This window comes from Sus scrofa, chromosome X (genome assembly GCF_000003025.6).
Source record: "Sus scrofa isolate TJ Tabasco breed Duroc chromosome X, Sscrofa11.1, whole genome shotgun sequence".
In the NCBI taxonomy this organism is placed as follows: Eukaryota; Metazoa; Chordata; class Mammalia; order Artiodactyla; family Suidae; genus Sus; species Sus scrofa.
In genome coordinates, this window is record NC_010461.5 from 9,747,991 (window position 1) to 10,309,341 (window position 561,351).

The 561,351-nt window shown below is 43.3% G+C and overlaps 2 protein-coding genes, 5 long non-coding RNA genes and 2 pseudogenes across 22 annotated transcripts; 8 read left to right on the top strand and 1 right to left on the bottom strand.

The window, feature by feature from the left end:
- LOC110257721 lies at positions 14,159-211,735 on the top strand. 2 transcript variants are annotated; one of them, XR_002340647.1, is made up of 6 exons: positions 14,159-14,822; positions 28,315-28,398; positions 147,380-147,510; positions 149,429-151,431; positions 208,505-208,595; positions 208,862-211,735. It is a non-coding gene; the product is annotated as an uncharacterized LOC110257721 (long non-coding RNA). The 2 variants fall into 2 exon arrangements; XR_002340648.1 differs by lacking the exon at positions 149,429-151,431.
- LOC110257809 lies at positions 211,893-217,895 on the top strand. Of its 2 annotated transcripts, XR_002340807.1 has the most exons (7): positions 211,893-212,963; positions 213,289-213,409; positions 213,767-213,831; positions 213,938-214,052; positions 215,008-215,961; positions 216,332-216,447; positions 217,122-217,895. It is a non-coding gene; the product is annotated as an uncharacterized LOC110257809 (long non-coding RNA). The 2 variants fall into 2 exon arrangements; XR_002340806.1 differs by having other exon boundaries at positions 215,008-216,447.
- On the top strand, positions 218,066-234,148 carry LOC110257745. Of its 2 annotated transcripts, none has more exons than XR_002340690.1 (4): positions 218,066-219,951; positions 220,342-226,102; positions 227,027-231,611; positions 231,724-234,148. It is a non-coding gene; the product is annotated as an uncharacterized LOC110257745 (long non-coding RNA). The 2 variants fall into 2 exon arrangements; XR_002340689.1 differs by having other exon boundaries at positions 227,027-231,123; positions 231,233-234,148.
- Positions 234,861-251,277, top strand: LOC110257754. 3 transcript variants are annotated; one of them, XR_002340709.1, is made up of 7 exons: positions 234,861-239,003; positions 239,629-244,264; positions 244,373-245,504; positions 247,833-248,974; positions 249,095-249,171; positions 249,358-250,922; positions 251,029-251,277. It is a non-coding gene; the product is annotated as an uncharacterized LOC110257754 (long non-coding RNA). The 3 variants fall into 3 exon arrangements; XR_002340708.1 differs by having other exon boundaries at positions 234,861-238,401; positions 238,524-244,264; XR_002340707.1 differs by having other exon boundaries at positions 234,861-244,264.
- Positions 262,045-272,703, top strand: LOC106506895. The gene is made up of 3 exons (XR_001302542.2): positions 262,045-263,257; positions 266,256-266,381; positions 271,742-272,703. It is a non-coding gene; the product is annotated as an uncharacterized LOC106506895 (long non-coding RNA).
- LOC100157657 lies at positions 397,023-397,358 on the bottom strand (annotated as a pseudogene).
- On the top strand, positions 445,984-447,451 carry LOC100737464 (annotated as a pseudogene).
- EGFL6 (EGF like domain multiple 6) lies at positions 470,118-536,162 on the top strand. The gene is made up of 12 exons (XM_005673431.3): positions 470,118-470,503; positions 492,978-493,090; positions 499,665-499,757; positions 503,564-503,683; positions 506,898-507,017; positions 510,580-510,714; positions 512,775-512,897; positions 521,647-521,973; positions 524,101-524,181; positions 528,113-528,214; positions 531,401-531,666; positions 535,506-536,162. The coding sequence occupies exons 1-12, from the start codon at positions 470,133-470,135 to the stop codon at positions 535,614-535,616; spliced, it is 1,962 nt and encodes a 653-aa protein (XP_005673488.2). The 5' UTR covers positions 470,118-470,132; the 3' UTR covers positions 535,617-536,162.
- TCEANC (transcription elongation factor A N-terminal and central domain containing) lies at positions 545,686-557,043 on the top strand. 11 transcript variants are annotated; one of them, XM_021079586.1, is made up of 5 exons: positions 545,687-545,838; positions 548,259-548,369; positions 549,517-549,658; positions 555,305-555,757; positions 555,945-557,043. In XM_021079586.1, exon 5 carries the CDS (start codon positions 555,953-555,955, stop codon positions 557,009-557,011), a length of 1,059 nt encoding a protein of 352 aa, XP_020935245.1. In that variant the 5' UTR covers positions 545,687-545,838; positions 548,259-548,369; positions 549,517-549,658; positions 555,305-555,757; positions 555,945-555,952; the 3' UTR covers positions 557,012-557,043. The 11 variants fall into 11 exon arrangements, with proteins under 11 accessions (XP_003134981.1, XP_020935245.1, XP_003134980.1 ...); XM_003134932.4 differs by having other exon boundaries at positions 555,693-555,757; XM_021079587.1 differs by having other exon boundaries at positions 545,688-545,838; positions 548,277-548,369.

The window sequence follows — 561,351 nt, forward strand, 5'->3', positions numbered from 1 at the left end:
TAAACAGTTCGACAGACACAGAGCAGCCCCTCACAACAAAGAATGATCTGACCCAAGGTGTTACTAGTGCCAAGACTGGGAAACCCCTATCCCAACACATGTCCTAAATATAAGCCCATTTGATAAGTCCCCCATTTGGTGGAATCAACCAGAACAACAGTCTGATAAAACAACAACCAAGCAAACTAGTTGGTAATATTTCCTCCTTCCTCTTTCCCACTCCACAGAAAATCATTTAACAAATGCGAGCATGACCTTTTTGAAAAAACAGCTCTGTAAGCAGTCTACTTAAATATGTCTCACCGCAATTTCTGCCATTCTCTAGAGGCTATTATGTTCCCAATAAAATTATTGAAACCCCTGTAATAATAAACATTTATAACTGCATTAGCATCTCTTGGCTAAACTTGTTGAAAAAGCAAATGAGGGTAAAACACAAAAAGACTTTTTAAAGAGAAATCTAGCTTGTGTGATCGTTGCTCCAGTTTAAGAAAACTGAAATTGATGCTAAAACTATCTTTAGATGCAGGGCAGTAAGTGACATAGATACAAATTCAAGCCTAATGAAGCAATGCCTGCCTCAGTCAGCCTGAGCTCTTGGCTTTTCTAATTTGCTAATCAGAAGAGGGAACTGAGCTTGGGTTGTTCTTCCTGGTTAGAAAACTTGATGACTGTTATTGAAATATGAAGCCGAAGACTTTTTAAAAATTGAAGTATAGTTGGTTTACAATATTGTGTTAGTTGCAGGTATACAGCACAGTGATTCATAGATATGTACACACACACACACACATATATATATTTCTATTCTTTTTCAGATTCTTTTTCCTTATAGGTTGTTATAAAATATTGAGTATAGTTCCCTGTGCTCTACAGTAGGTCCTTTTTGGTTGGCTTGCAGAGTTTTTTGCTAAGAGCAATAATTGGGAGATTGGGGCTTTTAAGACAGTTGGTACTATCATTTATCTGTGTGACCTTAGCCTTCTGTTTTCTCCTCCTTGAAACAGAGGTTATGACCTCCAAGTTCACATTAAACTAAAGAAACAGTAGCACAAAGTTGTGTAGTAAGGCTGACCTTGAGATTTTCACCCTACCTCTAAATGTCTCCATTTAGTCATTTTTACAAAGTTAGGAGTTGGGGGATAGGTCATCAACTCACGGCTTTGCTTGCGAATCCAATACAGAAAAAAAAAAAAAAATCAATATCTGCTGCAGAAGGATTTTAAATAATTAACACCTTCTTTCCTTCACCGAATAGATGAAACCGGGACATCTGTGATAGAGGAACTGATGATTCCTCCAGCATCCAAAACTATTCATTAATCCGAAATGTTTGGGATTGGCCAATTATGAACCTGTAGGCTACTTCTTTGTCCAATTTGGCCTTACAGACCCCCCCTCAGACAATAGTATCTCTGTCTTAATATCAACCTGAATGTTAATGCATTTAGACTTTTCCAAGCAAACCTATGTGCAAAATAGAGTGATGTTTCAGCATCATAGTGCCCTCTCTATGACAGGCTCTTGAAAGCTGAAAACAGGAGAAGCATACACAGGGTAACACAAGTCATTACGTGTTTTTTCCTCCGCAGGAAGTCGCTTCCCGGAAGCCAGCCTGCAGGGAGCCATGCAACCCACCCCAGGCCCCACAGGATGCTGGGGAAGGCAGGGTTGGTTTGTTTCCCAGTCAGCTTCACTCCCTGGCCCGCACCCTCCTACCCAGAGCACTTGGCTTTCTGGGTTACTCCTTCTGCAGCTGCTTTCATTTATTTCGGGACCAGTTTTATTGTCTCTGCTTTACTCATGACTTTGTCTTGCCTTCTTCTTTTTGGGGCTTGAATTTAGACGAGAGATGAGGGCAAAGGGTACTGAATCCCAAACCCAAATCCCGTTTGATGTATTCCTTCATTTGTTTATTTTCCTCTCAACAATAGTTGAGCAAGAAGGAAGGTTGATAGGAGGACCAAAGTGTGGGTTTTGAAAACCATTAGTGAGTTTTAAGGAGGCAGGCCACCATGGTGACTCTAGACAACGGAGCACTGGCTGTTTAGGGCAGTTCTTAAGCACTGAGCATTACCTATTTAGAAATGTCTCTTGGGTTGTTTATCAAGGTGTGTGACTGAGGGTGAGGAATGGAGAAATCAGAACGAGAGGGAGAGCAACCATCGTCCATTTGAAATCTTGTGAACCAGCTGTTTTAAAGTTAATAAAACCCCCAAAAGCCTCAATTGGGAAATATACAAATATTTACAGGAGTTCCTTCTGGGGAGCTGTGGGTTAATGATCTGGCATTGTTGTCTCTGTGAGGATGCGGGTTTGATTCCCAGCCCAGCACAGTGGGTTAAGGATCGGCATTGCTGCAGCTGCAGTGTAGGTGGCAGCTGCGGCTTGGATTCAATCCCCGACCTGGGAACTTCCATATGGTGAGATTGTGGCCGTCAAAAAATAACAATAAGGAGTTCCCCTCGTGGTGAATTGGTAACGAATCCGACTAGGAACCATGAGGTTGTGGGTTTGGTCCCTGCCCTTGCTCAGTGGGTTAAGGGTCCGGCGTTGCTGTGAGCTGTGGTGTAGGTCGCAGACGCGGCTCGGATCCTGAGTTGCTGTGGCTCTGGCGTAGGCCGGTGGCTACAGCTCCGATTCAACCCCTAGCCTGGGAACCTCCATATGCCGCGGGAGTGGCCCAAGAAATGGCAAAAAGACAAAATAATAATAATAATAATAATAATAATAAATAAATATTTACAAAGGCTCCCCCTCTGTCTACGGTACCCTTGTGCAAGAGACATCATCTTGCAGTCTTGCAGTGTGGTTATATTTGAAATCAGCGGTGCCAGATGGGTTTGTTGTTTGGTTGGTTTTTCAATTCCTAATGGAAGTGTAACGTGCTTGCGCTGTGAGTATGCCTCGCAAATGGTGGCTTTGTCTGCCTTGGAAGGGGAAAACTTGACCCGATGCCGCTGGGATCTGAAAGTGTGGTTCCTAAGAGTCCGAATAACCTTGGGCCCTTGGACTCGCCATTAATGCTTCTTCAATAGTGAGAAATAACATGGATTGGCACTGAGACCAGATTCCTAAGAGGAGGCAGCTAAAAGGTATTGTCATTTAGCTTCATTTCCCAGAAGGGCTCACTCAGCTGCCTTCATAGAGCAAGATGCTTCCTCTAGACGTGGTCTCTTTAGAAGTTTGGGGGATTGTGGCTCAAGGGAAAATGACTCCGTCTGAGGAATTCTTTAAGAGCAGCTGAGAAATGGCCCTAGGCCCCGGCTTCTCCTCAGCTGGATCCAGTTTGTGGTCCTTTTCGTGGTTTGCAATCAGAAAAAAATAAATACCGTGTGAGAAATCAAACGGGTTTTGTCAAAGTGGAAAAATGATGGCCTCTCCCTAACACTAGGGTTAGACAGAAGCCGGCGAGGGTGTCTAGTGCGAACATTTCCGGTGGCCAGACCTACCTGGCTGTTACCCTGAAACCACGGCTATCTAGCACATGCTTGCAGGGACCCCCCAGAAGCTTCCTGCTGAGAAGGATTGCACACTGCGGTACCAGTTGCTTTGCCTGTGTGCCGTTGCTGAGCAAGGAGGCAGAAGAACGTGTACTTTGAATTTTTAGGTATTTAGGAAGACTATCCATCAGCCCACAGATGCCACAAGACAATACAGAGAAGACTGCACATTCAGCTTAGCCATTCCATCGAGGCCTTAGGGAGGGGTTGGGACAGCTCCAGGGCTCAAAGCAGTCCAGTTTGGCAGAGGGACCTCCAAGGGAGGCTGGGGCCGAGGAAGGGAGCCTCCTGACTGCTGGCAAGATTCTTCTTGGAGATGGAGCCGATGGGACTGGCCGAGGCAAGTCAGTCTGGGAGGCCAGAAGGCTCGCAGCCTGTCCTGTTGAGGCCGGTCCCCATGAGAGACAAGTCCCAGAGAATGTGGCCTCGTGTAATGCTCACATAACCTTCCTCCATCCCCCGCCCCGCAGCGTGTTCAGCTCAGCGTGTTCTCCGGGGGATGGTGGCGGCTGCTCTTCTGGGCAACAACAGTGGACACACGTTCAGTGAGTTCAGGGCAGGCATCCGGCCCCCAGTGAACAGTGGTGTCAGAATTCTGAGCGAGCGGTGAGCAGTTTCCTGAAGATAAAACAGCACAGCAGCCACAGCCACAGCGCCCCAGACCGGGGCTCTCTGGGGTCTGGGGCCCCTCCTCATGCTCAGCACAGTTTGCTTCAACGTGCTCTGCGGTTGAGCAAGGCTTCCTCTTCCCCTGTGTGAACTCCAGGAAACAGAAGACCGTCTCCGCCGGACACCAGCTGCCCTGGCCTCGTCTCTTGCCCTCCTTTGCTGGTCAGCTCTGAATTCCTGCATTTGCTCAGACAGCTGGGAGGATGGTCGCAGCCCACGGCCCTCAATTCGCATGCAAGAGGGGCCACCTCCTTCGCCAAGGCCTGGGCCAGCTTCCCAGCTCCACATCTGAGTGTGAAAGGAGCGCCTCCCCCTCCCCTCCCCCTGCCCCAGCGAGCACATTCTATGGATTCCCCATGACCCTGTACCAAAAGCAGCAGAGTAGAGACAGATGGCTTCGGGCCCATGCTAGCCTCCAGCGCGTGTCCACTGGACTATTAGTGCCTTGCTTTTCTCCCATGTTCATGTTATTAATGAATTAATTAAGGGTATTCTTTCTCTAAATGAATTTTTCATGATAAAACCAACCCTTAAGACCTGTGGGAACTTCGAACCATCCAGAAGGGCACAGTGATGAAAACAAAACCAAAAAGCCCTTGTGAACTTCATCCTCAGCCAGCCAAAGCTGCACTTAACATTTTGATGTATTTCCTTTTAGTGTTTGTTTCTCTCTCCTGACATAGTTTCAGAAACACCCGTCTCTCTCTCTCTCTCTTTTTTTTACAAACCTATATCGTTCTGGATACTCAATTTTGTTTTGTGTTATGTGGTAATTTAGCCACCTTACCCCCCTTCTCCTACAACATGGGTTATTAATGGCTCTGTTCATGGTAAGAACATGCCGTATATATTCAAAAATTACTATTGAGGGACACTGAAAATGTCATTTTTCTCCAGAATAACACTGTAATGCACATCTCTGTTCATAGATTTTTTTTTTCTTTGCTTTTTAGGGCACCTGCAGCATATGGAAGTTCCCAGGCTAGAGTCAAATTGGAGCTACAGCTGCTGGCCTACACTACAGCCACAGCAATGCAGCATCCGAGTTGCATCTGGGACCTACACCATAGCTCACAGCAATGCCGGATCCTTAACCCACTGAGCGAGGCCAGGGATCAAATCCGCATCTTCATGATTACAGGTTGGATTCGTTACCACTGAGCCACAAGGGGAATTCCAGTTCATAGATTTTTAGACTCTGTCTCTGAATAGTGGCCAAAAGTAGGACCCTAGAAATAAAAATTTCAAGATCAAAAAGTGTAAGCACTTTTTTTTTAGGTATACTTTTAAGGCTGTTGATGCACGTTGTCAGACTGCCCTCCAAAGTGGCTCTACCAATTCAGTCATGTAAGTTTCCTTTGTCTTTGTTAGACGTGGTACTAGGGACTGATAGTGCCCATGCAGTGTCTTAAGTGAAGGTGGAACGCACAGAGCAGCTCCATGTCTGGAATTTTAAGATCCAAGAGGCAAATGGATCAGATGTGCAGCCACGGGTACTTTCCAAGGTTGTTCTAGAAGGACATGACCCCTCCAGGTCCATGTTGGCAGAACCACTGACCTTTACCAAAGAGACCAGCACAAAATGCCTTCACCTTAAACGTGAAAAATGACGTACACCTCATCCAAAATTTCCCTCAGGTCCCCCAAACCCACTCTTCCTAATTCAGCTCTGGGTTCGTGACGGGGTAGCCACTCAGGGTTTGTGGTTTCAGGAAGGGGAGGGTGCCTGCGAACGCGATTAGCTGTTGCTCAAAGGAAAGCGGATGTACAAGCTGACCTTTGAGGTCATTCGGCTGGTGCACACTCTGCCATGGGCAGGGGCAGCTGGAGGTGAACCAATCCTGGTCCTTTTCTGCTTCTGGCCGGATGTGACTGCATCACTGTCTGTGTCCCCTGGGGTAATAAAATATCCATCAATGTCCAATGAAGTACTTGTGATTGAATTGCTGCTTGTCAAAGCTTTGGAAGACAGGACCTGACCGTGTGTGCAAATGATTGATGGGAAGACCCAGCCAAGGCAGAGCTATCTAAAGAGGCCTTGGGGTGCTCACAAAACGAGGCTGGGGTTAACAGTCTCCATCCCTCCAGAGTTCCTAGGGTGATTGTGCAAGAGACTCATGATCTGATCACAAGAGCAAAAAAAAAAAAGAGTGCCTGTGCCGCAGATAACAAAGAATTACACAAGGCCTGCAGGCCTGCAACAAACGCCAAATATTTTAAAACACTTGGTGGAAATTTGAGCTGCAAAGCATTTTATCATCTCAGGTCATCGCTGTTGGGTCCAGCTGACGCTATGCTGTCCGCATGTTTTTACCAGCACTGGCCTTTCAATGGGGCTTGGAAAACCAGCTGAACCCTAGCTTGCTTTGCAGAGGGTTTAAGCCGGTTGGCTTGCTCAGTATAGATTGGCAGTGTGGCAAGAAGGAAAACTGAAATTCAACCCACTGCTGGGATTGAAACCTCTTGAGACGCAAATGTAGCAGACACTGGGGTGTGGCTTCTTCGTTAATTATGTTCTGTCAAACAAGGGTGGAAAATGTCAGCCCAGATTCAGGGCTGGGCTCCTCTGGCGGCCAATAGCAGTGAGCCTGGGACCCTGGTTGAAATGATGAAGAGCAAGTTTGAAAAACCATTCAGTTGATTTCAAGGCTTCCTGGGGCCGACGTTGAAACCACAATGTTCTCTTGTTGGGGCAACATGAAGAGCCAATCACAATTGAGGTTTCTCAGCATGTTCTGCCCATATTTGGCTGTAATCTTGCTTCATTCAACTAGATTTATAATATATGCACTTGAAAAGCAAGGCTTTGGGAAGTATGTGTGTGTGTCCCTCCCTGTTGCAAAAGACAACTTTTCTTGATGCTTTGGGCCTGCCTGTGTGTGTCTGGGACAGCTTCAAAGCAAAGAAAGGAGCCAGTGTCGAACATTTATTTTGTACTTTTATTTAAAAGAAGTAAAAAGCTTCCTCTGCAGCTTCTGGCTTTATATCATTTACCTGAAAATCCACAGAAAGACACTCGTCTTGTTTAAATAACCAGAGGTCGCTTAGGTGATTATGGAGATTCTGAAGGAATGTCATGTGCTTTACTGCATTTTATCTCTGATGTGGAGGAAATCCTTTGCTCAGAGACTCTGGAAAATAATGCATCCTTTAAAGTTTCTCCTTAAGGGCTGCTTGAGAAGAATGATCAAATCTTGTGGAGAGATAGGACACAAAAGCGAGAAACTTCATTCTCCCTTTTGCAAGTGAATATTCATCACCTGCTTCCGATGCATCGTCCTTCTCATTCTTACCACCATCCCACAAAGGAGAGCCTACTTTTAGGCACAGTTTGCAGGAGTAACCAAGGCACAGAGGTTACATAACTTTCCCAAGGGGCCAAGCTTATAAGGCGTGGAGCTAAGAATCCACCCCAGCCATCAGATGTCTAAGCCCCTTGGTCTTAACGATATGTCACTCTACTCCCCTGAGATGTTTTCTTAGGTGTACAGGCCAGAACAGAGGCCTTACGTGGTACAGAATGGCCCTGGGAACGCTCATCTCTAAGACATTGACCTTCTCTGACCCTCAGGACCCTATGAGAAGAAAGTGGCGAAGTCGTTGGGCTTGTCTCAGGCCTGAGGTTGCGAAAGTCCCCAGCGACCCCCAGAAGGTCACGCCCAGAACTGTCTGGTTGGAGAGGAGCCCACACTCCAGCAGCTGAGCCCCTCACTTAGGGCCCCAGTCTCAGGAAAGCCAGTTCTAGAAGGCCCCCCTCTGTGAGACTGAAGGCGCACGGGCTGTTTCAGAGACCCAGCAACACGGTCCTCTGTGTCTTCAAAACTGAAGTGAGGGAGTTCCCACTGTGCCACAGCAAAAATGAATCCGACTAGTCTCCATGAGGTTGCAGGTTCGAGCTCTGGGCTCGCTCATTGGGTTAAGGATCCGGCGTTGCCTGAGCTGTGGTGTAGGTCTCAGATGTGGCTTGGATCCTGTGTTGCTGTGGCTGTGGTGTAGGCAAGTGGCTGTAGCTCTGATATGACCCCTAGCCTGGGAACCTCCATGTGCCACAGGTGCAGCCCTAAAAAGCAAAACCAAACCAAAACCCCCCAAAAAAACACACAAAAAAACACAAAACCTGAGGCGACCCAGAGAAAGAGAGGGGGAGGTGGGGCCAGGCAGCCCAGCCTCCCCTGGGACCCCTGAGAGGCCCCACCTCCCCCCTGCAGAACAGCAGTGTTCAGGTGGGGCACCTTGCACCCCCAGGGGACATTTGGCAGTGTTTGGAGACATTCTTGGTTGTCACAGCCGAGAGAGGGTGCTAGTGGCATCTAGTGAGTGGAGGCCCAGGAGGCTGTTCAACACCCTCCAGTGCACAGGGCTGCCCCCGCCCCCAAAGAATGACGCAGCGTCAAGTGTCAGTAGTGTCATGGTGAGAAACCCGGCCTGAGAGTCTTGGTTCAGTGTGTTCCACCCACAGCTCTGAGGAAGCTCTGTCTGGGCCCTCCTCAGAGACACATTCTGAAACCAGGAAGCCAGCGGCCCATACAACTAGGTTGAAGGTGGCAGAGAAGGCGGAACCATGCCTTCAGGTTTTAATTCACTGCGTCTGTCTTCCCGACAGACAGAGGTCAGTGTTCTCCTCTTTACAGGCATCAGGGCCAAGGTAGGGGCTGACCCTATGTAGGAGATTGAATAGTGGGCCCCAAAGACATTAGGTCTTTATCCCTGGAGACTGTGAAAGTTACCTTATACAGAAAAAAAAAAAAAAAAAAAAAAAAAAAAAAAAAAAAAAGGATAGTCTTTGCAGATGTGATTAAGTCAAGGATCTTGAAATGGGGACATGATCGTGCATTATCTTTGTGGGCCCCACAATTACAAGTATCCTTAGAAGAAGGACGCTGAGGGAGGATGGTACATGCGCAGAGAAGAAGGTAATGCGATAAGAGAGGGAGAAGGTGGAGCAGCGGGGCCACGAGCCAAGGAATGCAGGCAGTCACCAGAAGCTGGAAGAGGCAAGGAACAGATTCTCCCTTAGAGCCTCCAAGGGGAGTGTGACGCTGCCATACCTTGGTTTTGGCCCAAGTGATACTGACTGCAAACTTCTGATTTTTACAGCCAGCAAGTTTATGGTAATTTGTGACAGCAGTCCCAGCAAACTAAAATACCCTGATACTCCTTGTGCCTCTGTGTTGATCAGTTGGGGCTGACAGACAAACTCTTCTAGCACAGACAATGTCAGAGCCCTTCTGGGGTAGGATTTGATGGGAGAATGGCCACTTTCTTTGCACCCCTCTCTCTTTGAAGCACCCTCTTCCATGAAAACATGGCATCTACCCTTCCTCTGAGTCTCTCAGCTAACAGTTTCCAGTGAATGCTGAACTAATGACCTGATAATCTCAGTGCTTTGTTCCAATCTCTCTGGAGTCACCTATCTTTTTTGTTTGTTTGTTTCATTTTTATTTTTTTGTCGTTTGTCATTTTAGGCCCGCACCCACAGCATATGGAGGTTCCCAGGCTAGGGGTCGAATCAGAGCTGTAGCTGCTGGCCTACACCACAGCCACAGCAACACCAGATCTGAGCTGCGTCTGCGACCTACACCACAGCTCACGGCAATGCCAGATCCTTAACCCTCTGAGCGAGGCCAGGGATCGAACCCACAACCTCATGGTTCCTAGTCGGATTCGTTTCCACTGTGCCACGATGGGAACTCCGGAGTCACCTATCTTTACCTTGATTTCCTATCATTGTACATGAGGGTTGCCCTATACTAGAATGTGAGCAGGAACCCTGTTTGATCGATCATGAAGCCTCTGAGCCCCCCAGCACAGGATCAAGCACATAGTAGGTGCTCTACCCTTGGTTAATGTGTGTTTCCTCCCTCCTGACTATGAGAAATGGTACTTGGTTTTCTGTATTGCCTGGTGGCCAAGTGGCTCAAAGCCAAGTCTAATGCTTATAAATAGGAATCCTCATACATTCCATCAGGCCCGCAGCAAATGCCGGTGGACACTATCAGCTTTGGTTTTCAACTGGGGTGTGATTTACATACAGTAAAATGCATGAATCTTAAGTGTACAGCTTGATAAATGCCTGTTCACACATAACTCCTTGTAATCACTGTCTGGATCAAGATGTAGACCCTTTCCAATTACCCAAGAAAGTTCCCGTGTTCCCCTTTCCCAGGCAGTTAACCCTCATGCTCCTCACACTCCAGTGAACCCCATGAACTTGGTCTGCTTGTTCATGAACTTGGTCTGCTTGTTCATGAACTTCATATAAATGGACTCGTACAGAACATACTGTGGGAGGTCCCTTGTGCAGGGGGTTTAAGGATCTGGCAGTGTCACTGCAGCGGCCTGGGTCGCTGCTGTGGCATGGGTTTGATCCCTGGCCCCAGAAATTCCACATGCTGCTGGCATGGCCAAACAACAACAAAACAACCAACCAACTAAACAAAAAAAGAACATACTCTGGTATCTGGCTTCTTTCTCTGCACATAATGTTTCTGAGATTTATCCATGTGGTTGCATGTATCAGTGTTATTTTCTTTTATTCCAAAAACTGTGTATTATTCCATTGGAAGGAGAGATACTACAATTTGTTTATGTATTCTTATGTTGATGAGTGTTTGGATCATTTCTAGTTTGGACCTGCTGTGAATAAAGCTGCTATGAGCATGGTATTTTATGGCCCTGTGCTTTCATCTCTCTTGGTTATATACCCAGGGATAAAAGTTCTGGACCATAGGGAAGGTGTCTGCTTAACATTATAGAAATTAGTATCACTAGTCTTGGTTTAGATGGAAGAAGACATTTTTAGAGAAAAAATGAAGTATCAATAATAAGTATCACTTATTTCTCCAATTCCATTCATTACAGTAATTTCTTTCCTTTCTTTCTTTTTTTTTTTTTTTTTTAAAGCCATATTCATGGGCCTATGGAGGTTCCCAGGCTAGGGGTTGACTTGGAGCTGCAGCTGCCGGCCTACACCACAGCCACAGCAACACCAGATCCTAGCCACATCTGCGACCTGTGCCACAGCTTGTGTCAGTGCCAGATCTCTTAACCCACTGAGCAAGGCCAGGGATTGAACCCACATCCTCATGGATACTGGTCAGGTTCTTAACCTGCTGAGCCATGACAGGAACTCCTAGAGTAATTTCTTAAAGAAATAGGGTGCCTTGTGCTCATTGACTCACCAGTAGAGAAATTCGAAGAATCACGAAGCATGAGAATAGAACAAACACCCATCCATATAAAACATCCTCGTGTCATTTTCTACTCACACCAACCGGTGTCTTGACAGCTGGTCTTTTCTGGCTTTGGGATTGAACATTGTGCTCACGGACAGGCTCCCTATAAAAGAAAATGTTTTAAAAGGAAAATTTGCTCTGTACTAGAGCCCTGATTGGAATGGCAGTGGCAGGCAGCAAAAAGTATGTGGAATCTACAGAGCAAGGAGACTCAAACCCTTGTGTGGTGTCTGTCCTGAGTATTTGAAGAAGTCTTACTCCCGTGCCAGATCCACGGCTCCCTGATGCCTGAGAAGAGGGAGCTGTCTTGCTGGCACGGCTGCCAGCTCCCCTCACAAGTGAATTCCTACGCACCAGCTGCTCCCCACTTGAGGGCCACTGAATTCTTGAGATCTTCAACAGCTTTGCAAACGTGGCTAGAGAAGAGGAAACTATTTTAAGACCCTGTAGTGTTGTCACAACACTATAGAATGAAGACGGGGATGCCAAAGGAAAGAATAGAATTGTCCAATACTTGGTTTCTCTTAAATCCTCATACTGTCCTTTGCCCCTTTCCTCCCATTTATGGGGAAAAAATTGGCCATGTCTTTGTGGCACTGGTCAGAGTGAATCAGAAATAAGAAATGTCAGTCACCCAGGTTGTGTATTTGACTCCCAAAGATGAAAACAATGGCAACGATTCAAGAGCTTTTTCTTATTTTTCTTCTTCTTTTGTTGTTGTTGGTGGACGTTTATTTTTCCATTGCTCTCCTGCTGTGTATGTAGTTGTTTTCTGGACAAAAATAAGTCACCTGAACTGAAGTTCATATTTTTAAAAAGGGGTGGCAAAAGAGCCCTTTTATAAGGGCACAAATCCTTTTCACGAGGGCTCCATCCTCATGACCTAATCACCTCCCAAAGCCCCCTTTCCAGATACCACCCTACTGGGCATTAAGATTTCAACATGTGAATTTTGAGGGGGCACCAACTTTCGGTCCATTGTGTGAGTAAACCCTAGAAGTGGGAATGCTGAGCTGTATGCTAACTATGTATTCAACTTATAAGAAATTTCCAGTTTTCTAAAGTGGCAGTACCATTTTACATTCCCACTGGTAATGTATAAGATTTCCAGCTGCTTTGCATCCTTGGCAGTACTGTCAATTTTAAGAAAGAATTGTAGACATTCTTATGGGTTTGTAGGGGCATCTCATTGTGGGTTTAGTTCATATTTCTCTGATGAATAATGATGTTAAACATCTATTCCTGTGCTCATTTGCTATCTGCACCTCTTCTTTAGCGAAGTGTGTAATCAAATCTCATGGTCATGTTTAAACTGAGTTGTTTTGTTTTTATTACTGGAATGTGAGAGTTCTTGAGATATTTCTGCATGTGATAACAATCCTTTATCAGATCAATTTGATTTGTAAATATTTTCTCCCAATCTTGTCTTGACTGCATTCTCTTACCAGAGCCCTACTGTATGCTATCATTTTCCGAGAGTTGGGGTTGTTTCTTGCCCCACTCCTGACCCCTCCACCATCTTGGACAACAGGGTAAGGAGCTAGGAGGTGCCACTGGCTTTTTTCCAATTCGTAATACTATGGCTATGGGTTAACATCAGTTTTCTGAAAGAAGACTATTGGCCTAAACAGTGGACATTTTACTCTCTAACTATGGTGTGCATAGAATAATCTGGAAGTTTGGATTAACATGTAGATTTCTAAACTCCGCTCCTAGAAATGTTTCTTTAATAATTGTGAGGTGAGGTGTTGCAGTATTCAACAAGCAGCCACATTTAACCTGATAGAGGTGGCTTTGGGACAACATTTTGAGAAGCCTTGAAACTCCAAGGTCATTGACAACCTGTGATGTCTGCTGTGGTCAGGATGCAATGTCTACATCCAGGTCTAAACAGAATGTTATGGCATAAGTCAGAGGAGGGAGAGGTTATTGTACAACCTGACAAGAAGAAGAAACACCAAGAAGGCAGGAATATGAGGACATTTTTACTGAACATTCGCCCATTGCTTCATCCATTTCCCTCTGCTATTATAAGCATGTCTTCATTTGGGCAGATATCTTTTATTTTATTTTTATTTATTTATTTATTTATTTATTTATTGTTTTTCTGCCACTTCTTGGGCTGCTCCCGCGGCATATGGAGGTTCCCAGGCTGGGGTCCAATCGGAGCTGTAGCCGCCCGCCTATGCCAGAGCCACAGCAACTCGGGATCCGAGCAGCGTCTGCGACCTACACCACAGCTCACGGCAACGCCGGATCCTTAACCCACTGAGCAAGGGCAGGGGTAGAACTCTCAACCTCATGGTTCCCAGTCGGATTCGTTAACCACTGCGCCACGACGGGAACTCCCAGATATCTTGTAAAAGTGCCTTTCAAGTGTGATACTTTATTTAAATAGATACTGGAGGGAGAAGGCAGTTGACAAATTATTGCACATTCATATATGTCAATAAAGTCTTCACCTTGATCGTCCCATTTTCTCTTTAGGTCAAGTCCTAGTCTGCCAGTGGTGGTGCTGTGGCATATTCCAGTCCATTTTCTTTTTTTTTCAGATCCACTGAGCTTACCGGAAGTCATCCTGAACTTTTCACCAGGGATGTGTGGAATGTCTTTGGTTTTACAATAAACATTTTTTTAAGACAAAGGCAAAACTTATTCTGTGCATTTTCAAACAAATCCATGAAGGATGTTGGGGTATGAATCATTGCCTTTTTTTTTTTTTTTTTTTTTTTTTTTTAACAGAAAAGAAAACACAGTCAGTAGCAACAAAACACCCAACTTCAGAGAATCCAGATGTTTGGATGGTGTAATACCAAACAATCACTTGGTCTGAGGTTTTTCCTGATTTGGACAAATGATTCTGACGTTACATAATCACAACCATCATGATTTAAGTTTTAGCTACAGACAGAACCCTGTTGGGACGGACCTGATTTTCTGTGTTAATTAATTAAATGTTATTGCTCCAACTTGTTGGTACCTCTCAGCTGAAATCATTTTCAAGGTCTGTTGTTTTGATACTATGGTGGTCTGTTTCTTTAAATTACAAGTAGTTAAAGGATCTTCTAGAGTAATTAGGGCACCTCAGGCTCTAGAAACCATAAGGGATCAATGATCATTAATTAAAGATGGTGGAATAGGAAAAGGCCTGGAACCGGGAGGCAAATGTTGATTCTCTTGCTTGCTTGAGCTGAACTCTGACTCCTTAAGCTTTCATGAGAGGAGATACTTACGGAAACATAGATTTGTAAGAAGACTAAAACCAAAGCGGTTAACCACGCTCTCTAAATATAATCCACCCCCCCACCCCCCCACCCGCCAAAGCAAGCAAACAACACAGTCCTAACAATAGAATAGTTTATGTGCCGCCCATACAAAGGGGACCTGAAACCAGGAAGCCCTAGGATTCGATGAGGTAAGCAGAGAATTATCTTCCTTATTCTAAAACATGATTTGAATCGTGTATAGTTGATGTTGAAAGATGAGAAGATAAGGAAAAGGCCAGTCAATAAGTAAAGGCCATTACAATTCTACTATTCAGTAAAAAACATGGTTAGCCTCAGTGTAAAGTCTTTCATGGAGCCACATGTTAATGATATACATATATTCCAAATGACTTCTGTCTGGACAGCTGCTGCTTTGAGTTACTGCTACATTGTAAAGCTTTTCACACACCAATAAATACCGTCTTCATCATCCATTTCCATGGCTGAACTGTATTCCGCTGTAGGTTTGTAAATATTAACACCTAACTCATTGAGTGCTTCCTATGTACCCAGCTCTGTTCTAAGAAATATAACGCCAACCCTGGGAGTTGGGTACTATGATTACTCCTGTTTTACAGACCAAGAAACGGAGTTAAGGAGAGGTTCAGGAACTTGGTAGCTGGGGTTTAACCCCAGGTGGTCTGGCTTTTGAGTCCAAGATCATAACCCCCGGCCATACTGCTTCTCACTCATTCCCTTTGCTTATTTCAGTTATTTACACTATTTCATTCTTTTAAACAGCACAGATCAATTTAAACCTCTAGTTCCTCACAAGACAGTTGATGAAGGGTGAAGGCAGAATGGGGAGCATTGATAGTGGATGACTTGTCAGGAAGACAGTTCTAAGGGGACATTCTTTTGGGTCAGAGCAGATTAGAAGGTGTTGACATTGTAAAAATGAGGGAAGCCAACAAAATTCAGTGGAGGGGGGGTTTTCAGCCCTATGCAGTGCTGTGGGCAAGATGGACTCCACCTAGATCCATGGATCTACTTAGGAGAAAATAGCAACTGCCTAGTAGGGAAGAGTAATCCTGTGGTTAAAAGAATTAATGTTCTGCAGGCTGAACTCTAATCTACTGGAAAGAGAGAGAGAGGGAGGGAGGGAGAGAGAGAGGAGTCTTTAGCAATAAGAGTATCAGCTTTAAGATGAGGAAGAGAATTCATTTGGGACTGCGTGTGTGTGGATGGGGAGCAAAGGAGTGCTCACAGCAGATCAGCAGATGTGGGGGACAGGGCCGGAAGGAAGGAAGAAATCTGAGGGAGCTAGGCATGCGATTCCCTGCTGGGGTCCCAGCCATTACTGGCTTACCATGGATATAGGGCTTTCTTATGTCTGCATATTAAGTTACACAACTGACCCAGAGAGGTGGAGAAGGGTTGCTACTAAACAACATTTATTAGAGTGATGAGAATCTGAACACACCTTTTGTCAAAGAAGCTATTCAGATGTTGAATAGCCACCGGAAAAGATGCTCAACATAATTAGGTATTAGGGAAATGCAAATCAAAGCCACAATGAGATATTACTAGAGTCAAAAAGATGATAAATGTTGCTGAGGATGGGGGGCAATTGGAACCCTCATCCATTGCTGGTGTGGGGGGGGTTACTTTGGAAAGCAGTTTGACTGCTCCTCAAATGGTTAAACATAGAGTTAGCATATGACCACCAAGTCATCTCCTAGGTACACACCCTAGACAGAGGAAAGCATGACACACAAATCCTTGTAAACAAAATGTTCATTGCAGCATTATTGATAATAGCTAAGAAGTGGAAATAGTCCAGACATCTATCAGTGGGTAAATAGATAAACAAAATGTGGTCTATTCATACAGTGGAAGACTATTCAGCCGTGAAAAGGAATAAAATCTTGATGCATGTGGCATCATGGCCGGGCATGGATGAACCTTGGAAGTGAAGATAAGAGAAAGAAGGCCATTATCAAGGCCTTGAATTATGATTCCATTTATATGAAACGTTCCGAATAGGTAAACCCATAAAGATGGGAGTAGATTAGGGTTGCCAGGGGCTGGGTGTGTGGAGGTGTGAGGAGTGACTATTAATTGGTATGGAGTTTCCTTTGGGGACAATCAAGATGTTCTAAAATTGATGGCTGAGATGGTTGTACATGCCTGTGAATATACTAACAAACACTGAACTGTACTCTTTAAAAGGGTAGATGGTATGATTTGTGAATTATATCTGAATTGAAGGCACTATACTAAGTGAAATAAGTCAGAAAACAAATATGGTATGATCTTAGATGTGGAATCTAAAAAAGCTGAACTCAAAGAAACAGAGTGGAGTGCTGGTTACCAGGCGCTGGGAGGTGGGGAAAAATGGGGAGATGTTGATCATTGGGTATAAACTTCCAGTTATAAGACAGTTAAGTCTAGGGATCTCTTGTGTAACGTGGTGATTATAGTTATCAATACTGTAGTGTATGCTTGAAATTTGCTAAGAGAATAGATCTTGAGTTTCTCACCACCGGGTGGTGGGGGGAGGAAAGGCGGTGATGGAGGTGTTAGCTAACCATATTGTAGTTATCTCACAATATTTAGGTGTGTCAAATCAGTGCATTGAACACCTTACACTAACACAATGTTATATTTCAGTGATATCTTGATAAAGCTGGGAAAAGGAGAATGGTGAAGTGAGTGGAGGAAACAGAAACACAGCCCCCAGGCCATCAAAGGCCATGTATGGTCCAGGGACCGGAGAGAAGCCCTGGGTGACCTCAGTGCACTAAGAGGCCAAAAGCAGTTGAAATTGGCAATTACAGGCACTTTAGGATTATGTTCAAAGGACAATGGGAAATCTTTAAAGGCTACAAAACCCAGCAGTTACATAATCTACCTCGTATTTTAAAGAGCACTCGCTTTTCGAATTGTTAGGGCAGAAATAGATAAATGTTATAGCTAATAAAACCAGATAGAAACCATCAACTTAAAAATGTAGAGTTAAATTTTTCCCCCCCTTTGGATTTATTATGCATGCTAGGAAAATGAGGACATCAAAATACTTTGGAATAGCACAAAAGGGAGTGCATTATCCTGTAAATAATAATGTAAGTTTTTGACTTTTTAACCAGAACATATTCTGTTGCTTCTAGGAATTAACAGCTATAGGATACAAGTGAAGAATTAAACCTTTTTTTTTCACTGTTCAGGAGCGTACGGATGTCCAACATAGATTTGGTTTAATTACATTTAAGAGAAGGAGCACGTTGGAACCTATCTTGCAAAGGTCTTGATGGAGTGGGCCAAAGCTTAGCTGCCTGTTGAACACAGAGTCCTTTTTGGCCTCTTGATTGAAACTGTGAAGAAATTATTGGGACTAATGATTGGATTTCAGAGATTTCTGAGATTAATACTCCCGTATGAGATGAGATGGGCTTTCCTGGCCTCAGGGAGGGCAAGAGATCTCAGGCAACAGGAAACACAGCTATGGGACATCAACTCAGGGCCTAGGCACTGGGGAAAGGACAAACTTGGGGGTGGCACCTGCCAGGATCCCAAAGATGCCCAGGTTTTTGTGCCCCCATTCCCAGTTCCTTGAGCATGCAAGACCTGCGAAAGTTCTAGAAAAGCCAGGTTCTTTTTCGCAGGTGGCAACATCACTGGGCAGAAACTTCCCTTTAAGGTCCTTGACAGTAAACCAGAAACAAAATAGGGGGGGCAATAGTTGAACACAATTAAAATAGAAGAGTCAGGTACACACATACCTGCAAGTGCCATTCTATGGAGCTTCAGATACACAGAAACCTGGTGAAGAGAATCTGGGGGTGGGGAGTGGCAGAGAAGACACAGAGCTTGGATTCTTCATAGCTTAATTACCGTTATCTTTGAGTGCATTCCATTGTTTGGTTCTATCACAATTCATTTAGTCTCATAATGATAAACTTTTTCACCTTTTTAGCATTACAAACAATGCTACAGTAAACTCTTTTATCTCCATCTCTGCTGGGACCAAAATTATGTGCTATATATAAACTGTGACAGATGTCACCAAATTGTTCACCGAAAATGTTGACACATTTACATGTCTATCAAAAAGTATATACACTTATATCCCAACATCCTTACTACTCAGCGTTGTAACATTTTAACTTTTCAGGCAACCTATAGTTTAAAAATGGTACCTCGTTGTTGTGATTTGTAATTACTAAGTTATAAGTAAGAGTGAGCATCTTTTCAGAAGTTCACTGGACATTCGTTTTCTTCCCCCTCCCCTCCAGAAACTTCCTCTTTACCTGTTTTGTATTGGATTATCTCTCTTGTTCTTACTGATTGTGTGAGCTCATTGTCATACATGTTGGAATGTTTTCCTCAGGCTTTTGGCTTTAGAAGTGAAGTTTTATGAAACTATGAAGTGTGTGTGTGTGTGTACATATAATGCTGAATTTATTTATTCACTTTTTATAGCCACACCTGTGGCATATGGACGTTCAGGGCTAGGGGTCGAATCTGAGCTGCACAGCCATGGCAATTCGAGACCAGAGCTGCACCTGTGACCTCTGCCACAGCTTGTGGCAACACTGGATACTTAACTCACTGAGCAAGGCCAGGGATCGAATACATATCCTCATGGATACTAGTTGGGTTCTTAACCAGCTGAGCCACAACAGGAACTCCAAGAAGTTTTTGTTTGTTTGTTTTGTTTTGTTTTAGTTGAATTTATAAATAATTTCCTTTATGGCTTCTGGATTTTATGTTTTGGCTAGAAGGCCCTACTTTCCACTAAGATTAAAACTACATTTACTTTATAGAATTATACAATCTGGGGATTCCACTCTTAGATGTATATCCTAAAGAATTGACATCAGGAATCAAACAAATATTTGCACACCAGTATTCATAGCAGCAGTATTCACAAGAGCCCAAAGGTGGAGACAAGTCAAGTGCCCATGAACAGATGAAAGGATGGACAAAATGTGGTCTGTCCATACAATGGAATTGTATTCAGTGATAAAAATGGATGAGATTCTAACATATGCTACAACATGAATGAACCCTGATAACACTGTGCCAAGTGAAATAAGCCAGACACAAAGGACAAATACTGTATGATTCCAGTTATCTGGAGTATCTGGAATAGGCGAATCCATAAAGACAGAAGGTAGAATAATGGTTGCCTGGGGCTGAAGAGAAGGGAGGGTTGGGGAATTATTGTTTAATGGGTACAGAGTTTCTATTTAGGATGATGAACAAGTTCTGGAAATGGACAGTGATTATGGTTGTACAACATTTTTCCCATCTTCCTTCTTTTGCTCAGTGTATTTATCTTTTGCTTTCAGAGTCGCTTCGTTTTAAATGCATCTCCAGTAAATATCACAGAGAGTTCGAAGTTGGTTTTTTTTAATTATTGTCTCTGGGAGCTGTTTTTAAAAAAATTGTTTCAGTTACCTCTGCTTTTATACATTTACCTATGCATTTGGTCATAATTCTTTTAAGTTGTTTTTCCTAATTTTAAAATATATGAACATGTCCGTTTTCCATCTGATGATTTAGAAGATTTACATTTGCATTTTCATACCTCAAGGGGCATCTCACAAACTGAAATAATTACTAAACATTTTAATAATGACTGTATAATAGTCCATCATATGATAATATTCTAACTTACTTTGATCATTTCCTCTTGTAAATTTAGATCACTTCCAGGTTGTACTAATAAGTGGTAGTGCTATGATAAACATCTTTGGGCTTCCATTTTCTTTCCCAATAGTTTAGATTTTCAGAATAGATTGAAAAAAAAAATAGAATGATATCAAAGAATTGGGATATTGCAAGCTCCTCATCTCTCTCTCTCTCTCTTTTTTTTTTTTTTTTTCCAGCAAGCAAGCAAGCAAGCAAACAAAGTCTTTATTACAGGAAAGCAAATAGCTCCCAGGACGGCTGGGAGGGGAAAGAAGAGTCCCCCTCTCTATTGTCTTACAGGGGTTTTTATCCCTTAAAGATGGGGGGTACCAGCATGGGGTCCAGAAAGATGTGGATTTCTCCCATTGGCCTTGCCCAATTACCTGTATTGGTAATGGTATCCTTGTCCGTTAGAGGTCTTGGGGGTGGAAATATCCTGTAAGTCTCATGGTTTCTTTGCCCTTTTCTTCCCATAGACTGAGTCACAGGGGGTTAGGGATTAATGTCCATCTGGGCATAGGTACACTCCCTAGAGTAAACAAGGCTTGTGGGGATGTTACTCCCTGGACCCATCTCTCTTATAACATAACTTCCTATACATTCGGACAATTTAGACTCCAAACATTCACATAATTGGGAGAAAAAATTGTTTTAGCTAATAAAAGTTATCCAAATCTTAATTAACCCTAAGGCTGAAATAACTTTGGGATAAAAGGGTCCCCTCTGATTTGCTTTCTGAAATAAGTTATCTGAGGAGCCAATTCACATCCGTCACATTTTGGATTCCTTTTCTGGAAGATTTCAGAGATGGTATCTCTTCTTATGTCTGTAGCTTTCTTATACCACAAAGAGCCCTAATAAAAAGCTTTTTTTTTTTTTAATTGAGTGGAAAATGAAGAGTGCTCTGCAGCACTTTTAAACAAACAAAGAGGAAGGAAATTTATAAGCTCATGAAGTTACCACCAGGTTGTAGTGAAGATCAAATCAAGAAATTAAGGAAAACTAGCATCACAGTGGTTCTGGCTTCTGTTTTGAATCAGCAGGACTTTATAGAAGTTCTCGAAGCCAGTGGGTTGGCACCCAGAGCATCACTGACTTGTGGTTAACCACTTCAGGCATGGAATTTTCATAGATGATGGAATATCAAGTCTACTTTAGATTAGCTCAAGTTATATCGCCTCTTGGAAGAGAAAGAATTCAGGGTATTATTACTCACTTCTATAATCTTCTCGCTTGTTTATAGAAACTCTTTAGCAGCTCTGTGTGAACTTTACAAAGCATTCCACAGTGCTGTTGGGTGATAAGTTCTCTTTGGCTATGTCTGTATCATAGCCCTTAAAAAAATAGATTTTGCAGTGTTTCCCATCATGGTCCAAAGCCTAAACGAGGAGTTAAATACTACATGTTCATGCTTCTCTACCCTTATCTTGCACTCCAAACTTTGAGTAGGAGATACGCTATACTTCTTCCTCCTATAATTTCTCCCCAGGCTGATGGCCTTCCTTGTATGTCAGGGGTCAGTAAACTCTAACCTCTGGCTCAAATTCATCCTACTGTCTTTGTTTTTATGGCCTGTGAGCTAAGAATAGCTTTTACCTTTTTTAATGATGAAAAAAATCGAATATTGGAGTTCCCACTGTGGTGCAGTGGGTTAAACAAATCTTAGGTCACTGCACAGGTATGTTGGTTCAATCCCCAGCCTGGTGAAGTGGGTTAAAGAATCTAGTGTTGCCGCTGTTGTGGCACAGGTTGCAGCTGTGGCTCAGATTCAGGCCCTGGCCCCGGTACTTCCCTATGCTGCGGGTGCAGCCATTTGGAAAAAAAAAAATTAGAAGATGAATATTTCATGACATATCAAAATTATATCAAATTAAAATTTCAGTGTCCACACAATTTATAACACAGTTGGCATGATCATTTACATGTCATCTGTGGCTACTTTCAAGCTCCAAGGCGGAGTTGGGTAGCTGTGACAAAGACAGAGACTGTGTAGCCACAAAGCCAAAAACATTTATCAAGCGAACCTTTACAGAAAAAGTTTTCTGACCCCTGTTCTAGAAGATTATTAGATTCTGAAGGCTTTCCATGGGCAGCTCACATAACCTGCTGTGAGAGAGAGCCCAGGCTCAAATTTGGAGCAAGCTATCCCCGTTGATAAAGATCCACTATGGTGACCGGTGGCCCAGACTAGGCAGACACCCATGCCCCTGCGCTGTGCACATGTCTCATTTCAGTTTCTCTTTGGTCACTAAAATACCAGGTCCTCTTCAACTGGGAAAGCTTCTGAATGGGGATGCACAGGGAACTGAGTGTGTAAAGAGTAAATAAGGATGTAGGGAACTCATGTCTCCAGGAATATGGTCTGGATGGTGTTTCTCAAACTTTACTGTACATTTCTATTACCTGGAGATCTTGTTAAAATGCAGAGTCTGGAAGTTCCCTGGTGGCTTAGTTAAGGATACAGTGTTGTCACTGTTGTGGCTCTGGTCACTGCTGTGGCGCAAGTTCTATCCCTGGTCTGGGAACTTGTGCATGCTGGCAGGGCAGCCACGGGGAAAAAAAAAATGCAGAGTGTGATTCATTAGGTCTGAGGTGGGGCCTGAGATGGTGTATTTCTCACAAGCTCCCACATGATGCTGATGTGCTTGGTCCATGGGGGACCCTCTGAGTGGCGAGGGCCTATTTGTTCTGCTGACCTAGTTGCCTTTTTATTCTTGAATTTCCGTAATACCAATAAAAATATTCTTAGGTTGTAATGGATGGCTTATATATTAGATCTATTACTTCATCTTCTTACCTCATGCTGTCTAGATCTTACTATAAATAGACAGTGTTTTCTAGAATTTGAAGAATAAGTCTCTCCTACATAGACCAAATCATGAAATGGGCTAAGTTTGCCTTCAGGCCCCTGATTGTCTTGTCTTTGCTGTTCCCCTCTTTTTTCTTACGGGCCCCAGGTGGAAACCTCTTAAGCCTTCCTAGTCTCTCCTTAGTCCTGGGATCCATCCTGAATTCTGGTTCTTTCCCTCACCCTTGGGCCTCCATGAGGCCCTTGTGTGCTTCAATCTAACAAACCCAGGAGTCCTAAAGAAACTTAGGGAACATTCACACCAGCTCCCTCGTTTTGTAGGTGAGCACACCAGCATCTGGAGAATGTGGGTGATGCTCCCGAGGTACCAGGAAGCCAAGGTCCCCAACTTTCAAGTCTTAGGATTTGCTGCTTCCTTTTTCTGTCCAAGAAGAGCCCTTCTAGATGGTCTAAAAAGTCATCAACAATGACGTGGTCAGTGGGCATCACACACTTCCCAATAACGTATCTTTCTGAAGTGATTTTAATTGTCGTAATTTTAGACATAAGGAAGGGGTCGCATGGACTATACCTTTAAAGCTCTGAGCCTTTTTCCTGCACTGAGAGTAATTATTTGCCTGGCTTCCTATGTTAGAGTGAGAAGTTGAGATAAAATTCAAGTGAAATGACAAAATGGGCAATTTAGTGGCATTTGGCACATCCTTAATGTTGTGTAACCATCACAACTATGCAGTTCCAAAACATTTCATCACCCCCAAAAAGTGAGTGTTTATTCCCAATTCCCCTATTTCCAGCACCTGGCAATCATCAATCTACTTTGTCTCTATGGATTTGCCTCTTTTGGACATTTCATCTAAATAGAATCATATAATATGAGACCTTTTATGAATGTTTTTTTTTTTAGAGGTTCAAACATGTTGTATCAGTACTTCATTTCTTTTTAGGGTGGAATAATACCCACTTGCACACATATACCACAATCTACTTAACCTTTCATCCATTTGATGGACATTTGGGTCTTTACCTCTTGACTCTTTTTAAACAGTATTGCTGTGAACATTGCTCTAACGTATCTGTTTGAATCCCTGTTTTCAGTTCTTCTGGGTATATACCTAGATGTGGAATTACTAGGTCATATGGCAATTCTATGTTTAATTTTTGAGGATCTGAATTTCATCTGAGTGGGAATGTGGTGCAGTGGGATCAGTGGCTTCTCTGGAGCGCTGGGATGCAGTTTGATTCCCAGCCTGGCACAGTGGATTAAGGATCTGGCATTTCTGCAGCTGCAGTGTAGGTCACAACTGCAGCTTGGATCTGACCCCTGCCCTGGGAACTCCATATGCTATGGGGTGGCCAAATAAGGGGAAAAAAAAAAAAAAGAATTTCATCTGAGTGGGTTTACTATTCTCCCATTCTATCACACTCTTTCATAGTAAGGACAAATGAAATGAGCAGGCAATGGAGAAGAATCTCACTCTCTCTACCTGTCCCCTGCCAAATGTCTTTAGCCAAATGAAGAAATTTCAATTTATATCATTTTTCTTCTCCATTCCACAGCTTAATGTGGCAGTTTCTAAAGGTCCAGAGATTTGTCCCAAGCCAGTAAGCAGGGAAGTGGATGAGGGAAAACACAGAGCCTGGATAACTTTCAAATTGCCTATGAATAATCCAGAATTGGGGCTGGCTTTATGGGCGTGTGACCTGTTTAGTCACGCAGGGCACTGTACACAGAAGGACCCTGTGCTTGCTTTAATGCTCTGCAGTCTCTGTCAACAATTGCGATAAATTTTGACCAAGGGGCCTTGAATTATCATTTTGTAACGAGCCCTGTAAATTGTGTAGATGGCCCTACCATGAACTGCTAGTTTCTCAGGGGGTTGCCAGAACAGAAGGGGGTGGGGGAAGGAGAGAAATAAGTAAGGGAGATTAAGAGCTACAAATTGGCAGTTACAAAATAGATGAGTCACGGGGATGAAGATTACAGCATGGGGAATATAGTCAATTACATTGTAATATCTTTGCATGGTGACAGATGGTAACTAGACTTATCGTGGTAATTAATTTGTAATGTATATAAATATTGAAACCCCGTGTTATGCACCTGGAAGGAACATAATGTTGTAGGTCAGTTACATTTCACTTAAAAAAAAATGTGTAGACACTGGGAGGAAATGCATCAAAAAGCTTATGCTGGTTATCTCTGGGAAATGGAGACAGTAGGTGACTGTTATTTTTTACCGTACGCTTTTATGTATTTCTAGTGATCCGTGATAAACAGGTATTGTGTGTGAAATTACAAAACAAGAAACGTCATTAAAAATGAAAAAAAAAAAATAAGTAGGTTCCATCTTATACCCATCCTGTACCCTAAACAACAAATTCTAAAATCTTAAATTCCAAAGTGGGAATAAAAAACATCTGACTGTCACGCAAGGTGGAGGCATTCCAAATGTGGGTGGCTACTAAGAAGAATGGTGATAAAATAGCTCAATTATATTTAAAAACACAAACAACAGACCAAAGCCAGACAGTTTCCACAAATGAATTTGCTGTGTCTGCTATCGTTGGCCTGAGAAACGAACTCAAAAAAGCCATCACGGGAAACTGAGCCCAAATAAGGACAAAAAGCAAACAGGTTCCTTGTGCTCTCCAAGAAAAAGGGGGCAGGCTTCACTTCTTCTGCCTTCAAGTAGAACTAAGCCATGCCCCCTGTGTTTGGAAGCAGCCAGTGAAGTTGAGACCAGAATCCAGTTTCAAGAAATGAACTTTAAAGAAAACAGAATACTTTGACAATAGGCCGCTAAGCCTTTCCATCATGTTTTGGCTGCAAGAGATCATGCTTCGTGGGCTCAAGGAAAAACAAATGTGTTACTGATAAGCCTAAACCTGCTCTGCCCTTACCAGTAGAAGCAGGGAGAGGAGGGCCTGGATTTTTTCCTAAGAGTAAACAGGTTTTAAATTCAAGATGGAATCACAACTGGTCAAAAAGCTGATAAGGCCTCCTTATCTACCGCATCTGCTGGCTCTTTAACAACCTTTAGCAATTGCTCAGTTATGAGGCGTTGAAAGAAAATCTTGCCAAATGTACCTTTTCCGCAACCTTTCCTTGGTTAAACCAATCTGCAAAAGATGAAAGGGTAAAGAGTTGGCCTCCTCTGTATTTACTGCAAGTGGGTATGGGAAATATCCTAGGAGATAGATCCTCCAGGAGAATGACCGGCCAAGCAGTCCTGCCCAGGGGCCTTCCAGTAAACCTGATTAGCTGTGATGTGATTATGGAATTATGTGGCATGTTTCATGGAGACCTTAGCAAGGCCCGTTTGGCATCAGGTAGCCATTTGGGGTGTAACCTGTTTTAGGAGGAGCCAAATTGGATACCAAAAGCAGAAGGACTCACTTTCACAGGGAAAAATGAGTGGAGGGAAATATTTGGCAATGGTGAGAAATATATTTTTAGTTTCTTACAGGGAGTTTCTTATATGTTTCCCGTAGCATCTGTCTACATCCTTGATTCCCCTTTACAAATTCACTGCCTGAGTTAAACACAAAAAAGTTTAAGGTGGATGTAAAAGGGACAGGCATATCTGTGGTCCATAATTTTATTGGGTTTTGTGGAGGTGGAGAAATTCTGTAATACATTTATCCTCTACTCTCTTAACCGCCACAGAGCGAATCATGGGCTGTTTTCACACAATCCTTGTTGCAGCAGAAAAGGCCCATTGAGTGCTGACCTAGCTGGCCTTCTGGGCTCATTGATTCATGATGGGCTGGTAGTCAGATACATCCCATGGAGGACCACCTCTATCTTAGCATAGGTAATCTTCTCAAATTTTCAACATAGTATTGATTCTGATCCACCCAGAATTGCTTGAGCTTGATTCTGTGGGCAGGTAAAGTGATATTATAATTGCTTTTACTTACCTGTCTCCCCGACTGGAATGCACTTCTTGAGGATAGGTATCTCATTATATTGACCATGTGTTCAAAGGGTCTGGTACAAAGCTTGGCACCAAGTTAGGGCTTCATAAATGTTTCCTGAGTTTTTGCTGGGTGAAGGAAGCAGACCAAGACCCTTTCAAGATCTTTCATAGCCCAGTAAATATCGTAGAGTGGTTAGGAACAGAGATTACGGAACGGGACGACTTAGTCATGTGTCCTATACTGTCTCTCTCTACTTAGGACTGTGGCTAAGTTCCTTAACCATCTTGTGCCTCAGTTTAACCATCTTTTAATTGGGTATACTAATAAGAGTTATCTTAGTGTTATGGCAATTAAATGAGTTAAAACTGAGAACGCTGCTTGGAAAATGGTAGGCACTCAATTGTGTTAACTCCCTTATTCATAAAAATGTACTGATGGCCCACTTTCATGTTCTTGAGGCTTTGTTAGATCCCCACTGTTCTCCAACCAAATAATCTTTCAATAACATATTTTCTTAAATAGATCGTTATATATGTCATCACCTCACTTGTGATTGCTGCATTAATTAGGGCAAAAACCTTACAGAAGCAAATGTCTCCACATCTATCCTTGATAAGGTGATGTTTAATAAATATCCACCTGACAAAGAGGAACTTTTGGAGCCATTTGAAGCTCTTAGGGACTTAAGCATTTATAACATGTAGTACACTTGGATGAATCATTGTCAGTTATGAAACATAAGGATTTGGTTATGCATGGCTACGTTTGAGTAGATTTGGTCCATACCAGCTATTTTCCATTCATTCTAACCTATGAAATGGGAACCAAGTCACAAGAGTGAGTTCAGGCTTTTTAACAATAAACTTTCTGACATTTCCACCACTTCTGAAAGTGCCTGCACGTGTTCCTTGTAAGAAGTTTGAAAAGTTATAAATAGGCCAAGTGTGTCTTTTTTTTTTTTTTTTGGTCTTTTTGCCATTTCCTGGGCCACTCCTGTGGCATATGGAGGTTCCTAGGCTAGGGGTTGAATCAGAGCTGTAGCCACCAGCCCACGCCAGAGCCATAGCAACCTACACCACAGCTCACAGCAACGCCAGATCCTTAGCCCACTGAGCAAGGCCAGGGACCGAACCCGCAACCTCATGGTTCCTAGTCGGATTTGTTAACCACTGAGCCACGATGGGAACTCCGCCAAGTGCGTCTTGATCCATTCTTCTGAGCATGCCTCTTATGATGCTAGGAAGGTCTAACTCTGAATTATGTTTGATATTCAGGGGAGAACAATCTGGCAGTGAGCTGACTTCTACCAAAGCAACCTGGATCAGGAAGCTGGTGGAGGAGAGCCTGGAACCCCTTTGGTGAGTGTTCGTAGCTGAAATTTCTCTGACACAAATCTTTTGGTTTGTGCTCCTTGTGGTTGGGCTCTCTTGGGGGAACTCTGAGATGCCAACAATGGTCACTCCTGAACTCCATCCACCAACACCAGCTGGTCTCCCTGGTTCACCATCTACTTTCCTCACATATTATCAGACTCCTCAAATGGCAATAGGACAAGACTAAATGAGGGCAGCAAAGGATGAGGAGTAGTACCCGCAAAATTGTCTGATTTGTGGAAAAAGGAAAAAAATACACTCAGGCATAAACCGGAGGAAAAGACACTAAATGTTGGTACAGGTTATGATGGGGGTTTCATTTGCAACCAATTTTTATTTTCGCTGTTGCACGCATCTGTGTTTTCTTAAAATGTCTATTTAAAACCCTCTCCTCTGATCACATAAAAAGGAATTAAGTTCTATGTCGAAAACTATCCATGTGATGGGGGGCACTGGCTAGTTGCAACCAGTTTGCAGCCAAACATACAAGATGGTATCTGAGTGTGAGAAACCCAGCGGCCTCTCAGGGAGACCGAGTCACAGGACTTGTCAATCACCCGTCTTTTGCAAAAGATTGTGCTTTGTTGGTTAGCTTAATATGTCGAAAAGGGGAGCTTCCACGTTCTCACCTGGTGAACCACAATGATTTCCTTTCTTTGAGAAGAGAGAGGCGGTTATGATTTTATCTGAGCTACTTTTTCTCTTCAGGTGGAAGCTTAGCTTTGCTCCAGACATGATCACTTTCTTGTGAACTTGTTTCTATGTCTTTTGCTTGGGGAGAAGGTATTTGGTGGACTGAAGTGCAGCTTGTTTTTGAAGCTTCATTGTGGAAAGCCATAGTTAAAATATTGATATCCATTGAGTATCAGTCAAAGGATAGAGCCATTTGTACAAATGCTAATGCGTAGCAAGATATAGCTTTAAAGGGCTTCTTCGTGTTTTGTTGTAACTAAAGGAAGTACCTGTCTAGTGGGATGGCTTTGTTTACTCCATAGAGTTCTGACCTGACCTAGGAGATCCTTCTCACCTGTTCGGCCTCGATTTGGCATTAGTCCTTGTCTAGCCTTCTGTCCTGCAACCTCCAAGGTGTCTCTTTGACTGAAGCCATTGTCTATTTGTTTTATCTTCCCTATTCAGTTACAGTTCATCAGGGGCAAGTGTCAAGCCGGTTATATTTTGGCAGTGTCCGTTGTCTGTCAGGGTTTCTGGCATACACTAGTAGCTTAATTCATTAACAGCAAACAAATGAATTTCAAATCTATTCATTGGCCACTTATTCATTCATTTAGTCAGTCACTCGCTCAGTATTTTTTGAGCACCACTCTAGGCCAGTCATGTTTAACGTGCTGGGGACACAAACCTAAACAGACTGAAATTGAATCTTTGGCAAACTTATATCCTATCGGGTGAGACCCATTATTGCACAAAGGTTTAATTTCCTTGCTGAAGTGACGAGTTCGGATCCCTGGGGGTTCATCTGAAAGAAGGTAGGAAGACACTTTGAGGGGCCTTTTCCTTTCTCTAAGGATGTCATCAGGATCAGGAAACAGATAAAACCTTTAAAGAAGACCTATCATTTCAAAATTTTGACTGAGAACTTGATGAGGCTAAAGGTACTGGCCAGATCCTTGTTTCACTGGGGAATTGGTCTGACATGGAGGGGGTGAAACAAAAGCTGGCCTCTGTCATAACAACTTAAATCATCCCCCTTCTTTCCCTCATAGTCCCCACGTTAGAATGTTGGCTCAGAGGCAGCGAGGGGCTAGGATAAAGGAAGATCACAGGGCCTGGCGCTGGGGCTAGAGTTGGGAGCAAGAAGAGGCAGAGACCTGAGAGGAGAGGCATCACCTACGGAATTCTCCAGAATTTTAGGACGGGTGCAAGACTTCCTACGGGGTGTGGGATGGAGCCCCAAGCCTGGTCCGTGACCTTCTCTTCCAGTGGAGAGAGCAGCTCGTCGGCACATCTTGAGAGGAACCCCAGTGTGTTTATTTGGTTAGTCTTCGTGTTGGCCTCACTCCCAGCAAATCCAAGCATTTGAAAGTATCTCTGGGAATCAGAAGGTCTCATTTAAAAGCCTTTCACTCATATTTGGAAACAGACTTTCCCTAAATGAAAAATAGACTGGCTATAAATCAGAGTTCACATGATGTAACATTCTGAATTAATCTCTGTGGTTTAGTGAAACTTTTTAGGATACTTTCATTGCAACAGCCCTGTAGGTCTTAGCAACCATTTTTCTCTCAGAGATCCAGAGCTAGTCCCAGGAAAAAGCAAAAGAGCCTCCAAGCACATGGTTTTGACATGTTCCTCGCCCACAAAGAGGAAGCTGTTTTCCTCGGAGAAATGTTGCTTCACTGAGAAGCTGATTCAGCAGCAATCTATTTGCATCGCCACTTTGTGCAAATAGAAGATGAGTGACCTTGACCAGAACTCTCAGTGGTGGGTGACAACGTGAAGACTGGGTGATGATGCTCTCTCTCCCAGCCTCTTAGCCTAACCCCTCCATGCCAACCTGCACAAGAGCAACCAAACCCAGGGGAACCCAAGTTTTCACAAAAACACTAAATTCACTTCAATCAGAACCAACTCCCACGTTGCCCAAAGATACACAGTTCGGCACAGGGTTGGTCCTGTCTTTGGAAAGGAAGATTACAATGGTCACCTTGCTTTGAGGGAGCCCCATGTGGCGAATTACCTCTCTTCTGTGTGTGCCAAGAGTGAGGATTCAGAGAAAACGTGGAACCTAAGACTGCAACCAAAAAATGCACTCTTGGCAGACATAATGGTGACCAGTTAGCATCAGAGGATTTCATCATCTTTTCATCCATTTGCTCTCCTAAAGCTGACCGGAAGATTGGAGCAGCTTTTTTGTTATACCCTTTAGCTCCTTACCCTGATGCTATATTTTGCTCTCTTAAAGCTTTTAGTACTCCCAGATAAATCAGAGTTTTTACATCTCTGCCACTTTTTGCCATCAGAATACTTGGCATCCTTATCTAGGCCTGGACATCCTAACAGCTCATCTGCTTGTGTTCACATTCTGCTGAGCTTTCTACCAAGCAGAGAGCTTTTCTGCATTGATAAGGTCCCAATCCCATTCAGCTTCTGATCCGGTTTTCCAAACGTTTCCACTGATCTCCTTAAGGGTAAGAAAGGGAATGTCTTAGAAATTGAGAGAGAAAGCTCTTAGAACCATCCTTCCATGGAAACATTAGCTCAAAGTCAAGAAGCAGGGGGATTTTTACGAGGTCTCCAAATGACAGCACGTTGGTTTAGAACTCTCTGGATGCTTTAAGTTTCTGTTGCCAAAGGGATCAGAGTAGATCCTGCCAAGTGTACAGAATGCCTTTCTACCGCTAACATTTGAGAACTAAATTGTAAGACAAGGGTCAGCTCTGTAAATTTCTATGCATAAGATTTGCTCTTCCTTCACCTGTGACTCCAACTACTTATTTTTTAAGTATGTGGTACAGTGAATCTCACTCGGTAACCCCGGGCATCTCCTTGCGTATTGCGTGTACTGGTAATCCAGTTCACACTTAACTGCTAGAAGCAAAGTCACAGAGGAGGCCAGCTGGCCACCCCATTTGATAACATGGTCAAGTTGGTTTGGGTACTCAGGGACGTTGAACCATTAATCTCCAGGGAACTTCTCTTTTTAAAGTTTTCTTCTCTTTTCCTCGATTAAAAAAACAAAGAATTTAAAATGTGCCATGCCTTGTTCTCTCTGTACAGTGGTTTTTAAACTGTCCTCTGTGGTAATTTCATGTTCCCACTCTTCCATAGTGTATGTCAGAGGCAGTGTAGCTCAGGGGTAAGAACGTAGCCTAGGGGCTCAAACTCCCTTCTGGGATGGACGATGTATGTCACCTTGTGTGAGGCACTGCATTTCCACACGGCTCAGCTTCTCTGTGTATGAGGTGAAATTCACAGGACTCCTCTCATCAGATAGTTCTTGTGAGATGGAACTGGAAGCGCCAGCTTCAGAAGTCAACACAGAGTAAGACATGTGGTTGAGGTCTGTGGATGTTGGCCATTACCATTACCAAGATCTCATATCTACCAACGCTTAGTACTCTTTCAAGCAGGTTCATGTCCATGATCTCGTGGAACAGTGAGAATATTGTTCAAAAAGTAGGGGAAGGTGATTTTAGGCACACTTGAAAGAGGAGATGATGGAAACAACAAAGACAGTGAGGAATTTGTCCAAGGCCACCAGTGAATTAGCACCATTTGAACCCAGAACTGGATCTCTAAGATGCTGAGTCTCTTGTACTTACTTTGATTAGTGCTTCTGGGAAATTACTGTATGTTCAGTTGATCTGGGAATACTGTTCAAATGCAGATTCTAATTATGCTGCATTTCCAAAAAGCTCCCAAAAGATTGTGATGCTGCTGGTCCCACCCGACCCCACTTGCAGTAGGGAAGGTCTGTAACCGGATGTATCATTCTCCGGCATTTCTGATGCCTTGATGCTCATTTTCAACTGAATTTGAGGGGAAAAAAAAAAAAAGTGCACCAGAAGAATCGTGAAACATATCATGGGCATAACCCCCAAAGTTACCCTTCTCTCACCACTGTGATGTTATGTGAGAATTTATTGCCACAATACCCATCGACCTTCACGGAATCAGTATAAACAGGCAACCATAAACTTTGCTGCAGCCTACAATCAATAAGAAAAGTTTCTACTCTGTTAGCTGTTCAGAAGTCCTGCTGGGACTCACAATAGCCAGCCCCTCGCCCCCCAATCCTTTCCCTTCATTTACCACCAAGGAGCTCATTCTCAATGGGGAGCTCCATCGAAAAGAACATTGCTCTTTCTTCTGAAAACCGATTGCTCCCTCTCCGCATACATTTGTTTTTCATCTACACAGATAGTTCAGCTCTTTTTGCTTTGTTGTGTAACCTAGGTAACCTCAACCAGCTAAAATCAGAACTGCTTCCCACTTTGCGCATGAAATTTCAAACCACACCTGAGCTTTACGCAGGTCACGCAACAGAAAGGCAGACAAGGTTTTGCAGGAAGGGTGCCTTCTTCAATCAGAGGTGGCTAGGATGTCATGGGTGCAAGGGCAGGTGTGCAGGAAAGGTTCAAGTGCAGCTTATGCAGATCCACTCATCAATAAGGCATTTTCCTCCATACTGTTGGGTGTTTGTGGGTTTTTTTGTTTTTTGTTTTTGTTTTTGTTTTTGGACTTTTACTTTCAGATTTAGCTGGTCTTTATCTATTAGAGGAGAGATCGGCCACCTTTTCCTGTAAAGGGCCAGGTAGTAAATATTGTTGCCTTTGCAGACTATGAGAGTCTCTGTTGAAAAGCCTCAACTCTGCCTTGTAGCTCAAAAGCAGCTGGGAACAATACGGTAACCACTTAGGCGAGGCGGTGTTCCAAAGAGACTTTATTCAGGGAACCCAATGTTAGGATTTCTATTAATTTTCATGTTTCCAAAAATATTATTGTCCTTTGGACTTTTCTTTTCACCATTTAAAATGTAAAAACATTTTGAAGATTTCAGGCTGAATGAAAACATACCTAGTCTGCTGACCTCTCTGTTAGTTCTATGAGGCCAGCCAAAGGCAACATTCTCATATATTGTGATGATAAGACTTAGATGTAAAATGGACTTCCAAATTTCCGGCTGTTTCTGACGGCAGCTTTAAAGGAAACCAAAGCTGTGTGCCAGGAAGGGTTCGGAGTGGTCTGCAAATGTTTTTTTTTCCATGTTTCAGCATGTAATACATCCTCATTTCCTAGGGCTGTTTAGTTTGTGAATGTGAAACCATCAACTTCCTGTGTCAACTTCAAGTAGCTCAACTTCCCTGTTTGTTTGAATTCCTTTAGTGGGCCCTCATCTTGTATTTATTTCTTTTAGCTCTGAGGGCTGACCATAGTCATAGCAAGACTTTGGAAATGTAAGCTATAATTTTCTGCAGAAGAATATATTCTGAACCATTCATTTCGCTGAAACCTTCTCAACTATGTACTTTTATTCTAGGAATAATGATGATAATCAGGGCTCATGGGGCAGCTCTTTAGCCCTTTGGTTTGTTCACATTATAGCTACAAGAACATAGTGGGGGGCTTTTCATGGAGGAGTTCATGTAGAATTTGTCTTTGTAATATGCACCTTCAACAATGCAGGTGTGCTTTTTGAGTGTACACAATTATTCTACTCTCCTTTCAGATATTCTAAGCTTACTTTTCTTGTGTGTGTGTGTGTGTGTGTTTTGTTGGCCACGACATGCAGTGGCAATGTGGGATCTCAGTTCCCAGATCAGGGATCAAACTTGGGCTGCAGAGGTAAAAGCACTGAATCCTAACCACTAGACCACCAGGGAACTCCTGTATATTTCTTTTCACATCAGGCACAATTACCTTTCAGATTCCATTCCACTATCATCATACACATTAACCTCCACAGCCTTCGCTGCAGGAATTTCTCCCGTGGTCTACAAACACCTCATCTGTTTAGCCCTCCCCTTTGTAACGCTAACTTCAAGCCCAGTCCATAGGCCCTGTAGCCTGGGGCTCTTCTTTTCTAGCTTCTGTAAACCATCACCTAATTGTTCATCTGACAGATTGGAGACAGGTAGAGTAAGTCTATTAACCAGAATGTATCTTTGGGACCCCATATTATTAATGTATTTCTACTCAAAGAGATTATTTGGGCAGAGGGTCGGTAAGAAACTTCAGAATCACTTTTGGACTTGGTTTTGTATTCCATTAAAATCGCATCAACTCTGGAGTTCCCTGGTGGCTTAGTGATTAAGGATCCGGCATTGTCACTGCTGTGGCGCTGGTTCGATCCCTGGCCTAGGAACTTTCACAGGCCACAGGTGCAGCCAAAAAAAAAAAAAAGTCACATTGACTCAGAACCACTACCAATGCCTTGCACTCTTTCCAGGAGGCAAGGTGCTGGGATGGAGGGATGAGAACAGTGGTTAGCTCCTCTTCAGGTAATTTGCTTATGTCCTGTTGCGCCGTGGGTGGGGGCACTGGGACATAAAGGCTCTGTCAGAAGAGGGAGAGGAAGGATGAACATTCCCCATAAGCTTTCAGATCTCTGACATTGGTGCTTCCCCTGCTTGGGGACAGTGCTCCCAAGAATTCAAGCCCTGTCCCAACACCCTGCAGGATCACGGATGTCCCTGGGTGTTAGAACTCTAAAAGCAGAGCGTCCTAGAAGAAAGAAGAAAAAGGGCAAGAAGGCTAAGGGAGCAAAGCAGCAGTGTCAAAAAGGCCAAGCTCTTCAGTGTCTGTTTAATTGCCAGTTCACAGAATGAAAAAGAAACAGAAGAGGTACATGTAGCTGCCACGTCCTTGTGGCTCTCAGTGACGTAGGCTCTGAAGAAAGTTGATTGAAAGAGAAGCACCATCTCATGGTGCACAGTGGGTTAAGGATCCGGTGTTGCTGTGGCTCAGGTTCTCAGATTTGATCCCTGGCCTAGGAACTTCTGCATACCACCGGTGCGGCCAAAAAAAAAAAAAAAAAAAAAAGCGAGAGGAGTTCCTGTTGTGGCTCAGCTGGTTAAGAACCTGACGAGTATCCATGAGATCGCTGGTTCGATCCCTGGCCTCGCTCAGTGGGTTAAGAATCCAATGTTGCTGCAAGTTGCAGTGCAGGTTGAAAATGCAGCTTGGATCCTGCCTTGCTGTGGCTGTGGTGTAGGCTGGCAGCTCCGATTTGACCGCTAGCCTGGGAACTTCCATATATTGCAGCCCTGAAAAGCACAACAAAACCCAAAAAACAAAACAAAACAGCAACAACAACAAAAACGCAAAAGAGAGAAACACAGTCATCTTCAAATCCAGGCAAGCAGTTTGGGCTTATGGACCAGAGGACTCCAGAGCTCCAGGCCCTTCAAATTCCTGTCCCCAGTGGAAACAACATGTAAGGGAATCCCAGCCTTTCCTAGTTGGCTGCACTGCTCGGCGGCAGGCAGGGAACAGCCATGATGCAAAAGCCATTTCCGTGTCGCTCAGGATGAGGGACACGGCACCGCTGGTCCCACAATTACTCTCTCTTCTGATCTGATGATGTTTGGCTCAGATGGATTTTAATCGTGCTGGTGTATTCCCTGCGTGCACCTTCTGATGCCACCTACCCCAAAGACAAAGCTCCCGGGGCTGTGTCGCTGCATCTTGGGTACTTTTCGGCTGCCACGACATGGGGGAGCAGGTGGAATTCTTCCTCTGAAGACCATGCCCGGGGAATTGTGTGTTCTCCCTGTTGGTTATTCTCGTGGTAGAACCCTTCATTCCCATCACACATCAAGCAACCCAGGAGGCAGTGAACATAGGTGATCAGCTGTTGAAAATGCACAGAGCCTCTTACGCTGCTGACATCTCGGGCTGGATGGGTCTTAGTGGTTGTCATAACTGGAGGCAGGAGAGAGAGACTTCTAGAAACTAGTGGGTGGAGACCAGAGATGCTGCTAGACATTTCTCTCCTGCCTCCAGTTATGACAACCACAATTGTTTTCTGACGTTGCCCACCGTCCCCTAGGGGACAAAATTGCCCCTGATGGTATACCACTGCTCTTACAGGAGGGTGCTGAGGGGCACACAGGACTGTTGATGCACTCATCATTCTCCCGACTTCTGAAACACAGGACATGGGGCCATGTGCACTCCGAGAGGAAAGTGTCCCTGCTTTATCCCTAGCTCCTAGCCTGGTCAAAACAAAGTAGATGCTAGAGCAAAGTGTGACAAATTGTTGGAGTTCCCTGGTGGCCTTGTGGTTAAGGATCCAGCACGGTCACTTCTGTGGTGGGGGTTTGATCTTAGGCCCAGGAAGTTCTGCATGCTGCGAGTGTGGCCAACATAAAAAGGAAAAGTTGGAGTTCTTGTTGTGGCTCGGCAGTAACGAACCCGACTAGTAATCCATGAGGACACGGGTTCGATCCCTGGCCCCGCTTAATGGGTTAAGGATCCGGTGTCGCATGTTTTGGTGTAGGTCACAGATGTGGCTTGGCTCCCGCGTTGCTGTGGCTATGGTGTAGGCTAGCAGCAGCTCTGATTTGATCCCTAGCCTGGGAATTTCCATATGCCGGGGCTGCAGCCCTAAAAAAAAAAAAAAAAGTTGACAAATTGAATTAGATTTTCATTTTTCCCGCTAATTGTCTCTCCTTTCCACTCTGCACAGAAAGGCTGCAGCCGATGACCCACTTGGCTTGGGAAGTGGAAGGCGGAGACACTGGGCATTAGGTTCCCAGACCTGGGGCAGTTGCACATGTCAGTTTCCTCTTAGACAGCAGAGCTCAACTGGAGGGCACCCCAGGAATCTTGCTTACAGTGTATGTTTGAGGGAAGACTTCTGTGCTGAGTAAGCCTTATCTCCCCACTTTTTCTTCCTCCACAGACTTTCTTAAGCTTGCCCTCTGCCCCCAGCCCTTCACAGTCTGCCCATGGCCTTCCTTGGCTGGCAGTGATCTCTAGGTCTCTGTTTCAGCTCCCCACACTGCCACCACTCAGGAAGCCCCCTTTGTGGGCTCTTGGTCCTGGGCATTGTCTCATCACAGGTAATCATTCATGGACAGTTGAGACAAGAGGCTCTTAAGTTAGAGCCCATGGATGGGACTCAGGGAATCGGTCAACCTCTGAATCGTCAGCTGACCCTTTTTATGTGGGCATTTAAACTCTCCCTGAGCAGAATGTCATTGGCCTTCATGGCATAGCCAGGGGGGGTTAGGACACCCAAAACCTCCAGATTTCTATCTCTACACCCTGGCCCAGCAAAGTTTAGCTGCACTTTGAGATCCTTTAAACAAACGGGTGGCTCATACTCTATCCATGATCTTTAGGGGAAGGGACTAATTCCTTATGTCCATGAATGCAGATTGAGCACTATAATCTACTAGGTCCTAGGCTAGGTATTAAGAGATACAGCGGAAGCCAGAGAGAAGCAGTCTCTACCATCATGGAGGTTAGAATATTGGGATGAGCTAATTCAAGAAGCTAAGAGAGGAGTTCCCTGGTGGCTCACTCAGTTAAGGATCTGGTGTTATGGCTGCTGTGGTGTGGGTTCCATACCTTGTCCAGGAACTTCTGCAAGCCATGGGTGTAACCCTCCCCACAAAGAAAAGAAAAAAAAAAAAAGAAAGACAGAAGGGACCAGCACACAACCCTGATGTAACCAGCATCTCCGGTGATTTCAGAAAATGAAAAACAAAAACTATGCTGTGTGCAAGTTTCACAATGAAAGAATCCTTCCATAGATCCAAAGCATTACTAAGAGAGAACAAGTAGCTCACACAACATGGAGTCTGAGAAACCAAATGGACAGAAAGTCACATACATAAACCTTTTGTATGGGGAAAAAACTTACAAAGGACTGTTGGTCCAGGTTTTTGAAAGAAATGTTAAGCTCTCACACGTGTTTGAAAAACTTAAAACTTGAAGAATTCATCGAAGTACAAATTTGATTAGAGAAGCCTTCAATAATGCCATTGTGTGTTTTGTTTTGTTTGCTACCATTTCATCTTACAGTGGTAGGAAAAGTAAAAAAAAAAAAAAAAAATAGGAAAGGCTGCTAGGAGATTTTGGTGAGTGGGAGGGTCTCCAAAAAACCTGGATCATTTTGGTCTCATAGCCCATAGTAACTTTATTCTGCGTGGGAGGTGACTGTGGAAAAAGGAAGTAAACTATTATTTTTCTTGATTGAGTCATATAAAGAATGATATTGCAAAAGGAGTCAGAAGTTGTGCCAGAGATGATTATATAATTGATCTTCCCATTTGAAGAAAAATATGGTCAGAAGCCATTTCACAACTAGAGTTTGATTTTTCAGAAGACTGTGCCTTGGGGGGATATGTAACAAATCGCAAGGCCATCTTATCCCGCCTAGTAATTATTTAAGAGAATACTGTGCAAAAAGAAGAAAATTGGGAGTGAATAATTATGTCCTAGATCAGAGGGGAAACAAAAGATCTAACATGGTTATTTCAATAAAAAAGCCTTTGAAACAAGGAAGGTCTGGTGTCTCTAGAAAAGAGAAGGAAATATTCAACAGGGATGGATGGGAATGTTACCTTACGTTTAAGTAATATTACCTAATGTTACCTCAGGCGTAGTTTTGATGAGAATCATTTGACATACTTCAAGTGGTTTGATTTTCCAAGTCTTTTCAAAATTTATGAGTGGTAGTATTTGTAAAGATATTTGTAAAGATTTCTGAGTCTGCTTATTAGAACAAGAGATAACTTAGAAACTGACAAAACTAACCCACCATTGAGGATTCAGAAAATGAAATGGGCATCAAAAGACTGAAGATCAGAATTGGGATTCTGAATACCGGTGGCCAATGGAAAAGAGCCTCGCTTAATGATCCAAGGTTTGGAGTTCCCACTGTGGCGCAACAGATTGGGCATTGTCTCTGCAGCAGGTTTGATCCCCAGCATGGCTGCAGCTGTGGCTTAGGTTGAAACTATGGCTCGGGTCTGATCTCTGGCCCAGGAACTCCATATGCCACAGGGTGGCCAAAAAAGAAAAAAAAAATGTTTTCCCCAAGGTTTGATTTTCGGAGCTCTTAATAGAAGAAATAGTCGTCACCAGTATCGAGTGATGGCTCTTTGGAAGGAATGATGATAGATCCATCTAACATCTTTTTTTTTTTAATTGAAATTTTGTTATTTATTATTTATTTTTATTTTAAAAATTTTTTGTTTTTAAGATTAAAAAAAATTGATAATATCTTTTAAAGATAATGTTACTGCATTGGTAGGACAGTGGTATGAGAGAAGGCAATGAACCCATTGCCTTGGAACAGACACAATGCAAGGATTCCCTGACATATATGTGACTTCCTACCAGTTGACATGTAAGAATATAATGTAATACATAAAATATTATTTTTAGTCTGAGAAATGAAGGCCCTATGTTAAGCAAAACCAATGATTTATAGAAATGTCCTGTGGTTACGTATATAGTTGGTAGTATTTCTCTTTGAAGCAGAGGGAAAATGGTTAAGGATCCAGAATGTATCTCTGTGACAGAGACAGTCAATAGATTGCAGACCTAAATGACAATATTGTCATGTGGGCTTACTATTTATAGGCATTTGTGTTGCTTAGAGCCTGCTGTAATATCAACTCCGACATGGATGACCCCAGAGCTCTTTCCTGTAGCCCATTTGGTAGAAGTTACCCTGGAAATTTCAGGGATTCAATGTTTATCCGGAAGGACTATCACTCTTGGACGAATATCACTCTTGGAGTTACACCAATTGTTCCGATACTCCCAAGGGCCCCCTGTGAATTTGCCTTTGGCAGTGGAAATATGTGGTCAGGGAAGCAGGAACTCATGTGATGATGTGGTCTAGGTGGTTACTATTTTTGTAACAAATTTATCAACAAAACACACTGATCTCTGTTTAACTTTCAGGAGAAGCACCCAAACTGAAGAGTAGCATCAAACAAGAGCCCTCTTACAAACAGGCATGCACGCATACACACGCATTTAGGTATACCATAAATAATAAGAAATATTTTTTTTCCTCAAATACTCCACTATATATCAGCTCGTAGTGGATGGTTAAAATAAAGAAATACCATAAATAAATCAACCAGTTCTTTTTAAAAGGAGTTTCCTGGTGGCTCAGTATGTTAAGGACTCAGCATTGTTACTGCTGTGGCTCAGGTTGCTGCTGTGGTATGGGTTATAGCCATGGCCTGGGAACTTATGCATGCCACAGGCATGGCCAAAAATAATAGTGAAATAAATAAATAAACAAATAAAGACATAAATGTCCTTGTAATCCTTGGTCACTAGATTACAAGCAGTTGTTTCTAGAACTTGCAACTCAACAAGTCCCCTGTTGGTGGATTCAAGGCCTCAAATGGGACAAGTAAAAGTTGTTGCACGTTGGTGTCTATTTGAGAAGGCACTGGCTTCTGGATCTTTGCAATGCATGTCCTCTCCCTGGAGGAGGAAATGATTGCTGTGGAGATAAGGCTAAAATATGCTCGATGCAGTTTGTTTTTCTTCATACGAGAAATTTCATCTAGTGCACATGGCCTTGAAAATAAGCTCTGGCCTTGGAAAGCAAGCAAGTACCTGTGGAGAGACAGCATTTAGAAGCAAGAAGGGACCTCTCCGGGTGGCCACCACCTCCAGATTCCATTTCCTTTCTAAAACTGTAATTTCTATGTTCATTCATTTGTATGCATAGGGCTTTCTCATTATGCATTGCTTTGTTTATTTTTTATTTTGTTCTGAAATCCAACGCCCGCACACTGTGAGGAACAGCTTCTAGACAGGGTTTATGGACAGCTGAAGCCAAGGATCAAGTTAACAAGCACATATTCCCCCAGTGGGATTTTCCTCCTTGCAGTTTAAAATCTGTACATGGCTAAGTTCTTTAAACTATAGTTGATTCTCTCTCTCTAAAAATCACCAGAGCAAACTTCAAAAGCCTAGAAATAGGACCTTTATACAAATATTGGGAGAACGTTATCAAAGCCATGTTTAATTCATGAATGAAGAAACCAGGGTACAGGAGAGAATGATGGGTACAGAGTTGGTGGGAAAAAAAGAATGTGAAAATATGATTGCAAAGATAGATAGAAAGCTGCTTCATTTCCTCTCACCTTTGAGGTTATCGTTTTTACCAATGAGAAATCGTTGGCAATTCTACTGGACAGAAATCATTTGTAAGTTATCAGTCTCTGTGTTAATATCTAACTCAGTGGAGTCCGGTCCTAATCAACAGTACATAGTAAGCCAAAGAAAGGTACATTTCTGTAGAGAATTAAATACTCATGGCTCAGCAGACAGTACTTCGGTATGACTTTGAAAGGACATCTTGTCATCCTTTTTCCTATTTCCAAGCTTTGTATAACTGTCCCTCACTGGGTCACACATAGGGCGTTCTGTCTGAAGCTCAGCAGAAGGGGGTTTTACAGGTCTTGGTCTCTGAAATCCCCTTCTTCTCCCGCCCCCCTTTTCTTCTACCCAGTTATGTGAAGGGTTTCTTGCCCCTTTTGGAGGTTTAAAGTCTTCTGCCAGCGTTCAGTAGATGTTCTGTGCAAATCGGTGCTTCATGCAAAATTTCGTTTTGATGTGTTTGTGGGAGAAGGTGAGCGCCACGTCTTACTCCTCCGCCATCTGGATCCCGCCTCTGAAAGCCCCTTCTAATCTCCCTAAAGTCCTATGTCATGAAAAGCTTTAGCAAGGAAAGAAAACCCTGCTATCTCAAAAAAAGAGATCTTGAAGGGTTTGTCTTCTCACAGCAAGCTTTGGCCATGCATCCAAGTCAGAGGTGGCCTCCTCTTTGCCCCGCAGCGCACTAAATGGTAGGCCAGCAATCTGTAGGGGACTGTGTGCCCATGTTCTTTTGCCATCTGAGGTTCTGAGTGGCGCGACTGCCCACAGCTGGCCACAGTTCCTCAGCCTGCTTACAGTCAGAAGGTTCTTGGGAATGTTGCTGTGAACAAAACCGAAGCCCTTCAGCCACCTCCGGCAGAGGGAACCACAGACAGACTCATTGCCTTCCCCAGGCTCCTAACTTGAGTTGACCCACTTTGTTGCTCAATTTCTGAAGTCCCGTGCCCTTAACGAGGGTCCAATACGCAAAACTGACTGAGCGGGCAGACACAAAATTGCAGGGTTTTTGTTTTGTTTTGTTTTGTTTTCCGTTTCAGGGCTGCACCCACCACGTATGGAAGTTCCCAGGCTAGGGGTCAAATCAGAGCTGCAGCTGCTGGCCTACGAACACAGCCACAGCAACCAGATCTGAGCTGCCTCTGCAACCTATACCACAGCTCATGGCAACACCGGATCTTTAACTCACTGAGCTAGGCCAGGGATGGAACCCGCATCCTTGTGGATACTACTTGGATTCTTTATCACTGAGCCATGATGGAAACTCCAGAATTGCAGTTCTGGACCTAAGCTTTGGAGGCCCAAGAGTTTGATTCCAGTACTGTGTCTGCTATGTACACGTAACTGCACCTGCTGTATCTCAGTTTCCTCATCTGCACAGTGGGTAAGACTTAACTTACCTACTCTGCAGAATTGTTTAAGGATGAATAAAAATTGTATGTTAAAAGTGTTTGTTGTGGAGTCCCATGGTAGCTTAGTGGTTAAGGCTCTGATGTTGTGTCACTATGGCTCGGGTATGATCCCTGGCCTGGGAACTTGTGCATGCCATGGGCACAACCAAAAAGAAAAAAAAAAAAAAAAAGTTTATTATAGTCAATGTGGTTATTATTATCATGAAAAGCTACCCGATCCTGGATGCCAACTGAAACGGATGCTTCGTATCCACTAAGTCACATCCTGGGAAGAGCCACATAGCTGTTGGTCATTAGGAGTGTGTGTGACAAATACATGACGTGCATGGCAACATCCATTCATCTCTTTGTTCATGCTCACAGAACCTCAATAGTGTTTACAGAAGCAGCATGCCCAGCTCTGGTCTTCAGACCCTCTTGTGACCGAATTCAGGCAGAGAGACCCAAGAAGTCTTTTGGGGACAGGAGTGAACTCTGGAAAGCTGTTGCTTCTGTGATAACAAGAGACTGAGCTAGCCTGTGTGGCCTTTCCCTCTTCTCGCCCCATAGTCCTCCTGCCTTGCATACCTAAGTGGTGCTTAGAACCTGGAAAGTGAGAGAAAGGAGATGTGCAGGGACATGGCTCCAGCTCTGATAGGGTAGCGCTCTTTGATCTGACTCTCGATGCCTGCTGATCTCCAAACTTCCTGTTAAATGAGAAATTCCTCTAGGTTTCAGCCACTCAAATGTGGTTTTCAATGACCTGTGGCTAAACCCAGCATGAAGCAATGCCATGTACATGGAACAGCAAGTGATGAGTCCTAAGGTCAACTGCGGACTTTGGGTGATGAACATGTGTCAGTGTGGGTTCATCAGTGGTGACAAATGCATCACTGTGCTGAGTGCCATTGGTCACAGCGGAGGCCGTGTGCCTGTGGGGGCAGGGAGATTGGGGAAAATCGCTACTTCCTCTCAGTTTGGTTTCGAACCTAAAACTGCTTAAAAAAGAAAATTAGTCTTCTTTTTAGAAGAGAAAAGAACTGTGTCTGAAAAAGTTTGAAGTTTGATAACTCACTGAATGCCACCTTCTCTATGAAAGCCCAGAGGCTCTAAATTCTGGGGCCTGGCTTTCCTAACTGGAACAACAGTTGCCTCTGTAATCCTCTCTCTGGCCCTCCCTCCAAAAAGGAGTTTTTTTATAAACATGGTCTTCAATGGCCAACTTTTCAAAATCAAGCTTTTAATTAGGGCTCCAAAGTAAAGTTGGTTCTTGACATGGAGTGGCTGTTCTCAATTCACTGAGCCCTGTTATTCCCATAAATTATAGAAACAGCATGGAATTTAAAACAGCCATGCGAACTTAACTGATTCATTAAATCAAAAATTTAATGGGTACCTATTAAGTTCCAGGCTTTGAGAAGATAAAACACTTGGCAATCACAGTCTAGGGAAGAAGATAGACTCGGAAATAATTAATTTCTTTTTCTTTTCTAGGGCCACTCCCCTGGCATATGCAGGTTCCCAGGCTAGGAGTCTAATCAGAGCTGTAGCTGCTGGCCTACGCCAGAGCCACAGCAACGTGGGATCCGAGCCGCGTCTGCGACCTACACCACAGCTCACAGCCACGCTGGATCCTTAACCCACTGAGGGAGGCCAGGGATCAAACCTGCAACCTCATGGTTACCTTTTGGATTCGTTTCTGCTGTGCCACAACGGGAACTCCCGGAAATAATTGATTTCCAAAAGGCCAGGTGGAAAAATAGCTTTGTGGTTACTCCGAATGAGAAGATGAGAGATCTGACTTATTTATGTATTTCTAAACATTTCACTTTTCCTCTAGGGAACATATATGGACGTAGGGAGCCCAGACAATTCCTCAGACGTTAAACAAAATCCTTTGTTGGATAATAAACCCTGCATGTTGATTTGAAAAATATGGTTACTGGGTTTGACATAGCCTTTGGGGTGGAGACAGACAGAGGTCACGGAGTTAATGTTAGACATTGGCTTCTCTCAGACCCTACCCAGCTCACAGATCTTAGAGATGACCTAAGCTATCTCCCCACTTCTCAGGTGAGGAAATTGAGTCCCAAACAGGTGTATGGCCAAGGAGAACTTGATCCCAAGGTGCTGAGTTAAAACTTGTGGTCCAGAAACCCTCACACTCCTCACATGGGGGTGTAGTATTTCAGGGTTAAAGGTCTTACTGGGAGGAGACCAACGAATGGGAGAGAAAATGGCTTGGTTGTCAGCAAGTATTTACAAGCACATGCTCAGTGCCAAGGATTCTACCAGAATTTTGTTGTAATATATGCTATTTTTTGAGCACTTTGACATTCAGAGCAAAACTGAGGGGAAGGTACAGGGATTTCCTATATACCTACTGCCCCCACCTCCCACCCCATAGAGCCTCCTCCACTGTCAACACCCCCAGAGTGGTTTGTTACAACTGATGAACCTACATTGACCCATCATCACCCAGAGTTCGTATGTTCCATTAGGATTCTCTCCTGGTGTTGCCCATTCTGTGGATCTGGACAAATGCACAGTGACATGTATCCACCATTGTGGCATCATACAGAGTAGTCTCACTGCCCTAAAAATCCTCTGTGCTTCATTATTTCCTACTTACCATCCCCGCCACCTCCACAAACCCTGGTCACCACTGACCTTTGCACCGTCTCCACACCTTGGCCTTTTGCAAAGTATCATGTAGTTGGCATCTTCAAGTTTGTAGCCTTCTTAGAGTGGCTTCGTTCACCTAGTAATAGGCCTTTAAGGTTCCTCCATGACTTGGCATGGCTTAATGGCTCATTTCTTTTTAGTCCTGAATAATAATCCATTGTCTAGATGTATCACAATTTTATTCACTCACTTACTGAAGGTCAAATGGTTGCTTCCAAATTTTGGTCATTATGAAGGAAGCAGCTATAACCATCTGTGCACAGGGTTTTGTGTAGACATAAGTATTCAACTCTTTTGGGTAAATACCAAGGAGCACAGTTGCTGGGTCGTATGGTAAAAGTATGCTTAGTTTTGTGAGAAACTGCTAGATTGCACCATTTTGCTTTCCCACTAGCAATGGATGAGGGTTCCTGTTGCTCCATGTCCTCGCCAGCATTTGGTGGTATCATTCTTCCAAATTTTGGCCATCCTCATAGGAGTGTAGTGGATTCTCAGGGGTTTAATTTGCATTTCCTGGATAACATACATGGTGGACCGTCTTTTCATATGCTTGTTTGCCATCTGTAAATCTTCTCTGGTTTGACTAGAGTATTTAACATTCAATTCCTCGAATATCTCAACATCTGAATATACTTTGCGTGACATTTTGCACTTGAAAATGGGCTGTGTTTACCTCCTAGTTTAGCACTTTGCTGAGTTTAAAAAAGAAAAAAACCGAGCTTCATAGATACAGGGCAGAGGATCACATGCCTTCTGTCAGGGACGTTCTTTCAGTTCAGGTGACTAAATGAACACTTACTAAGTGGATGCCTGGAGGCCTGGCCCAAAGCAGGCTGTATTGTTTAAACACACCTTTTAATATAATACTTTTTTTTTTTTACACTAAATTGTAAATACCACTGACCACCCAGGCAGATGAATCATTAACCAACTGTGGCTTATCTCTTCCAGGATCAATAAAATGAGGTCTATCCATAAAATGGACAATTATCAGCCATAAAAAGGAATGAAATACTGATACATGCTATGATGTGGATGAACTTGGAAAACATTATACTAAGTGAAGGAAGCCAGTCATGAAAGAATACATATTATGTGATTCCACTTACATGAAATGCCCAGAATGAGCAAGGACATTGAACTGGAAAACCGATTAGTCATTGTCAGGGGCTGGGGACGGGGAGGTGGGAAGTGACTACTAATAAACATGGAGTGTATTTTGGGGGGGATGACATTGTCCGGGAATTAGAAAGTGGTGACGGTTGTCTAACTTGGTAAACATACTAAAAACCACTAAGTGATAGACTTTAAAAGAGTAAATTTTGTGAGGTGAGTTATAGCTCAAAAATTTTTTAAAGAATTCTTTGGTTATCTTTTTAATTGTTTTCTAGAGGACTTTCAGAGTAGATTCTGTCTTTCATAAAAGTACATGGTGAAGGTTCCTTTTACGCTGCAATTTTCACTTAGGTATTAACAGTCCCTTAAATGGAAATGCTATAGAATTTATATTACCTTGGTTTCTACTGACCATGAGTTTTGTTTCCTTCCTTCTGTGGTCATGTTTGGTGAGCATTTTTACAACTTTCTTCTGGAAGTTCAAGAGATGCCAGGTCATACAAAGCCTAAGATACCTAGAGGAAAATGGTGTCCTTCTAAAATAGAGTGATTTTTCTTTCTTGCTTTCTCCTTCTCTCTTTTCTTTGTTTTCTTTCTTTTTGCTGTTGGAATTTTACAGGGTTTGCTTTTCAAAAGGTTTGAGCCAGCTTCCTCCCTCTCCTCCCCCTCTTTTTCTTTTGAGGCCCAGAGATTGGAGTGAGGGCAGGAAAACACAGCCACTGCCTGCAGCACCTCCAGGTACAGTGCAGGTTGGGTAAACATACTCAGTTATCATGAGATAAAGCCAGAGATTTGGCCAAGAGGGAGGCTGAGAAGGCAGCAGCTGCCAGAAAGGCCAGGCTCTGTGGTCATAAACCATTTCCTGGGGGCCTCTCACACAGGGCACAGGGCTGGTCAGTTTCTTTCACAACCACAGCTCCAAGGCTCTGTACGAGCAGAATACCCCTGGGGTAAAGCCTGACCCTGGAAGGCTGTGGGTTTTAGACAATGTGGCCCCAGGATCTCAATACCTTGTTTGCGTTGGGTCACAGCAGGAAGTTTGCCTCCTGTGCCTTCATTGATGGAACAAGGAGCATTTACTTCCAGGTTCTTGAGCACGTTTCTGGGGGGTGGGTGGGTGGTACTTTTCTCTCTCCTTGGGCTGTGCCTGGAGATTTCTATAAGGATCCAGACTCCCTTTGCCACGGGGCTTTGGACATTTTAGTTTTCCCATGCCTTCTATCAAGCAGCAAGAAACCTTCATCCAGGTTGAGACAGGGCCACGTCTACAGGTCCAAGATGTGCCATGCTGCAGCGGGGGCTTGACTTGCTTCAGGGATGTGAAAAATTGGGATTATTTTAAGATGTGCTTTCATTGAAGTATATCTGCACAGGGGAAAAAATGAGGGGGGCTAGTTGAATGTCCGTTTCCTTTGATAAACTTGAACTTGCATGAACTCAAGACCTTGAGGCTTCATCATCATTTTACCTTCTTTCCCCAGTGCAGTGTCCGGAGCACTGTAAGAATTCTGAAGATATTTGTTAAATGAAGGTATACATGAGTGCTGTATTATTTCTCTTAATAATCCAGATATTTCCCAAAGTGTCATTATCTGTTTCTAGTCAAGGAAGTTGTGGCTGTTGTGGGTTAGCTAATTTGCTCAATATCGTACACAGCAGATGTCAGCCTGAGAGGAGTTTTAACCCAGGTCTATGAGTTCAGACTCAATGCAAAAAATGAGGGAGGCAGGGAATTACTGTCCCCCTACCCCCAAACCATACTACAAAATATAAATCAGATTTAAACACCATTCAACTTTTAAAATATTGGCACTGATTTATAAAGATAGGTTTAAAGTACTTTTTGTCACCTAAGTTGCCTTTCCAGACTAAGAGAGAGAGACTGTACCATGATATGTTCTTGTATAGTAGGGGTTCCCAAAACGTAGCCTCTGGACCAGCAGTCAGCATCACTTTAGAACTTACTAGAAATGGAAGATTCCAGACCCCATCCTAGATTTATATATTCAGACACTCCAGGGGTGATGCACAGCAATTTGTGTTTTGTTTAACAAGACTTCTGGGAGATTCTGATAGACATTCAAGTTTGAGATGAGGCTTATTTTATTATCTGGATATAATATATTTTATATTACCATTCCTCTTTTATTGGAGGCTGAGGAGTCCCTGAGCAATTTTTTCTTTCTTGTAAAAATTGCAGTGGTAAACATGCTGATAACCAAACCTTTGGGCATATCTTGAAATATTTCCCAAGAATAGCTGTAAGAAGTATAATTGCTAGGTCAAAGGATTTGCAAAATTGTAGGCACCCATGCTCTTCTTTGCTCCAAGATCGCAAGGTCAGTGCAAGGTGGACCATGGTCTAGAACCAGTGTCTTCCGTCTCCACAACTCCACAGCCTCCTTTGCAGGTGACCTCATCAGAAATAGAAACTGGGAGTTCCCACTGTGGCTTAGTGGAAATGAACCCAGCTAGTATCCATGAGGACACAGGTTTGATCCCTGGCCTTGCTCAGTGTGTTAAGGATCTGACACTGACATGAGCTGTGGTGTAGGTCACAGACACGGCTCGGATCTGATGTTGCTGTGGCTGTGGTGTAGGCTGGTAGCTGCAGCTCTAGATGCAACCCCTAGCCTGGGAACTTCTACATGTCGTATCTGTGGCCTTAAAAAGCAAAAAAAAAAAAAAAAAAAAAAAAGGAGTTCCCTTGTGGCTCAGTGGGTTAAGGGTCTGTCATTGCGACTGCTGCAACTCAGGTCACTGCTGTGACGCAGATTCGATCCCTGGCCTGGGAACTTCCACATGCTATGGGTGTGGCCAAAAAAAAAAAAAAAAAAAAAAAAGATGAGAACATTCCATGGGGGAATTTGGAACCAACTCTGGATATCCTGATGTTAGATCATGAGAAAGGTTCTGCGACTTAAGGGGATAGAGGAGGAAGATAAGCAGAAAGAGCTCCCCATAAATACGCAAATGGTGGAGGAAGTTATCACAAATTCAGCTCATGAGAGGATCGACTGTGATTAAATTGAAATGCAAAGAGAGTAGAAAGCACAATTTAAACTCCACAATGAGGAGGAATTTTATATTAGCTATTACATTAAAATGCCTTCCTGCATACAGATCAGGAAATTATTAAAACATTCCAGGCATTGTAAATGCTTCCAGAGACATCTGAGTCATTTTATAAAAATAGACTATTTTTTTCTTATTACTAAGAGTTGGTAATCAAAAGTTAGAAATAGAAACCAGAAACCTCACACCAGGGCTGGCGATATATGACAAGGAACTTAAATATTCCTTGAGGGAGCCCCTGCTCAAATGGAGGTCCTCATATGAGGGACATGGGACAGAATCAAATTGATGACAGTGACCTTGTGGTCAACAGACATAGAGGGCTAAATGGTGCGTCACTGTTCCACGTATCTTCTGACCTGTGAGAGAGGTGGCGCCCTGGGGAACAAGGTTTAGTCTCACCTGTGTTACCTCCAGGTATGTGAGCTTGGGTCAGATCACTCTTTTAAGCCTCCATGCCAAGGGCACACAGATGTCTGCTCTTGGCTTTCTCCCAGGATTATGGTGTCATGGTATGAGATAGAGCATAGCTCTGAAAATGCTTTATAAAGGATGGCATAATGGTAGGTAGTGCTATTATAAAAAGTGGACTTGATGAGCCAGCAGCAAGGCTGAGAGATGGGTTTTGGTCTTGACCGTGTCACTTCCCAAGATGTGGCTTTGCATAAGCAACTAGAGTCAGTTCTGGTGGTGCCTCACTCACACCCCCTTTATTGGGCTGGCCCATCCCCCAGCCACGGAACGCTCTCAGCTGCCCCTTCCTCCAGATACTTGCTGGCCAAAGGGAGTTGCCTTATCCGGGAGGTGATGTACCTCACTGTCTCCCAGCAGCCCAGAGCAGGGGACCCCAAAGGTGGACCCTCTTGCCTCAGGTGGACCTCTGTGGTGTTCTTCATGTTCCAGAGGTCCCCGTTGGACCACACAGAGGCTAAGCTGCGGTGGAACCCTTGCCTTGCTCTCCCTTGCCTCCCTTGTTCCTTTTCTCCTGAGGGCACTACCTCAGTCACTCCAGGCATCTAAATCCTGGGTCACAAGTTCTGCTTCTAGAAAATCCACTGAAGGCATTTCCTTGATCTTTCTTCCACTTACTGCTGTAGGTTTGTTCCAGAGCCCTTTCTCAGCCCCAAGAGTTAGTCGCAACTTCCATTCACCAGGGTGCTCTGAGTTTTCTGTACATATGTCATCAGTCTCCCGGTTAAACATTCATTTTGACCCAAAATGGTGCTCTCTCCAAAGACCTTGGTGCCTCTCATGGTACCGGCTTCCTGCTGGCAGCCTACTTTTCATGCCTAGCGGTCCCAAGAAATGACTTGAAAATGAACTCTCTCCAAAGTGAAAAAAGGAGAGATGTGAGAATATGATCATGAAAAATCTCTGTACTTAAAAATAAAAAGTAATAACATAGAGGTTGCTTGCAAAAAACAAAGAAAAGAAAATGAACTCTCTCAAGATGAAACACAAGCATTCCTGAGCATATGCGAGCTTAAAAGTTAGTTGTGCTGATTCAAAGTCATAGCCTTCTTGAGTTTTGTTTTTTTGTTTTTTTTTTCCTACCACTTTATGGGAATAAACACCCAATTCTGTTAGTTTTGTTTATGAAATACTCTCTTCCTGCTCCCCGCCCACGAAGCTGTCTTTCTACAGCTTGGATGATTTTTCTGCAGCTTGGATGAAATCCCAGAGGACCCTGTCCCTGAGCATAATAGCACTGCTGCTGGAACCTTCCAGGCTCCTGTCTCAGGAGAGAGTATTTCCCATAGCAACCTTCACATGGGACCTATTGACAAGGGAAGGCAGAAAAATGGTTTAGTCTGTGGCGTTTAACCGAAGTCTTCCCATAATCCCCTCCTGGGGGCCTAGGACAACCACAACAATCCATATCCAACATGTTCGCACAGCACATCATTCTTCGGAGGGTTTAATTCCTAGCAAACCTCATTTACCAGCGAGTGTTCCTTCGTGCATTCCAAGATGGGCAGTGTCAGGCTCTGGTGCTAGCAGCCTCGTTCCCTGGTTGTCAGGCACATGGATTTCCAAACTCTCTGAGCATCTTTTGAGTTTCACTGGCTTGCACAAACATCACCCTCCTGCTGACACTCAAAAACATTGCTGCAATCCTCTGTCCTTAGGCCAAGTAAACACAGACTGGAAGAAAATGGCAAAGAAAGAATTCTGAGTTTTCCATTTCTCCTGAGCCCTAGAGTCATGACTTGCTTTGTCCCTTTCTTCCTCCCAACCCCAGTTGTGCAAGTATTTCCTTAGCTTGTTGGGGATGATCGGCAGGTCACATGGAGTAGACCAAAGGGACAGATAACCCTGTCTTTGCTTTTGTGTTGCTCACGGTCAAGTTGGAGAGAGGAAACAGGGCTGAGTCGGATATTGTTCGGTACATTTCTCAGCTACAGCAACACAGAATGGGAGAGCTTACCTGGTAGATCTGGGGTCACCCAGCTACCCCAAGAGTTAGTCAAGACTCAAACCCAGATCTGATTTCATGCTCAGCCCTCCTTCCCCTGCTCCCAGCTGCCTCCGTTTATGAGGCACAGAATGGCTCTAATCTATGGCTGCAGAATAACATGGATTAAGAAGAGAAGTTCCCGTCGTGGCGCAGTGGTTAACGAATCTGTCTAGGAACCATGAGGTGGCGGGTTCGGTCCCTGCCCTTGCTCAGTGGGTTAAGGATCTGGTGTTGCCGTGAGCTGTGGTGTAGGTTGCAGACATGGCTCGGATCCCGTGTTGCTGTGGCTCTGGCATAGGCCGGTGGCTACAGCTCCGATTAGACCCCTAGCCTGGGAACCTCCATCTGCCACGGGAGTGGCCCAAGAAATGGCAAAAAGACCGAAAAAAAAAGAGAGAGTCAGGCAGGGTTTGAAACACGGCAGACGACGTGGACCAGCAACAAACTCCCAACATTGCAGAAGAGCCCCTGAATCTCATCAGGCTCAGCCTGGATGAGCAAATCTATGTGAAAATGAGAAACGACAGAGAGCTTCGAGGTAGGTGACATGCTTATGATCAGAACTTAAATATAATATTGGGAGATGTGGAAGAAACTGTGACAGCTGTGGAAATTGATGAAGAAATGTATGAAGAACAATATAAATCAACAAAATGGAATATTCCACTGCTCTCTGTCTGGGGAGATAGTGTCGTGCTAGTTACCCTGCCCTCGAGAGTTGCCTGGAACAAAGAATTTATCCTGTGTGGAAACGGGAGATGGCATGTGATTGCCTCCTTAAATGTAGAAGATACCCAAAAGAGAAATCTGCATACATTTTGATATTAAGAAATCACCAAGAATTCTTCCACTCCTGAAATACGTCGATTTGCAAATAACTCAGAAAGTCTTAAGCTAAATGGCATTTGTTTGTTTGTTTGTTTTCTTCAACTAATGGGATCACCAAGATGCAGCACTCCTTTTCAGGAGTTGATTTGCTCCATTGTTTTTTCAGACAATTTCTGTTGTTGTTGTTTTTCTTTAAATTAAATTTGATGTTTCCTTTTTTGACTTAAAAAAAAAAAAGAAGAAGAAGAAAGAGTCCCAAGAAAAATCCAGGAATGACATGCTGATCTAGACTGTGGTTGCTGGGGAACCATTCAAGATGCGTATTCAGGGCAGCACTTTCTCATTAGTGAGTAAACCAATTGGATCATCCAGTTGGTTCCGTGTGTACGCCTTCGAATGAAAAAGAAAAGTAAATTGTGACCACACTGTGTTCAGCATTGTGCTAAGCGCTGCAAGAGCTAAAGTACATAGCAGCATGAGCTCAAAGCATGTACCCTTTTCTTGAAAAGAACTTTTATGAAACATGGTGGTTACCACGGAGAACACTGCACCCCCCCCCACCCCAATAGCCAGGCCATTAACTGCATGATCACAACACTCACATTTGTGGAGAAGACAATTGGGGTGGTTGAGTCCAATCACAAGGTTGGGGGCAACAAAGGGAGCTTGTCAGTTGGTCCAAGTTAAGTCTGGGGAGAATTTTGAAATGACACATGGTAGAGGCTTACCACTTGATACCTACGTTCTTGGAGCCCACCAGTGAATACATCCTGTTTTATTCTGAAGTGATAGGATCTTCGTGCCTGCTGTTTTTGTTTTAGCAGATGATTTAAGGTGGCCCAGGCAACTCCAGGTCACATATCTGAATCGTTGGCAGGAGCTGCTCTGAGAAAGGTCAGTATCTGCGCTGTGCGATGCCAACTGAAAATGCGATGTACATTCTACGACGCGCTCCACGAAACTGCATCTCAGGACATACTTTATGTTCCGATGTCAGTCAATTGGATTTCATCCCTTAGAAATTATGCCACAATGTATTTTCATTTGAAAGCTGTTATTATTATTTAGACTCAGTCCTGGGAAAAATTCAAAAGAATGTAGGAATAAATATTGGCAGGCCAGCACTGACAGTGTCTGGAACGTTTTGTGAGCTTTCCTCAGGCCTTTCCCAAGTGTCTCTGGCAAAAGCCACTTTTCTTTTCCTATTGTATCTCCCTCCCTTCCGTAGGTACTAACTCAATGCGGTGATTGGTCAGCAAATTTTATCTAAGGTGAGTTGAGTCATGGTTCCGTGATTCCCGACTCAGGCGGGTCCCTGGCTCCATCCCTTGCACCTTCTGAATCCCACTCACCATAAGAGCCCAGCCCTAGGCCCACCTCTCAGAAACATCACATGATCTAAAGCTGGATCAAAGGGTCTAGACTCCAGAGGGTCCCTGGCTCACTCGGTATGGAGTGAGGCCCTGGTGCTTTTGTATTAAGATATTTTCCAGGTGGTTCTGATGACCAGCTGGGGTGGGTAGCAACTGGTTTAGTTTATCTCTGTGGCCCCCAAATTGTGGAGGATCAGCCTCACCAGGAACTTGTTAGAGATGCCCATTTTCAAGGCTCCACCCCAGACCCGCTGGATCAGAAACTTTGGCAATGGGCACCAGCGATCTGAGTATGAGCAAGCCCCACGGGATTCAAGTCTGAGAACCACTGGTTGATCACTAAGGGGCCCTTTCTCCAACCCTAAGGGAGTTTTTGTTGTAGGTGTTCCCCAGACATCTGTGATGTCAGCTCCGTCTGGGAAGCACTTAACGAAGAAAACCAAGACACTAGAAAGTGAGATGACTTGACCAAGTTCATGATCATGCAGTGACCCAATCAGGGACCGGAAGCCTTGACTCCTGATTCCCAGTTAGAAGTCGTGCTTCCTCTGTACCCTCATTCAGCCTGTGAGAAGTCTGGCCTAGGAGAGCGTTTCCATCTCTAAACTCTGTAAACATTTACCCTACTCTCTCTTTTTTTTTGCTTTTTAGGGCCATACCCGCAGCATATGGAGGCTCCCAGGCTAGGGGTTGAATTGGAGCTGCAGCTGCTGGCTTATGCCACAGCCACAGCCACGTCAGATCCGAGCTGCGCCTGCAACTACACCACAGCTCATGGCAACACTGGATCCTTAACCCACTGAGCGAAGCCAGGGATTGAACCTGTGTCCTCATGGATACTAGTCCAATTCTTTTCCTCTGAGCCACGATGGGAACTCCAACATTTACCCTACTCTTTATCACTCCTTTAAGAACCTAACCCAGTTCTGCTTTGCCTTACTAATGATGAGATTCCAGCTGAGGCAGGGTGTGGCCCCATGGTGCAAGGCATGCTGTCAACTTTTGTCTCCCCCTACGCTGGCACCCTGGGGGCAAGGCAGCTTTCCCAACTACTCCTACTTCTGTCTTCCCTTCCCATCCTCCTCACAGCATGACGTGCTTTATTCCCATGTCTTTCTTCTAGTTGAGAAATGGAAGGCTCACTTAATAGAAATTGAATTGGAGTTCCCTGGTGGCCTAGTGGTTAAGGATCCAGCATTGTCACTGCTGAGGCATGGGTTTGATCTCTGACCTGGGAACTTCCACATGCCATGGTTGTGGCCATAAAAAAGAATATATCTGCCTGCCAGTCAGCCTTTTTTTTTTTTTTTTTTTTTTTAATAGTAGCTTTTTCTTTCACATTTTATTGTTGAGTGCGTTATTTGTATTAAAAAGGGTTTTTGTGCCATCATGACAATCTATTCTGACCTGAAAAATTTTTAATCTGGGGTAAAATTCACATAGCATAAAACTAACCACTCCAAAGTACCCAATTCAGGCCACTTCGTACATCCCCCATGTTGTGCAACTCACACCTCTGTCTAGTTCCAGAAGTTTTTTATCACCCCCCCCCAAAAAAAACCCCAAAAAGCCGTATACCCATCAAGCAGGCATTCCCACTTTCCCCAATTTCTCTTTACTTCCAGCCTCTGGCAACCACCAGTCTACTTTCGGTCTCTGTGGATCTAACTATTCTGGACTTTTCATAGAAAGGGAATCACACAATATGTGGCCTTTTGTGTCTGGCCTCTTTCATGTAGCTTTAAGTCTTGAGGGTCACGCATATCGTAGCGTGTGTGTTTCAGGACTTCATTCCCTATTATGGCCGAATAACTTGCCCTTGCGTGGCTAGACCACGTTTTGTGTAGCCATTCATCCCGTGATGGACGTTCAGCTTATTTCCACCTTTTAGCTCTTATGAATAGGGGTCTATGAACATTCGTGTACACACATTTTTTGAATATCTCTTTTCCCTTCGCCTGGGAGCCGGTTCACTTTTACATATAAAGCAGGCATGTGCCTTGGTGGGTGGTAAGTGACTATAGACTCCGTTTCTTCAGAGGGGTGAGCCCCAAATGGCACCTTCATGCCATGCTCACCCTCCCCGGCAGTCACATCTTTTGGTCCCCTCTTTTTTGGAGGGGAGGGGGTGTCTCGCTTCATTTTTCTTTTGCAAAAACCCAAATGGCTACAATGGAGAAGTTGCCATGACCAGCTCATCTCCTGTGACCCAAAGGTGAGGCCCCTGCCTGGCTTTCTGATCATGTGGGAAACTCAACGCCTGTGAGGGGCTTTCAGTTACTAGCGCAGCGTCAAGCGAGGGGAAGGGTTTTTGGGTTTCTAGGCTTAATCACAATTTCCTCTTTCTTTCGGAGGGGTAAGAAAATTACTGTTACTATTAAAAGGCACCAGACATTAGGTAGGAACTAAGAAAATACATTCTGAGGATGATAATTTTTTAATGACTGAGAAAAAAATAATTGCAATTGGATATTTCTACTAACTGAGGAATTCTAGTCTGAGGCCCCTGCCCTCCGCTGGGGTCAATCTAAATTTGCCTATGTTGAATTATAAAAAAATTAAAATTAAAAAATTAAAAAGGAAAAAAATGAAAATAAAAAAACAAGCAGTCCCTAGCAAAAAAGCAAAAAAAAAAAAACAAAAACAAAAAAAACCAAACAACCCCACAAATTTGCCGAGTCTGGCAGTGTGTAAAGAAAACACAGTCTATCTGTAGCAGCTAAGGGAGGGAAACACACACACAAAGAAATGGAAGCTGTGAAATGCTCATATCGCTTCAAAGACGTGGAGCTCTTTTCCAGATGCCGGTGCCTCTCTTTGCAGTCTGGTTGCTATGGCTCTGTCTTCATTATTGCAAAATGCTGTCAGATAGACTGTGCTAAGTGGTTCAATGAAAGAGTTGAGAACCAGGGAGGCGCTTGCAGATGCCTGCCTTTCAGGCTCCCCTCCCAGCCCGAAGCTTTCTGACTAAGCCTTTACACCCACCTTCGATGGCTTCTGGAACTGACAGTGATTAAAGCCTCTCAGGAAGAACTCGAAGAAAACCCCACTCAGAAGACATCAGCTGATTCCTGCTGCGGAGCGGGCTGGGGGCTGCTCTATGTGATAGGAATACCAAACTTAGAGGGGGCTGAATCTAGGCATATAAAAGGTTAGACTTGCAAATATTCCACCTGGATAGCCCCCCCCATGGTGAGTTAAGATGTGACAGTAGGAATTACCCTCTTTAGGTTTGAATTGACCTCATGGTGATTGACGTGGATGCACATATTCAAAGGAGATGGGGTTTTTTTGGGGGGGGGTAGATAAGTATGCAGGGAACTTTTGCAGAAGCTTTCAGACAAATAAATGGTGGCTAAGCATCCTCTTCTTCCCTCATCTATAATTTGGATCTGGAACCATCTCTGCCTTGGCCTCTTTCCCTTACTCTTCCAATCTGTGGGACCCCAAGGAGCCTCCTTGGTTTCTTTGTAAATCAGGTGTATTGAGGTATAAGTTACACACAATAAATGACATCCCTTTAAAGGGTACAATTTGCTGAGTTTTGACACCATAAAACCACTGCTACAAACAAGATACAGAATATCCCTTGTGCCTCTCTGCTGTTCGTTCCTGTTTCCCGGCTTCAAATCACTTACTACTTTCTATCAGTTTGAATTAGTTTGCATTTCCTAGAATTTCATGTAAATGGGGACCGGCAGCATGTAGTCTTTGTTGTCTGGCTTTTTTTCACTCAGGATGATTTAGAGATTCATCTACATTTATGCGTTTAGCATTTGGTCCCACCTTTTGATTACTGAGTTGTATTTTGATGTATGGATGTCTCACTTTTGGTTTATCCATTTTCCCGGATGGGTTCTTTCTCCTTTGTAGCTGATGTTTCTTTTCTATCTTTAATTACTTCCTCTCTCCTGCCTCTAGCCCCTAAACATAGAGATATGCTCAAATCTTTTCCATCTTTAAAAAACACTGTCTGGGAGTTCCCTGGTGGCCTAGTGGTTAAGGATCTGGCATTGTTGCTGCTGTGGCACAGGTTCGATCCCTGGAGGGTTGGATCACTGGCCAGTGAACTTCCTCATGCTGTGGGTGTGGCCAACTAAAGAAAATAAGTAAATAACGTTTAAAATTTTTTAAATTTAAGGAGTTCCTGTCGTGGCTTAAAGGTTAGCAAACCCGACTAGCATTTATGAGGACGAGCCCTGGCCCGACTCAGTGGGTTGGTGATCTGGCATTGCTGTGAGTTGTGGTGTCGGTCACAGATGTGGCTTGGATCTGGCACTGCTGTGGCTGTGGTGTAGGCCAGTAGCTGCAGCTCTGGTTGGACCCCTAGCCTGGGAACCTCCATATGCTGTGGGTGTGGCCCTAAAAAGACCAAAAAAATTTTGTTTTTAATTTAAAATATCAAAGTCGAGATCATTCTCTGGCCCCAGGAAACTTACATCCCCTGTCTCAGAACAGGAATTTTCTGGAGACATTCTGAAGACTTCTAGGCATAGTCCAAATAAAACAGGCAGGCAAATTCAAGTGGTCTGTCACAGTCCTGGGACAAGCCAGCCTCTGCAGACATGGATAAGTCCAAGTCAAAGAATATTGGCTTGGTAGGGGAAAGACAGTGACTAAGTCTTAAAAGTATATCTTATTTTCTCATGCATTGTAAATACACTGGTAATTAGAGTCAAGGAGTCTTATTTTAAATCGTAAAGTCAGGACAAATTGTCCTACTAAAACTCTAAGTGCCATAGGTGGGCCTTCAGCTACATGTAGGTATTCATCTCAGATATTGTGGGTTTGGTTCCGGATTACTGCAATAAAGCAAACATCACAAGAAAGCAAGTCACAGAAATGTTTTTGGTTTCCCCATCCATATGAAAATTATGTTTACACTATACCGTAGTCTATAAGCATTGCCACAGCATTGCCTAAAAAAGGTAAATCATTTAAAAATATTTTCAAAAAATGCTAACCATCAATCTGACCTTCCAGAGAGTTGAAATCTTTTTGCGTTAGTAACATCCAAGATTACTGGCCACAGATGTCCGTAACAAAGAGAATCATATCGAAGAACTTTCAAATATTGTGAAAATTCCCCAAATGTAACACAGACACAGAGTGAGCACATGCTGTTGGAAAAATGGTGCCAACAGACTTAACTCGGTATAGGGTTGCCCCAGACCTTCTATTTAAAAAAAAAAAAAAAAAAAAAAAATACAGTGTCCATGAAGTGTGATAAAGCAATTTTAAAAAAGTGCAAAGTACAGTAAAACAAGGTATGCTTGTGATAAAAGTAAACTGGCAGAGCCTGGTACCAGGCCTAATGCACAGTGGGCCCTAAACCAATGTCAAAGACAGACCCCACTCCATCATGAGGCAGGCAGGTGGGCTAGATGCTGAGTCACCCTTACCCATCTAGGTCTTTGGTGGGCAATGGGTTGGTAATCAGACCTGGGGGCTTTCGCCACGAGGCTGGACAGAAGGTGGGATGCTGAGGACAAGATGTCTCACAACCCCGGAAGGAAATGGTTGTAGTGACCATGAGTGACCAAACAGAATTCTCTGATAGTGTTTAAAACCCCAACCTTTGCAGTAAGAGGTGACAGTACTCATGACCATGGGACTCCTGACAAGTCATGAAGCTTCCCAGAGCTTCTTTGTTATCACATGTGAAATGGATGTACCAACGCTCAACTCCGTGGTATCAAGAGCAATAGGAAATGATGGCTGTAGAGTAAGTTAATGGCCCATGAGCCATCTGTGGTAGGTGTTTTAAGGCAGTCATGGTGGTGATGCTGCAGTTATTTCAAGGAGGCCTCCTCTTTGCTGTGTTTCTGGGCTAGGATGATGGCCCCCAAAGATGTCCACGTCTTTGCCCCTGAAACCCTTGATTATGTCATTTCACATGACATCAGGGCATTTTCAGATTGGTTAAATTAAGGATCTTGAGTTGGGGAGATTTTCTGGATTATCCTCACGGGTCCAGGGTAATCACATGGATTTTTATACAAGGGAGGCTGAGAATGATTGGAAGATGTGACACTTTGACGAAAGAATAAGGGGCCATGAACTAAGGAATGCCAGTGGCCTCTAAAAAGTAGAGAAGGCAAGGAGATGGATTCTCACTTAAGAGCCTCCAGAAGGAACCATCCTTACTGACACCTTGATTTTTAGCCCTGTGAAATCCAGTTCAGACTTTTGCCTTCCAGAAGTGTAAGATAACAAATGTGTGCTATTTTAGGCCACTCAGTTTGTGGTAATTTGTTCCAGTAGCCAAAGGAAACTCATGTAGTCTTTAAGGTAAATCCAGCGTGATTAGCTAGGATTCCAGTTCCTGAATCCTTGGTCACCACCGTTAGGGATTCCCAGGGGAGATACTCAGAGAGGCCATTCCACACCAGTGGATGAAGTTTTGTTCTTTCTACAGCCATGGCCCCAAGTTCTGGATGGGAACTTGAGCTTTGGCAAGCTTGCTGAGGCCCTGGGTGGCCCTCAAGGATTTGAGGAATCTTGAAAATGAGGCTGGAAGACTATTTGTGGGAAGTTGGTCTTTCAAGGGTTCTGCTCTGCCTACAGCTTTGACTTTGCATTTTCACTTGCCGAGAACGAGGCCATTTAAATTAAGGTACTTGAAAGGCAAATGATTTCTGACCTTCCCTGAAAGATACTTCCCTAACATTAAATCATATAATAATTTACTAGATTGCTGCATCTTTACTCTCAGTAGTATTCTAGGGTAGAAAGTTCTTTTGGCATCTTAGGATACTATTAAGTTACCTTAACTCTTTTTTTTTTTTTTTTTTTTTCTTTTACTTTTTAGGGCTGCAACCTCAGCATATGGAAGGTTTCCAGGCTAGGGGTCAAATTGGAGCTGCAGCTGCTGAACTACACCACAGCCACAGCAATGCAGGATCCAAGCTGCGTCTCTGACCTACACCACAGCTTACGGCAATGCCGGATCCTTAACCCACTGATGGAGGCCAGGGATCGAACCCGCAACCTCATGGTTTCTAGTCGGATTCGTTTCTGCTGCACCACAATGGCAATTCCCAAGGTACCTTAACTCTTGGGTTGAGAGCATTTCCTTGGATATAATTTATAGAATGAATCATGAATACTCTCCAGAGAATGCTCAGCACGAATTCTCTTTTTTTCATATCCTTAATTTTTTGCTGACCTAGTCAATATATATTGAATGTAGCCCTTTGATACACACTTAAATGTTTTACTCATTGATATATTTCCAGAAACCATGTCCCAAATATAAAGTTTTAGAAAAAAACCCAAATCATTAGAAAACAGAATTTGGAGTATCGTGGGCTTAGTATATAGAAAGCTAACAGCTAGACTAGCAGTGGTCATTTATTACTTATTGAATTTGCTTACATAATCTTTGGATCTAACAGTATACATAGCATAGGTTCATGGTAGTCATGAATTAATAACATTTTATATATGTAGCTCCATCATACTGTGGCTTTATGAATGGGGAAACGGCAACATAAGCATAACCAAATATCCTAATTTCCAAGCGCTCTGCACTAGAGCCTGTGTCCAGTTTATCACTGTCTAAGGGATGCTCAATAGTAAAAGCAAGACATAGCAATTTACAGGTGAAACCAAAGATGGTTTTTTCCCTCTACTTCATCGTTTCATATCAGTATGGTAGCTTGTAAATTGTGTTTGACACACTTATTCTCTATAAGTTGTCATCTCTAGCTCTGGTTTGATTTATATTATTTTAACTACCCAGAATTGTCTTCTGAAATAAATCGACAAACATAGGCATTTATATGCAAACGTATGAGAATTTAAATGCCATCAGGAAGTTAAATAGCTAGAAAAAAAATCAAAGGTATTATATAATATCAAGTGAGTGGAACAGGTGAAAATGTAGTGACAAAATAATCTATTTCTTTAACAATCAAACTACAGTGATCTAATTTGGCCAGACACCTTTTGAATTTAAAAAAATTTTTTTAATTTGTATTATCTTTTTAATTTTATGGCTGCACCTGCTGATTGGGAAGTTCCCAGGCCAGGGACTGAAGGTGAACCACAGCTGTGACTTATGCTGCAGTTGCAGCAATGCGAGATCTTTTAACCCACTGCACTGGGCTGGAGATTGAACTCGCACCTCTGCAGTGACCCGAGGTGTGGCAGTTGGATTCTTAACCCATCGTGCCACAGTGGAAACTCCAGGAGCGTTAAAAAAAAAAAAAAGGAGCTTTATTGAAATACAATTCACATAACATACAATTCATCCATTTAAAAGCGTATAGTTCAGTGGTTTTAGCGTATTCATGGGGTTGTACAACAGTCTCCGCAATCATTTTGAGAACATTTTGACCAGTCCTAAAAGAAACCTTATACTCATTAGCAGTCACCCCACGTTTCCTCTATTCCTTCAATCCCACTCCGATCCTAGGTAAATACTAATCTGTTTTCTAACTCTACAGATTTGCCTGTTCTGAGATTTTCATATGAATAGAATCATACAATTTGTGACCTTTTGTGTTTATCCATTCATGAGTTAGCGGGCATTCGGGTTGTTTTTACTTTTTAGCTACCATGAACAATGCCACCATGAACATTCATGGGCAGGTTTTCATGTGCCGTTATGTTTTCATTTCTCTTGGGGATATACCTAGGAGTGGAATTGCTGCGTCATATGGTAACTGTCTGTTTCACCTTTTGAGGAACTGCCTGATTGTTTTCCAAAGTGGCTGCACCATCTTCCATTCCCACCAGCACCGTAGGAGGATTCCAGTTTCTCCACATGGTCTCACCAACACTAGCTAATGGCCGCCTTTCTGTGCTAGCCAACCTAGTGTGTGGGAAGCATACTGTGGTTGGCCATGAGCCTTTTGTTAGCCCATGGGTTTAAGGAAAGGACCTCAGGGGTGAGGGGAGAGAGGGGGAGATCAGGATTGAAGGCTATTAGGTTTGCTGAGGGAGGAACACGCAAGGCCAAGTTGGTAAAGCAAAAGGGATTTATTAAGGCATCAGAGGGGGGCGGGTTGAACTCAAGATGGCGCCAGCCTTGGCTGTGAGGTGGTGCTAGGCTGGTGAAGGATCCGTGGTTGGAATTCCTGGTGGGAACCAGTGTTAGGAACAATGAAGAGAGAGGAGGGGAAGGTCAAGGGAGGGGTAAGGGGTTGAGTTCCACGACAGAAGGCAGTTAATCCTTGAAGGTGGTTAAATCTATGCAGACAGTTGTTTTCCTCAGGCCATCGTTTCTTGCTGCCCAACTTGAGCATCCACATTCCGGGAGAGGGTGTCCATGGCAGGTCGCCAAGGTGAACAGCCCCATGCGGGTGACGGAGGGGGGATCTGTCTCCATCCTCCTGGGAACCTGTCAAAGTCAGAGAGGTAGGAATCCCCCTCCCTGGCCATGTCGATGTCCCCTGTTGAAGGTCTGTCCTTTGGGGTTGCACAGAGGATCTGTGTAGGGTAACAGTGACGGAGGGAGACTAGAACACTCCACCAGAGGGGAACTGGCATGTAGACATGGGGAGAGTCGCACGGGCTGGCTGGACGTGTGCAGGAAATGGTAGAGACATGGGACGGAGTTCTGTGAGGCCAGGCTTGCTCTAGAAGCATTAGTTCGGACATGCAGGACGTCTTGTGCTGGGAAGACGGACAGATGCTGGAAGCACTGGAAGTGGGTCAGCAGCTGGCTTGGGATGCTGGCTCTGCATAAGGGATGGCAAATGGGAACCATGGTGACCCTCAGTTCCAGCCTGGGTCCCTGGGCAAGTTCTGGTAGCCTAAGAGAAATAAGGAAGTTAGGAGGAGCCCTTATTTCGTGGGGGGGCTAAAGGACAGGGCGATTTTCATATGGTAAATGTCAAGGCTGAGGATGTTTCTGACAGTGGAAGGAATGGAGTTGGGAGGGAGGAGAACAACCTCTGACCCTTGGGCCAAATCTGGATCACAGTCTGCTTCTGTAAAGCCTGTGAAGAGTTTTTACATTTTTAAATAGTTGGTGGAAAAAAAATATATATATAAAGAAGAAGATGATTTTGTGGCCAGGGCAAATTACATGAAATTCAAAATTGAGCACTCATAAATAAAGTTTTACTGGAACACAGCCATCCCCAGTCACTGACAGGTCATCTCTGGCTGCTTTCATGCTGTGAAGACAGCGTTTCTATAGAGACGGATGCCCCGAAAAGCCCAAAATATGTGCTCTCTGGCTCCTCACAGAATATGTTTGTGGACTCTTGGGTTAGAGAGGAAATTGGGAGGGGCAGCCTCCTTTCGGGAGATGCTTAGAGCTGACACAGTGGGAGTGACCCCCAGGGGCAGAGGAAAAAGGGAGCCGGTGAGTGCCTGGGGCTGCTTCTGTTTAGGAAACAGAGGGAGGAGGAAGAATCAGTGAAGGGAGCAGGTAAATGAGTTTGAGGAAGCCTCAGTTTAATTAAACGTGTCCACTCCCAACCCCTTAATTGCTTGGTATTTCACACGCCCAAAAGGAAGATGAAGAAATTCAGTTGCAACCGGGGGTGGGTGGGATGGGATGGAGTGGGTAGCTAGATGGCTGAAAGCAGGACCAAAGCAATCTTCCTTCCTGGGTCTCCTTCCGGGAGGACCTGGCTTCTCGCTCATTCTCTCAGGGATGGGTATGAGGAAGACTATTCCACGAAGGTAAATGTCTGATAAGAGTCCAAAGTGCTATTCCTGCCCGAAGATTTGAATCTTCATTGGAGGCCACCCCCAAGGAATGACTCTCAACTCTGGAGATTTCAGGTCCTTGCAAAGGGGCAGACAGGGAGTTGTATAAGAATTAGGGCATGGGGGTGAGGGCGGGAATCCTCCAGCCTGGCCAGGGTGCATGCTAAAGCAGGCAGGTGGTGACCCCACCAGCTTGCCAAGTGACCTTGGATAAGTCCTTTCCACATTCTGTTTTGATAACAGCCCTGGAAGCAGGCAATACATTCTAAGTCATTGGTAAACGAGGGACCCCAAGGCCATCGAGGGTCCACTTGTGCTTAATTAATCACGACAGGCTGCCTGTATCAATAACAAGGGCATTTGGAGGAGCCCATCACCATAAGGGCTGCAGGCGAAATTGTTTTGTGGGGAACAGGAAGCCGTCCTCAGGAGCTGCCGTCCCCTCTTAGCCCTGAGTACGTGGCAGGGTGACAGCTGTGGGTGACTGCCTAGGCCCAGGCCCACGGGGACTAACCTGTGCCCTTGAAAGCAGGCAACACCTTGTCTCTGTGGCCTCTGCCCTTCAGGAGCAAACAGCACGGCTCTTGTAGGAGGCCCTGGAGGGCCTGTTCAGTCAAGTGTCTGCTCTCTCCAACCATTGCTCCATGTTCTGTTTGTTTCCGGGGCTCTTCAGGAAGTAGTGACAGGTGCCAATGCCCCTGAGGTCTGCATGTGATACGTCATCCTCGTATCTGTCTGCACACACCCCACCACTCCCTTAGCCGGTCTCAGCCGAGGAACGGGGAGAGGCAGAGGGGACCCACATTAGCAGACTTCACAACTTTACTTGCGGAAATCAGACCGCAGCGTCTCCCTCGTTCACCCCCAGACTAGTATATATTCGGGTTCCTTCTTCTTCTTTTTTTTGCTTTTTAGGGGCCGTACCCACGGCATATGGAGGTTCCCAGGCGAGGGGTTGAATCAGACCTACAGGTGCCGGCCTACACCACAGCCACAGCAGCACCAGATCCAAGCTGTTTCTGTGACCTACCCCACAGCTCACGGCAACACCGGATCCTCAACCCACAGAGCGAGGCCAGGGATCGAACCCGCAACCTCATGGTTCCTAGTTGGATTCATTTCTGCTGCGCTGCATTGGGAACTCCTATTCAGGTTCCTTCTGCGTGCATGCACGTGGCAAATTCACTGTTGACTGATAGTCGATGAAAATAATGTCTCGGTGTCCATCGAATATGGGGCCATCAGAATCCTCATAGCGGAGGTCCTGCTGTGGTGCAATGGGATGGGCAGTGTGTCCGTGGCTCCAGGAGGCAGGTTCGATCCCCAGCCAGGCACAGTGGGTTAAAGGATCCCACGTTGCCACAAGTGTGGCGTACGTCGCAACTGCGGCTTGAATCTGATCCTTGGGCCTGCGAACTTCATATGCCCCAGGGTAGCCAAAAAAGAAAAACCAAAATCTTCGTAGTACAGTGTCATGGCTGACTGGGTAATGACCTCAGCAAATATCTGGTCTTCTAAGCACGGCCTTCTCCCCTTCCCTTCCATACACAGGGAAGCAGAGGCCCAGAGAATTGAAGTGCTAGTAAAAGGTCATAGTTGAGACAAAACTGTTGAGTTCCTGTCGTGACACAGCAGAAGCAAATTCAAATAGGAACCATGAAGTTGCAGGTTCGATCCCTGGCCCTCGCTCAGTGGGTTAAGGATCTGGCGTTGCCGTGAGCTGTGGTGTAGGTTGCAGATGTGGCTCGGGTCTGGCGTTGCTGTGGCTGTGGCATAGGCTGGCACCTGCAGCTTCGATTCGACCCCTGGCCTGGGAACCTCCATATGTCGAGAGTGTGGCCCTAAAAAGCAAAAAAAAAAAACCAAAACAAATATTGACTAGAGCACCTTGACACACAAGGCAAATCATCGTTCGCCCTGCTAAGGTCACAAATGTAAAAAACTTTGTAAAAAAAAAAAAAAAAGAAAGAAAGAAAAAAATGGTAACACCTACCAAGATGTTAACCATGAGTATTTATTGTTACTAATTATAAACTATTTTTCCTCCAACCAAGAAGCTTTCACAGGGGTCTTGGCAGAGACATTTCCTATCCTGCCATAAGAAACCATCTCTCGAGACCAAGGAAGGGGCCCCTGGAGGCATATAAGAGAGTGAGCAAAGGCAAGGCTGCAGAACATAATTCTGCAGGCAGAAGTATTTTAAAAAAAAAAATCTTTGTGCAAACGCCTCTAGTTTTGGGTGATCTTCTGTTTTTGTTTTAGTGGAACTAAGAAAAACACCAAATTCTGGATTGCCTGGAATTTTTCAACAGAGACTAAACAGTCTTAAATTCCCATGGGCCACCCTGCCTAGCAAAGCCAGGGGATCCCCAAAATGAAAGGTTGCAGATTAGAGGATAAGAGTCAAAATATCGAAAATCAGTGACAATGCAAACTTTATATAATGAACTACAGAGAGATAACCATAAAGGGATAGATAAATAGCTGGATAAGAAGAGCTCTGTACATGGTGGATGGAAGGAAGGAAGGATGGATGGATAGATTGATGAGAAGGAAGGAAGGAGAAAAGGGAGGGAGGAAGGAAGAAAGAAAACGCTAAAATGTTCTTTGGAGTAGATCTCTGGATGGCAGGCAATTTTAATTTTCTAAATTTCACTTCTCTGTATTTTACGATTTCCTGTGTTTTCTTATAATCAGTAAACAAGAGCAGCGATGTAATAATACATGCAATTTGTGAAAAGGGTTGATTGACAATGACAAACACAAACCCCAGCATACGTCCAATCCCTTTCCCAGCAATTCTGTCCCATTCTCAGCCCTTTTTTCTCAGTTCTGGAAAAAAATCCCACTCAACTGAAGTCCAGCCCACATCTAAGATTGACCCCCCGGATCAAAACCTTTCTCTGAGCCTTTGGGCAACTTTGACTCGCTGGGGACAACCAGACAACCCACCCACTGTCTCATTAGCCTTTAGCTTCAGCCACAGGAATCCAAGGCCTGCTGCTGCCACTTGATTTTCATCAATACTGGTTCAATTTACCCAAGTGAAAACATCTTTGAAATGACCAGCTGCGCTCAGTGCCTCCAGGTTACCTTAGGGCCCTGACTGAAGATTCTGAAACCACTTGACAAAGCTAATTTGAATCATAAAGAGCTGCTGGCCCTCATCCAAACCTTATCTCTTAGCCCTGAGAAAATAGCTGTTTTGATATGTTAATCACTTAGCTAATAAGATCTCCCCATTTGCAGTTTTATCTTTTATCTGCCCACTGCTTGACAAAATTCCTCTACAGTACTGCATTATTCTTTTTTTTTAAGTCTACAGTACTCTTTAGGCTAAACTGTATAATATATATCCCCGCTACTACAAAGCATCAGGAAATAATAATCCTTGACTCCAAAGAATATGAAAACAGGAGCATGGAAGTTTGAATGGCATTTGGACCATTTTTCAACTCAGATCGATCGAAGGTGGCTACTCATACTAGGAAAAAAAATGCATGTTATCCAGCATATACTGGAAAATTCATTTCGGGGCTCTGGAAACTTTTGCGTGGAATTGTAGGAATCTGAGACTGTACTCATCATGAACTGTAATGTTTTAATTTGTTTTATTTTTAATAATGATTTTTATTTTTTTCCGTTATAGCTGTTTTACAGTGTTCTGTCAATTTTCTACTGTACAGCAAGGTGACCCGTCACACATACATGTATATATTCTTTTTTCTCGCATTATCCTGCTCCATCATAAGTGACTAGATATAGTTCCCAGTGCTATACAGCAGGATCTCATTGCTTACCCATTCCAAAGGCAATAGTCTGCATCTAGTAACCCCAAACTCCCAGTCCACCCCACTCCCTCCCCTCCCCCTTGTCAAGCACAAGTCTGTTCTCCAAGTCCATGAGTTTCTTTTCTGTGGAAAGGTTCATTTGTCCCGTATTTTAGATTCCAGATACATGTAATTTTTTTAAACTTTTTTTTTAACTTCTGTAGAATTTATGACATTTGTGTTTCATATTATTTGGTTTCAGAGACTGAAGCAATAGAAACTTTAATTTTAAAAATGGGTTTTTATCTCTAATAGGTTCTAGGAGCTTTGCTATTCTATCAAGGAAATAAAAATTGAATAAGATTTGGCACAGTATAGAGAGGCAATAAATAATGATTCAATTAAGACATGACAAAAATTTGAAATGATTCCCATAAGATTGAAAGTATCACCCAACCCTATTAGGAGTAGGGCTTGAGATTTACACATCAGGTTTCTGGAGGTCTGACAAGCCACATAATTTCTTGTAGAAGGTATTCTAACTGTAGGCTTTGCTCAGCTTTGGTTTAATGAATATGAGTGCCTATAAGAGATCATTCTATAATAATAATAAAATATTAACAGTATTATCATCTAGCATTTCTCAAATGCTTCCTTCTTGGAAAATGAAATTCTAGATGTTTTCCTTTACGTCTCCTTGAATCTTTGCAGTCGGTCTTTTTGTTGTTATTGTTGTTATAGATGAAGAAGGTGTGGCACACATCCCTTAAGTAACTGGCCAGCACCCAGATTGGAGGGTGTTGACGGTAGGAATCCAGACTAAAATTCAGATTTCAGATTTCTAAGCTGCATTGCCTCTCTTGCGCTTCTTGTAAAAAGTAATAGGAAACCTGATTTGTAAGGCAGCTTTTTAGCCTTAGCTTAGACTTTTCACATATATAAGATTTAAACAATAAATCGTATAGTCAACATTTGGTTAGAGGAAGCTATCTCTGTCAGTCATGTGGAAAATGGACTGGAGTTCCAGGATCGTGGGGGCTCGCTGACCAGCCCATGAGTGTGACAGGAGCACAAGGGACAGAGGACAAGGCCCTGAAGGGAGAGCGTGGAGAAAGAGGGGCTAGTTCAAGCAATACTTCTTGCAGGATTTGGTTGATCCATTGAAAAGGGGAAGAGGAAAGTATCTAACAGCACTTTAAGGTTTTTAGGGTGGACCCCTGGGTAGGGGTGGTGTCATTTCCAGGAGAAGATTGGAAATAAGAGGGGAGGAGAGCAGTGGGGGATGGTGGGCACAGGGTGGCAGATAAGAAACCTGATTTGGAGGTGTGTCTTTGGGAGTGACTCCCAGGAAGAGGTAGGATGCACAGAGGGCAGGTGGCATATAGGGCTGGGAGTCAAGGCCATGTTGCCTGTAGAGTGAAAATAAAGACTAAAAAAGCATGTCCATTCCATCCTAGGGTTTTTGTTTTTGTTTTTGTTTTTCTTTACTTTCAGTAACTCTGGGTTAGAATTCAGTGCACTTCTCTAAATTTTTGTTCAGAAACAAAGAGCTCCTTTTCCACCAACTCACATGAAAAGGCTCATGAAAGCCATTCAGGATTTTGCCTGGATCCTTAAAGCAATTGCTTCTCAGGAACATCCCCATCTCCCAGATTTAAATATAATATCTCTCCTGAAGGCAGGTAGAGTTTGACATCGGAAAGGCTTGCCTGCTGGCTACTGTGTCCCTATCCCCTTTGTTGCTGTATTATGGTATCATGTAATTTAGATTTAAATTGAAAATGACAGTGTAGGGTGCAGCTGCAGCCTGGGGCTTTGTGCAAAGCCGGAGGCTCAGGCCCTCTTCTCGGTGACATCACCGCCTTTCTAATTACAGTCAGCTTCATTTAACTTAAGACAATGACAAACTAGAACAGCGGGCACTGGCAACAATGAAGTCTCGATGTCAAGAAATCAACAACCAGGCTCTGATGGGCAGACTTCTTTATCCATCCCAAAAGGAACTCTCCAGAAGGAACAGCTTTCTTTCTAATGGTATAAAGGCAAAAGGCAGTTTTTGACCCTATTTATGTACCTCAGTACTTTCTGGCTTCTACTGGGGCAGAAACTTTTCTCAAATCCAACAAGGACAGCTGATTCTCATTAGAAAGAATCAATCTCTGATGAAGGTGGTAATATTTCCAGTGAAACCTGTTCCAGTGAAACCTGTTCTAGATGTTTCTCTGCAGCAGAACGGTGACCCCTTTGACTTCCTGCTCTGTGAGGAAGTCTGCTCTGGGAAATGCTCTGATGCTTCTCCTCTCTCCCTCTCTCTCTCTTTTTTTTTTTTTTTTGTGTGTGTGTGTGTGTTTAGGGCCACACCCGAGGCATATGGAGGTTCTGAGGCTAGGGGTCAAATTGAAGCTGTAGCTGCCAGCCTACGCCAGAGCAACAGCAACACAGGATCCGAGCCATATCTGCAACCTACACCACAGCTCATGGCAATGCCGGATCCTTCACCCACTGAGCGAAGTCAGGGATTGAACCTGCATCCTCATGGATGCTAGGCAGGTACATTAACCAGAGTCACGACGGGAACTCCCTGCTTCTCTTTACCCAGCCTTTCCATTGATCTTGGAGACTTTCCAGTGTTTCCCTTCATTGTGCAACTATCCCATTCTCTCAGCTATGTAGAATGAGATGGGGGTGGGAGTAAACACTGGTACTTAAAAAATCCATTTGTGGAGTTCCCATCGTGGCTCAGTGGTTAACGAATCCGACTAGGAACCATGATGTTGCAGGTTTGATCCCTGGCCTCGCTCAGTGGGTTAAGGATCCGGCGTTGCCGTGAGCTGTGTTGTAGGTCGCAGACGTGGCTCGGATCCCGTGTTGCTGTGGCTCTGGTGTAGGCAGGCAGCTACAGCCCTGATTAGACCCCTAGCCTGGGAACCTCCATATGCCATGGGAGTGGCCCCAGAAAAAGGCAAAAAGACAAAATAAAATAAAATAAATAAAAAGTCCATTGTGAGCTCCCACTGCAGTGCAGTGGGTTAAGGTTCTGGCATTGTCTCTGCGGCAGCATGGGTTCAATCTGCAGCCTGGTGAAGTGGATTAAGGGTCTGGCATTGCCACAGCTATGGTGTAGGTCACAGTTGCAGCTTGGATTGGATCTGTGACCCTTGGGAGAAGAACAAATGTCAGCTTTTGGCAAATATTTTTGGCACAGCCTACTCTGTGATATAATAGCAAGGCCATTAGAAGGTCAAAATATGTTCACTTGTGTCTTGAATGGATGTAAGAAATCTTGAGTTTCTAAAAATTCCTTACCATGTAGCTTGTAGTTAATAGCTATCATTGTCTGCTCCTTCATGTCTCTCTGCAGGGATCTCTGGGGATGAGGCCATGAGAAATGTAGCTATACTTATGGCTTTCTTTGGATCAGAAAATGAGGCCCTTCTTCCAGAATAGGTAATTCAAGATGAGGAACAATGAATTAAGAATAACTAAGGTGTTTCCTGTTGATGATACAATGGTTTATCAATATAAGGGTTAGTTGTCCTTTAACCCTATATAAATTCCTGTCTAGTTTGGGTAGCATGGCCTGTTTTTATTTGTTTGCTGCAAAATAATATAGATATGACTGAGTTGGTAATGAGCCTCAAGTACTTGATAAGTGCAAGTTCAGTCTCTGGCCATCAGGGTTACTCCCCATTGCCTGAGTCATCCCAGCTAAGACCTCAGATATCATGGAAGAGAAAAGAGCCATCCTTGCTGGGTCTTTTTTGAATTCCTGACCACATAATAATTTTTTGGGTAGTATTGCACAGCAAAATATAACCAGCATAGCTCATTTTTCTTCCTTCTTCCCTTCCTTCCTTCTTGCATCATTTTTGTTTGCTTTTTTTTTTCCTTTCTTATTTTGGAGGATCATATCCATCAGTGTTTTTCTGAGAAAGAATATACAGAAGGTAAGAAATTTTTTTTTTTAGTATTTTTCAGTCTGAAAATGTTATTTTAACCACTTACTTGATTGACACTTTGGCTGGGTATAGAATTTTTCTTTAAGACATAGATCCTTTGACTTCTAGCATCCTTTGTCCCTATTAAGAAGAGCAAAGTCCATCTACCTCCTGATCCTTTGTATGTTATGTGCCCCATCCACCCCTCTCATCAGAAAGCTTTCATTTAAAAAAGAAAAAAACAAAACTCCTGGTGGTATGAAATCTCACAGTGCCAGGATGTCACTCATGTTTCTTATTTACTTTTACTGGATTTATTTATTTATTTTGTTGTCAGCGAGTTTTAACCTGGAGACCCTACTGATTTCAAATATATTCATATGTTATTTTTATGATTTTCCTCCTCTGCTTTCCCTGTTCTCTATTTCTGGAACCTCTATTTATTAGATAATAGACCCGCTAGACAGATTTTTCTTTTCCTTTCTCTCACATTTTCCATTTGTTTGTGTTTTATTCTCCTTTGGGCCACTGAGTTACATAACTTTATGAAGCACTGGATAATGTCAGCAGTTTTCCCTGAGGTTGTTCAATAGGGCAGTGTGGCTGGGAGATAAGCTTGATTTTATCGTCTAAAACTTTTACTGCATTTTTTTTTTTTTTCATTTGGGCCATAGGAACATTCTTCTGTTTCTTTTAGCATATCTTAATCTTGTTTCATGTATAATATTATTTCACATTTACTGTCCCTTATGGTTCTGAGAAAATTGATTTTAGTTTCTTTAAACTTTTGCTTCTTCCTGATTTATCATTGTCTCCTACAGTTGCCTTCATTTGTGTGTGTTTTGGTTTCCATCTTTCGTGTTGCAGGCTTTCCCTGGTTGTATGTTCAGATTTAAGGCTATAGCATGGAAAATAAAATTAGAAGCTTTGTGAGCGGAGGTGGGACTCAATGACAGTTGACTTTTACTATGGGGTGTGGAGTGATTTTCTCTGGCGTTAGATTAATATTGGTGGATCTCTAGATATCAATATATTCAGTATTTATAGATAAGTATCTATAGTCCTCTGGGAGATTTGCTTTCTCTTGTCACCACTTAACAGTTTGGTATCCAACTTCCAAAAAATGTTGGCATCTGCGTTAGTGAGCTGTTCTATAGCCGCAGACATCCCCCAAATTTCATTGGCTTATGTTTTTGCGTTTTGTTTTTATTGATTGATTGATTTTTTTTTGGTCTAAGTTACATGAAGCCTGTGTCTCTGGTAGGCTCTGCAGGGCTTGGCTCCACGTGTTTTTGAAATCTGGAACTCAGACTTAAGAGCAGACACCCTCTGGGGAGTTTAGTTCTCCTGGTGAAGGACAGAAGCACCACAAAGAGAACTGAACTGCTGAAGTGAACCAAAGCTCTGCCCAGACATGTCTTCTGTATTATTTGCTCACAGTGCATTGGCCACAGCACGTCAGATGGCTGTGTCCAGAGTACACGGGGTGGAGACGCATTTCCACCTATAGGAAAGCAGAGCACGTACAGGCTGGGAACAAATAACTGTGAACAAATAATAAAAGCTATCATACTATTTCATGCTGTCTGATTTCACTGTTCCTGTTCTCTGTATCTGTGTGAAGTTTTAGTGTTTTTATCTTTTGTTATCATTTTAATGGGTTTGTGGGAGGATCAGCCATAAATGTGGGTGTTCATTCTTTAAAGTTTAACTCAAAGGCTGCTGTTAGTTTAAACTCAGATGCTATGAACATTGTTGGGCCACAATTTAGTGTTTATCAGAAAGAACTCTCTAAAAACAGGGAAAGAAGGGTCAACATTCCTATTTGTTTGGTGGAAATTCTGAAACAAATGCATACGAAAGAACAGTATTTAACCTGGGGGTGGCAGGAACTGGGATGGCAGGCAGGAAGCCGGGGAGCTTTCTGCTGCATAACACTCATGCATTCTTGTTTTTGTGCAAATGTATTTCCCCCTCAGAACCTGAATTTATCATTACATTCTGGCAGTGGTAAATCTTAGAAGAATTAACATAAATTTTCAGTATCGTTATGGCTAAACTAGCACATTAAATTGGCTTTCTTCCCAAAGCCATAAACATTGTACATGCTTTCTTTCTGTTTGCTGCCTGTGTCTAGTTGCCCAAAATGTAAAATGGAAGTATTTTATTTAATCTCCAATGTCCTTCCTCTTTCTTATTGATATAATTTGAATTCCTGGTGGGTAAATAATTGCTTTTCAAGTCAGAGTGGAAAGTAAATCTTTGCCTAAACTAACTCTCACTATTCTGTTTGGAAGTATGCTTTCAAAAATGTATATATTTCCATCTTTGTAAATGAAAAAATGTAAGAAAAAAAAGAAACCCAGAAAACAAATGAACCGATTTGGTTATTTTCAGCACATTAGCAGGGAGAACCAGAAGACAAGGGGAACTTGGTAAAAAGACTCACTTTAAATGTCATTTTCTGAAGACTTTTTAACCCATCCCCCACCCACTCCTGCTCCATAAGAACTGATATTTTGTGTCTCTGTGTCAGCAAAGCTTTGTTCCTGCCTGTATTATGGCAGTCATAAATCTCTAATGCAACCATTGATCTATACACCTCTCTCCTCTACTGGACTGGGTTTCTTTAATGGCTTTGTAATGATAGGACATAGCTTAGTGCCTGGCACTTAAACAAATGTTAATGAATCGTTAATGAATTCCTATAGAGAATCTAGTCGAGCAAAATGGATAAAATACTAACAAAAGCAAGTGCTATCTTTTTGTTTCATGACACTTTGAATTCCAATACTGACATTTTAAAGATTGCATTTTATTCCTTCTACCTATATTCTTTTGTTCTGTTCTGTTTGTTTTGCTGAATGACACGGGGAATAAATGTCGTGGATGAACTGATTTCAAAATAAAAAGAATTTCTTTTCAGAATGTAAAAAGAATGCCTGTTTATTGAACAATACAAAACAAAATATCAAAACTGTAGAAAGTGTCTGAAATGGAATGTGAATAACAAAGGGTAAAAACTAGTAACAGATACGGAGACAACAGCCATCATCAGTTTCACACTCGCCTCTGACCCCCATGCCCCCCACACAATACAAATTAGGAAATAAGAAATAGCCCTTAAAATGAAAACTTAATAGACATGCTGTCCTTCTGGTTAAATACAGTAAATTGAAAGCTTATATTTATCGCTACTCCTTACAAAATCCTACTCCAGTGACAATTAAAAGACTTTTAAAGGTAAAAACATGTAAGAAAGAGAATGGGATGAGAGGTGGCAGAAAATTACATTTTTAGAAGGTGGACAGTGGTTATATGAGTAGAAACTGTCCTACAACAGCTGAAAGCAGAAAGCTAAGCTGGTGGTGGTAGAAGCCACTGAAGAACATGATTGCTGTAAGCAACCCCTGGACAGGCTAGAATTGGAGCTCCAGCTGTGTCCACAGATGAAGATATGGTGGGGCTTAAGTGAGGAGGCCTCATAAGGAAGAAATTAGGCTCCAGAATTCCACAGCCCCCCCCCCTCCGCCCCCCAACTGTGGCAAAATATTGTGGGTAAGAAGCAGGGGCAGTTTGAACTTGAGATTTCAAATCGAGCTAAGAAAAGTATTCTATATGTGTGTATATGTATATTCTATATATATATTCTCTCTATATATGTATATATATTCTATATATATTCTCTATATATATGTATATATATTCTATATATATTGTTCTATATATATTCTATATATATGTATATATTCCCTATATATTCTATATATATGCATATATATTCTCTACATATTCTATATATATGTATATATTCTCTCTCTCTATATATATATATTTGTTTTGTTTCTATATATATATATATATATATAGAGAGAGAGAGAGAGAGAGAGAGAGTATGCACATACACACACAATTTTTTAGGATCGCACCCATGGCATATGGAGTTTCCCAGGCTAGGAGTTCATCTGGAGCTACGGCTGCCGGCCTATGCCACAGCCACAGCAACATCAGATCCAAGCAGCATCCGTGACCTACACCACAGCTCATGGCAAGATCCTTAACCCATTGAGCGGGGCCAGGGATTGAACCTGGAACCTTATGGTTCCTGGTGGGATTCATTTCTGCTCCACCATGATGGGAACTCCTGTTTTTTTGTTTTGTTTTGTTTTGTTTTTTTAAGGGGAGGAGGTTAAACGAACATTTGGACACTTAACAGTGACATGACAGGTTCCTTCCCTACTTGAATCCCAAGCTCTGTGGACAGTCATATATACCCCAGGTAAGAAATCAAAGATTTCTTCTCAGGAATCACTGATCAGCCCAAGAAAAATGCCTAAAGAAACTGATAGCTGGGAATCCCATGATTGAATGGCTCAAACAGAACATCCTATAGAAGTTCCTGCTATGGTGCAATGGGTTAAGAATCTGCAGCATCTTGGGTCACTGTGGAGGTATGAGTTCAATCCCTGGCCTGGCACAGTGGATTAAAGTATCTGGCATTGCTGCAGCTGTGGCATAGGTTGTGGCTGCAACTTGGATTCCATTCTGGCCCAGGAACTTCCATATGCTACCGTCATTAAAAAAAAAAAAAAAATCCTAGAGTCAAGTCTGCCAAGAACAAAAAAACTTACTTATGGATCTTCCAGTCTGTCTCATTCATATTTATATGAACAGGCCATAAAAGGTCATTATCAGGTGTTTGAGGGAAGCTAGCAACAGAAAAGGTAGAGACTAAAACAAATAAGGAACTTGGGAGAAACAGAGTGCAGGAATCAGAAAATAAAAATAATAACAAAGCTACGATTAGTATTCTCAAAGGCAGAAGATATTGCATCCATGAAGCGAGGACATCCCACAATTAAAAAAAAAAAAAACCCAAAACATTTGCTGAATTCTTAGAAGTTAAAAGAAGCATAAAAACAAATTAAAAATAGTAGAAGTTCTGGAAAATAAAATTGACGAAGTCTTTTGGGAAGTAGAACAAAAAGCATAAAGGGATGGAATGGAAGAGGGAACAGATAAGAAAACTCAGACTAGTGGTCCAGGAAATCAGCATCTAAATGGCAGAAACAAAGAACAAAGAAAATGTAAAGGAAAAAATCTTCAAGAAAATATTACGAAACTTCTAGAACTGAAGAATGTGGGCCTCTAGATTGAAAAGGCTCCCCTAAGTGAGCAGCGTAGTGAAAGAAAATCAACCCAAACAAATGCGTATCATTAGGAAATGTTAAAACACTAGGATTAAAGACAAGATTCTAATCATTTCCACAAAGACAAAGTTATGAAACAAATCATATAATAGAACAGAGAATAAACAAGGCATCAGTCTTCTCAAGAGCAACCTCAACGATGCAGAGACACAGCTTTAAGCTTCGGCATGGAAATCAGTGGTTCTGTTCTACCCTATCATCAGGCAAACACATGTGAGGACAAGAAAAATCTCTTTAGACTTGAAAGTTTTTGAAAATTTAACCTCTTCTTTTTTCGTTGAAAGCTCCTAGAGGAGGAGCTTCATCCAAATGATGTAATAAACCAAGAAAGAGGAAGTTCCGGGGTTTAGACACCACTAACGCTACATAGAATGGATACAAAGGTGGTCCCCAAGGTGCAAGATGATGGTAGAGGCTCATTCTAGGATAGCTAACGTGCCACTGAACCACAGTATGTACAGTCCGGAATGATGGCTGATATTTTGTTTTTGGATATATTGAGGGAAGAGTTGCCTTCTAGCAGAGATCTCAGGGTACAAATCAGTGGCAGATAAAGATATTTTACTTTTTGGTTTTATCAAAACTACGTATGCACAAAAACTACACATGAACAGTTAATTAAAAACACTACTCTTAGGAGTTCCCGTGGTGGCTTGGCAGTAACTAGGATCCATGAGGATGTGGGTTTGACCCCTGGCCTTGCTCAGTGGGTTAAAGATCTGGCATTGCCACGAGCTGTGGTGTAGGCCAGCAGCTACAGCTCTGATTCGACCCCCAGCCTGTGAACTACTCTATCCCTTGGGTTCGGCTCTGAAAAAAGGAAAAAAAAAAAAAAATCAGTCCTAGGATGTGGAGAAAAAGGAACCCTCCAACTTGGGAATGTAAATTGGTGTAGCCATTCTGGAAAACAGTAAGGAAGTTCCTTAGAAAACTAAAAATAGAGCTACTATATGATCCAGCAATCCCATTCCTGGGCATATACCCACAAAAGATGAACATTCTAATTCAGAAAGATACATGCACCCCAGTGTTCATGACAGCACTGCTTAAAATAGCAAAGACATGGAAGCATCCTAAATGTCCATCGGCAGATGAATGGGTAAAGAAGATGTGGCATATATATATGCAATGGAATACTGCTTAGCCATAAAAAAGAATGAAATAAAGTCATTTGCAGCAGCATGGATGGACCTAGAGAATATCATACTAGGTGAAGTAAGTCGGAGAAAAATATTATATGATAGCGTTTCTATGTGGAATCTAAAAAATAATACAGTTGAATCTATATACAAAACAAATAGAGACTCACAGACACAGAAAACAAGCTTACCATTAACAAAGGGAACATGTGGTGGGGGGATAAATTAGGAGTTTGGGATTAACATATGCATACTACTATATATAAAATAACTGACCTGTACAACTGTAAATGTAATAAAATTCACTGAGTAATTAAAAAAAAGAAAAGCACATAAAAAATAAATAACTGACAAGGACCTACTGTATAGCACAGGGAACTGTATTCAATATCCTCTGATAACCTAATATAGAAAATAATATGAAAAAATATATACATAAAATGGAATCACTTTACAACTGTACACTTGAAACTAACACAACATTGTACATCACGTCTACTTCATAAAAATCATCACTCTTTTGGAGTTCCCATCGGGGTTCAGTGGTTAACAAATCTGACTAGGAACCATGAGGTTGCGGGTTCGATCCCTGGCCTCGCTCAGTGGGTTAAGGATCTGGCGTTGCCGTGAGCTGTGGTGTATGTAGGTCACAGATGTGGCTCAGATCCCGCGTTGCTGTGGCTCTGGTGTAGGCCGGTGGCTACAGCTCCGATTAGACTCCTAGCCTGGGAACCTCCATATGCCGTGGGAGTGGCCCAAGAAATGGCAGAAAAGACAAAAAAACCCAAAAAACAAAAGCAAAAACCATCACTCCTCTGTCCTCAGTCATCCTACATAGTCTGTCTTCCCAGAGGCAGTCATTTTCAAATCTCTCACCTGTTTCTTCTGGTATTTAATTCCACACCACAAACAAAAGAAGAATAACAAGGCACAACCATGATTATTTTGCTCTTTCTTCATTATTCAGTTTTTGGTATTATCTGTTCATTTCCTGACAAGGAAATTCTCTGTTCCTCCCTCATCTCCCTAATGTAATTATATGATAATTTTTAAGCTGTCAATGTTTAATATTTGTGTTTTTATGGCTGTGTAAATATTCATAGATATGATTGCATTTCCTTTCTTTACGTAATGGTTATTTCTAGAGGTAATAATTGCCTTCTTGGGTTCGGGTTTTATTTAAGTATTTTTTTTTTGGTGAGGGAAGGAGATTTCTAAGATAATTGGGGAAAATTTGATTGTAGACTAGGACTTGAGTATATATAAGAAAATGACTATTCTTCAGAGATGAATATGGAAATATTTAGAGGTAAGACACAGTATTTAGGGTTTATTTAAAATACTTCAGGAGTTCCCGTCATGGCGCAGTGGTTAACGAATCCGACTAGGAACCATGAGGTTGTGGGTTCGATCCCTGCCCTTGCTTGGTGGGTTGAGGATCCGGTGTTGCCGTGAGCTGTGGTGTAGGTTGCAGACGCGGCTGGGATCCTGTGTTGCTGTGGCTCTGGCGTAGGCTGGCGGCTACAGCTCCGATTATACCCCTATGGAACCTCCATATGCTGCGGGAGCGGCTCAAGAAATGGCAAAAAGACAAAAATAAATAAATAAATAAAATAAAATACTTCAGCACAGATTAAGAGGGACATAAAAAGCAAATGTGGCAAAATTTGGTAATTGTTGACTGGGTGAAGGGAACATGAAAGTTTAATTCTTTCTACGTTTGTGTATCTTTGAAATTTTTCCCAATTAAAGTGTCTCTTGGTAAGAGTTTCAGTATAACCACATGTAACAAAAACTCACCAATAAATTTAAATTTGCAAAGGGTGACTACGATGGGGAAAATTTAATGTTACTTAGTTATTTGTGTTGTCTAAGACCACTCACACACATGTGGACTGGAAATACTGAAATTTAAGCTCTTAATTTCGGCTTTGTCACCATTACAGTATATCACTGGGGCATCACAAATAAAACTGGGCCTGGCCTCCTTGTGTGCAAAACGAGGAGAATGGACAAATATGACGTTTGAGGGCTTTTCTGCTCAAAGCTTCTTAACTCTGGAGAGCTCCCTCTCATGTATGTGTTTCGGTATAAAAATTGTCCTCTCTGGGTATAAACAGATGCTAAATGGCAGAGTGAAGATGCCAGAGAATCCTAGAAACTTGAACCTTCCCTGTACCTTGCGTGTCATGCAGCTCCTCTTCCCACCCAATGCAAGAATCTCCTCTCCCACAGATTTTCACCCAGCCTTGAATTATTCAAGAATTGGTATCTCGTTCTTTGGTGAAGTTGCCTGTTCCTTTAGAGATTGCTTTGATCCTTCAATTAAACTTATAACCTATATTTTTCTTTAATTGCCTAAACACAGGGACCCTCTCATTTTGATTATAAAACCATTTCATTATGCTAAAGAATTTGCAAGGTTTTCTGAAGCACTGAGTTTAACGTAATGACAGATAAAAATCTTTTGAACACTAAGAAACGAATTCTATTTTGTACAAAAGACGTTGGCCAGGGCCTTCTTCCTTCTGTTGGTTTCCTCTCACTTCAACTGCTTTATTCCAACTGAATTCCCCACCCTTAGCTGTTTTTGAATTATCTACAGGTTAGGCATGGGCTTAGAACTACTTTCACATAAATTCCATCGGGGGTGCTGTATCCAGACTACATTCTAGGTATTGGTCATCTGGTTGAGCCTAGCCATTATGTTTTTTGTTTGTTTTGCCTTTTTTTTTTTTTTTTTTAAAAAAAAGGCTGCACCTGGAGCATATGGAAATTTCCAGGCTAGGGGTCAAATCGGAGCTATAGCTGCTGGCCTATGCCACAGCTGCAGCAACGTGGGATCCAAGCTGTATCTGCCACCCACACTGCAGCTCGCATGCTGGATCCTTAACCCACTGAGCAAGGCCAGGGATGGAACCCACATCTTCATGGATACTAGTCGGGTTCTTAACCTGCTGAGACACAGTGGGACCTCTAAGTCCATTGTGTTTTTAGAAACCCAAATTCTCCCTTCCCCCCAATTTTTGGATCCAACCTCATGGATTAGATAATCCATTTTCATTCTTTGCCTGTTTCCTACTTATAGGAAGTAGAAGCCTGGGTTTCTCAGTTCAATATTCTTCATGAGGAACAGGCAGGCTTTAGGAATTTCCATCTTTAATCGACAATTGTTATAACCCTAACACTTTGAGTGCAGTGTGTGAAGAAAAACAGTCCTTTGTGGCTTCTTTCAGTCCTTTTTCAGGACTTTGGCTCTGCATGGAAATAGGTGAGGGGCCAAGCTATGCTGGCTGGTCAGTCAAAGCTTCTGATTTTATAACCTTGAAGCTCAGGCTCAGTATAAAATACTCCCCTAACAGAGCAGATAACACTTAGTTTGTGGGGTTCCTCTGAGGGCTGAGTGGCCCACATTTGAGGTTTTGGCCATGCATTCATCTATAGGTTAGAAGAATCCAGAACATTTTGCTGAGGGGGATAGTGATCTTTTCCAGAGTTATGCTCTTGATTTGTCTTCCCCCGGAAGACAAATCATCTGTCTTGAGTTGACATTTGAAATTTTCTAAGATGACCTAAACTCTACCTTTTTTTTTTTTTGATAGTTGAAACATATGGATTATCCCTTACTTGGCAACACAAACTGTCTGGCACTGTGTTCATATCACGGATTGAACAATCTGCTCTGCACACCTTCTCAAAAGCACATTATTAACAAATGGTAGTATTGTTGGAGGATTGCTTCTTTTAAAGAAATGAAGTCTATCCTCAGATAGTTGAAAAGCTACCCTTGGACCAAGCGAAGCCTAGCAAGCTCTGTCCTTGACCTTCCTTGCTTGGACCCTGCATGGGTCACTTGGTAAATTTCCTTCTGCCTTATGCAGAATTCTCCAATGAGACCCTTCTAAGAAACAGCTTAAGAAACTCTCTCTCTCTTTTTTTTTTTTTTTTTTTTTTTTTTTTGCAAGGAAGTTGTAAAAGATGCTTGACCTACTTCGTTTCAAAGTGTGGTCTCAGGAACAGGAGTTTTGGTATCACCTGGGCATTTGTTAGACACAGAGAATCTTGGGCTCCCCACCCTGAGACCTGTTGAATCACAATATGTTTTTTTTTTTCCTTTTTTTAAAATTAAGGTGTTGATCTATAACACTGTGTTAATTTCAGGTATACAGCAACATATAGGATCGGTATTTTAACAAGACTCCCAGGTGTTGCCAAAATCTCGGCTGCCTCGGTACACTGATGCCAAATAGAAACACAGAGAGAGAGTTGGAGGAAACAGAAAAAGTAGCTTTAATGGCCTGGCAAAGAGCGGAACCCAAAAGGCTAGGGCCCCTCCCTTGGAGCGGGTAGTGAGGAGTCTTACAGGGTTTGAGGAACAGGGCGTGGTCAGCTCCTGGACATTTTCCTGATTGGTGGGTGGTGAGGTCATTGGGAATCAGCGTCATCAGCCTTCTGGTTCCAACTGTCTGGGGTTTCCATGCTTGTGGGCAGCACACAGTGGACTTCCAACCCTCCGTGGGGGCTTCAGCACCTGCAAAACAGCTTCAAGAACACGGCTCAAAGCATTACCTCTAGTCTTTGAAAAACTGAAGGTCCTTGACTTTGTTGAATTATTATTACTGTTTTCTTTTTTCTCAGTATTTTTTTCACTTCTCTGATTCAGTTGGTTCTTTGACAAAAGTTTTCCTGTAGATGAAAAGGCAGGTGGAGGACACGAGAGGGGTGGGGGTGGGGGGTCCACTCTGGGAAGGGCTCGAAGGGTCCTGCTTGGTTACACAGCTGATTTGTGAGCACATTCAAGTTTGAGAAGCGCTGCCTTAAAGTGTATTCATTTTTGCCAGAACGCCTAGGCAAAAACAGCAGCAACAAAGCCCTCATATAAAGCTTTTGATTCCCTCCTCGCTCTTCTTGTTCTTGAGCTTATTATTTGTCTAATCTGATTTTCCTTCCCTGTACTTCTCACAGCTATGGCATGAGTTGATAGTAGTGTTTCAGGTGTCTAGTGCTGTATACCAAACCATCCCCAAACTTAGTGCCTTTAAGACAACATCCTCTTGGAGTTCCCCTCGTGGCGCAGTGGTTAAGGAATCCGACTAAGAACCATGAGGTTGCGGGTTCGATCCCTGCCCTTGCTCAGTGGGTCGAGGATCCAGCATCGCCGTGAGCTGTGGTGTAGGTTGCAGACACAGCTAGGATCCTGCACTGCTGTGGCTGTGGCGCAGGCCGGTGGCTACAGCTCCGATTCGATCCCTAGCCTGAGCATCTCCATATGCTGCGGGAGCAGCCCAAGAAAAGACAAAAAGACAAAAAGACAAAAAAAAAAAAAAAAAAAAAGACAGCATCCTCCTTCATTTCGCTCACAGATATGTGCTTTGGGTACAGCTTGACAGGATAGCTGGTCCCTGTTGCATTTGGCATTATCTGGGGCTACTCAAAGGCTGTGGGTTGGAATCATCCAAAGGTTTTCTCACTCATATGTCTGGGAGTTAATGCTGGCTCTTAGATGAGAAGTCAAAAACAGCTGGGACTCGGGATTGAACACCTCCATGTTATCTCCCCGTATGGCCAACACCATGGCTGAGTGCCAGGGGTGAGCCTCCCAAGATAAGGATGAGCTGGGCAAAGGCTATACTGCCCCCCCCTTTTTTGTCTTTTTCCCTTTTCTAGGGCCTCTCCCGTGGCATATGGAGGTTCACTCCCAGGCTATGGGTCTAATCGGAGCTGTAGTCTCCAGGCTACGCCAGAGCCACAGCAACGCGGGATCCGAGCCGCGTCTGTGACCTACACCATACCTCATGGCAACGCAGGATCCTCAACCCACTGAGCAAGGCCAGGGACCAAACCAGCAACCTCACGGTTCCTAGTTAGATTCATTAACCACTGCGCCACAAAGGGGACCTCCTATATTGCCCTTTATGGCCTAACCTTGAAAGTCACTTCTGCCACATTCCTTCCTGAGGGTAGTCTCACAGTCATTTCCAAGGAAAGCAAATTCATTCCTTCTTTTATTTGTTATTACAATTTTTTTTATTGAAGTATAGTTGATTTGCAGTGTTATGTTAGTTTCAAGGGTACAGCAAAGTGATTCAGATATATACATAAATATATTCTTTTTCAAATTCTTTTCTGTTAGAGGTTTCTACAGGATATTGAGTATAGTCCCTGTGCTGTACGAGAGGTCCTTGTTGTTTACCTGCTTTATGTGTAGTAGTGTGTATATTGATTCCTTCTTTTAATAGTGGGATGGCAAAATACTGGACAGGATAAGAAATATTGCTGTGGCTATATTTTGAAAAATAAAATCTGCTGTAGCTAGTCATGTTTTTTAAGCTGTTTTAAATTGCTTTGGAAGAGAGAGTGGGGTATAAATTAACAATAAATTAATCAAGTATATTGATTAGAATCAGGAGTTCCCTGGTGGCCTGGGGGTTAAGGACTTGGTGTTGTCACTGCTGTGGTGTGGGTTCCTTCCTTGGCCTGGGGAATTTTGTACGCTGCAATCACAACCAAAAGAAAAGAATATCGATTAGAATTAAATAGATTTTAGTTGCTATTATTTTTCCTTTTTTACTATGCCTCTTATACATCTTTACTTTCTGGTAAAGTAGGTAGCCTAGGATAACCAGAAAAACAGTAAAAAAATAAAATCATAGAACTTAATCTCTTGCTCTTGTTGTTGGAGGCTGATCTAATCCTAACAGGTTCTACTCAAGTGTATTATTTTGAATACAAATGAGAGACTAGAATGTCTGCTTTAGAGTCTCAAATTTAATGTACATACAGATAATCTGGGGCAGGGGAGAGTCTGGTTAAATGCAGATTCTGACCCAGTTGGGCTGGGTGGGGCCTAAGACCCTGCATTTCTCCCTCTCTCTTTTTTTTTTAAAGGGCCACATCCATAGCATATGGAAGTTCCCAGGCTAGGGATCGAATAGGAGCTGTAGCTGCCGGCCTACACCACAACCACAGCATCTGAGCCACATCTGCAGCCTATGCTGCAGCTTTCAACAACACTGGATCCTTAACTCACTGAGGGAGGCCGGGGATCAAACCCGCATCCTCGTGGATACTAGTCAGGTTTTTAACTCGCTGATCCACTGTGGGCACTCTGAGACTCTGAGTGTCTCTAACATGCTCCCTGGTGCTGCTGGTGCTGTTGGCATCGGAGTGAGCTGTCTCTAAGATGCGTCCCTATGGAAATCATATTTGCCAGGATCTCTGTCCTGTCCCTGGATGGTGACCACAAGGGAGGGGCTTTTTAGAAGACGGACATGACTCTTCCTTAATTCAGAGTCCAGACCAGAGGCTCATTGGAGATGGTGGGTTCTACCTTAAGTCTACCCAGGAGATGTGGTTCCAGCTTCCTCTTCTGCCCCTAAAGCCTCCTACTTGGAAATGGAGGATCTCGGCCCAGGTGATGGAATGTGGCAAGAAAACCACATCTCACTGGCTCCCTTTGACCGGCTACAGGTTCTTCCTGGATCTTCCCTCTTGGTGTAAATCTTGCCAACCCTCGTTTTTCTGACTCTTCGAGCTGGCCCAGCAGCTGTGCCAGCCCTGGTCTTTTCAGTGGCGCCTTCTTAGCCCTTTAACCCTCTGCTTCCTGAGCCTCCCTTTAAGGATCTCATCTCTGCCCGGGGCTGTGCTCCTGGCTCCTCACATTGCATATGTTCTGTACGGAAGATGGAGAAGAGTCTGGTCTGGTTCCATGTCATTCTGGCCCCAAAGACATAGGAGATTAGGGTAGCAGGGCAGTTGGCCACTTATTACGATACATGAAGTGCTGCGAGCCTCTCTTTCTTTGCCTGTCATATGATTATAAAAATTCCTACCTTAGAGGAGTTCCCGTCATGGCTTAGTGGTTAACGAATCCGACTAGGAACCATGAGGTAGTGGGTTCGGTCCCTGGCCTCGCTCAGTGGGTTTAGGATCCGGTGTTGCCGTGAGCTGCAGTGTAGGTTGCAGACGCAGCTCGGATCCCGTGTTGCCGTGGCTCTGGCGTAGGCTGGTGGCTGCAGCTCCGATTCGACCCCTGGCCTGGGAACCTCCATATGCTGCGGGAGCCGCCCAAGAAATGGCAAAAAAAAAAAAAAAAAAATTCCTACCTCAGAATATTTTTTGAGGAAAATTACACTAAATCGTACATGCACTGGGGCTCACAGCACCTCCTGTATAATAGTAAGTGGCCAAACTCCAAACTCACTTCTCTGGGCACAGGGTCAGTGCGCTGTTTCATCAGATGCTTGTGCAAAAAAAAAAAAAAAAAAAGACAATTTACAGAATCGAGAAATCCTAACTTAATCTGTGAAAAGGCTCAGGTTGGCAGCCTACCCACCACTGTGACAGTTATAGGTATGATAGCAAGGAAGATGTAATTTTATCTTTTTATGTCTAGTCTTCAGAATCATCTGGAATTTAAACAAATTTTATTTTTATTTTTAATTAATTAAAATAACCTTAATTTTATTTTATGTTCATAGCAATATTACATTTTATTTTATTTTAATATTAAAAATTAACTAATTTTTAATATGGCAGCATATGGACGATCCTAGGCTAGGGGTCAAGTCAGAGCTATAGCTAAGACCTACAACCACAGATCCTTAAGCCACTGAGTGAGGCCAGGGATTGAACCCGCATCCTCACAGACACTATGTCAAGTTCTTAACCTGCTGAGCCACAATGGGAACTCCGGGAATTTTTTTTTTCAAATTTTTATTTTATTTTATTTTTTGTTATTATTATTTTTTAGTAGCTATTTCCCCAATAGAATTTTTGTTCTGCTGTACAGCACGGTGACCCAGTTACACATATATGTACATACTCTATTTTTGCACAGTATCATGCTCCATCATAAGTGACTAGACATAGTTCCCAGTGCTCCACAGCAGGATCTTACTGCTAATCCACCTGGAATGTTTTTTAAACCGTAAATCCCCAAGCCCCACTTTCGCCTTGACTGAGTCTAAATTCCTGTAAAGGAGGCAGTGTCATCCGCACTTTGATCTCTTCAGCTGGTTCTTATGTGAACTGAAGTTTTGAGAACCAAGCCTCTGCCTCCACTTTCAGGGTATCTGATTGGCCTCTGCCGGGTTAGGCTTCTGGGGGCAAACTCACAGATAACTGGGAATTTTCCTGCTTGTTCTCAAGCCGCAAATGCCAATCTTGTCAGCTCCAGTCCTGGCTTGGTTTCCCACCACCTCCCACTTATAAGTTCCAAGCTCTGTTGTCATTTCTCCATATCTGGCTCTCATTCTAGATCTTCCCCAGGGCGTCCCTCCCAGAAGCCTCAGCCTTTAGCCTTCCTCCAGTTCTCACTCCTGGACTGTCCCTTCGGCAACTCAGACCAGATTCTCAGGGAAGTGTCTGGCGCCTTGGGGAGTAATTACCACAGCCTCTTTCTGAGCTGGCTCTAGGATGTCTTGGCTACACTACATCCCATGAGTCACTCTCTCGGGGGAAAGGAAGACTCACCAACAAGTCAGGTCGTGTGGCAATCATCTCCTCTCCCCTTTGAAAGACGCACAGCGACATCTGGTCCCGCCCCAGTGCTAGCTGGGATGCCAGCAGTGAGCAGAGAAGTGGCCCCGGCACTCATGCTAATCCTGACCCATTTAGGGGAAAATTCCAACATCCAGGGAGTTCCAGAACTGATCCAGAGCAGAGCAGCTCCCGGTCACCTTCAGTGCCCTAGAGCCAGGGGAAAGAGGACTGCGGGCGTGGTCAAGGGGGCTTCAGGCAGTGGGTAGTGTCAGCCGCGTTGGCCCCGGTGATATTCTACTTTCTTAGCTTCACAGAGAGAAATACATGCTCGTAAAGGGAGGCGTTGTATCATAGGTGAGTCCCAGCACAGCTTCCACTGGCTTTGCTAGCCGATGTCTAAGTTGAGTTCTAGCTCCAACCGTGAATCTGAGCATTCAGACAATCCTTCGTGGCTTATTTTCCTGGAATCATTTCTTAGCACATATGTTCCTGTGGAAGTGAGAACATTTGAGGCCATAAACTTTATTCCCAGGAAGACTCGTTCCTCTTTTCCTCTCTGTCAGGATGTCTGCATAGGACGATGCTATAGTCCCCTTCAGGCTTTACCAAGTGAATGGATGGTAGATTAATGTAGGAGACTTCTTTGTTTGGTATTAAAATGCTGACTGCTAGTTAGTTTTGTTTCAATTAGGGGCTGGCAACTCGGCCTGCACGCCTTTTTTTGTAAATAAAGTTTTATTGCGACACAGCCACGCCCATTTATTGACACATTGCCCCCGGCTGCTTCCCCACTGAAGCAGCCAGAGTTGAGTAGTTGCAACAAGATGGTATGGTTCTCAAAAGCCTAAAATATTTACTACCTGGCCTTTTACCAAAACAAGTTTGCTGACCCCATCATAAACTGTAAGCAGCTAGAGGGCGTGGAACAGGCATAGTAGGTTTATTTTGTAAAGCACTGAGCATAGCTCTACATGCCTAATAGGGGCATCTGGGTGAGTTTAGTGATTTCTGAAGCTGCATTGCATAGGACTTTAAAACTTCTCTGTGGAGGAAAAGAAATTGAAGAAACAAAAAATGTGAATCATGCTAATCTTTTTTTTTTTTTTTTTTTTTTGCTTTTTAGGGCCACACCCGCAGCATATGCAAGTTCCCAGGCTAGGGGTCAAATCGGAGCTGCAGCTGCCGGCCTACACTACAGCCACAGCAACGTGGGATCCAAGCTGTGTCTGCGACCTACACCACAGCTCGTGGCAACGCCGGATCCTTAACCCACTTAGCAAGGCCAGGGAGTGAACCCGCCTCCTCATGGATGCTAGTCGGATTTGTTTCCCCTGAGCCACAACAGGAACTCCCATGCTTATCTTTGATTAGTGGGATTATGGATCAGTTTAATTTTCTTCATCTTCCTTCCTGGATTTCTCAACTTTTCTTCAATGAGCATTTATCAGACACACAGACAGTCAATCCATCCCAGCACCCCTCACTCCAGGATGTTTGGTGAGGTCTAGTTCTTCAGACAAAAAAGATCTAAACAATATAGAAATTATTTTTTTCTAAGTCAGTGTGGAGACAGGAATAGAAAGAAAACCTTTTTTCATGATTAAATTAAAACAATAGTATGCCAAATCTCTTAGCATTTTGTCCCTATGATAAACTTTCATGAGAGTCCATCAATCAAAAGAGAAGTGAGTGGCTTAGGACTCTTCTACAATGTATTGTACAATCCTGAATCCGGGTCACAATCCTTAGCAGGTGCTAGGCAATCCTATTTGTCAGATGACAGTTGCTGAGCTGTGTATTAGTCAGGACTTTGTAGCTGCAAGTGACAGAAAGTTGAGTCGAATAACCTAAGGCAAAAAGTGGAGGCATTTATGAGCCCATGTACTCAAACCACAGGAAGCATGGAGGGGTAGCTGGAAGCAGCTGCAACACCATCAGCTTTCCTTGTTTCTGTCTGCTTGTCTCTATTTGTGGGAGTCATTCTCTCTGGCCAACTTGGTAGATCTTGTTTGAAAGTTCATGGGAGGAACCTGGCTTGGGTCATGTGCTCACTCCTGGTTGGGGGAAAGGAGGCGGAAGTATATTCACTGAAGAGAGTGGGTAGGGGGTAAAGAGAAGGTGAGTTTCTATTGACAGAGGCAGAGGAGACAGAGGAGTCACAATCACTGGGGGTGATTATTTGGGAGCAGGCAGCCCCTGGGGTTGGTGTCGATTCATTATAGACACACGATCCAAACCTATTAAGAGAGGCTGTGCACCATATATAGGCAGATTTCGGAGATTTTGCAGGTTTGGATCCAGACCACTGTGATAAAGCAAATATCACAATAAAGCAAGTTATATGATTTTTTTTTTTTTGGTTTCCCAGTGCATATAAAATTTATGTTTATACTGCAGTCAAGTACTAATGGCATTAGGTCTAAAAAAAGAAGTACGTATCTTAATTTACAAAGACTTTATTGCTCAAAAATACAAACTATCATCTGACCCTTCAGCTTCGTTCAATTTGTGAAAAAATGCACGATTTTCAAACTGTAGTACCACAAAGCACAATAAAACGAAGTATGGCTGTACAGATAGACAGCCAAGCAAGTTCATCTCAGGAAATCTCTGTTACTGAAATCCCTGAAGACCATTCATCGTATGCCTTCAAAGCTTGGCCTCCTTTCCCTTCTTCCCCTGCTCATTGATGGAAAACAAAGTACACTCGTGTTTCTCTTCCTCCAGCGTTTTGCCCTCCACCCCATCAGTCGGAATCCTGATCCACTCCCATTTGACGTCACCTCCCTTCAGGAGGGCAGAAGCTTGACATGCTCCCCCAAGAATCTACTCCAGTGCTGCTAAGACTTCAGTGAACCTCAGTCACCCTGATGGCTTCCTAAAATGCTGATTCCCAGGCCCCATTCCCCCCCCGAGTCTGCATCCATCAGTATGGATGTGGGCCGAGGAACTTGCATTTCTAACACTACCAAGTAACGCTGATGCTGTGGGTCCATGGGGCACTCTCAATAGCACTGAAATGGTTCACACCTCAAACCTAGGTTTCCATAGTAACCTCACAAGTCCCAGTGGCTTTCACTCAGGGGCTCTTTTGTCCCCCTAGGGGGCAATTGGCCATGTCTGGCACCGGGAACTCGTAGGTATCCGAAGACATTTTTGGTTGCCACCACTTGGTGAGTGGAGGTGGGCGCTACTGGCATCTAGGGTGTAGAAGCCAGGCAGGCTACTAAACATCTTGTGGTGCACAGGCCAACCCTCCAAACAAAAATTACCTGGCACAAAATTTCAATAGTGTTGAAGCGGCGTAACCGTCCTTTAGTCCAGGGGATCAACCCATGGGCCAAAGATGAACTTGGTGAGTACTTTAGTTTGTCTTCCAGTTTTTTCTAAAAGGCAGCATAAGTGAAAAGCTGCTCTATGTCATCATGAGGGAAATGCAAATTCAAACAGTGAGAGACCTTTACATACCTATCAGAATGGCCAACATCTGGAACACTTGGCAACACCATATGCTGATGAGGACATGGAACAACAGGAACTCTCCTTCATTGCTGGTCAGAATGCAAAGTGATACCGCCACTTTGGAAAACACAGTTTGACAGTTTCTGACACAACTAACCACACTCTTAGCATACAATGCAGCAATCCCATTCTTTGGAATTTACCCAAAGGAGTTGAAAACTTACGTCTGCGCAAAAACCCGCGCACAAATGTTTATTGCAGCTGTATTTGTAATTGTCAAAACTGGGACTCACCCAAGATGTCCTTCAATAGGTGAATGGATAAACAAAGTGTAGTGCCTTCAGACGAAGGGATGTTATTCAGCTCTAAAAAGAAATAAGTTTGGAGTTCCCACCATGGTGCAATGGATGAAAGATCTGGAGTTGCCACAGCTGTGACCTACACTGGATCTGGCAACAGCCCCAGCTCAGATTTGATCCCTGGCCTAGGAACTTCCATATGCCATGGATGTGGCCAAAAAAAATTTTTTTAAATAAATAAAAAGATGAAAAGAAATAAGTTCTCAAGCCATGGAAAAAAAAAAAATGAAAGAACCTTAAAAGCATATTACCAAGTAAAAGAGCCAATCCGAAAAGGCTGTATGCTATATGGTTTCAAGCAAACAAAATTCTAAAAAAGGCAAAACTATGGAGACAGTGGAAAGATCAGTGGTTGCCAGGGGTTTAGGGGAGGAAAGGATGGAAAAGTGGAACATAGAGAATTTTCAGGGCAGTAAAACTACTCTTTAAGATACTATAATGATGTTCTCTAGTTCCATCCATGTTGCTGCAAATGGCATTATGTCATTCTTTTTTATGGCTAAGTAGTATTCCATTGTGAAATGAGCCAGAAAGACAAAGGCAAATACCATATGATATCACTTATAACTGGAATCTAATATCCAGCACAAATGAACATCTCCTCAGAAAAGAAAATCATGGACTTGGAGAAGAGACTTGTGGTTGCCTGATGGGAGGGGGAGGGAGTGGGAGGGATCGGGAGCTTGGGCTTATCAGACACAACCTAGAATAGATTTACCAGGAGATCCTGCTGAATAGCATTGAGAACTTTGTCTAGATACTCATGTTGCAACAGAACAAAAGGTGGGGAAAAAAATGTAATTGTAATGTATACATGTAAGGATAACTTGATCCCCTTGCTGTACAGTGGGGGAAAAAAAAAAAAGATACTATAATGATGGATATGTCATTATACATTTGTCCAAACCCTAGAATGGACAACACCGAGAGTGAACCAGAATGTTGTAATACAAACCATGGAGTTTAGGTGATAATGATGCATCAATCAATGTAGCTTCACCAGTTGTAATAAATGTACCCTTATGGTGGGGGATGTTGACATTGGGGGAGGCTATGCATGTGTGGGGTAGGGAATATAACGGATTTGTACCTTCCCCTTAACTTTTCTGTGAACCTAAAACTGCTCTAAAAAAATGTAGTCTTAATTTAAAAAAAAACCTGCAAAAGAAAACAGATTATCATACCATCAACTTAACATCTGTGGTTGTACATTGTGCTTACCTCCTTATGTTATCAGCCTGGCCCCTTGGAGGCATTTGAATTTGCAACCCTCTGACCCCATCCACCGTTTTGATTTAAGGTATGAGGTAGGAGCAAGGAGATGGGCCAAACAATTTTGCCTGGGATTCAGTAGGGAAACCAGACTCGAAATCCAAACCTGCCTGAGTCTATTGATTCCCAGTGGCTTTGTGATCACTATATAGGCATGGATTTCAGTGCATTCAGGTAAAGCTGTATTATTCATCATTTACTTATTCTTTAATCATTCATTCACTCTGTTCTTATTTGCACACACATGATTCAATATTTAGATATGTAAATCAAAGGTTCTCATGTATTACCTAATAGCATTATTGGACATATGACGTATTTGGCCCATGATACTGATTTAGTATCCCCTCCAAATGCTTAAAGATAGAGATGTTCCAGCAACAAGTTCTATTTCTGAAATACCAAATTGAAGCTTGGAACTTGTTATGAGACCGGATGGTTCTTCTAACTATCCATGTAGAATGAAAACAGCTGGCCTCTTCAAATGTGTGTGCTATAGCCAAACCATTACTTTGCCCTTCAAAGAAATTTTGTATCATATCTAGGATCTTTTTTAAAAAAAATCTTCATCATTTTAACATTTAAAGCATTGTAAAAAACCAAAAAAAAAAAAAAAGCAACAATCAACAAAACCACAAAACAAAAAATTTAAAATACTAAAGAGCAAAGACAGATACTAAATTACACTGGAATACTTTCTCTAGGTCAGGGGCTGGCAAACCAGGTCCTGCATGTCAAATCCAGCCTGCCATTTGTTTTTATAATGAAAATTATATTAGAATACAGCTACGTGCCCTCACTTACATATTTTCTCTGGCCGCTTTCATGCTACACCGGCAGAGTTGAATAATGGGCAGAGGCAGAGAACTTATGGCAACAGAGCCTAAGGTATTCTAGCCCTTTGGGAAAAGTTTACCAGACCTGCTCTCGATTATGTATAGGTTGTACCATGTGACATTGCCAACATTTGACATTTTTGACCTCCACTTTCATGTGGTTCACTCCAAGAAACAAAGGATAATGATTCCACTGAAAAACATGGGATTTTTTTTTCCTTGCAGGCTAAAACTTGTAGCAACCCTTGGGGCTTGAAACAGAATTTCACCATGGCCATGTTTAGCAATAAAAATCATTTTCTCATCTACAAAATAATAAATAAAAATCACCCTTTTCCCAGAAAACGAACAATGATTACTTCACTTGGCCTTAAAACAGAATTTTCTTTCTTTTTAAAAAAAATTTTATTGGAGTATAGTTGACTTAAAATATTGTGTTTCAGGTATACTGCATAGCGATTCAGTTATACAAATGCATACATATATATAGCCTTTTTCAGATTCTTTTCCCTTATAGGTTATTACAAAGTACTGAATAGATATCCCTGTGCTATACAGTAGGTCCTTGTTACTTATCTATTTTATGTATAGTAGTGTGTTTATGTTAATCCCAACTTCCTAATTTATCCCTCCCACCACCTTTCTCCTTTGGTAACCGTAAGTTTGCTTTTGAAACCTTTGAGTCTGTTTCTAAAACAGAATTTTCTACTGGAAGATTTTGTAGCTCTCTGTAGGGGTAGACCTAGCCTGCCCTACCTATAAGATCCATCTCAAGAGCAGGTAGTCATTCACAAGGAGTTTTTTTGAACTCCCTCTTCCCATGCTGCCTTCTGCAAACACTCATAGGTCTATGCTTCACTTAAGAGATGCCACTAATATGTTTGCATAACATGGGTCCTTTCAGGTCATCGCTAACCTAAGAGAGTAAACCTCTGCTCAGATGGCCTCACCCATAGCTGTCAATTTCTATCTTCCATAGAAATATCCAAAGTGGTGAGAAAAATCGCCAGCTTAGGTGTGTGACTTGGGTCAACCTGCGTTGGAACTCTGGCCCTACCTCTGAGCAGTTGTATGAACTTGGGCCAGCTGTGTAGCTTTGGTGAGCCTCATTTTCTTAAGCTGTAAAAAGAGGATGATGCCTATTTTGCAGAGCTTGTTGTAAGGATGAATAATTCTATGAGCAAAATGCCTGATAATTGGCAAATTGGTAAATGAGATTAAGTTGAACTGTATTAAATGACTGAAAAAAAGATGGCAATACCATGTCACATAACCTGAAGTTGTTGTGGTTGGGATTGTTACCATTATTGTGTGTACATGGGCCAGGCGCAAGTAAAATGGACACAGCCCTGTGTGCCTACAGAGCTGCCAGCCTTGGCCAGGACTAAGGTAAGGCAAGGAAGGGTGCACCCAGGGTGCAAAATTTAAGGAGGCACTCATTCTTAAGTGCAGACCCTGTAATAGCATAACTCTGAGAGAAAGTGCTTCCTTAAGTTTTCAGTGAGCCTCTGGATCCCCTTATCTGGTTGAGAAATTCCTCATGTCCTTATCAGCTCAGGGGCCTGGTACCTCTCCTTAACCTGAAGACCATCTCCTGGGTGACTCTTTGATAACTAAGGGATAAATGACTCAAGGCAGATCATAACATTACACCCACCCAAGGATGCTTGCTTCAAGAAAGGACTAAAATCTTAGAGAAAAAAAGTACCAGGGCAGGATTTCAGACATGACTTAGTCTGTAGAATAGACCAGCAACCTCTGGGGATCCTAAAAACCGTATAAGTTATAGGTCTAAGCATATAAACATGTAGCCACAGAGAGATTGATGCCCTGGGGACTTCGACTTGAAGGATGCCTAAGTAGTCAGAGGAGAAGGGAAAGCATTTTGGTATGACTGAAGGTACATTCCAAAGGACTTCTTCCTCACTCTTTCAATTTTTTTTTTCTTCTCCAAAAATGACTTGATTTGACAAAGGACCTGTATGGGAGCCATCTTCCAAGATGGCCCCCAACAATTCTCCTCTCCTGGTATTCAAGCTCATGTGTAGTGAACACCCCTCCCCCACATTGAATCAGGGCTGGTTTGAGTAACCAATGGAAATGATAGAGGTGAGGGAATGTGACCTTCCAGACTCGTGCATAAAGGGCATTGTGCCTACTAATTTGCTCTCTTAGAGTGCTCACTCCTAAGCAGTCAGCCACCTAGTCATGAGGATGCTCAAGCAGCCCTGTAAAGAGAACCATGTGGGAAAGGAACTGAGACCTCCTTCCAATAGCGAGGACCAACTTAGAAGCCATGTGAGCGCACCATCTTGGAAATGGATCCTCCAGCCCCATTCAACACTTTGGATGACTGGAGCTCGAGCTGACACCAGACTGTAATCCCCTGAGAGATCTTGAATCAGAACCAGCCCAGTCAACTGTTCCCAAATTCCTGACCCACAGAAAATGTGCGATAGTCAATGTTTACCGTGTTAAGCTAAGCTATTAAGTTTTAAGTAACACATTACACAGCAATACAACAAGAATTCAAGGGGGAAAAAAAAAACCCTTAAATCAGTAAGAAGAGGACACACCACACAACAGAACGACGGGCAAAAGTCTTGAAGAGACATTTCACAAAAAAGGAATTTCAAAGTGGCCCCAAATCATAGTGGTATAGACTATTCGTTTCTCTCCCCGCCACACACCAAAATTCCCACATTGAAACCTCATCACCAACATTATAGTATTTGGAGGAAGAACCTTTGGAAGTTAATTAGGTCATGAAGGTGGAGCCCTCATGAATGGGATTAGCACCCTTATAAAAGAAGCCCTAGGGAGCTCCCTCACCCTTTCAGCCCTGTGAGAACCAGGAAGCTGGTTCTCCTCATCAGACACCAAATTTGCTTGTGCCTTGATCCTGAACTTTGCAGCCTGTAGGACTGTGAAAAGTTTCTGTTGTTCATCAGGCACCCAGTCTATGGTACTCTGTTATAGCAGTCTGAACTAAGACAGAAATGGGTACCAAGGAGTGGGGGTGCTGCTATAATAAATAGTAACCAATGTGAAAGCAGCTTTGGGAGTGGGCAGTGGATAGGGGCTGGACGTTTTGAGGTGTGTGCTAGAAAACCCTACCTTGCCGCGGCTCAACTGTTTAGGGCAATGAGAGCTCAGAAAGAAAAGAGAAGAGCTCTAGAGAAAGTCCCAGTCTTCTTAGAGGCCACCCAAGTAATCCTCAAGCAAATGCTGGGAGAAAGATGATGGCAGAGGCCATTCTGAAGAGGTATGAGATGGAAATCCTCTTATTGAAATCTGGAGGAATGATGATCCCATTACAGAAGGGTCAAGAACTTGGCTGATGGGCTCGCATTCTGGTGTTTTGTGGAAGGTAGACCTTGCAGAGGCCGAAACTGGATATTTAGCTGAATTGCTTTCTAAGCAAAGTGCTAAAGGTGCAGGCTGGCTTTTCCTGACTGTAGTAAAACACAAGGAGAGAGAAACGACTGAACGGCAGAATGGTTAAGCGAAAAGGAAGCAGAACTTAAAGATTCGGAAATTTGTCAGTGTATCCTTCTTGCCAAGAGTGAGAACGCTAAGAGTGTGGCTCGGTGACCTAGATAAGGAGGTCATTGTGTGCCATCATGTCAGCAGGTGCTGGGAGCTGTGCTCCAAGACAACATACGAAGACGCCAGAGGCAATGCACAGACTCCAGGGCCTGCTGCTCCCATAAGGGACTTGAGTGCAGGGGCTGGGGGAGCAGAGCAGTTTGAAAGAGGGGCTACCAGTACTCACAGAACCTCGGCACTGGCTGCCTGGCCCTGCCTCACACCTCAGGCTCGCTCCCCATACTCTGGCACCAAGTTCCTTGGCTGCCCTGGGCCAGGCCTCCCTCTGCCCCCCAGCCACCAATGGAGGGTGAAGGCAGCAAACTTTGGTGGCATCTCAGGGCAGTTTCCACCAGCACACAAAGTGCGTGACCTTAGGGGGCATGGCTGATCCCACCTAGATTTTGAAGGATGCTCAGCAGAGCTGTGGGCTCAGGACCCTAATCCGGGAGAGCTCCGGGGCCCAGGCCATCTGGCTGGAGCTGCAGGTGACATTGGCAGCGAGACGACATGGGCTGCAGCTCCTCATAGCAACAGGGCTGTGCCTCACAGTCATAATGCTGAGCTTCTTGGGGGTGGCTAGAGATGTCTTTTTTTTATTTTGTTATCTTGGCATGATTCCACGGATGGGTTCAGATTGTGAAAAAAAAGATCTCGAGGGCGTCCCTTTTCCGTGACGTGCCGAGGAGGTAAGGTGTTCCCAGTTCAGACCATCACCTTGGTGGTTCTGAAGGCCCAGTTTAGGGTAAAGTCATGTGGTGGGGGCACCTGTTCTCTAGTTCATGGGTGGGCTCATTATAGCCTGTAGGCACAGTCAGGCCAGGCACCTCCTTTTGTAAATACAGTTTTATCAGGGCGTGGCCATACCCATTTACCTGTGTACTACCTCTGGCTGCTTTTACCAGGTACCAGTAGAGCTGGGTTCTGTGACAGGTCTTCTGGTCCACAAAGCCATCTGCTCTAATTTTTTTTTTTTTTTTTTTTTTTTTTTTGTCTATTGGGTGCAGGGCTAGATGTGGGGTTTCAGTTTTCAGACCAAGGATTGAACCCAGGCCATAGTGGTGAAAGCACCAAGTCCTGACCACCCAGGAACTCCCTGCTCTGACTTAGGGAGAAGCTTCTGATCCTGTTGCATCTCTCACCTCTTTATCCTCTTCATCCTTTATCCTCCCTTCCTCTTGCTCATGCCTGTGTATAAAGGCTCTTTCCAAATGTAGACAAGCTCCGATTCTCTAGATAAAGGACAAGTGGCGCGAGCACACACTCGCCATTGCCTTGCCTCTGTCTTGGTCCACGTTGTCCGCTGGAGCATAATCCAGGTGTGCTAGTGATGTGTTCCGTGAAATGGAATGACCAGATTGCTCGTTTGGCTAATTACAAAGGTACCACTGAAGATAAGATTGAACTTGACACCACTGGCTCTCCAGGTCTCCCAGAACACTTGCAATACACTCAAGTGGCTGCAACAGAAAGAGATCGCTAAGTGAATAATTTTTGGAAAATGACATCTAGACCGAATCATTTTGATTACTAACTCCAAATCTCTAGCACCTGGTCATCGATGGGCTCTAGATTCCTTCAGTGTGGTTTTTAGCCAAGGGTGTTTGGCAATTACGTCTTACCGAATGGAGTCACTGATTGGGCAATACAAAAATTCTTCAGTTTCAGAAAGTTGTCACTGCCAGACGTGTCTGAGATCGTTGTTTTTTTTCTGCAGTATTTTCTCTCCTCCGTTAATAATCAGCGGTTTTGGAGTTCCCACTGTGGTGTGGTGGGTTAAGGATCTGGCGTTGCCTCTCTGGCTGTGCAGGTTTGATCCCTGGTCCAGCACAGTGGGTTAAGGATCCAGCATTGCCACAGCTGTGGCTTAGGTTACAGCTGGAGCTCAAATTCAGTCCCTGGCCTGGGAAGTTCCATATGCTGCAGGTTCAGCCATAAAAACAAAAACATATCAGCTGTCTTTTTGGCAACCTTTTTTTCTTAAGAAAGGAGACACCAAGAAAACAACTTTGAGAGGGATGGTCCAGTAGTTAAAACTTGAAGATTTGACCAAAAAAGGTGTCTTGGAGTTCCAGCTGTGCACAGCGAGTTAAGAATATGGTGTCCTGAAGCTGCGGTATAGATTGTAGCAATGGCTAGGATTTAATCCCTGGCCCAGGAACTTCCATCTGCTGTGAGTATGGCCGAAAAAGAAAAAAAAAAAAAGGAAGAAAAAGTTGGCTCTCTTTTCTGCATTCTTCCCAGGATTTGCTCTGTGACCTTGGGTTTGCATAGCCTATCTGGACTTCCATCTGTAAAACATAAACTGTTGAGGTCATGCTTATTCACTTCCTCAGTTGATCTAAGGAATGATTTGCTGTCTGTGAAGTACTTTTACAGGTCTTGTCCAAATAGATGATGGAATTTTAAAACTAAGCCCTGATATAGGCTAGTACATTTCCACCTCCAGTACTTTGTGATAAAGAATAAAGATTTATATCCATACTTGGTCCTAATTTGCACAGTAGCTTGGAGTGAGGCAGTCATTGTGTGACTTTATGTACCTTGAACTGTGGGAGGAAGAGTCTGAGTAAAGATAAGAGTCTTCTTCAGGGAGGGAGAAATTGTGCAGAAGCACAAAGGGAAGGACCTTCCAAAAGTAGTTATTCCCTTTTTTTTGCTTGTATCAGTTGAATTTTCAAGTCATTGACCAGAAACACATCTTGAACATACAGAATATTCAAAGCACTGCTGTGCAGACAAAGACAGTTTAGAAACCCTCTTTATGTGATGCAAAGGTTTTTGGAGTAGGAAGCCACCGCTCAAATTCTGCCTACACTTTTCACTGGATACATGACCTTGGGGAAACCTACTTACTTTATCTGAGCCTTAATTTTCTCATCCCCAAATGGAAATAATCATTATCCACCCATCCTTTAGTGTTGCAGTGAGGAGGAAAAGACATAAAGATGCAATGTGCTCAATAGAGTACCTGGAAAGGAGCCAGAAGTAAATATTAGCCATGTGATTGTTGTGATGGTGTTGTCTTAGCTTTTATGATCACTTTATTTTTTTTACTTAATTTTTTTTGTCTTTTGTTTTTAGGGCCACACCCACGGCACATGGAGGTTCCCAGGCTAGGGGTCCAGTTGGAGCTGCAGCTGCTGGCCTACACGATAGCCACAGCAATGCCAGATCTGAGCTATGTCTTCGACCTACACCACAGCTCAGGGCAACGCCCGGATCCTTAACCCACTGAGCATGACCAGGGATTGAACCTGCATCCTCATGGATGCTAGTTGGGTTCGTTAACCACTGAGCCATGATGGGAACTCCAACTTTTAAAATTTTTTGAAATTTGTCTTAGTTTTTAAATTGAAGCATAGTTGATTTACAATGTTGTGTTAAATTCTCTACAGCAAAGTAATTCAGATATATATATACACACACACACGCACACATTTTTTGTGTGTTCTTTTCTTTTGGTTTATCTCAAGATATTGAATATACTTCCCTGTGCTATAAAGTAGGACCTTGTTGTTTATCCATCCAATATATACTAGTTTTCATCTGCTAACCCCAAACTCCCAATCCAGCCCACCCCCACCCCTCTCCCTTGTGTTGTCATTATATTAAAAAGGATTTCACAATTGAATCTACTTTTGGTAAAAAATTTCCAAAACGTGGAACACAGAAAGGTTACGGTGTGCCCTTTCAATGCCATTCTAGAACAGTATCTACAAGCCCACCTATAGGGATGCCAATGCAGGCAGCTTTGCTTGACTTATTATTTACTTGATTAGACGCAGCACTTTACAAAATTGAATAACTGACAGAAAACTGATCATCTGAAAAAAGATTTTTGTCAGGTAGAGACAGAAATAATTTCTGTCTAGTACAAAATATGATTTTACTGCCCCATCAGATATTAATCATTTTGTCTCTAACTTGGAGATCTTATTTCAAAGACTCTAAATACTCATGTTGCAGTATTCTTCTTGGGAGTAGCTATACCATCCTGCTGGCTCCCTCATTCGTGAGTTAAATAAATATTTCAAACATGCTCATTCCCCGTAGGGATGTTAGCTACGTTTCACCTTTTTGAAAATTAGAATTTGCTAGTGTCTCATCTCATTTTTCTCTCTCCTCTGAATTGATTTAGGAGAGGAGGGTATTTGAATCTTCCGGGGTGCTCACTGGAAGAGCTGAAGTTGTCCTGGTATTAGAGAGCTGGGGTCCTTCGTAACAAAAAAGCTATAGTTAAGACAAAAAATCATTGTACTTCAACGCCTAACACAGGGCAGATTAAATGTACTCACGCCCCCAACACCCACTCCGATCCTTCAACATTAGCATACCTTCACATTTTGAATCTAAAATGGGTCTCCTGTGGAGCATATACACTTAGATCTTGTGTTCTTTCGCTGTCTGACAATCACTGCCTTTGAATTTTATTGTCGCATCCATTTACATTTTCAGTTATTATTGATATGGTTAGATTTACACCTGCCATTTTGTTTTGTTTGTTTTCTGTATGGCTCAGGTACTTTCTGTTCCTTGGTGACTGCATTTTATTGTAGGATGTGGTTATTTTCTAATGTGTTCTCTTCATTTCACTATGTTTTCCATTTTTATTTTAGCTTTCTTTCCTTAGTGGCTCACATTAAGCCATTAATGGCTCCAGGGCTTACAAAATACATCAGATATACTAACTTAATTGCAGTAAGATATGAAAACTTTATTCCAACATAGCTCCATATAGTTGTTTGGCTATACATGTTTATGTTAGAAACCAAACAAGGAATGATCATTATTGCTTTATATAATCTTACGTCTTTTACAGAAGATGAAAGAAAAAAGAAAAACAGAAATATATTTCTACTTTGTTGTATTAACCTTCTTATTTACCGGTTTTGGGTCTCTCCCTTTCTTCCTGTGGATTTGAGTTCGCATTTGGTGTTATTTCCTTACTCCATACCCTCACAATTCAACTTCTTTATTAAAAGTAGAATTTCTAGTCTTAGCCTCTGTTTTCTTTTTGTAAATTTCTAGAGAAATAACCACGCCTTCCCTGATTCAGTTTAAGATCTTTACCAGTAAATCTTAACCTCACATCTTTACATCCAAATTAAAAATATTTGGAGGTTAGCCCTTCCACACACAGAAAGACACACACAAACCTTTCATCATTATTACTTAATCTCACTCTACATCCTTGCTCCCATAAGCATGCTTTTAAAACATAAAAATATCAGAGGTCTTTTTGCGGACACTGGTTTATTTTGAAAAACTTCAAGGGTTTGGGCAATCTAATAGCCTATCCTTTGACTCTTTAACCTAAAAGAGTTTCCTGGGAAAAGACAAAATTAGTTTTTTGGAGGCTTCTGCTTTTCGTCCTTTTTCCCCCTTATGTTTCTGGGAATTTTGATAAGCAGTTGCACTGTCCACTAGCACACTATGCATTTTAATGTCAAAAACTCTGGTGCTAGTGACAGATTTCTCAGTTTTTCCAAAATAAGGCCTGTGTCTCCACCTCTAGCAGTGCTTACAGTCAGATGAAGAGACCGGGGAAGGGAGAGAGCATCCTACTGTCTCTTATCTCAGAGAGGCCGCACTGGGCCGACAGTATAGTAGTGTTTCCAGAACTTTCCTGTGCACCCTAATTACCTGGAGCTTAGTTACAATGCAGATTCTGACTCAGTTGATGGAGGGTGTGGCCTAGGAATATGCAATTCTAATATGTTCCCATGGTTGGGAGACCATATTTTGAGTAGCAAGGCTGAGGGTACTCATTCTCAAACTTTCTGCACATTGAAATCACCTGGGAAGTTCTACAAAAAATTCCGGATACCCCAAGTTCCCCTGTGGTGCAGCGGGTTAAAAATCTGGCATTGCCACCACTGCGGCACAACTATGGTGCAGGTTTGATCCCCGAGCCAGGAACTTCCACATGATGGGGTGTGGCAAAAAAAAAAAAAAAAAAAAAAAATTCCCAATACCTGGGGCCCATGCTCAAAGATTCTGATTTGATGGATTGTGATTGTGATAGTCATGTGCAGACAAGTTTGAGAATTCCTGGAAGTCATAAACCACGAGTGCAAGAGACCAGGGTCCTGCCAGGAACATCTCAGCTCAGTTTGTGCATCCTCACAACCCAGATGAGTACTGTTCTAGCCTCGAGTCTCTTCCTGGCTAGGGTGTCCTGCAGGGCTTTGGGAAATTACCTTTGTTTGCCTTGCTGTTTACTCTTTAATAAATTAGATCCCAGTTACCGAAGAGGGAAGTTGGGGGTGGGGGAAGGGATGAATTTGGTGTTGGGAATTAACTGATACACACTCCTATAAATAAAATAGATAAACAAGGACCTACTGTATGGCACAGGGAAATCTCAGTTCCGTATAATAACCTACATGGGAAAAGAATCTGAAAAAGAATGTGTGTGTGTGTACCTGAAACACTTTGCTGTACACCAGAAACTAACCCAATGTGGTAAATTACTATGCTTCAATGAAAAATAGTAACAAAAAAGAGTTTTAAAAACACAAAACACTGAGTTCCCCTTTGTGGTTCATCAGGTTAAGAACCCGACCTAGTCTCTGTGAGGATGTGGGTTCGATCCCTGGCCTCGCTCAGTGGGTTAGGGATCCAGTGTTGACCATAAGCTGGAGCACAGGTCGCAGACATGACTCGGGTACAGTGTGGCCGTGGCTGTGCTGTAAGTTGGAAGCTGCAGCTCTGATTCAACCCCCGAACTTCATATGATACAAACACACATACACACACACACAAATAAATACGCAAGATCTCAGACTGTGTGAAGTTACGTGTCAGCATATGTGTCTGGTTGAGATGCTACCCATTCCTGATGGGTGGAAATGAAAACCCCAAGATTAGAGTTCCGTTGGCCTGTAGGACACTGAGCAGTTTCCTGTCCAACCTTGCGAATCTCATTCGAACCGTCTTCTCCTTTAATAGATACATACTTGTAAATACTCTGTATATGTATTTATATGTATAAATACTTCTTCTTATAAAGACATAGTTCCTTCAATTCTCCTTGAAATACCTTTATTGTCTCATTGATTCTGTCCTTCATGAATGGGCTAAAATCTTTCACATGAGCCTTTTTTTTTTTTTTTTTCCTCTTTTCTTTTTAGGGCCATACCCGTGGCATATGGAGGTTCTCAAGCTTGGGGTCTAATCGGAGCTGTAGCCACCGGCCTATGCCACAGCCACAGCAACGCGGGATCCGAGCCGTGTCTGCGACCGACACCACGGCTCACGGCAACGCTAGATCCCTAACCCACTGAGCAAGGCCAGGGATCGAACCTACATCCTCATGGATACTAATTCGATTTATTTCCGCTGCGCCACAACAGGAACTCCTATGAGCCATGTTTTTAACTGTGTGGGAACTTAACACTCAGAAAAGAGTTCAGAAAAGTCAGCATCAAGGGCCAGTCGTGACAGATGTGGCGACAGAGAATCTAGGTTCGTCAGGTTAGCACAGCTCTTCTAGTCCTTTCATAGATTCCCCCTTGCAGAGTTTTTTGGCTCTGTTTTTGTATTTTGTTTGTCAGCTTATGCTCTTAACTTCCCTCCAGGAACCATATCCCTGGAAAAGCTTTTCCACACTGTTCATTAAAAAAAGAGTCTGGAGTCACCTTCCTGGCTCAGTGGTTGACCGACCCGACTAGTATCCACGAGGATGCAGGTTCGATCCCTGGCCTCGCTCAGTGGGTTGAGGATCCGGTGTTGCCACAAGCTGTGGCATAGGTTGCAGATGCAGCTTGGATCCGGTGTTGCTGTGGCTGTGGTGTAGGCCTTGGCTTCAACCCTCTGATTCCATTCAAGGGTTGAGTCTGTCTAGCCTGGGAACTTCCGTACGCTGCACGTCTGGCTACAAAAAGAAAAAATAATTTGAAAAAAAAGAGGAATCTTAAAATTTAAACAGCGTTTGTGGCCTCCACCCACAGCCCTGGTGGAAGGCCTGGGGACTATACAGCAGTCACTTGCTTACAAAGAAAGCAGCCTCATGGTACAGGGGTGTCTGTGGGAGCGGCTCACCATTTCCCAGAGTGCCAAGTAGAACAGGCAACTGGCTTTTCCAAACTGCTAAGGGAGTAACGAAGCCGACCAACTCTAGTCTCAGTGTCGGCCTCAAAGACAGGTGTTGGAATCGTAGTTATTTCCTAACACTCTGGAAAAGTCTAGATACCCGGCAAGTTCTCCTCTCAAACCCAGGAGAAACCTTCGCCTCCACAAAGTGGAGCATCCTTGGCTGGTGAAATATTTATACAAAGGAGTCTCTGGCTTCCCCACTCAGAAGAAAAGGGGAAAGATATTGTCATGTTTTTTTTTCTCTAAAATGTAGTCATTGATCCTTCTAGGTCCATCGGTTGGCTTGTTTTCTGGCTTCATATTCAACAACATTCCTTGTCAGTAACTATGTGTTTTTCTATCACCTAGCATGGATTTAAGTGGCTTTTTTTTTTTTTTTTTTTTGGCTTTTTGCTATTTCTTTGGGCCGCTCCCGTGGCATATGGGGGTTCCCAGGCTGGGGGTCGAATTGGAGCTGTAGCCCCCGGCCTACGCCAGAGCCACGGCAACGCCAGATCCTTAACCCACTGAGCAAGGGCAGGGACCGAACCCGCAACCTCATGGTTCCTAGTCGGATTCGTTAACCACTGTGCCACGACGGGAACTCCTAAGTGGCTTTTTCTAATTTAAACGCCATTTCATTTTTTGACGCTGTTATAAGGCATGTTTGTCTCTTCGATGTAGTACTAGCATTCAGGCTACTATTTCCACTGTAGTCCACTCTTTTATGTGCTATTTCATATTGAACCAGCTTGAAGGGTTGAACCTATCAAAAAAAAAAAAAAAAAAAAAAGCTGGAGGAGGAGGTGTAGACTGACCGTGTTGATCTAACTTATTAAGATCTCAAAGCTTATGGAGGATTTTTTTCCTCTTATTTGGCTCGAAACATTATGGTGACTGAGGGAAAATGTCCATGAAGTGAAAATCTTATTTCTAAAGGCTCCTTGGCCAGAAATACCTAGAGTCATTCCATATTTTGATAACTCGCAAAGCTGTTTTGCAGTTATTCGCAGAAACGCAAAAGGATGAATCCAGGGCCTAGGACAGTGCCGTTGTCATCGCTGGATGAATTTTCTAAAAAAAAATGAGACACGACCTCGGTGGTCAATCTGTACATACTTTGTTTTACCTTTGTCTCAGCATTTCTCGGTCTCAAAATCAGTGGAGGGAGCCGAGCTGAGGAATCAAGCCGGGCAGGGTTTTCCTGTTTCAGCTCTGCTGGGCCCACAGTACCTCCTTCCCTCTTTCAGCTGAAGAAGGTGTCCTGACCAGGTCAGAGATGTGGCTGCCAGACCTTCACTGCTTTCTGAGCCAGTGAAAGGCTGGAAAACTGTCGGCTCGCCCCCGGCTTTCTCTGGCTCCCTCCGCCTCCCACATAGCAGTGCTCTTTGTCAGGAAGGAAAGCCAGAGAGAAATAGAAAGGAACCGAATGCACAGTGTTTTTCTTAAATGGCTTTAATGCTGGTTATTTCGCAATAGGTTGAGAAAAACCTCCCTGAAAGATTGCTGCTCCCTGTTGGAGGTATTCGCTCAGGCCTTCCCCTTGCATTTTCCAGAAAGTTCCATCTTCAAAGAGCTGAACACTGCGGCTCGGCCCAGAAGCTTCAGGGTCGGGCTTACTTCCTCTGGGTTTTGTGCTGCTTCTGACACTCAAAATTACTTGTTCTCTCGTGGGAAGAGCTGCACTTGTGGCTTCTAGTTGGATCTGTCAGTGGTGGATGTGTCGACAAGGAGGAACTTGTCTGCCTTCTCCTTCAGCCCTAGCATGAGGCGAAGGTTAATGGCCCCTCCTAACTGGCTGCTCTGTTCTTTTATCTGCCGTACCTGTCAGTGCCAAGCGCATCACACAGGTAGTGAAAGTGAGGGGGAGAAGAGCAGCGTCAAGTAGCTGCGTTCCCTACAAGAGCTGGCTTTGTTCTTTTGCCTTGAACCTGTGGAGTTGATGCTCTGCTGCTTCCGGTTCTGAGGCCCCCCCTGCCCTGTCCCCCCACCCCCCATCCCCTCCCCCAGGGCAGGCTGCTACACCCTGGGGGTCACCAAGCTTCTTGGTTGGTGGCCGCCTTTTCCTCTGGCTCATCCTTCCTTTTCATGGGCCTCTGTGCCTTGCAGGGGAGACTCTGCCCAAGGCCTGGAAGAAAGACTGACCTGCAACCTCCTTTTTTTTTTTTTTTTTTGTTCCTCTTGTCTTTTTAGGGTCGCACCCACGGCACATGGAGGTTCCCAGGCTAGGGGACCAATCGGAGCTGTAGCTGCCGGCCTATGCCACAGTCACGGCAACGCCAGATCCTTAACCCACGGAGCGAGGCCAGGGATCGAACCTGCAACCTCATGGTTCCTAGTCAGATTCGTTTCTGCTGCGCCACAATGGGAATTCCCTGTTCACTTGGTTGTTGTTGTTGTTGTTGACCTGCAGCTTCCGGTGCACTGCTTGAGATACTACATTGTCCACTGTGGCAGCCACAGGCCACACGGTGGCCACTTAGCATTTGAAATGCAGCAAGTCCAGATGAGGTGTGTACCGAGTGTAAAATCCACCCCAAATTTCAAAGACGTCACGTAAACAAAAGAACACCAACTACCTCAATACTTTTTACATTGATTCAACGTTGAAATGACAGTATTTTCATATACTGGTTTATATAAGATGTATTATTAACATTAACTTCACCAGTTTCTTTTTACTTAAAAAAAAAAAAAAATGCGGGGAGTTCCCTTTGTGGCTCAGCAGTTAATGACCCCAACTAGGATCCATGCGGATGCGGGTTCAATCCCTGGCCTTGCTAAGCAGGTTAAAAATCTGGTGTTGCTGTGAGCTGTGGTGTACGATGCAGACGCATTTGGGATCCAGCGTTGCTGTGGCTGTGGTGTAGGCCGGCGTCTATAGCTCCGATTGACCCCTAGCCTGGAAACCTCCATATTCTCTGGGTGCCGCCCTAAAAAGACAAAAGACAAAAAAAAAATTGTGGCCACTAGATATTTCCAACTTCACAGGTGGCCTGCCACCTTTACTCAGTATCCTGCCACCCTTATAGCCACACCACTGACTTTGATGGCCTCTTTCCACCTGGAGTGGCTCCCCGACACTCCTTTGTGGTCTTCTGGGTTGAGATGGCTGCTTTTCTCCATCCAACTGCAAACTCTCAACCAAGACAATTTTTTTTTCCAGCCGCACCCATGGCAGATGGACGTTCCTGACCCCAGGAATGGAATCTGAGCCACCGGTGTGCCTTACGCCACAGCTGCAGCAACGCTGGATCCTTAACCCATTGCACTGGGCTGGGGATCGAACTCGTGCCTCCACAGAGACACGCCAGATTGTTACCCCACTGTGCCATATTGGGAACTCTTCAGCCAAGACAATTTTAACAAGGATCTAAATGAAGCCAATAAGTATTCATTGGGCACTTACTCCTCGCTCAGAGGGTTAAGGATCGGTGAGCTGTGGTGCAGACTGCAGACATGGCTTGGATCTGGCGTTGCTGTGACTGTGAACTTCTAAGCATTAGGCACTTATTCTTTGCAAGCATTAGCCACCTACGCTTGTCAGGAATTTTGAAGCTCTGGGTCTATATATGTTTAAGAGTAAGAAAGAAATTGCCAGTGGAGTTCCCTGGTGACTCAGCAGGTTAAGGATCTGGCATTGTCATGGCTGTGGCTCTGGTCACTGCTACGGCACAGGTTCGATCCCTGGCCTGGGAACTTCCATATGTTGAGGGTGTAGCCAAAATAAAAAAAAAAAAATAAAGGGGGTGGCATGCTTAGGATCTCTGCCCCCACGCTGCCTCTGTTCTGATCCTGGTCACAGGTGTCTTTTTGCACACTCACTGGGCACTGCCAGGGGAGGCAGGGGGGAAGGGGCGGAGAATTGTTGGGAGGTGGGGCTTGCTAATGAGTCACAGCTTCTGCAGGGGTTTGCAAGCCTGCTCTTTGATGGGCAAGCTGCTTTTGCACTGAAAGGTTTAGCAGAAACAGTGACCTAGTTCACTTGCCTCAAGGCTGGCTGGCCTGCCAAAGCAAAACGCTGGACATTTATTCAAAGTGAAAACACATTTTCCAGTTAAACGCCTTACCTGTCAAAACCTTTACTCCGCTTCTCCAAGACACCAACTCCAGGGTAACGAGCAGCTCCGGAGCACGTGTATTTTCTTTGCTCTTGAAACCCAGAGACAAAACGTTAGAGGGTCCTCTCTGCTAAGGGGTGGGGTGTTGCCTGGTGCAGCCAGGACTGGACCCCAAACAGCAGGCATCTCCCCTTCTGCACGCCCAGAGCTAACACTCCCCTTCTGGCTGGCCTCATTGTCACATGTGGGGTGGGCATGTGTGGTTTGGAGTAGACTGCTCAGAGAGGAGAAATGTCTTACTCCAAAAAAAATCAACATGGGGGAGTTTCCTTGTGATGCAGCAGGTTAAGGATCCGGCCATGTCCCTGGCTGTGGCCTGGGATCGATCCCTGGCCCGGGAACATCCATGTGCTGGGGGTGCAGCCCAAAGAAATCAACATTGGGGTTAAATTTCTTTTACAAAGAAAACTTCAGCCAGGGCCACAGCATCGATTCTCTACTAGATTTTCAGCTCATGGGATTACACAGGGGAGTTTAAAAAACAACAACAGCGAGCCGAGCCCCTGGAGATTCTGATTTAATTGGTCTGAATTTTTTTTTGAGTGCTCTCTAGGTGATTCCAATCTGCAGCCAACGTTGAAAACTGCTGGGTTAGGTCTGAACCGTCCATCCATTTTGGGGGGGGGGCAGTTGACTTGGCACTTATTTTTTTGCTTAAAAATAGGAGGAGGGAAAGTGGGGGTCATTGACTCAAGATTTGGGAAACCCACTGGGCAAATACAGAGTAGCCGAGGACTAATTGTCTGCGGTGTGTCCCCGAGTGAGAAATCAGGGCCACGCCAGAAACCTCCCTTGGGGCAGGCTCTTTGCTTACTCAGTTCCTTTGTTGCTCAGCAAGAGCTGGAGCAATTGTGCTGAAAGGCAGAAAGGCACAGTTGCAGAACTCCCATTTCTCCAAGGCTGTGGTTCTCTCGCAGATCACCTGGAGGGCTTGTTTTTGTTTTAATTTTTTTTTAGTGTCATTTCCCCAATACAATTTTTTTTTCTACTGTACGGCATGGTGACCCAGTGACACATACATGTATACATTCTTTTTTCTCCCCATTCATCCCACTCCCTCCCTCTCCCCCTTGGCAACCACCAGTCTATTCTCCAAGTCCATGATTTTCTTTTCTGGGGAAAGGTTCTGTTAAGACAGATTGCTAGATCCCATGCCCAGAAGGTCAGGTTCAGTAGATGGGGTAGGGCCAGAAAATTTGCATATCTAACAAGCTCCCACGTGGTGCTGAAGCTGCTGATCCCTGAAGGCCACGAAAAGAGGGTGATTTACAAAGAAAATGCAGCAGAAAGTAGCAGGCATTTTCACCAAATGTCTTCTTTGTGCCTGGCCCCAAGCCAGACCTGGGGATCCTCCGGCACCTGCCATAACCTGGCAGTCCGGAGACAGAGCACCTGTGGACAGTGATACTTTGTTAGGTTCCTTGGAAGGGACCTCCAGATGCTTCTTGGAGATGCACAGGTTCAGAGAGAACATGGCTCCCACCCTCACCATATCAAGAAGCCACACAAAATGCAACTTCAAACTTCCCTTGAATCCGTAAGACAGTGAGGTCACAGGGCAAAGACCTCATCCCAAATGGAAGGACTGACAGATAGCTGTGGGAGCAGAGGAGACACGCTCTTGCTTACGAGGGGCAGATGCTGCAGGACATGAGTAAGAATTTTCTAGGATTTTTTTTAGGTGTTTTGTTTTTTTCTTTCTTTCTTTCTTTCTTCCTTTTTTTTTTTGGCTGCCCCAAGGCACATGAAAGTTCCTGGGCCAGGGATCAAACCCATGCCACAGCAGTGACCTGAGCCACAGTAGTGGCAATGCCAGATCATTAGCCACTAGGCCGCCAGGGAACTCCTTGTTTTTAAAATGATTTTTATTGAGGGCCCATGTGGCTTTGGGGCCACAGTTTGACCATTTTGAGACCAGGACCCCAACTCTGCCACTTGCAGCTTCCCCAGATGACAGCCCAGCCAGAGTATAGGAATGAGGAGGGGGACATGAAAGAATCCAAACAGGAGTTCCCACTGTGGCTCACTGGGTTAACAACCGGAGATAGTGTCCATGAGGATGCGAGTTCAATCCCTGACCTCCCTCAGTGGGTTAAGGATCCGGTGTTGCCATGAACTGTGGTGTAGGTCACAGATGCGGCTCAGATCTGGTGTTGCTTTGGCTGTGGTTATGGCATAGGCCTCCGCTGCAGCTCTGATTCCACCCCTGGCCTGGAACTTCCATATGCTGCAGGCGTGGCTGTAAAAGGAAAAAATGATAAAAAGAAAGAACCCAAACCTTCCATTGTATCAGGGGGCCCTCAAGCCAGCGATGAAACTGAAGGGAGTCTGAACTGTTGGAGGAAGCTGTTGATCTAGGGGCTAAAAGGGCAGGAAACGCAGTCAGCAGCACTCATGCTAATTGCTGCAGAGGTATCTGTGCCGAGAAGGTGTCTGAAGGCCTTGTACTGTGCCAGCCATATGGATCAACGGGATTCTTCTTTCTTTTTTATTTTTGGCTATGCCCACAGCAGCAACCTGGGCCACTGCAGTGACTACGCCGGATCCTTAACCTGCAGAGCCACCAGGGAACTCCATTAAGGACTCTTTTTGTTAATGATTTCTGCCACTGGTGGGCTTGTCCCTTTGCAGATCTGGGGACATCCCTAGAGCTTTTCTCTCCTGTTTGGGTTTTTTTTTTTTTTTTTTTTGTCTTTTTAGGGCTGTACCTGCAGCATATGGAGGTTCCCAGGCTAGGGGTTGAAACGGAGCTACAGCTGCCAGTCTACACCACGGCCACAGCAGTGCGAAATTCAAGCCATGTCTGTGACCTACACCACAGCTCACGGCAACGCCGGATCCTCAGCCCACTGAGCGAGGCCAGGGATTGAACCTGCAACCTCATGGTTCCTAGTGAGAATCTTTTTCGCTGTGCCACAACAGGGAATTCCCTGTTTCTGTTCGAACACCATCCTATGCGCAGCCTCCCAGGAAATTCAAACTAAATTTCCTGGTAATAAAAGAAACCAAGTCAATGAAGGCTCTTAAAAATTGCCAGTTATTGGGCAACTCCTGTAACTTTTACTCTCCATAAAAGTTATAGCCCTGTAGGTCTGAGATAAAAACTGAAATTTACCAGAAGCTCTGAGAGTTGAAAATATGTTTACTGGACTTTCTGAGATCTTTCATATGAAGCCCATGAATGTCTATCATTTTTCTTTCCTGGGGACTTTTGGATAACATGAAAGAGTTCAATGGGAAAAAATGTTCATCTTCTGAAAAAAGCTAATAACTAAGATTTGCTGTTTCTTTTTTTTTTTTTTTTTTTTCCCACTGTACAGCAAGGGGGTCAGGTTATCCTTACAGATTTGCTGTTTCTTAATGAGAGGCCAACAGGAGTTCGGCTAACTTGAGAAGGCTACTTCTTCATCTGCTTGATGGTCCTTATTCAGTGTATCCTATTCTTCGTAGTTTTCAGGATTCCTGGGTCTATCTCTGGCCTTTACTGATGGCCCAGTGTAGTTCTTCCTTTCAGAATTTGTGTGGACAGTTTCTCCTCCCTGTGAATCTGTTACTGCCCAAACCACCCCCTTTCAGCCATCAGAGCTGTGCCACATACCAGGATCCTGGGGAGAGATGTATGCCCCGAGTTAAGAAATGTTATTTCCTTGGTTGTCACCGTAAACTTTCTAGACTTTCCAGTAATTCATCAGTAATTTATGGCTCTCGGTTCCCAAAGTCCGTTTTGCTGGTGAATTCTTGGTATTTCTTTGAATCATTCACTTTCACTCATCCTCCCTTCAGGCTCATTTCAACATTCAGAGGGGGGATCAGACCCATCTTGCAGCTATCTGAAGTTGTCAGTCTAATTCCATCCCGAAACTGAATTAGCTACCGTAATTGTCCCGAGGGCAGCTTCAGTTTGCTTTGGATCAGTTAAAGGAGTCTCACATCTAGAATCTTTTTTTTTTTTTTTTTGGTCTTTTGGCACCAAAGACATGTGGCATATGGAAGTTGCCAGGCTAGGGGTCCAATCAGAGCTGTAGCCACCGGCCAACACCACAGCAGGATCCGAGCCACATCTGTGACCTACACCACAGCCACAGCAACGCCGGATCCTTAACCCACTGAGAGAGGCCAGGGATGGAACCCGCAACCTCACGGTTCCTAGTTGGATTCATTAACCCCTGCACCACGGCGGGAACTCTGAGGTGGGATTTCTTTAATTTGGTCATTCACGTGGATTTTCTAAAAGACCTTAAATACCACCAGAACCAAAAGCCGCATGTTCCAGGAGAATAAATACACACACACACACACACACACACACACACACACACACACACACAGAGTCACAGTCACACTCACACACAAATAAGTCCCAGGACAGTATCCCTGCATGAGAAAGGGATTACGTTAGTGAAACACTAAACCAAACATCGCTGTCCATTTGCTCATTCTTCTTAGGATTAAACTGAAAGCTGTTTATCTGCTCTTAGTTGCACGGGGACATGTCTTGGCTTTCCTATCGAAATAAATTCTTGGCACAGTTTCATTGTTAGGGATACAGGAGCCAAGACCAAAAAAAAAAAAGTTCTTAAGAAGTATACAAAAATTATGGTCCTCAGATCTTTATCTATCCTGATGTTTTGAAAACTTGCTTTAAGAGAAATGACATAGGCCTGCGGTAGAAGGACAGGAAGGAAGGGGAGGCTGCGAGAACAGCCAGGAAGCTGGAACTAGCAGCTGTTCTGTTTTTCAGAGCAGGGGGAATAAAATTAGACAAGAGTTACAAATACACAAGTCTAAAGTAATAGCACGTCTCAGCGGGTCAGGGTGGTGGCCAGTCCATTTGCTTGTGGGTAAAGGACAATGGACATTAGTTCATGCAAAGTTCATAAAGACAGAGTTCCCTGGTGGCACAGCAGGTTAAGGACCCAGCATTGTCAGTGCTGTGGCTCTGGTCACTGCTGTGGCATGGGGTTTGATCCCTGGCCCAGAAACTTCCACGTGCCATGGGCGCAGCCAAAAAATAAATAAAAAGTTTAGAAAGAGGACTAGAGGGAACGTGGTGTGATCTCTCACACAGTCTTCCTGCTGCAGGTGTGTGGAAAGCCTGCTGAGGTTCGGCCCACCTCCATCTCAGTTGATTTCCCCTCAACTTAAGGGACCAAATACCATTTCTTTTCATGTCTGCTTTGCAACGTGAAACCAAGTCTGTAAACCAACTAATGGAAAAAATAAAAATCATTAAAAAAAAATTAAAGCAAAAAAATGAAACCTGATGACAACAGCTCCGAATCATAGGCCACAGGACAACTTTTCATGCCTGAGTGACACTCCCACCTGGGCTAATCTTTATGCAAAAGTGTTCTTTTATGCCTTCGTCCTTGGCTTTTGCTCCAAACCCAACCAGCATAAACTACACAACACGGCTCTCTGTTTTTACTTCGCTTTTTAAAATCAGGGTAAAAGAAACAGTCATCGGAGACATTTGTTTATTCAGTGTAGACTTCACAAGTGTGTGTGCCCTTGTGGGTTCGCTTGATCTCCCTCCCCCGCACCCCCTACCCCCGGGCCAGTTGTTGCCCAAATTGCAGTGCGAAGAGTAGGCCTTAATGGGGAAAAATTACTACTAAAGAGTCCTTGGGTAAATTCTTTTTCACAACCCAATGGGTAAAATGCTTGGTCTGCATTAAAATCACTTAAGTCACTTAACGAAATTATTGAGACCATGATATATACACTAGACACCATTCTAGGCACTGTGTACAAGTCAGGAAATGAAATAGACCTAAACCCCGCCCTCGTGAAACTTACATTCTAGTAGCGATGCAGGAAAAAAAAGGAAAGACGGGAAAAGGGTAGAGAAGGACAGGGGTCCTGATGATCACGCAATTTTATTGAGGTCAATCCATGGAGGTGATGTTTGCAGAGATGTTTGAGCAAAGAGTGGAGGAAGGGATCTCAGCAGATGTTGGGGGGAGAGCATTCTTGGAAGGTGAAGTAGCAGGTGCCAAGGCCATGGAGCGAAAGCCTGCCCTGGCACGATGGCAGAGCTGCATGGATGCCAGGCCCACTGCAGGGAGTCAGTGGGAGGGTGGGGGGTGGCGAAGCATAGTTTGGAATAAGAATTAAAATTTCAAAGAGGTCCCGTTGTGGCACAGTCATTAATGAATCCAACTAGGAACCATGAGGTTGCGGGTTCGATCCCTGGCCTTGCTCAGTGGGTTAAGGATCCGGCGTTGCCGTGAGCTGGGGTGTAGGTCTCAGATGCGGCTTAGATCCCGCGTTGCTGTGGCTCTGGCGTGGGCTGGTGGCTGCAGTTCCGATTGGACCCCTAGCCTGGGAAGCTCCATATGCCGTGGGAGCGGCCTTAGAAAAGGCAAAAAGACAAAAAAAAAAAAAAAAAAAAAAAAAGAAAGAATCAAAATTTCAAAACACAGTGTTCTTTCTCTCCTTGATTCTTACCAAAATTATGTTTCTGATTTTTCCTTCTTCATCTTGACAAGATAAATGATTCGAGGGGCCAGGTGTCTTATTACTAGAAATGTTAAAAAATAATAATAATTAGGCTATGTTACCAGATTTACTTTTTTTTGGCCACGCCCATGGCATTCAAGTTCCCAGGCCAGGGATCAAACCCTTGCCACAGCAGTGACCAAAGCTGCTGCAGTGGCAACGCTGGATCCTTAACCTGATGTAGCAACGCTAGATCTTTAACCTGCTGTGCCAGCAGGTTAAAAATCTGACTAGTATCCATGAGGACGCAGGTTCGATCCCTGGCCTCACTCAGTGGGCTAAAGATCCGGCAGTGCTGCAAGCCCTGCTATAGGTCACAGATGCAACTCAGATCGGGTGTTGCTATGGCTGTTGGGATAGTCTGGCAGCTGCAGCTCTGATTTGATCCCTGGCCTGGTAATTTCCATATACCGCAGGTGCAGCCATAAAAAGGAAAATAAAAAAAAAAAAGAACTCCCAGATTTACTTTTAGTTATTACATTGATTATCATCACAGTCATGGTCAACACAGTTTACATCATCTCATTTGACCTTGGGGTTAATGCCCAGAGAGGTGTTATTTTGCCCATTTTGCAAATGAGGACATTTTCAGATGCAGTATGACTTGCCTAAAATTGCTCAGCTAATAATCGCCAATGGATGATGAACTAGAATCCTAGGATTACTTTTGCTGAATCAGTGCCAGCAGCATCCCTAATTCCTGCTCTGAGCATCTGTATTCCTATAGTTTCTCCCTTTTGGAGCTAGAAAAGATCGGTTTACCTAAGAAGGAAACAGTAGATCGAATGATGATGTTTATTACAATAGTTTTTTTTTTTTTTTTTTTTTTTGGTCTTTTAGCCTTTTCTAGGGCTGCTCCCATGGCATATGGAGGTTCCCAGGCTAGGGGTGGAATCGGAGCTGTAGCCGCCAGTCTACACCAGAGCCACAGCAACGCTGGATCTGAGCCGTGTCTGCGACCTACACCACAGCTCACGGCAACGCCAGATCCTTAACCCACGGAGGGAGGCCAGGGATCGAGCCCACAACCTCATGGTTCCTAATTGGATTCATTTCCGCTGAGCCACGATGGGAACTCCTACAATAGTATTTTTCATTGTGAAACATGAGAAACAACCTGAAAGTCCAATAATGAGAAGTGGATACATATGGTGGGGAATATAATGACCGTCCCAAAAGGTCTAATTTCTGTACCCCACGACTGGGTCACCCCCCTGGCACCGGGAGGATAGGGTTGCAGATGGAATGAACATTGCTGATCTGGGAGATTGTTGAGTGGGCTCGCTGTCACCGCAAGGGGTCCTTAAAAGGCCGAGAGGAAAAAAGTCACACAGAAAGATGAGCTCTTGCTGACTCGGAAAATGGAGGAAGGAGTGACAAGCTGAGGGATGCAGGAAGCCTCTAGAAACTAGAAAAGGCAAGAAGATGCTCTCCACTAGGCCCTCCAGGAGGGAGTGTAGCCCTGCCTGCGTCTGGATTTCAGCCCAGTGAGACCCAGGCTGAACAGCTGACCTCTGGAAATGTCAGGTAATAAATCTGTGTGGTTGTAAGCTGCCCAGTTTGAGATGATTTGTTATAGCAGCTCTAGAGAACCAGCAAGGTCAGTCAACATGGACTTGATCCTTGAGGGTCTGTCAGGCAAACATTTAAATGATGTGTGTGAGGTCTGTGTGATAACATGGAAAATATTTAGGATCTACATTCGTGCAGCCGTAAGTAGACATATACACACAGTGTGGTTTAAACTATGTTTGAAAAACACAGAAACTAAAACCTCGGTGGTTTTATAACCTCAGTAGTGATAAAATCTGGGAGAAGAATTACAACAGTGTGAACGATGAATAATATGAGTGGTGGAATGATGCTGATTCATTTTTCTTTCTTACTTTCTTTGTTTTTTTTTAAGGCCATACCTGGAGCATTCGGGAGTTTCCAGGCTAGGGGTTGCATCAGAGCTGCAGCTGCCAGGCTCCACCGCAGCCACAGCCACAGTGGATCTAAGCTGCATCTGTGACCTAACGCACAGCTTGCGGCAACGCCAGATCCTTAACCCACTGAGCAAGGCCAGGGATCGAACCCGCATCCTCATGGAGGCTATGTCTGGTCCTTAACCCACTGAGCCACAACAGGAACTCTCTGATTCCTTTTTCTTTCCTTGCAACTTGCATGCATTTTCCAAATTTCCTTTAGTGGGCCTGTATAGAGAAAAGATTACTATTTGGTTTTCAGCTGCTTCTTGACAGTCAAAATTGGAATACAGAATTGCAGTCTGTCGCCCCGCCAGGACACCATCAGTGATCACAGGTTTGGTAAAGCAACAGTGTTCTTTCCTCTTTGATCTCGAAGGCAATGTGGAGAAACAGCATTTTAGCAGCCAGGACCAGAATTCCTTTGTCGAGAGAGACCTGTCTTAATTGAGAAGTTGAAAAGACTTTGTCAAATCCCCTGAAGAGAAGGCAGTCCTCAGGCCTGACTCTTACACCGGGATCAGATTTCATATTAGAGAAGGAAGAGAGACGAGCAAGGCGACCAACCGACCAACCGAGGCTGCTTGGGGCTGGAGTCAGGAAAAGGCAGGGTTGGAAGAAGGCATTTGAAGGAATGCGTGTACCTCCAGTGTGTTTTCAAAGAATTCAGGGCGGAGTTCCCACTGTAGCTCAGCAGAAATGAACCTCGCTAGTGTCCTTGAGGATGCAGCTTCTGTCCCTGGCCCTGCTCAGTGGGTTAAGGATCTGGCATTGCCGTGAGCTGTCGTGTGGGTTGCAGATATGGCTCAGATTCGGTGTCGCTGTGGCTGTGGGGTAGGCTGGCAGGTGCAGTTCCAATTCAAGCCCTAGCCTGGGAACCTCCATGTGCTGCACCTGCGGCCCTAAAAAAAAAGAATTCAGGGTGTTGTAGGTGGGATGACTCCTGGTCCCCCCCCCCCCGCCCCCGTCTTCAGCAAAGCTTACTTAGCCATGTAGATTGGATTTCATGGGGAAACAAAGAAGGGAGGCAAGACGGGTGTCAAGGGTGAGTTGAAACCGAGCCAGGCTGTGTAGACGAGAAGAGAGCGCTGAGGTCTGACTGGCATGTCCCTTCACAGTATGGACATCCATGGGTGGTTGTCACCCATGGTATGGCTCAGCCACCCATGCGAGGCAGCCATCTGTCCTTCCTCGGGTAACTCCTGGCCCTCAGGCACTGCACGGTCAATGGCACGATGGCCTTCGCAGAGCTCTTTGACTCCCTTGAGTTGCATTTCATGTATAAGACAACCTCTGGAGCCAGTCTTTGGGTTATCTGGGATTTGTGCCAGCCTGCTGCAAAGCAGCCACTAAGCGGGTCCCCCTGAGACCCTGTGGGAGGCTCCTCACCATCGACTTTCCCCAGGGACAGAGCAGCTTGAGGTGGCCTCAGAGCCGGGGACCTGCAGTCATGCGGAGGAGTTGTAGCACTTGGGCTGTTCTCCAAGGCCCAGAAGATGCCCCAGGGGGAGTTTGTTGGAGCGTCCGCTGGGGAGTCCACCTCCCCCAGGGTGCCCTTGAGAGCGGAGCAAACTTAACTCCCCCAGATGCCGCAGAAAGAGCTCAGAACTCCTGATGCTCCCCTGATTGAAAACAGGGAGTCTTCCCTCGAGGTCCTTTGGGCCAAATCCAACTTTATTCACAGTGGTCTCTCCAGTGGCCATAGCCTCTGAGGGTTTCTCCAGCCCTGCTTTGAGGGCTCAGGGAACCAGGACTCCCCTGGGGTTCGATGATATTGCAGAGGTCTCATGCCTGCAGTGGGGAGCAAAACCTGTCACGAAGAATGGGGGGGCATGTCACTGATGATGTTAGTGCACTTGCGTGCATGTGTGTGTTCATGCACACACACACACATGTGTACACTTGTACCTACTCGTGCCTTTTCGCCAGGCAGGACTGGATCCAGATTTTGTGGGCCTGAAGCTTACATGATTTTCAGGGTCTTTTAAAAGAAAAAAATTTTGCACGTGTAGAATTAGGTATAAACGAGTTCTGTCGTAACGCAGAGGATTAAGGACCCGACGTCATGTCCTTGAGGATATGGGTTCGATCCTTGGCCTTGCTCAGGGGGTTAAGGCTCCAGTGTTGCCGCAAGCTGTGGCATAGGTTGCAGAGGCAGCTCAGATCTAGCGTTGCTGTGGCTGTGGTACAGGCCTCAGCTGCAGCTCTGATTTGACCCCTAGCCCGGGAACTTCCGTATGCCACAGGTGTGGCTGTAAAAAGGACAAAAAATTAAGTATAAAAATTCAAATATGTATTTAGAATGAGAAAAAAAATGTAAACATTAAAAAGGTACCAAATACCAAAAGTGTCACAAAATCTAGAAAAATAACATACCTTAATTAACTCCCTGGCACAGCTCTATAATTTTTTCTTACATATTTTAGCTGTAGTTTCTTTGATCAACTCTTCTAATGACTGATTTTGTGATTGTGTTCCGTAACAGGAACTGCAAGTCTTTCCTCTATCTAGCATGATTGATTACATTTTTTAAAAAAATTATTGATATTTTAGAAATTAATTTTCTGCTTCCTAATTCATTTTCCTGTTAAAATGACATTCACTGCCAAAACCATCATGTACATTTTTAGAATCTGTTGCAGTTTGGAAAACCTATTCGGTTTCCCTTTCATGTATAAGCTCTCCGATTGCAGGGTATTTCAAATTTCTTCACACAATGACTACTCTGAAACATACTCTGAACTGATCACTCACTTAACAATTTGTCGCCGATGTCCTTATTTACTGCTATATTATGATTTGTGTTAGTCATTGTCAATATTAGTATTTGTCAAATTGGCGAGAAATTTAATTTCCTTCAGATGTGCTTATGTGATTCTTTTCTTTTCACCTACTGGATTAGCAAGCAATCCAAGAGTCTGCTTATCACTTCTATTCAGAATTTATTTCTTCCTCTTTATGTGTTGATTTTGTTATGATCTAAAAGAATCTTTCAATTATAATTTATTTCTCCTTATCAGTATAATTTCTATTTATTTCCGATATATGTCATATATACTATATATTTCTATGCCTTCATATATATCACATACTTTTCTTATACATGTTTAATTATACAGCAAAATGATATATAAGAACTATATGTTTATAATGAAATATATAGCATATGAAATATATTTCATATATAAATAATTTCATTTTATAATGAGTTTATAATTTTATACATTGGGCTATCATAGTTTATTCCTTATGGGAAAGAACTTTCATTTTGACTTAGGGTTACAGAGAGGTACATCATCTGCTTATAATTCTACCTGTCTCATGATAGGAGGGTTGTCCACAGACTAGCTTCTAGCTTTCCGTATTTCAAGTCTTCTTCCTCTTCCACTAGTCCATACTTGTGGTACTTCTAGGTAGGATAGCATACATCACTATTTTTGTCCCTGGCCTCAAGGTCATGATTGTCAAGTGAATCATTCCAGTAGATGGTAGACGTATTCTTGCAAGCCATTCCTACTTCAGGATGGCTAGTACTAACTTGAATCTGAAATACAGATGTATCCCACTAAAACCAAACTTTGCCTCATTCCACGCCACCTTTGATTTCAAAAATGCCACAGCCATCTCCAGTGCCTCCCAGTATAAGAAAGGGAGCTCATAATGGAAAGAGACGGTAGTCTTAACTAGTTGTGGGGGAGGTATATTAACTTGGCAAATTTTATAAAAACATATGACCATCCAGAAAGCGAAAGACAAACATCACATGAAATCGCTTGTATGTGGACTCTAGAAAAAGGATACAAAGGAACTTCTTTACAGAACAGAAACAGACTCATAGACTTGGCACACAAACTTCTGGTTACCAAAGGGAACCAGTGGGGGAAGGAGGGATGAACTGGGGGTTGGGGATGGGCAGATGCACGCTGAGGTATATGGCATGATTGGCCAACGGGGACCTGCTGTAGAGCACAGGGGGCTCTGCCCAGTATTCTGAGATCATCTATGTGGGAAAAGAACATGAGAGAGAACGGATGTGTCTACATGTCTAGGTGAATCACTTTGTACAGCAGAAATTATCACAACTTTGTAAATCAACTGTACTTCGATAAACATTTAACAATGAAAAACATTTTAAAAAACTTGCACCCATGTGAACACATTGCCTTAGAAGGGGCCACGTATGGCTTGGGGCCCTTAAACTTCCTAAGCTTCCTGATCAACCCACCTCAGGAGGCAGGAGTAGGTACCCAGACAGAGCCCTCTACTAGCACTTTCTTTAGTCAGTGTGACTGAATCCACCTATGGTTTTGCATATGAATATTTTTTAATCCACACTCATCCAGGCCATGTCTCTTTCACTCATTGTCCCAACATTTCTAGCTGAAACAGCTATGCTAGAATCAGATGTAAAACTATCTATTATAAACAGAAATTATTTTTTAACCACAAGTTACTTTTCTCAAATGAAGCAAGAGTTTGACTTTTTAAGTTGACAAAGAATTTTTATCTGACGGCTTCCATAAAGCTAATACTTTGCCAGGAATATAGGAGACTCTAAAGGAAATTCAGTTATTTCTACAATACCCCAGTAATAAAAGTTTCCGCTTGTTATGAAAACAAGAGTTCATATAAAGTGTAAAAGAAGCCACCAGAAAGTTGTTTTTGAAAAGCTCTTATTCTTCTGAATCACAATGCTTGGCTGTTTGAATAAGATTAGCTTTTCTTTTTAAATCTCATCTAGAAGCTTTATAAAACGAATCTCAATTTATTAATCATTTCTGGATCTTTCATCTGTGGCCCACAAAATCTTATTAAAGCCTGTACTGACTTAGTTGATGCTTCGTAAGAAGAAAATGACTCTGTGTAGGTTTGGACAGGGGAAAAATAAACTTGTGTCTCCTTGGTTCTTGATGAATTCTTTCTGGTCCCTCCTGTGTGTGTGTGTGTTCGTGTGTCTGTGTGTCTGTATGTGTCTTTTCTTTTACGCATAACCCAACCAAACACATCCTTTTCAAAATATTATGATCATCGTGATCTCTTGCACCAGGGGAGTTTTCAGCATTCTAAAAATAATTTCGATTCTTTGGAGTCAGAGTGTTTTTAGTTACGGCCGCACAAACAGTTGGGGCGGTGGGGGGCGAGGGGGGACAGTGGTTTCCACATTAGATCCATTTGGAAGTACTATTGAAAAAAAAAAAAAAAACAACTCTGAACATGATGGAAGCATGAAGAAAACACTTTGGAAATTAGGATAACGAAACAAGATTAAAATCAACTTCTATTACAGCCAAAGGATAAAATCCTAGTGTTAATGATTGATCTTAGAGTCTTTCCTTTCTCCTTCCTCATCCCTTTGCCACAATTTCAACATCATCTAGGGCTGCCTCCAGCCCCATGATTAACCCCTTCTCAACAAGTCTTCAGCAGAAATCCTAAATCTAGGAGTAAGAAGCTAGGTAGGCTCTAGGCAAAGGTACACTGAAGGGAAGTCGCTTCCTTCTGTCCTTCCCATGTCATCTGCTTTGGATTTTAAATTTTTGTATAGCTGAATTAAAGTGTCCTCTCTTGTACACATATGATAAAAGACATGCGTGATTTGCTTTCTCATCATCCTCAACCATGCAAAATTAACTTTTTCAATTTGATGCATAAAGAAATCCACAGTGAAGACTATGAACACCCAATAAAGACTAATGACTGAATTCTAATGATTGCATACTTCTTGCAAAGAGCTTGGGGGTAAACATTACTATTCAAGAAGACTACCTAAGGAAAGAAAAATCCACTGCTTACTGTAGCTGTTTGCGGAGGCCAGATGAAGGTCTTGTGTTGTTACTGAGGGTGTTAATTAGTTACTGCTGCATAACAACCCCCAATTCTCTGGAGCCTGCAGCAGTAAACAGCTGTTTTTTTCATGCACAGGTCTATGGGTCCACCATGGCTTGTTTGGAGTCACCTGGGGTTCAGAGGGCTTGGCTGGTTGGCGTTAGGTCTGCTCCATGTGTTTCTTCGCTCTCCTTGGACCAGCAGCTACTCAAGGCACATTTTTCTCATGGTGAATCACAGGGGCCTAAGAGGTCAAGCCCAACCACCGATGTGCCCTTGGAGTTCCCGTCATGGCTCAGTGGTTAACGAACCCGCCAATATCCATGAGGATGGGGGTTTGATCCCTGGCCTCGCTCCGTGGGTTAAGGATCTGGCGTTGCCGTGAACTGTGGTGTAGCTTGCAGATGTGGCTCGGATCCAGCGTTGCTGTGGCTGTGGGGTAGGCTGGCAGCTATAGCTCCGATTCGACCCCTAGCCTGGGAACCTCCGTATGCCGTGGGTGCAGCCTTAAAAAGACAAGGGAAAAAAAAAGCTTTAAAGCTCTGGTCAAGTTTGCAATATTTCTATAAGCTAAGCTCAAAATCAAGGGGTGGGGATGCAGACTCCATTTCTATTATTGCAACGATAGGTCACAGTGCAGAGGGAGAGAGGCAATTAACAATAATCCAGTCTTCCTCACTGACCACTTTTAATCTGTCTGTGACTTGATTTCCCCATTTGTAAAACAAGATAAAACACATCAAAAATATTAAAATTCTACCTTTTAGAGCTCTAAGGATTAAAGCACTTAGTGCCTGGCACACACATACAAAAGCTTAATAAAGAAATTCAGCTGTTATTATTACTGCTGTTGTTATACCCCAATCATCCAAGAAGAGGGAGATTAAGCCTTATGAATAGCCGCACCTTGGAGCATTATGCAGCCATCAAAAATAGCTATGAAGAGTTGTAATAATTTGGGGAAACATTTTGGCTTTACTAGTAAGTGGGAAAAAAGCAGCATATGTAAAAATATGTGGCTATGATCCCAACGATGTAAAAAAAAAATCTATATGAATCAAAGACGTAAAGGAAATATACCGATTATTAAAGCAGCTGATTCTGAGGGGTGATTGTTTTCATCTCTCTATATTTCCTGGTTTTCTATAATAACAAGTATTTTTCTCTAATAACATTAAGCTTAAAAAACATCGTTAGGAGTTCTTGCTGTAGCTCAGTGGGTTAAGAGCCCAACTAGTATCCATGAGGATGTGGGTTCAATCCCTGGCCTTGCCCACTGTGTTAAGGATCTGGCATTGCTGTAAGCTACAGTGTAGGCTGTGGATGTGGCTCGGATATGGCGTTGCTGTGGCTGTGGCGTTAGGCTGGTGGCTACAGCTCTGATTTGACCCCTGGCCTGGGAACTTCCACGTGCCATGGTGTGGCCCTAAAAAGACAAAAAACAGAACCACAAATTTTTTAAAAGAAATCTATGGTTTGGGCCCAGAGTATGTGTAGCTGATCCCACCATTAGTTCCTTATGTGTTTGGGGGTCATTTTTAACCTCTAGGCTTGTTTTTCCTCTTCTCATTTGGGAACAGTATGGTTAGCTTGATTGTTTCCAATATCCCGTTTCTTTCCTCTTCACACCTGGTTTTGGATTATTTCAGTGGTTAAATGAGGTGCTTTTCCTGATGGGCAAAATACACAGCAGGGGCCGAGGGTGCTGCAAGCTTAAGGATGTAAGATGATGACAACCATAAGCAAAAGAACACAATTTGAAGATCTGGTAAGTACAAGAGAGATATTTATAGATATTAATCAATTATCTTGACATTATTTTTCTGTTTTAAGTATTTGTATTTTTCTTGAGTCCCTATGAATAATGGTACTGCTCGTGAGCCTGACCTTTTCAAGAAAAATGCTATACTTCTATAATTATATTTGAGAGACATAACATTATTTGAATAGGCATCTCAGTATTATTCAGACATATTGTAATATTACCAGGACTTAAAGTCTTTGAATAATGCAAACTTTCCTAACATTACTCATCACATTTAGTGTAGGCAGATTGAATGTGGGCATATTTTTAGCTCCTTTTGGTAAATTAAATTGAATTCTGTTTTCCTGTCCTCTTGGATTTCCAGAGCTTCATCATTTTCTCAACTCCAAAGTGTACTTCTGTGGTGGCTTGAAATTTTGTCCACAAATACTTTGGTGTTGCTTCCTTTAAAAGGTGGAGTCTAACTCCTCTCCCATGAGTGTGGGCAGTAGCTGGTGACTCGATTCGAACAGATAGAATGGGACTAAAGCGATGGTGTGTGACTTCCAAGCCTTGGTCATAAAAAGGCTTTGTGGTCTCCTCCTTGCTCTCTCCTGTCTTTGAACACTTGTCCTCAGGGAAGCCGGCTGCCGTGCTGTGGGAACACTCAAGGAGCCCTATGGAGAGGCCCACATAGCAAGGCACAGAGGGCTCCTGCCAAGAGTCCCGTGAGCATGCCATCTTGGAAACAGATCCACCAGCCCCAGTCCAGCCTTCAGATGACTCCAGCCCTCCTGATGCCCTAACTACAACTTCCCCAAAGACCCTGAGACAGAATCATCCAGTCAAGCTGCTTTCAAATTCCTCACCGGAACTGTGAGAGGATAAATGTTTACTGCTTTGAGCCAACAACTTTGGGAGTAATTTGTCATGGAGCAATAGATACATAGCACAGCTTATCACAGAACTATTGCTGGAAAACTATCTTGGAAGCCTGTATATCTTGACCATGAGGTGCCTACCGTAAGAAAAGGTCTGAACCACATGGTAGGTACACAATGTGAGGAAATCAAACCCAGAGCGTGCCTTCAGGTAGCCTGCAGTCAAATTCCATCAACGTAATGACAGAAAAGGAGACAGACCTTTTTTGACATTGACGGAGGTACTGATTATCAATTACCTTGGGTTTATGAAACGGGGGTTAATATCTACTTTAAAGGTTGTTATGAGGTTGAAAAAATAACAGCAAATAAAGTAGCTGGCACAGAGTTGTCCTTCGTGAATGCTTGCTGTTATTATTAGAGAGACGCATTTCCATCACCAGCTTTTTATTTTTCAGTCTTCAAGTTAGAGCCACTGCATAACACTTAAAATGTGTAATCATTGCATTGTGTATGCAAAGCAGCATTTTTACTAATAGGTTTGAAAAGTCAGAAATTTATCAGAAAAAGCACTCTTCTGTTTTTCTCAAAACTGTTGGTTTCAATCTGAGTCTATTTTTGTTTTCCAAACAAGATCATTTGTATCATTTTTTTTTTCAGATTCCACATATAAGGACTTGCTTTGTGGCACAGTGGGTTAAGTATCCAGCATTGTCACTGCAGTGGCCCAAGTTGCTGCTGGGGTGCAGGTTTGATCCCTGGCCTGGGAATTTCTACATGCTGCAGGCACAGCCAAAAAAAAAAAAAAAAAAAAGGATTCCGCATACAAGTGATATTATATGATACTTGTTTTTCTCTGCCTGACTTCGCTTAGTATAATCTCTAGGTCTATCCATGTTGCTGCAAGTGGCATTACATCATTCTTTTTTATGGCTGAGTAATATTTCATTGTATGCGTGTATCACAGATAGAAAAATTTATGGTTACCGAAGGTGAAAGGGGGAAGGAGGGATAAATTAGGCGTTTGGGATTAACAGATACTACTATATATAAATAGATAACCAACAAGGACCTACTGTATAGCACAGGGAACTATCGTCAATGTCTTATAATAAGCTAGAATGGAAAAGAATCTGAGAAAGAATAGATAGATATAGACAGATACCTGAATCACTTTGCTGCACTCTGCAAACTAATACCTCATTGTAAATCAACTATATTTCACTTAAAAAAAATTTTTTTTAAAAAAACCTGTTGGTTTGAAAACCTCTTAGGGAAATGACAGTGCCATGGTTTAGATTTGACTCAGTGCCTATTTTAAGCTGGTGGTGAGCATGCATTTTTATTGCTAATCCTTTAGAATAATAAATAAGCTAAGTTCCCACACCGATGTGCCAGCATCCTAAATGCCATCAGCCATTTTGTTGAAAGAGTGCTATTTTTCACTCTGGACAATGTGTGCGATATTTTATTCCAAAGCCGTCCTCTTATTTAAATAAATAACTGTCTGTCATCACATTATTTAATTCAAAGTTACCTAGGTTCCTCCTTTCCTTAATTACATGGTTTGCTTCAACTCCATCTCATCAATTATGTTGATTTCTTAAGCCCTTGAGACCAGGAGACCTGGCATATAGCCACTTCGTTTATCTTCTTAAATATTCTAGGAATAATCAAGAGAAAAACTCAGAACCTAAAGTTTACGTAGGTGGTCATCAATTTTAAACGCCCGAATCTAGATAATGGATGTACAAGGTGAAATAACTAGATGACTATGAACAAGATAGTTATTTCTGACCAGAGCTGCTCTCCTGCCAGTTTCTTTACATGCATAATTACGGTTCCTGTATGGCTCTGTTGTTATGACAACCATCACTGTATCTCACACTACACTGGCGGTGAAATGTACTAGGGGCATGAAGCATACATTTTTCATATTTTTCCAAGTTCATTTTTTTCATGGTTTCATGGAACAGTCCCACATGAAACACTGATCTGAGCTGAAAAGAAAAATCAGAAAGACTTATTCTCCCAACTTGGAGACTGAGAACCAGCTTCTGTGAGCAAAATCGCAATTCACCATCACAGCGAGTTAATTCATGGCAAACAATCAGACTTCCTTTCCAAGGAGAAGGGAGAGCAATTGCAGTTGGTATCTTCTGATTCACATTGCATTGCCCCCTCCCTGATATAAATTGCAAACGCCAGGAGACCGTGGGGAGACTCCAGATGAGGGGTGACATTTTTGCTCCTGTTCCGCAGGGAAGAGGTAAATGCTGAAATTCACGGGCTGCTCTCTGTTTAATTCACACGGTAATGTCAGGGGCTTCTTGATGGAAGACCAGTGGCCCCTCCCCTCTCCAAGCTGCTACTGGGGTTTTGCACTTTGATAAAGCGCGTTTCTCATGATCAGAATTGCTGGCGTTCAGATCCAGCAAGAGGCTGTAGCTTATAGCTAAATGCACAGCAACAAAACTGATTTAAAATAAAACTTTCAGTAACCTAATTCAGGAACCCGCCCCCACCCTTGCCTCCTGGAAAGAATTTTGCTTAAAGTGTTCCTATCAAGGCCCACATCCATTTACCTGACACGTTTAATTCCCATCATTACTCCTCTTTCTCTAGGGAAAGATTATATAACTGGAAATATCATAACAAATGGAAGTAAGAGACAGAAACACCCACTTGTTGAGTACATGGCCGACCTGGTGTGAATTTTGGTAAACATTTCTTAGATGCAAACCCAATAGGTTTTTTTCACTATTAATATTCTTATACTATTTCTTGCCAAGACTAGAATACGTTATTAAGACTTTGTAAAGACCTCAGCGATTTGGAGTGTTAAATCTGGTTTTACAATGTTGGAGAGAATTCTCTGGTTGCAACTTCCTTGCTTTATTATTCTTCTTTGTTCATGGAGAGACCGTTCCAATCAACTGCATAATCTGTTAGAATACAGCTTGACAGAGGGAGAGGGATAAATTCGTAGTATGGGATTAAAAGATACTCACTACTCTACATAAAATAAACCACAAGGAGCTGCTGTATAGCACAGGGAACCATATGCATTCTTATAATAACTTGTGATGGAGAAGAATCTGGAGTTCCTGTCATGGCTCAGCGGAAACGAATCTGACTAGCCTCCACGAGGACTCAGGTTTGATCCCTGGCCTCGCTCAGTGGGTTAAGGATCTGGCGCTGCTGTGAGCTGTCGTGTAGGTCGCACACGTGGCTGTGGCATAGTCTGGCAGCTGCAGCTCTGATTCGACCCCTAGCCTGGGAACCTCCATATGCCGTGGGTGCGGCCTAAAAAAGACACACACACACACAAATGTGATATATATGTATACACACACACACATATAAAACTGAGTCGCTTTGCTGTACACTTGAAACAAACATAACATTGTAAATCAACTGTACTTCAATAAGTAAATAAATAAAATACAGCCTGAGAGGAATGAAAGATTTTTCTTTTAATAGCTAAACAGTTCTAGGATCAAATTTCTGAACTTTGGACATTAAGATAAAACTTAAATGAATTAAAATGTGTCCTAGTGGTTAAGGATCCGATGTTGTCACTGGTGAGGCACGGGTTTGATTCCTGGCCCAGGAAATTCTACATGCCACAGTTGCGGCAAAAAAAAAAAAGTAAATTGTATGATATGAATGCTAACTCAATAAAGCTATTAAAAAAAAAAAAAAGAATTGAAATGTCCTTGAGCCAGAAAGTAAAATAGGATGGAGTAGCAGATGGCATCTGATTTATTTTGCTTCATTTCAAATACCATACATAAGCAAACGCCAGCGACTCAGTGGCCTTGTTGAGGAAATGTGCCAAACAGAGGCCATAGAGAGCTGAACCTGACCATGGCCATTCCCCATTGGTCCACTGTGGAGGCCGCTGCCGACGTAGTGAATTTCTGGGATGGATCTGCAGCACGGTCAGAGAACATTGCCCTATGTGTAGACAGCTAGCATCAGACTTTCTTCCTGAGGAGTCAACGTCAGTCAAGCTCTGGATTAAACAGGTGCTGCATTCCCACTCGGGCTACTAAACCAGAGCCTGGGGTCTTGGTACCAGGGCACCCAGCCATGATGCCAGATCCTGCTGCACTGTGCATATTAGAACATCTGCCTCCCAGCCCCGAAGTCCACCAGACTGGGATGTTTTCGTTGCAGAACAAGTAATAAAATTAAGCAAGATGAATGGTACGGTTTTAGAAATATTTCTTGAAATAACACACAAGCTTTGAATGCTTTCAGTTTTACAGCCTCTTAGAAATGAAACATAAACATGTTCTAGTGGTTAAGGGAAAATTAGGAAATGAAGGCTGTGTCCAGTAATAGTAAGAATTTACAGGATATTTTTCACATTTCAAAAAATGTATTCAATACAACAGTGGAATACCACTCAGCCACAAAGAAAGAAAGAAAGAATGCCATTTGCAGCCACATGGATGCAACTAGAGATTCTCATCCAAAGTGAAGTAAATCAGAAAGACAAAGACCATCGGATATCACTTCTACATGGAATCTAAAGTATAACACAAATGAACCTATCTACAGAACAGAAACAGACTTGCAGACATGGAGAACCGACATGTGGTTGCCAAGGGAGAGGAGGAGGAGGGGGCAGTGGGATGGATGGGGAGTTTGCTGTTGGTAGATACAAACTCTTACACTGAGAATGGATGAGCAGGGAGGCCCTGCTATACAGCACAGGGAGCTCTATCCCCTCTCTTGGGATAGACCTTGATGGAAGATAGTATGACAAAAAGAATGCATGTATATATATATATATATATATATATATATATATATATATATATGACTGGGTACAGCAGAAATAGGCACAACACTGTACATCAACTATACTTTTTTAAAAAATGTATGGCTCTTCCCTATAGCAGATACTGTGCTAAGTACAGATACAGAAATAAAGAGCTGTACCTCCTAGCCTCGTGGTATGTTCTAACGAAGTTGGAACAAAGAAGAACAGATGATAGGAACCATCAACAGAGCATGTGTCTCTGGTCCTGCTTCAGAAACGGGGCACTCACTGCCCAGCTGCTGGGAATGTTGCCCACTAACTGCCCCCAGCTGACACCATGATTAGCCATGTTTCTATACAGAAAATCTACCCAGATATAAAAGGATCTCTCCCCTTCCCTGTGTCCTCCCAGAATCATCAGGAGACACAAGCCAGCTGGCAGCCACAAGAGCAAAGAGAAAAGTGAAGGTAGAAAGTAATGGATGTCCCGGGGCGGGGGGGGTTTCATAGTAAAAGCAGGTTTTCATTATTTGATGTGTTTGGTTTTGTAAACTTTGGGGCTTGGGGTTGCCAAGGAAACGGTGTTTAGAGTCAAATCAGAAGGAAAATCCAGTGTCGACTGGGGAGGGATGAGAGCCTCAGCCGAAGTAGACAAGACAAGGCACCTCATCCCTGGGATGGAGAAAGACCTTTCTTGGGGAAAAGAAAGGTCTTTTAAATTAAATCTTTTAACATGCTCTTTGAATAACATTACAAACACTTTTTATTAAAATATAGTTGACTTACAATGTTGTGTCAATTTCATCTGTACAGAACAGTGACTCAAGTATACAGGTATATCTTTTTGAATTCAAATTTTGTCTGTATACATGCCCAGGAGTGGGACTGTTAGATCATATGGCAACTCTATTTTTAGTATCCTAAGGAACCTCCATGCGGTTTTCCAGTGGTTGTACCAGTTGACACTCCCACCAACTGTATAGGAGGGTTCTCTTTTCTCCATCCTGTCTCTAGCATTTGTTATTTGTAGACTTATTAATAATAGCCATTCTGACTGGTGTGAAGTGGTTCCTCATTGTAGTTTTGTTTTGTGTTTCTCTAATAATTAGTGATGCTGAACATCTTTTCATGTGCCTACTAGCCATTCATATGTCTTCTTTGTAGAAATGTCTACTTAGGTCTTGTGTCCATTTTTCAATTGGGTCGTTTGTTTTTTTGTTGTTGAGTTGTATGAGTTGTTTGTATATTTTGGAGATGAAGCCCTTGTCAGTTGCATCATTTGCAGATATTTTTGCCCATTCTATAGGTTGTCTTTGCATTTTCTTTTTTTAATGGTTTCCTTTGCTGTGCAAAAGATTGTAAGTTTGATTCGGTCCCATTTGTTTATTTTTGTTTTTATTTCTATCGACTTGGGAGACTATCCTAAGAAAACATTTTAAAATTTATATCAGAGAATGTTTTGCCTATGTTCTCTTTTAGGAGTTTTATGGTGTCATGTCCTTTTTTTTTTTTTTTTTTTTTTTTGTCTTTTTGCCTTTTTGAGGGCTGCTTCCTGCGGCACATGGAGGTTGCCAGGCTAGGGGTCGAATCGGAGCTATAGTCACCGGCCTATGCCAGAGCCACAGCAATGCAGGATCCGAGCCTCGTCTGCAACCTATACCACAGCTCACGGCAATGCCAGATCCTTAACCCACTGAGTAAGGCCAGGGATTGAACCTGTAACCTCATGGTTCCTAGTCAGATTCGTTCACCACTGTGCCATGACGGGAACTCCAATGGTGTCATGTCTTATGTTTAAGTCTTTAAGGCATTTTGAGTTTATTTTTGTGCATGGTGTGAGGCTCTGTTCTAACTCCATGGGTTTACAAGCAGCTATCCAGTTTTCCCAGCACCACCTGCTGAAAGGACTTTTTCCCATTTTATATTCTTGCCTTCTTTGTCAAAGATTAATTGACCGTAGGTGTCTGGGTTTATTTCTGGACTCTCTATTCTGGTCCATTGATCTGTATGTCTTTTTTGGTGCCAATACCATGCTGTTTTGATGACTGTAGCTTTGTAGTATTGTCTGAAGTCTGAGAATTATGCTTCTTGCTTTGTTTTTTTCCCTTCAGGATTGCTTTGACAATTCTGGGTCTTTTATGGTTCCATGTAGAAAAACTGCATTTTAACAGGATCTTCAGGGACTCAGGTTCACAGGAAAGTCTGAGAAGCAGTGATCTAACTCAGTGGTTCTCAAAGTGCAGCAGAATCGCCCAAGCGGGAGGGGGTGACCTGTTTGACTACAGATTCCAGGGTTTCAGATTGAGTAGGTCTGAGCTAGAACCCAAGGATTTGCAGTTCCGACAGGTTCCCAGGTGATGCCTCTGCTGCTGGATTGGGAAACACGCTCTGGGAAGCACAGGCTTTATTTCGTGCAGCTCATTTACTGGGGAATCAGATCCCCCTGAGCTCAACTTTCACCTCTGATACTCACCAGCTGCTTGATGCTGGGCGCTCTCCTGACCTCTCTGAGCTCTCTCTAACCTCTGATGTTGCTAAGTGAAGTAACACCAACTTCACCTGGACTTAGGATTTCAAGAGATTTTAAAAGCCAAGCACCTCCCCCACGCCTGGCCACCGAAAGTGCTCAGCAGAGTAGCGGCCTCAGCACCTCCAGCGAGCTTGTAAAAACCACAGGGACCGTGTATCAGAACCCGCGTTTCCATGAGACCCTCAGGTAACAATCACATGCGTTAAAGTCTAGGAGTTCTGTATGCATATGGGTCCTCAGTTTCCCAGTTCCAGCAGGGTCACTGCAGCTCGGGGGAAGGGGCGACGGGCCCCAGATCAGGCACTGGTAGCTTGAACCTCTAAATCTGTGTTCCCACTCTCCAGCTCCAGCTGCACGCTCAAGGTTTGAATCCCCATCTCAGGCTGGAACACAGGCCCGGAACCCCTGCAGGTTTGCACAATACCGGGAGGCACCAAATGCCTAAAATAGGCGTTTATGTGACCTTGTTTTCTGGCCTGGAGTTCGCCCGGAAACAGATGCAACCTCAGAAAGAAAGGATTTCTATACCTTGTGCTTATTTGACTTTCAGATTGCTTTTTTTTTTTTTTTTTTTTCTTCCACATTGAATCCTTGTGGGCTGGAAAGGAGTAGGAAAGAGAAAGGATGGAAGCAAAGGCCACGCAGGGTACCCAGATTCTGACAGGGAGAGAAAGGAGGTTCTCTTTTCTCCAAGCTGAAGAGGAGAACGGCTCCCTCCCAGGCAGAACTGGTTTCTGTTAGAACAAATGGGCCAGCTGAACTCCCCGCCCCACCCCCCCCAGCCAGAAGTCACCCCTCTCAGTGTTCTCTCATGCAATTCTCTGGGAACAAAGTACTCTTGGGGAATCATCACCATTTGTAGCCTTTTTATGGTGCGAACCAAATGAACATGAATCCTTCCAGAACATTCTAATGAACAAAACAGTACAGAAGGGACTTCAGAGTTGGGAGGCAGCATTGCTTTTTTGCATATGCATGACTAATGACATCTGAGACATAGTCTGGCAGGAAATACAAAATAACCAGATTTATTTGAGGATGAAGAAAGTTCTAGAAACTGTGTCATCCCCCATGCAGTTGCCCTTAAGTTTAAGGGCAATTTTGTCATTGAATGTGCTGTTTGGTACCTCTTGCGCTGCGAGGTAAGGGTTGGCTTTCATTGCATTAGACATCATGGGCCAGGATCACTTTTTCTTTCCCTGAAGCTGGAGAAGGCTGGACTGTGCACATAAACAAGTCATTGTCTTAAATTCTGTGACTGTGAGATTTATGCCACCCATTATAGTGGAAATCAATACAGTGATATTCACTTTATAGCTGCAAGAAGTTGAGGAATGGGAGGTCATTTTATCCAAGGTCCTAGCCGGGCCAGCTTGGGGATAGGCTTAAAATTTAGATTCCCCCATGTGCAGTCTCTTCATATAATGCGAAACGATGAGTTTCAGGAAAGAGCTAGATTTTTAACTTTGAGTCTTGATTTTCTTACTTAGCTATATATTTTCCTTCCTGGCCCTTAAGCACTGACATCTGGATATAGTGCCAGGGTGATGTCCATGGAAACAGAAGCAACTTTGGGGCCATTGGATTTTGGTTAGGGCTTAATCAAAAGCCCACTTGTGAGATTTTGGCCCCCAGTTCAGGACTGGGCAGAGCCCCTGTGGATAAATCCACAACTCAACTCATCTCATGAATAAGAACTCAGAAATGTGCTTCTTCCCTCTCCACTGCTCAGATACACTTCAAAACTCAACCAGATGGGAAACTCAAACAATGACTGCCTCTAAGGCGGACAGGGGGTAGTGATGTGGGTCTGGGAAGGAAGGAACAAGGGGGAACTTTCTGGAGTGAAAGTAATGACGCATCTCACAGGGCTTTGAGTTCGGTGGTGCCGTATGCGTGTGTCGAGACTCATGGAACGCTACCTTCAAGATCTGCATTGTTTGATTAGATGTTAATTTTACCTAAACTAAAACCCTGTGTGTGTAATAGAACAAACTCCCTGAAAGAAAATACTGGGGACCGTAACAGGGTTAAGAGCTAAACGTGTTAGAGCTGCATTTTCATCAGCTCCGTCATCTTCACCCATCACAAAATGCAAACATCTTTGATCACGTATGTAGCGGGGAGCAGGTGGAAATTCTCAGAAGTGGCTAAAATGGCTAAAGTAGGGAGCGTATCGTCTGGGGCAGTTGGCTTTCTGTCAGCCCTGCCAGGAAGCCAGATCTTTGCCCCCCAGCTGAGCAGGCTTCCTTTAGCATTCAGTCCTGGTGTAAAAAGAACCACTAGAGCTGTGAGTGTGTGTGTGGAGGGTGGGCTAGCTGAAGGCTTGGGGCAGCTCTGTCATGAATGCCCTCTAGGACCCCGTGCAGGGGATGGGGTGGGTACTGGGCATCTTGGGGTCTCTCCTGTTCTCCCCTGAGGAAATGTAGACATGGTCGCAAACTGGCAGGGAGGAAGGAAGGGCCGGCTTCAAGATCTATTCCATGATGGGTTTGGGAAAAATTACAAAAAGCGCAAGGGTAAAGGAGACATTTGACTAAAATTGTATTGTTGAGGAGTCTTTACCCTTTTGGTTCCACTTTGAATATCCCTCGATTTCCTCAGTTTACTAACGTGGTTTGCTGCTTTTATTTTATCATGAAATATTTCAAGCATAGAATATATATAGAAGATAATGCAACAAAAATCCACAGTCCAGTCTTGTCAGATGACTTTTTTTCAAGCTTGAAAATGTGTTTTAATTTGTGATTAGTAGTTAAATTATTAAATTATTAGTAGTTAAATTAATAGTTCAAATAAATCAGAATTGTCCTTCTATTAACATTACCCTTTAACTTTTTCCTCATCTTTATGTCGTGCATACTGGAAGACAGGTATTTGGACATGGTCATTGTCATTAGAAGCGACAATAATAAACCCACACTTTTATAAAAATAACGTTGCTAAAATAGAAAAAAATGTATTAAGAAGAATGGCATTGACGTACATCATTGCAGTCTCTTGAATGTCTGCCTTAATCGAAGCAGCTGAATTTTCATATTTGCTTCTGTATTCAATACATTGTGAAACATTGTTTTAGTTGAAAAATATGGAGAAAACCCAGTTTTATACATATACATAGTTGGAAAGGGGAGGAATAGACTAACAGCTTTTTCAGATAGTTGTGGATATTCTTCTTTGGTATCATGCCAAACTGGAAATGTGGTAATTTCTTAAGGATCCATTATGAAATTTGAAACTATAATAATGAGCTTTTCATACTTGGTTCCATTAAAGTTCATTGGTTTATCTTTTTTTTTTTTTTTCTCTCTCTCTTTTTAAGGCTTCACCCGCAGCATATGGAGGTTCCCAGGCTAGGGGTCGAATCGGAGCTGCAGCTGCTGGCTTACACCACAGCCACAGCATTGCCAGATATGAACCACATCTGTGACCTACATCACAGCTCACAGCAATGCTGGATCCTTAACCCACTGAGTAAGGCCAGGGATTGAACTTGTGTCCTCATGAATACTAGTCAGGTTCATTACCTCTGAGCCACAGTGGGAACTCCCTTATCTTACATTTTGAATGGATGGTTTAACCATGCATGATCTTGTAACAGCTTGTGTTGGTCATTAGGGGAGCTGATTTCTTGAGTTAGGCAGATCTTCCTTAATACAATATTAACAAAACGAAACAAAACAAAAACCATTCCAAATCGTACCACTGATCTCACCAGAAAAGTCTACAAGTATTGTGAAGCTGTCAACCCTGGCGTGTGTGTTGGGGGGGGTGGGGGGCACAGATACAAATGTGTAAAATTTTACCTGTCACTTGAAAACTCAAAAATTTTATCCTGGCAACAAATACTACTAATTGTTTTCCTTAAAGTGACAGGCTCATTTTGTTCCTTTTTGAGAAAAGCTCTGCTTTATTCCCCACTCTGCGCAATCATTGGTTGTCTGTTGCCCTTTCAGGTTAAGATGGTATCACAGGAAAACGGTGGCTAGTTTACCTGGCACCTCAAACAGTCACTGAGTGCGTTTCCTTGAGATAACATATGAACATTGGTATGCAGCAAAAATATTTTAGATGTACTTCTCATTTTGTCACACGGAATTGAAGATGTATGCTCCAGGGCTGAAAAGTAGTGAAAACGATCATTTTTACTTGCATTTATTTTTCCTGCACCTGCGCAGAGGAGAAGAGCCCAATCACCACCACTACAGTTTGGTGCTGATGCCTCGATTCATGTTTAGGTGCCAGCAATTGAATTCCCCATCGCTCTATAACACTAGCAAATAGCGACACAGTGAAAAAGCCAAGTACCATCTCTGAAATATTATTAGGGAGTTCCCTGGTGGCCTAGTGGTGAAAAGATCTGGCATTGTCACTCCTGTGGCATGGGTTCAGTCCCTGGTCTGGGAACTCGGGAACTTCCACATGCCCCAGGCATGGTCCAAAAAAAAAAAAAAAAAAAAAAAAAAAAATTATGAGAATAGTTTCGACTTCACAGACACATTGAAAGAGTTGGAGGCTCCTAGGTATCTGGGGACCACTCTTTGAGATCCACTGATAGGTCTCTCAATAATATTTTTTTCTCCTTTAAGCAAATTAAGTGTCAGAATTTTACACATTCAGCATTAGCCATGAATCTAGCATTCTTTTCTTCAGGAATTACTTGTGCATATACAGGATATGCTGGCAGTACAATGGTAAACAAGAGCAAAGTTCTTGCCTGCATGTAATAGCTATTCTACTGGGTGAGACAACCTGCGATTCAGTAATCAGACAGCTGTAAATGTGTAACCGTGATAAATGCCATGAGAATCATAATAAGAGAAGTTCACTTAACCTGTGAGTAGAAGGTTAAGATTCAGTGTTTCTGAGAATAGAAGGTTTGCCTTAAAATCTCAAGGGTTGATAGGTGTGAGCAAGTGAAGTAGGCAGTGGTGGGGAGTGTTCGAGGCAGAGGGACCAGCATGTGCAAAGATCCTGAGGCAGGAGGGAGTTTGATGTGCTCAAGAAATGGGAAGTAACTCTGCAAGGGAGTGAGAATGATGCGAGATAATGCCAGAATGGAAAGTAGAGACCAGAATATAGAGTATTCTCTGCTCACATTTTGGCTTTTATGCGGAGAACAAAGGGGCGCCATTGAAGCCTTTCTAGAAGGGTCGCTTAATGAAGTTGTCAGTATAAAAAGATCACCTTGGTTGGGCCGTATTGAGAATCAGTGGATGATGCTGGGGGGTTAGGGAGATGAATGCAGGGACCATTTAGAAGGCTGCTTTTGGAGTTTAGGAGAGAGAAAAAGACAGGGGAAGGATTGTGTTAGGGCACGACCATGGGAAGGAAGTGACAGGGAGTCAATGAGGAGTGAGCATAGCCCGGAGAAAAAGGAGCTTCACAAATACTGCCGCGGTTGCCTGTTTGCCCAGCTGAATGGGTGGTGGTGCCCTGAGAGAGCCATTTCTTATTGAACTCTGGCTGTCTGGGAACAAAAATTAGAGAAAACTCAAAGAAAGAAAATAGAAGGAAGAAAAAAAAAAAAAAAAAAAAAAAAAAAAAACCATCAGCACCGGGGCCAGAGGTGGAAGACAGAATCAAATTATTAGGAGAGGGATTTGGATTTATTCCTTTCATTGTGTCAGTGTTCTCCTAAAAAATAGTTCCCGAGATCATTGAGAGATCCCTAAGAACAGTAAGTTCAGTTTCCTGTTAAATATCTGTTTTTAGCAGCCAAAGGGTTTGCTGTGGTGTTTGGTCTTCCCTGCGGGAGACAAGGCGTCAAGACAGCCTCAATCAAGGAGAGAACTTTCCAACAGTCAGAACTTGTGCTGATGACCCCCCAGGGCAGTCTGCACGCCTCCCAGCTCCACTGTGTGCCAAGCTCTCTTAGCCATGCCCTCAGATACCATCTCACTTCACGTTTGTGACAACTCAGCGTGATAGGTATTGACACTGCCTCCATTTTACAGATGGATCAGTATCAGAAATACTGATACTTGCCAAGGATCATATCACCCCCCAAGCATCAAAATTAAGATGTCTAGACTTTTTTTTTTTTATGGAGGTATAACTGGGAAATAACATCATGATGTATTTAGCCACACTCTTTTTTATTTTTCCTTATTTTAATTTTTATATTTACTTATACATTTTGTCCTTTTAGGGCCACACCTGTGGCACATGGCTAGGGGTTGAATCCAAGCTGCAGCTGCCGGCCTACACCGCAGTCACAGCAACACTAAATCTGAGCTTTGTCTGTGACCTACACCACAGCTCACGGCAATGCTGGATCCTTAACCCACTGAGTGAGGCCAGGGATCAAACCTGCATCCTCCTGGATACTAGTTGGGTTCATTAACCGCTGAACCAACACAGGAAATCCTTCTTATTTTTTTAATACTATTTTTTTCTCAAAGCAGCTGAGTGATATTTCTAATGCAGGGATTACCTGGTTTGGCGGGGTCCTGGACCCCTTTCAAAACTTCTAACCTTTTCCCTAACAAAGTGTACATTTGCACACAGAGAACGGACACCCTATTTTCAGAGGTTTTTTAATTCTCTTAAAACTCATCCAGATCATGCCCAAAACCATTTGGACACCAGCATTAAGAAGGATTATTCCAGGGTGGTCTCTTGTGGAACAGCAAGTTAAGGATCCTGCATTGTCATTGCAAATAACAGCTCGGGTCACTGCTGTGGCATGAGTTCGATCCCTGGCCAGGAACTTCCACATGTTGTGGCCACAGCCAAAAAAAAAAAAAAAAAAAAAATTCCAGGGCCTTTTGAAAGCTATCACTGATACTGTTTTTAATGTCTGGTCCATAATGGATTTTTTTAATAATCAGAGAAGAAAAAAATGAACCACCTTAGATTTCCCCATTAAAAATTGCTTACTATTCATTGAGAACAAGTGTCCGAACAAAGATGTGTCCAGTCACGTTCACAGCAGCCCTGTTCCAAAGATGCAAAAGGTGGAAGCCACCCACATGTCCATTCACTGATGACTGGATAAACACAATGTGGCAAATCCACACAATGGAATATTATTTGCCAATAAAAAGGAATGAGGTGCTGATACATGCTACAGCACGGATGAACCTTAGAGAGATGATATCACATGAAAAAGCTAGATACAAAAGGCTGTGTATTAAGTGATGGCGTTTACAGGAAATGTCCAGACTACGTTAAGTCCACAGGCAGGCAGAAAGCAGACGAGTGGTTGGCTGGGGCTGGGAAGAGGGAAAGGCAGTGGCTGCCTAGTGGGTATAGATTTCTTTGGTGGTGAAGAAAATGCTCTGGAATTAGAGGTGACAGCTGCACACATTGTAAACGTACCAATAGCCATGAATCATATATTTTAAAGTGGTTAATACGGTGACCTTTATGTTAGATGAATTTTACCTTGATTTTCAAATTCTTTCTTTCTTTCCTTTTTTTCTTTTGCTTCTTAGGGCTGCTCCTGCAGCATATGGAAGTTCCCAGGCTAGGGGTCCAATCGGAGCTGCAGATGCCAGCCTATACCACAGCCACAGCGATGCCGGATCTGAGCTGTGTCTTTGACTTACAGCACAGCTTACTGCAGTGTGGGATTCTTAATCCACTGAACGGGGCCAGAGATCGAACCCACATCCTCATGGATACTAGTTGGGTCCTTAACCCACTGAGCCACAATGGGAACTCTGCAATTTTTTCTTAAAAGATGACTCTCAAGAAACCAGTGGCTGCCAGGCTTTGCCCTCTTACTACCTTCTTCTGCCTGGGCTGGGCTGGTTAGAGGGGCATAGCTTCCCTGTGGGGCAAGTTGGCACCTGTAGGCTGAATCCTGGCAGCCTTCTCTGGGGTTCCCATTGCCACCTAGGGGCCTGGCAAACGGTGTGGCCCTCTCTATGCAGAGATCCCCTGTTCTTGCCCTAGAACCCTGCATTTGCAGCATCCTGCTGGCATTGAAATGATGGTAAATGGAATTCCCTGGCGGCCTAGAGGATTAAAGATCCAGCCTTGTCACTGCTGTGGCTCTGGTCACTGCTGTAGTGCAGGTTCGATCTCTGGCCCAGGAACTTCCGCATGCTGCAGGTACCCCCAACCCCCCCCCCCCCCCCCGCCTCCGCAAGGCAGTAATCCATGGGCTTTTTTGCTCTTTGAAACCTGAGGCACCGTTCTTTGCTCTTTTCTCTATTTCGTCTATTCCCTGCCTCTCTGGGTCAGATCTTTGTGCCTGCCTGATGACAGCCAAGGTTCTCAAAGGTGGGGAGTGGAAAGAAGCGGTGGGAATGGGTGGTTGTGACCGCCCCCCTTCCCCAGAAGACACATGGCATTATCTGGAGACGGTTTAGTTGTCATGACTTGGGGCGTGTTCCTGGCATCTAGTGAGTGGAGACCAGGGGTGCAGTTAACCATCCTCCAGCGCCCGGGATGGCTCCCACAGCCAAGAATTCCCCGACCCCACGTGTCAATAGCGCTGAGACGGAGAGACTCAGGGTTATAGGATCATCGATATCATATGGTTGAAAATGCCAATAAGTACTTACTGTGGGCCTTCTCCTGGAGATGGTTCCTCCTTTCTTTCTTTCTTTTTTTTCTTTCTTTTTCTTTTGACAGCTGCATCTGCAGCATATGGAAGTTCTTGGGCCAGGAGTCAGAGCCAAGCTGCAGCTGCCAGCCTACACCACAGGCACAGCAACACCAGATCCGAACCGCATCTACCACCTACATTGTAGCTTGCAGCAATGTCAGATCCTTAGCCCACTGAGTGAGGCCAGGGATCAAACCCGCATCCTTACAGACAATATGTCAAGTTCTTAACCCACTGAGCCACGACGGGAACTCCTGCTGTTTTCTTGATCTCTGTGGCTTGTGATGCCAAATGCTGAAACAGCCCCAAGGCAAGGATTCTGGGACTCTCTAGGGAAATCAAGGACCTCAGCCTAGTAACTTATGGATCCCACAAAGACTATATATATCCTTTAAGGCCCTGGAGCTATGAAATGGAAGCTAGTCCTTCCATGTCGAGGACTGAGGCATATGCATGCTGGTCTGCCTGGCAGAGACAAGCAGGTCAAGAATTAGAATGCTTTTCACAGCCTGAGAATAATGGGATTTATAAAGGAAGGAAATAATCATATTATCCTTAACATTTTGCTTTACCATTTCAAATTATTCTAACAATTGTATTGTCAATCACTTCATTCTGAACCAAGGTTTACGGATTCATTTATCTTAACATTTTATCTTGCAAGAGAGACACTGGCTATATGGATGGGCTTCATTTTCTTTAATGATATTCTAAGATTGGTCAAACACACCTGAAAACAGGCATGATCTTGGCATTATCTTTGTGGCTCAGTAGGTTAAGGATCCGGTGTTGTCACTGCAGTGGCTTCGGTCACTGCTGTGGCATGGGTTCAGTCCCTGACTTGGGACCTTCCACCTGCTGTGGGTGCAGCCAAAAAAACAAATCAAAATAAATAAATAAATAAATAAAAAAATCCCCAAACAAAAATAGGCACAATCTTGAATGAAAATCAGATCCTCCATTTTAAAAATCTTGTCACAACCTTTCCTGAAGAGAGTGAACACATGCTACGTAAAACAGCAGCGGATTCTTAAATATTCTTATGATCCTACAGAGAGACAAGATGTTCACAACAGCCTTAACCCTTGCTCACATCACCTTGGAAAATACCTTGGGGAAAACCGTCAGTAATTATTTACTTGCTGGAAGATTTACTCCCTGAGAAAATTCATGCTTGCGTTCTCCCTAGCTGCAGGAGAATGTCACAGCGGGAAAAGAGCATGTTGAAGCCATTGTTTGACAGGCTGGCAGTCACAAGGGGAGGGGCTTGGTATAGTTGCTTTATTATGAGCTCGCCAAATGCATCTGTACCTGTCCCAACAAGGGGAAACGTGCCAACAGCAGCCATCCAGAACAAATGGAAAAATCCTGTTCGAAGGTGGGGGTTTTTGATTACGTGGATTCACGCACACTGAAAATGTCATGAAGCAACCTTCCCCTCTTCCCTTCATCTAGGGGTTTGGCCAACTCTTTCTGATAAGAGCGTGCACTTCTGTGGGTGACTGAAGCCCAGGACTTCATGGGTTTGTGATGGAACATGATTACTACACTAGAAAGTGATCTCTTTAGAAGAAATGAATACACACGAGGGTGGGGTGAGTTTTTCAGCATGGCAACGGATAATGTCCCCAAATGGTTGCCTGGAAACATCTGTTTCAAACCACTCTGAGCTAGGAAGAAGGTGGGGACCAGTCATGTGGTTCGTTGAGAAAATGCTTGGCTCACCAGTCTTGATCTAAGTGATGGCATCTGGACAGAGGAAGAAAAAGAAGTGGTCTTGGAATCACATCCTCTTCAAAACACAACAGAACAAGAACGATGTCTTGACACTTCTTGGAAAGGTTTTCTCACAGTGTGACAATTCCCCAGATTTCCCCTTCATGTTTATTTTTTTAATCCTTCACCCAGTTGCCCCGTGGTTAACATCTTCATGACTGTGGCATGTTTGTCAAAATGAAGACATGGACTTTGGCGTGTTATAATTAACCAGAGCCCCGAGTTAATTTGGATTTTGCCAGTGTTTCCACTAATGTCCTTTATCTGTTCCAGGATCTCATCCAGAACCCTGCATTTAGTCTTCCTTCTTGCCTTTTGATAACCCTCCTCGCTTCTTTTTGATTGAGATCGTGAACTTCAAAATGGGCTCTTAAGCACTTTTTCCTAAACACACCGGAGTCAACGTCTCAATTGTGTCTACCCTCCTAGGTTCTGCAATTGGGGCCCTGGCAGTTAAACTGATAAAAGACAGATTAACAAGAGAACCAAAAAAAAAAAAAAAAAAAAAAAAAAAAAAAAAAAAAAAAAAGGATTAACACAAGCAGAGTGCATAAACGTGGGAGAAACTCAGTGATGGGTACCTCAAAGGGGTGGTTAGAACTTGGGGCTTATATAGCATCCTAACAAAGAAGAATAAATTTTTAGAGAAGTGACAAGACCAAAAGAAAGGAGGTTTCATCTTTTAGGTGTGACAAGCATTGGGAAAGTAAAACTTATAGGGGAGAGCTAATGGAAGATAACAGTTACTTAGTCCAGTTTCTTATATACATTTCTCTCAGTGCTGTCTCTCGGGCTAGGAACCAGCAGGGGGTGATGAGGAGGTGGCCTAGAAAGAGCAAGAAGGACATTTCTTGAGCCCATACTGCTTGTGCATCAGAGGCAGGATACTGGTCTGACATTTCAGAGCTTAGGTTCTGAGTTGGTATCTCTGGCAAGGTTTGGGCATATGGGAAAGACCCTGGAGCAAGATACCTGGGATACCAAGGTAGAGACTTGAGTACAGGAACCATTCTAGCCATTCGAATTAAGAACAAGATTAGAACTCAAAGTTAATTAACCTGAGGTTGAATTAACTTCCCTACAGAACAAGAAATGTTAAATTTCACCTGAATAGGAAAAGAAGTCTTCATCAACCCTCACTCAGGCTTTCTTAACCTCGGTACCCATGGGACTGGGGGTTGGTGAGCCCTCTGGTGTGGGAGGCCATCCTGTGACATTGTAGAACATTCAGTAGCATCTCGAGCCCTGACCCACTAGATGCCGGTAGCACTCCCCTGCCAAGGTGTGACCATCAAAAATGTCTCCAAATATTACCCGATGTCCCCTGGGGAAAAAATCACCCCCACTGAGGACAACTGCTATAAACCAAGGCAGACCCAGGAGGAGCCATTAAGTGACCTATTTTAGTAGAAAAATATCAAGGGGAAGGAAATCAGCCTTTTAAGACAACATGCACACAACACTTCCTTTGTAAAGAACCACTGGATCAGCAAATGTTAGAGAATTTCGGTCTTTAAGGGAGGGAATCTGGCACCATAATCTGAATTATGCTGAAAACAATGTGGCTGATCATTATTCCTAACTGGACCAAAACCCCCTGAAGAACAAGAGTACCATTTATTGATCATGATACAGAACACGCGACAGTTTCTTTAAACTTCCTGTTTTTGGGGAGTTCCCATCATGGCTCAGTGGTTAACAGACCCGACTAGCATCCACAAGGACGCGGGTTTGACCCCTGGCCTTGCTTAGTGGGTTAAGGATCCGGCATTGCTGTGAGCTGTGGTGTAGGTCGCAGATGCGGCTTGGATCCCGCGTTGCTGTGGCTGTGGTGTAGGCCGGCAGCTACAGCTCCGATTCGACCCCTAGCCTGGGAACCTCCATCTGCCGTGGGTGCGGCCCTAAAAAGGCAAAAAATAAAAATAAAAATAAAAAACTTCGTGTTTTGCAGGTGAGGGGCCTAAGACCTCATGACAAGGTGTGTAAATGGGGGAGCCAGATGAAAGCCAGGTCCTTTGACTCCTAAGCATGAACTTCACCCAGGGCTCATATTTAGAAGATTGACCATCCAAGCACCGCAAGGTAAGAGCAATCGTGACAGAACGACCCTGGAGCTGGGTCCCCCAGACGGGCCCTGAAGGTCTGCACGTCACTGCTTGACCACCCCGCCTGGTGCACACAAGCTGAGTATGGACTTTGTTAATGGCTGGTCTGCTCTGGGGCCTCCTTTCCCCTCAGTTCTGCCTCCACGTGTCACAGCAAAAACATGGAAGTTTATTTCCAGCCCAAACTCACTAAAAGTGAAGGCGAAACCAGATTGTCTGTTCCCTCTAGCATTTTTGTAGACAGACACATTTGAAATAGAAGCGCACACGTGGGATTTTGAAAGCTGCCTGGGAACAGTGAGTGCTGGTCAGAGGTTCCTCTAGAAAGAGGAACTCAAGCTTCTGTCTTGCATCTTGAAAAGGGGGTGGAGATGGGGGTAGGATTTGGCTGTGTGTGTGTGCGTGTGGGAACTGGTGTTTTTGTTTCGTGTACAATTGCAAGATTATTATGTAAACTCGAAAGGGTCATAGGGCCGCCATCCTCCAGCCTGGCTGGTTAATTTGTGTTGAGTGCAGATTTGAGGAAGAAAGGCGTCTGTGTAGCTTCAGACTGGGGGACAGGCTGGCTGAAGGATATAAAGCAGTGCCTCTCAATCCTAGAGGCACCTTCCAGGGACTCTGAGAATTGGTGTGGGATGTGGCCCCGCACTGGGATTAAAAACTCCCCCAGGGAGTTCCCGTTGTGGCTCAGCAGGTTAAGAACCTGAGCAGTATCCATGAGGATGCGAGTTCAATCCCTGGTCTCGCTGAGTGGGTTAAGGATCCGGCGTTGCCATCAGCTGCAGTGTAGGTCACAGACACAGCTTGGATCTGGCATCGCTGTGGCCATGGCTGTGGCATAGGCCTGCAACTGCAGCTCTGATTGGTTCCCTACCCTGGGAACTTCCATATGCTGCAGGTGCAGCCCTGAAAAGAAAAAAAAAAAAAAAATTCCCCAGGATCGCATCCTGCAGCCTGGGCTGGGACTCACTGACCTGGAAGGTTAGCAGAACCTTTCCAGCAGGGCCCATAGCTAGGGTAGATTTCCACTTTGGCCGCTTACTGGTTGGGTTGAGCAAATGACCAGATTAACCCAGTTCATTCTCCCCGTAAGCCACCCAAGCACTGGCCTCACTTCCCCCTCTGCACGGAGGGAACTGCACTTTTTTTCTCTGTGACTTGCCCCCTCTGTGTTGCCTCCTCGGTGTGCCTTCGAAGGGAAAATTAATGATGTCACCACTCTCCTCTCAGTTTTATCCTCCCAGAAAAGATAATAGCCCCTGTTTCCCTTGGCGGTGGTTCAGGGACCACTAGCTACTATTTTTGTGGCTGTCCTGCGGGGCTTGGGGGTGGGGTAGCTGATGGATTTGCAGGGACGTGGCTAAAGCAGCATTCAGTGGAGAAAACGTAGAGGGACAGTAGCAAGTGTGCCGTGAACCACTGTTGCCTGTCGTGTTCTGACATGACTGTGTCAGACCTTGAAGGGGGCCCCACACCCTCGTAAAGAAGCCCAGACCCCTGCAGGTATGAAGGGTTCTGATATAATTGTCATATGACAGAGCACAACCTTCCTGGTTACAGTGAAGCTGGTATATGTGAAAACGCTTCAATTACTAAAGCAGTTTACAAAGGAAGATGTCACTATGAAAAAAAAAAAAAAAGTGTAGCCAACCAGCAAATCTCGCCACCCCCCTGGGAAAAAAAAAAAAGTCACTATGATAACGATCCTGTGTTTTCCCACCTGCCATATTCTTCTGCATCGTTAATGTGGCTCCATGGTGGGATTTTCTGGGGCCCTTTCCTATCTCATATAGTACCTGACTTCTCAGACTCCAATGAGCATGCCAGTTACCCCTGCAAATTCTGACTCAGTAGGTCTGAGTGGGGCCTGAGATTCTGCATTTCTGCTTTGTCAGCATCCCAGGTGATTGTGAAGCATCCTCTGTTAAGAAGGTCTCCAGCATTTTTGCTCCGTCTCTGGGCACACATCAGAGCCATCAAGCATGGCCATCTTTCCCTGGGGCGCTGCCCTCTGATTCGGGCTGCCAGCTGAAATACGTGTCTCTCAAACATACGGAGCTTGAAGTGACTCCTTGTTTATTTGAAAAACAAATGTAACTGGGCTTCTGGCTGAATCGGGCCACTGTGAGGCCTCTTCCCACTTCTCATTTGCCTCCACCCATCTCTTGTGGGGGGGGGTTGAAAACCACTCGAGGGAGTGCCTGTTGTGACTCAGTGGTAAGGAACCCGACTAGCATCCATGAAGACTCGGGTTTGATCCTTGGCCTCGCTCAGTGGGTTAAGGATCTGGCGTGGCTGTGGCTGGCAGCTGCAGCTCCAATTGAAGACTTACATATGCGTGGACATGGCTCTGGAAAGAAAGAAAGAAAGAGAAAGAAAGAAAGAAGGAAGGAAGGAAGGAAGGAAGGAAAGAAAGAAAGAAAGAAAGAAAGAGAAAGGAAAGAGCTTGAAATTACAGAGCTGTGAAGAATAAAAAATCCTCGTTCTTGTATTTTTTTCCTAATGGCTACACCCATGGTATATGGAAGTTCCTGGGCCAGCGACAGAATCCCAGGTGCATCTGTGACCTACGCCACAGCTGCAACAATGCCGGATTCTTAACGCACTGCACCAGGCTGGGGACAGAACCAGTGCCTCTACAGAAACAAGCCAGGTCCTCACCCACTGTGCCACAGTGGGGTCTCCCCTCTAGTCTTTTCTACCTGGACTTGCCTCCCCATAGCTTCTGCTCCTGTCTCTACTCTGAGCAAGCCCCACTCGTCTCCCCCGAGTTCTGAGACTCTGAGACCCCGGTGCCTTGGCTGGACTATCTCGGGCTGGACCTCAAACCTCGCATGCTCAAAACAGGATTCTGGCCTGATCCACCCTGTGCTCTGTCTCTCCCTCTGTTCCACCAGTTTCTCCTCCAAAGTCCTCCATCTCGGGATGTGGCACTGAGGGCCGCAGCCCAAGAGCCATTTGCAGGGCTGATCTTTGCCACACAGCCCCTTTCCGGTCCTTCACCGGGTCCATTTCCATTGCCAACATTCCCTTTGAGGCCATCATTTGCTCTTGGCTGGACCAGTGCCGTGGACTTGGCTCCTGTCAAATCTTTTCTTGTTTCCGTGCTCCCCACTCTCCACACTGCAGCTGGGGACCTCCTCCCGGCAGCAGCCAGATCGAATCACCGACCGCCTCCCTCCTTGGTTCACGCTCTCAAAGCCTTGCAGTAGTTCCCTGCTGGAATTATTGGCTGGAAGCTGGGAGTTCAGCAACAAAGGCTCTGAACTGGGGCGATTTTGCCCGCCCTCACCCCCTGGAAATTGGCAGTGTTTGGAGACCTTCTTGGTTGTCACCACTAGGGGCGCTACTGGCATCTAATGTGTAGAGACCTGGGATGCGGCTTGACACCCCGCAATGTACAGGAGAGCACCCACCAACGGCAAACAAAGTCCAGTCCTGAATGTCAATCATGAGAAGGATGAGAAACCCCGGCCGGAAGGATCCTAGCGTTTAAGAGGAAAGCGCAAGGGACGCTGCCTCCAGCTCAACTGGAAAGTTCTGGAGCCGACAGCCGCCCCTCCACATTAGTGAACGCCTTCATTCAGCTGCCAGCTGCTGCCCGCATCTGGACGGAGAGACACAGCACAGAGCAGCTCGGCTGGGAGCCTGCGCGCTGCTCCCAAGGAAGCCTGGGTTCTTCGAGTTTACATCACCTCCAGCAGGTTCGACCCCGAGCAAGGAATAAAACAACTAAAAACCAGAGCCGTGTGCGCTGGGGGGTTGTCGTCCCGAAGGTCCCAGGGGATGGCAGAGGAAAGCCTTGCACCATCAGGCTGCACATGGCTGCCCCAGAGTTTGCAGGCAACAAAGGCCTCTGATTTATTCCCCCAAGTTGGTAGCTTGAAGTGAAACCAAGGTAAGAAAGTTCCCTTGGGTGTCTCTTGAGAATTAAAGGATGATGTAGGCCACGTGTTTTGATCTCTCACAAAAACTATGAAATGTTTTTTTTTCTGTTCAGACGTCTTTGCCAGGGACATTTCAACAAATTAACAAGGGCTCTGGTTGAATATGTGTGTGTATGTGTTCCCACCTAAAATGCAAAAACAACTGTTGTTCTTTTTGCTTCATTAGGCTAAACAGACTTGATAGAAGGCTGGCCTTTCCTGCTACTGAGTAATCCCTTGTAATAGGAATGCAGCTGCCCAAGAACTAATAGTTGCTAATTATCTCCCTCACCTAGCTCTCCATTTAACCATTTTTAACTCGGGTTTCCCCTCGGGTGGGTAGGAAACACTGGCTGACCAGAGGGGCCCCCAATGCCCTGTCACTTGATAGGCAAAGCCCAAACCTATCTTTATCCGCCAGGTTTTAGGAGCCCCACAGTGGGAAATAGACAAAGCCAAAAGCCGGGGCACAGGGCGAAGATGGGGGCACAGATTGGGCAGAAGACTGCATGGGAGCCACAAAGTGAATGCTTGTCTGGCCACTGTCAAGGCCACTGCGTGCAGCACACAGTTCACTGCTGTAACCGAACCCAAGTTTGGCCGCTCGCCGCTCATTAGCCAATACATCGAGAGGCCACGTGTCAGTAGAAAGGAAAGATGCTTTCATCAGAAAGCTGGCGATCTCAGGAGTTGTTGGGCTCGTGTCTGGAGGCCAACTGCTCAGCCATGACAGTTTTTAAAGGGAAAAATGAGGGGGAAGAATCTCGGTGAGTCATCGAGGCAGGAGGCTGGATTATGCACCGTTCTCCAGTGTGTGCACACCGGCTGACCCTCTCTGCAGATGGTATCTTGCCCACATGAGCTCTTGGAGGGGGGGTGGAATGTTGAAAACGATAGTGTCTGTGCTAGTCACGCCCCACTGCCCTTCACAATCACCCGGAGAACATTTAAAAAGCCCTGATGCCTGGGGAAGGCCACGGGCAATGAGACTTTTTGAAAATTTCCCAATGACTCCCCTGGACAGGGAGGGTTGAGAACCACTGCCCGAGAGTAGGATTTCTCCACCTCAGCGCTGGCGATGTTGCAGGTGGAGTCACTCTTTGCTGTGGGGGCTTTCCTGTGTGTTGTAGGAAGTTTAGCTGTGTCCCCGGGCCATACCCACTAGATGCCATTAGCCCTCCCCACCCTAGTGGTGACAAGCGCTGATTTCAGCCACCACCTTGGAGAATCACTGTCAAAGGCACTGCATGCAGAATGTAGTTCCCTGCTGTAACTGAACCCAAGTTTGGCCACTTGCCGCTCATTAGCCAGTACTTTGAGAGCCAAGTGTCAGTAGAGAGGAAAGCTGGCGGTCTTGGGAGTTGTTGGCCTCCTGTCCAGAGACCAACTCCAGAGCTTCTGTTCAGCCATGACCGTTTCTAGAAGGAAAAATGAGAGGGAACCATCTCAGGGAATCATCCAGGCAGGAAGTCGGATTCTGCATCAGTCACCATTGTGTGCACACCGGCTGACTCTCTGTTCAGATGTTGTCTTGCCCACATCAGCTGCTTGCAGGATTGCTAAGGGAGGTGCCGGGGCTAGAAAGCTTCTCATTCCCTCTTCATTCTTAACTTCTTTTAATCTAGGGAAAGGACCAACGGGATAGGCAAGGCGTGGCGTGCATTCAGGAGAGCCTAAGTCGGGAGTTCAGTGAAATCGCATTCCTATATTTAGGTTCTTTTAAGGCTAGAGGGGGACAGAAGTGGACAAAGAGAAAAGGGGGAAAAGAGCTGCTTTCAGTTCCCCCTGCTAAACATCATTCTGTTTCTATGCGGTTAGGGGTGAAGGTCTGTCTTCTGTGACTTCTCCATGCTGACACAGGGCACCATGTGCTCAGACTGGTAGGTGTCGACATGGGTCTGTAGCATCTCTTTGCTGACCGTTTTGGTTACCTGCTTACACAGATGGGCTGCCGAGCTACACTTATTTTGATGCCCACGAAGATAGAGATTATTGCAAGCAATAGTGTTCAATCCATTCTTTTGAGGCCGTTTCTTGAAATTGTGCACACCACTCCGTTAGCTGGAAGTTCTTCGCTGTCCATCCCCAGCTGTCTCTTCCAGACCCCTCCGCCTCCTTTGTATAGCTCATCACTTCGGAGGAGAGACCACCTCACGTCTCTACCTCCAAGCCTTTGCTCATGTTTTCTTTGCCATGAAACCCCTTTGTCTTAGTTCTTCCCTTGGAAAACTCACAAGTCATCTTCAGGTTCAGTTCAAATGTCCCTCCAACCCCCCACCCACCCACCCACCGCAGGCCTCTGGATTCCAACCAATCCTTGTTGGCCCACAGCAGTGACTACCTTTCTGTCACATACTTGTCACCTTTTCTCCTAAGTGGTTGTTTCCTCTGCCAAATGCAGAGCTCATCAAGGTCAAGGAGTGGCTTTATTCCTCTTTGTGTCACCAGAGGCTAGCACGACGAGGACACTCACATTTCAAGGGGAACAATTCATCAACTAGCTGATGAATGGAATGCCATGACCAGACACACTTCACGCCGCCGCAGAATTCCAGCACCCCACACCTCCATGAAATCACTGGCATCTCTTGGGGGAAATAACATCATCGGCCTTTTATTTACTGAGCAGAATGAGCATATCTGGGGGCTAGATCATTACTGGGATCGAAGATAAATTCACTTAAAGGTTATATCTGTCATGGGTGCGGCTCTAAAAAGCAATAAATAAATAAAATGAGTTACATCTGATGGGTTGATCGTCACAAAGAATAAGAAAAAATAAAGAGGAAATTTATTGTTCTCTTATGTGGATTTCATCTCTTAGGTCAGTTAAAGAAAACTATCTCAAGAGAAAGAACTTTTTTTTTTTTTTTTTTTTAGAGCCACACCCGCAGCCTATGAAAGTTCCCAGCCTAGGGGTCGAATTGGGGCTACAGCTGCCGACCTACACCACGGCCACAGCAGCGCCAGATCCGAGCCACGTCTGCGACCTACAGCACAGCTCATGGCAACACCGGATCCTTAACGCACTGAGCGGGGCCAGGGATGGAACCTGCAGCCTCATGGATACTAGTTGGGTTTGTTACTGCTGAGCCACGACAGGAATTCCAAGAGAAACAACACTTAAGTGAAGAAGAAAACATAATTTTGGTAAGAATCAAGGAGAGAAAGAACACTGTGTTTTGAAATTTTGATTCTTTTTTTTGTCTTTTTGCCTTTTCTAGTTTGTCTGGGTACCAAACCCAGGATTGCATCTTACTCTCCCTTCCTCTTTCCCTCGGTGCCTAACGCAGTGCGCAGCACAGAAATGGTGCTCAGCTCAACCACTTCCTCCGGGAAGCCTTCCTTGACTCCCCTGGGACTGGTTTGATCCCTCCATTATGATCCCACAGCACCAGGCACACCATTTCATCATGCACTTACCGCGTTGTATTATATACCGGCTCCTGGATGTGACTGTGTTTTCTCCTGAGGTCAGAAACTATGTCTTCTTTGCGTCCTCATGGCCCATTAGAGCATCTGGCACCACAAATAAGTCTTTGATAAATAAATACATCTTGGGCAGCAGGCTGTCCAGGATTTAATGGAGAACAACCATCTGTCTTTGCGTTAGTAAACAGTATCAGTGGGAACTTGGAGAATTTGGAATGCAAAGTGGGGAAATGTTTTAAGGATAAATTTATCGAGATTTAAAAAAAAACAAACAAGCAAAAAAAAAAACTTTGGTGTTACATGACCTGAATGAAGACATAGCAATCATTAAACAATTCTAGAAAGTAGAGACAATTCTAGAAAAAGAATCCTTGCAAGATTGCTTTTAAACCTGTTGATTTTGATGCAATGAAGAAATACTGAGGACTTAGTAGAAGCAAATAAGCATGCCAAGAGAGAAAAGAAAAAACACTTCTGCCAGTTAACGTTTCCTAATTCTATGACCTGATGATTCTGAACACCTACATAAGGTATTTTTAAACCTTGGCAGTCAGGCTGGATAGATTTCCCTGAAAAACCAGGCACTGTGGAGTGAGAATGTGCATGGCGTTCTTTCGTCCAAGTTTCCATACAAACCAGTGCCCCACTGGGTCGTTTTGAGATTGAAGCCATTGGTTTATGGCCTCTTCGCAGAGTGGACTGGACGATCGTGTGCCACTTGGCACTTTGCAGGGGGCAGGATCGTTCTGTTTTATGATCTGTCTGTTTTTCTAGTGCCGGATGGTTAATTGCCTTTCTTAAGCGCATGCACCCTCCCAGAAAGGGTGAGAGGAAAGGACCCTGGAAAGAGAGCCTCCCCCAGCGCAGGCTGAGCTGCTGGACACTCGGTGGGCTTGGTGACTGGGCCTGAAAGCCTTTTCAGACACACAAAACCCCTGGCTTCTCCATTAGCATATCAGAGGTGGTGCAGTGGTGGGAAACGCTGCAGGCGACAAAGGACACAGTTCAGGGACATTACCTCATTGGTGCTTACAAAAGCAGAAAAAATGATAAGCAGGCCAGGCCTGCAGTGACAGACAGATGTTGCCCTATTTTCTTGAGTGACCAAGGTCTATCTGCCCCCACCTCCTGAACTTGATCTGGAACCAAGCCTGCCCAACCCTCTCCAAAGGCACAAGTCTTAGACCAGGATACAAGGAAGAGGCTCGTCCCAGTTAGAACCTCTCTCTGGCTAAAATGGAGATAGCTTTAACTTCACAATGAACTTGAATTTTAAATGAAGTTCAATTGAAAACGAAGAAGGAAGTTCCCATTGTGGCTCAGTGGGTTGTGAACCTGACTAGTACCTATGAGGATGTGAGTTCCATTCCTGGCCTCGCTCAGTGGGTTAAGGATCTGGCATTGCCGTGAGCTGTAGTGTAGGTCACCAGTGCAGCTCGGATCTGGTGGCTGTGGTGTAGGCTGGCAGCTGTGGCTCCGATTCGCCCCCTAGCCTGGGAACTTCCATATGCCGAGGATGGGGCCCTAAAAAGGAAAAAAAAAAAAGGTGAAGAATCTTTGACCTCAGTCAGAACTGGAAGGGATTTGCCATTTTTTTCCGACTTGAAAACCTAATTGGAAACATAATTGGATAATAAACAGGAGGGGTCGGCGGGCGCTTCCTAATATCATCCCAAGGCCTCGCCTCAGGAAGCAGCCTTCTTTGTGTTTTATACTGAAAGGGAGAAAAGGCGTTCAGAGTGAAAGGAACTTCACGTTCTCATTGTCCTGAGTGCTCTCCCTTCTCTGAAGTGTGAGGCTGGTGTTCTGGGCTCTATGGCAGTGCCTCTCAACCAGGGCTCCAGTGCCCACTGGACACTGGGCAGCATCCGGAGACATCTTTGGCTGTCCCAGGTAAGGGGTGTGTGTGCTGCTGGCATCTCGTGGGTAGAGGCCAGGGAGGCTGCCACTCATCCTGCAGCCTCCCGACAACAAAGAGCTATTTGGCTCAAAATGTCATTCCCGGAGTTCCCGTTGTGGCTCGGTGGATTAAGAACCTGACTGGCATCCATGAGGACTCGGGTTTGATCCTTGGCCTCGCACGGTGGGTTAAGGATCCGTTATTGCCATGAACTGCAGGGTAGGTCACAGACCCAGCTTGGATCCGGCATGGCTGTGGCTGTGGCTGTGGCTGTGGCTGTGGCTGTGGTGGAGGCCGGCAGTTGCAACTCCAATTTGACCCCTAGCCTGGGAACTTCCATGTGCTGCAAGTGCAGCCCTAAAAAGACCAAAAAAAAAAAACCCCAAAAAACCCCCCAAAAAAACCAACAAAAAATAAGTTATTCATGCCGAGGCTAAGAAACTCTGCTCTATAACCTCTGTGAAAATGATTTCCAAATTCTTATCAAGATAAATTGCTGCTGATAAATGGGCACCTAGAGAAAGAAATATCCCCATGCTTGATCTATTAATTGAGAATATTGAACAGTTTTTGACAAAGAAGCAGAGCCCCAATTTATAATTTCTCATCTTTGGATGCATCACTGAAAGATGTGATCTAAGCAGTGGGTGTGAAGTTTTAGAAAATTGTATATTGAGCACAGAGCGGTAAAAATTTTCCTGCACACAGTAATTTGACTTTCTTACAGACAACCACCTGTCTTTTACTTCATGCTCAGCTGAATCTTAAACATACTCCAAGTGGCATAAAATGTGAAGAATTCGTCCTCCTCACTTGGAGAGATTTATAACCTCTTAGAAAACGACACACTAGGGTGTAATATACATTGTTCAAACACACATATATGTACAATCAAATTTGCATTTAAAATCACATGTTGTAGTAGGTTTGTGTTATTGAATTACCACGTGTTCCTGGCTCACGATGTTTTCAGCTCCATATTTACATTTAGAATATTTGTAATCCTATACATACATGTCCATTTGCATATATAATGGAGATAGATGTAAAGAAAAACATGCACTGCTTTCCTTAGATGGCATTGTTCTCTAGCTGCACGTTGAACAAACCACTCCAGATCCCAAACTCTCAAGATTAGTGTTGATCGCTGGTTGTGGATTGGTCCACAATTTAGGTGACCACCGTCTTCACAGAGTAAAGTGGATTTTACATGTAGGAAAACAATCGCAGATGAGTACAATGGACTTTAGAAAGAGAAACATAAAATGGAGACCAAATTGAATTGCCTTGGTCCATCTTCTCTTCTCTTCCACTCTACAAAATAGGGAATTTTTTCTCTAAAAGTTCTTAATTCAAATTACTCTATTACAGAATCAGAGTTATGCTGTCTGGTGAAGATATTTCCCCATTTGTGAAAATAGCTTTACTTTCTGTAAAACATAGTGTCATGTCTTCTAACGCGGTGGTTCATATTAGAACCACTTGAGCCTTGAAAGCATACGCCTTCCTTAGGCTCCGCTCAGACTGGAACAGAGTATCTGAAGATGGCATTGAAAGAAAACAGCACACACAGGCACACAAACACGCACACACATCAGGCGATTCTACCACGCGGCCAATGGCAGGAAGTCGGCTAGAAATCCAGTCTGAAGCATAGACCCTCTAAAGCAAGTGAATTGGAAGGTCAACTGGGAAAATACTGTCCCAAAGAGATAGCAGGGACAGTTCTCTGTCTTAGTCTAGGGCATGGGGAGGAGGAATTGTCCAGGAGAGGGTACTGGTATGTAATGACTTAGCAATGATTCTCTCTCTCTTTTTTTTTTCTTTTGGTCTTTTTTTTAGGGTCTCACCTGTGGCATAGGGAGGTTCCCAGGCTAGAGGTCCAATCAGAGCTGCAGTTTCTGGCCTGTGCCACAGCCAGAGCAACACTGGATCCATAACACACTGAGCAAGGCCAGGGATTGAACCCGCATTCTCACGGATACATTCATTACTGCTGAGCCACAACGGGAACTCCAGGAATGATTCATTTTTAAATGGCCTTTCTGAGGGATGAGCGCAGTCTCTCTCTTGAGAACTGAGAACAGCAGTATATGTAGTCTACTGCAAGGAATGCTGGAGCCCAGGGGTTGGGCTCAGTTCTGGCTCTTTCCCCAACCAGAAGTGAGTGAGCCCTAGGAAAAGCCCCATGATTCTCTCCAGTCTTGGTTTACTCACCTACACAACGAGGAGGCTCCGGTGATTTCTTGTGTTGCATTCAATTTAGAGGAAGAAAAAACCAAAAATCAGGAATGATAATTATGAATTTAGAAAGAAAGTGAAAAATTTAACATTTGATATTTTCCATACATTTATAAAGCCCCCTCTGGCAAAATAATCGAGACAATAAAATTTATAAAGGAATTTTTGGCAGTTCGTAATTAAGACATAGATTTCTTCATATCCCCCAAAATGACCCTAGCATTTTGGCTGTAAAATAGTTCTATAACTAAATACATCTTAAGCCGAAGATCAGCACATTTTTCTGTAAAGGAGCAGATAGTAAATATTTTAGGCTTTGAGGAACAGGCTACAGAAAATCTCTGGTGTATCATCTTTTAAAAATCATTTTAAAATGTGAGAAATAGGAGTTCCCGTCATGGCACAGTGGAAACGAATCCAGCTAGGAATCATGAGGTTGCGGGTTCGATCCCTGGCCTCGCTCAGTGGGTTAAGGATCCGATGTTGCCATGAGCCGTGATGTAGATTACAGACATGGCTCGGATCCCACGTTGCTGTGGCTCTGGTGTACGCCGGTGGCTACAGCTCTGATTTGACCCCTAGCCTGGGAACCTCCATGTGCTGCAGGTGCGGCCCTAAAAAGACAAAAGACAAAAAAATAATAAAATAAATAAAATACGAAAAATAGGTGAAGGGTGGTATATGCTGACCCTGCTTTAAACAAAGTGTCTATTTACATAAAAAAAAATGGCTTGCTTTTACATAACAATGACAGCCCCCCAAATCTGCTGGAAGCCATTGTCTCATGCTGTTAGATGGAGAGATTGAACCTGGGCAACCAAGGAGCCTAACGAAGGTGTTTTCAGTCATGTCCTACTGGGGACAGCCATCCTTCTGCAGGGTGACCAGCTTGTCCTGGTTTGCCCTGCTCCTGTCTGGCATTTGCCTGGTTTTAGCACTGCAGGTCCGTTGGTTGCTGTGCATATGGAAGTCGGGGCTAGGTTTCTTTCCAGGGCAATCTAAGATCAAACAGAAAGGTAGAAAGCTTGAAATGGAAATGCTTTCAGGAGCTTTAACATGTGAACAATAGGCAAAGACCCTAGCTGGAAAACTTGAAAGGGAAACTTATGAGAGAATATTTTGTCCTTTTTTTTTTCTTTTGGACTGAGCTCACCAGTGCCGAAATCCACCTTTCCATGGACAGCCCCAATCCAACAGGCCAAAGATGGGGGAACCGCTCTTTCCCGGGTGTGTGTGTTGTTTTGTAGTACAAGTTTATACATCCTCTGGATGTGATCAGTGCTTGACTTTATGATGAAACACAACCCAACCTTATTACTCAAAAGTGACAGAGTTTAGAATTACTTCCTGGGCTTGTCTGAAGACGAGACGTGGCATGAAACTCGCTGTGAGCTTATCTATGAATAGAAAGGTTACTACTAGGGACTGCTTTGGAAAGGGCCAGAAATAAAAGAGGGAACAATTTTCTCAACATGCTTTTGCTATTTCCTTTATTATCCATCATTTGAATCTTGGAGACTGCAAGCTCAAAAGGCTATTTTCTCTTCGGAACATCTGTTGAAATGAGGTACACCACCAGCAGGGAGGCTTTGCTATGACCACATCTTTTCCAGTTGTGCTTTATAAAAACAGGAACCCTTGTCAAAACATAAATATTAAAAAGCAGCTATGATGGCTGGAAAGAGGGGGCCATTGAATAAATCCAAATGGAAGACATTATTTAGGACTTCTTGCAGTATTCTTTCATTGTTACCAATTGATTCCACTTATAAGCCTGTGTTTGAAACTATGGTTGTGTCTTTATGACGTGTCCTCTTTGGGTCATAAAGGCATCTCTTTAAAATCTGAGCTTTAAGTCAGCTGGGCATCAAAAGCTCCTGCTTCCTCTGAACCTGTGGCTGTGGGTAGTTCTGTTTAGAATCTACTTCAGCAGGACCAGTGAAGCTGGAAAATAACCACCCATGTCTCTAACTGATAGTCCTTCTCCTTCCATGGTATAAAATCAAGGGAGGAGGGAAGACCCTTTTAGGGAGTGGCTTGATGTCTTGCTACAAGAAACCCAATGATGAGTGTCTTTCCCTCAGCGGAAACAAACTTGCCTTTGCTGGAAGGAGAGAGGGGTGAGGCACTATGACCTCCAACTAGGAAAGTTCAGAGTGGTTCAGGTGATGATAGACAAGGAGAAAAGGGGGGAGGTTCCGTCGTGGCTCAGTGGTTAATGATTCCGACTAGGAACCGTGAGGGTTCGAGTTCGATCCCTGGCCTTGCTCAGCGGGTTAAGGATCCAGCGTTGCTGTGAGTGTGGTGTAGGTTGCAGATGCGGCTCAGATCCCGAGTTGCTGTGGCGGTGGTGTAGGCCAGTGGCTACAGCTCCGATTGGACCCCTAGCCTGGGAACCTCCATATGCTGAGAGAGCGGCCCAAGAAATGGCAAAAAGACAAAAAAAAAAAAAAAAAAAAAAAAGATAAGGAGAAAAGGACCAGGGCTGCCCTGAGCATGGCCATGGGTGGTTCACAAAGTGGAATTTTAAGGAAGTATTACAGAACTGCTTCAGCAACTCTCCATGTGTGTAAATATGTAGTAACACAAATACACATGTATTATTTGTATCTCTTATTTCCTACTCACCTGTCCTCATTCCCTCAAATCCAGATTACAAATGGACCTCAACCGTCCTATGTCACTTAGCGACAAGTTAGGAAGCTCTTGGTCATCTTTCATAGCATTTTAATGTCTCGACTGCAATTCCACTGGATGTATGCAGGTTAAATTTTTTCTAAGTTATTTTCTGAGTTGCACCTAAAGGCAGGAACTTCTTTGTCCTAATGGCCTATGTAGATAGATGAGGACTTACCCTGCTCCCTTACAGAGTTTTCCATTGAACAATGGCTGAAATCGAGCCCCCTCCAAAACCAACCTTGAGGCCTGAGGGCCTACTCTCCTGGGCCCTCTGAGCCTTCTGCTGCCCCCATGGGTCCCACCTGTGGCGAAATGTTTTTCACATGAGGGTCTATTCCATGGCTTTTTACTACTCTCTGTTAACGGTGTCTATCCTGCTGCTGTCTGCTCCTACATTCACCCAAGGCCTCAGCTCCCTCTTTTTTGTACTGTCTTGTTAGATTAGTTCTCAAACCACAGTCTCTCAGCTCAAGCCCTCCCTTCTCTACTCTGCTCTCTGATGCTGGGGCTGGAACTCTGCCTATGTCATCGCCCCCTTGCCCTCTGCCTCCCTGTTTGGCTCTGCGGAGAAGGGGGGTACTAGAAGGAGGTGGAAGCATAGAGGGTAGGACAGGACTTCTTCCCCTTTGCTTGCTGTCCTGTCCATGTCATCCCAGCCCTGCTTCCGTGCCCTGACCGCAGTTGCTTCTAGTAACAACTGGTTCCAATTTCCAGTGTTATTCTTCATCTCTTTCAAATTATTGGCTCCAGCCAACTGGTAGCTGCTACCCCAGAGGGCTGGGTCCCTCCTCTGTAAGCCATTGCACATAGGGTTTAGGTTCTGATCACGCCAATTTATTCCATTTGTTCCCATAGGCCTAGGAGTGGTGTAGAGGCAGATGGCAAGTGCCAAGCTCCCGTTCACAGGCCCTATACCAAGGGGTCTGCCCAAGGCTTCCCTTTGATCTCTGCTTAGAAAAAGCAACCCCCCTGCTGTAAAACTCCAACAAAGAGCAGGACGTTCCTACCACTGATTCCATCCTCATGAGGATAATCTGTGTCTTCTTCAGGGTCGGTCTGCTTTCCATTCTGACTCTTAGGAGAGAGTTGGCCCCTCTGCAGAGGGCACCACATTAGCTGATCAGAGAGCTTCTAAACAAACCCTCAGATTCCTCATTTTAGCCCCCCATGAGTCACTTCCTAGATATACTTACATTCTTAAAAGTAAAATGGAACTTAAAAATGACCTATCATCTAGTCTAACCTTTCTTTTTAGGGAGGATCTGTATCCTCTGTGTTTTTTAAAATGAAAAAAAAAAGTTGATGGAATAGAGAATTCATAGACTACTAATTTCCCTCTGCCTGATGTTGTGAAATAGCCAGAGTATTCAAAGGAGATATTATAAAATGCATTTAGATTTTATTTTGATCTTTAACGTGGGTCTACACATCTTCAAGCATGAGGTTACAGTCTCAACCAGTGCCAGCTTTGGCAGCATGTACAAAATGCTTTTATGGAAAAGCACGAAAGCAATTTTCCCATAATTATTCAGTACCTGTCATTCCTGAAAATTGTCATTGCAGTGAAATAGAACGTTCCTAAATCATGATCAAGGGAGGCAATGTTCCCTGAGAAGAAGCACGAAATGCCAGTGGGGGATGCAGCATATAATCTGAATATCTCGAATATAAAACGAACATACTGCTAGGGCATAGGAAGCCAACATTTTCTAGTTGTTCAGAATACTTTACAATATTTTGATCCCTCGTGTATCAGTGATCACATTCTAATGTGTGCCCATTTAACCCTCTCTGTGTTCTAGCTTTGATATATGGCTGTCATTCTCACCAGTATAAAAACAACCATGCTTAAAAACCAACTTTAAAAAGCACTTTAAACAATGAACTCTTTCTTTTCCCTTTAAATGTCACACAGCAGCCAGAGTTGAAAGGCAGGGGTGGTTCTCTCATTCTGCTTGAAGGTCCTCAATCCGTTCAGAAAGTGAGTGCTTTGATTATCTGCTCGTTTTCTATTGCTACAAGACCAACTACCAACAGTCTTAGTTTAAACCAGCGAACATTTATTATTTCAGCATTTCTGTGGATTGGGGATTCAAAAGCATCTTAGCTGGGTGGTGGCTCACAGACTTTGAGGGGGTTGCAATCAAGCTATTGACCAGGGCTACCATCATCTGAAGATTTGACTGGGGCTGACAGATCGGTTTACAGGCTCACCCATGTAGTTATTGGCATGCCTTGGTTCCTAGTGGGCTGCTGGCCAGAGCCTTCAGGTCCCCATAGCCTACTCAAGATAGAGCGGTTTGCTTCCCTCAGAACAAGCAAGCTTTCAACTCTTGGATATATACCCAGAAGTAGGGTTATTGGATCATATGGTAGTTCTATATTGAATTTTTTGAGGAATTGTCGTATTCTTTTCCACAGTGATTGATGGCACCATTTTACAATCCCATCAACAGTGCACAAGGGTCCTAATTGTTCTACATCCTCACCAGTACTTGCTATTTTCTGGTTTGTTCGTTTATATTTGCCATCATAATGGGCATGAGGTAGTGTCTCATTGTGCTTTTGATCCGCATTTCTCTAATGGTGAGTGATGTTGAGGCTCTTTTCATATGCCTGTTGGCCATTTATATGTGTTCTTTGGAGAAATATCTATTCAAGTCCTTTGGCCATTTTTAAATCATGTTATTTGGGTTTGTTGTTGTTGCTGTTGAGTTGTAGGAATTCTTTATGTATTTTAGATATTTTTTCCTTATCAGATATGTGATTTGCAAATATTTTTTCACTCCATACATTGCCTTTTCACTCTGTTGATTGTGTCCTTTAATGTACAGAAGTTTTTCAGTTGGATATAGTTCCATTTGTCTATTATTACTTTTGTTTGCTGTACTTTTAGTATTATGTCCAAGAAATCATTGTCAAATCCAAAGTCATGACGCTCTGCCTTCTGTTTTCTTCTGGGAATTTCATAGTTTTGAGTCTTAAGTTTAGGTCTTTAATCTATTTTGAGTTAACTCTTGTATATGGTATAAAATAATGGTTCATCTTCATTCTATTGCACATGGATATCCAGTTTTCCCAACACCATTAGTTAAAGAGACTGTCCTTCCTCCATCAGTTCATTTTGGCACTCATGTCAAAGGTCATTTGAGAATATATATGTACATTTATTTCTGGACTCTCTAGCCCGTTCCATTGGTCTTTACACTGGTCATTATGGTAGTACCACGCTGTTTGGATTACCATGGCTTTAAAATACATTTTGAAATCAGAAAGTGTGAGACTTCCAAACTTTACTCTTCTTTTTCAAAATTGTTTTGGATTTTTTTCCTTAATTTCCTGTTCAGACTGTTCATCATCAGTGTATAGAAACACTTGGGTATGTTGATTTTGTATTCTGCAACTTTGCTAAATCATTATTAGTCCTATTGTTTTTTGGGGTGGAATCTTTAGAGTTTTTCATGTAAGATCATGTCATCTGCAAACAAACATAATTTTACTTCTTCCCTTCCAATTTGGAATACTTGCATTTCTTTTTCTTACCTAATTGCTCTGGCTGAGACTTCCAATAGTATTTCGAATAAAAGTGGTGAGAGCAAGTATTCTTATCTTGTTCATGATCTTGGAGGAAATGCTTTCAATCTTTCACCAGTGAGTATGATGTTAGCAGTGGGGTTTTCAGATATGGATTTTATTATGTAGAGGTAGTTTCCTTCTATTCCTAGTATGTTGTTTTTACCATGAAAGGGTATTAGATCTTGACAAATGCTTTTTCTGCATCATTTGAAATGCTCATATGGGGGTTTTGGGGTTTTTTTTGTTTTGTTTTGTTTTGTTTTTTTTGGTCCTTCCTTCTGTTAATGTGTTATACTCATGCTGATTAATTTTCATATGTTGAACCACTCTTACATTCCAGGAATCAATCCCACTTAGTCATGGTATATAATCTTTTTAATGTGCTGTTGAATTGGGTTTGCTGGTATTTTATTGAAGGTTTTTTTTTTAGTATGACCTCATCTTAGCTAATTACTTCTTCAGTGATCCTATTTCTAAATAAGGTCACATTCTGAAGTACTGTGTGTTAAGACTTCAACATTTAAAACCCCAGATATTTCCACCAAAAGTGTCCACATACTTTATTTATTTTGAGTTCTTCAGTCCCAGAGAATTGCTTTTCACTGGTTTCAGAGGTCCTTTGAAAGCAAACCATTTGTATCATTCTTTTGCTATTTCTCTTCTGTGGAAACCTGCCGCATTTGTACAGTGAGTTCATTTTTAATTCAAGAAAATAAAGAAAATAAATGATTGGTATGTAGGTCAGTTCCTAGTTCTGCCTTGGTTAGAAAACAAAGGATCAAGGCTCAGCTAGAACTTGCATAGTTCAATTATTTCTTAAAATGGCCTTTGTACAGATACTCGTGTACATTTCAACTGCGCTCTTTCCCTGTGACCTAGAGAAAAAAAATCCCAATTTATTATGTCTTAGAAGAATCTTATTTGAGGCTTTTGAGACTCTTCTGACCTCACTCATCCAGCTTGCTTCCTCTGCAAAGACATGGATTATTTTAAAATGAACTTCATATGGTTATTTAAGAGAATGTGTTTTTCTGCCAGCCAGATGATTAGTGTCAGAGTTTTAGCATATTGTTGAGACTTTAGGACATAATCTCTCAAAACATTGACAAACATATAGGCTCTTTGGCACTTCATGGTACCTTTCTCTTTAGGAAGTTTCCCTGGTGCACTGACCTCTCTCCCACACCAGCCTGGAGCTCTGACTAATTCCTCCAGCTTGAAGACCATTCTCATGCACCTTACTGATTGGAAGCCTTCTACCCAAAGCTTCTCCTCGTTGGAAATAAAGTTGCCAATGTAGGAACATTTTTCATCTTTAAAATTAAAATTGGAACACAGCTCTGGGTAGAAGAGTAACATTTTTAACTAACACAACATCAAGTCACACATGATACAGATGAATCACTTTATGGCGTTTGCTATATTTGACAGACAGAGCAAGATGTTCAGAAAAATTAGGCACTGGCTTTGAGCATCTGTCCATGTAAATCTATTTCTTGAAAAATGTTCATATCCAACCTTCTTTTGGGATATTGGGGAATAACACAATGACATTTACACAAACAAATACCGGATTTTCTTCTGAATCAGGAAGGTTATAACGTTTATTTTAAAGAGTCTTTTTTCTTTCAGCTAACAAACATTTATTCAGTATTTGTTATTTTCTAGCATTGTATTGGTTTCTGGGGACAGATGGGTCAAAGGATAAAATACACTTTCTTTCTTTAAAGGAGACTTCTTATTTAGAGTATTTTGCCTAGTAGGTTACTGGAGCCAGCTTACACTGGCCCATAAAAACTGAATGTTTAAAACTTTGAAATGTTGTGAGTTAACTGACATCATGTTGGTAGCTTGGAATTGGCCATGATGGAGGTATTTACACCATGGGAATCAGCAAATCTATAAAGCAGGACTTTTACCAGCATACCATTGATTTTATCTTTTCTTTTAAAAACAAACTGTCAAGCTAATCAACAATATGCATGAAATGCCTACCATGTCCTTTTTAAGATGGTGTACCACCCCCTCCCCTCCACAAAAGACACTTTCTTTCCATGGTTCCCATGGAGCCAAAAAGGGAACATCAAGCAAAAGAGTATAACATGAACCATGAGGACAAGAGGACTCCAAAGAGAGAGAAAGGACTGGGCACATGTACTGCAGAAACATCATGAAAATGTTGGATTCTGAGCTGGGCTATGAAGAACTTGTAGAAAAGGAAGATGGCTGGTTGAGCAGAGAGAAGGTCATGGAGAAGCAGGAAGCACTTAGAGGAAAAAAATCTCCTGTGAATCTGCAAAGTATGGAAGGAAAGTGTGTGGTGCTGTGGAGACAGCTAGCAGGTGTTGGGCAGTGCCATTTGCAAAGTCTTTCTTAGACATCATCTCATTCTGATCTTCAAGTCGGATAGACTGGGCAATGGAGTTGCCCAAGAATGGGGGCGAGGCCGCCGCATAGGCCTGTGTTTGGAACACAACATTTGTCTTTGAACCCTTGTTCACCACTTTCTCCACTGTACCCTGTTGACTTGGCTGGTCTGCTTTGTAAAGCAAGTGACACCAAAAATAAATAAATAAATAAATAAATAAATAGCAACGAAAAAGACTTTCATATAAGTAACATATTCAACACGTCTTGATTTACTTTAAATGTGCAGATACGATGTTCTGGTGGCTTTGAATGATGGTAAAGCCTAACTTCTAAGTATAATTGCTTTCAAGAGTTCAGATACGAGTTCCCTACAAGGCGGCCACAGCTTTGTTGCATTCAACCCCAACTCTTGACAGGAAACAGAATTATAACCAGGCTCGATTTCTAAGAAAAAGAAAACACAGAACAAGTTGAAAAAAAAAAAAAATAGTGCTATCTAAACTATGAGGGCTGAATTCTTAGGTCCCCTGAAAGCCAGCTTTTCTAAAAGAAATATTTTTGTTCTTTTCCCTGTACCATACACTAATCCTGAGGGGGGATAAACAAGAGCTGAATTTTTGAGTTTAAAATTTTCCAGGAACCTGAATTTCACAAACATAGCTTTGAGTGAAAGAAGCCAGACACAAATGCAATACTTAGGATTTTGTGTCTATAAAGTTGGAAAAACCAGGCAAAACTAACTGTGCTATTAGAAGTCAGCTTGGTGGTGATCCTTGGTACATTGGGAGGCATGGGGACAGGAAGGGGTTGCCGGAGATACTCTAGGGTGTAATGATGTTCCGTTTCTCCATCTGGGTGCTATTTACCCAGGTATATTCATTCTATTAAAACTCATTGAGCTTCCACATCTAAAACTTGTATATTTTTCCTTATGTATGTCATACTTTGATTTTTTTTTTTAAGTATTTAAATATTTCTTGGATCCTTAAACAGGATAGAGGTAGAACCACAAAGACTATTTGATGCAAGAAAAATGCTGGATGATAAGAGAGTGAAGCATAAGGAGTCTGGCTGAGCAGATGTTGGGGCGGAGCTGTCCTAGGAGGTGGGGTGGGAAGAAGGCCATATAAAGAGGAGCTCTGGGCCCTCTAGCCCTCCCAAGGAAGATTAGGTCCAGTAGGCGGCCCAAGATGGCAGATGATCTGTACTATTACAATACAATAGATAATGCCAGGATCTGGTCCACTTGTGGGGCCATTTTCCCATAATTAAGCTGATACTTGACCTTGGTGGTCTTCATTCAGAAGGAAACGGTTCTAGGCAAAGGCCATGCTCATACAGGCAAAGTACAATGTTCAATTTTTAGTCGCTCGACAAATAGGATACAATTTAAAAAGCATGGCATATGGCCCCCTGAATTCTACTCACTGATTACTTGTCTTCATAATTTTAGCAGTATTCAGAATCATGGGATTTTTGAGCAAAAAGAGGTGTGGAATTTAAGGAACATGCTATCTTGTCTCCCTTTTAGGTTTCCTAAGCCTATACTTGTATCAAGTTAGATCATCAGAAAGTTCTGGACCATGTGAGGTTGGTCTCTTACCTCCTTGAAGCAGGAGTCTGATATTTTACTGTTCTTCAGAGAATACTAGTGGTCTGATGAAGCCCACAGGACCCTGCTCAGAATAATATTTAAATGTATAAAGAAAATGCATGGGGCTTAAAGAAAACCACTTATACTAAAATTCATTTATCAAAGACTTCACTCTAGCAACATACATGCTTCTTAACTAAAGCAGTACAAACAAGAGCTTCCTAAGGTCTAATGCAACTGTAACTTCAAAGTAGCAAGGAGAATGAAATTTTGAGATAGCTGTAACAACTGTGTCATGATAACAACATATCTGATTTCTACTGATAGAAATGTCTACTTTAAAGTTACATTAAAGTTAAAATTCTGACATATGAGAAAGTCAGCTAGCTTGGGAAAGATAAGCTATACCACTCACAGTTCATTTTCCTCCACCAACTCAACCTCCTTCAAATACACACACAAACGCACACCACAAATTGGATTATTCCAGGATCTGAACATTTTGAAAGAAATTTGTGTTCAAGATTAAGAGTTTACCTTGAGGTTGGAGGAAGAAAAGAAAACCAGGATGAGCTCTTTGTTAAGCTCTTTGTCGTATGTCCACATGTTGGAAAACTCTGGCAAATAACAAGCATAAGATCTAGAACTAGCTTGTACTGTAATTAGGGATTTACAGTTATGCGGGAGAGACTGGTCTCCAAGCAGACATGTATCACCTTGAAAAAACAGTCAATGAAGAATAACCTTTGGTGTGCTGGAATAAGCCACACCCATGTGCTGTCACTGAAGGACACGTGGGAGTGTCAATCACTGCTCATCTCTAGGCAACAGCAAATTTCCTCTCATTTTCTTATCTTCTCACACTACCACTTCCATTTCAGTGAGATTTTTTTTTCTTGTATTGATTTCAATTTTAAAACTATTAGAAGAATAATATATTCATTATTTTTAAAGATGTTAGAGTGACAGGAAAAGTCTTATTCTGATTCAATTCATCATAGTGCTGCATGATATATAACAAATCTCTTTGCTAGATTGGAAAGGGGCCTCACATAGCAACCAAGAAAGAAGACAGATGAACTGCATGATAATTTTCTTTGCGCTTATTTAGCAAAATGCCATGGGTGTGATTTTCTTCACAGTTCAAATTGAGAGTGACCGTGACAATGGATGACTCCACTTCAGAGGCAAGGCCATCCTTAAATGTGTTCTCCATTCTTCTGCCTCCATGAAAATGACAGTGACAGTAAGTGACTCTTCCTTAGAGGCACAACCGTACTTAATTGTTCCCTCCATTCTTCTGCCTCTCCGTCTGAAGCAGACACTGCATAGATCATTTGTAGTGGCTTTGAGGGAGAGGTAATCATCAAAGTCAGGTCCTTAAAACTTTTGGATCCAAACATCCACCCTAGCCACTCAGCAAGGGTACAGGATGACCTTCAAAACCTTTAAAATGCACCCCCTCCCACCATACACCCACACCCTGGGGCCAAGGATTGAAATAGCTGTTAGAGTTCCCTTGAGAAGTTCATGACTCCACGGTAGGCATTTTAACAATTCGATCAAAGAACAGATGAGAATTTTTCTACCACTTCCTCCTCCTGTTCGATTTAACCCTATATTCCATATATTATACAAATCTCTGGGATCTCATGAGACTTGCGCCCAGGTAATTGGCACATTTGAAATCAAAAGAACTTAATACAGAAATAAGCTCCTTCTCCTGTCCTTCATTTCTGTACAAGGCATAGTTTTTTAAAAGGGCTTTCTCGTCTTCATTTGAGAGTGAAGCATGGTATAAAAGCATGCAGGAGATTTGATTCTTTTGACAAATGGTCTCTCCATTTTCTCGGATCTCATCTTGCTCAAAAGCTGCTGCTCAAGTGCTTCTGAAGAAATGCTCTCCCCTGCCTGTGAAGTACAGCTTAACCTTATCAGCCTGGACTCAACAGCATCTGTGATTGGGCTTCTGACTCATCCCCCCTCACCCTCGCCCATCATACCTTACACACCAACAATATTCATTAAGAGCAACATCCTCAGAACTCCATGTTCTCTCTTCTCTTTAGACCTTCACACATTTCTCAAGATGACTTCCCTGATTTGTGTGCCTGAGAAACTCCATTCATCCTTCAAATCTTAGCTCAAAACCTTTCCGGCCTATCACTCCCCCTCGCCCCACCCCCACCCTGTGCTCCAATTTAGAAGCAAGGAGTCCATCTGCAAGGGACCTCAACTTTGGCTGGGCTGCACATCCTGGGTTCATTACATCAGAATCTCTAGAGATGAGACTCAGGCATCAGCGCTTTTTAAAGACTCCCCAAGTGATTCCAGTGTTTGAGGACCGCTGTTTTTTTCCTCCCCAAACTGAACATTCCAGACAGGCAGTGACCCTGCTGTTATCCTTATAAACTTAGTGCCTAGTCCAAAATTAAGAAATATATATAGCCTGGGCAGTAGCTTTTCTTCAAAATGTTTTTAATCACTCATGAATTCTTTAGAAAATAACTCCAGGAAATAGCAAAAATTGCTTAATTCAAATCAACCTACTTTAATATTTTACCAGCAAATTTAATTTGTATATTTCTGAATAAATCCACCTTTTCCAAACCACCTCCCGTCACTCCCAGAGAAGGAAGGGGACTATCCTTCCAAAGTTGCTATTTTTTTTTTATTTTTATTTTTTTGTCTTTTTGTCTTTTGTTGTTGTTGTTGTTGCTATTTCTTGGGCCGCTCCCGCGGCATATGGAGGTTCCCAGGCTAGGGGTCGAATCGGAGCTGTAGCCAACGGCCTACGCCAGAGCCACAGCAACGCGGGATCCGAGCCGCGTCTGCAACCTACACCACAGCTCACGGCACGCCAGATCGTCAACCCACTGAGCAAGGGCAGGGACCGAACCCGCAACCTCATGGTTCCTAGTCGGATTCGTTAACCACTGCGCCACGACGGGAACTCCTATTTTTTATTTTTATTTTTTTGTCTTTTTGTCTTTTGTTGTTGTTGTTGTTGCTATTTCTTGGGCCGCTCCCGCGGCATATGGAGGTTCCCAGGCTAGGGGTCGAATCGGAGCTGTAGCCAACGGCCTACGCCAGAGCCACAGCAACGCGGGATCCGAGCCGCGTCTGCAACCTACACCACAGCTCACGGCACGCCAGATCGTCAACCCACTGAGCAAGGGCAGGGACCGAACCCGCAACCTCATGGTTCCTAGTCGGATTCGTTAACCACTGCGCCACGACGGGAACTCCTATTTTTTATTTTTATTTTTTTGTCTTTTTGTCTTTTGTTGTTGTTGTTGTTGCTATTTCTTGGGCCGCTCCCCAAAGTTGCTATTTTTTTTAATGTGGTTTGACATATCTTATTCGTTTAGCACAATCAGAACAAATATGATAAGAAATAAAAATAGGGAGTTCCTGCTGCGGTGCAGCAGAAACGAATCCAACTAGTATCCATGAGGATACAGGTTTGATCCCTGGCCTCACTCAGTGGGGTTGGGGGATCTAGTGTTGCCATGGGCTGTGATGTAGGTTGCAGATGCAGCTCAGATTCCACATTGCTGTGGCTGTGGTCTAGGCTGGCAGCTACAGCTCCAATTTGACCCCTAGCCTGGGAACTGGCGTATGCCATGGGTGTGACCCTAAAAAAGAAAAAGAAAGAAAGAAAATTAGCAAGTTCCCTTCAAAAACAAGCATAATCTGCAGTGGAGAAAGCGGGTATTACCTAATAGAGTCTCTGGTCCATGCTGTCTGCTCAGTGATGGCGGCTATTATCATTATGGTTTCCTTTTCCCGGAAAGGCTGCCTTATTAACCCACCTCACACAAAGACATCTGGAGATGACACTATAAAAGGAAATAAAATGACTTCCCAAATGCTTCCTTTCATTAATGTACAGCCCATGAGATTTCCTGACCCCATTCATCACAGAGAGGTGGCTGCAGCTTTAGAAATTCAATGGCTATGCTCCTCATGACACAGGCACAAAGGACTCTGATCCAACTGTTCTGTTCCAGTTCTATTCCAGCTGTTCTCACGCCATCTGGCCACTGCTATATAAGTAAGGTCTGCTTTTCTAGACCCTTCTTTTTTTTTACATTCTTCCCCCCACCCCACCGGCCCCAGCCTTCAGATTGACTCTTCCAGGGCTAGCCAGCCACTTCTGAGATTTAATCACACAACTCCACTCCTACACAAGCCTTTCTTTCCTTGGGTATGATTCCCCCGCCCCCACTCTCAGCTGAGTCATTCAGTCCCAATTACTTTTTTGCTTCCACCTGAGTGACTTCCTTTGGGTAGGCTGCTTTTGTCAAGCATTAGGTGGCAACGCTTATTTATGCCATGGCATTTCTTAGTATCCAAGGTACAAATCAACCCTTCAGACTTTTCAGGCATGAGTTAAAGTGACAGCTACACGTTACAATGACAGCAACGATGGAGTTAGCTACAAGTCTCAATACACCAGTGTGTTGTTCTTTCATTTAATTTTTATCTAATTCAGGATGAACGTTAAAAAGCATTCTGTTTTCATTCCTTGGTTTCATGCATTAGTAAGCATCATGCATTAATTCAGTAGGGTTTTTGCTTTGACAGTTAAGTCTTGTAGCACGGGTTCATAGTTATAACCATAATTTTTCACGAATTAGGCCTTCAGGAATTGAGAAAGGACACACACAAGACCAAAGCTTCTTGGCATAAGAGAACCTTGCTATTGAATAAAACCCCTCCCTCCTTCCTCTTGAGCATCCATCCACATTCCTCAGCTGCCCTTACAGTTAGGTGTGGCCACTGGACTGCATCCTGGCCAATGAAATGCAGACCGAAAGTAAAGTGGGTGACTTCCAGGCCTGGCCTATTGAAACTCTCCAAGCCCCATCCACCATATTCCTTGCCATTATCTCATGACCTTGGAGGCCATATGTTGAAAATGGCAGAGTCACACGATGGAAGAAACTTGGGTACCAGATTTCAAACTTGGAGGAATGTCAGCTACCTATCAGGAATACCTTGTTTGGAGCTTACATAAAAAAGAAAGAAATTTCTATTTTTTTGAAGTCACTGAGGTTTGGGGTTTATATGTTATAGCATAGTTTTACTTTAGTAAAGATTTACACTGAACTTTTAAAACTAAAGTGATGTTTTCCCCGTTATCACAGCAATACATTTTCATTGTTTACCATTTGGAAAATACTCCCACACTGGCATGTTAATGTCACCTGAAAAATGCTTATAGGAATAAATTTCTAGGAACTTTGTTAATCCCAACATCCTTTCTTTTTCTTGAACATGGAAAATTAAAAAAAAAAAAAAAAAAGGTCTCCTCAACTGAGATGCATTATTCTAATTAATGTTTTAGGAATGACAGAGATTATTCTAATAACTAAATCAACTCGAGAGTATTAAGCAGTTTTGGACATTGTCATTTTCTCAGACCCCCCCCCAAGACACAATACAGTCAAATTCAGTGACAGTACTTCTGTTTTACAATTGGGATACAACATGGGCTCTGCCTGCAAATTTCTCAACACACATCAGTACATGTGGAAATGGAAACTGTCATAAAGTTGAGGCTAGATATAGTAAGTTATTGTTCCTGGGACACAAATATATCTAACTTTCACAAGTTAAATGCAAAGCTTTATATTCAGTGCCATATTCCTTCAGACAGCTATTGAGGCTTACTGTCAGCTGCACTATTCTTTGTTTATTCAGACATTTATTAAATACTGATTATGAAATAGTCCAGGTGCTTGGGGCACACAGCAAATGTGCAAGTCTTTTTTTTTTTTTTTGTGTCTTTTTAGGGCTCACCTGTGGCATATGGAAGTTCCCAGGCTAGGGGTCCAATCAGAGCTACAGCTGCTGGCCTACACCATCGCCACAGCAACACAGGATCAGAGCTGCATCTGTGACCTACACCACAGCTCACAGCAATGCCAGATCCTCAACCCACTGAGCAGGACCAGGGATCAAACCCATGTCCTCGTGGGTACTAGTTGGGTTCGTTACCACTGAGCCATGATAGAGACACCTGAAACAGTCTTGATAACTGTGGAGCTTATAGGTCTGGGCAGAAGGAGATTAATTCCTGTGAGGAAGGAAACGAGAAAATCTTCAAATACAAAATTGTATCTAATGGAGGCTTACAAAAGAGGAATGAGGGTGTAATAGGAATGAACCAAGGAAGGGAAACTCAAGTTGAGAGAACAACGTGGACCAAGGCATAAGATTCTGAATAAACTTGAAATACTTGGGGAATAACAAGTTTATCTGGGAGTTCCCATCTTGGCTCAACGGAAACAAATCTGACTAGCATCCATGAGGACGCAGGTTTGATCCCTGGCCTTACTCAGTGGGATGAGGATCTGGGGTTGCCGTGAGCTGTGGTGTAGGTCACAGATGTGCCTCGGATCCCTCATTGCTGTGGCTGTGGTGTAGGCCAACAGCTACAGCTCCAGTTTGACCCCTAGCCTGGGAACCTCCATATGCTGCGGGTGTGGCCCTGAAAAGACCAAAAAAAAAAAAAAAAAAAGTTCATCTGGGCTAGAATTTAAGGGGATCCTGGGAATTACTAGAATAGGTGGCTGAAGAGGCATATCGGGGTGAAGTTAGAGGGTCTAGGATGATACTCTATAGATCTCTAACATTTATTTTTTGTACAAAAAGGGAGGCCAACAAATTATCATAGATAATACGTTTTAAGCAAAGTGTGAGTGACCTGCTCGTGTTAGGTTTAGGGGAAATAATTCTAGGCATAGCAAGGAGGATGGCCTAGAACACAGATAATAACCCTAGAAGCAGGCCACCTAGGAGGCTGTTGAAATATTGAAGCAGAAGAGACGCGTTCCTGTCGTGGTGTAGCAGAAATGAATCCGACTAGGAACCATGAAGTTGTGGGTTCAATCCGTGGCCTTGCTCAGTGGCTTAAGGATCCAGCATTGCTGTGAGCTGTGGTGTAGGTCACAGACTTGGCTCAGATCCTGCGTTGCTGTGGCTGTGGTGCAGACTGACAGCTGTAGCTCTGTCTCAACCCCTAGCCTGGGAACTGGGAACCTCTATATGCGGGTGCAGCCCTAGAAAGCAAAAAAAAAAAAAAAAAAAAAAAAAAGTAGAAAAAGCACCTGATTGGAGAGAAATATTTCTATGACAAAATCAGTAGGACATGTTAGCTGTTTGGATGTAAGGGAGAAGTATAAGATGCCTGAGATTTCTAGCTGGGGAATCTGGGTGGATGATGATACCATAAGCTAAGATAGGAAATTTAGAAAGAAGGGCAAAGCAGAGGTGAAGCAAAAGAGGTTGGTTCTCACCACGTTGTGATAAAAGTGCCTGTGGAGTATCAACATAGCACAGCAACTAAAACTACACTGTAGTTTATTTTTATTTGTCTTTTTTTTTTTTTTTTTTTTGCCTTTTCTAGAGCCACTTCCCGCGGCATATGGAGGTTCCCAGGCTAGGGGTCGAATCGAAGCTGTAGCCACCGGCCTACGCCAGAGCCACAGCCACAGCAATGTGGGATCCGAGCCACGTCTCCAACCCACACCACAGCTCATGGCAATGCTGGATCATCAACCCACTGAGCAAGGCCAGGGATCGAACCCGCAACCTCATGGTTCCTAGTCGGATTTGTTAACCACTGTGCCATGATGGGAACTCCAATACATTGTAGTTTAGAGTCTCAAAATGCGCCCTTGTTAATAGTTCGTATTAATTGCAAATGAGAAAAATATATCTTTACACTGAAGAAACCTGGAAGTCACCACCTTAACCAAGTGATGAGTCAACACCAAAATGTCTCCCCTTAGAATACACTGAGAAAGATGCTGCATGACTTATGAAACTCTTCTGTGTAGAAATTTATAACCCGATCCTGACTATGCAAAAACATCAGATAACCCTCACTATGTTACAAACAACTGCTCTGTATTCTTTAGCCATGCCAGTGCCATAAAAGACCAAGAAAGGGAACTCTTCCAGATTAAAGGTGATAGAAGAGAAAGGACAATAAAATGCAATGGGTGATCCTGGATAGGGCCTTAGATTTGGGGGGAGGGGAACTGCTATTTAAAAACATCATCGGGGGAGTTCCGGTAGTGGCACGCAGTGGTTAAGGAATCCGACTAGGAACTATGAGGTTGCGGGTTCGGTCCCTGCCCTTGCTCAGTGGGTTAAGGATCTGGCATTGCCAGTGAGCTGTGGTGTAGGTGGCAGACACGGCTGGGATCCCGCATTGCTGTGGCTGTGGTGTAAGCCAGTGGCTACAGCTCCGATTCGACCCCTAGCCTGGGAACGGCCATATGCTGTGTGGGAGCAGCTGAAGAAAAGGCAAAAAGACAAAATAAATAAATAAACACATACATACATACATACCAACAAACAAACATCATCAAAGTTTGGCTTCTACAGGCTTCTACACCTGGGTAGTACCCCATGGGCTTCGGAGACTACAGGCCTTATGGGTCACTTCCTCATGGCATCTCCTGTGTCCGCACGTGCCTCAACTACACGCGAGACATCCGGGCATTGTGCAACTGGAGTTCGCGGCTCCTACGCATGCTCAACACAGCCTTCTTCTTGTGCGCCTGCGTGATCACATCTGTGCGCCGGAACTGCAGGTAGTCATGTCTGTCGTAAGCAACTGAATGTTACACTTCCAGAGACATTTGGTTGGCACTCCCCACCTGCCACCCAGTTTTACAAAAGAAAGAGCCTTAAAAATTTCTGTCTGTGGCTTGCGCACGTTTTATTTGACTCATGTATTGGGAGGGAAAGATGGCCACTGTTCTCATTGTTAGTTGTTGATGGGATGCTCCAACTTTGACCAGGAGTGGAACTGTGTTTGGAATATTCAAATTCAAAATATAAACACATTTATCTTAAGACTAATGTGGTAGCAGCCTAAGGAAAACGGATAAGAAAAAGACTAGAGATCCAATGTCTAAAAGAAAATTCCAGTACAAATGGAAGGGAAGTAATATTTGGAGAAAAGAATACCGTTTTCTTGAGCAGAAGAAACATGTTTCATCTTCAGATAAGAGGTCCCTACCACAGTCAACACAAAACTGACAGAAGTTGTTCAATACCTAGATGTGAAGAGCTAATGTTTTAAATTTTAAAGAAGAAGAGTGTCATAGATTTTCAGGAAAAGAAAAAATGATCCACAAAACATGAAATCGAGCTTCTCCTGAGTGTCACAGGAACAGGATATACAGACAGCATATATAATATTTTGAAGGAGGAGGTTGTGTGTGACTCAATAATAATATATCAAGTCATGAGTTGAAAGCTACATAAATAATTCTTATTTCTATATGGGCTCTGAAGAATTCACCCTCTCTGAAAAAAGTCACTCCTTTATGTACTATCAGTGACTGAAAGATTGATCCAAGTGAAGACTTCCAAAGTAGAAGTTCATGATAGAACTCCTGATGGTGAGTGTATAAGTCAATTAAGTTAAGAAGTCTGTATAATTATTGTAAATATTGCCTAAAAGCAGTGCCAATTTTTTAAAAAACATTTTTACAGAGTTCTCTTGATTTCCAATGTTCTGTTGATTTCCAATGTTCTGTTGATTTCTGCTGAACAGCACAGCGACTCAGTTTTATACACACACACGTACACACACACATACACACACATATATATTATTTTTCCATTATGGTTTATCACAGGACATTAAACACAGTTCCATTGTGCTATAAGTAGGACTTTGTTGTTTATCCTATATATAATAGTTTGCCTCTGCTAATCTCAAACTCCCAGTCTTTTCCTCCTCCAAACCCTCCCCCAACCCCAGCACGCCTTTGGCAACCACAAGTCTATTCTCTCTATTTTTGGGTCTGTTTTTGTTTCATAGATACGTTCATTTGTGTCGTATTTTAGACATATAAGTCTACACATATAAGTGATAGCAAGATATTTGTCTTTTTCTTTCTCATTTCTCTTAGTATAATAATCTCTAGGTCCAACCATGTTGCTGCAATTGGCATTATTTCATTCTTTTTAATGGCTGAGTAGTATTCTATTTTATATATATATATTTATATATGTATATATGCCACATTTTCTTTATTCATTCATCTGTAGGTGGACATTTAGGTTGTTTCCACATCTTGGCTATTGTAAATAGTGCTGCTATGAATATAGGGGCACATATATCTTTTCAAATTAGAGTTTTGTCTGCGTATATGCCTAGGAGTGTGATTGCTAGATCATGTGGAAGCACTATTTTTAGTTTTTCGAGGAAGCTCCATGCTGTTTTCCGTAGTGGCTGCATCAATTTACATTCCCACCAACAGTCTAAGAGGGTTCCTTTTTCTCCACACCCTCTTCAGCATTTATTATTCATAGGCTTTTTTTTTCTTTTTATGGCTGCACCTGCAACACATGGATGTTCCCTGGCTAGGGGGTCACATGCGAGCTGCAGCTGCAGGCCTCTGCCACAGCCATGGCAACCCCAGATCTGTGCTGTATCTGTGACCTACATACATCAAAGCTTGCAGCAATACCAGATTCTTAACCCACTGAGCAAAGCCAGGGATCAAATGCCCATCCTCGCAGAGACTGTGTCAGGTTCTTAACCCTCTGAGCCACAATGGGAACTCCTATAGAGTTTTAAATGATGGCCATTCTGGACTGTGTGAGGTGGTACTTCATTGTAATTTTGATTTTCATTTTTCTAATAATTAGCAATGATGGGCATCTTTTCGTGTATCTCTTGGCCATCTGTTTGTTTCCTTTGGAGAAATGTCTGTTTCGGTTGTCTGCCCATTTTTCAACTGGGTTGTTTTGTTTTCTTTTTATTGATTGTGTGAGCTGTCTGTGTTTTGTTTTTTGTTTTTTGGTTTTTTTGTGTGTGTGTCTTTTTTTGCTATTTCTTGGGCTGCTCCCTCGGCATATGGAGGTTCCCAGGCTAGGGGTCAAATCGGAGCTGTAGCCACCAGCCTATGCCAAAGCCACAGCAACACGGGATCCGAGCCACATCTCCAACCCACACCACAGCTCATGGCAACGCTGGATCGTTAACCCACTGAGCAAGGGCAGGGACCGAACCCGCAACCTCATGGTTCCTAGTCGGATTCGTTAACCACGGCGCCACGACAGGAACTCCTGTCTGTATATTTTTGAATTAAGTCCTTGTTCATCACATTTTTTACAAATATTTTCTCCCAGTCTGTAGGTTGTCACTCCATTTTATTCATGGTTTCCTTTGCTGTGCAAAAGCTTGTAAGTGTGATTAGATCCCATTTGTTTATGTTTGTTTTTATTTCTCTTGCCTTGGGAAACTGACCTAAGAAAACATTGGTTTGATGTATGTTGGAGACTTGTTTTGCCTATATTCTCTTTTAGGAATTTTATAGTGTCATGTCTTTAAGCCATTTTGAGTTTTATTTTTGTGTATGATGTGAGGGTATATTCTAACTTCATTGATTTACATGCAGGTGTCCACTTTTCCCAGCACCACTTGCTGAAGAGACTGTCTTTTTCCTATTGTATAATCTTACCTCCTTTGTAAGATTAATTCTCTGTAGGTGTGTGGATTTATTTCTGGGCTCTCTACTCTGTTCCGTTGATCCATATGTCTGTTTTTGTGCCAGTACCATGCTCTTTTGATTACTGTAGCTTCATAGTATTGTCTGAAGTCTGGGAGGGTTGTTCTGCCTGCTTTGTTCTTTTTCCTCAGGATTGCTTTGGCAATTCTGGGTCTTTTATGGTTCCATATAGATTTTAGGATTATTTGTTCTAGTTCTGTGAAAAACGTCATGGGTAATTGATAGGGATTGAATTAAATTTGTAGATTGCTCTGGGTGGTATGACCATTTTAACTGTTTTAGTTCTTCCAACCCAAGAGCATAGGATACCTTTAAATTTCTTTGAATCTTCTTCATTTTCCTTTATTAACATTGTGTAGTTCTCAGCATATAAATCTCTCCTTGGTGAGATTTATTTGTAAGGTTTTTTTTGGTTTTGTTTTTTAGTTTTTTTGTTTGTTTGTTTTTTGTGGTTTTTTTTTTTGCCTTTTCTAGGGCCACACCCACAGTATATGGAGGTTCCCAGGCTAGGGGTCGAATCAGAGCTGTAGCCACCGGCCTACGCCAGAGCCACAGCAACACAGGATCCAAGCCACGTCTGCAACCTACACCACAGCTCATGGCAATGCCGGATCCTTAACCCACTGAGTGAGGCCAGGGATTGAACCCGCAACCTCATGGTTCCTAGTTGGATTCATTAACCACTGAGCTACGATGGGAACTTCAATTTTTGTTTCTATTTTTATTTTTTGATGCAATTTTAAAAGGAATTGTTTGTTTACATTCCCATTCTGATATTTCATTGTTAGCATAAGAAATGCAACCAGTTTCTATATCCTATTAATCTTGTGTCCTGCTACTTTGCTGAAATCATTGATTAGTTCTAGTAGTTTTTGTATAGGGTCTCTAGACTTTTCTATATATAGTATCATGTCATCTTGCATATAATGACAATTTTACCTTTTCCCTACCAGTTGGAATATATATATATATATATATATATATATATATATATATATATTGCTTTTTTCTTATCTGATTGCTGTGGTTAAGACTTTCAATACTATGTTGAAGAGAAGTGGTGAGAGTGGGCATCTTTGTCTTTTTTCAGATAATAGTGGAAAGGCTTTCAGTGTTTCACCATTGAGTATTATATTGGCTGTGGACTTGTTATAAATAGCTTTTATTATCTCGAGACATGTTTCCTCTATACCCACTTTTGTAAGAGTTTTTCATCATGAATGTATGTTGAATTTTATCAAATGCTTTTTATGCATCTGTTGAAATGATCATATAGTTTTTGTCTTTTGTGTATGTGATGTATCACTTTGATTGATTTGCGTATGTTGAACCATCCTTGTGACCTTGGGATGAATCCAGCCTGATCGTGGTGTATGATCTTTTTTATGAATTGTGGAATTCAGTTTGCCAGGATTTTGTTGAGAATTTTTGCATCTGTATTCATCAAAGATACTGGCCTGTAATTTTCTTTTTTCATGGTGTCTTTAGTTTTGGTATCAGGGTGATGGTGACTTCATAGAATATCTTTGAGAGTGTTCTTTCCTCTTCAGTCTTTAGGAAGATTTTGAGAAGGATCAGTTTAAGTTCTTCTTCATATGTTGGTAGAATTCCCCATTGAAGCTATCTGGTCCTGGACTTTTGTTGGTAGGGTTTTAATTTTTATTACCATTATTATTATAGTTTCTCTTTCACGTCTAGTGATTGGTCTGTTCAGTTAGCTGTTTCTTCTTAATTTAGTTTTGGTGGGCTGCATGATTTTAGAAAGTTGTCCATTTCTTCTAGGTTGTCAAATTTTTTGGCATGTAATTAATCATTCAGTTTTCTCTTATGGTTTTTTTTTTTTTTTGTATTTCTGCGGTATCAATTATGATTTCTCCTCTTTCCTTTCTTATTTTATTTGGGTCTTCTCTCTCTTCTTGGTGAGCCTGGCCAGAGGTTTGTCAATTTTGTTTACCCTTTCAAAGGATAAGTTCTTGGTTTTATTGATTTATATATGTATATACTTTTTAAATCTCTATTTATTTCCTCTCTTATCTTTCTTACTCCTTCCTTCTGCTGACTTTAGATTCTTTTTTTTTAGGAATGCACCTGTGGCGTACCAAAGTTCCCAGGCTAGGGGTCCAATAGAGCTGTAGCTGCTGGCCTAACCACAGCCACAATTCAGGATCTGAGCTACTTCTGCAACCTAAAATAAACCACAGCTCATGGCAACACCAGATCCTTAACCCACTGAGCAAGTCCAGGGATGGAACCTGCATCCTCATGGATACTAGTCAGGTTTGTAACTCATTCAGTCACAACAGGAACTTCCTAGGTTTTGTTTTTTCTTTTTTTCCTAATTCTTTTAGGTGTTGGGTTAAGTTGTTTATTTGAGATTTTTCGTGTTTCTTAAAGAAGGCCTGTATTCCATCTAAGAACTGCTTTTGCTGCATCCCATAGATTTTTTTTTTATGGTTGTGTTTTCATTGTAATTTTCCTCAAAGTATTTTTTAAATTTCTTCTTTGATTTCAACATTGACCCATTGTATTTTTTAATTCTATATTGTTTAGTCTCCATGTAATTATTTTTTTCTCATTTCCTTTTTTGTGGTTAATTTCTAGTTTTATACCATTGTGGACAGAAAATATGCTTGAAATAATTTCTGTACTCTTGAGTTCTTTTTTTTTTTTTTTTTTTTGTCTTTTTGGGCCACACCCGTGACATATGGAGGTTCCCAGGCTAGGGGTCGAATTGGAGCTACAGCTGCCAGCATACACCACAGCCACAGCAACGCCCCATCCTAGCTGCATCTGCAACCTACACCACAGCTCATGGCAATGCTGAATCCTTAACCCACTGAGTGAGGGCAGGGATTGAACCTGCAACCTCACGGTTCCTAGTTGGATTTGTTTCCCACGATGGGAATTCCTGTACTCTTAAAATTCTTGAGGCTTGTTTTGTGACATAGTATGTGATCAGTACTTGAGAATGTTCCATGTGCACTTGAAAAGAATGTGTATTCTGCTCTTTTTGGGTACAATGTCCTAAAAAGATCAGTTAAGTCTAACTGTTCTCTTATATGTATCACTTAAATGTCTCTGTTGCCTTAGTGATTTTTCTGTCTCAAAGATCTATCCATGGATGTGAGTGGAGTGTTAAGGTCTCCAACTATTATTGTATTTCCATCAATTTCTCTTATGTCTGTTAGTATTTGTTTTATGTATTTGGGTGCTCCAATATTGCATACATATATGTTGGCAAGTATAATAGTCTCTCCTGGTACTGATCCTTTTATCATTAAATAGTGTCCTTCTTTATAGCTTTTGTTTTAAAGTCTATTTTGTCTAATATGAATATTGCAACTCCCACTTTCTTGTCATTTCCATTTTCATGAAATATTTTTTCTATCCCCTACTTTCAATTTATGTGTCCTTTGCCCTGAGGTGGATCTCTTATAGGCAGCATATGGTTGGTTCTTGTCTTTTTTTTTAAATCCAGTATGCCACTCTTTGTCTTTTGATTGGAGCATCTAAGCCATTGACATTTAAGGTAATTATTGATATATATGCATTTATTGCTTTATTTAACCTTATTTTTCTCCCAGTTTTATGTTTCTTCTTTGTCCCTTTCTTTTTGTTTTTCCTTTTGTGGTTTGATGATTTCCTTTTGTATTATGCTTATATTCACTTCTTTCTGGTTTTTGAGAATCTACTGCATGTTTTTGATTGGTGGTTGCCCTGTTTTTCAAGTATGTTAACCTCTTCCTATATTTACTTGCTTCAGATTGTTAGTCATGTAGCCTCAAATACAGTCTAGAATAAAAATCTGTATTTTCTTCCTCTCCTCCCCAGCATTTTATGATTCTGATGTCCTCATTTACATTTTCCTGTTCATCATTTTGCTGTCCATTGTGGTTATCAGCACTCTCACAGAACTTTTGATTTTTTTCTTTAATCTGTGTACTTGCTTATTTAAGTGATTTACTTTATAGTTGTGATTTTGTCTTTTCTATAGATTCTTCTTTTTTATTTATAGAAGACATTTTAATATTTCCTTTAGGATAGTTTTAGTACTGCTGTATTCTTTTAGTTCTTGTTCATCTGAGAAATTCTTTATCCCTCCTTCTATTCTAAATGATAATCTTGCTGGGTAGACTACCCTAAGTTGCAGATTTTTCCCTTTTAGGACTATGCATATATTTTGCCACTCCCTTCTGGCCTGCAACATTTCAGTAGAGAAATCAGCTATTAGCCTTATGGGGATTCCCTTGTAATTAATTCTTTTTTTCTCCTGCTACCTTAAGACTCCTCTCTTTATTTTTAACTTTCACCATTTTTATTATAATATGTCTTGGTGCAGGTCTGTTTGGGTTTATGTTGTTCAGGACCCTCTGTGCTTCCAGTCCTGGATATCTCTTTCCTTCTTTAGATTTGGGAAGTTTTCAGCCATAATTTACTCAAATTCACTTTTCAGTCCCACCCTTTTTATTCTTCTCCTTCTGGGATCCCCCTTATGTGTAGATTGGCACACGTTATATTATTCCACAGGTCTCTTAAACTGCTTTCATTTTTTTTTCATTTGGGTTTCAGTCTGCTGTTCTAATTGAGTGATTTCCATTATTCTGGTTTCCAGATCACGTATTTATTCTGCATCATTCATTCTGGTATTGATTGCCTTTAGTTCAGCTTTCATCTCTGCAAATGAATTTTCTAATTTTTCTTGGCTCCCCCCTATAGTTTCTAGTTCTCTTTTACAGTAATCTGCATTTTTGTTAATAGCCTTTCTTAATTCCTTCAATATTTTCATTATCTCCTTTTTGAGCTCAGTGTCTGTTAGACTGAAGAGGTCTGTTTCATTGTTTGTTCTTTCAGAGAAGTTCTTTTGATCTTTTAATTGGGAGTGGTTCCTCTGCTTCTTCATTTTACTTATGTTTATCTTGCTGTATAAGTTTAGAGGAAACAATTGTTTACTGTGGTCTTGGAGGGCTATTTTTATGTGGGAACTTTGTGAATGTTTTTAAAAGTTCAGATTTTAACTTTTTTTTTAAATCTGTTAATAAGAATTTGATTCATTTAAAAAATTATTGAGATTTAAGCAAGTTTGAATTAGAACTACATACTAAATAATAATACTATGTATCAGTATTAAATTTTCTAAATTTGAGACTTGCGCTGTGGTTACATTACAGAATGGCACTGTTCTTAGGAAATTCTGACGTGTCACTGGGGAAAGGGCTACACACACACCAAGAGGGAGAGAGGGAAAACAAGTGTGGTTAAACGTTAACTGGTGAGGCTGGTTATGGGGTGTATGGGAGGTTTGTGTTATTCTTGTATGTCTTCTCTACATTTGAAGTTACTTCTAAATAAAATGTTTAAAATAGTTTTTTTTAAAAAAATATGCAATTAGGATGTTGTTAATATTCTGGCAAGAGACATTTCTCTGCAGTTTTGGGTCACAGCCAGTTTGGGTAGGCTATGAAGGTGAAAAAGTAGAGAAAATGAGAGGTAACTCTTGGCCCTAAAATACAAATATTGTACGTGCTTGAGTTTTGCATGTTCGTAGTTTGAGTTTTCATAGGCAGATCACATATGCAAACTCAGTGATTAATGTGCCCGTGTATGTTTATTCCATGCTATAATAGAACAAGACATAAATTCTTTAGGGCTGTCATTATTCTAAACAGGAAATTCCAATTAATTCCTAAACCGAAGTCAGAATTCTGGCCAAGCTGTGGCACCAAAGAAAGAGAAATACTAGCATCGCAAAGATGCTGAGGTTTGTTACCAGTGACTAGGATGCTGCATTCTCACCAGCCTCCCCTCCCTCAAAAGTATTTAGTTCCTGCAATCCTGGGCAGGATTCTTGGGCATAGATGAGTGATTGCTTTAATGGCTCTGGCTCTCAGTGGCTACATAATTTTACCCTTTACTCATGAAACTAAACAGAAGTAATTGTGTAAATCCATTATGTATGATTACAGAAAATCACAATGTGGCTTCTTCCTAACTACCCAGCTAAATATCTAAATTAGCTACTCTGCCAAGGAGGGGTAAAAACTGGACCCAAGAGAAAACAGAGAAGAAGAGATTGGCTCTCAAGATAGTAATGTTTATAGGATCTTTATTTAAGATTAAAGTGCTTTTAAAATATATGAAGGACATTCAAATATTTAAAATATATGAAATGCATACATAATTCCATTATCTCAAGAACATAATGATTTGCATTTGTTTGGAGTTCTTTCAAACTTTTATCCATATGGACATATTATTTCTAATTCATCAAACTATATGTATTTTATATATTATGTAACATTGTTTTAGAAACACCTTCCCTTGATTTTACATTTTTATCATAAAATTTTAATAACCATGTTAAATTCCATTGTATTTATACTATATATATATATGTACACACATACACACTTTATTTAGTCATTTATTATAGTTAATGCAATTGCTGTTTTTTTAAAATTATGAAAAACTCTCCCTTAAATGTCTTCATACTTACAGATTTTTCTCCTTTTGAATTTTCGTATTTCCTCAATTCCAAGATAAACATTTTTTTTCCTTTATTATATATCAGGGTACATTTTGCTATCAAGATGATAACATTAGTTCTTTTCTCCTTAAAAAGTTATTATTAAGTTAATGTTGCATCTTAAAATCGATAGTGTCTTAGACTTGAAGAAATATAATAATGACTATTTTCTACAGCTTGGCCAGCATATAAGGTTTAACTTTTCTATTGATTTTAAACTGACTTAATAGATGCAAATTGTTTCCTCATTATTATTTTAAGTTTAATATATTTAGCTCTTCTCTTCTTTGTATGTGAAGGAGCTATGGGTATAAAGAGAGCAGAAGGCAAAATTTGAAGACATCTCAGAAACCATTCAGATGAAAAGGGCTTGATATCCAGTCAGTAATTTAGGAAGGAAAAAGTAAGAGGTACCATTCTGCCCCTTGGCTTTTCCATTCCTGTGTTGTAATATGTGCTTTATGCTGCCATATGCGAAACTAGAAGAAAGCAGCAGTTTCTTTATAGAATCTTAGAGTTTTTGAGCTAGATGAACACTTAGAGATGATCTGCTCAGAGCCTTCATTTTAAAAAGGCTTGAATTAAAACCCAATGAGATTCAAGTTGTTTAAGATTTGCAGCTAAGAAGTGGCAGGGCTGAAATTTGAGACCAAGGTTCTGGAACTTTCCACCAGGCACACTGCTTCTAGGGTACAAATTTCATTCGAAAGCTAATGACACATACACCAGTCCTTAACATTTAGGCTGGGCAGTATAAAAGTTAGACTTAGGATGTTACTAATTCTTACTAAATATATTAGCCAAGAAGGTGAATTCTTATGAACTCATATTTAAGATTTCAGAGCCAAACATGAAAAAAAAAAATTGCCTATATCTGAACATGTTGTACAAAGCTAGAAGCGTACATCATACACTTACTGTAATTGGCTTAGGTAATGAATTCTGAGCATGGTGTCTTAAGTCTAGTAATTCAGATTTGTAGGTGATTAAGAGCGTAGTAAATGACAAGTCTAAACCCAACAGAAACCCTCCCTAATTCCCAGTAGTCCCTCACATGCAGGGAGGTGGCTCAAAAGAAAACAAGTTAACTCCAGGCATTGCCCTACCTTGGAATTCAAGTCCCATTGCGTTCCAAATTAGAAAAGGGAGAAATCCCCCAGACTTTCTCAAGCCCTGGCTTGGCTTTATTTTTGCGCCCTGGAATTTTCCTCTTCTCAGAAGGACAGACAGGGAGAATACCAATACCTTCTGGCAGGCAGGTGGTGGTGTTAGGAGGATGGAAGGGTAGTGATGGAAATCCTATACTGCCCAAAGCATTGATCTGGACATCTGGGCTTCATAGCTTAAACAAGATAATCACAATAGTAGGCAGTATATGTTCCAAAGTCTGGTTTATATTGTCTTAAAATTACCATATTATGGAAAAACATTTTTGCTTCAGTAGGAAACTGGATTTCCTAGAGTATAGGGCACCTCTCTGGCTTATCCAATTCTGTGAGAGCTATTTTACAACTCTATAAATTGACACCTGATGAATGCAAAATACTTGTTGTTTGTAGACATCAAATTATTTCCTGTCCAGTAGAGGGACAGAGCTTCAATTGACTTCTCTTTCCTACTGCAGAAGAAGCTAGTCGCATATTCATTTCAGTGGTTCTCATCTGTAAGTAATATCTTGCACTAATTCCATTTCTCATCAGCAGCTAATGTGTCTGATTCCAATTCTGATGTGTGTCTGGTGGTGAGGGGTGGAGGGGAGGTTTTCCCCACACCACCAATTTTTTGATTCCAGCTGGATGTCCTATAGTTCAACTGCTGTGACACTATCTTCAGAAAGATAGCATCACATCCCACAGGTTAAGGGCTGAGTTCTGTAAGATTGCTCCCCCACCCAATTTCCAACATCAATTGCAAGTTCAGGTTATCATCTGTACTTCTGGAGGACTAGCTATAGATCAGAGGTTCCATAAACCACCCCCACCCTTGGATTTAGTTAACTTGTTAGAGCAGCTCACAGACTTCAGAGAAACATTTACATACCAGATAGATCACTAGTTTATTACAAAAGGATTTAAGCCAGAGGGAAGGAATACACAGGGCAAGGTATGCGGAAAGGAGAGCTTCCACACCCTCTCTCCAGGCACGCCATTCCCCCTGAGTCATCACATGTTCACCAACCCAAAAGCTCTCTGAACCCCACCTTTTTGGGATTTTATGGACACTTCATTACGTAGTCATGATTGACTAAATCATTGGCCATTAGCAGTCAATTCAACCTCCAGCCCCCTCCTATCCCTGGAAGTCTGGGGGGTGGGACTGAAATTTCCAACCCTCCAGTCACATGATTGGTTCCCCTGAAGCCATAGGTTCTTTCTACGACTGAGCCCATTAACAGAAACTTTAGGAAAAAAAAAAAAAAAAGGAGTTCCTGTTGTGGCTCAGTGGTTAACGAATCCGACTAGGAACCATGAGGTTGCGGGTTTGATCCCTGGCCTTGCTCAGTGGGTTAAGGACTCATTGCCATGAGCTGTGGTGTAGGTCGCAGACGCAGCTTGGCTTGGATCTGGCGTTGCTGTGATGTAGGCCGGTGGCTACAGCTCCGATTGGACTCCTAGCCTGGGAACCTCTATATGCCGTGGGAGCGGCCCTAGAAATGGCAAAAAAAAGACGAAAAAAAAAAAAAGAAACTTCGTTGTGCTTGAAAGGGGCTTATTAAATATCAAGACACCTTTATAAGCTCTTATTACTTGGGAAATTCCAAGGGTTATAGGAGCTCTGTGCCAGAAATGAAGACCAAAAATATATTTCTTATTGTAAACCAAAACATCAGAGTAACTGTGTCTGTTCTTTGGACTTGCCTTTGAACTGGCTGTAGTACCTCAGCCTTCTCCTTGTTAATGCGTTAAGGTCATTAACACGAGTTCGTCTTTATACCTGTATGAAAGGCATGATTTTACCATTTAAAAATTTTCTTTTAACATCCTGTATGGGTCCTTAAACCATGGTTTTGTCACTCCCAAACTGAGTTTGCCTTTTGATGGATACTGAGCCAAAAGACACAACCAAGCCGAAGAGCAGGAGGGAGGAAGGAAGGATTTATTACTTGCAGCAAGTAAGGAGAGCGCCAGGGATCTTTCCCAAAGCACTGTTTTCCTGAACAGGAAAATTAGGGAAACTTTAAGCTAAGGGCACATGGTTATTCATTGAAGGGACTTGAGCAGAGCAGAATTCAGCATATGATTGAGGCAAAGGTTGACAGAGTCCAAGCTTTAGTCTATTGACATCACAAAGGTCAACATCATTATTCCTTAGGGGATCTGGTGGTTGAGTCTCCCAGGGGCATTTGAATTCTGCAAAATAGCTCAAGAAAGTGCTTCAGGCTAATCTTTACCACTGAAACAAGACTGGCAGTTCTTATAACTGATGTATTTTTGCTGTTGTTTCTTCTCTTACCTAATCACAGTCTCTGTTCCTGTATTCTTTTTTCCCTTAAGATCATTGATTATGAAGTCCTGTTCAAGAGCAAGAATAGTGGCCAGGAGTAGACCACAAAATGGCTTAGGCCAGAAATGGCTTCACTTATGTCAAGAAAGTGATTCTCTTTTTCCAGGGAACCCCCTACCCTATCTGCTTACAGTTAGTTTTCATTAAATCAAATCTGGTTTAGTTCCTTGTTATATTTTGCTATCAGTATGAGAGTCTGTGGGTCCCTTCTCCCACCTCCAGCATAGTATATAGTCACACACATAATACACATGCACATACAGCTCCCCAAAATAAGCAATGATTGTTAGCCATAGAATAGTCTAAAATCTGCATTCAAGAAGAGAATAATTTTGGAGTTCCGTTGTCCTCAGTGGGTTAAGAACCTGACCTAGCATTTGTGAGGATGCAGGTTCCATCCCCAGCTTCTCTCAGTGGGTTAAAGATCCAGCGTTGCTGCAAGCTATGGCCTAAGTCTCAGATGCGGCTCTGATTCAGTATTTCCATGGCTATGGCATAGGCCGGTAGCTGCAGCTCCAATTCAGCCTCTAGCCCAGGAACTTCCAAAGGCTGCAAGTGCAGCCATTAAAAACAAAACAAAACCTACGAACAAAACCAGAATAGCATAATGCAGTAGAGGCACAGTTCTGATGATCCAACAAGCAGAACTTGTGCTGTCTCACCTCGAAGGGTCAGAATTTGGGGTTTTTCCCCATATCCAGAAATTCTTCCAAAGTATAGACTACTTGGCTTTCATCTGTACCAGGCTTTGTCAGCCTTAGCACTGTTGACATTTTGAACCAGATAATTCTTAGCTGTGGGGGGCCGTCCTGTACATTGCAGGATGTTTAGCAACATCTCTGGCTCAGTAGCACCCCACCTCCACTCATGACAACCTAAGATATCGCCAAATTTCACAGCAGCGGGGGTCGTGTGGCAAAATCACCCTCAATTGAGAACCACGGATCTATTTCACGAAAAATATCCCTTCCAGAGTAAAGGGAAGATCTTCCCAAAGATAAGCGAATGCAGTCAACTAACATGCATCCACATGGATAGGTCTCAGTCATAGTGCTGCGTGAACACAAAAAGTTGCAGAATGCTTTGCACAGCACAAAACTATTTATGTAAATCTTCAAATTAGAAAACCTTACAGGGGGCGTTGCTTATAGAAACATGCATATGGAGTAAAAGTATAAAACCATTGTCAGGAGAAAGAAACTTGACCTTTCTGGGTTCTTCTGGTTGATCTAAGAATTAAATTGACATAAAGCAGGTTAACAGGAGAAAAAAAAATTAATAACATGTATGCACGAGAGAGACCCAGGAAAACTGAGTAACCAAAATGGCCAAAGCCCTCACCTTAAATGTCAGCCTCAACTAAAGACAAAGGAGGATGTCGAGGATGGCGAGTTAGTTATGTAAGGTCTCCGGGAAAAGCATAGTAAACAAGGGTGATTGTGATCCAGAATTAGACTCTTTCATGGATTAGTCTCTAGAGGTTGGGTCATCCTCCCCTTCCAGACTCAGAGACTGAGACGCCCTTACAGATGGACCTTGCCCTTACAAATGTCAGTGTTTGGTACGAAAAGGCAACTCCTCTTTGGCTTTCCGTGCCCTTCCAGTGTCTGCTGTTTCTCAAAAAATAACCAGTTTAAACCTATTAATATGCCAGAGACATATTTCGGAGTGACAAATTCTGCCCACTGCACCGTGAATATGAAGGTTTCATACCAATTTCATGAATATGGTTGCCACTGGGAAAAAATGGAGGGAATTAGGATAGACTAGGGTTATAAAAGAATATTCAACGGTATCTATAATGTTTTGCTTATTTTTAAAAAGAGCTCAAGGGAGTTCCTCTTGTGGCTCAGTGGAAACAAACCCGACTAATATCCATGAGGATGTGGGTTCGATCCCTGACCTTGCTCAGTGGGGTTAAGGATCCTGCGAGCTGTGGTGTCGGTGGCAGACGTGGCTCAGATCTGGCATTGCTGGGGCATAGGTCACAGGGGTTGAAGCACAACCCCTAGCCTGGGAACTTCCCAATGCTGCAGGTGCAGCCCCCCAAAGCAAAATAAATAAATAAAGTAAAAAGAAATCTGAAACAAATACTGTAAAATGGCATGATTTTTTTCATTCCAGCTAGCAAGGGCATATATGGGTATTATGTTACTCTGCAGACGCTACTGTTTTAGGGGGCAAAATTCATACTGAAATATGAAAACTACAGCTTAAATTTCACATAATGTTCTTTGAAGCTGCGTGTTATTAATTTTGCAATCCTCTTTGTATTATTCATACTGCTGCTTGCCTTCGCCCCTATAGGCAGCTGTGAGCTGGCAGTGTTTCATAGAGCAGCGCCCCGGCTGAGCCTCTAATGACAACCCTAGTACTAAAATGCTCTCACCTTGTGTGGAGCTCTTTATCTTTTCCCTGGATCCTTCCATCTCTCTTCTCATTTGATCTTCACAGCTTCTGTCACCATCAGTCTTGGTCTCCACTCTATTCACTATAGAAATGTCTTCAAAAGGCTTCCGCAAAGCCTTTTCCTGGCAACTGCTTTAGTTTGGGGTCCCCCCCAAAACCGACTCTGAGACGCAATGCCTATTGGGAAGGTGACCCTGGGGAAGTGACAGGGAAGGGAAGGAGGCTGATAAATGGCACATGATAGAGGCGGTAGCAGTTGAGAGCATTGGAGGCTATATCCTGCTGGGGGGACTTGGGGAAACGCCGTAAATACCCCTGAGAGCTCTCCGTGCTGAGAAGCAAGATGTATGGGTTACTCGGCCTCTGACTCCCATCTAGCATTGACTGAGGGCGGCTCCCAGAGATGAGAGCTTTCCATCACGTCTCACCTGCCCACCCTGGAGTCAAGTAAAAGGCCTCAAATACAAAAGCACCGGTGCTTGTAAATTGGCACCACTGGTATGTAGTAGAAGTCCGAGTGCTGGGAGGGTATGGGCAGAGCCCCAAAAATACCTCCTCTGAGGAGTTCCTGTCATGGCTCAGTGGCAACGAATCTGCCTAGCATCCACAAGGACGCAGGTTTGATCCCTGGCCTTGCTCAGTGGGTTAAGGATCCAACGTTGCCATTGAGCTGCAGTCTAGGTTGCAGATGTGTCTCGGATCTGGCATTACTGAGGCTGTGGCGTAGGGCAGCAGCTACAGCTCCGATTTGACCCCTAGCCTGGGAACTTCCATGTGCTGTGGGTGAGGACCTACTATGACACTTTTCCATAGGTACGGCCATAGGATGTCTTATATTTATAGCTTTTTCACAATTATCCCATTCGGTCCTATCAGGAAAGGCATATTCTTATTTGTAATTAGAAAGCTTGACTGAATTGATTAACTTGCCAGAGGCTCTTCAAACTTTTTTTTTTTTTTTACTCAAAGTCCAATAATCTTTAAACTGCGTGGCTCCCATCTCCCTCTAGCAAACTATGGACTGCGAGGCAAATCTGGCCTGTCACCTGTTTTTGTAAAGGAAGTGTCACTAGAACACCGTCACACCCATTGTTTACACATTGTTGCTTTCCTGCTACAACAGCAGAATTGAGTAGTTGCAGAAGTCTGCAAAGTCAAATATATTTACAGTTTGACTTTTGACAAGAAGAGTTTTTCAAACCTCAGCTCTATACCATAAACTAGGAAGAAAGCTCCTATTTTCAAGGATTTTGAGAGCTTCCAGTATGAACAAGTTTGTAGGAACGAAATGCTAATTATTACTCATAAAAAGTCCATTTTTATGACGTGAGTTCGGAGTAAAATAGTTTTTTTAAGAGCCTTTGCAGTTAGAACAAAGAATGGCCATTGCCCTAAAATAGATGTCAAGATCCAAGGAGAAATCTGAGCCACTTTCATCTCCACTGTGAAAGAAATGGTAAATACCTCGTTCAGACCTTGAAAAGAGTGATCTCTTATCTTGCCAGACATCAACTCATTAAAATTTCTGTTGCCAATGATCCAAGATGGCACTCAAGCCTAGTGAAAGGGAGAGCCTTAGGGAATAAACAGTGTCCACCGTGGACCCAGGAAGGGATAATGGGGGCCAGAATTGAATGCAAAAAGCAAGCACAGCTACCTGTCCGGGGATGGGAGGAGAAAAGAACAAGAAGAAAGGAAACACCTGACGAGCTAGTCAGAGCCGGCTTCCCTCCCTGTGATCCCGGGGAGATAAGGAAGGCTGATGGAAGAGAAATAGACCCCCAGTGGGAAAAATGAAGCTGGTGCCTTTGATTCTTACTAATTGCGTTAAGTCTGGAAGGTGTCTGAAACTGACTGCCTTTTTCTTTTTTAATCAATAGATTTTGTTTTTTAGAATTTAGATTTAGGTTTACAGAAAAATTGAGCCAATAGTACAGAGAGTTCCCCTGTATCCTGGCCCCCTCCCCCTCACAGTTTCTCCTTTTATGAAGGTCTTGCTAAGGGTGTTGCATTTGTTACAGTTAATAAACCAATACTGATCCATTGTTATTAACTGAAGTCCATGGTTTCCTCCATAGCTCAAGGTTCACTCTTTGTGTTGTACAGTTCTGTGCGTTTTGACAAATGCACAATGTCATGTGCCCATCATTACAGTATTGTATAGAATAGTTTTACCCCCCCCCAAATGTCCCCATGCTTCACCTACTTATACTTCCCCTTCCATCCCCACCCTGCCCCCGACCTGGTCCCCTGACAACCACTCATCCTTAGACTGGCTGTAGTTTTGCCTTTTCCAGAATGTCATAGAATTATTCAGCATGTAGCCTTTTCAGACTGGCTTTTTTCACTTAGCAATATACATTTAAGGCTTCTCCATGTCATTTCATGGCTTGATAGTTCAATTTTTAATCAATGAATTCTACTCCATTGTATGATTGTGTTAAATTTCATTTACCCATTCACCTACTACTGCAAGGTATCTTGGTTGCTTCCAGCTTTGGGCAATTAAATGATCTATTCCTCTTTGTGTGAGTTTTGGTAGATTGTGTCTTTTTTTTTTTTTTTTTCACAGCCGCACAAGTGGCATATGGAAGTTCCCAGGCTAGGGGTCGAATAGGAGTTGAATCTGCCCGCCTACATCCCAGCCATGGCAACGCCAGATCTGTGACCTACACTGCAGCTCATAGAAACACTGGATCCTTAACCCACTGAGCAAGACCAGGGATCGAACCGACATCCTCATGAGTACTCGTCAGGTTCTTAACCCCCTAAGACACAATGGGAACTCCTAGATTGGTCTTTGAAGGAACTGGTCCATTTCATCTGAGTTAACAAATCTGTGGGCATAGAATCATTCATAATATTCCTTCATGTCCTTTTCATGTCCTTGAGATCAATAGTGAAGGCTCTTCTTTCATGTCTTTTATTACTAATTTGTTTCTTCTTTTTGTCTTGATTAGCCTGGCTTAGGGTTTATCAATTTTATTGATCCTTTTGAAGAACCAGCTTTTGGTTTTGTGGATATTTTTCACTTGTTTTTCTATTTTCAATATCATTAATTTCTGTTGTAATTTTTACAATTTCTTTTCTTCTGCTTGCTTTAAGTTTATGTTGCTCTTCTTTCTCTAGCTTCCTAGAGTGGAAGCTTAGATTTATAGATTTTAGATCTTTTTTCTTTTCTAATATACACATTCAGTGCTATAAGTTTTTCTGAGCTCTGCTTTTGCCACATCCTACATATTTTGATAAGTTGTATTTTCATTTTCATTTAGTTCAAAATATTTTAAAATGTCTCTTGATAATTCTTTGACACAGGCACTATTTAGAAATGTATGTTTAATCTCCAAATGTTTGGGGATTGTCTAGCTGTTGTTCTGTAATTGACTTATAGTTTAGTTTGACTGTCATCCGAGAGCAGGCATTGTATAATTTCTGTTCTTTCAAATTTGTTACAGTGTGTTTTATGGCCCAGAATGTGGCCTTTCTTGGTTAATGTTCCGTAGAAGCTTGAAAAGAGTTTATATTCTGCTTTGTTAGATGAAATATTCTGTAAGTGTCAATTAAATCCAATTAATTTGTGGTGTTCTTCAGTTCAACTGTGTCCTTAATGATTTTCTGCCTGCTGGATCTGTAATTACTGATAGAGCAGCGTTGAAATCTCCAACTCTATAATAAGGGATTTATCTATTTCTCCTTGCAGTTCTGTCAGTTTTGCCTTCCATATTTTGAGGCTCTTTTGTAAGGTGCAGACATAATAAAGATGATTATGTCTTCTTGGAGAACTTACCCCTTTATCATCATGTAATACCCTTCTGTATCCCTGATAACTTTCTGAAGTTTGCTTTGATATTGCCACTTTGACAATTAGTATTGCTACTCCAGCTTTCTTTGGATTAGTGTTAGCATGATATATCTTTATCGCTTCACTTGTACTCTGTCAGGGTCTTGATACTTAAAAGGAGTTTCTCTAAATATAATAGAAAACATATATTTGGGTCTTGCTTTTTTTTTTTTTTTTTAATATGCCCTGACAGTCCCTGCCTTTTAATTGGTATACCTAGATCATTGACATTTAAAGTAATTATTGATATAATTGGATTAACATCTCCATGTTTATAACTGTTTTCTACTCATCACACTTGTTCTTTCTTTCTGTATTATCTTCCTCTCTTTGTTTCTACCTTGTCTGGTTTTAACTGAACATTTTATATGAACCCATTTTCTCTCTTCTGCTAGCATATCAATTACACCTCTTTCAAAAATTTTTTTTAGGTCTTGCCCTAGAGTTTGCAATTTATGTTTACAGCCAAGCTAAGTGCACTTTCAATAACACTATACCATGTGGCAGGTAGCTCAGGTACCTTATAACAGAGTGTTTCCAGTTGTTTCTGTTTCATACCATTACTGTCATTCCTTTCACTCACCCATAAGCTGTAATATCCAATACATTGTTGCTATTATTGTTAATTTGAACAGTTGCCTGTTAGATTAATTAAAAATAAGAAAAATAGATTTTACTTTACCTTCATTTATTCCTAACACTCTTCCTTTCTTTCAAGTCAGATCTGAGCTGCTGACCTATATTATTTTCCTTCTTTCTGACTAACTTTTTTGAACATTTCTTGCAAAGCAGATCCATTGGCAACAAATTCCTTCAGTTTTTGTCTTTTTTTTCTCCTTCATATTAGGATAAATTAGGATAATTTTGCTGGGAAAAATTTTTTCAAGCTTTTTTTTTTCTTTCAGCACTTTAAATATTTCACTCCATTCTTTTCTTGTATGCATGGTTTCTGATAAAAAAGTCCAATGTAATTCTTTTCCTTGCTCCTGTATAGCTAAGTTTCTCCCTTCTCATTTGATTTATTTTCTCCTTATCTTTTTGCAGTTTAATTATGATATATGTATATATGATATGATGTAGATCTGTGTGTATATATATAGTTTTTTTTATAGTGATTAGTGTTTTTTGAGCTTCCTGGATCTGTGCTTTGGTGTATGTCATTAATTTTAAAAAAGTCTGAGCTATTATTACTTCAAATATTTCTTCTGCTGTTTTTTCTTTTTCTTTTCCTTCTTTATTCCCATTATGTGTATGGTATACTCTTGGATATTCTGTTCTGTTTTGCTATCCTTTTCTTCACTTTCCCTTTCAGCTTGTGAAATTTCTATTAAAGTATCATCAAGCTCACTATGTACATTTCCAACCTCCTGATGAGCCCTCAAAGGTATTCTTCATTTTTCTCACTGTGTTTTGATTTCTGGCATTTTTTTTTTTTTTTTTTTTGGTTGCACCCAGGGCATGCGGAAGTTCCCAGGCCAGGGATCAAACCTGCACCGCAGTGACCTCAGCATAGAGATGGTATTATATTACCCAATTGTTCTCACCCATTGTCTACTTTTTCCATTACATCCTGTCCTGATTCAGCATCACTCGGGATACTTCAATTCAGTTCTGATGTTAACTACCTGAGATAACATCGGATCTCACCATTTAAGTGCTCAGTCCTTCACAAGACTGCTCCTACTCCAGACACCAACCGCAAGTGGGGTCTCCAGACTCCCTGCACTCCTGATCAACTGGCTGTCAATTTGGGGGTTTCCCACAACCCCTTCAGTTTCAACAGTTCTCCAGAATAACTCCCTGAACTCACCGAAAGTGCTATAGTTAGAAGTCCATTTTATTATACAGGACGCACAAGAGACAAGGTCTGGGAGGGCCCTGGATGCAGAGCTTCCAAGCCCTCTCCTGTGCGTAGTCAGGGTAAATCCCCCTCCCCGTACATCAGTGTGTTCCCCAGCCAGGAACCACTGTGACGCTTTGGTGTCCAGAGTTTTTCATGGAGTCGCATTACAAACGCAGGATTGAGCAAATCTTTGGCCACATGATTGAACCCATTCTCCAGCTCCCTTCCCTTCTCCGAAGGACAGACTGGCCCATAGTTCCAGCCTTCCAATCATACGGTTGGTCTTTCTGGTCATCAGGTCCCATCGGAAGCTAGTCAAGTCCCTACCATTAGTTGCCTCCTTATCATAACAAAGACATTCCTATCACTCAGGAAATCCCAAGGGTTTTTGAAGCTCTTTGGCAGGAATCAGGGACAAAGACTAGATCAATTCTTTATTACACCACAGATCCCTTAACGTATTAATCACAGTTATTGTTAAGGTGCTTATCTTATACTTGCAAAATCTGTCATATCTGAGTCTGGTACTAATGTTTGCTCTATGTCTTCAGAATGTAAATTTTTCTTGCTTTTTAACATACCTCAAAACTTTTTGTTAAAAGTGATCATGCTGTATCTGGTAATAGGAACTCAGGTGAAAGCAGCCTTTTAATGTGAAATTTTATAGAACTCTGCATAGGAGCTGGGCTATATTTGGTGGGTTTTGTGTGTGTGTGTGTGTTTACTATAGCTGTGAATACCATTGTCTTTCTCTAGTTTTCTTTTTGTTCTTTTTCCTGCTTCTGTATTATCTTTAGTGTTCCCTAAAAACACCTTCTTAAATAGAGTCTGTGTCTTAGAGGTCTCTCAGATGAAATCACTCTTATTATCCCGGAGTCCTGCCAAGGTGGTGCTCAGATATTAAGGAGGGGAAGCCCCCTATTATCTTATAATGAAATCTCAGTTTTTTGGGAGTTCTCTGGTGCTCTGGTGGTTAGGACTTGACACTTTCACTGCTGCATTCCAGGTTCAATCCCTTGTCTGGGGACTGAGATCCCACATCAAGCCACCGCTCCCTGCAGCCAAAAAACAAACAAACAAACAAACAAAAAACACCAAAAACAACAAACCAAAAAACAAACTCATTCTTTTTAGGAGGCCTGAATTATTGAGCTATGACCTTCAGAAGCCTGTCTTTCTTTCTTTCTTTCTTTCTTTCTTTCTTTCTTTCTTTCTTTCTTTCTTCCTTCCTTCCTTCCTTCCTTCCTTCCTTCCTTCCTTCCTTTTTCTTTCTTCCTTCCTTTCCTTTCCTTTCTTTCTTTGCTTTTTATGGCTGCACCTATGCAGGTTCCCAGGTGAGGGACCTAATCAAAGCTACAGATGCCAGTCACAGCCAGAGCCACAGCAAAGCAGGATCTGAACTCTGTCTGCAACCTACACCACAGCTCATGGCAGTGCTGGGTACTTAACCCACTGAGCAAGGCCAGGGATCAAACCCACATCCCCATGGATCCTAGTTGGGTTCGTTAGCACTGAGCCACAACGGGAACTCCCAGAAGCATTTCTTACCTTTTTCCCCCTCTCATGTTATGTGAAGCAGGAAGGCTATAGGGGACTGGAATTGCCTAATTTCCCTTCCCCTTGATCAGATTAGGCTCTAGTAGTTTTTCTTGAGGGCAATTCTTTGCTACAGAAAACAGAACCCCCTGGGCTTATTCTTAAATGGTTACTTTCCCCCTCCCCCTACCTAAAGGAGTGGCGATGTTTTTCTCATATTCGCTCTTGGTAGAACTCCTGGAGGTAAAACCCACAAAAGTGTGGAAGGCCCCCTAAAACTGGGCCACCAGGAGTTAACGTTCCTTAGTCTGTACCAGCCTTCAGCAATTTACCAACTATCATTTAAGTGTTCTAACTAGTTTGGCTCCAGAGGTCTCTGCTCTTGGTAAGCTGTGATGCTCTGTCTTTATGTACCTTCACAGTTTTCAGGGTAGCGATTTTCCCTGTGACCTCACTTCTCTGTTAGGTCCAACATCGTTGTTGATTTTCAGTTTGTTTTTTTGGTTGTGAGCACAAGAGTGATAAGGTCCTTACATGTCAGAGCTAATCAGGAGGCACAATCTGTGCACACCTAGAGGCAGGCATGCTGAAATCCATGTGTAATTAGCCTGTAGCCCGTGGAGGTGAGGCATTTTGATAATTGACAGCAGCCACTGACCCTTTCACAAAACCAACTTTTCAGGTAAAGTTGCATTCTGCAAATAAAATATGTTGCTGAGTAATTGCTCAAATTAAAACTTTCAAAAGAGGGATTTTTTTTTTTTTTTTTTTTTTTTTCCATTTCTTGGGCCGCTCCCGAGGCATATGGAGGGTCCCAGGCTAGGGGTCCAATCGGAGCTGTAGCCGCTGGCCTACACCAGAGCCACAGCAACTCAGGATCTGAGCTGAGCCTGTGACCTACACCACAGCTCACGGCCACGCCAGATCCTTAATCCACTGAGCAAGGGCAGGGACCGAACCCGCCACCTCATGGTTCCTAGTCGGATTCGTTAACCACTGCGCCACGACGGGAACTCCCACATCGTGTTTTTGATTTTTCGTCTTCCTGTAATCCAGTGCTTCTCATCTGGGGACAGCTTCATTTCCGAGGGGACATTTGGTGATGTCTAGAGGCATTTCTGGTTGTCCCAACTGGGGGTGGGTGGTGCTACTGGTGTCTGTGGGTGGAGGATACTGCTAAACATCCTCTAATGCACAGGAAAGTTTGTCACAACAAAGATGTAGCCACAAATTCTTTGGTCCAAAGTATTAGCAGTGCTGAGCTACAGAAACCCTGCTGTAACCTGAGAAATTAACCACCCTGGCCCGTCTCCTCAGCTAAACTGGAATCCTTTTTTAATGTATAGCCGATTTACAGTGTTTCTTCAGTTTAGGTTGTACAGCAAAGGGACCCAGTCATACAGAGTTCCCTGTGCTGTACAGTAGGACCCCATTGCCCGGCCATTCCATTCGTGTTTTTGGTTTGTTTGTTTTGTTTTTTTCTTTAGGGCTGCACCCTCGGCACATGGAAGTTCCCAGACTAGGGGTTGAAGTGAAGTTGCAGCTGCCGGCCTAGGCCACAGCCACAGCCACGCCAGATCTGAGCCGCATCTGCCATCTATACCACAGCTCACGGCAATGTCAGATCCTTAACCCACTGAGTGCAGCCAGAGTTCAAACCCACATCCTCATGGATGCTAGTCAGGTTCCTTACTGCTAAGCCACAGCAGGAACTCCTAGTATCCATTCTTTTCTTTCTTTTTTTTTTTTTTTTTGCGCATCCTTTACAAATGTAAGTTGCATCCACCAACCCCACAAACCAGAATCTTGATGATCTTATTTTTCTTTATTGATTTTTGTATTTTAAGGATAGTACTTCTCTTTGGATTTTTTTTTCTTAAGGCCTAAGAAGTTAGTCTTGAAATCCTCCTTCATAAAGCCTACAGGTCAATGATTCGTAATCTTACCTAGTAACTAGAGGCCTACTAGATGCTGGAGTCTGAGAATTGAATACTCTTGCAAAAATTACAATCTGCTGGAGTTCCCATCGTGGCTCAGTGCTTAATGAATCCGACTAGGAACCATGAGGTTGCAGGTTCGATCCCTGGCCTTGCTCAGTGGGTTAAGGATCCGGCATTGCTATGAGCTTTGGTGTAGGTTGCAGATTCGGCTTGGGTCCCGCATTGCTGTGGCTCTGGTGTAGGCCGGAGGCTACAGCTCTGCTTGGGTCCCTAGCCTGGGAACCTCCATATGCCGCAGGAGCGGCCCTAGAAAAGACAAAAGACAAAAAAACAAACAAAAAACCCAAACATTACAATCTGCTCAGCCTGCAGGTTATATGAGTGAAAAATAATAATAACACAAAGTAACTCCAAATTAGAGCTACAGATGAAAGTGTGGAAATAGCCTTGGTGGTGGGATAGGAATCGTCATCTCTGAGCTACTGAGCTGCAGATGTTGTTCAGAGCTGCTTTCCTCCTGAATCGTCATAACAGTCTCACCAGAAAACCTTGTTCTCATCAAATAAAACAGTCCGGAAGACAACATAGTGGTACCTTGAGGAGTTTTCCCCCCTTCTTGTCAATAAGTCTAATATAGACCTTGGAGAAATTTATAAGCTACAAAATGTCTACAGAGGCATGTAAAAATCACCCATCATTTCACTCTCATAGTTAACCATTTAGTGTATTACTTTGCACCTTGCTTTTGTATGTATAATGCATTTTAAATATAATTGAGTTTATTATATCTATATCTATATCTATCAATCTATCTATCTATCTATCTATCTATCTATATATATATATCTCACATAGCTTTTCCTTTCAATACAATGTTATTTCATGGGCATTTTTGCAGGTCAGCCAATATTTTGTAAAGTACTTTTTTTTTTTAATTAAGAAATTTTTTTTGGTGGCCACACCTGCAGCATATGGAGGTTCCCAGGCTAGGGGTCTAATTGGAGCTACAGCTGCCAGCCTATACCACAGCCACAGCAATGCCAGATCTGAGCTGCGTCTGCGACCTACACCACAGCTCAGGGCAATGTTGGGTCCTTAACCCACTGAGCAAGGTCAGGGATGGAACCTGCATCCTCACAGAGACAACATGAGGTCCTTAACCTGTTGAGCCACAATAGGAACTCCTTCTAAAGTATTTTTAAATGGTTGTGTACGCTTCATGTTGTGACTATTTCATGTTTAACCTTTCACTTTGATGTGTGGCAACAATTACCTGTATAAAACAAAACAAAAAATAAAAAAAGAGAACAAAAATACTTGAATAGCACCAAACACCAAGCTTCAACGACAAAAGACAAATACTACCAGCAAAGCAAAAGATAAATACATCTTTGACTTTCCGTCACATCAAAGGGTAAAGTTAATTCATATATCAGGACCTATCAAATAGAGGCCACCCCAGTAGCATGGCCCACATCCCAAATCTACAGCCACATCAGCCTAGGCTTAGGAGAAAGAGCTTTCAAGGAAACCGAACACACTACAATCACAATCCTCCAGCTCAACTTCACTCACTCCCCTTACCCTGGAAAATAGGATTTGCCCATCTTGTAAGGAAATCTGCAGCCTCGAGGCCAGTTGTGTGCTGATTACACCTTGCCTTTTCCAATATTGTCTAAAACTCTTCCCATAATCCTTCAGGAAGCGTGCTCTGCTCTTGGGAGGCACCATACCCCAACTCCATGCATTGTTTTCCCTTGAATGAAGGACCTCACACTTGATACTAAATTGTTTTGATTGTATCATTTGACAATAGCAATGCTGGGTTTTATAAATATCTGTTAAGTCTTATGCAAATCCACGTACAGTGGTGTTGATGTACACTGTGCCTGAAAATCTCATTGTTTTTGTGTCTGCTTATTAAAAACAGAGAGGATAATGAAGTTAAGTAATCATAAGTAGGGTTTCGGTTTTAAAAGTAGTATGCTTAGACGTGGCAGCTAGTTTTGTTTGTGTCTGTGTGGTTTTTCTTGATTTTTTAAAAAGTATGGTGGTATTGGAGTTCCCGCCATGGCTCAGTGGGAACGAATCTGACTAGCATCCATGAGGATGCAGGGTCTATCCCTGGCCTTGCTCAGTGGGTAGGATCCGGCTTTGCTGTGAGCTGTTGGCGTAGGTCGCAGACACGGCTTGGATCCCCTGTTGCTGTGGCTGTGGTGTAAGCCAGCAGCTGTAGCTCTGATTTGACCCCTAGCCTGTGAACCTCCGTATGCCATTGGTGCAGCCCTAAAAAAAAGACAGAAAAAAAAGTATTGTGGTATGGTGATTTATAAGAAATATATATATATATTTATAAGAAATATAAAATATATTTTATATATTTATAATATTTATAAATATATAATTTATTTATAATATATAGATTTATTTATAAGAAATATATATTTGGTCATTCAGATAACCAAAATGTATTTCTTGTCTTTGTCCAAGGTTTCTGGCTCTCATGTCCCCAAACGTTTGGAATATCCTGAGGTTAACAAGCTATGGGAACATCTTTTGTTAAAATACCCCATCTCCGGTCCTCAGTTCCAGAAATCCTTTCAGAGCCTCAAAGGCAAAATGGGTGTCTCTTGTTATGCTAAATAATTCCTTTACATCACAACTGGATTTATGTTAAGGAGGTGATTTTTGTAAAGCTCCTAAGAGGGGGGTTGGTTGCCAGGGGAACCAACCTTAATTAGGGGGTTGGAACTCTGAGACCCACCCACTAATTTCTAGGGAGAGGAAAGAGGGGCTAGCTAGCAGCTGATAGTCAATCGCCAATGTCCAATGAGTGACTCTGTCATGCTTGTTTAATGAAGCCGACATGAAAACCCAAAAGGATGAGATTTGGGGGGCTATTGGGTTGTTGAATACACAGAGATGCTGGGAGAGGGCGGGCTTGGAGAGGGCTTGGGAGTTCTGCACCCCTTTGCCATACCTTGCCCTCAGCCTCTCATCCACTGTGGTTGTTGCTGAGCTATATCCTCTTGTAATACACCAGTGGTCTAGTAAGTAAAATGTTTTTCTGAGTTCTGGGAGCTGCTCTAGCAAAGCTATCAAACACAAGGAGAGGGTCATGGGAACCTCTGATTTATGAAGAGTCAATCAGAAGCACAGAGAACAATCTGGGCTGCATTTGGCACCAGCAGTGTGAGACTGAGCCCCTAACCTATGGGATCCAGTGCTATCTCCTGGTAGACAGTGTCAGAATCGAATTAAATTTGTGGGACACCCAGCTGGTATGGGGAACCCTGCCGGCCCCCCACAACGTTGTAATTGGTCTTAGAACCTTAAGTACCACAATAGTCATTTTACTATCAACTCCAGGAGTTCTAAGCTTATTACATAAAATAAAACTATTATTAGGATTTGTACTAATATATGATATATGCATCATGTATAATAACAACTTTATAGTATTGTGATTATATTGAGGGAATAGTCAAGACATGAGATATGTAAAATACAGGATTAATTTTGGAAGTCATTTTGGTCATGGCCTGAGAGGGTGCAAGCCTGCTAAAGACAAGAGTCCTTAGCGTTTCCCCGTGGCTCAGCAGTTTAAGGATCCAGTGTTGTCACTGCTGTGGCTTGGGTTCAATTCCTGGTCCAGGAACTTCTACATGCCTCAGATGGGGCCAAAAAAAGAACAGGGGTCCTTGCTGAATCAGGAAGTGCTATAGCTGGAAGCCCAAATGCCAGCAGCGCCCAGCTATCTATTGTCACCTGGTAGATGCTGATAAACACAGAGAGGCAAGCTCTTGAGTTGCTCTTTCTCCACCTTGCTAGTAAATCTGACTGTAAAACATTTTCTCTCGTAGAGTCAAAATAGAAAAGGAAAGCCCCATGTGAATCTGACCCCAGAAGTTCTGAACATAAAAACCCAGTTGGTAGCATGTTATAATTTTAAAGCATATTTAATTCCCTGCCAAGCAGGAAATAATTTCACGTGAATTCAACCAGTGCCCGGAGCACGATCACTACTAGCAAAGAAGATAGTCTTTTTCATTTGGAAAAAGGAAAGTGAGAGAGGTGAGAAGTAGGTTTAGGAGACAGACGGTGGCTTAAGGGACAGTCCCTGTTGGTGCCTTAATTTGGCACCAGTATTGTTTCTCATGGCTGATGGCTGACCTTGGTGGGTGGAAATGGGGAGTAGATAAGACTAATCCTTAAGAAATATGGGAGTTCCTATTGTGGCTCAGTGGGTTAGAAACCTGACTAGTATCCATGAGGACGTGGGTTCGATCCCTGGCCCTGCTCAGTGGGTTAAGGATCCGGTGTTGTCATGAGCTGTGGTGTAGGTCACAAATGCGGCTCGGATCCCCTTTGCTGTGGCTGTGGTGTAGGCCAGCAGCTGCAGCTCCAGTTGGAAACTTCCGTATGTCACAGGTGCGGCCCTAAAAAAACAAACAAAAAAAAAAAATTTTTTTTTCTTTGTAAAAAGGAAATGATGGTCTGTCAGTTTTACTTAGTGTTTATAATCTCCGTGGTCCATTTACCTTAGTTTTCTATTATCTAGAAGCATTTCAGAAAAGTGAAGGTGCAAGGCGAAATAAAGAAGTTTGAAGCTGAAAGCAACCCTATCATGAAAAAAAATAGCCTTTATTAATTGCATTTGCTTCTCTCAGCCTCTGGACAATCTGAAGGACACAGGCATCAAAATTGCCATCACATAGAGCTTTTTATTTTTCCAGAATCTTTGTACAATTGGCTCCCATACTGTGGACCTAAAAAGAGGGCATGTAGAGTGCTGTTTCTTTCTCTTGACATTTTACTTGATTTTCAAAGGAATGGTGGTTAAGAACTTAATGAAATTTAAATATGGTTACTGATAGAAATTTAGATTATCACAAAAAGCTCAATAGGAAATTTGTATGGTCAGGAAAATAAAAGATTTTTTCTGGTGGATGGGGCCAGATATATGTATATCTCTCTATATTTCTGTATAAGTGTACTTTTTGATGGTGTCTAGTAATATTTAACTTTTTTAAGAATCAAATTTGTCAACTTTGGACATATTGAAATTACATAAGTCCCTCATCACCTGATCAACATTAATATTACATTTAGTAATTTGTAATGGAAGTGTTTACCCATTTTTTCATTAAGTATATAAATTTGGAAAAATAATACATTTTAAGGCCTATGTAGAGCCAACTGACACATTCCTTCATCCGCAAAAGTCACATCACATTCATGAGAAGGCAAGATTGTGTTTGTCATATGTAGTAGTGCCTCTCTCTGTTCATTCATTACTTTATTCATCAGTACATCCTGGTACGTGCATAAAGGAAAGCCCTGCTGTGAGGCACTTGCCAATTTCTGTAGTGTAAATACTCTGTCATGGCCCAGTTCAAAATCATTCAACACTGAGTTCCGGAATTGACAATAATTGGCTCTCAACGTTAAGGACTGGCTTGAGCATTCTCCTGCCCGTAACCAGGAAAGAAGGGAATGTTCAGGGAAATTCAGCTGCTTAGAATGTTCACATAAAGGGTGAGAGGCGAGGACAGGGGCTGAGGCTGGCGAGAGAGGCTGAAGTCAGAGCCAGAAGTCTCAAATGTCTGTCTATTCAAGAGATTCAGCGACTGTAGGATTTGGCAGATGGTCAGGTAAGAGAGGATAGTGGCTCTCACCATTGTAGTGACCATAGTATTTTGAAGGAATCCAGGGAAGAAGTGTTGATATTCCTAATCATGGTAGTGCCCATGGGATTTTGTACACATCCAGGTAAGAAATGAGGATGTTCCTGCCTAGGTAGTAAACATAGAATATTGAAGTTATACAGGTAAAAACATGATCAGTCTAACCAGGGGAGTGACCATGGTATTTTGTAATATCTGGTTAAGAGTTAATGGTAGCCTTAACTACAGTACTGAAATGGGGATTTCTCAGGTAAGCAGAAAGAAGCTGAAGCTGTCCCTTTCCATATTAATGAACCTGGTATTGCGTGGTAGTCCAAGTGTGATGTGAACCTAACCACAGAAGCAACCATGGGATTTTTCAGGGGTTTAGTGAAGAGCTGATGGAGTCCTTAACTATGAAATTGATGATGGGATTTTGCAGGTACGCAGTCAAGAGATGATAATGATTTTAACCACAGTAGTGAACAATGGAAGAAGATATATCCCTAGCCATCTGATTTTCAGAAATAGAGGTAAGCAAAGTTGGTGTCCCCAACACGTGTTGGTACCATGTGGTTTTGTGTTTTTTGTTTTTTGGGCTTTTATTTTTGCAACTATTCGGGAAAAAAATGATACTGGCTTATGAATACTATTATAATAGCTGTGAGGTCTACTTTAACCAGTTTTCTAGTTTAGAGATAATGTGTGCTTGACCTTAAGAATAAATGGGAGATTTGCAAGTCTCCAAGTCACTGAGCATAATGTTCTCTGCCACAGTATTGACATGAGATGTTTATAGGTGCAAGGTCAAGAGATGATGGTGCCTGGAACAACAGTGTTAACCTTCAAGTTCTGCCAGTGTTCAGGTAGCAGTGATGGACCCATAAAGGTGGAAGTGATGAAAGGTATTTGCCTGTGTCCCAGTAAGAAAAATTGTGTCCTTAAATATATCTGTCACAGTGTGTTTTTTTTTAGATTCCTGTCAGAGGATCATAATGACTCTAATAATGGTGGTTAATGGGACTTTACTGGTATCCAGTGAGTGATTATGTGAGTCCTAGCATGCTATAGCCCCTTCTGACCTTCAGAAATCTATGTAAATGGTGATGGAGTCCCTAACTATGTTTTGTGTTACTATGTTTTGTTTTGTTTTTGCAGATATTCAGGTAAGAAATTTTATTGTTCTCACACATACTACTAAAAATTAGCCCTTACTGTTTACTAGTTTAGAGATCATTTGTTTCTAACTCTGGTCAAGACTGGGGGATTTGTAAGTTTTGAGGTAAGTTATCATGCATAGTTGTCTCTCATCTTAGTATTGACTATGGGGTTTTTGTAGGTATCCAGTCAAGAGACTGTAGTATGGGCCTAGATATCCTGCATGTATCCAGGTAAAGTTCATAGTTTCTCTAATGCTGGTAGTTCCCATGAGATGTTGCATTATCTAGATTGAAAAAAGCGTGTCCCTAGCTTTGGTAATTGCCATGGGTCTTACAGATTCCACTCATGGTAAAAAATTAACAATGAAAATTAACAATGGTAGTGAACATGGGACTTTGCTGGTAGAGAGATAAGAGATGGTGTGAGCATTTGCATATTAGAGATCTTCAGATTTCCAGATAGCTAGGTAAAAGATGATGGTACTTGTAATATTTTTGGTTACACAGGGGTGTTTTGTTTTGATTTGATTTTTTCATAGATATGTAGGTGAGTTCTTTGCTAAAATATAGGTAAGAAATGGTGTGACATTTACATATTAGAGACCATGTGAATTTCAGATATCTAGGTAATTGTTGGTGGTAATCATACCTCTGCTGATCTATTTTTAGGTTTGCAGGGAAGAAATTAATTTGCCCACCAATATTAGTAAGCATGAAATTTTATATATTCTTGTTCAGAGGTAGTATGTGTTTTATACTCCTAGTGATGGATCAATAAGATAGAAATCCAGGTAATTTATCATACCATCCATCATGTGTTATTGACCATGGGATTTTTGCAGGTATCCCTTTTAGAGAGGAATGTATCTCCTACTAGGGTTTAACCTCCCCAGCTCTACAAGTACCTAGGTGGTATTGATGAATAGCAAACAAAGAAATGATCAAGGGAATTTGCCGATGTCCAGGTAGTATAAGACTAGTACTAAACACATATTTCACAATGTGCTTTTCATATTCCTTTCAAGAGGTTAGGATAAGCCTAACAATGGTCGCTAATGGGGGACATTGCAGGTATCCAGGTAAGTGATGACATAGGCTTAAGCCATAGCAGAAGCCATTTGATCTTCATATAAGCAGGTTAATGATGACAGTGTCCCTAACAGTTGTTGACATGTTTGTTGGTTTTGCAGATGAGGAAATTTAAAAAATAATTGAGTGTTAGAAATCATGAGTTCTCACTTTTTGTATTTTTGAGAAATTTTTTGTTTAACCCTATGGGTTTTGAGGAGTTGCTGTATCTAGGTAATAATGATGATGTTCCTCACCAGACTACCATTCATGGGGTTTTTGTGGGTATCTGGTTTTCATCTGACAACAGTGTTGACCTTGGGGTACTGTATCAGGTAAAGCTTATATGTTCCATAATGATAGAAGTGACCAAGGTTATTTGCAGGTATTCTGGTAGAAAAGGTTCTCTTTAACACATAGTTCATAATGTGTTGTCTTATTCCTGTCAAGATATGGTGAAACTAACAATGAGCTTTCACCTGGGACTTTTCTAATCCTCAGGTGAGTGGTGATGTGGGTTTCCACACTACAAACCTTGTGATCATCACAAGTCTAAGTCAGCGATGATGGTGTCCCTAATACTTGTGTTGCTATGATTTTTCCCCAGGTATCACGTAAGTACCCAGGTAAGAAATCGTATGACACTGACAATGTATGTATTGCTAGTATACAGGTAAGAAATTATATTACATTTACACATTAGAGACCTTCTTATTTTTCAGACATATAGGTCATCAATAATGGTGTCAAGAACTCTTATACTAACATTGTTTTTTGACAGGTATATAGGTAAGAAATTAATTTTACTGAATTTGTGTCTAAGATGTGTATTAGAGTGTTGAGGGACTGCCATATCCACATAATGATGAGGGTTTTCCCCAGCCCTGTAGTACCTAGGATTTTTGCAAGTACCTAGTCAGTAGGGGATATTGTTACTAACAAAGGTATAATCAGTGGGATACAACAAGTATCTAGATGGAGTTAACGGATCTTGCAGTGAAGGAAGCCACCACCTTTATATATAGGCATCCAGGAAGAAAAAGATGTATATATAGAAACATTTGTAACAATGTGTTTGTCATTTTAGTCAAGAGCACATGATGAACTTTACCATGGCTCTTTACAGAGATTTTTCTGGTAGCCAGGTAAGTGATAATATGGGCCTGAACCAGGGCCCACAGACCATCTGATCTTCAGATACCTAAGTAAGGGACAACAGTGTCCCTGACCCTTAATGTGTTTTTTATTATAGCTATTTAGATAAGAAGTGATAGAGTCCTTACCATTTCTAGAACTTATGAGATTTCATGTTTTATATTTGAGAGAAAGTCTGTTGTACCCTCCTGGTATCTGTTTATACCATATACCAGGTAATATGGTATAACACCTGTTACCATATATATTTTTTTTTTTTTTGTCTTTTTGCTATTTCTTTGGGCCGCTCCCACGGCATATGGAGGTTCCCAGGCTAGGGGTCGAATCGGAGCTGTAGCCACCGGCCTACGCCAGAGCCACAGCAACGCAGGATCCGAGCCGCGTCTGCAACCTACACCACAGCTCACAGCAACGCCGGATCGTTAACCCACTGAGCAAGGGCAGGGACCGAACCCGCAACCTCATGGTTCCTAGTCGGATTCGTTAACCACTGCGCCACGACGGGAACTCCCCTGTTACCATATTATACAGGTAATTATGGTGTAATAACCATGGGGTTTTGGCAGGTATACAGTTAGGAAATGATGATGTTACCCCAGAAATGATGATCTTGGAATGCTGCTAATAAGCAGGTAGAATGGATGTGTCCCTCAATGATAGAAATAAACAAGGTTATTTTGCAGGTATCCTAGTAGAATAAATTGTGTCCTTTGATACATATTTCACAATAGGTTTTTCAGGTTCCTGTCAAGAGTTCGTGATAAACCTAACCATGCACATTGATGAGGACGTGGCTGATGTCTGGGTAAGTGATGATGTGGGCCCAAACCAAAGCACAGGCCACCTGGCTTGCAAAAATGTAGGTAAGAAATGAGGATGTCCCTAACATTTTGTGACAGCTATTCAGTTTATTTATTTATTTATTAACTTTTATTGAAATATAGTTGACTTACAAAGTTCTGTTAATTTCAAGTGTACAGCAAAGTTAAATCTGTTATACATATACATCTATCCATTCCTTTTCAGATTCTTTTCCCCTATAGGTTATTACACAGTAGTGAGTAAATTTCCCTGTGCTGTGCAGTAGGTCCTTGTTACCCATCTATTTTAGATATAGTAGGGTGTATCTAACAATCCCAACCCCCCTAATTTATCCTTTCCACAGGTATTCAGTTTAGAATAATATGGTCCTCACCAATTCTGGTACCATGATTAGGGTGAGCCTGTAATTTGTAGTTAATATGAGACATCACTAGTGTCAAGGTATGAGATAATGAGGACCTAAGCCACAGTTCAGACCATTTGGTCTTCAGATAGATAGGTAAGTGATTATGGTATCAGTAACATATAACGTCTTTTTTTTTTTTGGCCACGATCCATGGCGTGCAAAAGTTCCTGGGTCAGGAATGAAACCCCTGCCACTTCAGTGACCTGAGCCACAGCAGTGATGGTGCCAGATCCTTAACTGCTAAGCCACCAAGGAATTCCTGTAACATAATTTTATTGCATGCTATTGAGGTATGAAAATGTAGAGTCCTTACCATTCTAGAAGTCATGAGTTTTCATTTTCTATATTTTAAAGAAAATTTATGTTTAACCCTTAGAGTATTAAGGGATTGCATGTACTGAGAAAATGATTATGGTGTTCCAATGTGCAGAGGGAGCAAGAATTTGGTAGACATACAGTCACTAAATGATGGCCTTGTGTTATTAACCTTGGAGTACTGGAAGTATCCGCATTTAGTTGATGTGTTGTGTAATGATAGAAATATCCAAGGTTATTTACAGATGCCATGGTAGAAGTAGTTTTGTCCTAAAACACATTTCTTACATCTTTTTCAAGTTCCAGTCAAGAGATCACTGTTAAGCTCTCAAGTGGACATTAGCGGGACTTTGTTTTTAACCAAGTAAATTATAACATTGGTCCTACCACAATACCAACCATCTCATCTTCAAATATCTAGGTAAGCGACAATGGTGTACCTAACACTTGTGCTACCATGTTTTTTGGCATGTGTCTCATTAAGGTCTTTGCTAGTACACACGTATGGGACTGTGTGATGTAAATTCATGGAAGATTGTCTTTATTTCAGACATCCAGATAATTAATGATGTTCTAGAAACTCTTCTATTAACCTCTTATTTGGCATGTATGCTCTTAAGAAATTAATTTGTTCATGACAACACTAGTCAACATGAGATTTTATAGTATTCTTGTTTAGAACTAATGTATATTTAGCATTCATAGTGATAGATGTCTAGGCATCCAGGTAATTTATCATATTCTCTGTCACACCTTATTGACTATGGGATTTCCTCAGGTGTCCCTCCAAGAGAGGAAGATATTTTTTTCTAAAGTTTGACCTTGGACTTCTGCCTAATCCAGGTAACATTGATGGATCCTGAAATTATACAAGTGACCAAGGGAACTTGCAGATATTTGGGTAAAATAAGATGTGTGCCAAACACATTTTTCACAATGTGTTTTTCAGATTCATGTCAAGATACCATGGTGAGCCTGATTAACATGGGATATTGTTGTTATCAAGACAAGTGATGATATGGTCCTAAACCATAGCACAGACCATCTGATCTTCATACTTAGAGGTAAGAGGTGATATATCTCTAACACTTCTTATTATCTTGATTTTTTATATGTATTCAACTGATAAATGATAGATTCCTAACCCATTCTTAGAACCATTGGTTTTCATATCTTATTTTTTTGTCACAAAGCTTGGCTTTTCTTTTTATAATGATATTTATTTTTTTCATTATGGTTGGTTTACTGTCGATTTCTACAGTACACAGAGTGACCCAGTCTCTTTCTCTCTCTTTCTCTCTCTTTCTCACACACACATGTATATTCTTTTTCTCACATTATCCTCCTTCATGTTCCATCATAAGTGACTAGATATAGTTTCCTGTGCTGTACATCTCATTGCTTATCCACTCCAAATGCAATAGTTTGGAGTAGATAAGCTGTTAACCCCAGACTCCCAGTTCAACCCCAGACTCCCAGTTAACCCCAGAGTCCCAGTCCATCCCACTCCCTCCCCCTCCTCCTTGGCGACCACAAGTCTATTCTCCAAGTCCATGAGTTTCTTTTCTATGGACAGCTTCATTTGTGCCGTATATTAGATTCCAAATATAAGTGATATCATGTGGTATATGTCTTTCTCTTTCTGACTTCACTTAGTGAGAGAGTCTCTGGTTCTATTCATGTTGCTGCAAGTGGCATTATTTTGTTCTTTTTATAGCTGAGTAGTATTCCATTGGTTTTCATGTCTTATATTTTAGAGAAAAATTATTTTTACCTTTGTTGAAGGGTTGTGTGTAGTATGTATCCAGGTCATTATCATGGTGTTCCCACCCCTACCCCTAAGTAGTAATCATGGGATTTTTACTGGGGTCCTCTAAGAAATATTGACCTTGAATTAATAAATATCTGGATAGGCTTGATATGTTCTGTAATGATGGAATGACCGTGGTTATTTGCGTATGTTCTGGTAAAAAAAAACAGTTGTGTCTTTTAACACATATTTCATATGGTGTTTTTCAGGTTCCCATCAAGATACACTGGTGAGTTAAACGGTGGTTATTAATGAAGGGACATTTCTAGTATCCAGGTAAGTGATGATCTTCATATCAGAGATGTGATCTTCCTTTATCTGGGTAAATGATGTTGGATCACTTTAACATGTTTTATATGTGAGTTCTCAGCAGGTATTCAGGCAGGAAGTGCTAATGTTTTGCCAATTCTAGTAACCACGTTATCCTACTGTTTTATATTTAGAGAAAATATATGTTTCACCCTGTGAGGATGGAGTAATTTGCATTTATTCAGGTAACTATCCTGGAATTCTGCTTCGTAACAATAACCATGAAGTTTCATAGATGTACAGTCAAGAGGTGATGGTGTCTCTAAATATGACTATACCTTGAATACTGTAAAAATCTTGTTAAGTTGATGGGTCATGCAATGATGGAAGTGGGGAAGGTTATTTTCAGGTGTTCATGTGGAAAATGTGTGTCCGTGGGTGTACATTTGTTACCATGTGTTTTTCAGATTCTAGTCAAGAAGTCATAGTGAAGCTCATCATCATCAAGGGACTTTGCATTATCTCAATAAGTAATGATATGAGCCTTCAGCACCTTTCAAATCATGTGATGTTCAGACTTAGCTAAATGAGGATGATGTCATAGTGGTAACCATGGGATGTTTGCAGGTTTGCAGTGAAGACATGGTGGTATCTCTAACAGTGGTGTAGTACTTGGGGGTACTGCAAGTATCGGGTAGATCGATGGGTCCTACAGTGATGAATGAGGAAGGCCATTTAAGGTATTGAGGTGAAATATGTGTCCATGGACATATTTGTCACAATATATCTTTCAGAGCCCAGTCAAGAGACCACAGTGATTACATAACAAGTGTTAACAGAGACTTTGCTTATATCCAAATAAGTGGTGATGGGGCTTTAAGCACCCTTCGGACAACTGATCTTTAGATTTCTTGGTAAGCAAGGTTGGTATGTCTTAACATTTATGTGCCATGTTTTGTTTTTTTAAAAAAAGATATTCAGGTAAGAAATGATGCTATCTCAGCTGAATCTAGTAAGCATTCCCTCACAGTTTAAGAATGTAAATATAGAGGTATATATAGGTAAGGTATCCTACTTTTCCACACAATAGTATTGATCATGAGATTGTCACATGTGCCCTGTAAAGAGGTGATGGTGTCTCTTAGAACATGGCCTTGAAGAACTGCCAGGATGCAGGTAGTGTTGATGGTTCCCTCAGTGATAAAAGTGACCAAGATTATTTGCAGGTGTCATTATAGAGCAAGTTGTTTCCTTAAACATATCTGTCACATGTATTTTTTTCAGATTCCAGTCAAAGAATCATGGTGAATCTAACAGTGGTCATTATCAGGGCATTGCTAGTAACCAGGCAAATGGAAAAGTGGGTCTTAACTACAGACTGTTTGATCTTCAGTATCTGGGTAAGTGAGGATGGTGTCCCTAACATGTGTGTTACCATGTTTTTTACAGATATCTCATCAAGGTCTTAGCTAGTAAAGAGGTGTGATATCATGGGACATTAACTCATTAGAGACTTTAGCTGTTTTCACACATCAAGGTAGTTAATGATGTTCCTGTGACTCTTTTTTCTGGCCACGCCTCTGGCATGCAGAAGTTCTGGGGCCAGGGATCGAACCTGCACCACAGCAGTGACCCGACCCACTGTAGTGACAGTGCCAGATCCCTAACCTGCTGAGCCACCAGGAACTCCCCCCATGATTCTTATAATAACCTGGTTTGAGGCATGTGTACAGTTAAGAAATTAATTCATCCTGAGCAACACTAGTAAGCCATGAGCATTAACTCTATTCTTATTTAGAGATAATGTATTTTTTATACTCAGTGTGATAACAGATATGCAGAGTATCCAAGTAATTTATCACATTGTCCATCACAATGATACTGACCATGGGAATTATTACTGCTGTCCCTTCAAGAAAGGAAGGTATCTCTTATTAGGGTTGAACCTCAGAGTTCTGAAGTTATCCAGGTAGTATTGATGAGTTGCAAAATGATACACCTGGCCAAGGGCATGTCATGGACTTACAGGTAGAACAGGACATGCTCTGAACATTTTCCACAACATGTTTTTCAGGCGAGGCTATCAATGGAAGTTAACAAGGCACATAGCAGGTATTGAGGTAAGTGATGATTTGAGCCTAACCTACCTATCATATGATCTTCATAAATTTAGGTAAGTGACAACAGCATTGCTTCCCTTTCTTGTTAGAATGTTTTCATTGCAGGTATTCCAATAAGAAATGATACAGCATTCTCACCATTCTCATTGTCATAAGTTTATACCTTCATATTTTAGAGAAGCCTTATGTTTACCAGTGAGCGTGTTCAGGAATTGATCGTGTTGGTAACTGTGGGCTTTCTCACCACAGTGGTAAAGATAGGATTTTTGCAGTTGTCCAGTCAAGAAATGATGGTCTCTCATGACACTGCTGTTAACCTTGATTTAATACAAGTCTCCAGGTTGAGTTGATGTGTTCGATAAGAATTGAAGTGAACAGGGTGCCATGCATGTATCCTGGTAGAACAAGCTGTGTCCTTAAACATGTTTTTCCCCCCCTATATGTTTTTTCAAGTTCTGTGAAGAGAGCACGATGAGCCTAACACTGGTTGTTAATGGACACTTGCTAGTAACCAAGTAAGTGAGAAGTGGGTCTCAGGACAGTAGAAACTATCTGATCCTCACTATCCAGGTAAGTGAGGTTGGTGTCCTAACCCTCGTTTTAGCATATATTGTTTTGTGTTTGCAGGTATCCTGTTAACGTCTTTGCTAGCACACAGGTATGAGATGATGTGGCATTAACTCTATTAGAGACTTTATTTATTTATTTTTTGTCTTTTTTTTTTTTTTTTTATGACCGCACCTGTGACATATGAATTTCCCAGGCTAGGTGTCAAATCGGAGCTGTAGCTGCCAGCCTATGCCACAGCCACAGCAACGCCAGATCCGAGCCACGTCTGCCACTAACTCCACAGCTCATGGCAATGCCAGATCTTTAGCCCACTGAGTGAGGCCGGGGATCAAACCTGTGTTCTCATGGATACTAGTCAGGTTTTTTACCAATGTGCCATGACAGGAATTCCAAGGCTTTCTTATATTCAGATATCTACATAATTAATGTTTTCAAGTTTCTTAAATTTACCTTGTTTTTGGCACATATGCAACCCAGAAATTAACGAGTCCCTAGTAACACTACTAAGAACAGATCTTCTTATTTATTTAGGAATACTGTGTATTTAATGCTTTTAATGATGAGTGCCGTATGTGTATCCAAGTGATTTGTCATACGGTCCACCACTGCATCATTGACAGTGGGATTTTTTTTCCAAGAGAGGAAGGCATTTCTTTTTAGGGTTTGACCTTTCAGTTCTGCTCGTAACTAGGTAGTGTTGATAGGATCCAAAATGATACAGTTGACCAAGGGCATCGTGAGGTGGACACCAGAATAATAAGTATATCAAACGCATTCTCTAAATGTGTTTCCATGTTCATGTCAGGTCATGATGGTTAGCCTATCAATGAAGTTATCATGGGATGTGGCTGGTATCTAGGTCATACTAGCATGTGGGCCTAAATCACATCACAGCCATCTCTTCTTAATGTACTTAGGTAGGTGAAGATACTTGCATTCCTAACTCTTCTGCTTAGCATGATTTTGTTGCAGGTATTCTGGTAAGAAATGCTAAGAGTCCACACCAATTCCAGTAACCATGACTTTATGCTTTGTATATTTTAGTGGAAATGTGTTCAATCTTGCAAGTATTGAAGAGTCAGTCATATCCAGGTAGTTACTGTGAAGTCTCCCCACTGTTATAATCATTGGATTTTTGCAGGTATCCACTGATCTCCCTGACAGCAGTGCTGACCTTGAATGGATGCAGAGATCCAGGTAGAGATGATGTGTTCCATAATAACAGAGGCAAACAAGATTAGGTGCTGGTGTTCTGGTAGAACAAGTTGTGCCTTAAACACATTTGTTACATGTATTTCTTCTAGTTCCAGCTAAGAACAGGGTAAACCTAGCAATGATCACTACCATAACCTTTTAGTAACCAGGTTAGTGTTAAAGTGATCTTACAGCAATGCAGACCATCTGAACTTCATTGTCTAGGTGAGTGAGGATGGTGTCCCTAACATTTGTGTTCTTGTCTTCTCTTTGCAGGTATAAGGTTCAGATCTTTGCTTGTGACACAGGTATGGGATGATGTGATATTCACTAATTAAAGACATTCTTATACTTAAATGGCTACACAATTCATGATTTCTCCTTTATATTTACTTTGTTTTTGACATGTAATCAGTTAGGAATTTAACTTTCTCTAATAATACTAGTCAGAATGGGATTTTTTATGTTTTTCTTTAAAGATATGCGTTGAGCATAGTAGTGATGGATAGATTTGCAGAGGGGACATTGCTAATGTCAAGGTCAGTGATGATGGAGCCTAAACCAGAGCATAGGCCATCAGATCTCCAGGTATCTGAGTAAGTGATAATGTGTTCTAACACTTCTTATTACCATGATTTTTTTTTCAGGCATCAGGGTAAAAAATTAAATAGAGTCCTTATAAATCTAGAAAACAATAGTTTTCACTTTCTATCTTAGAAAACGTTGAACACTCTTTGGTGTTGAGTGATTGCACATATGCAGATATTTAATATGGTTTTCCCACCCATAGTACTGCCCATTGGTTTTTTTAAAGATGTCCAGTCAAGAAGCCATGGCTTCCCAACATTGGTGTTGACCTTGGATTAGTGCAAGTATCCAGGTAGAGTTGATGTGTGTCATAATGGTGAAGTGGCCAAAGTGTCCGGGTAGAAACAACACATCTCATGTCTTTTCCAGGTTCCTGTCCAAACATCACTTTAAACTGAGCATTGATGTTCTGGGGACACAGTTGAGGTCCAGGTATGTGATGATTGTGACCCTAATACTTATTACCATGGCTTCTCTGCAAGTATTCAGATAATGATAGATTTCTTACGGATGCTTGAGACCATTACCCTTCAGTTTTCATGTTTTAGAGAACATCTTTAGTTTTATGACTCATAAGGGATTACCCATAGAAGGTATTTATTATGATAGCTCAACCACAATAATGACCATGGAAATTCTGCAGGTATCTTATAAAGAAGTGTTACTACATGAGAGTGGTCTTGACCTCAGAGTACTGCAGGTATTCATGTAGAGTTGATCTCATAATGATGGAAAAGACCACAGTTGTTTGCAGGTGTCCTGATAGAGCAAGCTGTGTCCTTTTACACATAAATTGTAATGTGCTTTTCATGGTCCTGTCAGGAGATGGACATTCCTTCTGGTGGTCATTCTCTGGGGACATTTCTGGTGTCCAGGTAAGTAATGATGTTTACTTCCCCAAACAGACCATCTCATCTTTACATATCTGGGTCACTGTTAGAATTAACTAAACTTATTTAAAATGTGGGGTTTTTTTTCCAGGTAATCAGGTAAGAAATGACGGTATTTTTACCAATCGTACCAATCCTGATATGCTATTGTGAAATTTTAGAGAAAATGTTCTCTTAGTCATGGGTGAGTTGGATATCCACGTCATGATGATGGAATTGTGTGGCATGTAGTAACCATGGTACTTATGCAGGTGAGCTGGGAAGAGGTGATGGAAGAGGTGATGGTACTTATGCAGGTGAGCTGGCTTAGATCTTGGAGTCCTGCATGAAGCCAGGGAGAAGCAATGGGTCCTGCAGTGACGGCCACGCACAAGGTTATTTGAGCTATCCTAGTAAAAATGATGCATCCATAGACTTAATTGTCATAAACGGTTTTCACATTCTTGTCAGAAGTCACGGTGAATCTCAAAATGATCATGACTGGGACTTTGTCTCCCAGTAAGAGATGCTTTGGGCCTTTAGCACTTACAATCCTATCTTCAAATATGTAGGTAGCTGTGAAGGGTGTTCCTAACTATACTGTTACTGTGAGTTTTTTTAAAAGCAGATATTCATTTAAGAAATGACATTGTCCCAACCAGTGTTAGTGCGTATTGGCCTTTTTTTTTTTTTTAAAGAATTTTGATATTAATGCGTGTTTAAACTTAGTTGTAACAGAGGGTTATACGCAGGTTCAGGTAAGTTATTCTACTTTTGCCATCTTAGTGAAATTTCTACAGGTTCTCCTAGAAGAGATGACAGTGTGCCTCACAATGGTGTTGACCTTAAAGTTCTTCTAAATCCAGGTATTGCTTACACTTCCCCTAACGATGCATGCGACCAAGATTATCTGCAAAGGTATTTAATTTAAAGGTATCAAGCATGTCCTTTAACACAGTTGTGAAACGTGTTTCTCAAGGTTCTAGGCATAATCATGACATCACTATGAACCAAATGATAGCTGTCAGTGGGACCTTGCTAGAAACCATGTGGGCGATAAAGTGGCTCTTAGCCTAGTACAGATCATTAGATGTTCAGATATTAAGGCAGATGAGAATGGTGTTCTAACACAGTGTCCCATGCCTTTTTGTAGGTTTCCCATTAAGTTCTTTATTGAGTGTACATGTAAGAGATGGTATATTAATTTGTTAGATACCTTCTTATTTTCAGATATGCAGGTACGTAATGGTGTTTTGAAGACTCTTAAATTGACCTGGCTATAGTATGAAGCATTTCAGAAATTATTTTGTCCATCATAGTATTAATAAGCATGAGAAATTGCTATGTTCTTGTTCAGGGATCATTTTTTTTATACTACTGTGATGTTATCCAGGTAATTTATTGTATTTTCCATCCCTACGATATTGATGTTGGGATTTTCAGGTATCCCTTAAAAAGAGGAAGTTTTATTATGAGGGTTTGACCTTGGATTTGTGCAGTCACCCAGATAAGGTTTGTGCATCCCTAAATGGTAGAAATGATCCATGGAAATTGCAGGTGCACAGGTGAAATGAGATGTGTGTTGAACACATTTTGTACAATGTGTTTTTCAGAGTCATGTCAAGATATCTAGGTGAGCTTATCAATGGCAGTTAACATGTGACCAGGCTGGTGTCAAGGTAAGTAATGGCCTGGGCCTAAAGCACAGCACAGACCATCTGACCTTCATATATCCAGCTAAGGGATGGATGATGTGTCCTCACACTTATGTTACCATATTTTATGCATGTATTCAGGTAAGAAATGAGGGAGTTTTACTAATTCTAGAAAACATGACATTTCACTTTTTATATGAGAAAAAGTTGAAATGTCCCCTGTGAGTATTTATGGATGACACCTACCTAGATATTAATCACGGTGTCCCTACCCCAGTACTATCCATAGATTTTGTGCAGGTGTCCAGGGAAGTACTGGTGATTTTAGCTGAAATCAGTATTAATCTTTGATTACTGAAAATATCCAGGTATGGTTGGAGTCTTCCATAATAACTAAGTGACCAGGTTATTTGCAGATATCCTGGCAGAAAAAATTGTGTATTTCCCACAGCTTTTGTCATGTTTTTTTATATTCATGTGCAGACATTACTCTGAACCTGGCATTGACGTTCACTGGGGACAGTGTTGGGATGCAGGTAACAGGTGATGTTGACCTAAATCATGGCACAGGCCGCATGTTATCCATGTGGCCAGGTAAATGATGATGGTGTCTCTAAGAGTTGTTATTAACATGATTTCTTTGCTGGCATCCAGGCAGGAAATTATCGAGTCCTTCCCAGTTCTAAAAACAATTCATTTTCACCTTTTGTAATTTAGAGAACATTGTGATTAAACCCTGTGAGTGTCGAGGCATTGCCATTTCCAGGTAATGATCATGATGTTCTCAACCAGCAGTAACCATGGCAATTATGCAGGTGGTACATAAAGAGAAATCATTTTATCTGGCAATGGTTTAGAGCTCGGAGTACTGCGAGTGTGCATTTGGAATCAATGTCCTCATAATGAGGAGTGACCAAGGTTACTGGCCGTGTCCCAGTAGAATAATTACATCCCTTTACGTATACATCATAATGTCTTTTTTAGGGTCCTTTCGGGTGGTCTCTGTGAACCCGACAGTGGTCATTAATGGGCAACATTTCTGGTCTCCAGATGTGTCATGAGATGTACCTTCTCTGCATCTGACTCGGGATCTTCATGTATCTAGTTAAGTGGTGTTGATTGCTTGAACTTGTTTTATCGTATGGTGTTTTTCAGGTATTCGGGTAGAAATGACAATAGTGTTTTTACCAATTTTAGCAAATATATTACCTTTATTATATTTATGAAGAAATTTTGGCTTAATCATGTCAATGTTGAGCGATCCATGGGTATTCATGTAAGAAATATGGAGTTTGGGGTCACCTAAGTTACCATGGATTTTTGCAGAGAAACAGTCAAAACATGGTGGTGTCTGACAGTGGCGTGGATTCCAGGTAGAGTTGATGGGTCCTAAAGTGAAGGAAGTGACAAGGTAATGTGTAGTGTCATCTTAGCAAAGGTATTGTGTAGACACATTTATCACAATTTGTTTTTCAGGTTTCTGTTAAGAAATCATGGTAAACCTGATAATGGTCAATAATGGCACTTTGCTTTTATTTGGCTAAGTGATGATGTGAGTCTTTGGTCCCCTACAGATCATCTCCCCATCTGATATGTAGGTTTGTGTGGATGGTTTACCTAACTTTTCTGTTAGTATAGTCTGTTAGTATGTTTTTTTGTTTGTTTGTTTGTTTTTTACAGCTATTCTGTTAAGAAACAGTGTTGTCCCAAACAATGCTGGTAACCACTTTAGAGTTTAGATGTAATGTTTGTTTGACCTTAGTGGTGATGAACGGGTGTCCAGGTAAGTTGTCCTACTATTCCACACCAACCAAGAGAGTTTTACAGGTGCTCAGACAAGAGATGATCATTTCCTTAACAATGAGGTTGACTTTGACATTCTTCCTGGATCCACATAGTATTGATGGATCCCCTGATGATAGAAATAACCAGAATTAATTAGAGGTATCCTTTAGGCCAAACAATTTTTTCTTTAAACACCCTTGTCAAATGTGTTCTTACCAGGTTATATTAATGATGACATTACAGCGAACCTAGTAATGATCATTAAAGGCACCCTGCTAGTATTGAGGATCTTACACCGCAATAGAGACCAACTGGTCTTCAGATGTCAAAGTAAGCAAGGATGATGTCCCAAACCCCAAACCCATTGATAGCATGTTTTTTTCCTGCAGATACCCTGTTGAAGTGTTCGTTAGTGTAAAGGTATGAGATGTCACATTAATTCATTAGACCTGTGTATTTTCGGATAGGTAGATAATGAATGATATTTTGAAGACTCTTTACATTTTAACTTATAGTTAACTGTATTAACTATATTTTTGGCTTGTATGCAGTATGATATTAATTTGTCCTTTACAATGCTACTAAGCACGATATTTTCTTATATTCATGTTCCAAAATACCGTTTTATCCACTCATAGAGATAAAAGGATATATAGATATATCCTTTCATACTGTTCATCACCACAGTGCAGACCATGGAATTTCGACATAGCTCTTCAAGAGAAGAAGGTATCTATCACCTACTAGGGTTTAGTCCTAGACTTCTACAAGGATGCAAGAGATGGTAATGGGTCTCACAGTTATGCAATGGACCAGGGCATCTGAAGGTGGACACTAGAATAATACATATATCAAATGCATCGTCTAATTATGTTTTCAGGTTCATGTCAAGACGTGATGATGAGCCTATTAATGTAGTTCACGTTGCTGATATCTAGGCGAGTGATGGTGTGGGCCTATCCCGCATCACAGACCATCTCTTTTTCGTGTACATAGGTAAGTGAAGATGCTCGCATTCCCAACAATTCTTGTTAGCATGATTTGATTGCAGGTAAGAAATGCTAAGAGTCCATACTAATTCCAGTAGCCATGACTTTATGCTTTGTATATTTTAGTGGAAATGTGTTCAATCTTGCAAGTATTGAAGAGTCGGTCATATCCAGGTAGTTGTCGTAAAGTCTCCCCACTGTTATAATCATTGGATTTTTGCTGGTATCCAGTTAAGTGACACTAATCTCTTCTGACAGCAGTGCTGACCTTGAATGGATGCAGAGATCCAGGTAGAGATGATGTGTTCCATAATAACAGAGGCAAACAAGATCAGGTGCCAGTGTCCTGATAGAACAAGTTGTGCCTTAAACACACTTGTTGTGTGTATTTCTTGGAGAACAGGGTGAGCCTAGCAGTGATGACTAATATCTTTCTACTAACCAGGAAAATGTGAAAGTGGGTCTTACCAAGGTGCCACAATGCAGACCATCGAACTTCACTGTCTAGGTGAGTGAGAATGGTGTCCCTAACATTTGTGTTCCTGTCTTTTTTTGCAGGCGTGAGGTTCAGAGATGATGTGATATTCGCTGATTAAAGACATTCTTATATACAGATGGCTACATAACTCATGATTTTAGTCTTTTATGTTCACTTTGTTTTTGACATGTAATCAGGAATTTAATTTTCCCTAAGAACTCTAGTCAGAAGGAGATTTTTTCGTATATTGTGTAAAGGTAAATTGTATCAAGCATCGTAGTGATGGACAGGTTTGCAGAGGTGACATCGCTAGTGTCAAGGTCAATGATGATGGAGCCTAAACCAGAGCACAGGCCATCGGATCTCCAGGTATCTGAGTAAGTGATGATGTGTCCTAACACTTCTTATTACCACAATTTTTTTTCAGGCATCAGGGTGAAAAATAATAGAGTCCTTATCAATCTAGAAAACAATAGTTTTCATTTTATATTTTAGAAAGAGTTGAGCACTCTTTGGTGTTGAGTGATTGCACATATGCAGATATTTAATATGGTTTTCCCACTACAGTACTGCCATAGTTTTGTTTTCTTTTTAAACAGTTGTCCAGTCAAGAAACTCTGGCTTCCCAACCTTGGTGTTGACCTTGGATTAGTGAAAGTATCCAGGTAGAGTTGATGTGTCTCATAATGGTGATGTGATCAAGGTGTCTGGACAGAAAGGATACATCTTGTGTATTTTCCAGGTTCCTATCCAGATATCACTCTGAAACAAGGATTGATGTTAATGGTGGCCACTGTTGGGGTCCAGGTATGTGATGCTTGTGACAGTAACACCTGTTACCTTAGCTTCTTTGTAGGTGTTCAGGTAATGATAGATACCTTACAATTTTTTTTTTTTGTCTTTTCCAGGGCCACACCCGCGTCATATGGAGGTTCCCAGGCTAGGGGTCTGATCGGAGCTGTAGCCACTGGCCTACGCCAGAGCCACAGCAACGTGGGATCCAAGCTGCGTCTGTGACCTACACCACAGCTCACGGCAGTGTCAGATCCTTAACCCACTGAGCAAGGCCAGGATCGAACCTGCAACCTCATGGTTTCTAGTCAGATTTGTTAACCACTGAGCCATGATGGGAATGCCAACAAATTTTTGAAACTATTAGCTTTCAGTTTTCTTTCTTTTTTTTTCTTTTCTTTCTTCCTTTCCTTCTTTTTTTTTTTTTTTTTTTTTTTTTTTTGCTTTTTAGGGCCACACCTATGGCATATGGAAGTTCCCTGGCTAGCAGTCGAATCAGAGCCACAGTCACAGCAACTCAGGATCCAAGCTGTGTCTATGACTTAAACTACAGCTCATGGCAATGCCAATCCTTAACCCACTGATCGAGGCCAGGGATCAAACCCACATCCTTGTGGTTACTAGTCGGGCTCGTTACCACTGAGCCACAATGGGAACTTCCCAGTTTTCATGTTTTAGAGAACATCTTTAACTCTGTGAGTCATGAGCGATTACATATAGCAGGTGTTTATCATGACTGCTCAAGCACAGTAGTGACCATGGAAATTTTGCAAGTATCTTATGGGAAATGTTATTACCTGATGATGGTCTTGACCTTGGAGTACTACATATATTCGGGTAGAGTTGATTTCATAATGATGGAAATGACCAAGGTTTTTTGCACGTATCCTGGTTGAGCATGCTCTGTCTTTTACACCTATGTTATAATGTGCTTTTCAGGTTCCTGTCAAGAGAGAGACATTCTGGTGGTTGTTCTCTGGGGACATTTCTGTGCCCAGGTATGTAATGATGTGCACCTTCCCCTAACAGACATCTCATCTTCTCATATCTAGGTCAGTGTTAGGATTGAATAAACTTATTTACCATGTGTTTTATTTTCAAGAAGTCAGGTAAGAAATCATAGTATGTTTACCAGTTGTAGCAATCCTGATATGCTACTGTCTGTGATCTTAGAGAAAATGTATGCTTAGTCATGGGAGTGTTGAGTGGCTGGTGGGTATCCACACCATGACAGTGGAATTGTGTGGTACACTAGTAACCATGGTGCTTTGGCAAGTAAGCTGGGAAGAGATGATGCTGTGTCGAAATTTGGCATAGATCTTGGAGTCCTACATGAATCCAGGGAGAACCGATGGGTCCTGCAGTGATGGCCACCCATAAGGCTGTTTGAAATTTCCTGGTAGAAAAGGTACGTCCATAGACATATCTGTCACAAAAGGCTTTTTACAGTCTGGTCAAGAAGTCATGGTGAATCTCAAAATGATCTTGAATGGAACTTTGCTTCTCTCCAGATAAGTGTTGCTATGGCATTTAGCACCTATAATATGATCTTCAGATATGTAGGTCTGAGGGAGGGTGTTCCTAATTATTCTGTTACCATCTTGTTTTATTTAAGCAGCTATTCATTTAAGAAGTGGCATTTTCCATCACAACCTTGTAGATCAACTATAGTTCAGTAAAACTTTAAAAAATGGGGAAAAAAAAGAAATTGACGTAGTCACAACTAGTGCTTGTAAGTATTTGCCTTTTTTTTTTTTAAAGATTTTTGATATAGTGTGTATTTAAACTTAGTAGTAACAGAGGGTTATTCAGGTCCAGGTAATTTATTCTACTTTTGCAGTGTTAACCATGACATTTCTACAGATTCTCCTAGAAGAGATGATACTGTGCCTCACAATGGTGTTGACCTTAAAGTTCTTCCAAGGTTCATATAGTGCATACGCTCCTCTAATGATGGAAGCAAGCAAGATTATCTTCAAAGGTACTTATTTGGCAGATAAATAAGAATGTCCTTTAACACAGTTGTCTAATGCATTTCTCAAGGTTCTAGTCAGCATCGTGAATATAATTAACCAAATAATAGTTGTCAGTGGGACCTTGTTAGAAACCAGGTTGGTGAAAAGGTGGCTTCCAGCCCAGTACAGATCATTAGATGTTCAGTTATCGAGCACGTAAGAATGGTGTCTAACACAGTGCACCACACTTTTTTGTAGGTTTCCCATTACTTTCTTTGTCTAGTGTACAGGTATGAGATGATGTGACATTAATTCATTAGATACCATCTTTTCTTCAGATACGTAGTTAGTGATGTTGACCTTGAAGATCTTTCAAGATCCACAGAGTATCAAGGATTCCCCTGATGATAGAAAAATAACCAGAAGTAATTACGTGTATTCTTCAGGTAAAACATTTTTTTCCTTAAAACCCTTGTCAGTTGTGTTCTTACATGTTATAGTAGTGATGACCCTATAGCAGACCTAGGAATGGTCATCAATGGGACCCTGCTAGTAACCAGGTAAGTGATATTGAGGGTCTTGCAGCCCAGTATAGACCATCTGGTCTTCAGAGATGTCTGTGTAAGTGAGGATGATGTCCCCAACACCAGACACAGTGATACTGTGTTTTTTCCTGCAGGTACCCTGTTAAAGTGTTTGCTAGTATGAAGGTATTTTCAGATAAATAAGGAATAAATGATATTTTGCAGACACTTTATAGTTTATCTTACACTTAACTATATTAACTATATTTTTGGCTTGTATGCAGTAAAGCTATTAATCTGTCATTAACATACTCGTAAGCATGATATTTTCCTACATTCGAGTTCCAAAATACCATTTTACCCACCTCTACTGACAAAAGGATATGCAGATATCCAGGAAATTTATCATACTGTTCATCACCGCAATATAGACCGTAGAATTTCGAGGTAGCCTTTCAAGAGAAGAAGGCATCTCTTACTAAGATTTAGTCCAGGTAATGGCGATGAGTCTCACAGTTATGCAGTGGAACAAAGGGATCTGAAGGTGGACACTAGAATGATATGTACTTCAAGCACATCCTCTAAATGCGTCTTCAGGTTCGTGATGGTAAGCATCTCAATGTAGTTAAAGTTGCTGGTATCTAGGTGAGTGATGGTGTGGGCCTAACCCACATCATAGACCATCTCTGCCTCATGTATGTGGGTAAGTGAATATGCTTGCCTTCCTAACACTTCTTCTTAAAAAGATTTTTTTGCAGGTATTCAGCTGAGAAATACTAAGAGTTCATACTAATTCCAATAACCATGAGTTTACGCTTTGTGTATTTTAGTGAAAATATGTTTTATCTTGTAAGTATTGAGGAGTCAGTTATGTTCCCAGTAGTTGTTGTGAAGTCTCCTCACTGTTGTAACCATTGGATTTTTACAGGAATCCAGGAAAGTGATACTGATCTCTTCTGACAGCAGTGTTGACCTCGAATGAATGCAGAGATCCAGGTAGCAATGATGTGTTCCATGATAACGGAGGTGCACACGGTTAGATGCAGGTGTCCTGGTAGAACAGTGTTTGTCTTACACAGATTTGTTGCATGTATTTCTTCAGGATCCTGTTAAGACAACAGGGTAAACCTAGCAGTGTGATGACTAACAAAAGCTTTCTAGTAACCAGGTAAGTGTGAAAGTGGGTCTCACCACAGTGCACACCATCTGAACTTCAGGGTCTAGGTGAATGAGGATGGTGTCCCTAATATTTGTGTTCATGTCTTCTTTTTGCAGGTGTCAGGTTCAGATCTTTCCTTGTCACACAAGGATGAGATGAGGGGATATTCACTAATTAAAGACATTGTTATATTCCGATGGCTACGTGATTCATGATCAGTCTTTTATATTTACTTTGTTTTTGGCATGTTATCAGATTTGGCTTTCCAACATTGGTATTGACCTTGAATTACTGCAAGTAACCAGGTAGAGTTGATGTGTCTCATAATGGTGACGTGACCAAGATGTGTAGGTAGAAAGGACACATTTCCTATCTTTTACAGGTTCGTGTCCACACATCACTCTGAACTGAGCATTAATGTTAACAGGGGACACGGTCGGGGTCCAGGTTTATGATGATTGTGACCCTGTCACTTGTTACCATGGCTTCTCTGCAGGTATTCAGGTAATGGTTGGTTCCTTACCAATTCTTAATACCATGAACTTTCAGTTTTCATGCTTTAGAGAGTATCTTTAACTCTGTGACTCATGAGCAATTACACATAGCAGGTATTGATTATGATTGCTCAAGCACAGTAGTGATCATGGAATTTCTGCAGGTATCTTGTAAAGAAGTGTTATTTCCTGACAAGGGTCATGCCCTAGGAGAACTGCAAATATTCAAGTAGAGTTGATCATAATGCTGTCAATGACGGAGCTTGTTTGCAAGTGTCCTAGTAGAGTAAGCTATGTCCTTTTATACGTGTATCATAATGTGCTTTTCAGGTTCTGCCAAGAGATGAATATTCATTCTGATGGTCATTCTCTGGGGACATTTCTTTGTCTGGGTAGGTAATGATGTGCACCTTTCCCAGCAGACATTGCATCTTCTCATATCTAGGTCTCTGTTCGGATTGACTAAATTTACTTATCATGTGGATTTTTTCAGGTAATCAGATAAGAAATGATAGTATTTTTACCAATGGTAGCAATCCTGATATGCTGCTGTTTGCAATTTTAGAAAAAAAATGTATGCTTACTCATGGGAGTGTTCAGTGGCTCTTGAATATCCACATCATGATGGTGGAATTGTGTGGCACAGCAGTAACCATGGTGCTTTTGCCAGGGGGCTGGGAGGAGACGCTGGCGTGTCGAACTTTGGCACAAAGCTTGGAGTCCTGCATGAAGCCAGAGAGAACCGATGGGTCCTACAGTGATGGCTACACACAGGGTTATTTGAAGAGTCCTAGTAGAAATTGTGCCTCCATACACATAACTGTCACAAGGGGCTCTTTGCATTCTAGTCAAGAAATCACAGTGAATCTGAAAATGATCCTGAATAGGCCTTTGATGTCTCCAGGTAAGAGATGCTGCGGGGCCTTAGCACCTACAATCCGTTATTCAGATATGTAGGTATGTGTGGAGGCTGTTCCTAACTATGCTGTTACCATGTTGTTTTTTTCAAACAGATATTCATTTCAGAAATTAATCACAAACTTGTCAGATTCCCTGTTGTGGCTCAGTGGTAATGAACCTGACTAGTATACATGAGGACTCATGTTCGGTCCCTGGCCTCGCTCAGTGGGTTAAGGATCCGGCGTTGCTATGGTGAGCTACAGTGTAGGTCGCAGACATGGCTCGGATCTGTCGTTGCTGTGGCTGTGGCTTAGGCTGGTGGCTGTAGCTCCAGTTTGAGCCCTAGCCTGGGAACTATGCTGTGGTTGTGGACCTAAAAAGACCAAGAAAAAAAAAGAAAAGAAATGACTCATAAACTTGTAAATCACCTATATTTCAATTAAACTTTTAAAAATGAAGAAAAAAGGAAGTGACATTGTTCCAACCAGTGTAGTAAGTATTTTTCCCTCTCTCCCCCCTTTTTAGAATTTTGATAAAATGTGCATTTAAACTTAGTAGTGACGGAGGGTTATGAAGGTCCATGTAACTTACTCTGTCGTTGCAGCCTTAACCGTGGGATTTTTACAGTTTCTCCTAGAAGAGATGCTACTGTGCCTCTCAATGGTGTTGACCGTAAAGTTTTTCTAAGATCTGGGTACTGCTTATGCTTCCCCAGTGATGGAAGTAACCAAAATAAGTGACCAAGGTACTTATTTTGCAGGTAAGCAAGTTTCTTCTTTAGCACAGTTGTAGAACTCGTTTCTCAAGGTTCTGGCAGTCAGCATAACATGACAGTGAACCAAATAATAGTTGTCAGTGGGACCTTGCTAGAAACCCGGTATGTGATAAAGTAGATCTTACCCCAGTGCAGGTCATTTGATGTTGAGATGTTGAGGCAAATGAGAATGGTGTCCCTAACACAGTGTACCATGCTTTTTTTGTAGGTTTTCCCTTTAAATTCTTTGCCAGGCGTACAGGTATGAAGGTATGAGATGATATTATATCAATTCGTTAGATGCCTTCTTATTTTCAGATGTGCAGGTACGTCATGATGTTTTGAAGACTCTTACATTAACCTGGTTTTGGCATGGAGCATTTCAGAAATGAATTTCTGCCTTATAATATTAGTAAGCTTGAGAATTACTGTAGTCTTGTTCAGGGATTTATTATTTTTTTAACACTACTGTGATGGTATCAGGTTAATTTATTACATTTCCCATCCCTGTAATATTGACCATGGAATTCTTGCAGGTGTCCCTTCAAAAGAGGAAGTTTCTCTTATTAAGGTTTGACCTTGGTATTCTGCCGTCCCCCAGGTAAGGTTTGTGCATCCCTAAATGGTAGAAATGATCCATGGAGTTTGCAGGTGCACAGGTGAAATGAGATGTGTGTTGAACACATTTTGTACAATGTGTTTTTCAGAGTCATGTCAAGATATCTAGGTGAGCTTATCAATGGCAGTTAACATGTGACCAGGCTGGTGTCAAGGTAAGCAATGGCCTGGGCCTAAAGCATAGCACAGACCATCTGACCTTCATATATCCAGCTAAGGGATGATGTGTCCTCACACTTATGTTACCATATTTTATGCATGTATTCAGGTAAGAAATGAGGGAGTTTTACTAATTCTAGAAAACATGACATTTCACTTTTTATATGAGAAAAAGTTGAAATGTCCCCTGTGAGTGTTGAAGGATCCCACGTATATAGATATTAATCATGGTGTCCCCACTCCAGTACTAGCCATAGGTTTTGTGCAGGTGTCAAGGGACGTACTGGTGATTTTAGCTGACATCAGTATTGGTCTTTGATTTGACAATATCCAGGTAGGGTTAGAGTATTCCATAATGACTAAGTGACCAGGTTATTTGCAGTTATCCTTATAGAAATAGTTGTCCTTCCCACAGCTTTTGTCATGTCTTTTTCATGTTCCTGTCCAGGCAGTACTCTTAATCTGGCATTGATGTTAACAGGTGCACAGTTGGGATGCAGGTAAGTGGTCATATGGGCGTAAATCACGGCACATGCCAGGTGATCTCCAGGTAGCCAGGTAAATGATGATGGTGTCTCTAAGAGTTGTTATTAACATGATTTCTTTGCTGGCATCCAGGCAGGAAATTATCGAGTCCTTCCCAGTTCTAAAAACAATTCATTTTCACCTTTTGTAATTTAGAGAACATTGTGATTAAACCCTGTGAGTGTCGAGGCATTGCCATTTCCAGGTAATGATCATGATGTTCTCAGTAACCATGGCAATTATGCAGGTGGTACATAAAGAGAAATCATTTTATCTGGCAATGGTTTAGAGCTCGGAGTACTGCGAGTGTGCATTTGGAATCAATGTCCTCATAACGAGGAGTGACCAAGGTTACTGGCCGTGTCCCAGTAGAATAATTACATCCCTTTACGTATACATCATAATGTCTTTTTTAGGGTCCTTTCGGGTGGTCTCTGTGAACCCGACAGTGGTCATTAATGGGCAACATTTCTGGTCTCCAGATGTGTCATGAGATGTACCTTCTCTGCATCTGACTCGGGATCTTCATGTATCTAGTTAAGTGGTGTTGATTGCTTGAACTTGTTTTATCGTATGGTGTTTTTCAGGTATTCGGGTAGAAATGACAATAGTGTTTTTACCAATTTTAGCAAATATATTACCTTACTTTACTATATTTACAAAGAAATTTCGGTTTAATCATGTCATTGTTGAGTGATCCATGGAAAAAATTACGTGGATACCTATATACTTGCTTTTATCTCTGGAGGGGATAAAATGGTATTTTGGAACAGAAATATAGGAAAATATCACGCTTACTAGTGTTGTTAAGGGCAGTACTTGTACTGCAAACAAGCCAAAAAATATAGTTAATATAGTTAACTATAAGTTAAAGCATAAAGAGTCTTAAAAATGTCATTTGTTACAACATATGTGAAAGTAGGTCTAATGAATTAATGTGACATCTCATACGTTGACACTAGCAAACACTTTCACTGAGTATCTAAAACTAACACAAATGTCAGGGATTATGTCAGAATGGTGTCCCTGACATTTGTGTTAGTTTTTTCTTTTCTTTTTTTTTTTTTTTTTGCTTTTGTTTTTGTTTTGCAGGTATCAGGTTCAGATCTTTGCTTGTACCCAAGGATGAGATGCAGTGATATTCACTGACTAAAGACATTCTTATATTCAAATGGCTTCATAATTCATGATCAGTCTGTTATATTTACTTTGTTTTTGGTATGTAATCAGATATGGCTTTCCAACATTGGTGTTGACCTTGGAGTACTGCAAGGTACAGTTGCATGTGTGTCATAATGGTGAAGTGGCCAAGGTGTCCAGGTAGAAACAACACTTCTCATGTCTTTTCCAGGTTCCTGTCCAGACATCACTCCGAACCAAGCATTAATGTTGACACTGGCCACTGTTGGGGTCCAGGTATGTGATGATTGTGACCCTACCACTTGTTACCATGGCTTCTTTACAGGTATTCAAGTAATGGTTGATTCCTTACCAATTCTTGTGGTTTTTTTGTTTTGTTTTGTTTTGTCTTTTTGCTATTTCTTGGGCTGCTCCCGTGGCATATGGAGGTTCCCAGGCTAGGGGTCCAATCGGAGCTGTAGCCACCGGCCTACACCAGAGCCACAGCAACGCAGGATCCAAGCCGTGTCTGCAACCTACACTCCAGCTCACGGCAACGCCAGATCCTTAACCCACGGAACCAGGCCAGGGATCGAGCCCGCAATCTCATGGTTCCTAGTTGGATTCGTTAACCACTGCACCACGACGGGAACTCCTCCTTACCAATTCTTAAAACCATGAACTTTCAGTTTTCATGTTTTAGAGAACACCTATGATTCATGAGCAATGACACATAGTATTTATTATGATTGTTCAAGCACAGTAGTGACCATGAAAATTCTGCAGCTATCTTGTAAGAACATGTTATTACCAGACAATGGTCTTGAGCTTGGAGTACTGCAGGTATTTGAATGGTGTCGATTTCATAATGATGGAAAGACCAAGATTGTTTGCTGGTACAGCAAGCTGTGTCTTGTACACATGTATCTTAATGTGCTTTTCCAGTTCCTTTCAAAAGAGGGACATTCTGAGGACATTGCTCTTGTCCAGGTAAGTATTCTGGTGCACCTTCCCTAATCAGACCATCACATCTTTAAATATGGAGGTCAGTGTTAGGTTTGACTAAACTTATTTTACCATGTGGTTTTATTTAAGGTAATCAGGTAAGAAATGATTGTATTTTTACCAATTGTAGAAATCCTGATATGCTGCTATTTTTGATTTTTTTTCCCCACTTAGTCATGGGAATGTAGAGTGGACAGTGTGTATCCATCCACACCATGATGGTGGAATTATGTGGCACAGTCGCCACCATGGTGCTTTTGCAAGTGAGCTGGGAAGAGATGATTAAGTGTTGAACTTAGACCTTGAGTCCTGCATGAGACCAAGGAGCACTGATAGGTCCTGCAGTGATGGCCACACACAAGGTTATTTGAAGTGTCCTAGTAGAAATGGTGCATCCACAGACATATCTGTTGCAAAGGATTTTTTACATTCCTGTCAAGACATCACAGTGAATTTCAAAATGATCGTGAATGGGATTTTGCTTATCTCCAGGTAAGTGATGCTGGTGGCCTTTAGCACCTATAGTCTGATCTTCAGATATTAGGTACATGTGGAGGGCGTTTCTGACTCTTCTGCTACCATGTTTTTTTTAAAGCAATTCTTCATTTAAGAAATGACATTGTCAATCACAATTTTGTAAATCAACTATATTTCAATAACTCTTGAAAAAATAGAAAAAAAATGACATTGTTCCAACCAGTGCTAGTAAGTATTTGCCCCGATTTTTTTAGAGTATTGATATAATGTATGTTTAAATTTATATTGACTGATAGATTATGAACGTCCAGGTAACTTAAACTACTGTTGCAATCTTAACCATGACATTCTACAGATTTTCCTAGAAGAGATGATAGGCGCCTCACAATGGTTTTGACCTTCAAGTTCTTCTAAGATCCTGGTACTGCTTAATCTTCTCATAATGATGGAAATGAACAGGATTATTTGCAAAGATAGTTATTTTCAGTGTAAGCTGTGTATTTCTCAGGGTTCTAGCCATTATCATGACATCACAATGAACCAAATAATAGTTGTCACTGAGACCTTGCTAGAAACCAGGTATGGGATAAAGTGGCTCTTAGCCACTACAGATCACTAGATGTTCACATATCAAGGCAAGTGAGAATGGTATCTCTAATATGGTGTATCATGCTTTTTTGTAGGTTTCCTGCTAAGTCCTTGGCCGAGTGTACAGGTATGAATGATGACACATTAATTCAATAGATACCTTCTTATTTGCAGATACACAGGTAGTTGATGATATTTTGAAGGCTTTTAAACTGTTTTTGGCATGGATCATTTCGGAAATTAATTTGTCCTCATGGTATTAGTAAACATTAGAAATTACTGTATTCTTGTTCAGGGATCATTTCTTTTTACACTACTGTGATGGTATCCAGGTAATTTATTACATTTTCCAACCCTACAATATTGAACACGGGATTCTTGCAGGTATCCCTTCAAATGAGGAAAGTCCTCTTATTAGGTTTACACCTGGGATTTCTGCAATTACCCAAATCAGGTTTGTGCATCCATAAATGTCATAATTGACCCAGAGAATTTGCAGGTGCCCAGGTAGAATGAGATGTGTACTGAACACATTTTGTACAATGTGTTTTTCAGAGTCATGTCAAGATATCTAGATGAGCTTAAAATGACAGGTAATGGGTGACCTGGCTGGTGTCAAGGTAAGTGATTGTCTGCACCTAAAGCACAGAACAGGCTACCTGACCTTCGTATATCCAGGAAAGTGATGATGTGTCCTCACGTTTATGTTAGCACGATGTTTTCTGCAGGTATTCAGGTAAGAAATGAGAGAGTATTACTAATTTTAGAAAACATGAGATTTCATTTTTTAGATGAGACAAAGTTGAAGTGTCCCCTGTGAGTGTTGAAGGGTCGCACATATCTAGATTTCATTCATGGTGTGTCTGCCCCAGTACTAGCCATAGATTTTGTGCAGGTGTCCAGGAAAGTAATGGTGATTTTAGCTGACATCAGTATTGATCTTTGATTACTGAAAATATCCAGGGATTGTTGGTGTGTTCCATAATGATTAAGTGACCAGGTTATTTGCAGATATCCTGATAGAAAAAGTTGTTTCCTTTCCCACAGTTTTTGTCATGTCTTTTTCAGATTCCTGTTCTAGAGCCCTGTAAACCTGGCAGTGGTGATAATAGGGGATGCTGTTGGGATGCAGGTAAGTGATAATGTGGGCCTAAATCACAGCCCAGGGCATGTGATCCCCAGCTAGCCAGGTGAATGATGATGGTGTCTCTAAGAGGTGTTATTACCATGTTTTTTGCTAGTTTTCAGGAAGGAAATTATCTGGCCCTTACTAATTCTAAAAGCATTTCATTTCCACCGATTATAATTTAGAGAACATTGTGATCGAACCCCATGAAGGTTGAGGGATTGCCATTTCCAGGTAATTATCATGATGTCCTCAATCAGCAGTAATCATGGCAATTTTGCAGGTGGCCCATACAGAAAATTGTCTTACTGGCAATAATTTAGGCCTTGGAGAACTGCAAGTGTGGAGGTAGAATTGGTGTCTTCATAATGAGACAGTGACCAAGGTCACTGCAGTTGTCCTGGTCAAATAATTACATCCCTTTACGCATTTATGTGTTTTTCAGGCTCCTATCAAGTGGTCTCTGTGAACCCGACAGTGGTCATTAAGGAGGGAACATTTCTGGTCTCCAGATGTGTTATGAAACGTACATTCAGTGCATCACTAGATACATGGAGGATCTTCATGTATCTAGTTAAGTGGTATTGGTTGCTTGAACTCGTTTTATCATGTGGTTTTTTTTCAGGTACTCAGTTAGAAATGATAATAGTATTTTTGCCAGTTCTAGCAATCATATTATCTTATTTTTATGTTTAAGAGGAAATTTGCTTTTAACTGTGTGAGTGTTAGGCGATCCATGGTTATTCATCTAAGAAACATGGACTTTGGGTTCACAGAAGTTACCACGATATTTTTGCAGGTAAACAGTGAAACATGATGGTGTCTAACAGTGGTATGAACTCCAGGTAGAGTTGATGGGTCCCGCATCGATGGACATGAACAAGGTTATTTGCAGTGTCCTCTTAGCAAAGGTATTGTGTAGACATATTTATCCCAATTTTTCTTCAGATTTCTATTCAGAAATCATAATGATCATAATGGCACTTTGCTTTTATCTGGCTAAGTGATGATGTGGTTCTTTATTCCCCTACAGATAATCTTCCCATCTGATATGTAAGTAAGTCTGGATAGTTTTCCTAAGTTTTCTGTTACTATGTTTTGTTTTGTTGTGTTTTGTTTTTTACAGGTATTCAGTTCAGAAAAAATATTGTCCCAACCAATACTCATAATCACTTTATAGTTTATATATGATTTGTGTTTAACCTTAGCAGTGTTGGGGGGTTATCCAGGTAAGTTGTCCTGTTCCACACCACCATGAGATTTTTACAGGTCTTCAGATAAGAAATGATGGTTTCTTTAACAATGATGTTGAACTTGAAGTTCTTCCAAGATCTACAAAATGTTGATGGTTCCCTTAGTGATAGAAATAAGCAGAATTAATTACAGATATCCTTTAGGTAAAAGGATTTTTTTTCCCTAAACCCCCTTATCAATGTGTTCTTACAGGTTATAGTAGTGATGACACTATAGCCAACCTGGTAATGGTCATTAATGGGACCCTGCTAGTAACCAGGTAAGTGATATTGAGGGTCTTACCCCACAGTATAGACCAACTGGTCTTCAGATGTCTCTGTAAGTGAGGATGATGTCCCCAACACCAGACACAGCGAATCCGGGGGTGGGGGGGGGTTATTGCAGATATTCTGTTAAAGTGTTTGCTAGTGTCAAGGTGTGAGATGTCACATTCATATCTAGGTGAGTGATGGTGTGGGCCTAACCCACGTCATATCTCATCTTCATGTGTAAAGGTAAGTGAGGTTGCATGTGTTTCTAACACTTCTAGTTAGCATTTTATTGCAGGTATTCAGGTAAGGTAAGGGTTCACGCTAATTCCAGTAACCCTGAGTTTATATTTTTCGTGATTTAAGGATGACTAATGTTTAACCCTGTGGGTGGTATGAGTTGATCATATCTGGTCAATGTCATGGAGTTCCCACCACAGTAGTAACCATAGGATGTGTGCAGGTGTCCAGTTAAGAAAAGAAGGTCTCTCCTGACAATGGCATGGACCTGAATTAATGTACCTACCCAAGTAGAGTTGATGAGTTCCATAATAATGGAGGTACACAAGTTAGGTGCAGGTGTCCTGGTAGAACAAGTTGTATCTTCAGACACATGTGTTGCATGTGTTTTTTCAGGATCTTGTCAGGGGAACACAGTGAACCTACAATGCTTGCTATGGGAAACTTGTTCTTAACCAGGTAAGTGATAAAGGGAGTCCCACCATATTGATGTCTATCTGATCTTGAATGTGAAGGTAAGGAAGGAATGTGTCCAGAGCACTCATGTAAGCATGTTTGTTTGTAGGTATCCTGTTAAGGTCTTTACAAGTATACAGGTGTGAGATGATGTGACATTAACTCCTTAAAGACAGTCTCATTTTCAGTTATCAGTATAATTAATGGTCAAGATTCTTACATTTACATTGTTTTTGGCATGTGTCTAGTTAGGAAATTAACTTGACCCTACCTATATTACTTTGAATGAGGTTTTTTGGGGGTTATTTAGAGATAATATATATTTAATATGTGTATTGATGAACAAATATGCAAGGTTAATCTTATTGCCATCACTGAGTTATTGACTGTGGGAATTTTTGCAGGTATCCCTTCAAGAGGAGAAAGTACCTCTTCCCAGGAATTGACCTTGAATTCCTGAAACTAGCCAGGTAGTATCGATAGGTACCAAAATGTTAACCAGTGACCAAGGAAACTGACAGCTTTAGAGGTAGAATGATTTCTGGACCGCAAACATTTCCCACAGTGGGTTTTTCAGATTCATGTCATGACATCATGGTAATCCTGATAATGGTCATTAGTATGTCATTGCTGGTATGGAGATGAGTAATCCCGTAGGCCTAATCCACAGTATCTTCCATTTGGCCTTCCTCTATGTAAGTAGTGATGTGTCCTTCTACTTCTTGTTACCATGATTTATTGAAGGAATTGGAAGAGGAAATGATAGCATCTTTCACCACTTTATGTGGCACCTGTGTTCACTTGTACTATTTCTGAAAATGTTCATTTTTAACCCTGTGAATGTTGATGTTATTATATGAATATAGTCCCTGTCACAGTACTAGTCATAGGAGTTGTACAGATGTCCTTTCAGAGAAGGATGGTTTTATCTGGCGTTGGTGCTGACCTTGGATTGCCGCAAGTCTCCAGGTAGGATGATGTATATCCAAATGATGAAGTGACCCACATGATTGGCGGGTGTCCTGGTAGAAAAAGTTGTGTCCCTTAACAGGCATTTCCTTTTCTCTTTCCAGGTTCCCATCTAGAGATCATGACTAACCTAACAGTGCTCATTATTGGTGAACATGGCTTGGGTACAGATAAGTGATGATAGGGACCTAAACCACAGCACAGTTCATTTGATCTTCACAACTCATGGTAAGTGGTATTGATTGGCTAAACTTGCTTTACCATGTGATTCATTTCAGGTATTCAGGTAAGAAGTGAGAATGTCTTATCAATTCTAGCAATCTTGTTGAACTGTTATCTCTTTTTGAGAATTTATTTTTAACCATTTCAGTGTGGAGCAATTAATTCTCAGGGATGCAGGCCGTACTTCCTGAGTTGTGTGGCATGGTAATAACCACGGTGTTTCTGAAGGTGGGCAGTGAAGAGAGGATGGTACTATTTTTGTTTGCATTTATTATTTCCGTTTTCTAGGCTTTTTTCTCTTTCCTTTAAAATAGTTTTTTTTTTTCCTTCAGTTCTTAAACACACTTGTCCTGTTAAGATCTTTGCTGCTGTCCAGGTGTGAGATTATGTGGTAATAACTTGAAGATATTCTCAATATTAGTAGTTAGAGAATCAGTGTTTTCGAGATTGTTACATTTACCTCATTTGTGTCATGTTTGTTGTTTCAAACTCAATTTGTCTCTAATAATACTGACAAGACTACTAAAAAGATTTTTGTATTCATCTTTAGAGATACCACGGATTTCACTACTAATGAAAGAATGATATGCATGTATTCATGTAATTAATCCTATCGAGCATCACAGCAGTGTTGGCTCAGGTCATACTGCAGGGAGCCCTTCAGAGAAGAAGGGGTCTCTTCCTATGGTTTGACCTCCGTGTCTGCAAGTAGGTCCCTAGTAGTGTTGATGGGTCTCCAGATGATCCTCAAAGTCACCAATGGAATTGGGGATGAAGAGCTGAAATGACCCTTGTACCAAATGTATTTTCTGTCATATGTTTTTCATATTGAGGCTAAGCCATCATGGAAAGCCCATCCACGGTAGTGAATGTGGACATTGTTGGTATGGAAGTAAGGGGGGATAGGGTACTGAACCACCACACAGACAGTCAGCATTCACACATCTGGGTAATGATGAAGTGTCCTCAACTTCTTGATATCATGACTTTTTATAGGTAGTTAGGTAAGAAATTGTAGCAACTTTACAAACTTGTAGCCACCATGTTATCCTGTAGTTTCGTGTTAGAAAAATTAGATTTAATTGTAAGATTGTTGAGTGACATGCAGGTATTAATGTGTTTCTTATAGATCTGAAAGTCACAGTACTAACCAAGGCTTTATGCAGATGCAGAGGCAGCCAGTATTGTTTATCCAGCAGTGGCCTAGACCTTGGAGCACTGCAAGCATCTGGGCTGACTTGATGAGTCCTGCAGTGATAGGCATGACAAAGGTATTTTCAGGGTCTAGGTAGTAAAGTTGTGTCCATGGACACATTTGTCACAATGTGTTTTCCACATTCCTCTCTAGAGGTCATGATGAACCTCATAATCATCATTAAAGTGATGGGGCTTGTATCCAGGTAAGTAATGATGTGGGCCTTTTGCAAGAGACAGACCATCTACTGTTCCGATACAGTTAGGTATGGGTAATGTGCATAGCTCTTCTGTTGACTTGCTTTTTGAGTGTTCAGGTAAGAAATGATAATGTCGTAGTTCTAGAAACCTTAACTCTTGATTTATTATATTTTGGAGAAAAACAGATGCTTAACACTAGGAATGCTCTGGGGTGGCAGATAGAGAGTAATTTATTGTAGTTTTTCCCCTTCACGGTGCTACCTGTAGGATTTTTGCCAGGGTCCAGTCAGGAAATGATTATTGCCTAACATTGGTGCTGACCTTGAATTATTGCAGATACCCAGGTAGAGTTGATGTGTCTCATATTGGTGAAGTGACCAAGTTTATTGGCAGGTGTCTTGGCTGAAAAAGTTCTTTCATGACATCTCTTTCAGGTTTGCTCAAGAGACCTCAGCGGACTTACCAATGGTTAGTAAGAGGGACCGTGGCAAGTGTGCATATAAGTTGCACTGTGAGCCTAAACCATAGCACAGTATATTTGATCGTCACACAGTAGGTACATCATGCTTGTTTCCGTAAACATTGTTGTGATCATTTTTTTTGCAGCTATTCAAGCAGGAAATGATAAGTCTTACCAATTACAGAAACACGAGTTTTCCCTTTTCATATTTTAGAGCAAGTGTTTGTTAATCCCTATGATTGGTGAGCTCTTGCCACATTGACTTGATGTTCATAATGTTCTAACCCCAGTGGTAACCATGACATTTTGCAGGTGTCTCATAATGGAATGTTGTTGTCTGTGACAATGGTCTCAACCTTTGGCATACTGCAAATATTGAGGGGGGGTTGATGTACTCATAATGAGGGAAATATCCAAGGTCATTGGAAGATATCCTGCTACAAGTTCTGTCCTTTTGACCTGTAGTGTGTATTTCTCAGGTTATTGTCAAGAAAGCAAGATGAACTGAGTGGTTGGTAAAGGGGGTCCTTCCTGGTGTGCAGGTGAGAGATGACATTCACCTTCCCCACATCAGAGCACCTTGCATTCACATCTCTGTGTAAGTGCTGTTGATTGGCTAAGCTTGTTTTACCATGAGATTCATTCAGGTATTGAGTTAAGAAATTTAGAGTTTTATCAGTTCTAACAATCATGTTCTCCTATTGATTTGTATTTTTGACCTCGTGAGTATGGACCAACTCATAGGTGTGCAGGCTGTGCTGACTGAGTTGTATGACACAGTAGTGACTGTGGAGTTTCTGCAGGGCGGGCAGGGAAGAGAGGATGGAGTTTCTTGCAATGGCATAGACCTTGGAGTACTACATGAACCCAGCAAGAGCTGATGGTGAGTCCTGCAGTGAGTTCAGGGGACAAGGTTATCTGCAATGTCCTAGGGAAGAACGTGTTTCCACAGATGCATTTTACACAGTTCTTCAAGTTCCCTGGGAAGACATCATGGTAAAGATCATAATGACCAATAAGGAGACTTTGCTTGTGTCCAGGTAAGTGATGCTCTGGACCTTCAGCACCTACAGACAGTCTCATTTTCAGATGTATGAGCAAGTGTGGGTGGTGCTCCCAGGTTTTATGTTATTGTGCTTTTATGTAAGTATTCTGTTGAGGAATTATATTATCCTTGTGCTGATATACAGGTATGAGATGATGTGAGACAGTTGCTCGGAAACATTCTTAATATCAGTGTTTACAGAATTAATATTTTAGGGATTTTATAAGACTTAGTTTTTGTCATGTTAGTTGTCATAAAATTAATTTTCCCTAATATACTAAGAAAATACTAAAAAGGTTTTTTATTCTCTTTTAGCAATAACATGGATTTTACTACTAATGAAAGACAGACAAGGATGTATTCGTGTACGTGTTCCTGTTGAGCATCACAGCAGTGTTGGCTCAGGGACTATTGCAGGGAACCCTTCGGAGAAGAAGGGATCTCTTCCTAGGGTTTGACCTCCGTGTCTGCAAGCAGGTCCCCAGGTAGAGTTGATGGATCCCCAGATGATACCCAAGGTGACCAGGGGAATTTGGGTTGTAGAGGTAGAAGGACCCATGTGCCAAATATATTTTCTACAATATGTTTTTCAGATTGAGGCTAACCCATCATGGTAGCCCATCCATGGTAGTGAAAGTGGATATTGTTGGTGTGGAGTTGAGGAAGGATGGGGGACAGAACCACTGCACAGACGGTCAGCATTTACATATCTGGGTAATGATGATGTGTATTCAGCTTCTTATTGTGACTTTTTTGTAGGTAATCAGGTAAGAAATTGTAGAGACCTTACAAATTCTAGTTACCATGTGATCCTGTAGTTTTATACTTTAGAAAAAATTTCTGTTTAACCACAAGTTGTTGACCAACTTGCAGATATCCATGTAATTTTCATAGACCTGTGGTGAGTCACAGTACTAACCATGGCTTTATGCAGGTTTAAGGCAGCCAGTGTTGGTTTCTCTACCAGTGGCCTAGACCTTGGTGCACTGCAAGATTCCTGGTTGATTTGATAAATCCTGCATGGGACTCGATGGGACATGAAAAAGTTATTTTCAGGGTCCAGGTAAGAAAGTTGTGTCCATAGACATATTTGTCACGGTGTGTTTTCCAGGTTTCTATCTAGAGGTCATGGTGAATCTCGTAATTATAATCAAAGGGACGTGGTTTGCTCCACATAAGTGATGCTGTGGGCCTTTTGCATAAGACAGACCATCTGTTCTTCAGATACAAGTATGTGTGGATAATGTCCATAACTGTTGTGTTGCCATGCTTTTTTGCAAGTATTTAGGTAAGAAACGATAGTGTCTTTATTCCAGAGATCATGTCTTGATTTTTTATATTTTAGGTAAAAATGGAAGCTTAATACTAGGAATGCTCTGGGTGGCAGATCTACAGTAATTTATTGTGAGTTTTCTCTCTACACTACTACCCATGGGATTTTTGCCAGTGTCCTGTTGATAAATGATCAGTGCCTAATATTGGTGCTGACCTTGAATTACTATAAGTATCCAGGTAAAGTTGATATACCTCATAATGGTGAAGTGACCTAGTGTATTTGCAGGTGTCCTGGCTGAAAACATTGTTTGATAACATCTCTTTCAGGTTTTTTTCAAGAGTTCCCAGTGGACTTACCAGTGATCAGTAAGAGGGACCTTGGCAGGTGTGCAGGCAATTTGTGCTATGGGCCTAAACCATACCACAGGTCATTTGATCTTCACGTGCTAGGTAAGTCATCATGCTGGGTTTCCCTAACAATTGCTGTTACCATTTTTATTTGTAGGTATTCAGGTAGGAAATGATGAGTCTTACTAACACTAGAAACTTGAGTTTTCTTCTTTTTGTATTGTAAAGAAAGTGTTTGTTTATCCCTATGGTTGATGAATACTTGCCATATTGAACTGATGGTCACAATGCTCTAACCCCAATGGTAATGGTGACATTTTGCAGGTGTCCCATAATAGAATACTGTCGTATGTGGCAATGGTCTTTACATTGGCATACTGTGAGTGTTGAGGTAGAGCTGATGTTCTCACAATAAAGGAAATGTCCAAGGTCATTGGAATGTATCCTGGTTCAAGTTCTGTCCGAACTGTAGCATATGTTTCTCATGTTACTGTCAAGCAATCAAGATGAAATGAATGCTTGGTAAAAGTCCTCCTTCCTGTGCAGGTGAGAGATGATGTTTGCCTTCCCCACATCAGAGGAGCTTGCATTCACATCTCTGTGTACGTGATGTTGATTGGATAAACTTGTGTTACCATGCAATTCATTTCAGGTATAAAGATAGGAAATGGGATAGTTTCAAAATTTTAGCAGTCATATTCTCCAACTGTTTTATGTTTTCGAGAATTTATTTTGGGCCTGTGGATGTGGAGTGATTCATGGGAATGCAGGCAGTGCTGACTGAGTTGTTAGGCATAATAGTGACCATGGCATTTCTGGAGTTGAACAAGGAAGAGGATGGAGTTTCTAGAAACGACATAGACCTTGGAGTGGTGCATGAACTCAGGGAGAGCTGCTGGTGGGTCATGCAGTGAAGGCAGAGAACCAGGTTATCTGCAGGGTCAGAGTGTCCATAGACATATTTTACACTGTGTTTTTCAAGTCCCTGGAAAGACATCATGGTAAAGATCATAATGACCATTAAGGAGGCTTTGCTTATGACCAGGTAAGTTATGCTGTGGGCCTTCAGCACCTACAGACAGTCTGATCTTCAGAGGTGTGTGTAAGTGTGGGTGATGTTCCCAGCTTTTCTGTTACAATGTTTTCATGCAAGTATTTAGTTCAGAAATTATATTGTCCCTATCAGTGACAATCAGCAATAGCCATATTGTCTTAGTGTATATGTGTAATGTGTGCTTACCCTGTGGGGGGACAAGGAATATGTAGGTGGCTCTAGGTTATGCTAGTGCAGACATCACAGGATTGACCTTGAGGTTGCCTCAGGTGCTAGGGGATGCTGTGTCTCTGGCAGCGATGTTGTCATTGAAGATGTGAAAGGCTCAGGTCATGTTCACGGTTCCCTTACGGTGGTGAGTGACTGAGATTATTTGCTGGTGCTATTTTGTTTGCATTTTTTTTTTCATATAAAACAAGTTTTGCCCTTCAATTCTTTTTTGGGTGGGTTTTTTTTTGGGGGGGTGCTTTTTAGGGTCACACCCACAGCATATGGAAGTTCCCAGGCTAGGGGTCAAATTGGAGCTACAGTTGCCAGCCTACACCACAGCCATAGCCACACAGGATCCGAGCCACATCTGTGACCTACACCACAGCTCACGGCGATGCCAGATCCTTAACCCACTGAGTGAGGCCAGGGATGGAAACTGCATCCTCACGGATCCTAGTTGGGTTTGTTAACCGCTGAGCCCACGAAGGGAACTCTGTCCTTCAATTCTTAAACATCCATGTCATGTATGGTTTTAAAGGACCCAACACCCGTGAGAGCAAAGTGAAACCTAATAGCAGTCGTGACTGACACCTGGCTAATAAGCAGGCATGTGACAAAATGGCTTTTACCCTAGTACAAGTCATTTGACTTCAGTCATCTGGGTAAGCGAGGATGTTGTCTCTTTACACAGCGTGCTCATGGTTTTTTGCAGGTGTCCTGTTAAGGTCTTTGCTAGCGCACAGGTATGAGATGATATGACTGTGACTCTGAAACATTGTTAATATCGGTAATTATTAAGTGAATATTTTTAAGATTCTTACCTTGGCCTTGTTTTTGTTATGTTTGTTGTTACAAAATGAATTTGTCTCCAGTAATACCAATAAGAATACTAAAGAGATTTCTCTATTCTTCTTTAGTGATACCATGGATTTAACTACTAATGTGTTCATGTAATTTATCCTATTGAGTATCACAACAGTGTTGGCTCAGGGAATATTGCAGGGGGCCCTTCAGAAAAGAAGGGATCTCTTTCTAGGGTCTGACCTTCATGTCTGCAAGCAGGTCCCCAGGTAGTACAGCTGGTACCCAAGGTGATGAGGGGAACTGGGGGTGTAGAGGTAGAATGACCCATGTGCCAAATATATGTTCTACAATATGTTTTTCAGATTGCAGTTAAACTGTCACAGAAAGCCCATCCACGTGGTGAATGTGGACCTGGTTGGTGTGGAAATGAGGGATGTTGGGGGCCTGAACCACAGCATAGACAGCCAGCATTCACTTATCAACATAATGCTGATGTGTCCTCAACTTCCGGTTATCATGAATTTTTGCAGGTAATCAAGGAAGAAATTATAGAGACCTTACAAATTCTAGGCACCATGATATCCTGTAGTTTTATATTTTAGAAAATTTTCGGATAACCGTCAGGGTATTTAACCACTTGCAGCTTTCCATGTGATTGTCATAGAGCTTCAGATCGTAATAGTAATCACGGCTTTATGCAGGTGTAAATACAGCCAATGCTGGTTTCTCTAAGAGTGGCCTAGACCTTGGAGCACTGCAAGACTCCTGGTTAATTTGATAAGTCCTGCACTGATGGGCATGACAATCTTATTTTCAGGTTCCAGGTAATAAAGTTGTGTCCATAGACATTTGTCACAGTGTGTTTTCCAGGTTCCTGTCTGGAGATAGAGATGTACCTCATCATCATCTTTTTTAAAGGGACATGCCTTGTATCCAGGTAAGTGACTGATATGAGCCTGTTGCAGGTAACAGACCATCTGCTCTTCAAATATGGGTAAGTGTGGATAGTTCCCTAACTGTTGTGTTGCCACGCTTTTCTTCCAGCTATTCAGGCAAGAAGGGATAGTGTCTTTATTCTAGAGACCATCAATCTGGATTTTATATATTTTAGAGAAAATGTCTGCTTAACACAGGGGATCCTCTGGCGTGGCAGATATGTAGTTATTTATTGTAGTTTTCCCCTCCACATTACTAGCTATAGGATTTTTAGAGGTGTCAAGAAATGATCATGTCCTGACATTGGTGTTGACCTTGGATTATTCCAAATATCCAGGTAGAGATGGTGCGTATCTCATACTGGTGCAGTGATCAAGTTTATTGGCAGTTGTCCTAGCTGAAAACGTTGTGTCTTTTGACACACGTTTCATAACATGTCTTTCAGGTTTCCTTCCAGAGATCACAGTGGACCTAACAGTGGTCGTTAAGAGGTTCCTTGGCTTGTGTCTGGGAAAGTTGTGATGCGGGCCTAAAGCATAACACAGGTCATTTGATCTTCACATGCTACGTAAGTCAGCTGGTTTTCCTAACAATTATCGTTACAGTTTTTACTTTGCGGGTATTCCGGCAGGAAATGATATGTCTTACCAATTCTAGAAACTATGTGTTTTCTCTTTTCATATTTTAGGCAAGGTGTTTGTTAATCCCTGTGATTGATGAAAACCTGCCATATTTCTTGATGATCATGATGCTCCAACCCCAGTGGTAAGCATGACATTTTGCACATGTCTCACAATGGAATGTCGTCTAATGTAACAGTTGTCTTGACCTTGGTGCACTTCGTGTGTCCAGGTAGAGTTGATGTTCTCATAATGAGGGAATTGTCCAAGTTCATCGGAAGGTATCCTGCCACGAGTTCTATCCTTTTGACTTGTAGCCTGTGTTTCGCAGGTTACTGTCAAGAAAGCAAGATGAACAGAAGGGTTCATAAAGGGGGTCCTTCCTGGTGTGCACGCGAGAGATGGTGCTCACCGTCCCCTCATCAGAGCATCTTGCATTCACATCTCTGGGTAAGTGATGTGGATGGAATCAACTTATTTTACCATGAGATTCATTTCAGGTATTCAGGTGAAAAAATGAAAATATTCTATCAGTTCTAGCCAGCATGTTCTCCTGATTTATATTTTTCAGATTTTTGCTTTTCAGCTTGTGAGTGCAGAACCATTCACGAGTGTGCAGGCAGTGCTGACTGAGTGTGGCACAGTAGATATCGTGGCATTTCGGCAGGGAGGCAGGGAGGAAGGGGTGGTATTTCTAGAAATGGCATAAACCTTGGAGTACTGCATGAAGCCAGCGAGAGCTGCTGGTGGGTCCTGCATTGAAGGCATTGAACGAGGTTGTCCGCAGGGGCCTATAGGAGAGGTGTGTTCACAGACACATTATACACTGTGTTTGTCAGGTTCCAGGAAGATACCATCATAAAGATCATCATGACCAAGACTTTGCTTGTGTCTAAGTAAGTGATGCTGTGGGCCTTCGCACCTATGCGCAGTCTGATCAACAGATGTGTGGGTAAGCGTGGGTGGTTTCCTAGGTTTTATGTACTGTGTTTTTTTGCAGGTATTCAGTTAAGAAATGATGTTGTCCCAATCAGTGACATTCAGCCATAGCCATATTGTCTTAATGTATACATGTAATGTGCCTTTACCCTTCATGGTGACTAAGGTTGTGCACGTGGCTCTAGGTTATCCTAGTGTGGACACCAAGGGATTGACTTTGAGGTTCCTGCCAGTGCTCAGGGGTGCTATGTTTCTGGCCATGGAATTGACACTGAAGATCTGAAAGGCCCAGGTAGTATTGATGGTTCCCTTAAGGTCTTAAGTAACTAAGGTTATTTGCTGGGTGTGTCTCATTTGCATTTGTTTGTTTGTTTTTTCCTCTTTCTTGTAAAGTGAATTTTTCCCCTCCGTCTTTAAACACACTTGACCTGTAAGTTTTTAAAAGTCACAACTCTCTTGAGAACAATGTGAACCTAACAGTGGTCGTGAACGAGACGTGGCTAATAAGCAGGCTTGTGACAGAGTGGCTTTTATCTTTTATCGCAGGGCAGGTCACTTGACCTCAGACATCTAGGTAAGTGAGGATAGTCTTTTGCTTGTGTCCTGTTAAGTTCTTTGCTGGTAAACAGGTATGTGATGATGTGCCAATAACTGAGAGACATTTTCAGTGTTGGTGGTTTAAAAAAATGTTTTATATTTACCTTGTTTTTGTCATTATTATTGTTATAGAACGAATTCTCTCTAATAATACTCATAATACTAATAAGACTTTTGCATTCTTCTTTAGTGATATCATGCATTTAACTACTAATGAAAGACAGACATGGATGTATTCGTGTTCGTGATCCTGTTGAGCATCACAGCAGTGTTGGCTCAGGGACTCTTGCAGGGAACCCTTCGGAGAAGAAGGGATCTCTTCCTAGGGTTTGACCTCCGTGTCTGCAAGCAGGTCCCCAGGTAGTGTTGATGGGTCCCCAGATGATACCCAAGGTGACCAGGGGAATTGGGGTTGTAGAGGTAGAAGGACCCGTGTGCCAAATATATTTTCTACAATGTTTTTCAGCCTGAGGCTAACGCATCATGGAAAGCTCATCCATGTTAGTGAATGTGGACGTTGTTGGCATGGAGGTGAAGGATGCGGGAGGCCTGAACCACCACGCAGATAGTCATCATTCGTATATCTGGGTAATGACGATGTGCCCTCACCCTCTGGTTATCATGACTCTTTTGCAGGTAACCAGATAAGAAATTACAGAGATTTTACCAATTTTAGCCACCATGTTATCCTGTAGTTTTATATTTTAGAAAAATTTCTTTCTTTCTTTCTTTCTTTTTTTTTTTTTTTTTTTTTTTTTTGTCTTTTTGCCTTTTCTAGGGCCGCTCCCGCGGCATATGGAGGTTCCCAGGCTATGGGTCGAATCGGAGCTGTAGCCACTGGCCTACGCCAGAGCCACAGCAACGCGGGATCCAAGCCGTGTCTGCGACCTACACCACAGCTCACGGCAACACCGGGTCGTTAACCCACTGAGCAAGGCCAGGGACCGAACCCGCAACCTCATGGTTCCTAGTCGGATTTGTTAACTGCTATGCCACGAAGGGAGCTCCTAGAAGAATTTCTTTTTACCCATAAGTTTGTTGTGTGGCCTGATGACATCCATGAAAGTGTCATAGTGCTACGAGTCACAGTACTAACCAAGGCTTTATGCAGGTGGGAACAGAAGCGATGACGGTTTGTCTAACCATGGACTTGGAGCCCTGCTTATTTCCAGGGAGATTTGATGAGTCTTGCAGTGATGGCCACGACAAGGTTATTTTCAAGGTCCAGGTAGTAAAGTTATGTCCACAGACCTCTTTGTCATGATGTGTTTTCCCAGTTCCTATCTAGAGATTATGGGGAACCTCATAACAATCCTACAGGAAATGTGGCTTATAGCCAGGTAAGTGGTTGTAGGCCTTTTGCACCCAATAGGCCATCTGATCTGCAGATATCTAGGTAAGTCAACATGGTTTTCCTACCACAGTGTTAGCCTGTGTTTTTGTTTTGTTTTTTTGCAAATGTCCTGGTAAGTTCTTTCCTATTATTTAGGTACAAGGTTATGTGGCTTTAACTCATTAGAAGCTTCTTATTTTCATATGTGTGAATAATGATGTTTGGTGGGGTTTTTTTGTTTTTTGTTTTTTTGTCTTTTGTGTTTTTAGGGCCGCACCCGTGGCATATGGAGGTTCCCAGGCTAAGGGTCTAATGAGAGCTGTTGCTGCCAGCCTACACCAGAGCAACAGCCACATCAGATCTGAGCCACATCTGCAACCTACACCACAGCTCATGGCAATGCCATATCCTTAACCCACTGAACGAGGACAGGGATCAAACCCACAACCTCATGGTTCCTAGTCGGATTCGTTTTCGCTGCGCCACGACGGGAACTCTAATAATGATGTTTTTAATACTCCGTATTACTTATGGCTTTGACACATAGGCAGTTCAGAAAGTAATGTCATCCAAACAATATCAGTAAGCAGGACATTTGTCTGTGTTCTTGTTCAGAGGTTATATGTTCTATACACATAGTGGTAGATGGATAGGTGAGTATCCAGGTGATTTCTCATATTACCCATCATTGGCCATTCACCTTGACCTTTTTCCAGGCATCCCTTCAAGAGAGAAAGGTATCTCTTATTAGTGTTTAATCTCACATTTCCACAATTATCCCTGTAACACCCATAAGTCTCAAAATCATAGAATCGAACAAGGAATATGAAGGTGTCCCAATGAAATAAGATGTATACCGAACAGATTTTACACAATTTTTCTTCACTTTCAAGGGAAGACATCACAGTGAGTCTGTCACTGGGCATCAACAAGGCACATAGCAGGTATCGAGGTCAGTGATGATTTGGCTGAAACCACAGCACCGGTCATGTGATCTTCATACGTGTAACAAAGTGAGGATGAATGTTCCTCACACTCGGGCTACACTTTTTTGCAGGTATTGTCTTCTGGTCTTTGGGGGTACACAGCTGTGAGATGATGTGACATGAACTCACTATAGGGCTGCTTGTTTTCAACTCTCAATGTAATTATCTGATTATTTACCTTGTTTTCGGCAAGTGTAAGCTAAGTCAATTTGTCCCTAGTAATACTAGCAAGCAGTAGTTTTTCCTGTGTTCCTGGACAGAGACACTGTGTATTTCTCACTTATGGTGGTAGACAGATTGTAAGTGTCCCCAGTAGTTGATCATATTGTTCTAAGTGTATTACTGCCCATGGGAGTATTTGCATGTATCCCTTCAAGGGAGGAAGGTATGTGTTACTAGGGTGTAACCTCAGAGTCCTGCCCATATCCAAGGAATGTTGGTGGGTCCCAACATGATACAGGTGCCAAGGGAATTGGCAGGTGCACAGATGGAATGTGTCATACCCAGCACAGCATCCGCAGTGTGTTTTTCAGGACATGCCAAGAGATCAGGCAGCACACCTCTCTATGGCAGTTGATGAGAGAACATGGCTGGCATTGGGGCCTAAACCACACCACCATCAGGGCTTCCTGTATGTAGGTAAGTTATGACCAACATCACCGCTGCTTGTTACTGTGACTTCGTTGCAATTCAGGTAAGAAATGATAGTGTGTTTATTCTAGAGACCATGAGTTTTCACTTTTTATATTTAGGTAAAAGTGATATTTAATGCTCAGTATGCTCAGGGGTTGCAGGTATTTAAATATTTATTGTGGTTTTTCCCACCAGTGCCCATATAATTTTTACAGGTGTCCAGTCAAGACATGATGGTTGCCTAACATTGCTGATGACTTTGGATTCCTGCAATTTCCAGGTGGAGTTTATGAGTCTCCTACCAGTGAAGTGACCAATGTTATTTGGAGGAGTCGTGGTAGGAAAAGTTGTGCTCTAATGCATTTAATGACACCTCTTTCAGGTCTCCTTTCAGGAGACGTCAGTGAACCAGCATGGCTGGTATGCAGGTGATGTGCCAATAAACCAAAGCCCAGGCTTCCTGATCTCCAGGTAGCCAGGTCAGTGACACTGCTGTCCCTCACGCTCGTTACCATGATTTGCTTGCACGTGGTCAAATAGGAAATAATGGAACCCATACCAGTTCTAGAAACCAGGAGTTTTCATTTATTATATATCCTTTATCTTTTTTGAGCACACCCAAGACATGTGGAAGTTCTGGGGCCAGGGATCAAATCTGAGCCACAGCCGTGACCTACACCATAGCTTCAGCAACACTGATCTTAACTCACTATGCTAGGCCAGGGATCGAACCACTCCTACCACAGAGACAAGTCAGATCATTAACCTATTTTGCCACAGTGGGAACTCCTTGTTTATTATATTTCAAAGTTCTAGTCTGTCTTTATGAGTGTTGAGTGATTTCACCTAACTGGGTAATTAGTGTGATGTTTCCAGCCATGGTAGTGACCATGGGAAATTTCGCACGTGTCCCATTAAAGAATAACGGCTTAGCTAAGAATATTCCTGACTTGGATTACTGCCAGCATTCAGTTAGAGTTGATGTTCTCATGATGATGAAAGCAATGAATGTTCTTTGCAGGTGTCCTTGTAGAACGAGTTTTGTCTTTTTACACACACATCATGTGTTTTTCATGTTCCTGTCAAGAGGTTTTGGTGAACCTGACCATGGTTGTCATCAGACACATTTCTGGTGTCCAGGTAAGTGATGATAGGCACCTTTACCACATCACAGACTGTCCAGTCTTCATATGCTTAGATGAGGGATATTTGTTCCTGTTGCCATGGCATTTGGAGGTACAGGTTTTCAGGAAAGAAAAGATAGTGTTTCACCAATTCTAGAAACCGTGTTATCCTCCTGTTGTGTATTTTAGAAAAAACTTATATTTGACTGTGTAATTGTTGAGAGACTTGCAGGTATCCATGTAATGCTCTTAGAGCTGGGGGTCACAGTAGTAACCATGGTTTTCTTCTGCAAGTGAGTGTTCAGGAGATAATGGAGTATCTAACAATGGCCTTGACCTTGGAGTTACCACAAGATTGCAGGTGGATTTGATGATTTCTGTAAGAGTGGTAGTGACAGGATTAGCTTCAGGGTCCAGGTATTGCAAGCGTGTCCGTAGACACATTTGTCACAGTATGTTCTCCAAGTTCCTGCCTAGAGGTCATGGTGGACCTCATACTGATGAGGGGATATGGCTTATATCTAGGTGAGTGATGATGTGAGCCTTTTGCAGGAGACAGACCATCTGATCTTCAGGTAGGTGTGCGTAGTGCTCCTAACTGTTGTGTTGCCATGCTTTTTTTGCAGATATTCAGAAAAGAAATGATCTTGTCCCAGACAATGCTGGTAAGCATTAGCCCCTATGATTTTAGAGTTTTAAGTATAACGTGTGCTTTTCCTTAGTAGTGAGGGAGGGATATGTAGGTATCTGGGTCATTTATCATCTTGTTCATCACTTTTTTGTTTAACCATGGCTTTTTGCAGTTATCTTGTCAAAGACAGGATTGTGTCTCTAACTGGAGTGTTAATCTTTGAACTTTTGCAAGTTTCCAGGTAGATTTGGTAGGCCCCATAAATTTGATGGAATTTTGCTGGGTGTTCAGGTAATACCTGTATTCCTAGTTCATTATTTATCATCAGTCTTTATAACCTCCAATCAAGAGGGGATAGTGGGCCTTCATCATATCATCTCTTTAACTAGACACTTGCAAAATGCAAAATGAAATCTTATTATTAGTTCAGCCAGCATGTCTTGGTGTTTTTGCAGATATATACTCAAGGGAAGATGAGTCTCTGTCCAAAGTCTTGACCCTGGGTGTTTTTGTTTTGTTTTTGTTTTTTGCACGTATCCCCTTATGGTTCCCTTTGAGTTTGTACTGCTCATAGGATTTTCAAGTGTCTAGATTGTAGAATTGCCCTTAAATGCTGTTGTCTCTTTGGTGGTTGTACATTCCAATTAAGAGATTAAGAACCTCCATATGGTTTTGAAGGCAGAATTTTGCTTGCCTCCAAGTAGAAGATGATGATGTTTGTGCCAAAGTTAGAGCTCATGAGATTTTGCAGATATCCAGACAGGCAAAGCCAACAGTGACCATGTTTATTTGCAAGTATCCTTTAAGTTGCGTTGACTAACTACCACAGTGATCAGGGGAATTTCACAGATATCCTGTCACACTATGAAGATGTCTCTAACTAATGTGTTTTCCTGAAATTTGCAGGCAAGACTTGATGATGTTCCTAATGAAGATAATGACCTTGGGATTTTACAGATGTCAAGGCACAAGATATGACATGCTCCTACTGTGATCTTGATCCTGGGCCTTTATAGGCCTTCTGGGAAGGGGTGATATTTGTCTGATTACATTAGTCGTCAAAGGTTTTTGCTGGTGAGCAGGCAGAAAATGATTGTATCTTCAGTGCTGCCCTTTGAATTTTGCTTACAGCCAGGTAGGTTGATCTGTCCTTTACCATGCCACTGGCCTTGGGATTTTTCAGTTGTTCAGGAAAGGAGTGATATATCCTCAACCATGTTAGTTACCTTGGGATTTTTGCAAATATCCAGACAAGTGATCATGTGTCCACAACTGTATTATTTGTCCTCACATTTTTTAGGTAATCTGGGAAGAGATGATGGTGTTTGTAACAACACTAATTACCACAGGATTTTGCAGATACCCCAATTAAGAGATGGTGGCATGTCTAGCAACATTGGTATCCATGGAGCTGAAAGAAAAATGAAATACTTTTTTGTGTTCACTCTGTGTTTTGTTAAAAGAATTTTGACATTCAGTGATGGTTAAATAGTATTCACAATCCCATTTTCTTATATCTATTTCTTTATTTGTTCAATTTCTCCCCATAATAACATTTGTGCCAGGAATCTTAGGCCCACATGTATGAAATATTTTAATACCTCAGAGCAATCAATACAGCTATACTTCATGTAAAATGTGGTTATTCCTAAAGAAAATTAAGCTGTAGATTCAATTTTTAGTTAAAGGATTAGGGGAAACCAAGGAGGAGGAATGTTGGTGTATATACTGTGGATGAAAACATCTGTCATCTCAGCCTGTATGAAAAAAAATATTAGAGGATGTGTTAGTAAAAAATCTGTGAAACATGATAAAGATTCATAAGGGGCTTGAATAGCTCTTATCTCATTATTCAGTCATTGAGTTATTGTTTAGATTATACCAAGAAAGCATAGACAATAAGGAGTTCCCTGGTGGCTCAATGGGTTAAGGATCCAGCCTTGTCACTGCTGTGGCCTAGGTTACTCCTTTGGCGCAGGTTGGACCCCTAGCCCAGGAACTTCTGCATGATGGGGGCATGGCAAAAAAAAAGACATGGACAGTGAGGGCTTAGTAAGAATGGGATAATCACCTGGTCCATGAATGAGAGAGCCCTGAGTGCACAGAGGTTAATCAAAGTAACACAATTGTCCAGTTACCAAGCCCTCTTTCTACTATCCTGCTTTCTTTGTTTGAAAGCCTAAGACTAATCAAAAAGCAGTAAAGCCAGTGCTCAAGTGCTTGTTGGAATTAGCATATTGAAGTAAATGCACTTCCCATTGGCCACGCTCTTTATCATGTGCTTTGCTTTCTTGCTCCAATATTCAATGTAAAACTCTCCCAAAGAAAGCTCTGGGTCTCAGTCCTAACCCCCAGTTCCCACTGTCTCCACTGAAAGGAAGCAACCTAGTCTGAATCTCAGTTCAGCCAAGGGGGATCCCTATGGACTTCCAGTCTCCTCTGATATTCATCTGGGATCCATTTACAACCATTGTTCACCGAGTATGAAATCACTGGCCTGCATTTCAACACCACTGAGCATGGGTCAGCCCAGTATCCACTAAGTGTAATTCCCTAGGGAGAGAGAAGGAAAGGGGTTTACCTGCATTAGTGAATGAGGATAATGATAGAAGAGGAAAATTAAAGAAACGAGGATGGAAAAACACTTTGGACAAGGTGCAGTCCCCACAGGCCATGCACATAATAAGTACTCAGTAAAAGTTTATTGAAGTAAACGAATGCTTCTTGTGTAGTTGGGTTGATTATGGACTGGCACATGCTACTGCTATTTATCCTTCTCGTGTATAAAGGCAGGAGAACTTAGAGACAGGAAAACTTAGAACTTCATTTCCCAGCCTTCCACTATCCGATGTCTTGACTTAAAGAAGAATGCAACTTCTTGGCTTAAAGAAGAGTTGTGAGTTTGTTTTATTCAAGGACCTTACTGAGGGCTGTAACGCAGGAGACAGCCTCTCATTAGCTCTGAAAGAAGTAGTACTCAGAAGACGTAGGGGAGAAACCAGCTTATAGATGACTTTTTGGCTAGGGGGTACATGCAGTCGGGCACGCATCTCAGTAAAAGCTTACTGCTGATCACGATGAACAGATACATCAAGTTAATGAGTTTAGTGTTTTTCTGTGTGGGGGACGATGCAAGGATCTGGGTTCATCAAAATTCTTCCTGACATACACACCTCTAACTAAGAGGTCATCTTGTCCAAAGCAGAGTCCCTCATCATGTTTTTCACCCTAAATTCCTATCAGCCACCGCCGTGGCTGTTGACATAATCTTCATAGAACTGGGTGGTGAGCAACACTTTTTCTTCTTCTGTATTTACAGTTTTAACAGTATGTGTGTGTGTGTGACTTTTATTGGGACTGAGTCATGGGTAGAAAGATAGAGAGTGGACATCCTTTATTTTTTTCTTTTTTTCAGCTGCACCCTTGGCATGTGGAAGTTCCCAGGCCAGGGATCAAATCCAAGCTGCAGCTGTGACCTACGCCACAGCCACAGCAACACCGGATTCTTAACCCATTGTGCCAGGCCAGAGATTGAATTGGCTCCTCCACAGAGACAAGCTGGATCATTAACCTGCTGTGCCACAGTGGGAAATCCTGTACATCCATTTTACTGGCGTGGATTTGTGGCAGGGGTACCATGGTTCTGGATGGATGTGTTTAAGGAGCGTTGAATTCATTAAATAGGCAAAGCCAAGCTGGAGATGTAGCTTAGGATTGAATATACTATTCAAGGAAACATTCTTTCATTTCTCCATTTTGAAATTTTAATGTTTTCAAAATCGTCCCTCCCCCAACCCTCTCCCCCTAGGCAACCTGCAATATTGTCAAAGGGATAAAAGAGGTGGCAAAAGAAAGAGAAAGCCAACCACTCTACCACCGCTGAGACACATGAGCGCTTACAGTTCTCCTCTTCTTTGTGGGTCATTATCCATATTCATACGTATTACATAGGTACTGTAAGGTCAAGATCATTTTGTATTCTACTGTCTTTCTTTTAAAATTATATTATTGTATTACATATACATATTTCAGTATATGGAAAAATGCAAAGATAATAAGGGAATGTATGTATTAATCCTTCTATTCAATAGTAAGTGACTGTGGTTGTGGGTAGAGTTGCACACTCCGGGGATCAATAGTGAAGACGCTAGATCAAGTCCATACCCTAAGGAAGAATATATTCTCTAATGGGTTATAACTGCAGTGGTCCACACAGCCTGGTGTCATTATTTCATTGTCCCAGCCTCATCATTAATAGCGCTCACTCTCAAAGGCACCTTACTCTGGATGGGACATTACTTGGTCACCTTGTAGATAAGTGAAGACATACCTTCACCGCAAGATAAGAAGTGCTACAAAATATCACAAGGTAAGGTGACAGTCATCGGGAAAGGGACTTCTTCAGTTTGGTCACAAAAATTCTCTAAGGAAAGCAAAGGTCAGTGACATGAAGGAGCCAATGCAGGGGTGATCGAAGGGTAAGCGTTGCGGGAATAGCAGGAGAGTAGGCGTGTCCAGGGGGTGGAAAGGCATGGAGTGTAGTTGATGAAGGAAAGAGTGGTCCAGTGGTGGACAGAGGCTACATTTGACAAGGCTTTGTTTGTCGTGGGGAGAAGCTTGGCTTTCATTTGAAATGCAACGGGAAATCTTCGAAGGAGAGCAAAGTAACCTAATTTGTAGGCCTGTGCCCACTTTAGTCAAATCTATAGAGCTGTAAATATCTGATGAGGCATCTTATATTTAAAATACATTGATTTCTTCTGTGCCTAGTGGCCCTATGTTTTGGACATTCCCAGGGCCATTATGGCCTCTGACCAGTCCCCTTACTGTCTGAATCTCTCAGCAGATGCATACTTACCAGCTGGCCTCTTTTCTTTCCTGATTCTCGCTGTGGATTTGGGTTGGTTTCTTATCTGAGCAACATCTGAGGCATGAAACAGATGCATTTCCATTATTCGCCCACATAAGTAGGTGCCCAAGGCTACCCTGGGAAGCAGGACTGTATACTGCACTCCAGCTACCAAGTCTGTCATCTCGAGTGTCAACTTCCCTGGCGTTTAGAGTCCTATTAGGACCTTCCTCCTTTCCTGTGTCACCCTTTAGAACTTCTAGTCTTTTCTCTTTCCCTCAGGACTAGTTAAGACAGATGCTAATGTGTCAGTGAGGTTTTGAAAATAGCATTTTGCATAGCAGTGGTTTGGGCGAATGGTTTTTTCTTCTCGAATGTTTTACAGACATAAATTAAGCTTCCTGGTAAGCTTAGGCCAAAGAGAATGCTTCTGGAGAGAGTTTCCACTTTTCCCTCAAGCTACAGAAGCTCCTTAAGGAGACAGAAGGCCCGGGGGCTAGAGCCTAACTGCCTTTTTCTTGAAAGAGGGTTTAAAATACCTTTAGAACTTTTGTGATGATTTCTCAATAGGAAAAGGGGGGGAAAAAGACATTTCTCAGTGGGAAGAGGAGAAAAAAAAAGCAAAAAAACCTGGCAGGTGTGAGGAAGAAGGAAGGATATGAGACAATAGGCGATCCTTAAAAGCATTCTTTCCATTTCCTTATTCTAATGCAGAAATTCAAACAAAACTTTAGAAGGAACATCTGAAAAAAACCAGTCTCTCTCTGTTCAAAATGCAGAAGTGTCAGCATTCTGCAATAGTGAAATTCATTCCTGGCCGTTTTCATCAAAATCAATGATTCTCAACCAGTTATGTGATCTTGCCCCCCGCCCCCCCCCAGGGACATTTGACGATGTCTGGAGACATTTTCGGTTGTCATGACTCCAGGGGCAGGAAAAGTGATACTGGCATGTAGTGTTGGAGATGAGGGATGCTGTTTGAACATCCTATGCCCATGGCAGCTCCCATCACAAAGAATGATCCAGTGCCAAGGTTGAAGAACTCGGGTCTAAGTCATTACCTTGAGATGCCAGTGATACGGTTGACCTCAGCTTTCCCCTACTCAACTCCCAGCAGGCCCAAGGTGGTGATCTTTCTCACTGCTTGCTCTAGGGTACCTTCAATAGACCGGGGAACTCAATCTGTGCACAGTCTAAACCTGGACATGTTCCTAGCTCTGACACTGTGGATGTTCTCAGGAGGTACTGGCGATGCTTTTATTTTGAAGTGATCCAGGCTTCTTTTAATTAGGAAGACATATGCACATTTATGCTCAGCTCTGTCAGCCAGTTCATATCATTTGAGGAGAAACAAAGTCAAATACCAGACCAAAGATCCCTCTGATAAAAGTCCACAGCAAATAGTGTTAACTTTTCTGTGCTAACATCGAAAAAGAGGAAACTTCCTGTTTTTTTGATCCTTGGTCACAATCATCTGTTGACCTACTGCTGGCATCTACCTAAATAATCATGTGCTGGCTTCAGTAGAAAATGTAGTCCAGGAGTTCCCTGATGGCCTAGTGGTTAAGGACCTGGCATTGTCAGTACTGTGTCTCAGGTTGCTGCTGTGGTGCGGGTTCGTTCCCTGGCCCAAGAACTTCTGTATGTCATGGATACACCAAAAAGAAAGAAAGAAAGGGAAAGAAAAGGGAAGGAAGAAAGAAAACATAGTCCAGGGGTTTCTGTTTGTGGCTCAGCAGTAACGAACCCAAATAGTATCCATGAGGATGCGGGTTCCATCCCTGGACTTGCTCAGTGGGTTAGGATCCAGTGCTGCCATAAGCTATGGTGTAGGTCTCAGTTGAGGCTCCAGTCTGGCGTGGCTGTGGCTGTGGCAGAGGCCAGCAGCTTCAGCTCTGATTCGACACCTAGCCTGGGAACTTCCACATGCTGCATGCAGGTGTGGCCCTAAAAAGTGGGGGAAAAAAACACAAAAAACAAAATAACAAAATGCAGTCCAGGAGAGAAAGGAGGCACAATGAAGAAAGATAAGAGTCACAACTTCAACTCTAGGAACAAGGCTCTCCCCTTTTTTATTTACCACATGTTACCATGAAACAAAAATATTGAGATGATAATGTCAATCAGAATTACATCCAAGTTCAGAAAAATCTAGGAACTATCCCTATTTATATTTCTCATCTCACTACAGTCAAGATTTAATACACTACCTAAAATCCAAAGACAACTAGAGCAAAATTCCAGTCAGTGAAGCAAAGAGACGGGTGATGAAAGAGCTCTCTGAGACAGCACATAGAGGAGCGGTTTTCGCCGCAGCGGGAGCTCCTAGTTAAGTATCAGTAGGGTTTTTCTTCTCCAAAACTTGTTCATATGCAATATTTGAAGAGTCATTAAGACCCAGCAGAAAATTCAGTGGTCCTGAGTTTAGGTCTTTTGCTGACTAGTTTCCCCTTGATGATGTCACCTAACCAACTCCTGCACATCTACTTTCAAAAAAATGCCTATACAGCTCACTTCCCACAGTTGATGAGGTGATCGTATATATGAGAGTACTTTCAAAACTGTGAAGTGCTAAACAAATGTAAGACCTATAAATCTGTGTGCTGCCCTAGGCTGGATTTCAGAGTTCCTGCCTTATAAATGGATGACAATGAACACAGTTGCCTCCAAGTAGGAGAAACAGGTTAAGTGCTCTTGATCCAGGTCTAAGGTTCCTTTTCTTTGTACTGTTGACCCTTGAACAATGTCGGTTTGAACTACATGGATCCACTTGCACACATTTTTTTTTTCAATAGTAAATACTGTAGTACTGCACGATCTGTGTGCAGTTGATTAGTTGATCAAATCCGCCGACACGGAATGGCCAATGTAGAAGAAGTGTGCATGTGGAGAGCAGACTCTAAGTTATGTGTGGATTTTCAGTTCTCCAGAAGGTTGGTGCCCTTAACCCCTGCTCTGTTGAAGGATCAACTGTATTTCATGAATTTTGTATCAAGAGACTGTTAGTGAATGTTAAAATTCCTCCATCTTTTATCAGGGTGCTTTGAGTTCTCAGTAAAAGAAACCCTGACTCACACAGATTGAACAAGAGACTATTTTGTCTGACAAACACCATGTCCAGAAGTCAACCAGTTGACAGGTAATTGACAGCTTGATAATGTCAAAGACAAGCTTTCTGAGTCTCCTTTCCACTGTCCTCAGCACCAGCTTTGCTGAGGTTTCCTCATGGTCGCTAAAGGGCTGCTGGAAGAAATCACATCTAGCTTCTTCGATCACTTCAGAAGAAAGGGGAGAGAGAGCGGAGATACAGGCATTTCACTTGCACAGGCTTGTGCAATTTACTGAAAACATGTGCTGAGGGCGTACTGAACTAATGGTGGTGTCAGCTCAGGAGCTCAGATAAGGATGTCAAAACAAAGTCAAAGATTGTTAGGAAGGAGGAAAGGAGAAACAGACAAGAAATTCCTATTTTTCAAGACAGCACCACAGGAGAAAATCTAGCACCTCGTGCATTTCCACAGACCTGTGAACTGTTTAATGTTCAGATTTGCAAACCTGATAATTGGGCATGAGTAAAATCTCCTAACACTTCGCTCTACCATCTGTTGCTGACATAACAATTTTACATAATATGAAAAATGCCAGATGGAAGCTACACTTTAACTATGTCCAAGATGTTTTATGTTCACAACATACATGGAATAGAAGGAATTCGCTTTGTTCCATACACTCTTGAGCTCATAATTCTCCAGTTATCATTCTGGCCATTGATGGAGAAGGACAACTCCACAGCTTCCTCACCACTGTGCTGCCATGCTGTTTGGAGAGCTGCATGCACTGGTGGCCCTGGAGTTTCTATGTAGGACCGAGTTAGAAGGAACAATTTGTTTAGAACTGAGGGCTGGGAAGGGGAAGGCACACATATTTGAAATTGGGTTTGGACAGCCAAGACATAATTTTTAGCTTAGAATGTATATTATGGCACATAAGAATAGTAAAGTTTTCTAAAGACGTTTTTATTTTTACTGTATGTAAGATTGAGAAACTATCAGTTGTCCAGGTCACAGCATAAGAAGTCAAGGTCCAGCTGTTGTTTCGGAGCAGAGGTGATGGCAGATGTTTCAGGGGAAGTAAAATTCCTCCCATAAACTTTCTACATGCAGGAAGAAACTTATAAAGTACAGGCAACCATTTCCCCATTTTTGTTATAAAATGCTTCAAACACATATTAATCTGAGTGTTATAGCAGCCGTCCAGTCATGTGCTCAACATTTGAGTCTTTTCAGATGTTAACATTTTGTCATTCTCCATCTCCACCTTTTTATTTATTCCCTTTCTTGCTAGAGCGATTACCCCATCCGGTATCAATCTTTTGCATATTTTATACTATTACCGTATGTGTATATATCCATAATACAACCATAATTTTGAACATGGCATCATATGGGGTGTTAATCAGCCTTTTCTTTTCATTGTTTTGATGAGTTTTACCCTTGTTGCTCCAGTTCTCTGTTTTGAACTGCTCTATCATATTCTGTTACTGAAAATAGTACGGTTTTCTTGCCTGTTCTATTGAGCTTCCCCTTGCACAGGTCAGAGACCTTCTCTAGGTTGTAGATCTACAAAGGGAGAGTGAGAAACTGATTTATCAAGTAGCATTTGTACCAACAATGTATGAGAAGTCCCTTTTCCTCATTTTTGCCAATCTATTGGCTATGAGATTGCATTTTCCTGAAATCTAGAGAAATAGCGCAACTTTTCATTTATTTGATTTTCAGATTTCCTCCTCTGATAATTTGCATCTTGATATATTTTGCCCTTTTGAGGATATATGTCTTTTTCTTGCTGAATTATAACATTTTTTACATCTTTTAGATGCTAATATTTACTAATTATATGCGCTCACATATCTTCTTCCTGTCTATGACTTGTCTTTTAATTTTTGTTTAAGGTATTTTTTTGGTTGTATTTGGGTATATAAGTTTCATGTAGTTGCATTTGTCTACCTTTTCCTTAATGAAGGGTTTGGTTTTCTTCTGCTTGTCTCTGGAATCCTTAAGACTGATTCAAGGTCACAAAGAGATTTTTCCTTTATTCTCTTCCAGAACTATATCTTTTTAACAAGTCTTGATATCTGGTAGAGCAAGCTCTCTGGCTGTGTCTTAGCTATCGTGATGGTCAATTTTAGGCATCCATTTGACTGGGCCATGGGGTGCCCCGATTAATCATTATTCCTTGGTATGTGTGTGAGGGTGTTTCTGGATGAGGTTAGCATCTGAATGGGTGAACTCAGTCAAGTAGATTGCCCTCTCCAGTGTGGGTGGGCCTCATCTAATCCATTGAGGGCCTAAAAAGCAGAGGAAGGGAGAACTTGTTCCCTTCCTGCCTGCATGATTGAGTTAAGACTTGCATCTTCTTCTTTCCTTAGACTAGGATTTATGCCATTGGCTCCCCTGGTTCTCAGGACTGTAATTAAACCACCAGCTCTCCTGGGCCTCCAGCCTGCAGACAGCAGATGGTGTGACACAGCCTCCATAATCGCATGAACCAGTTCCCAACTCCCCATAATAAATCTCCTTTGTATCCCATTGCTTCCGTTTTGCTGGAGGATTCTATTATGGTCTCTTTTCCATCCTGTACAAGTATTAGGCTCGGCTTGTCAAATTCCACGGAAAACTCTGCTGGGATTTTCATTTTAATTCCATGCCATTAATAGATTAATATGGGGACAGATGTCATCTTCCTGACCTTTTCTTTTCTTCCGTGAACGTCCTATGTCTCTGCATATATTCAGATCATCTTTTACATTGTTCAGTGCTATTTTGTAATTTTCTCCATAAAAGGTTTTTCATATCTTGTACAAATTTATTCTTAGGTATGTTGTAGTTTTTGTAGCTATGAAAGATGAGAACTCTTTCCGAAAGCATTTTCTAACTGGCTATTATTACTATGTGTAGGAATGCGAAAAATGTGAGTGTGCTGGTTTTGTATCCAGCCCATTGCCAAACTTTGTTATCAGTCTGAAAGTTTTAGATTCTCTTGAATTTTCTATGGAGATAATCATATTCTTTACGAATAAGGATGGTTTTATCTCCTTTTTAAATATTCTTAGACCTCTTCTTTCTTTGCTTATCCAGAACCTCCAACGTAAAATCGACCAGTGGTTTTATTCTTTCAAACCTGATGTCGATGGGAATGATTCCAAAGTTTCTGATGAAGTACAATATCTGCTAAAATGGTTGATAACAGATGTACCTTGTCAGGTAAGGAAAATCCCCTTCTATTGCTGGTCTGCTAGAAGCTTTTATCACAATTACTTCTGTTGAATTCTTTCACTAATTGGGAAAAATAGAGTTTTTATGTTCTAATCTTATGACGTAAAACATTAATAGAATTCTAATAGTTAAAATAAATCATTCCGTGATGGGAGAAACCTTACTGGAAATTATGAGAAAAGATTCTAAACAGAAATATTACTTCTTATACATTAAAATATGTGAGATCTACGTTTCCCATCAGTCCTATTACCAGAGGCAAACGCTATTAACCATTTTAGGGGGTGAGTCTATGCACACACATATAAATACATGTATTTCTTTTTTTCTTTTTTGCTGCACCTGCAGTTTATGGAAGTTCTTGGGCCAGGGATCGAATCGAGCCACAGCTGTGACCCACTCCACAGCTGTGGCAATGCCAGATCCTTAACCCACTCTGATACAGTGGGAACTCTTAAATGTATTTCTATACTTATGTTCTTTGCTTTTCAAATATATGCACTTTTGAATAATGTGAGCCCAATATAAATATTGTTTTTTTCCAGCAGCTGTATAATACTTCACCATATTGCCATTCTCTAATGACCCTTTCCCTATTAACATATATTTCCAGCTTGTTTCCTTGTATCCTGAACCAGCATATAATTAGGATGGATTTCTAGAAATTGATTATTGAAATAGAAGATAAGCATGTTTTTTAAATTTTATTTAATTTTAAGAGATACTTTCGGAGTTCCCATTGTGACTCAGTGGGTTACAAACTTGACTAGTATCCATGAGGATGTGTGTTCAGTCCCTGGTCTCGCTCAGTGGATTAAGGATCTGGCATTGCCACAAGCTATGGTGTAGGTCACAGATGTGGCTCACAACTGGCATTGCTGTGGCTCTGTGGGCCAGCAGCTACAGCTCTGATTCAACCTCCAGCCTGGGAATTTTCATATGCCACAGGAGCAGCCCTAAAAAGCAAAAAAAAAACGAAAGAAAGAAAGAAAGACAGAGAGATACTTTTAACTAGTCCTTCATCAGTGAATTTCAAGTCTGACCCATGAACTGTTACTTAATGGTCTGTGATTAGTTCAGGACTTGAGAGCATGTATTTAGAAATGTTGATCATAATTTGATATTTCCATTATTTCATGATATCCAAAAGTGATTTTATATTTTATAAAAGTATTGGATTAAAAATGTGACTATTTTAAAATAATAATAGTACTAATGCTAAAACAAAAAGAATTATTTTTGTTTTAGCATTAGTACAAATTTGGATTAAGTGAAACCAAAAGTTTTTATTTTGAAAATAAATTTAACTTAGGAAAAATTTCTTGTGAGAAATATGAGGGATAAGTATAAAAATTGTTATAACTTTTTAAATATTTTATTGGGGAAAATATATGTGTATTTAGGGCTGGATGTGGTGTGATCCATAGTATAATCTGTTCTTATCAGGATAAAGAATAAAAGAACCTTATTTTTCACCACAAACAGTTCAGCAAACACTGGTCCCATGAGCAGTCATTAAGAGTTTCCATTTTCTTTTCTAAATCCTTGCCACTAATTTAAATTGTCAAAGATTAAAATGTCTTTTAATCTGTTGGTTATAAACACTCTCGTTGTTTCAAGGTGAATTTTCCTGATTACTAGTGATGTTCATATCATTAATTGGCTATGTGGGCTTCTTCTTGCTACTTAGATGGTTTGTGCTAGTGTTACTGGTTTGGAGGTTCTTTTTTGTTGGTATCTATGGATTTCACATTCTTGAGTTGCTCTATTATTTTAGAAGTGTTTTTGTTATAATATATCCAAGAGTCCTATGTATTCAGAGTGTGAGGAATTGTCCTCTCCAGGCTTCATTGTAGTTTCTTACTGGGCATTGCTCATTAAATGAACCCCTAGAGATTTTTGTATAGCTGTCTTTTTCTGGACTCTCTTATTTGTGATAACTCTTTTTAGGGAAGACAATTTTCTTTTTGTATACCTCTTCTTTCACATTCTTTCCTCACCATGTTTAGTGCCATAGTTAATGGACATGACCTTATGGACAATTTCAGTTTCTCTTGGTAGCCCACATCACAGTCCATAGTCCGTTAATCTGGCATCATAGTCTAAATGATGGTCTGGAAAAAGATTGAAAATATAAAAATGCCATTCATTAAGCAGAGATTATTTAAAACAGGGAATGTTTGGGATCGCCGTGAGGTCAGTCTCTGATGTCAGGACTGTCAACTCTCTCAAACAGTACCATTCCAGCCTCTTCAGAGGCTTCTAGATTTGGCTGTTTCTGTCCTCTCTCCCTGAATTGTCTCCACTCACCACTTCACATCCTTTCCCTGAGGCCAAATAGCAGGTCCAATGAAGTCCTGAAATCCAGCCATCTAGGGAAGGTGGGGGTGCGGGGAGCAGGGATAATTGCAGTCCGCCCTGGGAAGTTGAATGTGTACAGCAGGGGAATGGCTGTTCACAGATTTGTAAACAGCTGCTGGGTGGCGAGCTGACAGAGGGCAAACTGTGCACATGGAAATAAATGAAGAGCGTCAGGAGATCACATGTCAGTGTCGACAGCTGGGTGATGAGGCTAGCTGACACTGCCTGCTGGAGCACAGCTGTCAGGGAAAGGGAGAGGCATGAGTCCAGGACACGAGCCATGCCAGCCCAACAGGTTTTCACCAGGACAGAGAAAAGCCCAGAAGCTCAGAGACACAATTGGGTCTTGGCCAGGAATATGCGATCATGCTTCATGCCCAAAATGAAATACCAGCAACTGTTTTTCTCTCTCTACTAAAAAAACTCTTCCTCGCATGTCTTAATGAACTAAAACTTAGGGTCTTGAGGCAGCTGCTCTAGCCACACTAGACATAAAGCCTCTAGCCAGGGCCATTGGCCTGAGCTCTGAGATGACCAAGGGTCAAAAAGTCCCGTACCTCCTGAGGACCCGGGGGATTCCAATCAAGACAGGCTGTTGGATAAAACGTAAGAAATTATGCCAGGAGTTCCCGTCATGGTGCAGCGGAAACGAATCTGACTAGGAACCATAAGGATGTGGGTTTGATCCCTGGCCTCGCTCAGTGGGCTAAGGATCCAGCGTTGCGGTGAGCTGTGGTGTAGGTCGCAGATGCAGCTTGGATCTGGTGTTGCTGTGGCTGTGGTGTAGGCCGGCAGAAACAGCTCCGATTAGACCCCTAGCCTGGGAACTTCCATATGCCATGGGTGCGGCCCTAAAAAAAGACACACAAAAATAGTTATGCCAGATGGAGTTCCCATTGTGGCGCAGCAGAAACAAATCTGACTAGCATTCATGAGGATACCAGGTTCGATCCCTGGCCTCGCTCAGTGGGTTAAGAATCCAGCATTGCTATGAATTGTGGTGTAGGTCATAGACGTGGCTCAGACCCCACATTGCTGTGGTTGTGATGTAGGCCGGCAACAATTCGACCCCTAGTCTGGAAACTTCCATATGCCTCAGGTGTGGCCCTAAAGACAAAAAAAAAAAAAGTTTGTCAGAGACATGGAGGACATAGGTCAGGGACAAGCATGGACCCAGCATTCAACCAACATGGCAAAGATTGAGGAAATCGCTGCCCAGGACCCAGTACTGGTGAGCAGTATACAAAGTGACAATCACCTGGCAAGTCTGGGAGGCATATTAGTCGACTGGAAAAAATGACTCAGGAGCCAGTGTCACACAATCAATCCACAGGCTACTTTTTGGAGGCCCGAAGTCCTGTCACCATGGAAATATCTTTGTGCTTTAAGTGTGCTCATTTCTGAACCCAGCATCTGATGAATAAGGTGTAGTTTCTCTTTATGAGGCTGTGAGTGTTTTTTTCTTTTTGTCTTTTGTCTTTTTAGGGCTGCACCTGCGGCATATGGAGGTTCCCAGGCTAGGGGTCTAATCGGAGCTGTAGCTGCCGGCCTATTCCACAGCCGCGCCAGATCCGAGCCGCATCTGCAACCTACACCACAGTTCATGTCAATGCTCAATCAACCCACTGAGCGAGGCGAGGGATCAAACCTGCAACCTCATGGTTCCTAATCGGATTCGTTAACCACTGAGCCACAACAGGAACTGCCTATGAGGCTTATACTTAAGTTGGACATAAAAATTGTATATCATTCTGATATTTAAAAATTGTTTTTCTTAAAATTTTTTGGCTATGCCCACAGCATGCGGAAGATCCCAGGCCAGGGATCAAACCCATGTCTCAGCAGTGACAATGCCTGATCCTTAACCCAGTGTGCCACCAGGGAACTCTTCATTTTGATATTTTGACAAGTGTCTGCTTGTTCATTCATTTAATAAAAATGCTCATTATTGATAGAAGACTAGAGAAACAGGCGTTCTCATATGGAACCTGTGAGAAAGTAAACTGAGGCCTTTCCAGAGAGTGATGTGGTGCCCAGGCTCACACCCTTCAAATGTACAAACCCTTTGATCTAATAACTCCACATCTGTGAACTTAAGGAAATGATCATGCGTATGCATCAGAGTACAAGTGCAAAGATGTTCGATGCTGTATCACAGCAAATCAGGAAACCAGACATGGGTATGCTCTGTGCCACCCAGCTCAGCCCCTTGACCTTAGCGCACCTGTGATGAACACTTCCATGCGTGATCCCAGCCTCCTGCCCCAGGCTCACCAAGGCTTTTTGGCTTCAGGGCTTTTCTTGGATGCCTCAGAAGACCATTTTGCTTGCGCCAGACATAGCCGAAAACGGTGAGATGGTTAACACTCTCAGGGAACAACCCTCCCCCAGTGGGAGAAAGATCTGGGCAATGAATGCCCAGCTTCTCCTTTCTTCAGCAAGACCACTTCAGGGACTATTCTTTACGAGTCCTGATTAGGACCCCATGGGATTGAGCTCCACCTGCCCACGGTGATTACAGCTCACTAACGCACCTTTTGGGATTTGCTCCTTTCCCTGACCCACTCTCCCCACCCCTTCGCTTCTGCTTCCTGGGGTCTCCTCTGAAGTAAATTACCTGCACCCAAATCCTTGCCTCAGACTCTGCTTTCCGGAAACTCAAATCAAGAGTCAGCCTAGATGGGGAAGGGAAGGACTGGGAGTTTGGGATTAGTGGAGGCAAATTATTATGTTTAGGATAGATAAACCACAGGGTACTACTGTATAGCACAGGGAACTAAATTCAATTCCTGTGATAAACCATAATGGAAAAGAATATGAAAAAGTATATATATATGTATAACTGAGTCACTTTGCTGTTTAGCAGAAATTAATACAACAGTGTAAATCAACTATACTTGAAAAAAAATTTTTTTAAAAGGAAGACAAAAAAAGGTCAATCTAAACATCAAAAATAAGGGTTGAATTAACTGTGGCATATTATGCAGGCATCAAAATTACCTTGGACCCAAGGAAGAAGAAAATCATTTGACCATGCAAAGACTCGTACATGAATGCTCATGGCAGATTTTATTTGTTACAGCCCCAAAGCGAAGACAATCCAACATCCATTAGCATGTGAGTGGCAAAACAAATTGTGGTCTCTCTGTACGATGGAATACTATTCAGCAATAAAAAGGATTGAACTATTGATAGACACAACAACATGAAACTTAAATATGCTGAAAGAACCCAAAAAGAGTGCATAGTGTATGATTTTATTTATAGAAAATTCTAGAAAATGCAAACTAATCTGTAGTAACAGAAAACAGACCATTGGTTGCCTGGAGATAGAGGGAGGGTATAGAAAGGGAGGGAAGTGAAGTTACAAAGATGTACAAGGAACCTTTTGCAGGCAATGAATATGTTCCTTATCTTGACTGCAGAGATGGTTTCATTAAATATGTGTGGTTTATTGTATGTCAGTTACACGTCAATAAAGCTGTAAAAGATGAAAAAACGATCTTGGCTAAAAGTAATTAATGACATGAAATTTTTCATATTTTTAGGTTCAAAAAAGGGTAGTTTCCACCACCCCACATCCAGCCAAGTAAGGATTTATTTGCAGTGTGCCAAGCAAGGAGTTCATGCTAAAAGACTCGAACTTTCCAAAAACGTTCAGGCAGGGGTTTTCAAAAAAGTCTAGTTCTTATTTTCTTTTTGCCCACACCCAAGGCAGGTCGAAGTTCCAGGTCCAGGGGATCAAACTTGTACCACAGAAGCATCCCAGGCCACTACCGTGACAATGCTGGATCCTTAACTCCCTGTGCCACCAGGGAACTCCTAGAAAAGGCTAGTTTTAAATTAATATGTACAATGCGGAGTTCCCGTCATGGCGCAGTGGTTAACAAATCCAACTAGGAACCATGAGGTTGCAGGTTCGATCCCTGGCCTTGCTCAGTGGGTTAACGATCCGGCGTTGCCGTGAGCTGTGGTGTAGGTTGCAGATGCGGCTTGGATCCCGCGTTGCTGTGGCTCTGGTGTAGGCCAGCGGCTACAGCTCTGATTAGACCCCTAGCCTGGGAACCTCCATGTGCCACAGAAGCAGCCCAAAGAAATAGCAAAAGGACAAAAAAAAATAAAATAAAATAAAAAGCAAAAAAATAAAAATAAAAATAAAAAAATGTATAAAAAAATATGTACAGTGTGAGCCTAGACACATGCAAAATCATAATGATTGCAATGACAAAGTCCAAAACATTATTAATATTCATTTCAGAGTCTGGGTATTACAGTGATTTTCATTTTTTTCTTTTTGTATATCTGTATCTTCCAAATTTTTATGAGAACATATTCTCCAGTAGGTTAGCATCAGTATGTAAAACACAACACAAGGTGTCTTTATGTTACATGCCAGAAAAATGATAAAAGCTAATGATTTTCAAATTTGGATTTTCTTTTTTCTTTTTTGTTGTCTTCAGAGTTTCATGTCTCAGGGATTCACCCAGGCAGAAAACGAGGGTACACAGGCCAGAGTCTTCACAGCTTCTCTAAGTGGAGCAGCTGTTTTCACTTTACGAATAGATTTGCAAGTCTGAAGAGGGCCAATTACTGAGGCCCAGGACAGTTGTGGAATGCTTTATGGTGAAGACAGGTTAGTGGAAAAGACAGGCTTGACTAGGTAAAGAACAGAAAGTGGGTCATCTAGAAAAGTCTGAGCAAAGACACCAATGGCATCTCTTACTCTCTGCAACGTACTTTTTTCCTAGTCCCATTACTATTGAGTCCTTCACTCATGTCAAAGCTAGTCATTGCAAAATGCCCAGCCTAATTCTAGGTCTACACAAGACCACTCAGGTTGGGCATCTGAAGGACTCAGCTCCAGGGACAAGGGTTGAGGGGGATGGAATGCTAACAAGAGGGGGAGGGGCTTTATTTCTCTCCCCTATCTCCATCAGATCCCCTCTACCTTTGTTTTTCTGCGCGCCAATAATGTTTTCCTAGGATAATAGGAATTTCATTACCCACATGTCTCTGAGACTCTGCCAACCTCCAAATAGGTCACTGTTCTTAAGTTCCTCCCAGAGCTGTCACGGAAAGAACTGAAAATTTGAAAAGGACCACCTTGAGTCATTGCCCTTATGAGAAATTTTCCAAAGAGCCTTTTGAGATGTCAAAAGACCTTCTACTTGCTCTCTTTTCTCCAAGGATCCTTGGCTGCCCTTGAGCTTGCATCAGTGAACTCATATAACTTTTTTGGAGTCAACCCAGTGGGGTCAAGGAGGGTGTGTGGCATGGGCTCATCACGTTGAGGCCATGAGCAGGCTTTGAAGGGACTCAACCCAAAGTCTGCGAGCCAATATGTGCTCTACGAACTAAGAGGAGGGGGGAAAGAGACGTGCATGGGCATTTATTGTCCCCTTGATTTTCACAATCCTAGCTCAGTACCAGACAAAGTGTTTTTGCTAGCTCCGAAATCTGAGTGATGTGCCTTCTTGTTAGGTCAGTCTTTCAAAGACGCTGAAAATACAATCCAAGGTTTCCGAAGAAGGGAAAACAATTGCTTCATCTCCCAGCTGATGACCAGCTGCAAGGCTTTCTTGAAGGACAGGGGGAAGCAGTAAATCAGGTACCATGGAGTCCTGGCCGTGGAGGGTTTGTCTCTAGAAAGTGTTGGGCTTCATGTAAAATGGTCATGGACAAGTGGACTTCGGAATGACTCAAACAGCATTTTCATCTACTTGAACCTGGGTTCTAATGAAAATAGGTATTAGCCTAATCCGGTCCTCCACTAGGGCCAACTCAGACGTGCTCTCGAAGACTTGAAAAGAAGCACAGCTATGGACTCAGAAGTGAGTTTCTCTTTTCCGTGCAGAAAATATATATGACTGGGTCACTGTGCTATACAACAGAAATTGAGACAATGCAGCAAATCAATTATACTTAAAAAAAAAAAAAAGCTTCACTTATCCCTATTCAAGAAATTTCAATAACTAACATAGGGTAAAGGGGTGGGGCTGCGCACAGGAGAACCACCTGGCCATCCTGAGGTATATGGGGCTTGGGGGTTAGTCAATATCTTTGCACCCTTGCAACCCTCTCCAGACCAAACGAATCACGATGCTCCAGTTTGGGATTCAGGACTGATCCATTCCAGCTGGCTTGCTCCTGAGCGGTTTTAGAGCAGGAGTTTTCAACCTTGGCTGCATATTGGATGCACCTGAGGAATTTTAAAATACTGATTCTGGAATCCCGCCCCCAGAGATCCTGATTTAGTTGGTTTGGGGTGTGGCCTGAGCACCAGGAGTTTAAAAAGCTCCCTAGGCATGTGAGGTTTACAGCTCCAGTTGAGAGGTGCTCTTTAGAGCAGGGCTCACCAGTCTGTTTTTGCAAATAAAGTTTTATTGGAACATAGCAATCCTTCATGTAGATCTGGCCCGTGGCTGCTTTCCTGCCACTGTGGCGGAGATGAGTGGGTGCAACAGAGACCTTCAGACCTGCAATGCTGAATGTATTTACTATTTGGTCCTTGACAGAAAATATTTGTGGGACTGCTTTGCAGAGAAATTTTACCAGAGCGTTCAGTATCATGGGAAAGTATTTTAGAAGGATTTTTGCTCAAGGTATTGGCAGATTTCACTGAAGGGATTCTGGCAGAGACAAAATGTTCAGAGGACATCAATATGAGGGTTCGATGAAGGCAAATGAGCCTTCACAGCTGTTCCTGTTTTCCCTGCCTGGAGTAGCAAGACAGAACTCAGGAAGAAGGAAAGGCTAGGTGCATTTATGTTGGAGAAGCAGGAGCTGGTCTTTGCAAGAAGCCATCCTGAAAGGAAAAGGCTGTGAGGCGGAGAAGAGCCAAGGAGCTTCAGGTAAGAGTTTGAAGGGTGTCGGGGCGGCGGGGCTGGAGAGCTGTCACCCTGTGACGAGTGACACTGCAGAGGTGGATGTTTCTGGGGCGTTTTAGAAGTTTGCCTGTGTGCTGTGAATCCTATTCCCCTGGGTCAAAGAGACTTCTGTAAAGTTAATGAAACTGGAGGGAAGGGGGCAGGGCCCGACCTTTGAAATAGATGGCAGCGTTTCAGGGTACAACAAAAACTGGTTAGAACCAACTAGGCCTGAGCTGGTGGAAGGTTCTACCTCCAGTGGAACTCCAGCCTCATTATGCGCTTCTTGTAATCCGTTAGGATGTTAAGTGACAAGCCCACCATAAAAGGCCAAAAAGTGGGTGGTGGCCGAATTCCTGGTAATTCCTGCCCGTGCCCCAGGATAGTTGGAATAATCCTGCCAATCTTTAGTGAAATTAACAAGCCCTTAAAAATTCAGACACACACCCCCCCCCCATATTTCGGAGCCTCCCTCCTTCTGAGATGGACCAGGCTATCTCATTCTTTGTACTTCTTGCCTGTCACTTTGCCTCTCACTGAATTACTTCTGTGCTGAGACATAAAGAACCTGAAGTGATTCGGTGCTGGGACCAGGTGTATGATTTTAAAACAATGGGTTCGGGAGTTCCCTTCATGGCTCAGTGGAAACGAATCCGACGAGGAACCATGAGGTTGCAGGTGCGATCCCTGGCCCCGCTCAGTGGGTTAAGGATCTGGCGTTGCTGTAACCATGGTGTAGGTCACAGATGTGATTCATCTAGCATTGCTGTGGCTGTGGTGTAGGCCGGCAGCTGTAGCTACAATTAGACACCTAGCCTGGGAACCACCATATGCCACTAGTGTGGCCCTAAAAAGCAAACCAAACAAACAAAAAAGTGGGTTCAGTTCCCAGTCTGGGTTTTGTCCTGGTTCAAGCCCTGACCAGTGGGTTTGAGCCCCAATCTGAGTCTTGGCTGAATTAGAGTCACCGTGCATGGGTTCAAGTCCCAGTCTGAGTTGTGGGTTTCAGTATGTATGTTTTCCACACTTTTTAAAATAGCAGTTTCGTTTTTCGCCCTGCGACTCTCTATGATGATTGGCCCTGGTGGAAGCCGGAAGTATTTGGGTTACAAGATGAATGTGTCTTAAAACTACTTCGCTTCAGTAGCCTTGTAGCAGTTGGAATAGAACATCTAGAGACTCAACCAGCAGGAAAGTCAAAAAGGATTAAGATAGAGGGCTAAAAGCTTGCAGAAGAGCAGTGTAACATTGCTGGGTCAATTTTCCCAACTCTGAGTTCTAAGTAACTCTGACAGGACACCTGTAAACGAGCATGTGCTCCTGGCCACTGCAGTCCAAGACCACCGTGGTCATCCATCCCTGCTTCACTATGAGGAATGGAACACCAGCACTTGAAATGATTGTCCAAGCCAACATTATTGCCCAAGGAACAGCCTCGAATCATCCTCTTTAAGGTCTTAGCTTCCCATCACTCAGAATCAAGGCTTTTAAGAGGTGGAGGAAAGGAATTGGCATGAATACAAATGCCTACCCCTGCAGAAGGCTTTCTAGAATTATCAGCAAACATTCCACTCTTTGTCTGGTTTTCCAGTTCTGCCACCAAGAGAGGAGTGGCTGAAGAACCTGTATTCCTTAAGACCCTGAATGATCTGGCAAACGTGGAGGTGACCTAGGAGAATGTGAATCACGGGGCTGTCAGTCTTGGAAGAAAGGATCAAGTCTGAGGTCAGAGACAGGAAGCAAATCTGGGGCTTCAAGCATCTTGGAGCCCAACATGAGCTGGGCGTTTATCTCCAGTTCAGAAACCAATTGTCATCATTGTCATTTATTCATCATCATCAGTATCACATTGCTACAGGCTGAACCCTGGGAACATCTAACTCAAGAGTATTGCAGGAAAATATCCATAGGAAATGTGCATGCATAGGGTGTATTTTAAAAGTAGTATCCTTCAGGAGTTCCTGTTGTGGCACAGCGGAAACGAATCCAACTAGTATCCATGAAGATGTGGGTTTGATCCCTGACCTCACTCAGTGGCTTAAGAATCTGGCATTGCTGTGAGCTGTGGTGTAGTTTGCAGACACAGCTCTGATCCTGTGTAGCTATGGCTGTGGCATAGGCTGGCAGCTGTAGCTCCAACTGGACCCCTAGCCTGGGAACCTACACATATCAAAGGTGTGGCCCTAAATATATATATATATATATATAATAGTATCCTTCAGTTTCATCTCTTCCCATTTCTGCCTGAACTTCTCTCTCTCTGATACATGCTTTTCATATTGTTTCATCAATACTGGAAGTCTTTGTTATCCAAGACTAATTTATATCTGAAAAAGGCCATTGAAAACAAATTCGCATAAAATAGGAACCAAGTGTCATAGTTAGTATTGAAAAAAAGATGAAACCAGGGAGTTTCCGTTGTGGCACAGCAGAAATGTATCTGACCAGGAACCATGAGGTTTGCAGGTTCGATTCCTGCCCTCGCTCAGTGGGCTAAGGATCCGGTGTTGCCGTGAGCTGTGGTGTAGGTCGCAGACGCGGCTCGGATCCCTTGTGGCTGTGGCTCTAGCGTAGGCTGGCAGCTACAGCTCTGATTTGACCCCTAGCCTGGGAACCTCCAAATGCCATGGGTGCTGCCGTAAAAAGACAAAAAAAAAAAAAAAAAAAAAAAAAGATTAAACCAGAATTTCGTTCTGAAAAATAATTTTTGTTTTAAAAATAAGAAAGTAATTGTGTGTATTCTGAAATACCAAAATTTCAGTATAATTGCCATATTTTAAAAAAAAATGTTATTTTATCGAGTCTATGAAAGTTTTTAAAAAAATAATTCCCAGTACATTCAGTTCAGAAATAAGTATCACATTTGTAGCACATTGGTGTTTTGTTTTGTTTTGCCACTGTGAGTAGCAGCTTGATGTGGGATCTCAACTCCAAGACCAGGGATTTAGCCCAGGCCACAGGGTGAAAACGCTGAGTCCTAACAACTAGACCATCAGGGAACGACCTACATTTTTAAAATACTCTTTTCCATGATGGTTTATCACTGGAGATTGACTCTTGCTCCCTGTGCTATACACTAGTGTATATAGAATATCTTTGGTCAGCCAACCTCAACCTCCCACTCCATCCCTTCCCCGACCTCCTCCCCCTTGATTGCCCCATAGTCTTAAAATGAAAAACAGAGATGCAACTTGATTTTTCTTTGGCCATAATTGTTTGGGAAAAACTGTATGATGGTTTTGTGTGGCCCTCTCTTTAGAGTTGAGTTTCAGACACAGTCACAAAGAAGGTTTGTTTGTTTTGTTTTTTTTTTTAAAGAGCTAGAGTCTGTTCCCAGAAATTTAAAAAAAATTTATTTTATTGAAATACAGTTGATTTACAATGTTGTGTTAATTTCTGCTTTACATCAAAGGGCTCAGTTATACATATACATACACTTTTTTGTATTTTTTTCACTGTAGTTTATCACAAGATATTGAATGTAGTTGCATGTGCTATGCAGTAGGACCTTGTTGTTTACCCATTCTATATATGATAGTTTGCATCTGCTAATCCCTAACTCCCAATCTATTCCTCCTCCACCTCCCTCCCCCTTGGCAACCACAAGTCTGCTATGTTTGTCGGTCTGTTTCTGTTTCATAGATAAATTCGTTTATGTCATGTTTAGATTTCACATACAAGTAATATCACGTGGTATTTGTCTTTTTCTGGCTTACTTCACTTAGTTTGGTAATCTCTAGGTCCATCCATGTTGCTGCAAATGGCATCACTTCATTCTTTTTTATGACTGAGTAGTATTCCTTTATATATAAGTACCACGTTTTCTTTATCCATTCCTCTGTCAGAGGACATTTAGGTTGTTTCCATGTCTTGGCCATTGTGAAAAAGAAGGTGATCTTTACAAAAATATTTGCAGATTTCATCAATTTCTTCCAAAAACCTCTCTAAAGACCTTGACAGTCAAATCTTTTCTTTTTTTCAAACCCCGTGTTCTGACACTGTAGGGGAGGAAAAATAATTTAACCTCTACACTTCTAGGTTCTTAAAAGAAAAACACAAAGAAGTTTCATAACATGTATATCTCCTGTTTATATGGGAGAGAACCAAGAAAACTGAGTTAAACTTCCCCACCTGGTCCAAGCAACAGCTTTAAATACTGTCTTCAGCTAAAGAGAAAAGAAAGCTGTCAGGGGGCTAGGGAGCCAGTTGTGGGAGGTGACCTGGAAAAGTTTGGTAAAACAGGAGCACTGTTGACTTCTTCATGGATTAGTTTCTCTTCCTGCTGCAGAGAGGAAGACACCCTCACAAGTGGATATTTCCCTTGTCCATGTAAATTTCCTTTACAATTAAGTGTAAATTCTACTACTTTTAGAGCTTCTCTTGTGTCTGCCTTTTTTTTTTCCCCAAAAAATAATCAGCTCAAAATAATCTTTATGCCAAAGAGACATATTTGGGAGTGGCATATTCTGTCAGCCTTCATTTGGAGAGAAAGATGAGATTGCTGTTTTGGGGTGAGAAATGGGCACAAGACAGTCACTCTGAATGGCTCTCATCTGGGACAGTGTATTTGCACACACCTACAGTATTTCACCAAATCCTTGTTCATTTTGTCTTCCAGAGTTAGGTCCACCAGATTCTTCCTTGGTTTTTGCCCATGAGTTGAACCATTATTCTTCTGTATCATTGGCTTTGTGAACTCTTTCGCGTTAGCAGGCTGTGTGATTTCACTTAAATCTTTGCCGTGCTTTGTTAGCTTTTATGACACCCATGTTCAATGACATAGTTACTTACCAGGCTCCTTCACTAGATGAAGAACTCTTTCATGGAGAGGATGTGATGTATTTATCTTATACCATCAATGACTGACATAAAGTAGATACCAATTAACGTTAACTGAGTTGAATGGCTTTTCGTTTAAGATCTTCATCTTCCAGTACAGACGAGTGTGAATGGGAAATCGAAATGGAGTCACTATGGCTGAGAGAGCTCTCTCAAATGGAGCCAGGAGGTGACTGAGGACGTATGACTTATATGCATGTCAGCCTGGATGGAAACTGAACTTTTGAGTACTCAGTGTCTTAATGCAGGCATTCAGAACGTCTGGACAGTGTTCCAGAAACTCAAGACACTTATTGGACACTTAACATAAAACAATTCATGATAGCTTATCCCTGAAGGACAAATATTTCTTTTCTTGTGGCAGAGTACATCCTCATGGCTTTTGTCTTCAGAAGCTCCTGATTCTTGCTCTTACCCACAACACTTTTTTGGTTTTATCCAAATCTATGACTTCCAAATTGTAGTTCTTAAGACCACAAATAAACTCCAGTGTGTAGCCTTCTGCATTTTTTTTTGATCAGCGTTACCAAAGACACACAACAGGCAAGCGAATGGCTTAATGTCAAATAAGTAGGCTTGGTTGGGGTCAAATTTTATTAAGTAGTCAGTTCCTTAGTACATTTGTTAAATGTTGACTTGTGCTTCCCTGTCCAATCTGTAGTTGAATAATAAATATTTGGACACAAGGACCACTGAAATCATTTAATTATCAGCCTCCTTAATGGAAGGGTTGTGACTTAATCGTCTTCTACCTCCAGTAACTACCATAAAGTAGGTATCAATTAACAGTAGTTTAATAGAATGTCTTTTCACTTCATACCTTCATCTTCCAATATTTCCAGGCCAGCCAGAACCACATAATAAACAGCATAGAACACAGATCATGGCAGCATTAGAAAGACAAACCAGAAGTAGATACATACATGGTATTCCAGAGATGCTCTTTGGATTGAATAATGGCTCTTTAAACAAGAAAGAAAAGACTTGACCTACAACCTTGCCTGGAAGTCTTGAGTGAGTGGCCACAGTAGTCATTCCTAGTTTGTTTGGTTTTTTTTTTTTTCCTTCCTTCCCTCATTTTCTCCCTCCTTCTCATTCAGATTGACATCCTAAAGGACTAAGACAGTGGCATACAAGAGCCAAATATGTCTGTGTTGACGATACAGTGATAATAGAGATTGATGATGCCCCCAGAGAAAGAATATTTGCTCATCTGGGCATTGTGCTTACTCACTTTCAGCGGGGAGATGTTGCAAGGCACTCATTCATTCCTCCTGCCTTCAGCAGATTCAGTAGCCATTGGACTTGTTTGCTGATTCCTGCCCTTTCAGGAATCAGCCCTAAGTGCAGAGCTCTAGAGGGGAAAGTTTGTTGGTCTCATTCCGAAGGCCCCCTCCAGTCAAGCTTAGGAAAATAGGCAATAGCAATCCCCTCCCATCCCACTTGAATTTAAATACACAAATTAAAAGACACATTAACGCTTTGTCTAAAAAGAACACCAGAATGTCACAAAAGGCAGGAATAATTCAAACGCAGTTTAGGCTAATGAGAGAGCTGTATCTTTTGACTATTTTGTTCTGGGAGATTTTCAATCAGCATTGGCAAAGCTTCTGAACAAAGACGGTAATTACCAAATAAAAATTGCCCTTCGGAGCATTGTCTGACTGTGTTCACAGTTTGGCAGGAACGGATTTATGATCCTTTTATTCCAACAGGAACTACCAGTCCTCTCTTCACTTCAAATAGCCTATTCATCTCAGCTTAAAAATGGCTAAAATATACCCGTAGAATATGCTGCCTCTGCAGCCAAGCCACAGACAGCAGGAGTCAGCTTCTCCCTGCAGGCACCCAGATCACGGGCTTTGAAAAACTCTGAAACAAAGCCTATAAAAAGCCTCGGAAATATATTTTTTTAAACCAGCAATCATTTGGTTCCAGTTCTTTTTACTACGCTGGATGTTTTGTCCAAAAGTAAATTCATTCCATTTTCTATAAAATGGTCCAAAATGCAAATTAGAATAGGGAATCGATGCTTACATAAGGATCCGTGACTTCTACTCATATCCATAGATTAATGCTTTGTGTTCCCGGGGGGAAGTGGCAGAGATATCTTAGTATCGTAAAGAATCACTTTATCAGAAACCACCTCATTGGTGGCATGATCATACAATTTATTTCACTCCCAACACCAACCTGTAAAGCATCCTTTTTTTCTACCCTTTAGCCCACGCTTGAAGTAAATGTGTATACATGTAAAAACCACGTGTCCACATCCTGGTTCAGCATTCATAAAGGAAGTCTATACAAAACTGAGACCTTTGCACAGAACTTTGAGTTGCACTATCACACAAGGCATGTTAATACCCCGACCTGACAGGATCTACAGATACAGTGGTTACAAGGGTCAGGGAAGAAGACATTTTCTCCCCTTCTAGGTTCTTCTCACTGGTCTAAGAATTGACTTGACATGAGACAGATGAACAGGAGAAAGTCAAACAGAAGTTTAATAACAAGTACACATGGGATACACCCAGGAAAATTGAGTCCCTCACCAAAATGGCCAAAGCACCCGCCCTTAAATACCATCTTCAGCTGAAGACAAAAGAGGATGTTGGGGGTAGAAGATGGAGACTTCAAAGGGGAGGAAGGCAATTCACATGGAGATGGAAAAGCATCTCCTTATGTTTGGTAAACAAATGTTTGCTGGGTCCTGTGGACACTAATGGGACACCTAGTGGTCTCTGATCTCTAGGCCACCCAGCTCCCCCCTCTACACCTGGCCCCTTGTTCTTTGAAGATGCTTCTGGTGACTGCTCTAGGCTGGAAGCAAGCCTGCTCTCTAAACTGTTTAGGTGGGTGGGGGTGGGGATAAAAAGAAAACTGCCTGAGTCTTCTGTTTCTTAAAAATAATGAGCCTAAATTAATCCTCGTGCTAACGAGACACATAGTAGAATGGCAAGTTTTTCTCCCTTGCCCAAGATCCTGTGTCCCATATGTCCTGGGTTCATTGTGGGGAGTTGATGGATTGGCTTACTAGCTTTCTTTCCTGAAACTCTAGGTAAATCCCGCCTCCCATGAACTCTTAAAAGGCATGTCTTCTGAAGGCTGGAATTTCCCATCAAGGCAGGGAAATGCCATTGGCAATAAGCCACGGACTGACTTTGGTGTAGTCTACTGGGCATGATTTTAATGAGTAACCACTCGTACACACATGTAGGCCACACCATGCAGAGTAGATTTGAATACATTAGATAATCGAGTATGAAAATAGAAGCACAGGTGAGGCCAAGTTCAAATACCCAGCCTCCTGTCAGTTAAAGTCATCGCATCTGGGATAAGTAATAGAAGAATTCAGTTGGAAATATGTGCATTCGAATTTCAACTTAGCAAGATTTTGTCAGAAGGGTTCTCCTGCAAACTGAGTTCCAGCTTATTGTTATTTATTTGGATTCTTAAGGTGTATGTGTAGTTTCAAATCTCATAGTGTTGTTTCTGCCACCGATGTTTCTATTATTGGATGTGGGGGCTCTGATCTCCACTCAGGCTTTTACCCACCTGAGTAGCCTCCATATTACCCCTTGCCCATACAGATTTAAAGGAAGTCTGGTTCATAGCAGCACTACTTTCAATAGCCAAGACATGGAAACAACCTAAATGTCCATCAACAGATGAATGGGTTAAGAAGATGTGGTACATATATATACAATGGAATACCACTCAGCCATAAAAAAGAATGAATTAATGCCATTTGTGGCAACATGGATGCAACTAGAGATTCTCATACTAAGTGAAGTCAAGGAAAGACAAACACTAGAATATCACTTATATGTGGAATCTAAAATATGGCACAGAGGAACCTATCCACGAAATAGAGTCAGACTCATAGACACGGAGAACAGACCTGTGGTTGCCAAGGGGAAAGGGGAGGAAGTGGGATGGACGGGGACTTTGGGGTGAGCAGATGCTAACTCTTATATTTAGAATAGATGAGCAACCAGGTCCTACTGTACAGCACAGGCAACTATATCCAGTCTCTTGGGATACAACATGATAGAATATAATATGAGAAAAATAATATATGTATGAATATATATGTGTGTGTGTCTGTGAGTGGGTCACTTTGCTGTACGGCAGAAATTGACACAACATTGTAAATCAGCTATACTTCAAAAAAAAAAAAGGGATTCTGGGAAAAACAAACAGCAAAGGAGTCTTTTAACTTGTAGAGTGTATTCTTTAGAAATGGGTGCCAAAGTCATGCTAAAGGTCCTCACTTGCCAGGATCCTGCAAACCCAAAGCAAATCTTGTGCACTTCTGCTGTTGGTAGGGGCAGGAGGGCAGGGGAATGGCTCAGACAAAGCATGGCTCCTTTGGCTTCATGTGTTTGAAACATTCTTCAGGTCCAACTACAAATGAGTCAGCACAGTTTTATGGAACAGCCAAGGAGAGGATGCTTTCTTGAGGAGACTATTTATTCGGTTGCTACATAATACTGTAGATAAATTAGGAGTCAGTATGAGTGAAATTATTTGGAAAAAGTGATAGCAGCTTGAACGCTTCACCCACCCGTGACCTAATGAGAAACAGTAGAGTTCCATGTAACTCATTATTTTGAGGGAGAGTAAGAAAGTGACATCAGTTGAAATGTTATTATAAAATCTCTGACTATGTTGGCCCCAATAGCAGCCTTATAAGGTCAAGATTTAGCAAAAGCAAATTGGTTCAAAATTTCCAAAACCCTTGACATTTAAAGGAGCAAAACAAGTCCAGTGTGGCTCCCAGTATGTTAGCAGGTGCATCACGAGCAAAATTTAGCCAAAGTATAAATGAATATGGCATAGAAACATCCTTCCTCATCTTCTAAATGTCTCCCCATCTGGCAAAATGACCAGGGTGGAGGGGGGGTGTTTTCAATATGCTCAAGATTCAGACTGAGTTTATAGTGATTATTTGTGCGTGTCTGGTCTCTGAAATCTACCTCCTGACCTGTCATGCCCTTGAGTGGTTGGCTTCTTAGGGTGTTTCTTCTCTCTCCTTGGCCATCCATTCCTCCAACTCTACTGGACCATTGCCATTAGCACACACACATACACACACTTTGATGTAATTCTCACCAGTTTCAAACAATTATCAACTCATGGCCAGCTTGATTTCAGCCATGACCTTTCCTCAGAACTATTTTTAAGCATTTTCCCATCATCGTTGTAATCCATAAATCATTAAGTATTTCCCCAAAAAAAATCATTTAAAAAGATAAAACCCTAATACCATCATCTCACCTAAAAATGTTAGCATCTTTAACGGTCTATTTCTTAGAACTAGAAACTCTACTAGGAGCCAACCAACCAGAGACTAAGATCACCTGGTTCTTTTCCTGACCATTTGCTTGGAGAGCATCACATGTCCACCCAAGAGAGCCTGGCTCTGTTTACTCCACCCCTAGCAGCAGCATGGCATTTGGGAATGAGAGATGACAATGGAAATGTCATCCCTCTAGATCGCTACAGTCTGGAAACACTGGTTTCAAAAGGTGGGTTTCGAGGTGATTTTCGTTTTTGAGAGGATATATGCTGATCACTTTTTAAATGAGAGTGCTTACAACAAAAAACATTCCCTTGAACATGGGCTTTGCAGATTCAAGAAAATGGAACTTTGTGGGTGAGACTGGCTACATGGAAGTTTCCTGGCTTAGAGCAAAAAGAAAGCAAGTCAACCTGTGAAAACCTTCACAGGATTACAAGTTCCTCCCAAGCCCAGCTGGTATCACTATTATCTTTTGTAAACCAGAGAACTCAGTATTAAAAGATGTTGCATTTCCTTTCTCCGTATTGCTGACTGGAAATAAACAGACTGCCGAATATTTCTCCAGGAAATAGGGGTTTACTTGGGATCAGCAGAGAATTGCCATTCCCTGTCTGCAGCCTTGGTCATGGCAAAGGGAAAATGCTTTTATAGAGGGGCAAGCACTTTTCAGGGTCTGAGTCCTTGCTAGGAAAGAAGAGGGAGCTTTTTCTTTTTATTTATTTATTTATTTATTTTCCCACTGTACAGCAAGGGGGTCGGGTTATCCTTACATGTATACATTGCAATTACATTTTTCCCCCACCCTTTCTTCTGTTGCAACATGAGTATCTAGACATAGTTCTCAATGGCTTTTTCTTTCCCTTGTTCTCTGCTATCCTGGAAGGGCCCGAGAGCTCCCCCTTCTGGACTCCTCACTCTATTTAATTCAGGTTTTTGTATAAATATATTTTTTACATCAATTCTGTTTGCTTCTTGAAGAGTGTGATGAAGCCATACCAGGGAGCAACAAGCTAAAAAAAAAAAAAAATCATTTGTCTTGGAAAAAAGAAAGGGTGGTAAAGGAAGGCCTCAGGCCCCGAACTACCACAATTAAATAGAAATCAGGAGTTCCCACTGTGGTTCAGCAGGTTAAGGACCCCACCTAGTCTCCATGAGGATGCGTGTTGATCCCTGGCCTCGCTCAGTTCGTTAAGGATCCAGCATTGCTGCAAGCTGTGGCGTAGGTCACAGATGCGGCTCGGATCTGGCGTGGGTGTGGCTGTGATGTAGGCCAGCAGCTGTAGATCCAATTCAACCCCTAGCCCGGGAACTTCCATATGCAGGTGCAGCCATAAAAATCAAAATAAAATAAATCATCTGATGGAATAGACAATCCCGTTACATTATGCCAGCCCTTAATTCTTGTTGGTGCTCAGAACTGAGCCAAGGTAAAGGTACAGCTTTGGACTCCTGGAGTGAGACTTGACTGGGCTCAAAACATTCTGTAGGAAAGATGGCTTGACCTTTGGAATTCTGTACTCTTAGGCGTTTCTTTTTGAGGAGCAGGGCTTCATCACGTGTACTCCTCAGGGTGGCAGTGGTATAATTAATGTATAATCCAGTAGAGCTGAACTTTTCAGCCTGGGCACTACTGCTCTTTGGACCAGGCAGTCCTTTGCTGTTGGTGGAAAGGAGGCTGGCTGTGCCCTGTAGGATGCTGAGCAGCATCCCTGGCCTCCACCCACGAGATGCTGGTACCATGCCCTGGGGCACCGAATCACCCCTGGTTGAAAACCATCACAGTAGAAGTAATATTTTATCAATGCTCTGAAGCCTAAACATTGCTGAAGTATACAAAATAAACTACTTTACATGTTGTCCTAAAGGGAACTATTTCTTGAGTTCCCTGGTGGCTAGTGGGTTAATGATCTGACGTTGTCACTGCTGTGGCTTGGGTTCCATCCCTGGTCTGGGAACTTTCTCATGCCATGAGCATGGCCAAACAAAATAATAATTATATTTATATATATATGTATATAGAACCACTTCCATCATTGGGAAAAAAAAAACAGTGCTAATTATTAGGCATGAAATAAATGAAAATTACTCTGCTCTAAAATATTCCCTCAAGGAAGTGAAGCATTTTTGTGATTCTGCCCTTTGACCCATGAAGAGGACTATGATAGCGGGTGTGGTAAAAGGTATTATTCAAAAGCCATCCCGTGGTTTGCTGGTGAGAACAGTCCCCAGCTTGGGGCTGTAGCTGCCAGGCAGAGTCTGTGAGCTACCGGTCTTTCTCAACCACCCCTGAAAATCCCCATTTTGTTTGAACTTGAATGTTGTAGTTACAGACAGGATTCTCAGAACCAAAAATGAAGCTCCTTGACCTGAGTAGAAGGGTATAGAATCGATCCTCGTGGCAGCTAAATTTTCATTTTTTTATGGTTTCAGAGTACTCTTAAGAATGGTGGAGAAGGATTTTGGAAGTGATCCTCCACATGTCAGAGGCCCTGTCATGTTTTTACCCACAGCCATTGTAGAGAATCCAACCCAAGTTCAAGAGCGTTGTAGAAATACCCTTTCTGAGTCTAGGTTGTTGTGTGTGAAAGTTAAAAAGAATGAAGTTCTGTACACGTGTGCATCCTGGCCATTATATACATGCACATACATATGCATATGTAGCATAAATTAATCTCTAGAAATGCCTAAGGCGATGAAAGGGATGGGGGTGGTTTGAAAATGTTCAACTCAAATTGGGGCTGAGACACTGATCAGAGAAAAATGAGCTGTAATCCCGAGAAAGAGCCATCTGGAGTGGCTGGGGGCTCAAGCAGAGAAAAATGGGGAGGTCCCAGGAACAGATGGGGAGGCTGGAACCCCCACACAGAGCAGGGGGTCCAACAGCTGGAGCTGATGAATCCAGACGGCCAACAATTACATTATGTGTCAGGTTACACCCAAGTGAGCAGCTCAGCAATTTAAGCAAGTTTAGAGGCCAACATGGGGGCGCGTCACAGAGTGTCCACCTTGGAATTCCAGGAGCGCTGGAAACACTGCCCAGCCCTGCCTGTATGTTCTAGGGAAAGAGCAGGAAGAAGATGTACAGACCCTTCCCACCCCTTCTTTTTTTTTTTTTTTTTTTTATTATTTTCCCACTGTACAGCAAGGGGGTCAGGTCATCCTTAGATGTATACATTGCAGTTACAGTTTTTTCCCCCACCCTTTCTTCTGTTGCGACATGAGTATCTAGACATAGTTCTCAATGCTATTCAGCTCCCACCCCTTCTTTATTCTTTCCCATTCTCAGGTTCAGTAGAAGTAGACACGGAGAGAAATGGGGCTCTGAAAGAAGCTTCTTGAGCTCTGGCTTTGTTCTCTGCTTGCTACACTGCAGAGGGAAAGATCGGGAACTGGACTGTAGGAAACTCAACCCCATAAAGTGATCCCAGCGTCTGAGACATGGGGGGAGAAAGGTTTCTGAGGATGAATTTGATCCATGCATGCTTCTTGGTGTACCCACAAGCACTTCAAACAACCTGTCAGAGGCTGAACTTGACACATGTCCCTCTCCAGCATTCTCTTTTTAAAAAAATTTTTTGTAGTTAATTTACAATGGTGTGTTAATTTCTGCTGTACAGCAATATGAATGTGATTCAATTACATATATATATATATATCTTTTTCATATTCTTTTCCATTATGGTTTATTACATGATATTGAATATAGTTCCCTGTGCTATATACAGTAGAACCTTGCTTACCCATTCTGTATGGGATAGTTTGCATCTGCTAATCCCAAACCCCCAGTCTCTGCTCCCCCGCCCAAGCATTTTTTAAAAATTTATTTTATTGAAGTAGAGTTGGGTTTATTTCCTCTGTGCAGCAAAGTGATTCAGTTTATACACACACACACATTCTTTTTCACATTCTTTGCCATTACAATTTATCACAGGATATTGAATGTCGTCCCCTGTTCAGCATTCTCTTTAAGTCAGAAACTGCACTCGGGGTGCCCAGCTACACTGTCAATCATTTACCAAGTCTCATATATTCTATCGCCTTAGCATCTCTTGAAACCATCTTTGCTTCTCCATCCCCATTGCACTTGCCTTAATTTCAAACTTCATTAAGTCCTGCCTGGGTTAAAATTGTTACTTCTAGCTGGCCTGTTTGCTTCCATGTATTCTTTCTATAGCTTCCAGAATAATCTTTTAAGAATGCACATCTGTTCATACTCTCTTCCTGCTTACAACTCTTGGCTAGCTGCCCATTCTCAAAAGTTTTTAAACTTTTTTGTCCTGACAGACCCAATACAGATGACATTAATCAGAGATGACATTAAATCAGAGCGACAGAATCCTACAGGCATAGTCAAAGTCTGACCAAATTCTTCCTTTTTTAGGGGAATAAAGCTCAGCACGGTGAATCACAATGCCTCCATGACAAGGTATGGTGTAAACTGCATAGACTAGGCAACATGCACAGTTGTCTTTGTGCTAGATATAACACATCATCTTGCTCTCACTGCTACCAGTGTTAATGTCTTAGTTTTGATAAACACACTCTGGTACTTGAACTATAGGAAACGTTAACCTTTGGGGAAGCTAGATGAAAGGTATGTGGGAACCATACTATCTGTGCAACTTGCTGTAAATCTAAAATCGTTTTAAAATGTTACTGTACCTACGTTCTGGATAGTGTTATGTCTATTATATCTGCGATGTGGAAATACCATTCAATACTACTGGTCTTCTCTCCCCAACTCCACATTTATTGATACCTAGTTTGTGGTTTGAATCAGACAACATGGCAGTATTTACACCATGGCAATTGGTAAGCGTTAGAAACATTTCGCAGCAGCCCAAAGCAGCCAGATGTTACTCTCTCTCTGCCTGAAAAAATGGAAAGATATCGATAAATATGAGTGGCCAAAAGTGGGAGGAAGAAGAGAAAATGGCATCTGTGGAAGCCAGCTCCCCCTTTCTCTGCACGAGGTGTAAGCCTCCTGCTTGCGAGTGTTTTGCTCACTGGGCAGCCAGATCACAGACAGATGGCTGAGATCCCTGTGCTGCTCCCAGCCCCCAGGAAGGCAGTGTGTGGACCCCACCATTTGAGATCCCAGGGTATTTGTGCAACAGGGATGAGGGTGAAGACAGTAGCTAAATAGGAAGATTCCCCTAATTTGAGCCATTGTGAATAAATTGAGAGACAGTCAAACACCTTACAAGTTGGCATCGGGGGCCCCATCATCCCTTCTTTACAGCACCTTCCAACATTACATTTTCCAGCATGGTTTTCTGTCTGTTAAATGATGATATTCTGTGCCAGAATCATTAGATTTAGTATACAGAGAAAAAAGGTAGACTTTGAGGTACTGTGCATCCAAAAGAGCAGAATGCTGAGAAATTCACCATCCAGATCTTTGATGGCAGAGATGATCGGCCCTGCGGGTACACTCTGGTAATTTTTAAGGCACAAACTCCATTCACCTTTCCATATACATGGGGTCTCTTTCGTGGTGAGGAGGAAAGGCAGGGATCAGAGATGGGGTTAAGTATTAAAATCAGCATGTAAGGGAATCATCATTTCTAATTAAAATGACTTTCTAAAATCCCTTCAATCAGTGGTGTTACAGAGAGAGTACACCTCTAAGGGGAACTGAGGATATTTTATTATGTGTTTTTGGTTTTCCCACAAGAAGGGAGTGGGGCTGGGGAGTGCCTTAGAGGTTGATGAGCCACAGCTGGGGATTTCAGGCGCCCCTCATTGTTCATAAAGCCCAGGACAAGGAAGGATTCCCCTGGGTCCTCCAGGACTCCTCTTGGTCTTGCTAGAAGGACGTAGTCATGTGTATGAAAATCTCCTCAGGATTATCTGAGGACAGGCGTCACATCATTTGACAAATGCAAAGTGTTTTTAGCACAGTATTAATGAACATTGAGTTTTTCTGGAGGCGAATTACCGTGTAAACCAGAAGACTGTGTTTTCTTTGGGATAGAACTTTTAGCACAAGTGGTTCGCTGTTCTGGAAAATCATGACCCTGCTCTCTTCCTTCAGTAACACACACCTGTATCTACTGGCATTTCTAGTAGTTGCATTCTTGGTGATCCTACTGATCCACAGGCATCTGACAACTTTACTAGTGTAGCTTTATACAAATCAAAATGCCTTTTATTATAGACTGTCTTTTTATTTCTCCCTGATGTATTACAATCATAACGTTATATTGCTCTTATAAAATTATTTGTATACTTAGGTTTATTGTCTGAATTTCATTTCAAGATAGGAAAGGAGTGGTTACAAAATATATGTTATATATATATATAAAAAAAAAAAGGTACACTGGGTCTGAGAAAGTTGAGAATCATTCCCTTAAATTTGTCTAAATCACTGGGACCTGGGCTGCTTGAAACCAAGTCAAGAAGGAAATTTTTTTTTTTTTTTTTTTTTTTTTGCATTGTAGGGTGTGGTTTCCTGTCTCAGGGATACTGTGAGGTCCCAGCTTTGCTTTATTTAAGTCACATTTTCTTAACCCAAGGAGTATTGACATCTTGGGTTGGAAAATTCCTTGTGGTAGAGGTGGGGTGGCGGTGGGGGCTGTTCTCTGTGTTGGAGGATGTTTAGCAGCAGCCGTGGCTTCTGCCCACCAGATGCCAGAGGCAACCTCCCCTGCAAGCCTTGGCTACCAGAAATGTCTCCAGTCATTCCCACATGACCCCCTCAGGAGCAAACTCACCTCTAGTTGAAAACCTCTGATTTTATGTAACTCCACTCTGGAGTTCTTGCCAGAGTGAGGGGAATTTTGGTCCTGTTTTTCAAAGCATGATAGGCTAGTAGAATCAGAAAAGTAGGATCCACCAGGATGCTGACAAAAAGTGCAAATTAGAATCTGGGGTGGGGGCAGAAATCAGCATTTGAATGTGCACATTTGAGGGGTGGGGAAGTGGACCTAGAGCTAGGAAGATCCTGCCTTGATCCCAGTCTGTTAGTAACAGTGCGACTTTGGCAATTCGACCTCAGAGAACTTGCCATTCCTCATTGATAAACTGCCCCACCTTTGGAGGACAGCTGCTCCTTCAGCTCCCCCCCTCCTTCCTGCTGCTTCTCTTCCTAAGGATCAACCATAGCCCCAGGGAGCAGAGATTAAAAAGAAGCAATCACAGAATTTCTGGGGTGATGACCTTAGTTACTAGGGGCTCAGCTCTTCCTTGTGACATCATCTGCCTTTTCAACCATGCGATCAAGATGTAGGAACTAACAGGAGTGAGCTATGCTGAGCCACCCACTCCACTCCCTTTCCAGATGTAGTGGTTACTGTTACGAGGCTCAGAAAGGTTAAATGTCTTGGCCACTGTCACACAGCTAGCAAAAGAGGAAGCAAGGATCTGAACCTAGTCAGTCTGACTAGACTGTATGCTTTAAAAAGCACAAATGAGAAACTTGTCAAAGTCAGGATAACCTATTAGAGCTTCAGACCAGCGCTATCCAATCCAGAAGTCCCTTGCCACAAGGCGCTATCTAAATGTAAATGTGTACTGATTAAAACTCAGTTGAATAAAAGTCAGGTCTCTGGGCACCCTGGCTACATTTCCCATGGTGAGGGACTACTCTCCTGGATGGGACAAATACAGAACATTTCTCTCGTTGCAGAAAATTCTCTTGGATAGCACTGTGCATTTTAAAAAATAATTTTTAAAACGTCATTTATTGACCTCTTACCAGGTGCTTTATATCCATTTTCAGGAACCCCTACACAAAGTCCAAGATTTTTCCATTTTATAGATGAAGAAATTGACAGGCACAGTGGGAAGGGATTTGCCCAAGTTCACATAGGTAGAACCAAGGATTTAAAAATTGACCCTTTCTGCTACCCCGTGCTAAAGTTCTAAGGAAGGGCGAGATTTTATTATTATTATTATTGAAGTATAGTGAATTAATTGATTCACAGTGTTTCAGTATACAGCAAGGCGATTTAGTTTTACATGTTTTCTTTTTCAGACTCTTCTCCATTATTACATTCTTTTTTATGACTGGGTAATATTCTATTGTATTTATATACCACATCTTTATCCATTCATTTGTTTATGGACATTTAGGTTGCTTCCGTGTCTTGGCTACTCTATGTAGGGCTGCTGTGCACATAGGGGTTCATGTATCTTTTCTAATTAGAGTTTTTGTCTTCTCTGGATATATGAACAGGAGCAGAATAGCTGGATTATATGCATTGTGCCTTTTTTTTTTTTTTTTTTTTTTTTTTTTAATGTTATGGCTGTACCTGCGGCACATGGAAGGTACGGGCCATGGACTGAATCTGAGCTGTAGCTGAGACCTATGCCACCACTGAGGCAATGCAAGACCCTATTAACCCAGTGTGCCAGGCTGAGGGTTGAATTTATGTCTCCACAGTGACCCAAGCTGCCGTAGTGGGATTCTCAACCCCCTGTGCCATGGCAGGAACTCCCATGCCTTTTTTTTTTTTTCTTTTTTGATTGAAGTATAGGTGATTTACAATGTGGTGGTAAGCACAGTGATTCAGTTTTACATACATATACATATGTATGTAAAAGTATATATATATATGTAAAAAAGTATGTGTATTTCTTTTTTTTTCAGTCTTTTCCCTTATAGGTTTTTACAAAATACTGAGTACAGTTCCCTGTCCTATACAGTAGGTCCTTGTTGATTATCTATTTTATGTATAGTAGTGTGTATATGTTAGTCCCAAACTCCTAATTTATCCCTTCTCCACCCCCTTTCCCCTTGGGTAACCATAAATTTGTTGTCTATGTCTGTGGGTCTCTTTCTGTTTTGTAAATAGTTCATTTGTATCTTTTTTTTTTGGATTCCATGTGTAAGTGACACCATATGATATTTGTCTTTCTTTGTGTAACTTGACTTAGTATGATAATCTCTAGGTTCATCCATGTTGCTACATGCAGTGTGCATTTTAAATATCTACAGAAGCCTAGCTCAGTGTTTGTCATTCTTACTACCCCTGTGTTAAAATGAAAACATACGTTAGGAATTTCTGGGGAAAAGTCACAGTTATTCATCTCACATGGTCATTTATTTTTTGTCACTTTGAGGAAATATACCAGAGAAGAAATTAAAAAGTGAAATATTCCCTATACCTGTATCGACTCCTCGTTATATTAATAACTGGGTCACAAACAAGATATTCCCTTTCCCAGTACTCTTTGTTAGTGTCAGTCTGTTTCCAAAGCAAATTACTTGAAAAATGCCCTACTCTGAATTAGCACATTTTCCTCAAATGGACTTCTCTACTTCTCTAAATGACTTCAAGATCTTCCACAACACTAACCAGAAAGAAATTACTCATAAACAGCCTTACATAATTTTTTTCTGGTTATTCCCAGAAAGAGCAAAGGCAAACCAAGTGTATCCCATCTTCCATAGCTGAAGAGTTTGTATTCACAAATCCAGTGCTAAGTGAGAAAAACTAGGTGTGTATTGAGGCAAACACCTAATTCTTGGAAGTACCCAAAGAAAACAGTGTGGATCCATTCTTTTCATGTATTAGAGCCTCTCACTACTTTCTAGAGGAATTGTGGAACCATAAAGTGTTGGAGCCAGGAAAGAGCTGAAAAAACATTTGATCTCCATTTGTGGATAACAAGACCAACTGAGAGTGAAGAAGACACAGCCCTTTAGCAGAGGAACCAAGACTAAGGGAGCGACAAGGATCTCTTTGGCTTCAGACAACTGGTGCTTTGCTTTTGAAACCTGGCCAGAGCAGTGAATGTCCTTGGCTCTAGTCCTGCGAATAGACCACCAGGTCTGGAGTGTCTTTTACATCCCATACCAGGTTCAACACTGCCATGTAACTTCCCCAGATGGCGACTGTCAGATTCCTGACACAACATAAACTCCAAAGAGCCCTTTCCATTCCCCAGCTCACAGTATCCTTGACAACATAGAGACCAGTTGGCTTTTGCCCCATAAGACCCTCAGCTGCTTCCTTCAAAGGAGGCAGAAGTTCAAAGGAAAGCAGCCATGTGTTGGCCCGTTGTTGAGCCTGGAGCTGGCTAAGTTTCCAAGGCCTCAAGGGAACTGGGGGTTGAGGACCATGTCAAGTTGATTAGGCCTTCACATAGCCTTTCATGAAGTAATCCTTGAGAAGCTCTCATCAAGATCCAGGAGACAACCTTTTGCTCTACCCTCAGTGCCTTATATCTGTTCCCGTCTTAATGTCTTGCTCTGTCTCTTCTTCATTGCAGAAGTCATTGGATATTTATGAGGAAACTCCCCAAGACCGTCACGATTCCCCCAAATTTGTATACATCCCTAAAGCATAGTATTTCACTTCCCTTGACTTTGAGATCAGGCAACTAGCACCTATATCACACACTTGTTTCGGGATCAAATGCAGTCCTGGAGATTCTGGGTTCTTGTATTTCCTAAAGGATTTTCTGCCACTAGAATACACACTAACCAAGTGGTGCTCCTTCCCCCAATGGAAAAACACTTCTGCAGAAACCCTTTCGACCCAACAGGGAAGTGTGGAGTCCTACGTTACATCTACCAATACCAGGAGTCTGGGAAGGTCTCTTCAGTGGATTTTCCTGTGTGAAGCCTTATATTGCAGTTAGACAGGAGGATGAGAAAATTTCCCAGACCCTGAAACACGATGACTGGACCTATATAATGACATTCTGAAGGCCTAAGTTAGCTGTTGCCTTGTAACAAATTACTCTAAAATGTTGTGGCTCAAAATAATAAACATTTATTAGCTCACAGTAACTAGGGGTCAGGAATTCAGGTGGTTCTGTCTCAGGGTCTCTCATGGGACTGCAGTCATCTGAAGGCTCAGCTGGGCCTGGGAGATCCACTTCTAAGCTGGTGCACTCACATGGCACTTGGCAAGAGGCCTCAGTTCCTAACCGTTGTACCCTCCAAAGGGCTACTTGAGTGTCTTGATGACTTGGCAGCTAAGCCATGAGAGAGAGCAGGGAGGAAGCCACCATACTGATATCATCTACTCTCTGAAGTCACACAACATCACTTCTGCCATACTCTGTTATTGAAAAGTGAATCATTAAGTTTAATCCATCCTCAATGGGAAGGAAATTAATCTTTATCTTTTGAAGTGGAGAAGTTTCAAAGAATTTGTGGATTTTTTAAAATTTGTTTTCCATTATGATTAGAGGGTATTGAATATAGTTCTCTGCACTATACAGTAGGACCTTCTTGTTTATCCATTCTGTATATAATAGTTTGCATCTGCTAGTCCCAAGCTCCCAATCCAGCCCTCCTCTGCCCGCCCCCACCCCCCGACTCCTTGGCAACAAGTCTATTCTCTTATGTCTGCGAATCTGTTTCTGTTTTGTAGATAAGTTCATTTATGTTATATTTTATTTTTTATTTTTTTTGTATTTTCTAGGACAGCACCCGTGGCATATGGAGGTACCCAGGCTAGGGGTCTAATTGGAGCTGTAGCTGTCAGCCTTGGCCAGAGCCACAGCAATGCAGGATCCGAGCCATGTCTGCAGTCTACACCACAGCTCATGGCAATGCTGGATCCTTAACTCATTGAGTGAGGCCAGGGATTGAACCCACAGAACCTCATGGTTCCTAGTTGGATTCATTAACCTCTGAGCCATGATGGGAACTCCCATTTGTGTCATATTTTAGAGTCCACATACAAATGATATCATATTTTACTCTGACTTAATATGATAATTTCTAGTGCCATCCAAGTTGTTGCAAATAGTATTATTTCATTATTTCTTATAGCTGAGTAGTATTCCATTGTGTATATGTACCACAGCTTCTTTATCCATTCATCTGTCAAGGAACATTTAGGTTGTTTCCATGTCTTCACAATTAGAAATAGTGCTGCTGTAAACACTGGGATGCCTTTTTTTTTTTTTTTCTTGAATTAGAGTTTTCTCCAGATAGGTGTCCAGGAGTGGGATTGCTGGATAATATGGCAATTCTATTTTTTAAATTTTTTCTGAGGAACCTCCATACTGTTCTCCATAGTGGCTGCACCAACTTACATTCTGTAGGCATATTTTAAAGCTACCACAGGGCCCCTGCCTGGATGGCTCACGAGTGAATCAGCTTTCTTGCAGTACCCTCATCAGCTCTGTCCCTGCCAAAGTGCTCTGATCATAAATGCATAACCCTGGTTATGTATAGAAGGCTCTGAAAAACTGGGTAGAAAAAAAATCAAATACTGAGCTCTTCATTGCTTTTTCACTCTCTTTTGGTTAGGTTTTATTGGACTACTCATTTCCACAAACTTTACATATTAAAACTCCCTTTATGGGCCATTACTAATCTAAAATGTAGGGTGTAGATAGAGGTTGGATTATAAAATAACTCTGTCCCTAAGAAGAAATAAAAATGTGTAGATGAGATCTGAGAAGCAGCACTCACATACTTTAATGAGGTCATTGCTTTCAGGCACTTTATGGGCAAACTTTAATTGAATTGCAGAGGTCAGATGTAAGCTGGCACATAGAGCTGTTCATGTCGAAACTTACTCTTCTTATACCCTAGACCTGAGCGAAAGACAATGAAGCCCTAAGTATATGCCATATACACAACCATGTGTTGAGGAAAGTGGATCAGCTATTTTTAAAATTTTTTTCCTTTTTGTTATTTTCCCCTAAAATTCTATTGTGAAAAATTTTAAGCATGCAGAAAAATTGAAAGACTAGCATATAATATCTGTGTATCCTCTACCCTGATATGATCATTTTGCCATCTTTCTTCCTCTTTTTCTCTGAATATACATACACAACCCACAAGTCATGCAAAAATATGCCCTTTTCTTTGCTGACCCATTTCAAAGTAAGTTGCAAATATCGTGACACTTGACCCCCAAATACATCGCCCAAGAAGAGGAAATTCTCCTATATAATCTTAATACTATCATCACCCAAAAGAAAATTAACTTCACAGTGGAGTTCCCGTTGTGGCTCAGTGGTTAACGAATCTGTCTAGGAACCATGAGGTCGCGGGTTCGATCCCTGCCCTTGCTCAGTGGGTTAAGGATCCGGCATTGCCGTGAGCTGTGGAGTAGGTTGTAGACGCGGCTCGGATCCCGCGTTGCTGCGGCTCTGGCGTAGGCCGGCGGCTATAGCTCCGATTTGACCCCAAAAGACAAAAAAAAAGAAAAAAAGAAAAAAAAATTGATTTAGGCAAGAACCATCAACAAATTCTAAAATTAGTGGGTGAAAGCTTGAGGAGTGTATTTGTTCCTATGACTGCTGTAGCACCTCACCATAAAATTCATGGCTCTAAACAACGCAGGTTTATTCTTTTACAAGTCTGTAGGTTAGAAGTCTAAGTCCAATGCTGATCTCTCTTGGCTCACCTTAAGGTATCAGTTGGGCCGAGTTCCTTTCTGGAAGCTCTAGAGGAGAAGCCTTTTCTTTCCTTGCTGTTTCCAGCTTCAAGAGGTATATTAATTATGCCTTTTTATTTTCTGGATTTGTCTTTTTTTATGATTTTTTTTTTCCATTATAGCTGGTTTACAGTGTTCCGTCAATTTTCTACTATACAGCATGGTGATCTAGTTACACGTACATATATAGATTCTTTTTTCTCACATTATCATGCTCCATCATAAGTGACTAGATATGGTTCCCAGTGCTACACAGCAGAATCTCATTGCTTATCCATCCCAAAGGCAATAGTGTTCATCTATGAACCCCAAGCTCCCCCATCCATCCCACTCCCTCCCCTTCCCCCTGCTTTGGTACCTTGGGGCCTTGCTGATACTGGCCTGCCAGTGGACCTTTCATATGCAAACCAACCATCAGAGAGCCCACACCCCCACACATTCTTTATTGGGCTCTTATATTCTCAGCCACTTTACCCATACCCTCATCACCCCAAGGCCAGGTACTAGCCAGCTAGAGACAGAGTCCATTGAATTTATTCAGATTAGCCAATCCAAACTTGTTTACTCTGCCTCACTGGTTCCTTCCCACAGAAACCATTAAAAAAGGCTCTTGCTCACTACCTCTGCCTCCTAAACAACCCTGGCACTTCCCTGTGTAGCCCCCCACCTGTGGTTTGATATGCTCCCTCCTCTTGGGATCTGTGAGGATAACTCTATTTTCAAGGGCAATCCTCTTGATCTGTAGGCTTCATCATGTACAAAAATCAGCATTTCTATACACTTAACAATGAATTACCTGGAAAAGAAATCAGACAGTCCCATTTACAATATCATCAAAAATAATAAAATACTTAGGAGTAAATTTAACCAAGAATGCAAAAGATCTAGACACTGCAAACAGGAAGACATTAATAAAAGAAATGGGAGAAGACACAAATAAATGGAAAGGTATCCCGTTTATGTTCATGGCTTGGCAGTATTAATTGTTAAAATGCCTATACCACCCAAAGCCATCTATCGATTCGGTGCGGTCTCTATCAAGATTCTCATGGCTTTTTTTTTTTAACAGAAATAGAAAGCACAATCCTAAAATGTGTATGGAACTACAAAAGACCCCCCAGATTGCCAAAGCAGTCCTGAGAAAGAATAAAATGTGGATTTTATTATTATTCACTACGGATGATTTAACAAAGAGAGCTTGTTACAGTTCCCAAGAGGAGAGAGCATGTCACACCACTCAGAACCATGTGGTGAGGCACTGAGGTCTGTCAGGAGGAGAGAGGAGCAGAGAGGAAAAACAAGGACTAGAGCCTTTATTGTGGTTTCCCTGGGGGAGAGGTGGGGGAGGGGAGAGGCAGAGTAGGCAGCTTTAGGATTGGCTAATCTGAATAATTTCACTGGGCTCTGGATGCAGGGCTGTCTCCAGTTGTCTAGCCCCTGGCCCTGGGATGATGAGTGGCTTGGAGGATAAGAGCCCAATAAAGGAGGTGATTGCCGGAATGGACTCTGAATTGGTCAGTCTGCATATTGAAGGTCCATTCGTAGGCAAGTCTTATACCATCTGTAGGACCTGACCAGCTCTGGGAGTCAGCAGGTCCTCAGGGCCTCAAGATGTCAAAGCGTCAGAAACACAGGAGTTCCCGTTGTGGCGCAGTGGTTAACGAATCCGACTAGGAACCATGAGGTTGCGGGTTCAATCCCTGCCCTTGCTCAGTGGGTTAACGATCCGGCGTTGCCGTGAGCTGCGGTGTAGGTTGCAGATGTGGCTCAGATCCCGCGTTGCTGTGGCTCTGGCATAGGCCAGCAGCTACAGCTCCGATTCGACCCCTAGCCTGGGAACCTCCATATGCCGCGGGAGCGGCCCAAGAAATGGCAAAAAGACAAAAAGACAAAAAAAAAAAACCAAAAAAACAAAAAACACACACACACAGTTAAGTCACCCAGAGGAGTAGATAGCTACCTGTCTGGTTTACCTGAATGACTCACTCACATGGCTGGTGGCCTGAGGCCTCAGTTCCTCTCCATGTGGACGCCTCCCTAGGTTTTAAAAATTTGCCTTTAAGTGGAATCAGTTAGTAGACCTCGAATGAAGTACACACTGAGGTTTCAGCAAGTGATGCCACCCTCTGCCCTCAAAGCAGATTTTTTTTTCATTGATGAGAGAAATGTCAAGGCCCATGTCCTTGAAGGGGAGGAAAAGTTTGAACAGAAGAGACAGATTGATGTCTGCTTCATCATTTTGCCCAGGGCTTGACCTGTCACCCACTGAATGTGCTTGCACATGACAAATTGCTTCGTGTAAAATTAAAATTCCAAAATTGCCCTACATCATTCTATAGCTTTTCTTTGCATTAATCTGGTTTGTCAAGACATCTCTTAGCATCATGCTTCGTGGTGAAGCATTCCCTCATTCAAGCCACACGTCTTCCTGGAGTACGCAGCACCATGCACTGTGATGGGTGTTGGGGATAAAATGGTGAAAGGAAAAATATAAATATGGTCCCCTCCTCTGTGAAGCTTACTTTTCTCTCTAGCGGAGAAGCCAGAGAATCAAGTAATACACAAATAAATGTAAGACTGCCACCGTGATGAATGCTGCAAGTCTCAGGCATCGTGGGCCTCCCCTCCCCCAGGGGAGGGTTGAGACAATGTCAGATTGATTTGTGAAAGGCTGCAGTGTTGTTCAGCATCACATTCAGAAGCCCTTTGTGAGTGATGCTCCCATCTCTGCCCTTCCTTCCTCTTAACTTCATGCTTTATGCTCCCAATAAGCGTGTTTCTGGGTTACATGTTTTCCATGGCAGACCGACATTCATCATTTGAGTGCCTTCTAATGGACAATTTGTTCCCCATTTCAGTGTAGTTCCTTCAGCAAGAGATTTGTTTTCAGAACTGCAACCTTAAGAAACACCCAGCACATTATACGCTCCATCAACCAGAGAACTGATTTCTCAACAGCCCACTCATAGTTGATAAATCAGAGAGCAACTCTTCTAAGTGATTGGCTCAAAAAATTTCATTTGATTTTCAATCCAATTATTTTGATTGATAAAAGTGAGATGGTGAGTGGTTTCTTTCTTTCTTGGTAAAAGAAACAAGAGGCATACTCAATAGCTATTAAAATGTGAGATTTCTGGTACATTATATCTGGGGAAAATGATTATTTAAGACACTAAATTAGCCCCTTTGCCTGGCCAGAGAAAGTACTCAAATTTAAGAGCCGGAGGCAGAGGTCTTAGACTGTCTTCAACCCTTGGCTTCCTTCTCCAGGGAATCCGGTATCTGCCTCCAACTGGGTTGGTGCAATTCAAAACACGTACACAAAGGCAGTTGGAATTTTCAGGGAAGCATGTAACTTACTCATGACCAGAAATACCTGCTTATCCAATCTTTCATCCTTATGCCTTGCAGGAAACTCTGATTTTACCTTCTGAAACAATTTGAAGTATCTGTGAGACAGCTATTATATGAAACAAAGATGTGTAATGGATACAAGTTAAAGCTGCAGGGAAAAAAGGACCGAATTTTGAAAGGTTATGTCAAGAAATAAAGATCTTTCCTTTCCTATAGACTTAGGAGACAAAAATAATTAAGTAGGCAGAAATTCACATAATCCTTCTTACCTCTGTGAGCTTGAATGTATTATTAGCACCGATTGATAGAAAAGAATGGTCAGCATATGGATATGTAAGAAAAAAAGTCTTGCAAAACTGTTCATTGAGGAGTTCTCTTTGTGATTCAGTGGAAACGAATCTGACTAGCATCCATGAGGACGCAGGTTCAATCCCTTGCTTTGTTCAGTGGGTCAAGGATCCAGCATTGCCGTGAGCTGTGGTGTAGGTCACAGACACGGCTCGGGATCTGGCGTGGCTGTAGCTATGGTGTAGGCTAGCAGCTGCAGCATCAATTCAACCCCTAGCTGGGAATCTCCACGTGCTGCAGGTGTGGCCCTAAAAAGACAAAACAAAACAAAACACACCAAACTATTCCTTGAAACACTTCATATTCCTAAGTGTTGATATGAAAGGGTTAATGACACAGATAAGAATGTGGCTTATAAGGACATGACAGAGGGAATAAACAGTCTGATTAAAAGAGAAGAACAGATAGCATATCACATAAGAACATTAATACTGTTCTGTTCTCTTTTTTTTTTAATGGCTATACACTCACAGCATATGGAAATTCCTCGGCGAGGAGTTGAATCCGAGCTGCAGCTGTAGCTGCAATCTGCACTACAACTGTGGCAAGGCCCGATCCTTTAACCCACTGTGCCAGGCAGAGGATTGAACCTGCACCTCTCCAGTGACCAGAGCCACTGCAGTCGGATTCTTAACCTACTGCCTTCAGGTTCTTAACCCATTGCACCACAGTGGGAACTCCTGTAAACACTGTTCTTAAGAGCCGCCTACATTCATGTTGGAGATAATCTAGAAGGGTCAATTCAAGAATTTCCTATTGTGAAAGGAGAAGTGACCATTGGTTTGTGTGCCTTATGACTCTGGTGAGCTGTTCAAGAACCTTTTTATTATCCAAGAATGTGTAAATGAGCGATCCGTGAAAGAAGCAGACTGCCATCATGGCAGAGTCTCTACTTGATTCTTAAAGTAGAGTTCAGAGACCACAGGTACTACAGGCATGGATGACTTAATATTTGTTCTAGAAAGGATTAGCTGCACGCCACAGCACTGTGCTTTCATGGTTGCTGGAAATGACTCAGGGTCAAGTTTGGGTGGCCAGGCTAGCTCTGCTTTTACTGGAATGCCATGAGTCATGTGTGAGTTGGCTGGGTGAGGAGACCCTTTGGGCCTCCCATAGTCTTAGATTTCACACAATCCAGGCACAGCAGCCACGGGACCAAAATTCTAACAAGATTCACAAGCAGATAAGAAGGGGAAGTTATTTCAGTATTCCACCAGAGGAGAGAAAGCCTGAACCTTTTTAAACCTCCAAACCAAGAACTGAAGTATAAAATGATGTTCTACTATAGAACTTTTATGTAACTGCTATACTCCCCCAAAGTATTTAAGAAAGAATTTGAGTGGTGTTAAATATTGTCCCATTTAAATACTGTCTTTAACAGACCTGCCTTGGTAATTGTCTAGAGTGGAAAGAATAAGTTGGATGTCTTGAATACTTCATGGTTCCTGCTCTGGCAGTTTTAGCTATATGACTGTGTCAGTGACAATTAGGTCATCTGTTTTAAGATAGTACCCAGCGTTTATCTTCTCATATTGAAAAGTTCCAAAGTGGGCAGTCCAGGCTGGTCTGATCAAAATGACTGGGCAATCAGAGTTCTCTCTGCTTTACCATTCTCATATATACATGGCTTTCATTCTCGCTGTCACAAGATAGCTGCTTCAGCTGCAGCCATCACACCCACAGTCCAGGAACCAGGAAGGTAAAAGGAAGAAGGCAAAAAGAGGCACATCTCATTCCTTTTTAAGGAACTTTTCTGGAAGTGCCACCCAACAGCTTTCAGGCCAGAACTCGGTCATTTGGTCACCCCTTGCTGGGAAATACTCTCTTAGTTGAGGTACCACCCTGAAAAATATCAGGACTCTTTGATTAAAGAAGCAGAGGATGAATCTTAGGTAGGCAACAAGCAGTCTTAGTCAGAGTGACATTAAAAGCTATTAACCTAAGTCCATGGCTTCCTTTATAAAATAGGTACGCAATGCCTACTCCACATAGTTGGTGAAGTGAAGAACACCATACAAATAATAGCCTCCCAAAGCCTAACTCAGAATCATCAGCATCTGAATGTACATTCAGCATTACTCCATTTTCTGAAAAAAACAATCAAGTCCCTAGTCAGAGTACAGAGACTCAGCTTTGCTTTGCTCCCTCATTCCAGTCCTAGTTACTGGACATCTGCTCTTTCCTCTCTTACAAGAAGGAGTTTAGGAAATGGCTCTGTCTTCATCTTACTCTCCTAGCTCTCTAATTCCTCCATGACGGTGCCTACCATGCTCCTCCTGCTACATTGCCATGTATCTTTAAAACCTGAAGAACTCTCACATTTTATGCAAATCCTTTCAGGGGTTTCTAAAACATCTCAGGTCTCCATAGGGTCATTACTTTCTCATCTTAATCACATCTTGTTGAATTACCTGGGAAGCCAGACACAAGGACTTAGTAAACACAGGCAATGTGGTGTGTGTTTCCATCACATTGGTTCCTACTTAGAAGTGTGTTCATGACAACTAGTGTGCTTTGTTCACCATTAGTCTCTCTACCTGGTGTTCTAATAAAGGTCAATCTGCGGGAGTTTTCGTTGTGGCACAGCGGTGAACCATGAGGTTGCGGGTTCGATCTCTGGCCTCGCTCAGTGGGTTAAGGATCTGGTGTTGCTGTGAGCTGTGGTGTAGGTCACAGGTGGGACTCGGATCCTGCGTTGCTGTGGCGGTGGTGTAGGCCAGCAGCTACAGCTCTGATTCGACCCCTAGTCTGGGAACCACCATATGCTGCAAGTGCAGCCTAAAAAAAAGACAAAAAAAAAAAAAAAAAAAAAAAAAGATCAATCTGCAAATTTTAAAGACATTTCTCATGTCACTTCTTTAACATTCTGTAAGATAGGCTCTTCAGGCATTCTATGCAGTGTTAAGAAATTAATATTTTACAGATGCTAAAATTTTAGTCAACAGATAAATGGATGAAGATATAACACACACACACACACACACACACACACACACACACACAGGAATACTATGAAGCCATGAAGAGGGGTGAAATAATGCCATTTGTAGCAACGTGGATGGACCTAGAGATGATCATATTACGTGAAGTAAGTCAGACAAAGACAAATATCCTATGATATCACATACATGTGGAATCTAAAAAAGAAAAGTGATGCAAATGAGCTTATTTACAAAGTAGAAATAGATTCACAGACATAAAAAACGAACTTATGGTTACCAAAGGGGATGGTCGAGGGTGGGGAAAGGGAGATAAATTAGAAGTTTGGGGTTAATGTGTATATGCTACTATACATAATAGGTAAACAGAAAGGATCTACTGTAGAGCACAGGTTGTATGTAATAACCTATGATGGAAAGGAATCTGAAAAAGTATATATATAGATAACTGGATCACCTTGCTGTACACTCGAAATGTTATAAATTAACTATACTTCAATAAAAAAAATTTTTTTTTAGTTTAAGACGTTAAATGAATTGTTTCTGAATTCAAGTAGCTCATCCAAGACCTTATAGGCTATAAGCACTGGGGCTAAGATCTCTATTCCACTGTCTGTTTCCAGACCCAGGTAGTTTTTTTTTTTTTTTACCAGAATGAAAATGCCTAATTCCCATTAAAGTCAGCATGAATCATACTGCTCTGTTTTATGATGCATTGAGAATATTCAAAAGGTTCAAAACTTGGGGTTATAAAATCTGCTTCCATGATGATAAACTACACTATTAGTACTCATAATTTCTAACACTGAAATAAAAGGGGTGGAGGGGGAAAATCCATTAATTTATAAGCTTTTCTCCTACACCTGTCTATTTGATACATAGGTCAGTCAGTTTTGACTATAATGAAAAATCTACCTTGTCTAAGAATAGGTTTCTAGTTGAGACCATGTTTTTCTAAAAAACTATTTTCCTGTAGTAGCTTTATGATAATAGACATTTGAAATGGTAGAGGATTTGGGAATTATTGGTAAACTTTCAAGCCACCAGGGTTAAAATAATTGTTTCATCTACCCATGCCTTGCAGGCTGGCATATAAGGTTGATATATTGATGAGGAAAGGAAGGTTCTAACCTAATACAGCCAGAGATTTTATATATAAAGGATGCTTAAGGGTAGGTGTAGAGAATTGACTGCACGGATGCCTGGAGCTGAATATATTGATCGAGAAGTTCAGCATGCTAGCCAGAGCCTTAAGCCTTCTCATCCATTAACCCAAAACATTGTGTGTAACTAGGGAAACCAAGGGGAAAATGGAAAGCTCTTAAACAATGAAATGGCTTTTGTCTCCCTGTGATGAGACCTGAATATCTCTGTCTCTATCCTTGGAGCATTTTTATTGGAGCCCTAGGATGCTTGATTTGAGTGGCTATCACTGCATGAAAAATGAGAAGTCCATTATGGAGCACAGCAAAAATGGGAAAGTTTGCTGAATGAATGAATCACTTGGTCACCAAAAAAAAAAAAAAAAAAAAAGGATTGTCTTGAGACCTAAGACCCTAAGAATTGACAGATAATGACCACCAAACAAGCAAGGTTACTATTGCATATAATACCTTTAGTGCCTTACAAACTAACCATATTTATGGTTAAGACAGACTGTGGGAAGAAATTTAGGCCAAGCAAACACCATTGAACTCTCAAAGGCTATGGCCCTTGGCCTCCCTCTTCTGTGTAATCTCATAGAGACAAGAGGGACTCTTAAGACACCACTGGAACCAAAACATGGCTTTGCTAGTTTAAGAATAAGGAAGGCTTCCCTCCCTTGCCCGTGTCTTCCTTAGGCTCTGAAGACCTCATTTTGAAAGAATGAATAGACCAGAACACTGATTTACCACCGCTACCTAGGCCTTCCAGCCTTTCATTTTTGCTGCTTGGATTACTGTATAGTCTGTTCCTCCTTAAGTAGGTTTCATTCCGATGAAGTCCCAGCGCATATGTTCAAGGGTCCCCAAATTCTCTATAGGAATCATTAAATTTTGTTCATTTCTAAGTTAGTCTTAAACATATAATAGCGCAAGCACATTCTGGGTCATCTGGTCAACTATCTTAAAACCACGGGCTACCATACAGTTTCAAAGTCCATTTGCATTTCTCTTGATTGCATTGGTGCCAAGTGATCTGCTTGCATGACGTGTTTAATGCAGGGCTGCTCAAACCAGGGTTAGCACAGACATCTGTAGACATAATCCTGGGACCTGAAAAATCCTCATAATTCTACCCTCCCTCATTCATCCTCTCAGCCCTTGGGTATTTTTCCCTAGGTGATTATTAAGTTAACATAATCTCTCTGGAAAATTTTTTTTCTTTTGTTAAACATTATTTTTCTTTCTTTTTTTGTATTTCCCCAATACATTATTTTTTTTTCCTACTATATAGCATGGTGACCCAGTTACACATACATGTATACATTCTTTTTTCTCACATTATCATGCTCCATCATAAGTGCCTAGACATAGTTCCCAGTGCTACACAGTGAGATCTCATTGCTTATCCATTCCAGAGGCAATAGTCTGCATCTATTAACCCCAAGCTCCCAATCCATCCCACTCCCTCCCCCACCTCCTTGGCAACCACAAGTCTATTCTCCAAGTCCATGATTTTCTTTTCTGTGGAAAGGTTCCTTTGTGCCATATACTAGATTCCAGATACAAGTGATATCATATGGTATTTGTCTTTCTCTTTCTGACTTCACTCAGGATGAGAGTTTCTTGTTCCATCCACGTTGCTACAAATGGCATTGTTTTGTTCTTTTTTATGGCTGAGTAGTAGTCCATTGTGTATATATACCACATCTTCCTAATCCAATTATCTGTCAATAGACATTTGGGTTGATTCCATGTCTTGGCTATTGTGAGTAGTGCTGCAATGAATATGCAGGTGCATGTGTCTTTTTCAAGGAAAGTTTTGTCCGGATTTATGCCCAAGAGTAGGATTGCTTCTGGGTCATATGGTTAATGTCTAATTAATGTCTGTCAGCTTTATTTCTTACATAAAGATGGTCATTTCCTTGACTGAGTATGTGTCTTCAGTGGTCTCTTTTTTCTTTTTTCTTTCTTGTTTTTCTTCTATATTTCTCTTTCTTTCACTGTACTGCATTTAATATGCTGTAAATTTTGAAATAGCATCATGGCCAGATGTAGAGAACTGGTGATGTGAGTTGGGGAGGCCACATGTGAGAGAGAGATGGACTAGTGAGACAATGGAGGAGGATGATATTCTTTTATTATTATTATTAAGGTATAGTTGATTTAAAATATGCCAACTTCTGCTGTACGGCAGTCACTTAGTTATACATATGTTTACATTCTTTTTTTTAAATATTCTTTTCCATCATGGTCTGTCCCAGGAGATTAGATATAGTTTCCTGTGCTGTACAGTAGGACCTTGTTGTTTATACATTTCACATGTAAGGGGCATGTTGTTCTTGTTTGCTTAGGAGGAAGGGGACAGTGTGAGAGGAATTCATGATGTTCTGTCACATTTACAATTGATACAGAAAGTACCGTGGTGGGAGAAAAAGAACATGGATTTTGGATGCACCCTGACAGCCATGTGACTAGGACAAAATGTGTGGCTTTTCCAAGTCTTGATTTCCTAATCTAAATAATAGGAATAAAAATACTAAGACCTCTTCCATCACTGGCTCTAGAACACATGGATGTACCTATTTTTAAAAATAAGGAACTTTGACTCTTATGTCATATGCAAAAAAATTAATTCATGATGAATCATAGACTTAAATGCAAATGCTAAAATTATAAAGCTTCTAAAATAAATACAGAAAAATATCTTTGTAACCCCGGAATGAGTAAAAATCTCTCAGGACTCAAAAAGCTTTAACTATAAGAGGGAAAATTGATAAATTTGACTTCATTGAAATTAAAAGCTTGTGCTTTTCAAAGGACATTGTTTACATCTCCATAAAGATATAGCAGTAAAATTACCCTTTAGCAGCTGCTTAGATACTCTTTATCATGGAGAACTATAAGGTATCGCCAAAGAGCAAACCCAATGATGAATGATGCTAATGACCAGGAATTTTTCCTTTTGAGGTGCTGATGAAAGGGAGGATAATTAGGCTGGGGCAGCAGTGACTGGGAGAGGGGGAGGGAGTGGCTTCCTGTTGTAATGAAAAATAAGTATTTACTTTCAGTTTTACAAAACCATTTTCATGTCACATTTCCTGAATATGTTATGTGCGTCATTGCTATGGGCAAAGGATTGAGGGTTAAGCTTGGGGCAAAGTTCCAAAAGTAAATTACTGAAATCTGCATACTTAATTATCCCCACAAAACGGCACTCTGGAAATCTCAACAGTTGCAAGAGATAAATTTGCATATTAAAAATTCCATAATGCTTCCTGAAATATTGATGATTTTATATTGATCTCTTTTTTTAAGCCTCTAAATAATTAAAACATTTCTATAATATTTGGGAACAGAGAGTGTGGGTAATAATTGTTTAGCCCATGCTCTCCTGTTTGCAAAAGATCATGGCCATATGAGCGAAACTGTCTCATGAGTCTGAGTTGCATGTTTGACAGAAGGATAAGGTCAATACCAAGTTTCACTGAATGATCTTTTTATTATTGATTTCCATTGTCAGGAAGGAAGGAATTTTCCTCTGCCTTTCTTGGTTCTTCTGGATGGTATAAGAATTAAATTGACAGGAGCCAGAGTAATAGGAGAAAATCAAACAAAGTTTAAATAATGTATATGTGGGGGGAAAAACTTATTAACATGTATGTAAGGAAAACTGAGTAACCGACCCAAATGACCAAAACCCTCACCTTAAGTATCTTCAGTTAAAGAGAGGATGTTGAGGCAAGGGTTTGGGACTCCAAAGGGGAGGAAGGCAGTTCACATGGAGATGGAAAAACAAATGATTGTTAAAAATAAATGTTTGCTGGGCCCTGCAGAGACTATGGCACCCAGAGGGGATTTTATATATATATAAAATGATTTTTATTTTTTCCATTATAGCTGGTTTACAGTGATCTATCAATTTTCTACTGTACAGCATGGTGACCCAGTTACACATACATGTATACATTCTTTTTTCTCACATTATCATGCTCCATCATAAGTGCCTAGACATAGTTCCCAGTGCTACACAGTGAGATCTCATTGCTTATCCATTCCAGAGGCAATAGTCTGCATCTATTAACCCCAAGCTCCCAATCCATCCCACTCCCTCCCCCACCTCCTTGGCAACCACAAGTCTATTCTCCAAGTCCATGATTTTCTTTTCTGTGGAAAGGTTCCTTTGTGCCATATACTAGATTCCAGATACAAGTGATATCATATGGTATTTGTCTTTCTCTTTCTGACTGACTTCACTCAGGATGAGAGTCTCTTGTTCCATCCACGTTGCTACAAATGGCATTGTTTTGTTCTTTTTTATGGCTGAGTAGTAGTCCATTGTGTATATATACCACATCTTCCTAATCCAATTATCTGTCAATAGACATTTGGGTTGATTCCATGTCTTGGCTATTGTGAGTAGTGCTGCAATGAACATGCGGGAGGCATTTTAACAAATAGACCTTACTGTTCATATTATACTGATCTATGGTGATAGCTCCCTTTGGAAACAAGGCCCTCCATCTACATTCTTTAAGCAGTGAGGAGGAAGGTCACAGTTTCTTCCTGAGTTCTTTGGGCCTTGGTTTTTTTTTCAGTTCAAAATAATCCACATGCCAAAGAGATATTTCGGGGTGGCAGTTGCTCCCTCCACCACATTCCCATCTAGTAAAAGGCATCCAAGCCAGGGTTGGATTAAGGCAGAGTTGATCAATTTTTTCTTTTATGGGCCACATAATCAATATTTTAGGCTTTGGCATTCCCTGGTGGTACAGCCGGTTAAGGATCAGGCATTGTTACGGCTGTGGCACAGGTTTGAGCCCTGGCCCTGAAACTTCCACATGCCACAAGTACAGCCAAAATATATATATATATATTTTAGGCTTTGAGAACTGTTGGGTCTCTGTCAGTACTATTCCACTCTGCCATTGTAGCATGAGAGAAGATAGAGATAATAACAAATGCGCAAGCTGTATTCCATTAAAACTTTATTTGTGGATATTGACATTGATTTTCATATAATTTTCATATGTCATGGAATATTCTTGTTTATTTTTTTAACCATGTAATCATGTTCGAGACATTTTTAACTCAATAGTAATATAAACAAGGAACTGCCCAGATTTGGCCTAAAGAGTGGAGTTTTGCTGATTCCTGGATTAGAGCACTGATATTATCCAGCTAAGTGACTTTTACTAAGTCATTTAACTTTTATCTATTTATTTATTTTGGCTGTGCCCACGGCATGTAAAAGTACCCGGGCCAGGGATTGAACTCGTGCCAGAGCAGTGACAACACCAGATCCTTAACCCACTAGGCCACCAAGGAACTCTGAGAACTAGTTTCTTTATCTTTACAATTTGGCTTGTCAGATACACCTTAGAAGGTTGCTGCAGATTAAATGAATAAAAATATGGAGAGGTTCTTTGTATTCTGGATACCACTCTAAAAATTCAATATTACTATATTTATATATTATCAAATCACATTGACCTATTTATACATTGGATATTATTATACAAGTGATCAGTCATATTATCATTATCATATTATCAAAGAGAAACACAATAACCAGCAGGGGCAATGGAGAGCCTAATGTGGACCTACCCTAAATAAAATGGAATTTTGTTTTTTGTGTTTGTTTTTGAATACGTTCGACATGGAACATTGTGTAAGTTTGGAACTTCACTTTTAACAAAAGAAAGTTTGAACTTTGGCTCTTCGTGTTCCTGTTTTGCCTCTCTCCATTGGGTGGATAACATGATACATGAGGTCATTTGTGGAGTCAGATGAAAGGGAAGGAGGGGTGAAAAATGAGTTCCATTCCTATTTGAAAACTCTGGCTCATCCATTGAAGCTGCATTTTCTTCCCTGAGATCTTTTAGGCGAACAAGGACATTGGTTCTGGATGATTCAGAGCTTTACCTGCCTCAAGGCAGCATGAGATGAGCTCTCAAGTCCGTGGTAACCATGACCAGTTACCAAATAAAATTATACTGAAATTGCTTAGCACGGATGAGCTCACTGCAAATAGGGCTGCTTCTCACGTAGTTTCTGTTTGGGGAATATCCAAACAAAAAAAAAGCATGCTTTTGTTCAAAATCTTTCACGACTTCGCTTTTGAAGAGCTAGTTTTCAATTTATGAGAATGTTTAGAGATGGAAACTTTCCAATCTCTTCTTTACCTGAGGTTCTGAGCCCTCTAGCTATACAATGGCACACAACCAATTCAAAGAAAAATAAATTCAATCCACAGGCTTATCTACTTACCCAGGGGCACCAAGGGCCTTGAACCTGTAGAAACTTAATAATATGAAGTTTAAAGGATTGCTTTTAATGAAGTGATTACTTCATAGTGAACAAATAATTCTAGAATCATGCATTGGTGTCACTACCCTATTTTTTCCTATTTTTTTCTTTTCCATTATGGTTTATTACAGGATATTGAATATTGTTCATTGTGCTATACATTAGGTCCTTGTTGTTTATCCATTCTATGTGTAATAGTTTGCATCTGCTAATCCCAAACTACCCTTTGTCTCCTTGTTTCTGTCTTTAGCTATAAAAGCCACTTAAATCAGAATCACTGGAATGGTTTTGCAATTTGAAACGAGCCTACAGGGCTTGGTTTCCCATAGTCTAGACAGAGATGGATATGGAAGCTTCCAGCGAGAGCTTCCTCAGTAGTTCATTGCATTATGTTGAGAAAACCACACAGACACAAAATCTTGATTTCAGTGATTTTTCTTATTTGTAATTGTCATTGCTTTTAACAAGACATGCTGATATTATTTTATGAACAGAGAATGGATTAAAGCTTTTTAAATGGCATAAATTCATTCTAGTCTTAGAGTTAGCATTTTTTGTACATTGACTCTAAACTAGTTTTGATCATGTGCATTTCCATTTCAGTTTATGCTGTTTGAGACAAGAGAGTTAATCATGCAAGCAGTCCCTGGTTAGCACAGAACTGATAAGAATCCTGAGAAATACTTAAAGGACATATATTGGAGCTGGAAGTAAACAAAGGGAGAAAATGCGTGAGACTTGTAGCAGATGTGGGTCTGAACTTGAACAATATAAACATTCGACTATTTACTGCTGTGCCCTCCAGCCTGCCCTTACCCTTCCAGGGGAGCCTCTGGGCTCAGCACGAGTACAGTAACACTCTCAGAAAATGTTAAAAATATATCTCAATCCACCTTAATTTACAATATATGAAAAATGGTAGAGATTAAACCTCATTAGTTTGGGATTGTCTTTCATGCAAGGTTGAGCCCATCTATGATGGCCATGGAGTGTTCTCACATGTGGGAACAATAATTTTTAAGAATTTATTTATTTAGGAGTTCCCATTGTGGTGCAGTGGTTAACGAATCCGACTAGGAACCATGAGGTTGTGGGTTCGATCCCTGGCCTTGCTCAGTGGGTTAAGGATCTGGCGTTGCCGTGAGCTGTGGTACAGGTCACAGACGTGGCTTGGATCCCGAGCTGCTGTGGCTGTGGCGTAGGCCAGTGGCTACAGCTCCGATTATACCCCTAGCCTGGGAACCTCCATATGCCATAGGAGGCGGCCCTAGAAAAGGCAAAAAGACAAAAGAAAATTTTTTTTAATTTAAATTTTAATTGAAGCATAGATGGTTTATAATGTTATGTTTAGTTTCAGATGTACAGCATGGTGATTCAGATTTATATGTGTGTGTGTGTATATATATATATTTTTTTTTGTATATATGTAGATTCTTTTCTGTCACAGGTTATTACACGATACTGAATATAGTTCCCTGTACTATACAGTAGGTCCTTGTTGGTTATCTATTTTATATGTAGTGTGTATCCCTTAATCCCCAGGGGATGGCAGTTCTTGACTCCTACTAACCCAGCTTTAACTTGGAGCCAGGCTCTGTGCTAGGTGCTTTATATCCAGTATCTATCATTTGCTTTTCACATAGATCCACTGCAGAAACAGAGGCTCATATATGGGTGCCGGTTACCTTGTTCTCTGCATTTTTAAATTAGCCTAATAGCCAAAATGTCCATCAACTGATGAATAACACAACAAAGAAAACATGGTCTATCCGTACAGTAGAAAATTACTCAAGCAATAAAAAGGAATGAATGTGCTACAGTGTGGATGAACCTTGAGAATAGTATGCGCAGTGAGAGCAGCCAGACACAAAAGGTCGCAGGGATTAGAGGGGAAGGGGTTGAGGGAAAATGAGGGGTGACGGCTAACAGATACGAGGTTTCCTTCGGAGCTGATGAAGAGGTTCTAAAATCGACTGTGGTGATGACTGCACAATGCTGTGAATTTACTAAAATATACTGAATTGTACGCTTTAAGTGGGTGAATAGCTTGGTGTGTGAATTACATCCCAGTAAAGCTGTTACTAACATGCAGACTGGAGGTGAGAGTTGGCGTTCAATGTGGAAGGGCTTAGATGCCGTGGTAGGCATTTGGATGGTCCTGTCATCCGTGGGCAGCCATTAAGATAGTCACAGAGTAGGATCATATAGTCAGAGTTTTGTTTTAGAAAAGCTACTGTTCAGAGTTCCCACTGTGGCACGGTGAGCTAAGGATTGGCTGTGCCACACTTATGCACAGTATATGTCATAGCTGCAGCTCGGATACGATCCCTGGCCCAGGAACTTCCATATACCATGGGTGAAGCTAAAAAAAATTTTAAAAAAGAAAAGGGAGGAAAGAGGAAAGACAGAGAGAGAGAAAGGCTACTATTCTAGCAGCGTGTGTGATGGATGGGAGTAAGGAAAACCCAATGCAAACCAACAAGAATCTGCCTTAATTGTGGGTATTTTATGAAAACATGGGTTTGTGTTTTGTTCTCATGTTAATTGTTCCTTCCATATCAAGAAGGTGAAGTCTCAGCACTTCATTTGTTCACAGGAAGATATGTTGCAAGGCCTTAGAGCAGAATTCAGCTGGAGACACCTCTTCAGACAGCTCCGCCTCCTTGCCAACACTTGGTACTGTTTGCGTATTTGGTTCTAGCCGTTTGAGTGGGTATGGCTTGGTAGCCTACTGTGCTTTTGATTTGCATTTCCCTAATGACCTGGGATGCTGAGAATCCTTTCATGTGCTCATTGGCCATTTTCTATCTATACCCTCCCTTCTGCTAAAGTGATGGTTTTATAATGAGAGATTGGTTCCTCTGCCCTTTCAAAGGGGGAAGACATAAACCTAGTGGTTCTCAAGCCAGGCAGTTTTGTTCCCCCCAGGACAGTCACCAGGTAAAACACAGATGCCCACTGAAATCTGAATCTCAAAAGAAATGGCAAATAATTTTTTGGAATATGTATGTCCCAAATATTACATGGGACATAACATACTAGCAAGTTATTTAACCTGAATTCAAAGTGAACTGTGAATCCTCTATTTCTTTTTGCTAAATTTGGCAGCTTCACTCCAAGGAGATACTCCGCAATGTCTGGAGACATTTTTGGTTATCACAAGTCATTGGGTGGTGGGGAGGGGGACGCTGCCAGTGAGTGGAGGGCGTATTTACTGCTAAGCATCGAGCAGTGTTCTGGAAGGTTCCTCGTGACAAAGAGTGATTACATTGGTAGCTTGGAGGTTGAATAACCCTGCCTTAGCAGATCCGAGAAGAATCTGAGCCCATAATTATGGGCACCATCAGCACAGCTGCCCAACCTCACCCCTGACCCTCAGCCCACAGCGTCCCAAGGCCCCCCACATGGCCCTGCTCTTGTGACATGAACCAGTCGGGTTTGAACAGAGGAGCCGAATGAAAGATCGCTTCCCCTCCCCAGTCAGAACTGCCGACACTGTACATTTTGCCATTGTTTCCATTTTTTCTTCCCCCAAACCTACATGATGGTGGCTGATGAGCTAGCATTTATCACATTCCTGTGTGCATGGACCGTCCATCAGAGAGCAGCGAGGAGACCTTGATGGCCTTGATTAATCCCAAACCCCAGCACTATTTAAGAAGGAGTTGCCAGAACACTCCTTCTTAAAGACGGCTTCTCCTTGATGCTGTATCTTGACTTGCCATTATCATGCAGCATCCCCGTGGCAGACAGGTTCACGTGAGGAATTCTGTGCGCAGGGAAAGGGGCAGTTCAATAATTCAGCGGCTGCTTCTCAACCAGATGAAGTCGCCTCAAGCAGTTCTGTCAAAAATCGTTGAGCTGCCCACAGGCGCCTTCAGACTCCGGAGAGGTCAGTTGCTTCCTTCCAGCCACACAGTCAAGCACAAGGCGCTTTGGCTTAGAAAGTGTTCACGACCACTCCTGCCAAGGATGTTCTTTCGAATGACCTTGGTGCTTTCACTGTCCCTGTGTTGGGAGCCATGCTTTGTTTCATGAATCTCTCCCAGAAAGCAAAGATCTCCAAGATGCTAACTGTGTTGTAAAAAAATGAGTATCAGGGAGAGTTCCCTGGTAGTCTCGTGGTTAGGATTTGGCACTTTCACCACTGTGACCTGGGTTCAATCCCTGGTCTGGGAATTGAGATCCCACGTGAAGCTGCTGCACGCCGTGGCTGACAAAAAGAGTATCAGGTTAAATTGATATTGATAAATCAAAGAAGAATTGGTTCTGGGCATATAGTTTTTTAAGGAAAATAATTCATAATATCTATCAAGTTTTTTTTTCTTCTTTTTCTTCCACTAAACATTTTTTAAAAAATTCCTGGCTGCCTTGGAGTTCTCGTATTTCTGTGATGTATTTGAATGGCAAGTCAAGGGTCCAAGAGGAAGCAGATAAGGCAAAAATGAGAAGTAACTGTATCGTGCAAAGAAGAGGAAGCTCTCTACAGAGCTGCTCTTCAGAAGCAGGTAATTTTTCTTCTAGAAGATGGACTTTTCAACATGAAAGGGCATGACAGTCATTACATCAACCATCAGCGGCCACTGGCTTTCTCTTCACGACAGCCGCACCGACTCCGTTGAAAAGCGGCTCTCAGCTCACTTGCCTGGAGACATTCGTTGTCCAGAGTCTGCGCATGCGCAGTGCGCTCATGCCGCCACATGCGCACTCCCCTTGGCAATGCTGTTCCACCACATGCAAACTCTCCACCCCCTGGACCACGGTTTCAAGGCTTACACAAACTGGGAACACTCCTCATTTGCCCAGATGGAAAAATACCAGCCACCGGGAGACACACTTCGTTAGCCCTGGATCCCCATCACAGAAGGGGCCACCTTGATGGGATTCCCAGGCTGCTCTTGGCCTCTGCCTGAAGCTGGGACCCTTCCCTGCTTGGGTGGCCTGCCACACCCAGGTCTATGGCCCCAACCAGATACGTGTTCCAAAGGCCAAGGTTAGAGGCCCTCCTGTTACTCTTGGGTCCACAGGTAGATGATTTTGGTTTGATTTTTGGTTCGATTAGTTTGCCTCTCCACAGACCTTAGGTCAGTAACCACAGAAATCAACCTCAAAGCGCACGAGAATCTGCCCTGCCAGGAGAACAAGTCCTGGGCCCTCTCTGTCCCAGGAATCCAGGCATCTTCCTGCTTGGTAATTTTCCTGTGAGTACCACCTCCGGGTACCGGTGTTCCAGCTCGGTCCCTGAGCACAAAAACCACCTGCCAGGGTTGGCATCTGTTTTTTCCCTCTTATTCCGCCCCCTTCCACCTGCAGAGAGCTGAAATAAAAATCTACGTCCATAAAAGATTCTTGCTTGACTAGAACTAAATGTGCTACCTCTGTAGAATAAAAGAACGGGAAAGGAAAAAATGCTCGTGCATTTTGAAAGCCTGGTGGAGGAGAGAGGGGGAGTACCCGGTAGAAGGGGCTCGGCTCAGCCCCCAGATGCCAGGCTGCAGGCCGACAGCAAGCAGGGCGGATTGTAAATGGATAGTGACAATTCTGTGGGGGGAAGTGACGGGGAAGGTCATTTCAGCTGAGACAGGCTCAGAAGGGAGCCCCCTGGAGCACCGCTGCTTCATCTGCCGGATGGGCCCCCAAGTCCATTCTGATGAGAGTGGTGGCTGTGGGTCTACATCGCCTGCTACGTTTAAATGCATAAGCACCTTGCTCATTGCAGCAGTGATCTGTGTGCATCTAAGGAAAGCCACACTTCCAGGCCAGCCTCCACAATGGATTATTTTTAGAACATGATTAGGAATCATCTTCAGCTGCCCAATTTCCTGTTTCCTTCCAATCAAGCCTTTTAAAAGACAGTACTGTATTCTTAAGCCAGAATGCTAGAAGCCCCCAGAATTCCAGTAGAGACAGTGCACTCATTGTTGAGAAGGCTTAACACATACGTGGAAAGGGTAGGAGATGGCCTCCGGGCCTGTTTTGACAGGTGCCAGGGGTGAGGGGTCCCTTAGGACAAAGTTCACCAGTTGGAGAGCTTTCTGTTGTGCTGGAGGGCCAGCACACGATGGCCGGCAACCTGACGTGGGTTGGAGTAAATGGACTACATATGTGGGAACGTGGAAATGAGAGCTGCCAACCAAGCATTTGCTCAGGATGCCTGTCTTGCCTAGTCTGTCATAAGATTACGTAACAGCAGCAAATTAGAATTTAATACACACCCAGTAGGGACCCAGATCGAAAGCTGTGTGTTCTCTAAATAGAAAAAGAAAAGATGCTATGATCCAAAAGTAATATCGGAGGCGAGATTAAAAGAAGCAGCTACACACAATAACCTCCATAATCTGAGAAATTTACTACTTCCGGTTTTGTTCCTTCCACCTATCACAGGGGTGTGTGTGTCAAATTTGCTTGCAACATAAGCTTCCTTCCGGAGGCAAGGGTGGTTTCATTTCTTTTTGCTGTAACTCGGCTCCCTATCTAGTGAATAATCCAAGACAGTGGATGAAAAGCCAGTTCATTTCAAGGAAATCCATCCTAGAGGCTCACGCCTGGTCATTTATTATTTCATTATTTTAAAATAAAATTCTGTACCCTCCGGTCCTAAAACCCTGGCCAGTGGAATGGGATCTGGAAGCGTTGGGGCTGTGAGATCTGTGCTGGGTGCAGCCACTGCAAGGAAGGTCCTGGGAAGCCGAGGGAGCTTGAACTGTGGGCAGGGCCATCAGAACCATCTGAGCAAATTTCTCCATGATTCGGCCCTCTTACACATGCTGGCGGGGTGCCCTGAATACTCACGTCTCATGAGTCCCTCTCTGTCACCCTGGAGCACTGTCCCTCACCAGCTGGCTGGAGGCTTACCTTAAGTCAGCTTGATTTGTTCCCAAATCTGTTTCTGCCAGTTGTTCTTGGACCTGTAATTCTGTGATTTTTTTCCTAGCCCTATTGACATACGGTTAACAAATTAAAAAAGTTTATATTTAGATTGCATATGATTTTTTTTTCCTCGCAAAGGTGTGCAATGTGATGATTTCATGCACAGAAACCCTGTGAAATGATTCCTACCATCCATGCATTTTAAAACATCCATCACCTCACTTGGGTACCTTTTGGCGGGCACGGTGAGAACACGTCAGACCTATTCTCTTAGCCAAGTTCAAGTATGTCACACTATCATTCTGTACTTTTATGAAAACTGCTATGAGGGTGATGGTTTTCACGCCCCACAGAGCCAGGCTCTGCAACAGAGGCACGATGTTCAAAGGTTCAGAAGAGCCAAGAGTCTAAGCACTCACTCACCCTCCTGTGGATTCTGTTGGTTCCAAGGACAGATGGAGACAGAAGACGCAGCAGGGGCTGCTTCTGAGACCTCAGTGGCTCAGCCACTCTTCTGAGCATCTCTCAGTACCAGGAGGAAGCTCCGTGGCACACCAGGAGTTGGGACTCAGAGGCGGAGCCCCCAGATTCTAAAACTGCATGAAGAAATATGGTCTCTTGGGCCCTATAACAGCAACAACAACAAAAGGAAGTTTTCTTTGGCTTATAACTTAGAGAAGAACATTTTGTTTATTAAAATGACTCTAATTAATTCACAGCTCTCACTTGGAACCACTCAAAGGGGAAAGGTCTGCGTTTGTATTTAAAATTGCAAAAGAGTGAAATATTTAGGATGCCAGTCCACAGCTCCAGTAAATCAATATTAGTGAATATTTCAGCAAGACTGCAAGAGGTTTCTTCAAGAAATTGGCACTAGGGGTTTTTCCCCGCCCACATTCAGGATAAAATGTAAAAGTTATAGGGAGTTCCCGTTGTGGTGCAGGGGAAACAAATCCAACTAGTAACCATGAGGTTGCAGGTTTGATCCCTGGCCTCGCTCAGTGGGTTAAGGATCCGATGTTGCCGTGAGCCGTGGTTTTGGCCGGCAGCTGCAGCTCCAATTGGACCCCTAGCCTGGGAACCTCCATGTGCCATGGGGGTGGCCCTAAAAAGCAAAAAAAAAAAAAAAAAAAAAAAAGTAAAAATTATACATCAAATCAGTGAATAGTACACAATTCCTCTGGATTTAATTTTATTTCACAAATAAATAAATGAAGCATGATGAGGCAATCCACTGCCATTTACTGTGGAAGAAGAAAAGTCAACCTTGGTAGAAAGACTCTTGGGTACTTTTAAATCAATGTTAAAATATGAGTATGTCATAGACATTGTACTTGGGTTTTAAGTGCTCCGAGGTTAGCTGCTACATCCTTTTCGTTATCCAAGCACCCTTGAAATTAGAAATGGAAACGTTCTTTGAGGATGGTCAGCTCTTCCTAGGAGGCGATACAGAACTGTTAATTCCCAACTCATTTCCTGGTCCTTGGTACACCGGCAGTCTTTTAAGAACAGTTATTCTCAATTCCAGCTGACCCGAACTTCACCAACTGCATTCCACCATAATTTCAGACATTCTCTTCTCACTGGGGAGGGTGGAACAAAATAATTAGGAGACAGGTCCAGAGAGCTTCAGGGAAAGACGGTTCTTGCTCTGTTCTACAGCTGCTGTTGCTGTCTGTTTGTTTCTCTAGCTTTTGCCATCTCCACCCACTCTTCATGCCAGCAAATTGACAGTCCTGGAGAATAAGACTATTGTGTGCTCACTAGTTAATTTACTTGGGGTTAATATCCAGGCACCGCAAATCTGACCCTTCCAGAGATTCCATCGATTTTTTTTTTCTTTTTTCTTTTCTTTTTTTTTTTTTTTTTTTTTTTTGGTCTTTTCTAGGTCCGCACCCGTGACATATGGAGGTTCCCAGGCTAGGGGTCGAATCGGAGCTGTAGCTGCCATCCTATGCCAGAGCCACAGCAAGGCAGGATCTGAGCCGCGTCTGTGACGTACACCACAGCTCAAGGCAATGCCGGCTCCTTAACCCACTGAGCGAGGCCAGGGATCGAACCCACAACCTCATGGTTCTTAGTCGGATTTGTTAACCACTGCACCATGACGGGAACTCCATCCAATGATTTTTTGACAGCCTGCTGAGAACAGTCGCCTGTAGGAGCTACAGATTCTGCTTTGTTTGATATACCAGTTGTAACAGGGCATAAGACACTACACCTTGCTTACATGTGAGCTACTCTGTATTGACTCAGACACCCTTGGTCACTTTCAGGTTCTGAGTTCTCTTTCTTGCACACGGGTATTTAGGCTTCCACAGTTCCGTTCAAATGCTCCCTTCCTGGATGGACTAGCTTAAGGGGGTGCTACATTCAATGTTACTAAATATAAAAAAACGTGGCACTGGCTTTCTTAATGACTGGTCAGAAATTAAGGCAGTTCATTAAATCAACATTTTTGAAAAGTTTATTTTATCGAAGTGTAGTTGATTTACAATGTCGTGTTAATTTCTGCGGTATAGCAAAGTGATTCAGTTATACATATAATGTGCATTCCTTTTCGGGTTTTTTTCCATGATGGTTTATCACAGGATAATGAGTATAGCTTCCCACACTATACAGTAGGACTTTGTTGTTTATCCATTCTTTATGTGATAGTTTGCATCTGCTAATCCCAAACTCCCACTCCATTCCTCCTTCCCCCCACCCCCTTGGCAACCACAAGTCTGTTCTCTGTCTGTGAGTCTGTTTCTGTTTCATAGATAGGCTCATTGGTGTCATATTTAAGATTCCACATAGAAGTGAAGTCGTATTTGTCCTTCGCTTTCTGACTTCGTTTTAATTCAGTATTTGTTAGGAGCCCACTGGGCATCACGTGATGAGCTAAGTTCTGGGGATCTTTAAAAGGGATTACCTGGAAGCTGCAGTATCTTAACAAAGATGGCACTTTGAGCTTTATGCAAACTCATCATCCACCTGGGAAACTGGACACCCAAGCAAGCAAGGATGTTGGCATTCGTGGCATGAAAGAGATAGTCACGAAGAGCCAGGGGAGGGAGAGACACTGGAACTGGGCCTTTGCAATACTGACAGATGAATCTTTTTTGGCCATTCATTTTCATTTCTTTTTCACATTTTTCTCTTTTTCTTTTATTGTAGTTGATTTGCAATGTCATGTTAGTTTCAAGTATGCAGGACAGTGATTCAGTTATATATTATATTCTTTTATGATATATCAGTTATATATAGTGTATATATAGATATATAACTGAATATATTCATTTTTAGATTATTTTCCCTTATCAGTTATTACGAAATATTGAGTATAGTTCCCTGTGCTATGCAATAGGTCTTTGTTGGTTATGTATAATAATTTCTAGGTCCATTGCATGTAGGTGCTAATAGCATTATTTCATTCTTTTTTACGGCTGAGTAATATTCATATATACATATGAATATATACCTAGTAATATTCATATATACCCATATCTCGCATCTTTTTTATCTGGTCCTCTGTTGATGGACATTTAGCTTGCTTCCATGTCTTGGCTATTGTAAATAGGGCTACAATGAATGTAGGGGTGCGCTCTCTTTTCAAATTACGTTTTTTTCTGGATAGGTATCTGGGAGTGGGATTGCTGGATCATATCATAACTCTATTTTTAGTTCGTTAAAGAACCTCCCTACTGTTCTCCATAGTGGCTCTACCACATTTTCATTTCTTTTGGATAATACCCAGGAGTGGGAAAGCAGGTCAAGGGGTAATTTTAAGTAAGTGCCAAACCTTTTGCTGTATGGTATCATGTTTCATTCTTCTCAACGCTATTTGAGTTCCATTTGTTCTACAGTCTCACCAACCATGGATTTTGCCACACTTTAAAATTGTACCCATTCCCATCTCTGTATCAATACTTCATTGCAGGTTTTTTGTTTTTTTGATTTTTTTAAAAAGGGCTGCACATTCGGCCTATGGAGGTTCCCAGGTTAGGGGTCAAATCAAAGCTATGGCTGCCAGCCTATACCATAGCCACAGCAATGCCAGATCCAAACAGTATCTGCGACCTACAGCACAGCTCACTGGCAATGCCTAGTCCTTAACCCACTGAGCGAGGCCAGGGATCGAACCCTCATCCTCATGGATAGTAGTTGGCACTCCTCATTGTAGTTTTAGTTTACATTTTCCTAATAACCAATTATTAGTTATATGTTATCATATATATATATGTGAGATATAATACATATAATTATATGTACAATATAGATATTATATCTCTGCTTATGTATACTTATATAGAATATATATTAGTTATATAGTTATTATGTGTTGAAGAAATTTTCACACGTTCATCAGCCATTGGGATGTCCTATTTTGTAAAGCACCTGTTGAAATCTTTTGTCCATTCTTAAACTGGGGTTTTGAACTTTTTAGAGAAATTCTTTATGGATTCTGGCTACAAATCCATTGTCGGCTGTAGGTATTGCAAATATATTCTCCCAGAAATGAAGATTCTCTTTGTACTTGGTTGGGGAATTTCAGGATCGCATTTGGGAAAGCACTGTTCATAAGGATATAGGATAAATTCTATAAATTTTGCTTTACTATTGGACTGCCTCAACACGGCTGCATAGACTAGAAAGAAAATGGAAGTCTGATGTGTGATAAGATATTGATGGTTAATCATGTGCTTAGTGGCTGTTCAGTCAGGTATTAGTAAATGTTGAACACGTTTGTTGCATAAACTAGTAACTGGGAAGAAAGGTGCTTTCTTCTTCTTACTCTTCCTCTTCTTCCTCTTCTTCCTCCTCCTCCCTCCTCCTCCTCCCTCCTCCTCCTCCTCCTTCCTCCTCCTTCCTCCTTCTTCTTCGTCTTACTCTCGGCATATGGAGGTTCCCAGGCTAGGGGTCGAATTAGAGCTGTAGCTGTCAGCCTACACCAGAGCCACAGCAACGTGGGATCTGAGCCACGTCCGCAACCTACACCACAGCTCACAGCAGCGCCGGATCCTTAACCCACTGAGTGAGACCACGCACGGTTTGAACCCACATCCTCATGGATGGTAGTCAGGTTCATTAACTCCTGAGCCACGATGGGAACTGTGAAAGGTGCTTTCTTTAGAATGAAGTTTATTTTATGCTTCCTCAGTAGAAAAGTACCATTAGCGCAGAAACATTCTTGAAATTATTTTTCAGTTAAATTATTCCTTTGTTCAAGAAATAATTGGGGATCTGCTAAGTGTAGGGATATAAAGAAACATAAAAACGAGTTCTCTGGTGGCTCAGCAGATTAAGGATCCAGCATTGTCACTGCTGTGGCTCTGGTTACTGCTATGGTGGGGGTTAGATCCCTGCCTGGGAACTGTTGCATGTGGCGGGCACGGCCAAAAAAAAAAAAAAAGAGAGAGAGAAAGAAACATAAAAACAGTGCTTTTCTCTGAAGAGCAATTCATGATTCATAACATGCCCTCAGAACTCAAAAACTAGCTTCTCAAAATCTGCGTTACTGGAGTTCTCATTGTGGCTTAGTGGGTTAAGAACCCGACTAGTATCCATGAGGATATGGGTTCGATCCCTGTCCTCAGTGGATTAAGGATCCAGCATTGCCGCAAACTGTGGTGTAGGTCACAGATGTACTCGGATCCCTCGTTGCTGTGGCTGTGCTGTAGGTCAGCAGCTGTAGCTCTGATTTGACCCCTAGCCTGGGAACCTCCATATGCCGCAGGTACAGCCCTAAAAAGAAAAAAAAAAAAATCTGCGTTGCTCATTTATAAATGCAAAAAAAAAATGTATATCTGTGATGTACCAGATAAAATGTTTTGGAACAAGATGGACAATAAATAAATAAATATGCGAATGAGGAACTGCATTAAGACCATAATCTCTATCTCATTCCAACAGCGTTAACCCCCTGCCTCCATGATACTTCTGAACTCTGGACAGACTTCTTTGTTTAATTTTACTTATTTTTTATTTTTGTTTTTTTGCTTTTTTTTTTTTTTAATTTTTGTTAGGGCTGCACCCGTGGCATATGGAGGTTCCCAGGCTAGGGGTCGAATCGGAGCTGTAGCTGCCAGCCTACACCACAGCCCTAGCAACGGAGGATCCGAGCTGCGTCTGTGACCTACACCACAGCTCCTGGCAACGCCAGATCCTTAGCCCACTGAGCAAGGCCAGGGATCGAACTGGCAACTGCATAGTTCCTAGTCGGGTTTGTTAACCTCTGAGCCATGACAGGAACGCCTACTTATTTTTTAAAGTAAGTAATACCATCACATGTTTCAAAAATCAAAATGGTACAAGAAATTATATATCAAGAAGTCTTACACCCATAGGTTGGTCTGCCTCATCCTCTACCTCATTGCCTCACTCCTTTTACTCATTTCCAATGTTTCTTCAAGGAAACGTGCACAAATAAAGATATTCTGATTTCTTCCTCCTTGTTCTTATACAAGAGTTACCATGTCACATTCTGCTAGAGGAAATGCTTGGAGGTAGCTCCTGCACATGGACTCTATCCTATGTCGTTTGCTTCTTCACAGCAGGCTGGGGCTGTTAGTTCAAAGGCTACCCAGTGAAGCTGCACCCAGCACCTGCTAACCATGGATAAGACAAACCCTGGGGCTACCCAAGAGCCCAGGATACTGCCGCCTATCGGCGCTCTTGGACCCAGAGTCTACCCCGCACCTTGCTGCCGGGCAATGTCATCTAGACACGGGAGGCCCTCCCCAGTGAGAGCTCGTGGACCTTTTTGCCTCCATGGTGACTCTGTTCTGCCACCTCTAGAAGCTCTCCCGCCTTCACAACTTTCCCTCTCTTGCGACCTAAGCACCGCCTAACACAAAGCTACTCATGTGCTCCTTACCATCATCTCGTGCTTATGTCTTTCTGCAGTCAGCTTCCAAATCCTCAGTCTCACCACACATACTTACTCTGCATTTTTCACCTCGCTTTTTTTTAACTTAACGATATACTGTGGGCAAAGCACCCCCATTCCTTTATAGAGCTGCATAGTACTCCATGGTGCCACTGTGCCAAAGTGTAATTGACCAGGCCCAAGTGATGACAGTGGGCTCTTTCCAGTGTTTTGTTATGATAGTTATGCTGCCCTGAATAATTTTGTCCATTCATCATTTGGTTCATGTACAGGCACATCTATAGAATAAATTCCCGGAAGATGAATTGATGAGTCAAAGGGTAAATGCATATGTATTTTTGAAAAACACTGCCAAATTGCTCCTCTTAATAACCACACTTGAGAAGGTCTGCTTTTCAGAGCCTCAGCTTGTACCATTCTGGTGGAGAAAAGAAAGCAAATGTCTACTCTTGAATTTCTCACATTGTAAATACTGTTAACATAATATTTGATAACATGTCTCTCTTTGCTGCTAGATTGCAACACCTTTGAAGTCCGGGACATTTTCTTACTCATATTTGCATCCCGTTGCTCAACTAGCAAAGTTCCTTGTACAGAATAACTTCCTCTACCTTCCCACCCTCAAAAAACATAACTGCTGAATTGAATCAATCGCCACTTCAGCCCATAGAGCCCCCCCCAAGGCCTTTCCACTGTGGTATGTGCTGCCTACATTTCATGCTCTTGCCAGTATTCCCCCTGTCCAGCACCCCCCCCCCCACACACACACACACAACAGCAGCAGGCCAGAATTCCCTGAGGACGAAAACACCAATGGCCACCCAGCAGGCTTCAAGCAATGCCTAAGGAGATGGTGCTTAAACAGCCCTGCAAGCTCATTCTTTAGGAACACATCTCTGAGGCACATGGTGGTCTATACTGAGGGCCTCGTGGGAATAAAGCTCCTGTTGCCCACAGTGGGAAGTGGCTTGATCATGAACTCCTTATTGGCTTCCCTGCCTCACCTTCCCTTCTGTGTTCACTTCCTCACTTCCTTATTGGACTTTCCATGAATCACCTCTCACACGCATGACTTTCTCAAGGGTCTTTCTATGGGAGAATCAAAACAAAGACAGTAGCCTTCTTTTCCAAATGAAGAAACCAAGGTGGTGAGAACATAAGTACGAATGGCATAGCTAACAGTGGACGAGGCTACTTCCTTTGGCTTCTAAAAATGTGCTCTTTCAGAAGATGGAGTTTGTCCCCATGTCCCCAACTCTTGGGACACTGGAGAACTATAAAAGAAGGAGAAATATCTTTTGCACCTGCCTACATCTCAGAGAGAACACGAAGCTGTATAAAATGGAAGGTATATAAGTGAAACAGTTCTCATCTACAGTGCTCACTATGTGCCAGGCACTGTTTTAAGTGCTTCTTGCGTGTTGACTCTTTTAACACAAAACGCTATAAAGCGGGTGCATTATTATCATTATCCCCTGTTCATAGATAAAAAAGACACAGAGTTTAAGCAACTTGCCAGAGGTCAGAGGTCTGACTCCTGGATTTGTGCTCACAGCCATCAAACTTCATTGACTTTGGGGAAGTGCCAGAGGAATTCTAGGAGTGACAAATTTCTGTTGGCTTTTGGCAGCAGGGCTCTTGAAAAAAGAACATAGGATTATGCCTAATAAGGACTAATTCTTCCCAAGGTCATCAAAGAACTCATTCAAGTCAGGATATTTTCAGGGACAGTAATTAGATACCCAACTAAACATGACTTAAACGACAGGGATTAACTAATAAATCTCACAAAATAAGAGATCTGGAAGCAGGAGGTCCCACACTTGGTTAATTAAGAATTTAATGACATCAAAGCAGCAGTGACTCACATATCCAGGCTTTATCTTCCACCCATCATCTTTGTGATCCCCTTGGTTCTCTTGATCTTTTGAAGGTTGCCTCAGATCCAATCGGAAAGGGAGGAAGGGTATTTGTCCCAGAATCCCCCCCGCCCGGGGTTTGGGGGGGAAGACATCCCCTCTGGTCCCATGGGACAGGATTAATCACATGATCTAGGCGCAGGGGAAGCTGGGAAAGTGAGTCTCTGGCCTCCTCTGTCTCCATCATGGAAGGCAGGTTGCACTGGAAGCAAAAAGTGGACAGAGCCTGGCGGGAGAAGTCAACCAATCATGATACCACATCCTGTAAATCTCATGTGGAAGCCTTCTTTTCATGCTAGGCTGAAATTTGGAAAAGCCCAAACCCAATTACTTTGCAAAGACAGCCACGGCAAATATTTTGAGGTAGTGCTCAGGATGGAGGCCAGAGATAGTGCCAGATGATAACATATTTCAGAAGTGGATTTCAGAACTGGAAGCAGTTTCATTCAGAAAAGGGAGGTACCACATTGACCATGTTTGGAAGGTAAATAAGGCAGAGACTCACTACCAAATCCAGCTGAGAGCCAGAGGTGGAATTGCTGGACTCAGCCGATCAATGGATGTTCAGTGAGTGTTTACTCATAGGGTCATGTATTAAGTGTTGCCAGGAGAGAAGGGATACTGATATATCAAATGACTTGGAGAAAGACATACAAATCTAGTACTAATCAACATAATTGAGCACATACTCTCTGCCGCCCCTGTTTAAAGTAATTTACATTGCTCTAGACACTGAAACATACATTTGGTCTTCACAGTAACTCTACAAAATAGGTTATATTTATTATCTCTGGCCACCAATATGGAAACTGAGACCAAGAAGAAAATGGGGGCATGGAGAGTTTACATAATTTTGAGATTGAGATACTCAGTATTTCTTGAAAGATTTTATAAAGTAGAAACCCACTTAAGAATTGAAGACACTGGCTATAAACTCTTAAAAAAAAAGACTAGGTATAATAATAAATATTACATGGCACTATAAAGATTGCAGCACATGTTCGAACTGACTTTATCTATTTATTTATTGTTAGGGCAGCACCTGCCGCATGTGGAAGTTCTCAGGCTAGGGGTCAAATCGGAGCTTCAGCTTCTGGCCTACTCAGCAGCCACAGCAACTCATGAACCATGCCCCATCTGTGCCCTACACTACAGCTCCCGGCAGTGCTGGATCCTTAACCCACTGTGTGAGGCCAGGGATCAAACCCGCATCCTCATGGATATTAGCCAGGTTCGTTACCACTGAGCCACAATGGAACTCCCTCAAACTGACTTTTTTTAAATTGAAATATAATTGCTTTATAATATTGTGTTAATTTCAGGAGTACATCAGAGTGATTCCGTTATATATTTTTTTCAGTTTATTTTCCATTATAGGTTATTACAAGATTGAATATAGTTCCCTGTGTTACACGGTAAATCCTTGTTGCTTATCTATTTTATGTATAGTAGTTTGTATCTGTTTCTCATACTCCTAATTTATCCCTCCCACCCTCCCTTTCCCCTTTGGTAACTTTAAGTTTGTTTTCTATGTCTCTTATTTCTGTTTTGTATATGGATGCATTTGCATTATTTTTTATATTCCATATATAAGTGACAAGTATATATTGTCTTTGATTTACTTCACCTGGTATGATATTCTCTGAGTCCATCCATGTTGCTGCAAATGGCAATGTTTCATTCTTTTTTTTATAGATGAGTAATATTCCACTGTATATACATACACCACATCTTCTTAAACCAGTGTTCTGGTGATGGAGGCTTGGGTTTCTTCCACGTCTTGGCTATTGTAAATAGTGCTTCTCTGAACATTGGCGTACCTGTATCTTCTCAAATTAGAGTTTTCATCTTTTCTGAATATATGCCCATGAGTAGGATTGCTAGATCTTATGATAGCTCTATTTTTAGTCTCCTAAGGAACCTCCATACTATTTTCCATAGTGGCTGCACTGATTTACATTCCCAGCAGTGTAGGAGGGTCCCATTTTATCCAGCCCTCTCCAGCATTTATGACTTGTAGGCTTTTTGGTGATGGTCCTTCTGATCAATGTGAGCTAATACTGCAGTGTGGTTTGGGCTTGCATTTCTCTAACAAATGGACTTTTTAAAAAGGGATGAGGCCCAGCCCAAGACAGGTAGGCAGAGAAATCTGCAACCAGGGTAATACAGCAGACAGGATTCTTCCAGTTTCCATGGCTGTTATGGGGACCTGCAAACCCAGAGCCTCGTTTCCTGGTTGGAAGGAACCGAGAAGGTCATTGTAGCAAGAGGACAGTTTCACCTGATTCAGGGAGCTGGGACAATAACCAGGAGACCAGAGAGACTTTGGAAACATTCAAGAGTACAATATAGCAAAGCCTGCTGCCCAGGCTCCAAGAATAATTCCCAGAGTCCCAGGTTGACAGAACATGAAGATCCAAAGTCCCCTTCAGAGAGGCTAAGAGGCCACAGCCTTAAGATTTATAGCTGTTGGTATATATACATACAGTAGGATACTACTCGGCCACAAAAGAATAAAATTTTGCCCTTTGCAACAGCACGGATGGACTTGGGTGGTATTATGCTAAGTGAAAGATATCAGACAGACAAATACTATACTATATCACCGGTATGTAGAATCTGAAAAATAAACTAGTGAATATCCCAAAAATAAACAGAATCACAGATATAGAGAACAAACTAGTGGTTACCAGTGGGGAGTGAGGAGGGGCAAGATAGAATAGAATAAAATAAGCTACAAGGATGTACTGTACAGCATAGGGAAAATACTTTATGATAACTATAAATGGAGTAGAACTTTTTAAAATTACGAATCACTATCTTGTACACCTGAAACTTGTGCATCAACTATAGTATATAAATTATATATATATTTTTTAAGATTTACAGCTGCAGATAGACTTTCCCAGCAGCATTTAACCTTTTCCTCCAAATTTAGGGTGACCAGTTCATCCTGGTTTGCCTGGGTCTCTCCCTATATAAGACTGAAAGTCCCACACACTGGAAAACCTTCTAAGTCCTCAGCAAACCAAAATGTTTGGTCATTCTAAAAACAATAGATATATCGCTTAAATCTGGAATCTAATATACGGCACAAAGGAACCTTTCCACAGAAGAGAAAATCATGGACTTGGAGAATAGACTTGTGGTTGCCAAGGGGGTGGGGGAGGGAGTGGGGTGGACGGGGAGCTTGGGGTTAATAGATGCAGACTGTTGCCTTCAGAATGGATTAGCCATGAGATTCTGCTGTGTAGCACTGGAAACTCTGTCTGGTCACTTATGATGGAGCATGATAATGAGAGAAAAAAGAATGTATACATGTATGTGTAACTGGGTCACCGTGCTGTATAGTAGGAAAAAAAAATAATAATGTATTGGGGAAATAAAATAAAAACGATAGATATACCCAATCTCCGTTGCCCTGACAATTCAACTGAGATAATGGAGAAGAAAAAGTTAGAGATGGCAGAGAGGGAGTTTGCCCTTCCCTTAATAATAAATTCCCTTAACAAAATCCACTGAATGTGGAATAAAAGAGTTGCTATAAACAGTAGGTTTTCTTGGAATCAGGAGATTCTGTTCCCTGGTATTGTAGCGCCTAGAATGGTAGCCACTGGCTATATGGGGCTACTGAGCCCTTGCAGGGTACAAGTCCAGACAGATAGATGCTGGGAAGACAGTCTAGTGTGAAATAACTGCTTGGTTTGAAGACTTATTACCAAAAAAAAAAAAAAAGTCAAGTTGCATTAACATATTTTATATTGATTACATGTGGAAACGATAATCTGGATATATTCGGTTAAGTTAAATATATTAGTAACATTCATTTCACCCTTTTCTTTTTGCTTCTCTTGATGTGTAATTTTTAACCACATGTGTGGCTTACATTATATTTCTGTTGGACAGCACCCCTTCGGAAAAGACAAGTCTAGGGAGAATGAGACATTCTCTTTGTTTGCTGTTGTTTACAAAACTAAGTTAAACATGAATTAGTTAAAAACATGCAAATCATGCCAAGACCTCAGATACGAGGTTCGCAGGAGGAACGGCATTGCCCGGTAGGCGTTGCCATGAGTGTGTTCTGGGCAGCTTTTGACCAGGGATTCCTGGCCAAGCTACAGTAGGTATAAATGATAACACTGATGAATTCATTGTTCTGAAGTTATGGCCCAATGGGCTGCTGGCTCTTTCCATACAGTGTGAAAATTGTATGGCCAGGAGATTCAAAACACATTTTTAAAAACAGTGACTGATGCAATCCACATCTTTTTTTTTTTTTTTTTTTTAAGAGAATTGAGCATGTTTTGGTTCTCTGAAGTTGGTAATGGTGTTAGTGCCTTATAAATGTTTACACTTTGTCTTAACCAAAAGGCTGAGAAGTGATGGTATAAATTTTTATAATTTCAAAGTTTACAGGTTTTCTTTGTTGTTTCCGTTTGACTGTGACTGTATATCCCCTTGAGGCAACAGAGCTGTTGTTTTTGTGCACATTTTATGGATGAGAAGCCATCCCAAGTCATCTTAATCCTGCTTAGCATTCTTTTGACGACATGATGGAGCTGTTGCAGGAAGGGAGACCCCCTTCCAGGGCCCCAAAATGAGCTTTTATCTAACACTCAGAAATGTATTGTCCAAGGAGACACACACATTTACAAAGCAAAAGACTTTATTGGAGAGGGGTGCCTGGGTGGAGAGCAGCAGGGTAAGGGGACCCAGGAGAGCGGCTCTGCCATGTGGCTCACAGTCTCAGGTTTTATGGGAATGAGGTTAGTTTCCTGGTTGTCTCTGGCCAATCATCTTTCTTGACCCCATATTTGGTCTGACATGGGGTCCTTCCTGGTGGCACGCGCATCTCTCGGCCAAGATGGATTCCAGCACCAAGGATTCTGGGAGGTTGGTCATCTCCTTCCTCCTGTTGGCCCTTCCCAAACTCTTATGGTTAGTCTCCAGGGCAGCACTATGTTCCTTATTGGGGCCTCCTGTTGTGAGACAACTCATGCAAGTGGTTACCGTGCCTGGGCAAGGTGGTTGGTTTCAGTCAGTGGTTCCCTGACAGAGCCAGATTCTACCCAGTCATGAAAGGCAATCAGGCACATCGCCTTCACAGTTCAGAATTTACATTGTGCTGCTTGCCTGAAATTGGCTATGGAGTGAGTACTCACACTATGGTCATTGGCAAATGCTGCAGGTCGGGTTTGTTTACTGTTTGTTGTTTCTTTTCTGGAGAGCTGCTTATGAAATAGTTAATAGCCCACTGCTAGGTATGCCTCCAAGAACAGGAGACCTTTAGGATGAGAAAACGTATTTTATTATTTATTTATTTATTTATTTAGTCTTTTTAGGGCTGCACCTGCAGCATATGGAGGTTCCCAGGCTAGGGGTCGAATCGGAGCTGTAGCGGTGGGCCTACGCCACAGCCACAGCCACACCAGATCTGAGCCATGTCTGAAACCTACACCACAGCTCATGGCAACGCTGGATCCTTAACCCACTGAGCGAGGCCAGGGATCGAGCCTGCGTCTTCATGTATGCTAGTCAGATTCGTTTCTGCTGAGCCACGACAGGAACTCCAGAAAACATTTTTTAGAGTACATAAGCAGATACACAAATTCTCTCAGTTTAAGAGCTAAATTCTCTAGAGATAAGATTCTTTTAAAGTGAAAAAAAGTCAGCTCCCCTCAGTTTGTACGTTGTAAGAAAAATGATGATTCTACCTCTTTGCCAAGATAAGGCCTAAAGTATTTAAACCTGAGCCAGCACTCCTTCAGCAAAGATGGAAACCATTGTCCCAGGTCTAACAGTTGTTTGCTTCTGTCTGTCTTCGTGTTCCCTCTGTCTCTCCCCCTTTCTATTCTTCTTCCTGTTTCTCTTTATCTGCCTTTCCCTGTAGGGAGGAAAAATAATTTCCTGAGTTCTTAGCTCAGACGTCTGTAATAAAACGACAGACTCACAAGAGAAAAACCAAGTTTATTAACATGTACATCTCATTTACATATGGATGACGCCCAGATAAAAATGAGTAACTCTCTGAGGTGGCTTCAACTTCAGGCTTAAATACCGTCTTAAATAGGGAAAGAGGAGAGCTTGGCCTCTTAGGGGAGAGTAAATGATTGTTAGGGCAGGTGAACAGTTCCTTAGCAGAGAGGGGGGATGTGATGGTTTGAGATAAAGTTTATGTGGGCATGCTGTTGACTTGTCTTTTGTGACCATGGGCCATCTTCCCTGGTTGATGAAACTCCGGGATGGGGATTTATGACAGTTGATTACCTCTTGGATGATCTGACTTGAGGCAGATAAGGGGAGTTCAGAGAAAGTCTCCATTTGCTGTTTTTCAAGTGCCTTCATCTCAAAGTAATATATCAAAGCGGCATATTTTGAGGTGGGTTGTCCTAAACCCCTATAGTCATATTTTGGGGTGTTACCCTTTAGTCTCTATCATAAATACACAAATACACACTCCATTTTTACTACATGGCTTACTGTGAGATAGAGCTGGAAATTCAAGGAACCAAATAACACAAGTGCAATGCCTTTTTCCAAAGAAAGCTGGCACAAAATGCTTCATTTTCTTCAATGGAAAAACAATCAAGCCCTAATTTCACTGGTAAACGGGTAATCTTTGAAACCAAAAAAGAAAGGAGATACTCTGGATGTAAAAAAAATCTATATATACTTAAAGTGAAATCACTTTAATCATCTGTGGTTGTCTCCTATCAAATCAAGCCCAATTTTTTCTCAATTACTTCATTATTTCCCAACAAGAGAGCCAGATTAGATAATCACATATGAATTTCAGATGGTGCTTACTAACTGAAGTTTGTTATTGGCAGTCACTTGAGAAGAGCTGCTCTAAGACAGACTCTTCTAAATGAGTGCCTTTGGAGGGTGATTTTCTTTTAACGTATTCCCTCTCTGCCCACATGTCAATGAACTGAGCAAAATGCCTACCAGATGGTTCTAACCCTGAACCTTGGTTAAATCTCAAGTTCACCTCTGAGAGGGCCTGGAAATCAGTTGGTGCTGATAAAATGAAGCAAGAAGAACCAAAGGCCTCAAACAGTCATGTCATCCGTCTTTGAAAGTATGGCCACGTGTTGTTGTGTTTTATTCCAATGCCTTTATTTAAAAAAAAAAGATATTAAAAAATTCAGAAGCTTTATATAAAAATACAAATTTGGGGGTTTTCTTTAGGAGTCAGAAGCCTTCACGGTGGGCAGGTGCTCCTTCAAAGCAAGAAAGTTGGTAGAGCTTCATTCATTATGTTACCTGTTTGCCCTGGAGACATTTAAGTTTGCAACCCTGCAATAGATCCAAAAAAATGCATCATGTCACCCTAAACTGATAAGAGGTGAAGGAATTTTTCCCATCATGTGCTTTTGGATTCTTAAGACCTTCTATATTCTGTGGCTTTTTTTCTTTTAGTTTTTGGCCACATCCACAGTATGCAGAAGTTCCCAGGCCAGGGACTGAACCCACTCCACAGCAATGACAATGCCAGATCCTTAACCAGCTGCACCACAAGGGAACTCCTATTCTGCGGATTTTGTTCCCAGTAGGCGGCTCTAATCCAGCCATGATCCAGAATCAGGATCTCAGGTCCACTGTCCCCATCTGCCCTTCTGAAACCAAAAGATTCTGTGAGCCAGAAGCTTTCTTGTAGCTCCTTTGGTGACATCACTTGGCCTGAACTGATGGGAGGTTGTTTGTCATCTTTATTTCTCTTACTTGGTACAAATGTTCGTGCATGTAGCTGTAGAAATGTGAATTTATTTGATTCTATGATGTTACCCCAGCCCTGCAGGTGGTGTTAGGTACTACACAGCACAGGTACCACATTACCTATTAAAAATCCCCCAAATCTACGCTGTGGTGCAATGAGATTGGCAGCATCTCTGGAGCGCAGGGACCCAGGTTCAATCCCCAGCCCAACACAGTGGGTTAAGGATCTGGCATTGCCACAGCTGCAGCATAGGTCACAACAGCCACTCAGATCTGATCCCTGGCCCAGGAACTCCATATGCTGTGGGATGGCCAAAAAAGAAAGAAAGAAAAAAATCCCCCACATCCTGCAGTCTGAGCATATATAGCTGTGAAGGTATCTGACAGGCGCCTTGAGATGTAAATACATCAAGTACTCGAAACAGTGTCATCACTTAGGAAGCACTAATAAATGATTGCTGTTAATTAGACTAATACTGTTCCCTGTCCTTAAGATCATGAGCAGGGAGTGGGGTCAGAAACATAAAAATGACAGTATTGTGGCTGAACATGGAATACAAGTGCTGACCAGTGGTGGCTCCTTGGTGGCAAGAAAAGGGAAGGAGTTTTAAGCATAAAGTGGTCTAACATCCCATTTTAAGTTGCTTGCTATCCTGGTCTGTGATACAATCGACTGTTGATACAATCAACAGTCACTGCCATTGCCCAAAGCATTCAATACCGTTTATTACAAACAGGACCCTGATCTGGGAGCACTTTGTGGATGGAAAAGAGAGCAGGACCGCACAACGGAGCAAAGAGTGGCATAATAATGGAGCAAAGCAATGGTGCATAGCAGAGAGAGGCCACGGATTTAGCAGAGCCCGGAGCAGTAAAAGGGAGAGACACTGGGCTGCCAAAATTAGGTGTGACTCTCCTTTCAGTCTTAGAATGCAAGCTGGAAGTTTAGGGGACTTCCTGGTGCTGACACTTGAGTGGTTCATGCAAATATTGTCGTTTCACAACCAACATCACCATACATGTAAGAACTTGAATATTTCCACCTCACCCTCTGCTTCCTTAGTGCCTTGAAAGCACTTTAAACATATTTAACTCTGACACTAACCTGTGTTACAAATATGTGTGTTATATATGTGTTTGTGTATGCGGATACCTATTTCATGTTTTAATGTGTGTATGTATACATATATATTCATATTCCATATTTTTCTCTGTACTATGATAAACATTTCTCAAGACAGAGGCAGTGTCCTCATGTATTTGTCTTTGTTACTCTAAAATCTCATGGAGTGCCCGTAGGACACTCAATGGTGTACATATAGTTTATTGAATGCTCTACAAAGTCAGCTTGACTTCATTTGTCTTTCTTTTTCTCTGCCTCATCCCTATGGACCAGAACCTCTAGCCCCTGAAGGACTGAGGGCTGCTCTAGGTGGTCATGGCCAAGGCCGCCTAACTCAAGCTGAAACTGCCTTGCTCGCAGCTCCCTACGACCTTAAATTGTTTGACCAGTCATCTGGCAGCCGTCTTCTAACATAGCTCCGCAAATCATGGGTCTCTCTTTTAGGATCTTCAGTTTGGGGGACCATCAGCTCAAGTGATTTCCTTGGTTCTCCCTATGATTCGTTTTAATCCCTCTCTTGCTCTAAGTCCACCTTTACCCCTTTTCCCCACTAGGAACTTTGCCACCAGCCCATTCCTTCTGTCCCCACTGTATCTCCTCCACGCTTATTTACTCCTTGCACATGGTTCCCAGTCCAGCACACAAACCCATCCTCCAAGCCAGCACGCACTCAGTTGATGTGGTAAGTACACAGCACCTGCTACATGCTGATGAAGCAAAACATAGCCCTGCTTCCTGTGTTCGTGGAACTTTCCATTACATGAGAGATCCAGGCATTCATCAGATAAATACATACATGAGAGAAGAGTCACAGCCCAAACAAGGGAGAAACAAAAATTCCTGGATAACAGCATATAACCAAGGAAGCTAGCTGATCTAGGCCAGGGGTGGGGCCAGGCTTGCTTGAGGAAGTGGCTTGTGAACTGAGCTTTGAAGGCTAACTCAGCATTAGGGGGGCAGAAGGGGAAGAGGATTCCAGGCCAAGGAAGGCTGTGTACATAGGCCCTGCAGCAGGCGGGAGAAAAGCAGGACCAAGGAGCTGAACGGTCAGTGTGGTTTGAACCCAGAGAACAGGGCAGTGAGGAAACAGGGGCCAGATGCCACTGGGTCTTCACATCATGCGTAGGACTTACGTAAATGACAAATCTCCAACACTGCACGAAAGGAAATAGAACTGCAACACACGTGTTTACTGAACAGCACAGAAGGAAGAGTTACTACAGAAATTCATTTCATGTATTTTTCTATGTAATCACGACAGATTTGGTTTCCTCCTTGTGTGAAGGGAGATTCTAGAAAATTGTGGTCTAACCTGCTCTCAAAGATTCTTAGTTCTAGAATATTTGAAATGCTCGCTGGGAAAAAGGTTTAAAATCCACTTACCACCCCCATAAGAGTTAAATTGGCCTGAACAGACTATAAAATTACAAAGCCCTAGCAAAACAGAGGCTCCACGCTGATTGCCTATTGATTAGAGGAGAGAAAGAGAATTAGAATGAGTTGTTAACATCTTTGCTAAGAAAGTTTCTTTTCCTGATGGGAAGGTCATTATAACAGGATGACACATGAGCATTTTATACGTAGCATCACTGTATGGCGAAAACCATATACAGTTTAGTGAACACTCAAACTACAAAATGAAGCAACCCACTCTCCCTGGTGACTTGCCCCGAACTAGTAATGATCAAGCATGTACTGCAACCCTTCCACTTAAAAAGATGGGTGGGGAGGAAATGCTGGGTGAAAAGGTTTGATTGTGTTAAAGAATATTTTCATGCTTCTGCTGATTCTTTGTGCTGCTAGGGGTTAACATTTGGTGTCAGAGGCTCTTTTATTGATGGCAGTGTCTAGCTATGTAAAGTATACCCCTGGAACCTGCGTGTGGGGGAACAAAGCTGTCCCAATTAGTAAAGTGAAAGTCTGGCACCATTGAGGGCAAGGAAGAATCCTGATGGGTTATATTGCATTTAGGAAAATGGTTTTCTTTCTTAAAATTTATCTGAAGGAGAAGTTCCCGGTAGGGGACAGCAGGTTAAGGACCTGGCGTTGTCTCTGTGATGGTGAGGGTTCACTCCCCAGCCTGGGGCAGTGGGTTCAGTATCTGGCGTTGCCGCAGCTGTGGCTCAGATTCATTCCCTGGTCCAGGAACTTCCATATGCTGTGGGTGCAGCCAAAAAAGAAAAAAATATATATATGAAGTATATTGTCCACAATATACTTTGTCCGTGGAAGATGTGTTTTCTTCAAAACCTTTTTTTTTTCTTTCTTTTTTTTTTAAACTAAGCATTCTTTTTTCTTTCTTTCTTTCTTTTTTTTTTTTTTTTCAGGCTGATACATTTTAAACGCTCACAAAAATCCTGTGAGATAGGTATTGGTAATCTGATTTTTAAAATTATAAGGATAGAGAAGTTCTCCTGTGGCAAAGGAGGTTAAGGATCTGGCATTGTCACTGCAGTAGCTCAGTTCGCTGCTATGGCATGGGTTTGATCCCTGGCTGGGCAACTTCCACATGCTGTGGGCACATCCAGAAAAAATAAATAAAATCATCAAGATAGAGATATAATTTTATTTGTTTTTAACTTTATTCAAATATAGTTAACTGACAATGTTGTATTAGTATCAGGCAGACAGCAAAGTAAATCAGTTATACATATACACCTATCCTTTCCTTGTCAGATACTTTTCTCATATAGGTTATTACACAGTTCTGAGTAGATGTCCATGTGCTATACAGTAGGTCCTTGTTCTTTATGTATTTTATATATAGTAGTGTGTATATGTTAATCCCAACCCCTAATTTATCCCTCCCCCCAGTATTTCCCCTTTGGTAACCATAAGTTTGGTTTTGAAATCTTTGAGTCTGTTCCTGTTTTGGGGGAATAAGTTCTTTTGTACCATATTTTGTTAGATTCCACATATTATTGATCTCATATTTGCATTTCTCTGATTTATGTCACTTAGAATGATAATTTCTAGGGGCAGCCATGTTGCTGCAGATGCCATTATTTTGTTCTTTTTATGGCTAAGTAATATTCCATTGTATACACGTACCACATCTTCTTCATCCATTCCTCTGTTGATGGACATTTAGGTTGCTTCCATGTCTTCGCTATTGTAAACGGTGCTTCAGTGAACATGGAGGTGCATGTATCTTTTCAAATTATAGTTTTCTATGGCTATATGCCCAGGAGTGGGATTGCTGGATCATATGGTAATTCTATATTTAGTTTTTTAAGGAACCTCCATAATGTCCTCCGTAGTGGTTTTACCAATTTACATTCCCACCAACAGTGTAGAAGGGTTCCCTTTTCTCCACACCCTCTCCGGCATTTATTGTCTGTATAATTTTCGATGATGGCCATTCCGACTGCTGTGAGGTGACTCATTATAGTTTGGACTTGCATTTCTCTAATAATTAGTGATGTTGAGCATCTTTTTGGCCATCTACCAAAACCTATTTTTACCTTATCCTAGTAGAGGGTGTCAAATGAGTACCAAAGTCCATCCATTCCACACTGTTCCACTAAGCCCTTGCACCCTCCTGGAGTGATATTTAAACTGGGAAAGTCAGACTTGAGACTATTATAATTAGCATATCTTATATACGGTTCCCCAGGTGGGAAATGGCAATGCATCATAAGATGAAACCAAACCCCATAGGTTGGGGAAGGGATTACTTAGGAAGTAGGGGTGCTTGATATTCAGACAATAAATAATTAAAGGAGGGGGGCTCTCTGAGGATGAAAGGAGAAGGGAGTTCTCATCTGAAGTTTCGAGTGGAAAAGGATTATTTCCAAGCTCATGTAGTTGGTGGCATCATTCATTTCCTTGGAGTTTGTGGGACTGAGGGCCTCAGTTTCTTGTGGGCTGTTGGCCGGAGGCTGCCCTCTGCTCCTTGCTGTGTGGCCCCGTCCACGTGACAGCACTCGGGATGGCTGCTTGCTTCTTCAGAGCCAGCAACAGAGGTTTCTCCTAGCAAGACATTAAAATCTTCTGTGACACAATAACATCTGAGTAATCACATGCATCCCAGCACCCTTGCCATATTCTATTGCTTAGAAACAAGCCGGTGTCTCACCTACTCTCAAGGGGAGGAGATTATGTAACGGCATGAACAACAGGAAGTGGGGATCATGAGCGCCACCCTAGAATCTGTTTGCCACAGGTGGAAAAGTTTGAGAAGCAAAACCTAAGCTGTTTCTGGCTATTAACCTCTTAGCTGTAATAATGTATCAGTCAAGAAGCAGACTGAGTGCTGGTTATAGGTGTAGAATACAAAGAGGCAGTAGTAGTGCAGACTGTTTGCTTTTATGGATCAAGATACAACTTATCGACAGGGGAACGGTTAACACTATGCCAACTTAACAATTACTGTGTTTCTGAATTCTTGTTATTTGAAACATAAGAGCATTGGAGAAGGAGGGCCTTGGCAATGCAAAAATGAGAAAGGACAGACGCTGAAAGAAGAGTCCAGTATTGGTTGGAAAATGAATGAGAAAACGAGGAGGAAGAAGATACTTAGACCCTTCTTCCCTCTGAAAACATAAGTGTCCTGTCCCATCTCAGACCTTCCTATCTCTTAGATCCAATTCCTTCTCCTTGCCTGATTTTGTCTAGTTCCAGGCTCTGATGGTGTTGCTCATCCATGAGGTGATGTTGCCATAGTAGTTACTGATGTGGATTCTGCTACCCATAGCTTGTCTCTGGTCCCCCTTTCCGCCCCTATCAATTGGGTAAATTGTACACACTATGAATGCTTACTGACTGTGAAATAGAATTATAATCACATTTGACTTCACAGGGTTGATGGAATGAAACAAGTTGCAGCATGGAAAATGCTAGAACAGCTCCTAGACCCAGTAAAGGCTTCAGATGGTAGCTACTACTATTTTTCTTTGAACCAGTGTTGATTTCATGTCGGGTATGTGTACAATTAGACGATCTCTTTCACCAACCAGTTATTCTGGGACCACTGGCAAATTCCATCACGTGTTTCCATATTTGGCAATGCCACTATGCTTGGCTGTCTCTCATATATATGTTGAAACATTGGCTGAATGCATCATAAAATTCTCTGCTGATCTAAAGTTACTATAATTCATTGCAGCAGCACTTGATATGCTTCAGCCAATTTATTTTCTCCCTTGTTAAGGAGAAAAAGTAGGACGCACAAGCCCTCATCTATCATTGAGGGTAGTCAGCCTCTGCAAGGTAATGTAATGAAAAATGACTCACATCCATAGCAGTAGTCACCCTTTCTGCATTCTGACCATGAAATTTCACCTCATGTTTATGCCTCATTTTCTGTCTCCCTTAGAATTTAAAACTAAAGTCATGATCATGGTTGCAGGATTTTAAAAGATTTAGTCATAGTAACCCCAAGGCCTAAAGAAAGCCATGAAATCTGATAATTGTTGCTCACTTTGGGGATATATATAACTCCTGACATAGCACCTCAGCACTCAATCTGGTAGCTCTCAGACTACATTCTCAGCTATATTTTTATCTTCCCTTTACAAAATCCCTCACCTGTTGCATTTCTGCAAAGACTAGTTTCAAGGAGTGCTGCTCAAATTTCAAGGGGCACACTTTCCCCGGGAGTCTGGTTGAAGTTCGTATTCTGATTCACTAAGTCTGGGGTGGGGCTCAGGATTCTGCATTTCCGACGAGCTCCCAGGGGAATACCCATGGTGCAGGTCAAAGGACCCCACTTCAAGTTGAAAGGATTTAAAGGACAGATGCCAAAACCAGCCACACAATCAAACTCAAATGAGCCTCTTGAGAGTTTCCGAAACCCTTTCAACTGTGAAGCCAGCTCTCAACACTGAAATTCAATCCTGGCTGCCCTGTGAGCACCTCCTGTGTCCTATGGGTGATGGACCCTAAGAAAGGGTGGTGGTTTCGTGTATAATCAGCCTTTTAAAAGCAAAAGCTGTCATTTAGCCATAGAGAATTCACCTCTTATTTCTGGTGATAAAAATAGGGGGAGGGAGTTGGGAGGGGAATAAGGAGAAAGTCTATCATTGATGTATTTATGCTCAGAAAAGAATATGCATCCTGTCCCCCAGCTCTGGCCTTGAGGTTGTGTTTCCTGAGGGCATGTGTTGTTTCACCTTCCGCTGAGAACAACAAATGACCACAGATGGGCCCAGAGATGGCTTTGAGCTTGCATCTTCTGGAGCCCCTATTAAGTGGTTGCAAAAAATGCCCTATGAAATCAGTGGGTTGAATAGTTTAGAAGTCAGTTCCCCCCAGATGGCCAAGAGATGATGACCAGGGCACAGGCATGATCACCTTGGCCCCATCTCAATAGGTTTTGAGAAGAAAGGCAACTCCAACAGTCCATTAGGTCTCTGTGTCACAAGAACGGGTGCACGTCAGAATCACAGAGGACATTAAAAATATTGAGGCCTGAGGCCTGCCCCCAGTGTCTGGGATCAGTGGGCACCCGGGTGGGTCCAGGTGCTTCTGATGTGTAGCCAAGGCTAAGAAACACTCTTCAAGGCCAGTGAGTCTCAAAATGGAATAAGCATCCAAATCACTTGAAAGTCTCATTCAGACAGATTCCTGGCTTCTACTCTCAGAGTTCCTGCTTCGGTTGGTTGGGGGATAAGCCTGAGGATTTGCATTTCTAATAAGTAACCAGGTGATGCTGGGGCTGGCCTTGGGCCAACGCTTTAGAACCATTGGGCTAGACTAGGGGCCAGCCCCTGCCCCTCACCTGTTTTTGTAAATAAAGTTTTATTGAAACACAGGCCCGCCCTGTTGTTTACATAATGTCTGGGTCTGAGCTGCGTTCCTGCCGCAGAGACTGTTTTGGAAGTAAGTCCTAAAACATTGACTTGCTGGTCTTTTACAGAAAAAGTTTGCCAGCCTCTGCCGTCGGTGCCAAGGGTTTTCAACAAGGAAACTACATTGTCTCCCTAACATTTCTACTCTAGAGAAGTGGGTTGCAAGAAGGATTGGCCACCAGGAACTGAAGGGGAAAAGGGATCCAGGGAAAGGAATCAAGTTTCTCTCTCCAGTTCATCAAGCTGCATCATCACCCTCTCTCTCTTCATGAAAACTCTTAATAATACTGTCTTCTATTTGTCCAGCCCAGTGGTTCTCAAAGTGTGGTCCTTGCCACACAGCGTCCCTATCACATGGAATTTGTTGGAAATGCAAATTTTCAGGCCCTAAGACATAATAGTTCAGAAACTCTGCTGGTGGAGCCTGGCAATCTGGTTGAACGAGGTGATTCTGATGCCTGCTTGAGTATGACAACCACTCATATAGTACCCAGAGATTGCAAAGAACACGTATCTCATTTAACTTAGCGCAAGATGGAAACGTGAGTGCACTTTGCTCTTTGAGTTCATTCAACACTAAGTTAAACTTCTAAAGCTAGCAGGTTTTTTATGAAAATGTAAACACATGGTATGATCTCTTGAAGGAATGCTTTGGTGAATCCAAACAACCAGAAGTGAAGGGAAGGCACAAGTTAGAGCCTTGGGGCCGTGTCTCAAATGTTAGAGTAGCAACATCAAATGGAAGGGGTTTTTTTTTTTTGGGGGGGGGGGGGGGGGGGGGGGGAACCGACTCAGGAGGTCTGGGGTAGAGCCTGAAAATTTGCAGGTCGAACAAGTTCCCAGGTGAGGCTGATGCTATCGGGGCAGGGACCCCGCTTTGCGAACCGCTGAGTCTAAGCACCATCTTTGGTGTTCTGTGAAACTGGACTTTCTTAGGAGCTCTGCATGTGTAAGAAGAGTGAGAATGGGTATGTGGTGGCTGTAATGAAAAGCAGGCCTCTTTCATACATCTTTGTCAGAGAGTGGGAGCAGAAGAGAAAGGCTGAGAGGTTCCTTTGGGATCTGAGTCGGGAAAAGACCCCAGTTGCGATATCCCAGGTTTCTTCTTACAGGTACTTGGTTGAAAATTAGAGCCAGCAGCAGGAGGCAGACTTTTCTTTGGGAAGTTGTAATGAATGACCACTTGGCATTTTAGATGTTTCAGATAGAAAAACTGTTGGTGAAGCAGGTGAGCAAACCCTGGAGTTCGCAACAGGCCACAGTGGATTGAGAACCTGACTACAGCAGCTCAGGTCACTGCAGAGACGTGGGTTTGATCCCTGGCCCAGTGCAGTGGGTTAAAGGATCCAGCGTTGCTGCAGCTGTATTTCAGATTCAATCTCTGGCCCAGGAACTTCCACATGCCATGGGTGCAGCCTTTAAAAAAAAAAAAAAAAAAAAAAAAAAAAAGGAGCAAACCCTGAGAGGTCTGCAGCTCAGTGGCACTGAGAAATCAAGCACATTCTGAAATAAAAAGCAAAAGTGCACATAAAGACGAATCTAGAGCCACTGAGTCCAGTGAGTAGCAACCTTGGCGAACTCGTGTTTCCTATTTTCTTAATTGCTCCCCATCCTTTGAACCTGCTGCTTCCTAAAGTGTCGTTCAGCCGTGTTTTTTTTCCCTTGTCTGCTGTGATTTGGGTTTTGGTTTTTTTTAAAGTTTTATTGAAGTAGAGCTGCTTAACAATATTGTGATCATTTTTGCTGTACAGCAAAGTGATCCACTTAGTTCAGCAGTGCTCTTGCCTCTCTCTCTCTCTCTCTATCAGCTCGACTTCCCCTTGTGTCCCCTTCATTCTCAGGCGGGCTCTCAGGGGCACCAAGCTTTCCCAGGCTTCTGTCTTTGAGGCTCCGCAACCCAAAAGAGCTTCTCTTTCCCACGAGTTGAAAACCCCAGTGCAGGGATCGGCTTTGACTTTGGTCTGCGTCTCTCCCCAGGTCCCACACTCCCCAGGATGGAATACCCTGGGATTGTCCCTGGTTGCTTGGGGTGGCATCAACCTTACTCAGACCCCTCAGACTGTGACAAAGGTACGGTCCCTAGAAGATCCCCAGGGGAGTGGAAGCTGGGATGTTCGGCCCCAGAGGCGCTTTTCACCGTGGACGGGGACAGCTGCTTTCTTGGGAGTCAGGAGCAGAGTGTCCCATGCTAGCTGTCAGTTTTAGACCCTCAGGTTTGAGCCAGGATGTGGAAGACTTTGAATTGTAAGAGAACAAGAAAGAGCATGGACATGAATATCCCTAGTGGGGAGCTAAGGACAAGGTTTTGGAGCCACATAATGGTATAATGGAGTAATATTTTAATAGAATTCCTTGATTTTGTCTCAGAAGGAAGCTTAAAAAACCGTTTTTTAAGGAAGCCATCTAAAGACTATTGAAACAGGACAGACAGACGTAGGGTGATAGGAAAGGGGGCTGTGCAGCTGATGGAAGGAAAGGTACTTGGTGGACAGTCTTATCTCTTGGGAAGTTGTAGACGCGTCAGAGACCCATGTCTGCTCCACGCATGCGCTCACTGGGGCTGGCGTCGCTAGGGGGCCGGTGTCAATCTGCCTGGCTTGGCTGGGGGAGCCCCACCGAATCAATTTTTGCTCCCCAGCCCCCGTGGACACTGCTACTCCCTTACAACCCCCCACTCCTGTGCCTCTTCCGCTTCTGGGCCTAGGTGGGCTCCTGTTCCCTTTCTGCCCTGTTGAGCTTATTTTGAGCATGCCATTGTTTTCTAATGTGACATGTTTAGCGCTAAGGAGTCCTCAGGCTATGAGCCCACAATGCCGTCTTGACCGCGAGCCTGCCTGCTGGCTCATCTGAAAAACTGTCCCAAGCACTTGATGACGCGTTCTCATCCTGGCTGCCCAGCATTGCTCCTTTGTCCCTTTCAAGTAAAGAGATGGGTGCAGAATGTATTTTATGAGAAATGCGGTTGGACAACTTCTTTGACCCACGTTAAGTTTAAAAAATACTATGGTTAGGATCTGATCCTGGTGAAATAATCTTCAAAGTGTAGCCAATGAATTCAGAAGGATTTTGTTGACCGTATAACAAGGAGAACATGGAGAATTTTACTGAAAATAGGAGAAGCTTATGATTTTTATTAGAAGAATGAAACCTGGTGTGTTCTGGGAGAGGACGGCCAAGGGCAAGTCGTCCTCACCCTTGCCGTTGCTACTTGGGTCATCATTCGGGAATGGGTCTCACGCTGGGCTTTTCAGATGTCCATAGACCGCAATGGACATGGTCCACTGTCTGCTGCTGGCGCTCACCTGACGTCCTGTCCTATCCCCATTCGTGCCTTTGGCTTCTGCTGTCTGGTTCCGCAAGATGCGTGCGTGGGTGAGCCTAAACAGAGGGGAAAAACAAAAAAAACAAAAAACAAAAAAACTGGATGGGTTATGTCGTGGGTGTGCTCTTGCAAATGTGATATTTCAGCAGCCTGGAGAATTACCAAGGCAAAAGAGACGACTCCGCAGGCAAATTTAATGACTTTTAAAGAACCAGCACTTCCACATTCCGAGTCTCAAATGAGCTTCTTATCGGCTTGCTCAGGTCTTTAAATGGGTTACTTTCACCGGGAAATCTTAGCTTCAGGGAAAGAATTAGGGCTGGCTTAGAGTTTTCTCAGAGGTACTAGAAGCATATAAAAAATATTCACAACAGTCATTTAGAAGTTATAAAATGCAAGCCTTCTGCTTGCTGAACTTATTCCTTATCTTCTGGGGGGAGCTTGTGGAAAGAGTCTTCAGTCCATTTTCTGTGCCTCCGTCGATAGCCTTAATCTATCTATAATTTCATCTATAACTAGAGCATTGGTCCTCAACTGGGGTGGTTTTGCCCCTGGGGCCCCCTGGAAATGTCTAGGGACATTTTTATTGAGCACACTGGGGCAGGGAGAGGCCTCCTGACGTCTAGTAGGCAGAGACCAGGGGTGCTGCTGAACATCCCACAATGCACCAGGTGGCCCCCAACACAATGAATTATCCTACCCCAAATGTCAAGCGTGCCATGATGGAGAAACCCTAATCTACACCTTTTCTTCATCTTGGACAGATTTCACAAGGAATGGTGGTTTTAGGAAATAACAGTTCTGAGAATTAAAGCGCCATTGCTTCTTCGACGTTTTCATATGGGGAATCTACCCACTAATGGTCCAGCTTTATCTTTCTTTCTAGGTAAAAGTCTTTAAATGGTTTTTATTATTATTATTACTATTTTGGCTACATCTGCAGCATACGGAAGTCCCCAGGCCAGGAGTTGAATCAACGCCACAGCTGATCCTTAATCTACTGTGCAGGGCCAGGGATCAAACCCACACCGCCCCAGACAATGCCGGGTCCTTAACCCGCTGAACCACAGCGGGAACTCCTTCAAGTTGTTTTAAGAACAGACATTGGAATACTTTTAGCCCCAGTTCCATTCGTTCACTTCCAGCAGAGAAAGTCGCCTTAGGGATGTGACTGGGATGTTTCTAGGCTGGGGAGAATCAGGATAAGAATCAGATTTGTGGCCACACCGCTGCTTGGGTGAGCAGCCCCCAGTCTGCAGAGATGCAGCAGTGGACAGGGGCTTCTGGCTGGGACTAGACAGAATCAGGCACAATCAGCTCCTTCCTTCTTTCCTTCCTTTCAGAGAATAATCACTCAGAAAAATTTAAAGCTCTTAGGAAATTATTTACAGAAAAGAACAAATTCACAAAATGAGCAAGTTTCAGTGTTCACCATTCTATATGATAGAGAATAAAGGAAGCAGGATGGAGAAGAATCAAGTTTAAGGTCATTCATGGGGATTTTGAAAGTCTTGTTATATAAATTCTTTATTGCATTTTTTGGCCGCACCTGCAGCATGTGGAAGTTACCGGGGCCAGGGATTGAACCTGAGCCGCCGCTGCAGTGACAACGCCAGGTCCTTAGCCCACTGTACCATAAGGGAAGTCCGAAAATCTTGTTATATAAAGAACATGTTTCATTATGCATTTCTGTTTCAAAATATATTAAATCATTAATTAGCATTTTGTCACCAATAGGTATTTATTAAGGACTTAATGTGGGCCTAGCATTCTGCCAGACACGAAGCATATTTATTCCAGACAAGTAAATGTGAAAATCCTTCCTGTGACCTTTATCAAATACCGTGATGTGTCACTCTGCATGAAATCTAAATGTTCTTTATCCCAAGTTTAATTTCAGTCTTCCTCATTGAAACAGGTGTATGGTTTAAGAGAAAAGCTACAGAGCTTTCACATTGAAATCCCACCATCAGTTTGCACTGGGATGCGGCTCCAGTTTCCTGGGGCAGAGACACCCACACTTTTTCCCCAAGATAAGATCACGCACGATACCTTTCTCCCAGCTCTTTGCTTCCTCCACTCAGCTTCTAAGGAAATCACAGAGGAAACAAATACATCCAAAATCTAACCCCTTCCCACCACTCCTGCTGCACCTCCCTGCTCCCCAGGCACCGTCTTGGCTGATAGATTAATCCAGAATCATCTCATTGGTCTCCCTGCTTCTACGCCACCACCACCCCCCTCTTCAGCCTCTTCTTCATGGAGCAGGTGGAGTGATTTTCATGAGAAGAAAGACCCTGTCATGCTCCAAAGCCCACAATGGCTCCCCATTGCCCTCGGAGTCAGTGCTGCATCTTTGGGCACCCCTTCCTCGGGGCCTTTGCACGTGCCGTCGCCTCCACCTGAAAGTCCTTCCTCCCTCCCTCGGTGGTCAAGGCTCACTCTCGGCTCCAATAACACTTCAGCAAAGAGGCCTTCAGCCACCAGCTTCCCACTGCCACAGCACTGCCTGTGCTCCTTTCCCCACATTGTCTCTCCGCACCACTTACAACTCGCCCCGTCGGATGAAAGGTCCATGGGGACAAGACTTTTTCTCTGTTTTATGCCTGGCTATATCCCCCATAGCCAGAACTGTGCCTGGAACGAATATTTTGGTCAATGAATAAAAATATAAAAACCACACCTCTTCAGTAAATGTGTCTGCTTTTCTACCCCATTGAAAGGAGGACAGGTAGACCCAATCACAGGAATGCTAAGTGGATTAGGACCCATCCATATTTCTTTATATCCAGTTTCAAATTGAAAGTACCTAGTTACGGAGTTCCCGTAGTGGCACAGTGGTTAACGAATCTGACTCGGAACCATGAGGTTGCGGGTTCAATCCCTGGCCTTGCTCAGTGGGTTAAGGATCCGGCGTTGCCGTGAGCTGTTGTGTGGGTTGCAGACATGGCTCAGATCCCAAGTTGCTGTGGCTCTGGCATAGGCCAGCGGCTACAGCTCCGGTTGGACCCCTAGCCTGGGAACCTCTATATGCCGCAGGAGTGGCCCTAGAAAAGACAAAAAGACAAAAAAAGAAAGAAAGAAAAAGAAAATACCTAGTTATTAACAAGGACCTACTCTGTAGCACAGGGAAATCTATTCAATACTGTGTAATAACCTATATGGGAAAAGAATTCTGAAAAGGAACGGATATACATATATGTATAATTGATATACTCTGCTGTACACCTGACACTAACACAGCTTTGGAAGTCAACTCTACTCCAATAAAATTTATAAAAGAATTCCTTCCGGCAAAATAAAAATACCTAGTTAATAAACCCACACACCTATAGTCAACTAATCTATAGGTGACAGCCTGTTCAATAAGTGGTGCTGGGAAAACTGGACAGCCACTTGTAAAAGAATGAAATTAGAACATTTCCTAACACCATACACAAGAATAAACTCCAAATGGATTAAAGATCTAGATATAAGACCAGACGCTATCAAACTCTTAGAGGAAAACATACGCCAAACACTCTCTGACATAAATGATAGCAACACCATCTCAGATCCACCTCTTAGAGTAATGACAGTAAAAACAAAAGTAAACAAATGGGACTTAATTAAACTTAAAAGTTTCTGCACAGCAAAGGAAACCCTAAACAAAATGAAAAGACAGCCCACAGAATGGGAGAAAATATTTGCAAATGAATCGACTGACAAGGGATTAATCTCCAAAATTTATAAACACCTCCTACTGCTCAATACCAAAAAAACAAACAACCCCACCAAAAAATGGGCAGAAGATCTAAACAGACAGTTCTCCAAAGAAGTCATACGGATGGCCAAAAAACACATGAAAAGATGTTCAACATCACTCATTAGTAGAGAAATGCAAATGAAAACCACAATGAGGTACCACCTGACACCAGCCAGAATGACCACCATCAAAAAGTCTACAAACAGTAAGTGCTGGAGAGGGTGTGAAGAAAAAAGAACCCTTTCACCCTGTTGGTGGGATTGTAAATTGGTGCAACCACTGCGGAAAACAGTGTGGAGATGCCTCAGAAAACTCAAAATAGAACTACCATTTGATCCAGCAATCCCACTCCTGGGCATCCAGAGAAAAACCACAACTCGAAAAGACACATGTATTCCAATGTTCATGGCAGCACTCTTTTCAGTAGCCAAGACGTGGAAACAACCTAAATGTCCATCAAAGAGGAGTGGATCAAGAAGATGTGGTACGCATACACAGTGGAATATGACTCATCCATTAAAAGGAAAGAAATGATGGCATTTTTAGCAACATGGATGGACCTAGAAATGATCATGCTAAGTGAAGTCAGCCAGACAATGAGACACCCACATCAAATGCTTTCACTGACATGTGGAATCTGAAAAAAGGACAGAATGAACTTCTTTGCAGAACAGATAACTGGCTCACAGACTTTGAAAAACTTATGGTTTCCAAAGAAGACAGGTTGGGAGGTGGGGGATGCACTGAGAGTTTCAGATGGAAATTCTATAAAATTTGCTTGTGGTGATTGTCATACAACTGTAAATATAATAAAATTCAATGAGTAATTTAAAAAATACCTACAAAAAAAAAAAAAAAAAAAAAAAAAAGGAGTTCCCGTCGTGGCGCAGTGGTTAACGAATCCAACTAGGAACCATGAGGTTGCGGGTTCGATCCCTGCCCTTGCTCAGTGGGTTAACGATCCGGCGTTGCCGTGAGCTGTGGTGTAGGTTGCAGACGCGGCTCGGATCCCGCGTTGCTGTGGCTCTGGCGTAGGTCAGTGGCTACAGCTCCGATTAGACCCCTAGCCTGGGAACCTCCATATGCCGCAGGAGCGGCCCAAGAAATAGCAAAAAGACAAAAAATAAATAAATAAAAATAAAAAATACCTAGTTAAGTTTAAGTCACTAATTACAAATGGGTCAATTAATAATTGGTTAATATATTACAGCATGTGAAAAAATCTAGCCAGATGTATTCCTGGTGTGCACCTAAGTGCAATTACATCTTTGTATATGCAAATTCAAGTCCTACCACCAATCAATTCACCCTCTCTAAGCTGGGGACAATATTTTGCCAACCTGTTGGAATTAGGACCAAATATCAAGTAATCTCTTGATTTTCCTTTCTCTTTTCCTTCTGCCAGCCAAACTCACTAACCATAGGTCTCCTGGTTCTGTATATATGACTTTGTGTGTGGGTAAGATAAGCAAGTAGCCCAGCACTGTCTGGGAGAAACATAATGTGAGCTACATTTAAAATTTTCCAGCGCCTCAATTGAAAAAGTAAAAGCAAATAGGTGAAAATTATATACTTGGAATAATATAATTTATTTCACCCAGTATATCCAAAATATTCTTTCAACAAGTAATCAACATAAAAAGATTAAAGGTGGAGCTCCCTGGTGGCCTAGAGGTTAAGGATCTGGCATTGTCACTGCTATGGCTCAGGCTCAATCCCTGGTCCTGAAACTTCTGCAGGCCGTGGGCATGGCCAAAAAATATATTAAAAAGATTAGTGAGATATTTGGCATTCTTTATTTGTACTGTCTTGAAAATCTGCAAAATCCAGTGAATATTTGACACAGCGCATCTCAATTTGGACGCATTTCAAGTACTCGGTAACTCCATGGGGCTAATGGCTCCTGTTACGTTATGATGTTTGTGTGCCCCCCAAATTCATATACCCCTCAAATTCCTATGTTGAAATCCTATCCCACCATGTGATGGTATTAGGAGGTGGCGCCTTTGGGAGGCCATTAGGGTCGTTGGGGGCCAGGGGGATAGAGCTTCATGAATGAGAATAATGCCCTTATAAGAGTCACAAAAGAGCTCATGCTTTCTCTTCTCCACTAGGTAAGGATACACGAAGATGGTTATCTCTGAACCAGGAAGCAGACCCTCACCAGACATCAAATCTGCCAGCACTTCGATCTTGGACTTGTGGCCTCCAGAACTGTGAGAAATGCATGTTTGTTTTTTAAGCCTCTTGGTCTCTGGTGTTTTGTTACAGCCGGCTGAATTAAGATGGCTGTCATATTGGACAGTGTGGGTAGAGGCTTGCTCTTTCCGTGTCTCAATGGCCCAGCTTCACAATGTTACTACTTATTCACTCACTCAAAACAGACTTTTGAGTGTCTATCATGTGTCAGGAGCTGTTCTGGAATATAGCAGTGAACAAAGCAGACAAACTTGCCTTCCTGTCCAGAATTTACACTCTAGGCAGGAACAGAGGAGGCAGTCATAGGTTGACAGCAGGGAAGACGACGGACAGTGCTCATGGAGAGGGATGCTAGGGAGAGCCTGGGGGCGGGCAGGGTCGCAATCATAAGATGATGGTTCTAGAAGGCTTTGCTGAGACTGTTGCACCTGAGCAGCCTGAAGGAGGTGAGGGAGGAAGGCAGGAGGACATTAGGGGAGGAGGGCTCCAAAAAAGGGAAGAACAGGGACAGAGATCATCCTTGGAGCATCAGCCAATCTGTCACAGGGCCGCTGTGGCTAGAGAAGGGGAGCGTGCAAAAGGAGCATTGTAAGATGTGGGGTGGAAGGGGAAGGAAGCGTCATCAGAACTTGGTGGGATTTTGGCTTTTCCCCTGTAAATTGGACTCTTGCGAGGGTTTTTAAGTTAGTAAGATCTACTATTGAAGTATGGTGATTTACAATGGTGTGTTAATTTATGCTGTATAGCAAAGTGATTCAGTTTTATATATTCTGTTTCATATTCTTTTCCATTATGGTTTATCACAGGATATTGACTATAGTTCCCTGTGCTGTACAGTAGGACCTTGTTGTTTATCCATTCTGTATATAATAATTTGCCTCTGCTAATCCCAAACTCCCAGTTTATCCCTCCCCATTGGCAACCACAAGTCTCTCGTCTATGTCTTGTAGTCTATTTCGTGATAAGTTCATTTGTGTCGTAGATTAGCGTCCACATATAAGTGGTATCATATGGTATTTGTCTTTCTCTGTCTGACTTACCTAGTATGAGAATCTCTAAGTCCGTCCATGTTGCTGCAAATGGCATTTTGTTCTTTTTTATGGCTGAGTAGTAGTCCATTGGGTACATATACCATGTCTTCTTTATCCATTCACCTGTTGATGGACTTTTAAGTTGCTTTCATGCCTTAGCAATTGCGAATAATGGTGCCGTAAACATAGTGGTGCCTGTACCTTTTTGAATTATAGTTTTGTCCAGATAGACAGGCAGGAGTGGCATCTCTGCATCATATTGTAACTCTATTTTTAGTTTTTTTAGGAACCTCCACATGTTCTCCATAGTGGCTGCACCTATTTATATTCCCACCTTTTTTCCACACCCTCTCCAGCACTTATTTGTAGACTTATTAATGATGGCCATTCTGATCTGTGTGCGGTGGTACCTCATTGCAGTTTTCATTTGCATTTCTCTAATAATTAGTGGTGCAGAGCATCTTTTTGTGTCACTAGCACCTTCTGACTGAGCCCATACATCTGCTGCAAATCCTGGTGCCCTCTCTTTTTTCCCCTCTATGTATCTCTGCATACTGCCCTTGACGTGCGGCCCTAGAATACACTGCTGGAATGTGACATGTGATTGATTTCTTCAAAGGTGGCCTTCATGCTATTATCTGTTCTGCACCTCTTTTCTTTGCTCGTTTGGCTACATAGAAGGACAGAGGGACTATACTGTCAGCTCTCAGGAAAGCCACCACGTGGGAAGGAAAAGATCTGTTACTGGGCAATGTCTTGCATGGGGCACATGCCCCATGGAAATAAAACATACCTCCCGATAGTGCATTCCATGTGTTCAGATTAAAATTTCTCTTAGCTGAGGTGAAAACATCACCCTTCACAAGTCTGCCTCTGAGACAAGGAGAGTAGGAGAAATACCCCTAGACCCCTGCTGCTTCCAGTGTGCTCAAGACAAGCAGTGTCAGCACCAGCTGCAGAATCTCAGGCGACAACCTAGATGTGCTGGGTCAGAATCTCATTTTAACAAGATCTCCGGGTGCTCTTTGCATGTGAAAGCTTCAAAAGTAGAGCTCTAGGCCATGTAGCTCTTAATCCTCTGAATTTCCCTACCATAATAACAATGCTTTAATGGTATAAAAGAGCAAGAACATTTACTATATTTCATGATGATAAGGTTAACTGGCCTCCACTGGGTGATTCTTCTGCTCCCAAGGGTATCCCCTGGGGCTGGAGCCACCTAGAGACTTGAGTGGGCTGGAATACCTGCACTGGCAGAGAGAGAGTGCTGGCCGCCAGCTGGGAGCTCCCCTAGGGGGCTGTCCTCTGGAGCTTGGGTTCTCCTTTGCATGGACCCTCCATGGGGCTTGTCTGTCTCAGGCACGTGGTTTGGTTTTAAGGGACAAAGCTCCAGATCTCTGGAGCCTTTGAAAGTTACCTGGTGGGAGTTTGCTGCATTCTATTGGTCAGACCAAGTGACACGGACAAACTAGATTCAAGGGGAAGGGAAATGACTCCATCTTTTGATGGGAAGAGTGACAAGGGATTTGTGGCCATGCATAATCCATCTCCAAAGAGAATAACTGACATTTATTGACCAATGATCACATAAGTACTATTATCCAGTGTTACTCAATTTCATCCATTTTAAAATACACATTTAAAGAAAAAAAAACTTTTTATAGATCCACAAGAAGTTGTTGAGACAGTACAAGGAGATCCTGTATCTTTTTCACCAAGTTTTCTACAATGGTTAAACCAGCATAATTTTAATATAACATCAAAGCCAAAAACTGACATCGGTACAATGTGTATGGGGGTTCTACGTCAGTTTATAAGTGCGTAACTGGCATTTCTTGGGTGATTGCCACGTAAGTATTGTTACCATCTTTCATCAGTTCCAAGAGGCACATAGTTCATGGCTAACTCCTCTGAAATGAAAATGTGTCGCAAGAGTCTAACATTTCTTACAATTAGGAGCATCATTTTCCTTAGTGGTGCTTAAAATAATGGTGTCTTCTACAATATCTATATAGGATGTCTTAGGTTCAGTAAAATATGTATTAGCCCCTTTGACAAATAAACAGAGACGCAGAGTGGTTAAGAAGCCTGCCCAAGGAGTTCCCTTCATGGCTCAGTGGTTAACAAACCCAACTAGGATCCATGAGGATTGGGGTTTGATCCCTGGCCTTGCTCAGTGAGTTAAGGATCCGGCGTTGCCTTGAGCTGTGGTGTAGGTCGCAGCCGCGGCTCAGATCCCGAGTTGCCGTGACTGTGGTATAGGCCAGAAGCTGTAACTGATTTGACCCCTAGCCTGGGAACTTGCATGTGCCCCCGGTGCAGACCTGAAAAAAAAAGAAAAAGAAAAAAAGAGAAATTTGCCAAAGGTCACACAGTGAGAAGGGCTAGTGATGGGAACATAGGGACAGAATTCAAACCCAGGTGCTCTGATCCGACCACCAGCAAGTTTCATCTGGACTCTGTTGGAAGGTAATTGCAAGATTAATTTCAACTTAACACCTTACATATTTGGCAAGGCGTTGGCAAGGTTAGTGAAAAGTACGTAAGGAAGAGATGGACGAACTCCAGTTCTCTGGGTCCTGATCCCGCGTGTTTACCCCACACTACACTACTTAGCACAGAGTTAGCTTTCTGTGCATTCAAAGACTGCATGGCTTAGAAAGTTCACAGGAGCAACAAGCTCTGAAGCTCTTTGACTGTGAGTCTAAGCAACAGCGTGCTGCCCTTCTCTAGCTGCTCCCTACCTTCTGGTGCAATGAAGCGGCTCTCCTTAGTGAACACATTGCACGCTGCACGCCACCAATCCTTCTGCAGGGACAGAAAATTGAATAGGAAAAGTGAAATGAAGAAAATGGGAAGGAGGCGATTAGTTTGGTTTTCATATATGCGGTGGAAATCAGGCAGATTCTGGAGACAAACAGACCACCTATGGGTTGAAAAAATTGTGTCTTTTAATTGTAAGGCTGTTTCAACCACTTCCTACAGATGATGACCTCCCCTCCGCCTTTTTGGGGGGAGGGGGGGCATCACTAGAAAATGCTAAAAAAGAAAAAGAAATTGTCTTCAGCGGTGCCTTGGAGCTCAAGGCGATGCTTGCCACATAGACCACCAGTAAGAAAAGAGGGAATTCATTTGACCAGATGGGATATATACAAAAATAATTATAACTCACAAGTTTAAACTTTGCTCCCCGGGTAGGTCTTTGAAATCCTCATCTTGAACTTGGGGCTAACAACCCAGAATCATTTCATCTGGTCGTCCCAGAAAGCAGGGTTTGCACTCCAGTTGCCTTGGGTCCTAAATTCAATGCAAAATAACAGCTGGTTTGAAATGTACTCCTTCGTCCTTTGATCATGCGCTCTTTGATATGAGCTATTTTGTGGGTCAAGAAATGCCCCAAAAATAAGGTCTTTTGCTAAGGTAAAGACAATTATCTAGACCACCTGGGCATCCATTGATCCAACGAATCGTCATTTCTGTGTAATCACATCTTGTCTGGGCGTGTGTGGTCACATAATATACTTGATGCGAGGAAAAAGAATTTTCTCAACTAGGCCAGATAAAGAGAGGCCAGATAGACTTGACTTTGCTTGGAGTCAAGATTCAGTTTGCAGAACTTGAAATAGAGGAGGTGGCAGAGGGCAAGAGGAGAGATGTCATTTATCTAACACTGGCCTCCAAGCCATGGCGTCTCGTGAACTCCCACCACAACCCCCAAGGTAAATGCCACCAGTCCTGTTTCATGGATGAGTAACTCTGCCTCAGAAAGGTTATGTAATTTATCTGAGGCTGCACAAGTAATAGAAGGCCGGTCAGGCCGCACACTGTTCTGTCACACGAATTTCAAAAAAATAGCTGGCCCCTATAATTTGGGGTAAGGGGTTATGGGCCTATATTTTATTAAGAGTCCTATTTATAGCTCTTGTACTTCAGGAATTAGATTTCAGTGAGGTGGAAAATCCAGCCAGGAGGTCATAGGGTCCATTTTCTGCTCTGGGGTCGGATAACTGTGTGTTTTGCAGAACTTGCCTCATTGGGGTTCACTGCACAAAGGTAGGCCTCACCCTTGTAGACCTGAATTTTTTTTCTTAATTTTAGAAAGGTTGTATAGCATACATAGTGTCTGTTATGAAGTCCTTCGGCAGGGTCAGGGATTGTACCGTATAATCAAACACATTAACATTTCTACAGTGAAATGTGTGAATATTCACCCTAAAAGGAAAAAAAAGGCTGTAAGTAGCATCTTGATAGTTGAAGTTGAATTTTGCTAATAAATCACTGATTTTTAAAACTTTGAATTTTCAAAGTATTTAGATCATGGGATTGTGCATAAAGAATTTGTAAATTTGTAGACCTATACATTACCTACTTCTTTGTTATTTAGAAATAGAATTCTGAAGGATCCCAATCACTGGTTCCAGAAAGTTCTCTCTTTTCCTATAAATTTGTAGCACATTGGGCTTCCACTCAATGGGGCCCCTAACCCAGTATGTGCAGTTCAGCTCCGAGCCTCCCTCTGTGAGATAAGTAGAGCTCAAGGTGGATGAACATGAAATCTGCTTGTTATCTTACTGAAGTTTAGTTCCCAGTGAACCCCGTTTCATATTTGTACCTTCTGGTGCTAGTGGTGTGTGTGGCTGTGTTCCCTCCATACAAGACCGTAGAACCACTTGGCTAGAAGGAACCTTCAGGATCATCTAGTCTAATTCCCTGTGGTAGCAGCCTCCAAGATACCTCCAATGGTCCCTACCTCTGGTATCAACACTGTAGGGTAGTCCCCTCCAACACTGTACCAGTATAGGAAAAATCATGGTACGTCACTTCAGAGATTAGATTATAAAGACACTATGGCTTCCATGTCTCTCTTTCTCTCACTCATTCACTTTCCATTCCTCCCTCATCTCTGCTCTGGGAGGAGCCAAATGGCCCTGTCATGGGGGAACCCTAAAGCAGTCCTCTGAAGTGTCCATGTAGTGAAGAACTGAGTCCTCCTGGCACCAGCCATGTGAAGGCGCTATCTTGGAAGTCTATCCTCCAGCCCCAGTCAAACCTTCAGATGACAGCCCCCTTGGCTGACATCCTAACTGCAAGTTAAATAGAGACCCTAAGCCAGAACCACTCAGCAAAGCCATGCCCAACTCCCAATCCACAGAAACTGTGAGATAATAAACGTCTGTTGTGTTACGTCACTGAATTCTGACGGCATTTTTTTTTCCCACAGTGATACATAATTAATACATCCCCCTCATTTCACAGATGAGGAGATTGAGTCTAGAGACATGAAGAGATTCTCCAGCACCCCTCTAGGCCTGGGAGTCCAAGGGCCAGCCCAGCTCATTCTGCTTATGTGGAATAAGGAGGACGTCTTCAATTTTTTTTGATCTTGGATGTTGTTTCCCAGAATCGTAAACTAGAAGCCCCTGGAAAATCTGCCCAGTAACTCAACTGTGAAAATGAAAGTTTGGCACAGATGTCCTGAGGGAGGGAGTCTACTTCTAGAGGGAGTCTACCCACTTGCTAAATCTCCCAAAATAGCCTTCTTTTGTGCGTTTGTTTTTCAGGAGGTGGCTTTTGTTTTTCCCTGTAAGGGTTGAACTTTCTAGACTGCACTTGTTAAGCCAGGGAAAATAAGAAAGCGTTTGGCCCTTTTCCTTGGGGTTGAAGGGCATGCTCTTAAGAGACTGTCCACTCTCTCATAGGTTTTATCTCCATGTTGGCTCTGGCCTAACCTATGAGATTGCATCAGGCAGCAAAGCTGCAGCTGTCACCCTGGTTATGTTACTGGATGAATGAGTCCACCCCCTGCTGTAATGCTAGTGTCTTCTCTCACCAGCTGCAGTTTACATACAGGATGCATTTCCTGTCTGAAGCCCCCCTTGTCTGCCTCTCATATCTCCCTAAGCCATATGCTATGTGTTTAAGTACAGATGGAGACATTAATCATGTAATTCATCATATGGGAGGATTCAGAGTCTGGCTATTTTATTTCAGTATAAGTATGAACTTCTCCCTCTGATACTGGTAGAAAAAATCCAAAAAATGTCAGTGGACATCATACCAGGTAGAATATCTGCCTCTGCTTCATTTAACTGGATTCTTCCTTTTAAGGCAAAAATGTGGTATGGCACATACAGAGATTACCGAAAGATAATCTAGTGTGGTAAATTCACAGCAATGATAGCCATAATTCTTTTTTTTTTTTTTTGATAGCCATAATTCTTGATCCCCGTCATGTATCCTCACTCTTTGGCCCGTGACTTCGCAGTACCTTTCTCTAAGCAGTCAGTGCCTATGCCCCATCACTTGAATCTAGACTTGCCTTGTGACTTGCTTTGGCTAGTAGAATGTGGTAGAGTGACTGTGTGACAATTGCAAGTCTTGGCCTCAAGAGAACTTGGAGCTCCCATTCTGTCTCTTGGAACCTTGTCTCTACCCTGTGAACATTCCCAAGCAAACCAGTGATCAGCTGACAGCCAGCCAGCCAACCCCTAGATATAGAAAGCCTGGCCAAGATCAGCAGAGCTGCCAACTTGACCTACATTTGACCATAAATGTGTGCATAAGCCCAGCACAAATAACCACCCAGTCATCCAGTAGACTCATGAGCAATAAGGAATGGTTGAGTTTTAAGCTACTGCAGGAATTCCTGTTGTGGCTCAGTGGGTTAAGGACCCAAAGTAGTGTCCCTGAGGATGCGAGTTCAATACCTGGCCTCACTCAGTGGGTTTAGGTTCTACATTGCCCCAAGCTGTGGGTAGTTCAAAGATGCAGCTTGGAGGCCTCAGCTGCAGCTCTGATTCAACCCCTAGCCCAGAAACTTCCACATGCTGCAGGTGTGGCCATAAAAAGAAAAAAAATTTTCTTAAAGCTACTGAGTTTTGGGGTGATCTGTTTTGCAGCATCATTTGTGGCGATAGATAACCGATGCACATAGGACAGTGTTTTCTTTGGTCGGTGTTTGTATTGTGCGGCATGTTTGGACCCCAGGCAAGAGCCTGGCTGTGAGAGGTTTTTAGAGAGAGAACTTTGCACGTCGTGCCTGGGGGATATAAGTCTGACTGACAGTCTGAGATCCCCATAAGAGGCAGGGCCTTGGGTATTACCCACCTGTGTATAGACTTCCAGGTAATTGTCCTATTTCCAGTACAATACTGCCACCCTTGAATGGATTTAGTGTCCTTCTTCCAGAATCTAATCCCACTGTTTCAAAATTCCTGAGATGAAGACCTTCTATCCTCTGCCGTGGCTCTACTGCATCTTATGGAGATGTTCTAACAAACCCACCTATTTTTAGCAGCGCCTGCCTCCCACTTCTAGAAGTACCTGCTCCACCAATTCCAGAACATTTGGTGGGGTTCTGGTTGTGGCTGGAGTTGGTTTTCCAGCTTGGAGCTCTCTGGTTAGAGGAGGCAAAGGCAATGAATCACAGCGCACTCTCAGACTTTCTTCTTGGAGAGGATTGGGCATGTGAATGGGGCGAGGAAGAGGAGAGCTTGGCTCCAGGTTTCTCAAGGTCATGGGTAAGAATGACCCACAGGGAAAAAGAGGATTGATTAAAGCAATGTAAGGGGAAATAGCCATGGAAGAGCTATTTAGAGGCTTTAAATTGAGCTTCAGTGGCATTTTCAGTGACTAGCAGGGAAAAAATGCTGATTTGAAACTTATAAACAAGGACCTGCTTTGATGAAACCTCACAACCATTTACAGCTGAAATCTTCACAATTCTCTCCCAGTGGCCGAAAGTTCACTTCCGCCCTAACACTATCAATGACTTTTTTCCAAAAGTCAAGTTTTCTATCATTGGTCATGGTTAGATTCCAAGTGGGAAATATTACATACGTAGTATTTTTATTAAGTATTATTCTTGTTTGTGCTTTTCTTCAAGGCCGTTTCCTGGGTGCTGTCTCCAAAAAACAACCAAAGAAACAAAAAACAAAGAGGACAATGTTCATGGTCACTGCAAAGTGTAAACAATTCAGTTTCTCTCCTTCTCCTCATTCTTCGCCCAGACTTCTTTGCCCACTGGATCTGGTTCCTCAAATCATCATTTGAAAATAAACATTATACAAAGAGGAAAATACATTCTCGACTATGATGATGAGGCCCCCTCTTACAAGTATCAGTCAAGGAATAGACATATTGTTTGGAATCAGTTACAAAATGCTGTTACTGTAGACCCGCTCTCAAGGCTAGCAGGTTTCTCTTTAGTGGTCCAGGGGCTCATGCCAGGAGATCCATGCTGCAAGGTCTCATGGGACTTTTCCCCCGACCACTCCCTCTATCTGATATCCTCTGATCTCATTGCAGTGTTTGCAGTATTTTTTTTTTAATTGAAGTGCAGTTGACTTACAATGTTGTGTTCATTTCAGGCATACAGCAAAGTGAGGTGATTCAGTACACACACACACAAACATATATATAAACACATTCTTTTTCAGATTCTTTTCCCTTAAAAGTTATTACAAAATACTGAGGACAGTTCTCTGTGCAATACAGTAGGTCCTTATTGATTATCTTTTTTACATATAGTAGTGTGGAGTATTTTCTTTAATAGGTAGAAATGTTATTTTCCTGCTCATTTTCCTTTTGCACATTCGGTGAATACGAGCTTACCTTCCTCAGTGATCCTGTGTCTTAGTCCTCTACTGGCTTGTAACCAGAGCTCACATTTTAATTGTCCTTATGAATGCTAACCTTATTTCAAAAAGTAGGGTACTACATAATTTATTTAGTACATGTTCTTTAACCGAGGTGTAAATGACTTACAGCATTATGTTATCTCAGTGCCAAGCGTGGTAACATTAATGATTTGATGTTTGTATATATTGTGAAATGATCACCACAATAGGTCTCGTTAACACCCATCACCAATACACAGAGAATTCTATTTCTCGTGATAAGATCCTTTAAGATCTACCCACCTAGCAACTTCGAAAAATACAATGCCATATTATTAACTGTAGTCACCATGCTGGACATTACATCCCCAGGACTTAATTTGTAACTGGAACCGATCACTTTTGACCCCCTTCACCCATTTTCCCCATTGCCCAGTCCTTGCCACTGGCAAACACCATTTAGTTCTCTATATCTCTGAGTTGGTGAGGTTTTTTTAGATCCCACATATGAGATCATACAGGATTTGTCTTTATCTGAATTATTTCATTTAGCATCATGCCCTCAAGGTTCGTTCATATTGTCAAAGAGGGCAAGTTTCCTTCTTTTTTATGGCTGAGTAATATTACATTGTATACAGGTACCACATTTTCTTATCTATTCATCCGACAGTGGACGCTTGGGTTGGTTCCATGTCTTGGCTATTGTAAATATGCTGCATTGAACATAGGGGTGCATGTATGTTTTTGAGTTTGTGTTTTTGTTTGCATTGGATAAATACCCAGAAGTGGGACTGATGAATCATATGGTAGTTCTAGTTTTAGTTTTCAAAGGAGCCTCCTCCATAGTGTTTTGCACAGTGGCTGCACGAGTTTACCTTCCCACCAGCAGTGCACAAGTGTTCTCTTTTCTCCACATTCTTACCAACACTCGTCTTTTGGCTAATAGCCATTCTAACAGGTGTGAAGTGATAGCTGGTTTTGGTTTGCATTTCCTGGATGATTAGTGATGCTGGATATCTTTTCATGCACCTGTTAGCCATCTGTATGTTTTCTTTGGGAAATGTCTACTAGTAACCCTTGAACAACACAAGAGTTGGGGCACCAATCTCTGTGTGGGCAAAAATCCAAGTATGACTTTTAATTCCTCAGAAATTAACTACGAATAGCCTCCTGTTTAGCGGAAGCCTTACTGATAACATAAACAATCCATTAACACAGATTTTGTAGCTATGTGTGTTATATAGTATATTCTTAGAATAAAGTAAGCTAGAGAAAAAAATGTTACTGAGAAAATAGTAAGGAAGAAAAAATACATTTTTCAGTACTGTACTTTATCAATACTATAAGTTTATATCATCTATGTAAAAGATGAACTATGAATCAGTACCTCCATCAATATTATCTTACGCGATGTAAAGCCCTGTTGATGTTATATTGTGTTACTAACACTAGACATCAAAAGTGAAGATATAATATGAAAAAGAAAGTCATATTTATTTATAGGTGTGACGATTCATGCACTGATAACAAAGAAGCAGCATATTGTTGCTTTAAGGTTGCCTTCTATTTAATTTTTTAATTAGAGTATAGTTGATTTACAGTGTTGTGTCAGTTTCTGCTGTTCAGCATCGATACCCAGTCATATATATATACACACACACACATTCTTTTTATCCTATTATCTTCCATCATGGTCTATCCCAAGAGATTGGATATAGTTTCTGGTGCTATATAGAAGGACCTCATGGTTTGTCCAATCTAAATGTCATAGTTTGCATCTACCAACTCCAAATTCCCCATCCATCTGGTTGCCTTCTCAATGCATACAGTTGCTTCATGGTAACCTAACATATAGTAATGAATGAATCGTTATAAAATATTTATGGCATACAGTATTCCAGTCATATTCATGATACTGTATTGGAAATATTGTTACATTTTTAAAATCACTTACCTGGGATGATAAGCTGATATAGTTTCTCCACTGACACTGTATGGTAACTAAGACTTGGAAAGCAAAGTCATAAAACAGTAAGAAAACTAGCACATTATTAATTTTATGGTAAATATCACTCACCTTATACTTCAAAATAGACTTATAGCGACATATATTTTATGATTCATGACATACTTTTTTTTTTTTTGCCATATTTCTAAGCCACACTGTTCACCTGGGAGTTTTTTCAAATTGTCACAAATTTCCAAAACAATTTTCCAATACATTTCTTGAAAAAAATCCACAGAGAAGTGGACCCGTGTAGTTCAAACCCTTGTCGTTTCAGAGTCCGTTGTATTTAGATCCTCTGCTCATTTTTTAATTGTTTTTCTGTTGCGTCGTGTTTTGTTTTCTGCTACTGAGTTGTGTATTTAGTACTTTTATTAAAGACGAGTGAGGGGGAGTTTGGCAAAAGTGTTCAGGATTAGGGGTGACTATAATGCTTGTGCTATATTTACTCCCTGTCTTGATATCTAAAGGATTCCAGATGGCTCCCTAGATTTCCTAAGATGAAATAAATGTAAAACTTAAAACTCAGGACCTGCAAAAATGCGCATGGACAAAACCAAGGGAGAAATAGAAAAAACTTTATGCAGGCTTCTTTCCAAAGATGAGGCAAAAATTTGGCTCTCAGCTTTCTGATGGCCCACTCAGAAAAGGAAAATATAGTCAAGTGGGTGATTCATGTTGTCTAAGAAATAAAGCCTGCCAGTAATTCTGAGGAAGTAAAGCTTCTCCTGGCACATGGAACTAAAAGAACATTCCCAGACAGGTTTTCACATGGGGTTCCTCACCTCTATAGTGAAGGAGATTGCTGGTGTGCTAGGGGTGTTAATTACGAAATCCCTCTGTGCCAAGCTCAGAAGGGTGGACGTCAGTGCATTTTTTTTGTTTTGTTTTGTTTTGACAAAAGCATTTGTTCTCAGGCATCTTCCACAGTGGGATCGAAGTATTCAGCTCTCCAGGGGGCTACCAAGAATCAAATGGGGGGTCTCCGCAGATGAATAGCTGGCTAATCCTTCAAATACACTCCCGTTAATATCATTTCTCTCAACAGAGTTTTGGCTTCTTCCTCATAATGCTTTTGAGCAGGAAATCTCTTTAGACAGTCCTGTGAAGGCTAAATAAAAGGAAATTAGCTTCATTGGCAAAGTGAGAATTTCAGGTTTGTGAACTAGCTTTCACAGTGGATTCCTATGAAGATAGATTCTTTTAAATGGAATTTTGTCTGGTTCGTTTTAAAAGTTGGAAAAATTCACATAAGGCTTTTCCCAACCCTATGAGGTAGCGATTGTGACAATTCGTTTCCATCATGTTTGATGCTGATCCTTGACCCCTGAGCTGGATCAGGAAGGACAAGGAAAAGAAAACATTAGAAAAGGTGGCTCCTGGCCGACCTAAAGGTAAATTTCACTTGGGGTACGGCTCAAGTTCCACAAGCCCTGAATCAAACTTGTCACCATCTGTTTCAGGTTTTGTGGGAACTAAGAAATCCACAGCCCAGGGAGATGTGAGAGCATCTCAGGAATGACCCCTCGCTGAATCTTGGTTCCATTCCATGATGGAGAGCTCCCTGGGGCTGCCTTTCTTTGTGACTTTAGGGCTGGGGGAAGAGCTCAATAATAGGCACCTTTGCAGCTCAAACTTGGACTTGTCATGGCCCTTTCCCACAGAAGAGCTGACCCTTGGAACAAGATCTCTGAACATTCCTTAAGTGCCTCCTGAGACACAATGACCCCAAACAAAGGCAATGGATTTTCCTAAAGACCGCATTGAATTCGCCAACTGTTTCCAACCTTAACAAAACCAAACTACACAGTACACTTATATCAGTGATTCAGCAGTTAAAAGGAGACCATCCATCACCCAGTTTCTGTCACCTGGAATCAACCTAAATGAGATTGAATTACCATCTAATCAGGGAAACCTTGAAAATTATAGAGGGGAAGTGACAATTGTGGACCTGAGTCTTAGAGCAGTGCAGATACGTGGCCCCAAGTCTAGGTAGAACAACTTGTTGAAAATACTCTCCTTATATGTCCAGCCCCACGTATTCACCCATAAGAGGAATATCTTTGAGGGGAACCTGCTAACTGTCTTGGGTCAGGTTCTCCAGAAGCAAAGCCTTGGATCGGGGTCTTTGGGCATGAAATTCATCAGGGACTGCTTGCAGGAGATAGCCTTAAGGGAGTGAGGAAAGCAGAATTGAAAGGAAAGTAGATGTGGTTTAAGGAGTAGCCTTACCTCTCTCTGCCTAATCCCATGGGGAGCTCTGGAGCGTCAACAGCATAGCAGAGTCTGTCCCACCTTGAGGCAAGGGAGGGCTTCAGTAACCTGTGCCAATCTCTCATTGGCTCCCAGTCACCCTGTAGGTGGTGGGCGAGGATAGGGGGGTGAACTTCAAGCACCTCCAGTTGAGTTAGGACCTGTTGCCCAAGAGCATCCTTGGGAGAAGGTGTCAGATGTGAGCTCACAGCTGCAACACTTGGACACCTTAGTGAAAGGGATCTCAGGGTATGAAGCAAGATACCAACAGCAGCTGCTAAGCCAGGACTTCGCAAACCTGAGTGTGCACTGGAATCCTCAGGAGTGCCTGTTAAAGACACATTGCTGTACCTCAGCTCCAGAGGCTCTGATTCAATAAGTCTGGGAGGGGGCCTAAGAAATCACATTTCCCAGGTGATGCTACTGCTGCTGATCCAGGGACCATGCTTTGAAAACCACTGTGTGGAGCTAACATTTTGAAAAAGCAACCAATCACCTTTGTAAAGCTAGGTTATGGGTATCTTCACTCCAGGCATTTGCACATCAACATATTTCCAAAGGTTGAAAAAAAAAAATGAGGGAGGAAGCTCCTGTTGTGGCTCAGTGGAAACGGACACGACTAGTATCCAGAGGATGCAGGTCTGATCACTGGCCCCGCTCAATGCGTTAAGGATCCAGCATTGCCATGAGCTACAGTGTAGGTCACAGACACATCTTGGATCCGGCGTTGCGGTGGCTGTGGTGTAGGCTGGCAGCTACAGCTCCAATTTGACCCCTGACCAGGGAATTTCCATATGCTGCGAATGCAGCCGTAAAATAAGAACAAAATTTTTTTAAATAAAAAAAAAAAAAACCAAAAATAATTTTAAAATGAGGGTTGGCACATTGCAAATGTAGACAGATTTTATCAATCAATTTTATGCTTAAAATTGCATTCTCTCATCCATCACCAATTTCAACTCCCATGAGAGAATTTCAGCAAAGAATCAAAGGAAGGTATCATTGTACCTAGAGATAAACACCTTGGCAGTTTAGTGATCAGATGGAAAGAAGCCTGGATTGGGTGTTCGGAAGCCTGGGCTCCATACCTTCTCCCCTGCCCCTGAGTAGCTGTGGGGTCATTGGCAGGTAGCTGCAACCAGTCTGGCCTCAGTTTCCCCAGATATAATGTCAAGACTTGAAACGGTCACTTCCAGACCTCAGCTCTCCTGCCAGTTATACCAGTATTTATGTTTGGGACCCCAAGCAAGCTGCTTGGGTTGCAGGTCTTAGTTTCTTAATCTGTTAAATGGGTATCATATACCCAGTTCTTTCCAGCGCTGCCAGCTGGCTTTCTTCTCACATTCCACCCAGAACATGTGAATCACCCCAAACATGACTGCCACCCTCTTTTCTCCTCCACTGAAAAGGGGCAGAGAAAAGCAGCAACACCTGAAAGCACTCAGCTGAGTCTCCTTTGTGTTACAAAAAGAGGAAGCAGAAGGAGTTGCTGCTCTCTGACATTTGATCCCGGTTCCTGGAATCTTGCAAATCGGGATCATTAATTGCCAAGCTGACTCAGGGGCCTGAGAGATCACAAGGCTGGGGCGCTCCCCATAAGCACTAAAGCTTTTGCTTAAATCCTCTAGGACTCCACGTGGAAATCCATAATGGGGTCTTCAGAGTGGTGTGGTCCATTGTATGCCTGTGTGCTTGGGAATCCCTAGTGAGCGGATTAGGAGCCACAATGGGGCACCTCCCATGAATGGAGACACTCCTGCTTAAAAATTAATAGGCTTGGTAATTCGGAGAGAACAGAGTGCTGCAGTGCTGACCTCAAAGGTCCATAATGAAGCAGAAACAACCATACCTCCAGCCCCTTTAGTCTTTATATTGATGCAGGAAAGTCACACAAGGTGCATGGAGTGCAACACATTTCTTTACTCAGCCATTCACTCAGTGTGTGTGTGTGTGTGTGCGCGCGCATGTGCTAGAGAAAACAAATAATGGCCAACAGTAAATATCTATTACGTGTTATGTAGAAATAGCTGTTTGTGAAGTGAGATGAGGAAACGACAGCAGGGTAAGGAGGGCAGGTTGTGCTGGGCAGGCCCGGGGAGCGGGGAGGGGGAGGTTCCCATAGGCATCATGGGGAGGAGTTGCTCTCTTATACAGGGATGTCAAGCGGACTCTCAGATACAGGGAACTTTGAGCAGAGCCCTGAAGGCAGTGAGGGGTGAGCTCTATGGCTTTATGAAGGGACAGTGTTTCTGGCAGAAGGGACAGCAATACACAGCCAGTGGAGGGCTCAGGAAGGTCTGGGGGCTAGAATGACACAAGCTGACCTGGGTTCTTTATGGAAGGAGTTCTCTGGCTCTGCAAACACTGCACTGAGGAGCAGAAGAAGAAGTAGGGAGACCAGTGAGGAGACAAGAGTCTAGGCTAATAAGATGTGACTTAGCTGTTTGTTTAAGGGGAAGTGATCAACTCAAGATAGAGCCGTATTTTCAAGGTCAAGTGAGCAGAATTTGCTCGTGATCTGGATATAGGATGAGCGAGAATGAGTCAAAGATAAATCCCATGCTTTTCGTGTGAACTGCTGGAAGAATGAAGCTTCCGTTTGCTGACACGTAGAAACCTGAGGGGGCTAAACATGTGAAAGGTGGGGTAGAAAACACGGGTTTGATCTGGCGTGTTCTAAATTTGGAGTGCCTATTAGATACCCATGGGGCAATGTCAAGTAGGCCACTGGAGATCAGAGTCCAGAAGGGAGGTCTGAGTTGGAGACATAGTACTTGTTGGTGTCAACTCCATGCTTTCTGAAACTCCGTGTGTTCTAAGCCCCAGTGGTAAATGACATAGTCCAGCCAAAAAGCTCTAGATTTACAATAGATTTTTCTAGCCTGAGACAATGTATAAACAAGTAAAACATAAAACCATGATGGGTTTAAGTACAACTCATCTTCAAATGAAATCTGTGGATGTGTTTTTGCAGCCAGGACAAGTATATTCCAAAAATATTCCAAGGATCAAATTAAGACACCCAGTCAGCTAGATCCAGTAATAACTAGTCCCCCTCCCTCCATATCTCCATGTCTTTGTGTAAGAAACAAATCAGTGAAATTGAACTTCATCAGAATTTAAATCTTTTGTTCATCAAAGGACATTATCAAGAAAATGAAAAGACGACCTATAGAAAAATAAAATATTTGCACATCACATATCTGATAAGGGGCTGATGTCCAGAATATATAAAGAGCTCTTAAAATGCAACAACCAAAAAAAAACCCCAGTTTTTTAAAATGAGCAAAGAACGTGGATAGACATTTTTCCTAAGAAGATATACAAATAGCCAACAAGTACCTGGAAAGATGCTTGACATCAATATTCATTAGGGAAATGCACTTCAAAACCATATTGAGATAGCACTTTAAACATACAAGGATGGCTATAATCAAAAGAGTGGAAGATAGAGGGTAGTAAGGATAAGGAGAAATTGAAACCATTGTGCATTACTGGTAGGAATGTAAAATGGTACAGCCAGTGTGGAAAACAATTTGGCAGGTCCTCTCGAAGTTAGAGAATTGCCATAAGACCCAATGGTTCCACTCCTAGATCTATACTCAGGAAGACGGAAACAGAGACCTAAACAAACACTTGTGCACCATTGTTTACAGCAGCACTAGTAACAATATCCAAAAGATAGAAACAGCCCAGATATCCATCAGCAGGTGAACGGAGAAACAAAATGTTGTGTATACATATGATGAATATTAGGAAGCCATAAAAAGATATGAAATGCTCATATGAGTCACATAATGGATGAACCTTGAAAACATGATGCTAAGTGGAAGAAGGCAGACACAAAAGACTGTACAGTATGTGATTCTATTTATATGCAATATCCAGAATAATAAATCCATAAAGGAAGAAAGTAGCATGTTGGTTGCTCAGGGCTGAGGGGAGAGGAAGAAATAGAGAATGACGGTTTTATGGCTACAGGGGCTTCTTTGGGGATGATGAAAATATTCTGGAACTAGACCAAGGTGGTGGTTACACAACATGGCAGAGGGACCGAAGGCCACTGAGCTGTTCCCTTTAGAGTGGTTGGTTTCACATTACATGAATTTCATCTGAATTTTTTTAAAAACTAAAAATTAGGATTGGCAGCAGAAAAAGGCTTGAAGGGCAAATGTCAGAGGCAGACCCTGCCTTTGCAGCAGGAAGCCATTCTTCCATAAATCTTCATAAATAAGCCCTGGGGTCTCCAGTACAGACACAGTTATCACCACCATCTCCTTTAGGCCACAAGAGCCAACACTTCTCTAAAAAAAGCAAGCATCACAAGTTGGTTGTTTCCCTGATTTATATCTGTTGCATTTCTGTTTTCTCTCGCTTACCATGGCCGAAGTGTTTGGAAAATAACTTGTACCCAACTAAGCGGAATAGCCTGATGCCTTGTTTACCGAAAAGGAAAATGAAAGAGACAGAAAGGCAGGACTGAGCACACTGTGCCTTTGAAAGCACAGACTGTACAGGGAGGAACGTGCTGCTATTTCCAGTCTTGTGTGGGTGTGTGGATAACAGGCCTCTGGAAACAGCTGTTTAACAACAGAATGGGGGAGTCTCCTGGGACTCACAGACCCACCCTCTCCAGTGAACCGAAGGAAAGTTCCGAGAGCTTGGGGCGTTCAGTGCATTGAAGCCATTCGAAATGGGGATTCAACGCTGGGGTTTGATTGCGCTGTCGTGTTTAGCTAGGCTTTGTTCCCTCTGTTCAAAAGAATGACTCCAGGAAACTGAAAAGCCAAACCAGAAACAGACAGGGTGTACTTTCCAGAAGAATAAGTGTCCTCAAAGCCACTTCTGCAGGGATCCAGCCTCCCTCTGGGGGTCTGACAATCTGCCCACTTGTGGAAGGAAACTGACTTGAATTGGAAGAGCAGTTGACCCCTGAGCAAACTTTTGTTTTAGGATCCAGCATTAAACACAAACTCTTTGTGAGGATGAGGAATAGAACATGATTTGAAGACCGAACTTGCTCTCATTTTTGTTTGAATGAATCATAAGACCCACCTTCAAAGCATGTCCCCATGCACTGAAAAGTGAAACCACCCCATTTCCATGCAGCTACAGAGAACACACCATAAATAGGACCAGAAGTGGTGGTTTGTTAAAAGCTGGGTAAAAGCTGATTTTTGTTTTGCCTATAAAACCTTGTGTCTTGGAGTTCCCGTCGTGGCGCAGTGGTTAACGAATCCAACTAGGAACCATGAGGTTGCGGGTTCGGTCCCTGGCCTTGCTCAGTGGGTTAACAATCCGGCGTTGCCGTGACCTGTGGTGTAGGTTGCAGATGCGGCTCGGATCCCGTGTTGCTGTGGCTCTGGCATAGGCCAGTAGCTACAGCTCCGATTCGACCCCTAGCCTGGGAACCTCCATATGCTGCAGGAGCGGCCCAAGAAATAGCAAAAAAGAAAAAAAAAAAAAAACTTGTGTCTTAAACCTAATGGGAGTAAGGATAAAGTCTTATAACTGAAAGACTAATTCCTTGAAGAGTGTATCTTTAGCCAAACTCTGGTCATCAGCTTGGGCATCTATTCATTCCATCATTCATTTATTCAGCAAGTGCATATTTATTGCCTGTAGTGTGCTAGGCATCATGTTAGGTGTGGGGATACAGTGATAAGCAAAGCAGATAAGGTCTCTGCCTCAGGGAGCAGGTGACCCAAAGAGGAGTAGAGAGAACTATTGATCCAGCTAGGGACTGAGGCAGGGGGCTGTTTTTCTATCATGCAAGTTCAATCCTTATTCTCTGTTTCTAAAATTAAACGCTGTGATGAAATACAGGGTCACCCTCCATTCCCTAGAGACATGGGCCCTCGAAAACATCAGAAGAAAATAGTCTCATTTTCCATTTCCCAAGGTCAGGATGATTCAGAGCTAAACAATGGCAGTGGTCCAGGCTGGGCTGGAATTCATGCCTGCAGGTCCTTCCCTCATTTCTCAGGTTCTCAACCCTGGATGGCCGGTGAGCATCCACTAGACCAACACACATGACGTCTCCAAAACAAACAATAACTTACAGTTAAATTTCCTGAGAAAACTCACAGCGCATTCCCCAGAAACTGTGAGGTCTTCAGAGAACTAGCCCCACTGAGAGAGGCGCCCAGTTTATGTAACCAAAGTACATGCAGTGTGCACAATCAAACAGGAGTCCTGGGCTCCCCGGTAAAATCTAGTTTCTGGATCTTGTTCTAGCCTTTCCCAGTAAGAAGAGGTAGTAGCATGGGCTTCGCATTTGCACAACTAAGAGACGGTGGTCATAGTTTTCTCAAAGCCAAGGGACAGTTGACCTCAAATGCAAAACCACATCTCCACCTTTTGAGAAGCAAAGTTCAATCCACAGTATTTAGCCAGCTATTCTTCCAGCATCTGGTCTTCAGGGTACCCCCAACGCTTTAGATAAAATCCATTCCTAACCCTGATGGCTGCGTTACACTTGCTTACAAAATTTGCGGCTGGCACAAAGCTGAGCATTGGCTGGGGAAAGGGTTGAATTTTTATCAAAATGAACCTTGACAGACTGGATTCAGACACACCCGTGTTAGCCAGCTGACAGATGACCTCCATCTCTGGTCCTTCTCAAAGTGGAGAACATCGTTTGTAATGGGATCAGATCCAGAAGCTGCCACTTAGCAGCCAAGCGTTGGACTTCGAGCCTAAATTGATCTGAAAGTCTCTGTGAAATAACTTAGCAAGAGGGCCACAACTTTGGGGATTACAAAACAGGGTTCTCCCCCTCTATTTAACCTCTCCCATATTCAGTTTCTTTAAACACTACTATTGTAATACCCCTTCCTGCCCCTAACTTTTCTGCATTTAGTAAGTCGAGGGTATTTTTACTCTCTTCAACACTTGGAAATGTAAGTTATTTTCTATGTCCTAATATTATGTCATTTTAGTGACTATTTGGGTGGGGTAGTATAGAGGCAGTTGCCTTAAGGTTAAATGGTTCAAAACCAGTTGGGCAGTAACTGAATAGTTTATCACAGTGAACAATTGGCCTTCCTAAATTTGGATTTCAGAATCATTGTTAGAGGCCCTAAAGGAAGTTGGGCACAGGGTAACATGGCCTACAGAGCTCTTATTGAAAGCCATTTGTGAAAAAGAGAGAGAGAAAAAAAAACAATTTGTGTAAAAAAAAAAAAAAAAGAGAGAGAGGAAGTTTGTGGGGGCATATGGGAAATCTCTCTACCTTCCTCTTAATTTTGCTGTGAACCTAAAACTGTAAAAAAAATCAAGTTGCGACTCAGTGGGTGAAGGATCCAACATAGTCTCCATGACAATGCAGGTTTCATCTGGCCTTGTCGCAAGCTGTGGCTCAGATCTGGTATTGCCAAGGCTGTGGTGGAGGTCTGCAGTTTCAGTTCTGATATGACCCCTAGTGTGGGAACTTCCATATGCCGGGGCCACGGCCACAAAAAGAAAGGGAAAAAAAACCCACTCCCGTCAGCGGTACACAGCCTGCAGAGTGGCCCCCTGGCATTCATGCCCTTGTGTAATCCCCTCTCCTCAAGGGTGAGCTGGACCTGATGTCTCCTAAGTGGCTTCTGGCCGAGAGGATGCAGCAGAAATGAAGAGGTGGTGCTTCCAAGATTAGGTTACAAAAGAGGCTGTGGCTTTCCTGCTCTTCCGCATTGTCTGGCTCACTCTTTCAGGTTTTTCTTTTTCTTTTTTTTTTTTTTTTTTTTTGTCTTTTGTCTTTTTAGGGCCGCACCCACAGCACATGGACATTCCCAGGCTAGGGGTCGAATCAGAGCTGTAGCTGCCAGCCACAGCCACAGCAATGTGGGATCTGAGCTGCGTCTGCGACCTACACCACAGCTCACAGCAATGTGGGATCCTTAACCCGCTGAGCAAGGCCAGGGATCAAACCTGCGTTCTCATGGATGCTAGTCAGATTCGTTAACCACTGAGCCACTGCGGGAACTCCTGTCCGGCTCACTCTGATGGAAACCAGCTGCCCTGTGGAGAGGCTGACGTGGCCAAGAACTAAAGGAAGACTCCAGCCAGTGAGGAACCAAACCCCTCAGTCCAGCAACCTATGAGAAACTGAATCCCACCAATGTCACTTGAGTGAGCTTGGGGAAGAGTCAAAGAATTTAGTTATGTAAAGTTTTGTTGATAATTGGTAAGAGAGATCTAAAGCCAGAAATGCACACATACTTTCCTGTTGTTTTAAAAACAGCACAGAAGGAGTTTCCTCTATGGTGCAGGGGGTTAAGAATCTGACTGCAGAAGCTCGGTTTGCTGCAGAGGCGCAATTTCGATCCTCAGCCCGGCACAGTAGGTTCAAGGATCTGGCATTGCTGCAGCTTCGGCAGAGGTTGTAGCTGTGGCTCAGATTCATTCCCTGGCCCAGGAAGTTCTGTATGCCATGGGTGCAGCCATGAATATAAAAAATAATAATAATAAATCTTTAAAAATACAAAAACAAAAGAACACAGAATTTGCCAGTGTGCAGAGTTTGCTTCCTCCTCCTCCGCCTCCTCCTTCCCTTCTTCCTTCTTCTAATGAAATTGATCCCAGAGAAAGACCTCGCATTTGTTGCAGAGTCGATGGAGGGAGTGTGAGAGGGGAGAGCAGAGAGCAGAACGGGGCTCTGGGGGATCACCCGAGCGGACACTTTGCAGGGGAGCCAGACAGCTTGGAGCCATTCATCTTTTTGAAACTGTACAGCCAGACAAGAATGATGACTGGCCATTCACATGCCCGGCAGCCTTCCGGTCCGAGTTGGCATCTGGATTCATTCCCAGCTTGTCAGGAACCCCGTCTCCCTCCAATTTGTTACGGACAACTGTTCAGATCACCCAGGCAGCCTCTCCCTTTCTTCTTGGCTAGAGGCATGGGGAAGGTCAAAGACTGAAAGGAGGCTCGTGTGTCCTTCACTCTGTCACTGCTGGAATGATCCTGGTGGTTAGGGTCAGGCCTCCAAGAGGTTGTGCGCTGCCTTTGGAAGACTCACCTTCGATGCCTGGATATCCCTAAGGTTTAGAGATGCCAAGTCAGTTCTGAAAACACAAGGGCTGGTGCTCAGAAACAAAAATGGGTGAAAAGTCACTGCCACGTCAGCAAGGATGCAGTGGATTAGAGTTGGGGAAGCACACCCAGTTCTTAAAATTCTTGTGCCAGATCTGCCACTGGAAAGATCTTTCCAGTAAAGCCATGATCGGCTCTGTGCATTTTGTTTTGTTTTTTTTTTTGTTTTTTTTTTTTTTTTTGCATTTTAGGGCCATACTTGCACCTAGGCTCCCAGGCTAGGGGTCGAATCAAAGCTACAGCCACCGGCCACAGTCACAGCCACAGCCACAGCCATGCCAGATCCCAGCCGTGTCTATGACCCACACCACAGCTCACAGCAATGCCAGATCCGTAACCCACTGAGCGAGGCCAGGGGTCGAACCCATGTCCCTATGGCTGCTAGTCGGGTTCGTCAACCTCTGAGCCATGACGGGAACTCAGGTTCTGTGCTTTCATTTTGTCACCAATTCCTTAATCATACCACCTGTTTATTCCAAAGGAGCGATATCAGGGTAACCCCATAAGCAAATCTTAACCCTACTGATGCTCATAAAGACTGCAAGACCTATCCAATCCGAGGAGGGTCTCCCTTATATGGCCTCCTGGGCCCTGAACAACGTTGTTACATTACCTGTGATCAAGCACTTTACTTGTAAAATAATTCTCATTAATTTCCACAAGAAACTTGAGTGGAAGATCTTTTTAGCACCACTTCACAGATGAGTAAAACAGGGTTTACAAAGATGACTAACTTGCCAGCCATGAGTGGTAGAGCTGCGATCCCAGCCTAACTGGACCCCAAGGCCTCCGAGAAACCATAAGGCCCCTCATTTTAACTGAGGGGGACTCTACTAATCATTCCTCCATGGACAGGGGCCATAGATCAAAGGGACTCCATCACCCAGGAAAGGAGGTCCTTAATCCCCACAACCTGGAATAAAGGAAGGCCACTCAGGTCACACAGTGTCTTCAGTATGACTGTCACTTATTAGTAGCATCTGTGCTCAGATGCAGCAGTGAGCTGTCTGCACAATTACGGCGATCGTTCAAGTTGCTCCCCAAGAGGAGGAGACAGACAGACAGGCATGGCATCCACACCACAAGGCCAACGTAGCGTGTCCGGGAGAAGGAGGGGCTCTTAGCCCAGGGAGAGGAAGAAAGGGTATCAGGGAAGGCTTCATGGAGGAGGTGATTCCTATTTGAAAGAAAGACTTAGCCCCGAAAAGAAGGAAGAAAAGGGTATCCAGGCGGAGGCATCTGCAAAAGCTAGGCACAGAGACATTTTAAACACTCTAACTGCACACATTTCAGAATAATGAGTTGGAAGGGACACTAGACCAGAGCTGATTTGGAAGGTGCGTAGTAAGTTATGTTTTGACAAGTGGAGTTAGAGCAGCTTGTGAGACTCCAAGGGGGGCAGGGACCCAAAAATAACTTCAGCTCTGGATGCCAAGCTCAGGATGCGCCAGTCAGGGCCTGAGAGAAGAATGGGGGAAACATCAGGATAAAATAGGGGAGAACCTGAGCCCACATTGTAATTATCATCACATTTAGGCCTCGAGCCAGGGGCTTCTCCCCAGGGGCCCAGGGACCCTGCCATCACCTGCTGGCTCCCACCAAACCAGGCCTCCAGGCTGCAGAACAGAGAGATCCTGCTCAAAGGCCTCGCCACCTGGGCCTCCCAGGCCTCCATCTGCCTTTCTACAGAGCAGAGAGTTCTCCATGGTCACGGGAAGGCCCGCGCTTGCCTGGAGACTGGAGTAAGATACTCTCATCATTGGCGCAGCTTGAAGACTCAATATAGTGGGTGGCCACCCCCATACCAACAGTTATCCAGTCTGTTTAAAAGTCACCCACCCCCCACCCCAGGGATTTCCCATTGTGGCTCAGCAGTAATGAATCCAGCAAGTAACCATGAGGGCTCGGGGTCGATCCCTGGCCTCCCTCAGTGGGTTAAGGATCCGATGTTGCCGTGAGCGGTGGTGTAGGTGGCAGACGCAGCACAGATCCCACATTGCTGTGGCTGTGGTGTAGGCCAGCAGCTATAGCTCCAATTTGATCTCTAACCTGGGAACTTCCATATGCCGCAGGAGCAGCCGTAAAAAGCAAAAAAAAAAAAAAAATATATATATATATATATATATATATATATATATATATATCCCCCCAGGAGTTTCCTGATGGCCTAGCAGGTTAAGGATCTGGCATTGTCACTGCTGTGGCTCAGGTCAGTACTGAGGCATGGGTTTGATCCCTGCCATGAGAACTTCTACCTGCCGTGGGCGCAGCAACCACCTCTCCCACCCCCCAGTAGAACAGGCTATGTTTCATTTTGAAGGATGTCGAATTTTAATGATGCTATACTTACACAAAAATACGGTGAGTGGTAGAATAAATATAGGCATAGCACTGTTTATCTTCTTTAGTGCCTCCGATTGAGACTCTGGAAAGCAACCATTTTTATATAAGCCCTAATTTGTCTTTGGCATAGACTCCAGACCCCCAGGTAACTGCCTTGTGAAAGCCATGAAGAACCAGGCACCATAGTCCTTGGCAGACGCAGATCGGATTGCGGGGTGACATCCAATATCTGTTCTTCCTTTCTTCCAGAAAGAGACAATGCCTGGTCTTTATTGGATTCATGGCTGCCCAGAATAGAGACTAAAAATCCACATTTCTTCAGAGCTAGTTACGGCCAAGTGGCTAAATTCCGGCCAGGGGAATGAGAGAAGAAATGATGTGCTTTAAAAGAGAAAAGCTGGGAGTTCCCGCTGTGGCACAGTGGGTTGGGAGTCCTACCACAGCAGCTCAGGCCACTGGGGAGACGTGGGTTTGATCCCCAGCCAGCCCATTGGGTTAAAGGATCCGATATCACTGCAGCTGCAGCATGGGTCACATCTGCAGCTCAGATTCAATCCCTGGCCTGGGGACTTCCATATGCCATGGGTGCAGCCATGAAAAAAAAGAGAGGAAAACCGTGTCCCAACTGTCCCCTCTTCCACACAGGCACAGGTGACAAACTAAGGTCACAGAGCAGCTAGCAGAAGGAGGCTGGATCCCTCCAGTGCAGAGCTGCTGGGAGAGAACTCGACGCTCTCAGCCTCTGCTGCGTGGCTTCCTGCTACCGGTTGCTGAATTGTTGTCCCATGTATGGTCACCAGCTTCAAAAGGATCCACCAGAGAATTTATCTCATTTTTTGTAAATGAAGGCATAATATTCATTTAAATGCGTGAAATCTTAAGCATACCATAGCTTGATGAGATTTTCCATACGCATATACAATCATCCTGTGGTATCTATGGGGGACAGGTTCCAGGACCCCCCGCAGATACCAAAATCTGTGGATGCTCAAGTCCTTTATATAAATGTCATAATATTTGCATATGACCTCTGCACATTCCCAAATACTTTAAATCATCTCTACATTACTTATACCTGATACAATGCAAATGCTCTGTAAATGGTTATAAGTACAATGTAAATGCTATGCAAACAGTTGCCAGAACGCAGCAAATTCAGGTTTCGCTTTTGAAAATTTTAAAAAATATTTTCAATCTGCGGTTGGTTGAATTTGTGGATGTGGACCTGGTGGATATGGAGACTGAACATGCTGATTTGTTTATGTACTGTCTGTGTCTGCATGGCGCAGAGCTGAGTAGTTGACACAGTCTGCATGCGTGCAAAGCCCTAAATATTGACTGCAAAAGTTTGCCGACCCTTGTTATGGAACATTCTAGAACATACCAGAAGACTCCTTCATGTCCTAAAAATGAATTTGCCCATCAAGTCTTGGAATTGGTAAGCACGAATGATGACAGGAATATGCCAAGAAGGTTGCATTTGCAACATAGGCTAGAAGCCTCCGTTGGTTTTTTCCTCATTGGAACAATCAGCGTCTAACAGTTTTAGCTTGTCAACAAGTAGGTTGCCAAAGCCTTGCAGAACTCCTATTTTTAAAATTATCTCACAAGAGTGACTAAGAATTACATTTAAATGAACAGGAGCAGAGAGGAGAACAAATTTCCTGGGCAGTCGCACGCCCTCATTTGGGCTGTAGGGCTCCAGTCAAGTCTGACTGTGGCTTGCCTCATGCTTGCCGTTGTTTCCATATTTGAACTTCTAGGACATGGCAAATAAGGCGACTGAGAGTTCATGAGTTTGCTTTGGCCCCATTTCTTATATAATCATCCTATTCATTTGACTTTACAACATCCATTGCATAGTTTTTGTACTTTTTGCACTTTCTTCACCTTCTATCTGCCACTTGTAGATACATTGCAGTTCTCTAAGGGGTCTGCCCTCTGGACAGTACCAAGAAAGAGCCAAATAAATCTACCAAACAGCTCAGTTGCCCCTGTCCTTTTGCCTGGGCAAGAACACACCCCTGCAACAAATGACCGGTGCCCAACAGTAATGTGACTCAGATTAACAAGAAGGTTGGCCCTCCAGCCAGAACACCTCAAGAACATTAACCCATTTGGGACGGCAAGATGGCTCCGCTGAATACATGGCAGCAGGAGACAGGTGCTCTGCTCTGCCAGAAAATCTTGGAGTCAATGCTTTGAATTCAAAAGCATTCTATCCTGTGCTCCACCCCATTTATCCAAACATAGATGACCAGAGGGCCACCATAATCATAAGGAGGACAGCCTGGACACACATATTCCAGAGCCCAGGCAGAACCAAGGCCACACCCTGCTGACAGATTCAGTCCCAAAATGTTGTGCTACTCTTTTAGGATTTCTAAAACACGGGAATTCCTGTCATGTCTCAGTGGTAACAAACCTGACTAGTATCCACGAGGATGCAGGTTTGATCCCTGGCCTCTCTCAGTGGGTTAAGGATCCAATGTTGCTGCGAGCTGTGGTGTAGGTCGCAGATGGGGTTCAGATCCTGCATTTCTGTGGTGGCGGCATAAGCCGGCAGCTTCAGCTCTGACTTGACCCCTCGCCTGGGAACCTCCATATGCCATGGGTGAGACCCTAAAAAGATTAAAAAAAAAAAAAGGAATTCTAAAAGTTCACTTACACGGGAACAACAGTTCATGGATGATCGGCTCTGAGCCGAACTCTCCAAAGTCTATTCATCTTAGGCCCAAGCTAAGATGTCTAAGCTAAAAGGAAAAAATTATTTTCCCAATGTCTGGGAAACTTTAGGAGACGGCCCTTCTTGGCTAGCCTGGAAAGCACATGACGGCCGGTCCCATTGTTTCAGTGGGCCGGCAAAGGGGGCGGCAGGATGTGAGCGCAGAATGCAGCCAGCTTCTGCCTCTTCCTGGCCACGGCCTCAGGCCGGGGGGGCTCAGGAGGTGGGGAAATGTGATAGTTCTTGGTCACAGGGCTGAGGCGGATGTGCATGGTGAAGCTAGCACCTGGCCTATACCCCCGGTGCACTGTGGCATGCCTTCCAAATGCCAGCATCTCAACTCTTCGCCTGATGGCCTTGTTTGATGACCCAGGCCTGCCCTGCCCACCGCAAGCTCCAAGTGCCAGAGAAGCACCCCCACTCCAGAAGGAGCCCTCTGAACAACCCACCTCCCGCAACCTCGGCCACCATCAGCTCTGCTGGATAAAGCTCCTTTTGTTTGCTTCCTTCCCTTCCCTGTCTCATTTCCCCACACCTAACCCAGCGCTTCCTAGGGTTACCCCTTCCCGACAATTACATGTACTCAAATCCACATTTCAGGGTATGCTCCAGAGGAAGCCCGAGCCGAGGTGGGGATACTCTGAAAATGCAAGTCCCAAGGGGTCTGCAGAGACACCCAACTCCTGTGCCGTCCGCTGGTCTCTATTCTCCGCATGTGAATCCATGCCAGCTTCCCTCAGCTAGTGTCCTCCAGCCCTTCAGTGTCCCTGCGCTAGACTGAATATCAGTCCCCCCCACCCCCAAATGCACATGTTGAATCCTAACCCCCAATGTGATGGCATTAGGGAGTCAGTTATGAGGGTGGAACCCTCAGAAATGACATCAGTGCCCTTAGAAGAAGAGACCCCCAGGAGTTCCCCTGGTGGTGCAGTGGGTTCAGGATCTGGCACTGTCACTGCTGCTGCTCAGGTCTCTGCTGTGGCACAGGTTTGATCCCCGGCCCGGGAACTTCCACATGCCTCGGGCGCAGTCAAAAAGAAGAGACCCCAAGAGCCACTTTGCGGAGCACCAGATTGCAACGCCTAAGGCAGGAAGGCATTGAAGAAATGTACTTGACCAGGCATGGGGAACATAGGGAATGGGGAAGGGGCAAAATAGGACCTATGTCTGCTGCTTTCTGGCAATTTCACAACATACGGGAATAGCAAATTGAGTGCATTAAGTTATTGGAGCTGCAAGGTCATGCTTACTCGGTCTTAGAACGTTTTACCTTGCACTCTCTTTGTCTGTCTGTCCCTTTCAGATGAGGAAACTGTACTATTCTTGTGACAACAGAAAGCCTGTTTCCTCCCACGGTCCTTGCTCGGATGTTTGGGGTCTGTTAGTGGTGACGTCCACTTCTCTGCACCCCTCTCTCAGGCCTTCTTCCTCTGGGTAGAGCACGCCCCTCCCTCCTGCATCCATCTGCATCGCAGGCCCTTCCCCCCACCAGTCCTGGTTCTCTAGCACCAAGAGTCAGAGATGGTGTTCCCCTCACTCTGTCGACAGTGGAGTCAGGAAGAGCCAAGCTCCCCTCCCCTATCCTATCCATCAGCTCTCACGACATGGACACAAGGCTGTGTGCGTGCTGGGAGCCTTCACGGAAAGGTAGAGAAGGGTAACACAGGAGTAGCTTCAGCGGGCATTCTGCATCAGACTCTTCCCAGAATCGAATAAAGGTAGAAAGAATAAAGTCACCCTTTTATGCCAAGTGCCCCTGAACCCACATCATTCCTGTGTAATCTTGGGCCCATTAATCCCATTCTCTGTGCTCCAGTTTCCCCATCTGTAAATCAAGGACAGTGACAGTGTCTGCCTCAAGGAGTGGTTGCCATACTGATGAGCATCTGAGTGCTCGGCACAGAGCCTCAATCGTAGCTCAGGCAGAGAGTAATCCCTTAAGGGACATTAGGCGTTGTTATCGCCAGCCAAGAGCTCGACTCTGCCTCTCTCCAAGACAGAGCCCATTCTCAGCTTTTCCAGTCTCTTTTGGAAAAGCCTTCTCCCATAGGTCCTTTCTCCATCATGGCAACCCTCAGGACACAGTAATTGACCGAAGAACGCCAAATGGAGAAGCTCCAGTCTGGGTTAGTCTGAGAACCCTGAAACGGCTGAAAGACTCCCATGGTCTTGCTGCAGGATTTCAGTTTCTTTTGAGTGTCTGCTGCTTGATGGATGTGCATGCACACATGCGCTTCCAAAGGACAGGGGGTGATGCTTTGGGGACTGTGGAGGCCCAATCCACTAAGGGTCAGTTGAATCAGCCTTGATTCTCCCACCTGCAACGGAAATGGCACCTTCTCTTATTTTTGCTCCGAAGGCCAGTTCTCTTTTCTCTTCCTCCTGTTTCCAGCCCATTGGGAGGGGCATCTTAGTACCTAGGAAACAGCAGCAATTTAAACAGCAGCGCCATTTAGCCTTCATTTTTCACCTTCAGGTTTGCAGAGGCTGGGCTCCAGGCTCAAATCACATGCTCCCGTTGACCCGGGACTAGAACAAACTCTGAGGCAAGGTTTCCACTCACTTGTAACTTCTGTAAAGAAAAGGGAAAAAATACAGAGAGATTTATCTTTCCTTTGCTGAGAGCAAAGAGGGAGGGAGGGGTAGTTCTTTTAACAATGTTCTTTCAACCCTTGTCAACTGGGCACCTGTAATCGCTAGGTGCTAGGCACTGAGTGGGAATCAAAGAATATAAATCTGGTCTTATCTTTAAACCAATTATAATCTAGTCAGAAGATAAATTGCTGGAGAGAAACAGAGGGAGAAAAGGAGTGGTGCCCTATGAGTAATTGGCAGCAAAGCTAAAAATAGGGTTTTAGAAAGAGTCGAAGAAGTTTGGGGCAAGCTTAGCATATGTTAACAATCCATTCAGAGCCCAGAATTCATCTCAGTTGTGGTTTCCAGAAACCACCTAATAAGTTACAGCATTTTCCTTTATATGTTGCATCAGTCAGCTTGTACCTTACAAGGTCTCCAGCACACACACTCACCCTAAATAGATGAGGCTGCCCCACCATTTCTGCCAAGACCCCATCTATTTGTCACCTGCCGTGCAGCATCTGAACAAGTTTAGAGCCAGAGTTTTTCGGAAGACCCAGTGTTTTCAGGAAAGGCTACTAGTGTTTTTAGGAAAACATTTTGAAGCGGGAGATGGCATAACTGATGATTCTCCACTTGGACCTTGCCACTGTCCAGGCACATTCGGGGACATCTTTGGTTTGCCGATGATGTCAGCATCAGAAAACACCAGGCAGTCCGTGGGGAGAGAATGCTGATGGCAGGCATTTCTCATGTGTGTCTGCAAATCCAATGAAGCATTCTAAAGGAATGGTGGTAAAGACACACCCTGCTCTGACTGGCAACTTTTGCCGCTAAACCTGTGAGCCTGAAGACATACAAGGCAAAATTCAGCCTCCTCTCAACCTTGAGGGAATGAGTCAGCAAAGCAGTTCTCACGTCTCTCCACCCAGAAAGGCAGGAGGCTTTCCAAAAAAGGCTATGGTTTTTCTGTTTCCTTGGTTCCCTGACACATAGCCCCAGCCGTGATCACAGGCGCTGCCAGGCAGGAACCTGTTGCCTTATTTGGGAATCCTGCAGCCCTCTTTGTGGGGGGAGTAGGGCAGACTGAGAAGTCCAGGTCAAAATGACAATAATGCGACAATAAAGAGAATCAGATAACGAAAGTGGGCATTTTATCTAGAATAAATACAAAGCCTATACTTCCGGGGATCATTTCTATAGTTTGTGACCTAGAATAAAGGTAGAAAACTGCCTGATCCAAGGAATAAATACCTTCATACCCATTTCTTACTCAAGCTCTCCTGGGAAAATCTATAGAATCTTCCATTTTCCTTCCAGCCGAAAGGCTGTCTGCATTTCCCAGCTGCCGTGGGGACCGCTCTTCTGTTGGGAGAGAGTCTGTCAGTTACATCCACCCACAGTTCTCTAGTTGCTGCTTTTCGAGGGTCCCTCTTTCTGACCCCAGGGTGTGCTGGGTGACATTGATCGTGGCATGCAGATAGCAGGAACAGATGAGGAGTGGAGGCAAAGGGCAGGAATGCCCTGCATTTTATGGCTTCCAGCCTGCATTTCCTGGGGGTGTTAACAACTGGGGGACGCACCCAACCCCGATCTCAACCATCCAACTCAGCTTCCATCAAGAAGCAGGGTTTCTAGCACATTCTGGGGCCCTGGAAACTGTACAGAAGACCTAGGTCCCTCTGCTTGGGTAGTCCTCCCGCAAGGCTGCCACCAGCCACCACGTTTTCATTTCTGTGTTTCTCCAAATAGGAGATCACCAGCTGAAAGACAAGAGAACAGCGGGGGAAATGGAGGAAGACCCCAGAACAGTAATGGGTGTGTCAGCTCAGGCTGGAATGTGTGTCCAGCATCCATCCCAGGAATGAGAAAAACAAACCCAAGTCCAGATTCCCTCTCGGAGGTGCCGAGTGCATCAGCAGCGTAGCAGAGGGAAGGGTGCCCTCTGCTGTCATCTGTGGGGTTTTTTGCTTTGTTTTAAATTTAAAGGAAAATTTCAAGCTCCATGTGAAACAGAATGAAAAAAAAAAAACTATGTATTTTTGAAAAGCACGACCTGTAGCCAGGCTGTGTTCTGGGTCAGGTGAGAGAGACCCCACGGATGACGCAGGCAGCCCTGGAGACCCCATGGCCCTCTACTGAGGGGAAACTGGCTTGGGAGGGGGTCCTGTGGGCTTTATGGATCCAGGACAGTTTACCTGGAAATAAAGGCATTTCTTGGGAGCAGGGCCCTTCTTGGGTGGCGACACTCTGGCCAGCATCTCCATTTATTTCCCTGTCTTTTCCCAGTGAACCAATTTGGGCTTGTTCTTAGATTCTTCTGTTTATCTAGGAAAGGAAAAAAAACAATATGGTTCGCACATAAGAACTCCGAGGCTCGGCTTACAAATATTGCACGAAGATAATAATTTACTGGAGTTCCCGCTGTGGCTCAGTGGTAACGAACCCGACTAGTATCCATGAGGATGCAGGTTCGATCCCTGGCCTTGTTCAGTGGGTTAAAGGATATGGCATGGCTACGAGCTGCGGGTGTAGGTCGCAGACGTGGCTCAGATCTGGCGTGGCTGTGGCTGTGGTGTAGACCAGCAGCTACAGCTCCAATTCAACCCCTAGCCTGGGAACGTCCATATGCCACAGGTGCAGCCCTCAAAAAAGGAAAAAAAATGAAGAATTTAAAATACTAAATATAAATGCCCAGCTTAAATGAAAGATGAGTTATAGAAATCCAACATATTTCCTAGGAATATTAACTGAGATATAAAATTATTGGCCCAGATAGTCACCTTAGAGTTAAGACAAAGGCCATCTACAGGGAGAACTTAATCACGATTGTAATTAATATTTTGCGGATGGAAATGTCACAAATGAAAGGCCACAAACAACATCGATGTTAATGCTTCAATATTTACGCTCTTAGTTTTTCCTTTTAGAGTTGGGGCTTTTTCTCTCTTTTGGAAGCCTTCAAGAAATTGTAGATCACTGTACAAGTTGCACTTGTTGGAAAACTGCAATTATTTCAGGTTCACAAATGATTTAATCGGAGGGAGAAAGGGAGAGGCAATGCGGGAGGGGGCGTTAGAGACCAGTCTTTTGTCTTCCACAAATGTTACACCTTCACCTGATAAGATGCCTTGCTACTTAGCCCTTTTTTTTTTTTTTTTAAAGCTGAATGAATTTCCCCATCAAGGGGTCCCAATTGGAGTGTTTACATACTTAGATTTTTCTAAATATTTCTGATTTCAAACGTATGTATTACTCAGACCCTTTTGGACCCAAGAAGTGGACCCGTAGCAAAAGAAGAATTTATTGGCTCATGTTAATCAACAGTAAGGTCAAAGGTGGTACTACATCTCAGAGGTCAGGAACCAAGAATCTAAATTTCATCAAAGTTTTCTGTCTTTCACTGAAAATTTTAAAAAAATGTTTATTATAGTCGATTTACAGTGTTGTGCTAATTTCTGCTGTGCAGAAATGTGATTCAGGAGTTCTCGTCGTGGCGCAGTGGTTAATGAATCCGACTAGGAACCACGCGGTTGCGGGTTCGATCCCTGACCTTGCTCAGTGGGTTAACGATCCGGCGTTGCCGTGAGCTGTGGTGTAGGCAGCAGATGCGGCTCAGATCCTGCGTTGCTGTGGCTCTGGCGTAGGCTGGTGGCTACAGCTCCTATTAGACCCCTAGCCTGGGAACCTCCATATGCTCTGGGCGTGGCCCTAAAAAGCAAAAATAAAATATAATAAATAAATTAAAAAATAAAAATGGCTCTAAAACTTATGACAAGGTGCTCGGCTTTACTCATAATAAAAGAAATGTCAACTAGGAGTTCCATGGTGGTGCAGTGGGTTCAGGAGCTGGCATTTTCACTGCCGTGGCTCAGGTTCAATGCCTTGCCTGGGAATTTCTGTATGCCTTGGGCAAAGGGAAAAAAAAAAAGCAAAGAGAGAAAGGAAGAATTTTTTCAGAAAAGAAAGAAATGTGAACTAAAAGTACCCTGAGACACCCCGCTCACCTATCAGAGGCCGATATTCAAAGGGCTAACACCAGAATTCCCTGGTAGTCTAGCGCTTAATGATCTGGCATTGTCACTGCTGTGGTTCCCGTTCGATCCCTGGTCCAGGAACTTCTGCATGCTGCTGGGCATGGCCAAAAGAAAACAAAACCAAATGCTGACACCACAATCTCTTAGCCAGTTGTGGGCCCTCTCATTGCTGGAGGGAGTGCAAAATGGTACCGTGCCTATGGAAGGAAATTTGGCGCTAGGTAACAAAACTGCACAGGCACTTACCCTTTGACCCACTTATGCCACTCGTAAGAATTTACACTGAAAAAAAAAATTTACCTTGAAATACGCTTCTACCAATAGGAAAATGCATGGGCCAAAGGTTATTCAGTGCAACATTATTTGTCTGAGCACCGGAGACTGTTGGATACATTACCCGGCATCCACAGAAAGGAATGCTGTGCAGATCAATTTAAATCACCAATAAAGGTCAGACGGACCTCGTATGCCTCCAGCTGGGCTACTCTGAGACGGTCACCTATTTGATGTTCTGGCCAAAAAAGTGTAGCAGTTTCAGATTTGCATACCTGTGAAGGCAAGACCCTCCCTTCCCTGTGGGTCCCAAAGCAGTTCCTGGAGGGCTTGGGAAGGGACTGTTTGTTTGTCTCCGTGTATGAAAAAGAACCGATTTCTTCTGCAGTCCTTCCCCATCTCAGTAAAAGGCAACTCCAAGCTTCTAGTCCTTCAGACCGAAAGCCTTCACTCCTCAAGTTTCAATATGCCCTTCTTGATGAAGCATAGGAAAAGCTTGGAATCGGAGTTACTCTTTTTGCATCACTATTTGACTCGGAGGCCGGCTGCTCAGACCTCAGGTTTGGGGAAAGAGGAAAAAGGACTGAAGATGGGCAGGTAACACCCCAAACCAAATCTTCGGATTTTCATCATACGATTATCGTGATACCGCAATAAATTGAATATCCGTTTAAGGAAATCCCTCATTCATTGCTCAGTGATATCTGCAGAGCTAGAAGCTTATGAGGTGAGGCAGAGAACACCAAAGAGCAGTAGCACAATGACAGAGCCCACACTTCCCCTCACCTTCCATGGGTAGCACCCAGTTAATGGCCCTGCCTTAGTGCATGGCTGGGAAATGTGTTCTCGCTGTGTGCCCAGGGGGGAGGGAAATGGTCTGGTGAACAACTAACCAGTCCCTGCCACCTTGGTGATAGATTATAAATAATGTCTTTCACATATTAATTCATTAATATGAATCTACCATTACTGAACATTTTCTATTTATACTTTGCCGGTAACGATGACTTGATGTCTTTTTAATTTCTTAAATGGGTGACCTATGTGAAACTCCTGATGGTGTAGAAAACCCAGTAAGGACGTTATGGATGCCAAGCCTTAAGGAACATTGCTCTCAAGTCCTATCAAGCCATTTCTCAGAAATATTCCCTGGTGCTGGCCGTGCTAAGACTCGAGAAAAGAAGGCTGGTGCTTCCAGTGAGGAATAAAATTCAGTGTCGCTGAAGCAGGTCGCAAGTGCTCACTGATAACAACTGTGCACCAGTTGTTCCCATTTCATAATGCTTTTCCACAAAGCCCCAGATTTCAGTTTTTGTCTTTTTTTTTTTTAATACCCTTTCCCCTCTACCATGGAATTTGTACATTTAACTTATATGGAGGCTCAAAAGGGAGCAAAATAAGAAGGGATGCTAAGATTGGAAAACGTAAGTGTTAAAGAAAAGAAAGAAAAAAAAAGAAAAGAAATCAGAGGACTTCAGGAGTAACGGGGAATGGAGCCGGGGGTGGGAGTGATAAAAACAGCATGAGGGTCACGTGATTTTGCCAGTTGGCCATTTTCTCCCTCTGAGCTTCCGCTCTGGTCTTTTTTCAAATTACGTTCATTTCCTCAGCAGGTTCCTGACCCTGCTAGGAAGCCTTAAATCACAGATCGTGATGTAATTGCTCTGGGGGCTGGGGTCTCAGGCTTTGGAAAGGCTCAAAAGCTTTCTGGGTGATGCTTTTGTCCAGCAGAGCTGAGAACCGCTGATTTCCCCCCTGGTTGCTTTTTGGTTGACTAATTTGGGGCACTTGATGATGATACCTCTGATGGAACTGAGTCAGGTGAAATCGAAAGCCCATACATTTAAAACAGGTAAAGAAATACAGCTCCCCAGGGCATAGTTAAAATTGTAACCTGTGCTAAAAACAACCTTCTGGCAGCCAACAGTAGTGATCACAGCATTCCCGCACTGAAGTTCATCTGATTACTTCTCACCAGGAGCTCTGAAGTTCAAGACACTTCTCACTTACTCGGTTTCTCTGTCATGTCCTTCAACACCTTCATAGGGAGTTAGGATGGAGCTTTTGACCAACTTAAATGACTTTGGGTGCCCTCCTGACGCTGTCAGTGCAAACTTAGCCAGTTTTTTGCAAATACAGGCAGGGCAGAGTGTTCCAGATGCCACCGTCCATGAAAGCTGTTGGGCCTTAGCGTTACCCTAAGACTTTCTAACAAGTCCATCAAGCAACCTTCATACAGACCAGACTTTCTCCAAAATATGAATAGGGCTAAGGTTGAGAAACCTTGACTAAAAGCAGCCATATCCAGAGTTCCCACTGTGGCGCAGCGGGATTGGCAGCATCTCTACAGTTCCAGGATGCAGGTTTGATCCCCAGGCCTGGCACAGTGGGTTAAAGGATCCAGCATTGCCTCAGCTGCAGCATAGGTTGCAGTTGCCACTTGGACCTGATCCTTGGCCTGGGAACTCCATTTGCAGCAGGGCAGTCAAAAGAGGAAAAAAAAAAAAAAAAAAAAAAAAAAGGCAACCATATCCATAAAATCCAATAGGCAGTACCATTTGGAGGGACCTTTAATAGTATAGATCTGTGGCTCTCAAGTGGGAGTGATTTTGTACCCCCCCCGTCCCCCTCCCCCACTCCCAGGGCTATTTGGCAGGGTCTGGAGACATTTCTCTTTGTCACACCTGGGGAGGGGGCACTACTGGCATCCTGAGTAGAGTCTTGGAATGCTGATATCCCACGAGGCACCAGATAACCCCTCACAGCAAAGGGTGATCGAGCCCCCAGCGTTAGAGTGCCAAGGGGGAGAGACCCTGCGCTAGGATCAGCTCTGTTGTGGCCCTGGGGTCCCCTGGTTCTCCCACCCCCTTTTGGTTTTGCGCTTTTCCGTCTGCCCTTGTATTGCCAGCCCAGGCGTGGGTGTCTAGACACAAGACAGCTCTGGCATAGCAATAGGGCGGCTGAGAGGAGGGAGGCTCGGCACAGAACCCAGCCCCGGAACAGATCGACACTGGAGTGGCCAGTGAACATCACAGGTTCAGCCAGGGCTGGGGAAGACAAGCCACAGTCATAATTCAAGGCGACAGTCAGCACAAATGGCCCTGCAAAAGACATTCTGTCCTGCCAGGCGCAGGGACAGAGTGGCTGGGAATCTGGGGCAGTGGAGAATTTTACTGTAAAAGCAGGCTGTTTCCGTAAAGCCAGGCAACAGGTAAGCCAGGCCCAGCCACCATGCTGGGGTTTGGGGGCAGGGCTAGATCCTAGGATGGGGCACCTTGCGGGAAGGACAGGAGGGAACCTGGGTCCTTTGCCAGCCAGCTGAAGGAGGACTTGAGACAGATTGCAGTACAGCTATGAAGCAGGGCAGGTGGGAGGTTGGGGCTCATCTCAGAAAAAGGGTGATAGATGTCCATTAGCAGCATGGGAACGCCACAGGGAGGGCGGGTCATGACGCATAAAGCACTGCTGAGCCCAGCACTAAGCAACTGGACACTGACTCTGTAGCAAAGGGCTGAAATCCTGCTCTTGCAGAGTCACATCTTGATCCCAAATCTTTCTCAATTCAAAGCATGAGAGCTGAGCAACCTTGCTATAAGGCCTCTTCAAAGAAACATGAACTATGAGTTCCCACTGTGGCAAAGTGGGTTAAGGATCTGACTGCGGCAGCCCGTGTCAGTGTGGACATGTGGGTTCGATCCCCAGCCTGGTGCAGTGGGTTAAAGAATCCAGCTTTGGCACAGCTGTGGCGTAGGTCACAGCTGAGGCTTGGATTCAGTCCCTGACCTGGGAACTTGCATATGTCATAGGCGCAGCCATAAAATTTGAGAGCTTGGGGGTTTTTTGTTTGTTTGTTGGTTGGTTGGTTGGTTTTTAAGGCCACACCCACAGCATAGGGAAGTTCCCAGGCTAGGGGTCAAATCAGAGCTGCAGCTGCTGGCCACATCACAGCCATCACAGCCACAGGGGATCTGAGCCAAGTCTGCAACCTACACCACAGGTCATGGCAACACCGGATCCTTAACCCCTTGAGTGAGGCCAGGAATCAAACCTGCATCCTCTTGGATCCTATTGGGGTTTGTTACCACTGATCCATGAGGGGAACTCCCCATAAAATTTTTTTAAAAGTGAGCTAAACCTGAACTCCTGTAATCTTAACTTCTACTTCTGTCATAACACCTCCCTTTCCACCATTGATAATGGTCGGGCCTTGAAAACAGGCAACAGTGTTTATCTCATTGATTCCCGCATGCTGTGATGTAAGTCCACCAATGTATACCACATCTCAACTCCCCATCAATATACCAAACTGGAACTCAGGGAGGTAGGTGAAAGACTGTTAGTGTCAAGAACTATGAAGGATCTGAGATTTGACCCTACCAGCGAGCTCATGGGTTAGCCTGCCACAGTCTCAGGGATGTTGGTCAGAGACAAACGCCTTTTTTATGCTTAGAACCACAAGCAACGTGAGCTTCATATTCATATCACATCCTTCTTGTTTCCCAAGTCTTATGGGGGCTGTACAGTGTCCCAGAAAGATGCTGTGTATGCAGTGGTTTTGTGTCATAATCAAGAAACCCCAAGCTTGGGGAACCCAAATATTTTATAGCGGGCAGAAAGCAGACCTGTCTGACTTTGGCACTGGAGTGAAATATTATCTTTATTATGCTGGGCAGCAAAGAAATCTACTCTGTGCTCTGGAGGAATATGCTGTTTCTACCTTTCAAGGATGCTGTACAAACATTTTGGGGGGAAAAAGGAAAGTACAGATCAAAGACCATCAGCATCTCCACCAACAAGACATGTAGAAGCTCCAAAGAGCCATGGAGAAGTGTCTCCAACCATGGTTAACACAGGCTCTGGGATGCTATGTCCTGTTTGTTGAGTGATTTTATTTTCTGTAAATTCTCAAATAGGAAATGTTAAATGTGCCTCCTCGCAAACCTGTATGGAGTCAACTTGCCTTTACAATTAGTAACCAATGCTTTTACTTTTATTTCTGCCAAGTGTGCTTTCTTCTTACAAAGATAAGTGCTTTCTGCTTTCGATGTGTGAAACATGGCAGTGAAGACCCTAAGGCTTATTATTCAGACAGTCCTGCCCAGGCTGAAAATCTCAGACCAGTACCAACTTCCTAACTGTCACTTCCAAGTCTTCAGCTCTTTTCCCTGCAGCTTATTCTCTTAGCATCCAGAAAACGCAGAGCCTGTGTCATTTAAGTCAGGGAAGATCATCCATCTTGCTAAGACCGAGATGGGAAGGCGTGTCAGAAATGTTCTTTGTATTTGCTGAATATTTAACACAATTATCTGGCTTAGTAATTCACACACAGACACACATCTTCAACCCTTGGTCCTATCCGTTTCTTCTCTCCCGCCCCATTATTATAATTTTGCGATACCAAGCTTTTTAAGTGCAAAACCAAGCAAATTTAAATATCCTCTTCCGTCCCCTTTTTGCCCTCTCTGAGGAACACAGGAAGACTACATTTCCCAGCCTCCTCTGCTGTTAGGTTGAGGCCATCTAACAAATGACCAGTATCCATGTGGATGAGGGTTTGTTCCCTGGCCTCACTCAATGGGTTAAGGATCTGGCGTTGACATGAGCTGTGGCGTAGGTCGCAGATGTGGCTTGGGATCTGGCATTGCTCCCAGATATCAGGATAAGCTGCTCCTTACGAGCAGGAGGCTATACATTTGAGTCAGTGTACTGCTGATAGATCAAGTCCCAGCCTTTCTCAAGCTCTCAGGGCTGGCCACAGTAGGAGGCAGTAGAAGAAGCCTGGGCTGGAGTAAAAAGAGCTGAGTTTAAATCCTGCTGCATCTCCTTCAGATTCAGAAGCCCCTGGCAAATTACTACACTCTCTGAGCTTCTACACTCTCTGAGCTTCAGCATCCTCAGCTGTAAAAGAGGGGTGATCATTTTTTATAGGGTTGATGTACAATTTAAATGAAGTAACATGTCTCGTATAGTTTCTGGGGTTTAATAGATGCTCGGTAAACAATAGCTGATATTATTATTGTTAATGATCACATCATAATACAAGCCCTACAGATGAAAGGGAATCTCAGGTCCTGGGGCATATGCTATTCTGAACTGTGACCACATCTGGCATTTCTCCTTGCATTTGCATGTCTTTCCACTAACTACTCCCCACAACAATCGAGTGATGAAGGCAGGTGTAATTATTACCGTTTTCCAAATGAGAAAAACTGGCCTCAGGGATTTCTGGTCTCTTGCCCAAAGGTCACACAGGTCATAGATTCAGAGCTGGGACTCAGCTCTGAATGACTCCTCCCACCCTACCAGAATAAACCAATCAAGTGTTACCTTATTTCTCCAGTGAGGTGAGCACCAACAATCTTATTAGCAGATTGGAAGCTGTGAACGAGCAACTTGGGGCCGGGAAGAGAAGCTGGTTTACTGGGATGGCCCTTGTCTTCTTCCATGAAGTTCCTCCAAGTGTGCCTGATGCACAGTGAGGCCAAACAAACTGAAGCATCGGGGTTCAGAGCTGAGAAAGGCTTAATGCAGGGCCAAGAAAGGAGAATGGGTGGCTTGTGCTCAGAACCCCCTGAACTTACCAAAGGTTTGTGGGGAGAAGTTTTCATAAGCAAAATTTTAGGGTGAGGGCTACAGAGCATCCGACTTTCTTCTGATTGGTTGGTGGTGAGGATAGAGGGTGGTGCTCCAGAAATCTCTCGCTCAGCCTGAAGTTAGCATCCTCCACTGGAGTAGGGACCTGAGTTCCTGCAGAAGAACCCAAAGATACTACTATGTATATTCTTGAGCAGGAACCAGGATTCTGTTTAAATGGCTGCACCCCTGTTTCCTGACTGCTCCTCCTTTGTTTGTGCTTTTCCTCCCTTCCCTGCTTAGTAACTTTGAATCTGCACTTTGGAACTCAGGAAAGGTCTAGGAGGCTGAGCCTTTTTCCTACCAACAACAGACAAGGGGACATGGAAAGGATTTGTACCCAAGAGGGTCCTGCCGGCTTTCACCTCCATAAGGCATCTTCCATAAACGTGGCTGGCAAACAAGCAGGAAATGCTATCTGGCAGGTTATCTGAGTAGAAAAGAAGAAAGCCCTTGGACCCAAACCAGGGAGCACGCAGTAGAAGATGGCTTTCAAGTCAAAGGGTAAAGAAATAGGAAGGAAAAGAGAGCACGAGTGTCAGGAGAGGACGTCTCTATATTCCATTCATTTTGTGAGTGACTTGGTGGACCCCGCCTTCTCTTCTGCTTCACATCACACTGGAAATAAGAAGAAGAGCCTGTTTAACAACATTATAAAAGGCATTTAAAAATAAAGGGGCAGGAGTTCCCGTCGTGGCTCAGTGGTTAACGAATCCGACTAGGAACCATGAGGTTGCGGGTTCGGTCCCTGCCCTTGCTCAGTGGGTTGACGATCCGGCGTTGCCGTGAGCTGTGGTGTAGGTTGCAGACGCGGCTCGGATCCCGCGTTGCTATGGCTCTGGCGTAGGCCGGTGGCTACAGCTCCGATTGGACCCCTAGCCTGGGAACCTCCATATGCTGCGGGAGCGGCCCAAGAAATAGCAAAGAGACAAAAAAAAAAAAAAAAAAAAATGACTTTAGCAGCTCAGGTCATTAAGGGGCAAATGCTTTAAAATCTGCTTTGGGACTGATTTATAAGACGAATGGAATGCTGAGTTGGGAGACTCCCATGCTCAGACTTACCACTAAGTATCTCAAGGACCTCAGGCCTATCGTTCTAGACCATTGGTTCTCAAACTTTCAAGTGCATCACCGTCACCTAGGGGGCCTTTTAAAATGCAAATGGATGAGCCCCAGCCCCAGAGTTTCTGATGATGCTACAGATGTGAAGTAGGGCCTGAGAATTTGCGTTTCTGGACAAGGTCATAGGTGTTGCTGACCCTGTGGTACTATGGTGGAGTTTTGTTTGTTTGTTTGTTTGTTTGTTTTTAAACTGGGCAAAGAACTTTATTAACCTCTCTTTCAAACCTTATTCCCAGGCTTCTTCAGCTTAATTAGCTGCAAAGAATGAATTGTGGGAGTTCCCTTGTGGCTCAGCGGGTTAAGGCTTAGGTGGCTGCTATGGCACACGTTTGATCTGTGGCCCGGGAACTGCTACATGCTGTGAGCATAGTCCAAAAAAAAATGTATAAACAAAAACTGAAAAGAGCTGCAATGTCCAGGGACTTGAACTTAAAAATATTCGAGATCTTTATTTTTTCAGACCCATAGACAAAATTTTTTGAAGCAGTCATACTATAAAATAGCAGCTCCCAGTCATTTCTTCAAGTTTTATCTTCCTCAAAAGTTGACTCGGTTCAGTTGGCTTCACTCTTGGAAGCCTAATCGGGATTCTCCACAAGATCGGGGACTTTATCAGCATCATCTTCTCGGGCAGCAAGTGATGCTTTCCCATCCACAGATTGCTTGGGCAGACCTTAAACTGCTCAGACTGTCTGGGCCAAGCTGGTTTAAGATGCTGGGTAGCATTTCTGTCAGCTGCTTTGTCTCAGCATGGCCTGGAAATGGTGAAAGTGTTTGCAGCCAGAAATGCCTGATCTTTAGGGCTATTAAAGTGAATCATTGTTCCTTGGCTTGTGGACATATTCACCTCTTCAATACCAGAGATACTGTTTACCCCTAACTTTTTTTCTTTTTTGGCCACCCCACGGCATATGAGCCCCCTGGCCAGGGATCAGATCTTAGCTGCCGTTGTGACCTACACCACAGCTGCGGCCGGGGATCGAACCTGCGTCCCCATGCTACAGCGCCGTCACGGATCCCATTGTGCCACAGCAGGAACTCCAACCCCTAACTTCTTTTTCGAGAACTGAAGGTTTTCGTCATCTGCTGTGGCTCTTCTGTGAACCCCTTCTTTCTAAGAGCAGTTCCCTTCCCACCGTGCTCGCTTGCGCCTGCAGTTTGATGAGTTCCCCCCAGTTTGTGATAGTTCATTTCATCTTGTAGGAGCAGAAATGGGGCCACAAGGGGGGACTAGGGTTGGCGCTCAGGGGGTTTCGGGCAGACCAGCTGAGGTTAGGCGCGTACACGCTGGGGTGTGAGACAGCAGCTAGACGGAGGTCAGAAATGACCCACAGATCGCACTTTGAGAACCCCTGTTATAGACCAAAATGGTTCAATTGGTTTTATCCTCCTAATGGGAGGAGCTTTTGAGTCTTCCTGGCTGGGACCACAAATCAGACCTCCACAATTCAACAGCTGAAGAATCATGGATGTTTACCTGTCTCCATTGCTGGATATATGTACATTTGTAAGAATGCTTGATTATTAAAATGTCAAAGGCTATTAATCTGGCAGGAGGTCTTTAGGGAAACCTTTATTATTATTATTATCATTTTTTACCTTGGCATACAGTGGCTTGATGTGGGATCTCAGTTCCTGGGCCAGGGATTGAACTTGGGCCACAGCGCTAAAAGCACCCACTTCTAACCACTAGACCACCAGGGAACTCCCTGGGGAACCTTTAGAGTTGTATGAAGCCAGAACGGAGTTGGGAAGGAAGGCGGGGAGCCTTAATCCAAGCATAATTAGGAATAAGGGGAACCCAAGTGGTCCTGAAACTCTTCAGAAATCTGTTGCCATCCAAGGTGTCAGCCCACTGGGAAACACTGGAAAATATGCAATCACAGAAATGATTGCTTTCTTCATCCTACTTAATCATGCTTCTCTTTGTGAATGTGGTTGGTTTTCTCGAGGGTTTCTCAACCTGTGCACTAGTGACATTTGAGGCTGAATCGTTCTTTGTTTGGGGGCCTGTTCTGTGTATTGGAGAATGTTTAGCAGCATCCCTCACTTCTACCACTAGATGCCAGTAGCACCCTTCTCCTCCAATTAGAACAACTCAAAATATATCCACACAATACCAGAGGTCTTTAGGGGGCAAAATCTTCACCCTCCTACCCGTGGTTGAGATCCATTGGTTTTATGTAATCAGGAGGTAGTTTCAAAATATCACTGAGTCCCACTCGGTCCTGGTGTGTGGCCCACAGTGGACCACAGCCGAGATCCTCCTGTCAGGGCAACTTCAGCTTGCTGGGGAAGGGGTGGCTGGGTGGGCCTGAGGACCTGGTACAGCCAAGCCCACCCCAGCCCCTGGTACTTTCCTTTTCTGGAGGACTCACTAAAATGATGATATAGATCTAAAAACAAACAGAAAAGATAACGTGAGAGTTCCTGCTATGACGCAGTGGGTTAAGGATGCAGCATTATTGCAGCTGTGGTATAGGTCACAGCTGCAGCTTGGATTTGATACCTGGCCTGGGAACTTCCATAGGCCACAGGTACAACCCAAACAAAGCAAAACAAAACAAAACAGAGACAACATGGAAAAATAATGTCCCCTGAACAATCATACCTCAGCAAGAAGTAAGCCTCAAGTATACCTTCATATATAAAAGACACATCATATTTTTGAACTTCCTCTTGCTTTCGTTGGCTTCAGCCATTGACTTCATTTATTGGTGAGGCAGTTTTATTCCCAGCATCTCTCCCTTTAATTTAAGCCACTTTCTGTTCAGTGCCTCAGCAGTGGGGCTAAAACACTGCACAGGAGTCATTTGTAGGCTCTGAGGCCATTGGGTTGTCACCCATGTGCTCTATCTGCTGAAGCTGAGAGCTGGGCTCCTCACTGCCACCACTCAACTGGAACCCACTGTTGCCCGACGACCGGGTTCGCCTCTTGGCGGGTGCGAAGCCAAAGGACACAACCAAGCCAAAAATCAGGAGAAGGATTTATTACTTCCAGCAAGTAAGGAGGACACTGGGGATCTTTCCCAAAGTAGTATCTCCTGGAACAGCAAAACTGGGGAAGTTTTAAGCTGAAGGTACATGCATATTCATGAAGGGGTTTGGGCAGAGCAGACCTCAGCGTAGAATCCAGGCAAAGGTCCACAGAGTCCAAGGTTTGGTTGATGGAATTCACAAGGGTCGACGTCTTTGTTCTACCCTCCATCCAGGTGGGGGCCTTGGTTCCTCCTAAATTCAAAGATTATATCAGCTTGTGATGTGCATCCCTTAAGGAGGAATCAAGATTCTGTTTTATCACTGAACTATTATTTAAAAAAAAAGTTTTATTGACATGTAGTTGATTTACAAGGTTGTGATAATTTCTGCTGTACAACAAAGTGATTCAGTCACACATGTACACACATCCATTCTCTCTCAGATTCTTTTCCCACATAGATGAGCACAGAATATTGGGTAGAATTCTCTGTGCTCTACAGCAGGTCCCCATTGGCCAATCATTTCAGATACCTCAGTGTGCATCTGCCCATCCCACACCCCCAGCTGATCCCCCCATGCATCTGTCTCCTTTGGTCACCATAAGTTTTGCAAAGTCTGTGAGTCTATCTGTTCTGCAAATAAGTTTGTATCATATTTTTTTTTAGATTCCACATGTAAGTGATATCATATGATGTTTGTCTTTCACTGTCTAACTTCACTTAGTATGAAACTACCATACTAAGTGAACTATTGTTTCTTGACTACTTTTCCTTTGTCCCTTAAGATCATTGATTACTGAGACCTGTTCAAGGGCAAGCATTTCAGCCAGGCTTAGATCCCAAGATGGCTTAGACCGAAAATGGCTTCTCTTCTGTCAAGACAGCCATGCCTGGTTCTCTTTCTCCAGGGCCCCCCTTCCCTATCTGCTTACACCACCTCAAGAGCATGTGACCTGAGCAGTCACACAGGGCCCCATGTTCAGAAGGGCCCCATACTTCCGACTGTGGCCTGTCATAGGTTTACTGCTCTGTGGTCGCCATCTTGAAATTTGTAACTTGTGAACAAGATGCCCCCACATTTTCATTTTACACTGAGCCCTGCAAACAATGTAGCCAGTCCTTCATCCTTTGTAGAAACCGGATTCTACCTTAGGCCCCCTGCCCAAGCTTTCTATCTGTTAAGTATGCTGTAAGTGTAAAAACCAGTTTTTAAAACGAATGACCAGTTGCACAACAACAAAGGCGACTGAATTTTTAGAAAGGGAAACATCTCTGGCACTTTCCAAAATAAAGATGTCTTATACTGGCCAGCAGATGTCGCTCTTGCTACATGACAAGAGATGCTATTTTCAGCTGGCTAGTTCAGGTGGAAGGATTTTTTGAGCCTTAGGGGAGGCAAGTCTTTAAAGGAACTTGAGCTAAGAACTTTTATGATAACATCATGCTTTTTTTTTTTTTTCTGATGAGGACACTACCACAAAGAAAGTTCGCCATCCAACAATTCTAAGGGGAAGAACTGCAAATCATAATTGTAACAAAGTATTCACTTGTTTAAATAAAAACTAAATAATGTAACTAAATGTAGCTTCTTCAGCAGGGAGGACATATTTATGACTGGCTTGTCCTTTCAAACTAGTGGCTAATGCAGAGGATATGTGATCTTGTGATTTATAGTATGAAATATAATTTGATCTTGGTCCCCAATTCCAGTGGAGAGCTCCTAAAACTCTTGCAATTTCCTAAACAAAACGAGGGATTAAGGTGTCTTTTGTTCTACTAATAAGGTAACTTTTGGAGGCCTCCCCGTCTGGGGGGCTGGTTGCCAGGGAAACCAACCCTGTGAATGGAGGGGGATGGGGAGAGGGGCTGGAGGTTGAATCAAGGGCCAATGACCAATGGTTTAACCAGTCACGACTATGTAATGAAGCCTCCATAAAAGAAAAAAACCAAAAAAGGATGGGGTTTGGAGAGCTTCCAGTAGGTGAACATGGAGATTTGAGGAGAGTGAAGCATCTGCAGAGGGCATGGAAGGGTAGTTCTCTTTCCGCATCCCCTGCCCTCTGCGTCTCTTCCAACTGACTCTTCCTGAGTTACATTCTTTTATAATCACCCAGTGATCTAGTAAGTAAAACATTTCTCTGAGTTCTGTGAGCTGTGTAGCAAATTAAACCCAAAGTGAGGGGCGTTGTGGGGCCGGGGAATCCTTTGGTTTTATAGCCAGTCTGTCAGAAGTACTGGTAATAGCTTGGGCTTGCACCTGGCGTCTGAAGTGTTGCAGTCGGGGCAGGAGGGGAGGACCACACAACAGACTTGTGTGACTGATCCCTTAACCTGTGGGATCGGATGCTACCTCCAAGGTAGATAGTGTCAGAATTGAGTTGAACTGTAGAACCCCCAAGTGGTGTCTGAAGAGCTGCTTGTTGGATGTGTGGCGGAACTCACCACATTGAAACTGCTTCTCAGAACACCTTAGTAGAGACAGTTGCCCAGTGTGTTGGCTTATTGTTTTGAAGGGTTGGATTTGTTGCCCCCCCACCCCACCCCTGCCAAGAAAAAAAGTGTCAGAGTCCAGCAGAGCATTGATACCCTCCATTCCAGGGCTCATATGAAAAATGGCAGAATGAGTCCAAGTTTTCCCTGGATGTGTTTCATCATTTGCCAGAAGGTCCCAGCTGAACATATATACCTTGTTCGAGGTGCGTCATCCCAGTGTAAATAGACAGTGATGGAGTGAGATTGTTCAGTTGGTAGAAAAACTCTTGGTTGCTAAGACCAAACTCCATTTTTCCGTAACAGGATCAGCCGGCTCAATATTAAAATGTCACTAGCACCAAAGTCACAATTCATCATAGAAAGACATTCACGTAGCCCTCACAGTCTCTCAGATGAATTCTTTTATGTGGTGAAAGATGGGAAAGCATTCTTTCAACTTTCGCCGGAAATCAGTCATGTGTGCACCACTGCAAGATCAGCAGAATCACAGTTCATAAAGCACATACACCTGCAGACCACAATGCAAAAGCAAAACGGTAATAATGCCTGGGTTTCATTAAAGAGAATGGTCTTGGTTAGTCCATCAGGATCCAACAATCCCTAAGCCCGCAGTCTGGGAAATTAGCCCTCCCGAGTTTCTGGGGCTTGGACCAGTTATCCAAGATGTATGTGCATTGGACATGTCACTTATCGTATATTGTTTTAGCAAAGCCAAACCAACTAATAATGCTTACGAGAGGATGCTCCATACATAACTAAATCAGTAAAAGGTGGGAGGCTCATTAAACTATGCATAACCTTACAAAAATGGACCGAAGGCATCAATATACACTCACAGAGTGGACTGGTGGGGCAGAGCATCTGCGAAGATCGCCCATCAGTGACCTTCACTTCTGGATCTTGTCTAACTCCTCATTGCCCCACCCAGCCCCTTAAATCTCAGTATCCATCCAACCGCAGTCTCCCATCCTCGGCTTATCTCCAGCACACCCCGTCTTTGTGCTGATGGACATCTATCTCTGTGCTCCTAGCCCAGTAGCCCACACCTGGCCTGACTTCTCTGCCCAGTGTGGAGTACATGGCTGGCCTTGAACATGTTCTTATCAACACACCCAGCTTCCTGTGCCACTCTCTGCTGCCATATGCAATGGGCAAAACCCGAAACCGGGGTCCTCAGTCTGCCCTTGCAGATTACCCCCTACTACCCCCCGAAGGCCATCCTATGACCAGCAACAGGGTGGGTTGGTGCCCTCACAAAACTGTGGTTGCTCCAGCCCCAGCTTGTGCCACGGGGCTGCCGGAAACCTTCCTTGTGACTGTCTGAGATGTGTCATGCCCTTCGCAATCGTCACCCTTCACCATCTTTAATATTTAATCGCTATTAAATACTATTTAATCTTCAATACTCTTCACAATCCAGTGAACAGCTTTTGCCTGGAGACAGTGGCCCCAGGATGGACATGGTGGCAGGCCAGAGCCAGGGCCCCACACCAAAGCCACGAGTAGAATATATAAGGAACTAAGTTATACTCATGTCAAGCAGCAAAACTGTCTCTCCATAGTAACGGAGTTGCTGCCCTGAGCTCCAGCCTCTCGTGATCTGAGAAGGATGGAGTAACTTTCTCGGTCCCGCTCCTCTCCGGGGCCCTCGCTGCAAAAGGTCTTCTGGGACCCCCAGTTTCATACACATGTCTATGAGGAAAACAGAGGCTGCCTCTCCTCGCCCACCGAGTCTCTTGGGGCCTATGAATGAGCCTCATCCAGCTCGCTGGCTGGTTCTGCGGAAAACTAAGCAAGTCCAGGAGTCTGAGCGGTCCCTTTCTCTAGTCCTGTTACCTGCACTGGCCTGCCCCCTGGCCTGGCTGAGTTTCAGACCTCACTGTGTACCGTGAGGTCTGAAAGGAGATCAGCTGGAGGCTTCGAGAAAAGCACGTTCCTCCCTCAAGAATGCATTTTAATCGGTCTCCACTGCAACAAAGAGCCCCAGGGGCAGTAAGATTGCTTTGGTGGTTTAACTCCATTCCTTATTCTCTGGCCTCTTGGCATCACCTCCGCTCTGAGAGATGCTGGACACGTTCCAAACAACTGAGTCTGTAAACAGTCCACCTCCCTTTGCCCAGAGTCCTAATGAGGTCCTGGATGGAGACGGCCCGGGACCCGAGGGAAGGCTCTGCTGAAATCATTCTTTTTATATTTGCTTTACACAGGTTGCTGTGATTCCTGAGTTTCCTACAGCAGATCCGCCTTCTTCTAATCAGGAGGAAAAAAAAAAAAAGAGCTACTTTCTTGAGTGAGAACTAGGTTAGTCCTTCCACTCCCCCGGGTCTCATTTCCTCATCGGTGAAATGAGAGGTTTGGACTCCAGGATGCCTGCATCCATTCCAACGCTGACAAACCAGACTTCGGGGACTCTAGGGACATGGGAGTCAAGACTGAGGAAGGGACCGCTTGAAATAACAGTAATAATGTGGCCATAGACCTATATATGTTGACGGGGAATGACCTCAAAATAAATTACATTTTTTCCTTTTTCAGCTGCTTCCACTGCATATGGAAGTTCGTGGGCCAGGGATGGAATCCAAGCCAGAGCTGTGACCTATGCTGCAGCTGTGGCAACACCAGGTCCTTAACCCCCTGTGCCACAGTGGGAACTCCATAAATTTAACTTTTAAAGGGAGGGTGCAGAACACTGCATACTTTTGGTGTCCATGCAAAGAGGCTCTCCTGAACATTATGAAAAAACCAATAATACTGGAGTTTCCATTGTGGCGCAGCAGAAATGAATCCAACTAGGAACCAAGAGGTTGTGGGTTCGATCCCTGGCCTCACTCAGTGGGATCTGGTGTTGCCGTGAACTGTGGTGTGGGTTGCAGACACGGCTCAGATCCTGTGTTGGTGTGGCTGTGGTATAGGCTGGCAGCTCTAGCTCCGATTTGACCCCTAGCCTGGGAACCTCCATATTGCTGCGTGTGCGGTCCTAAAAACAAACAAACAAACAAAACAAAACAAAACGAAACAAAACAAAACTTGTAATACGAATTCCTCTGAATTGAGGGTAGGGGTCGGCCTGGGAGTCATTGTATACTTTTTGTGCCCTTGGAATTTTTACAACCTGAATTGCACTGCCTTCTTCTCTTCTTCTTCTTCTTCTTTTTTTTTTTTTTTTTTTTTTTTTTTGTCTTTTGTCTTTTTTTTAGGGCCGCACCTGTGGCATATGGAGGTTCCCAGGCTAGGGGTCGAATTGGAGCTGTAGCTGCTGGCAACAGCCGCAGCCACAGCCACAGCAATGCCAGGTCCTTTTTTATTCTATTTTTAATTTTTGAAATTTATTTTATTGAAGTGTAGTTTATTTACAGTGTTGTTCGTTTCTGCTGTGCAACAAAGTGATTCATTTATACGTATTTATCTATACATTCTTTTTCATCTTTTCCGTTATGGTTTATTACAGGATATTGAATATCGTTTCCTGTGCTATGCAGTAGCACCTTGTCAGTGTTCCCATTGTGGCTCAGGGGTAACAAACCTGACTAGTATCCCTGAGGATGTGGGTTCAATCCCTGTCCTCACTCAGTGGGTTAAGGATCTGGCATTGCCGTGGCTGTGGTGTAGGTTGCAATGAGGCTTGGATCCCGCATTGCTGTGGCTGTGGTGTAGGCTGACAGCTATAACTCCATTTCCACCCCTAGCCTGTGAACTTCCATATGCCATAGGTGCAGCCCTAAAAAGACAAAAAACAAAACAAAAATAAAAACAGTAGGGCCTTGTTGTTTATCCATTCTATATATAATAGTTTGCAGCTGCTAATGCCAAATTCCCAATGCAATCCTCCCCTAAAGGAGCCTTTGGCAACCACAAGTCTGTTCTCTATGTCTGTGAGTCTGTTTCTGTTTCATAGATACGTTCAGATGTGTCCTATTTTAGATTCCACATATAAGTGATATATGGTATTTGTCTTTCTCTTTCTGACTTGACTTAATAGGATAATAACTAGTTGCATCCATGTTGCCACAAATGGCATTATTTCATTTTCTATGGCTGAGAAGTATTCCATTGTATACGTGTACCACATCTTCTTGACCCATCCATCTTAGGTTGCTTCCATGTCTTGGGTGCTGTGAATAGTGCTGCAATGAACATCGAGGTGCATGTACCTTTTCAAATTATAGCTTTCTATGGATATATGCCCAGGAGTGGGACTGGAGGATCACATGGCAACTCTACTTTTAATTTTTTTATGGAACCTACATACTGTTCTCCATAGCGGCTGGACCAATTTACATTCCCACCAACAGTGTAGGAGGGTTCCCTCTTCTCCACACCCTCTCCCCCTCTCCAGCATTTTTTTTTTTTCCTTTTTAGGACCACACCCACAGCATATGGAAGTTCCTAGGCTAGGGGTCGAATCTAGGCAATGCCAGATCCCAGCCACATCAGCAACCTCTACCACAACTCACATTCCCCCACTGAGGCATTCCCCCACTGAGCGAGGCCAGGGATCAGACTCGCATCCTCATGGATACTAGTCAGGTTCATTTCTGCTGAGCCACAGTGGGAACTCCCCAGCATTTGTAATTTATAGACTTTTTGGTGGTGACCATTCTGGCCAGTGTGAGGTGACACATCATTGTAGTTTTGGGTTTTGTTTTTTTTTTTTTGCTTCTTAGGAAAAACATACTGAGGTTCCCAGGCTATGGGTCCAATTGGAGCTTTAGCTGCTGGCCTACGCCACAGCCACAGCCACTTGGGATCCAAGCCATGTCTGCCACCTACACCACAGCACATGGCAACGCCAGATCCTTAACCCACTGAGCAAGGCCAGGGATCGAACCCACAACTTCATGGTTCCTAGTCGGGTTCGTTTCCACTACGCCACAATGGGAACTTCCTCACTGTAGTTTTGATTTGCATTTCTCTAATAATTAGTGATGTTGAGCATCTTTTCATGTGCTTTTGGGCCATCTGTCTGTCTTCTTTGGAGAAATGTCTATTTAGGTCTTCTGCCCATTTTTTGTTTGGCTTGTTTGTTGCTGTTGTTGAGTCATATGAGCTGTTTGTATATTTGGAGATTAAGCCTCTGTCAGTCACAAATATTTTCTCCCAGCGTAGGTTATTTTTTCGTTTTCTTTATGGTTTCCTTTGTTGTATGAAAGCGTGTTAAGTTTGGTGTTCCCTGGTGACACTGCAGTTAAGGACTTGGTGTTGTCACTGCAGCGGCTCAGGCTCAGTCCCTGGCCATGGGCATGGAAAAAAACCAAAGAACTTGTAAGTTTGATTGGTTCCCATTTGTTTGGGTCTTACTTGTTTATTTTTGCTTTATTTCTATTACCTTGGGAGACTGACCTAAGAAAACATTGGTAGGATTTGTGTCCGAGAATGTGTTGCCTGTGTTCTCTTCTAGGAATTTTATGGTGTCATGTCTTATGTTTAACTCTTTATGGCTTGGTGTTCTTGATGTATCAGTGTAGAAAGAGCTTTCTCACTCTTTTTTTTTTTCCCCTCTTTTTAGGGTTGCACCCGTGGCATATAGAGGTTCCTAGGCTAGAGGTGGAATCGGAGCTGTAGATGCCAGTCTATGCCACAGCCATAGCAATGCGGGATCCAAGCTGCGTCTGCGACCTACACCACAGCTCACAGCAACACCGGATCCTTAACTCACTGAACGAGGCCAGGAATCGAACCTGCGTCCTCATGGATGCCAATCAGGTTCGTTAACCGCTGAGCCATGATGGGAACTCTGAGCTTTCTCATTCTTTTCCACAGATGCAGAGCATGCCATTGTGTCAATGTACAATAATTTATTAACAAGTTACTTAGCAATCAACATTCAGACTGTTTTAAATCTTTTTGTTTTAAATATGTATTATACATTCTAACTAAATTCTAATATTCTATAATATGTAACTTTACATTTACCAGCTTCATGGACTTCAGAGTTTATTATATGTGCAATGAAATATTGATAGATTTTAAGTGACAGAGAGAAATGATCCCATTGATTTTTTTTTCCCAATGAGGTCACCTAGATTGAAAGCAAAGAACCTGGAAACCAGCCTCTGAGAAAGATGGAGAATGCCAAAAAAATAAATAAATAAAAGTGACTTGTATTAAGAAGTTGGGCTATGTGTCAAAACAGAGAAAATAGCCTTCCCACTGCCGTTCTCAATAATTGAGTTTTTGTCCTAAAAAAAGCCAGTTTGCCTAAGACTGCCTGAGCTTCTAGAATTTGGAGCACATGCTGCCTCCTGCCACTTGCCTGGGTGCCCCCCACCCCCTAGGGAGAAAGCAGTCGTGTTGTTTCATCATGTGGTTTCTATACCACCAGTGCTCAGTGCCCCCAGTGGAGGGCTGGCAGCAGCCCCGTGAAAACGATGTTCCGAAGTCACCAGAAGAATGTTTAAATTCCTAAATTCTTGCCAATGTCTTTTGAATCCGTGTAGGGCTTGCTTAATGTTTAACTGAAGCTTGGGAGAGAGTTGCATGGTGAGTGCTTTGCTGGGGGTGGGAGTTGGGGGTCCTACAATCGGGAGGTCCTTCTTTATTTCTTTTCCCACTGCACTGTTTTGTTTTGGAAAAATATTTTGTAACCCACTGACACATCTGTTGGCCACATGAGGGTCAACCCCAGACCGGTATGAATTGGAATCATTTTGCTTCTATCTCAGGAAGTTAGGTAATTAAAATCAAGGCAAACGTCGGGAAAATTTTCTCTCGGTTCTTCTGTAGACGTATCAATGCTAGTGCCTGATTCACAAGCCTCAGATCTGGGTCTGGGGGCCCTTGTTTGCGCTTGGCTTTTACCAGCACGCAGCTTCCTGTGGGAAATGCGGAGTTGAAGTCCCTGGTGGATCAGAACAAGCTCACATGTGTTAAGGAGCCAAAGCTCTCATTTTTAACTGCTCAAGTGGAGACCACCCAGGCCTGGGAGAACTGCTGGGGTCCAGCTTTTCAGATGTGGGATTATAATTATTCAGAGGATATTAGCATTCATTTTTTTCCCCTTAGCTTTAGGAAGTTAACTTGATATGTGATCAGAAATTCCTTCTCTGAACTGTCAAGGGTGACCCCTGTTCTGGCCTGGGACAAGTGATGCCATTTTGGGGACATGCAACCAGTATCCCCCTTTCCAATCAGGTATATATGTGGGAATTTGGGCTGCCTGACTTCCACGCCATCACTTTTCACGCTTAGAGGCCCTGGAAACACCAACTGTTGATGCTTGACTTTACATATCCTGACCCTGACCCCAAACCTAAGCAGGGCACCAGTTCAGAATCCCACAGATGACTCCTGGGCTCAGAGAGCCTCCTGAGTCCAGAAATTGGCGGCCATGCTTTCCTTTCAAAACTTTCACAGCAAGACAGAGTGAATATTTTTGTTGGTAATGGTCTATATTAAATCAGATTCCACAGAGCTACTACTTACTGAGCTCCCATTCTAGAAACTTCCAACTTGGGAGGAGAAGCATGAAATACGCTTGCATTGTAAGCACACCAGATCTCACCAGTCTTTACCTTTCCCCCCTCTCCCCCCGGGGGCCAGAGACAGGCAAGAGCGAGCGTCTTCCCAGGCCAGTGGGACCACTGGTAGGCCTTGTCACAACTGTAGACCACAACACACCATTACATTCTGGTCCCCAAAATCCGGTTACCACTTTCCACCCCCTCCACGCCCAGGTAAATAGCAAATGAGCAAAACCCAACCTACCACTTCAGCAAGGTTACTCGTCTGTTTTCAACGACCCTTAGCCATTGCAGCATCATCTTTGGCTCCATTTGGGGGCAGAATAGTGACTCTTAGTGCTACTGTAACAGACTTGAACATGCTTATTACATATTGTTAAAGCAATATTCTGCTGTGTTATAGCGAGTCACAGTTGTTAAGCCAGTCCAATTTCTTTCCTTCTTTCTTTCATTTGTTCGTTCGTTCATCCTTCCTGCCTTTTTTTTTTTTTTTAAGGGCCACACCAGCAGCATATGGAAGTTCCCAGACTGGGAGTCAAATCAGAGCTGCAGCTGCCAGCCTACACCACAGGAACAGCAATGCAGGATCCAAGCCGCATCTGCCACCTACACTGCAGCTCATGGCAACACCGGGTCCCCAACCGACTGCGTGGGGCCAGGGATGGAACCCGAGTCTTCATGGATACTAGTTGGGTTCATTACTGCTGAGCCACAATGGGAACTCCAAGCCAGTCCAGTGCCCCCTCCCCCCGCCCCCATGGCTGCATCTGCTCCTGTTCTGTGAGGGCAGCCAGCAAGCTATGAGGCAGAGGTTCCTTGTTCTCTGTCTCCTACCATGATCGGGAACATTTTAAACTGTATGATGGCCTGATATTTTAAGTTCTTCGCTGCTGCTTCTTTCTCTGCTTTCTTGACGACTCTGCCCTTACCCTGCTCTGCACTTCCTCAGGGGAATGATGCAACAGGCAAAAGCAACTAGCCAAGTGGTCAGTTTTGAGTTTCAAAAGCTCAGGCCTGGAAGGTTGCACAGCAAAGATGGCACAGTGCCCCTGTGCTCAAGCCGGGGGAAGATTACCTAGGATGTGGGGGAGGAAGAATCAGAAGGTCATTGAGAAACATTTCGATGCCAGTGGATCCTTGAGGAGGCCTGCACCCTTGACCAACCCAAATCAGGGAAGAGCAGGGGAAATAATAAACCAGCCCAGTTTAAGGGTCTGAATGCAAAGGGGATGTGTGCCCTGTCCATGGTTAAAGCCAAGCTGGGCAGAAGACCCCAGGGCTCCTCTTAGCCAGTTTGCTGTGGGGGCAGAAGAGCCATCTATTTGTTGTAGCTACAGGAAGTGTAAGGCAGTTTCCGAGAGCTTCTCAGAGCCGTGGGTTGGCCAAGAATGGCGGAATGTTCCCAGTACCAAGGAAGTGTGTGGTCACGGTACTATAAGCCAGTGGACCTTGGAGTCGGCAGCAAGGGCAGACTGTATAGGGACAGGAATGCCCAAGGACCCAAGGCCAGGGAGAATAAGGCAAGCTCAGTGGGCACCAGGAAGGAGAGCCACAGCAGGAAGATGGTCCCTATGTAGAGGCAGCGCAAGATGGCAGAGTGAGTTTCCATCCTCTAGGAAAAAGGACCCAAGAGAGATTAAATTCCATCACTTGAAAAGTTTTATTGGTGCTACAGTTCATATTCAGAAATCAAGGGTTTGGTTCCCGGAGGAGATGGATTAGAGCAGATGGGTAGCAAAGAGAACTGTCTTCTTTCTCGCCATGGCACAAGCTCCATCCTAAGGACAAATGACTGAGGGCAAGCAACAGCAGAAGGAGAGGCAAAATACAGGAAACACTTGGAAGGAAGAAAAATAGGCTGCGAGTGAAGCACAAGTGCTTAGCGTGTCCAGGACATAAGAGCACAGGCAGAAGGAGGAGACAAAAGAGGCCTGAAAACAATGAGGAGGCCAGGGGTTGAGGGCACATGGGCGTGCAGGACCTGACTATTTTGCCCCCTCCCTTAATTCCAGCTCTGAAGAGCTGGGTCATTGAGTTTTGTTTTGTTTTGTTTTGCTTTGCTTCCTTTTTTGACCACACCCACACCACGTGGAGTTCCCGGTCCAGGGATCTACGCCACAGCTACAGCAACACTAGATCCTTAACCCACTGTACCACAGCAGGAACTCCCCATTGAGATTTTTATATAGAGTGGAGACGTTTTATGCCAGGAAAATGGTAAGTTCTAGGGTGTCCATAGAACTTACCTACTAAACTAGGACTCTTTTGAGTGTGAAAGGGAGTGCTAAGCACCAGAGATACTGGGACATGTGGTTGCCCCTCTGGGCCTGTGAGACACAAGGAGGGACTGGCCCGCTAAGGGAAATGTCTGCGCGAGGGCTCATGTTCAAGTTCATGAGTTGGCACTTAAGGTTAGCTCTGCCCAAAACCTCCGCTAACACCTAGTCAGCTCTCAGTAAAGAATGTCTACAGAACCAACCAACATGCCTTCCTCTTGTCATTCTTATCTAAATGGGAAATTAATCTACCATCACTTCCTGAGTTTAAAGAAAGTAGTTCACAAATGCATCCTTCGGGGGAAAAAAAGGAGTCTTCTTATATTTGAGTTCGTATAAAGTTTTTCATATCACATGATCCTCCCTAAATTATTTTAACAACAAAGTATTTTTAGCAGAAGGCATATTAGCCTGAAAAGACCTCAGTCAGCACTGGTTCTGGCTACCTGTGGAAGTCACTAGTAAACAGGAGTAAAACACTTTTTAATACAGATTTGGCCATTATTCCTAGACATATGATAATATTTAACACGTTTTGGTTGCTTACTGGGGGCCAAGCACTGGCTAAGCCTTTTACTCATATGAACGCACTAATTCTCTGAAAACACCTGTGAGGTGGGTATTAATATCCCCCATTTTGCAGAGGAGAAAACTGAGGCACAGGAAGGCTCAGTGCCCTGCCTGAGGTTGTAGACTGTGGAGTAGCAGAGCCAGGGTATGGCCACAGCAGCCTGGCTCTGAAGCCCACGCCCTGGCCCCTGCACCATGCTGCCTCCTGCAATCACTGTCGGTGCTTGCCATTGTGAACAGACTTTCCAGAAGCTCTTCAGAAGCAATAGGCTGTATCACTAAGGTTGAAGATTATACATGTCGACACAGTGAATGAAAAATACATGACTAAGAAGAAAATGTTCAGTGGCCCCCAAGAGACAAGTGACTGTACCTCGAAATGGCTTAGAAGGGAGAATGGTGGAAACCTAGAAGATTCCTTTAGGTGACTCCAAAAGTGCCTTCCAGAATGATAAGACATCATTATTGGAAGACACATGTAGAGAATCTGAGTAAATATTTAATAATATAAACAGGGAAAATTCTAAGGTCATGTTTTATATTACATGTGTATTTAAATATGTTTAATGTTATAAAATAAGTGGTTCTAAACTGGGGGGGGGGACTGAGATTTTGCCCCCAGAGGACATTTACCTGGTATTGAGGTATTGACCTGGAGGCATTTTTTGTAGTCAGAGTGTGATGGGGCAGGGAGATGCTACTACAATCTAGTGGGTAGAGCTCAGTGTGCTTCTGTTCTGATTCCTTGTCCCTAGACCCAAGAACACTTAGCCTTGAGAACGAACACTTCACAGGGCCGTGATGTCCCTCATGATTGGACGTAACCCACAGATGATGTAGAAAAATGTTTCTCGTGAACACTAGTTGTGTGAACCATTCCTAAAGAATGGCTTGGGAGTTCCCATTGTAGCTTAGTGGGTTACGGACCCGGCGTTGTCTCTGTGAGGATGCTGACTCGATCCCTGGCCTTGCTCAGTGGGCTAAGGTTCCAGCAATGCCACAAGCTGTGGCGTAGGTCGCAGATGCAGCTTGGATCTGGTGGTGCTGTGGCTGTGGCATAGGCCTGTAGCTGCAGCTCCAATTTGACCCCTGGCCCGGGAACTTCCATATGTTGTAAGTGTGGCCATAAAAGGAGAGAGAGAAAAAAAGAATGGCTTGGTCTTTTATTTTTTAATTAAAAAAATTTTTATTGACGTATAGTTGATTTACAGTGTGTTAATTTCAGGTGTACAGCAAAGTGATTCAGTTACAACATACATAGATATATGTTCTTTTTTGTATTCTTTTCCCATGTGGGTTATTATAAAATATTGAGTATAGTTCCTTGTACTATACAGTAGGTCTTCGTTGGTTGTCATTTTATATATTGCAGTGTGTATATATTAATCCCAAACTCTCTAATTTCTCCCCCCACCTTTTCCTTTTGATAACCGTAAGTTTGTTTGTCTTTGTTTCTGTTTCATACAAAAGTTCGCTTGTATAATGTTTTTAGATTCCACATATAAGTGATAGCATATGATATTTGTCTTCCTCTTTCAAACTTAATATGATCTTTAGGTCCATCCACGTTACTAAAAATGACACCATTTCATTCTCTATGTCGTTGAGTAATATGCCATTGTATATATATGTACCACGGCTTCACTGTTCATTCCTCTGTGGAGGGACATTTAGGTGGCTTCCATGTCTTGGCTGTTGTAAATAGTGCTGCTGTCAGCATTGGGGTGCATGTATGTATTCCAATTAGAGTTTTCCGTGATATATGCCCAGGAGTGGGATTGCAGGATCATATGGTAGCTCTATATTTAGTTCTTTTAAAGGTACCTCCATATTGTTGCACACAGTCGTTGCACCAATTTACATTCCCATCAACAGTGTAGGAAGATTTTGCATGGTCTTAGGATTTAGGAAAATGCTGTATACCAAATTCTCCCTTGTAACTTGGCAATGGACAGACAGTTTGTGTACGTCTCTGAGAAATTCTAGAAAGTGCTGGATTTTTTTTTTTTTTTTAGTCCAAAACTCCAAATTTATTTGATCATGGAGCCTTGAAAAAAGTTTCTAATGGGTAGAAGGCAGGGAAGCTTCTAGTGTTGTTATGCTTGACTCTACCTGTTGAAATACATTTTGTGAAGAATTACTTTAATTTTATTACTTTTTATATGACTGTGAGAGCAGTATACCAGTTTTTTGGGGAGGGTAGGGGAAGGTATATGAAGGTAGGTTATACTGTGAATTTCATGTAAGGATAAGAAAGTGGGCGCTTTAAACAGTTAGAATCGGATATGGGTCCAATCAAGTGGAGAACCACTGCCGAGCAGCGAGCCTGGGCACCAAAGAGAGTGATGGCCCTGGCTCCACCCCACATCGCAGATGAGCCCAGAGGAAAGGAGAGGGTAAGAAGAATCCTGGGAATTCCTGCTGAGCTCGAGGTATCACAGAGCAGAGCTGGAAGCCACCGTATTCCTTGAGCCCCATCCCCCACTTTACAGACGAGGAAACTGAGATTCGGCAAGGTAACATGCCTTGCCCAAGGCCCTCTCAGTCACCACAATATGAAGGGCCTTCTGGTACAGTCTGATCATACTGCATTCTTTTAGTGGGTGAACAGAAAGTTCTGGAAGCAAATATTGTGTCATTATATTGTTTCTGTAGGATTTACTAGGTCGATTCATGGTCACAAATCCCTGAAGAGCAAGAGCATGATAATGTGCTAAACGTATTCCCCTGGGAACTCTCCGTTCCCTTAAACTACATTTAGCCAACCCCACAGTACAAAGTGTAAACTGGCCCCCTGGTGATCATGTGATAGTTTGGAAAGAGAAGTGGCCAGGAAGCCAGGAAACATCATACCCCTTCAAAAATCCGCTTGATTCTTAAGAATAACACCTTTTGTATTTCTTTAAACGTAAAAGGTGTTACATACCTCACTCACCAGACTTGGTTGAAGTGAAAAGCAACTCTTTGAAACATCACATCAACTCTGAAAGGATCAAAGTGTGCCACGACTAAACATTTTCAACAGTGAGACGTTAAGGCGTTCAGAAGCCAGGCTTTTGCCCTGGCTAGATAGGTGGGCTTGAATTTGTCATCTCAATTTTCTGTTTCCCCCACCTATATTATGGGGATGGAAATGCAGTTTCAGGTTTTCTCGGGGTTGTTTTGGAGGTAAAATAATACAAGGTCTAGAAAAGCTCTTCTAAGATGGATACAGCTTCGCAAATAAAAGAGACTGAAGTTAGAACATGTGCACATAGTTTTTCCAACCCGAAATGAATGTATTTTGGGTGACCTCTGATCCCTAAATGTGATCATTGCCAAGTGGTCTCCAAGTGACTAGCTGATTAGTCCAAAGCAGTTTGGGTTTCCTTTCCTGCAGATGAAACCAGCAGAGAAGCCAGATAGTTCTAGAACTTACATCCAGATGTTTTCTTTATGGTTTCCAATATACACTCAGCTGCGATGGGCTTTCTTCAAGACCCCAAAGAATCAAGAGCTAGAAATGTTGCCACGTACAGCAGTCTATACTCGCAGCTACAGTAGAGATGCACCTTGACCACCCTGACTTGAAGAGATTTCTGGATGCTTGGAACATGCTTTCTCAGAGAGTGACTTAGCTTCTGAGTATTTTTCTCTTCTTTCTTTGTTTCTTTATCTTGTCCAAAGACCTCCATCCAAGGACCACCAGGAACACCTATAGTTGGCATGAACCTATAGCCAGACATGTCAGGTTTATTGCTCTTTGCAGGAAGGGAGACTGTACACCATGGGGAGCTGCTGGGCATTTCATTAAGAGGTTTTTAGGGTTTGGGTTTGTGTTCGGTGACTTGGAGGAGAGTTTAAAGAAATGAAGTTTTGCTTTAGAGTGGATGCTGTGAAGAAGGTCAGGGAGGGTAATCCTGTGACTGAGTATTTATAGCTTATTTATAAGGCAGAATAACTACATCAAGGCCAGAGCTCTAATTGGTAGAAGAAGAGTCTTTATTTTTGCCACGAGAGGACAGGTGTGGTCATTTTTGTGACCTTACAATACTCATGTTTTATCTTCTGTATTTACGCATGATTACAGGGCACTCTTGTTTTTGTGTGTATCCATCCTGGCCCACAGAGTGACCTTGTCTGGCACTGATGCTCTGTGAAATATCTGTGTGCAGCAGGACTGCACCCAGACCCAGCTCTGAAGACCAGGCCAACTTCTAGAAACATCAAAGCCTAGTTGATAAGGGGCTGCTTTTCTCTTGCTCGATCTTTACCATGAAATACAATATGGAGACAAATCCCTGCACACAACGAACACATAGCTTAATGAACTTTTAAGATAAACACCCTTGTAACAACCATGCAGGGCAAGAACTCCAGCTGTGCCAGCCATCCCGGAAGCCCACCAAAGGAACCAGGGTACTTGCAGAGTTAGCACTTCCTTGTGTGTATCATTTTATTTCACTGGGTCTCTCCCTGGACATTGTAATTTGGTCTTGCTCATTTTTAAAAACTTGCTATGTCTTTTGAGTCTCTTTGAATCCATAGAGTCCGCTCTCTCCCTTTCTTTTCTTAGAATTTATCTGTTGAAGAATGAAGGTCATTTGACCCACAGCATTTCTCACCGTCTGGATTTTGCTATTTCTTACTCTTGGGCGGCTCAACCCTGACCTTGGTCTCTATTCCCTTCCTCTGTCATCTAGGTGCAGAGGTCTGAATGGGCTCAAGTTCAATGTCTTTGGCAAGTCTGTCAGTGGTGTTGTGATCTTTCCCCAGGCGGCACAGTCTGTCTCATTGTCGTTGAAATTATTTTTGTAAGAAAAATGTATGCTGTCTGTTTTCAGGTGTGAAATACTGACTTAATCCCCAAGCCCCCGAGGAGGCCAGCTGTGCTCAGCAATTCCGTCCCGAGGAAACTCAAAGGACGTGGCTGAGGAAGGCTTCTTCCAGCACAAAGGGTCAGGAATGGAACCTGGGACTGAATGTTTCCCTCCCTCATATTTCTGTGAATAATTTCCCTTTTCCACTAGATTTATATGTCATGTGGAAATACCTGTCACTCAGGAAGAAAACTTACAATAGAACATGGTGACATCTGGCTGAGATCACACTTGTCTGGGATATGATGAAAAATGCATGGTGTATTATAATGTAAGACTCAGTGGGAGTTCCCTTCATCGCTCAGCGGAAATGAATGTGACTAGCCCTTCCATGAGGATGCAGGCTTGATCCCCGGCCTCACTTAGTGGGTTAAGGATCCAGCATTGCCGTGAGCTGTGGTGTCGGTTGCAGACACAGCTTGGATCCCATGTTGCTGTGGCTGTGGTGCAGGCCGGAGGCTACAGCTCCAATTCGACCCCGAGCCTGGGAACCTCTATATGCCACAGGTGCGTCCCTAAAAAATAAATAAATAAATAAAACACATTAAAAAAAACTGAGGAATTATTACAACTGGACCATGGGATTCTATGCTTCCAGCCCATAAAGTTCTCAGTTGTCACTTCTTCATGCTTTCAAGGGAATAAGCCAGAGTTCCCACTGTGGTGCATTGGGATTGGCAGCATCTTGGGAGCTCTGGGACATGGGTTTGATCCCTGGCTGGGCACAGTGGGTTAAGGACCTAGCATTGCCACAGATACAGTGGATGTGATCCCTGGTCCAGGAGCTCCATATGCCACAGGACAGCCAAAAAAAGAAAAAAAGAAAAAAAAAAAAAAAAAAAAGAGAAGCAGGGAAAGTACAGCTCTGGGTAATAAAGGGATGCGGCCACCATTGATGGTCCTTCACAGACCTTCATGTCAGCTGTTCTCAAAGCTAAAGAGGTCAGCAAACAGATCATTAATGTTCTACTTAGGTGAACAAATGCTGTGACCCACTGTGCCTTTCACTGTTGTATTTCCAGTTTCAGTCATAGTCCAATCAGGAAAACAGAGCTCGTAACAGTTATTTTAACAGAGTGAATTTTTTAACTCAATACATTTTATTATATTTATAGTTGTATAGCCATCATCACAACCCAATTTTATAACATTTCCATCCCAAACCCCAAGCCCATCCCAACCCCCCCAACCTGTCTCCTCATATGTGTTTTTTTTGTTTTTTTTTTTTTTTCTTTTTAGGGCCATACCTGCAACATATGGAAGTTCCAGGGCCAGGGATAGAATTGGAGCTGCAACTGAGGCCTGAGCCATAGCCACAGCCATGCCAGATCCAAGCCGCATTTGCAACCTATACCACGGCCTGGGGCAACACCACTAGGGATTGAAGCCACATCCTCACGGATACCAGTCACGTTCTTCACCCGCTGAGCCACAACGGGAATTCTGATATGCATTTTTGTAATTCAGCGAGTTTCAATTAGAGTTGTACAACCATCATCACAACCTAATTTTAGAACATCTCCATCCCAAACCCCTAGCCTATCCCTCCCCCCTCAACCTATCTCATTTGGCAACCATAAGTTATCAAAGACTGTGAGTCTCTTTCTTTTCTGCAAATGAGTTCAGTGTATCCTTTTTTTTAGATTCCACATATACGTGATAGCCTATGATGTTTATCTCTCACTGTCTGACTAACTTCACTTAGCATGATAATTTCTAGGTCCATCCATGTTGTTGCAAGTGGCATGATTTCATTCCTTTTTATGACTGAGTAATATTCCATCATGTATATGTACCACGTCTTCTTTATCCATTCCTCTATCAATGGACATTTAAGTTGTTTCCATGTGTTGGCTTTGTGTATAGTGCTGCAACAGATATTGGTGTACATGTATCTTTTCAAGTCATGGTTTTCTCCAGGTAGATGCCCAGGAGTGGGATTGCTGGATCGTATGGTAATTCTCTTCTTAGTTTTTTGAGGAAACTCCATACTGTTTTTTCTAATGGTTGTACCAACGTTCCCAACCAACAGTGCAGGAGGGTTCCCTTTTCTCCACACCCTCTCTAGCATTTATCATTTGTAGACTTTTTGATGATGGCAATTTGGCTGGTGTAAGGTGGTACAACCTCTTGGTGGCAAGAGGTTGGGGTTATGTGAACCTAGAAGATGGCAGGAGGGTCCCTGTGGGACTGCAGCCCAGACCTCCGAGTTGGGTTCTGATCTGGTCTGATGACTCTTATGTGACTGAGCAGGTCTGATAAGGCTTGTCTGGTATGTAGGAAAAGAGCAGAAACTGGAGCCAGGCTGCTGGGGAGGCACTAATAGGAACCTCAGCAGACAGGAGGGCAGCCTTCTCCATCCTCCAGTCTTGCATGTCCCTCTGCTGTCCCCTCAGGGCAGAGCGAGCTTGGGGCTGAGAGGCACTAGCTTAGTAATCTGCACACTTCCCTTTGTTCTTCTGAGCAGGTGTCTCTAATTCTTCTTGTTTTCAACGAAAAGTATCACCCTCTTCTTTTGAAGCTCATTATGAATCCACAGGCATTCTTTCTTCTTTTCTTTTTGGCTGCACCTGCGGCATATGGAAGCTCCTGGGCCAGGGATGGAATCTGAGCTGCAGTGCGACCTACGCCACAGCTGGATCCTAAATCCACTGTGTCACAGCAGGAACTCTAATCCACAATCATTCTTAAGGGTGTGGGGCTTGTGGTGGGCATCCTGGGTGTGCTCAGCTCTCAGAGACAGCCCGTAATTTTGATGTGTCGAGGAACCAGGGCGCGGGCTTCCTCAGTCCCTGGCCAGTGAGCGCTCTCCTCGTCCTTCACAATCAAGTCCCTATCAGTGCTAGGGTCTTGTTTGCTTGAGCCTGTGGTCTCTTTTCCCTACCATCATCTCTTCATTCCCAGGGCCTTTTGTGCCCAGCCTCAGATTTCTGATGGCTTAGAGGGCTGGACATGTGGTTACTGGGCCCTTGAGCTTTCTCCAAAGGCACAAGTCCTAGTGTCTGCCCTTTCCCTTTCTGTATTGTTGCCTCCAAAGGGCTGAAATGAGACCTCTGCTCTAAACCTTGACCTTGGTTCCTAAACTTGGCAGGAGCTTTAAGAATGTGAGGTGATTAAGGGATGCTGGGTACTGCGGGGCTCCTTGTTATTGAGCAGACTGTGGAATAATTCTTTGGAGACAGGTTTGTAAGTACAGATGCACATGGTACTCGCATTCAATGTAAACTGCCCAGGACAAAGAGCAATGACAGCCTCTTTATACATTCATTCACTAATTTAGTAAATATTTATTGAACACCTATTGCATGCCAAGCAACATTTTAAAACCGTGGTACTACAGCAGGGACAAAACCCTGCCTTCACAGAGTCTGCATTCTCGTGGAAGAAATGTAAATACAACAAATAACTGTAATGTATTATCAGGATAGGATGGGCGCTGTTGGGCTGCACCCTGCAGACCTGCGAGCCTTGTAGTTGCCCAGCTCTGAGACTGAAGAAAGAGCCCAGAGGTAGTGACAGAGGCATCGATGGTTTTTTTGGCAAGGGATCATGAGCAAAAGACTCCAAAGCGACACGCCACCATTTACAGCAGATGGCCAATGGGATATGGCAGCAGTCTTTGCTCCTTGGTGGAGAAGGAGACCACTATTTATAGGAGGAATTGGCATAGGGCGGGCTCATCAGTTCCCAGGAACGAATTAATCCCTGTGTTTAAGAGAACTGGATAGTCAAGGGAGTGAAGCAGGCACTGCTCCAGCAGGGGCTGTATAGAGAGCAGCTGTCTTGAATGGCCTGACCACATGGGCGCTATGCAGAAACATAAAGTAGTGGCCGGGATAGCAAGTGGCACAGGGGGGCTGTTTTAAAGAGGAAACATCTGGAGTTCCCGTGGTGGCGCAGCGGTTAACGAATTCGACTAGGAACCATGAGGTTGCGGGTTCGATCCCTGGCCTTGCTCAGTGGGCCAACGATCTGGCATTGCCGTGAGCTGTGGTGTAGGTTGCAGATGTGGCTCGGATCCCACGTTGCTGTGGCTCTGGTGTAGGCTGGCAGCTACAGCTCCGATTCGACCCCTAGCCTGGGAACCTCCATATGCCGCGGGAGCGGCCCAAGAAATAGCAAAAAGACAAAAATAAATAAATAAATAAATAAGAGGAGACATCTAAGCAGGCACCTAAAGGGACATGGTACTGTTGGGAGGCAATTCTCTGCAGGTCTCTTGCATTTCTTGCCATCTTTCGTTTCCAATGAGCTGTCCAAGGATGCTGTGTAGTGACCAGCCTTGGAAGACAGACATGGTGTCTCCCTCTGAGGCCAAGGGCTGATTTATTTTCCAGCCAGCACAATAAAGATAATGTCTCCCTTCAGAGTTTGTCTCCCACGTAAGCGATTGGGGGGGGGGATCCTAAACTTGGGGTTCCCCAGCTTTGATGCAGAGCCTCTACATTACAGGGGGCGCCTGGGGTGCTTCCATATCACCCTACGGGACTTGGAGGGCAAGAGAAAATGATAGATCTAAACATCTGCTGGGGTAAATGAAGGCCACGCCAAGAGGTCCCACAGACGGCTTAAAACTGCTGATCTTAGCCAACGCTTTCACTTGCAATGAAATGGGTTCTGGCGCATATTCTGTACTATTAGCGAGCCATGCTAACTGTTTTTAAAAATCTGTTATTTTTATACACTGTAAGATTATGCATAAGAATAGAAAAAAAAAAAAAGAGGGTTGGCAGCCAAGCCCCTTGATAAATCATATCAAGGTAAAGAAGAACCAAAAAGCTTCTACAGATTGTATTTCGTCTCCAAGCAACAGTTGCGCAGTTTTTGACAACAGGGGGATGATAGAATGAGATTTGGCCGTCCCGACTTTCCGCGTGTCGTTCCAAATTCATAACAGGTTCAGCTGTATCTTCTTGGCAGACCTCCAAAAGGGAATTGGAGGATTAAGACAGCCATGCGTATCAGACACGTCAGGGCTCTCTGCAGACACTGTGCTGTGTTTCCAGGAATACCTAGCATTTCCCAGTAGTTATTAACTCCAAATCCAGCCCCAATAATGACAGGCAGATGTGTTGTTGTTGTTATACATTGTGCAAACCCATGGAACATACACCAAAAAAGAACCCTAATGGACACTTTGGATGGTGGGTGACGACGTTGTGTCCATGTAGGTTCATCACTTGTAACAGATGTCCCATTCTGCTGGGGGTGTTGGTTGTGGGGGAGGCTGTGGGGGGGCAGGGAGCATATGGAACCCTCTGAACCTTCCTCTGTGAACCTAAAACTGCTCTTAGAAAAATTGTCTTTAAAAAAAAACAGTCCCAGAAGTTCCCACTGTTGCTTAGCAGTTTCGAGCCCAACTCATATCCATGAGGATGCAGGTTCAATCCCTGGCCTCGCTCAGTGGGTTAAGGATCTAGCATTGCCATGAGCTGTGGTATCGGTCGCAGATGCACTCAGATCCCGCATTGCTGTGGCTGTGGTGTAGGCTGGCGGCTACAGCTCCAATTTGACCCCTAGCCTGGAAGCCTCCATATACCACAAGTGTGGCCCTAAAAAGCAGAAAAAAAAAAAAAATCCAGTCCCACACGGAGAAGGGCTACTGCGAGCAAGAGAGCATTTACTGGCCAACTCTGCATGGAAGACTCAAAGAGAACCCAAGTCAGCCTGCAACTGCTAAAAAGAATTTTATTTTCCAGTCCTCATCTTATTGGTCCAATAAGCTGATAACGGTCATTATGGTCACACGAGGTTACTAGAAATTCACAGCACACCACAGTGTTGACTGGGCCAGAGCCTCTCAAGCTGTAGCATGTATCAGAATCACATGGACACTTTAGGGCAGGTTCTGATCCAATGTGGCCTGAGATTCTGCACTTCTAACAAGCTCCTGGGGTGCCAGTGCTGCTGGTCCATGCATCATACTTTGAGTAACAAGGGATAAAGAACAACATAGATTTTAAATGGCATCTTAGGGCTTCCAAGGCAGCCTGCCTAAGGGGAGTCCCTGAAGGGTTCACATGGAACATAGCCCTCAACTGGCTGAGATTCTTAGGTGGGAGATTCTAAAACCAACCATTCAGGAGTTCCCTGGTAGCCTAGCAGTTAAGGATCCGGTGTTGTCGTTGCTGGGGCTCGGGTCACTGCCATGGCACAGGCTCAATCCCTGGCCTGAAAAGTTGCACATGCTGCAGGTGCAGCCAAAAGAAATTTTTCTTTTTTGTCTTGTTAGGAAAAAAAAGAATTTTTTTTTTTTTTTGCCTTTTAGGGTCGCACCCATGACACATGCAAGTTCCCAGGCCAGGAGTCAGATCAGAGCTGCAGCTGCTGACCACAGCCCCAGCAACACAGGATCCGAGTCATATCTGTGACCTACGTCACAGCTCACAGCAACACGGGATCCTTAACCCACTGATCAAGGCAAGGGATCAAACCCTCATCCTCATGGTTACTAGTTAGGTTCTTAACCTGCTGAGCCACAATGAGAACTCCTTTTTTTAGGTAGAAATTTTTAAATAAAAATAAATAAAACTAACCACCCAGGCAAAACATCCAGGGACCTCAGAGCTCTGTGCTTAAGACCACTTCTCAACAATAAAGACCTTGAACCAGCTGTCAAGGCTCACTCTGATGGTGTCTAGGCTTGGATTTGTAAGGAGACGTCCAGGAACACATGGACAACTACGTGTCTGTGAGAGGACACAGGAGCTGCACCTGGACATTGTGGCCTTTCCGTACATGTGTCTTCACACAGGCACACAGTGTCAACCTTATGGAACCAGCCTTATTGATCAGTTACTTGGGGCAAAGCTCTCTCTACGGGCTGTAAGGATACATCAAACACTCAACAGCGGCTGTCTCTGGGGCATGGAATTTGGAGCAAAACGGTTGATTTGGCTTTCTAAGTGAGGCAGTTCTGTGTGACCTGAGTTGTTAAAATAAGCATACTTTATTTGCTAAGGGCCAGAATATACTGTCTGACCAACTGCAAGACATACCAAGCTTTTCTAGCTTCCCTACCTTTGGACAAATGCTGCCGTCCAGAATGCCCTTGCCCACTTGCCAAATCCTACTCTGCCTTCAGGTCCAGTTCCTGTGCCACTGCCTCCAGGAAGCCCCCTTGGTGAAGTCCTAGGCTGAATCCCGGCTCTCCCATATGCTGTCACAGTATCCCACCCACTCTTTCATGAGAGTCCTTACCCCAATCCAGTACAACATTTGGGTCTTTTCTGCTTTTTCTTCTACTAAACAGTGAGCAACTGGAAGGCCGAGGCTTAGTTTCCTTCCTTCTGTATTCCCAGCTTCCAGCTTAGGGCCTGGCATGTAGTAACCACTAATCCCTGTTCTTTAAATTATCATATGGGTAGATACACACGCTATTGTTTTTCATGCACTTTGGGTCTAGTTTTGAGTTCCTACATTCAGAGTTAGGGATTTGAGGGCCCTGCTGTGATCCAGATCAGGACCCTAAAGTGTGGTCATGATGGCTGACCACAGCTTGTGTTCTGGGCCAAGTTCCTCATTGGGCTTGGGACCACCAGAGTTAGTGCTTGTGGGGCATTAAAGTGACTTAGTGACCAAGCTCAAATTTAGGCTCCTGGGTTGATTTTCAACCATCACATGGTCCGGCTCAAATGAATCTAGAAGGAGCTGTTGTCAAGCTGCTTGCACTTTTCTCAGGCTCTCACCCTCGCCATTGACCTACATTCCTCATCTGTAAGTCATTTCAGTTCACCTGACATTTTATTTGGAGAAGGTAGCTGAGTCGTGTCAAGGCAGATGGCCCCAGCCCCTCTGCTGGAGAGATCTGTCTCAGCAAATGCTGCCCCAGGGACTAGCTCTCAACCTCTTGAGTTAAGCCTTAGGGTAGAGCGCTGGCAGGCAGCCCTGTTCTCTGGCATTCTGTGCAAGAAGCAGGAGGGGAAGAAAGACAACATGTTTCTTCACGAAGGAGGAACCTCTAGCAAGAATGACAGATGGAGAAGCTGGAGCGCAGGCATACTTATTCGGAGTGAGACAAATCCTCAGGGACCACAACCTTAGAACCGGAAAGTTGTGAAGAAATAGGTATGGAACTGACCTAGCATTTTGCACCTATGCGAGCCAAATCATATGCTCTTATCCTCGCGAAATAGTCTGAGGCTACACTGTCTCGGAGAGTAGCCACTCCCCATGTGTGGCAATTTAAATTAATTAAAGTGAAATAAAATTATTTGGTTCTTGTGTTGCATTAGCGATGTTTCAAGTGTTCAGTAGCCACGGGTGTGACTGCTGGTGACCGTCCTGGACAGCACAGACATGGAATGTTTGCATCATTGCAGAGAGTTCTATCCTAGAGCACACGTCTAAGCGTGCAGCAAAGTGGCGTTGGTACTCTTCTCGCTTCATTAACTATGCCCCTAGACCCTTCTTTCTGCTTGTTTTCCAACCCTTCTGGGGGCACTTGGCTTATTAAGGTCAGTTCTCTGAATGGAATGGAAGGAAGCTAGGAAGAGCTAAGCCGGCAAACCCGGTCAAGTACAGGCTCATTATTTTCCATTTCTTTTATATCCAGCCAACCCCCAGCTGCCCTTGCCACCCACTCACAGGGTCTCAGCAGCCTCCGAGCCGCTCACATTCTATTTCTACCCAGACATGTTTCACGCACATGAAAGCAGGATTTGCAGAGTGAGGGAAGACTGAACACTTCTGGGACGAGGTTTTAACAGCTTCCCCATATGTGAGGCCCAGGCCATTCCTCTTGGGACTGGTCTCAGATGGTATGGTTTCCAGCAGTTTGAAGGCAGCTTTGAATACCTCTGGATATTTTATAGGCTGAGGACATTGGGGGCCTCCTTTTCTGGTACATTATAAAGGATTTCACCGGAGTGAAGAAGAAAGTATGTCCAGATTCAAAGCAGATATTTATAGAATGCTCATTCTCTTATTTTTGAAAAAAATACATGCACCATGTAAAATGTCTACCACCATAGGCAATAGGAAAAAGAAGAAACAGAAGCATTTATAAAGAAGAATTATTCCTTTTTAAATGTTATTTTTCTTAAAATACACTTTATATAACGTGTGTATATGCACGTATGTGTATATGTGCAAAGACTAAAAGTTTTTTTATTTATTTCTGGGCTCCCCATTTATCTCAAGAAGACACTAGAGGAGTTCCCACTATGGCGCAGTGGGTTAAGGATCCGACTTGTCTCTGTCATTGCCAGTTAGGTCCCCAGCCTGGTGCAGTGAGTTAAGGATCATGGTGTTGCTGCAGCTGTGGCGTAGGTTGCAGATGCAGCTCGGATTTGATCCCTGGCCCATGAACTTCCACGCTATGAGTGTGGCCCACACAGGGGGTGGTGGTGGAAGAAGGCACTAGAGACAAGGATGAATCAGACATCTGCGAGAAGCCTGGAAATCTCGAAAGGATCATCAGTTTGGGTGCAGCTGAGCTACAGACCTCTCATTCCAGATTTCAAAGGCATTGTGATACCTCAGGTTCCCCAAGGGATCCCCTTTTGGGAGGCCCTAGATGAAACTATTTAGAAAAGCCAGTGTGCGGACTGAGTTCACTTTAGTCCCCATCCTGGCCTCCACTTCCCCCGGTGATAGTCAGCCGTATTCTTTTTAAATGACCAAGTATTTCATCAGTTACAACTAGAAAGCAGTGGTGTCTGTGGTTCTGTTCATTTGTTTCTAGCAGGCTATCGTCCCAGAATGGACTTAGAACAGTTACAAAACATTACACACTTTTAAAAGAAATTTTTATGGCCGCACCCACAGCATATGGAAGTTCCTGGGCCAGCTGCAACTGCAGCCTACACTGCAGCTGTGGCAATGCCTGATCCTTTCACCCACTTTGACCAGCCGGGGATCGAACTCATGCCTCCATAGCGACCTGAGCTTCACCCACTGCACCACAGTGGGAACGCTGACATTATGTACTTTTGAAACTCATCAAATGCTACAAATTCATCATTCACTACAAATATGTTGATTACTACATGTATACTTCTCATCCATTGTATCAGATATACTGAATGCTACAAGTATATGTTAAATGTATCAATTGGAACAATATTTAAACATAAGAGATAAGGTTAACTTTAAAAGTAAATTAGGAAATTGGGCCAAAGAAAATCGAGTGAACTTCTCAGCATTCCATACTGTGGCTACATATTTGGTCCTGAGCTTCCAAGCAGCCAAGACAAAAAGGGAAACACAGGCAGTTATATGATCCAGCATCCATAAAGCATAAACTAATTTTTAGGGAGTTCCATTCTCCTCAATCCTAGCAAAGATTATTAAGAACAGTATAAAAGTGAGCAAGGACCTCATCAGTGACTCCATGAAAAATAAACAAGTTTAATATGTTTGTTCTTTTAATAAGACTAATGGACACTTGCAACTCTGAACGTTTTGAAAAGCAATTCTTAGGCAAGGGGCTTGGGGATCAAAACATTTTTTGCCCAGTTAAACAGCTTTCTGATGGATTATATAATCAAGGGATAAACTGTAGCACGGTGATTCTTGGCTGAAGTGGAGAAATGATTCAAATGCTTTAATCAACTGGGGAGTTTTTCAAGCTACATAAGCACCTCACCATTGCCGTCCTCTCACAAGAGTTGATAGAACTCTAGGATGTTTGTCCCCAAATTTATTAATAATGAGCCTGCAGTGAATCCCTCCTATGTGTTTTAGGATAGGAGCCCATGGGGAATGAAGGCTGTGGTGAGAGGATAGCAGGGAACAGACACAAAAACCACCCAGGAAGCTTGCTCCATGAACTGCCTTGACTTCACCTGACACCTAGGAATCAGTGTCTGGGATGGAGCCATGCATGTGTGTTGTTAACTCCCTTACCAGGTGGTTCTGATGCAAAACTCCTTTGGGAAGTGCTACCTGGAGCAGTGCGTGGAACTTGCACTGTTTGAGCCAGCTCCTCTGAATATTTTTTCCAAGAGAAAATTTCAAGAATGAATTCCCAGTGAAATACTCCCCAGTGAAATACCTGGAGTGCCACTCCTCTGTCATTCCACTTGATCAGTCCTGTGATGGGTTTACCAGTTAGCTCATCCCAGCTCAGCAAAGGTGGACACTCATTATGCAGGGAAAACTTACAAGAGGCAGTCCTAATGGGTGGCCTCCCTCTTCTGCCTGCTTATGTGCTTCTGGACACAGGTAAGAATTCTCTTGGTCAGAATCTAGATTCCAACTGTTTCTTTAGATTCCTTGGAGGTGTCCTGTAGTTTGATAATCAGCTTCTGTGCCTCTAAGACCTGCTCAAAATGCCACCAATGGAAAGCTACCATATTGTTGTTGTATACTTGATGCCTAAGGAAAAAAAATACCCTGAAACATAAAGTATTTTTAGTCTTTACCAAATTGATTTCAACTAAATTTATATACAATAATGATGGTGTGAATCGCATTGTGTGCAGTGGCTTGATGTGGCATCTCAATTCCCAGACCAGGGATTGAACCCTGGCTACAGCCACGAAAGCACCAACTCCTAACCGCTAGACCATGGGGGAGCTCCCTGACATTCACTCTTATCAAACAATATGGATTAACTACCCACATGGCCCAGGTAATTTGACATGACTTGAGATTCCTGAACCAATGCAAAATGAGAAAATTCAGTTTTTAAAATATTAAAGGAGACAGATGAGGTGAAGAGGAAAGGAAAGAAAAAAAGGGAGCAAAACCCTGTTTGTGGTGGAGGCAATACCGACTGGAACCACTTCTAACAGATGCAGGGAAAAGCTCCAGAAATTTCTTCCACTGTGGCCCAGCCCCCACGAATCCCAGAGATACTTTCACTGGGGCTCTTCTTCCTGTCTTGCTCTCCAGGTTTTCAAACATTCCTGAAAATGAGGGTAGGACATTCAGCGTGGTAAGCACACAGGGAACTCAGCTGCCCAGGGGATTGGTTGAAGAAGGGATGTTGATCAGAAACTGATTTCTTTCCACCAAAAACGAATGGCACCCAACTTGTTAATGGCTTTTAGAAAACTCAAAGATACCCAATTTCCACTGCAAAATCATTTTCACTTAAGAAAAAAGATGAGTTTTGATTTGATTTGATATTTTCTGTTTTAGCTCCAATAGCTAAGTAATTATTGTTCTCTTTTTTTTCTTTTTCGCCAGCTTTATAAGGATTTATTTTCTGTGGTACTCACTATGCTTCCTGGATTTGAGTGAGTGGTTCCTTTCCCATTTTAGGGAAGTTTTCGGCTATCACCTCTTGGAATATTTTTTATGTCCCTTTCTCTCTCCCTTCTCCTTCTGGCACCCCTATAATAAGGATGTTAACATTGTCCCAGAGTTCTCTTAGATTGTCTTCATTCATTTCAATCTTCTTTTCTCTTTTCTGTTCCGCATCTGCAATTTCCACTAATTTGTCCTCCACCTCACTTATTCATTCTTTTGCCTCCTGTATTCTGCTGTTGGTTGCTTCTAATGAATTTATTTCAGTTATTGTATTTTGCATCTCTCCTTGCTTAAGTTTTAAATCTTGTATTTCTTTGCTCAGTGTTAGCTGTAAATTATCCATCTTTGCCTCCAGTTTATTTCCAATGTCTTCCATCATCTTCAACATCATCAGTCTAAAGTCTTTTTCCTGGAGGCTGCTAATCTCTAGATCACTTAGCTCTTTTTCTGGGGGGTTTTCTTGTTCCCTTATCTGAGTTGTAGTTCTCTGCCTTTTCATTTTTATAGTTTTTTGGTCTGGTCTCCTTTTTGCAGACCATAGAGTTGTAGCCTCTCTTACTTCTGATGTCTGTCCCCCTTGTGGCTGAAGTTGGTGTGGGGGCTTGCTGTAGGCTTCCTGATGGGAGGGACTGGTGCCTGCCCACTGGTAGGTGGGGCTGATTCCTATCCCTCTGGTGGGTGGGGCTTTGTCTCTGGATGAGATTAGAGGTGGCTGTGTACCTGGGGGGTCTTTAGGCAGCCTGTTTAATGATGCGTGGGGCTGTGATCCCACCTGGAATATTGTTTGGTCTGGGGCTTCTCAGCACTGACGAGGTGTGTGTGTATGTGTGTGTGTGTGCAGATTTTCCCTAAATGGCCACCTCTCCAGGAACACACAGTGATGAATATTCCAGAGACCTTTGCCTCCAACGTTCTTCCCCCTTTTTTCCCAGCAGATCCTCTAAGAACTGTAGTCAGGTCCAAACCAGATTCCTATGGAACCTCCACCCTGCCCTGGGACCCAGTGCACATGAAAGTCTGTGTGCACCTTTTAAGAATGGGGTCTCCGTTTCCCCCAGTCCTTGTGGAGTTCCTGCACACAAGCCCCACTGGCCTTCAATGCCAGATGCTCCAGGGACTCTTTCTCCCAATCCCAAATCCCCAGGCATGGGAACTTGACGTGGGGCTCAAAACTCTCACTGCTGTAGCTGAGTCTCTGTGATACAGTTACTTTCCAGCCTCTGGGCTTCTCACCCATGAGGTATGGGATTGCTTATATCACATAATTGCCTCTCTTACCATCTTGATGTGGCCTCTTCTTTGTCTTCTGGAGTAGGATATCTTTTTGAAAGTTTCCAGTACATTTGGTTGAAGGTTGTTCAGCATTTGGTTGTAATTCTGTTGTTTTTGAGAGAAGGCGAGCTCCAGTCCTTCTATTTTGCCATCTTCATCCTGTCTCCTCCTCTCCAGCTTTATAAGGAAATACGAAAACCTACCTCTTTAGCTGTCAGGTTCACATTTGGGATAGCTCCAGCTGATTGACAGAGGAGTGAAGGGGAAATGGAGTTCATTCTTTCATTCAAAAGGCAAGCCTGTGATACTGGTGCTACGTGCAATGAAAATTCCTTTCATGAAAGAAGGGTAGAAGGATATTCCATCACATTCAATTTCCTATTCCCATTTCAAGTACAGGGACCTGGTTTTGAGGAGAGGATATTTTTGTTCTTAAATAGTTCATGAGAAGTCATTTGAAATTTCTTACTTTTACTACCTTGCAGAGTGGTGGGGGCAAAAATGTAGAAACGTTGTAAATAGGTTGGCGTGCTTGCCTTTCATTTTGTGCTTTTGAAAGAAATTTCTTAAAAAAAGACTTAGGTTCTGCCCTCCTAATTTCTAGTATTTAAGGAACTTCTGCAGAAAGTAAAACAATTATCTCTAGGAAGATTTAACACTGTACCTCAGGGTGAGGATTTCTATTTTTTTTAATTTTCATTGTAAAATAAAACATAGCTATGGCTAACACTCAGTAAATAGTACCTGTTATTACTAAATATTTTTTAATTAAAAAATAAAATAGGGAGTTCCCGTCGTGGCGCAGTGGTTAACGAATCCGACTAGGAACCATGAGGTGGCGGGTTCGGTCCCTGCCCTTGCTCAGTGGGTTAACGATCTGGCATTGCTGTGAGCTGTGGTGTAGGTCACAGATGCGGCTCGGATCCTGCGTTGCTGTGGCTCCGGCGTAGGCCAGAGGCTACAGCTCCGATTAGACCCCTAGCCTGGGAACCTCCATATGCCATGGGAGCAGCCCAAGAAATAGCAAAAATACAAAAATAAATAAATAAATAAAGTAAAATAGAAGGCGACTACAGGAAATCACATAAAACAAATACATGCCTTAAGCACCTTTTTGCTTGTAACCATTGCCAGATGAACAGTTTTGCTAGGCACCCCTGCTCTGTGCCTAGTCCCTTCCCACCCTCTCTCCGTAAGTAACCATCATTTTGGCTTTTCTAGTGATTACTTCCTTATAATTTTTAACAGTTCAGTTACCCACACACCTGTACCTAGACACTGTAGTGGTCTTTTTCATATTTAAAAATTCGATGTCCTGGAGTTCCCGTCGTGGCGCAGTGGAAACGAATCCGACTAGGAACCATGAGGTTGCGGGTTCAATTCCTGGCCTCGCTCAGTGGGTTAAGGATCTGGCGTTGCCATGAGCTGTGGTGTAGGTCCCAGACACAGCTTGGATCTGGCTTTACTGTGGCTGTGGCATAGGCCAGCAGCTACAGCTCTGATTCAGCCCCTAGCCTGGGAACCTCCATATGCTGCAGGTACAGCCCTAAAAAAAAGCATATGTATATATATATATATATTCATTTAAAAAATAAAATAAAAATTTGATGTCCTTTTAGTCTCTTTCAATCTATAGCCTCCCTGCCCATTCCTTTCTTTGGCTTAAAACTTATCCAGTGAAGACCAGAAACTGTTTGAATCATAGTGTTTTCACAGTGTGGAGCTTGCTGATTGCACCCTCGTGGTTTCCAGCTTTCAAGATGGGGGCCAGTGATACACACTTCCTGTTATTCACATGCTTGTACGGTCCCATCCAACATGGTGTCAGGGTTGGTCTGCGCCAACAGAATACAGCCAAAGTGATAATGTGTGGTTTCTGGGGTTTTATCATAAAAGACATTGTGCCACTTCCATTTTTCTCTCTTGGATTACTCAGCAGGAGAAGCCAGCCACTATGCCATGGGGGTGTTCAGGCAGCCTGGGACAGGCCCATATGAGGAGGAGCTGAGGTCTCCCACCTACAGCCAGCATTACCTTGCCAGCCATGTCAATGTTGGAAGCAGAGACTCCAGCCCCAGTCAAGCCTTCAGATGATTCCAGCCCCAGCTAACATCTTGGCTGTGACCTCAAGCCAGAACCACCCTGCTAAAACACTCCTGAATTGCTGACCCAGGAAAACTGTGGGGGTTACAAAGTAGTTGCTTTCTAACTGTACCCTTTGTTTTCATTTATTAGTTGGAATACTTTTATCAAGAGAGATTTTCCTCATTTACTACTTATTACTCACTGGCATAGCTCATAGGGGAAAGGTGGGGGTCAGTCTTTGATTCTTTCTCTTTCATTTATTTTATTTTTGGCCATGCAGACATTTCTGGGCCAGGGATCAAACCCATGCCACACCAGTGACCAAGCTGGATCCTTAACCTGCTGGACCACCAGGGAACTGCCACTCTCTTTATTTATCACAGGTGTCCAGTCCTTCTGGAAAGGTGACAGTTGTCATCATCATTCTATACATTATTGTGAACTCGTGTATTGAAATATATGTGATGGATTTTGATCCATCACGATTATTACCATTATTCAAGCTCATGTTTGGCCAGTGGGAGCTTTATCAGGTTGGTTCCTGAGTCTCGTGACAGGATCCTGGTTGTTGTGGAGAGTGTCCTTGCTCTCTGGTATCAGAAGATGTTCTGGGCGCTATTGTGTCATGTCAGTCCATTGAGAGTGATGCTGTGGGCTACGAATGCCTGAGGCCGTCCCACGCTACCTGATGAGCCATCCCTTCCCCCCGCCACTTCTCTGACCAGAGCCAGCATTGTGGCTGGACCAGCCCTTGTGGGGTGACAGAAGGCACCTTGGCAGCAACCATCAGGGAACTTTGAAGAACCAAGATTACTGACAAGTCTTAGGGAGTCCATAGCCCAGCCAAGGACCACACAGTGGGGTTGCAGTAGGGAGAGGAGGAAGCACCATCCTGGGGTTTTACCTTTATTAGGGTCTGAAGGTGGGAGATCTAGAAGTTGGTGGAGTTGCTCCTTTTTTTTTTTTTTCTTGCTTTCTTGGGCCTCACCTGCAGCATATGGAAGTACCCAGGCTAGAGGTCATATCGAAGCTGTAGCCACTGGCCTATGCCACAGCCACAGCAATGCCAGATCCAAGCCACGTCTGCAACCTATACCACAGCTCAAGGCCACGCCAGATCCCCAACCCACTGAGCAAGGCCACAGATTGAACCTACATCCTCACGGATACTCGTTTCTGCTGCGTCGCAATGGGAACTCCTGGATTTACTCTTTATTGGCAAGTATAAAGAGTATGAGCAGGGATGAGGAAGTGGGAAGGGAAATAGGGAGTCACTCAAGCCCACTCCAGGTTTTTAAAAGGGGAACTTCGTGGATAGGGGCAGCCTGACTCTGTCTAGGTGGTTTGCCAGTGGCTGTGTGATACAGCTGGTGCTATGTTTGTTTGAGATGGATGTCATTGAAATGGGTGCCTTGGTGATCAAAAGCCTAATGTCAGGGACTGAGTCCACAGGCTCATCTTGTACGTTTTCTGGCCCAAACTCGGAGTCAGTTGTTTCTCCAAGAAGCACGGAGGGGAGTTCCCGTTGCGGTGCAGCAGAGACGAATTTGACTAGTAACCATGATGTTGTGGGTTCAATCCCTGGCCTTGCTTAATGGGTTAAAGATCCAGCCTTGCTGTGAACTGTGGTATAAGCTCAGATCCCTTGATGTGATGTAGGCCAGCAGCTGTAGCTCCGATTCAACCCCTAGCCTGGAAACTTCCATATGCTGCAGGTGTGACCCTAAAAAGCAAAATAAAAAGGGGGGGCATTTTTCAGGACCAGTCTGGCCACTGGGGATGTTCATTGCTACTGAGTCAATCGTTGTTTGTAGACCATTTCAGTAGCGGTAGGATGGGGAAGTACATGCACAGAAAATCTCATGAGCTCCTGTGATACTTCCAACCCAAATGGAGGAATACAGAGCTCTGGCTTTGTTCTTTGTAACTGCATCCTTCCACAGCAAGCATCCCAGTTCTCCAAGACACAGGAGCTAATCTAATTAGAATACCACAAATGTAACCCTTGGCTTTACCTCCAATTATACATCACATGACCTCAGGATAACAGTTCTCATACCACCACCAATATGAATATGGAAATATAGGAATTCCCTCGTGGCCTAGTGGTTAAGGACCCAGCATTGTCACTGCTGTGGCTCAGATCCCTGCTGTGGCAAGTTCAGTCCCTGGCCTGGGAATTTCTGCATGCCTTAGACACAGCCAGAAAAAAAGTCAGACGTTTCATTGGAACGCTTAATCACTTTTTCTCACTCCTCTTTTTCAATTAAAAAAAAAGGCAGGTAATAATAAAAGAGATCATTTATAACTGTCATTTTCTAAGGTCATTGCCATGTCTGCACATTTTACAGAGCACTGGGGAGCTTTAAAAAAAAATCTTGATGCCTGGAGTTCCGGTCATGGCTCAGTGGAAAAGAACCCGACTAGCATCCATGAGGACGCAGATTTGATCCCTAGCCTTGCTCAGTGGGTTAAGGATCCAGCATTGCCCTGAGCTGTGGTGTAAGTCACAGATGCGGCGTTGCTGTGACTGTGGTGTAGGCCAGCAGCTACGACTCCAATTTGACCCCTAGCCTGGGAACCTCCATATGCCGTGGGTGCAGCCCTAAAAAGACACACAAACAAAAATCCTGATGCTTTGGTTCCCCAACCTCTATCCCCCAGATCTGATTTCCCAAATCTGTGGTGTGTCCTGGGCATGAGAATTCTTTCAAGCTCCCCAGGGAATTCCAATATCTGGCCGGGTAAGAACCAGTGCTCTGGGGGAGGGGGGGGCGAGGGGACGGACCGCTTCTCAAACTTGAATACTTGAATGTACAGGCAGATCACTTGGGGCTTTGGTAAAATACCAACTCCGATTCAGTAAATCTGAGTTGGCACCCAAGATTCTGTCTATTTTTTTTTTTTTTGAATTGGTCAGTGGAGTGTAAATTGACCCTTAGTGCTGGATTGTTCTAAGAAGCTCAATCTAGCAAAATTAAAATACCTATGTTCCTGCCCCCAAATTCCCCAAAAACTGGGTTCACCTCTTAGTGGGTGTCAAGTCAAAAGTCAAAACCAAGCCAAAGATTGGAAGAAGAAAGGATTTATTACGTGGAGCAAGTAAGAAGAACATGGGAGATCTTTTCCCCAAAGCAGTGTCTGCCAGAACAGCAAAATTGGGGAAATTTTACGCTAAGGGTACAAAGAGGCTTGGGTGACCCACAGTCCAAGTTTTAGTTGATTGAAGTCCTGAGCATCAGAACAGGTCAGCACCGTCATCGCTTAGGTTCCAGCTGATCTGGTGGTTGAACATTTCAGGCTGATCTTTACCACTGAAACAGAGCTGGGAGTCTTTACGATTGATCTTTGCTATTGTTCCTTCTCTTGGGTGAAAACAGGCAATGCTTCTGCATTCTTTCGTTCCCTTAAGGTCATTAATTAGACCTGGGCAGGCTCTGTAGCCAGGCTTAGGTCACAAAATGGCTTAGGCCCAGCATGGCTTCTCTTCTGTCAAGAAAGCCAGTACCTGGTTCTCTTTTGTTTCCAACCTGGGTTCTTAGACTCTTTAATCAATAGACATTGATGAGGCCAGACAAGAAATTCAGGCAAGGCGTTATTGGGGCACCTGCCGCAGCAGGAAGGAGTGAAAACAAGCAACAAGTGTCCTTGCTCACTGAGGGGGCCAAGCTGGCCCTTTAAGTGGGGTGAAGGTCAGGGCAGGTCCAAGGGGTGGGCCAGAGGAGTGGTTCAGGAGGTCTGCCCACCCCCTTGGCGGTGCTGTGTGCAGGGTTCATGCACGGTAGCCTGCTTTTGCTCCTGGCTTCTCAGAATTGACTGTTGGGTTTTTGGTCTTTGTATCTTGTTCATCATTTGCCTTGACTGCACGTGTACATAGTGATTTGTAGTCCCTTAGAAGTTCTTTGTGTTCTCTTGCTGGAGGAGACATTCATCCAGGTGCAAGCACTGCAGCCGAGGGTCCCGGGTCCCAAGTCCCAGCCTGTATGACTTTCTCCAGGGACCAACCCCTCCCCCGCCCCACCCAGCCTGTCTGCTTTCCATATTTCTCTTAGAGACGTACACAGGTACAAAATGATGGATATATGCATAATTCATCCCGTTATAGTTTGTAAGTCATGTAAATGTCCATCAGTAGGGACTGTTGAAATAAATGATGGTGCAACCATAAAATGCCATAGGAGACTATAGACTTCAAACACGATAAGGTCATCCATGTGTACATCCAGGGAGGAATGTTAAACTACACTGTTATGTGGAAATAAGTAGAAACAATGCAAATATTGACATCGTTTTATCAATACAAACCATCTAGGGAAGGATGGTTGAGAAACTGGGAATAGTGACTACTTGCAAGGGGTAGAATTTGAAGACAGGTTTCAAATGAAAAACAAATCCATATTTCGTAATTTGGAACTTGATTCAAAAGGATTATAGAGGTGGGGTACAGGAAATGATTGCACCTGGGAGAACCCTTCCAGCACAGATCTGCCATCTCTCAAGTGTTAGACTAATAGGGTTCCTTTTTATTTTTAATTGTATTGGAGTATAGTCGACTTACAATGTTGTGTTATTCAGGTGTACAGAAAAGTAAATCAGTTATCCATATACATACATCCATTTCTTCTCAGATTCTTTTCCCATATAGGTTACTACACAGTATGGAGTAGATTTTCCTGTGCGATACAGTACGTCCTTGTCACTTACCTATTTTATATGTTAATCCCAACGTCCTAATTTATCCCTCTCCCCAACATTTCCCCTTTGGTAACCATAAACTAGGTTTTGATATCTTTGAGTCTGTTCCTATTTTGTGAATAAGTTCTTTTGTATCATTTTTTATTAGATTCTACAATTAATGATCTCATGATGTCTTTCTCTTTCTGAATTATTTCACTTAGTTTGTCCATCCATATTCCTGCACATGGCATGCTTTCTTTCTTTTTTATGGCTGCATAGTATTCCATTGTGTATATGGACCACATCTTCTTCATCTACTCCTCTGTCAATGGACAGTTAGGTTGTTTCCATGTCTTAGCTATTGTAAATAGTGTTTCAGTGCACATTGGTGTGTATGTATCTTTTCAAATTAAGTTTTTCTCCAAATAGATGCCCAGGAGTGGAATACTGGATCATACAGTAGTTCTATATTTAGCCTTTTTTTCCCCCTTCTTTTTAGGGCTGCACCCGCAGCATATGGGAGGTTCCCAGGCGAGGGGTCCAATCAGAGCTACAGCTGCCGGCCTATGCCACAGCCACAGCAATGCAGGATCCAAGCTGCAGCTGCGAACTACACCACAGCTCACAGCAAGGCCAGATCCTTAACCCACTGAGCGAGGCCAGGAATCAAACCCACAACCTCATGGTTCCTAGTCGGATTCATTTCTGACACTCCATGAGAGGACCTCCTATATTTAGCTTTGTAAGGAACCTCCATACTATCCTCCACAGTGGTTGCACCAGTTTACATTCCCACCAACAGTGTAGGAGGGTTCCCTTTTCTCTACACCCTCTCCAGCATTTGTTATTTTTAGCCTTTTTGAGGATGGCCATTCTGGCTGGTGTTAGATGGTACCTCATGGTAGTTTTGGTTGGCATTTCTCTAATAATTAGGGATATTGAGCATCTTTTCATGTGGTTTTTGGCCATCTGTCTGTCTTTTTTGGAGAAATGTCTATTTAGGTCTTCTAGTCATTTTTTGATTGAGTTGTTTGGTTTTTTTGATATAAAACTTTATGAGATGTTTGTATATTTTGAAAATGAATCACTCGTCGGTCAGCTCATTTGCAAAGGTTTTCTCCCATTCTGTGAGTTGTCTTTTCAGGTTTTTTTTAAATATATTTTTATTTTTTCATTATAGCTGGTTTACAGTGTTGTGTCAATTTTCTACTGTACAGCATATTGACCCGGTTACACATACGGGTAGAGATTCATCAGAAGTGATTAGACTTAGTTACCAGTGCTGTACAGCAGCATCTCATTGCCCATCCATTCCAAAGGCTTTTTATGGTTTCCTAAAGACCTATACATAAGCCCAGGTCCTATGAAACCTCTCGAGGAAAATGTAAGCAGAACACACCCTTTGACATACATTGCATTTTTTTTCTCTCCACCACCTAGAGTAATGACAATAAAACCAAAAATAAACAAATGGAACCTAATTAAATTTAAAAGGGGTCTTCTTCCACAGGGAAGAGTTTGCAAGGCGAGAAGGAACCAAGTAAGGGAGGGCAGGGGACAATTGTCAGAGACGGTTTGCCCCTGAGTCCTTGCCTGTCCTCAGGTGGGATCATCTGTTGGCTCAAGCTGAGAGTAGGACGAAGCTCCAGAACCTCAGGGAAGGGGAGGCGCTGAACCAAAGTTTGGTTAATCAAGGGTTTTATTTTGAGGGATCACAGTTCCGTGAATCATTTTTAAGGCAAAAAAGCAAAACAAACAACAACAACAACAACAACAACAAAAAACTGGGAATTTCAGATCTGTGTCTGGCTTTGTCTTAGGTGACAAGGAATTTATCCACAAATTCCCTCTGGGGAAAGGTGGTTCCTCCAGGGAGCCCTTGCCTGGAACACAGAAGCTTGGGGGCTTTTCCTAACTTTTCCAGTCACCCAGGCCTCAGGGAGACATCGTCCGTGTGGTTGGAGAGAGAAGGAACGGGGCGCATTTTTCATCACACGTGTATACTTTCGTCCTTGTGAATTTCATCTATCTAAAACTGAGCAATTTAAACAAATACACTTTTAAAGTGAACTTTAAATGAATACGTAAAAGACCATCAATTCCAAAAACCTCTTTCTTATAACAGTTGAGAATTCTTCCCAAATAGTTCTGGATGTAGAAAGAAGTCTTGGGCAGTGTTGCTTTGGTGAAAGCGCTGAGGTTAGACACTTTTACCAGTGTTTTGGTAACTCGGTTCTGGTGGGTGCATGCGCTGGCACTGGCTCTTGGTTTAATCTCACAGATGGGCATTGTACACCCCACACATGTGCCGCGTTTGCATATCTCTGCCTCTCCTCCACTAGAGCAGATCATGAAACTGGAGACAGATTCCAGTGCAAATACCTGCAAATAGAGCGTTCCTGTTCCTCTGCTGAAAGGATCTTGCTGAAGCCTGTGGTTGTCACTCTAAGCCCAGGTTCAGCAGACGGAGGACAGTTTGGAATATTTTCTCTCACCCCTGGGGGCTAATCTTTTCCAGGTCTTCATTTTCAGCCTCAGCCAGGAGTCTTCTTTTTTACTGTTCCCTCGTCAACGAGCCACTGCTCTGTCATATTTTGGCCACAGCTTTTGACTTACACGTGCTTAGGCAGCGTTCACACACCCAAAGATGCCAGCCTTGTCAGGACCCAGGGTATACGGAGCATTCGTTAACTCGATCTGCCTTTTCGGGGCCCCAGAAACGTGATTTCAATCACCAGTTAAAGTTCACCAGTCCAGTTCTCTTCACAATACTTAAAAGGATTCTTTCACTGAAGGTATTATAACAGGATAATTAAAGCCACTCCTGGGAAATGAACGATATACAGCTTTCTAAACACAGTTGTCTCTCAGAATCTGCAGGGGATTTATTCCAGGATATCCCACCCCAACCCCTTTGGGTCCTCAGATCCATGGATGTTCTAGTCCCATGTATAAAATAGGAAAATCAGAATGGAGTCAGTATGGCCAAGAGAGCTCTCTAAAATGGAGCTGGGAGGCCACTGAGCAGGTTGGATTTAGTAAACCTCAGCCCAGATGGAATCTGAACTTTTGACCACTTTTTGTCTTAATACAGGCATCCAGAACATCTGCATAGTGTTCTAGAAATTCAAGACACTTACAGGACTCTTACTAAATAACTTGTGACAGCCTATCCCTTAAGGACAAATACTTCCTTTTTGCATCAGAGCCAATCATAATTCTTGCAAGAAAACTTCAACAACCTTGTGGCTTTTGCCTTTATAGGCCCCTTTCTCTTCCCTGGGTCTCTCTCATGGTTTTACCTGAATCCATGTCCGCCAAATTGGAATTCCTAAGATCTCAAGTAAAGCTCTTGATTTTCCCCCTTTTTCCCCCTGGCTGCACCAGTGGCTTGCAGAAGTTCCTGGGCCAGGGATTGAACCCACACCATAGCAGCAACCCAAGCCACTGTAGTGACAACGCCAGATGCTTCTCTTGCTGTGCCACAAGTTCTTTGCAGCTTCGATACTGAGTATTGTTCAGCAGTATGTGCATATACTACTCCACATCCTCCCGTATATACTTTATTTATTTTTTTAGGGCTGCACCTACGGCATATGGGCAGCCCCAGGCTAGGGGTCACATCAGAGCTGAAGCTGCCGGCCTACACCACAGCCACGGCAATGCCAGATCCTTAACCCACTGAGCAAGGCCAGGGATCAAACCTGCGTCTTCATGGATACTAGTCACGTTCGTTAACTGCAGGGCCACAATGGGAACTCCGTCCCATATACTTTATTTTTTTTTTATTTTTTATTTTCCCACTGTACAGCAAGGGGATCAAGTTATCCTTACATGTGTACATTACAATTACATTTTTTCCCCACCCTTTGTTCTGTTGCAACATGAGTATCTAGACAAAGTTCTCAATGCTACTCAGCAGGATCTCCTTGTAAATCTATTCTAAGTTGTGTCTGATAAGCCCAAGCTCCCGATCCCTCCCACTCCCTCCCCCTCCCATCTGGAGGGGCTGTGGAGAAAAGGGAACCCTCCTGCACTGCTGGTGGGAATGTCAACTGGTACAGCCACTATGGAGAACAGTTTGGAGATACCTTAGAAATCAATACATAGAACTTCCATATGACCCCACAATCCCACTCTTGGGCGTATAAAAGAGACACATACACCCGCATGTTCATTGCAGCACTATTCACAATACCCAGGACATGGAAACAACCCAAATGTCCATCCACAGATGATTGGATTCGGAAGATGTGGTATATATACAGAATGGAATACTACTCAGCCATAAAAAGAATGACATAATGTCATTTGCAGTAACATGGATGGAACTAGAGAATCTCATACTGAGTGACATGAGCCAGAAAGACAAAGACAAATACCATATGATATCACTTATAGCCGGAATCTAATACCCAGCACAAATGAACATCTCCTCAGAAAAGAAAATCATGGACTTGGAGAAAAGACTTGTGGCTGCCTCCCATATACTTTAAATCATTTCTAGATTACTTGTACTGAATACAATGGAAATGTTACATCAGTAGTTGCTGGCGTATTGCAAATTCAAGTTTTGCTTCTTGGAACTTTCTAGAATTTTTTTCCTGCATATTTGTGATCCATGGTTGGTTGAATAGGTAGTTGATTTGGAACCTGTGGATACAGAGGGCCAATTGTAGTGAACTTTAGCAAGTTGAGATAGATCAGAACAAGGCTAGTGATGGACTGGTTGTTCCGTCAACTTCCAAGTCGGCCTTAGATAGAAATGGTTGATTCTTAAACAGGAAGGCCTGAGAGAAATACCTGTCCTATCCATAGAATGTACCTTGCAGGAGTTCCCTGGTGGCCTATCGGTTAAGGACTTGGCATTGTCACTGCTGTGGTTCGGGTTCGATCCCTGGCCTTGCTCAGTAAGTTAAGGATCTGGCCTTGCCATCAGCTGTGGTGTAGGTCACAGACCAGGCTCGGATCTGGCTTTGCTGTGGCTGTGATGTAGGCCAGCAGCTGCAGCTCCGATTCGACCCTTAGCCTGGGAACGTCCATATGCTGCAGGTATGGCCCTAAAAAGACTAAAACGAGAAAACAAACAAAAAACCACTGAATGGTGACAATCCTGATTAACTCCACTTCTAACTCTGTTGACTCCCAGCTCTCTCCTCTAATGCCTTTCTGTTCGCAATAATGTAGAGTTTAATTTTCACTTAACCTTCACTTATTTGCTTCTGGGAAGGGGTATTCATTTAACCAACATTTTTTTTTTCCTGTGATGGACAGCTTTAAGTTAAAAATAATAGTCTTTAGAGAGTCCACATTATACGTAGAGGTGCTCAAAGTGAAGGTAGCTATCTGTAACATCACAACATTGTTCCCACCAAAAAAGTAAAATATCCCTGTATCTTCAAAAGCTGATGGCTTTTTTTTTATTAAGTAGATTTACAGTGTTGTGCCAGTTTCTGCTGCACAGCACAGTGACCCTACATACACATACATTCCTTTTCTTATATTATCTTCCATCCTTAGGAAGCATGGGTTGTTTTGGTTTGATTTTTTTGGCCACACCTGTGGCACGTAGAAGTTCCTGGACCAGGGATCGAACCCAAACCGCAGCAGTGACTTGAGCCCCATCAGTGACAACACTGGATCCTTTATCTGCTGCACCACAACAGAATGCCACTAGTGGCTTTTTACGGGGAGAAAGGCTGCTGACGACAGTTCTCAACCAACATATGGAAAGTATTACAGCCCAAGAAGTGGAAGAGTCCTGAATTACAACCAGGAGATCTCCCTGCTCATAGTTATAAGCACTTAGGAAATCATCAATGTATAAATGCAGCAATGCGCAGCTTTCAGCTCTTGGCCGAAGGTGAGCAAAGATTTTTTTTTTTTTCATTCCACAATCAATGATTTACATTTATAACGCTTCCAAGCTAAAGCTAGCATTCTCATTACATGTATGCATGAGAATGATACAGGGCCATTTCCTGATGAATAAGCAGATTTCCTAGCATTCAGTGGAAACTAAAGCACAAAAAAAGGGAAAATGTCGCTGAGCAAAGCACCTATGTTCCTTTGCTTTCTGGACTGGCAGCCAAAAGTGACATGAAAAATGAGTGCGGGCCTCTCATGTCAGGCCCGCTGAGGGTAGGGTCTCAGGTGTAGCAAAGCCAAGAGGTGCTAAACCACTGTGCCTGACTTTCCAAACGGAGGCAGAGGCAGGCCTGTGAGGAGAGAAGGACTTGGTCTGGGGCAAGAGCACTAGTCCAGGGAGTTCCCGTCGTGGCACAGTGGTTAACGAATCCGACTAGGAACCATGAGGTTGCGGGTTCAGTCCCTGCCCTTGCTCAGTGGGTTAACGATCCGGTGTTGCCGTGAGCTGTGGCGTAGGTTGCAGACGCGGCTCGGATCCCACGTTGCTGTGGCTCTGGCGTAGGCCGGTGGCTACAGCTCCGATTGGACCCCTAGCCTGGGAACCTCCATATGCCGTGGGAGCGGCCCAAGAAATAGCTAAAAAAAAAGACCAAAAAAAAAAAAAAAAAAAAGAACACTAGTCCTTGGAACCACAAGGTGGTGTCCAGGAGGTTGCTAACCCGTGGTGCTGTATTAGGAATTGCTGCTGTCAGACCCCAGGGGTAGCAGACGTCAAGTCTGGGACCCTTTCTGAGTTGCCAAGTGAATTTAGGATGGGTCCTGGTCAAATGAGTCCCCTTTCCAAATCTGCAGTTCCTCAGCTTTTTTTTTTTTTTTTTTTTTTAATCAGTGCTTCTTTTGTATTTCTCCAGCTTCTACAATTCCTGGTCTCTCTCTATTCTTCATTCTCTGGGCTCGCTCGTAATTCCACCTCTTTCTCACAGTGCGGTCTCTTTCAAATTCTCTCTTCACGCTCACAGTTCTACATGTTATCTCTTCTCTCCTCCAACTCTCCTGCCTCTCCCACAGTTGCCACATTTTCCTACAATGTCTTTCCTACAATGTCTTACGGTCTTAGATTTTCATTTTATCCCAGTTCTATACTCTCAGCCCCCACAATTCCTTGTTGTACCCACAATTCCACACAAGCGCCATAATTCCTTGTTGGTCTCACAATTCCACCCAGCCCCTCCCCCCCACGTCACTACTGCACCCACAATTCCTTGCTGCACGCGCGATTCCATGCAGGCCCCACCACATCACTGTTGCTCCCACAATTCCCTATTTGCTCCCTCCGTTCTGCATTTTTTCCAACCCCTCTTTGCTCCCATAATTCCATGCAGTCCCCCCAAATCAGGTTCTCCCACAGTGCCAGGCAGCCCCCACAGGCCCTCACCCTCTCCCTCAATTCTTCATTCTTTCCCACAAGTCACTGTTTCTCCTCCAATTTCCCATCCTCTCCCACAATTCTGTTTTTTCTCTCACGATTCCTTGTTTTCTCTCCCAGTTCTTCATGCTGTCCGACAGTTCCCAGCTCTCCCACAATTCTCTTTTCTCTCACAATTCCCTATTCTTTCCACAGTTCATGCAGCTCCTACAGTCTCCATTCTCTTCCACAATTCCTTATCTCGCCTACAATCCTCTATCCTAAAATACCCTGTATTCTCTTTGGATTTCCTTTTCTCCCACACAATTCTCCACTTTCTCTCATAAATCTGTTTTCTCTCAATATTCTGCATTCGCTCTCACAATTCTTCCTCCTCCCTGTTGATCAGCCACTCTCTTTTACAGTTCTCTTTGCTCCCACAACTCTTTCTTACAGTTTTCCATTCTCTTCCACAATTTCTTCTCACTCCCACAATTCTGTGTTCTCTCCCACAATTCCCTATTGTAGGACTTGACAGAAAATTTTGTAATTATATTTTTGAGTATGTATTTCTCTTACCGATGAGTTTTCTGAAGTTGTAAAATATATCTATCTTATTAAGCTGTTTAACTGCTGGTCACAGTGGAGCGTGTGCCAGTTCACGCACCGTTCCGTGATGAGGTGAACCAGAAGAGAAAGCACTTTCTTTCTGGAGTTCCTGTTGTGGCTCATCAGGTTAAGAACCTGACATGGTCTCTGTGAAGACAGAGGTTCAATCCCTGGCCTTGCTCAGTGGGTTAAGGATCCGGCATTGCCATGAGCTGCGATGTAGGTGGCAGATGCATGTTGGATCTGGCATTGCCGTGGCAGTGGTGTAGGCTGGCAGCTGCAGCTCCAGTTTGATCCCCTAGCCTGGGAACTTCCATATGCTGCAGGTGCAGCCCTAAAAAGAAAAAAAAAAAGTCTTGCTATGAGAAAAATGAAAGTCACCTTGACTAAACACTGTGCTGAGTGGTATATCAGAACTATATTTTGGCATAAGCTTTTTCTCTCAGCTTGGACCAGTAGCTAGCAGTTCCTGGACTGGCACTAGGGTAGCTGTGCACTCTGTCACTTACAGTAAGATCCTGTTGTATCAAGGAGCAGTTGCTGACACAGTCAGTAAGTGGGCAGTGAAGGGATAAAGGAATTAATCTTGAATAGTATCATTTACTCATCAGTACTTATGGAGCATGTGGGACAGGCCACGTTCCGTGTTAAGTGCTGGGAATACAGAAGTGAACATGCTGGATGAAGTCCCTGCCTGAGGGCCAGTCTCCTCAACCAGGGCACAGGGTACCTATGTCCTTGCTCAGAACTGTGTCTACATTGACCATGGTCACCTTCATGGTCAATACCAAAGCCAAGGTGTCCATGGTTCACGTGGGCCCCAGAAGTCTCCCCCAGGCAAAGTCAGGGAGCCTATGAAGGAGGCCATGGATGCAGGCTCTCAGCCACATGAACTGTGCCTGTGTCTGTCAGAAAAAGATGGAGCCGGGGGAAGCCATCCAAGAGAAGGTCATGAAGCGGGAGGACTTCGTCATCATTAAGATGGGTCAACCTACGACCCATCTTCTTGGAGGGAACCTAGTGAAAGAAACCTGTCAAAAGACCCTCAAGGATCTGAAACTGGATCATCTGGGCATCTATCTTAAAAAGTGGTATAACACGGAGTTCCCGTCATGGCGCAGTGGTGAATGAATCCGACTAGGAACCATGAGGTTGCGGGTTCGGTCCCTGCCCTTGCTCAGTGGGTTAACGATCCGGCATTGCCGTGAGCTGTGGTGTAGGTCGCAGACGCGGCTCGGATCCCGCGTTGCTGTGGCTCTGGCGTAGGCCGGTGGCTACAGCTCCGATTCAACCCCTAGCCTGGGAACCTCCATATGCCGCGGGAGCGGCCCAAGAAATAGCAAAAAGACCAAAAAAAAAAAAAAAAAAAAACTGGTATAACACCCTGGGGAGGAATTTTCCCCAAACACAGTTCAGGCCATGTCCTCGCCAGTAAAGTAATATTCTTGGATGGGGGCGGGGCAGGCGGAGGTGGCGAAAGCCATTGGAATCTCCACCCTCAGCCACTTGCAGGTCAGAAGGCTCTTGAATAAACTGGACTGAAATACAGACCAGTGACTAACCAGATTGTCACCTGTACCTCATACAGGAGAAATGGATCTGGTACTGCCACTCCAGGTGCGTAAGTGTCCCACCCAACAGCCCTCTGGGCTCTCTGGACACACCTTGGACCAACCCAGCGGACCCTTCCCTACTGGAGGATCCCAGGATTGAGGAGACTGCTGCCAAGCACAAAAAATTACAGCCCAGGTTCTGATCCGTTTCCGTATCCAGAGGAATGTGGTTGTAATCCCTCGGTCTGTGCCACCAGGACGCATTGTTGAGAACTTGCAGGCCTTGACTTTTAAATTGAATGACGAAGAGATGGTGAGCGTACTGAGCCTTAACTTCAACTGGAGGCCCTGCCCCATGAACCCTATGTCTCATTTGGAAGACTGGCCCTTTAATGCAGAAGATCAGCTCTGAATCTCCTGCTAAGATTGCCCGGCAGATGGTCTCTCTTCACTTCCTTCACGTGTAACACTCTCCACCAAAGTCCTAATCTAGCCAAACTGATCTCAGATCGCTCTGAGCCTGGCCCTGCTGTAGGCCAGAATCTAGGCAGTACTGTATCCACTTTGTTCAACTGGGAGCAGATGAGCACGAGGAGGAGATAGGATTCAGACAAGCAAATGACATTGTGGTTTTCACTTATTTGATATCATCACTAGGGAACTCTGCTAACCCTAAGAAAGCAAAGATTAAAAGAATAATAGTGGGTGGGGCGGAATTCCCATTGTGACTCAGTGCTAATGAATCCGACTAGTACCCATGAGGATGCAGGTTCAATCCCGGGCCTCTCTCAGTGGGTTAAGGATCCAGGGACCCTTTGCCTCAGAACTTCTATATGCCGGAGTTGCAGCCCTAAAAAGCCAGAATTAGAAGAAGAAGATAGTATTTGTGGAGAGTGCATGGGCTGGCTCCCAGTCTAAATCCTTTACCTGAATTAACTAGCTGCATCTTCATTCCTCATCCTTATCCTTAATCCTCGTTCCACCCTAAGAGGTAGAAATTTTGGCTAACTCTATGGATGAGGAGTTGAGACCCAGAGGTGAAGTGACTTGTCCAAGGTCTGTCTCCCTGAGAAAAAAATGGCAGAGCCAGGGTTCTGCGAACGGCAGCTTGGCACTTGCCATCTGCCTCTACAAGGATTGACTCATGAGCCGCTGCAGCTGCCAACCCTCGGCAGCCCCTGGAAGGCGCTCAGGGTGGAGATGAGGAATGAGGCCCTCTGTGCTCTGGGAAAACCGCAGAACAGATCTTTAGGTAGTCACATATTTTCAGGAGATTGTAGGAGCCCAATTCTGAAGTCTCCTCATATCTAGAAAAGCACTAAAATCCTTCATGGTGATGCCTGCTCGACACTAGCAGCAACCTTCTGCAAAATGCATGCTTGGGTGCATGGACCTCCCCCTTTGCCAAAATCGCATATATACTGACCTGCACCCTGCCTCTTTGGAGCGGTATTTCAGAGCTCTCTGAAATGCTGCTTCCCGGGCTATAGTCCCCATTTTGTCCCCCCAAAAACTTAACTTTTACATCATGCATATTTTTTCAGTCTGACATCTCTGATCATGATGAGATTGGGGCTGGTTTACATTGGAGGGGTCTCTGGGGCGTCCAACAGGCAGCTAGAGAGGCAAGTTGCAGGCTCTCAAGACAGCTCAGAGCCAGGGCTCATGATGTGAGAAAGATTTTTTTTTTTTTGAATTGAAGTATATATATATATATGTATTTTTTTTTCATTTGGGAATCTCCCACTGATAGAAAATAGTTTCTAAAGGCATCACATTTGTAGCAGAAATATGAAGAATCAAGCCTTAAAGAGGTTCAACTCTAAATAAGAGAAACTTACTCACAGAGTGATATACATCTGAAAGCATGTCTATCATGAAAACTAGGGTTCAGATAAGAGGCTGGGACTGAGTCACACGAAAAGATAGTTATGCACAATCTTAGAGCATTCTTTGAATGGTAAAGTGAGTAAAAATTAATTTTCATCTTGGGTGTTTGAGAAGAGGCTCTGAACTATCATGTAGAAACAAGAAAGACTGGGATTTATTGACTAGCAATAGCCTATCCTCTGAAGCTGTGATAATGGTATTGAAGCTGTTCGACAGAATGATAACCTCTAATAATCTAATTTTACTGGCACTCAATTCCTTTGAAGAGAAGCAGTATTTATTTCAAAGAGTGAGAGGCAGCCCTGGCTCTTGAGAAAGGTGTGATCTAGACCTGCTATGGACATGCGCCCTCTGAGTGCAGATGTGGGGAGTCCTGGTGAATCTGTGCAGACCCCATGGGACCCTGAGCTATAAGGACGCCGCTTGTTGTGTGTTGGGAACTTGCCTTTGCACATTCAGGCTGTAGCAAAGACAGTGAAGGTCATGGGCCAGGAGGCAAGAGGTCTCCAGGCAGAGAGCGGTGAAGAGCCAAGCTGAGAAAAGTTAAGTTCTCCCAGTTGTCATGTCAACAACTCTTTTTTTTTTTTTTTTTATGGCCACACCTGCGGCATATGGAGGTTCCCAGGCTCGGGGTCTAACCAGAGCTGCAGCTGCCGGCCTACACCACAGCCACAGCGACTAGGGAGTCAAGCTGCGTCTGGGACCTACACCACAGCTCATGGCAACGCCAGATCCCTGACCCGCTGAGCAAGGCCAGGGATGGAGCCTGCATCCTTACGGATGCTAGTCAGCTTCATTCCTGCTGTGCCACAAGGGGAACTCCTCAACAACTCTTTTTGTAGAAAGCCTCCCATGGCTTCACCTCTCACTTAGAAGAAAATGCAGGAGTTCCAGTCATGGCACAGTGGTTAACGAATCCGACTAGGAACCATGAGGTTGTGGGTTCGATCCCTGGCCTTGCTCAGTGGGTTAACGATCTGGCGTTGCCGTGAGCTGTGGTGTAGGTTGCAGACGCGGCTCGGATCCCGCGTTGCTGTGGCTCTGGTGTAGGCCGGTGGCTACAGCTCTGATTGGACCCCTAGCCTGGGAACCTCCATATGCCGCGGGAGCGGCCCAAGAAATAGCAAAAAGACAAAAAAAAAAAAAAAAAAAGAAGAAAATGCAAACTCCCCTCCCCTGGTCTAGGAAGCCCAGCAGGATCCAGCCCCCACTTCGTCTCCTGTGATCTGACCTCACTCACACTGGGCCAGATAGGCTGGCCTTTTCTGCTTCATTCCAGTCACACCACACTCTCTTTGCTGTTCCCATTGTCTGGGACCTTTCTGCGGCTGGGTCCTTTTTATCATTCAGGTCTCAGCTAAAATGTCCCCTCCTTAGAGCCATCTTTCTTAAGGACCACATCTGAGGTTGTATCCAGGGCTCTCAATCTGCACAGATCTCCCGGGGAGCCTGTTACAATGCAGACTTGGGCTCAGTGGTTTGGGGGAAGGGGAAGGGCACTGAGATTCAGCGTTTCTAACAAGATCCCGGGAGAGCTGGGCTGCCCTACCCCATGATCTCTGTCGCACTAGCTATTTCATCTTTTTCATGATGTTTCACACTTTGAAATTACTTTTTTGTGTGTACACTGGACTGTTCACAGGGTTGGTTGCTCGCTTTGTCAACTAGTAAGTAAGCTCCATAAAAACAGGGCCTTTTGGAGTTCCCGTGGTGGCACAGAAGAAACGAATCTAACTAGGAACCATGAAGTTGTGGGTTCGATCCGTGGCCTTGCTCAGTGGGTTAATAATCCGACGTTGCTGTGAGCTGTGGTGTAGGTTGCAGACGTGGCTCGGATCTGGCATTGCTGTGGCTATGGTGTAGGCTGGTAGCTACAGCTCCGATTAGATCCCTAGCCTGGGACTCTCCATGTGCCATAGGGCCTTTAAAAAATACAAAAAACGAGGCCTTCCCCCCCCCACACACTATTCTTTCTCTTTTTTTTTTTGACTGCCCAGCAGTCAAAAGCATATGGAGTTCCCCAACCAGGGATCAGATCCAAGCTGCGGCTGCGACCTGTGCCACAACTACATCAACACTGGATCCTTGGATTTCCTGTCGTGGCACAGCGGAAATGAATCCAACGAGGAACCGTGAGGTTGCAGGTTTGATCCCTGGCCTTGCTCAGTGGCTTAAGGATCAGGAGTTGCTGTGAGCTGTGGTGTAGGTCACAGACGTGGCTCAGATCTGGTGTGGCTATGGCTGTGGTGTAGTCTGGTGGCTGTAGCTCTGATTCAACCCCTAGCCTGGGAACCTCCATATATATGCTAGGGGTGTGGCCCTAAAAAGCAAAAAAAAAAAAAAAAAAAAAAACACAAAACCCACTGGATCCTTTAACTCATTGTGCCGGGCCAGGGATTAAACTTGCATCCTGGTGCTGCAGAGATACCACCGACCCTGTTGCACCACAGCAGGAACTCCTCTACCATTATTATTCTTTTTTTTCCACTTTTTATGGCTGCACCTGTGGTATATGGAACTTCTCAGGCTAGGGATTGAATTGGAGCTGCAGGTGCTGGCCTACACTGCTTCCACAGCAACACCAGATCAAGCCGTGTCTGCAACATGCACCACAGTTCACAGCAATGCCAGATCCTTAACCCACTGACCGGGGCCAGATCTCATACCCACATCCTCATGGATACTAGTCCAGTTCCTTTCTGCTGAGCCACAATGGGAACTCCAAACATTATCTTCTTTGCTGTTGTTAGCCATGCCCCTCCCAGCTCAGCACCACGGGCAGTATCTCTGAGCTGTGGGTGCTGCGGGCTTGCTGAGGCAAGAAGATAATTGAAAACTTGGTGTGATTATATACAGTTAGCTTTTTTTGATAATTCAGACCTAGGGCGACCGGCCATCCCAGTTTGCCCTGAGCTGAGGGTTTTCCTAGGACAGGGGACCTTGAGTAGTAAACTAAAAAGTCCCAGGCAAACTGAGCCAAGTTGGTCACCCAGTAAAACAAACCCGGGCCTCCCTACCCACCTCCAACAAATCAGCTTATCTACAAAATCGCCTTGACTTTGTCCATAAGGGTAAAATGGTGGTGTGATATTGTGATTTCTGATAAATATCTATCTTCGGTCTTTGTCTTGGTTCCGGGCCCCAGAGCTCCTAAAAGCTTTGGAATTTCTTACGTAGAGAGGGCTATCAAGGTGTCTTTTGTTGAGTTCATGAGGTGACTTTGGGGAGAGCATCTCCGGATGGCGGCTGGTTGCCAGGGGAACCAATCCTCAGAGGATTGGAAGTTTTAGTCTCACCACCAGGCCTTTGGGGAGGGAGAAGGAGTGGAGATTTTCAGTCACCAATGGTCAGTGATTTAATCAATCATGCCTTTGTAGCAGAACTTGCAGGACAGGATTTAGAGAGCTTCCAGGTTGGTAAGCACATGGAGACTTGGAGAGAGAGCTCAGAAGCTCTGTGCCTTTTCCCTGTTCTCTGTCCTCTGAATCTCTTCCATCTGGCTTTTCCTGGGCTACATCCTTTTTATAGTCAACCAGTGATCTAGTGAGTAAAACGTCTCTCTGAGTTCTGTGAGCCTCTGTAAGCAAAGTAGTTGAGCACCAGGAGGGGGTTGGTCAGAAGCACAGGTGACAACTTGGACTTTGTGATTGGCCTCTGAAGTGGGTAGGGGCCGGTCTTGTAGGGCTGAGACCTTCATCTGTGTGGTCTGATGCTGTCTCTGGGTAGATGGAGTCAGAATTAGGTGCATTTATGGGACACGCCATCCGTGTCCATAGCGAACTGAGTCAATTGCTTGGTGGTGTTGGGAAAAAACCAACACACATGTGAGTTCAGAGGAGTAACTGCTAGCCATGTTGTGTTATTTGTTTTTAGCTTCTCTGATGACAAATTGGTCTACTCCCATCTTGCCATTTAATTTTTTTACTAGCCCTCCCCCGTCAAAATGGGTGGTCGCAATGTTTTTTCTTCCAGTTTTACTGAGATGTAATTGACATACATAAGTTTAAGGTATACAGCATAGTGATCTGACTTCCATACGTCCTTAAGTGATGATCACAAGAAGTATGGTGAACATTCATCATCTTGTATAGATACAACATTAAGGAAATAGAAAAAAAAATTCTCCTTGTGATAAGAACTCTTAGGATTTACTCTTAACAACTTTCACCTATAACATAGAGCAGCGTTCAGTCTATTTGTCATGTTGTACATCACATCCCTCGTACTTATTTACGTTATAACTGGAAGTTTCTACCTTTTGACTGCCTCCATCAATTCCTTCTCCCTCCATCCTGCCTCTGGGAACCACAAATCTGGTCTGTTTTTCTATGAGTTTGTTGGTTTGGTTTGGTTTGGTTCGGTTGGTTGGTTTTTATTTTTGTTTCTTAGGGCCGCACCTGTGGCAAATGGAGGTTCCCAGGCTATTGGTGGAATTGGAGTTTCAGCTGCCAGTATATGCCACAGCCACAGCCAAGCAGGATCTGAGCTGCATCTGCACCCTACACCACAGCTCACAGCAACACTGTATCCCTAACCCACTGAGTGAGGCCAGGGATCAAACCCGCATCCTCATGGATACTAGTTGGGTTTGTAACCCACCGAGCCATGACAGGAACGCTCTGTTTGTTCTTGAAGTATAGTTCATCTATAATATTGCTAGTTCCTGTTAGACAGCGTAGTGATTCGTTATTTCTAGCCATTTCAAAATAATCACCATGATAAAACTAGTAACTATCTGTCATCATACAAAGATATTATGTAATTATTGACTATATTCCCCACACTATACATTTCATCCCCATGACTCATTTATGTAGCAACTAGAAGTTTGTACCTCTTAATCTCCCTCACCTCTTTCTATTCTTCATTCACCTCCCTCACATGTGGCAAAACCTGTTTTTTCTCTGTATCTATAACTCTATTGCTATTTGTTCATTCATCTTGCCTTTTAGATTCCACATATAAGTGAAGTCCCACGGTATTGTCTTCTTCTGTCTGACATATCACTTAGCATAATATCCTCTAGGTCTATCCATGCTGTCCCAAATGGTGAGATTTCATTGTTTGTTTGAGCTGAGTAATGTTACATATATTATATATTATACACACACACACACACACACACACACACATATATATATACATACTACATCTTCTTTATCCATTCATGTATTGATGGGTACTTGGGTGCTTCCATGTCTTGGCTATTGTAAATAATGCTGCAATGAACATAGGGGTGCATATATCTTTTCTAATTAGTGTTTTGTTTTCTTCAGTTAAAGAGCCAGGAGTAGAATTGCTAGATCCTGTCGTAGTTCTGTTTTTAATTTTTTGAGAAATCTCCATATGGTTAGCCACAGTGGCTTCACCAACAACACGCAAGAGTTCTTTCTCTTTGCTATACATCCTCACCAACACTTGTTGTTTGTTGTCTTTTGATGAGAGCCATTCTGACAGATGTGAGGTGGTATCCCATTGTGGTTTTGATTTGCATTTGCCTAATTATTCATGATGTTGAGTATCTTGTCCTATTGGCTGCCTGTATGTCTTCCTTAGAAAAATGTCTTTTCAGATCCTCTGCCCATTCTTTTAATTGGATTGTGTGGTTGGTTGTTTTTTTTGTTTTGTTTTGTTTTGTTTTGTTTTTGGTGGGGGCATTGATGTTGAATTGTATGAGTGGTTTGTATATTTGGGACATTAATCAGATATATTGTTTGCAAATATCTTCTCACATTCAGTAGGTTGCCTTTTTTTTTGGTGAATTGTTTCCTTCACTGTGCAAAAACCTTTCATTGTGTTGTAGTCTCATGGGTTTATATTTCCTTTTTTTCCTTTGCCTGAAGAGATATATCCAAAAAAATATTGTAAAGATTCATGTCAAAGAGCTTATTGCCTATGTTTTCTTCTAGAAGTTTTATGGTTTCAAGTCTTTCATTTAAGTCTTTAACCCATTTCGAATTTGTTTTTGTGCATGGTGTGAGAGAGTAGTCCAGTTTGATTCTTTTGCATGTAACAGTCCAGTCTCTGCAGCACCATTTATTGAAGAGGCTGTCTTTTCCCCATTGTATATTCTTGCCTCTTTTGTCATAGATTCATTGTCTATGTATGTGTGGCTCATTTCTGAGTTCTCTAGTCTGTCCATTGATCTATGTGTATGATTTTGTACCAGTACCACACTGTTTTGATGACTGTCATTTTGTAGTATAGTTTGAAGTCAGGGAGTGTGATACCTCCAGTTGATTTTGTTAATTGAGGTCTTTTTTGTTTGTTTGTTTCTATATCAATTTTAGAATTATTTGTTCTAGCTCTGTGAAGAATGTCTTTGGTAATTTGATAGGGATTGCTCTGAATCTGTAGATTGCCTTGAGTAGTACAACATTTTAACTGCATTAATTCCTCCAATCCTTGAACATGGTATATATCTTTCTATATGTTTCTGGCATCTTTAATTCTTTCATCAGTGTCTTATAGTTTTCTGAGTACGTGTCTTTTACCTCCTTAGAGTTATTCCCAGGTATTTTATTCTTTTTGATGTGATCTGATAAATTTAAAATTAAATTTTATTATGTCTATTTGAATAAATTTGGATGGAAGAGATTTTTTTTTATTCAAATTTAATAACTATATTGGAGTTAAGTGTAAATAAATTGTGATCACAAAAACTAGTTTGGGAATCTAAGTTGATGAAAGTAATATGGGGAGTTCCCATTGTGGCTCAGTGGTAACAAACCAGACTAGTATCCATGAGGATGTGAGTTCGATCCCTGGCCCCGCTCAGTGGTTTAAGGATCCAGTGTCACTGTGAGCTGTGGTGTATGTTGCAGACACAGCTCAGATCTGGTGTTGCTGTGGCTGTGGCATAGGCCTACAGCTGCAGCTCTGATTTGGCCCCTAGCCTGGGAACGTCCATATGCTGTGGGTACAGCCCTAAAAAGAAGAAAAGAAAGTAATATGGACTAGAGCAACAACAACTGGGAATGTTTTAGTTATTAAACCAATGCCCCACAAATTAAAAAAATATATTTAAAAATATATATTGTTCTGTGTATGTTCACTTTATATTTCAAATATTTGAACCATATATCAGTTAGCTCTGATTGAAGATTAAGGTTAATTAAAAGATAATTTTCAAAAAAGGCAAAATCGTGAGTCTCATAAAGATGTAAGATGGACACATGTTAAATATTTTATTTAACTCCTGTGGGAACTAATTACAACTAGTTCACAGGAGAAGACAAAGAACAGATACATACAGATCAGGAATGTCAAAATAAGCTTGCAGTTGGAGGCAGAACTGTGCCCTTCCTACCTTGAAGGAGGAAAGTCACTTGAACCTCCAGAAGACAGGATGTACACGTCTATAGATAAAAATGATTTTGCATTGTTATACCAGTAATCTATAACTTGCAGTAAAATAGCTCAAAGACAATGAAAGGCTAGAATCAGAAAACCAGGAAGGGTGTGATCTAAACAGTGCATTTTTTTTTCATTGAAGACTAAATGTTTCTCTGCACCACCATAAGACAATACTTTTCTTCCTTTTTACTATTTTTTTAAATTGTAGTTGATTTGTAGTGTTGTGTTAGTTTTTGGTGTACTGTGAAGCAACTTAGTTTTATATATATAATTATATAAAAATACACTTTTTCACATTGTTTTCTGTTATAGGTTATTACAGTTTATTGGATATAGTTCCCTGTGCTATACAGTAGATTCTTGTTTATTTTATATATATTAGTGTGTCTCTCTTAATCTCAAATTCCTAATTTATCCCTCACCCTCACAATGCCCTTTAATCACCATATGATTTTCTTTGTGAATCTATTTGTTTCATAAAGAAGTTCATTTGTATCATTTTTAAGAAGATTCCACATATAAGCAATATCATATGATATTTGTCTTTGACTTCCTTCACTCGGTATGATAATCTCAAGTTGCATCCATGTTGCTGCATATGGCATTATTTCATTCTTTTTTATGGCTAATATTCCATTCTATATATACATATATATATACACACACACACACACATACATACACACCATCTTCTTTATCCATTCCTCTGTCAGTTGACATTTAGGTTGCTTCTATGTCTTGGCTATTGTAAATAATACTGCAAAGAACATTGGGGTGCAAGGATAATGTTTTTTGACTGAATTTTCCCATTGGTGTGGTTGTAGGTATTGGAGATCTAACATAACTGAAGAATAAAGCTGTAGTAGGTTGCTTATAGAAAACAGAAGGCTAAACAGGACAGCGTTTTTTTTTTCTTCCAATTTTATTGGAGTATAGTTGGCCCACAATGCTGTGATAGTTTCAGGTGCACAGCAAAATGGATCAGCCACATGTAGACGCATATCCATTCCTTTTCAGATTCTTTTCCCATAGAGGTTGTTACACATTATTAACTAGATTTCCCTGTGCTATACAACAGGTCCTTATTACTTATCTGCTTCATTTATAGTAGTGCATATATGTTAATCCCAACCTCCCAATTTATCCTTGCCCCCCTTTTACCCCCCTGGTAAAACCCTAAATCTGGTGTCAAAATCCTTGAGTCTGTTTCCGTTTTTTTTGAACAAGTTCCCTTGCACCATCTCTTATTAGATCAGGATAACGTTTTAATAAGCTCTTTATGTTGGAAAACATTAGCAGAATTCTTGGCAATGAATACAGGCTCTGAATTTGTCATTATGCACAAAATCTGGTCTGTCAAATGCACCTCTTTGGCATGTTAATCAACAGTATAACTGGGAGATCAACTTCTATTTGATCTCCGGACTCCAAAACCAGTGTTAGTTTTGAAGGTGAGTCATAGTGTGGTGTTATGGCAAGAACACTGGGTTAGGAGTCTGAACCCCTGGTTGCCTTTCTCTAGTTGTCGGCCTTGGATACATCTCATAAAAAACTATTCCAACCCTAATGACATCTAGTGCTTAGTGAGTGCTTGCCATGTGCCAGACAGTATTCTCAGGTCTGGGTCTATATTAACTCTTTTAACTTCACAATGACCCTGGAAAGTAGCTTCTTCCTATTTCACAGCTGAGGAAATTAAGACAAAGAAGTTCAACGTCTCCCATGTGATACATTTAGTAAGAGGTGGGGCTTCAGCCTCAGCTCCACATTTGTGGAAATGACCTAGGTCATTCACAAGGTGCCAACTAGCTCTGAAATTTTATGTCATAAAACAAAATCAAAACTGAAGAAAGATGGAAGATACCAAGTAAAATGGGATCTACTTCTTTAGAAGTGTGTTTTCCAAAACTTGTGTTATAATTCTTTATTCCTCATGTCCATGCCTTTATGAATAAGAAGGTAAACCAGAGCTTTCATCTGGCCTTGTATCAGTTTGAGTAAAACGGGAAAAGCACCAGAAGAAAATAAACCCTGGGCGGCAGGCTTTGACCACTTACTTCAAAGGTGGTATCTCATATCTATTTGTACATAAACCAGAAGACAAACTTTCTAAATATCTCATATTCTAAAAATGTTCTCATTGATCCTTCAGCCCAGTAAAGAAATACCATCATCAAATGATGCACCTTTACCCAGAATTAGTTGTTGCTTGTGATAGATCCCTTACTTTGTGAGTCTTAGAAGTCCAGTTATATTTGAGCTCATAATTATGTGTGTGTGACTTTCTCATTACAGGAAAATAGATCATGTGAAATTCAGGATAATGTGGTTGGAGCTGAGCTGCACTTCAATATTGTTGGTGACATCCATAGGCAGGTTTGGGTCCTGTCTCTAGTTCAATTCATTAAGAACAATAGGGAGTATGGAGTTCCCTGGTGGTGCAGTGGGTTAAGGGTCCAGCCTGGTCACTGTAGTGGCTCAGGTCACTGCTATGGTGTGGGTTTGATCCGGAACTTCTGCATGCCTTGGTGCAGCCAAAGGGGAAAAAAAAAAAAAAAGAACAATAGGGAATAGAAGATTCTTAACACAGTTCCCCAAAATGGAACCAAAACTCAACAACATAACACAACTACATACTATAAAGGCATTTTTCCTCCTTCAAGAAGTAGGATATTTTGTGTTGCTTTATTGCTGAAGCTTGCACTTTTATTATTTCTCTGCATTTCCTGATATTGAGTGATCCATGCTCTTTTGGGACTTAATAATATTAAGTTTAGGAAAGCTATTTTGCATGAGCTCCAAGGTGAGGTCACATTTGAAAGGTATACATGCTGTGATTTATGGCCATCTCCATTTATCCGAAGGAGACCAAACAAATGTTTTGCTATTAAAAAAAAATTAATGTTTATTTGAAAGATAAAGCATGGTTCGGTTTTCATGGCTGTACCCACAACATACAGAAGTTTCCAGGCCAGAGATTGAATCCAAGCCACAGCTGCGACCTACATACGCCACAGCTGTGGCAACATTGGGGCCTTTCACCCGCTGCACAGGGCCAGGGGTCGAAACTGTACCTCTGTAGTGACCCAAGCTGCTACAGTTGGATTCTTAACCCACTGCACCACAGTGGGAACTGCTGCTACCATGCTGTTTTGATTATTGTAGCTTTGTAGTGTATCTGAAGTCTGGCAGAGTTACACCATAAACATTGTTCTTTTTTCTCAAGATTGATTTGGAAATTCAGGGTCTTTTCTAGTACCATAGAAGTTTGAGGATTATTTGTCCTAGTTCTTTGAAAAATGTAATGGGTATTTTTATAAGGATTGCATTCAATCTACAGATTGCTTTGGTTAGGATGGCCATTTTAATAATAGTAATTCTTCCAATCCAAGAACATGGCATCTCCTTCCATTTCATGGAATCATCTTCAAAGTCCTTTTTTTAAATACATTTTTTTGTTTTCTTTTTAACATTTTTATATTATAGTTGATTTTTTTTTCTTATTGTCTTTTCCAGGTCTGCACTTGCGGCATATGGAGGTTCCCAGGCTAGGGGTCTAATTGGAGCTGTAGCCACCAGCCTACGCCAGAGTCACAGCAACGTGGGATCCGAGCCATGTCTGCAACCTACACCACAGCTCACAGCAACGCAGGATCCTTAACCCACTGAGTGAGGCCATGGATCAAACCTGCAACCTCATGGTTCCTAGTCGGATTTGTTAACCACTGAGCCATGATGAGAACACCTATATTATAGTTGATTTACAATGTTCTGTCAATTTCTGCTGTGCAGCACAGTGACCCAGTTATACATATACATACATTCTTTTTCTTACATTATCCTCCATCCCGTTCCATCATAAGTGATTGGATATAGTTTCCTGTGTGTTACAGCAGGATCTCATTGCTTATCCACTGCAAATGTAATAGTTTGCATCTACTAACCCCAAACTCCCAGTCTATCCTCCTTCCCATTCCCCTTGGCAAACACCAGTCCATTCTCCATGTCCGTAAGTTTGTTTCTTTTCTGTAGATAGGTTCATTTGATTTGTGTATGCTGAACCATCCATGTGAACTTTGGATGAATCCCACTTGGTCATGGCGTATGATATTTTTTATATGTTGTTGTATTTGGTTGGCTAAAATTTTGTTGAGAATTTTTACATCTATATTCATCAAAGATATTGGCCTGTAATTTTCTTTTTTGGCAGTATCTTTGGTTTTGGTGTTAGGGTGATGGTGGCTTCCTACAATGTCTGGCATTATTTCTTCTTCAACCTTTTGGAAAATTCTAAGAAGGATTGGTATAAGTTTTTCTCTGTATGTTTGGTAGAATTTCATCTTCAGTGTTCTTCATCAATGTCTTATAGTTTTCAGAGTATAGGTCTTACACCTCCATGGTTAATTTTATTCCTAGATATTTTTTGGATACAATTTTAAACAGTATCATTTTTTACTTTCGTTCTGATATCTCACAGTTAGTGTATAAAAACATAACAGGAGTTCCCATTGTGGCTCAGTGGGTTAAGAACCTGACTAGTATCCATGAGGATGTGGGTTCAATCCCTGGCCTGACTCAGTGGGTTAAGGATCCTGCATTGCTATGGCTATGGTGTAGGCCTGCAGCTGCAGCTCCAATTTAACCCCTAGCCTGGGAACTTTCATATGCCACAGGTGCAGCCATAAAAAGAAAACAAACAAAAACCAAAAACATCACAGATTTCTATATATTAATCTCGTGTTCTGCTACCTTGTTGAATTCATTTATTAGTTCTAATAGATTTTAGGTGGAGGCTTCAGGGTTTTCTATGTAAAGTATCATGTCATCTGCAAAGAGTGACAGTTTTACCTCTTCCTAGCAAGTCTGGGTAACATTTCTTTTTCCTGTCTGACTACTGGGGCTAGAACATCCAATATTATGGTAAACAGAAGCGGTGAGAGTGGGCATCCTTATTCCTGAATTTTGTGGGTAGGCTTTCAGCTTTTCACCATTGAATATTATGCTGGTTGCAGGTTTGTTGTAAATGGCCTTTATTATGCTAAGATAATATCCTATCTGTACCCACTTTGAAAGTTTTTATCAGGAATGGATATTGAATTTTGTCAAATGCGTTTCCTGCATCTGTTGAGATGATCGGTGTTTTTGTCTTTTGTTAATGTGATTATTGCATTGATTGATTTGCATATGTTGAACCATCCTTTTGATCCAGTTTGCTTTTATCTAATTGTTAATTGTCTGTTTTCCCTCATTGTAAGGAAACTCTCAGAGCAGGAATTTTCTCTTGTTCTCTGCTCTGTCCCACAGATCTATGCTGGGTAGACCTTTATTGAATGAAAGAGCAAACAAAATCAACTTTTTAACAGTAAACTGTGAGCATAGTCCAGTATTTCCATCAGCCCTATGTTGTATTGTTAAATCCTGAAAATAGGCAGTCATCTAAAGTGTTTTAGTAACTAACTTAATAGACCCCCGTAGCAAGCGTGAGGTAACCTATTGTCATAATCTGAAGAGTATTGAACATCAACAAAATACAATCACATATTCTTTTTCTGTCTAGCAAAGAAATGTAGCACATTTGTCATATTGTGTTTATACCATATACTCCTAGTTACACGAATTCTTTTCCCTGGCATTCAATCAGTACCATGAGTTTGACAAAAGAAGGAAATACTAAAGTTTACATACATCATAAATCTGTCATTTAGGGAATTTATAGTGTACTTTGTTGTGCTAAAAACAAAATTTAAAAAGTATGTTTTCTTCGGTGTCACACTGTACAAATTTCACCCTATATGGAAAACACCCCATGTTTACAAGTTCAGTAAATGAAAGGTATTGGGCCAAGCAATGACTTTAGGATTAGACTCATGGATTTTATCCCCTTGGTTATAGTCAGACTAGCATAAACACATGCCATCAAACCAAAATGACCACTTCTCCACCTAAAGAAGAGCAAAGTACACCACTCTTCTCACATTAGCCCTGGGGAAGCTCAGCGCTCACACCTAAAATAGAATTTATGTTAAATGGGCTTAAAAGGGGATTTTCTTTCCAAATCTACTATAAGGTGTAATTCAAAGTTTGAGTGGAAATTGTTTCTACCAGACTATATAGGTATCTTGTTTGGAGTTTTGCTAGAGGCAAGGAGATGAATGCCAGCAGGTTATTGGGGAGGTGATCCTGGAAGTATTGGCAAGGGAGTGGGAAAGTGAAACAGGCAAGAGAAGGAAGCCATGAAAGTTAGCAAGCCCATTTCTACTCTGGGCATCTGGAGCTCATTCCCACGGAGATGGCTGGCAGACTAGGTAGCAATGTGCCTCAGAGTTCTCCCCACCAAAGAGAGTGGTGGCTGGGGTGTTGAATCACCAAATCCCTATCCATCATTGGTTTAGGGCTGCCATCATTGGTTTAGTGACTAGAAAACCTCCAAGAGTTGCAGTAAGCAGCCCTTGGCAGTTAGTGGATTCAGAAGTCTCAATGCTCTTGAACAACACACATGTGGTCATATATCATGTTACTCCTTGTTGAAAGTCCCTCAGTGGCTCCCAGAGCCCATAGGATGAAGTCCAACCCTTTAGCCAGGCTCCAGATGTCCCCATCATGCTAAGCTAGTAGTTCTCAACAGTACCACCTGGTTGAAGGTATTTTGGAAATGCACTGTGGGTTTTTAGGTAAGCATAATGATTAGGGGCATAATGTTAGTTGATACTAGACATCCTAAACTTTATTATTTTCTATTAAAGTATAGTTGATGTATAATGTGCTGGAGTTCCCGTCATGGCTCAGTGGAAACGAATCCATCTAGGAACGATGAGGCTGAGGGTTTGATCCCTGGCCTCACTCAGTGGCTTAAGGAGCCAGCGTTGCTGTGAGCTATGGAGTAGGTCGCAGACGAGGCTTGGATCTGGTGTTGCTGTGGCTGTGGTGTAGGCCGGCAGCTGGAGCTCCGAATAGGCCCCTAGCCTGGGACCCTCCATATGCTGCAGGTGTGGCCCTAAGAAGAAAAAAAGAAAAAATTCACTATAATGTTGTGCTAATTTCTGTTGTACAATAAAGTGACTTAGTTATATACATATATACATTTTTTTTTCATGTTCCTTACTATTCTGGTTTATCCTAGGAGGTTGGAAATAATGTCCCGTGCTGTACAGTAGGACCTCATTGCTTATCCATTCCAAATGTTATAGTTTGCATCTACTAACCCCAAACTCCCAGCCCATCCCTCTCCCTCCCCCTTTCCCCTTAGCAGCCACAAGTCTGTTCTCCTTGTTAGATGTCCTGAAGTTTATATCACCACCCCACGCATTGTGCCCGGCCCCAAGTGGGTACTCAATCAATTAACGTATATGCGTAAAAGGACTCACAGTATGTGGAGTAAACTCCAGAGGCAGATCAGGATGAATCTTAATCACAGCGGAAGAAAAAATTCATTCACTCGTCCATCCATGTATTCATCAGATCAAGATTCCTTTGCTGAAATTCACCCAACTTTGTCATTTCATGTATAGTCTTTGGGTACATAGCTGATTTGTATATAGTTGATTTTCTTTTCTACCCTCCTGCCAAAGAAAACGTTAGAGTCATGGGACTTTGGCAATTCCCTTGTGGTGCAGTGGGTTAAAAATACTGCATTTTAACTGCAGTGGCTCAAGTCCCTGTTGTGGTGGGGATTGGATCGCTGCCCCAGGAACTTTTTATATGTCAAAAAGAAAAAAAGAATTGTGGGACTTTGGAGAAAGACACTTAAGGATCCAGAATCCTTTGCAAGCACAATATAGATGTAGAAACTGAGACCCAAAGAGGCAAACTGTCTTGCCAAGTTGGTTGAAGTTGGAACTAAAACCTGATTCTCCTAATTTCCAGTCCTGGGTTCTTTTTACCAAATACTGCCTCACTCAAGAATAGCAGAGCTCCTGGGAGTCAGGACAGTGTGGTTTGGGGTAGGTTATTACCTGAGCAAATACAACTATCAAGATTTTCTATTTTCCGGAAATCTTGCCATCTAAAAATCATTTCATAAGTGTTCCCTAGTGGCTCAGCAGGTTAAGGATCCAGTGTCATCGCTGCTGTGGCACAGTTTCAATCCCTGGCCCGGGAATTTCTGCATGCCATGGGTGTGGCCAAAAATAAGTATTCTATAAAATGATTTATGAAAAGGGATAAAACAGGGACAAACATTTGTATGTATAGAACATAAAGAATTTATCTTCCTTATTCCTCTAACAACCTGAAGTTCTTCTGCTAACACTTAGACCATTCTTATTTTTTTCTTCTTAGGGCCACACCTGTGGCATATGGAAGTTTCCAGACTAGGAGTCGAATCGGAGCTGCAGCTGCCGACCTACATCACAGCCCCAGCAATGCAGGATCCGAGCCACATCTGTGGCCTACACCGCAGCTTACGGCAATGCCAGATCCTTAACCCAGTGAGCGATGGCACGGATCAAACCCACATCTTCATGGATACCAGCTGGGTTTTTTTTATCACTGAGCCAGAACGGGAACTCCCTAGGCCATTAATTCTAATAATATATTTACATTTCTCTTACTCAGGGCAAGGGATTATGACTTAGTCATCTTTATATCTCAACTAAACAATGTCCAACACATGATTGACAAGGGGACATTAAATGTGTGTTAAAGGAACGAACAAGCCTGTAAACCACATCTGAGAACATTTTGAAAACAGGGAGGTAGATGTGTTTAAAATAAATAAATAAATAAAGGAAAGAAGGAAGGAAGGAAAGAAATAGAAAACATGTTTGTTTTAGCAAATTTTGCCATTTTAATTTTTTTTACAAGATCACAAATGTAGTGCTGAAATTTTATAGTCCACAGAGCATTTCTCAATGAAACTTTCCCAAGTCAAGTTGAAGCAACTTTGAATGAGTCTTGACTTTTAAGGCCTATCGAAACTGAGTTTCCTGGATTTAGTTCTCACAAATCATTCTATAGGGTTTATGCAGGGAAAAGTAAATAGACAAGCCTTGTAGGTGTGTGCCAAGTTATTGCTCTATTCAATTGTGAGCAGGAAAAGGGCGAAGGATATTTACACATGGGCCAGGAAGGAAGTCCACAGGATGGACTCAAGTTGTACCTTCCCCCAAGAAAGACCAAAAAAGCCCCCGAGTGCCTTCAGATGGAAACATCAGAATTTGGTCAAAGTCAAGGGAGCTAACATGCAGACAATGAGATCTCATTCCCAGGCAAGGGGATTTTTCTATATAGTAATGATATTTAAAGGGTCATAGACTCCCTTAAAAACCAGAAGCCATGTTGGAGTTCCCATCGTGGTGCAGTGGAAATGAATCCGGCTAGGAACCATAAAGTTGTGGGTTCGATCCCTGGCCTCGCTCAGCAGGTTAGAGATCCAACATTGCCGTGAGCTGTGGTGTGGGTGACAAATGCGGCTTGGACCTGGCATGGCTGTGGTGTAGGCCTGCAGCTATAGCTCTGATTAGACCCCTAGCCCGGGAACCTCCATGTGCCACGGGTGTGGCCCTAAAAAGACCAAAAAAAAAAATCAGAAGTCATGTTGCTCTTCTCTGGAGCATACTCCCCTCCCTTCCACATAAAATACTCACTCTTCCCGGTGGTGAAATGACCCCACCACCACCACCACCACCACTTCATGCCATGAAGAATGAAATCTGGTGGCAGAATTCATCTCCACTGAGAGCCAACTTCAAAACCCATGTTCTTTCCATTACGTTGGTAGATGGCTTTAGCCACAATACCTACCTGCTCTAACCTTCCCATTCCTCATCTGTAAAATGGTGTCAAATACCTAGTTTCTACAGGTGTTGTTAAGATACCTAGTTTATATAGGGGTTGTTAAGAGGAAACCGTTTCTCTCTCTCATGTCCAGCATATAATAACCACTCTGCAAATATCCATTTCTTTCTCTTCCTCAAATATCAAGGGGGCAGTTCTAAGAGCCGGCAAAATTTGAGGGGAAAACGGATCAACGTGTCATTTTTTACCCCCTCTTTGAATCTCACCTTGGTTTTGTCCTGCCTCCCGAGAGGTGAGAATCCTATTGTTAAAGACCAGATGTTTGAAGAACCACGAATGGGTTGTCTAGCCCATGTCACCAGGGAGAAAAAGGAACCAGGGACTGTCTAGCATACACACTTCCACTAAGCTATCCCTGCTGCCTGGCACAGGGCCTGGCATTTTGTAGGTTCCGGGTAAATGTCTGAGCAAAGAAAGAAGGCAGGAATAGATAGGGAAGGATGCAGGGGTTGAGGTGGGTGGGAGACAAGGAAGACTGAAAAGAGCCTGGAATTTGTTTCTACCGTAAAGCTCCAAGAACGGGGTCTGTGACAGGCACAGAAAGAAGGAAAGCAGTGTATCTCTCAAGACACACCTTCCCGTGCAAAATTTAGCAGGGTCTGCCTTGCGTCTTCTCCACCGCCTCCTTTCCTGGAACCAGAAGGCATGGGAAGAGACAGACTGGGAAGGAACCCTCCGTTTCTAGTACATGCTGCTAGGCTACATTTAATGGAGAAGAGGAAGAAGAGATGCCATCTTCTTCTTCACTGGGAATGGTGATGGAGAAAACGTCCTGAGGCTTGACCGGGAGGACTAGGTGACGTTTTCGAAACACAGGGACATGACCTCATCCTGCGAGTGGCCTTGGGCAAGATGCTTCACACGCTGGAGCTGAGGGTCTCCAGCTTTGAGATGTCAGAGTTGGTTCCAATCAATGATTCTCAATCTTGGTTCTTCATGAGAACCACCCAAGGAGTTTCCACATGTCCCCAGACCCAAACCATAGTCCTGACAGTAGAGTCCCTTGCGGTGAGACAGCATCGATAGTTTCAAAGCTTCCCAGATAATCTGAATGTGCAGCTGAACTTGAAAATTACTGAGCCAGGTAATCTCTAGAGCCTCACTACCCTAAGTGGTTCTCAGACAACATGCATGGGCATCACCTGCATTCTTTTTTGCTTTTTTGTTGTTTTGTTTTGTTTTTTAATTGACATATAGTTGATTTACACTTTTGTGCCAAATTCCGCTGTACATCAAAGTGACTCAGTTATACATATATATCCTAGGAGATTGGATATAGTTCCCTGTGCTGTACAGTAGGACCTCATTGCTTATCCATTCTAAATGGAATAGTTGGCATCTACCAACCCCAAACTCCCCATCTATCCCACTCCCTCCCTCCTCCCCATTGGCAACGACAAGTCTGATGTCTATGTCTGTGAGTTTGTTTCTGTTTTGTGCCATATTTTATATTCCACATGTAAGCGATTTCATATGGTATTTGTCTTTCTCTTTCTGACTTGACTTTGTATGAGACTCTCTAGTTGTATCCATGTTGCTACAGATGTCATTATTTTGTTCTTTTTTATGGCTGAGTAGTATTCCATTGTATATATGTATCGCCTCTTCCTAATCCATTCATCTGTCGACGGACATTTAGATTGTTTCCACATCATGGCTATTGTGAATAATGCTCTAGTGAACACTGGGATGCAAGTATCTTTTTGAGTTAGAGTTTTCTGATAGATGCCTAGTTGGGTTCTTTTTTGTAATCGGGACTCAGGCTTAATTCCAGAGCTACACAAACAGAATCTGCATTTTAACAAGAACCTCAGGTAATTTGTATTGACATTCAAGTTGCAAAACTCTGGCCTAGACACACTCCCACACTGCCCTTGCCCTCCAATAGTGTTTTGCTTCTGGTGCTCTTTTTTTTTTTTTTTGGTCTTTTTGCCTTTTCTAGGGCCACTCCCATGGCATATGGAGGTTCCCAGGCTAGGGGTCTAATCAGAGCTGTAGCCGCCAGCCTAAGCCAGAGCCACAGAAACACGGGATCCAAGCCGCATCTGTGACCTACACCACAGCTCATGGCAACCCCAGATCCTTAAACCACTGAGCAAGGCCAGGGATCGAACCTGCAACCTCATGATTCCTAGTCAGATTCCACTGAGCCATGACGGGAACTCCTGGTGCTGATATTTCAATATAACTTCTGGATCTCAGGACCAGGCATATTGTAAGTGCTAAAAGTTTTACATGTGTGTTAGGTGTATATGTTCAAAAAGCACAAAAATACCCCCATCACACCTGTTCCATGCAGGGACCTAAGTGGAAATAGACTGATGGGGGGAAGAATTCCTATAAAAGGGGCAGATGATTTTATGAGCTTCTGATCAAAGATTGTTTTTCCTTTGTAGAATGGACTAGGGCCCTCTAAAGAGCAGTTCTCTTTAAAGTCAGCCAGGCCAGCGTGGTTATTAAAAACACCTGCCTCGATGTGGTAATTTGTATCCATCATCTTTTCACCTGGCAACGCATCATTTCCAGGTTCCTTCTTTGCTCCTCACACTACCTGACGGTGCCTTTGACCATAGTGCTGCCCAGGAAATAATAGGCGCTTTGGCTGAGGAGTGCCTGACTTCTTCTGGAAATTTCCTGTGGTCATGTTCATTACCTCCATGAATTCTACGGGAGAGACGTCAGCTCTGAAACAACCAAGCAGCAACAGCATCAAAATGCTGAAACTAAAGCTAGAAACTGGTTATCCTGAGTTCAAAGGGTGTTTTGTTTTGTTTTGTTTTCTTTCTTTTTGTTTTTGTTTTTGTTTTTGTTTTTTGTTTTTTGTTTTTTTTTGGCTACCCCCGGGCATATGGAACTTCCTGGGCCTGGAATCGAATCAGAGCCGGGGAGTGAAGTTCAAAGGGTTTTGTTAATGGCCTTGAAGAGAACATCATTTGACACTTGAAACCACCAAAGAGTGAGAAGATGAAGAGGGGTGTCTGTATAACAGTGGCACAGGGTGGGGGACGGGGAGTGGGGGGCTGCTTTCCAGTCCCGGGTCTAAACCTGTAAGCTGTGTTTTGGGCACATCACGTAACCTCCCTGTCTCTGTTTCTTTGACCCTTCAAACATGGGGGAACTCATCATCCTGACCTACACAGTTGCGGTTGTTCAGTAAGATGTGCGTAAAGCATTTAGGATAATGCCTCTCGCAATTAGCCACGAAGAGGGCAATAGCTTAACTGGTTACCATCCAAGGATACTGAATCCATTAGGATATCTTCCAATAAAATAGAAGATCCAGTGCAGCCTGGCCTACACCAGTAAGGACATCCATGGTCTGCAGCAAGAATCTGCCTCTTTCCCACTGTGCACAGGTCATTGACTAGAAGTAAGGCAAATGCCCATTGCAGAATCAAGAATCAAGCTTATAATCAAGAAAACCTCCTCTTTCTCTATACTCATTTTATTGCTAACACCAGGTCCCAAGTGTATCAGAACTATTGCCGTGTAGCATGTTATCAGACTAAGCCTCATGAGCTTGGCTGGCCCTGCTGACTTTGGCTGATTTTGCTCATGATCTGCACATTGGCTGATACACTCTAGGCTTGCTGTCGGCCCTGCACATTGACTAGGTTGCTCTGTTCCACCTGTTGCTCATTCTCTTTCCACCAAGAGGCTTGCGGGGGGCGGGGGGGGGGCATGGTTTTCTCATGGCCGTGAGAGAGGCTCAGGTGTCTTATGACCTGGGCTTGGTTCTTACACCATTAGTCAAAGCAAGTAACACAGCCAAGTCCAAAGCCAACTCGTGGGGCCGTAGCCTCTGCCCACCGTGAAGCCACAGGGCGTGGGTGCGGGACGGGGTGCAGGAGGGACCAATCATTCATTCTGTTATAACAAGTTCTCAGAACAAACCACATCTAGATACCCCAATGAATTCTGTGAACTCATACAGCATTTTTTTCGGCCATTCATTTCTGCTCTCGTTCCTATATTATGATATCTCGCGACCCTGTGTAAGCTGTTGGAAGTGAGCAGGAGAGTTCACTTATCAGATGAGGACTGGGTGACCTTCCAGCTCTAGCTGCCCGGGATTTGCAGTCCGTGGAAGAAAACCCCGCAGAGTATGAAAACCTAGACGGAAGTAAGATAGAAGTGTCGTTCTGAACCAGCATCCTTGGTTCCTGCTTTGACTTCGCAGCTAAGTTGTCAAGTCTCAGAGCGCGGGTATCACCGAAGACCGTCCCGTGTCTGAAGGAGATGGGGAGACGTGTTGGCTCTGACCAGGGCTGAGCGAACTGAGTCTGGGGGAATTTTCTTGGCTAACAGGGAGCGCGGAGGATGCGCGGGTGCTGCTGGAGGCGGGTCCCAGCCAGATGTGCGCGGCCCGCCCCTCCCTCCCTTGCGCACTGGCCGCCTCGCCCGTGGAGGAGCCGCAGCGCGCCTGGCTGGGCGCCCCCAGCCTCTCCCCAGTCCCCGCTGAAGTGCCGGGCGTCCTCTCTCCCGCCGAGAGGAGCCGAGGCCCCGAGCAGCCTAGGACAGCCAAGACAGCCACCCCCCTGCGCCCCGGTTCCACGTCCTTCCGAGGGGGCGCAGGCGGAGGAGCGGGAGGCGGCGGAGGGAGCCCCCCGCCCGAAGATGCCCTTGCCTTGGGCCCTGGCGCTCCCGCTGCTGCTCCCCTGGGTGGCAGGTGGAGGAGGGAACGCGGCTGGGTGAGTGGCTGGCGATCCGCCTGGCCTGAGCTCGCCTGTTTGATCCCTTCCTTGTCCCCCGCCCCTTCAGGTGTTCCCGCGGGTGTATGGACGTGAGTGTGCGCGCGGAGATGGGATTCAAAGTGGATGCCAGGGCCGGGGCGTCCACGGGCTCCCCCCATCCCCGCGCGCCCCGCGGGCGGAGCTTTGCACCGGCTACCTGGCATCAGCTGCGTCCCACCTGACTGCGTCCCGAGAGGGAGGGAGGCCCTGTGTGCGGACCCGCGGGTGCGTTCTGGCTTCGGAGTACGCAGACACCCACTGCGCGGGTGGGCGGGCGGGCAGGCAGGCGAGTGCCTGGGTGGGTGGCTGGGTTCTGTGCCTGTGCGGTCTTGTGTTTTCCACTCTGTCGGAAGGGCGCCAACTGATTGTCAGTTGCAGGGCAGGGAGGGAAACTGAGGACTACGAAGAGTAAGCGTTTGCGGGGCTTCTCCGCCACTGTGAAGGGGGCCCCTCTACTGAGAGCCTTTCTGATTAAGGTTGATGAGCTGGAAAGGACCGAGACTGTCAGATGAAATCGACTCATTGTTCTTGCCACGGCTCTTCAGAATCTGAAGCAATTTCCTTACTTCCCACAAACTTTTCTAAGCCCTGAAACTTACTTTTCCAGAGACCAGCCAAACCACTTAGTAAATACACACTTAGAAATAGTGCATTCTCTAGGCCTGGCACTGCTCTAAAACAGTTTAGGGCTATTAACCTATTTACAGCCCATGACTGCTCTGGGTGGAAGGTTCTGTTATTATTGTCTTCATATTGTAGAGGAGAAAAAAAAACGAAGCCCAGAGAGGTCGAGTAGCTTGCCCAGTGAGGCACAGCCAGTCAGTGGCAACACCAGGATTCAAACGCAGGCAGTCTGGCCTGGAGTCCCTGCTCTTCACCAGTGTGCTGGGGGCAGCCTTTTAGGAATCACTCACTGGAAAAGCTTTCCCGGTTCTCTGGACTGTGACGTCTTACTTTCCGAGGCATCCACTAGAGCAGGGTTTCTCTCTTGTGGTCCTGTTGACCTTTTGGGCTGGGTGGGACACTTATTTGTTGGGGGTGGCTGGAGAGCATTCCTGTGCCTTGTGCGATTCTTAGCAGCATCTGCAGCTTCTATGCACTAGATGCCAGAAGCAACCTCCCCAAGTTGTGACGATCAAAAATGTGTCCAGACCTTGCCCAAGGTGTGGGGGTGAGGGTTGTACAGTTGCCTCCAGCACAGAATCTCGGTGCTGTTAAGATTTTTTTTTTTAGTTGACAATCCCTAGGGAGAGCAGGCTGAAAGCCTGGGTTTGGAACAGGCTTCCTAAAGGTGAGCCTATCTTTGTTTGACTTACAGGAAAAAATCTTTCATCAGAGTCAGCCACAGTATTAAGGGATTTTGAAGTTCAAACAGAATAAACTTCAAACCAGACTCTTAGAATGTATGATCGTAAGTTGCAATTTCCTTTTCATGATAAAAATGTAAGGAGATGCAATTTGCTCATGATCACATTTCCTTGAACCTTGGAAGTTCTTGTATCGCTAGAAAGTCAACTTAGAGAAAGATCAAGTGCTGTTTGGAGATGAGATTAATAGTTCTTTTAACAGCAGACAAACTGACTTCCCAGAGCCTCACTTTCAAAGGGCCACCAAATTAAACTGAAAGCCGAAAAGCTCCCAAATAAACCCAAGAATATTGCCATGGAGAATCAATGTCAGGATTCTGCAGTTGCACGGTTCTCTAGATGGAAACCGTGGTTTCTTGACATGGTATCTAGTTCACAAGCTCATATGCGCATTATCCGTGCAGCGTGCTTGGAAACGTCAAATGCTTTGCTCTTCAGGAGCTGCCCAGGGAGCAAGTTCTGTCAACTCTGACCTGAAGTTACAGACAGCACATTGACGGAAAAGGCAAGGCGCTTGTTGCGCTAGAGCATGTCAACTGGTTATTTTCTGAGTTTTACACCTTATAGTAAAAACTGACTGCTGTATAGAGATTTCTAATATGAGCACCCATGGTATTTTTAAAATTGAAACACTGTACTGTAGTTTCAGTGACCTAGAAAATTATAGGCCTTTTGTTTTTTTCTTTTTAGGACTGCACCTGCAACATAGGAAAGTTCCAGGGCTAGGGGTAGAATTGGAGCTGCACCTGAGACCTACATCACAGCCATAACCACGCCAGATTCGAGCCACTTTTGTGACCTACACCACAGCCTGCGGCAACAGCAGATTGGTAACGTACTGAGTGAGGCCAGGGATCAAAGCTGAGTCCTCATAGATACTAGTCGGGTTCTGAACCTGCTGAGCCACAATGGGAAGTCCAGTGTGCATTTTTTTAATTCGATGAATTATATTTATAGTTGTACAACCATCATCACAACCTACTTTTAGAACATTTCCATCCCAACCCCCACAGCCTGTCTCATTTGGCAACCATAAGTTATCAAAGTCTGTGAGTCAGTTTCTGTTGTGCAAATGAGTTCAATGTATCCTTTTTTTAGATTCCACATATACGTGATAGCCTATGATGTTTATCTCTCACTGTCTACCTTCACTTAGCATGATAGTTTCTAGGTGCATCCATGTTGCTGCAAATGCCATTGTTTCATTCCTTTTTATGACTGAGTAATATTCCATTGTATGTATGTACCACATCTTCTTAATCTGCTCCTCTGTCGATGGACATTTAGGTTGCTTCCATGTCTTGGCTATTGTATATAATGCTGCAATGAACATTGGAGTACAGGTATCTTTTTGGGTCATGGTTTTCTCTGGATAGATGCCCAGGAGCGGGATTGCTGGATCAAATGATAATTCTATTTTTAGTTTTCTGAGGAATCTCCACACTATTTTCCATAGGGGTTGTACCAATTTACATTCCCACCAACAGTGTAACAGGGTTCCCTTTTCTCCATACCCTCTTCAGCAAATATTGTTTGTAGACTTTTCGATGATGGCCATTCTGGCTGGTGTAAGGTGGTAACCTCATAGTAGTTTTTATTTGAATTTCTCTAATAATTAGTGATGTTGAACATCTTTTTATATGTTTTTTGGCCATCTTAATGTCTTCTTTGGAGAATTGTCTGTTTATGTGTTCTGCCCATTTTTTGATGGAGTGGTTTGTTGTTGTTGTTTGGTATACAGCTGCAGGAGGTGTTTATATATTTTGAAGATTAATCCCTTGTCAGTCGCTTCATTTGCAAATATTTTCTCCCATTCTGTGTTTTGTCTTTTCATTTTGTTTAGGGTTTCCTTTGCTGTGCAAAAATCCAGTATTCATCTTAGAAGGTGATTAGTGCCCAGTAGACAATAACACTCATCGAACAAATAAATCCTTAGCAATATGTGTTTTTCTGATCTTTAGTATCAGAATTTGGCTTAAACCCTTTCCTCTTTATTTTGTATACTACTTCAAACTAATATTGTAAGCATCATTGACTTTCAGTGTTAGCTTCAGGTGTACAAAATAGCGATTCAATATTTTTATAGGTTACACATCAAAGTTTTTTTTAATTACTCAATGAATTTTACTACACTTATAGGTGTACAACAATCCTCACAGCCAAATTTTATAGCATTTCCACCCCACATCCTCAGTGCATCCCCCAACAAAGTTGTTATAAAATACCGACTATGTTCCCTGTGCGGAACCCCATACTTGTTAATGCCCTTTGGGCACTGGGGCTCTTTAGATGCTCTAGATCTGCTTTTCCAATACAGTAAATACAGTAGTCAGTAGCCCCATGTGGCTGATGAGTACTCGAAATGTGGCCAAAGTTGGGATGTGCTCAACGTGTAAAATACACATTGGATTTTGAAGACTGTGTATGAAAAAAACATTAACTGTCTTACTAATCATTTTATATTGAATACATGTTGAAATAATAATGTAGGATATACTGCACTTGATAAAATATGTTGCTAAAATTAATTCCACCTGTTTCTTTTACATTTCTTTAAATGTGGCTACTGGAAAATTGGAAATGCCATAGGTGGCTATTATATTTCTCTTGAACAGTGCCAGTCCAGAGCACTTATCGATCTGAACTCCATCTCCAGTGTTCCAGGTCTTGGCACTGTCATCTTATGGCCTTGGGCTCCTACATTTACCTTATGGCGTTAACTTTGCTATTCTTGAGTTTGAAGTTTGGAACAATTCCCCACTTACATTTATGTTATACATTTTTTTTTCTCTATTGAATTCAACTAAAAGCCATGTGAGAGATGAAGGAAGGATGGGTCCATGGACTCATGGAGAGAGGCCTGCTTTCCGCAAACCACACCCTATGTTAAGAATTGGTTCTTCTCAGAGCCCTGCTAAGGAAGTGCTGTGCAAACAATTATCCACTAACTTAGTGGCTTAAAACAACATAAATTTCCTTTCCTAGAGTTCTGGAGGTCAGAAGTCTAAAATGAGTCTTCTGGGGCCTCTTCCTTCTAGAGGCTCCGTAGGAGAATCATTGCTTGTCCCTTATGCTCCTAGAAGTTTCCAGCAATCCTTGGCTTGTGGGCACATCACTCCAACCTCTTCCTCCTTTGTCACCTTGCCTTTTCTCTGACTCTTAGTTATCTTCCTCCCTCTAAGAAGAGCCCTGTGATTGTACCAAGTCCACCCAGAAAATCCAGGGCAACCTCCCTGTCTTCACATCCTTAATTTCAGCACATCTGCAAATTCCCTTTTGACCTGTAACGTCACATTTATAGGTTCCAGGGATTAGGACATGGTCATCTTTGTGGGGCCATTATTCAGCCTTCCATAGGAAACCTCAGCTGTGAGCCTACTTGTTTTTGGTTTTACAGGTTGGGTCTGATTTTTAAATATGATTTTAGTGATTTGTGAGTAGTAGGCCTATCATTCCTTTCTTTCTTTCTTTCTTTTTTTTAGGACCACACCCCATAGCATATGGAGGTTCCCAGGATAGGGGTCCAGTCGAGCTACAGCTGCCAGCCTACACCCCAGCAACACAGGATCTGAGCCACATCTGCGACTTACACCACAGCTCATAGCAATGCCAAATCCTTAACCCACTGAGCGAGGCCAGGGATCAAACCCACAACCTCATGGTTCCTAGTCAGATTTGTTTCTGCTATGTCACAATGGGAACTCCCCCTTTCTTTCTTCTTAACACCAGAATTTGTAGGAATATATCAAAAACTCAAGAGCTGAGTGTTTCTAGGAAATAGTGACCCTGAAATATCCAGTTGTAACAGAAGTTGTTTTTGAGCAGTCTTTTTTTTTTAATGATTTTTATTTTTTCCATTATAGTTGGTTTATGGTGTTCTGTCAATTTTCTACTGTACAACAAAGTGACCTAGTCACACATACATATATACATTCTTTTTCTCACATTATCCTCCATCATGCTCCATCATAAGTGACTAGATAGAGTTCCCAGTGCTATACAGCAGGATATCATTGCTTATCCATTCCAAAGGCAATAGTTTGCATCTATTAACCCCAGATTTCCAGTCCATCCCACTCCCTCTCCCTCCCTCCCCCTTGGCAATCACAAGTTTGTTTTCCAAGTCCATGAGTTTCTTTTCTGTGGAAAGGCTCATTTGTGCCGTCTATTAGATTGCAGATGTAAGTGATATCATATGGTATTTGTCTTTCTCTTTCTGATTTGCTTCACTTAGTATGAGAGTCTGTAGTTCCATCCATGTTGCTGCAAATGGCATTATTTTGTTCTTTTTTATGGCTGAGTAGTATTCCGTTGTGTATATATTACATCTTCTTAATCCATTCATCTGTCAATGGACATCTAGGTTGTTTCCACGTTTTGGCTATTGTGAATAGTTGTGCATGTTTTTAAGCCATCTTATTTCAGTAATTAGTTTAATTGGCATAGAAGGTATCAAAGTCTTATATGTAGTTTATATATATAAACCAAGGATATATAAACCTTAAAATGAGAATAAGGATATTGTCCTGTCCTTATATATCACATTGGCATTCAACAAATTTTGTTGACATCCTGCTATGTGTCAATATTTTTTCACTGTGATTGCACTCAATTGTCTCATCAATCCTAAGAAATAGGTATTATGTCAATTTGACTGACAATGGGATGGAAAAACTTGAAGAAAATAGGTGATTCCTCAAGAACTTCATTGGATTTGGTCTTTTGCACTAAGAATGATGACATTCGAATATTTCACATTTGTTTCTCAAAAAAAAAATTGAATACCTAAAAGGTGACATTTTTACAAAGTGCCTTCTCACACGTTATCACCAGTGAGCCTGTTAGGTTCTCTCTCTCTCTCTCTCTCTCTCTTTTTTTTTTTTTTTTTTGGTTGTTGTTGTTGGCTTTTTAGGGCCAAGCCTGTGGTATGTGGAAGTTTCCAGGCTAGGGGTTGAATAGGAGCCGCAGCTGCCGGTCTACACCACAGCCACAGCCATGCAGGATCCGAGCTGCATCTGTGACCTACACCACAGCTCATGGCAATGCCAGATCCTTAACCCACTAAGGGAGGCCAGGGATTGAACCCACATCTTCAAGGATACTAGGGGGGCTCGTTATCACTGAACCACAACAGGAACTTCATAGATCGACTCTTGCCCAGTACCATCAAGGGATGCATGTGGAATAAATGAGTAATTCCTGATGCTCCATCCTCCCAGCTCCTTCTTCTCTAAGTTTACTTTCTCTCAGAAGCAAACTCTGAGACCCGAGTTCAAGTGTGTGTGGTTTACTTGGGAGGTGGCCCCAGAAAATTCTAGTAGGGAAGCTGAGAAGGAGGCTGGAGAAGGGAAAGACATGTTATATAAATAAGTTTCCAATGTGATTTAATTCTGGGGAGTTTGAGAAGACAAGAGGACATGAGCCTCAGAGTTATACCCCAGAGGCAAGGAAGCCTGGGGTGTCTATACTCCCATCAATCACTGATGGAGGACTTCTAAGGATGGGGATTCTCCTCATTCAGCCTACTGTGCACATAGGCAGAGCCAGCTCCTGCCAACAAAAGAAGCCCTTGGGCACCAGAAAATGAGGCTGGCCCTTAACCACAATATACCACCATTTTTCACTGACCCAGTGATACAGGGAAGTATCTCTGAGGAACTTGTGCTCCTGGTGACAAGTTCCAGGACACCAGCTCCTCTGGGGACAGTAGAGGCAATATAGGCATCCTAAGGTGTTTGGGGCTGAATTGTTCCCCCTGCCTCAAAGGAATGACTCTGTTGAAGTCCTAATCCCTCCAATGTGACTGCATTTGGAGACAGGGTCTTTTCAGAGGTAATTAAGTTAAAATTAAGATGGCCCTAGCCGAGCATGACTGGTGTCCTCTAAAAAGAGGGGATCAGGACACGAACACCCACCCAACCTCAGAGGAAATCCTGGAATCCAAGACCATGTGTAGACACGAGGAGAAAACGCCACATATAAGCCGAGGAGAGGCCTCAGAGGAAAGCAGTCTTGCCTTGATCTCAAACTTCCAGCCTCCAGAATTGTGAGCAAAAGAATTTCTGTCGTTGAAGACACTTCATCTGTGGTACTTGATGATGGCAGCCCCAGCAGGCTAATACATATGGTAAACCCAGAAAAGATAGAAACCTGTTGGAACCAAAGAACAAAGGTTTGCCTAATGTTGATTTTCAGTTGAATGCAGACTGAAAACTGGGCCTCCCAAACCATTTGACTTTGGGGCTTTTAAGCAGGAAATGTCAGAATAGGGGTAACGGGCTTGTAACAGCCAGTGAACACAGCATCATAGACTTTTTGATTCTTTACTATTGGTTGCAATACTGAAAACTCAGATAACCTTGGTTTGAACAAATAGACACCCATGTGGGAGTGGGTAGTTAGGCTAGTATGGTGGCGTATGGAGTCAGGCACCCAAACTCCACCATCTAACATCTCCTCCAGAAGGTTCCGCCATCATGGCCAAAGACAGCTTCTTGACCCTTAGCGAACACATCCAAATTGTAGCCATAAGAGGAAATAAATTTTAAGGACACCCCTTCTCCCATTATAGCCACATGTTTAGACATTGCACATGAGGCTTTTGCTTACATCGCATCAGTTAGTTACATGGCTACACCTCATTGAAGTGAAGGCTGGGAAATGTGTTCTTTATTCTGAGTGGCTATGTCATAGGATTCTTATTACTAAGAAAGAGGGGAGAGTAGATATTGGAGTACCATTTGCAATATCAGCCATGTGCAAATCACATACCACATCTTCAGTTTACTGATGAGTAAACCGAGTTTCAAAAGAACAGGTGATGAAGTGATTTAAATGTCATAGAGAACAAGTGGCAGATCTAAGAGCCATGGTGTCTCCCAAAGATAATTAGATCACTTTCCATCAAATATTTTGTCCAATGTAATCAGTCATCCTTCCAGTTTCCTCAGGACTTGCTGGGTCCCAGTGTATTGATTTCAATAATTAACCTTTTGTAAATGTGAAGGTCTTAAGAGAAAACAAATACCCATATTCTAAAAGTAGTTAAAGTCCATTCAGTACAAGTCAGCAGCATTAATTGAACAACTGACATACCCAAACATTCTCCTGAATTCCAGAGATAAAAATCTTTCTGCCACTCGTACTATACAACTTTGTAGGACAAGCAAAATATCTGTCTTTTTTGGTGAAGGAGAGGTGCAGGGAGAGGGGTGTAACTCCAACTCCTAGCCCAGTGCCTGGCACATAATAGGTGTTGAATTAAAATTTGGGGAGTGCAGGGGATGAAGAATCTGACTACAGCAGCTCAGGTTGCTGCAGAGTAATGGGTTCGATCCCCAATCCAGAGCAGTGTGTTATAGGATCCAGCATTGCCACAGTTCCAGAGGTGGCATTAAAATTGGCACAATTGAGCAGGTGAGACCATTCAAAAAAAAAAAAAAATCATTGCCTAAATGAATGATTGAACAAGGGAGATGGAGAAGCAAATAATGTTATTTACATATAAATAACATGTTTATATGTATATAAACATTCAAAAGAATGAATATGGGTACGTTATATATTTATAAATTATATATATTTATATGTATATATACACATATATACACACAGATATATAAAATGGTCCATAGAATACAGATAAGAGAAATTTAATGAGCACGAGAGAGTCAGGGAAAGTGGAGGACAGGAGATGGCCTTGAAGCTGTCCTTAAAGAATGCGAGCCCACCTGCTTTAAAACAGAGAAGGCAAGCATTCCAGTGCTTGATTCATAGTAGGTCTTTCCGAAGAATAAATGAATGGCTGGCTGGACAGATACATACCTGCAAAAAGGAAGGCATTGACTCAAGGTACAGAGTGGACTGGCCAGCACCTGGGTTAATGATCCCAGTAACTGCCAAGATCAAAGGAGCCAAACTGGAGCTAGGCTCTAAGGATCCCTGCATGTCGAGCCGAGGAATTTGAATTTTGTTCTGAGAGCAGTAGAGAGCAAAGCAGGACATCATAGTCTGTATTCTTTACAGATAACCCCATCATGACCAATTCGTGCTCAGAATTATCACACAGTTACACAAAATTATCTGTAAGAAGCCATAATTTAGTTTAACTGGTGGCATTATTCCCTAATATACATAATAACAGTGTGCTGATAATCCATAGTATCTCAGATTTGATTAATACATGTGCAAAATTAAAAATCAAAATGCGTAGTTCCTTCTCTGGCTCAAAGGGTTGGTGGCATCTACGCAGCGCCAGGACACAGGTTCAATCCCCGGCCCAGCACAGTGGGTCAAAGGATCTGGTGTTGCTGTAGCTTTGGCATAGGTCGCAACTGGGGTGTGGATCTGTTCCCTGACCTGGGAACTCCATATGCCACAGGGTGGCCAAAAAAGAAAAAAAAAAATAGCAAAGCAGTAAAAAAAAACTTTGTACAGATAATCATCTTGCTTGATTTCTAGGCACCAGGTATATTAGTTATCTACTGCTATTTGACACATTTCTAAATTGCTTAGTGGTTTAAAACATTTATTATCTTACGCAGTTTCTGTGAGCCAGGAACTCAGAAGCAGTTTAGCTAGATGGGACTTGGGGCTTTTTACCAGGTTACAGTTGAGTTGTTGGCCAAGGCTGCAGTCATTGGAAGGCTTGACTGGCCAGAGGGTCTGTTTTCCAGATGAGTGCTCGCATGGCTGTGGGCAGGAGGCCTCAGCTGCTCGCCTTGTGGACCTCTCCATAAGGCTGCTCGGGTGTCCTTATGAGATGACGAGGTGATCTTTCCAGTCCTAGCTCTTTCAGTGCTGTCTGTACTTAGATGACTTCAGAATGTGAATCTCAAGCCCCAGGTGCTCTCTGCTGCATTCTTGACCTATCCATTGGGATGTCTCACTGAGCTTATTGGGACATCTAAAAGCGAACTCTTGATCAGCTCTCCAGAACTCACTTTCCCCCATCTCACCCATTCCCCCCGTTCCAAAACTGTCCAAAATGATTCGAGCCAGAAACCTGGGCATCATTCCTGCCAACCCACTCTTCCTCCCCGCTTATGTGCAGTCTGCACTAGGTCCTACTCCAGACCACATCTCAAGCCCATCTCCTTCTCTCCCTCCTGCCTGCCACCACCCAGCCACATCCCATCATCTCTCACCTGAACCCCCACAGGCACTTCTCTTTGCTTCTTCTTTGGTCCCTTCTAGTCCATGTCTCAAAGAGTTGCTCTTAAAATTGCAATCATATTATGTCAGCCCTCTCCTTAAAATCGTTCGGTGACTTTCCATTGGATTAAGAATAAAATCTATTCTATTTTAAGCAGTGTAAAAGGCCCTGCTTGTTCTAGCCTTTGTCTGTTTCTCTAATTCTATTTTAAATTATTCTCCCTCACGCTCAGTATGAATGAGTGAATGTGTGGGGAGATAAATATAACTGTCTGGATAACTTTGCTGACTTCTTTCCCTTCCTCTTCTCACTTCCCCACTCCCTAGTGGATGTTCTCTTCACCTCATAAATAAACTACTGCACTCAAATCCTTGTCTCATGATCTGCTTCTGGGGGAGCCCAAGCTAAAACACTCCCTATTCCCAATTTCTGCCTAACTCCTCAACTTGGAAGATAAGTGAGAGAAACAGAGGAAGCAGTGGAAAGTTCCAAATATTGCCTCCTCATGGCATGGGAAATTTGTTGTTGTTGTTTAATAGTTTTATTGAAGTATTGCTGAATTATAGGATTGTAATAATTTTTGCTGTACAACAAAGTGATTCAGTTATACACACATCCATTCTCTTTCAGATTCTTTTTTTTTTTTTTTTTTTTTTTTGTCTTTTTTTGCTATTTCTTTGGGCCACTCCCGTGGCATGTGGAGGTTCCCAGGCTAGGGGTTGAATCGGAGCTGTAGCCACCGGCCTACGCCAGAGCCACAGCAACGCGGGATCCGAGCCGTGTCTGCAACCTACACCACAGCTCACAGCAACACCGGATCGTTAAGCCACTGAGCAAGGCCAGGGACCGAACCCGCAACCTCATGGTTCTTAGTCGGATTCGTTAACCACTGCGCCACGACGGGAACTCCTCTTTTTTTTTTTTTTTTTTTTTTTTTTTTGTATTTTCTAGGGCTGCACCTATGGCATATGGAGGTTCCCAGGCTAGGGGTCGAATCGGAGCTGCAGATGCCGGCCTACACCACAGCCACAGCAATGCCAGATCCGAGCCACATCTGCGGCCTTCACCACAGCTCACAGCAACACCAATCCTTAGCCCCCTGAGCAAGGCCAGGGATCGAACCCACAAACTCATGGTTCCTAGTCAGATTCATTAACCACTGTGCCACAACGGGAACTCCAGATTCTTTTTCCCACATAGATTATCACAGAATATTGGGTAGAATCTCTGTGCTATACAACAGGTCCCCACTGGCCAGTCATTCCATATACGTCAGTGTGCATATGCCCATCCCAGATCCCAGTCCATCCCTCCCCACTCCCCACCTGTCCCCTTTGGTAACCATTTAAAATACATATATGTGTATATATATGTATATGTACATATATATAGTGAGAGAGAGACATTGAATATCTATCATCTTTTTTAACTCAATGAGATTTATACATTTATAGCTGTACAATGATCATCACAACCCAATTTTACAGCATTTCCATCCCGAACCCCCAGCCCAGCCCCCCACCCCCCAGCCTGTCTCCTTTGGCAACCGTAAGTTTTTCAAAGTCTGTGAGTGAGTATCTGTTCTGCAAAGAAGTTTGTTGTATCCTTTTTTAAAATTCCACATGTAAGTGATGGCATATGACATTGGTGTCTCACTGTCTAACTTCACTTAGCATGATAGTTTCTAGGTCCATCCATATTGCCGCAAGTGCCATTATTTCTTTCCTTTTTATGGCTGAGTAGTATTCCATTGTGTAAATATACCACATCTTCTTTATTGAAGGTGCATCAGCACATACTGGTACATGCTTGACAGCTTGGGCATCTGGGGCTGGGCTGTCAAATGCCTACAAATCCAGGAAGGTCAAATGTTTTGAGATGTCCCTGGGCCTTCTGGGCTTGGACTCTGTATCTCAAAGATGGAGAGGAACCCAGAATTAATCTTAACAGGTTGGGTACTATAGACTCGCCATACTGGGAGCTATGATTAAAACAAAAGAAAACACAAACAAATCTCTTATGATTGGACTGTGCTCTCTGTATTTAGAAAAAACTTTCATTTCACTTGTTTGGCAATATTTAAATATATTCAAGCATCAGCAGAAAAGTTTTTACTTCTCAATTTATCTTGGAGAATATTATAAAGTTTCCTGGAACCCGACCATCAACAAGCATACTAAGAATTCTGGCAGAGTATATTTTTGCAGAAAATAAAGAATCCCATGAAGAAATACTATACTACTTACACAATCCCTGGAATGTTTTTAAATTAACTTCAGCTGTGGAGATGGCAATTTGTGATTAATTTGATCACTCTAGACAGCAAGCTGTATAATGCATTAAAGGAACTCTGAGCAATTCAGCATTTAGTTCAGCCTCCCACGGCTCATGGCCTCCTCCCCACAGAGACTTGCTCACCTACACTGCCCCTTCCCTGCCTCCAGACTGGCTTCCCTGAGCCTTCTATATGCCAGACATTATTTTGGAAGAGAGATTAGAGAGACAGAGTGTGTAAAAGCACGCGTGTGCAGGCATCTGTCTAGCCTGGCCAGACCTCCCAAGGTGGCGGAGAATGCTGCCTGGATCATTTCCATACAAAACCAAGAATTCTCTTTCTAGGTTCATAAATTTCTTGTTATTGACTACCCCACATTCATCAGGTTCCACGGAGTTGGGTCAGGCCAGTCAAATGCCTATAAGCTTGTACTACTCAGATATCTATTAAATTCAAGTGATTGATACTGTGCCTTAACCATGCGTCCTTGATATCCCAGAATGCACTGCTCCAACTTTGTACATTAAAAAAATACATGCTTCACTAAGTATGGAACTAAATACAATTCAGATTGCTAGCTTTCTTTTCTTTTTTTTTCTGTATGAATGGATTCACATGTGAGGGGAAAAAATCACATGTACTGGACTTTAGGAAAAGAAATGCATTTTTTTTTTTTCCATTTTTGGCTGTCCCACAGCATATGGAATTCCCGGGCCAGGGATCAAATCCCAGCTATAGTCACGACTTAAGGCGCAGCTGCAGCAATGCCAGATCCTTAACCCGCAGTGCCGGAATCTCCTCTGAAGGTTGACCTTGGCTTTAGGACGGCCCTTCAGCTTTGCACAGCAGCCTTGGACCCCTCCACGCAACCTCCTTTCCCTCTCTTCACTCAGGGTCCCAATTACCTGGTGGCCCCCTGGCTCTCCCCACCTTCCCCAGCTCCACAACCCAAGCCGCTGCAGTGACAATACTGGATCCTTATCCCACTGCGGCACAAAGAAAGTCCAATAATTAATTTTCTTTTTATCCATAATTTTAAATAGCTGCATATGTGAAGTTTAAAAAACTGGCAAGCCCAGAATGCAGAACTGGACTTTGGGTGTAACACATTAATTTCCTCCAGCAGCTACAAATCAGCAAGTAATTATTAGCCCTTCTTGTCCACTAGTGATTTCCCTCCTTTAAACTGTCTTCCCATTTTCCTGACTGGAGGTAGAATTTGATGATTAAACCAGTAAAATCCCATTTGCAGCTGTCCCTTTGAAGCCATCTCTCGAAAGTGGGTGCATACATGGACAGGTGCACCCAATTAAATAAAAGGCATGCTGCTCATTTATGGACCCACATGGGCCTCTGATGGTTTTTCCTACGTTGTTCTCCTCTGATGGTTTTTCCTACGTTGTTCTCCTCTGATGGTTTTTCCTACATTGTTCTTTCAAGCTGCTTGCTCCCCTTTAGAAAATATGCACGGAACACGCCACTGCATCCACAGAGCAGCTGGAGGCTGAACTGCTGATTTCCAGTTTGCTATAGTTGCCTGAATATCACAATCCATGTTGTAGTTCTCAGTCACCAAGTTGATTCTTAACTGTTGTTGCCATTTTTTTAAAACAAAGGAGAATAAGGCTAGAGTTAATGACAGATCTCTGCTCTCTTCTAACAGAGCTGTAATTCTGAAATGCATTTGTGACTGGGGGAGGGACTCCTTACAGTGGAAATCTTACTTTGTGAACCAAAGCAATCGGACTTTATTAACAAGTGTTTGATGGCCCAAGTGTTAGTCATTAATATTTTGGAGACGTTTACAAGTGATACTTTGTACGGTGTCAAAAATGATGGCGAGGGAGAAATGAATACACCTCAGATTTCTCAATTTCACCTTTTCACCTAAAGGCAAGCATGTGCAAGCAATAAAACTCAAGAAAGAGGGTTTCTCTGGAGAGCTGTGGTAATGTGCAAACAATATATGAATTTCACCTTCTGGAAACTTTCTCCTGTTACTTAACCCCAGGCAGTATGCTCGACAATCAAAAGTAATTGACTTTGACCAGTACATATGAAATGGGCTCAACCACCTGTACAGGGGATCCTGGGCCGTTTCGCCCAAGTTTCTAAGTAAACAAAAAAGAAATGCTGTTTCAACAGATTTCAGTTTTGTTCTTGGTGATTTCACATTTAACAGTTTCAATAATCTTTTTTTTTTCTTGAGGTATAATGAACATATAACATTATATTAATTTCACATGTCCAACATGATGATTCAATGTTCGTATACATTGCAAAAACAATGCTTCCAATAAGTCTAGTTAACATCTGTCACCATGCATAGTTACAGATTTTTTTTTTCTTGTGATGAGAACTTTTAAGATTCACTATCTTATCAACTTTCAAACATGTAAGCAGTATTTTTAACTATAGTTCTTGGCTGTATGTTACAACCCCAGGACTTATTTATTGTAACTTCTTCCCACCAATCACCAGAATTCATATTAGGCCCCATTGCCCATGGAAAACCCCTCACCCACCCACCTAATCTAAGGACTTCTGTATCTTCCCCTAGTTTCTGAGACCTTACTTTTTTGGTAGCAGTCATCACGTTGGAGTGTAATTATCTTTTTACTCGCCCATCTTTCTCTCTCAATTCTTTGTGGCCAGGAGCTGTTTTGATTTACTTCTAGTGTCTCAGTGCCTAGTATGGTGCCTGGCACGTAGTTATGTAATCAACTTGGGGTGAATAAATTGGGTAGATGGACGGACGAATAATGTAGGGGAAGGAAAAACAATTTGCCCTCCACTCTTTTAGGTTGTGGGTTGAGATGTTCCCCCTTCACTAATAAAAGGCGGATAAACAGGAGAAAAACACAAGTTTAATAACATGTATGCCTGCTGTATACACGGAAGAGACCCAAGAAAAGTGAGAAACTTCCCCACAGGGCCCAAGCCACCACCTCCAATACCATCTCCAAGTCAAGACAAAAGGAGATGTTGCAGGTGGGGGAGCCAGTTATGGGAGGTTGTCAGGCAAAGCACCATAAACCAGGATAAGGTTGTGTACAGATTTGAATCAGTGCCTTCTCCATCCATAGCTGTTTCTTGAGCTGTAGAATCATCTTTCTCTTCCTGGTACAGAGAGGGAGGCTTGCTTCCAAATGGACATTTCCCTTGTAACTGTAAACGTCACTCACAAAAGGGTAACTTCTCCTGTGTTTGCTGTTCTTAAAAATAAACAGCTCAGAATTATCCTTGTGCCAAAGAGGCATCTTTTAGTGGCATAGTCTTCTCCCCTTTAGTAGTTCGGTGACATGTGTTCCCCTCTGACTTCTAATACCAGTGAAATTAGCCAGGCTTTCTTGGCCTTAGTTTGTTCATGTGTAAGATGATAGGTTAGAACTGGATGGTGTCTAAGGGCACTTTCTGTAAGGTGGAATTCTTTGACAATCTCTCCTTACTGTAAAAATTGATTCCCACATATATGAAAGAGTAAAGTCACACAGAAACTATGGCAGCCATGAGAAGGTGACTTGCGGGCCTCCAACTACTGGGAGCGTAGTTGACCAAGGGCCCTCAACTGCTCAGCTCGTGGAAATCCATCACCACCTCGGAGCAAGGCCATGCCTCTCACGGGCTCTCCTTTCCCTGCCTCCTTCCAGGCTGAGCGGGGCAGGAATGCTAAGGCAGGACCTCTTATGGGAAACAGGACTCTCCTCTGAAGGTTGACCTTGGCTTTAGGACTCCCCTTCAGCTTTGCCCAGCAGCCTTGGACCCCTCCATGCAACACCCCCTTCCCTCTCCTTCACTCAGGGTCCAAATTACCTGGTGGTCCCCTGGCTCTCCCCGCCTCCCCCAGCTCCCATCCCATTTCTCTTACAGACCTTTCCCCTAATAGCATCCTTATACGTTTGAGCCCATCTTGGTTTCTGCTTCTCAGAGGGTTCAGACTAAAACTGACACCTAGTTCAAACTGAGACTTATTTAATTAAGAGCCCATGGCAGTTTGAAACTTTATACTGTATTCAACACCTCTAATACTAATTCTGTAACTAGTCCTCATCAAAGCATTTGATTAGGGAGGTTTACTGTCCCAAGCCCTCTATACATATTAAATAATTTCATGATCACAAACATCCTTTTGTTCTCCCCATGTAAGATGCGCTGTAGCTGGGGCATAGGAAGGTGAAGTAATTGGCTGGAGGTCACAGGTGAACATATAGTAGGGCTGGAATTCAAACTCAGGAGACCGTAGTCCTAACCACCATGCTGTATCGGCCTCTTAGCATCAGGGCTGATCCTGCTCTTTCTAGAGACACTCTGCACTTGGCTTTCCTGGCACCACACTCACCCACTGTTCCTTTTACCTTTCTTAACATTACCTGAGTCTTTCTGGACCTTCCTCCTCCTTGGCCCACCTCATATATGCATACATTTCCATGGGTCTCTGCCCTAAGCCTCCTTCGCTTCTTATACCACCTCCATTCTCTTAGACTCAGTAACTAGCAACCTGCACCTGACTTCCAAGTCCAGTCCTGCCTCTTGAATTTCCGGCCCAAATATCCAACTTCCTCTACAACCTCTCCACCCCTTGGCTGGCTGTCTCGTGAGCCCTCAAAAGCAGCAAGTCCCAAAGAAAACTCATCATTTCCCCTGTTCCCTAACACGTTCCTCCATCTATATTCCTCATCCTAGAAATACAACCCAGCCGTCTACCCAAAAACACATCCTTCTCACACTCCACACCCAGTGGACCAGAATATGATTTCCTCGAGGGCAGAGACAGAATGGGCCCTTGGTTGCTGCTGAACTTCTGGAGACTCACCCAGTGCCGGATACATTGTAGGTGCATAAGAAATACTTGTTGAATGACTCAATGAATGATTGAAATCCATTACCAAGTCCCCACCTCCCCTGCTAGTGTTCCAGTCAAAGCCACTAGAATCTCTCTTCTAAGCCAGCTGCTATCCCTGCTTCCATTCTGCCTCCTTCTGGTCTCTTTCACAGATCCAATGATATTTTTCTAGAGGAAATTCTTGCCAAATAACTTTCCCACCTAAAACCCGCCAGTGCTGCCCTGTTGCCGACTGTTAGGATAGAATACACCACAGCCCTAACTTAACTCAGAAGACTGTGATGTGGCCCATCTCCCTCCCCCTGGTCTGTCAGTTTTTCAAGCACAAGCATGGTATCTCTTGCCTCTTAGCCTGCACTCATTCTGTTACCTCTGCCCGTCATATTCTTTCCCTCGCTCCATATGGTTGACCTCTATTTGCCTTCAGGCTCATGTAAAGGTTGCACCCTCAGAGAGAACATCTTGGGTCCTTTTGACTAGGTTATGCGTCTTTGCTTTAAGCTTCTGTAGCTGACCATGTTTTGTGTCTGTTACCCTCACCCTCTTGTCTAAAAGCTCATATTAGGGACCTTGTCTGCCATGTTCATCTCTGTGCGTTGGTACCTAGCACAGTGCTCATTACATACCAACGCCCTGTTGAGGATAAAGCTGGGGTTTTTGGCATCAGGAAATAGGGAAGGCCTTTCCTCCTGGGGTTGGGGAGCATATTGTTTGCAAACCAGCGGTCAAGAAGTTGGCAGTCATCTGTAAGGTTTTGTTGATAGACCAAAATGTAATTAAATGAATCCCATATTCCTTATTAAAATATGGAATTTCCCCCCCCCATATAGCTTTACTGTTTATCATGTTTTCTTTTTAAATCCACCTGAAGTTGCAGCTCCCCTGTGGTGCCTTTATCTTCTTTCCCAGGCAAGATGCGTTTTTCCTTCCACGTTGCTGCTTAAACAACAGCTCCATGTTGTTAAAGGAAGAGAAAATGGAGGTGGGCACTTTGTCAAATTTTAGTACAAGCAGCTGAGTCTCTGAGGATCTAGGTGGAAGATTTTCTTTTTGCAGCATGAGATAATATAAGTTATATTACCTTATTCACCAGGGTATGGGGGTAGCTGTTTTTACCAATTAGTTTCAATCTTTGTGTTCATATCTTAAGGACTTCAATACAAATAACCCGATTGAAAAATGGGCAAAGGACCTGAATAGACCTTTCTCCAAAGAAAGCACACAAAAGGCCAAGGAACACATGAAAGATGCTTAACATCATTAGCCATCAGGGAAATGCAAGTCAAACCATAATGAGATACTGGAGTTCCCGTCGTGGCACAGCAGAAACGAATCCAACTAGGATCCATGAGGTTTCAGGTTCCATCTCTGGCCTCGCTCAGTGGGTTAAGGCTCTGGCATGGTCATGAGCAGTGGTGTAGGTTGCAGATGTGGCTCAGATCCTGCGTAGGCTGGCAGCTGTAGCTCTGATTGGACCCCTAGCCTGGGAACCTTCATATGCCATGGGTGCAGCCCTAAAAAAAAAAAACCCATGAAATACTATTTCTCAACCACTCAAATGGCTGCCGTTAAAAAGCGGACAATAGCAAGTGCTGGTGAGAACGTGGAGAAATTGGAATCCTCATACATTGCCGGTGGGAATGGAAGTTGATGAGGCCATCTTGGCAAACAGTGTGGCATTTCTTCAAAAGGTTAAACATGGAGTTGCCCTGTGACCCAGCAGTTTCACTCCTAGGTATATACCCACGAGAGATGAAGGTATATGTTCAAACGAAAACTAGTACACAGTTGTTCATAAGAGTATTATTCATCATAGCCAAAAAGTAGAAACAACCCAAATGTCCATCAGCTGATGAACAGATAAACAAAGGTGGTCTGTTCATACAATGGAATATTGTTTCGCAATAGGAAGGAACGAAGGAATGAAATACTCTTACATGCCGCCAAGTAGATAAACCTTGAAAACATGCTGAATGAAAACAGCCAGACACACCAAGACCACATAGAAAATGCTTGTATTTATGTGAAATGTCCAGAATAGGAAAATCCAGGGACAAAATGTCAATGTGTGGTTGCCAGTGGATGGAGGGCGGGGAGAATTGGGACTCACTGCTGTTAGGTTTGGGGTTTCTTTTTGGAGTGAGGGAAGTGTTCCAGAATTGGATGGTGCTGATGGTCTCATAACCCATTGAATATATGAGAAACCACTGAAAATGGTGTTTATTTTATATTATGTAAGTTATATCTCAATTTTTAAAATGCTACCCTAAAGAGTCTTCAGTACATCTTGGTGTTTGGAGTAGCATTTACTTACTCAGGACACTTTATATTCACTTGTCCACAATTTCTTATTTGGAAATCGTTAGTTACATACAGACCAGGTCAAGATTTTGATAGCCCTTTGAGAAGTGTTAGTAATAGCTAGATTAGATTAGGGTGGATGGCTCTATTATTTCTCAGTCAAAACTTTTTCGGAGAGCATAGTGTCGATACTTCCTATGTTGCCCTATACTGGAACGTATCCGTGTACAATAGACTGTGAACTTAATAGAGCAAAGCTCGATCTCCCCCCACCCCACCGCACCCTGGCTGCACCCGACGAGGCATGTGCAAGTTCCCAGGCCAGGGATCAGATCCAAGCCGCAGCTGCGACCTACGTTACAGCTGCAGCATTGCCTGATCTGTAACCCACTGCACCAGGCCAGGGATTGAACCCATGCTGCCTCAGAGACCATGCTGGATCCTTAACCTGTTGTGCCATAGTGGGAACTCCATAAAGCTGGGGTCTTTCTCTTTTTTTTCTTTTTCATTTTCCGTTTTTGGCTGCGCCTGCTGCATATGGAAGTTCCCGGGCCAGGCATTGAATCCGAGCCGCACCTGTGACCTGTGTCACAGCTGCGACAATGCCAGACCCTTAACCCACTGTGCCAGGCTGGGGAATTGAGCCAGTGTCTCCAAAGAGACAAGCCAGATCATTAACCCACGCACCACAGCCTGAATGCCTTGGGTGTTTTTAATCATTCTGTGTGCCTAAGGCATTGCTTAGAAAATAGTAAATGCTCAATAAGTGTTTCATTTTAATTCCTTGACACTTAACAGGGGACGGTTTTGCCTCCCATGGAACATTCCACAATGTCTAGAGACAGTTTTGGCTGACATAGCTGGAAGGATGGCTGCTTCTAGTTCTACAGGTAGAAGCTATAGAGGATGCTGCTGAACATTTTGAGATTCCCCAGGGCAGCCTCCAACAACAAAGATTAATCTGGCCCCAAATATCAGTCATGCAGAGGTCGAAAAGCCCTGTTCTGAATGATTTCAGTGAATGACTTATAAATCCCCCAAATTAATTCCCTTGGAGGATGGGGGGCGGGGGAAGGTCCCTTTCAAAAAAAAAAAAAAGTCAGGCATAAAATCTTTCTTGCATTTGAAGTCCTCAGTTAATGAAATGCCCCAGACCACACCTTTACAGCTCTCCACTGAGTAGCCAAGTTGCTGGGAGGAGCAGACCACAAGGGACACCTGCAGGATTGTTAAACCTCCTGACCTTGACCAAGATATGATTAACTTGCAGAGAAGTCAGTTGTGCAGCCAAAAGCACGTGGTACAGTGTGTCCTCTTTGCCTCTTAAAGCGCCCAGGAAGCCTTTTGCGTGAGGAAACACCCCCAGCCATCCACACAATATACAACTTAAGTCTTTTCTTCTAGAATCTGGTAGCAACCCTGTGCAGTGCCCGACCAGGGAGTAGGTGAGCACACAGCCAGCTCCAGTCATGACACGTGGGAGCGGGGCCCACTGTCTCCGGCCTCTAGATCAAGGTTGGCAAACTGCAGCCCACATGCCAAGGCTGAGTAGCCCTCTGTTTCTGTGTGACCCTTGAGCTAAGATTGGTTTTTACCTTTTTAAATGATAAAGCTAAACCAAAAGACTATTGCATGATGCATGAAAAGTATGTGAAATTTACATGTCAGGGTCCCTCAGTAAAGTTTTATTGAACATGGCCACGCCCACCTGTGGCTCCCTTTGCTCTTGGACAAAGACCCTATGGCCCACAAAGCCTAAACGACTTACCATCTGATCCGTTGTGGAGAATGTTCGCTGACCCCTGCTCTACAGTTAAAGGGTGGAATGAATTGTGTTCACAGGATCAAGAAGGCACCCTGGGCTGGAATCCCTGACATGGCACAGCTCTGCTGGGGCTGTGACTCTGATCCTTTGGCCTGGAGTTTGCTCATCTGTGACACGAGAGACCTTCAGTGCAGGATCTCTAGAAGCTTTCCAGCTTTAACCATCTATAGTGTGTCAAGATTTTGAGATTGCAGTTTGCTCAATGGTTCCCGAGTGGCCAGTGGGATAAAAGCGCAGCACTCTTGTCTGGGACAAAGCCATGGGGCCCGGGAGTCACGTTACCACACTCGGGGCTGAAGCAGACACAGACCTGGTAGGCACTGTGTCTGTACAGAGCAGATTTGAAAATTGGCCATTTACAAGGTTCAGAAACAGACATTTTTGGCCGCTTTCGTGTGTCCTCGTTTTATAGATGATGTCACCCCAATTCTTTTCACCCTGGGGAAGAAGGAAATGGATGACACTCATTATTGGGGAAGCCTGGCGAGGGATGGTGGCAGAGGCGGGCAACCCCAAATTCAGGTTTTCAGAATCTCATCTCGTATTTCTAGCACGTTTATGGAAATTAACCAGGTGATTGTCATGGTCCTGTCGGTTTAATAGCATGACAGGGTCTCCCTTGCCCTTTCTGTTTGCTAAATACTAACATGTGGCTCTTTATCCGCAGTCCAAGGAATCACGGGTTGTTGGCACTGTCACTCCAGCCCGGGGTCTGTCGCTATGGAACCACCCTGGCCTGCTGCTATGGCTGGAGGAGGAGCAGCAAGGGAGTCTGTGAAGGTAAATATAAAAACTCAGACCAGGTAGTGAGCCTGCGTCCTTAGGCTTTTATTTGTGACCCCATAAGCTGTTGTCAGATTGCCAGTGGGTTCCCCAGAGGAGGGACATGGGTCACCACTAGCAGCCAAGGTCTGGGCTTCTGTGGGATCTCTTCCCATTCAAAATATAGCTGGTGCCGATACCCTAGGCATGATTTATTTCAGGGGCTTTGTCTTGTCACTTGTTTCTCTTATCTTCGTGAGTCTGGCTGGGTTGTTTGTTACTCTTTTTTGTTGTGATCTGAGTTGGGCAGAAATTGGTCAATAAATACCTCTTTGGAATTAGAGTTGATTTCTAATGAAATTCACTTGTTGATAATGAATCACTCAACCAGTAGGCTTCGGTCACAAATGTAAAAGTAAGCCGCTTATTTTATAGTTTGGTTACTCACATTTTTAAGTCCATTGTACCAGTTTCTTTTTTTTTTTTTTTCTTTTCTCACTTAAATTTTTTTTTTTTTTTTTTTTTTTTTTTTGCTTTTTACGGCTGCATTTGTGGCATATGTAGATTCTCGGGCTAGGAGTCAAATCGGACCTGCATCTGAGGCTCGTGGGATCTGAGCCGTGTGTGCAACCTACACCATAGTTCATGGTAGCGCCAGATCTTTAAGCCACTGAGTGAGACCAGGGATCGAACCCGCATCCTCATGGACACTATGTGGGGTTCTTAACCTGCTGAGCCACAACAGGAATTCCTATTGTAGAATCTTCTACATGGTTTCAAGGCATACCTCCATATAGGCAAGATATGCATGGCTCTTTTGTATAGATTTCAAACTACCATTATTTGCCTTGGACATTGTTTTTCAGTCCATGTGTTAGGAAGTCCAAAAAAGGCCTCTGATAATTTCAAGAGAGCTGGAAAGGTAAGGGATGAATACAGAGATTTGTATTGCTTTGTTTTCTGCATGACTTTCTGTAATAATCAACACTCAAATCAAATCCGCACTCTTTTGACTCGCTGACTAGGGTTGCATTTCTTCAGGGCAGGAATTTGGCTTCAGGGTCCTTGTGTCCCTAGTATGTGGCATAGGCCTGAACCCGAATCCTTTATCTGTTAGATGGAATAAACACCCAACTGCATGTCCCATATACTTCAGGCACTGGTGTGAGTCAGATTAGATTATACTGTCAAGCACGGAAATGTTAGCAGTTTTTTAAGAATAACTGTGCTCCTTTTTGCTGGTCTCTCCATGCCCCAATATCCTCCTCTTCAGCTGGTTCAGAAATATCTGGGTGGGAGTTCCTGTTGTGGCTCAGCAGGTTAAGGACCTGACATAGTCTCAGGGAAGATGTGGATTTGATCCCTGGATTCACACAGTGGGTTAAGGATCTGGCAGTGCCGTGAGCTATGGTATAGATCGGAGATGTGGCTTGGATCTGGTGTTGCCGTGGCTATGGTGTAGGCTGACAGCTGCAGCTCCGATTCGATCCCTGGCCCAACAACTTCCACATGCCACAGATGCGACCATAAAAAGAAAAAAAAAAAATCTGGGTGGACCATAGGTGAGGTTAGAACATGATCATGTCGGAATCCATGAAATGTCGAGGACATTGGTATTGCTCTCACATGCTCGATATTAGGGAAAACCTTCCCTGGTCACCATTTCCTTGTGATGAGATAGATGGCAAGAGTATGAAGGTACTAGAAAAAAAATATATGGAGCTCATCGTTGCCTCCCTAGAGAAAGAAAGTTAGAACATCCCCCTGGGACTTTGTCAGTTCAAAAGGGTAGTCCTCACGCTGACTGCATTTATAGTGTCAAGATCAAGGGCATTGTCTTGAGAACCGGGATGATGTGGCTGACCTTGGGCAAGGTAGGTAAGCGCGCTCAGGCTCCATTTCCTCCTCTGCGACATGGAAATGTGAACACCTACCTTGGAGGTAAGAAGCATATGCATAAAGGCTGCGCTCATTACCTGGAACACAGAGAAAATACCTTCTGTTACCCTTGACCTGAAAAGGACCAGTCGCTCTCATTGCTGACCTCTTCCGTCAAAGCACCAGGTGATGGGGGAGTTTAATGCTGCTTTATTCTTTTTCTAGACACAGCATGACATGTTTTTATTTGAAGTCAGTCAGGTGGAAAGGGGCAAAAACCACGTGGGCTGCCTGATTTTGAAATCTCTTACAGTCGCACGAACTTCAGCACCTCCTGCCGTAAAACTTGCGTGTCACTGGCGAATAAATGAGGGGGCGCTTTGGCGTTCTGGAAGGGTTGCTCTGTAACTCCATCAGAGCACTTTGGCCACAGACCACAGGCCTGCCACATTCTCAGTGCTTTTGTGGACTCACACCCTTGGCAGGAAAGAACTGAAAGCAGGATGTTAAGGGGGATTCAAGGAAAATGCTCTCTGTGCACGTTTGGCAAGACAAAGAGGTGGTCAGCTGCCCTCTGCTCCAGTCAAATGTTGACATATTAAAATGCAGTGATTTTTTTTGTAATATCCAATTGGCATGGTCCTTCTTGATGATAAAGTCATAGGCTCCTTGAAGCACCGAATACCAAGGTAGTTAGTTCCTGGTTACCAGGGCTCTCACTTCTAAGCTGGGGATGCAAACACATGCCAACCTGCCCCAACAAGCAGAGCCAGACCGCAGCCCGTGAGGTCCCAGTCCGCCCAGATCTTGGCCTCCCTCGTCTCCTCACCCTTCATCCCTCCAAAAGCCCTGCCTCGATGCCAGAGCAGGCCCTGCTCCACAGCCAGTATCATTCGAAGTGATCTTCACATGTTAGTCACTTAGCAAGATGGGATAAGATGTTGTCCATGACCTGATCGCTAGTGAAAAGCAATAGACGGAGGTGTTTGCGGCCCGAGTTGAATGAGAGAGCTTCCTTTATCGAAAGCACACTTAAATATCAGGCCATTTTAGACATAAACAGAATTTGCTTGTGCTGTGGATTGGCTATGCTAATCTCAGATCGAAAATTACTATAAATTGAAAACATCTTTCTGGAGCATTGACCTTCTAGCAGCAAGGATATTATTCACCACTTTTCCTCTGTTCTTTTTGGCATTAATCCTGGATTTTCCTGTCTGGACTCCATTGGAAATAACTTTCCAGGGAACAATCAGCTCTTCACGGCTTAGAAAAATAAAAGATGTCTTTTTCTAACATGTAGACTTAAAGCTACCTCTCCAAGGACATAAACATAACAAAACAGACATTGGAAATCAAATTCTATCTCGTTTGTTTCCAAAAGGGGAAAACTTTTGCTGGGAAGCATTTTCTCCCCCTTACCTTCTCACTTATGGTCTATTCCGAGCTATAAAATGTTTCCCTGGTAAAAGTGCTACACCATTTACTCTATTTATCGAACAAAACTATTTAAGGATCTAACATCTTCCCAACACTATTAAACACAGCAGGAGAAACCCAGATGAATGTTCAAGTCCCTGTGCAGAAGGCACTTAGAATCAAGTAGTGGATAGAAGTCAAGGAGAGAGGCAGCACATATGCCTAATTATTTAATGAGATGGAGGCTGGTCAGTTTCATGGGTGGAGCTGGCAGAAGTTCTGTGACCTTCTCAAAGCTGCGTGGAAATTCACGTGCGCCTGAAGACATCTGTGAAAGCTTCTGGGATAAGGTGCCATATAAGGTAATCCTTGAAGGATTGGGAGGTTATGAACCATCAGAGGGTTGAGAGAGATGCCGCAGGGTCAGGTAACAGAGAGGAAGAGGCAGAAAGCGCAGAGCAGGTCTCAAGAATAGCACGCAGTCTAGTCTGACCTCAGTGTTGCCGATGCCTAGAGAGTAGAATAAGCTAAGGCCACAAAAGAAGTTGGAGGCCTGGTCCTGGTTATGATACCTATTCTGTGTTCAGGACCCAGCAAAGATTATTTGATGACTTCTGTGTTAAGTGTGGCATGATCAGGGCTATACTTTTGGAATATCAGTTTCCCGACATGTTTGATGTCGTATTTCCTAGGAGGTTCTTGTAGGAATACTCTGTTGCGGGGCATTCTCAAGAGAAATGGGTAAGGAAGTGAGGGAGCAGAGGAAGAAGCTGGGCAAAGATGTGGCTGCAAGTCTGGGAGCTCCCACTGCGGCACAGCAGATTAAGGATACAGCGTTGGAGTTCCCGTTGTGGCGCAGTGGTTAACGAATCCAGCTAGGAACCATGAGGTTGCGGGTTCGGTCCCTGGCCTTGCTCAGTGGGTTGAGGATCCGGCATTGCCGTGAGCTGTGGTGTAGGTTGCAGATGCGGCTTGGATCCCGCGTTGCTGTGGCTGTGGTGTAGGCCGGTGGCTACAGCTCTGATTCGACCCCTAGTCTGGGAAACTCCATATGCCGCGGGAGCGGCCCAAGAAATGGCAAAAAGACAAAAAAAAAAAAAAAAAGAAAAAGGATACAGCGTTGTCCCTGGTGACAGGTTCTATCCCCGGCCCTGTGTAGGATCCAGCATTTCCGCAGCTGGGGCACAGGTCAGAGATGCAGCTTGGATTTGATCCCTGACCCTGGAACTTCTATATGCTGACAAAAAGTAAAAAAAAAAAAAGTGCTGCTGAAAAAAAAAAAAAAAAAAAGAAGTCTGGCTTCACCCTGACCCCATGGCTAGTGTTAATTGCGCCACTGAATTGGTCCTGCCCATAAACCAGAGGCTAGGCTGCTAGACCCCTGCATCAGTGAAGCACTGGTCACAGGCTGAGGTGGGGAAAGTGGGGAGAGAAAGGCGTGGGGTATAATCGTCCAGATATTTGTGGGCAAAGTGGTTCCTATTAGCTAGATAAATATTTGCTAAGTTAATGATTTTGTGATAGAAACAGGGATAGAGGGGTAGGATGCTGTGACTGATTAGTTTGGTGACAAGAAAAAATAGACAACTGAGACTTTGAGTCCGGGTAGCTGGGAGAGGAATGGTGACATTAACAAGAAGTAGGGTTAGGGTCAAAATGGAAGATGCTGGAGTCTTTAAGGATAGGCTTGCTTAGGCGTGAACTTACTATGAGCCAGGGAATCAGTGGCAGAGAAGTAAGCAGTATTCCTGGGCAATGGCTGACCATTTCCAGAACCCTACTGGATCCAGAAATTGTGAGGGTCCATGAATCTCTACATGCCTCCTTTCTCTCTCATTCATTTTTTTTTCCTCTCTCCCCATCTTGTCTTTGATCATTTTCCCCCTTTTTTTTTCCTTTCTACAGCCTTTTCCCCCTATCTCCTCCCTTTGAACTAGACCCCAACTTTCCACCATCTTGTTTTTTTGTTTGTTTGCTTGTTTGGTCTTTTTAGGGCCACACCCATAGCATATGGAAGTTCCCAGGCTAGGGGTCAAATCAGAGCTATAGCTGCCGGCCTACACCACAGCAACGCCAGATCCTTAACCCACTGAGTGAGGCCAGGGATCAAACCCGCAACCTCATGGTTCCCAGTCAGATTCATTTCCGCTGCGCCATGGTGGGAGCTCCTGTTTTGGTTTTTTTTTTTTTGACTGTGCCCATGGCATATGGAAGTTCCCAGGCCTGGAACACAAGAGAACCCCAACTTTCCGCCATCTTTGACTATGTTTTCTTGCTATCCAACCTAATCAGTTACATAGCCTATCCTTGCCGTTTCTCCCTCAACTTTGCCCATCAAACAAAGAAGTATTGAGTGCCTAATTTGTGTCAGGTATCTGGATACAAAAGCGGATAAAACAGAAAAACAGGAACTCCCTTGTGGTGCAGCGAGTTAAGGATCTGTCATCATAGCAGCTTGGGTCCCTGCTGTGGTACAGGTTCGATCCCTGGCCCAGGATCTTCCACATGCCTTGATCGTGGCCCAAAACCCCCCCAGAAGGATAAATCCTGCTTTTGTCATGCTTCCTTCATCATCATCATGCTTTCGGTTCCCATCCTTGGGGCTGGAGGTAGACCTCCCTGCCTACAATCTGTGGGTTGTTTAACTGATAACACATAGCATCAAAACGATTTTGATCATTCAAAAGAACAAGACAGTATGGAAGAGCAAAAAGAAGCAAACATTAGAAAGGAGAGGGACCCTGGCACTTGCCCCAGGATAGCTATGGAGTCTCTTCCAACTTACAAATCGTACTCCTTTTATCAAATCTTTTGTGTTTACATGTAGAGCTGGCTGGCTGTGGTGTGGGAGGCTTTCTTTTTCTCTGAATGCCCCTGGAGGTGTAGCAGTGCTAAGCAACGTTATGATCAGCTTGTACTTCTGGAGTGGTAGGGTGGTAGGGATGGGAGCCAGTGATTTAGTTTGCAAGCAAAAGTGCCTTCCAATAGCTTGAAAGTGAAAACAGCTTTGTCTGTTTGTTTTTTGGCCTTGGCACACAGAAGTTCCCTGGCCCAGGATCAAACCCGTGCCACAGCAATAGCCAGAGGCACAGCAATCACTGCCGGGTCCTTAACCCACTGAGCCACATGGGAACTCCTTCAAGGTGAAAACAGACTGGAGAGGAAGCAGATCCTCCTCTGTATGTCACCATGAATTTCTCTGCCATACGGAAGGCGGCTGAGTTTGACATGTGTGCATTTCACTGGGCTAATTACTGCCGTTGCTTTATCATCAAGGCACCTTTTCTTTCCACAGCTACATGTGAACCTGGATGCAAGTTCGGTGAGTGCGTGGGACCAAACAAATGTAGATGCTTTCCAGGATACACCGGGAAAACCTGCAGTCAAGGTCAGTACGACAGAGCAGGGTGGTGATACAGACCTACCCCTGAGCTTTCGGAAGCAGAAGTGCATCGGGGTTGGGGACATGGTGTGGCACTCAGGATTCTGTAGACTTTAACTCAAATCTTCAGATGAAAGTGGTTTCAGAGGTAGATTTTTCACTTAGTCTCATCTAGAAGAAAGCGTCAAAGTCATTCTCATGTTTTTGTTAAGATGCCAGATAGAAGGCCTTTTTTTCCCTCTAAACAAATTATGTTTATTATACTTTTAAGCTACCGAAGTAATGCCTAGCTTTTATTTCAAGAAAAAAATCCAACAGTGCCAAAGGGGATAAATTAAAAAGTGAACATGTCCATCCATCCTCATTCCCTTCTGTCCCCACAGTTAAGAGTTTGTCCTGCACCCCTGTAGTTTTTTTCTATTAGAGCACAGACATGAATACCTTCTGGGCATCTTTGCAGGTCAGCACAGACAGAGCTATCTCATATTGTTTAAGGCTGTATCCTAGTCCCTAGAGAAAATGCTTTCTTCTTTTATATTAAAAAAAAAAAATGGTTGGAGTTCCCACTGTGGCTCAGTGGGTTAAGGATCCAGCATTGCTACAGCTGTGGTGTACGTAGGTCAGAGCTGCAGCTCGGATTCAATCCCTGTCCCGGGAACTTCCATATGCTGCAGGTTCAGCTGAAAAAGAAAGAAAAAACAAAAACTTAAAGTGATCTCCAGGAGTTCCCTTGGTGGCTCAGTGGGTTCAAGGATTCAGTGTTGTCACTGCTGTGGCTTGGGTCACTGCTCTGGCTCAGGTTCGACCCCTGGCCTGGGAACTTCTGCATGCCATGAGTGTATCCAAAAAATATTAAATAAATAAAATGTAGAAAAAAATTTTTAGTTAAAAAATATGATGGAGTTCCCGTCGTGGCACAGTGGTTAACGAATCCGACTAGGAACCATGAGGTTGCGGGTTCGGTCCCTGCCCTTGCTCAGTGGGTTAACGATCCGGCGTTGCCGTGAGCTGTGGTGTAGGTTGCAGACGCGGCTCGGAGCCCGCGTTGCTGTGGCTCTGGTGTAGGCCGGCAGCTACAGCTCCTATTTGACCCCTAGCCTGGGAACCTCCATATGCTGCAGGAGCGGCCCAAGAAATAACTAAAAAGAAAAAAAAATAAAATAAAAATAAAAATAAATAAATAAAAAATGTTTGTCCCCATCTTTTGCCACTATCTAAACACTAAATCAGACCTCATCCTATGTATATCCTTATACCCTTGAGTATTTTTATCGGGTAAATATCTGTGAAAGTGAAATTGCTGGGTTGAATGATATACATATTTTTATTGTGACTGATATTTTTATTTAATGATTTCTATTTTTTCCATTATAGCTGGTTTACAGTGTTCTGTCAAATTTCTACTGTATAGCAAGGTGACCCAGTCACACATACCTGTATACATTCCTTTTTCTCACATTGATCTCAGTGGTTCTCAACCTGGGCAATTTTGTCCCCCAGGAAGAATTGCCAGATAAAATACAGATCCCCTGTTAGATTTAAATTTAGTGTTTATTTTATTTTGTATTTCAATTTCAGATAAACAGCTTTTGCAAAAGGTGCAGAGCCAGCGCAGGCAACAGAGCAGATCTAATATGGAGTCAGATCTGTTTTTCCCTATTAGACCTGCAGCCTCAGAGAGGAATCTCTGACTCACTTCCGATCCACCACCAGCACCATGCAGGCCAGCACCATACAGGCCAGCACCGCTAAGGTGCTTCTTAGAACGGCATCCAGCTCATGGAGAGAGGCGTGTTGCGTCAGTCTCTCATAAGTAACAATTCAGCTGTGTCCCTTACCTGGGTTTTCACACCAGAAAAACCTGCTTTTCTGTAAGTCTTTGATTCTGTACCGAGATACCTTTTCAAGAGAGCTGGAATAGAGAAGGCATTTTTCATGCTGATTTTCACGTCCCAGTGAAATATTTGCTTTGAGGGAGCAGTCCAGTTGGCTTAGATCTGGGACTGTCTTTCCCCCACAGCCTCCCTGCTCCAGGGCAGCCTGATCAAAGTCTGTATTTATCCACGAATGGCCACAGGCCTTAACCTTCAACTGATGCCTCTTCACAAAATGCTTCTTCCAAGAGACACCTCTGAGTTAGGCTTGAGCGATGGAATATTCCTGGCTTCCCCATTATGTCCAATAAACATTTTTCGCTTCCTACTTTAGAAGCAGTTAGGACCCATGCAGGAGATGGTAGGATAGAGGGGATTGGCAGTGGAGAACGGAGTGCAAATGTCCAGCTGATGCATTGGAAAATCCTCACCTAAGGTTGGAAAATCCTCAGTGGCAGTAAAAAATGCCAGTTTTTTAGTTTTAAGGATGCAGTTTGCCTGTTGCTGTGCTGAATTTTGGTCTCACATGGAATTTGATTCTTTTCTCCTTTCTTGAGAGAGTTAAATCATGAGCAACCCACATGGCCACATTCCTGAAGCTAAGACCCATGATCACTTTGAAGGTTTTATTTTCCTCGTGTATCATTTTTTTTTATTTTAATAAAAAAGCTAGATTTCCCTGGTGGCCTAGAGGTTAAGGACTTCGCATTGTCACTACTGTGGCTCTGGTTCAATCCCTGACCCGGGAACTTCCTCATACTGTGGGTACAGCCAAAAAAAAAAAAAAAAAAAAAAAAAAAAATAACAACAACTCCTAATTCATTCTTAGGTTTAAACACTAAAAACCACAGAGAAGGAAGTCATCCCCAGTCTTACCACTTGGAGCTAACCATTATTAACATTTAGAGCTTTTTTTTCTGTTTTTTAAGAAAATTTGGTATCGATCTATATACATAGTTTTGCAACCTTCTTATTTAACAACGTCCTGTGAACATCATTATATGGGATTAAATATTGTCCTGTGACCTCACCACCAATAAAAGCTGCCTGGCAGGGCTCTTCCTGGAAAGGTGTGAGCCTTTGGCCAGCACAGGGCTGCCCCAAATAAGAACTGAAAGGAGGCTGTGCCATAAGCATCTGTCATAGGCTGCCTGGGGCACCATTAAAGGCAGAAGTATCTAAATTATGTTTCCAACTTTTTATTCAAATAGTAAAGATACAAACTTGTACATCTATTAAAAGATGTACAACTCAATGAATTTTCAAAAACAACCATGTAACTGGCGTTGAGATCAAGAGTCACTTGCCCCCACCTCCCAACAGGGAACTATATCTTGACCTCTTACATCAGACAGTGGTTGTACCTGGTTTGGTTTTGTTTATTTTATTTGTGCCTGGTTTTGAATGTACTCATTGGTATCCAGCTTCTCCCACTCAATATCACATCTGTTTCACCTGTGAAAGTTGTAATTTGTTCAGTCTCACTGCTCTAGTATTCTGTTGCGTGAGTGTACACGTCGCTTATATGTCCTTTGTTGGGAGAGATTTGGATTCTTTCTTGTTTGAGGCTATTAAGGATAGTGCCACTGTGATCATTTTAGTTCCTGTATTTGTGGTGAATACATATCCATGTTTCTGCTGGATATACACCCGGGAGCGGAATTGATGGGTCATGGGTCTGCCTAAATCTAGGTTTAGGAGATGCTGCCAGACAGTTTTCTGAAGTGGTTGTACCCATTTCCATTCCCTCCAGCAGCGTACGATCATTCATGTTGTTCCACATCCTCACCAACCCGTTCATGATGATCGGAGAAGAGGTGAGTCATCACGCCTTGAACTCACCTCCAAGGGTGAGGTCCAGGGAGGCCAACCCAGTTCCACATCTGAATGATTCCCAATGCCCTTCACGTTTCTCCATTTTCTAACTGTCCCCTGCAGATGTGAATGAGTGTGGAGTAAAACCCCGGCCGTGCCAACACAGGTGTGTGAATACACACGGCAGCTACAAGTGCTTCTGCCTCAGCGGCCACATGCTCATGCCCGATGCCACGTGTTCCAGTAAGTTCCAACAGCTAGCCTGCTCTCAGCCAACCTGGAGGTGTGACTCTTGCCATTTGATGCTTGGGGGAAAGTTGACTTGAGTAATTGAGGGGGGAAACACCCAAAGTCTCTAACGTCACGCCAGGCTAAAATATCTTTGAGCACTTCATCTTAATTGTGGTAAAATACCTGTGTTGTGAAATTCACCATTTTGACCATTGTAATGTGTACAGTTCAGTGGCATTTCATACATTCACGGTGCTGTACCACCTATCACCACTGTCTGGCCTAGACCATTTTCATCCCCCCAAAAGGAAACCCCGTCCCCATTAGCAGTCACTCCTCAGTCTTCTTCCCCCACCCCCCAGGCCCTGATAATTACTAATCTGCTCTATGTCTCTATGGATTTTCTTATTCTGGCCACTATTTTTTTTTCTTTTTTATGGCTGCACCTGCAGCAGATGGAAATTCCCAGGCCAGGGATCAAATCCGTGCTACCGCTGCGACCTACGTCACAGCTACGGTGACGCAAGATCCTTTAACCCAATGCGCCTCGTTGGCGATTGAACCCCTGTCTCCACAGCAACCCCAGTCACTGCAGTTGGATTCTTAATGCACTGTGCCACAGCAGGAACTCCTGTGGCCACTTATTTTTTTTTCTTTTTTAAATTTCTTTTATTGAAGTATATTTGATTTACAATGCTATGTTAATTTCTGCTGTACAACAAAGTGCGTCATTTACAACATATATGCATTCTTCTTCATATTCTTTTCCATTATGGTTTATTACAAGATCCTGAGTCGAGTTCCCTGTGGCCACTTTTTAAATAAAAAGACTGGGGAGAAAAATAAATTATATGTCTCTGTCTATGCAAGGATGTATTGGGTTTCTGCATGAAAATAAGCACACTGAATAAAATAAGCATATTTTTTTAAGAAAGGTGATACATTTAGATTCCATTTGGGGACATCAGTTCTTCCCACCAACTACCTTTCTCACGCCCCTTGCCCCACACCCAAAGATCAGTGACTCTTGTTGGAAATACATTCTCATTCACATTCCTGAAAAGAAAAGCCTGTCTCCATCTCCGATAAAGAGAACCCGTGTCCTGTGGGAGCGTAAGTGTCTCTGTCCATTCATTTAGTGAGAAGCAAGGCTTTTCAGGTTTTATGTTGCAGCTGAAAAGCAAACCCATCCTCCCTGCTTCTCTCGGTCCCCTCCTCCCTCCCCATCTCTCTTTCCTCTGCCCTGCAGCCCCCCGCAATCCCAGAGCCTGTGCCTTCTGCCAGCTTCCCATAGTTGCAGAGTCTCACGGACTCCCCAGCCCATCCCGGCGCTCCATCACTTGTAAAATCTGGGCTCTAGCTCAGCTTCCTGCACCCACCCCCGACACCAGCTTGTCCTCATGCTTCCCCGCCTGGGCAAAGGGCCCCATCACCACTAGTCGCCTAGATTCCCCATTAGCAAGCATGCTTAAGAGATAAAGCAGGCATTCAAAGAGTCTTTAAAAAAATGCTTGTTATAAACTAAACAGCAACCCCCAGAAGCAATTAGGCAGCTTCATGGATTCTTCTAAGCCAGCGCCCATGTAACCACTAGCAAATAGAACTTCGCCAGAATCTTCCCCTCCCCACCCCTCAGCCCCATGGTAACGACTTTCCAGGCTTTTATAGGAATCGCTTAACGTTTTTTTAAAAGGTATATGCTACTGGCTGTTTCTGAAACATTCCATGAAATCCTAATTAGTGCCCCAAATGAAAGATAGAATGAGGTGAATTTTGAAGAGTAATTTTAAAAGAAGACAACTGAAGACAAAAAGAGTAGAAGTTCTCTTGTGGCTCAGCGGGTTAATGATCCAGCATTGTCACTGCTCAGGTCACTGCTGTGGCAAAGTTTCGATTCCTAGCCCGGGAACTTCCGCAAGCCTCAGGTGTAGCCCCCCCCCCCAAAAAAAAAAGAAAGAGAGAGAGAGAGAGAGAAAGAATAAACTAGAAATATACTCATCTGTGATTGTTTGTTACATTACCATGGCCCATGTATCCGTTCCTATACCCTCTTTATCTGTTTCTGTATATGTGTAAGAGTTGCCTCTGCCTCCCTGTTTATAGCTCACAGTATCCAGGTAGACCTGAGCCTTTCTCCTGGAGGCTGATTTCATTTCAGCTGGCCCCTTGCAGTCTTTTTGGTCCAGCTGGGTGATTGCATGTTTTGGATACAGGTGGATAAAGAGTATATTTACCCTGCTCCTCTGTTTCAGACATTTATGATCCATACACACTGGACCCCTGCTAAGAACATCCATTCTTGTGAGATCTATTTAGCAATGAATGACAGAAATAGCCAACTAAATTATCTCATTTACTTAAAAAAGCTGGAGGCAAGCACTTGTAAAACAGGTCAGCAAAGACTTGGTCTCTGACATCCTCCAAGTAGGTGCTGACTTCATTTGTATGTTTGTGGCCTCATGGTCACAAGACGGCTGCCCCAGCTCCAGATATCACATCCATATTGAAGGAAGGCAAGAGGAAGGGGAAAGGAGTGATGCCAAGGAACACAAGTCTCTTTATGCCTGTCCCTTTTATCATGCAGCAGCATCTTTCTCAGAAGCTCCTTTCCCTCCAGCGTACTTATCTTAATATCTCTTTGACCATGGCTGAGTCATATGGTCACTCTTTGTTGCTGCAGGGGAAACTGGGAAAAAGACAGGTAACTGGCTTTACAGCCTCAGTGATAGGAATGGCTTTAAGACAACTGATCAGGCACCTAAAATACAAGGCTTTGTGGCTCAAGTGACTCTCACTGAGGCTAGACAGGAATGGAGAGATGGCGAGAATCTGCATTATTCAGATTGATCGTCTGCATCAGGGGTTGCATTTCAGCCACTAGTAGAGAACAGCGAGGTGACCTAAAGACGTGATGGGAGCTTATACAGGAGGAGAGATGCCATCTTTTGGTAACTGAGGGGTACATGCTCTACCTGAAGACAGTCCAGTGCAATGCACTGGCCCACACAACAAACCAGTGGGGCCACCAAGACACCACCCCTGCCTCGGTTCCGTTTGGCTCTCTCGCCACATGGGACTCAGAGAATGAAGCTGATCCTCTGATACCACTCCGTGTGTTACATGTAACCTTCTAGAGGTCAGAGGTTGTTTCTCGGTCAGCAAGCACTTATTAATCACCTCTTCCCAGGAGCCTCCAGGAAAGGCTAACCCATGCCTCCTTTTGCAGACTCTCGGACATGCGCCGTGACCAGCTGCCAGTACGGCTGTGAAGATACGGAGGCAGGGCCGCGCTGTCTGTGTCCATCCCCGGGCCTCCGCCTGGCCCCAAACGGAAGAGCTTGTATAGGTAGAGCGGCCCGAATCGCCTCCTCTCCAACCCCGACTCTCCCTTTACCGAATTCCTCCGTTTTCCTTCATTGCAACCTGCTTGTTGACTAGACATTGAAAGCTCCTAAAATGACAGATATTATGTCCATTTCTCAGACTTTTTACCTCCCTATGCTTTAGACACACTTTGTGATGCTAGAAAGAGCACTTCTCTATTTTTTTTTTTTTGGTCTTTTTGCCTTTTCTAGGGACACTCCTGCAGCATATGGAGGTTCCCAGGCTAGGAGTCGAATTGGAGCTGTAGCCACTGGCCTACGCCAGAGCCACAGAAACTCGGGATCCGAGCTGCGTCTGCAACCTACACCACAGCTCACGGCAATGCCGGATCCTTAACCCACTGAGCAAGGCCAGGGATCGAACCCTCAACCTCATGGTTCCTAGTCGGATTCAGTAACCACTGTGCCACAATGGGAACTCCCTTCTTCTTTTTTTTTTTTTTTTTTTTTTGACCACTCCACAGCATATGGAGTTTTGGGCCAGGGATCAGATCCAAGCTGTAGTTAATGACCTGTGCCACAGCAGTGGAAGGCCAGATCCTTAACCCAGTGTTCCTGGCTGGGGATCGAATCTGCATTCTCATTGCTCCAGAGACACCACTGATCTCATTGCGCCACAGCAGGAACTCTCTCTATTGTTTTTGAATCACCCAGTGCCATAGAGGAAAAAGATGAAAAGTAATTTTTTTAAACTTATTTTATTGGAGTTCCCACTGTGGCTCAAGTTTTAAAAAAAAAAAAAAAACTTGTTTTAATGAAGTTCCCATTGTGGGTTACAGACCTGACATAGTCTCCATGAGGATACGGGTCTGATCCCTGGCCTAGCTCAGTGGATTAAGGATGTGGCATTGCCACAAGCTGTGGGATAGGTCACAAAAGTGGCTTGGAACCATTGTTGCTGTGGCTGGGACATAGGCCACAGTTGCAGCTCCAGTTCATCCCCTGGCCTAGGAACATCCATATGCAGGGAGTGCAGCTGTAAAAAGAAAAAAAGGTTACTTTATTGAAGTGTAGCGATTTACAATGTTGTGTGAATTTCTGCTGTATAGCAAAGTGATTCACTTATATATATGTTCTTTTTCATATTCTTTTCCATTATGATGTATCATAAGATACCGAATATAGTACTATACAGTAGGACCTTATCATTTATCCATCATTTATCCATCCTATATATACTAGTTTGCATCTGCTAATCCCAAACTCTTAATCCCCCCCAACCCCGCATGCCTCCCTCCTCCTTAGCAACCGCAAGTGTGCTCTCTGTCTGTCTGTGATTCTCTTTCTGTTTTGTAGATAGGTTCATTTGTGTCATTTTAGATTCCACATGTAAGTGATGTCACATGGTTTTTGTCTTTCTCTTTCTGACTTCACTTAGTATGATAATCTCTAGGTCCATCCATGTTACCAAAAATGGTATTATTTCATTCTTTTTGATGGCTGAGTAGTATTTCATTGCATGTGTGTACCACATCTTCTTTTTTTTTTTTTTTTTTTTTTGTCTTTTGTTGTTGTTGTTGTTGTTGTTGCTATTTCTTGGGCCGCTCCCACGGCATATGGAGATTCCCAGGTTAGAGGTCAAATCGGAGCTGTAGCCACCGGCCTACGCCAGAGCCACAGCAACTCGGGATCCGAGCCGTGTCTGCAACCTACACCACAGCTCATGGCAAGGCCAGATCGTTAACCCACTGAGCAAGGGCAGGGACCGAACCCGCAACCTCATGGTTCCTAGTCGGATTCGTTAACCACTGCGCCACGACGGGAACTCCACCACATCTTCTTGATCCACTCCTCTGTCAATGGACCTTTAGGTTGTTTCCATGTCTTGCCTATAGTAAATAGTGCTGCTGTAAACATAGAGATGCATGTATCTTTTTGAATTATAGTGATAAAAGTTATTTTAACTTAATAATATTTACCCTGCATATTTTGCTTCAACTACCAAATTGTGTATGCTCATAGTACTATATTTAACTGTACTGCACTAAATATGCATACTTTTTAGAGCAGGTGAGCACATAGCCTCAAAACGGGATGTCCAATCAAACAATGTTGGAGTTCTTAATCGTTTTTGATTTAAATAAGCAAATAGTGTGACTTAATATTCTCCTTCTGTACTGCGAAAGAAATACTTTTCAATGGAGGTGGTTGGTGTTTATTCTAAAGGTATGTAAGTTGATAAACCACCTTCAGAAAGCTCAGCCAAATAGATCCGAAATCATTTAAACACTGTTTAAACAATCTATGTAAATTAAAAATTCGGCTCTCCTCTTTGAGAGTAGTGAAAGATTTAATTCGATTCACAGGCTTTAGTACTCGTCAGTAAAAATCAGATTTGTATAACAAGGCTCATTCGTGACCAGACTGAATCCAAATTTTTGCCCACCTCTTTGACTTACTGTGTACCATTTTTATTAGAAAGGAGAGATGATGTCCATGAAAGTGACCCCTGCAGAATAATTTTGGTCAGTCCAGCACCAAGTTGCATCATTTAGCCATAGTTCCAGAACGACATCTATTCCATTTGACGTCTGAGATTTAAGGCAAAACCTGAGTGTGAATGGTTTGGTCAGCAATGCTGGCAGCCCCTCTGTGGCTTGACTCTCCGTGGTAGAAAAAGAAAGAAGTCTCGTGTCTGCTGAAATTGCAGCCTTACATCATTACACTTGACCCATAATTTATGTATAAGTACATTCTTAGGAAACCACATTTCTGTGATTTGGGACAATATGGCAGGATTGAGGGGAGCTTGCTAATGAAATGATTCTTTTGTGAAATGCAAAATTTAAATGTGTGTGTATTTGGAGTTCCCATTGTGGTGCAGCAGGAACAAATCCAACTAGTAACCAGGAGGTTGCGGGTTTGATCCCTGGCCTTGCTCAGTGGGCTAAGGACCCAGAGTTGTCTCTGTGAGGATGCAGGTTCCATCCCTGGCCTCGCTGAGTGGGTTGAGGATCCGGCGTTGCCATGAGCCATGGTGTAGGTCGCAGACTCAGCTCGGATCTGGCGTGGCTGTGGCTGTGGCGTAGGCTGGCAGCTACAGCTCCGATTGGACCCCAAGCCTGGGAACCTCCATATGCCGTGGGTGCGGCCCTAGAAAATAAATAAATAAATACATGTGTGTGTATTGAGTTTGCCATACAATATGCATAGCTGGAAAAATATTAATTTGGTCAGCAAAGTGTAAGGTATATGTCCCAAGTACCAGCTGTAGGCTCCCTGCCCCAGAAAAAGCCAGGCCTTGCAAGGGAGAAAATGGGCATGTAAGTAGTGCCTTTGCAGGGAGATAAGGCCTCTAAAACAAGACATAGAGAGGGATAGAGGTCCGTCAAGTGAAGGGCCACGTGTGTGCCTGGAGGATCTAGAACACTTCTGGGGAGATATGTTGGTCCCAGAAGAATCCGAGTTTTCCAAGGAAGGAGCTGCGCGTGCATGTGCGTGCTGTGGGCGTGTGCACGTGAGTGTTTGGTGAGGGGGAGAGTGTTTTCTTGCTTTCCCTGACAACCTCCTGCTTCTCCATCCTAGACATTGATGAATGTACCTCTGATAAAGCCGTCTGCCCCTACAATCGAAGATGCGTGAACACTTTTGGAAGCTACTACTGCAAATGTCATGTTGGTTTTGAACTGAAATATATCCGTGGCCGATATGACTGTGTAGGTAAGAACTGGTGGCACCTCGTATGTTTTTCTTCTCCTCATCAAACCTGTAGGCGTTCTCTCCAGATGTTTTGACACCAGCTCAGTCTGTTAGTCGGACCATCTGCTGTACTGACCAGCTTAACAACACAGCAAAATTCAGGATTTGTTTAAGTTTCTGGCATTTAGGGAACTCTGATGACTTAAAGTACATGAAGCCAGTTAAGTAAAGATGTAAAGTAAGCGCTTGAGTCTCTATAGCTCTATTACAGAGGCAGATAGCTTGAGGTGATGTTTGTGAGTTTTTAAAAAATTCTTTTGGTTTTGTTTTGTTTATACTTTTGGTTCTGTCTCCAGGTATAGCTAAAAACGGGAACAATGAAGCATATTTATATGTGATAAAAGGAAGGGTAACAAGGCCTGTTTAACCTTGATCTCAGGGAGTTCCCATGGTGGCTCAGCAAAAACAAACCCAACTAGTATCCATGAGGACGTGGGTTCGATCTCTGACCTCACTTAGTGGGTTAAGGATCTGGCGTTGCAGTGAGCTGTGGTGTTAAGTTGCAGACACAGCTTGGATCTGGAGTGGCTATGGCTGTGATGTAGGCTGGCAGCTGCAGCTCCAATTCGACCCCTGGCCTGGGAACTTCCATATGCCGTGGTGTGGCCCTAAAAAATAGACCCTTGATCTCAGTGGTCTGTTCATAAGTTTCTATCATGAGTGGCTTTAGAAAAATGTATGAACCAGCCTTTCCTGAGCCACCAGGGAACTCCTGTTCCTGTTTACATAGCATGCATGCGACAAACATGTGTGCATGACGTGGAAAGCTAACAGTGGGGAAAAGGCAGGATTTCTCTCAACCCTCCACTAGAGCTGCCCAGGATGTGTCCTATGTAATCATGCTGGGACAGCACTTGGTTCCTGGGTTTTGAACCATCTTACATCTTCCCTCAAACACAAAGGCCATCTGAGACCAGCTCATAAAATCCACATTTCTCGTGAGCTGGGAGCGTAGGCGCTGCTGCAGACCCCTCCAGCTCTGTCACCCAGCCAGGCCATGTCACTGAGTAGGAGCCCGTTTCCCGACACCTAAAGGGAGGGACCCACAGGACAGGGTGAGAATCCATGTGGAGAGCTTCCAGAGGAAACAAATCTTGGCAATTTGCAAAGTGATTAAGATGAGCACTTGAGTCCCCCTGTGGCTCAGTCAAAAACAATACAGAAACAGATCACGGACGTGGAAGACAGACTTGCATTTGCAGGTGGGGGCGGTGGGGTTGGGGAGGGCCTAGGAGTCTGGGGTTAGTAGATGCAAACTATTGCATTTGGAATGGATAAGCAATGTATAGTACAGGGAACTATATCCAGTCACTTGGAACATGATGCAGGATAATGTGAGAAAAAGAATGTGTATATATGTATAGCTGGGTCACTTTGCTGTACAGCAGAAATTGGCAGAACATTGTAAATCATCTATAAAAAAATAATAGTCTGCTTTGTGTGCCTGTGATAAGTATAGACAGAAAGTGGGGTGCCAATGAAGGCCAGGAAAGCTCTTGTCTGGGTGGAATCTGGCAAACTTCCCTAGTGTAAAGCCAGCAGGCGAGCTCAGACCAGCCTGACCCTGCTCCTGGCAGTCTAGGAAAAAAATGCTCCACTTTTTCAGCTGACGTCAGTGGTTCCAAGCCCATCTTGTTCCTTATTGCTTAGGAGTTCCCAGCCCTTCCATGCATAGAGTTTAATTTCTGATATTATTATTGAGTTCTTAGTTAGACCAGTGAAAACGTTTAAGACATAAAAGCTGAACATCTTATGAGAGGTCAGTCATATTGATAAGCAGGAGATGAGGTCGCTGTGGGGGAGGCAAGAGGTACCTGGCCCCTACATCCTGGGTGGCAGGCAAAGCCAGGACTCTGGGCCAAGGCACCGGGAGTCTTCAGTGCCTCTCAGTTCCCAGGCCACACAGGGTTTGCTGGCCATGTGGAGTGGTTGGCCCTGGGCTGCTCAAGTTCAAGGGGTAGTCTTTCAGCAAGTGCTCTTACCACAAGGCACTGTGTTCACGGGACTGTTCACATTTTTAGATGTCAATGAATGCGCTGCGAATACCCACACGTGCAGCCTCCATGCCACTTGCCTCAATATCCTAGGATCCTTCAAGTGTAAGTGCAAGCAGGGATATAAAGGCAGTGGACTTCAGTGTTCTGGTAAGTACACTTGGCCGTGGTGTCTGAGCTATTCCCATAAAGCCTTCTCTCCACGTCTCCTTCCTCCCTTCTTTCTCCCTCCCACTCTGTGTGTCTGGCGTCATGGGGGTGGGGAGGTGCACACGTACAGTGTTTAGAAACTTAACTCTGCCTCAGACTTGTCTTCTCAGCTAACCAGACCACATCTCCAATTCTCACGCACGTTGTAAGTATGACACTTAAAGTAAACCAGGGTGCTGGAGATTTTTCTGGTCGCAACATACTTTCAAATACTGAAAATAAGATTGGAGCACAAATGACACTGAGCAGGTGTATTGGTCAGGGTAGGCTAGGTTACGGTGCAGTAACAAGCAGTCCTGAAATGTCAGTGGCTTAGAATCACAGGAGGTTTTTCTGTGCATCAGGATTTTTTCCAGAATGCACAACTGACTCAAAGTATGATGGCACTGATGTCATTTTATCATCATCCTCAAGCCTCTTTTCACTTTTTTTGGTATATAGCAAAGAGTCCTGGTATTCTGGCTGGTGAATTCCTTCATGCTTAGGTGGCAAACTCTGAAATTGATAAACCAAAGGTACAATAAGAAAATGTCACTGCTCTTAACAGCTATAGCAACAATCACAGTCTCCTTCTCATGCTCTATCCGGAGAGAGTTGTCAGGGCGTTTCTTCCCCATGGAGTCACTCAGGGACCCAGGCTGACCGAGACCCCACCATCTTATGGTACCATGGTGTCAATCCGAGGCCTTAGGGTTTGTCACGGTAGGGAAAGAAGCATGGACAGTCACACCCCAGCTCTTATTTAATTCACTTTGGAAGCAGGGACAAAAATACATACAATCCCGCTATGTGTCCCGAAAGAGAAGCAAACTAGAAATGATGCTGAGCGCCTGGAATGTCGACCCAGACAAGGCAGCAGCAATTGCAGTGCTGCCACTCCCCTGGCCAGTAGTGTCCCGCTGTTTTTAGTCACCCAGGTTATCCTCTGAACATGTGCCTTTTAGCACTGGCCCATCACGTGCTAAGGTTTATTGACTGCCCTGACCCAATTCTCCTAGACCCTTAGCGGAGTTCCCACAAGTTCCAACAAATACAGCTGCAGGTTGTCCTTTGACCTGTATCACATCCCATGCCCCCATCTGTCTGATGCTCTCGGTGGCTCAGCAGAGCGGCCCCTCCCTGATGACAAAAATGAATGGTCTGCGCCAGGACAGACACTGAGCATCATACCCATCAAAGGTTCCTCATCCCCCAGCGGGCTGGGGCAGATGGCGCTGGGCGAGAGGATGTTTGAAAGAATACAGGCAAAGAAAATGAGCCTGGAAATCACATTCCATGAGGACCTGCCCAAAGATCTGGGCAGAATTTAGCCTGGAAGAAGAAAACAGTGTGGGAAAGCACGAATTGTGCTAGTAAATATTTTAAGGAAGGCAAAGAAAAATGGCTTCCCAAAGCCAACCAACGCCAATGGGTAGGGCTGTGTTCTCTCTTAAAAATGCACACCAGGGAGTTCCTGCCATGACCCACTGAGTTAGGAATCTGACTGCAGCGGCTCAGGCCTCTGTGGAGGCATGGGTTCAATCCCCAGCCCGGCACAGCAGGTTGAAGGATCCCAACTAGGGATGGAGTTCCTGTTGTGGCTCAGTGGGTTAAGAACCTGACTAGTATCCATGAGGATGCGGGTTCGAGCCCTGGCCTCACTCAGTGGGTTAAGGATCTGGCATTGCCATGAGCTATGGTGTAGGTCACAGACGTGGCTCAGATCTGGTGTTGTCGTGCCTGTGGTGTAGGCCAGCAGCTGAAGCTCCACTTTCACCCCTAGCCTGGGAACCTCCATATGCCGTGGGTGTGGCCATAAGAAAAATGCACCCCAGGTATCTAAGAGTGGAGTAGGAAACCCCAGGGTTTGGGTATGGATTCCTGCCTTTGGCTGGATGGGATTCAGTGGCTACTCCGGCAGCTCGATGCTGCAGTTCTGTCCCTCTGTGTAGATGTGCCCATATGTCCAGAAATTTGATTCTAAGAAAGAGATGGGCTGCCGGTGCAGGGCTGTGCATGGGTGGGGTGGGGGAAAGGTGCTGTCATCTTGAGAGACCCTCAGGGAGGAACTGGAACAAATCAGCTTTCCATATAGGATCAGTGGTCAAGGCTTCCTTCACGCCTCCAAGTTTGCAGATGTCCCTTGCAGCCTTGCTTGTCTCAGGCTGTGTGGTGTAACGGTCACCAGCTCTGGCTCAGGAGCTGAGCAGGCCTCACCTGCACTCTGAGCTGTGCCCCATACTGGCTGTGACCATTAGCAAGTGGCTTAACCTCTAAGCTCAGTTTCCTCCTTAGCAAAATGTGGCTCACGGTAGACCTGGCTTAGGGGCGGGTGGGTCGTCGCTTGTTGTGGGCCAGACCGCCGTTCCTTGGTGCTCCCTGACTTCACTGAGGCAGGTGCATGATCCGTGTGTCCCCTGAGCCCCAGTGCTGTGGACTCTCTCTGCAGCTTTCTCTCGAGGTTTCCCAGACCCCTGTAGGTTCAACCCCAAGTTCTCACTCTTAGGGACAGCCCTCAGGCCATGGGGGCCAGAAGTCTGTGCATAAATCCCCCAGCCTCCCCCGCACGCAGTGGGACATTTCTGAGTTGGGATCTGTGTTGGTTCCCAGGTGTCCCAACAGGACTTTGCACCTGTTACCCACAGTGATTACCTGCCCACTGAGGCACCTTTTGGGGCTTTTCTCCCTTCCTGTCTGTCTCGCCCACCTTCTGCCTCCTGGAAGCACCTCCCCAGTAAACCACCAGTACCCAAAGCCTTGTCTCAGGCTCCCCTCGGGGAGCCCCACATTGCACCCAGTACCCCTCTCAGAGGTTCATTGTGAGATTTGAATGAGATAATATAAGTAGGGAGCTTCGTTCAGCTGGGCGCATAGTCGATGGTCAATGAAGTCAGCTCTGCTTGGGACTGTTATTGGCACAATTTCAATCATATTCGTTAAGAGCTAAGTACCCTTTACTATGAAATCCTGTAAAGGTCAATGCAAAAAATGCTCTGCATAGGAAAAAAAAAAAAAAAAAAGATCCGTCAGGAAAACGCTTGTTTCAGTAAGTGGGTAACTCATCTCCGTATACCCACCCCTGCCCCCAGGCCAAAGAATCAAAGTGATGAGGAAGAACTGGTCAGAGGAAACCTGGGCTCCTCTTCCTTTTTGATCATTTGGTCCCTGTTGAAACCACTGTGTGTTATCTATGTACACATGAAAGCCCTGGCTTTTGGGGGGGCACACCTGCAGCACATGGAAGTTCCCAGGCCAGGGATCAGGCCCACAAGACAGCAGTGACAGCACTGAGCCACCAGGGAACTCCCTGAAGATACCATCTTTATGCATGCAAATGGTAGCTGTTTGCAGCCTGCATTTCCTATGTTGTAGCCCATTGTTTCAAAGTTATAGATCCCGGGAGTTGCTGTCGGGGCGCAATGGAAACGAATCCGACTTAGGAACCCTGAGGTTGCAGGTTCGATCCCTGGCCTCGCTCAGTAGGTCAAGGATCCAACGTTGCCGTGAGCTGTGGTGTAGGTCACAGACGAGGCTCAGATCCCACGTTGCTGTGGCTACAGCTCCGATCAGACCCCTAGCCTGGGAACCTTCATATTCCACAGGTGCAGCCCTAAAAAGACAAAAAAAGAAAGAAAGAAATTATAAATCCCACATCATTCCAAACATTTCTTATGTCAAGAAAACTTAATGGTTTTTTTAAACCATCCAATTCAAAGCATTTGTTGTGTAAAGCAAAATTTTCTTGATTCTTTGAAACCTCAGATTCATCAGAGTGTTTTCTTTGAGAATCTGAAAATCATTCATTTTGTTATATCCCTTCTGCAACAGAATCACTTCTTAGTCTTTTGCCGGAAGTTTTATTTACAAGAGAAAACAGTCTCGGGGTCATTCACTGTATCAGTTACCCAGTCCTTTCCATTCTGTTTCGATTGCGTCTCTGTGAAATCAATAGCCATATCTCTTTTGAAAGTTGATCTTAAAGTCTTAACATATATGACTTGAAGGATGGCTAAAAAATCCACCCTTATGGGCCAAGAAAAGTCATACACAAATGAGAGAATCATATCCAGTTAGCATCCAGCATTAGAAAATGTTATGTTGTAAAATATATTTGTAGCCACGTGAATTGCTGTTATATAATAATATAGCAACTTTTATTACGAGTTCATAATCAACCTTTTGTTATGAGACTGGGAAGAGTCCCGTCTCTACACGGTGGTTACAGAAGAGGAGTTAGTCAATTATCCTTATGCACCATCTGTACCCACAGGATGAAGCTGCCTAAATATTGATGTGTGTGTTTTTACTGTTGTAATATAATAAGTATTAATAATACACTGTGAGGTAGTTTGGTCTTAATTGGACAGCACCTATAGTAAAGAAATTAAAACTTTGATATTGGAGTTCCCACCGTGGTGCACTGGGTTAAGAATCCAACTGCAGTGACTTGGGTTGCTGTGGAAGTGCGGATTCCATCCCCAGCCCGGTGCAGTGAGTTAAACCATCCAGCGTTGCCACATCTGTAGCATAGGTTGCAGCCGTGGCTTGGATTCAATCCCTGGCCTAGGAACATCCATATGCCCCATAAAATTGAAAACCACCACCAGCAGCAGCAAAAGACTTTGATATTCCCCGACCTGGGTAGCAGCAGTCAGTTTAGGAAAGGATACTATGTCATTTAGTCACCAGACACATGGCTCCTGGAATCAAATTACTTTGGCTGGATTCCTGGCTCCCTGGCCTACTACCGGCGGACTGCAGACCAACTCTTTAACCTTTCAGCGTCTGTTTCCGTGTAGGCAAAATCTAGTAATAGTATCTGGCCCTTAATATTTTTCGAGGATGACATGAAATAATCCATACACAATAAATAAACGTCTACCTAAAGGGCTTAGCTCCAGCCCAGAATGCAGTCATTGCTCCATTAGTAAGAGTAATGGTGGCAGTGGCTTCTTTCCCAAAATTCGGCTCTTGTTCCCACTGGAGAGCAGCTTCTCTCATCGTTGGAAACGGGCTGTAGTCATTAGGAATTCAGTTCGTAGAGAGCATATTGAAGAACACAGGCGTGGCTTCGAGCAGGCCATTCTGATGTTTTTTCTTTCAAGTCGGGAGGTACGGCCTGGAAAAGATTTTTTAAACTCAGTAAAAGATTTCCCACATTCTAGTGATGAATTCTCAAAGTAACAGCAAACACAGGCCAAATATATGTCAGGCACTGATCTTCATAAGTGACACGTATTGGCTCATTTAAACCTCGCAAAAACCCTCTTCTGATCCCAGCTTTATAAATGGGGAGACAGGAGTTCCCGTCATGGCGCAGCAGAAACGAATTGGACTAGGAACCCTGAGGTTGCAGGTTCGATCCCTGGCCTCGCTCAGTGGGTTAAGGATCTGGCGTTGCCATGAGGTGTAGGTCGCAGACATCGCTCAGATCTGGCGTTGTGGTGACTGTGGTGTAGGCCAGCAGCTGCAGCTCCAGCTTGACCCCGAGCCTGGGAACCTCCATATGCTGTGGGTGGGGCCCTAAAAAGCATAAATAAATAAATAAATAAATAAATAAATAAAGGCAAAGAGCAGTTAAGTATCAGCTTGAGAACGTAGGATTAGAAGGTCTGGGGACTTGGGAGTCATACCCAGGAGACCGGGCTCCAGGGCTGTGTGTCCAGGACCCGTGGCTGCTCGTCTAGGGTGGATGCCTCTCCTAGGCCCCTGCCCAGCACAGTCGTTTCTGCTCTCCTAGCCCCTTCCCCATCCCTGTGTCTCAGGGTACATCCCTCATCCACGGTTAAGGCCCTCCGTCCAGGCCCGTGTCCGTAGCTCCGATGACAGGAGTGTTTCTCCCGCCAGGTGCAGGGAGAGCACCTGGTGAGCTCAGCACAGGTACCTGATGGTCAGGGTCACGTTGCTCCCGGGAGAGATGTTCTCACATCATAGCGATCTCTAAAGGGAGGATGTTCCAGGAGGTGGAAGTTGTGGACGAAGTGGCTGGTTAGAGACGTCTCAAATCTCTCCCGAGAGATATGGTCAAGTTCATTTGCAGGAGACTGGCCTGTGTAGCTGAAAACTCTGGAATGCCCTCTTTTTATGTCCGAGATCCCCCAAATGTGCCAGACCCTCCTACTGCACCTTCCTGTCCTGTTTTTATATTCTCAGAAAGATGATGTGGCAATCAAGAAATTTTCAAGAGAAATAGTATCAGCTATGTCACATTTTTTGTTCCTTTTTTTCCCTTTTTTGGCCACCCCACAGCGTACAGAGTTTCTAGCCCAGGGATCAGATGGGAGCTGCAGTTGCAACCTAAGCCACAGCTGTAGCAATGCCAGATCCTTAACCCTCTGTGCCAGGCTGGGGATCGAACATGTGTCCCTGTACTCTAGAGACCCTGCCAATCTCATTGCACCACAGCGGGAAGTCTGTGCTGTGTCACATTTAAAACAGCAACACCTATGGAGTTCCCGTCGTGGCGCAGTGGTTAACAAATCCGACTAGGAACCATGAGGTTGCGGGTTTGATCCCTGGCCTTGCTCAGTGGGTTAACGATCCGGCGTTGCCGTGAGCTGTGGTATGGGTCGCAGACGCAGCTCGGATCCCGAGTTTCTGTGGCTCTGGCGTAGGCCGGTGGCTACAGCTCCGATTAGACACCTAGTCTGGGAACCTCCATATGCTGTAGGAGCGGCCCTAGAAAAGGCAAAAAGACAAAAAAAAAAAAAAAAAAAATGAAATAAAATAAAATGGCAACACCTAGGAGTTCACTGGTAGCTCAGTGGGTTAAGTACCCAGCATTGTCACTGCTGTGGTATGGGTTCGATCCCTGGCCTAGAAACTTCTGCACACCACGGGTATGGCCAATAATAATAATAAATAAAACAGCAATACCTAGATACAGCCAAATCTATCCATTCACAGTATGCGTGTACGTAGTTGGTTTTATCCTTGCCCCGACTCTCTTTACATACGAAGGAGCCAAATCACTAACACCACAAAGGTTGTAATGGCTTGATTTTTTTGTTTTTCAGTAGGAAGAAATGAAATCTTTACAACAGAAACTAAAGCAGTTGTTGACATTTGCCTGATAGAGATTGAAATCCAGTCCTCGTTTTTTATTAAAGGTCTCTAGTATTACGTTGCTGATTGCATAAAGGAAATTCCCAGGGAATGGGTATTTCCTGTTAATTTCTCATACTCAGTCCTGAGAAAAGAATCAGGGACCCGCAGATGGAATTACACCGTGGGGCCTCCCGCGGTGGGATCGTGTCCATGTACGGTGAGAGCTTATCATGTCACCTCTGGCACAAAAGCTGAAACAGGCCCTCTGAAGATCAGGAAAACGAGTAATGATGGAGTATCTGTATTAGTACTAGTTGTTTTCAAACCTCTAACTACAGGCTGTCACATTGATAAATAGCTAGGACATTTCATTGAAAAGAGTAATGGCCCTCTTGTCATAATAGCCTTAGATTGACTTCAAAGGAAAAGCTGGGTATTAATTAAGAGTATATGCGTTTTCAAAGCATTGTTCTTTTTCCCTTGGGTTACTCAAAATATTGTGGACCTCTCCCTGTTTATTTTTCTACCATTTGGATACAGACTGAATCAGCCAACTGATGGAGGAGGAACTGAGCAGAAGAGACGAAAACATTGCAAAGAAAAATATCCTAATAAAAATCCCAGTCTAATTTCTTTGTGTAATGCTCCTTTTAGACAGTGAAATTGACGTTGACTCCCTTATTTTATTTCCCTCTCAACTGTAGCCACGTAGTCGAATTGAATTGGTTCAGCTGGTTGGTATTAGACCTTTTTGCTTATAATACTAGATTACAGCTAGCATTATGGTGAACCATATAAACTGCCAAATTTTTTTTTTTGGCACTTTATATGGTTCACCATAATGCTAGCTGTCACCTTGGAACATCGCATTTAAACACATTACAAGCTACCAGGACAACGGCAGCTTCGGCAAATAGCCGTGTGAAGGCAGAAATATTAGCGGACTCTGAAAAACCCATCATGTTGGGATCTGGAGCACCCCTTGGTAGGGAGCAATTATTTCATTATCATCTCTGAAGCAAAACAGAAGTGCATCCTCTAATAATTAAGGTAGTTAAGATCCTACCATTACCTTGGACCTCCTAAAAACGACTGCAAATAGGAGTTCCCTGGTGGCCTAGCAATTAAGGATCCAGCGTAGTCACTTCAGTGACTCGGGTCACTGCTGTGGTATGAGTTCGATCCCTGGCCCAGGAACTTGTGCATGCCATGCGTACAACTGAAAAAAAAAAAAAAAGATACAAATACAGTTCTTGCTAAATGTCAAATGGTTGAGCCTCATATGCATTGATTCTAGAAGCATTCATTTATTGCACTTTAATAGTGTTTAAAGGCTCTGACTTTTTTGTGTGTATGAGAGGTTATTAGCCAGTGTAAAACTTGTCCTTTTTTGTTTTCTTTTTAGGGCTGCACTTGTGGCATATGGAAGTTCCCAGCCTGGGGGTTGAATCAGAGCTGTGGTTGCCAGCCTGTACCACAGCCACAGCAACGGAGGATCGGAGCCGCATCTGGGACTTATACCACAGCTTATGGCAATGCTGGATCCTTAACCCACCGAGCACTGCCAGGGATCAAACCCACATCCTCAAGGACACTACGTCCATTTCTTAACCTGATAAGCCATAATGGGAAGTCACACCTTGTCTTTTATTGTTTATTTTAGTTATCCCTGAAAATGCTGTGAAGGAATTCCTCATCGTACCTGGTTCCATCAGAGACAGAATCAAGAAGTTGCTTGCTCACAAAAATGGCACAAAAAAGAAGGTATTCATTAAAAATGTCATCACAGAACCCATGGGGACTCCCACCCCTAAGGTTGGTTCTCAGCCCTTTGGCTCTGAAGAGAGTGTTTCCAGAGATGAGAACCATCGTGGAGAAAGAAAGAGGAGTGAGGAGACGAAGAAAGAGAGGCCGGAGGAAGAGAGGCGAGACGAGAAAGCCCTGGAGAACCACGTGGAGCAGGAGCAGAGCCTTCGGGGAGATGTGTTTTGTGGGTATTGCTTTTGTTACTTTATAATTTTATGAAAAATGATTTGTAGTTTCTCTTGGCAAATGAGAGAAAGAGAAGATGGTTTCATGCCTTAAATAACATGGGGTCAGCTTTAAGCCCTGAGAAGCACGGTTCTCTAGAAGGTCTGGAAACTGCCATCTTCTGCAGATACGAAATCAAATTTGCTGCTGTGGGACGCAAGGCAGGTAGGGCTCTTCTCCTCTCCTGGGAGGTTTCCTATTTGAGGCAAACCCTCTCTCCACTCCCGGCCAAGTAAGCCTGCCTGGTCCCGCCAACGCTCTTGTCTGGCTGCCCTGCTCTGCATGCACTGCCCTCAAAACACAGAGCCTCCCCGCGTGCATCTGCCGAACTTTACCTTTTTACCTCCTTAACCACTAGGCCACCAGGGAACTCCCACCTTTTTATTTGTTTGTTTGTTTGTTTTGTTCTTTTAGGACTGCACCTGAGGCAAATGGAGGTTCCCAGGCTAGGGGTCCAATCGGAGCTACCGTTGCCGGCCTACACCACAGCCCCAGCCACGCCAGATCTGAACTGCACCTGAGACCTACACCACAGCTCACAGCAATGCCAGATCCTTAATCCACTGAGCAAGGCCAGGGATCGAACCTGTGTCCTCACGGATACTAGTCAGATGCATTTCTGCTGCACCACAACGGGAACTCCTCCCACCTTTTTATTTCTTGAAGGCACTTTTTACAGGCCCACTCAGTGAAAGGAGAATTTCAGAATTGTGTGGTTATGATTTAAAAAGCCAAAATAGGAGTTCCCCTCATGGCGCAGCGGAAATAAATCCAGCTAGGAACCGTGAGGTTGTGGGTGCGATCCCTGGCCTCACTCCATGGATTAAAGATCTGGTGTTGCCGTGAGCTGTGGTGTAGGTCACAGACACAGCTAAGATCCAGCATGGCTGTGGCTGTGGTGTAGGCCAGCGGCTAGAGCTCCAATTGGACCCCTAGCCTGGGAACCTCCATATGCCGCAGGTGAGGCCCTAAAAAAGACATTAAAAAAAAAAAAGCCAAAATAGGCAATTGTAGAGAGGAAAATTCTATACAGAGCTGAAATTCTACATGAACTGGGTTACTGCCCTTTTCACTGGTTCCTGCGCAGAACTGCTCCGGAATGGTTAATCCACCTTGGATCCCACACACTGAGGCTTTCTGTTTCCTTTTCAAAAGCTATTTGCTGCTCCCTCCGTATTTTGCTTTGTCCATTCTTGCTCCATGGCTATTGGATTTAACCAGATGCAAAGTAGACACAGGCCTGCCTGTCCAAGATCTAACCCATTAGTGACCTTATCTCCCTTAATAGAGAGTCAGATACCTCAAGAGAGTATGTTTCCAGTACCTGGTGAGAAGGGACATGTCACTTAGGTGATGCTTAGGTCAGCTGAGGGCACCATGGAAAAAGATATTCTAGATGAGGAAACCGAAACCAGTCTGAATGCTTTGGAAAGGTTAGGGAAACTTACACTCTAAGTAGAACACAGCTGTTGCTTGGTGTCCGTGGGGGATTCGTATCAGGAACCTCCACAGGGACCAAAATCCATGGATGCTCTGATCCCTTATATAACCAGTGCCGTGTTCACTAGAACCCACACACATACTAGCGTATACTTTAATCTCCAGATGACTGAAAATACTGAATACAATGGAAATGCTGTGTAAGTAGTTGCTTGGCACACAAGACAAATTCAAGTTTTGCTTTTTGGAAATTTCCGGATTTTTTTTTTTTTTTTAACCTGTGGTTGGTTGACTTTGGGGATGTGGAGCCCACAGAGACAAAGGACCAGATGTATATGATAAAACCCTGTTCGTTCACTCACGCATACTTTCTTAGCATGTGGGGCTTTACGGTTTGTTTGTTTGTTTGTTTTTGTCTTTTTAGGGCCACATCTGTGGCATATGGAGGTTCCCAGGCTAGGGGTCTAATCAGAGCTACAGCCGCCGGCCTACACCACAGCTCACGGCAACACCAGATCCTCAACCGACTGAGCAAGGCCAGGAATCGAACCCGCAACTTCATGGTTCCTCGTCCGATTTCGTTTCCGCTGCACCATGACGGGAACTCCTAAGGCTTCTTTTTAACTGATCGCGTGCTCATTGTTAGCCCCTAAGGTGAATGAAGCGGGTGAACTTGATCTGATTGTGGTCCAGAGAAAAGCTACAACGTCCAGACTAGAACACAGAGGTAAGTAATGCCTTCTCCCAAGTGCACACTCTCTCGTGGTATCCTGTGTTGGTTTCATTTCTTTACTTTATGGCCCCCCGCCTTGGGGCATATGGAAGTTCCCAGGCCAGGGATCACATCTGTGGCAACGTCAGATCCTTATCCCACTGTGCTGGGCAGGGGATCGAACCTGTGTCCCAGTACTCCAGAGATACCACTCATCCCATTGCACCAGCAGGACCTCCGCTTTCATTTCTGCATATGATGAGATGGTTGTTTTTTTGTTTTGTTTTGTTTTTTTAGGGCCACACCCGCTGCATATGGAAGTTTCCAGGCTAGGAGTCAAATCAGAGCTGCACCTGCCAGCCTACGCCACAGCCAGAGCAACACAGGATCCGAGCCGTGCCTGCAACCTACACCACAGCTCATGGCAGTGCTGGATCCTTAACCCACCGATCAAGGGCAGGGATCGAACCTGCATCCTCATGGATACTAGTCAGACTTGTTTCTACTGTGCCACAACAGGAACTTCCGAGATGGTTGTTTATGAATCACTGCTTCACTCCTCGACACCCAAGGGGAAAAATCATTCCATCATGACACCTGGGGCCAGTATGAAAATAGTAGGTCCTTGTGTGATTAATACCAGTGATTCCAATACTGGAAGGCTTTCTTCTCTCCACCTCTCCGCCTGACACCTCAAGTAAAGAGGCAAGGCAGACTGTATGTATGGAGATGGCAGAAAATGACACACGGGCTTCAACTCCAACAGCCAAGAGCCCACATTATTGCCTCCACCTCTTCCACTTTCTGTTTGCCTGGGGCAGGTCACGTAGGCGCCTCCTATGTGATGCCTCCTCGTGCCTTTCACGTGTAAAGTCAAGATAAGAGCTACCCTCTTCTTGAAGGTGCTGCCTTAGGCTGAGTTCCTCAAAAACAGACCCTGAGACAAGAATTTGTGTGCAAGCGGTTTATCTGGGAGGTGTTTCCAGGAAACAGCGGGGGTGGGGGGGGTGGGGCTTGGGGAAGAGAAGGAGCCAGTAAAGGGTGTGTTATTGAGCAAGTTTCCACAGTAGATGCCTGGAGTTGGATCCAGTTGGGGCAACTGGGAACCAGCGTAGAACACGTGTTTCAGAATTGTCTTACTGAAGACACGAGGGAGCTGCGGTATTTCTACTCCAACTCCCATCTGCCCTCGATTAAAGGCTGCTCCCAGAGAGTGTTAATTTCTTGGTGCCCCTGGCCTGCCATAAAGGCAGGGAGGTCCGCCATGGTAACTGGACCTCCGTCATGCTCGGACCCTCTTCGGGACTGGAGAGCACCTGGATTCCAATCTGATATCACGTCCACGTCTAGTTCCAGCCCTCGGTGGCTGTGGGACTTGGACATGTCACTTGTGACTCTCAGTTTTACTTTCCTGAAAATGGGCCTGGATTGTAGAATCCTTGTGATAACCAAATCAAATGATGTAACGTATGTGAAAATGTTCTTTGGTACATTGCAAATTGTAATAAGGCAACATGCAGCTGCTGCCCCTACTCTCTTTAGCTTTTCTCCTTTTCTCGCCATTCCTTTATTCCTCAGTACATCAGTTTATCTGCCAAAGCCTCCAAACCTGAGCCAGAGGCTGGCATTAGTTTTGAATCAGAAGCATCTCAGGAGTTCCTGTCATGGCTCAGCAGTAACAAACCTGACTAGTATCCATGAGGACACGGGTTCGATCCGTTGCCTCGCTCAGTGGATTAAGGATCCGGTGTTGCTGTGAGCTGTGGTATAGGTTACAGATGCAGCTCAGAACCCTCGTGGCTGTGGCTGTGGTGTAGGCCAGCAACTGCAGCTCTGATTCGACCACTAGCCTGGGAATCTCCATATGCTGCTGGTGCGGCCCTAAAAAGACCCCCAAAAAAAGAAGAAAAAGAAGCATCTCAGTCTTTCCCCTCTTTTCCCAGGGGTGTTTTCTGACACCTACATCAGGGGTCAAAATTCTTTTTTTTTTTTTTTTTTTTTTGTAAAGGTTCAGGCTTTGTGACCCATACCATCTCTGTTGGATTGGTCAACTCCGTCACTGTGGCTCAAAAGACAGTATGTAAATGAATGAGCACAGTGTGTTTCAATAAAACTTTATTTATAAGAACCAGCCCTGGGCCAAGATGTTAGTTTGCTGACCCCGATCTCCATCAAACCAGAACTAGAGGCACTGGTTCAAAGCTTGCATTAGCTGGCCCCGTATGCCACACGCTTGTTAAAGTAACACTTGTTAAAGTAGAGCTCCTGGGTGCCAGATGGTCCAACAGAAGAAGTTGAGATAGAGAAGTTTATTTCTCTAGGTCCTGGAGGAAATACCTGGCGTGGCCTCCAGAGGCCACAGAGGGGTGTTGAGGCAAGACTTGGGCCGCATGCCTTTCTTAGGGTCCATGTGTGAAGAGCTTTGGGGTTCCTGGGCTAAGGTTGGATTGGGCAGTTCAAACGAAGACAATCAGGGTTTTGGTACGTTCTGGGAGGTTCTTATCTAAGCAGTGCACATGGGCAAGGCTCTGGGGAGCAGGGGAGACTGCTGATCGTGGGGGCTGTTGGGGGAGTCGCATTAGGAACTTACTTTTACTCGTGACTCTGCAGGCTTGTATCTGGGGCACGTGCTTGCCTCGGGCCAGTGCCAGTTTAAGACCCCCACATGGCCAAACAAAACCCAAACTAAACTCCTTTTGGTTTTTGGTTTTGTTTTATTTTTGTCTTTTTAGGTTCACACCCGGGGCATATGGAGGTTCCCAGGCTAGGAATCAAATCGGAGCTGTAGATGCCGGCCTACCCCACAGCCACAGCAGCACAGGATCCGAGCCGCGTCTGCCACCTATACCACAGCTCACGGCAGTGCCGGATCCTTAACCCACTGAGGGAGGCCAGGGATCGAACCAACGTCCTCATGGATCCTAGTCGGGTTCCTTAACCACTGAGCTATGACGGGAACTCCCTGTTTGTTTTTAATTGCCATGTAGTTGATTTACAATGTTATGTTAGTTTCTGGTGTCCCGCAAAGTGACTGAGACACACACACAGACACACACACAAAATTCTTTCTCACACACATTGTTTTTCAGATTCTTTTCCATTATGGCTTGTTCTATGATTTTTTTTTTCTTTTTCCTTTTTAGGGCTATACTTACAGCATAAGGAAGCTCCCAAGCTAGGGGCTGAATCAGAGCCACAGCTAGAGGTTGTATACCACAGCTCACAGCAGCGCCAGATCCTTTAACCCACTGAGGCAGGCCAGGGATCGAACCTGCATCCTCACAGATACTAGTCAGGTTCTTTTGGGTTTTTTTAGGGCCACGCCCATGGCATATGGAGGTTCCCAGGCTAGGGATGGAATCAGAGCAACTGCTGCTGGCCTACACCACAGCCACAACACCAGATCTGAGCCGCATCTGCAACCTACACCACATCTCATGGCAACGCCGGATCCTTAACCCACTGAGCAAGTCCAGGGATCAAACCCATAACCTCATGGTTCCTAGTTGGATTGTTTCCACTGCGCCACAACGGGAACTCCACTAGTCCAGTTCTTGACCTGCTGAGCCATGACGAGAACTCCTTATATGATACTGAATATAGTTTCCTGTGCCATGCAGTAGGACTTTGTCGTTTATCCAGCCCATAGATGATAGTTTGCATCTGCTAGTCCCAGACTCCCTAAACTCTTTTTTTTTAAGTAAAATTCTTCTTTTTTTCACATTTTTTTTTTCTTGGTCAGGCCCATGGCATGCGAAGTGCTCGGGGCCAGGGATCGAACCCATGCCACAGCAGTGACAGCACTGGATCCTTAACCCCTAGGCCACCAAGGAACTGCCCTAAATTCTGGACAGCGACTGAAAGCATGGTATCGCCTTGCAGAGCTCCCAGTGGTAAACATTTTCCTAATGCTCTTGATGATGAAATGTGCCCTTTTTCTTGGCAGATTTAAATATCTCAGTTGATTGCAGCTTTGACCATGGAGTCTGTGACTGGAAACAGGATGTAGAAGATGATTTTGACTGGAATCCTGCCGACCGAGATAATGGTATACAGATCTCACTGTTTCGTGTTCTGCGATACCACCCAGGGGCAGAAAGCTCTCCAGGGATGGGAAGTCATTATTCCTCTCACTTGTGAGATCAGGGTTGTTTGTCAAGTTTGGAAACTTTTAGACCTTCCAAGGTCTTCTCTGATGAATCACTGGCTTGGGTCAGTATATATCCTCCTTAATCCCTCTCCCAACTACCTATGCCCACAGAGGATGCTCCAGCAAACCTCTCCCATTTTCCCTCTCCTGCTGCTGTGGGAACAGGTTTAAGAATGGGAAACGGTAGAAAGAAATTGTTTCTTTTCCCCGGTTTACCAGATATGATTCTCTGTGGTTTTGTTTTGGGTTCGAGAGGAGGGGGGAAATAAATCTGGAAAGGAAATATGACCTCTCCCTAAACCTGGAGAGCCCCTCAGAGCATCAAAACTGTAACAAGCATCAAATCAGGAACCCGAGCTCCTAGGCTGGATGCCCCTCAGAGCATCAAAACTGTAACAAGCATCAAATCAGGAACCCGAGCTCCTAGGCTGGACTTTGCCTTCTATTGCTTGAGAATGTCTTTCTGCTTAACCTTGGAGTTTTCTCTGCCTGAGAAAAAGGAAGATTTGTACACATTCACAAAACTTGGTAATAGAAGAGATGAGGTAGGGATTTAATTAAATGGTCTTTTAACACTGTAAGTAATTTGCAGCTGATGGAGAACTTGTGTTCCAGAACTTTCCACCTTGGTTGTTTGAACCTTGGCATGCATTTCCCCACTGAGTTGGCATGTATGATGGCCGGGGTCCTTAGGTGGGTCCACAGTGTGGTATTTGATCCACAACGCCTATGAATTTGCACTAATCATGGAGCTCAACCACCAGGTGTAATGTGTCACTCCAAGTTCTGATTTAAGATGGTGGGAACACAGGTCACCTTCTGTTTCTAACGTCCTCCTCCCAAGTGTCTTTTAACCAGTATAGTGGATATTTGCTCATCTACAGTCTTCTGGTTGTGGCTTTGATGGACTTGGGCTAAAACTCTCATAGAGTGGGGTTTGAAGAAGTTGACAGGAAGAAGGAATTCCTCTAGAAGGCAGGAGGAAGACAAGGCGGCACATGGGTGGAGTCTTCTGCTAGCCCAATTCCCAGAGACACTTGCAGGACCCAGGTTGACATTGCCTTAGTTTTTCCTGGACCCAGAGGCTCTATGGTATTCTTCCCTAGCTAGCAAGTTTGCCAGACTCAGCAAATAAAAAGACAGGATGCCCAGAGGCGTTTGCATTTCACATAAACAACGTGTCTGAGATATACTAGAAAGCATGCCTTGCTTATCCGAAATGGAGGCATCCTATACTTTATCTGGCAGTTCTACCAACTACACTTTCTCCTCTGTGACCCACTGCAGTAGGTTTCCCTTTCACTCCCAGCTAAAGTCCACTTTGATCTGTCCTTGAGATGTTATCCTTCGAAACATGCTTATTCATCCTGTTTCTTTTTTTTAAATTTTAATTTGTTGCTTGATGTCCATTGACAGCATAATGTTTGTAATTTATTTTTTAAATTACTCAAATGAATTGATCACATCTGTAGTTGTATAATGATCATAATAATCTGATTTCACAGGATTTCCATCCCACAGCCCAAGCACATCCCCCCACCCCCCAAACTGTCTCCTCCGGAGACCATAAGTTTTTCAATGTCTATGAGTCAGCATCTGTTCTGCAAAGAAGTTCCGTCCGTCCTTTTTCAGATTCCACATGTCAGTGAAAGCATTTGGTGTTTGTGTCTCATTGTATGGCTGACTTCACTCAGCATGATAGTTTCTATGTCCATCCATGTTACTAAAAATGCCAGTATTTCATTCTTTTTAATGGCTGAGTAATATTCCATTGTGTATATGTACCACCTCTTCTTGATCCACTCCTCTGTCGATGGATATTGAGGTTGTTTCCATGTTTTGGCTATTGTGAATAGTGCTGCAATGAACATTGGATTACATGTGTCTTTACGAGTCATGGTTTTCTCTGGATAGATGCCCAGGAGTGGGATTGCTGGATCAGATGGTAGTTCTGTGTGTAGTTTTCTGAGGAATCTCCATACTGCTTTCCACAGTGGTTTCACTAATGTACAGTCCCACCAACAGTGTAGTAGGGTTCCTTTTTCTCCACACCCTCTCCAGCACTTATTGTTTGTAGGCTTTTTGATGATGGCCATTCTGGCTGGTGTAAGGTGGTACCTTATAGTGGTTTTGATTTGCATTTCTCTAATAATGAGTGATGTTGAACATCTTTTCATGTGTTTCTCGGCCATCTGTGTGTCTTCTTTAGAGAACTGTCTGTTTAGATCTTCTGCCCATTTTTTGATGGGGTTGTTTGTTTTTTTGGTGTGGAGCTGCAGAAGTTTATAAATTTTGGAGATTAATCCCTTGTCCGTCGATTCACTTGCAAAGATTTTTCTCCCATTCTGTGGGTTATCTTTTCGTGTTGTTTAGGGTTTCCTTTGCTGTGCAGAAACTTTTCAGTTTGATTAGGTCCCATTTGTTTATTTTTCTTTTTATTGTCCTATGTTTCTTTTTTTTATATTTAACTCTGTAGGGAACTACCAGCCCACCTAAGAGATTTGATGGTGGCTCAGGAAGGGAGGGACGATGATGTGAGTGATGCAAAAGCTGAGAACTATGTGAATCATGTGTTTGTAAATAGGGGACTCTACCCTCTACCCCAACACCAAATTCTAAAAGGAATTTTGGTCAGGGGATATCCAGGTTTCCTGACTGCATGGAAAGGCTTGTACAGAAAGATCTCAGGGAGGAATTAGTGTAGAAGAAGAATTTAGTAGGATCTTTCACACGAGGGCTGAGCCTGTACATGCCCAAATAAACAATTTGATCAGTAAGAAATTGGGTTTCCTGAAGGTATGACAGTTATCGCTAATTATAGTCAGCTTTAAATGACCGAGATTCAATTTATGCTCCAAGTAGGATATGCCACCCAAACGCTTTGACCAAACAGAAGTTAAAGCCCATTAATACAGGTTATGGAAACAGTGGATAGTAGGCATTTTAACGAGAAAACTTTGTTCCTAAATATTTGAAATGAAAAGGATTTTGGCTTTCCCTCCTGGAGACTAGCATTCATTTTATGCACTGGAGCCACACCCTTTGCAATGACCTCATTAACTGTGGGTTTTTCTTCCCTTCCAGCTGTTGGCTACTATATGGCAGTTCCGGCCCTGGCAGGCCAGAAGAAGGACATTGGCCGTTTGAAACTTCTCCTCCCGGACCTGCAGCCCCAGAGCAACTTGTGTTTGCTCTTTCATTACCGGCTGGCTGGAAACAAAGTAGGGAAACTTCGAGTGTTTGTGAAAAATAGTAATAGTGCCCTGGCGTGGGAGAAAACCAGGAGCGCAGATGAACGGTGGAAGATGGGGAAAATTCAGCTGTATCGAGGAGTTGGCACTCCCAAAAGCGTAAGTGGCAAACAAATTAAGCAATATATTTACATTCTTTTTCAATGATAAGCAGAAACAAGTACTCACCTAGGCATCTGAGGCATGGGGCTACAAAGATCAATAAGACTTTTCCGTCATCTTTTAATTCGAGTCCACATATTAGCGATTTCCTATGATATTTTCCCTATACCTAAAGAGCTTATATTCTGGAGTGAACTAGGCAAGGTAATTAATAGCACAACTAATAATAATACTTGTCAGGTGCATGCGTCCATATCACATTTTATGGAAACGAGCTGCTTAGGTATCAGGTTGCTCTCACCAACTTCTGAACCAGGCTCTCAACTCCTTACTATGCAAAAGCACATTCTTTTTTTTTTTTTTTTTTTTTTTTTTTTTTTTTGTCTTTTTGCCTTTTCTAGGGCAGCTCCTGTGGCATATGGAGGTTCCCAGGTTAGGGATCTAATCAGAGTTACAGCTGCTGGCGTACACCACAGCTCACAGCAACGCCGGATCCTTAACCCACAGAGCAAGGCCAGGAATCGAACCCGCAACCTCATGGTTCCTAGTCAGATTCATTAACCACTGTGCCACAACAGGAACTCCAGCACATTCATTTTATATCCAGCACTTATCACAGTGAATGGAAGCTAGAAGGTCATTTTTTTTTTTGCATGTTTTTCTGAACTGAACTGAGAGAATGGCTGGTGTCTGGTCTCTAAGATCACGCTCAGGGGCCATGATTCCGTAGAAGAACTCCAGGTAGTCGGAAGAGTTGTTATAGTCATGATTATTGTTGGTCACAATAAAAGAATAGAGATGAAAATCAGCAGTGGGAAAAGGTGCCGAGGGGAGACTGGGCACCAGCTGGCAGTTTTCCTCTCCCAGCAAGTCACAGGGACAGCTCTTGATTCTCTCAGCACTGATGTGTGGCAACAAGCACAAAGTCACTGCCTGCCCAGCAGGCTCGCCCAAGCCTTGGCGTTTAGGGTTTTTGTTGGGGGCTCAATCAGCGCCACATGATGGCCCACATGGCTGACCCTAGTTAGTCTTTTTTTTTTTTTTTTTTTTACTTAATGAATTTTATTACATTTAGGGTTGTACAGCAATCATCACAACCACATTTTATAGCATTTCCATCCCAAACCCTCTCAGCACATCCCCCCACCCCCCAACCTGTCTCTTTTGGAAACCATAAGTTTTTCAAAGTCTGTAAGTCAGTATCTGCTCTGCAAAGAAATTCATGGTGTCCTTTTTTTAGATTCCACATGTAAGTGATAGCATTTGATGTTGATGTCTCACTGTCTGACTGACTTCACTTAGCATGATAATTTCTAGGTCCATCCATGTTGCTGCAAATACCGTTATTTCTTTCCTTTTAATGGCCGAGTAATATTCCATTGTGTCTATGGACCACATCTTCTTGATCCACTCTTCTGTCGATGGACATTGAGGTTGTTTCCATGTCTTGGCTATTGTATAGAGTGCTGCAGTGAACATTGGAGTACATGTGTCTTTACAAGTCATGGTTTTCTCTGGATAGATGCCCAGGAGTGGGATTGCTGGATCAAATGGTAATTCTATGTTTAGTTTTCTGAGAAATTGCCATACTGTTTTCCACAGTGGTTGCACCTGGTTAGTCTTTAGTTTCTCCAGAGGTCATGCTGATACTGTGCAGCCCAAGAGCCCCACTATAAATCACATTGTTAGCTGCATTGTCTGGCGTAGACACGGGCGCTCAAGGGGTAGCATATGCTGGGGAATTAGAGGTTATCTCCCAGGAACTAGTCAAGGGCCAGACCTTTCTTTGGAATGTACGTGATGGTACCATTGTGAGTATGATTCTTATAGGATCTTTCTTGAAAATGCCAATTTGCTGTAAGTTTGAATTTTTTTTTTTAAGTTTTGAAAAGACAAAAGGAAATCACATCATTAGAAAGTGAAAATTCAGTTATTCCCTGGTGGCTCAGCAGGTTAAGAATCCAGCATTGTTACTGCTGTGGCTTGAGTTGTTGCTGTGGCATGGGTTTAATCCCTGGCCCAGGAACTTCCACATGCTGCAAGCATGGCCAAAATAAAAAAAGTAGATTCATAACCTTTCCACAGTAACCTGAGTGCTTCCATTTTTTGAATTTTTCTTTCCACATGAAGACATAGTTTATTTCCAACCACGGTATGCAGATGCTGTGGTTAAATTCATTTTGATAGGTTCTATGTGTGTGTTAATTTAAAGAAGAAGAACAGGTTCCAAATTAAATATTCTTTTTCTCTCTAAACTTTCTGTTCCCAGGGTAATCTTAATCATCTTTGAATTAGAATCATTTTACAGTATTATTAAATATTCCTTTTCTCTCTAAAATCAGTGTTGCTGGATAATCTTAATTATCTTTGAATTAGAATTAGTCTGCTTATCTCTGATACTGAGAATTAAAAAACCCGCTATGCATATTACTCTCTCTGTTACTTACAGTGAGTGGTATTTAATAGATGGTCCATAAATCATAGCTATTATTATTTTCATAATTATTGAATGTTAAGTGTTTGGGATGTTTTTTCCGATTTCAAAACTAACATGAATTATTTCTTTAAACATTACAATATTGAAGAAACTAATAAACATTCATTCAGCAAATATTTATTTTAATAAAATTTCCTTGAAAATATTTTTGGATAAATGACTCATATAAAGTACTCACTGTATCCTTAGTTTTGTCAAATGGGTCTCCTCTGTCATTTTTTTTTTTTTCAACCAATTTGAAGCTAAATTGTTTTTCTTTTTGGCAGCACCGGCAGCATGCAGAAGTTCCCAGGCCAAGGATCAAACCCGAGCCATAGCAGTGACAATACTGGATCCTTAACCTCCTGAGCCACCAGGGAACTCCAAGAAGATAAAGTTTTAAAGTATTCATCCTCTCTACGCATTAGAAATTTCTCAAATATAAAGCAGTTTGCTTCTTTGTTATTTTTTTTCCCTTGTGATGAGAACTGTTACGATTTCCAAGTTTTAGGTTGTGATCTTTTATTATTAAATGTCTTAGATAAAAATGATTATAGCCTATTATGAAACATTTTCCAAAACAAAAACAGTGACATTTCAAATAATTTCCAAATATTCAAACCATTATTTTAAGAAGAATAACTTCTACAAACTACCAAAATCTGCACATAGCCAAAAAATTCCCTTTCAACTGTATAGTTTTGCATCAGATGTTCACAGGGAATGTTAAATTTCTTCTAGCCTGGTTTCTGAAAAGAAAACCGTATTATTCTTCTAGCGTTGCTCTTCCCCCCCACCCCCCAAATAAGAATTCTCAAGTTTCCTCTTAAACCTTACTCCTCTCAGCTTTCCAGGGCTTTCCAGGTTTTCTTTTGTTTTTTAGGTGTTACAGTGACCTTGTTTTTTCTGAATGTAATTCACTCAGCGTAGATACCTGACATCTGGAAAATCTATAACTATACACTCTATGTCAAAGACTGTTTCTGGAGTTCCTATCGTGGCTCAGCAGAAACAATCTGACTAGTATCCATGAGGATGCAGGTTCAATCCCTGGCCTCACTCAGTGGGTTAAGGATCCAGCATTGCTGTGGGCTGTGGTGTAGGTCGCAGATGCGGCTCGGATCTGGCGTGGCTGTGGCTGTGGTGTAGGCCGGCAGCTGTAGCACCAATTCGACTCCTAGCCTGGGAACTTCTATATGCAGTGGGTGTGGCCCTAAAAGCCAAAAAAAAAAAAAAAAAAGCCTGTTTCTTTGCAGTAGGGAGACATGAGTTTAGTCCAGTTTACTAGCTATTAAATGGTGTGATTATGTCATTGTTTTAAATATTCTGAAGTAATTTTGTGTTCCTTCTCCATTATTAGATCATTTTTGAAGCAGAACGTGGGAAGGGCAGAACCGGAGAAATTGCATTGGACGGCGTCTTGCTGCTCTCAGGCTTCTGTCCAGATGGCCCTTTATCTGTGGATAATTGAATGTTACTGTTGTCTCTTATATCTTTATATTCGCCTTTGTATGTCATCTCTCTCTTTTTTGCCATTATATCATAGGACTCCCCCCCATTTTAGAAATACAGACTAAAAAATTGTAATCTACCAGCAGAATCAGTACTGTAAGATGACTTTCTTGTATAAGATGCACCAATGTTTTTAAATATTGTACCACTATGTCTTCTTATTCATTTCTCTTGTTTTAATTTTTAAATTTTTAAAATTAATTTTATTGGACTATAGTTGGTGTATTCATTTCTGAGTTTATAAAACCTGGAAGGGTCAGTTCAGCTTCCTGCCCCACCTGCCAGTATATTTGATGTGTCTGTATGAGTTGATGAACCTCTTTATACAACATTTCTAGAATTACCAAAAAAAAAAAAAAAGGACACAGAGTCATGTTTGACTTTTATGGCACTTCCCAGAAGCTGTAACAGCACAAATCAGATTTTATCTAAGTGGCTTAGCCTGACCTTTTACAGCCAAGCTTGTATATTTAAATTCTTTGTAATAATAATATTCCAATAATCACCTTGTGTCATGGTTTAAGTTTTTCTAAGTAGGAAAATAGGTTGTTGACTCTGTGTTTAATTAAGTGTGTGGTTATTTGCTTTGGTAGAAAATGTGGTTTTGCTGCTTTTCTCTGTGGAAATACTTGTATTCTTCAAATGACTTGCTCTTATGGAAACACATGACTGCTTTATTAGGCCTCATAATTACAGTGCCAATTAGCTTAAGTTGTTGAATTCAAGGCCTCAAGAAATACCCAAAACCAAATTATGCCAGTAGCAGGATTCCAGAAAAGACTCACTCATGCCTTCTTTTCTGTTTCCCTTTGCTTCCAAATTCAAGAACCTGCTTTGTGGGGTAATGAATTCTTAGTGTTCTCCCTAAGGATGGAAATATATACCTCTTTTTAAGATCCCGGGGCAGAAACAGGTTCAAGACAGCTCCCAAACAGAAGGTTCCCCAGATACTTGCCTGAGAGCCCCAGAAGCAGTGAAGACATTTAGCTGTAGAAAGAAGGAAAGCGAGAAGGATGCTTACTCATCTTTAAATTTTGCAGCCTCACTTTATTTATTTTTTTTTTCTAGGGCTGCACCTGTGGCATATGGAAGTTCCCAGGTTAGGGGATCCAATCAGAGCTGCAGCTGCTGCCCTGCGCCACAGCAACACCAGGTCCAAGCCCCATCTGCAACCTACCCCCCAGCTTGTGGCAACGCCAGATCCTTAACCCACTGAGCGGGGCCAGAGATCAAACCTGCATCCTCATGGAAATTACTTGGGTTCTTAACCCGCTGAGCCACAACGGAAACTCCTGTATGCTGAAAGTCTTAATAATCCTTCTGGTATGTCATCTTTTTTTTTTTTCTAGGTAAAAAAAAAAATCAAAACTTCTTCAACAATGTTCTCTTTAATACAACCAACACATATGGCCTTTTAAGATGGTAAGAAAAAAACACATTGTTTTCCTTTAGTGTCAAGTACTTCTGCCATAGAAAGTCCTCACAGGACTGTAGCTGTCCCTGTTAGAGTAACTGCTGGTTATAGAAACCCCCAAAACAGTGTTTCTCGTGAGATCAGATGAAGGATTGCCTGGTTCAGGCAAATCAGCCCACAGAGTTGTAAGAGATAATAAAATGGTTGTGTTAAGATGCAAAACTTTGGAGTAGTTTGTTACACGGCAAACGCTAACTGAGACAGGTGGTTTCTAAGACGGTGTTAAGACTCGAGGAAGACCCCCACCCCTGTCTTTGCTGAGACCAAGGAAAATTGTGGCTCAGATTAAAGGAAGATAGAGGGGAATCACTGGCAACGAAGGACAGCGCCCCTGTAATCCAGGTTAATGGGAGGGATGTTGAACCAGAAATGAAATAAGGACGCCTGCAACTATGTTACCTATGGGATACAAATCAAGGAATGAAACTGAGTTGCACGGAATAATGATGTTTCATATTTCTCTAATATCTGTAGCAGAGACCTCTAGTTGCCTACCCAATATCCACTCTCACCTTTTTCATTACTAGTATAACCATATATAGACATAGATGTGGGGGGAGCAATGTGCTCAACTAAAAGTCTCTGTTTGGAGTTCCTGTCGTGGCACAGTGGTTAATGAATCCGACTAGGAACCATGAGGTTGTGGGTTCGATCCCTGGCCTCGCTCAGTGGGTTAAGGATCCTGCATTACTGAGAGCTGTGGTGTAGGTTGCAGACGCGGCTCGGATCCCGCGTTGCCGTGGCTGCGGCTCCAATTGGACCCCTAGCCTGGGAACCTCTATATGCCGTGGGAGCAGCCCTAGAAATGGAAAAAGGACCAAAAAAAAAAAAAAATTAAAAGTCTCTGTGTCCCAACCTCTTTTTCAGATGGGGGAGCCCACTGGAGTCATTGGTGGGGCTTCTGGGAAGGATCATTAAGGAAGGCTCTCAGTTGGCAGCCCTCTTGCTATTTCCCTTCCTCCTCCTTTATGTCTGAAATGTCACTGTAAAGGCAGGAACCCTGGCAGCTGCCCTGTGACCATGAGGGCAAGGGCCAGGCCTTGTGGAGGAGGACATAGCCAGAGGAAGCCTGCGTCCCTGATGGCATGGTGGCATCTCCACACTTGTCCCAGACTGCTCACTGCCTGACATTAAGTGAGAGAAAAAGAAATCCTTTCTTGAGTTCTCTAAGCACAATCCAAAGTCAGGTGATCGCTCTTCCCTGACCCCTGGGGGTTGCCCTGCCATTTCCACCGCAAGACCATGGTCTTTGGGACTAACTTCTTGGACCTCAAATACCAATACATTATTTCTGCTGTTGTTGAAGTAGAGTTCAGGTGTACGGCATAGGAACTCCTAAACACAGGTTTCTATTCTAAAAACTGGCTTTTGAGAGTTCCCATTGTGGTTCAGTGGGATACGAACCCAACCAATATACCTGAGGATGTGGGTTCAATCCCTGGCCTCGATCAGTGGGTTAAGGATGCGGCATTGCCATGAGCTGCGACGTATGTCACAGATGTGGCTTGAATCCACTGTTGCTATGGCTCTGGCGTAGGCCGGCAGCTGCAGCTCTCATTTAACCCCTAGCCCGGGAACTTCCATATGCCGCAGGTGTGGCCCTGGAAAAAAAAAAAAATGAATTTATCTCATTACAGTGATTTTAGGGGATTTTAAGGAAGTTTTTTCCCAAACTCTTTTAAGAAGACTTAGACCAGGTCAACATCTAAAAGGCCAGTGTAACTGAATTCAACCTTTTTTTCCTCTTTAGTAAAACAGTGACTGCAAATGGTCTCCATTCAGTGCCTTGTCCTGCCCCCATGTGGATGCAGCTTCATTCTGTTTGCTCAGGGAGTGGCAAGGTAATGTGTGCTTTGGGATTCTGTAAGTTTGTTCAAATAAGAGTTCTTTTTTTCTTTGGAGAATGGAGTTATAGATTGGAGTAGTTATCTATGGCCTTCGGGCAACTTGTATATGTTTCAGTGTCATCTCTCTGCTTCATAAAAATTCTATATTAACGTGCACATGGAAAAATGCTGTAAAGCAGTTTATAAGTGGACTTACATCTCAGAGGCAGTGGCACGTCGTGGTGGTGAGTGTCTGGCCTGGAGCTGAGAGGGTCTGCCCCGAAGTGGGTTTAAAATAGAAATGTTACGTATGCAGATTTTTGACAAAAATTTCTCCTATGTATATCTCTAATCAGTTTGGGAATGTTGTATCAATTGCTTTCCGTTTCTGGGTTGTTTCTGTTAAGGTTTCTCCTACCCTGCGGCCACTTTCTAGCACGATGCGTGTTGGAGTCAATGAAGTTAGGCAAAGACTAATTACCCTTCCTTCGCAGTCATTTCTTTGACAGCCTTTCTGTTTATTTCACTTTCATGTCAACACATTTGCAAGTGCCTTTTTCAGGTACCGAAATCATACAGAAGACTTGCTGTGTCACCTTATGGTCGTAGGTCATTTATGCCCCCGAAACTGTTCGTATTAACAACTCAGAATTCTACTCCTAGGTATACACTCAACAGACATGCATCATAGCATGTTTTGTAACAGTCACAATGAAATAATTCAAATAGCTGTGATGTCCCTTTTGGGTAGAATGGCTATATAAACTGGTATATTCACTCACATATTATCAAGGAGTGAGAATGGGAGTTCCCTGGTGGCCTAGCAGTTAAGGATCTGGCTGTTGTTACTGCTGTGGTGCTGGTCCCATCTCTGGCCCCAGAATTTCCTCACGCCACAGGCATGGCCAAAAAAAGAGAAAGGAAACAAGAATGAACAAACTAACGCCACTCACAGCAACAGAGATGGATTTTTTGGAATGTGGCATTGATAAGAAGCCAGGAAGTATACACTGCATGGTCTCACTTAAGTTGCAAGATCCGGTGCCATGAAAGCTATGATAGAGAAGTTGGGATTGCCTTTACCTTGGAGGGGGTGCCAGGAGAGGACACAAGGGGGAACTTCGAGGGGGCGGTGGTCATTGTTCCTTGATGCTTTTTAAAGGGGCACAGTCACAGTGAAAATCGTTGAGCAGTACACGTATGATTTGTGCACTGGCTTTTCTCCATATGTGTTCAATAAAAATTTACTTTAAAAAGTAAAAGTAGTATTTCCCCCCCCCCCCCCGCCGCCCTTTAAGATGAACCATATCTGTGTGACACGGTTGATGCCAGTTGACTTGGGACACCTAGAGTGTTACCTCTCAGTACCAGGCGGGTTGTGACCGAAGTCATACAGACTCATGTATAATCCAGCCACCCATGACTCTTAACATTAGGGATGTCCCCTGGCCTGCCACCCAGGATACCAAGGGACCCTGGACATCAGCAGACTGCTGGAGGTAAATGGCACTGGAGTCTCAAGGGGTGGGTTCAACAGGCCCCGGGCCTGAAGCCTGAGGGAACAACATTCCTGCCATTCTGGACCCTGGAACCATCACCTTCCCCACATCTCTTGTCTTTCTGGACAGTCGTAAAAGTTTCTGCATCCTTTTCCTCTCCTTGTCACTGTCGTAAAAATCTTTTTCCTCCCGAGTCTGTGCTGTAGTCACACAGCTGCACTTGCAAGGTCATTTTCCAGATCCTCAGTCGGAGTTCCAGTAGTGCCCCCTGGTGGCAGCTTATGTGCACATGTGTGGCTGCCCGCAAGCAAACAGCATGGAGGGCTGGCTGGCGTTGGCATCACCTGCTCCCTCTTCACTCCATTTCTCGCCTCCCCAGTGTCTTTTGAACTCATGCTTCTTTCCGGGTACCCAGAACCTTCCAGTCACCCCTGAGATCTTGAAGAATCCAATCTTGTAGACCTCTCATTCTTTCCCAGTTCACCCCTGTCTACATTCACTTTTCCCGTGTCCCATTCGGCTGATCTCTGACAAGTGAAGGGAGATGACCCTTAGAAGAAAATTCAGCCATAAGGAATAAAGAGCTGGAAGTGTAACCTTTCGTAAGTAATATTTGCTCTTTTAGATAGCAGCTTCTGGTGCCTTGATACAAAGGAACCAGTCAGAAGGCAACTGATTGTAGCACCTTCCTTGGTAAGATCAGGGACTCTCTTGTGATGCCTCACATCACACAGCTCCAGTAAGCTGGGGGCTGGGTCAGTGTTCGCTTGTAGCAAACGACAGAAACAGACCTCAGCTAACTCACAGCAAAGGCAAGTTACAGTAAGGAAACGGGTGTGTAGATGGGTGCAAAGACCAGCCATCCAGACTTGGAAATGAACTGCAGGGCTAGAAGCAGAGCTATGGGAAGAAGCCATCGCTGATCTGGAAGCCACTGCGGCTGGAATAATCTCTTACCATGTTAGTCCCAACAGTACGCTGCTCAAAATTCACATTCCAGGGAGGGTATGCGATCGGCCCAGCTTGGGTCAGATGGCTGCCCCCTGGCTAGGGCAGATTGAGGCACCTGATGGGCTGTTCAGAAGGTGGGCTGAAAGCCGGGTGGCCCAAACCCACCAAAGTCTACGTGGACCACGTGGTGGACCCCATCATGTAAAAGCTGGTATTGAGTACATGTCATCGTCCCAGCCAACATACTGATCTAAGTGATTTACCCTTGTCATGACTAAGGAGTTGACGCCTTCATTGTCTTCAGCAGCTAGAAAACTAGCTGGTATTCGGGACAGGTTTGAAATGAATAGCCAGTGGCATAAACGCTATTGGATGCGCCAAATGATGCAGCGACTACAATGTGTGAGGTTGTTATGGGGGTGGGGGATGAGGCTGAAATGGAGAAATGCTTCCTTGGGCACCATAAATTAGAAGGGTACACTTCTGGCCAAATGTGTCTCCCCGTGAAGACTTAGATGACCTGGGATGAGCATGGTTCTCCCTTACAGTGTGGTTCCTGATGAGTGTTCCCTTCTGGTAGCATGTCCAGGTCATGTTGTGAAAGGGGGGCTGTGGACGGTATGTACCATGTGAGTCCATGAGGGGGAGCCTTGAGGCTGCAGGGTGCAAGAAGTGTTCCCTGGTGGCACAGTGGGTTAAGGATCAGGCATTGTTGCTGCTGTGGTATGGGTTCAATCCCTGGCCCAGAACCTCCGCGTGCAGCAGGCTCGGCCAAAAAAAAAAAAAAAAAAAAAAAAAGACAAAGGAAGCAGCACAGATCAGTGATTTTTAGCTTAATGCTTTTGTTTTGTCTTACCCTGCTGAACTCCTCTTACAAAATGACTTTAAAAAAAACCCTGAGAATCAAAAGGCGGTGAGGCATTTCATGGAGCAGTCCGCATCTCAGGATCACAGGCAGATGCCTTACTCCTGGAACCAAGTCACTCTGACCGAGTGAAATCCCAAGCAGTGGGCTTCGGCTTAGATTTCTTAACACTGGAGTTCCCTTGTGGCACAGTGGGTTAAGGATCAGGCACTGTCACTGCCATGGCTTGGGTCATTGCTGTGGCGTGGGTTCGATCCCTGGCCCAGGAATCTCCACATGCCATGCGCATGGCCAAAAAAAAAAAACAAACCAACATACCTTAACAGCAAGGAGGGATGCAATTGAGTTGACAAGCAGAGGTGTTTGAGGTAGTATCCTTTCATCCCATCTCTTTTTATACTTGCTCTTTTTCTAATTAGATGGGATTTTGAAGCGTGCCCAGTAACCAAGTGGTATAGATATTGTGTCACAGCCTCTGAATTTCCATCCTGTGATATGTGCCACCCAGTGATGGAAGCCAGACTCACTGGTCCTTCATCATCTGCTGCCAATCTGCTGTCGTAAATTGCTGGTACAACAACTTACATTCTAGAGAAACGGCAAAAGGGACAAATGATGTAGGAAATGAGAACAAGAGGTGTGAAAATGACTCAAAGGTTACTCCAGGTACGAGAGGATATGAAGTGGAACTTTTCCTGACTTGGAGTTTTGCCCAAAGCTGAGCACAGTGTTAAGTGCTCATTGAGTACTTTTACCTTCTTTCCTTCTTTTTCTTTCTTCCTTCCTTCCTTCCTTTCTTTCTTTTCTTTCTTTCTCTCTTTCTCTCTCTCTCTCTCTCTCTTGCTCTCTCTCTCTTTCTCTCTCTCTCTCTCTGTCTTTCCTTTTTTCTCTCTTTATTTTTCTTTTCCGACCATACTCAAGGCACATACACTGGGTACTTTTCTAGAGAAACATCCCAGACCATCTACACAGGGCTAAGTGAGGAGCCCAACACGACTTCTGCCACCCTTGGCCTGTCACTCCTTTTCAGCTGATGTGCAGGAGAAGAGTGGAACAGGGCTGTTAGAATTCTAGAATCCTCTGGGAGATCCTATTGTGGCTCAGCGGGTTAAGAACCTGACATAGTCTCTGCGAGGATGCAGGTTCGATTCCTGGCCTCTCTCAGTGGGTTAAGGATTTGACGTTGCTGCAACCTGTGGCCTAGGTTGCAGATGCAGCTTGGATATGGCGTTGCTGTGGCTGTCGTGTAGGCTGGCAGCTGGTTTGACCCCTAGCCTGGGAACTTCCATATGCTGCGGATGTGGCCCTAAAAAGGAAAAAAAAAAAAAATCTAGATGCTTCCTTCCGCCTTCCAGGCAAGTGGAGGGGAACTTGGAGAGAACCACTCAGAGAGATTGACAGGTACCCTGAACTGAATTGAAAGGGCACAAGAAATGGTGCTTGACTTTCCTGGAAAAACCCAACAAATGGGGAGCCAGCTCGGGCTGCTGAGCACTACCTGTGACTATAAATTGAGTGGCTGTGGGCAGAGTGGCCTCTGCTTCCAGGACTTGGGGGGCAAGCAGAGCTGCTGGGGCTTTCCCAAGGGCTGAGTGCATATCAAGCAAGTAGCTTGTTCTGGAAGGACCTTGCCCAAGAGGCCTGTCTGCAGGTGAGGTGACCCAACAGAAAAAGGTTGTGTGGGACATGCCGGCAAACACAGGAGCTGGTGGTCACCCAGACAGAACAGAGAATGGGTGAGTAGGGGCCCCCAGCAAGGCTGGGATCTCCCCCAAAATGCCCAAGGTGAACCAACAAAAAGAGCAAAAGATGCAGGAGTTCCCTTGTGGCCTAGCAGTTCAGGATCTGGTGTTATTACTGCTGTGGCTCGGGTTCAGTCTCTGGCCAGGAACTTCTGCATGCCTTGGGGCGCTGCCAAGACAAAAAAAAAAAAAAAAAAAAAAAAAGAAGCAGCCTTTGGCATGGGTTTGATCCTGGGCTCTGCACAGTGGGTTAAGGATCTGGCGTTGCTGCAGCTGTGGCGTAGGTCACAGCTCAGGCTCAGATTCAATTCCTGGCCCAAGAACTTCCATATGTTGCAGGTAATGCAGAAAAAGAAAAAAAAAAAAGGAAATACTAAGAGTTTTTATTACAAGGAAAAAACTTTTTTTGTTTTATTTCATGTTTATGTGAAATGATGTTTACTAGACATATTGGGGTAATCATTCCCTGATGTATGTAAGTCACATCGTTATGCTATACATGTTAAACTTACACAGTGCTGTATGTCAATTATATCTCAATAAAACTGGAAGGAAAAAGAGAAAAAGGAAAGCAAAGCTGTGGGATTTGCTCAAGCCTCAAGCTCCAGCCATAGCGCAGTCAAGCGGCAGGGGAGAGCCAACACACCTTATTTCAAGGCACTGGTGAGAAAAAAATAAGTTTCTTCTTACTTACACCCTACACAGCAGTAAATTAGATTAAAAGGTGTCTCGCTTTGTTCTTGTGACAGAAACTATTTTATAGGAATAGCCTTTTGAAACGAATCTTTTGAATTACATCTAGGATAAACCTGCAGTATTTCAACAGTTTTAAAATGGATTGTTGCTGCCACTTTACTAATCACAGCTTTTGTCTCAGTCGTGTCTTCCCTCCTAGGTAAGGTTTATCATATTGCTCACAGAGTCACTCTGCTTCCTAACAGCATCCAGTTCGGAGCAAAGCCCTGCTTCCTTGAACCTTCCTCTGATTAGCAGAGAAAGCTGCCACTTTGTCTAGTTCTATCATCACTCTGTCTTTATTGGATCCTTGCAGGGAAAGACTGTGTACAGGTGGGGCGTGCCGGATGCACAAGTCTACCTAATGGATGTCTTCTATTTTCATATCAACAGAGCCATGCGAGGGGTGCCCTAAGTACTGGTTGAATTTATCACTGCATGAAATATACTGATGATTCACATTTTTGTCCAGTTTTGTGAACATTTAGCTGAGCACCTTTTTTTTTTTTCTTTTTATGACTGCACCCGCAGGCATATGGAAGTTCTCAGGCTAGGAGGTCCAACTGGAGCTGCTACACCACAGCCACAGAAATGCCAGATCGCAGCCGTACCTGCGACCTTCACTGCAGCCTGGTGGCAACGCCAGATCTTTGACCAGATCCTTGACTGGTTAAGCCAGGTCAAGGATTGAAGCCACATCCTCATTAAGACACTATGTCGGGTTCTTAACCAGCCAAGCTACAAGGGGAACTTCTGAGCACCTCTTAAAGCAGGAACCGTACTTTATAGAGTAGCTCAACAAACTTGGCCGCTCAAAAGCGATAACGCGCGTAGTTTCCTTTCGCTCAAGCCCAGGGGCCGACTGTGGGCCCTGGCCACGTGACCTCCTAGAAGGCGGGGCGTCCCCTCGCCCACCGATCGCCCTGCGCAGGCGCCACTTCCCTAGTACGCATGCGCAGGGCGCTGGGTTCGTGCTCCCAGCCGGTGGGCTTGGATTGGGTGAGCCTCTGTGGTCCCGCCCCGGGACCTGGAAGTTCCCACTGGATGGGGGAGAGCTCCGAGGGCTCCCGGTCTGGACCGCACTTCTTGGTGAGCCCGGTTGTGGGTTGCTTGGTGTCTCTGCTCCTGCAGAAAGGCGGGCCTTGTTCCCAGAGTAAGCCTCCCCTTGCCCGGGGAGGCTCTCGGTGCCCTCAGGGACGGGGATGCCCCAAAGCGGCCTGTCTTCCCCTTCCAGCCGAGGTCTTCGGGATGGGCAGATCCCTGGGGGCCGCTGCTGCCTGTGTGCTGGATGCCAGGCTGTCATCCTTGGATGGCTTGTAGCAGCCCTCTTTTGTCGCGCCACCCCACCCACTGAAACCCGAACTTGGGCCAGAGTGGACCCTTGGCGCTGGTTCCTTCCCATCGCTGCACCTTTACTAGGGGTCGTCATAAAGTGAAAGAGCCCTAGCACAGTATTGTGTGACTTGAGAAACTGCAAGTCCTCTACCAACGTTTGGCATCGTTTCTCTCCATAGAGGAAGGGGCTCCCTGTGTAGCTAGAGAGGCGTATGTGGGTTATGGCCAGAAACTTAAAATTTCTCTTTAGACCTTAGACATAGAGATATAAACAGATCTTGGTTATTGCTCATTTGTTACTAGCTTTTGGAAATTTCTCTTTGCTCTTCTTCTCAGGGTTTAGGGTGGACATGTGCACTTTAACCATGTACCATCATGTCAGTTAATATTTACAAGCTTTTACATGCAGTCACTCAACAGATACCTAGGGCTTACTCTTGCTGGCACTGTATAAACTCTTTTTTTAATTTTTAAAGCAGGGCTCTAGAATCACTCTAATTGCCTATTCTGTTTCTTAGCATTATGTATTTATTTATTTTTGCCTGTGCCTCCAGGCACGTGATCCTGCACCACAGCAGTGACCCAAGCCGCTGCAGTGACAACATGGGATCTTTAACCTGCTGTGCCACAAGGGAACTCCTAAACTCTATTTTTGATATGTATTCAGAAGCGAGGGGTATAGGTGTATATCAGCATTGTCTATACTAGAGTATGTTCTAGAACTGTGTTGTTCAGTGCAGTAACGGCCAGCTCCTCAAGGCTATTGAGCTCCTAAAATGGACAGATTGAGATGTGCTTTGAGTGTAAAATAGTGAATTTGGGAGAATTAGTATGAAAAAGAGAATGTAAACTGTCTCAGTTTGTTTATACCAACCAGCATGTTGAAATGGCAATATATGGGGCTTCACTGGATTAAATAAAACGTGCTATTAATTTCACCTATTTTTTTTAACATGGCTACTAGAAAATTTTAAATTATATTTCTGTCTTGCATTATATTGTTGTTAGACAGCACTGCCCTGAAAAGGAGTCAGCTGACTATGGCCTGCAGCCAGATCCAGCCTGCTTGTCTTTGATTTATTGGAGCAAAACCATATCCATTCATTTGTATATTGCGTATGGCCGCTGTTCCTGCTACAAAAGCAGCAGAGTCTTCCATGCAGAGATTGGAAGACCTGCAAAGCCCACAGTGTTTATTATCTGGTCTTTTTATAGAAAGTTGCCAACCCCTTACCCTAGCACAATGCTTGATATGAGAGATATATATAAACGTCTTCATTGTAGCCCTGTGTCATTGTCAGGCTTACTGTGTGACAGTTCTAAGGCCTTTGGAAGGACAATCTCATTGAATTCTCATAGTAAACCTAGGATGTTGGACTCTCACCTTTTAGACCCTTTTAGACCCTCTTTATCCCCAAATGGCTTGAGTCTTGATTAGCCCACAGTAGGCACTGTGCTGCTGTTTCTTTTATCTTTTTCTTTTTCTTTTTTCTTTTTTTTTTTTTTTGAGCTAGAATGTGTGTGTATGTGTGTGTGTGTGTGTGTGTGTGTGTGTGTTTTCTTTTCTTTTCTTTTTAAGGGCCGCACCCATGACATATGGAAGTTTCCAGACTAGGGGGTCGGATTGGAGCTGCAGCTGCCACCCAACACCACAGCCTCAGCAACGCTAGATCCAAGCTGAGTCTGTGACCTACACCACCAGCTCCCGGCAACACCAGATCCTTAACTCACTGAGTGAGGCCAGGGTTCAAACCTTCATCATCCTCATGGATACTAGCCGGGTTTTTTTTTACTGCTGAGCCACAACAGGAACTCCTGAACTAGAATTTTTTTTCCAGTGATTTTCTGAACTAGAAATGAGACAAGGTTGCCCCCCTGCCCCATGGAAGAAGCTGAGGGGAGCTGGGCTTAGGTGCAGCTGGCACAAGCAAACCGGTCTGTGATACTCACAAGCAGAGAGAAGAGAGTAGCCTGGCTGGTCTTTTCTCAGTTAATGAAGCCAATACTTGTTGAGTGATGGTAAGCCCTGGCCAGGTGTTTGCCCCGTGTGTATCAGGGAGTGAAACAGACATCCTTCTTCTGTGGTCCTGTGGGGACGGCAAGCCAAAAAGAAATTGGAATGTGATATATACGATGAAGAAAACCAGTGTGTGAATATTGCGTGTTGCTAACAGGTGTCCTCATCTGTTAAGATAAGCCCTGTGCCCACCTAGGGGCGGCTGTGAGGATGGAGGTGACGTGAGTGTGTACAGCACACAGCGGGCACTGCCTTCTACTGCTAGCAGGTAAGTGCGGGAAAGAATATGGGCAATTGGCTGCCTTGTGACACTTAAAATGTCCACAGTCCCCTGTTGCAGTTTGTAGAGAAGGTGCTCCGGTGAGTTGTGCACAGCAGGTGTTTTTATTTTTTTTGTTTTCCTTTAAGGGCTGTACCTGCAGCATATGGAAAGTCCCAGGCTAGAGGTCAAATCGGGGCTGCAGCTGCTGGTCTAAACCACAGCCACAGCAACACAGGATCTGAGCCGCGTCTGTGACCTACACCACAGCTCACGGCAACGCCGGATCCCCAACCCACTGAGGAAGGCCAGGGATCAGACCTGCATCCTCATGGATACTATTGGGGTTCTTAACCCGCTGAGCCACAACAGGAACTCCAGAAGTTGATTTTAATATTTCCTAGTATAATGAGGCTCATCTAGCAAATTCCAGAATCAGAGGGGTTGTGCAAGTTCAGTCTAGGAGCAAGACAGGCGCTGCTTTGGGCTGACGGCAGCATCATGGGGTTGGTCCTGCTGCGGGCGGGGTGGCGGGGGTTGCACCTGTATGGGCAGTGGGCAGTGGAGGCAGCTCTGGTTTAGATCACAGTCACCTGGAGAGCTGCCAAACACCCAGGCCTGCCCTCAGAGATTCAAATTCATTTGAATGTCTGCAGTGAGGCCCAGCCGTCATTCTGGTTTTTGCTTTTTAATGTTTTCGGATGATTCGGATTTGCGATCAGGAGTGAGAACCACTCATGGTGAGGGCCAGGCCAGGCGAGGCTCAGGGAGCTGGGGGGACAAAGGCAGTGATGTGGGACGTGGCAGTGCCTGTCGGTGACTCAGCGGGATCGCGAAGGAGGTGGGAAGGTGGCTTTTTACTCCCTGGCCAGGGAGCTGGGGCTCCATCCTGACAGCAAAGGAGAGCCTCTGAAGGGCCTGAAGCGGGCACCTGAGGGGATCTGTTGCCAACACCTGTCCTGAGGGTGATCCCGCCAGCAGAGTGCCGGGAATCGGAGTAAATTTTAGGCAGTGAAGAAGGCATTGGAGCTGGCCAGGTGACAGGCAGCCCAGGTTCGGCTTCTGTGTCCCTTACCGGCCGTGTTTGTCCTTGCTGAGACCCCACGTGTTCTAATTGGCTGTTTTCTTGTCTGTGTTCCTTCTACTGGGCTGTTAGCTCTTTCAAGACAGAGATTGTCTCATTAGGCTCAGCATCTATCGTGTAAGAGACGCATAATAAATATGTATTGAATGGACCACGGAGAACCTTAAACTGGACACACAGCCTACTTGGTCTTTTTATGGCAGTTCTCAAAATTGTAAGTCCCACTTGCTTTCATGTTGTACCCTCCAAGTCAAAAAATGCTTCATATCCATGTGATGGTCCATAGGGAGACTAGAAAGTTTAACAGGATTTAAATGCTGTTAAAACTATTGTGGAGAGAAGTTCCCATCCTGGCTCAGTGGTTAATGAATCCCACTAGGAACCATGAGGTTGTGGGTTCAATCCCTGGCCTCACTCAGTGGCTTAAGGATCTGGCATTGCTGTGAGCTGTGGTGTAGGTCACAGATGCAGCTTCGGATCCCGAGTTGCTGTGGCTGTGGTGTAAGCTGGCGACTACAGCTCCAATTAGATCCCCAGCCCGGGAACCTCCATATGCCACGGGAGAGGCCCTAGAAAAGAAAAAAAAAAAAAAATTGAGAGGAGTTCCCACTGTGGCACAGTGGATTAAGAATCTGCTGCAGAGGTGAGGGTTTAACCCCCAGTGAATTAAAGGATACAATGTTGCCACAGCTACAGCTCAGATTCAGTCCCTGGCCAGGAACTTCTAAGTGTCACAGGTGCGGCTGTAAAAATTAATCAATTTAAAAATAATTTTCAAAAAATAGGGAGGAGGCTGGAGAACGGTGTGATGGTTCCTCAAAAATATTAAAACTAGGGTGGTGATATGATCCAACAGTCCCACTTTGGGGATATACCCAAAAGAATTGCAAGCAAGGTCTCAAAGAGATATTCGTACATAGCAATGTTCATAGCAGCATTGTTCACAAGAGCCAAAAGGTGGAAGCCATCCAAGTGTCCGTCTATGGATGGATGGATAAACAAATGCGCTCTGTCCATACAGCGGACTATTACTCAGCCTCGAAAAGGAAGGAAGTGCTGACACATGCTCTGACATGGATGAACCTTGAGGACATTATGCTGTGTGAAATAGGCCAGGCACAGAAAGGCAAATGCGTATGACTCCACTTCAATGAGGCATCAACAGTAGTCAGGTCTGTAGAGACAGGCAGTACAATGGTGGTTGCCAGGGGCCGGCAGGAGGAGAAATGGAGAGTTGTTGTTTAATGAGTGCAGAGTTTGTTTTGCAAGATGGCCAGCATTCTGAAAGTTGGTTGCACAACAGTGTGAATGTACCTAATGCTACTGAGCCATATGCATAAAAATGGTTAATTTGGTAAATGATATGGCATTTGTATTTTACAAAAGAAGAAATGGAGGGGAAGTAGATAAAAGGACATAAGGACATGTGGGAGTTCCCTGGTAGCTCGGCGGGTTAAGGACCTGGCATTGTCCCTGCTGTGGTACAGGTTTGATCATACAGGCACAGCCAAAAAAAAAAAAAAAAAAAAAACATGAAAGGAAGGGCTTTTACGAGAATTCATTAACTTCTGTAGATTTCCATGAGTAAAGAAAAGGTTTTTCTGGTAAGACAAACAGTGCTCCCATTGCACTCGAGCCCTGAAGCTACAGTCAAATTCCCCTTCCGAATCCCCTTGACACCCTGACTCTTCATTGAGAAATGCAACCTGAGTTAAACATTGCCTAACCTTGCTATGGACGCTGTAGCCCAGTCTCTTATTAACCACCTTGCTGACCTCCAGCCACCTTCAATCCTGCTTTCTTCGGTAGCGATGCATATAGAATGAGTATAGAATGCAGACAGGGTGAATATTTCTTTGCTGGGAAATTTTCCAACGAGTAGGGGAGAGGTCAAGTGTATTGAGCTGCTTGAGACCTTATCATTTTGACACCCCCTGCTTGACTTGCTCCAGATTCCAAGATCACAGGCAGCAATTCTGAGAGAAAAGGTCAGCAGTTGAGGATGTGTATTTTTAATTTTTCTGTGCTGCCTTGCCTGCTCTTTGTGGACTGAGCCTTTGATTCTTAGGAAGACCTCTTTTACTGTTTTCAGTCTTTAAAAGTGGAATTCAGAGTTCCCCTTGTGGCTTAGTGAGTTACTAACCCGACTAGTCTCCATGATGATGCGGGTTCCATCCCTGGCCTCACTCAAGGTGTTAAGGATCCAGTGTTGCCATGGGCTGTGGCGTAGGTTGCAGACGCAGCTCAGATCCTGCGATGCTGTAGCTGTGGTGCAGGCCGGCAGCCGCAGCTCCGATTCGACCCCAGCCTAGGAACTTCTGTGCACCTCAGGTGTGGCCCAAAAAAGCCACAAATAAAAAACACACACATAAATAAAACAAAAGTGGAAATTAGTGAAATAATGTCATTTGCATCAACATGGATGGCCCTAGGGATTGTCATACTAAGAGAAGGAAGTCAGACAGAAAGACATTGCCGTATGATGTCACTTATATGTGGAGTCAATGACAGCAATGACCATATCTATGAAACAGAAACAGTCTCGCAGGCATAGAAAACAGACTTGTGGATGCCAAGGGGCAGGGGGTCGGGAGGGAAGGGTTGGGAATTTGGAATTAGCAAACTATCGTATATGGGACGGATAAACTATAAAGTCCTAGTGTACAACACAGGGAACTGTATTCAGTATCCTGTGGTAAACCATCATGGAAAAGAATGTGGAAAAGAATATACACTATAAATCAATGACAGTGGAAAAAGTAAAAATTTTTTGAAAAAGAAGAAAAAATATAGGTGTGTGTATGTAACTGGACAGCAGAAATTAACACAACATTATAAATCAACTATACTTCAATAACATTTAATACTAAAATGAAATACATGTAAATGGACAGGGCTGTGTTTCAATAAAACTTTATTTACAAAAGATAAATGCATATGTATATATAATCTTCATTCTCCTTCTTCCAAAAAAAAAAAATGGCATTCAAAAAGGACAAACAGGAGTTCCTGTTGTGGCGCAGCGGAAACGAATCTGACCAGGAACCATGAGGTTGCGGGTTCAATCCCTGGCCTCGATTAGTGGGTTAAAGATCCTGCGTTGCCGTGAGCTATGGTGTAGGTCACAGATGCAGCTCAGATCCCACGTTGCTGTGGCTGTGGTGTCGGCCGGCAGCTGTAGCTCCCATTAGACCCCTAGCCTGGGAACCTCCATATGCCGAGGGTGCCGCCCTAAAAAAGACAGAAAAAAAAAAAAGACAAAAAGGACAAACAATGATCTTGAAGTACTGATTCTTGATTAATTAGAGAAAGTTCCAGAATTAGTGGCCCACTGAGTGACTGTTAACTGACTTAGAAAAATGAATAAATCAAGGCCTGCCCAGGTGGTCTGCATTCCAGCCCCCTCTGTTGGTCAAAATGCAAGACTCAGAATCTGGGGCATCGAGCTGTGCAGTGGGGAAAGGCCAGTAGCAACTCAAGAGTTGCAGCCATGGGTTCTTAACTCTTCATATCTGGAGGTAGAGTCTGGGGGAGCTTGAACTGTTTTTGAAGCAGCCTTTGACTTGGGAGGAAATCTCCAGGGCTGATCTGAATGCACAGCCCTAGGTGAGGCGAGGTGGCTCCCTTCTGGTGTCCTGATTCTAGAGGGAGGTATAAATCGAACAAGCCATTTACTGCACCATTTTTCAGGAGGCAAATGTCTTGACTATATAGGGTTCATCATGAAATTATATTAGAGTCGTAACTTTTTTTTTTTTTGGTCTTTTTGTCTTTTGTCTTATTGTTGTTGTTGTTGTTGTTGTTGCTATTTCTTGGGCCGCTCCCGCGGCATATGGAGGTTCCCAGGCTAGGGGTTGAATCGGAGATGTAGCCACCGGCCTACGCCAGAGTCACAGCAACGCGGGATCCGAGCCACGTCTGCAACCTACACCACAGCTCACGGCAACGCCGGATCGTTAACCCACTGAGCAAGGGCAGGGACCGAACCCGCAAGCTCATGGTTCCTAGTCGGATTTGTTAACCACTGCGCCACGACGGGAACTCCTAGAGTCGTAACTTTTCTAATTAGGAAAACAATGTATCTGCATTATAGAAAATATAGAAAAAGACAAAACTCACAAAATCTTAACCATTTGGAAAATGCCTCTGTCTGAAATTTTTTGTATCTTTTTTCAGCCTTTTCTTTTCACATGTGATTTTTAACTACACTTTGGAGCAGACGCTAGGTGTTGTTTTTATTATTATTATTATTTTTTTTTATGGCCACACCTGCAGCATATGGAAGCTCCCAGGTCCAGGGACTGAATCTGAGTAGTCCGAATCTGAGCAACACCAAATCCTTTAACCCACTGTGCCCACACTGGGAACTCCTAGATGTTGTTTTTCAGTAATAGCTTTGTTCAGATGCAATTTACATACCATACAGTTCACTTTGTTCAAGTGTACAGTTCAGTGGTTTTTAGCACATACACAGCTGTGCACAGTCAACTTGAAAGAAGATTTTGTACCTCCCCCAAGACAAACACACCCATTAGCAGCCACCCTCCTCTTCATTCTGCCCCACTGGTTTCCCCCTTCCTCCATCCCAGCCCTAGTCCCCCACTAATGTACTTTCTGGGTCGATAGATTTGCCTCTTCTGGACAGTTCATGTAAATGGAATCGGGCATTATTAAGGTTTTGTGTCTCGAACTTCGCATAGAGCTTCGAAGGCTCATCCACATTCTAGTATGTATGAGAATTTCATTTTCTTTCTGGACACATAACATCGCATCATATGTGTATACTGCATTTTGTTTGCCCATTCCTCAGTTTTTAGACATTTGGGTTGTGTTTACCTTTAATCTGTCACGAGCAGTGCTGCCGTGAACTCTCGTGTGCAACTCTAACCATTTAGGACCTCGTAGTTTCTTCTGCTTTTGCAGAAAACAGCCTCCACATCTGTCATTGCCTTAAAGGAAACTGACAGAGGTAGAATCTCTGGCTAAAAGGACCTTAGATTTTACAGCCCTTGTCAGATGCTGTCTAGGAAGACCGCACCAACTCTCTGTGTGATGACTTCAGTGTTGTTAGCCTGTGTGTGTTCAGTGATAGCTGTTTAATATCAAGTGCTGTAAAATGAGAGATCATGGAGTTTTGAAAAGACAGCATCCCTGCTATCAAGATGCGTTCATTCACGTTGCGACCCCAGGGTATTCTGTAGGCAAGGTCACATGCATTGTGCGGAGAGAGAAGGAGACTGGTTACGTAATCATTTGCCTGCCCAAGATGACGTTCACACAGGCAGAACCATTAAGCAACTTTATGCACCTAAAAGTTAAAAAGAAAGAAAGAGGAGTTCCCGTCGTGGTGCAGCAGAAACGAATCCGACTAGGAACCATGAGGTTGCAGGTTCCATCCCTGGCCTCGCTCAGTGGGTTAGGGATCCGGCGTTGCCGTGAGCTGTGGTGTAGGTCGCATACACAGCCCAGATCCGGCGTGGTTGGGGCTCTGGTGTAGGCCGGCAGCTACAGCTCCAATTGGACCCCTAGCCTGGGAACCTCTATATGCCACAGGTGCGGCCCTAAAAAGACAAAAAGACAAAAAAAGAAAAGAAAAAAAGAAAAAACATAATGGGACTAGACTCTGCCCCAGGGACCTATTAGTCCAAAGTCCGAAAGCCCGTGGCTTGCGTAGTCTGAACCTTGGCCCCGTTGTTCAGAGACCCACATGTCAGCACAGTGTGACCTGCTGACTTTGGGGGCCCATCTGACCTGGACCCAGTTGCCTCCCAGCCTGTGCTGTCTCCCCATTTCTTTAGATTCCTTGGGACATCTAAACGGGATCCGCTTTTCACCCTGTTTCTCATGTTTTTGTATTCAGAATAGTACAACTTCAAGACTGTGAAATCAGTAAGAGTTCAGTGGAGTAGCTGATCGTGGGGTGCATAGTCCTGGCTCCTCAGCCTTTCCCTGTGGACACTGATGCTGGCGTGATTTCATCCCCAACACAAGCACCGGACTCCACACAAAGGAACCGCCTGCCCTTGATCTGGGAAGATCATTCTTTTGTAAAATCAGAGGTGGAAAAGTTACAGGAAATCTTTCAGGAAGCCTCTTTTAAGCAACTGTCAATGCAGAAGCTATTTACAGGGCCACTTTTTTTTTTTTTTTTAGCTACTGTGAATCAGACTTTTGCAGCTAAACCATACTACACTGCAGACTCCATTTTTAACATGTTAACACCCATTTTTCTTACATAATTCTTTCAGAAAACGCTGCACAGGTAACTAGCAGAGAGTGCTGTGCTTCTATGAGGAAGCGGCCCCCAGCAAAGGTGAGTTTGAGAAAACAGAAACTTCTTCCCTCTCCCTCTCTTTTTGGCTGCGCCCACGGCATGTGGATCCCCGGGGCCAGGAATCGAACCCGTGTCATAGCAGTGAGTCAGGCTATTGCAGTGACAATGCCGGATTCTTAACCTGCTGCCCCATGAGTGAACTCCTCCTGTCCTCTTTTCTTTGCAGCTGTAACGATGTCCGACAAGAACCAGGTCGCTGCCAAAGCTGCCCTTATCGAGCAGCTGATGTCTAAGAGGAATTTTGAGGATCTCGGCAACCACCTCACCGAGCTGGAAACTCTGCGTGTGACCAAGGAGCTTCTCCAGGAAACAGTCGTGGTCCGGGCTGTGTACAGAGTCCTCAAACACTGCCCTACGGCGGCTCTGAAAAAGAAAGCCAAGTGTTTGCTGTCAAAATGGAAAGCTCTGTATAAGGACGCTCAGGTCAAGGCCAAGGGCAGCCCTAAGCTCTCCCCTGCGGGCAGACAGAAGGAAGAACATCAAAGACTTTCTCCCAACCCAAGTCAGGATGCAGCGCGGGGCAGCTCCAGTTCTCATTCTCCGCAGCCATCCCAAGATGTTGCTGGAGCCCCTGAAATGAACATGCCAGAAAATAGCCCCGGTGCAGGGGAGCCTGAGGCAGCGCATCTCAGGGCTGGTGACCCTAAATCCACCGACCAGAGCTCGGGCGAGCTGCGGGATCCCACGCGGCCCGTGCGAGCCAAGTGCACAGAGCTGCTGTACGAAGCTCTAGCTGCTTTTTCCACCGAGCAGCCTCGAGCCGATTTGTGGCACCGGTTTGCACAAGAAATCGAAGAGTGCATTTTTACCCTTCACGCCAAGAACCTCAAAAAATATAAAACTTGTATCCGAAGCAAAATTGCCAATCTCAAGAATCCCCGCAATTCTCACTTACGAGAAAACTTGCTCTCCGGGATCATGTCTCCAAGGGCATTTGCCGAAATGACCGTCATGGACATGGCAAGCAAGGAACTGAAGCAGTTGAGAGCCTCCTACACGGAGTCCTGCATTCAGGAACATTCCCTTCCCCAGGGGGTGGAGGGCACTCCGACCAAGAAGGTGAGATGCCGGCGCTGCGAGAAATTCAATTGCCAGGTCACCGTAATCGCCAGAGGGGCCCTCTTCCTTCCAAGCTGGGTGCGGAATGCAAAGCCGGATGAAGAGTTGATGACCTACGTCATCTGCAAGGAATGTGGGGAGCAGTGGTACCACAGCAAGTGGGTGTGCTTGTGACGGTAAATAAATGTCCTCTTAATAGCAGGTAACCAGCGTGCTGTCTTTTATTTCTACCACCCCTCGATGCCTGTTTTTAAAATCCTATACACACTCCTCTTTTTTTGTTTTATGTTTTGATTGAGGTATGGTTAGTTTACAATGTCGTGATAGTTTTAAGTATACAGCAAAGTGATCCAGTTATTTCTCAGATTCTTTTTCATTATAGGTTATTACAAGATAGGTTCCTGTGGTTTACCTCCTTTATATATACTAGTGTGTTAGACACACTTATTCCTAAAAGAATCCTACGGGAGTTCCCGTTGTGGTGCAGTGGCAACGAACTGGACTAGTAACCATGAGGTTGCGGGTTCGATCCACGGCCTGGCTCAGAGGGTTAAGGATCTGACATTGTCCTGAGCTGTGGTTTAGGTTGCAGACGTGGCTTGGATCTTGTTTTGCTGTGGCTGTGACGTAGGCTGGCAGCTGTAGCTCTGATTCGACCCCTAGCCTGAGAACCTCCATATGCTGCATGTGTGGCCCTGAAAAGTGAAAAAAAAAAAAAAAAGAGAGAATCTTATGAAAAAGTAAAGAAAGCCATTTGCTGAAGCGCATACCACTGTCACTAGAAATGGATAGTTTGGGGAGAGAGAGGGGATGCCTGTTTGCATTGTGCTCTGTGGCCGCTTGGTACTTTGCTCTACTCAGAGTGCGCTTGAGAGAAGCTCAGGGTAACCTAGGAGCCCGTGAGACGTGCGGACTCTCAGGCCCCATGCTACTGAATCTGCATCTGCATTTTGGCAAGATTCCCTGGTAATCCTGTTCAAGGTCATTGGCAAAGTACTGCTGCTGCAGTAGGCCTGTCGTTCCCAGCACAGGCTACTTGTTAGCATCATCTCGGGAGCTTTGCAAACCCACGGATGCCGAGGGGACGCCGAGGGCCCACCCCGGCACAGTTCCACATGGATCTATGGGATGCAGCCCCAGGCATCAACAGTTCAGGTTATTTTAAGACGAAGTCAGAGCTGAGAGCTACTCTTGCACAGGCTCTGACTTGACCCTTTCGTCACCTTTAAAGAAAAGAATGTTACTCTGTACGCTTCACAGTTGAGAGAACATTCACAGAGGTGCCGTGATGCGCCCAAGCGACAAGACCAGAAATAGCCCAACTCGAGCTGCTGCTGGATTTTCTTCCTCCCGTTGCCTCGACTGCTTCGGTATTGACGTCTGACGCCTGGAGATGCGGGACTAAGCAAAGCACGTCTTCAGGCTTTAACATGGGGGAATGGGAGCCTCGTCGTCTTCCCCCTCTCCTCGCTTTACAGGTCCCCCTTGAACCCTGCAAGTCACCCTCTGACTAATCCCACAGTTAGAATTTTGTTTCCAGTCCTCTTGCTTGGGTGAAGGAGTCACGTATTTCTCTTTTTTTCCTTCACACAAGTTCTCCAGGATGTGTAAAATCTTCCTGACACTTGGTTTCTGATGTTAGGGAGTCTTCAGGTTCTCAAGGGCATGTGTGAGCTTTGTAGAGGAGGGGGGGGGGAGCAACAGAGGCTCTCTAGCTGGAAACCCCCAATTTTGACCGACAAAACACAGGTTAACAAGAGAAAAGTAGTTTATTTACACAGGCGGCACGCAAGCCTGCAGGAGAAGCTCCGCGAGGAGGAGCTTAAAGGGATGGTTAGAACTTGGGCTTATATAGCATTTTAAGAGAGAATAATATACTGATAGGGAAATCACAAGACAAAGAAAAAGGGCTTTAGGCTTTTAGGGGCAGCAAACTGTGGGCAGGTAAATTATGGGGGGAACTAATGGGAGAGAGCGGTCGTTGAGTAAGATTTCCTTGTGGAGGCTTTTCAGGGCCATCCTGTCTCTTTGTGCAGGGAATGGACAAGCGGAATTTCTGTTCTGCTTTCAGGCAGATGGGGGCTGGACAGAGAGCTCTGCCTGTGTTTGCTTTTTCTCACTGGCCTTCTGCTCCGAATGATACTTATATTTGGAGGGTGGCGCTCTCTGAAGCCTTTTAGGTCTCAAGTTCCAGTTCGGCTTTTGTAAAAACAGGCGTTAACCTCAAAGAGGAAGTCCAGTGCCTCAGCCTTTGAATCCACCAATGTTTCTCTAATAGTTGCCAAGGAAATAACTTCTTTGAGGCCTTTGTAAAGCGTGTTTAACCAATCTGTATCATGTTTAAACGCAGCGAGCCTTCTCTGTGATTACAGCTGAGTTTTCTTTCTTTTAAAAATTCATGGAGTTCCCGTCATGGCTCAGTGGTTAATGAATCTGACTAGGAACCATGTGGTTGCGGATTCGATCCCTGGCCTCGCTCAGTGGGTTAAGGATCCGGTTGTTGCCATGAGCTGTGCTGTAGGCCGCAGATGCGGCTTGGATCTGACGTTCCTGTCGCTGTGGTGTAGGCCGGCAGCTATAGCTCCGATTCAACCCCTAGCCCGGGACCCTCCATATGCCGTGGGTGTGGCTTTAGAAAAGACAAAAAAAAAAAAAAAAAAAAAAAAGCCAAAAAAAAAACCCTTAAAATAAAATAAAAATTCATGGAATTTTTTTAGAGTTCCTGATGTGGCGCAGAGGAAACGAATCCGACGAGGAACCATGAGGTTGTGGGTTCGATCCCTGGCCTCACTCAGTGGGTTAAGGATGCAGTGTTGCCATGAGCTGTGGTGTAGGTTGCAGATGCGGCTCGGATTCTGCATTGCTGTGGCTGTGGTGTAGGCTGGCAGCTGCAGTTCCAATTTGACCCCTAGCCTGGGAAACTCCATATGCCATGGGTATTCCCTAAAAAGCAAATAAAAAAAAAACATGGAATTTTAATTTTTTGGGGGGGGAGGTGCTCTGGAGGCAAAGGAGAAGTTCCTGGGCCAGGGATCTAACCTGAGCCACAGCAGTGACCAGAGCCGCTGCAGTGACAATGGCAGATCCTTAACTGCTGTGCCACAAGGGAACTCTAAGTTTTCATAGTTTTGAATAGTTTACTTGTGAGTTATCTATAAACCTAAGCATTTTCACCACCTCTTTTCTCATCACTCTCCTATCATCCTTTGTCAGAGCTCTGAAGACCTAACTGAACGCACTGTTGCCTCCCTCAGGACAGAATTCCCGCAAGGGTCCAGAAAATTAACATACATTTGTGTTTTCTAACAGTTTTGAAGAAATCGGCTTGAGGCCGTCAAGTGAGAATTCTGTTTTGATGTGTTTTTCTCCCTGTGGCTTCCCAGGGCTGCTTATTGTGATTGTAACCGTTAGTCTTTTAAAGAAAAACTTGCCGAGTCACCTAAAACTTCAAGTTTCACAAACTGCGGTTTCATGTGACTTGGAATGAGTTTAAAAACTATTCAGTGATTAGTTCAAGTCAGTGTTTCTTTCTTGGGTTGGGGTTTTGTGTGTGTGTGTTTTGGGGCAATGGGGTTTGGGGGATATTTTTTATTTGTACTAGAATTTTGCAAACTGAATTTTCAGAAAAATAAAAACACTTGAAATGAAAATTACTTTTCAAGATATAAAAATCTGGGTAGCCTTCCTCATTTCTTATGAACTTTGTCAGTGACTTTTACAACTAGAAATAGGAAAGGAGTTCCTGCTGCGGTGCAGTGGGTTAATGATCCAGCTTGTCTCTGTGGAAGCGTGGGTTTGATCCCCAGCCCAGTGCAGTGGGTTACGGATCCAGCGTTGCTGCAGCTGTGGCGTAGGTCGCAGCTCTGGTTTGGATTTGATGCCTGGCCTGGGAACTTCCATATTTGTGGGAATGGCTAAAAAAGGAAAAAAGAAATAGCAAAATAGTAATCCGGGTTTTTTTTTTTTTTCTATTAGTCAATGAGACAGCATTACATTTTTCTAAGTATAGGTAATAATTCTTTGACGTCCTATGTTTTATCTCCTAAAAAGAAAGTGGTTTTCTTATAAATTACTCAAAGGATAAAGAATCATTCATTTAGAAGTTCCCGTGATGGCTCAGTGGAAATGAATCTGACCAGCATCAGTGAAGACACAGGTTCGATCCCTGACCCCGCTCAGTGGATTAGGGTTCCAGTGTTGCCGTGAGCTGTGGTGTAGGTCGCAGACGCAGCCTGGATCCAGCGTTGCTGTGGTTGTGGCGTAGGCTGGCAGCTGTAGCTCCAATTAGACCCCAGCCTGGGAACCTCCATATGCTTTTTAGGTGAGGCCCTAAAAAGACTAAAAAAAGATTCATTCATTTAATTTAAAATCATTTTTACAGGAGCAGCAAGTACAAAAGCCTCAGGATAGAAGGGTGCCTGGCACAGACCTGGCACAGCGGGAGTCCACCGGAGCTGAGTACAACGGCAAGGGGAGGAAGGCTGAGAGGTAAAGCAGAGCCATCCGGCTCATGA

Excerpts from the sequence above, each read along its gene's own strand:
- TCEANC (XM_003134933.4), top strand. The coding sequence starts at position 555,953 with ATGTCCGACAAGAACCAGGTCGCTGCCAAAGCTGCCCTTATCGAGCAG.
- EGFL6 (XM_005673431.3), top strand. The coding sequence starts at position 470,133 with ATGCGCGGGTGCTGCTGGAGGCGGGTCCCAGCCAGATGTGCGCGGCCC. Across the intron at positions 503,684-506,897 it reads GCCCGATGCCACGTGTTCCA|ACTCTCGGACATGCGCCGTG; the intron begins GTAAGTTCCAAC and ends CTCCTTTTGCAG. Across the intron at positions 531,667-535,505 it reads GAGTTGGCACTCCCAAAAGC|ATCATTTTTGAAGCAGAACG; the intron begins GTAAGTGGCAAA and ends CTCCATTATTAG.